Below are 511,851 nucleotides of genomic sequence, written 5' to 3' on the forward strand. Positions count from 1 at the left end.
AATATGTGTTTGTCAGTGTGATTACCACAGTTATGTAAATTACCTTGGCGAAAACCAAAAACCTGAAAAATACCAAAAAAATAAAAAAATAAAATACAATGTTCTGTTTTTAAAGAGTTTAAGGTTCTGGCCTCCCAGACCAAAATAGTGTCCAAATTTGTTTTTTTGTGAGGAGATTTTAGTAAAGAGATCATACCAAAACAAAAATACTAACTATTTACCAAAGTCATCTGAGTACTAAGAATAATTTTTTAATGTAAATGTGTTCAAAATTTTTACATTTGTACCGGCAAAAAATCAACATGAGAAGTATCTTTGTCTCACATCATTTTACCTCTTGGGTTTGTATGTAAATATCTACAATATACAGTCATCAAACTGAAACCACAATGTCAAAGTTCTCTTTGAAAACCACAACTTTGCTGTTTCAAAAATAGCATATTGTATTTTTCATTTGTATGTCTGATCCATCGCCTGCAGCTATTTTCAGTCACGGTCTAACTTTGTACAACTTTTACAGGTATTTATCAATGATTTTTTTTTATTGTCTATGATTTGGATAAGAGATAGTGACAGTGAAGGGATTTTCAGTAGCTACCTGTACAGATCTCTGTCCATCAACTCTACTAATGTGGAGCTACTGTCATTCTGTTGCCAAAGCCTGATAGCCAAAGAACACATTACTTCAGCTCAAGGACTAGGGAAGATTTTACCTTTGCCAATAACATATTATAGTTTTTTGAAGTGGTTTACTTCCCTTTCTTTGTCTGTGTGTTTCTAAGAAGTTTTTTCTGTGGGTGTGCTGAGGGCAGTAGAGTGTCAGATAATATGCTTTCAAAAGTTAAAGTCTTGTCTGTTCAAAACACTTTTCATAACAAGATATAACGTTGTCTATGCCCTTCTTTTTCAAATGTATGTTTCTGTTGATCGGTTTACCAAATCCACCCTTGCATGTTTCAGACTTGAAGAATGCTGAGGACAAAACATAAAATGCAGGCCAATATTAAAATCACTTTTGAATCAACGACTGTCCTCAAAAACAAAATATTTCAGAAATGGTCTCATTTTTTATATTCAGCAGCATTTTTTCCCCTCAGCCTCACCCCAGTATTCAATTATAACTACCTAGATAAACACTCTTGGTTTGGTTGTAGCATGCATTCTTTAGTTGTTGCTGCTGATAAAGCTCAGATTATTGTGATCAAACCAATTAATATATTTATTCCTCATAGACATGATTTATTGTCTAAAGTTTGAATTACATAACTCAACTGTTTAAGGAGTTTCATCTCTGTTCTTTTAATAGATCCAAGGTTATTATGCTACTACAGTTTATTGACTTTTATCTGTATTCAAACTACCATCAAATGACATATTTCGCCTATCATAACATTTCATTAAAATGTTCGATTAAGTAAAATCCCTTGGAAATAGATACACGTTGAGAATAAGTGGCACATGTCAGGAATTTGATGCGATGTATTCATGATCATGTTGTATTTTGTTCAATATCGGCCTCCTCGTGTCACATCAGTTGGCTCCCTGTCTGTCAACCTACTGTGGATTGTTGATTTCAAATCTAATACCAAACTAACACAAACAAAAACTTCACGTAACAGAAGCCTTTATTGTTATGGTAATAAATGTGATTTACTGTAGCTCTCAATTATAAAACGTTATGTTACTGTCATGTAAGAAACCAAATATAGTAAGCATTTGTTGAAACAGCTGTATAGTATAAGACTGGTTGGTTTCTACATAGTACTGCTGTTTTGCAACTGTCTGTGATGAGTTAATCATCAACCATTTCAATCTTGTTTCACAGGAACACTAGCTTTTCACAGTCTGCCATTGCATTATTTTTCATAGTGCTACCTCTTTGTCAGTTTGGAAAACTAAGCCAAGAAGTTGTTTTATTTTTTTGTGTTTCCCATTGAAAACTGTAGGATATGTGAAATACATGTGTGTATGTGTGTTCCCCTCCCTTAAACAAAGTGTATGAGGAACTTTGATTTGGCTGCAGGTATGGCTTAGGCAATGTAGCTGTAACCAAAACCAAAAGATGGCAACGGACTCATGCATCCACTAAACTTTTTAACGCTGGACCAAAGCTCTATAGTTATATGCACATTGTACAGAAAAATCGGTCTGAAGACGTTGACAATCTTTAAAATGAAACAAATTGATGTGTAGAAGTTAACCAGAGTTTTTACCTCATCATTGTCCTTTTGTACATTGTGAGAAATGCCATACACACCACGTTAAAAGAAAATAGAAAAAATATCTTTTTTTTATTTGGATGTGATTTTAACCTCTTTTTGGGGCGGAAGGTGGAGGGGGTCCTGGATTTATCTGTTCTAGGATTCTGTGTAACATTCTTTTTTTGGTGAATCGTTTTTACAGGGTCACACACGTGTATCACTTTTTACACATTGTTGTTGGTTTATTTTTTTCTCTCTTAGGCCTAGTGGTGAACACAGTTCTCTGTTTCAGAATCCAGAATAGTCAAAGGCTTTACAATCTTACCCAAATATGTATAAAAATGATAATCATAAGTAACGACTAATGATACTAACAGTTAAGGATAAACTGGTTTGAATTATTATTCTTATTAAGACCTCGAAACCAAAGCTGATGCGCCTGCCAAGGGTGGTTTTAATTTTACAGACAGAAACTGTATTTAATTCTATTGAGCAATATATGTTTTGTCAGTTTACACAGCACTTTGTGTATTTCTTAAAAGCTTCAAGTCTGTCACGTTGATCCATAGTTATTAATAAACGATTGTTTGACATTATTGACTTTGTTTTTTAAGTGTTTTACACTACATCAGCACAGTTTCTCATGAAATAAGGCTCTAGAAATGTATAAACCACAGAAGTTATTGTTGTTTACCAGCAAGTACTAACACTATTCACAAGTTGATTTATTGTGCCCATGAGTCAGTTGTATAAAAAAAAAAAATTGTAATGTCACAGACAGGCAGAGGAGCAAAGATATACTCAAGAAATTATGTTTCTATAGGTTCAATGCAAGTGTACCTACTTTTACTACACTCAACATATAATGGTAATGGTAATAGGGATTCAGTTAGGGAATTGGGCTAGTAATCCAAAGGTTGCTGGTTCGATTCCCGGCTGTGCAAAATGACGTTGTGTCCTTGGGCAAGGCACTTCACCCTACTTGCCTCAGGGAGAATGTCCCTGTACTTACTGTAGTCACTCTGGATAAGAGCGTCTGCTAAATGTAAATGTAAATAATGTTAGATACTCAGCAAAACTCTGCAGTTTCTATGTACCCATCTAAGATCAGTGAGCTCTGCATCTGTTCTCATGGTGATGTGATTGAGAAAGAATGAAAACAGCCCCATAAAGACTTTCTCCGATTCCTAACCTTTAATACAGAGTTCACACCTTAAAGCAAACCGACAGCTGGCCAAGACCCCAGGTTCAATAGCAATTCATTTAGATTTCCATAAGGTCAATAGAAAGAAATACATGTCAGGGTTATTTCACATCAATGATTCATTTCTTTGCCGTACCAGATAACAATAACGAGACAAGTGTAAGACAATGGAAGAAAAGGAAAACTGTCTTGGGTGAAAGCCTTTTGAAACTAAACTCCAAAGTTTGAAACAGCTCTGTTGTCCATGATGCCTTTGAAAACTGACTGGTTGGTGCAGAGAAAGTAGTAAATAAATAAATGATAATAATAAAAAAAGCACTGACTATAAATTATTAACATTAGGCTGAAAACTGATGTTGAAGATGTTTTCATCGTTCTTTCAGTTTTCTTTTTTCACTTCATTTGAAAACACTAGATGTGCTCCTCAGTGATGATGGGTGAGGTATACCGTAAGACAGCTATTTTGATATTCCTTTGTTTTGTATTTTCTAAATTTTCATCATTTTTTTCCATTAACTATGTAATGCGCAGATGCAGCTTTCTAAAACCCAATCTGTTCTCCGATATCAGAAATCCATATTTTGTCTATGGGGGGAAAAGTATCTTTTCTCTTCATCATCAACAAGAGGCATAGCAATGCTTTTGAATGAGAAAGTTACCACATACTTTAGACAAATCTATGGGCACAGATGGCCAAACTATTGCACAGAAAGACACATTTTATGTCATTCAGTATAATAAATATGGAATGGATTGAACACAGAGGGATGTCTTTCAAGTAAGGCATGAAAATATAACAACAATTTTCATACAAAGAAGTTGTAATGTGTCAGTGCTATCTTTCAATTCTGTGTCAGCTTAACAGTCATTCGTCTTCACAAGGTGAAGTATTTGCACAATGATCTTTACCATAGAGCAAGATTCATAGGTTTATCTCACTCATCTCATTCAGTTCTGAAACATACAAAACACATATCTGTCTATCGAAGCGTATGGTTCTGTTTCTCCCACAAGGACAAATGAGATAGTCCAGGCTGATCCATTACAAACCGTCAACACAAGATCTCTCCCTCCCCCTCAAAAGTCAACCGACTGACTTGTTGGAGTATAATGAATTCCGTTTCAACTTGCAACCAGTTAAAATTGTCTGGAAGGAGAAGAGAATGTTTGAAGAAAATATTATGACAAGTCGGAGGCCCAAATGGATTATGTTTCAATATCAGCCAGGACACAGAAAGAGAGAGGCAGAGGAAGAGAGAGGGAGCATGTGCAGGAGCACTGGATGCAGATGGTTTTAAATTGCTGCCTTTGTTTTCCATCAGCCATGAAGCATTCACTTCCCTTATCTTTCAAACAATGCGCAGTGGTGCTGATGTTCTGGGTAAATGAACTGTCTGTGTCCCCCCCCCCCCCCCCCTCCCCCCTACCTCCCTCCCCCCCATCCACCTCTGCGTTTCAACTTCCTCCTCAAGGTTGAGATGCCGGCACCCCCTCTGTGAAGCCAGAGTCACAGAGGCATCTCCCACTTTGCTGTTCTGCACACCCCAACGCCTCTGGGGGTGCAATTACCAATCCTCACATGCAATCGGGGTTGTTCATGCATATGATCCCTTGTTGCTTCTGGTGTTGTTTTGTCCAACCCCCCCCCCCCCCCCCTCCCTCGTCCCATTATTAGCGATGCCACTGTGTGAGGTTTTTGAAGGTAGAGAAGTTAATAGCCGGTGTCTTTATGGAGATGGTACCTCTGACTACAACAACGGATTGTCCACAGCCCATTTCACTTTCTACCCGCCCTGTGCAGGACTCATACCCCCTTTACTCTGAGCTGTCTTACTTTCCAAATGCATCTGCACTGATCTGTAAAAGATATGCACTGCAGTGGCAGAAAGAAACGATATAACCATAAACAACACAAACAATAGGATATCATGTTATTTTTAATTTAGGGCCTGTAAAGCGTGCACTGAAGTCAAATGTACTACAGCACATTCAATTAGGTGGTTACAGTAATGGTAACATAATTCACAAGCTTCTAATAAAACTAATTGGAACAACAATTTCAATTTAACCAACACACACACATTATTAGTTTAACTTTTCTGTAATTTCAGAAATGTTCTCATTACAAACAGACTGTTTATAAGGTAAGATAAAAGTATAGTAAGTAGCCGTTAAAAGCTAGTTGTAAGTGAGGGGAGCTGAGTTAAAAACCTGTTTGAGAACTGCAACACTAGGACAGAGAAAAATGGAGGCTTTTGAGGGTCAAAAGAAAATAACTGTTCCTCTGATGTGTTGAGATGTTTCTGCAAATAGCTGGTCTTCTGATGAGCTGTTTGAATGGACAACATCTACCCCCTCATACCACTCTCTCCCCTTCCTGATCTCTACATAGTATATTCACCGCAACAGAGAGAGAGAAGGGGAGAGAGAGAGAGACCTGGTATCAAAAGCCAGTAAGAGGGTAGATAGTGATTGAGAGATGGAGAAAGAGTGGTGTGGTTGGATGCATCTTGCCTGTCTTATTAGTGATGGTCCAATACAGACACTTTGGACCTTCTTTATGGGGCGATGATGAGACCCTCTCCGCACATCTCAGGAAAATGGCTGGGGGGAAATCACAGATGAGAATCACTCAAAGACAGGGAGATGTCAACAGGCCGGTAATGACACCTGATGGTCCCAGAACCCTCTCTCCTTTTCCCTCTCGGCCTCACCTGGCTGAGTTGCACAGTACTTGAAAACATAATTAGAGGCAAAACAGAGAAAAGGAAGCTTTCGTCCTGTGTTTTCTGTAACCAAAGCTCTTTGTTTGATATGTTCTGGTGTCCATTTTTCCACTCCTCTTTTTCACTTCTTCAAAGAAGACGGAGGGAGAGAATGAGAGAGAGAGAAAGAGAGAGAGAGAGAGAGAGAGAGCGAGAGAGAGAGAGAGAGAGAGAGAGAGAGAGAGAGAGAGAGAGAGAGAGAGAGAGAGAGAGAGAGAGAAAGAAAGAGAACGGATAGGGGGAAGGGGGGTGGAGATAAAGAAAGAGAAGGAGGAGAGTTCCCTGTGAGATGCCAAGGTGCTCCCAGTCCATTGTGCTCCTGGCTGTCAGGTTAAATTAGGGAGTACAGGCTCTGTGAGTGTAAAAAAATCAATACTTGATGGAAGATTGCTCCCTGGAAAATCTGTTTTGATTCCAGGATTAATTCTTGACCAAAGACTCCAGCAAAATGACATGCCATTAGGCCGAAAATGAACACATTCTGCAGTGGAAATTGGATGGAAATGTGTCAGGTGATTGCCCTGACTGGTTGTTCTGCTCTCTGAGCGTGGGGACGGAAGGTGTGGTTGCTTCCGTGAATGAGGCCTGCAGTCTGACTCAATTTCCACACAACCCAGTCAAGTCCACTGTGGCCTAAGTGTATTCTCAAGGCCATTGTTGTCCAGCTCGTGCAAATGCATTCCACCCAGCTCACATGCATTTGTCCACCACCATTCCGACTCTCCTGTGTTTTCCATAAAACCCAGCATAAAAAATAAAGAATCTTAAAATATTTTTCTCTCTCTTCTTTTCTCTGTGGAGAGAGGAAAGAGGGTAAAATACAATATTGATGAATGAGTAATGTGTTTGTCATCACAAATAACATATTTACGTGTTGAAAACTTGGCAAAAAGGCTCTAGACATTGATTTGAAAACAAATGCAGTCAAGCTGGCAAAAGACTTGTGTGGACAAATTGTGTTAGAAGAAACAAGTCTTCTAAACCCATAGACTTTCTCGTGCATTGCAGCAAACTTGTGATACACGTAGACAACTTCATCGGACATACATAATACTTATAGATACAATATACATATATACTGAGAGAGAAAGAGAGAGAACAATAAAATGAAGCTTTTTACGTTTTTATAATTTTTTTACAGAAATGAACAGGAACAAAACCAAAATCATACATCTTTGGGCATTTCATTTTATTCACATTAATATCCAACTTAAAATAAAAATTAAGTAAAAATACATTTCTGCCATAACAAATATAAAGCTTTTTAAAATATGTTCACTCTGCATGCCTATGGACCCCCTAAGGACATTTTGCATCTCTTGATGGATATTTGGGACATCAACATCCCGTAAATAGATGCATTCCACAAAGTAGATAGAAAAGGTAAGTAGTGGTTGCTCTATCTCACCCATTGTGCCAGTATTTTTGTTATGAGATATTTACATCCCTCGCTCAGTTTCAGGGGGAATTCGTGAATAAGGATGGCCCATATTCAGGCAGGATCCAGAGAGATGGACACTGTTCCAGATGCAGTGTTGATAAAGTAGTATGCTTTTAAAAAATATTGGAATTTCTGGTATCTCAGGTTTTTAAGACGTGAAAATGTGTAACTTCACAATATGCTATGTGAATAATACTTTGGGATTTTCTTAAAAAAATACATTTGACGATCATCAAGGTGTGTACGGTGTAAAAAAATGACTTTATATCATTTTAAAACTGCACCAGGGAATGTTATAAAATGTATTCAAATAGGAGAAACATTGCCCCCAATTCTTGTCTGATATTCTGCACTTTCCTCCAGCTCAAATTTGATTTGATGGTTTCACAAAAGACAAGGAAATTTTGGTTGGAAGATGATTACTGGAACATGTTACTGGCAGCCTCCAAATATTCTAAATTGACATTCCACTTGCACAGAGCTGTGTTGCTAAATAACTCTCAGAGGGCCTCATTAGGTTCCTTTAATGATAATAATTTGCATCGACACTTTGACGCACCTTACTTTTGACTTGTGTCTTAGTATAACAGTAATGTTTCACTTCATTTAAACTGACGCTCAGAGTGAAACATTAAGGACAACATATATCCCGTTCAATGTTTGAATTTTTACTGTATGGGTTCAGCGTCCTCTGTCGACAAAAATATGTAATACAACACATCTTATCGTGAATACTTTAATGAGACTGCAGTGTTTCTCCATTGCAGGAGGTGGCAGTGTGTAGCACTTCTTTGCAGTGGTACATTTTAACAATACCAGAAGAAAATAATATCCTGCGCATCATGATGACGTCGACAATAAATTTGGACACGTGAACTGACATCAAAACATTAAATCAAATGCCAGAAGCGTGCCACGAATATAGCTTACTGTCCTAGGACACACAAAGGAAAATAAGTTATTATTTACGATGTCTTGGGTTAAGGCAGTTGGACGCAGTGTTGAAGATGTCTTCGACGAGGATGCGGATGACATTACTTTACAGAACAAAGAATGGAAGTACAACATGGAAAAGCGTGTTAAGGTAAAATGTGATGATGAAACGTGAAAAGGTGACGAAGACGATGGAAAACTCGTGGAAAATTAAAACAGCTCTAAATTTGTATTTGACAATTTTTTCACAGGAAATACATTACAGTGCAGTGTCATGTATTATCATCGTTTAACAAAATCTGGGACAAATGTACTATGCTACTAGATTCTAGATACAATGAAACCAACACAATTATCTAGAAACTGTTTAACAATACTGTTCCATGCTTTTCTGTTCAGGACGGATACAGAGATGGCATGGACGCGGGTAAAGAGGCGTCCCTTCAGCTCGGTTTTAACCTGGGATACAAAGAAGGAGCGGCCAAAACTGTGGCCATTGGGCGTCTGAAAGGAATCGTAAGGTATTTAAGTCAATTTAACCATACATGCAGTTGAACTCCTTTTGGAGGATAAAAAGGTTGGTATCTAAGTTGACGCCAATCCAATGGATTCTGATTTAGCTCCACAAATAACTTGCCCATCCTCATTCCATATATTGGCCACAATGATCCATCATATGACTCGTCTCTTTGTGTAGGGCCACATCAATGTAGCCCCTTCTCTACTCTTCATGACGCTTGCCTGTGTCACTCAGTTCTCTTTCCTATTGTCTCTCAGCTTGTTGCCTCTTTGTGCCTGTCTCTACACAGTGCTATACAGTGCTGGTGCCAGCTGCAGAGGCCAGACAGCCCCACTCCTGCCTGTGTCACAGACCTTCTCCAGCGGGTTGTGCAGCATGAAGACTCTGTCATCCAGGCAATGGTTAAGGCCCTGGAGAAGCCTCCACCCAGTGTCAGTGATGTCTCCGACTGTATGGAGGACCTAGGGGTGGACCAGGGAGATGCAGGATGCAGGGGAGAGGGGTGTCAAGCTGCCGACTGCTGCAAGAGAGGGGGAGATGTAGACATTGATCTGAAGCCGTCTCAGAAACCCAGTTGTTCAAGCACTACAGACTTCCTCAGTTCAGAGGAGAGTTTAGAACGGCTGGTTCAAAGCTGCATGGAGGTGGTGTCAGAACTCGGGCTGCCAGAGGAACTGGCTCAACACCTGAAACAGCTGAAGAGTGCAGCGTGAACCTTTTCTTGTAAAATATAAACTTGTGGATATTTATTCTTGAAATAATTTGATTTATGTCTGAGATTAGGTTTGTGTACAAGCCTATATTTTAATTTACAGCTTGTTTACTATGGAAACAATTTTACTAGGGAAACAGTGACATATGATAACCTTTTGGAGTGTTTTTGTACAGCAGCCATAGCCAGGCATTAGGTCAGTAGGTTCAATCCTGTTTTAGTGACTGTAATATGCACTTGATTGAAAAATAAAAAATTGTCAATGCATTCAGATTTCGGGAAGACGGGTACATTTTCTACGTTTAGACGCATCATCATGGACGACCGACCTTTGCCATTCTTCTTAATGTATACACTGGATAATCTCACATGAAAATTATGAATGACTCAATGCTGCCCCGGAAGTAATGTCACTCAAAATATTATATTATGCATTTATTGTAAACTATAAGCCTTGCTAGTGCGGTGCATGCACGGCTGTTGAATAGGATTAATTTCAATTTTTGCCTCCATTTTGCTCAAGTGTAGCTAATGTTTACGGAGATTTCTATTTTAGAAGCGTTTTGTCATAAGTATCATAGTTACAGTCAGCTAGCTACTACGGTAGATAGCTTTGTGATGCTGGCTGTTTCGAATGTAGCTAGCTGCGTCCACATGACCAGAGCAAACATATCTGCCTGACAGCTAGACGTGTGGGTCAGAGTATACAGAATACAAGAAGAACGAGGGCCGCAATGTCAAATTCTCTGAAGTAAAATCCGTCTGTGAAACTTCCTGGAGCCGGTGCGGTTGTCCTCAAGCTAAAACAACGCGTCTTCATTTAGGTACAGTAATAGATAACAGCTTTATTTACAGTAGCTCGCTTGCTAGCTAGCCTGTTAACATTTTCTACAAGATATGTGAAATATTACTAAGCTAACGCAAATTAAAAACAAAAAACAATTATTTTTGTAAATCAAAGTCTTCCTTCAAACATAGCTACGTAACTGCTCTATTATTTGTTGATTGCACTTCCGTGCATTGGACAGGGTTTCACTAGCCGATTAAATAGGAAATCCATATTATGTATCCAATTATTGTAGACAACATAAGCTACGCTGTAACACAACAGTCCTTTAAATAGCTAGTTTGAGTTGGTGAAGCTTGGACTTTCATTTTAGTAGTGTAGTTGTGCGTGTGTGGACAATTCGGACGCCATTCTCAATTAGCGCACGCGCATTCGGTGTCACAGAGTTATTTATAAGTGAGTAAGGCCTGTTTTGTAGCCTAGACCTATTTGACAAACCTTACTAGCTATACACCCATGTACAAAAATTGGGATCAACAGTTGTGTTCAGAGTTAACCCCCTTTTTAAAAATTCACTGTAGTAGTCAAACCATCTTGTGCTCTCAAGTGCTGCAAAGGGTGTCCTATTTTTCTTAGTTATGACTGTGACTTATAAGCAGTATGTACTTGTTTAGGTGTCATGTCCTTTCTTTGGACCAGCGACCTGGTCAGGGATCCCAGAAATGCTTGTCTGGCGATTCGCCCTGGACTCCTGAAATCTTCAGACTTCCAATAAGCTCTTCTGCTATCCTCACGGGGCAGAAGACTCCACAGCCTTTCAATGGGTAACTGTTGCTGCCGACAGTCCAAACCCTGCAATTCTGAGGAAGAAACTAGTGGTTTGTTAAACAATGCTACTAAGACCACAGTGACACCAGCAGAGTCGGAGGTGGGGGCATGTGTCCAGTACAACAGTTCTGTTAAGCAGTTGAGGTGAGATATCGGTTACTGTAATAACCCTTAAAAAGGGCTCCGACTACTTATCTTTATATCTCAATTATGTTATATTGATTGATTAATTTAAACCAATTAACTGTCAGGAAAAAAAAGATACTGTAGATACAAAAGCAAATACAAATGAAAGTTGCCCTTCATAGGCTTATCCTTGTTTTATGTGTTTCTTAGTGAGGACAATGCAAACAACAAGAAGGAAGGAAAGTTGGAGGTGGTAGTGAATGTTCAGAGGCTACAGGGTGCCTCGCCCCGAAAACCCACTGTGGAGGACGTTACGAAGGCTACCAAGAATGGACCTTTACATTCTAAATGTAGCCAGACTAAGTCTCCCTCTCCGTGTCCATGCATTGACAATGCACTCCAAACCATCTCCATCCCCACAGTGCAGGATCGAGACAAAGGTGACGCGGCCACTGTGACCAGCCCTGAGAAAAGTCCATCCGACCCTGCCCTTAAGGAATGTGCTATAGCTACTGAGGGAAAAGTCTCTATCGAGGTCCAGAGTAATGTTCCTTGTGCCCTGGAGGAACCTTCTGCCGTCGTGAAGAACGACATCTCAGAAGCTGCCGCAACTCAGGCTGAGGAGAAATGCCTTGATGCCCCCTGCTCCCCCAAGGCACAGATCCTAACTGAGAACCTCATCGTCCAGGCTGCAGATGCTGGTGCTGATTCAGGAGCAGGACTCGCCCGTACTGTGGATGCACCCTCGGAGGAAGGTTTCCATGGCAAGGAGGACGTTCCTGTGAACGACTCTGAGGTTACTCTTAAGGCCTATGAGGAGAGCTCTGTGCCCAGCAAAGGTGATGAGAACTGGGTACAGTCAACCTCCTCTGGAAACATCTCTCGTCCACTCTCACCCTCATCTGGATTTGTCACAGAGTAAGTCAGAGGAATCCAAACCCTAACCCACCCGTGACCATGAAATTACTCAAGTTTCACAATCTGAGGCATGTGCCACTGTATTTGAGCCTTTCACTGTCTTCTTACCCACTGTCTACAATAGCTCTGTGATGAAAGTGGTTAACTCAGAGAAGATGGTCACCACGGCGACGAACACAGATGACACCCTGAGTGACTTGAGCCATGCCAGTCACATGGCCTCTCCTGCACCTGTGGCGACAGGAGCCAAGCAGAGCAGCCTGACTGACAACATCTCTGCTCTGCCTGAGGAGACAGTCGCCAAGAGGCACTCAGGCATTAGGTCAGTAGGTTCAAATGTAAAATATTTGTAATTCATGACCAGGGGTTTTGCCACGGCTGTAGAATGTCATAGTGGTTGTTTGTTACCACAAGGGGGCAGGAAAATACCATTGTACCATAACATTGTAACATGATCTTTTGTTTGAGCATGCGTGTAAGATAGCGTAGTGGTTTGTCATAATGTGGCTAAAGTGGATTCATATAGTGAATCATCTAACAAACAGGCTAAGGCAAACAATATCCTTATGAATATTGTGTGGTCTGTCTCATGGGAAGCTAAATTAGTCAAATATAAGCAAAATCCCATTTCTCTTCTCTCTCCAGTCTGAAGTCCTATCAGGAAAAGAAAGTGACCCTCTGTGAGCAGATTGGCTTGACCGAGGTGCCATCCCTGGATGACCTCATAGGGGAAGAGGAGGAAAAAGTAGATTTGGAGAGGAACGAGTTTTGTCAGACAAAGGCCATAGCGAAGGAGGGAGAGAGTGATGAGCTTGGCCTGAATGGAGAGATGAAGCAGGGCCTGGACGGAGAGGATAAGCAGAAGGTGGAGCAGGGGCTGAAGGTGGAGGTAAAGCAGGGCCTGGAATTGGAGGTAAAGCAGGGCCTGGAGGTGGAGAAGAAGCAGGGCCTGGTGGTGGAGGTAAAGCAGGGCCTGGAGATGGAGGAGAAGCAGGGCCTGGAGATGGAGGAGAAGCAGGGCCTGGAGATGGAGGTGGATGAGAAGCAGGGCCTGGAGGTGGTGGAGAAGCAGGACCTGGAGGTGGAGGTGGAGAAGAAGCAGGGCCTGAAGGTGGAGGTGGAGGAAAAGCAGGGCCTGGATGTGGAGGAGAAGCAGAGCCTGAAGATGGAGGTGGAGGAGAAGCAGGGCCTGAAGTTGGAGGTGGAAGAGAAGCAGGGACTGGAGGTGGAAGAGGAGATACAGGGCCTGCTGGTGAAGGTCGAGGAGAAGCAGGGACTGGAGGTGGAAGAGGAGATACAGGGCCTGCTGGTGAAGGTCGAGGAAAAGCAGGGACTGGAGGTGGAAGAGGAGATGCAGGGCCTGCTGGTAAAGGTGGAGGTGAAGCAGGGCCTGCTGGTGAAGGTGGAGGAGAAGCAGGTTATGGAGGTGGAGGAGAATCAGGGCCTGGAGGTGGATGTGGAGGAGAATCAGGGCTTGGAGGTGGAGGAGAAGCAGGGCCTGGAGGTGGAGGTGAAGCAGGGACTGGAGGGAAAGCAGGGCCCCAGCACGTCTGCTAAGGTCGAGGTGCTTTCTGGGAAGCAGCTGAATGCCTGTGCTGAACAGGACATCGCTAGCAGGTTTGTCCCTTTACAGTGTAAGCCGGTAGTTTAAAAAGTGCATAACATTTACTTTCAAGTCACTGTAGTACTATTTTTTTGTGTAGCAGTTTCTTAAATCCTCCTCCTTTGTCTTCCTAGTGAGGAAGACCTTTATCGAGGGGAGGAAGAGCTTTCTCCAGGGGTCCAGGTCAAACTAGCAACTCAGGAGCCTCTGTTTGAAATAACATGTCAGTATCTGTCAAATTACCTTTCTTTTGCCCCAAATCTACAGCAAAGTTTGTTGGGAGGAATTTCATAGTGTCCATATACTCTTCTGTTGACCTCTGACCCACAGTGCCTAAAGTGGAGGACAGGTGCAGCCTGGCTGCCCCTGTGGACATCCTGTCCTATAGCAAGAGAGAGTGGAAGGGAAACACAGCCAAGAGTATTCTCATTCGAAAGGTAGGTTGAATTGCCTTGGCATGTCCCGGGAGTACAACGGTACTTAGGAATGATTTGCTGGACCTGATGCTAGTTTCCTCCAAGATCACAATGACTCTTATTGAGACACTTGTTGCTTTTGTTAGTTAGTTGTAACTGATTTCAAATTCTTGTACTCGCTGTCAAATATTTTACTGTTGATTGCTTTTCTACAGGTACACTCTTGCACTTTTTGAGGTTCATGTTGTTTGATTGTAACTTGTTTAACTGCATGCTCTTATAGTTCTTCCCTTTGGCACTTATTTGTTTTTTTCACAATGTATGCTCATGTTTCGGCTACCCGCAATGTTTGGGGCTATCTCGTTGTTATGGTCAGTGACCTATGCACTTTTTTTGCACAAGTTCTCTCTTGGAAGTCGCTTTGGATGAAAGCGTCTGCTAAATGAATACATATAAAAGTAATGTAAATGTAATGTACTAATTCTACTTAAATGTTATTAAAACTGTAAATTTTAGCCTAATTTAGAAAACAAATCAATTATTCAAGAGAAGACTGTTTATGAAATGGAAGCTGGCGGAATGGCCAGCCATAGTTGATGTGGAGGATCTCTCCCCGTGTGCTCTAGGGTTATGCTGAGCTGGCTCAGAGGTTTGAGAGCCTGAGGAGGGTGAGAGGAGATAACTTCTGTGCCCTGAGAGCCACGCTCTTCCAAGTGCTCTCCCTCAGCACCCGACTACCTGCCTGGCTGGAAGACATCTCCATGGTACAGCATAAACCTGCTCACGTCACACATTGCTCACACGTTGCTCCCCAAGGGGATGTTTATTGATGGGTATGTCCTAAGAGATGTGTGTTAATGCGGTTCTTGTGATGTGATGTTCTGTTTGGAACCAGGAACAGAAAACCAGAATGAAAACAATGATTTACTTGTAAAATACTCAGAAATGCTCAATAGAACTTTTTTTTCTCACCCAGTTGCCTCAGGAGCTGCAGTCTCGGGGCCGTCTGATTGACCATTGGCTGTTTCCTGTAGAATGCAGGCAAGGGGAGGGGCCAGAGGATGCAGTGCAGCAGCTAAAACGCTACATGGAACTCCTTCAGACCAGGGTACCACAAACACCCATACCGTAACCCTGCTGAATAGTTATGATCACCAAACAATAGTGTATGTGTTGGTTCCCCACAAATCAGGCTATGCTTAATCTAATTTATAGTACAGATTGAATGAGACACCTTATAAAAAAGTAGTGTGTAATACATAAATTATATGTATTATTTTTCGGGGAAGACAATCTGTTTTCAAGAGCCACTGCTAATTAACATTAGGTGCCCCTCAACCATGTTTGGCTGGGATAATTACAGTGCCCTGGTGCTTGATAGCAGGTTGTGAACTTATGTGCTCTACTGTCCTCAAAGATTGCAAGGGATCGCAACATGAGTTCTTGGGTAATATGAATGCCAGACATTTACAGGCTGCTAAGGAATCCTCATACTTACTGAGCTCCTGACTTCAAAGTGTTTGAGTAGATGACTGCTGTAGCCAGGCCTTGGCTGTGAACACACATTAACCAGCTTGTTCCACAAGACCAGTTCCCAAGTCAACAGTTGCAGATTGAATTGTATAACTATGTACACAGGGAATACTGTAGTTTAAAATACTGTACCGGCATTCTAGTGGTGTGTGTGTGCGAGAGAGACACACAGACAGGTTTTCCTCTGGGATGAACTGAAGTAGTTCTTAAATGAAGTTAGGCTTCTGCTGTACTCCACCCCTCCAGTGGCAGTCAGCAGTGAGCTGCTCCAGCCCGGAGGAGCGCCAGCGTCTGTGTGAACGCGTGTTCCAGGGAGGGGAGGAGGAGCTGGGCCTGATGGAGGCCCTGAAGGTCCTGATGCTGGGCAGGGCCCTGGAGCTCCATGCCAGCATGCAGCAGGGACAAGATGTTCCAATCTTCTGCTGGCTGCTGTTCGCACGCGACTCTTCAGACTGCCCTCAGAGCTTCCTCTCCAACCACCTCAGCCAGGTGGGCTTCAGCGGGGGCCTGGAGCAGGTAAACACCTCATCCCTGTAGGAAACACACACACGGCTAACCCGTGGGAAAATCAAACATGGGTTTATTTGTTTACAAGCTGTGCGTACCACCTGCTCGCCTAACCACTGCTTTTCTAATTTGAAAAGGTATTTGAAGGCTGCTATTAAATGTTGGCGTGTTTTTTGTCCCTGGCAGGAAAACACAACAATTACACAGTTTAGCTGCTAGCAATCACACCAGGGTGTGGCTAGGTGTTGTTAGTGTCTGGTTGTGTAGTGTGAAACTTTCTCTCTACCTAAATCCACCCCTGAAGCCCTGCATGTAAACTCTTGTGCCGTACATCCAGTTCTTTGGACTTTACCGCCCATCCATTGTTGATCCTCGGGGCAAGAAGGATTCTGGAACATCTGTCAGATATCTGATGCTGGGAGTGTTGGACCGGATTTAGTCCATTCTAACCCTTAACTTCCCCTCTCGTTGCATCTTACAGGTGGAGATGTTTCTGCTAGGCTACTCTCTACAGTGTACCATACAAGCCTACAGACTGTACATGGCTGACACAGAGGAGTTTGTCACCTATTACCCCGACGACCATAAAGACGACTGGCCAGGAGTGTGCCTGGTCACCGAGGATGACCGTCACTACAACGTCCCTGTGGGAGAAACAGTAGGACTACAGGTCCCATAAGGCCTTGCTGCAAACTGATTGAGGCTCAATGGAAGCTGGGCTTGTGGCTTTGCACAACATAACTGCACTCCTCAGGTTGATTTGAGTGACTCTTTTCCCCATTAAAATTATCCCTTTATTGCCAGAAAGACATGGACTGCATTGTGATCAGTTCTCCATTGTGTTGGATGGGCATGTGATACTCGGCTCTGAGAAGCATTGTGTTTGTGTGTCTTCTTCCTTGGGGTCTTCAGCCAAATCTCATCATGGTTAATTTTTAATGGGTGATTTAGTGTTTACAAGTCTGGACAAAAGCACATGCTGTGTACAGTAATATCAGGTGTTTCAGAGGATGTTTCTCACAAATATTCTCTTTAGTGATGTAATATTATTGAGCGGAGGGCAGAACATGATCATTCATATCATAACAGATTCCTCCTGTTCTGATTGTGTACATTATAAGGAAACACTGGAGTTATTGTGGCACATTTTGTGTACCAATCTATGTCTGTATGTAGAAATGTAATTATTATTTGATTTATTTTAAGTGTGAATCATGTCTTTTAACCCGTATCCAACTATTCCCTGTCCTAGCTAACCTGTAACCATGTGATCAGAGTGGTGACGTATGAGCCTGCTTGGTTTTGAATGGCCCATCACCTTGCTGCCCATAAGTAGATGTGTGTAACATGTTGCCTTTAACCAAGGTGCTCTTGGAGAAAAAAAACAACTTTGTGCCAATGTTGCTGCAAATGTCTAGAAACTGGTTACCAGTCTTCTGATTTGTTGTCAGCCACCAGCTACTGGGCAGAGTCACAGACTAGCTTGGTCTCACTCCATGTTGCCTTAGTAACCAATGCACAATACAGAATGGACATTTAGGATTGGTGGGAGACCATTTCCTTCTCGAGCAAGGAAAGGAATAAAGCGAATATTATTATCCAAGATGCCATGGATTTTCTAATAGTGTCAGATTTTGAAGGAGACAATGGTGATTAATTGAATGAGTTGAATAAAAAAACATTTCTAGAAAGACTGGAAAATTTGTTTCTGTGTTATTATAGTAATTATGTTACTACTAATAATAAAGCAATTTATTTGCCAAATAACACCTATACAATATATACAGAACATCAGTCGGATCACACTACTAGTAAAATAGCAGTACTAGGCAAAAAGAGTAGACTTCCAGACTGCATGGATAGAAGACAAGCATAATGATTCAGTAACGCTCAAAATGATAAGGGATTCCTGATCCCTCTCTCTGTAGTTAAATATATATATACTGCATCACTTACAGTATATAAAATACACCTATAATTTCTGTACTCCACTTTTATGTAAAATACAATTGCACCACCCAGCAGGTCCCTTTAAATGTCCAAGAAAGTAACATTGAAAGAAAAAGAGCAACTGGTTTTTAACCTGATAAATAATATAAAATAAAATCTGAAAGAAAACATCAGCATTACAAATTTGCTCCAAAGGAGGACATTCTCCTGAGACAGTGCACGTTGCATCTGACAGAGGAAATCAAAGTGGGAAACGTCTAAACTACGGAAATCAGTCAAGAAGGAGTGGAAGACATCAGGGAATTGACATCAGACGGACGCGTATGTTCATGGCTTCCTGTACAGCGTGCGTCCTGATGGTTGATAGGCCAGCGTACCGACCTTCAGGAGTCTCTCAAATCTCAGTGGCTAGGGCAGGGACCCTTTCATCGAGCTCTGTGGTCTTTTAAATAGTCTTCTCATAGGTCTATCATGGAGGTAACCCGCCATCCTTCTCTTTATTTGAGTTAGTGTGGAGCTCAGGTCTGCAATTCCCTTTTTGCAACGATGTCTCTTCCTGCTCCTCTTCCTACTCTTGCTCCTCTTCCTCTAGCTCCTCTATGGCCTCCATCTGAGTCCTGGAACGGACCTCGCTCATGGGGGCGGAGTCATCAGCTTCCTCTACCAGCTCATTGGCCATCTCGTTGTTTCTCTAAGGAATAAAGACCAATGACAACCCGTGTTTGAATATGTATATTACTGCATTAATACTTTTTCTTCTAGAGTTCAATTACCTCATTCAAAAAAAAGTGACTGACCTTGAGTTAATGATCCATATATGAATTTAACAAGCACTGCGTTTACTGCGTACGTTCTCACCTGTTTCCTGTAAACATAGCAGGCTGCTATGGCGACCATGGTGGACTCTCCGATGAAACCAGCCAGCAAGGATCCAACACCAAGAGTGGCCCCGTGAACCCTGCAACACAAACCAGCAGCGTGACAACCCAGATGATTCTAGAGGGCGAGTAGAGACTCAAGTATGGGCTGCCTGGCTAATAGACTGGTAGTGAATAGCCGTGTAATTAAATCGAATGCACGGTATGTATGATGGTGCAGGGGAAGTCTAGCTGGTTTATTTCTGTGACGGAAAAAACCCAGCCAGAGGTGTGTCCAATGAGTTGACAGACTGACAAGACGGTTCCTGTTTCCATGTCTGTGCCTGGTGACTTACCCCATATAAGGCAGCACCACCAGGCTGGTGACGAGGACAATGATGCGGAGCACAGAGCTGGGGGCCAGCACAAAGGTCTTCTTCAGGGTCATGAGCCAACCAGTCAGATGGGCTCTAACGGTCACTACACACACACACACACAAACACAATTAAGAGTGGTAAAGTGTGTTCTTCACAGAGGGATAATACCAATATGGGAAAGCATACTTGCTATTTTACAACAGGACATAGACAATTGCTACACACTCTATGGCAGACCTGTTCTACTCACCTGGCACAGGGAAGAAGGAGAAGATACGGAGAGGAACAACACACAACTCAGCGAAGGCTAAATCCACCCCAATGATATCCACCAGGATCTTCTCTGATATGTGAGGAGTCCAGAACACCACAAAGCAAAGCTAGCCAAACAGAAATGTAAACACAGTGAATTCAGTGAGCCGTGTTGGGCCACACCTCAGAGAAAGGCTGGTCCGCCCGGCAACACAAAAGCGAAAACAACTCGCCTCATTAGAATTTATTAGAGGTCATTAAATTGACGGATTTCAGGTTGAGTGCAGCCTGTTTGAGGTCTGCATGGGTCAGTTGTGCTCATTTCAAAGAGGCAGAGACCAGGGGCGTCGTTAGACCCTTTTTACTGGGGCACGTGACCCAGTATAAATCTGCTGTGCCCCAGTAAAATCTTAAGTTTGAGTTTTAAAAATGTACTTTATTAGTCAGTGCATTCATTTAGATTGATAATACCGGAAAAAATAAACGCAGTATCCAAATCAACGCTTGTAAAATCAAAGCAGTTTAACCGAAAACAAACCGATGCACGCAGAATTCCATGTCAGCGCACTCTTCTGAGCTTGCCAAATAGCCACTGCAGCACGCACACAGAAGTCCAGGTGTCGGACTCGGCACACAAGTCAGAATTGATGTAGGCTAAGAAAACATTACAAAACTAAAGAAAGTTTCTAAATGATAGGCCTACCGATCATCTTATTTTGACTAAAACATAAAAACAATATTAAATGAAGCACAAAAAAACTGTATTTGCACTCAAATGAATGCGAAGAAAATGTGTGCACTCGCATTAACTATTGATATCCCTGCCAAAGCTGATATCAAACTTGCTTCCCTGAACTGTTGTATAGTGGGTTAAGCAAGGGGAGTTTCTATAGCTGAGTAGGGCATTATGCGCAGCACGCTTGAAAAAAAACAAAAGGGATATGAAGAGGGGCCTGTGCCCCAGTAGAGTTTTATGTCTAACAACACCCCTGGCAGAGACCATGATACAGGATATACAGTTAGAATTATAACCTTTCTACTTAAAAATAGCAATCAAGGTTTACAGGCCAAACCAAAAGAACCCAGGACAGTCTAAATGAGGTTAAAAGTGAGGGGGTGAATGACAAAGTTTCCACTGACTCATCTGAGGTGATTTCCCTCTCTTACCATCTGTGTGCCTTTCCTTCAAGAAAGTTTGTGAGACGGGTAAAACATATCTCGAAACCCAATCGCTCTGTAAATCTGATATCAGTTCTGTGGCTATGCTGCCCCCGTTTTTCAATACAACAATACCAGCCTGTAGCCTCTAGCCTTCGCAGGTTTGTCCTGCTGTCTTTCTCTTTCTCTCTAAATGTAACTAGGACAAGTCTTAGCATGAGTGCTGAGGAACTGTTTGCCTCAGTAAGCCAGAGTTCCCTCCAGCCCAGTCCTTGCCAGGCGTACGCCCCACCTTCTTGTTTACAACTGAGGGATTCCACATCTGGTTTGCCATTCTCCTACTCCGCCCTTTAAAGCCCAACCTTTAAGACTTCCTGTAAACATTTTTTAACCAAGCTTGTTAGGATAACTTTGCCTTTTCTAACACAGAGATTTAAAACGTATCTTTCAACAACAACAAAAAATGGAAGAGAGTGGTGTCTGGGTTTGAGACTTTCTCAATGGTCGTTTTGCAAACCACCCACCATTGTGCTTGCCTCAATTAAAAAAAGGATTGTACACTGGCTGTTAAAATGTCTTGGTTTTATATTGGTCTCTCTATATACAGCTCTCACTGAGTTGACACCATGACAGAACTTTGTTGGAACTGGTGTCTTTCAGACCAGTCTGACACCACTGTCATGTGTTCCTGCAGGGCATCAGCAGCAGCACTCTAACTATCATACCCATCATACTGTACAACTAATCTGTCCATGCACCACACCGTGACTATATTCTTGTCATTATTCAATAAAAAAAACGTAATAGGTAAGCTTGCTCATCAAATTATCAAATAGATTTAGGGGATGACAGGCATGTTTCCACAAGAATTTGCTCTCTTGCGGGAGTGTTCCTCGTGACAGGAACTCGGCGACTCATGTCAGTGGAAAGACACACAGAACCGGCCAGGCATTGGGCCTTCTGAGAAACCTACAGCATGAATTATAAATGCAGAACCGTAAGTGCAACTGAACCAACAGCATTTGACTTAGAATATGGCTCCCAAGAATCCCCAAATAATGGGGAATCTAAAATGTACTTCAAAAAGATCCTTACGGTAAGAGAAAGGGCCAGGCAGCAGAAGGTGAACTTCTTGATATGTGACTTATTGACCGGGGTGTTTGCCATGAGCTTGTTGCTGGGATTGTTCTGTGGGGTATAGAGAGCAGCATTAGTGGTGAGTGATGCCATCAAATACACCCATCACCCAAGGATGTCATTACTGCACTGTACAGCTTCAACTGGGGGGGATCTGGTGACACTCAACTCCTGGTGTTGGGTTTACCTTGTCAAAGGCAGGGTAGACCGCCCGCAGCTCCGTCAGCCAACCGTAAGGCATGTGACCGACAGGATATGTGGCCGTGAGGACCGCCACAGCCTGAATGGGACAAGACACACAGTCACAGGTGCTCACACAGTGGTCGGACATCTAGACAGGCCACAGAAACACATACAAAGAACCAACCGTAAAAAAGAATTAGCCGTGCTCGCAACCTATTGTGTGTTTGTTTTCACGTTCAGAGCTCCTTGTCGCGAGAGTAATGTGTTGGTTGACAGACAAGTGTTGACAGTCCTGTTACAGGAAGAGCAGAAACATGTACAGGAATGTTTTTCAGTCTCTCTGTGCGATCGAGCTCTTGTTGAGGCTCACATGGATATTGTGAATCACATTAACCGCTGGCGACTAGGCCTGCTGATGACTTCCAGCGGCTTCTGGTAAACAGCTTTGTACTGCCTCTAGATCAGTCTCTGAATGCATGGCAGATTGTCAGAATTTGGGCATTTCATTTTCAGCACCCGTGAGAGGACAGCTAGCCTGTTGTTTTAGATAGTTGGAAAAGACTGTCTTTGATTTTTTTCTCTCTTATACCCCCAATAATTTATCTGACACCCTCACATCATGGTTCAAATGAGGACTGTCAGGAAAAAAAAGTGCCCATACAGGAGAATATGGCTTTTAACTAATGATTGACAAACATCCACTAAACCCTTCTCACTACCACCATGTTCATCAAACAACCAAAACAAACATCTGAACTCTGCCCTGAACTCTGCCGCCAAAAGAGCCACAGTATGTCCCCGCTGCCCTGGTACACTAAGAGGGAGAGGGGGGCAGGGCACAGGAAACTGGGCAGATGGTAGCGGGTAAGGTATTGGGCTGGGGAGGTGTCGGAGAAATTTAGAATGTAACTTTATATTCTGAAAATACTGGTGTTTAGCATTCCTAGTCAGTAGAGAACCCTCTCCCCACATGACCTATAGATGACACTAGGCTTACGTAAACAAACTGACCTAGGTTGACCATTATCATACTACAGGTGCAATAATTGTGTTTAACCTTATTTGTGTTGAGTGAATCGCATGTTCAAGCCAAGGGTCAGAGAACTCCAAGTTTCCACGTGCACACGCACTCTACCTCTGGGATCGATCACCTTGACAGCTGATATTCAGGGGAGGGGACTTCTCACCAATATGTTTAAATGGTCTTACATGAAGACTTGTGAACCAGACAAACTTTGTAGCACAATGGCGTGTGATGTTTTGTCTCCTTGTGGCACGGCCGCAAGCAATAAAGCTTTCTTAACTTGTTCACCGACTGACTGTGCAATGCTTGATAGATTAATAATTCTGACAGGAGGGAGGGGGCAGAGTATTGCGAAAGAAGGCCCGAGGGACAGGTATAGGGTTCAGTCTGCGGGGTCAGTCTGCAGGGTTCAGTCTGCGGGGTCAGTCTGCGGGGTTCACTCTGCGGGGTTCACGCTGCGGGGTTCACTCTGCGGGGTTCACTCTGCGGGGTTCACTCTGCGGGGTTCACTCTGCGGGGTTCACTCTGCGGGGTTCACTCTGCGGGGTTCACTCTGCAGGGTTCAGTTTGCATGGTTCACTCTGCAGGGTTCACTCTGCAGCCTCACCTCTGTGGCCGCCCCGTCTCTGCCCTTTAGGTCTCGGGACACAAAGAGGTTGACGATGGGTCTGCTGATGCGCTGGGTGGCCAGAATGAGGGCCAGGGGCCACCAGAAACTCAGCATCTTTCTAATGGTGGCATCACCCTGTAGGGGGCACAGCAGTAAAACAATAGTTAGATAGATGGACAAGACATAATGATGTATGATACATATATGACACAGTATCACATAGTAGCAGCTGTACATTTCTGATGATTGGTTTACAGTGATTGTAAACGTGTCTGCAAAACATTATTTTGACAGAGTGTTAGAACAAGTTGTGAATTGTAGCACAGTGTTTTCATGTCTACAGACAACAAAGAAGAATGTTTTGATTGCATAATCAGAGCCTAGGCTCAGCAGGAGAGGAGCATACCCCCACATCCAGTCCGCTGGAGTCTGGAATGTTATCGTGGACATTACAATAGTAGCCCAGACCCACGATGGTGAAGCGCACCAGAGCCCCCATATACAGGGACAGGATTGGGATTAGGAGGGGCTCCACACACTCCAGGTTGCTGTGGAGCAGGATGGCCACAAAGACAATCTGCCAGAAGACAGACAGACAAACAGACAGATACAGTTAGTCACTCTTGACTCATGACCTTGAGTCCTTCCATATAAGGGACTGTGGCAATCTCTACAGCGAGCATTGCCTTGTGGTTTTGGTGTTGTTATGGTTTTAAAATCTGCAAGTCAACTGCAACATAATGCTGCCAAAGCAGATATTCTAGAAAACAAGTGCAAGTTCAGAAGTGTGTTTTCAATGTGTTCTCAGTCAAATGAGTGTGCGTCCTCTGTATACACCTATACATCTCCACTGCACATGCTTCCAACAAATGAAGCAGTGAGCTCTCATACCTGGGCTACCACATCAGAGATGGATGCTGAGCCAACTATGACGCTGTACTTGTGCTTAAGAAGGATTCCCGCATGTATCCATGCCTGAAGGGACACAAAAACACACACAAAAAAAAACATACAGACAAATACAGATTACAGTACGCGGTGTACCCACTGTTTCATTGCTGCAAACAAAACACGGATATAAGGCTTATCTGTTCTTCATTTTGTAGCTGAAGTGTTTCGGACTTCTGTACAGTAAGGACTGTGTTATTTAACAGGATATATTATAAACTGGATTTGCATATGGATCGTACATATTTATGGTTAAAAATGTATGCCAATCTTGATTCCATGTTGCCAACTTTGACACTTACAAATAGGCAACCTTTGGACCTTAAAGTAATAACATTAACTCACTGGCTACAGAACAATACATTGTCTCTGAACAGGACTTGCAGGTCTGTTTGCATTGTGCAATTTGTGACGTATCCACTTCCCCTGTATATAGCGAGCAGCAGAGGATTATTAAAAAGAATTCTAGGTCAGCTGTTTTTAAGCTTCTCTCTCTGTTCCTCTGACATGATTAGATCTCTGACAGACGCAGCGCTGAGTCGTGAAGGGGCAGGGTGAAGCCGTTCCCTCACCATGGCGTCTAACAAGGGGAAGGCAGCCAGATAAAGGAAGGCCTTCCTTGTCTTGTTGCCCACCGAGTCATCCACATGGTGGAGCTTGTTGATAATGTAGTACCCCAGGTCTGTGTGGGCTGAAGACAGGAAAAATGGGAGGGAGAGGACACAGAAATGTTTACATGTGTGAACAAGACTACAAGTCAAAATCTAACAAAATACAGTCTCCTACAATACATGGTAGAACTTGTGCAGATTCACTATCTCTGATCCTCAATGAGACGACTTATTTACACACTAAGAAACAGGCCAACAGATGATATATCTAGACCTAAGCTTTTAGGCCTATGAATAACAAACTCAATATAAACAACACAAAACTGGATCTACCACCTTCCTCGTCCACACATAGTTCAGTTAAGACATCAATCAGTTGAAACTACAGTACACACATACCACCCCCCTCACTCACCTATAAGGACGTGGAGGATGAAGGCAATGACGCCTGCAGTCACCATACAGAGCACAGCCTTGCGCCGGTCCCTCTTGCTGTTGACAAACACCAGGCCTACGTTCTTGAAGTCGCTCATGGGCCCCGTGAAGAACTTCATTAGGGAGTACGCCAGCCCGTAGCTGGCAAGCATCTCAACTGCATCCTCTTTGACTGTGGCTATGCCCCTGTTTAGGGCCTGTGAATGACAGATAGAGGGATGTGACCCACACTTGGCTAGCACAGTAAGTCTAAAAACCTATTTTGATTGATCCTCCACTATTGTAAATAAGCGATTGTAGGATTTTGCCATTGTACAAAAATATCCTGTAGTTTACAACCAGTGTTATAGTATACATATGCAATTTAGGGGCAGACATTGACGATAAAATGACTGGAGTGGGAATAGATTCTTGGAGCAAGAGGACTTATAAACTAATGACTGCGTGCTTGTGGTGATGAGAAACCTCCTAAATTAATCATGGCCGAGAAAGAAATTATTCTCGTTTAGTTTTGACTTCTTAGCATCCACAGCTGTCATTTTCCATAGAAGGGAGCTTGTGCTATTTATACCAGCTCAACCCGCCATTACGTAAGAATAATCCTAACCTCTCCGAGCCTCACACAGTGCCTTCTACTTTGACTCTTACTGTTCCCCGGATAAGAATAGAAGCTGGCTGGGGTGGAGTGTGTCAACTGAGACCTGCCAATACAGGCCTGTGTGTTCGCCCCGAACAATGTCAATTCTATGACTGCCCCCCAAAAGTACACCGCCCAAAACCAATGGTTGGATACTGATCTACCACTACAAACGTCCGTTAACCCCATGTTCAAAACATATTCCCCTCCCCCAGTCAAAAACTGAGCCCTTTAGTGTAGTGGCAGGATGCTGAAGGTGGATACTGGTTGTGTAGGCTCAGCGGGTTGCTAATTGCCATATGACATTACTTCACCAGATCAGTTGGCTCCCAGTACTCGGTTAATCAATATTTATCTTGATATCCAACTGTCATTGCGCCACCCATTGCATTTCAAAGAACCGCCTAGAAAACGGTTAACTTGAACATCAAATCTTAAATGTACTATTTGCTAACATAACAAAGTTGACAGTGCTGTAATAACATAGGCTGCTCTGTCACCGTCCATTGGAAAAATACAGAAGGATTTCTTCCTTGGCACCTGGGGTAAATTTATCAACAAGCAACACTGCGCACAGAGAATCACAGTTTGCTAAATGTGTGCGACTACCGCACTAAAAATCATAGGCCTTTTTCCTTAGTGAGCTTGCCTGTGCGGTTTGTTAAAGGCAAAGTGTATTTTTAGCTTCATAAGCAGAGCTAGCTAGCACGCTTACTTGGCTTGTCCCTTACCAAAACATTAGGATATTTGGCTGCAGAAAAACGTACCTGTTCTCCGAGGTCGATGGCTACATTGGTAATAGCCAAAGGCACCAGAAAGCGGATGAGAGGCCAGTAAGGACTGAGAGATGGAAATTCCATCATTATATAGCCGGGGTGCCAGAACGAGGGGCATCTGCCGCTGTCTTGATGTTTGGAAGGTTAATTTACCTAAGATGGAAGAACAAATCCCCAGTCCTCACGAAATAAATGCAAATTCAACTGACGATTACAAGAACAACACGCTTGAAGCAGATGTTCAGCGCAAAACGCCGCGAAGAGCAGATATAAAGGAGGCGAAGGTCACCAGAAATGTTCGATGATCGCATTTTTAATGCTCGTCATGAGAGGAGAAAATGACAACGTACTGCGCATTGAGAAAACTCCAAAAGGCTAGTAAACTGTATCGGTTCAAAACAACATGTGCGTGTTTTGCCATATTTTGTGACTAGAGACTCTGATGCATTGCTCATCCGCGAGACATCTCATCTTGCTCGCCCTTCCCGACCGACCGACAAGACCACACGTGGGTCGGTACGTTAGAGCCTGCCTTCCCTCACCCGTTCATTGACGTCACTAACTCTAAATTTGGTCATTTCAAATTGTAGGCCGAAAGCTTAATTGAATGTTTAATTGAACATTTTGTCTGATCAATGGTCTTACAAACTGCCACAGTTTTCTAACAAATAATCCACATTTGTTTGATATTTCTTATATATATACAGTACCAGTCAAAAGTTTGGACACATTTTCCCGTGGGAAATATCAGAAGTCTGGTAAATGTTTTTGCTAAAATGTCACTAAATAGGCTTTAAGTTGAATGTTATATGGGTTTAGAGTCCTTTTGATAATAATGTCTACATGTTTGGGTGGCCTGCTCCAGTGTTCCCATGTTGGGAACTATAGTATTTGGTGTTATATCAGTAGGCAAGTAGACTCTTTTTGCTGACCCAAACCCATGGTTACAACCAGATTTGCAACAGCACATTTTAAGCCCACTCTCAGTTAGCGAGGGAAAATATGGCACCGGGGTCCTTACCTTTTTCTACTTTGGGTGTGGTCACTGAAAGGATGATGAGATCATCCCTTGAGATCTGGGCAATCATATCAGTGGGAGGTCTCTTCAACCTTTTGGGGCTTCTTGTGACCTTGATCCCCCCATAAAACACAGAATTAAATCATGTTATAGTGGTAACCAGTAATAATCATTGCTTTTTGAGGAACAGTTGATTTGTGACACACCACTGACACCTTGTGGTTGTCAAATGAAAAGACAGAAACAGAACCCTATTCGGTTGGTGGGCGTGTTTAGCTGTGCATAGAATTGTGAATTTCTTGGTCCTCATGAGTTTTTATATCTTGAGTGTTAGGGTTAGAATCACAGGAGTTAGATATAGATTTAGGGTTAGGAGCTAGGGTTTGGAGCTAGGGTTAGGTTTATAGTTCAGGTTACGTTTTGGGGTACAGGTTTTGGGTAAGGGTTAAGGAAAACCGAAATTTGAATGGGACGGAGTTGTGAGGCCCCATAAGAATAGCAATATAACCTTGTGTGTTTAGTTCAAAATGAAGAACACAGAAACATATCATGTGCTGCTTTTATTTGTTTCACTCTCCAGGAACATACTGTAAACCAGCCTTTCTGAACCCTGGTCTTCAGGGACCCCCTGCCCTGCATGTTTTTTACTTTTTCCTGCTCCCATACACCTGATTCAAATGAATGGGTCGTTATCAAGCTCAACAGAAGACTGATAACAACCCATTCATTTGAATGAAGTGTGTTGGAAAAAATAAACATCAAAGCTGCAGGGCATTGGGTCCCAGAGGACCATGGTTGAGAAATGTTGCACTAAACCTCAATATTGGGCACCAGGCCTGTAGCCTACAATGAAGCAAGTTCAAAATGCGCATGATTTATTTTCGTTAGCTGGCTTCACCAAACCTAACAACTGCAATCCCGCGTTAATCAAATTGTTAAATCACCCCAGTTTTCCCAATCTAGCTATGAACGCGTTAACATAAAATGGACGATGTTTGCTCCATATGACAAATCGCAAACAAGTCTTCCTGAGCCGCACATTTTACACAAGAGGAGCAATATAGGCTGCGACGTGTTGATATGTTATCTCCAACATAAGGGTTAGGTGGGCAGGCAGCATTAGTTACCATGGCGATCTATCCTGGTAAAAAGTGAACCACCGTCGTGACATGTAAAACTCAGGGTTAAACCCTTGCCTCGCCAAGCCTGACTGACAGTAGGCATCATCCTCACCAAATACAATAACGGTCCTTGTAGGACTCCAAAGTGGTACTACTTCAACCCATTTTTGCATTCTCACGTTGATCGCCATTACACACCACCAGATGGCACCCTACACCCACTAACTACATGCGTGTGTAATGCTTCGGCTGTCATGTTTACAGTGGAATCTCTGCCTGCATGATCATTCCCAAGTAACATACAACTAGACTAGCAACACTGCAGCAGAGGGTGTGAGTTGTGGCATTGCATAGGGGGCTATATTCATATCTAATGATACCGTTTTACAACGGAGACTTTCCTTAGGCCTATAGTAAATGTGTTTAGACCGGTGATGAATTTGTAAAGCGTGATCCAAAATCCCTGAGAAAATTGTATTTTACTCCGCTACTGCCTATTTCATTAACTGCCAATTGGAATCACCTGCAGAAGCCTATGCACGCGCGCAGTGACATGATCTTGCTGATGTGCTTTGTGCATCCATGTAAGTGCAAAAGATGAAACCTTGGGCACTGTTTATCCTAGGAAAATTGTCTGACGTGAGTGACACCAAATGCATTATATTATACAAAGATTTGTCGACCTCCTACTAACTTTATCTTCAAATCTAATTTGGGTAAGCTCATTCAACAGGCTTGGTTTGTGGTACACTAATGTGTTTCCCTTTTTTGTGTGTGGGGGGGGGATATAATGCGATTTTGTTCGACTCAAATTAGTAGTTAAAGAAGAATGGTTACCTTTGGTTTTTAAAAGATTGCAGTTGTAAAGATTTTTACATCACAGTGCAAATAGGCCTTTGTTATCTTTGGTTTGTGAAACCAGGCCGCTGCTACTATAAGTACTGTTACTACAAGTTCTACAATAACACTGGTTCAAAATACAGCTCATTTTCCCTGTCTGGTACTTTGCTTAGTGTCGTCAATGTAATTCCGTTTCTTTGAAACCCCTCCCACTTTTTGTCCTTCCACAACACATAGATCCAATTTAATATTGTCCCATGATCGCATTAATACGTTTACGTTAGTTTCTTTATATTTGTATCCATAATTTACCACTACATTTATGATCATAATAAATAAAATTATGTTATCGTGCATTGACTTAATATAGCGTATTTGGTGTTTGGCGGGAAAGGTTGGCGGAGGGATACATGACGTACCAAGAGCACAACAACCTTTTTATTGAACCCCGCGGAATACTCAGCTGTGATTCACATGCAGCAAATGACAGCGTACACATCGCTCTACGTCGCGAACAAAGTCTGTGCGCTTCATTCATGCTCTTCAGTCAGACCGTCACTCCAATAGCGAATCAAGGTTTCACTACCTCGCATGCTGGAAAGGATTAATGTTCTTATCGAAACGGAATACTTCTGTCATTCAATTTTTTGGACTGATTTTACTTTGTCTGCGTATGCTGCTCCACATTGTTGTCAAACATAAGGTAAGGTGTTTCTCAAGCTTACGAATTAGGCTCATCTGCTACCACAGATTCCGGCAGTAATTTTCTTCTTAGTTATTAATGCATTATAAAACGGCTTATTATATATTAGCGTGTGAATCTTCACTTTCTGATGCGTTTTGCTATCAAGTTAGCAAAATAACATGCGCACAACAATCTGCTTGCTGTTGCAGTTCTGTTCTATTCCTATGCATGATCTGCACGTGAACAGTAGCCTATGTGTTTTGGGCTTGGCTGTTGAGATGCTAGCTTAGGTGTGCATGCTGTCAGACAGTTAATCAGCTGTCAATTGCATGCATGCAACCTGGTGTACCTTAATAAATTGTTGACATATTCACCTTATTGTTCCCCTCAACATTTAGCTACGGATATAACAGCCAACACCATGCCGCTGAATTCAAATTTGGAGAGTAAAAACTACGACTATGACTACGATTCTCTTCAACCGTATTTTTATTATGACAACGAAGATGAGGATTTCTATCACCAGCAACTTCAGCCACCGGCTCCGAGCGAGGACATCTGGAAGAAATTTGAATTGTTGCCCACCCCTCCCCTCTCCCCGAGTCGTCGACCGTCTCTGTCAAGTCTTTTTCCCTCCACTGCAGATCAACTTGAAATGGTGACCGAGTTTCTCGGGGACGATGTAGTAAATCAGAGCTTCATATGTGATGCCGACTATTCCCAAACCTTTCTCAAGTCCATTATTATTCAGGACTGTATGTGGAGCGGTTTCTCAGCCGCAGCCAAGTTGGAGAAAGTCGTATCCGAGAGACTTGCATCTCTTCATGCTGCAAGGAAGGAATCAGCTGTTGACCACGGTGCAGAGTGCACGGGGCGGTTGAACGTCAATTACTTGCAAGATCTCAACACCTCCGCATCAGAATGCATCGATCCCTCAGTAGTCTTCCCCTACCCAATAACTGAAATTTCTAAACCAAGCAAGATGACACCCTCCACGGACCTGGCTCTGGACACCCCGCCTAACAGTGGTAGCAGCAGCAGCAGTGGAAGTGAATCAGGTATGTAACTGTCATTTGTAATGCTTTCGTTTTAAGTCATTCACCAGTACTCTATGTACTCTGTTTATAAGCATGGAACACTGTAAAAAAAAAAAAAATCTCCCAGAGCGTTAATTTTTATATACAAATAAATCTTATAAAAAATATTGTCATGCAAGAGTTTGTCAGTTAGTTTCATAACCTCCACCACCCTTGCTGCACCCCAGACTAGACTGCTATGCTTGTAGTTTGAAGGAAAGGGCTGCTATGTGCAAATCAGCTGATGTGGAAGGAGGGGCCGTAGAGTGGAATGCAGTTTTTTTTCTTCTAACATGTGCATAGTCTATAGCATGGATTTGAGAAGGGATGATTAACAGATTTTTTTCTTGTTTCAGAAGAGGATGAAGGGGATGATGAGGAGGATGAGGAAGACGAGGAAGACGAGGAAGAAATAGATGTGGTGACAGTAGAGAAGAGGCATTGGGTGAGGCGGTGTGACTCGTCTGGCAGCCCCCCGTCAGAGAGCAGGCACCACAGTCCTTTGGTGCTGAAGAGGTGCCATGTCTCTACCCACCAGCACAACTACGCTGCCCATCCCTCCACCCGACAGGAGCAGCCTGCTGTCAAGAGACTGAGGCTGGAGAATAACAATAACAGCAGTAGCAGAGTCCTCAAACAGATCAGCAGCAACCGCAAGTGCTCCAGCCCCCGGACGTCCGACACGGAGGACTACGACAAGAGAAGGACTCACAATGTGCTGGAACGCCAGCGGAGGAACGAGCTCAAGCTGAGCTTCTTCGCTTTACGGGACGAGATCCCTGAAGTGGCAAACAATGAGAAGGCGGCCAAGGTGGTGATCCTGAAGAAGGCCACGGAGTGCATCTACAGCATGCAGACGGAGGAGCAAAAGTTGCTGTCTCAGAAGGAGCAACTGAGAAGGAAAAGTGAACATTTGAAACAGAAACTCGCACAGTTGCAGAGTTCTCATGTTTAAGCCTGTGTCGTGTTTAAAAAGACTTTCTTCGCCCTTCACGTTTTTTATGCAAGTTCAGACTTGGTGTATAGTTGATATTGCATGCAAATGCAAAAAGATTAAGTTGTTTTGAAATCTTGTCTGATTTCAATGTTAAAACTGCCTCAATTGAAGTTGTGGGTGGATACATATTTAAAGTTTATTTTTATTAATAAAATATAAAAAAGTGGGTAACTGGTTGAATACCCAACATAAAATATAATTTTTTATGTTTTGTATATAATTACTTAATATTTCCTAAGAAATGTATTTTTGGATCACTTGTCTGGAAGTTCAGACACTGTTGTTTTCAGTGTATTGTTTTCCATATTATGTTCTTAGATTATTCTAAAATATAAATGCGTTTCTTTTTGAAAACTTGACTCTGAGTCTCTCTACAAAAATCATGTTTAATACATTACACCTGTACATGTGTATCGTGCATGCTTTTTTAAATCACATAATACTACAACTAGTCTCACTTTAGGGCACTTACAACCTTGTCAACAGCCACCAGTAGCACTAGTTTCTTGTGATAGCTAATCTCTGCATCCTCTGCCTTGTCCAGTGGAAGGAAAACCAGGTAAGAAGAAGAAAGACAGCGTTGAAGATCTACATATATTTGCACATATTCTTTGTAATGTATAATACATTCATAAAGTGTTACTTCTTAACTGAATCTGACACTCAGCAGATAGTATACATCTGCTAAATGTAATACCAATTGATTTTCCTGTGTTAACTCATTTATACAATGCAGAGCGCATACTGTAAAATCAATATATCATGAGATGATTATCCCATAAAAGATCAGTTCAAATGGACTTGATTACCATATAACTTGACCTCATGAAAGTCAGTTTCCAGGCGTGACCACATTTACAGTGCTTGTGGTCCTTCATCCCATGGTTATGAAAGTGTTTTGGAGTAAAGCTGCACCCTGACCTACGACTGCAATCTGCCCTGCACGCCTCCCACATCATGCTGTAGCCGTTGATCGTATATTTATATGTATATGTATGTTTCTGGTTGTGACGCTCTGATTGTTACTGCCAATTTTTTATATAATCTGTTTTAAGATTTCAATTGAATAGAATTGAAGAAGGGCATATGCAGTCAGCTAAGTCATATACAAATGTATTCCATTCGAACAGCTCTCCGGTTCCACCTACCCTCCCTCTTGGAACGTGGGTGCACCATGACAGACATTATTTTGTCATTATACAGCAGTCTCCACATCTGCAGTTGAAGCGAGCGCCCTCCGTGACGTCACTCACTGTATCTGACTGTATGCAGAGCGCTCCATGGAGCGCGTGGTCGCGAGCACATGGAAATGAGGTCGAGATTTGTGTCTCAAAGACACGCACTTTATTAATCGGTAATGGAATATAAATAATATTTCAAAAATGCAACCTGAATGGAAGGGTAAGCATTATTGATATTATCAGTCTCTGCGATACAATGCTTTTGTATCGATGTTTAAATGCTCAACCTAAATCATTTCATGATAGCAGCCAGATGATCTGTTGTAATATGTTGCAGTAAATTGAAATCATGAATATGATTAGCTAACGTTATCAAATGTACAGTATTTTGTTCTAAGGAGTGTTGCTTTATGTAAGTATGTTTGGTTTGAATCTATTTGCTGAATAGCTATTACTGGGACATCTAGGCTGCTCTATGTAGCCTACATAACTCTAAACATTATCAAGCTTGAACTTAAAACTCTTTTTCTCTGTTTATTATGCATGACAAACTATGCTTCCAAAGTAACATGTTCATTGTAAGGCCCACTTTTTAATATTTGCCTGGTTATGTTTGGCACTGCACAGCATGATAATACCAGGTTTAATAATGGTACATAACAGTACTCTGTCATTCTGGCTTTTTTTGTCTCTTTTATGCTCCGTCTGTTCCAACACCTGAGTGTGACAGTGGCGGGTGCCATTTTCCCATTGTTGTGGGTAGTGTTACGGAAAATACTGACACTTCTGATGAATGTGTTTGAAAAATGAACGAAACAATGGAGTTACAGAACTGCAGCATGTTGCATAGTGACACATTTTGATACCACCCCCATTATTGCAGATACATTTTCAACTGCTTTGTCCTCGGATCCTGTTATGCAAGTCAGAATCAGAATCAGAGTCCAGGTGTTGATCCCTCTGTGGCACGTGCAGCACCTTCCTGGTCGTGTCACGCTTTGCTTCAAAGGGGTCAGTTGTGGACCCTTTAAAAGCACACCCTAATGTTATGCCTCTGCAAGAGACTCCTGTAAATCTGTTTACAGTCATTTGTGTGCGCAGAATATAGATCACAAGGTTTCTGTGGTCAATCTGTGTAATCTGTTTATGCTATCTAAACTCAAGGTTGTTCTCCCTTCAGGTTAGGTTCCAGTTATACATGACAACTCATGAATTACATGTCACAACTGTCATGTTAGCCTCCCAATCCCAGTCAATGATCAACTGGTTTTAATGTCTGTTTGTTCTACATTCAGGCTAAATTGTTAAGTAAATCTTTAAGTGCCGACCTATCTCTCCTATCAAGTCAGATAACATATCTAGAAAGAGGAGATAGTATCCCTCTCAACCAGTTGTCATCATATTATTATTGTCTTATTCTTCTCTACCAGTAAGATAAGGAAGATACAGTACAATTTCATCTGCCAAGACACTTCTGCAGTGTCTCACTGTTTCCTTGAAATCAATGGAACTTACATTTTGTACACTCGCTCCTGTCAACATAGCCATTACCCCTAATATAGTCCTTGCTTTTGAGCATGGATAATATGTGGGTGAAAGTGCACTGAGTCGCTGTTACATAACAGACCAAAGTCAACCGGTCTAAGGCTGTAGTCTCACTCCCGTTTGGACTGTATACACACGTTTGAGGGCATGGATACAGGGAGGCATGCTGTTACGTAAGGCTCCCTGAAAAGAATGTGTGTTTTTAGTGAGAGAGGCGAGGTAGAGGGGGAAGGGGGGGGGGGCGATGCAGCTCTCTGATACTCCCTCAGAAGGCTGTGGTGTCGTCTGGCAGAGAGGGAGATCTGTTTCTCTGCCTGGGTCTCATTTTACAGCATCATGATTTTCAGATGACCTCATCACTTTCCTATTTGGGATTTTCTCTCTTTCTCTCTCTCTGTCTCTACTATTATTTTCTCTCACCCGCTCTCTTTTTCACTCTTTCGTTCTCTCTCCCCCTTTTCCCTACCTCCCCTCAGCTCTCTCTCTCTCTCCATCCCTCCATCCCTCTCTTTCTTTCTTTGCACTCTAATTCTCCCTGTCCATTAGTCGGCAGCCAGTCTGTGTTGTCTTTGGCAGTAGGGACCTTGGTCTGACTGCCAAGAGCTTCCCTGCACAATGTTTGCTGTGTGAGAGTCGGGGCACAGAAGGCACAGTAAGACATAGGCTGTAGAGAAGTAGAGGAGCTGTACTCCACAGGCAGCATTTTAGAACACCTTAAAGCAGCAAACCTCTAAGGCTATCAGATGCTTCAGATCTGGGGTTTCCCCCCCCCCCCCCCCCCCCCCACCACCACCAAGCTTGACCCTAGAAACAGGGAACAGCTGCTCTACAGACTTGGCCATGTCCCAATAGTAGATACTCTTAATCATCTTGTGTACTTGCAAAGTAGAAAATTATTGTGTAGTGGATGAAAATACATTCAGTATTTATATACAGCCAGGGATTGTATGTGTGAATGAATGAGGGAATGTGGATGCAACAGTAGAATTTGAGAGTTGTTCAAAGTAAGAGCGAGATCCTAGGAATGTTTCTGTTGTGATTGAAAGCGTTTGCTTTGTGCTTTGTGGGGGTGACATCTGATTATTATGTAACCCTGCAACTCCCTCTGGTGAGTGAAGTCACTGGTTAGCTATAAGCAGGTTTACAACTCTTTTAACTTGATAAGGGAGGAAAAGAGAAAACGACAGAACATTTTGGGAGAGAAAGAGTTTGTCATAAACTTTGGGTTATGGATCTGTATGCACGTGTAATTCTTTCACTATTTTTCCAAACAATCATGTGTTCCACAGCACACAGCATTTTGAAGATCTGAATACCATCACCGGACATCATAACCTTGCTGGCCTTATACATAAATGGAACAGCTTCATGTAAATAGTCCAATGTTTTCTGGACATTTTGATGGCAGAAGCAGAATCCTGCAAACAGAGAAACTCAAGTGTTGAAGGTTCGTCCGTGGGCTCTCCAGTGTGTTTGGATTCCAAACACGACTGCAGTGATCTCACAGTAAAAGTCAGCCTGAAAAGCCCTTTGTCACAATGCGACTTTTCAGGGCTGTTGGTCAATCGGTGCTCAGATGGAACACTGATAAAAAGCTGCTGAATGGCTGGAATCTGTAGGCCTTTTTGTATCTGGATGTGTGGGGGCAGTCCCAGCAGAGCAGGATGGAGAGACAGTTCTGTCATGTGTTTTATTCCAGTGATCCCCATCATGGTGTGGGATACTGGCTGGATTACTCCTAACACTCCTTTGAGGGCTTTGATGCCTTGATGTACAATCACACAGTCACTTTTTATGCAGGGGGTTTGTGAGTCAATAAAGCCCTGTGTTAAGTTTACGTAGTCAGACAGGAAGCAGGAGGAAGCGAAGGAAGTAAGGGAGCGCGAGAGGAGAAGCAGCGGAGGAGGCTCAGGAAAGTGCAGGAAGTGTCTGCTGAATGAACAAGTCAAAAAGGACACAGTGAGTTGCAATGATGCAAAATGCTCTTTTGGGTGTACAGAAGTACGGTATACTTTCTTTTTCTCTGTCTCTTCCTCTATATTTTACTCATACATACAACCTAATAAGGTCATTAGTATGAGTCAGAATGGACTTTGGCGGACAGATAGGGAGACATAGAAAGGGCAGCAGGATAGAGATCTTGCCCCACTCTCCAGGTTGTGTAGACAGTATGAGTCACACTCTGCCAACAACATGTTTGATTTCGTTGTCCATTTACCTTCAGCAACAAGGGAAAGAACAATGATTCATACCAACTGGCAGACTGACCTACATACATTGGTATGTCAAACAGTTGAAGAGAAACATTTGTGCACATTCCAAAAAATCACTTTCTTGAACTGACAAACGCAGAAAGGAAATGGAAAACTAAGAAGGTTTTGATTAGGGGTGTGGGGAAAAATCAATTCACATTTAAATCGCGATTCAGTCTTCTAGCGATTCACATCGATTCACAAATGTAAAAAATCGTTGTACTTGTATTTTTTTTTAAATGTTATTTTTATTTTTTTATAATTATAATTTTTTTGCATTAAAAATCGCAAAAATCCATGTGTGAACCCAAGAATCGATTCGAATTGGGAGGTACCAAAAGATTCCCACCCCTAATTTTGACATATCAGTGTTTCATTGGGAAGAAAAGATAACGAATGTTTCATTCATGATATGATGGACAACAACATTTAAACACCCACAGCATTTTTTGCCTTCTAGCACACACCGTGGGAAATATAAACCCAGGTATGTCTTATCTGCCTGTCTCATTGAGCAGCACGCCTCCATTCATTAATTGGTATTACGGGGTGAGATCCGACCCCATGCAGTATCGTGTGTACTGACAGTATGTGGGCCAGTTCACAGAGCACTTTAATGAGCATTAAAACAATGTTAATGAAATATTAATAGCCCTTTTTCAGGGCACGTGCCAAGTCACTCCATCAGGCGCTCAACAGGGGTCGGAGGTCACCCCTCTCCCTGTCTGGCTGCATTCATTAGCCTGATTGACACCTCAGTGTCTGCTGAAAGGTTAATTCACATTTACTCCAGGCCAGTCTCAGAGCGGAAATCATACAAAAATCACTTTTTCAACAAAGACCAACGTTGGATTTTTTTTATTGTTGCCTGAATCATGTGCATTTGAACTCTGAAAAAATAATTATTTGTTCCTCCAGGCGATAGTAGCCAGAGGGACTCTATTCCAGAACTCGATCAAAAAAATGACTTAATTCCATGTCTACCTGGCTCTTCAGGTGTATTATTAGAGCCAGGTCTTCTGTCTTCGCCTGTGTTCCCTGGCTCCGTCTGGCCGTGTTATTTCAGAGGCTGGCATGGCTACTGAGTGTGACAGCACTTGGCTCCGGAGGTGAGCGGTGTGTCGGCCATGGTGTTTCGCCAGCTGTGAGAGTGGACACTGGCGCAGGGTCACCACATGTCCCAGGGCAACCCTTCACACCTACAGATTGCCAAATGTACACCATGTAGACTAGTATATCCTTGGGCTGTCACGGTAACCCAATAGCATGTTCTCGGTCACAAAATTGAACTGTCTGCATGGCTGTGTGTTTCTTTATAAGGTTGAGGGCTACAAGGGGGAACAACATCAAGAAAGCGAGAAGCATTGTGGAGAAAAGGTTGATGGGGGGGGAGGGACCTTAGAGCTTTTTTGTTCTTTAAGGATGTGTGACCTGCCACCTTCACCACACACCAGCTTGACAAGGTCCTCCTGTTTAGGTCTGACTAGGTCACTGGGTAGCCATGAACCAGTGTAGAGTGTCCATCCTTTCCCTTCAGGGTCTAATACTTCTATGGTGTGTCACAGACTGCCCCCGCCCACACACCCTCTCCTTTTGGCTCCGATAGCAGGTTGAGGACACTGATCGGCTTCCCTTTGGTGTGCTGACGGCCTGTCCCTTAACAGGGGGATCTGATTTCTCTCTACACCCCCCTATGTAAGGCAATAGGAGATAGACAACAGCCTGCCATCTGGGGAAAGCGATACCACTGCTGAATCATACTATTAAAGTGCAACATCTTTCTTTTTTTAAATTTTTTTGTTTGCATGGCTGTTCTCTTTCCATGGCCTGGCCTCTCATTTCAGCCATGACAGAGAGACAGGTCTATCTTATCTCCATGGATGAGATACAATGCTTCCCTGTGCCTATCAGAGCACACAGGAAAGAGAACCTTTAGACTGCCACCTCATGTCGGACTCCTTTGAAAAGTTTAATTACTCTCCTTGACTGTGGAGTAAGGGCTAGCCTGCATTCTGAGAGAAGGATATGGTATGAAATGTTGGAGCCAAAGTAAACCTCCACCCTCTGAGTTCTACACACCCCATCCTCAAATAACAAAAATCCCAAACAAATATTAACTAATAGGTTAGTTTACTAACAGCCCATTAATCACCCCTTTGCTCCGCCCATCTCACCTTTTGGTGTGTTAGTGTTCTTACGGGAGACAGGTGGAAAAGGTGGAGGGTGACAGCATGATAAAAGCAGAGGAATCCTTAATCCACTCACCGGCAGTAGCTCCCACCCCTGCCCTTTACTAATGGGGCTGATGTGGGAGGAGCAGTAATAGGAGGGCTGCTCGTGGCTGTGGGACCAGCCGGCTCATCTCGGCTCTGATAAATAGACCTGTCTACGGGGGGGGGGGGGGGGGGGGGGGGAGCTGGTAGGGAAAAAGAGAGCCGCCCTGTTTTCCCATTGATTGGGGGCCCGTTGATTTGTACCCAGAACAGATGGGCCCCCTGGGGGCCCAGCACTCATTCGCACCTCCCCTGCCTCCCTCTCTCCAGCCTCCTCCATCTTCATCAGCTCACAGGCTTCAGAGCACAGCGACCTGGCAGGCCGGTGCACAGGTCACCTCTGAGGCCGCAGAGTTGCTAGACGTACAGAAATCGATGGCCCGTTATTTCTCACAGGGAAAGAATGCCGCTGTGTTGCCGCAGCTTTTCTGTAGCTTTAGCTGTATTGTTCTCCACTGCAGGGGAATCGGCATCTGGCATTGTGTGTTGCCTGGTTGTCCCTATGGGGTTTTGTGCACTGTGCATACTGCAGCTACCTGTACATTTACAGGGACCATGCTTGTCCTGCTACAGACTCTGAGGTTTTCTGGTGACAAAGGACATCCAGGCCTCTAGTGTGCAATACATTGTGTGCGTGTCCTCTTACGAAGGTCATTGTATAGGCCTGCTCTCAGATGATGCAGTAATTAGATTCAGGCCAAATATGTGGATCACTGAATAGGACATTTGTGAATGTGTTGCTTTCATCAAGGTCGGAAACTCTGACACTATGAGGTGTAGTCTTAGTCAATCTTTTAGCAATTGTTCGATGTATTGAAGACTAGAGAGCTCAGAGTGTGGCACACTGATTTCCTGTGCTGGGATGACGTCTTCCTGAAATCTAATCAGGTTCTGCAGAATCTGAAAAATGCTGCTCAGGCTCCAACGGTTTACTGTACAGCCCCCCATTCTCCTGGACAGACTAACAGTCAGGAGATTTCAATTCATAGCACATGTTCAAGGGTGCAACACACAGATTCCAAAGATTGTTAGTGACTGACTCATAGCTGACCATTTCCTGCTACTCTTTAGTCATTGAACATAGTGCTCCATGATATCTATTAGATACAAAATGTTGTATTTAATCCATTAAGGCTTCAGTAAATATCTTGCATAAGGATCCTTTATTTTCTGTGTTGGGGCTGTCCTAATACTGAGCTGACTGAATTCCGTGGATAGGGCTTGTCTTTCCTGCCTGTGCTGATAGCTGTTAGTCTCTATCAGGGAGTCGCAGAACCACGAGACGTTTTCAGTTGCTGCTGAATCACTTCTAAACAGTACCTGCACAGCAGATTATGAAGCGGCCTTCCCAAGAAAGTGGTTGTGAAAAAGGACCCTCTTTAAACGTCCGTTGGTTGTCTTAACCACCTAGTTAAATGTTCATTGTGCTGGGCTACATACTGTAACTGTTTCAGTAGGACTCATTCTACCTGAGGAATCTCAATTTATGGATTTCACAGTGGACTGTTGTTAGAGATAGCCACCCGTTATCTGCCACCATTACACACAGATGAAACTGCAGTAGATCATCAGGAGCTAGTCTGTGTAAGTACTTCAGTGGACCGTGAGCAACTGATTAGTCTTGAAATGGGTCCGTTGCAAACATCTCAATTAAATATCTATACACACACACATTTACACATGTGCACATACGCATGTACACATGCACATACACATGTACACGTGCACACACTTACACACATACTCAGTGCTCAGAGACAGACACTTCCCTGCATTAGTAATGAATGAGAGGTCAACGTATGTGGATCATTAGCCTGAACACCCAAATGCATGTGAACTAATCAAGGATTCATCAGGAGAATATGAAGTCCTTCTATTTATGTTCTGTCCATTCCTTTAGTCGCTTTCTCCTTCCCTCTCCCCCTCTCTTTTATCGCTTTCTCTGTCCCCCCTTCTATCTCTTTTTGCCTCCATTCTGCCTCTTCTTGTACGAGTTCATAACCTTCGTTGTCAACCCAACCTCTGAACAGCAGCCAAGTCCAGGTGTCAGGTTAGATACAGACACATCAATATATAACATATGAACATCCTGCTGCTACACCTGTTCGCTTGTGGTTCCACCTCAGAAGTGACATGCTGGCATATGATCAGATGGTTGGAGGCTCTCCTTTGTCCAACGTCCCATAATGTCCTGACAGGGCACTACACAAGGCTACACCTCCACGCTTAATCTCTCTGAGCCTGAGCCAACTCTAAATGCACTGATCTCTTCTTTTCAGAGAGACAGCCCTGTCAGCAGAGCGCTGAGCCCCCCCCAGCCACCTCCCCTGACTCGCCATGCCCTCAAAAGGAGGTTGAACCTGGGAGCAGTGCAGCGCAGTGTGGCCTGGTAGTCATCAGCCTCCTGGAGGTGTTTTGTTTGAACCCTCTTTTTATTGATTTACTCTACGACGCAACTGTGTCTCCGACATTAAACAAGTACGGGTCGATGTGTAAATATTTAGCCTTCTATGTTTTACAGAGTTCAAAGGCACCCAAAAGAAATGAATGGAAGATTTTCCTGCACTTCCTAATAATGCACACAGTGTTTGTGTGTCTGTGTGTGTGTGTTTGTTCTATATACTGTATCTGCATACATAGATAAAAGAATTGGCAGCAAATTGCCATATTTGAGTGTTCATGGTCCAATAAGTCCCACATTACTGCCCTATAAAGTGCTGAACTAACATTCTTTTTAACCAATAGTGGCTTCATAAAGATAAACATGGCCAATTAATTTGTGGCACATGTGGGTAGTTAGTGTTCAATGTTGAATAGAGGACATATGGTACTGGACCCATTTTTACTGTCTCCAGATTGTTAGAATTAAGATTCAGTGTAAGTCTATACACAATATGTTGTCCATAAGGGACAGGTTAGTCTTAATTCTGCCAGTAGTCGCTGTCAATCATCCAATTGACAGCTTGTCTGAGGGATAACCGGTATTAAAGGTCAACTGATGGGGGTCATTCCCGCAGACACGAGGTCACTGACGGGGCTCAAATGTCAGTGTTGGTCCACTGTCCAGACTTCCTCACAAAGGGGGAGACCCCTCATGCATTTTAGGATTTATTGTCTCAGAATGTAAGACCCCTCTTTTAGATGAGTATTTAAAGTAGCTGGTGTCATTGCCATATTATCTTAACATAGAAGTTGACATTGCCCCAAAGATCACTGTCAAAAGTCATGTTAAAGTAATGTTTAAAACAAGTGACAAACTGATATGAATATTTTTTTACGTAGTTTTGGTTTTGGTTTTACCTCATGACAAACACATTATGGGAAACACAATGGTTAAGTTGTCTGTGCAACTGCTATGCAAATGTCCCTAACCCTAAAAGAGCATGCAAGTTCACACAGACATTCCCAGAAGAAAGTTTTAGAATGACGTCTAGTTAGGCTCTTCAGGCATGTTTTGGCACATTTAACAATTGTAGGTTGACGTACAAATGAAAACATTCAAATGTGTCTGCTTGTAAGTACAGCGGATGAACGATCCAGTAATGTAGGAGGATGACTTGAGATTGTTGGGTTATATACTGAGGCGACCATTAGGTTCTTCACTAGCGCACTGTCATTCCGCTTGGGGGGTTTTTCAGAGGAAGAGCAAATTAGGAGTCAGGAGACAAACAGACTCAAATTTTGCGCCTGATTCTTTTAGAATGACAATAACGTTATTCACTTAGCAGGAAGTTGAACTTCTTCTGCCTGAATACTAATGTAAAGGGTGGCTGTTCATTTATTTGATTTGCGTGGGATGCATACATAATGACTGGAAATGAAAATGAAAAAAAAAGATCATGAGCAGAGAATCATAGCCCTCTGGGCCAGAAACAATTGGATCTATTACAGATTAAGGCTGTTGTCATTGCCTTGTGAGAACACCATGTACTTTTTATTAGAGTAGTAACTCTGTAAATAACTGCCGTTTGGCAGTTGTTGACCACTAGATAAGTGAGGGTTATCTGGTTAACAAGCCATCCTCTTTTCGACAGTTGGAGTGTGTAGCAACAATGAAAGAAACTAATTCAGGCTATAATAAATATTATGCCAGAGTCATAAAGCGAAGAGAGTCTTGAAACCTTTAATATCATTTTACAAACCAATGGGACAGGATATACAACACCAAGTACATAACATGGATTATTTATTTATTTTGCCGTTTGAGATGCAAATAAAATAATAGCGTTTTAAAGAATACCATTTGACGATCATAAGTTACACACTCTCAATCCTCCTCTCATCCTTGTCTTCCTCCTTCTAAGTCGTTGTAAAAGAAAACGCTTCTCCATTCATTCTAGGTCTGCACCTGTCGAGACGAGGGTCAGGCCTTCAGGTTTTAACGTCCTGGATTTACAGCCCTCAGCTGGAGGGGCGTCCTCTCTCCCTCCCTATAGGACGGCTGGCCGCAGCAGCTGTGATGGCGTCACTGGCACCTCCTGTCAAAGACATGGACGAGCAGGAAGGCTCTCGTTGCCTGAGAGCTGAGCGATAGCTCTCCCGATTTGACATGGCCTCGCCATCAGCTGTTCGGTTCCGTTTACGCCACAGATTCTAGGTATAAGAAGTGGGTTCAGTTTTCCTCATGTGTTTCCTTGGTATAACTCTACCAAACGGGAGTGAATATTGTATTTCACTGTCCTATGGTAGGTGCCTACTGAAGTAAGGGCATGTTTTAGCTGTGTGGTCTTTGGCTTCAGAAAACTGACTTTTATGAGCTAAGCAGCTGTGTGAGGGGAAACATTAGCAATGCTTGGTCATTACAAAGAGGGGCTAACATTTCACCAATTTATTTCTGCTGCGACTTGGCAGTTATGACATGTTGAGGGATCGGCAGTATTTCTCTAAGTGGGAGAGAGAAAAGTCTGGCTGTCATAAATTCGGCTTGGCTCTTTCATCCATCTGGGAAGTCCTACTACATTACCCAACAGCCACTGCTACAACCCTGGCCCTGGCCCACTGGAGCAGATGTAGGTCAGAGTGTGTCTGTGGGGGTAATCCCTGAAACTGAGAGCACTAATGAGCCTGATCTCTTTTTAGGAGGGCCTGGCCCAGGATTCACGCAGGGGACACTACATCATCACACACCGTTAGGTGACAAGGTTTCCCTGCTGCCATGTCTGTTCCTCAGTGTGTATTTATGCATGTGTGTTTGTGTGTGTGCGGAGGGTGGACACAGGCTGGACTGGTGGGCGTCAGTGGGATGTTTATCAGATACAATACAAAAGTACACCTCAGTGTTGAGCTCCCAACATGACTGGTGACTGGGTTGTCTTCCCTCTGTGTACGGTCTGACTCAGCCAACCAGTGTATTGACAGTACACTGCTGTGGTGGACAGAGGAGGTTGTCTGAACTTTCTCACCCAGGTCAGACTTTTAACCTGACCCCATGATCATTTCCGCTGACGGGGGCCCCCGGCGTGCTAATCTGCTCTAATGGCCTGTGGGTAATGAGCTTGCTGTCGATGAATGACGGGCAGCAGATCGTTGAAACCCCCCCCGCCCCACCCCACTCCAGCAACTAGCATGGCAACTGCTGGCATGGATACTGTTGCAAATTCCACATGGATCATATAGCTGAGTCGAGATGGGTAGCACCTGGAGTTTGACAGATGACTTGCAGGGGCTGACGTTCCTTATACTAAACTAGTTACAGGCAGATGGTCCTCGATCCCACTGGCCAAGACCAGGTCCAGGCTCAATGTCACATTTAGGCTAGCAGACGACAGAAACCTTCCATGAAATTCATCATGCTTTAAAACGTTCCTGATTCCTGCAGTGGTGACATTGAACTGATGTTGCATCGAGTTTAGTGGATGGAGTTCTGAGAGTGAGAATCTGAAAGCGAACGGCAGTGTGACACTGCTCCGTAATACTTTCAGTTTTAGTTTCAGAATGACTTGCTGTTCTCAGGTCAAAAGGAACTGCATCCACAAGGCACTTGAGTAGTGAGCTCCAGACACGGCTACAGTAACACCTCCATCGCCCCCCACAGCTAGCTTTCCCCCTGTATGAACTACTGGGAACCTGGCAGCCCTATGTGGCACCAATGTAGTCAGGTGACTTGGTTCAATTTACACCTCGTCCAATGGGATTCCTCATCCTCATCCAACCGTGCGCCGTGTAGGGAAAGTTACCGGTGTCAGCAACTGCTTTCACGCTCTGGCGCTCTAACAGTTGCAGTGCGGTTGCTCTGTGGTTTTGGTCAGTCAGAGTTCATACAAGAAAGTGCATGTACAGTATCTGTCAGGGAATGACTGTTAGGTGCTCATTCAGTTTTTGTCTCTCTCCTTCCCTCTATCTCTGCCGTTTGCTCCAGTGGTGGTCCTCTCTCGTACGTGTGTTTGTCAGTGAAGGGCTTACCCCCATGCTGATTTAGCCAGGTCGCCTTCACATCGCGAGCGGATAACATCACATGAGCTGGGGGCGGAGGCGGCGGACGCCGTTCTTTACTCCAGTCAGGTCCTGTTTGCGACCCCCTCCCTTTCTCATGCGCATTCCTTTCATTGGTTTGTCACCCGCCTGCAAATACATCTGTACAGACGTGTGACCTCCATACCTTAGCAGCTAGTCAGCTGTCCAGGCACCAGTCAGCTGTCCCCGCCCCCTGTAGGGGCGTGACTGGTGCCAAGGGGGACATGAGGGACAATGATCAGGGCAATCAATATGTCAGAGGGAACACGATATGTGAAAGGAGGCTTTCCCGTTGGTGAGGGGTTCATGTAAGAAAACTGTGTATGTCTACTATATATATCTGTCATTGGATACAGCACCCTTGGGAAATATATGTGTCCTAAAGTCATGTTTACATACTACACTAGCAGCAAAACCTCTCCTTCACTCAACCAACTAGGGTTACTTACACAGTGTGAACCACAGCAAACACAGAATCCTGATATAATATATGAGGATATATTGGCTTTTCAGGTGTTCCCAGGCTATTGTGTTTCATAACTCTGACAGAACATCTTATATTGAAAATGGTCTTGAGAAAACAGAAAGGATGTCATTCACATTTAGTCATTTTAGCATTCACCTACAGTAGACTGCATGGAAGAGGTTTAGTGTTTGACAAAGATTTGGCCTATTTTTTAAAAAGAGGCCAAGGACGTGGCTGAGGACAAAGAGAAACGCAGTAGTATTTGTACACATCTTGAGCAGATTTCTTTCTTGCATTCACTACAAACGTGCTGTAGATGTGAATTCTTCAAGCAACGGTCCTCATAGTCCTGTCAAACCACCCATTGCGAATCACCAATTGTGGTGCAACATGCTTAGAGTACAAGACATCCCAGACAAGAAATATTCCCCTCAGCAAAAATCAGTATCAGGAACTGAACAGACGGTAGCTTGACCTGTCAAAAACAATCTTCATTCTGTTCTGCTAGTTTTCAGTTTCACTGGACATCGTGACTCCTGTCGTTAGGTGTACCTAATATATGAGGGTGCCTGTTAAAAGATAACTAAATGGTTCGAACATGCGCTTCACAAGTGCCTGTCAAAACACCACAAGTAACAAGGGTCTATAGCAGACAGTGAAGATCATGAGAACACTGTTAAAGCACCCTCTATTCATAACCAAAAGGCACCGACAGTCTTGTTCTGATATTTCTTCTGTCTGCAGATCTCTCAGTCACTTCTGCTTTTGGATTTCACTGATTCATAAGTGGACCTGAAAGTATATTTGATGCAGGCGCTGTTAAACTGTGACAGACCTGGCGGTTCTGGTAATGCCTGCCATCTGAAGAACACTATGCTAACCAGTCATATCAGTAGCTGTTGCTCGTTCATTGCACCTCTGACACGTTTCTTCTCTGTGTTTTGCAGGAGCTTTGTTGAACACCCCGCTCAGGGACCCAAGGACACAGAGCTCTGTCAAAGACTTGGGCCTGCAAGAAAAGAATGCATCTTGGAAGGAACCACTAAGGATATTTAGATTATAATTAATCACATTTGACTCTGTAACCCTTACTTCCAGCTATTAACATAATGGGCAATTTAATTTGGGACTCTTTCAGGAAAGGGTGTTTTGATTCTGTTAATCACTCACAAACAGGTTGTAGATGCAGCTTACTAAACTTCCCATTTCCTTATTTCCTTTCAGTCATAATGAATATTCAAGAAAGACCCACCCTGAATGTGGCCCCTGTGGTAGTGCACACTGTGATGTGTGGTCGGGAAGTACCTAGTGTTACAACTGTCACGTTGGCCATCCGCAGCTCAGTTAAAGGAGCCGTCTCTTGTAGAGCCTCGAACAGTGTGCAAAGTTACCCAACCCTAAAACACAAAACAGGAGACAGTCAGGCTTGAGAATAGGCCAAGCAGAGAGTAGACAGGGAGCAAAAAATGGGAGGGCATGTTAACCACTTGATTTACAGTATGTCCTGAGTCATGTTTCAGAAATCCAAATTATTCAGTCAGAGGAGCACATACTGTATAAGGTGCTGTACTGTATTGTGTAAGTTTACACGAAGACCAGAACCATCTATTAATGTGGACTGATTATACATGTATATGCGTTTGTCAAGAGAATGTATTATATTTTCATATGAATTAAAATATGGAATAGGTTCTGTTTTCCTTTTTTCCTTTGCTCCATGTCTCTGTATCTTGATGTCAGACTGCCAGAAGCTTCCACGTTTAATCTCCGTGTAATCAGCTTTCTGTCAATCACATTCTCTGACCCAGGAGCCCCGAGTCTGAATAAATCACTCAAACGTTTATCAAAAGCACATTTTACTGTACTTTTTTATTGTGTGATGTTTTCCTGTTGCCCTGCCACCAGACTTACTCATTCAAAACTCATTCAAACCTGGGAGATCTGCTTAACTACCTCTGAAGAGAGAAATGTAAAGGAAGGAAAGAGGACATTAAACATTGACAAACATGTTACATACCTGCATTCCTTACCCCTTATAAAAAAAGAGATACATATCGTTAAAGTATAGAGGTATTTTGCAGTTCAAAAAGACCAATTTGAGTCATTCAAGTGTTTCCGAACAAACGAAACAAGACTCCTTTACATACGACTCATCACTGATTTGGTTCATTGTTTCTGGCTCACTGTATTTTTTCCCCTGCTGTCTGCGCCCACACACCTGTTGCCTTTCCATACAGCTTTCATCAAGTTCACTCAGCATCACTTATAATGTCCCTCACTGGGTCCCGCTGGTATGTGCAACCACAGTAAATGTCATGTTTTGTGTGACTAATTTTGTTCCATTGTCCTCTCACTCTATTTCATTTTAAACTCAATTAGATATCAAAGCGAGAGAGAGGCTGAAGAAAACAGATCTAGTTAAAAGGAGGCACTGCCAACCCCCACTCTTTCCCTCCCTCCCTCCCTCACTCCTTCTGGTATGTTCTGTCATGCTCTTCCCCCCCCCCCCCCATATCTGGGGGGAGGGGGGCGGGAGGTTTGGTCATAGTGTGTGTGGGCGGGATGCCCACACACACACACACCTACTGGCAAAACTTGAAAAATGGAGTCTGGACAACCTGACACCAAGTGTGGCGATGGATGAGTGACTTTCCCATCATAGAGCTCTATCATGGCCCTGTACTGCTCCGGAGGTGGCTGCAGACGAGTGAACAATCACAAACACACAACCGACCACTGAACCTTGGACTCACTGATACAGAGACACACACACACATGCACGCAACTGTCTTTTACATTCAAGTACGCGCACACTCTCTCCCATAGACCTTTCAGTCACACACGTCACAAAGCTATGCGTAAAAACACTACAGTTCCCAGGTGCTGTGTACCCTCCCTTCCCCGGCCCCCACCCCCAGCCCCTGTCAAGGTGTGGGTTACAGGGGCTTTTGGGGCCAGGAGCTGTTCTTGGATTTGATGTCATACTGTATCTTTCCCCAGTACTCCAGGACAGCTTGAGATGTGTTTGTGGTCTTCCTACACAATCTGCTGTGCATGCTTCACAGAGAGGGGAATTTACAGATTAGTAATTGAGAAATCCTTAACCTACCTCAAGCTACATTTGAGCTCTTACCGTAAAGAATCAAGATCACCATTTGTAAACTGCAGCGTAAGAGCATTTCCTCCTGCCTGCTGTGTGCCCAGCATGTTTTGAGCTCCTGTGTTTATATAGTGAAGGACAGGGACTGGCTTTAGGACAAGCAGGAATGTTAAGAGCTGAAGGAATCTCTGCTACAGAAGCTCTCAATGGATTCATGCTTCATTTTCACAAAACCTGTTTTAATAACGCTTGAACAGTTAACTTCTCACAACAAAGCACTAGAATTGTGATCTATTGGTACATCACATGGCTTATTTACTTTCTTTCAACGAACTCAGAAATAATATTTCAGGAAATTTAGCCGACTTATGTTTGATTCTACTGCAATAAATTAATACATCTACAAAATGCCAAAAATGCCCATGAATGCTTAGCAAAAACTTTTCCTCAGGACTTGCCAGTCATGCAGTCCTGTTGGTGGACACTGAGAAGGTCAAGGATGTTGGGCTAAACAACGCATGAAGGTCAGACCCAGCGAATCCCCACAGAGGAGCCAGAGCTGTAAGCTGCAGTGAATGGCCATTCTGTCTGTCTGTCTGCCTCCTCTTGTCACAATGCCTCCCCCTCTTGCCTACAGCGGCAGCACTCCAGCCTGGTCAACGCCTTCCCTCCCTTTTGATGTGGCTGTGTGTTTGTTCACCAGCGCCAGTGGTCTGTGCTCCCATTCAGCAAAAGTGCCACAGGCTAAATCCCCGGTCCTGGCACAGGCAGGGCGGCGTATTGTTTGCCGTTCACACTCAGAGGCGTGAAACGTGCTGTCTCTTTCACCCTCCTCCTGGCCTCAGGCCTGGCCCTTGGCCCTTGGCCCTTGGCCCTTGGCTTCTGGCCCCTCGCCTCTGTGTCCGGTTCTCTTAGGCAAAGTGTGACTTCTCACAGGCGATCTGGAGCCTTGACCCATTAGGCTGACAGTCAGCCAGATGTAGTAACACCACTGGTAGTCTGACTATTCTTCCCTATGGTGTGCATATTGGTGTTCTCCATGCACATTATACAATGTGACACATAGTCTTAAGTCACCACTGACTGGTCACCTATGCCACCTGACTCACCAGGGAATCAGGTGGCTGAGCGGTTAGGGAATCGAGCTAGTAATCTGAAGGTTGCCAGTTCGATTCCCAGCCATGTCAAATGACGTTGTGTCCTTGGGCAAGGCACTTCACCCTACTTGCCTCGGGGGGAATGTCCCTGTACTTACTGTAGGTCGCTGGATAAGAGCGTCTGCTAAATGACTAAATGTAAATTTAAATATGATTCAATATTTATTACATACCTACTATATATTTAATTATTTAGTTATTCAATAACTATTATAAGAATTGCATTATTTTTATTCTATAACTATGTATACAGTATATACCTGAACAGATCTTTGTTCTGTGAGTGTTCACATGCAGAAACCTGAGCAATGTTCTCTTGAATTTCCTTCAGGATCAATTAAGTGAATCAAACTGAATTGAATTGAATAAGTCACAGTGAGAGGATTCAATGCCTTTGTGGTCATGTTATTGAGAGTCAACATATTGACCGAGGTTATAGATATAGACAAAGCATATCCCTTTCAAAATTATCAGTTGTTATTTGAACATCAGTTAGAATATAAAGATAAGAACACTTATCTTTCTCAAAACACACCAACATTGCCAAATTACAGTTTCATAAGAGGAAGTAAAGAAGTCCACCCCAATGTTATCAGACCCAGCCCGTTTCGACTGGAGTTCTTTGCTTTGTTTGATATATATTAACATTTCACCTTGCTGAGTCACCACTAAGTAGAATCATTAAATGACAATCAGCGTCAAATTAAAAGTCGTTTTTCACATAGGTAATAAGAATCTCAGACTGCATGGCAACAAACTAATGCAACATCAAATAATGTTTATCAAAGATTTGATCAAAGATTGAGATAAAAAGGCATATTCTCTTTATCTGCCAATCTCTTCTAAATCTCCTTTAAGAAAGGAGATGCAGCTATTTGACATTGATCTGAAAATTCATGCTGAGTCCTGATAGTACAGCCGTAGCCAAAAGTATTGGGAGCGACATTTGTGTTTGCAAAGCTTGCTGAGCCTTGGCATAAAATGACTGCTGAAATAATTTCAGTAAGTCATATCATTAGCACAGGGGAAAGTGTGAACTAGTTCTAGCCAGGTGAAATCACTCATTCTGATTGGATTTTAAGAGCAGACTTCTGTAAAAGAGGGAACTATTTGCATATATAGAAAATTTTCGCCCCAAAAAAGCTTTAAAAAATATGAAATGTGCCTTATTGTATTCCAGTATTCTATATAAACATGTGAAAACATTTTTCCTCAAATACTGAACCAGCAAACTTTGCAAAGCACAACATTTGACATTGCCAAAACTTATGGCCACGACTGTATACGGTGGTGCACATTGTATGGTATAGTATTATATGGGACAGTAAAGCACAGTATAGCACAGTATAGTACAGTACAGTACAGTATATTACAGTATAGTATAGTAAAAGGGAACCAGCCCTTCTTAGCCTGATCCTCTTTTTTCGACAGCTAAATCAGACCATATAAGGAAGGAAGAGAGCTTCATTCACAAATCTGCCTTCATTGCTGTGCCTATTGGATAAAGAGTAAATCTTACAACTACAATGCAGCCATTTATAATCACATGGCAATTTATTGCATTTGTGAATTTACGTTTACATTTAGTCATTTAGCAGAAGCTTTTATCCAAAGCGATATGTGAATCAAAAGATCAATTCCCCCAAAGTATTAAAATGCAGAAATACCCTACACATCATCTTCATCATACTGCACAGTGTATTTTTTTCAGAACCTCCACCTGAACAGAACCTGCACCTGATCTGACCTGATGCACCTTGCATGTTGACAGGACAGGGCGCAGGTTCTGTGAGTCATTATTGCCACATCATGGTAAGAAACCAGACTGTAAAATACCGGTTCTTTGTCCCTGTACATTTTCACTAACAGACATTCTACACTGCTGTTGTGGTGGTTTGTGGTCATAGTGAGATGCCCCTACTTTCTAGAAGCTTCCTTTTCTCTGCAACGCCTCTCGTTATTTGAAACCAAACAAGGATCACCTTATCCAATCACAGCACAGATGTTGAGTCACAACAGGGAGTGTACGTACAGGGACTTTGTCATTTAGTAGAAAATGGACTGTGTACAGGATATTCCACAAATTCTCTCAAGATGAACCTACATAATGGATTGCGCTTTGTCTTGTTAATTGACTAATCTGAAATGAATGACCCTAATTAAGTTGTCTTAATTGGCCTGATGGTCCTGCGTCAGTGGCGCGGGTCAGCACAGGTGGAGAGGGTGGTGCTACGAGGTCGCTATCCCTTCCCATGAGCACAGTTCAATCAGTGCACTCCAGGTAAAAATAGAACAGACCCATTAAGCATTAATATTTCCTTATCAGCTAATCCTCAATTAAAATTACTTCTCAGTCCGGCAGTCATTTAATCCCTTTATCTAATGGATCAGGTCCCAGTTGACCTGGTGTGTGTGTGTGTGAGAGAGAGAGACAGAGAGAGAGTGTGCGTACTGTAAATATGTGTGTGTGTGTGTGTGTATGTACTCCTTACATGTGTGTGTAGATGAGGCTCCCTGTGCGTCTACCGCAGTAACCGGAGAACCGTGAGGTGGTCGGGATGGGGGGGGGGGGGGTGGGGGGGCAGGGTGGTGGAGGTGCCTGTATTCCCAGCCGTGTTCCACAGGCAGCCGAGCGGTGGGAGGTCGTCCAGATCATCCACTTGTCAGTAGTGCGTTCCATTACACCCGCTCCTCGTCTCAGGAGCCAGCCACACGGACACATGCTGCTACTCGCTCCTGTCCCACCCATCTGCCCGCCCACATGTGGGAAAGCACTCCCGAGGAATCATGCTTCACTAGCCTCCATGCTCGGCCTCTTTTATTTCATTTAAAGTCATCTCTTTGTTTGGGTTAGGGAGATTTCTTAGAATAACACAGAGGATGACAAGGCACAGTAAAAGGGCCTTAAATTTCCAATGTAAATTCAACCTGAAGTCTTTAATCAAAGACTTGGCATCGAATCACAAATAAGTAGAATACACCTCAAAGGTACAGTATGTTTATGCTGCTGGGCCAGCTGAAGTGTATAGCAAGCTGTCATAAGTCAGTGGAGGCATCTGTCACTATGTTTTTACACAGCGTTCTACAAAAGGGACAGTCTCTAACAACCCTGGCGTTCTGCTAAACCTGGCACACAGTTGATGGAGATGCGGTCATGACAGATGAGGTTTTAGTCAAGAATTTATATGACAATGTAATTGTTAGGTGCTCTGTGACCAAATGGTGTTTACTGTGTAACTCTCAGTGCGCAGACATTCTTATTGTTTTCAAATAACATTTGAGAGGATTTATATTCACCTCTGTCATTCCATACATCTGCTATGATGACAGTATGTCGTTGTGTTGATCCAATCTCCTCTTTACCTTGATATAATATCAACGATTACAATTGTGAAGGAATGGTTCACAAACCTAGACCAGCTTTTTACAGTTAGCACACATGTTTAAAACTGGGGAAATTAATGAGTCAATGTCAGAAGTATTTTGTCCTTCAAGATGTGTAAAACTAAACTAAGTGACAAACGGCAAGTGTGTCTCATTCAAGGAGATTCAACCCCTCAATCTTCAGAATGGAGGGGGGGGGGGGTTTTGACCAACAATCTTAACCTCAACCTCACTCAACTTCCTCTTCAATTTTCTGTGGAAGGTTTATTTTTAATAGTGTGTTGAACCTGTGTTGACACGGTTTAATCTTCTAGTTAACGGCACAGAATTGATTTGCTTTGCTCTGCCATGACTATATTTCTGTTGACTACAAGGCGCTGCAGCTGTAAGATAATTGTCTGTATACAGACGTGTGAATGTTTCTCCATTCATAAACATACCAGGAAAAGGATTTGCTACCGCACGGTTGGTCAGATGCAGAGTACTATCAGGAAGTAAATGAACAGTTCTACTCTCACTTACAATACTTATCAGCAATGTCAGAAAAGCATGTGATTTCCTGGTCTAAAATAGACCGCCCTGTTCACACAGCCAAGGGTGATTGTAAGTGTGCAACAGGACAGTGATATGGTAAACTGATGCAAAATATCCATCAGAGGGTCCCGTCTGCTTCGCCCATGTATGAATGTACTAACTGTACCTTGGAGATACAATATTTGGAACCAAAAAGAATTGGCTATATACCAGAAACCTTTGTTTCCACAATGCCTGTTTGTGCATTCATTAAACAATTCAAAACTGTCTTTGTATCACTAACAGTACATAAAAATATAACTTTTTCTTGTCAAATTTAGAAGTACTCTGTGCGGCCAATCTGACCAACTTTGGATCCAAAAACTCAGGGTCCACAAGAAATGTGTATACCAGCTGATCCACAGAAAACACATAGCAGGAGGGGCAGGATAATGTGTCAGATGAACTCTGCACATGGGTGGGGGGAACAAGCAAATTACCTGTCTGTTGACACATATGCTGCCAGTTATACCCGCACATATGAAGGGGCTACAGAGATGACATGGGACATTCCCCAGTGTTGACAAGAGGAGAAGTCTTCTTCGGTAAACTTTCACTTTGAGCTGCCGGAAGATCTCAGTTAAGTTTCTTGCTCTTAGCAACAGAAGACAAAGAAAAGGGGGAGATTTTAGAGGGGTAGGTGAGAGAATTTTTGATATGGATACCAAACGTATATCCTCAGCATTTTGATGGTAATGAGCGTTAAGTGGAATCTTGATGTGATTTTGCACTTTTGAAGAATATTTATTTCACCATGTCAAATATATGGGAAGGTAAGACAATAGAGATCTTTGTTTATCCTTTTTTAATATTTCCCAAGTGTCCGGAAATATAACCTTCTAAATGACAGCACTTGAATTGCGCAATATTGCATTTGGAAAGCAACCTGGAGATAAGGTATAGCAACAAATTGTCTTTGTATTGTGGTGAGCAGGTTAACCTCGCGTCACTAAACCTCTTTCATTTGTTTGTGTTTAAGACGGCAGAAAGGACGTGAAGTGACGGAAGTGAGCTTTTACCTTCTTTAGAACTGTAGTGAGTTTATCACCACATTGACGGTTCAACCATTTCTAGGAACAATTGTCACCTATTCAAAGAACGTAGACCACAAACTCTGTGACCTGCTCTTAAAATAAAACAAGTTTCCTATCCGTTTCTGTGTCTGACACGTGGCTATGGAAAGTAAAGTAAGCCCATTATTTTAGCTTACATGAGTAAAAAGTTGCAAACAGTTGTAACTTTCACTTTAAGATTAGATTGTGGTTATGCTGAGTGGAATTGTGCATTGTGCATTGTGCTTTATACTACTGCTATTTGAACATTTAGAGTCCCTGTAAAATGAACACGAAATGTGTACAAATAAGACATCCACACAACGCTTGGCCTGATTTTTGTGAGGATATTCCTAGACGTTTGTGTGTTCATGTGTGAGTTTTGGCTACAGCAGACTCCCATGTGGACGAGATCCTGAGCGTGCTCAGGAGGATGTCAGCATTTTGGGATATTAATTGGGAAGCGGGTGGTTGCTACCCCCCCACCCCCCCACCCCCCCACCCCCATCCCCCACCCCCCTCACACACACACACACACACTCTTGCCTGCTGCTCGCCTGTTCTGTCAATGTGTTTAGGATTAGAATTGCAAATAGCAGAAATAAAAAAGGAAAGTAGAAATTATTAATGATCTGGCTGTATGAGGTTCATCAATGGGCGGTTCTAGTCCATAACTTTACATAAAAACACTTGGCATTACATGTGTTTCTATGTTATGGCTGCTTGGAAAGCAAATTTGTGGTCTACATGCTGTCAGTTGGTCCTCATAGGAATACCCAGACTGCTGAGTCTGGGTCTGATTAGACTTTAAAAATAAAAGACTTGAAGTGGGAGCCTTTGAACCCCCAAAGCAACCAATCCAAGGATATATAAATAAAACAATCCAATGGGGGTGGAGCGTAAGATTCCAGAAAAAATGAACAACAATATTGTTGTATTCTGTTGTATAGATACATACTGACTGGAAAAGGTTCTACTGTAACTTTTCCAACTTCACTTATTGCTCTCCCTGTGAGTCTGACATAGCTGTGGGGTCATGGCGAAGCTGGGATCTAAGACGCAGGCGACAGCCTTGTGACGTCCAGAAACGGCGAACGCCTCCAACCCTTTCTTTCACGGAGAAACCACAATTGGATAAAAGCGTATAATTTGCTGCGCGTTGGCGTTAAGCGTCTCTTTCATATAATGTGGCCCCTGTTGCTGGAGATGGGTAGCCCTGGAGGAGGAAGATCATCCACAAATGACAGAGGACACACAAACACGTAAACTTACGGACGGAAGTTCACTGGGTCCATTCTCCCTAGAATAGCACAGAACCCAGCTTGCTCATCAGACACTGCTCTTACAACTCTTAACTCCATTGATAAGCCCAGTAGTAAAATTAACTGTTGACTACAAATGCATACCAGCTCAGATGTGGCACAGACTATCTTCATTCTCATCCTCAGGCGTTCCGTCGATTCAGTTATTAAATTAAATCCATGGAAAACATTGTGTCTGTTTCTCCTTGTGTAATCATTTCCTGATTTATGATGCCTACTAGTCATACTTCGGTATGTAACTACAATGTTCTTACAACAGATTGTAGGAGATTGTAGACTTGTAGTAATTAATATCACCTCAAAGTGTTATCTGATAATGGTGTGAAAGAGCCTTGGGACTGCTAGCAGAAGTTTAAATAGGAACATGATGATTCAACTGAAACACATTAGCCTTTCAGTAGTTACTTCCTGTGCTAGCCTTTCAGGGGATAACCCTGGCCACTCAAGATGATAAAACAGCATACTTAGGCTGAAAGAAACGATGCGATTGTCTTGTTGTCGTTTGCCTTCCAAAAGCCCTGCAGATTAAATGTCGATTTTGTTGGTCACCACACACAAAAATAGTCCAGACAGGACAGCCGCGAGCAATGAGGATCATGTGGTACAGTGAGACAGCGAGCGTGGGGCTCGGCCGGTCCTGCCAGTGAATGGCGGGTTGTGTTGGCCCTGAGGGGAGTGAGGGCTCAGGATGCTGAGAACATGAAGGTCCCTCTGTGTTCCTGCTCAGCACACAAGTATGCATCTCATTACTGGGCCTGCCCTGAAATAACTCCTCCACTGTGGCCCTAAGACCACCTCTGCTGCTGGCCCGTGCCGTCTTGCCCTCTAATACCCTGTTTTCCCCTGTCATCCTGCTCCATGTTACCCTGTCCTGCCCCGCAGCATCCTGCCCCGTGATAACCTACCCCTGTACAGAGCTAATCCCCCTGCTCCAGAGTGCACCTGCCAAAGTATGGCAGACATCTACAGTGGCCCACTGCCTCAGCTGAGCTGCATTCCAGGAGAGCTTGGTTAAAGTAGTACTACTAAAGGCATGGACTGTGTGTGAAGTTCATACACATTTATACTCACGTCTGGTTGCACTGCGAATGGAGTTCCACTTATTTCCACTCCAAAGCTTCTGGTTGGAATGTTATAGCTAACTGACCATCAAACAATCAACATTGATTATTCCACCACTGGGTTCATAATGCATGACTCATTCATAGAATTCGCACACACACGCACACACACACACACACACCCACTCGCACAAACCTCACATCTACATGCTTCCGGTTCCTGGAGACATCCTGCCAGGTCTTTTTCATTTCAGTACCAGGTCATAAATCTGTCCTGGCCCCCAGTAGGAAGCTGGTTCAGCCTCTGACAAGACATGGTGGTCCTATTACACACACACACTCATGCACACACACCACCTCTATGACAGAGACCCACAGCTGCTGAATGGCTGTCCCTATCCCTCACTGTCTAAGCATGGTCCTGCCCCCAGCCCTATGCTCTCTACCTGGGATCATTGCCAGAGCCTGGGATGAGATCCAACTTGGGGCAACTAAAATGTCCAAATACTGTCTAATACCTGGGTAACCTTAATTTGGCTCACCAATGCAATTTATCCAATCATACCAGTCATATAAACCCCAGCTCACTTTGTTTTGATGGACATTGTAATTGGTCTTTGTAATTGACCCAGGTCTAGTAGTGGGGAGCCCTGAACATCATTGCAATGCTGCCTTCTCCCTTATGTCTCTTTATTTGGTCTCTCTCCTGTGCTCTTCCCATGCTCCCAGTTCTTGCCCTGATCAATCACACTGACATTTAACTGCTGATTGATGTTTAGTGACTCGTAATGTTGCCTTGACAGCTCTCTCACAGCCAGTTAGACGGAGAGAGTCAGTATTAGAGAGGGGATGGGTGGGGTGGGGAGAGATAAGAAAGATTTGAGAGAGGGAGAAAGATAAAGGGAGACAGGGAAAGATATAAAGACAGAGAGACAGAGAGAGACAGGTGGTGGTGGTGGTGGGGGGGTGTTCAAAGATCACTAATTTCATTAGTGATGATCAAATTAATCCTCTATCTAGATAGAGATTTCTACTCAATATCAGCTAGCAGGGGTTCTCCAGCAGATACAGGAGGCCCCCTCTCTCACAAGTCAAGGTGACCCTGGAAGTGAACTCGTGGGAATCAGTTTTTGAATCATCTACCTTGAAGCCGAACATACCTCATGTGTCAAACCCATTTGAGGAACTGTTGTCACCTCAGGATAAGCGCCAGCTGGTTCACTCTTGCAAAACACACCACGTCAAGCGCGCTATGCATCCCGTCCCAAAACTTGCCTGACAGGGCTATGCTATTGAAGGTAGAGCTATGCTACATGTCAAAGGCTTTTTCCACACTGTCCCGTCCCGCTCTCTTCTAGGTGCCTGTCCTGCTGTGTCAAGGTCATGCAGCTTTCTGTACACGTGTGCCTGTAGCTTTGGGTATGTACTTTCTTTCTCCTAAAAGCCTAAAAGCGACTGCAAAGACAACTTGATTTAATGTTCCTCTTCCTTGCCCTACAGTGAGAACAGCACTGTGTGTGTGTGTGTGTGTGTGTGTGTGTGTGTGTGTGTGTGTGTGTGTGTGTGTGTGTGTGTTGACACGCATGCGTGCAAGTGTGTGTAGATGTGGACTTCACGTGTAAGCGCTCCATGTGACGTACCTGCTGTTGACACGGTGTGTTCACACGCTCCCGAGGGACCCTTGAAGTTAAGAGCCGTCCCTGAGAGCAGAGCTGCAGGGTTAGAAACTCACCTTCTGTTCTCCTCCAAGAAGTCACATTCCAAGAATTCCTCACCGGCGCTTCCAGGGGCTTGCGTCTATGAATGGTTCCTAAGAAGACAGTTAACACCCCCTCGAGTCATTTTTTACTCTCTCACTTTCAGGAAAGGCACCATGGTGCACCATGGTGTAGACAGAGGACATTTCGTGCAGTTGAACTTGGAGTATTTCTTAGATAGAAAATATTTCCTCTGAAGAAACCAGACCTTCAGAGGAATACAGTATACTGGTTTGAATGTCACTTTTCATTCCATTTCAATTTCCACATACATTTTCTATGTTATCTCTTACATGACTTCCTCTGACTAATGTATGTCATGATGTCAAACATCTCTCATCAATCTCGTAATAGAAGGGATGATGTGTTTTACCGTATCAACCATTTTTTTACTCTCTGCCTGTCCAAGCCAGCTCTGGTCAGCCCAACTCACTGGCACTATTGGGCAATCCTGCACAAGTTTGGGAATGCTGGTGAAACTGAACCTTACTCCATGTTATCAGTAACCTCTCAGAAACTCTTGTTGCCCTGTTGTACCCTCAATCTCAACCTTTTATCACATGTCATGTGTAAAAGCCATACATGGAATATCACAAAGGGTTTTTTTGTATTCAAATTAAGTGATTAAAGAGTAAAACCTTAGGGAAATATGTTCGTTAATTCATTGAAAATGCCAGCCATCTGCACAGAAACACACATCATCCTGATTGTGTGATTAAACCTACTAGCAGATGTAGCAGCATGGAGTACTGGTTTAATGGCTGTTTCTTATCAAGACAACCATGTGCTCTCCCTCCCTCTCTCCCTCTGTCTCAACCTCTCTCTCCCTGCACTCTGCTTTCTCTCCCTCCCTCTCTCTACCTGTATCTCTCTCTCTCTCCATCCCTCATTCTCTTACCCTCACCCTCTCACTCTTTCTCCCTCCCTCTCCTTCTACCTCTGTGACTGTCTTTATCGCTCTCCTCTGCCAAACCACAGTAAATGCTGATTGATTGCGGTGGATAGCCTCCACGTTTGGAGTGGTGGGCTTAGCCGAGGTTTACTGCCAGGTTATTAACTAATGGAGGAGAGATAATCCCAGGTGAGTGTCAGGCCCTGGGACCCGGCGTCCAACAGACAGCCTTCGGTTAACCTTTCAGAAAACGCTGAGGCAGCAAGCTGCTCTCTGGGTGTTGTGTCGTTGGGCAGACTTCACAACCCCGCATCTGGTCGTAAAAAATGACATGATAGGACGGCGGAGGGTCGTTCTGTTAGGGTCTGTGCACCACAAAGGATAATGCGGCATTCCAAAGATCACGGTACAAGGGCGGTTGGTGTTTCCTCTCCACCTCTGGGTCAGGAGACAATCATGGTAAATCGTATCGACACGCAATGGTACCAGTGCTGAAAAGAGCACAACAATTCATGAGAGCCTTTCTTGTTTTACCAATCACATGGGATGTGTGAGCTCTTTCATGTGAAGGTTGACTGGAGAGCAGTGTGTGGTGTTCATTAGCGGGGCCTGTCTCAACGCCCAGACGTGGCTCCCTCCGTCTGCCACTCTCTTTCACAGACCAAATGGCTTAACGACTTCATGTGTCACCTAGCCCTGCATCCATATGGTCCTTTGTTTCCTGTGGGCAGTGTGTCAGTATGTCGGCGTGCTCACACAACCCCGCCAGCCCCCTGCCCCCGGCCCCCTGCCCCCGGCCCCCTGCCCCCAGCCCCCAGCCCGCTGCCCCCAGCCCCCAGCCCGCTGCCCCCTGCCCCCCCCCCCCCTCTCGCAGTGCATCTGAGCATGTCCAGAAGCAGCAGGGAAGATAGAATGCCCCCTCCCCCCACGCCCACCCCATCCCCCACACCCCCGGCTCAGGTGGGGAAGATGAATCATAACCATAGCCACAGAGGGGTGAAGAGGGGTTGGGGGGGAGTCGGTAGCGCGGACCGCGGGCTTTGTGGCTAGACGGTGACATCATAGGATGTACGTTCTAATCCTCTTACTCTCTACCGCTGGGGCTGCCAGGCTTGTCAGCTGACCCTCTCTCTTGTCTGCAGTAATAAACCTCTCTCTAGCCCACAGTGAAGATGGACACAGGCTAGGCTAGTTACTGATTACATTGAAATCAAGCATTTAGAAGTTGCGGAGGGGAAAGACACAGAAAGAGACAGTAGGAGAGAGAGAGAGAGAGAGAGAGAGAGAGAGAGAGAGAGAGAGAGAGAGAGAGAGAGAGAGAGAGAGAGAGAGAGAGAGACAGTGTGTGTTATTGTTAATTGAAGAGTCAATGTAAGGCTCTGTGTGGGCCCTTGAGATAGTAAAGGCAGTGGGGCAGTGTTACCAACCCCGACCCAGCCCAGAGTTTACACAGCAGCACGTTCTGTACCACTTTGTTCATGCTTTATGTCTTCATTGGACGGAGGGGAGCAGCTGGGAGTTTTATGGTCTGGCTCCACCAGGACCAGAGGCAGACGCCACGCTGGCCTTGAGTTATACCCACCGCCATGTCGTCCCCCTCGCAGCCCTCTTTGATTTAAACCCGGGACCGTGAGATGCTGGGAGGCCTGTGGGGAGGGGGGTGGGGTGGGCCCGGGGTGGGGTGGGCCCGGGGTGGGGTGGGCTGGGGGTGGGGTGGGCTGGGGGCTGGGTGGTGGAGGACACGGAGGTAGTAGCAGGGGAGAGGATTTTTCTTGAGGTTGTCAGGACTCGTTACAACCAGGCTGGTTAACTTCCCTGGAACACAACAGGAGTGTTTACAGACCTATAGACGATGGGTCATTCAGTTCAACCTGATGGTCCTTGACGAACAGGGCCCAGAATCATGTCAACACCCCCGCGGGTTCATATAGGTAGTACAGACACACAGGAGAGGGAGAAAACAGCTTAGCCTCTGACAACCTGTGCCAGGATTAGGAGAAGAGCAGTGTTAGGAAGGGCTGACACATCACATTCCAACCTCTCTCAACAACTGAAGATTACTATTAAAAACGGACTACTACGCAGGCCAGATGCAAACCTGCTCTCACATGTGCACCACACACAAACATTGCAATCTTGTTTCAAGAGAACGAGTAGATTGTGCATGCTGGATCCTGCCTATCTGGGGGTACTCAATACTGTTGCAGCTGCCGGCTTTCTCACAGAAGCGATTTCAAGGACGCCAAAGTGAATCAACCATACGCCAAGTCGAGGAGTAGGGCGAGCATTAAGGACAAAATCTCTCCCTAATCCACACAATCCAGTCCTCCATGGCTAATTCCACATCTACAGCCATTCAAAAAGGGCCGCAATAAATGCATGCACACACACACATCCTCGTAAACACACGAGCGTCAACTCTCACGCTCACACACGCTCACCAACGGCACACACTTGCCTGAACACACCCACACATACTCTTTCTCAATCTTTTTATCTCTCCCTCTCTCTCTCTCTCGTTGTCTCTCTCCCCCTCTCTTTCTCTCACTCACTTTCTCTCTTGATTTTGTTCTATTTCTCCCTCTTGCTTACACACACACTCTACAATTTTTTTTTTTTTAGCACATTGATGTTTGATTTGCATGAAGGCTAATTAAGAGGACAGGGGATTTAGTGTGCACGCCTTACTGAAGAGGAACATAGCGGGAGGTCTCTGAAATACCAAACCTCATAGAAGATAATAAAGCTATGAATAATGATTATTTTCCCATTCATATGACAAAATTCCTTACATGAGCTGTTAAAGACGATGAACAGAGAATCCACAGTGTGATGAGATTTCAAAGTGATGCGTGTGTGTTTGTGTGTGTGCGCCATGTCTGGAGGGGAATTGATAGCAGAGTAGAGAGGAGGGAGGGGGAGAGTGTGTGTGAACGAGCAGCCTGTCGGTGTCTGCTCCATCCTTCACCCTCCCTCTCGTCCCAGAAGGCCTTGCTGCCTCTCCTCTTCCTGCTGGATTCTTATCAGGGAGCGTTCGTCAGGGACACACGTGTCATCGCTCTGACACTGACCGTGGGTCACGGCAATGCAAACAGACGAACACACAAATCCAAATGGGGTCGGAGAGAAACAAATATTTGGCCGAGACCCCTTCACTCGAGAGCGGCCAGAACTGTTTATGACCAATTGTAACGAGGTCAAGCCAGATGGTCGCATGGCTGGGGGCGGAGCCAATCTGTTTGAACTGTTTCATTATTATTATTAACTTTTTTCTTTCAAATCCTAAGAGTGACAGACAAAGTTGGCATCATGAGAATGCTAGTATTACTACTGATATGGAGCTTTTCAGGAAGAAGATCTGAGTTCAAACTCCTCCTCCGCTCCCCCAACCCCCTTACACACACACACGCATGCAACTTGACAGGAAACCAACAATATAATCCTGTAATAAATCATTGGCTAAAACAGACAGTTTAGTTGCTGCTGTGCCGAGCAGAAGAGAGCAAAAGCTGCCTAGCCACTGAGCTCTAGCGACATGCAACCCTCCAAAAAGCAATCGTAGTGGGCAGCACTATGACATGCATCCTCGTCACCCGGCTCTGTTTCACTCACACTTTCATTCACAACAAGCGGAACAGCAGGAGTGCAGCTCCCTCTATCTACCACATCCTACAGGAAATAAAGGGATGAGATACATGGTGTGCTGCCAAAGGTCCTGCAGTAGCACTGCTGACAGGGATTGACCAGGTCAGGCTGATGGAGAATCATCTAGCCAGGCCAGAGGCCCCCTGAGATGAACAGACACTCCACCACTCCAGGTGGCACACTTAAACTGTCGTCTGTTGGTGGTGTTTTGTATGAGCTGCAGATGTTGCTTTGTAGTATCTTGTATCACCCCCAAGGTAATATGTTGGGAAAGCTATCATTTTTTCCCCTTGTTTGCAAAGGATATTTGTGTGTTTGGTAGAGAATGAGAAAATAGTGTTCAAATAGTCTTTGATTCTTTTCTGGTTGGATCTCCCTGTGGGAAGATGTTTTATCTACCCTGTTTTACATTAGGTGGTTCAGGCTCTCTCTCTCTCTCTTTCTCGCTCTCTCTCTCTAATGCAGCAGCACTGTTTGGTTGTTTCAGCCGTAGCATCGCTTCTTTCTCAGGTGTCCCTGTCAGGGGCCTGAGGGAGGGTGGCATGAGACGTGGCCATGCAGTCGTCCTCCCAGTGTTTTGTTGTGACCCTGGCCGTCCAGTTCCATGGGAGATGATGCTTCTGACATTTACAGCCTCAGTGCCTCCATCCCCTGACGCACGCACTGTTTGCTCTTTGTTTTATTGAATGTGATGAGTCACTCTTTCCCCTTTGCTGTCTGGCGTGGCCGACTCGGTTTCCAGGGCGATATTCCTCTCGGTGATGATTGATTAGAAAGCAAAGGGACGGGGGATGGCGATGGAGGTGCACCTGTGGAAGAGGCTATGTTGTGTGTGCTTGAATGTACTGGATGCAACTTTATGGAATGGGAGTTGTGTGTAGTGTGATGACCACCACATTGACCGTCCATCTCATCACAACAAATACGTATGTAACTCTCCACTAGTAGACAGAGGTGATTTCAAATGGTCTGATTCAGATTTGCCTGATTTCGATTCAGTTTCTGATTAAATCACAGATGCAGAATTCTATTTGGCATTTACAAAATGACATGCCTGAAAGGAAATTTGGATGTTTTTGTTAGGATGTAGTCTTGATGTTTTTGTCTTGTGTTTTTGGATTTCCCTCCCCACAATTATCGAACGTATTGTTCAGCTAAAACATTTCTTTCATCATTCAGGTCATTTTTCCTTTCACAAAATGATCTGCCCTCACTAGGGAAATGGGTGGGCATGATGAAAGGCTGCCCGTCTGTTTTCTGGGCAACCCATCACCAAAAGAGATGTTCTCCCTTGGCTGAAGCACCGCAGCACTGCAGCGCAGACACAAAAACAAGCCATGGGCCTTTGTTTGATTATCATAATGTCTGTAGCTTTAATGAGGATACCACACAGTGTGTGTGCTTTTAACGGGCCGTTTTCAACCCGAACGATGGAAGCGTGGGGTCAGGTTGAGGGGTAATGAGAGGAGAGATGCTGAGAGAATCTGACTGGGCTTGGACGTTAATCAGCACATTCCCCCCTGTTTGTCTGTAATTACACAGCACAAATGTTTCCCATAAGACAGCTGAGGAAGGGGGCTGTTCTCAGAATGCAACCTCCTTCTCAGACTTTTTTTCTTTTTTTATCTGTCTCTCTTTCTTTCTCACTTTCTCTTTCTTGTTCATTCTCCCTTTATCTCTTTCTGTTTCTCTCACACGTTCTCTCACTCTCACACACGCACACACACACATACTCTCTCTCTCTCTCTCTCTCTCTCTCTCACACACACACACACACACACCAGAACAAGCCATTTCCTCCTACTCTGTCTGTAAGTACCTGCAGGGTGAGTGAGTGGGCAGGCGCAGCAGTCCAAAACAGCCACAGTAAAGAGGCAGCCATTAGAGCCATGCCTTGGGAATAATTGTGTCTCTACACAACAAGTGGAAAAGAGAGAGGAGGTGTCTGACTTTCCTTTTGAGCGTAATCACTCTGAGTGGTTAGAGTGACCACCGACTGAAGAGAGGCGTGCATCAACAACCGAGACACTGTTTAGTAATGTTGTCTCCAACAGCCCCACATAGGAACAGATGTCATTATTTATGCAACCAAGATAGCTTTACTAAGACATGTTTGCATAAATTTATTATCAGCCCCTGTATGGGACAAAAGGTATATCACTCTGACATTGACAGACATTGAAACACCAAGTTCACCAGAGCACAGTCAATAGGTTATTCTTGATAGACGTAATGATTGAAATAGTGGTAATTCAGATTGACACACAAGAGATTGATTGATTCCTCACAGGCTAATAAAGCTATCCGCCCGGATGGTTCAGATAACACACCGTCCTGTTTGACAGGGTGGGCCAGGACAACAAATCAATGTCTCTCAATGACACCATAAGGGATGACAGCTCATGACTTTGACAAGTACAGGAGATTCACAAAATCATCAGATGGACCCCTTTTGACCCCGTACATGAATCCTAACGGTGTCTCTTCCTCATCTTTTCTCAGTCTAATTCGCCCCTCCCCACACACATCACCCCTCCCTCTCTCTCTGCCTGGCAGTGTCCTCTCCAACAGTTACATTTAAAAGCCATCTCTAATTGCACATTATCTCCCTAGAGCTTGAAGTGCTCCTCCGCTGCAATGATAATTGATTCCTGTCTTTGTGTCACAGTCACCGCACTCTCTTGACTTATAACCCTCCCCTCACCCTGCTCACAAAGACCCCCCATCCACCCTCTGCTACACACACACCACTGTCCACATCCACCACACACACATACACACTCACACATACACACACCGCTGCCTAGAACACAAGAAGCTTCCCTGACCAGGCAGATGTCTAAATTAGCTGTGGGCGTGATGGGGGTGTTGGTGATGGGTATTAACAGTACACTTCAACAGAGGTAGAAATAGATGTTCTCCATGCCAGCCAGTGGCAGTGAGTTCTACACATAGAGGAGAAGGTCACCAGCTGCCAGGCTACCTGTGCCATGCTGAGGCAACAGGGACTGGGCATGAGGAGGCTTTAACCAGTGGCAGCAGAGAGAGTAAATCACTTTGCTCTCACAGGGACCTTTTTCTTAATTATTTATTTCATTTCAGATAATTAGGACCTTCTCTGCCGTCAATTAACCTACACATGTAAGCAGCTAATTGCAATTATTTGGTTGGTTAATCACTTGTCATAAGAATGATAATGTCTTCCCTTAAACGAAAACAGCATCTTTAACCAACAATATTACATTTAGATGGATATCTAAATGTTGCTAATTATTGTAAACTGGTTAGGATCACAGAAACCTCAACTAATCTCAACAAGTGTCAGTTGCTCTATTTCCAGAGAAAGTCAAATCCTCAGTGAGTTTTTATGTAGAGTCAGAACAGTTGACGGGTTGTATTGATTGACTCAGCTTGCAGTCTGAGCAGCCAATAGCGTGTTTTCAGAACCCCCTCCAGAGTGAGGGCTGGGAAGCAGGTGGGTGTCAGCTGGTCTCATACATCACGTCTCTAACAGCCTCTTCTGCAGCTGGAGGGGGACAGGAGGAACAAAACAGAAAAAAACGTCAACAGAAAGAAGGGAAAGAGAGCCGGAGGGAGGGAGTGAAAGACCAGCAGCCCCTGACGCGAAACACATCCAACTGAAAAAGGAAATGTTAGGAAAAATAAGAAGAAAAAAAAGGGAAAAGAGAAAGAAAGAAAGGCAAAGTAAAACAAAAGAGTCAGCTGCTGGAGTAGTGCGTGAACAGCTGGTGCCAAAAACAGAGCTGAGGACAAAGTGGGCTCTGTTTGGTCTGGAGCCGGGCCAGGCCGGGCCAGGCCGGGCCAAGTCGACTGAGGGAGCCGCCAGTGGGACGTGAGGCCTACAGGAGCACTGTTATATAACTGGAGGGGGAAACCTCATAGAGAGGCAGCATCAGAAGTGTTCTGGACTCCCAAATGATATGCTTTGATTCAAACTCAAACCAGGGAGGCCAAGATTCAGATCGTTATTTATAGAATGCTGTTCTGACTTTACACCATTATGAAGGCGAAAAGTAACATGCTTTCATACAATGTGCTTATTCCCTCTTAGAGACAATGGTACTGACAAGGACTTTCTCCCTTCAGAGAGAAAACCAAACACGGTTACATTTTTGTAGTGTAGAACACCCTGTATCAACACAGTGACTGTCTTTGCTGCCTTGGTTTGTTAGGGGTTAGGATAGGTGAACTGACTGACAATACAGATGTGTGATCTTCCTCGCAATAGAACACAGCCAAGCAAGTCATGCAAGTAGGTAATCCTGAGGTGCTCATTGTTCACCGCCAAGAAAAATTTCCTTCCATCCCAGCTAAACATTTGTCCGGCGGCTGTAGCTCACAATATAGGCTTTACCACATTGAGTCGTGCCAGAATATAGAAATAGTAGGACATCTTACAAAAACACCACCTTTCCTACTCATTAAAACTCTGTATGAATGCATGTACAGTGAAAACCTATCTTTACAGCTCCGGAGAGAGTTAAGACAAGTATATAATGTGTGGAATACAGGCTTTCTTCATATGATGGACAGGCCTCTATGAGGCTGTTCATTTGTGGTTTGAAGCCAGTGGAGCCAGCTTACAGGCTATAAGATTACACAAGCAAGGCGGAGGGCTGAAAAGCCACTGGTTGCTTGTGTGTATATTTCCATGTCATAAAACTTACAAGCCAATGTTTTGTTTCACTGTATGGTTTTATGATTTATTTATGATGTTCATGTGGGGGTGAATTGCTGAATAATTGCTGGTGTGTCACGAAATCCTGTCATTTTTAATTACTAAATGATTTTCTCCGTCTGAGGTTTGGATGCAGGGGTCTTGTCCTCACTCTCCCTCCATCTGACCACTAAGCCTGGTCCACTCTCCCTCCATTTGACCACTAAGCCTGGTCCACTCTCCCTCCATCTGATCACTAAGCCTGGTCCACTCTCGACGGCAGGTGCCTCGGCTCTTGTTCTGATACTTTGCTTCTTTTGTGTTTGTGTTTTGACTGATTCTGCTTCAGCTAACATTGGTACTCCATCATCAGGCAGCTGCTGTTGACCACAGCTCAGAGGGCAGCTGTCATGTATGTTTGAGTGTGTATTTCTGTGTGTGTGCATGTACATGAAAATATGTATTAAAGGAGTATTGAGACTGCATTAATAGTGCCCATGAGCTCATACATGAGTAACTACGTTACTGTGGTTTACTAGATTGATTTGATGTTATTTGTGTGTTTTTTCAAATGGTTGGTCAAAACTGAAAACTCATTTCAAAAAGAACATTTTGAAGAATGAAAGGGCAGCTGTTGGTGCTGGTCTATTAGGTCCCCAGAGCCCAGTCCTCAGGCTTAGAACAGAGCCCAGTCTGTTGACTGTAGGTCCGGGAACTACCTACTCAAAACTGAATGGTGCCCAGCCCATGACTACGCTATGTCTGACATGCAAAATTGTGAAATTTCTGTCAATTAAATTACAAAACAGCCCAAGATTTTTCTGACTGCCCACCCAAGATATATAATCCTAGAACAATCTCAGGCTCAGTGGGTCTTAGCTGTGTACACAGTTTCACTGGTGGGTGGGAGAGAGGCACCTCATGGACATGCCCGGACCTGACTCTACTTTCATCATGCATGGGGCGTTTTAATCCTGTTTAATATCTCTGTTTGCAATCTTTCCCACTCTATTGGCACATCTTCCCTCCATCATGTATTATCTCTCCTTCTCCCACTGGAAAACCTTTAAGTACTCAGTCTGGGACAGGGCATTAGCTACTCAGCACTACAGCACCTCTCCTCACACTGCACTGCTGAGGTGAGGAGGGGAGCAGCAGAGTCTTTAGCGTGGAGCTCTGTTCTGGCTCCCCTCTCCTCTGGTCTCCTCTGGTCTTCTCTGCTCTCCTCTGGTCTCCTCTGTTCTCCTCTGTTCTCCTCTGTTCTCCTCTGGTCTCCTCTGGTCTCCTCCCCTCTCCTCTGGTCTTCTCTGGTCACCTCTGGTCTCCTCCCCTCTCCTTTGGTCTCCTCTGGTCTTCTCTGGTCTCCTCTGGTCTTCTCTGGTCTTTTCTGGTCTCCTCTGGTCTCCTCTGGTCTTCTCTGGTCTTCTCTGGTCTCCTCTAGTCTCCTCTGGTCTTCTCTGGTCTTCTCTGGTCTCCTCTGGTCTCCTCTGGTCTTCTCTGGTTTTTGTTCTCCTTTGTTCTCTGGTCACTTTTGGTCTTCTGTATTCTGTTTTGTCTGTTCTCATCTGGTCTAATTCACCTGCTCGTCCCTTCATCCTGCTCTTACAGAGAGCAAGTCAGGAGACATGGAAGCTTGTCAGTGGCATCTGAGGTCCCTGATTCAGACACTGAATATAAAAGGAATCTGATCATCGATTTTACCATCCTCTCTGGTTAACTGGGATTAATCTGATACAGTTCATTCAAATAAATATATTAGGGGGGGATAAGACCATAAAGTAATCACACTGACAATCCATGATGTCTTTCATGATGTGTATTTAGGCTGTTTTCATATTAAGCTGGTATAATCAGCCCAGAGGGCTACATTCTGTTTACAGACCAATGTAGGGCCCATTCCTTCGTTCTTTCCATGGAAAATATCTTAGTTTCACCTGGTCCTTGTTGGTACATGTTTGAGATGAATCACCTCTGCGTTGTTTGATGAATCCATGCTACCCTGGGTGAGCGTGATAAGCATCCCAAAGATGACTGACACGTTTGAATGAAGGGCCTAGTTCTGTGCAGGCACCCGAGGACTGAGTGTGGCGTGTTCCTTAAAGGAGAACTTGATGACCGGTCTTGTCGTACGTTATTGCATTCAGACATAAATACATCAGACGTCGTGGACGAGCCGCGAGACGCTGAACACCAGCTCAGTTAATGAAATGGAGACGTCAGTGGGAAAATAGACGTCTTGACTGAGACGCTATCAGGCCTCGTCCACGTCTGCAACACTCCATCATCTTTGTTACCTTACCCACCTCAGCGCACAAGACCCTCATCCAGCCTCGCAGCACATTTCATTAACTGCTGTAGCAGCGGGTCTGGCCATTACACTGACTGCACGACATACTCCCGTAATGTCTTTTCAGTGAGGATGCCATAAAGATTGGTAAATCACTACGATGGTGGACATAAAACGCTCTAATGGAAATCAAGTCTTCCGAGACAGTCTCACTCGGTCTGAATGTGAATCGGGTCCTTTCACGCTGAGGGCTTCACGCCGCGCAGGTCGTATGTGTGCTTGTCTGGACTTCTGTCCTCAAAAGCCTCTGACTTACGGTGTTCATTTTAGGACATCCTCAGAGCTCAGACTCAATTCTCATTCTCAAACGAAAAGGCGTCAGGTCTCAGACCAAAAGTCGTCAGACTCAGGCGAAACGGCTTCAGTCTCAGAAAAACCTCTGTCATTCTCAGACAAAACGCTGTCAAACCAAACTGCGTCAGAAAAACCTCTGTAATTCTCAGACAAAACGCCGTCAAACCAAACGGCGTCAGAAAAACCTTTGTCATTCTCAGACAAAACGCTGTCAAACCAGTCAAGCACATAATGTGACAACAAAAAAATAAATTATGACTTGCAAACTCACCTTATTAGAAGGCTGCACACTCAGTAGAAAGTTTGGTAGGCAGTATGTGTCGCATCATGATGACGTAGCCTACATTCGTCACACACTTTTTGACGCTGTTTGGTTTGACATCGTTTTGTCTGAATCTGAGATCTGAGGATGTCCTAAAATGAACAGTAGGGTGTTCATTTTAGGACATGGTGAAGTTTGTTTGTAGTATCCATGGCAACCGGAACTAGCTTGCAGAAAAAACCATTTGGTATTATATCAAAAGTAAGTTTTCTTGCTAGTTTTGTTTGAGAATGACAGAGGCTTTTCTGACGCCGTTTGGTTTGACAGCGTTTTGTCTCAGAATGACAAAGGTTTTTCTGACGCTGTGTGGTTTGACGTCGTTATCGCTGAGAATGACAGAGGTTTTTCTGACGCCCTTTGGTTTGACAGCGTTTTGTCTGAGAATGACAAAGGTTTTTCTGAGACTGAAGCCGTTTCGCCTGAGTCTGACGACTTTTGGTCTGAGACCTGACACCTTTTCGTTTGAGAATGAGAATTGAGTCTGAGATCTGAGGATGTCCTAAAATGAACACCGTACTGACTAGGTAAGATCAATTGTATTTCCATGTAGAAAGATTGCATATTAGGCTCCTTGCAGACTGGAAGTGACTGCTTGACACCATACTTGCATCTTTTAATCAAAGAGTGATTTGCTGGCCTCTCATTGTCCCAGGTCAGCTGACTGTATGTGACGTCAGTCCTCCCATAATTCCAACTCCCAGAAGATAAAACTAAAGTGATATAAAACCGTTAAATGAAACTGCCTCATCTACAATTAGCATTAGAGCTAGGTGTAAATATTGCTGGTGCTAAATGTCAGATTACAGTGCTGGAGGGATTTAATTGAGGAGGTATATTAATCACTTCTCTGTAATGATTACTCCGGAAACAGATTCCTACTGTACATAATCGAAGATGAAGATTCAGCATTATCTGTCCTGTGTACTTTACTTGAACCTTTATCCATTATATAGATAGCTGTTTCCCTCTCCCCTCACTCCTCTGCTCCTCCACTGACAGGATGACTCTGTTTACAGGTTGCCTTTAGCTCCGAAGCTCCAGTTGTGCTACAAGCCTTTCTTTGTTCTCGGTCTTTTGTCCCTCAGGTTTAATAGGCTCTTTTTTATTACTTCTTAAACTTCAGAGGGCAGGCGGTACTTGACTGGCCTTAAATCTGTTTGGAGATTAAGCTGCCACTAACTACCAGCTGCTCTCACTGGCACTGCCAGCGTTCCTGTTGCCATGGAGATACCCAGTCATGCCAGTCACACATAAGGCCTGGCTTAGTGCCATGGTTGCCTGTGTGTGTGTGTGTGTGTGTGTGTGTGTGTCTGTGTGAGTGTGTACATGTGTGTGTGAGTGTGCTTGTGCATTATTAGAGAGAAGAAAGTCAAACCATGTGGTCTGTCATCTGCCAGAGAAAGAAAAGGTTTCAGCCAAGGACTCGATTAACTGACATTACCAGCTGTTTGTTAGCCAGGGCTGGTTCTTACAAGTGGTTAAGCAGAGTGTGTGTTTGTTTGCTTGTGTGTGTGTGTGTGTGTGTGTGCCAGAGTGTGTGAATCCTTTTGAACAGTCTGTATTGATTATAATTTCTGAAAAAGATACACTGTACTGTCTCTTTAAATGCACTCTGTATTCAATTGAATTTGTGAATTTTTTACATCTAATTTGTCCTGTCTGAGCAAAACACAGACAAACTAAAAAACATTATGGCAACTTAGTACCCCAGTGAGTAGAACATGCTACAGTTTTTCACTGAGTAAATCTTGTGACACAAGCAGGGAGGAAACCGCTGTGGTCAGGTTGCTAGGGAGACCAGGTGAGAATGTGTGCTCTGTGTGTGCAGCGGATGACATAATACATTCCATGACGGCGAGGAGGTAACGGGGCGAAGAAAGAGAGTGTGTGTGTGTGTGTGTGTGTGTCTGTGTGGAAACGGGGGAGTAGATTTCCTAAGTGTACTACAACATGCATGTGTTTAGCGTGTCTCAATGCAGGCTTCCTTTGAGACACAGGAAAACAAAAAGTCTCAGATTAAGACGATAAAGTGAACCAGCCACACAAGTCACTCACAACCACATCCTGGAGGGACTCGATGACTGTGATGTCACTGCTGCAGTCAAAGATCAAATCAGTCCCCGTCGACCGTAATATAGGTACCTTGCTAAAAGGATCATGTTTCTACTTAACACCGGACACTTCCCTTCCCCACGTCGAAGCAGAGCGGCAGAGGTGGTTGACCAGGATTGTGTTGCGCACCCTCCTGGAGGGATTCTTCAAGATCTTTTATCCCCATCCTCCTCAATGGGATCCATCGTTTTCACACCACATCCTGGCATTGTACTGCTCTCATTAATGCGTCAGTTCAAACGCTGCTTCCTCCCCCAGCCAGAGACTGGCTGTTAATGTGAGCCCTTCATCTGGTGAAGCTGCTTAGGTTTCAGTCTTGGGCCCCCATGTTGAGATGAAAGGGGGACTAATACCTAGTGTGAGACTGGTATCAGTGCATAGCTGCTACTGTGAAGGGTGGTGAGATCTTGACTTTGTGGGGCTTGATCACTGAGCAAGAGGAGTAGGAGGAGGGGCTGGAGGAGGAGGGTGGTGGTTGAGGGGGTGAGTCTCTCTAATCTGTAACCTGGTAAATGAATGACTAGGGGCATTGGGGTAATATTCCTGTCTTACTTTCTCTCTTTCTCTTCCTCTCTCTCTCTCTTCATTGCTCTCTCTTCCTCTCTTTCTATCTCTTCCTCTCTCTTCCTCTCTCTCTCTCTCTCTCTCTCTCTCTCTCTCTCTCTCTGTCTTTCTGTCTCTCTCTTTCTTTATCTCTCTCTGTGCCTGCAGGTGGAAGATTTTTGTTCCAACTGAGAGACCAGCCATCTCCCAGACGTGTGTTGCAGAGCTACAGTCCAACCACTGTTCCTTGTTTGTTTGGGTCCCCATTAGCTGAAGCCCTAGCAACGGCTCACAGAAGACTTAGTAACAAGGATCCCTAAACCCCAACATAAAAGTCAGAAGATAAGACAGTAAACCCTGCAAATACTATCAATCTCTCACTCATCTTCTGTTGAGAAGAACCTTTTTACAGTAGCAAACCCTTTGACCATATATTGCAATTTCTCTCTGTGAGCAGTGTGATTGAAGCAAGGCTGTGGGTATCTCCAACATGTGTTGAAGAAACCCTATTATGACCGGTACTGATTTGGCTCAAGAGGTACTATCCTGCTCGGAACCCACTAGACAGCCAGCCAGGAGAGAACCAGGTGAATCTAGGAATCTCTCTTTGGACTGTAGTTGGTAAATCCACAGGGGGTCTCTTGGCCATCTCTTATCTCAGTTTATTTTTGTCCGGATGAAATGAGAGTGTGTGTCTGTGTGTATGACACGGGCTGAAGAAATCTGGTGTTGGGTTGTTCCTGGGCTCTGAAGACCTGACAATGTGGAGCTTCTGAGCCACAACTCTAATTATAAAGTCTGGACAAGCACGGTGAAAGCAAACATCACATGCTCTGTCGGACGACAATCGATTCCCTAATATCCAAGCCTTTGATGGTGGTAGCAAGGATTTTTAAAATCTAACACTGGAGAATGAGAATGTTTTTGCAAAATGAATATTTGATCAAGCATCTTCTTTCAGTCTAAATGTATGTAAAGATTCAATGTGAGATTTGCTGTTGATGTGCACAGAGAACCAGCATGATTTACTAGACTGTGATAATGCATGCCTTTCCTAGACACAGATTACCCTGAGTAGTTCTACAGGGACTACCAGTCCAAAATGTCATGCCTCAAACCCAATGAATTACATGAAGATCACATTTTTTTTTTTTTATTTTAGTCATTTAGCAGACGCTCTTATCCAGAGCGACTTACAGTAAGTACAGGGACATTCCCCCGAGGCAAGTAGGGTGAAGTGCCTTGCCCAAGGACACAACGTCAGTTGGCATGACCGGGAATCGAACTGGCAACCTTCGGATTACTGGCCCGATTCCCTCACCGCTCAGCCACCTGACTCCTCACATAATTGTGTCGTACGTTAATTATTTTAAAAAAAGGCTAGAAAATGCCTGCATGCTCACCCCAAAAACATTATCCATCTAGGGATTGTGTTCATCCCCTCTCGGGTTAGACCCCCCCTCAGTTAATCCCTGCTCTCTGGCCCCTGGCCATGGCGGGAAGGTCTAGTGGAGGAGGACCGCGTGCCCTCTCTCAGCTGCCCCCCCCCCCCCCCCCCCCAACCCTCTCAGCCTTGCTCCGACCCCGCGGCCCTGCCTGTGAGGTCCAGCCACTCTCCCCTCGGCCCTCCCCAGGCCCTCCCCTGCCCCCTATGGATCAGAGCCAGAACAGCCAGAACACAGTGTGGGGACCGTGTCTGCACTGCAGCTGAGAGTACAAATTCACCCCAGTCAAGGCCAACTGGTTCAAACACTACTGGTGTTCCTCAAAGTTGTTATCATATACATTTATTCTCAGATTACTCTCTTTTTGTTTGTAACTTGTTGGGTGTGATTTTTTGGGATAACGGTTTTATAATGTGTTGCCTGAGACAGATGAGGAAATGTTCCTCCAAACACCAGGACCAAACAACTCCATCAAACTCTTCACGTCAGAGCTCAACAACTGTCAACAAAAATGTCAACAACTGTGCAGTCTGTACACAGAGAGAGTTTACCAATCTCATGCTCAAGAGGACTTCATGGTTGGATGTCAGGTGATTGCATTCAACTTTATTCATCCCTGTTGCTGTGCATGAATTCAGCAAGCAACTTCCTGATCATCACATCAATCTTGATTACCATTCAATCACACAATCTCTTCTGATTTTTACAGCGTTTAATTCCACAGCATTTCCATTAATTGTTTGATTCGATATGGGGATGTTCAGTTCCGCAGGGTGATAGAAGGGGGAGAAATAGAGTTTGTCATTCCCCAATCACATTCCCATGTCGTTGGTGTACTGTTGCGTTCCTTTGAACCCTCTCGATTCACATGCATTCCAGTCCCAATAGGAGCTGTCACTTTGTGTGGACATTGTCCCTGGAGTGTGTGTGGCTATAGGCGACGCTAAGTGTCCTCTCTGGCCAACTTGTCTCTGTTATGAATGGACAGACAATGAGACCCCCAGTGTCTCTCTCTCTCCTTGACCCGTCCGGGGTCTGATTCGCCTTGGCAAGGGGGACGGAGCTCCAAAACAAAGCTGGAGGAGACTCCTCCTGAGGGGGCACAGGGGTCAGCCCCAGCACCCCGCTAACAGGCCATTCCTCCAGTGTGTGTGTGTGTGGGGGGGGGGGGTTCAGAGTGGAAAGGAGACGCAGAGGCGCATAGACAATGGGATGAAAGGAGGACCCTCTGAAACCATTACGTTCTGAGGAAGTGATGGCCATGAATGATGACAGTGAGTGAATAGGGACTCTTGAGGTGGGAGGTACGCAGTACTAATGGCTATGGATGCCCCATTATGGCAACACAGGGAGCTGGTGGAGAGACGGAGACGTGGCGACCATTTTTTTGTCCCCCATTACCCCCCCCCCATCCCTCACACCCCTGACTAGGGTTGCTCCTACACACAATCCACAACTGACGTAGGGATGGTAGCTGTCCCTCCATAGCCCTCCCCCCCTCCCTTCCTCTCTCACTGGGGACAAAGTGACACCACCGTGGCCTTTGGGAGGGGGACACACGTAGGGACGAGTCAAATAACTGTAACGTCGAGCCTTTCACAGCTTCCCTAAGGAGCTGGGTTTGATTGATGGACTTTCTCTTTCATAATTGGGTGTCCAGCAGGATGTGCTTCATCTGAGTGTTGAGGGATTAGGGGTCTGTTGTGTGCGAGTGAACGGCCTCTCACCACAGATAATAGATACACTTCTAATTGATGTTCGCTATTGTTATTGTCTTCCTTTGATTCGTTTGGTCTTTGTGATGAATGTTGACACATTAGTTGGAGGGCTTTTGTGAAACAAAGAGGGGAGCCATGTTGTGGATGGAGCATGGTCGTCACTCATGCTTAGAATCAGGACCAGTTGTCTATACTGTACATACATTACAGTTACGTTACGGCAGCAGGAGAAGGCCTTCAAGTGATCAGTGCCGACAATGTTATCAGGATTGTTGCAATGCCTGTGTGCCATCCTCAAACGAAACAACCTCCGAATTCTGATTCAGATTCTTCTTTGACTCGTGCTCTGTTCCACACATTTCAATTGTATCATGGCCTATGGAGAAGACCTCATCTCCAGTGATTAAACACAATCAGGGCTTGGATGAAAATGCACAAATCTGTGACCTGATCTCACATGGTTTTAGCTCTACTTTAAGGGACCGTACAGTACCTTTGGGTGCACTACCATCTGGGGAAATGTGATGGTGTTTAAGCAGATTTATTCGAGTGTCTGCACTAAGATTATATCACTGCCATATGCTCGTGATTCAGAACAAGGACTTATTTATCTCTGGCAGAGAGCGTCCCTACTGTTCATCCATCTTCAAGGCTGTCTGTAGGTCACTGTTTCAATTTCTCCAGTCTGAAGCATTTGATTATGCTGTATGTCACCTTCTTATGACATTGCCACCAGAGAATGTTCAGGTGTGTATGTTATAATGGACAAACTGATTTATTTGTGTTGATTTTGTAGAAAGCTAAGCAATAAGCTGATGGATGACCCGGCATCCATCAGGGCATTTATTTTAAATGTGATATTGTGGGTAACAAAGTGATGGTGTAACAACTATGATATTACATTGTTTGTGTTTCTGTTATTTCTGTTGCATAAAACAGCACTACCAACCAATCTGCTAGCTAACCCATGTTTTCAATTCTCAAGGGGACAATTTCCTGTATGAATACCTTTTGAAGCAATTAAAGTTGTGGATATTGTACAAAAGGACATCCTCGCCTGTTGTGTTTAAGTTCCTCACTAGGAAGAAGAGGAAAACCCATTTAAAATGTGAAAGCTCAGCTGACTAGGATTGAAGTCAAGTTAAAAAATATCTTCAAGAGGAAATGCTTTGCATTGATCTTTTTTTCCCACTCATAACTTTGACTTTTCAACACTCAATCTTCCAGAGCTCAATCCACCCTGCTCACAATTCTAAAACACCACAAAAGGCAAACGATTCACTAACTTGATCTGGGACCTTCACATAAAACACTGTCCCAGCTGGATAGACTTCATAAGTCTGACAGCCACAGAATGTTGGCGCGTATCTCTAACCAAAGCTCATTCCCAAACATTTCAGAGGATGGCCTATTTCTAACTTCCATGTTTCTTCCTGTATAACAGCCAACAGTGACAAAGCATGAGACTCCAGATCAGTCTTGGTCCAGCATGACTGGGAATGATCTGTACATTCTGATGGTGCTCCACAGATACTGGGTGTGCTGCAGAAGCACGTCTAGACTGTAATTATGTAGACCCAAATAGCCTGTTTTATTGGCCTCCAAAGGGGGCGGCCACATGTTCTGGAGGTCTTTAAAGCAACACTCCACAATCCACAGCTGTGTGTGACTCTGACACTTATAGTCTTCGGTGTAAAGAGAGCTCTGGAAAACCTCAACAGAGGTTCTTTTTTCATATTTCTTTTCATTCTTAACTGTTTCCTTTTTTTCTGGGAAAATGTGTTTGTCCAGCCACAAATAGGCATTCCAGAAACTGTGAGGATGTTTCTTGCTAGATGATATCCTAGAGTAGTTCCTTGACTGCACATGGCTGAATGCTGGAACTGGGATAGGACAGACAAGCCGTGGCCAGGATAAGGAATGCAGCTGACTGGCTGTGTGCTCTCCAAACTTAAAGCTCAGCATGGCTAGTCTGGGGCCTTCTTCCCTCTGCAAATGGACCAGGGTCAACAAAACATCCAAGTATGAGCTTCCATACATGGTGAGGCCACTTATATGCACTGGTTCACAGTTCCACATACTTTAAAGGACACAAAGCAGTACTTTGGGCCTCTTCAGGGGTAAAGGTGTCACATGTTGTTTACCCTGTAAAGTGTACAGTATCTATAAATACACAGTGTGAAAACCCTGAAGATGCCTGGTAAGCTCTGGTCCATGTTATCATTCGAGTTCTGCAGAAGGACTCTTTCCCCAGTTTGCACTTCAGTAGAGAAACGCTAAAAAGGCACGCCAGTCCACACATCGGCATTAAGAGGGATCTGATCAAAGACATATCCACTCATAGTCCTGTGGAGGACGGCGCTCGCTGTCTGATGCCTTGACGTCCGGCTGTGGGGCTGACGGAGCAGGCAGAGGCAGGGAGGTTTGTACACCACCGGGGTTCAGCTGTTGGTCTGTAAGCCCAGTATGTCGATGATCAGGCCCCAGTGGGATCCGGGGTTTACCCTGGATCGTCGAACCGTTTAACATTGGCCAGGTTTCACCTCTGGGATCACCAGAGCTCATTAGCATCTCTGATGTTAATCCATGTTGACTGACAGCGTAAAGATTCTGTGAAGATCAGCGATTTATAATGCTGGCAAGGCTGTCTGGACTGTAATTAGATCTGACCAAATTATATCTAACCTTAACATGGAGCATCTTACATCTAACTATATTGTTGATCCTCATTTGCAGGAAAGATCCTTGGAGAACAAAATGTCACAAAATCCTTTTACAATTTTTATTTTTACAAAATACTTTGTAAAAATGCAATGTATTGATTTTAAGGTTGGTGAATTTTGGTATCAAAGGCACATAGATCTTTTTGACTTTTAGGAAGAAAAAATTATATTTTAGACAGAAGCACATCTTTTAGACAGAAACATGTTTGCCTTTCATTTTAACCCACAAAACAAGCTTCACATTTAATTGCTTTTTGTTTGCTAATTAGATAGCAAAGTGGCTTTTGTGTTCTGGTGCACTGTAGCACACATGATTACATTTTCCTATAATAACCCCTCACCCCACCCCCTGGTAGCTGGTGTCATGGGGCCTGGTGGCGATGCCCTGACCTGATCTGTGTCCTGTGGTAATTAAGGTGGACTGGGCAGGGGCAATTAATGTGTTCTAATTTCCAGGCTGGCTACAATGCTGGTGTGACCTCTGAACTATGGAGTATGACAGGTCAGAGGAGGGAGGGGACGAACATGAAGGGGGGAACACAGTGGGATGGGGGGATAGACAAGGGCCATCCTAAACTTTGATAGACCTTCAGGAGATGCTAAGCTTACACATGGGTTTGTTGTACACTCCATAGACCACCCAGGTTGTATGAATGGTAGTTATTGATTGGTTGCGACATGCATTAAACACATCAACACAGCCCAGCCCGTTGTTTATTTGATTATTATAACATCGATGAATTCAGTGTTAACAAAAGAGCCAGGTAATGTCTGCTTTCTAGTCTTTTAGTCAACTGAATTTTGTGTCAATTGAATGCCACAACAGAACATAAAAACGCATGCCTTTTTTATTGGAAGCTATTTAACTGCCCTTGCTAATCAAGAAAACCCTTGATCTTCATTAGGGGCTATGACCTATTTAGGCGTCTATGGTTTTGCCTGTCTCATTAAAGGCTTCACGTCAGCTTGTATGGTGCATGCGATGCTGGTCTGTCTGAAAAGGAAAACATCCTTCTTACAGTAAATGTTGTTGAGTTTGTGTTACTATGCATTGAGTGATTCTCGATGATCTGTCATTCAGACGTTGTTCACCCCCCTCCCCAAAAACTGTGTGATCCTTCTCTGAATCTGTCAAGTGCTGTACAACCTTTTTGGAGACAATAACAAGAAAAGCAGACTTTGGCCAATGGTGCCATATGTCAACATAGACCTTCTGTATGTGTACTGACATGGAATCGAGAATCGCCCATATGTCATGAGAAATCTCAGAACTCCTCCCCCATTACAGGATATCCAGTCCCTCAGACTTGTCTGATGATTAGGTCATTATTTAGATTCATATTTAACCGACTCAAACAACACATCCTCCTAAAAGATCATTAGATGATATCATATCAATGTCTGCGGATAGATGAACGATAATATAAGCAATTTCATATTTGTATTGATATCGTGATAGTTAAAGTAATGCTACTTTCAGTCTATTGAACACACATGTAAACATGTACATCTAAGCCCGTATGATGTTTACGGTCACAGCACATGTACAAAGAAGTTCGTCTGGAAACGAGCAAACAGGGAAAAGCAACCCTGAGCCTTAATGCACACAGTCTCCTGCCGGCATGGCAGACACAAGCGTACATACAGTAAGGAACCTTGAAGCGTTGCAAGGCCAGACATCAAACAGCAATATTAAAGATGGCTTATAAGGACCCAGAGCCAAAAATGTTATCTATGTGGTCGGGATTCTTTCTTCAGGAGAGCCCTAGGGAGACAAAGGTGAAGGTGAAAGTATATTGTCGAAAAGTCCTTTTTATTAGATACTGTCAGTCAAACAGTATCTTTTCAAGTAGTTGGGCAATTGCAGTCAAAGCTAACATAATAATGGGCTGTATGTTTAAAGGGAAGAACAGTGTCGTTTATGATGATGGGCTGCCTCTGTAGTTGTTGCTGGCCGGAGGAACTGAGGAACAAATCTCTTCTTTGGCTTCTGGGTTGGAGAAAAGTCTTCATTCCAGAAGCTTCAAGACTTTATAATAATAAGACTTTATTTATATAGCACATTTCATACAAGAATTGCAGCTAAATGTGCTTTACATAAAATCAATAAAAATAATAAACAATAATAATAAAAACTATAATACAAGTGATAAAAGTAATGCAAATAAAAAAAATAAAAATGTAAATAGAACAAAACAAAATACAAGCCGCAGTCTTTGCAGGAATCAAAAGCACATATAAGCAGCAGTCTTTGCGGTGTCTCGAGTCCGTCTTAGACTCCAGCTGCCTTTGCAGTTTACAAAACATATAACATTAATAAAACACTTCATTCTAGAAGCTTCTGGGTTTATTTCAAGGAGCCTGCTGTCATTCTTTCTTCCTTCCTGTCTCAAATTATTATGATTTATTGATACATGTACACACTATATAGACTTGTTGCAACACAGCAGTTGTTTAACTGAGTATGAGAAACAAATCAGACCAGACCAGAGTTCTTCCTCTGGAATTCTTTATTTCTGTTTTTCTTTCTAGGTATATACTTATTGTCACACAGCAGTTGCACGACATACAATACATGCTACACAGTTACCGGGAAGCTGTTGACTTGAGCACTGCGTGCTGGTCATCTATTAATAAACTTCTGATCTCAAGTCAAGTGTACCGGGAGAGGGGGCAGGAGAGAGGCTCTTTGAAATGCAAGAGGATGGGTGATTCCTGTGGCCCCAACCTTTATGGGAGCCCAGTCAGCAGCAAGCTGGGCTGCCTGCCAGTGATGTAATGGGCTGGATATCAGCCAAAAGGTGCAACAGGCCAAGCTGGACCCTGAGCCAGCACAGGACACACACAGAACGTAAAGTACACAGAAACACACACACATGATGTACAGTACACACACACACATTTAATAACACACAAACACACAGACGTACATTATCACAGGACACCAATAACATCAACATTTTAGGAGGTGGTGTGGCAGGGCCTTTTTGAAAACACTCAGAGAGATGGGGTAAGATTTGGGCCAACCTAACACACAAGGGGATTCAGACCATGAATGATAGTCAGTGACAGAAGATAAAGGAACAGCATGGTCATGGGAGCTCTTCTCAAAACATGCCTGCTTAGATATGGTAGTTCTTTATGAGCCTGTGGGTCTGAGCAGAGAAGCTTACTTTCAATAGGAGTTCTCAGAAACTGGTGTGTGTGTTTGTGTGTGTGTGTGTGTGTGTGTGTGTGTGTGTGTGTGTGTGTGTGTGTGGACTGACAGCTGATTGCCCTGTGATTTAATCTTGTTAGGGATTTTCAAAAGTGCTGTGTCCACTCCGATCTGTATATAGAGTAGCATACAGCCTTTGTCTGACAAATTCCAACGCTCAGCTCCTCCTCCGACCCCATCCCAAATAATGTAACAATGGACCCCCTGGTGATGTCACCCCCCTGTCAGCAAGCGGGACCCTGCCACTGGGAAGGCAGGATAGGACATTCTGTTACTGTCCACAGGGGCCATCCTATATATCTCAGACTCCAAACTCCAGCCCCTCTCTGCATCAAAGAGTCCTACAAAGGTTTCAAGTTCAAGACGGGGGGGGGGGGGGGGGCTGAGTAGAGGAGATATACATTAAAAGTGTTTTGAAAGAAAAAGCTAGTACCTGCCAATGAGCGTTCAAGAGCCGTACAAAGGAACCCATGGATGTCATGTTTCATGTGTGGCGTGACACTCTTGCATAACTTCAGCTCATATTCAATTACCGGGAGCGGCGTGAGACTGCAGCTGCCTATGTGAACGTGAACATGGCTCTGGCCCTATATTTAACATAGGCTCACATTTTCTACCACAACTGGTTCATCATCAAGCTATAGGTACTGGTAAGGATCAGGTAAATATGTGAGGACATGTCAGTTGTGTTCCACGTGTTGCATGAATGACTGGATGGGCTTCACCTTCCACAAAGAAAGCAGGTTCCGAAATTTCCACTCGACTTGTGTGCGTGTGAACATGGACAGATGTGTCCTGAGTTGGTACACTGGGCCGAGGGGCAACTCGTGTTTCCAAGAAGCAACATGCTGCTCACTTCTGTTCAGTTTTAGGAAGTGAACCCTGAGACCCCCTGTCAACTTTAATTACAGCGCACATGGAAATACACGCAGAGCTGCCTGTTTCAGATATGGTTACACACACCGAAAGGATAGGCATAGAATGTGATTCAAGATACATATTATATGTATAGAATACTGAATTAGGTCATATCATCTTACTCTCCCGCCATCTTTCGCTCTCTCTCGTTGTCTCTCTACCTCTTTCACGCTTTCTTTCCCTTCCTCTCTCTTCCTCTCTACTTCTTCCTCTCTCCCCCTCACACATCTCCTCCCACACACCACACGCATTCCTCTTCCTCACGTGTCAGTCCCAGTGGTATCCTGTTTGAGTCAGGCCTCTGCCTGACAACTGTAAATCATTACTGTGACTCTATTAACCTGACTATGGCCCAGTCCACCACCACCACCACAACTACAGCAGGTCCCACCAAGGGGGAAAGGGGGGGGAGGGGGGGACTGTCTACAATGGCCAATCAGGGCAATATGGAACTTACATGTAACAGTTGAAAGATAACCTTCCCTAAGAGGAAGCTGGATTCGTATTGAAAGTAGCTGTGACATACTGAACACAAGGCCTCTTCCTGAACAAACCAACCAGAAGCCACCAAGCTCTGGCTCTGTCTGGGCTAGATTGAAATGTTAGCATATTTAAATGTGACACTCATATTTCACTGATGACATTCACCAACCCACATCAGACCATTTACAGAGGGATGGAATAGTATGAAAAAGGAACAAAGCTGGGTGGTTTCAGAGGAAATTTCAAGATCATTAACGAGCCCTGTGAACACACAAACAGTAAACACTTTAACCCAACCAGCAGCAACATTCAAAGGACATACGCCGAGACCTAGATCCAGAAAAACCACGTGTGTCTGGATGATGCAGGCCCAGATCCCCCCTCACCACCTGTAGGGGGGTGTTGACAGATGCGCCGGCGGCACCTCTCAGAGGAGCCCATGTGAAATCCATAGACGGTAAGCCACAGAAATGCTGATTTGGCTGCAAATGAAAGCATGGGGCTTCCTGTCACCAGGCGATAAACGGAGAGCGCCTGGGCTTGTGATCCTGGGCTGGTCGTTACAGGGCCTGGGCTTGTGATCCTGGGCTGGTCGTTACAGGGCCTGGGCTTGTGATCCTGGGCTGGTCGTTACAGGGCCTGGGCTTGTGATCCTGGGCTGGTCGTTACAGGGCCTGGGCTTGTGATCCTGGGCTGGTCGTTACAGGGCCTGGGCCAGGGTGCAGCCAGGGGGATCCAGAAGCTGATAGGTGCAGTAGTCAGATGGCCCCAGACATAATCAATTTGTTTGAGACTTCTGCACCAGCCTGAAAGTTCATACGGTAGACAGTTTTGACCACACAGTCCCTGAGGTAGCCAGACGTTGTAACAATGACCTTTTTGTTTTCCCAAGAGACTTAAATATGAGGGCATTGAGTACTCCAATCTGATTACAATTCAAAAATGTCTGTTTTAAAGAACAGAAATATAAGATTTATCCTTTCATTATTGGGTCTGTGTTCCCATCAGATCCCAAGCTGTTAAAAGCTTTTCTTTCTGAGGCCTTCTCAAGCACCTGGGCCAGAGGGCACCCAGCAGGTCAACTCCAGACCACTAATGACCACGGTGTGACAAACAGACTGAGAGACTGTAACTCTACAGCTTCTGTTTGTAATCAGAGACTCTGACTTCCCCATGGAACTGGGAGCTCACGTCTTTGATGTGAAAGTGCTCAACCTCCACAATGCCTTCATAAAAAAAGTAATATGCATTTCTCCTCTGACTTCTTCATCTGGGGGCTTGCGTTAGAACAATCTTAACCAGAACCCCCTGCGTTGCACTTTCAGGCTTCACAAAGAGCCACAATCCCCCTAAATGAGGACAAAGCATATGTTTTCCCATAAATGCTCGAATTTGGCCGGTTAACGATGCCTGCTCAAATAGCCCCAAACCAAAGTAAATAGCCTCGATTGCTAGTTAATTTATTGGAGACAAGCGCCACACTGAGATCAAAAGGGTCGTGCTCGCTCGTAGCACCTTCAGTGCAATGAATTTGCTGACCCCACAGCCCCTGTGAATATTTCCATAGGGGGCATGAGGGAGGCCGGAAAAGAGACCCCCGGAGGAAGAGGTGGAAGAGGGAGGGAGGGGCAGCACACATGAGGTTTGGGTTTGCGCAATTCTCAGAGAGGCTTGTAAATCATGTGGATGGGAATCCTGCTGCAGCCCTGCCACTGGGGCTGATCCAGACATCCAGGACAGCCAGGGAATGAAACTATTACCTTGACAACCACCCCTGACAGAACACACAAAACACACATGCATGACAACATACAAAGGACACACACCCATGGCCCTACAATTTATGACCAGACAGATGCTGTTGACGGCAGGACCATGCCTTTGGTGTGTTCTGAGAATGCTGCGGACATGCACACACACACACACACACAGACAAACACACAGACAAACATACACACACACTCACACCCACACACGAGTGATCTGACCACAGCATTGCTTCTTTAGGGGAAGTATCCCTGAGTTAGGGTGAGGGTTGGGTTTCATTGGGGGTCTAGTTTAAGGTTATGGGCTCTGCAGTTTCCTGCTCAGCCAACACATAAGCAGGGGTTAAATGATCAGACATGAAACACAATATTGTCAAAGACGCCAACGATGTCAGTTTAACGGGTTAACATTAGGTCACGTCTTCATGAAGCACATTGCAATTCTGGATCAATTCAGAGATAAGAAATCCCACTCAATGGTAATATAGTATAATTAATCAGGCTAGTGGCCGAGAGCCGTTTCAGATCATTACTGACGTCATGTTTGTTTACATTAGTGACCCACAGACCCTTACGATCCCCCGTGGTGGACACCATGCCGGGCCACTTTGACCATGGCCCAGAGTGGAGCATCCAGAGGGGACTACTTCAGGGCACAAAGGAACACGCCATCCGTGCTTTTTTGCCTCGCGACATCCTGCGACATCCTCTCTGTTTACATAGTGATTTGCTACCTGACAAATGTCTAAATATAATTTGAACCAATGGCATGTGGTAAATCATTAGTCATTAAAGCTCCAGTAGCAGTCAAAATTCCACAGCAGCAGCTGCAGGGATTTTGACGTCTGGGTGTGTTTGCCATATGCTTACAAGATGGTGAAACAGGATGGACCGTACAGTACCTTCATATCCCTTTGAGGGAATTCGAAATGACTCATTTAGGACTTGTGTTCAAGCTGCTCTTCACAGCAAATTGTGAATTGTTAAAAGTGTCAATTTAACACACATTTTAATACTCTCATGACAGTTGTAAAGCTCTTTCTTGTAAGTCGCTTTGGATAAAAGTGTCTGCTAAATGACTAAATGTAAATGTAAATGAGAGTGGACCTGTCGTTTTTCTGTGTTGTTTTGCCGTTCATATTGTGTACTTTTTACCAAGTATGACTGCAGAAAGATCTCCAACATACTTAGTGTCTCCAGTATGAGACTACTGTTGTGCTATTGTTTTGAGTTCATGCTGAATACCAAACACAATGGGGACCCAACAGGGCTTTGCCCTCAGTGTGATGTTGATGTGTTGCATTGTATGTCTATGTGTCTGTTGTCATTTGATATGGGTGACTGTGTCAGTCAGACCATCAGTCAGGAGGTTCACTTCCTGCTGGGACTGGACCGCTTTGTTCCTATTGGACCCCCCGCAGCTCCATTGAGACACAGTGGCCAATCCCATTGAGGATCTCAATTAGGTTGTTGTGCTTATTAACTCCTATTATCAACACGGCCTGGAGATCTGCTTGTGGCTGCTTGCTGGAGCGTGATTTAGAATGAAGTGTAAAGATCTGCACCAGACCACGACCCTAACCTTCTCTGAGTTCAGGGGTTGGAACTAAAGACATTTCTCATCACATTATTCAGTTTTTGTGTCTAAACTGGAAAGTCAATGTTCATCATTGGAGCATTTAAACAAATACATATACAACCTAAAATGACTTCATTGTAAATGACTTATTTGCATGAAATTGTATCACAAGACTCAACCGCAAAAAAAGAATGCTCCCATTGGGCTGCTTCTGTGACTGGGCCAGAAGCAACAGAGGTCCTGTTGAGCTCGTAACAAGCATCACACTAAATTACCCTCATCACAGGAGTCTGTCACCTCCTTTAAAAGGTCTGATTGGCTGAGGATACTCTTCCCTGCTCGATGTGTTGGGTTGTCATGCAGGACAGGTCCAGAGGCCCGGTTCAGAGAAAGCAGAGAGAAATTTGGGAGTCTATATGATCTTACCGATTGACTGCAAAATGATTGGTTTAGTTGAAAATTAATATCAATTGGGTGGACACAGACACACTCGCCAGACCCTGATGGAAGAACATTCAGGTTACTGAGAGAGACCAAATCTGCCCGTCTAAACCATTTGTGTGTGTTGTTGTGACACTTGTGACATCTTTAAACATAGCTTGGAAACGCTGTGCCTTTCTCAGAACATCAACCTTGTTTCTCTGGCATCAGTTTATAGTTTCCCTGGCCAGGCTCCAGTAGGATCTGGTTCAACGTCTCCAAGACGTGCGATGGATGCCACTCGCACCTTGCTGCTCTTGCCCACTCGCACGCAGGTTCCTGGGTTACTCTGTCCACACCGAGCTACTAAAGTTGGCATTCATCGATGATTTAGAGAGCCCTGGCATTCACTGGATTTACTTGATGTCCCCTGCGGACGCCGTGCTATGTCGGGATGTAGGTAGATGCCAATCAGGTGAATCTGAAGAGAGCAAGAAATATAGTTGTTGTGGGAATGGGAACGGTTGCATGTCTGTGTGTGTGTTTGTGTATGTGTGGGCAAGCATTTATGAGTATAAGTGTGAGTGCATCTGTGTATGTATGTGTGTGTGTGTGGGGGGGGGGGGGGGGGGGTGAGTGCAGGGAGGCTAGCCAGTGGATAATGGAATGTGCAGGCGTAACCCTAGCCACCAAAAATGTGTGGCACCCTAACCCCTTGTGTGTTACTCTCAGCCTCAAACCGTAATGAAGGACTCCTCCACTGTGTTTCTGTTGGCTGGTTGCGTTTGTGGGATAATCTGCATTTACTAGAAACAGAACAATACAGTGTCAGAGGCAGGAAAGTTGTACAGTTCAACTGGTGTCTATGGTGAGGTAACAGACCTTTATCAATGACTCAAAATGTCTTAAAAAGCCATTGAGATGCCACTACATGTTTTGTGAGGACGGAATGGATGTCTCTCCCCGTGAAGCGATCAAAGGGAGGTATTCAATCTTTGATCTCTGTCTGTCGACTTTCCCATGGTCTCCTGTGCCCTGGCAACCGGAGATTGATGGTGACATCAGCTAGGACCACCAGGGTCCCGAATGGTCTCTAATGGAAATACTGTTTAGCAAGGAGCAAGTCAAGGTTAAAAGGCTGGTATCTCGGAGGGGCAGCGTGATAAATAACTGATGCTTCTCTGCTACTTCTGATGACATCTGTTGAGACGTGACAATGAGTGAAGGCACAGTCATTGTGAAGTGTCTTGGTTGCCACCGAGTCACACTGGATTTTCCTTGACCTTGCCGGTGGGTCATCAGGTCTGAATTAAAGGTTCAAACGGCGGTTTGACACATTTCCCCCAGTGAAAGGAGGCTGTCTGTCTGCATTTAAAAGATATCTGTTTAGCCATGTCACATTCATTTCACTGTAGTTGCAGTTTTTGACAAACATGTAGACAATCAGGTGACTGTTCATTCCCTCAAACCTTGTCTTGGGCGAGACAAATGGCTGTCCTCATAAAACCATATAGTGAACTGATTTAGTAGCTTCAGAGCTGGTACTGCACACATACTGGTACATGTACATCAGTCCTGCATGATAAACATCAGCTGGCTAATTACAATCAATGCCACAACATTGCTCAGACACAGAAAAACATTTTCATGCTCCCCCCAGCCCCCCTAACCCAGCCAACCCCCCCCTCCCCTCCCCCTCCCCTTTCTCCAAAGACAGCCATGCTCTTACACACTAATGCAATGCCCTGGAGAGCTTTACATATTGAATGAGCAAATCGTGCAGGAGACACACTGTCCATCCATTTTCATCCTTGCCCAGCCATCACCCCCCACCCTCCTTCCCCCCAAACCCCCTACCCCCTCAAAGACACTGGGCACCGGGGGCAGCCCAAAAATAGGTCGACACAACAGAAAGTGCTGGCAGCCAGACATTCCAGCCATCAAATGCACCTTCGTTCAGAGGAGTGCCTCCCCCATGCCCACCCCCATGCCCCCCCCTATACCCACCCCCATGCCCCCTCCATGCCCCCCCAGGCCCCCGCCATGCTCCCCCATGTCTCCCCATGCCCCCTCCATGCCCCCACCATGCCCCCACCATGCCCCCCCATGCCCCCCCATGCCCCTGCCATGCCCCAGACATGCCCCCCCATGCCCCCGCCATGCCCCCCCCATGCCCCTGCCATGCCCCAGACATGGAGAAAGGATGGAGGCTGAGTCGTCAGCATCTTCCCCCTAAACCATGCTATCTGCTTTAGTGAACCTCCTAAATGGAGACAGCCAGTGACCTGAGAGAGGTTGTAAAAGATGATAATGATAATATTACTGCAAATGCTGTAAAACTGGAAACAACTTAATGCAGCAAAGAACATTGTATGAATAAAATGTAGTCATAATACTGATGAAAGTGGACATTTTTTGTATTGACTTTTCTATAATGACATGTTAACACTTGTCCAGGGTAAGGATGGAATCATGTTACTGTACCCCTAAAGCTTATTCAAACACTTCTGTGACCTGTGATCTGACCTGACCACTCTTATGTATTTTACAGAGTCTACAGAAGGATGTTGTGGCCCAAAGTTCCTAACATTCCTTGCTTTACGTACAGTGATCTGCCTCCAGAGGAATGCTTTCAAACACTTATTTGACATGTCGGAAACTAATCACAGTACAGTAAATCAAGTCATCACTTAATCATTTAAAATTGTTTCAAAGTATACCCTCTCAACATTCTTTTCATCTTTTTAAAAGTGGCTGTGGTTTGGAAACTGCGGAAGTAAATTACAACCCCTTTTTGTCAAGGCCCTAGATGAATGACTTAAATTTTTTTGAACGTTTTAAATGATTTATTTGCACTTGTGTGGAATATGCACTATGAGGGTGTTCTCACTGTGAACAGGTGACAGGTGTTTCAGGTGTGTGTGCGTGCAGGCATGTGTGTGTGTGTGTGTGCAGGCATGTGTGTGTGTGTGTGTGTGTGTTGACAGCAGCATCTGTTCAATTGCATGAGGGTGCCCTCTTAGAGAACTTGTCCTAAAAACACAAGCCCCAACTTTCACCTCTTGTGAAAAAAAAGTATAAACTGAATACAGAAAAACCTGCCTTTTTTTAAACATAACAGTTACTGAGTAAGGCTAGCCTCCTGCAGCAGTAATATACCTACTTATCTATGTTAAGTGCAGACAGTAGAGTGTGTACATCTATTACCAAGTATCAGGAAACAGATCTGTGGATCCATTAACATGAAGGGACGTGATAATTACACGACAACTCTGTCAAAACAGGCTACTTACAACTGTCAGCAAAAAAAAAAATTATACAAAGTTTTATGCAGCTGATCTACAAGCTTGTGCCAGAACAGAGACCGTCTCAGAAATGTGTCTGCTTTCGTCTAACAACCCACGCCACAATTAACACTCCCCTTCCCAGCAGGTTGGCCACGTAAGGCTCCGGAGGTGTTTATTGGCTGCTGGCATCCCAGCCTTCACCCTTACACACACACACACACACACACATGCTTCCCAGACATCCAGGCCCTCCTGATCACCTTCCAGACCAGAGCTGGAGGGGGGCCACAGGGGGCCAGTCTAGCACTTAGGCTCCTAAGGCCCAAGCAACCACGGGTGGACCCCCACAGACGTGTCACAGCTGAGGTGCCATGGAGATACCAGGAGGAGAGTTAGAGAGGAAGTGACAAGGGTTAACCCCTTCAGAGCAGAGTGAATGTCAGTAGCGTGTGGGTTTTTCACTGCGGGTCAGGCACCCATGGCTGTTGTGTTCTGTGTTTCACAATAAGGCACATTATTTGTGTGGCTTTTATCATGAATTATTTATATCTTTATCTTGCATTTGCTTGGGCAGAATTGTTTGGTAAACTGGGCATGGCCTCATAGTCTAGTATCCCGTCAGTAAAGCCCTGAGACTGACTGTGATGTCGCTGAAGTGGGGCTCATATCTGCCTGTTAAAACAATAAAAACTATGATCATTCTAATAAGCCAAATTCCATTTGACCATGCCGTTGAAATGTAACTCAGAAAGTAACTCAGAATTCCATTGTACAGTTTTGGTGCTGAAATAACTGTGTCCTTTTGGTGGTACAGTACTGTGTGTTCCTCCATCCAGAATGCAGGTGCTCCGCATCTCCGCCAGATTTAGAGCCGGCTGTCTCCTAGCAACAGCACCAGGAAAAGGAAGTCCCACCAGTTACAGTGCTTAGTGTTATTCACCAGATTCTCCTCGGGCCCTGTTTGGCTGTTTGGTGGAAAGTAGGGCACTGGTGCTGCTGCCTTAGCTGAGCTGCTGAGCGGGCAGAGATGGAAGGAGGGAGGGAGGGAGATAGTGAGGGAGGGAAGGAAGGAGGGAGGGAGATAGTGAGGGAGGGAAGGAGGGAGGGAGATAGTGAGGGAGGGAAGGAGGGAGGGAGATAGTGAGGGAGGGAAGGAGGGAGGGAGGAGAGGTAGGTTGTCAGAAGGAGTCGAGTAGTGATAAGTAAACTAAAGAGAACAGGAAAAACAGGGAAAGAGGGAGCTGGATGAGAGAAAGAGAGAGTCACAGTACAGTAGATGGATGCCGGTGGTTCATTGGGTCACTGAGAGGCTGGGCGAGGTCAGGTTAGCTGTAGGCTTTTCCGGACATAATCCTGACACCCACACAAACACCCACTGACATTCAAACACAGACACACTGGTATAAGATCATATTTACAGTTTTTCTCAGCCGCTGATAGAAACTTTCCAAATTTCACTGATGTGATAAAGACCGTTTCAAGAAATCAAACAAGGAAATGATGTGAACTTTCCTCTAGTATTTTTTCAGTGTGATTGTTATGGTACACGCCTGCATCTCAAACATCATCACTTATTGATTTATGAATCCATACAGCGGAAGACTAGGCTCTTTAGTGTTTGACAGGGACAGTTGGCCCCTCGCTCTTTGTGGCTCCGCCCAGGACAGATTAGGGGCCTGGTCTCATGAATGACACCAAGCGGTCCTTTCTCTCCGAACCCTTTCACACACATCCTGAATAAGTGTAATTCTGAGAACTGAGTCGTTTTAACGGCAGAGGAAGCCCTCTAATCCTGCAGCGCTCCCGGGGGGGGGTTCACGCTTTGACAAACGACTTCCCAGTGAGGGGAGAGAGAGAGCCCGCAGGGAGAGAAAAGGAGTGGAGATTCTATCTCTTGGCAATCATAAAGATTTCACACTGTTTCAATGGGAGCTCCTCCCCCCTGCTCTCTCGGTCTGGATGTCTGTAGAACCTGGGTTTGGAACCTGGAGAACAACAATCAGAAACAAAATTATGAACAGCATTTACAGTAAATCCATAGACAAAGTACATGTATCCTTCGTCTCCATGGGGAGGTGAGGTCAACATATTGTAGAGAACATATCATAAACAATAAATACAATATAGACAAGGCTATATGCAGGGAACCGTTACTGCATGAATAGTAGTTGTAAAAATGAAGGTCATCAAGGCCATGTCATGTAATTTAGCACTCTGTGGGGTGTTGATCTGTCGCTACGAACATAGAGGGTAATAATGGCTAGAACAATGTTTACAGTTCTAGAAGACCTCCCGCTCATAAAGGTCAGCCATCAAACGCCAGGGGAGTGAGTGACGATGACAGATGCTGCCTGGTCCAGTGGGGGCCTACACTACCGAGAAGCAGAGAGGAGAGGACATGAGAGGAGAGGAGAGGACAGGACAGGACAGGAGAGGGCAGGACAGGAGAGGAGAGGAGAGGAGAGGAGAGGAGAGGAGAGGAGAGGACAGGAGAGGAGAGGAGAGGAGAGGAGAGGAGAGGACAGGACAGGACAGGAGAGGAGAGGAGAGGACAGGACAGGAGAGGACAGGAGAGGACAGGAGAGGAGAGGACAGGAGAGGAGAGGAGAGGAGAGGAGAGGACAGGAGAGGAGAGGAGAGGAGAGGAAAGGAGAGGACAGGACAGGAGAGGAGAGGAGAGGAGAGGAGAGGACAAGAGAGGACAGGAGAGGATAGGAGAGGAGAGGAGAGGAATTAAAAAAGAAAGAAAGAGAAAAGGGATGGAGGGAGGTCATAGAGCAGGAAAGAAAGAGAGAAATAGCAAAGAGAGAGAAAACAGAGATATAGAGAGAGAGACAGAGAAAAAGGCAGTGTATTGTGGGGGGTCATGGAGGACAGAAACAGACAGCTGACTGAAGAAGAAACCATGTCCTCTTGGGCCCTAACAGCTGAGCCCAGGGCATGGCTGGGGGGGGTTAGGGGTTGAGATTCATCTTTGATGAAGGGGGAAGGGGGTGGGGTTGCGGTGGAGAAACCATGTGGAAGAAGAGAAGCAGTCTGACTTTGCCTGATGTTTCTTAAGCTGAGCGGAAACCATTATCCAAATCTCCAGAGCATTAGCACAGCCAAGAGGGCTACGCTAGCTGAGAGAGCTCAATGTCCTACCAACAGGTTGCACAACATAGGGTTACTGGCTGGTACTAGTAACCAACTGTGCTATGATTTGAGTTGTACATTCATATCAACACACAGAAGACATGTACAGGACAGCTTCTGTGTGTGTGTGTGTGTGTGTGTGTGTGTGTGTGTGTGTGTGTGTGTGTGTGTGTGTGTGTGTGTGTGTGTGTGTGTGTGTGTGTGTGTGTGTGTGTGTGTGTGTGTGTGTGTTGTGGTACAGTGTCTGTGTGAATGTGTGTGTTCCTGGATCAGCCTTTGTAATATTTTGCGTGTGTGTGTATGTTCAGATTTGGAGATTAAAAAAACTGCCAAACATGTTTCCAGTACACAGTGGAGGCTACTGCATGTTGAAACACATGACAAAGGATACAAGCAAGTCAATCAATCATTTAAATCACTCCTGGCCTAAAACTGACCCTGAATATTGACAGCTTCTTACTGAGACAAAAAGACATGTTTCCTCAGTGTTTTCAACTACCTTTCTGCAAGACCTGCTTCACCAACATGCGTTCAATTGAAGAAACCTGTTCACCATGTCGACCTTCTGCTCTCTGGTCCTTGTAAACAAAGACAGACACAAGCTCTTGACTGGAGAATCAGGAACACACTAGAAGCACTGAGACATGCTTCATGCTCAGCCATCGAAAGATCCCAGAGATGCTACAAAGTTTAGGCTTTCATTTCCAGTACACGGACGTTTATGTAAGCCCTGGGTGAATATCAGAGACCCCTTCATGAGTTCCTGAGAACGAGATTAACAACACAAGCCTAATGCACTGTGGTATTTGATGCGTGTAAGAACCAACAAACGGACGAGTGCGGAAGCATCAACCCTCGGCTATCGGGAGGAAGAGGGTGGGCTCTGCGTGTGCTTTTGAACAGATGCAGACCGAATACATTAGCACATTTCTAATGAGCAAATAGGAGGCACAGCACTGCAGCGCCCACCATCATCTCCACCCCTCGTCTGTGTGAGAGTGCTGGTACTCTGGGGGTTAAGGGGGGCATTAGCCCAGGGGGCCTTCTGGTGGCCGCAGGGCAGTAAAACAGAGGGGAGGAAGAGCCACCTCTGTTCAGGCTACATGACCCGTGTCAGCCAGGTGTGGTTCCCCACGTCTTCAGTACTGTAGATAGTTATCTGACCAGACCCACTCAGGGCCAACCCTGTGTTTAGTAAACCTGGCAGATCCTGCGATTCATCACTGAAGCAGATGTTGTGATGTTGCAGGTTGACTCTCGCTCACTTGCAAGGCTGGTTCCCCACTCAACTCCATTCCACCCGCACCCCCACCCCCACCCCCCACCCCCCTATACAGACACACACCCCCCACCCCCAAAGAGTTTACAGTGACAACACATCCAGGGCATAGAGTACTGCCGTCCATGTTGCATCATAGTTGTAGCTGCGTATCTGTGTAACTAGTCTATAGATGTTTTGCGTGACCTTGTAAATGAGTTGTATAGTCATGTGGCCTATTTTTCAGGAGGGGAAAAACATATACACCGTTTTCTCACCGATCCTGAACTGTGTCAACACACCGGCTGTCATTTTTTTCTTCTGGTCAGAAAAATTCATCCCAATCTCAAGTTTTTACTCTGCAGGTGATCTTTTGTTGCAACACAAAACAGACAAAACAGGGCCAGCAAGTCTTTCTTTGTAAATAGAGCACATCTTAAATATATATATAATGTTTTTTTTGTATATTCCATTAACCCTGATGACTTGTATACCTACAACAATGGTTCCAATCTAAACCTATAAACCAGCTATATAATAGGCTTTTATTTTTGTCCACAATATATTATACACAGTTATAAGTTAGTTACTGTCACTTTATCAGAGTTTATTTCATTCATTTATGAGGTCATTTTTTTGGTTCTTCAGAGAAAGTAGGTTTCCATGAACAGTCAGTCCTCTTCAAGTCACACCACATATGTTTGGCTGCAGCTACCCAGTCTGCTGCTCCTCTCCACCATGGCTGGAAATGGCAGCCATGGACACCCATCTGTGTCCCATTCAGTTTCCTTTACCACTAAGCTTGTACAACAACAGGACAGGCGGCTTTTGACAGATTTAGAAAGAAGATAATCTGATTAGTGAGTCGTGTGGAAGTGGAACATTGAAATTATATTACATTCCCTTTTCAATATGTTAAATTTTTAACATGTTAACAACACAAAAATGGTAAAAGTAGGAACTTGTCAATACTGTGATACGGAGTGTGAGAGCCTAATAAAAATCCTTGAGGGGAGTGGTGCTCTGGCTTGATTGGAGGGATGAAAGAATCAGAGGCTTCTACAAAGCCAGGCCTGTTACCAATACATCCACGTCACAGTCATGATTTTCGGAAATAAATACGTAAACGTTTACTCAAAATACCTGAACCAGGACACAGCTGCTACTCACCACTCCATGAGACAATCATCTCAACAAACTCCTTCCCTTATCTTTGAAGCTACAAAAAGCTTCTGTTATTTTCTGAAGCAAAAAGAAACTAATCAAACAGGTGTAATCTCCGCCATGGCATCATCTCGTTGGAAGTCATGTGTAATGTAACCCCGCCCTAAGGTGCCATAAGGCTAAGTTCTGCTGATTGGTTGGTGAGATAAAGGTGCAGGACTCTGATATGGAAACAAACATCCAGTTCAATTCATGGAACCAAATCCATTTGGAAGCATTGGTGTGTGCTGGACACACAATAAAATCTGTGTACACCCAAAACATGAATGCAGGCAGTTGGGGTTTGTCACATTGTTTCTATGAAAGGATTAATATACCTCATGAATGAATTCAAGCCTCAGTTTATCCTTTTCTGCTGTGTCATTCTACTCTCTAGCCCTCTCTCTACTGTATGTTCTGTAACAAACATAGTCAATTATGCAGTTTACCTCGGAAATCTGGAGAAAACGGAAGCCATAGTCTTCAAAATTCAGCCATAATGAGATTGCAGGGAAGTATTTTCATGTGTGATGTGACAGTTGTAACACACAGGAATGTAAATATTTGCAGCAGGTCTCTTGGTTTCAGATTGGACTGCTTGTTCCTGGTGATGGGGAGGTCGGGGTCAAGGAGGAGCAGGAGACACTGAACTGATGGGCAAGATAGAGAGGAGAGGAGAGAGTGGGAGGAGAAGAGAGGAGAAAGGAGAGGGGAGAGGAGAGGAGAGAGGAGAAAGGAGAGGGGAGAGGGGGAGGAGAAGAGAGGAGAAAGGAGAGGGGAGAGGAGAGGAGAGAGGAGAGAGGAGAAAGGAGAGGGGAGAGGGGGAGGAGAAGAGAGGAGAAAGGAGAGGGGAGAGGGAGAGGGGGAGGAGAGAGGACAGGGGAGAGGGGAGAGGGGAGAGGGGAGAGGGGAGAGGGGAGAGGGGAGAGGGGAGAGAGGAGAGGGGAGAGGGGAGAGGGGAGGAGAAGAGAGGAGAAATGAGAGGGGGGAGAGGGGAGAGGGGAGGAGATCATGGCACCATGGCTGACTCGCTGCGCTCCACTGTGAATAAAACATGTCATGGCATGTTGACGACGACGATTGAGCAGGTCTGCATTATTCATGAGGGGCGGAGGACGAGCAGAGGGGAGGGGGTGGGGGACGGTGTGAGGGGGACGTGTGTGTGTCTGTGTGTGTGTGTGTGTGTGGGGTAATGCGCATGGGGAGGCGCAGGGGTGTGGCCGGCTAGGCGTAGTCTGCGGAGATCAGGGGGCCCCCTCCTGGCAACAGGCTCTGCTCTGATGTCCTCACACGGCAACCAATGCCAGGAAGCAACCATATCCATCAATTATCCAGCATCAATTTGGAGTTTGGAGTCAGGAACTAAGGATTCCAGACTCAATCAAATGCATGTTCTTTTAATCACAACAAATAAATGAATTGTCTTTAGAAATAACTAACATGACTAACTGGATGTCTTGTATTGCTTAAGTCAAATCTCAAATATTCTGTTAAGTAGAATACATTAATCACTTAATTCATTAGATTATGGCGGAAATGTTCTATAAATGTGTACATTAAAAAGTCTAGCCACCTTCATCAAAAAATCAATACCATTAATGGATTTCAATATAACACATTTCTGTGAATAATAATGAGAACTGGTGTGTGGGTTATGCAGTTCAACTATGGAGTGATGAGAGTAGGGTGTGGCTGTCTCCAGCACTGGTAATGCAGCCTAGCCCTCCGAGATAAGACCCCCTGAAGAGCTGAATCAGGATTTTCCCGGTGCAGTGGAGAGCAGAGCTGAGCAGAGGAGTGGAGAAGTGAGGAGAAAAGAGAAGGAGAGAGGAGAGGTGGGGGTGGGGGGTGGAAACGTGTATCTGTCAGCACCTCTTCAAGTCAGGGTTAGGCTAAAGCTGGTGCTACTACTCCACCTGCAGGCATAGGCCGTGTGTTTGAGTATGTGTGTGTGTGTTTGTGTTTGTGTGTGTGTGTGTGTGTGTGTGTGTGAGAGAGAGAGAGAAAGAGAGAGAGAGAGAGAGAGAGAGAGAGAGAGAGAGAGAGAGAGAGAGAGAGAGAGAGAGAGAGAGAGAGAGAGAGAGAGAGAGATATTCAGGAGAGAGCTGGACAGAAAAACGAAGTTTACAAGTTAGTATTGTAGTTATTTTTCAAACTACCTCTTATAAAGTTACCTTTACGTTATTTTTAGAACCCTTCTATTTTTTAAGTGCAGCTCTTAACCTGACGCAAGAAAATAGCACTGAGGCAGTAACCATATGCTGTTTTAACCTTTCAGCTTCTCTAGGAGACACGGAGGGTCAGTATTTCCTCGAGAGAAGAAGGAGCAGAGTGAGGGAGAGGCTTACAACGCCTGTCCCCCTGACAACATGACACGAGGGAGGAAGGGAATGAGGGTGGAAGGAGAGAGAGAGAGAGAGAGAGAGAGAGAGAGAGAGAGAGAGAGACAGAACTACATACTGCCTGGCTGACTTGCTGGGGACACAGGTCAGCTCCCATCCCTTGGGAGATTGGAAATAATAACAGAGGTTGGAATATGTGTGGAAAGACCTTATTCCAGTAGTTGTAGCTGATATGATGACATACTGTATTATGGTCATTTTCTTTGGCACAGGCAGCTTTGACACTTCCTCTTTGTGGTGGCATAGACTTCCCTATTTTACCGCCTGGTTCTTTCACAAAAAGAAACAGTTAGAGGACCTGAGGTTAGAACAGGACCACCTTCGAAACGGAAGCCGGTTCTGAAACATAATCATATTGCTGTGGAAAGCTCAAACCAGGAGATTTCACACAGACACACACACAGACACGCACACACACAGACACACACACAGCCAGACTCCCCATTCGGAAGGATGTTCTGTGGGACATGACTCAGTGATTGGCGTGCTGCAGAGTCGAACCGCAGCTGCACAGTCATCAGAGCTCTTCCCATGATTTACTGTCTTCCAGGCTGACAGATAACGGCCTCCTCCCATCAGGACCACACTGTGAGGAAACCACCCAAACCCCCCACCCCCCTAAACACACACACATACACACACAGACACTTCTCAGCCTGCCTGAGGAAGCCTAGAAGCTTCATGCACAGTGGCTGTGAAGGTAAGAGTGACATGCTGCGAAGGTGAGAACATATGGAAGAGTCAGGGTAGGGTAATAGTGATATCCAGCGGGTATCATGAGTGGCTGGTTATAGATACTGTCCTCCCAAAGTTGGAGGTGAAGGACAGGGTGTGGCCAGCTCTGATTGGCTTCTATCACACATAGAGGGCGTGTACCGATCGTTTGTAATGATCTTAACTGTCCAAGTCTATGCTCATCACGGCTTCTGGATATTTCAACTTCAATATTTGGAGGGCGAGGTCTCGTTTGATGTGATTAGGGCCAAGGTGAAAGCAAGCGTGGAACCGAGCTTCTCCGTGCTGCTGTGACCAGATCTCTGATGAGACGCAGGCAGCAGGAGCATGTCACTTCTTCCTCCTGAGACTCAAACACACCTGTTCGTCACTCATGGTTCTTCTACTCACCATTACCTTTTGTCAGGCTTTCGTTCTAAATAAAAAGTCGTTTTAATCATTTAATAAATAATACTGAACTCAGTTATAGTTTCGCCCGAGTTTCGACAGTTCAACCTAATCTTCAATGATTTTATTCAAGAATTTTACTTATGTGTTGAAGAATAATTCTTTGAGTGTAACAGTTGGTTGTGACCGACTAGAGATCAGGTCATGACTCTGGAGAAGGAGGGGGCTCCCTCCTTTACTCCCCGAGTGGTGTTGTGACATTTTCTCTTGCATGAGGTTCCTGTCTTGTTGTCCGCAGGTCTTACCCAAGTTCACAGCACTATCAGCGTAACAGACAGAGAGGACAACATCCATGATTCAGTTTAGCTAGCACGAAATGTCAACCGTTGATGTTCTGACACGGCTGATTAACCAAATCTCTGATAATAGCAACGTTCTGGGGGAAGTGGGAAATGTGTTTTGTGTGTGTGTGTATGAGTCTTGTGTGTGTACTGTATGTGTGTGTGTGTATGTGTGTGAAAGAGTTGGGCGGTCTACAATAAGATAGCCGTTGCTCTTCTCAGAAAGAACAGAACCCACAGTTTAGTTCAGAGGCAGTATCGTACTGTCAAACCGTCTTGCATTAACTGTTGGTTATTGAGAAACTGTGAAAACAGACCAAGTACCACATGCATAAATATATTGCATACATACGTATGCATAACAACGATTGAAAGGGGATGCAAATACAAAACTAGTTCATACATTTCTAAGATCTGTCTGTTCCAAGCCGCACAAGCAGACATATAGGACTTATTCTCACCATAAAGGTGTTTACTATGACCAGGCAAGATAGAGTTCCATTCTCTAGAAGTTGTATCCTGTGTAAAACTTGTATTTTGACCTGTGCCCTTCCTGCTGTTCTCTGTCAGAAACAGCCATCGTTCATCCTGAAACACCACCCGTTGCCATCAGAGGCCGTCTGAAGGGCTGTGACAATGCAAGCCACATGGCGACGGGCTCCCAGCACGCCCCTGACCGTCAGGGGTCGTGAGAATGAGATGTTCCAAGCAGAGAGGTGTGAGCAGCATCATAAGTCATCATAACCCCCACCCCCCCCCCCCGCCTTTCGTCTATTGGGAAAAGGTGTGTGTGCGTGCGTGTGCCTGTATTTGTGGGAGAGTGCAGTGTGTGTGTGTTTTCTAGAGGTCAGCGAGGCCCAGTTTACTAGATCATGTCTGTCTGAGGTGAGCGGAACCAAGTCCTGGGAAGAGGGACCACTGTTAGCCAAACCCCAGAACCCCTCTGGGAGGGGCAGCGCAAGTTCAACAGTGGCAGAATTACGACTCGTTCCCTCGGAAACTGTGGATAACACTTCAGGATTATGGGTGGTGTAGTTTCATATCTGATGGATGCGCGGTTGAGCCAGACGAGAGGTTAATAGGCTGTCAGACCCAAGGTGGGGCCCAGTGGGTAGGAGTGCTTTCATCCAGATCTCCCAGAGCTCACGCGTAGCCTGAGGAGGAGGCATGGGAGGAAGGATAAGGACAGGAAGGAGAGAAGGGACTCCATTGAGGGGCTTTGTCGGAGGGGGGAGGGGGGGGGCTAGAGAAGAGCAAGGTTCCTACAACATGCTGGGAGGTTGTCAGGGTGACGGACAGCTATCCTATCAGACATTGCTGAATGCCCAGCATGTCACCTATTCTGCAACTTGGCTATGCTTCCATTCATGTGCAGGGCCAGATTAAGGATTCTCGTGTTCAGTTTTCGCTGCTCTTTCATGCCTCCTTGGCTCCTTCACTCTCCACATCCCACCATTCCTCAAGGAAATTCCAGACCCACTCAACAAAGCTCACTCCCTCCCTATCTCTCCTTCCCTTGCCCTTCCTCCCACCCTCTCCCTCTCTCGCTCTCCCTCTCTCTCCCTCCACGTCTGTGTTGATGCAGTGCTGCTGCAGAGCCGAGGGACACACCCATCAACTCACACTCGTCTCTCTCCCCCTTCACAAGCTCCTCCTCGCTCTCTCTTCTTCCTAACCTTCCTCTCTTTCTCCCCCTCTCTCTCTCTGACCCTGAGTGGTCCACCAACATGCTGCAGAAAGTGGTGCAATGCTCATCCTCTTCCTCCCCTTCCCAACAGGGAAACAAATATGAAAGTTGTGTATGAATTAAGAATGATATTGCTATGGATTTTCTGACTTCCTCTGAACTGTACAGCTCCTCTTAAGGATACTTTCCTTTTTCTCTCCCGTGAGGGAAGGTTATTTCTTGTTTTATCAGGATGTATCAGCTATACAAGCCACACCCCAAGTGTTTTATCCATGGGCTTTTTTAAGGGCACAGCATGGTAACAACAGTTTATCCAAACACGATTTAAGACTTGAGCTGGCAGGATCCCAGTGTAGTGAATGAAAACCTTGATGTCAGGAGTCAGGGAAGCCCAGGTGCCTTGAAGATGAATCCACTACTGGAGCCGACTGGGATGGCAGTAGATTTGAAATGGGTCAAGGAGGCTGACGCACTGACCGATTAATCCAGAAGAATGGTGGATGTAGCATTTCATGAATTATTCAAATATAATGTTTTTAGTATAACTGCTAGCCGCACAAACACACTTTCAATATCCTTGACGGAGGTAGTAAGATCATTTCTAACTGCAATGCAGGTTGACTAAGCTTTAAGAAATGGTGACCTCTTCTGGCCCTCCCTCCTACTTGTGATACAAGGAGTATCAGACCCAATAGACTGATCTCTCCCTAAACTAAGCTTGTGTCTCCGTGTGACCAGACAGTTGATCTGCATATCAAATATCCCATAATACGCCATAGACAGTCTCATGAGTGTAGCACAGAAGCATATCTGGAGGTTTGCATGATCCAATAATCTCATATATAATAAATGGAGAGAAAAAAAAGCCAGACGTTGGAAACAAGGGTTCTCCTTTTTTATTTAGTTTCCAGCCGTGACGTACTGTCTATCTACAGTACATACTCCCCACCATGACTCTGCACACATCACAGTTTGAATTGTCAAATGAAAAATACAACACAACTATGGAAAAAAAAGACATTTACGCACAAATCGAAACCTATAAAAAAAAATATATAAAAACAAACAGTACTCTTTTTAAATCATCTCAAATTAACAAGTACCATTTTAATAACAGAACATTTAACACAGTTGAGCAGAAATTTTTAATTGAACCATTAGTTTTTTTAAATAGAGGAACAATACTAATTTCATCATGCAGAAGACGCAATATTAAATAATGAATCAAACAAAAATAATATATATTTCTCTATATATTTCTCTCTTTAAAATTTTCAAGTCAAAAGCAATCCCGTCTCATTGCACAAGAAAAATAAAATTACAAACAAAAAAAACATAAGAGGAACCCAAAATGCTTTCATAGCTGCCATTAGTTATATGGCCTTTAGCAAAAACATGAAATCTCAGGGACATCTCTTTTTTTTGGCACAGAAAAGACATTAGAACGACAGTAGCATTTAGCATGTTTACAACCCCCCCGAAGAAAAGACAAGGGTGGAGCTGCAGCTCTTTTCCCGGTACAAAAAAGAGAAAAAGAAGCAGAGACATTCTGTGCACCACAAGGACCTGGGGGGGAGGTGCTCCTCAGGGGAGGGGCTCCTGGGGGAGAGGAGAGGGGCTCCTGGGGGAGGGGCTCCTGGGGGAGAGGAGAGGGGCTCCTGGGGGGGGGCTCCTGGATGGGGGGGGGGGGGGGGTCCTTGTCTGGGGGAGAGGGGGAGAGGGGGTCCTGGTCTGGGGTAGGTCCTGGTCTGGGGGGGAGGGGGGGGGTTAAATGAGGCAAGCAGTTCCAGTTCTACTGCAGCATGCTCTTGATTGTCTTGTTGGTTGATTCATCATTCAAATGCTTTGTTGTGTACCTGCAGTGGACAGACAACACATATCACTGCCAGGATCGCAGTGTGTACAACTCAAGGCGTGTGTGTTATCTGTAGTCAGTGAGTGTTTTAATGTGCCCTGCAGAGTAAGCCTTGTCCAGTCGTGTGCTAGGTTTTTGTTCCGGTCGTGTGGCTGGAGACTTAAGGCCCTTGCACACTGAGTGCGAATTTATCGTATGCGTTTTTTCGCAATCATCAGCCTCAACATTCGGTGGCTCTGAATTGCCCAAAAACCTATCAAAATGCCGGCTATGGATGCGAAAAACTAAACTAAAACTAAAATCTAACCCGATACGAACTTTTTTTTTACGGACGAAACTTTCGGAGGCAGAGTGTAAGCGCGATTGAAATAACGTGAGGTCGTATTTATTTTTTAATGTGCGAACATTTCGGACACAAATTTCGGACTCAGTGTGCAATGGCCTTAACACCTCCAGGCTCTGGTAGCTCTTCAGGGAAGGAGAACCAGGGTGAAAAGAGCCCTGTCCTACCGCTGAGGTGAAGATGGAGCCGCTTACCTGAGAGCGTTGAGAAGACCTTCCACGCTACTTGGAGGCTGGTCCCTGAGGACCTTGATGCAGCCTTTCATCTGAGGAACACACAATGTCACCAGAGATCAGTACACACACAGTGTTTGACATGTCACCAGAGATCAGTACACACACAAAAACATCAAGAGAAAGTTGAATAAATTGAATAATTTGAATAAATTAAGAAAAACAACTAATCAATCCCCTAAAAATACTAAGAAACTGAAATGAGAAATAACAGGTCTGACTCACATCTATTTTGGAGGACTTGGCAAAGGCCCCCACAGGGTGGACATAGTCATACAGGATGATGACGCCCACCATGACCCTCAGGCAGAAGGACACGGTCTCCTCACTGGTGAAACGACTACGATACTCCCTGGCCAAGCACGAGGGCGGAGCCAGGCACAAGGGCGGAGCACACATGTTATTAACGGATCAATAAGTGGAATATGAATTGACCCAGAATTAGATTCATGAATTGATCCCTGTCAGGGTTGGCAGTGTCAGATTAGGAAGAAACGTGACTTACGGTGTTTCCAGCATGACCTTACACACACTGGCCATAGTGCTTAAACAGTCCGTTGTGTTCTCAATGGGCAAGTTCTTATTCTGAGAAGAGAAAGATAGTTCAGATTGTTCTACACGTTTCTCATCAATACATCCCTCAGTTCACCCATGTCAGTTACAGGTGTAATTTCAAACTAGCAAGTTTGTAAATCGTCTGTCCTACCTCGGACACAAACTTTGTTGTTCCATCGCTTAATGTTTTCAACATGGGTGTGGCGTCGGCGTAGAACAGAGATATCCGATTGGCCAGCTCGTTGTTCACTTCATTCTCTACCTCTGCCTGAAATGTGCCATTAGCATGAACATACATTTATATATATTCACTTTCATTATTGAGTCGCAAGGACACCTTCCTGCTTCAATCCCACCTTCGCTTTCCAAGGAAGGAAAGCCGTGAATAATTCCTTACAATGTCTGGATCACACCTTAAAATCTCATCACACATGCACTGAATACATTGATAACAGACACTTCTCGTCTTGTCCAAAATGTGGTTCAAATACCTTGACAGTGACTTAAGTGCTGAGCTGTAGGGAATGCATACTGGCTGGGGGATGGAGAAGGAAGGGAGGGAGAACAAGAGAGAGAGAAAGAGGTACAGAGAGAATGACAGAGAGGGGGGGGGGTGAAGACAGTAAAAGGGAGAACGAGCTAGAGAGAGAGAGAGAGTGACAGGTCCTAATAGCCAGCCGTCTGGCTCCATTTGCCTAATGGCATATCCTCGCAAGGGGGAATAAAACTGCTGGCCGAACAGATCCAAACGTAGACGTGCGCCTTGATAAACATGGGGGAATTTCACTTCATTTGATTCACTAAAAGGCCTATTGAAAAATGCAACATTTCACTGAGCGCTCTCTAGAATGTTTGTGATGCTATTGGTGTCTGCTGTGGCTTTGATGTGTGGTGATGTGTACAGTCGAGATATAGGAGACTGAATGGGACTCAAATCCTTCATTGCCACAACAATAAAGACACAGCACGTCTAAACCAAAACCACTGCAACACCTATTGAGAAAAGCAGCACTTTTTTTTTAATCTTCAAATTTAACTGCGATATTTTTATCATTTAAAAATGCAGAAAGCAAATTACACAAACAGTATGCTTTCAGTTGGGTTTCAAATCTGTGGAATCCATTTCCAGCTTAATCACTGTCGGGCTACACAGCCATCCTCCAACAGCATGTCAGGTACAATTTATGTAGTTAACATACAGCAGTAGGAATATGTAGGTGATAATGGAAGACTTAATTGTGTGGGGTTTCCCTTGTCTTCCAGTTTGTCCCAGGGGTTCAGTATTGTTGACACTCCGGCTGCCCAGGGCCTCTACCCTCCTCGGGGACCCTAGCCGGAGACACGCTACTGATCTCAAACCAGCTCCTCTGCTCTCTGTAGGCTCAGACCCATGGAGGGGTGGCTATGCTGGTGGTCTCAGATTCTGATGTGCAGCCCTCCGCTGTTACACTTGGCTACGCTCCGGCACACCTCTCAAATATACACCCCCCCTCACACACACAACCTCTGGAGCCCACTTCCTGTCTGACACACTCCCCCTTGAACTGAAGATAAGGGTAAACATCTACTCCTTCCTTCCTCCTCTCCTCTTGTGCTGTTTGACGTCAAATTAGTTACTTCTTCTCAAACATAGCTTTCCTTCATTTCTTCAATGAGGGAGAAAAGGAAGGAAGGCCAGAAGGAAGGAGAAAAGAACACGAAGATCTGGGCAGGGTGACAGTCCCAAAGGTGTGACAGAACGGGAAGGGACACAGAGTAAACCCACTCCTGGTGGCCATGGACATCATGTCCTGATTCCCTAACCATTGAGCTTGAAGCCCCAGGGTCTGGGTCTCAGGCCTGGGTCGAGAAGGGGGGGGGGGGGGGGGGGGCATGTCTGGCCTTGCTCACCGGTACGTTGTTGATCCTCATACGACTCAGGGTCCTCCGGTAGTAGCTGAAATCATTCTGAATGGCAGGATTTGTCATCTGCAAGCAAGAAGAATGAAATGAACATGTATTCATCAAATGAGAACAGGGCTTGGTGGTGGGGGGGCGGGGGAGGGAGGGGGTGTTAATAAGGTAGCTCACACCGCCTGCGGGGGAACATGGGGTTCTGGATCAGACCTGTCCGTCGTCATGATAGCACGTTTTAGGAAACAGGGCAGAATCATAGCTGCAGGCCAGTCTGACGCCCACTGGAACCCTCTCTGATTCCCATCTATTAGCTAGAGTGGGTTCGGCTTTGCGTCCGCTTCTAAGAGGCCGCTCCTGTTAGCGAGAGGCTGCCTGCCCCCCCACCCCCTCACAGGGGGCTGGGCAGCGGAGTGGTGGGCTTTAGTGACAGGAGCATCAACAGTGGGGAGGGGGAAGGGCGTCCAGGCTGAGGGACTAGGTTAGCGACACCAGAGAGCTCCGGGGGTAGAGGCATGGGGGGGGGTTTGGCTCAGAAAGAGTGGGAAGCTGTCAAGAGTAAAAAGCAGCACAATGGCCATGGCCTCCCACATACACCGCACTTCACAGACCCCTTTATTTATTTCAGATATTTCCTTCGGTCAACAAACGTCAAGCGCACAGACACAGGGACTAACTTTCCTTTGGAAGGTCGGAGTCGGATCATCCGCGTCGACATCTACAGCCACCTGTGTGAAGGCCTTTGCGGCGTTGCAAAAAGACACAGACACGGTCGACAGGAGACGCTGGGTTTGTGTGGTCCCCCTCTCTGAGCAGCCCGCCTGCACCTCCCAATCACAGACAGACCACACATCTACGGAAGGGTCACCCCACACAGCTTCCTGTAAAGAGGATCATTCACCCTTCTTCCTCAACCACACTGACCCTCCCAATAAGCCACGGGCCAATCAAGCTGCTCCAATAGGAGACGGCTGGCTAATTAACCCCCGAGTTGGCCACATTACTCCAGAGCCGTGATGTCAGTCGTGTGAGCAGGGTAATCCTGCCACAGTAGACTGGTGTCCACAATCTGCCGGCCAGACAGCCCATCTCGCCAGCGAGCGTCTGAGACGGAGACACAGCCCTAAGTAGGTCAGGGCCGTGAAAGATTGATGAATGGCCCTGTCGTGCCACCTTATACCCCCCTACCTTCATGCCCCTACCACCCCAGCACGGGCACGGGCACTAATTGGGGCGGCGCAGCAGAGTGCCTGAGGGGTGACAGGGCGTTGGCGCTGGTGTGCGAGTCTGAGGGTGTATGTGTCAGGATTGGGTAGGTTCATTTCAGTTCAACATTGCCTGGGTTCACCGAACTATTTCCCTGTCTGTCCTAATGAGCCCAGTGGGAAGGATGAGATTGCTTTTGTCTGCAGCCTCCATACATTACCACACCTCCTCACACGCCTGCTGCAGCCTCCATACATTACCACACCTCCTCACACGCCTGCTGCAGCCTCCATACATTACCACACCTCCTCACACGCCTGCTGCAGCCTCCATACATTACCACACCTCCTCACACGCCTGCTGCAGCCTCCATACATTACCACACCTCCTCACACGCCTGCTGCAGCCTCCATACATTACCACACCTCCTCACACGCCTGCTGCAGCCTCCATACATTACCACACCTCCTCACACGCCTGCTGCAGCCTCCATACATTACCACACCTCCTCACACGCCTGCTGCAGCCTCCATACATTACCACACCTCCTCACACGCCTGCTGCAGCCTCCATACATTACCACACCTCCTCACACGCCTGCTGCAGCCTCCATACATTACCACACCTCCTCACACGCCTGCTGCAGCCTCCATACATTACCACACCTCCTCACACGCCTGCTGCAGCCTCCATACATTACCACACCTCCTCACACGCCTGCTGCAGCCTCCATACATTACCACACCTCCTCACACGCCTGCTGCAGCCTCCATACATTACCACACCTCCTCACACGCCTGCTGCAGCCTCCATACATTACCACACCTCCTCACACGCCTGCTGCAGCCTCCATACATTACCACACCTCCTCACACGCCTGCTGCAGCCTCCATACATTACCACACCTCCTCACACGCCTGCTGCAGCCTCCATACATTACCACACCTCCTCACACGCCTGCTGCAGCCTCCATACATTACCACACCTCCTCACACGCCTGCTGCAGCCTCCATACATTACCACACCTCCTCACACGCCTGCTGCAGCCTCCATACATTACCACACCTCCTCACACGCCTGCTGCAGCCTCCATACATTACCACACCTCCTCACACGCCTGCTGCAGCCTCCATACATTACCACACCTCCTCACACGCCTGCTGCAGCCTCCATACATTACCACACCTCCTCACACGCCTGCTGCAGCCTCCATACATTACCACACCTCCTCACACGCCTGCTGCAGCCTCCATACATTACCACACCTCCTCACACGCCTGCTGCAGCCTCCATACATTACCACACCTCCTCACACGCCTGCTGCAGCCTCCATACATTACCACACCTCCTCACACGCCTGCTGCAGCCTCCATACATTACCACACCTCCTCACACGCCTGCTGCAGCCTCCATACATTACCACACCTCCTCACACGCCTGCTGCAGCCTCCATACATTACCACACCTCCTCACACGCCTGCTGCAGCCTCCATACATTACCACACCTCCTCACACGCCTGCTGCAGCCTCCATACATTACCACACCTCCTCACACGCCTGCTGCAGCCTCCATACATTACCACACCTCCTCACACGCCTGCTGCATCTACATGCCAGGGATTTATGCTAATTGGAGTTTGCTGTCTGGCGTTCAAACAATCGGGAGATCAGTTTGCCTCCTCCCTCCTATTGACTAATAAACGTGTGTGTGCATGTGTGTGTGAATGTGTGTGTGTGAGCCAGGGGCTTCCATCCAGTGACACAACAGGGTATTATGTGGTCTTACTCCTGCCTTATAAAAGGTATATTGTCCATTCTGCCAGGCACCTCAGTTCAGCCCCATTTAAGGACAGGGGGCCAAATCCAAGTCGCCAATTAAATACTTATCATTAGCTCATTGGCTGCAGCTTAATCACAGAGGCACTAATTAAAAGAATAATAACACCTCGTTAGGCCACTGAGAGCTAGCAGCTTATCATAGGAAAAGTACACGGTGTTCTGGGAGAGGGCCCTGCCCACTGCAGCCCAGTGCTGGGGGGTAGAAGGGAGGCTTCACTGAGTCTGTGTTAGGCCGAGTTGAGTAGAGTGGATTGGGGGAAGTGAGAGAGAGAGAGACATAGACAGAGAGAGAGACAGAGAGAGAGGAAGGGAGAAAGAGACTCACCTTGAGCTCGTCAAAGCGCAGGGTGAAGTGCAGGATCTCGGCAAACTGCTTGGCCAGAGCCTGCTCCCTCTCCAGGTGCTGCGTGGGGTCATCGTACGCCTCGCTGGTCAGCGCCCCCAGGAGGCTGCGCAGTGCCGCCTCTGTCATCAAGGAGCGGGGTGAGGGTGGGGACAAAGAGTCACACTCAGGTTAGGAGCAGATTAGGGGGGGGGGGGGGGGGGTCCGTGTGGGTAAATGGTCACTTCAACGTCAAGTCCGCTCGGTTTGGAAATAGGACCAGGCCTGAGAGCAGTACTGGAGAGGGGTGTGTGTGTGTGTGTACAGCAGCAGGAAGAGTCCCCCTCTTGGGCGGGTGGGGGTGCTTGGGGGTCTTCTCTTGCTCAGATGGTGATACAATATGAGACTAATTATCTCAGTGGCATGAGATTAGGCTAGGGGGTGGGGGATGGTGGCATGGCTGAGTGTGTGTGTGTGTGTGTGTGTGTGTGTGTGTGTGTGTGTGTGTGTGGGGGTTCAACTAGGATTACACTTATTGATGTGACAGTGGATAATTCCAAAGACTGAGCCTGGCTGACACTACAGGACACACCTTGGGATGCATCAGCCCAGATGGGAGAGGGGGTCTGAGCTGAGGAGGAACCACGACAAGAACATGAACACTGGACATAAACCATGAACACTTCACTGAGGGTTGATTACACCGTAGGCTCTGATCTGTGACATTGCTTGTTAACTCTACAAAGGACTCTACAAATGACACTTGAAATGGCTTGAATACATTACTGGAGGAATGAATAAATCATTCAAATAACCTGCCTGAGATCTTACAAACTCCAACCAACAGTGTTGTCTTAGTTCATAGTCCGAGTACAGCCTGCGTCTATCAAAGACCACGTTCAATAATCCCCAAACAAGACAAACACACGTGAGCTAATACCTAATAAGGTTGTTGGACAATAGCACCGAGGCCTGCACACAGCTGCCCCTCATCGTTATCCATCCTTCTCTACCACATACATGAACTGGCTACAGGAGGATGACCGCTCCAGGAAGAAATAAATACCTCCCCCCCCCCTCCACTGTCCACTTCAGGTAACCGTGGAGGGAGTGTTTCAGAGCCCAAATGCAAGCTGGCAGGGCAGTGCAGTAAATTGAGCATGTTTGCCATTCCGTAATGACCCCTCCCTCCCCCGCCTGCTTGGCCCAGCGTTTAAGGGCCCGGCTCTGATTAAAAATGGCCTGAGTGGTGCATTTTTTCCCCCCTTCCTCCTTCGCCCTTGTCCCAGTCAAAACAGGAGTTCAGATGGGGCTGCTTTTAGAGCTGACGGGATGGAACTACTCTAGCATGTCTGGGGTCTGGGGCGGGGGGAGGGGGCGGAGTCCGGGGGGGGGGGGGCGTCTGATCGCATCAGGTCACGGCAGAGCAGGCGAGCGGAATGCTGGCTAGCAGGCTCTTCAGCCCCGCTCGAGGGAGGGGGGCCAGGTTGGGATGTCCAAACCCCGCTGACCCATCATCTTCATCTTCCTCCTGTCCAGGAGTGAGAAGCTTTGGAATAATATGTGTTTTGAATGGTGCGTCATGTAGTCATAGTACCGGGTCAGATCAAATGTGAAGGTGGCTAATACACAACCTGTATCCACAACACAGACAGCTCTGGTGTCAGCGCCATATCCAGAAGATCCACAGCCAGCAGGGGTCTGGGAGAGGTTGAGGCTGGGGGCCTGGGAGAGGCTGGGGGACTGGGAGAGGCTGGGGGACTGGGAGAGGCTGAGGCAGAGGCTGGGGGACTGGGAGAGGCTGGGGGACTGGGAGAGGCTGAGGCAGAGGCTGGGGAACTGGGAGAGGCTGAGGCAGAGGCTGGGAGACTAGGCCTGAGGGCCTGGGGCTGAGACTGGAGGAGAGGCTGGGGCTGAGGATAATTGCCTTCCTAGCCTCGTTCTGAGAGTGAGGCTGACCCTGGAGTGAGAGCAGCCATGCGGAAGGCCAGGGTGGGAGGTGACCTACTTCATTACATAACACAGGCAGCCTCAGCCCTGGATGTGGCGGGCTGGCGGGCGCGCGGTCTGGCGCCAAATGTGTTCATTGACTGCTGGCTCATCCGCCGCCAGGATTAAAGGGTTAAGGTCAGGGGCGGGCTACGGAGCGGGCGACGCCCCCTGCCCTCAGGGTCAAAGGCATCGTTGGTCTCCCCCCCCCACTCCTTCCCATCTCATCCTCTCTCCCTCTCTCTCTCTGCAGTCCCTCTTGGCCTCCTCTCTCTTCCCCCCATGCTAATGAGACCTATAGCCTATTCTGCAGGAGGAGTCATGAAGAGTGCAAGGCAAGCATCCCACTGATGAACACAGAGCTACAGTGGCTTACATGTTAGTTATTGTGTCTCCAAGCCTGAGTGTGTGTGTGTGTGTGTGCGCGTTTCTGCTGCTCAGCACACGATTCTGCCGACAAGCACACAGACGGTTAAGGTCATGACTGTAGTGAGAGAGTGTGTGTGTGTGTGTGTGTCGCATCACTTACAGAGAAGGTGAAATTAACCTCTGGTACAGGCATGTATCTGATCTCATGCATGTGCACAGGGTTTACCCCTGAAAGCCACGGGTGAGTAGAGGGCATGTTGAATCTTCTGTCTGTGTTCTGCCTTCCCTCAGGGAGGGAGCAGGGAATGTCCTTGGATCTATCAATCTATAGGCTTGTGTGGGTGTCATTGTCGTTTTTGTACTCTGACCACAGAGAGTGGAGGAAGAGAAGGAGAGTTTGAAGGAAATAAAGGAGATGGAGGAGAGGGAGGAGAGAAGCAACAGAAGAAGCAAGGGGGAAGGAGAGAAGGAAGACAGCGTGAGGAAACGAGGTGTGGACGAGGTGAACGAAGGAGGAGGTCAAGGTGATAGCACCTACCTAACCTCTGGGAGAACTCGTAGAACTTCTTGAGCTTGCCCACGAGGGGGACCACGGCGGCCCAGGCCTGCTCCTGCAGACCCTCGTCACTGGGGTTCTGTATCGCCTGGCAACAGAGGATCCAACACAACATCATCATCACCTTTAGGAATAACTCGACACTCTTTCTTTTACACCAGGGCTCCATTAACCAATAACTGATCTTGTGTCCCCAGCCGCCATGTGGAAAATAAGATACAATTATTATCTAATCTTATCTGGTGGCTAATTAAGGTGAAAGAGTGTGTGTGTCTGTGTGTACAGTGTGTGTGTGTGTACAGTGTGCGTGTGTACAGTGTGTGTGTGTGAGCATGGGTCTGGCCCGGCTACCTCTCGGATCTCCTGGCCGGCTCCCTTGTAGGCCTGCAGCTCGTCCAGGATGCCCTTGGCGTCCTTCAGAACTACGTCCACCTGCTCCCACAGCTCGCGCTCTGCCTCCGTGGGCTGGGCGTCTGGGCCACACACAGACGCTAGCATTACTAACACGGCCAAGCTAATGTATAACAGAATCTAAAAGTCAAGACGGAATCCTGCAGGAGAGAAGGTAAGCCACGCTTGGAAAATATCTCCACTCACATACCCCCCACCTCCGCACCCTCCTTCCAACACAGCCAGCGCTGTGCTGCTGCGGGGCTGTATCTAGGTCATTAAGAACACCTAGGTAAGGCTGAGGAGGGAGCAGAAGTACTCCTCTCCATAGAGATCATCTGGCTTTCTAGCGCCTCCTGTCTGCTTTGACGGAGAAGTGCTCCTGCTCTGGACTATGAGGAAGGAGCTACAAGATAAAGGTGGACGAGTTCTGAGACCTGGAGCCAAATATCACTGGAAATAACTATTGGAAATAACCTCTTTGTGTGCGCACAGCACACAAAGAGGCTATTACAGCAGGGAAACTCAAAGTTAAGCAAAGTTGGAGAAGCTGACTAGAGTCTTGAGGCAGAACATGGGGTGGTGGAGGGGTAAGGAGCAGAGTTAAGTGCTTGGGTTTATAATGATTAAATATGGATGAGATCATTATGTGGAGACAGAGAGAGAGTAAGAGAGAAAGAAAGAGAGAGGGGAAGAGCATTACATTACATTTACAAAAGCAGTGCTATAAAAACTGAAGAGTGAGTCTCACTTTCAAAATCGAGGAAAAAGTTGGGTTCTTGTTCCAGATCTGTGCAGGTCAAAACTTTTAGGAGGTTTCCCATGTTACCACACCTGTAGAGAAACACAGAGAGATATGTGAAGAGAGAGACAGATATTATTTTGAAGAAAAACAAAGCAATTGAATATTAATAAGGGCGCACCACTTACACCCCTCCCCCCACTTGGGGCCCCTATTGTATTCTGCCTCTGTGCCCCATTACCCATCTGAACCCAGTAACCCAGATGTGCCATCACACACACACGCACACACCAAGTTCCCCTTGGACCCTTGTGGTTTTCCTGTGCCACACAGATGTCAACTCCAAATAGACTGCCACCCCTCACAACAGGGACCACTTTACGGGAACAACTTTAGACCCCCTCCTCCTCGCTGGTCTCCTCTTCCTCGCGGTCTCTCTCACACATACACAGAGAGAAGACGTTGCTCTATGCAAACCAGCGCATTCAATCAACCACAGAGTCCTGTGGGGACACGTGCTGCATAGCACCATGGGGCCCCCCAGTATCTGTCCAGCAACCATGAGAACAACCCCAGGCAAATACCTAACTTTGTCCTGTGTTCCCATTGGCCGGCGACAGCAGAGTGTCCGACCAATCAGCTTCAACAGGCCAGTCACCACACAGAAACCAGATGGACCCTACAGTGTAGGTGCAGATAGAGACCATCGTCTGGAAGGTCTGGTGTGAGAACAGACATCCCACGGTGGAGGCCTTGGAAATGTGTCGGGTACCAGTTCCAGATTGAGAAGGAACGGTTGGTTCTTGGAAAAGGAGGCCAGAGGGGGGGGGGGGGTTACACCACATGAGAGTTGTATCTAGTGTGAGAATCAAGCCTCCCCCTTCTCCCCCGGCCTCCCTGCTCTCTGTGAAACCCCCAGGTGTGTTACCTGGAAGAACACACGGAAACCTCGAAACAGTCTGAGCCAGAACACAGTTCGTACAGTGGAACACCTCAAGCTGTTACTGTGTTCTACTGGGTCTCCACGGGTACATGCAACACACACACACACACACACACACACACACACACACACAGCAAGGGGTCTTGGGAAAGATAATGTCTCTCATTCTCACACACACCTAGAGGGATCTAGAGTCTCAGTAAAGATAACATCTCTCTCTCTCACACACACACACACACACAATGTGGGTCAGTCTCATCTTATGTAAGCAGGAGTGACAGTTTGAAGACTAAGGAGCACCTCCACACGTGGTGATGTTGGGAAGCAGGCCAACCCAACCAGGACAGATGGTGACAGAGTGGATATGACCAGTGACAGGTTGGTAACCTCGTTGACGGCGTGAGTTTGGTGGGTGTTGTGATGAATCTAAAGGGGAAGATTCGGCGATCAAGGAAGAACTTACTTGCTTACTCAAAAAATGGATTACAGATGTTAATGAGTTCAGGCCTGGATCATTGGTCCATCAGAGCCTGGTGCTTGGTAGTTTAATGAATGACGAGGGTATGGCTTATATACTTATATACAATGGAGTATAGTTTCCATAGATTTCCTTCCTCCTAAAGTAGTAACACAGAATGAAACACTGTTCATTTTCAGGCCTTAGAGGGTGTACTATAACAATATACATAAATAACACATACAGTCTCCTCACTATCTTAAGTTTGAAGGCTCGTTTCATGTAGAACTGAGTGACAACTGCAAGATGACATATGACCTTGACTTAACAGGTGCCACGCCAAGGTCAAATTTATTGTTACACTGGTGGTTGGAATTTGAAAGACGTGAACATTGTGCAAGGTAAGATGAATCAAGGCCAACTGAAAGGTTTTCAAATAGCCTCCAAGCATTCTGGCCCAGGTGTGGAGTAAGACTCCCTGACTGCCCCCCCCCCCCCTCCCCCCCTCCCTCCCTCCCTCCCTCCCTCCCTCCCTCCCTCCCTCCCTCCCTCCCTCCCTCCCTCCCTCCCTCCCTCCCCCCCCCCCTCCCCCCCCTCCCTCCCTCCCTCCCTCCCTCCCAGGACTGACCCGATTTCGACACAGCTCACGGCCCACCAGGGAGGAGCCAACCTGACACCTGCCACAGCAGCCGTGCCCTGCAGCCCTCCGCTAATACACCCGGAGTGGCAGCCTGGCACACTGGCACCTGACTGGCACCTGCTGGGCAGGGTGCAGCAGAGGGCCCGGAGTGCCCACCAGGCAGAAGAAACTAACTTGATGTGAAGGAAATGGTGTGTTGTAGAGGTCAGGCTTAAGGAGGGCTACTAGTCTGTGATTCAGGTATTTGCATAACTGGGCTATTAAACAAATTAAATATGAATAATATACCATATACAGTGTCTGCATTGTGGGTGTGATGGTGCTGTATTATATATTAGCACACTTTCAAAAATATCTCACTTAAATTTTTTGGATCACACAAAAAAGCATTAACATTTGATTTGAGTAAATTACCCCTAGAAAAAAAGACCCAGCTCCAGCCAAATAGTGCAAGCCTTTCATTCCCAGGTTGACATGCAGTGTGAGTGGGCACTGCCCGCCCCACCCTGCCCTGGTCCTCAGTCCTCTACTGCCATCTCTCATGCAGTGGCTGAGCACGGTAGCAGGCAGGGATCACAGAACCACCGTGCCAACGTGGGCACCGCCTGCCCACAGCTCCTCTGCGCCTCAGGAAAACGAGGTCATTTTAAGGACGGGGATTTGTGGGGCTGCAAGTCCACTGAAGGATCTGGAAGCCTGGGGTTACAGTCACGTGAGAGATTAAATGAGGCCATGTTTTCCCATTTTTCTCCCTCTCCTGCGATCATATTATTTTGTCATGCCAGCAAAAATGTATTTTTGAAAACTGTAAAATTACAGACCTGCAGCTTACTAAGAGAACATGTTCAAGCATAAATCTGTTAACCAGCCCTAAAAGCCTTCATATATCTATCGGTGCTGCCACATAAAAATTATAATACATCTCAATTAGCCAAAGAGTGTAACCTGGTGATTAAGGGTCATTTGTGGGCTGATAGAGTGGGTGTGTAGAGAAGAGTGGGTGTGTAGAGAAGGGAGGACGGATGGAGAGGAGAGACAAGAAGAGGAGACGAGGGGAGAGACAAGAAGGGAAGACAAGAGGAGGAGAGACAAGAAGAGGAGACGAGAGGAGAGACAAGAAGGGAATAGACAAGAAGAGGAGAGACAAGAGGAGGAGAGACAAGAAGAGGAGACGAGAGGAGAGACAAGAAGGGAATAGACAAGAAGAGGAGAGACAAGAGGAGGAGAGACAAGAGGAGGAGAGACAAGAGGAGGAGAAACGAAAAGGGAATAGACAAGAGGAGAGACAAGAGGAGGAGAGACAAGAGGAGGAGAGACAAGAGGAGGAGAGACGAGAAGGGAATAGACAAGAGGAGGAGAGACAAGAGGAGGAGAACGAAAAGGGAATAGACAAGAGGAGAGACAATAGGAGGAGAGACAAGAGGAGGCGATAGGAGAGCTGGCAGAGAGTAGAGGAATGCCAGTGAGACAGTCAGAGGAGGGTGTGTATGTGTGTGGGGGGGGGTCATGTCCCCCCCTCGTGGGTGCAGACCCTGGTAGTAGGGGGGCGTCAGCAGGGGCCAGGCTCTAGTGCAGGGGAAAAAAGGCGGGGGTGTTGTTGTTTTGGACCCCCCCACTGAGAGATCGCGTGCTCGCAAGGAGAAGAGGGGGGGTTCGTCTAAGGCCAAGGGGCATTACTTCACAACCGGGTGCCCGCGAAGTGCTCTCATTGGCTGAGCTGCTCTACCCAACCCGGCGCTGTATCCATGGAGTCAAAAAAAGCTGGTGCCATTGACAACAAGCTGCCAGCCAATCAGAGGGGAGGTAAGGGAGAGGAGTGGGTACAGTTGTAGTAAGACTTGAAAGAACATGAATATATTCATACAGATGAGGTAATGTGCCAAAAAACGTCCGGATTAGAGGATGAGGGAAGGAGAGAAAGAGGGGAGAAAGGGGGGTGCTGGATAGGATGAAGGAATGTTTACACATCACCGAGCACCAAGAATTTGCTTAAGCTAACAACCCTCAAAAACTACATTTTGATGGGTTACGTAAAAAAAAAATATATATATTATCAAATTAAGTAAATTTTTATTAACCGAAAGGCAAAATGTCATTGTGTTTTTCTTGAACACTTCCACATTAGTACTGACATGTTATTAATTTTTTCCCTGAACAGTCAATTTCAGAGGCTATGATTGGTCGATCAAAGGATCAGAGTCCAGAATAGCAGCCGAGATGACAACAGCCTGATGATGATGAGGTGACGAAGATGATGAGAATGGAGGATGCTAACAGAACCACGCCCATTTCATGTCTCAACCTTTGGATAACCCTCCAAGATGGTCAACCACACACACACACACACAAACTTACACCCCCCTCCATATAAAAACACCCGGAGCCTTCCAGGATCAGTGCAAGGCTCTCCATTGCGTTATCCTACATAAACAGCTCGGGGTGCTGGGTAAGGGAGTGCATTCCACTACTACAGCATGACGAGCCACGTGGCCAGCCTTACTACGGCAGCCCAGCCCTGCCGTGGGGGAACCATCACGCCTGCCCTCGTGTGCCCCGCCCCCCATCCCCCGCCCCAGCGCACCGCAGACAACCCGGCTTGATCACGTGGCCGCTGCCGTGGAGAGAGAGAGAGAGAGAGAGAGAGAGAGAGAGAGAGAGAGAGAGAGAGAGAGAGAGAGAGAGGGGCATGGAGACGTGGGGGTGGGGAGAGCATGTGTGTGTGTTTGTCTGAGAGTGCCTGTGTGCGTGTCTGCGCCTAGCCAAATACGACGCGCTGTTGCCTGGCGCTATATCGGAATAAGATCATGGGGATGTAACTAAGAGTGTGTAAGCAGCGCGAATGAGGGCGCGGTTGGCGTGCCGGCTTGTGCCGGCGCTTTTGGGGAGGGATTGGGCAGTGTCAGACTGCGGCAGAGAGAAAGAGAGAGACAGAGAGAAAGAGGGGGAGAGAGAGAGACAGACAGAGAGACAGGGAGAAAGAGGGGGAGAGAGAGAGACAGAGAGAAAGAGGGGGAGAGAGAGAGAAAGAGGGGGAGAGAGAGAGAGAGACAGAGAGAAAGAGGGGGAGAGAGAGAGACAGAGAGAAAGAGGGGGAGAGAGAGCAGCGCAGCTTTAAACTTGACCTAGATTCTCTGGGTGACACGCCACATCGCATTAGCCCAGTGGGCCGGGTCTGGACCCACCAGAGCTGGCTGACGCTGGTCCAATTAGACAGGCAGAAAATTTGGGAGCACTTCCTAAATGCACGAATAGCCCCTCCATCCCTCCTACCACACCCCTTATCCCCCGGTAAACTACCCCCCACCCAGCTGACCCAGGGAGCTTACAGGGGGCACATGGTGGGGGGAGTGGACGGAGTTTGTTTGTTTATGGTTTGAACTGGATCACCCCATGGCGGCCACGCCCCTCATGTTCAGGTTGCAGGGGTAAACACAAACCTAATGCCCCCATCACCCAGATACGGGCTGAATCAAAACAAACGTTTGGGGGCATGTCCGATAAGGATGTGAAAGACGAGAGCCATAACAGCGCTTCAAAACCACACTCAACAACACCATAGCTGATCTCTTACAATCATCATCATCATCATCAGGCTGGCCTGCTGTAACCCTGCCATACTTATGCACTGCACATTTCCCTCAATCTCGCTTATTGTAGGATAATACTTTTACACCTTTTGGGGGCAAAATTCCTACCGTGGATATCAACTCATAACTCCATGTGCAGCATGTCAGGACCGACAGACGAGCCTTCTATTCTGTCGTACTCCTTCCTCCTCACTCCTTCCTTCTCCATCTCACTCATGTTCACTCTTCTCCTCCATTCGTATCATCAGAGGGATCACCGCCTCTCTGAACTGCACCTGAACAAGGCCGGAAACCATGGAAACAACCTCACGCACACACACACACCCCAGACTGCTGGAGAAGGCCTCGTCAGTGGAGAGACAGCAGTGAGAGGTTGGAGTGTGTTGGAGGGGCTTTGTGTGTGTGTGTGTTTGGGGGGCAGGCAGATTAAAGACAGCTCCTCTAGCAGAGCACCTTACACAATTATAACAGCATGTCCACAGCCCTCCTGCACCAGCCCTCCTAACCATCATTCCACCAGCAGTGTCCTCATCCCGGTAGCTGACTCATGCTGGTCACGACATCGTGAACATGCATCTCAGCCGAGGTGACGTGGAGTCAACCGGAATCGAGTGCGTTCCGCCACATCACCCAGCCTCGTCCCACCCGGGACTCAACCGTGTGCTTCTAGGTTTGATTTTTCCGGATTACAGTGGTAGGATTAAGGTGGGGCACGGTGTAAGCTGGTTTGAGAACAGGGGGATATTTTGGAACGGCAGCTTTATTTGCAATGCTCGGAGCGCCATCTGCGGGACGAAAAGAGAAATGCACAGAAGCTGCAGACATGGTGGAGGCGACCACTCCCAAATGATGGCTCCATCACACAGCAGAAGAACAGGCCACACACTGAAGGCACAGACAGCACATGGAAAGTAACACACCTTTTTTTCTTCTAGTACACTGTAAAGCCTTCACCTAAGGAATAAAGGCCCAATCCCTGAGATCCTCTTCATTTATATAGATGAAGACATAGCTTTTAATATCGTTCTTCAAACTCTTCAGAAGCATACCATTAAAGATAAACCTCTGCTTATGGATTGTAATAACAGACGGGCAAAATGGCAATGAAAGGTGATGAAGTAGAAATATAATAATAACAGCTCTGTTGCCATGCAATTCAAGCAGCTCCTTCAAATATGTGAGATGGACTTTCCAGGTTTATTTACACCTTGTGAATACTATGTAGTGAAGCTAGGAAATGTTGGCTAAGAGCGCCACCTGGTGCTCACACAGAGCTACAACAGATTTGGATTATATGGAGAAAAAAACTGGCCCATTTACGGCAGAGAGGGGGGGGAGAGGGGGGGGGGGAGAGGGGGGAGAGAGAGAGAGAAGGGGGAAGAGAAGAGAAGGCGAGAGAGAGAGAAGAGAAGGCGATAGAGAGAGAAGAGAAGGCGAGAGAGAGAGAGAGAGAGAGAGAGAGAGAGAGAGAGAGAGAGAGAGAGAGAGAGAGAGAGAGAGAGAGAGAGAGAGAGAGAGAGAGAGAAGAGAAGGCGAGAGAGCGAGAAGAGAAGGCGAGAGAGCGATAGATGGAAAGAGAAGGAGCAGCTGGTCTAAGGAAGTAGCAGGCTCTGGGGAGCTGAGAAGGAAGGAGAGAGCATGTCTACCCCTCAGTGGTATGAATAATGCAGATAGGGGAGATCTGAACACACGCCCTTTAGGTTCGTAGTTAACCCAACAAGCCACTCTCTCTGCCTATGCCGGTCAGACATATCATCTCCGGGTACCCATGCATGGCTCGGCTAGGGGGCTGTGGATGAGCATCACCCATGTGTAAATTGTAAGGAAAAATAATTTCAGATGTTTTAGTTAACAAAGCATATTAATGACCAACTCAGGACCCAATGGAGACCGCTAAATTGGCTTCCTTAATATGCAGGCCCATTCAGATTGACCATCTGTAGTGCCACAACTCTACTCTGTGATTGTGACAGTTCTAACACCCTTCATCACCAGCAGCTGGCAGCGTTGCATTGTTATTACAGTGTTATTACTGCAAGGACATGGGCCCTGCACAGATCAGTGACAGAGACTTTCCCAAAGAAAAGCTACGCTAGGACAGCCACCATGCTATTTCATTGGACATACCGGTCATCATCACACAGAAAATGGCATGGTAAAATGCATGGTTACAAACCTGAAACTAGTGTTAGAAGTCACAGAACTATCCATATTCTTCCAACAGATATATCTACCCCTGTTTTATCTGTTAATACCCCACAGATGAAACTGGCCCTTCTAAATGTTAGATCACTAAATAACAAAACATTTCTAGTTAATGATCTGGTCAAAGAAAACAACTTAGACTGCATCTGTCTAACAGAAACCTGGCTAAACAATGACACGGCAACAGCTACTTTGATAGAAGCGTGTCCGCCTGATTACAGCTTTCACCAAGTTTCAAGGACATCAAAAAAAGGTGGAGGAGTCGCAGCTATTTTCTCCTCTAAACTGTTGTTCAAAATCACTGAGCTAGGTGAATTCACATCATATGAATATCTTGCTATAGAGCTCAAAACCGAATCAATACTTTTTGTTATTATATATCGGCCACCCAAGCACTCGCCAATATTCATACAAGAATTCTCTGAACTATTATCACTATGTGTCACTAGATATGACAAAGTAGTTTTAAATGGAGACTTAAATATCCAAGTAAATAAAAAAGCAGACCCAAGAACTATTGAACTCTTAAATCTCCTTGACAGTTTCAATCTAACTCAACACATAACAGACCCAACACACCGGCACGGAAACACACTAGATCTAGTGATAACAACTGGACTAAATATCAATAATATTTCAATAACTGATCTACCCCTCTCAGACCATCATTATATACTTTTTAATGTGGAAAATATCCTAACAAAAAACAAAAAAGAATTCTTAGTCCATAGAAGATATTTAGACGATACAGCTATGATGACATTTTCTGAACAATTTGCTCTATATGAGCCGACTAACCATGATTGCTCTCTGAATGAAATGGTAGAGAACCTCAATGATGCACTATTATCTGTGTTAGACTCTGTTGCACCACTGAAAACCAAAAAGAAGTGCACAAGCAGAACCTCCCCATGGCTGAGAAATAAAAATGTTAGTGAAACGAAAAGAAAATGCCGTGCATCAGAGAGAAAATGGAGGAAAACAAAGATCACTATCCACTACAATATCTACAAAGATACACTAACCACCTATAACAAAACCATCCGTCTAGCAAGGAGAGAATATTTCTCTCAGTTCTTTTCTCCACCATTGACCAGCTGCTAAACACTGTCCCTGCCCCACCATCCTCAGCAGTTAAATGTGAAGAGCTTGCTTTGTTCTTCAAGAATTGTCCAGTCATTTATTGAACAAAATAACTTTGATCAGAGCGAGTATTATTAATAGTGGGGTCGAAACTGGCATCAGTAGATTCTGCAACATAACCATGAGCACATTTACCTGTATCACACTTAGTGAACTTTCCAAAATTGTCAGCGAATCTAACTCCACAACCTCAGATATTGATCCTATACCCACAACATTCTTTAAGCGAGTGTTTGATAGTGTCTCAGGTCCGGTGCTAGAGATTATAAACACATCCCTTAGAACTGGCGTCTTCCCAGATGCCTTCAAAACAGCTGTTGTAAAGCCCCTATTAAAGAAACCCAAATTGGATAACAGTCTACTTGCAAATTACAGACCAATATCAAACCTTCCATTTATTAGTAAAGTACTGGAAACGATAGTTTTTGTCCAATTAAATTCTTTTCTTGAAGAAAATAACATCCTGGAAGTCTCGCAGTCAGGTTTCAGGAAATATCACAGTACTGAAACTGCTCTCACCAAAATAATTAGCGTGACCATTGCATTGTGAAAGACAATTACTTCATATGAAAGGTATTTCTTTGATGACACACTGATTAGGTGTGGTGAAAAAGTGATTGTGTAATTTTGTGCATTGTACTTTGTCAATTGAACATGTGATTACATGTTTGAAAAAATAGACTTTTTGATGATCTGCTTTGAGTTTTGTACTAACAGTTGTGAGGTTTTATCACATACTTGTGAAAATAGTACCAAAGCGAATAAAAAAACTGTAAGAATCTTGGAGAATTCATAAACCAAAATGATGCAGAGAAGTTAATTCATGCTTTTATATCCAGCCGGCTGGACTACTGTAACGCACTTTTCACTGGTCTTCCCAAGAAAACCACTGAAAGACTACAGCTCATTCAAAATTCTGCAGCTAGATTATTAACCAAAACTAAAAGGAGAGAACACATTAGTCCTGTCCTAGCTACTTTACACTGGCTCCCTGTTACCTTCAGAATTGACTTTAAGGTCCTTTTCCTCACATACAAAGCTCTACACGGACAAGGACCTAGCTACATTTCTAACTCCTTTATAAACTACACACCAGCTAGAATACTGCGATCATCAAATGCAGGCCTATTAGAGGTCACCAGAAGCAGTCATAAGAAGATTGGTGATTCGGCCTTTGTCAATTACGCCCCAAAACTATGGAACAAATTACCCATAAATATTAGGGAAGCAAACACTCTATTCTACTCTATTCACTCTATTCTATACTCTAATTTTTAAAAGACAGCTTAAAACCTACCTTTTTACCGAAGCATTTAAGTAATTTTATCTCAAAAGGGTTTTCCTACTTTTAAAGTTGTTTTCTCTCTTGAACAGAGATCTTATTGGGATTTTTATTTTGGTTTGAATTGTTTATCACTTGTATTATTGTTTTTATTGATTTTATGTAAAGCACCTTGAGCTACAATTCTTGTATGAAATGTGCTATATAAATAAAGTCTTACCCTCACCCCACACTCAGTCCCACCCTCACCCCACCCTCAGTCCCACCCTCACCCCACCTTCACCCCATCCTCACCCCACCCTCAGTACCACCCTCACCCCACCCTCACCCCATCCTCACCCCACCCTCAGTCCCACCCTCACCCCACCCTCACCCCATCCTCACCCCATCCTCAGTCCCACCCTCACCCCACCCTCACCCCACCCTCACCCCACCCTCAGTCCCACCCTCACCCCACCCTCAGTCCCACCCTCACCCCACCCTCACCCCACCCTTACCCCATCCTCACCCCACCCTCAGTCCCACCCTCACCCCACCCTCACCCCACCCTCACCCCATCCTCACCCCACCCTCAGTCCCACCCTCACCCCACCCTCACCCCACTTACTTACAGTAGAGCTGAACACCACAGAGCTTTACCTCAGGATCCAGCCCTACGACATCTCCTCCTAGCTTAAACAAATCCATCCAGTCACAGTCAAACACCTACTTGCCACAGTCTTCCCGTCTCCATTTACGATACACGATTTTCAATTCCTTGGCCTACCTGTCATAAACCGTGCCAAGATTAGCTTGCCGTTCGTTCAAGTTAAGCTGTTGTATTTTCGAGTCCCACACTGAGCTTTAAGGAGACCGAGGCAGCTAGGGGATTAGCCTCAGATAACTGACTACACTGTGGTGGATCGCAAACTGACAATGAAGAAGCTGTTCTGTGGACAAAACCACTGTCAGTGGAGCCTTCACGTGGGTAAAGAAAGTGTCTGAAAAACAGGCCTCTAATGAGTCACTCTTACCATAGAAAACAATTCTAAAGAAATAATTATAATGCTGAACAGCTCAACCCCATCACAAGCTAAATACCTATAACCTTCAAATAAGAAGACAAATCTGTGATTCAGGATTGGTCCTTAGTCAAACAGGCCAACCCCCCCCACACACACACACACACACACACACGGTCATCAACCAGGTCTCCAACCATATGGCCAGGCTGGTGACCCTACGCACTCTGGTTACATAAGCAGTGAAGGGAGAATACAGGAAGCTCCAGTATAACTCAAGCCCGCTCTAAAACCCACAATACATTTGATTTCCGTGCCAAGGTTACAAAAACACAGAAAGGATCTCGACCCTGGTGGGGTAGAGGGCAACGGTGGCTAACTGGCCAACCTGAAAAATAGGGCCTATGTCAACAGGAAACCCGTGACAACATGGAGAGGAAAGGAAGAAGAAGAACAAAAAGGAACTGCAAAAGTGGGAACAACCAACCCCTATGTATACATCTCCTGCCAATAATTCAAATAATATTTTAACTGAGATAAAGTTGAATGCCCTCTGCAGCTTTACATATGACGCTGACAGCCTGTCCTAGATGTATGACAGAGACTAGTCAAGGATGCACACAGTTGAACAAAATATAGAATACTCAGGTTAAGATTTTAGCTCCACAAACTGTACAACTGCTGAGAATGAGCTGCAGGAGTGTATACTGTCCTCATTTCACCAGCTAAGCAGGACCAGGGATAGGCTGGGCGGAGCAAGATGGCGGACATGGGAGTCATATTTACCAGAAGAGGAGCAGACAGGGTCAGGAGGAGGGAGGCCCAGCCTGCCGGATGGCCGAGGATCACAGTCCTCCAGCGGAGGTTTGAGTTTCTTTCCTCTGAAAGCACAGGTAAGCACAGCACCGGTAAGCACAGCACCGGTAAGCACAGCACCGGTAAGCACAGCACAGCTAAGCACAGCTTCACGATAAAAAATGGGCATCGGTACAAACAGCAAGGCAAGTCACTAACAGGTGCACCCTGCTATTGTCCTTCAGCTGGCTAGTTGTCTTAAGGAGATCGTGCAGACAGACTAATGGAACACAGATAGGTCACACACACACACACACTTCCTATTAGGCAACACTTCCTCTCATTCAGTGTGGTTTTTTTTACTTTGTTTTCCACTGCTCTCTCTGTTTCCTCCTTTGAAGGTGCACTTTACAGAACCCTGCAATTCCATTCAGGGCCTAGGCTTGAGAGGCCATCTTCATGGCTCAATAAGTTATCTGCACTCCCAATTTACCAACAAGTTCCAACTCCCAACCGAATTATGTCAAACCACAAGCGAAGGAAATTGCTCTGTGCGTTAGGTGTGTCGACACGCCTAACTTTTAGCACCACTTGAGATTTGAGAAGTTAATACTGAGATGGTGAAACAACAGCCAACTAGGGCTGGGAAAACACAGCCAGGACAGTCGTGTGAGGGCATCACCACCCGGAGACTCCCTCGCCGCCTGCCTGCCTACAAACTGCGCTGCCAAAGTGGTCTAGTAGTGCTGGTCACGCATGAATGTGATCTGACTCCCTGGTCCGAGGCTTCCGCCTACAGCCGGGACTAACTGCGAGAGTTTAAATTGGAGAGACAATCGATGTCAACACTGCATTCGCAGTGAACTGATGGAATGGGACGTTTGAAAATGAGCACGAAGCCTCAAGAAAGCTATACGAACTGAGAGAGGGAATACGATAGTAGTTACGAGCTGACGCCTCACAGAGTACACACAACATCCTCTCTCACAATTCAGACGTTCCTGCAACTATGTTCTGCTTTCTCGGCCTGCTTGGAACACGCACAGAGCTACTGTCGTGTAGGGAGTCAGGTGGCTGAGCGGTTAGGGAATCGGGCTAGTAATCAGAAGGTTGCCAGTTCGATTCCCGGCTATGCTGAATGACGTTGTGTCCTTGGGCAAGGCACTTCACCCTACTTGCCTCAGGGGGAATGTCCCTGTACTTACTGTAAGTCGCTCTGGATAAGAGCGTCTGCTAAATGACTAAATGTAAATGTACTGTACAGTGGAACCACCTGTAACACCGCTTCGTGTTCCCATTCTCTAGTGACCCAGCTTTTTTAGCTCAAAGCTAAGCAGCTCTGTTCCAGGCTAAATCCACTGGAGTGGGCTTCACTGGGAATGCTCTAGTGACATCTGTGCCAGAATAGCATGGAGTCAGTTATGCATCACATACAGCTGCCAGGGATTTAAAGGGCTGTCAGGCACACAGTGGAGCCAGCCTGGTTCACTTTAGTAGCGTAACGCGGGGTAAGACGTTACATTAGACCAATGCAAATACAGTTTGGGAGTTCTGGGTCATAATTGGTTTACTTTGGCAAAGATTACTCTGAAACGTCTGAACTGGTAAATACTAAAAATCTAGCCTTGTCCTTTGAATAATCCCCTTTTCCCCATATGGGAATGAACGGACAAAATCTGATAAATTTAAACAGAAATAAATGATGTGTTTGAACTCTTGAACATCAGTGTGCAGCATTCTGGGAGGGGGGGCGTTCGGGTAGTGCAGCATGATGTGAGAGCGCTGAGCTGCTCTACAGGAGATGTGTCTGTACAGCCTACTGCACAGAACAAGGTCAATATGTGGGACAGCATGTAGGCTTGCTGTAGTCCACACGTGGAAAAATATAGGCTGCAAAACAAGCGCTCGCTATGGATTAGGATGGTAGCACTCAATAGGGTTCCCATGATGGGGGGGTCTGGTGATCCATACTGTAGTCTGTAGGAGGGTTAGGCTGCGCTTCGTAATGCTCTCCATCTCACAAACTACTGTACTTCTCAACAGGGATGTTATGAGTAACGCTGTTTTATGGTTGCATCACCATGTCAACAATACCTACAACGTCACGTTACGGTGGAAACCTCATGGCAACGTAACCGACAAAAGGCCCATTTTAGAAAACGGGCGTCAGAGGGTAACATGGTTGGTTGAGAAGGTTTTACCCTCCACTGTGAGGAACAGAAGAAAATGGTCAAGGTGTGAAACGAAATGACAAATACACAAGGCAATGGGAAGGGAGGGACATTCAGTCTAGTGTTTAACAAAATCATCCCTAGCTGGCCTGAACCTCAATAAAAATTTAAAAAACCGAGAGGTTACCGTGGAAACTGCGGCTTCGGTTTCCCCTGCTGTCTGTAAGTGTGTGAGGGAGGGCTCGGAGCCGAGGTGGAAACAACGAACTGACTCACTCCCTTTTATTTGAGGGAGTGTGGAAGATTGCATTCAAAATAGAGCTGGTTACGTAAACCCTAGAGGATACATCTCCTACTGCTTATCTCCAACCAGCTCCCCAACTGACGCCTCATTTCCCTACTAAAACTCATGCAGATCAGTGTTCAGATAGGAGGAGGGGGCTTTGACACTTCGACGAATTTGTGTCACAACACATTTGTAACAGTAGACAGAGGAGATGCTTTGAGGCATCACCAGTCTTTTTCCATCACAATCACGTATACCGGGCATCAGAAACCTGAAAGTGAAGCATTCACATTGTTAACTGTTCAAAATATCCCATACGAGGAGAAGACAGTTTCATACTTTGGTAAGAGATACAATACATGATGCATAAAGTATACTGAATAAGTAGACGGTTCTAGAGAGGGCGTTTTAACACATAGTTAAGCCTCCTTTGATAAAAAGCCCAGAGCGGCCATTATCGAGGTCTCCTTTCTCCGTTCTATAGCTCAGAGTATGGAGGACTCGTGCGGGGGCACCGTGGCAACAGAGGTGTGAAAAATGACTTTCTGCCCCGCTGTTTTGCCATCTGTGGCATCATCTATGCTTGAGTCGCAGGCAGAGGACAGGGAATTATCATGCCTAGGTTTGCATCCTAGAGTCAAATAATTACAGCTACCTTAGCAACACGTTGCCAGGGGTTGAGGATGTTCTCTCACTGTGTTCCTCATGATATAAATCTCCGTTAGTGAAAAGGCATATGTTAGTTACACATTGAATTTCAACCCAACTTCTTTTAAAAGGGCAGTGTATTGTATCATCAGTATTGTCACCTTGCAACAAAGCATCCTGTGATGTCGCCCATCAGTCAGTCAATCCAAAAGTATTTGACTATTTACTCTTGTTCCGGTGTGTTGTGTATATGTTTGTGAGCAGTTGTGAGTCTGTGTGGGCGCAACAGTTCCTATTTTTCCAGGAAGATCATAGATAATCTGTCCTTATCTTTAGAAGAGAGGGGAGTTATTAATAGACTTATTTTAACGGTCTCTATGCAAAAGCCATTTTGCATGTTTCCATTAGGGATGTACCAATTAATTGGCCAGCAATCAGCACTGACAGGTTATAGGCTAAACATGTTATAGTCAGTATCTGACGACTACTTTAATGGCTGATTACTTGTGACCAATTCAAATGTCTGAAAAGGCATCATGCTTGCTTACCAAATGTTTTCAAAGGCTAGGCCTAATGTTTTTTTCAATGGTAAAACAGGTAAAATTGTGCCAGGCTGCTTGGATAAAGTGAGAACTTTCACACTTAGTCAATAAACATGTTTTAGAAGAAAGTTTTGGATCAGGATAACATAATTGCTACTTGTAATATAACAGAAATGTCAAAACAACAAGCCAGTCATTTTATCACTGTATACCTCATTTCCATGTGATGCTTAGTTAACACACATGGGTTATGATATGCACAAATACATTTGAATTCTGCAAGACGCCATCGTTTCAAATCCCTCAAAGACAATACTCTCGAAACCAGTGGAGTTTCAAAGCACAACAGTCTGAATATGAAAAGGTAATAGAACAATTCCCCTACTCTTTACAGGCCGTTAAAAGTCACACAAAAAAGGAAGTGAGAAAGTTAAGAGGAATGTTCAACCAAACTTGCTAATGGACTACTTCCATAGCTGGCACAGTGAGTCATACTCACCATAGGGACACATCAAAAACAAACAGCCCACACTAAAACCAACACTACAACCATCACCTCAACTGGATCATCTCCCTCTGATCATTCAGTAGGACTCTTAGCTACACACCAGAGACAGGAGGATGGATAGCCCAGGGTTTCTATTAAGCTTTCAGAGGGAGAGGGGGGGGGCACAGCAAAGGTCTCCAACAGCAAGAGGGGATCTCAGATTCCCCCCCTCCCCTCCTCCTAACACACACACCTCATTAGCATCTCCAGGGAACACTCCGAGAGACTAGAAGTGCGATGAACCCTGCCCTTCTTCCTCACATGCATGGGTGAAGTGTGTCAGCATTTCACAGTGAGTTTGGAGCCTGCAGGACATGCACAGGCATGTGCTTGAGATGAGCCACAGCAAGTTCACTGCTGTAAAGAGAGCTTTGACGTTGCTCTGTGTGTGTGTGTGCAGACAGATACCCACCCAAGTACAGACCAGAGTGCACATCAGCAATATCGATTCCACTTGGCTGAAATGTGAGGTCCAGGAACTTTGGGCATTTGTTTATTCAGCCCAAAAAACAAAGCAAAGCAAGAGATGCATCCTCAGAAGCTAGGCGTTAAGTGTCTTTCTAAAGTGAAGGGTTATGTTACTTTGAGTACCCCCAAAAAACTTATGTGTCAGTGAAAAACAAAGTGTCTCAAAAAGTGAACAAGTTGTTAATCTCTCTCTCTGAAGAGGGATGATACTGCTGGAGAGCCCAATGGCAAACCAATTTATAAACCAACTAAACCAAGTCTAATACTAACATGTTAGCTCTTTAGGATATGTTTAGCTCTTTAGTATTAGACTTATTTATACATTCTGCTTTTTTTACCTTTTTTTGTTAAATTAAGATCCGTATGTTCATTGTATGCACCTTCCTGCCACAGTAAATTATGTGTTTGTGTTAACCTACATGGCAATAAAAACCGATTCTGATGTACTGCATGCACGTGTTCCATTACATTTGAAGGTTCTAATTTCTGCATGGTAAAGGCATTACTCAAAGCAGGATATCATCTTGTCATGTCAGTTTCACAGGTAAACATGTGGTTCGTGTGAGAAGTCTATAGGCTACGGAAGTGATTAATATACTGAAACACACTCAACAGATTTTCAGAACCGTGGCGTGGCGCACACCGAGATTAACGGATCTTAATCGGATTCCTTCATAGTACAGTAGGTGAAATTCAACCTAGATTTGAGCTCTCTACCACCACACTATCTGGTGGAAAACAATACAAAATTTGAGAGTAGTTCGTTTTGCTCTGTCCATACTGTAGCCTACTAACAAGAAAACGGTCTGAAAGAACACATTTATAATACATAGTAAAACAGATCTTTCATGACAAGAATTTAAAAATATCTCACGCAGCAGCATGAGCAACGATCCAAGGTTTAGTTCAACCTTTATAGGTCGTGCAACTGTTCAAATAATTTTGTAAGTAGCATACCTCCAACTCAAGTTTTCTGGCATGCACTTTCTCCCAGTCTTCGACACATCTGCTGTACAGAATCAGTATACAGTACAGTAGGATAGGTTACAATTGTCAACTGTGTCAGTTCATCATACTCACTTCTATGAACTATGGAGAGACGAAGAGAACCGCGCTGCTCACATAGCGTTGAAAGGTGCTTCCGACTGCGTCTGACACTACAAGACCACAGAAAGCATACCATATAAGAACGACCCGGTAGCTAAATGTATCGCTGCCTCAATTGTTGGGCGTGTTCGACAAAGTCGAAACTTGGATAGTAGTCTACCGCTTGCCAATTCACGCTGACGTCAATAGTCTTTGGCCGTTATGCATCTTGCCTCCCTGCTACAGGGGCAGCACACTTGCTAATGGAAAACACAGGCAAATAGCCTACTGTCTGATGGGAAGTCATCACTGATTTAGCGCCTTCAAAGCACTTTCTTGGGCGTAGCTATAGGCTATTACCTACTGTTGTTGGCATGCAGGGATAAATAGGGATACAACGCCTGCTTCTATCCAACGACATGCATCAAGCGTCATGCAGCCTAGATGCCTAAGTGGTCCTGAGGAAAATGTTAACTAAGTAGGCTACGTGTTTGAATCTAGAGGCTCTCCGACAGCGCCTAAAGCTTGTCAGTGGGTGACTGTGATATGACTCATAGTGAGAATACAGTGCAGGATGAATCAATGCATTGCGATGTATTGGAGAGCATAACTGGGTCAACTGAGCCGAGTTTGCAGTGCGTACAGAATTTCGTACTTATCCGTTTCAAGGGCTCTGAGGGAAAGACAGATCTCTAGCTAGGACTGATATGAATGAATCTAGGGATAACTTGTCGGGTATTATATGCTCTTAATAATATTAAATGTAGCACCAAATGTCACTACTCAACACCATATAGTTTGCTGTCATTTGAGCAATGCTAGTACTCTGAAGAAGTCATGTCTCTCCTAACTGTTGCTCTTTTCAGACTATGTTTTGGAGCTGGGTCCTAGCTCAAATTCCATGTCCACATTCTCCAAGCTCTAATCATGCCAACAAAAACAACCTGTAGAATTCTGTCAGCAAAATGAAGACACAGACAGTTCCTCTATTGTCTACAGTTATAGTCCTCCTTCATATTCTAATTCAAGCACAGTCTCTATAAGCAAAAGTTCTCACTGTCTGATAAACCTTATCTTTCCTCAGACAGATTTATGTTGAACCATATTTGTGTCGTCACAAAGGAAGTCTGACTGAATCCACTGCAGCATTAGGTTTTGCTTCCTCAATTCAGACAATGTAGGCAACAACTCCACAATGTAGGCAACAACTCCTACAACTCCACAAGCTGGTGGTGTCTCTAACACAACACTTCACATCTACTAGTTCTGGGGAGAGCAAAAAGTTACACGCAGGTGTACATATAATGTAAACTAAAACTTCACAGCAATACACTGAGGATGCTGAGAGTCTGATTTGTGGTCATTATTCTCTCAGTTTTCAATGAACATGTGGCCGACTGACACAAAGAATCGTGTGTTTTCATAAGCAGCATCTGTTCTTACAGGAGACCGTCAGACATGTTTTCAACCCATACAGGAAGCATGCTGGCAAAGCATGTTTACCCATGACTCATGGGGGACTCATGGCTTTAAGGTCGTTATAGTAGGGAGTCAGGTGGCTGAGCGGTGAGGGAATCGGGCTAGTAATCCGAAGGTTGCCAGTTCGATTCCCGGTCATGCCAACTGACGTTGTGTCCTTGGGCAAGGCCCTTCACCCTACTTGCCTCGGGGGAATGTCCCTGTACTTACTGTAAGTCGCTCTGGATAAGAGCGTCTGCTAAATGACTAAATGTAAATGTAAATATAGTGTAACATCCTAGGAAAGAAGGCCTTCCTACAACCCTGAGTCCCTGTCCAACATGTGTGTAACCTAGCACATGGAAAGCTCTCATATACACACACACTTTGAAAACCAAAGGTGTGAGGGCACAGTTTCGCTGCTATCTGGTTAACCAACACTGAAAATAGTTTTGTACTGCAAATTAACTACAGTATATTTCATTACATTTACATTTACATTACATTTAGTCATTTAGCAGACGCTCTTATCCAGAGCGACTTACAGTAAGTACAGGGACATTCTCCCCGAGGCAAGTAGGGTGAAGTGCCTTGCCCAAGGACACAACATCATCTGGCACGGCCGGGAATCGAACTGGCAACCTTCTGATTACAAGCCCGCTTCCCTAACCGCTCAGCCACCTGACTCCCACTCTCATTACATCTACAGTACTTTCTCTTTGGTCTTGTTACTACACTGGTTGTGTTCTGAAGTCTTTACTGGTTGGAACATTCTTTCACTAATTTTCTTATTATAGCTTGCCTGTTTCTCTAAATTAATTGTGTGTATGACTGTGTGTGCCAGTGAGTGAGTGAGTGAGTGAGTGAGTGAGTGAGTGAGTGAGTGAGTGTGGTAAGCATCATCTTCTTGACCTGGTAGAGACTGCAGAGAATGGCGTGAGATCTGATTTGTCACTCTGCATCAGACTGACGACTGCAGAACAACATACCAACGGCAACTTCCTGAGGATCTCTTCTACTTTCAGGGTGAAATGAAAAGGGTCAAATTATTCAGCTTGTTCTGCATGTACTCCTGTCAGTCCTATTCAACCTCCCTCGTGGGAAGCTTTGTATTTGTTAATAATATCTGACCATCTTATCTCATGATGAACCAAATCTAACAATGCCATTACTACACCTTCACTGATTCAAGCATTCTTTTCTGGTTAGAAAATACATCCGTTTCATTTTCATTTGAGGCAACCGCACCTTGCCAATTCATTCATTTATATTTCCTGTTAACGGATCGCGAACAGGTAGCTATTGCCATCTGGGTCATAGCCATGGCTACTATATCCTGTTGGAACAGTTACAATAGCAAACATGTTCAATCCAATAAGGCGAATGTCTAGTGAAAACTACAATGCATGAGCGTCCATCGGTGTACATAAGAGATAATAACAGCTGTTCATGTTTTTGCGAAGTGAAAAAGGAAGTCAAATGTAGTTTGCTAGTCTATCCGATATCTAAGACTGTCACCTCATCTGCAACTTGAACACACGGTATTAAAGGAATAAGTAGGGACTGGTTTATAACGTATGACAGCTACCCCCAATGCATGATGCTCAAAGGTCCTTGTCTCACGGCTGAATCAAATTGTTCTTACACAATTGATCAAAGTAACATGCGTTTTTGACAACTGAATTTGATAAAGTTTCATTATGGCGGACAATATTTTTGTAAGTTTTTTTTTTTTACCTTGGGTTTCGACACGCAGGGATCGGCGGTAGACGTTTAGACAACTAGCCTACCACGTTAGCTACAGAACAGTCATTGAATACCGAATGCTCCTCTTACTGTCTGCCTTTTCCGGGTTTGTGGTTAGGTTCATTCGTTTTCGTTGCAACAGTCAGCCTGTAACGGCACAGGCAAAGCGGTGGGGGGAGACCTGAAATTATGGGTGTCATTGCAAACAAAGATATGAAAGCAGGTCTCTTTAAGGTTGGGATGGTCCAGTGAATAATTCAAATCATTTCACGCATTATAAATAGTCAAATTGACTAAGAAAATATATTGGACACGGCTGACACAAGCTTACATCAGAATGACACTGCAGGGTATGAAATACACCGCGGGATAGCCCGGGCAAATGAATCGGAAAGCTACCTAGTAGTTGAACGTTATTGTGCTGAAACAGAGTTTATTTGATTTACTTCACCGTACACCTTGTAGGGGAGGGATTCTCACCTCTCAAACATCCCTTGACTTAAAAAACAAGATCAAGCAAACGAATTACCCATGTTAAGTAGTTATTTATGATACAACAGCTAAAATCACCAAATGACTAGCAGAAACATAATTTAGAACGCTCTGTGAACCATTTTCACCTGATTTTAATTAGTCTACCAATCACCTACTCCTGATTTCAATTAACATTTAATGATCAGCTATAAAGGCTAAACAAATGAACTTTTACTCCAGACCGTTTCAAATCAAGCATCAAGCTAACATTCAGCGTCTTATCAAGTTTAATAAAATGGGAAAAGACAAAACCCACATTAATGTGGTGATCATAGGCCATGTCGACAGCGGAAAGTCTACAACCACCGGACACCTCGTTTACAAATGCGGTGGCGTAGACCCACGAACGATTGAGAAATTTGAGAAGGCTGCGGCCCAGGTAAGAAACTGGCACGAAGGCGTGGCACTAGATTAATCCATTTTAAATTATTTAATTCAACTTAGTTATTTCTTTTCTCATTTAGATGGGCAAGAGCTCCTTTAAATACGCTTGGGTTTTGGACAAACTGAAAGCTGAAAGGGAACGAGGTATCACCATTGACATTTCTTTACTTAAGTTCAACACTCAGAAATACACTATAACGATAATTGATGCTCCTGGCCATCGGGACTTCATCAAGAACATGATTACCGGGACGTCACAGGTTAGTACATGCTTGCAGAACAGGTTAACCTTGGGTTTAAAGGTAAAAGGATCACTTAAGTCTTAACATGACCTGACATTTTATTACAGGCTGATGTTGCAGTTTTGGTTGTCTCCGCTGCCAAAGGCGAGTTCGAAGCTGGCATCTCGAGGAACGGCCAGACCAGAGAGCATGCTTTGCTTGCATACACCCTTGGCGTAAAGCAAGTCATCGTCTGCGTGAATAAGATGGACCTGACGGAACCGCCCTACAGCCAGAAGCGTTATGATGAGGTGGTCCGCAGCGTGTCAATGTTCCTCAAGAAGATTGGCTATGATCCCTCCTCGGTCCCTTTTGTTCCCGTTTCAGGATGGACTGGGGAAAACATGCTCACCCCGTCTCAAAAGGTAAATATTAAGCGACTCGTTTCCAAAGCCATCTTGACTTAACTTTGATTAGGTTACCCTAATCAAACATTTAACAAATCTGTCTAGATGTCCTGGTTTAAAGGATGGAAAGTGAGACGGAAGGAGGGCAACGCAAATGGGAAAACTCTGCTGGAGGTCCTTGACTCTGTCCACCCCCCAGTACGCTCGGCCACCAAACCCTTGCGCCTACCCCTGCAAGATGTCTACAAAATTGGAGGCAAGTTAATTTTCAATTTGAAGTTGTAGTGAATTATTACGGTCTCTTCATACCATGCCATACCAGTTAACTTACTGTTGTCATCTGTTGCAGGAGTGGGCACTGTTCCAGTGGGTAAGATTGAAACAGGAGTCCTGAAGCCTGGCATGGTGTTGACCTTCTCCCCAGCTAAGCTTACTGCGGAGGTCAAGTCCATCGAGATGCACCACCAGGGTCTGGAGACGGCGCTGCCAGGCCACAACGTGGGCTTCAACATCAAGAACGTGTCGGTGAAGAACCTTCGGCGCGGCGATGTGGCCGGCAACGCTGTGCACGACCCTCCCTCGGATGTCAGCAGTTTTGTGGCGCAGGTTGGCATGGCAACTATACCCAAGAGGGTGGGGAGTGGCATGGACTGTACTCAACTGTAGGTGAAATCCATTAACTCTGTCCTTCCTTCCTCAGGTGATTATACTGAACCACCCTGGTAAGATCAAGACGGGCTACTCGCCTGTTCTGGACTGCCACACAACCCATGTGACCTGCCGCTTTGCCGAGCTGCAGGAGAAGCTGGACCGGCGCACAGGAAGGAAGCTGGAAGACTCCCCACAGGTCCTCGTGTCTGGGGATGCTGCCACCATCAGGATGGTCCCCAACAGACCTCTCTGTGTGGAGAGCTTCTTTGCCTTTCCCCCGTTAGGTAATGTTAACTAGATGGCTGAGCGGTTAGGGAATCGGGCTATTAATCAGAAGGTTGCCGGTTCGATTCCCAGTCATGCGAAACAGACGTTGTCCTTTGGCAAGGCACTTCACCCTATTTGCCTCAGGGGGAATGTCCCTGTACTTACTAAGTCGCTCTGCATAAGGGCGTCTGCTAAATGACTAAATGTAACTAACATTGGTAACTGAGGAAGTAATGTCTTATTGGGTGGATATGCATAAGGTGTCCAACCATTTAGTTTGACAGTTGCATGTTTGAGCCACCCTTTCCCATGGCACTGCAGAGGGACTAACTTGTTGTTCCTCGTCTTCCCTTCAGGTCGGTTTGCTGCCAGGGACCTAAAGCAGACGGTGGCTGTGGGAATAATCAAGTCTGTGGAGAAGGACCAAGGATCAAAGAAGCTTGCAAGAAAAGCCCAGTCTTAAAATGAATTACTTTATTTACCAGTCTGCTGGTATGAAAAAGCGATGATGAATCTTTAAGTTAAGTATTTATATAATTTTAGTGTTGCAACACAAAAGTACTTTTTAGTTTTTTGGCTGAAGTGGCTTTTTAGATGGGTCTGTAAGGACTTGGTAAAATTAATATCCTATTTCTGTTAGGTTAAGACTGAAGAGCTTTAAAATAAAAATCCTTTGACTTGAATTGTCGTTGACGCATCGGAAGTCTTGGTTCATTAGTCTTGTAAATAAAGTGACAACACTGGGTAATTACAACAAAACACTTTTATTAATACAATGGAATGGACATGGGTCCCATTTACATGGAGACTGCAAGTTATTGAAGTGGAGACTACTACATGAATCCAGTTACCTAGTCTTGGGACTGTGGGTGTACATAAGATGTTAAGACTCGATCTTCAAAAGTCTTTGTATTACATTTAGGATTCAATGCATCCACCAACTGGCTTGTTAATGTGAACTCCAGTTCCCACTGCATCAATGTGTACTTTCTTACGTTTCAAGTTAATTTATAAATGAGTGGCATAAACCTGTGACTGGGACCAGGGGCTGGAGTGGTGGTTGTACATTGGAAAACCTCAACAGGCCTTCTGAGAAACACTATTGCTGAGATCAACCTTGTTGAGCATCCTTTACGGAAAGTAGTGGCTATCTGCGCAGGACAACCTGCCTGCTCTAAACAGTGGTTCTTGAAACCCTGAGATGAGGCCTAAAGCTGGGTTCAAGTACAACCGTGCTGAGATTCTCAGGCATTTCTATAACTGATTTTGGTAGCTGCTGCCTTTTTTTTAAATGCCTCCATTTTGAAACCTTGTTACCAAAGGGTCAAAATGAAGATGGGGTGGACATTCTAAAACCTTGCCTGGTCTCAGCCTGGTGGTGTCCTGATCCCACCTATAAGCCACGTTCTTCTCCCTTCCAGTCATTATTACACCATGCAGACAGTATTCACAACAGCGCAGGGTTAACTGTGGTCCCACAGCACTGAGACTGTGAAGCAGGAGGACTAACTACTAGTGACCTGTGATGTCACACACGGTCTGATATTCCATTGCACAGAAGCTGCAGGTGTGGATAGTCAAATAGAAACCCTAATACATGTACAATTAGCAAGAACAAGAAATACATTTAATGAATATATAGTTCATCCTTAGATGTGGGTTTATTGAGGATTCGGTTGGAGTCATGAGGGTGTGACCTAGGATGGGAGCGAGCCTCCTCTGTAACATCTAGGGGGTTGAGCTCAGATCCAGGACAAGGTGGAGGACTAGTTACCTGACCCATTTCATATTCCATCTCATATTTGGCTTTTTCCAGAAATGCACCGTAAGCAGATGGTAATGGAGTTTCATGGATGACCAGTCAAATCAATACAGGTTAAGTCCAAAAACACCACTGCCCAAAACACTTGGTTATACGGCAGGCAAAGAACATGGAACATGTAACATAGTTTTACACGTTTTGTACAATAAAACATGTATGCTCTCACACACACACACACTCACGCACAAATATATATACATACATATATACACAGTAACAGCATTAATGGGAGACTTTACGGTAAGTGCTAGGTGTGTAGAGAGGCTAGACTGCAGCCAGGCTATAGGATTAAGATAATACTGCAAGAAGGAGAGTAAAAACATTCTATTAACAACAAGGACGTGCTCAGCCACCCGTGGCTACAAGAGCCTACATGGGGGAGTTCTTTTCTTCTCTGTGTTTTCTTTAGAACGCTTGTTTCACGTCAGGGTTTTGTTACAGTAGCTATTTACAGGGCTTCTAGCAAGAGGGGGTGAATGGGCGGGGCTGTCGGAGAGAAGGGAGGGAGACTTCTTTAGTGCAGGCCTGTCTGGCTGTCAGTCAGGCTGTCAGTCACTCAGGATATGGACAAAGGACATGGGGAACACCCCTTTCCTCTCCGGGTGTCCTTCAACGTGGCCAATCTGGAGTAAAAGAAGGAGAAGGGGTGAGAGAGAGAGAGTGTCAAGCGAGAGCAGCACTGTGTACTGATTAGCTACAGGATACTGAGGACCGAAGCTGTAAATGCCGGTTCAGAACCAATAGCAGTTCTAGAACCTCTTTACATACGGTAAAGAACCATCTTTACATACGGTAAAGAATACCGAATAACAGTCGAGGCGGAAGCTAGGCATGAATCAAACACAATGTGGAACTTGTAGGGCTTCCGAGAAGCGTTCGTGCTGTTGCCGTTTGCTGTTGTGAGAGGTTTGTCAGGAGCGTACTCACCCACCACTCCTGGTCCTCTTCCCCGGTCACGATGATTACCTCTCCCTCCAGGAACGTCAGCTCATCATCATTGTCAGCCTGACAGTCATAGATGGTCTTCACCCGCCTGGTTTTGGTCTTACCCTGGATAAGCACATGTGCATATCACACAGGCGCGCACACACACAAACCACGTAAGAATGTCAATAGAGAAAGGGATGCAATTGCAGTGTGTGTTAATGTGCAATGGAGAGACAGAGTGAGAAAGGCACAGACGTAGGGAGAAAGAGAGAGGCAGAAAAGGCCAAAGAGACATTTACCGTGTTGATCTTCCTGGGTAAGGGCACAGGTGTTTCTGCAGCACCCACTGGGCTCCCATTGGTGTCTTCGCTGGACTGTGGGGAGGGGCTTCCCGGGTCTGCTTGCTGATTGGGTACCGGCGTTTCTGGAGGATGTGGCTTGGGGGCCGGCTCTACGGGCGGGGCCCTGGGACTGACCTCTCCAGACCCAGGCTTAGGGGGGGGCACCTCGGAGAGCTGGGGCTTCGGGGGGAGGTCTTTGAGCTGGGGCTTGGGGGGCAGGTCACCTAGCTGGGGTTTGGGAGGGAGGTCAGACAGTTGGGGCTTAGGGGGCAGTTCTCCAGGCTTAGGGGGCAGTTCTGAGGGCTGTGGCTTAGGGGGCAGTTCTGAGGGCTGTGGCTTAGGGGGCAGGTCGCTGAGCTGGGGCTTGTCAGGCAGGGGGGATTTCTGGGGGGGGTCGGCTCCTGGGGGGGACTTCTGGAACACCTCTGGGGGCAGGCTGGGCTTGTCCATAGATGGGTGAATAGTGTCAATTTTACGCAGGGCCACTGGAGAGAGGAGAAGGTAAGTTTACTTTCAATGTATTCACCCCTACTTTGATTTGTGTGTGTGTGTGTGTGTTCAGGACAAGACCAAAACAAAATGAATGTTTGCACAGCATTAGGTGATAATGAGAGTTGTGCTACACTGATGCAGAGAGGGAGAGAGAGGGAAAGACTCTACCTTTCTGAGGTAGTTTGGGTAGAACCCTTGGACCAAGAGTCGACTTTGTATTACTTGCAGTAGTGCTGAAAACACACGTTCAACAGAAGGAAGAATGAAAAAGTCAACCAGCAATAAAAAGGACTTTACACTGTGTATTTTACACATCTTTATCTACTCATCATTACAGCAGTTAATCAAAGCCTCTGGTCACGGCAGTACCTTTGCTGCTGGGGAATTCCCTCAAACTTGTTGGATGCAAGAGACATCCTGTTTCCTGGCGGAGGGGTGGAGTCACTTCCTGCGATGTCGAGAGAAACGTGAGGCGTGGATAAAAACCCTTAACCCCGTAAAAATTTCCAAACCAAGCAGATCACATGATCAGGGAGAGGGCGGGGAGGGTAGGGGGGGGGCATCAGGCTGAGCTTTCTGTTAGGCACCAAACAGAGTAACCATGGGAACCTGGTCGTTAGGAATGGGACCAGACTGACCAGAAACATTTACTGGTTGTGTTAGCTATTGGGAAATGGTGTTGTTTCTCACAAACAACCGTCACACCATATAGGGAAGAAACAAACAATGACACTAGTTCACACAACATTAAAACAACATTCAAATGTAGTTTACTGTCCAAACAGGGAGGCCTGCCGACTCTAATAAACCAGTCTATGACAATTGTTTGGAGTACAGTATGTTCAGCTATTGCTAAGCCTACATCTTAGCACTACAGATCCAAACCTGGGCTTGTGGGCAGGACCAGACATGCTTTACTGTCAAATGTGGTATTCAATGTATTCACACTAAAGCCAAAGACTGTGTCCTGCACTTCATGAACACTACTTTTGATTTCCTTCTCCTGATGTGTTATTCTACTGTATCATCCGATTTATCATCAGGTCTGCGAAGGGGGCTGTATCTGCTGGGGCGGGTGTGGGCCTCTGGACTCACCCCCGTGGGAGCCCCCCCTGCTGTGTGACAGAGGGCTGGGCGGGTCAGAGAGGGTGCGTTTGTGCCCGGGGGGAGGCGGGGGGGGCCTCTTCTTAGACAGGGTGGAGCTTCCGCCCAGGGTGAGGGTGGAGGGAGGGCCGGACGAGGGAGGAGCTGGAGGGGTGACACACACACACACACACACACACACACATTGACACACACAAACAATAATAGCACATGAGATGAAAGGACAGACAGGGGTCACTCATCCCATCCCCTTGGACACCAACGAGGAGGGACGTTTTTTTTGTTGGGGTGTTGGGGGGATGAGGGGGGAGGGGAGGGAGGAGTCTGGCCGTCATCCTTGGGTCCAACAGAAGGAGACATTCACCCCCACAACCAAGACAACAACAAGGGAGAGACACAACAGGAACACCTGGACAGATACGGCCGACACAGGCCGGCATGGGAAACGTGGTGCATACGTTTCCCTGTGTCGTTGATGGCGAGTCAGGGAGTTCTGGTTAGTAGGTCTCTAGTGAAAGGTTCTTGTCAGATTCCTAGTGTCCCAAAGATCACCACAGAATCATCCCAAAGAGATAGGGAGGCTGGAGAACAGCTAAGAGAAAGCTCAGCCAGGAGAGAGGCAGCAATGGTCACACTTTCCAGCTCAGGAGGTGGTGGTGGCCTATATCAAGCCTGATTCAAACCCAACACACAGAGCAGTGGTAAGGAACCACACTTATTCTACCAACCCACTGTTAGCTAGGTGAAGCCCCCACTGGCTTCCCACGGTCTGTCCCCTTGAGCCGGAGAGTGAAGCACCACAGAGGGAGGGGTGTACATGAGGTGTACAGGCAGAGGGGGGAGGGGGAGGGGGGAGAATCTAAAAAGGGGATATTCACGGATGTATGGTCGAGTGCCCGCCAGAGTGGCGTAGTGCGAGTGAGAGCCGAGGAATGCCAAGTGTGGCGCTGAAAAAGGAGAGGGAACAAAAAAGAGAGAGAGAGGGAAAGAGAGGAAGAGCGATGAGGAGTGTGGGAGGAAAATCGGTGCCAGTCTCTGCCAGAAACTCTCCCACACGCTACGAAGCGCAAGATGAAGTCTTAATCAGCGATAGGCAACGAAAGAGAAGAGAAATGGCACAAAGCTAGGCGGCGGGAGCAGGATTATCTCCCATCTCCCTCAGGATAGGAGTGCGGCCCGGCCCTAGCGCTCCCACTAACTCGTTTCATATCCTCCAGCTATTCATTTACATGCGACTATGTGCTGCTGTGTGCAGTTCCCAACGAATTGAAATGTGTATGTGTGGGTTGCAGTGTAAGGCTGGTTTGAAGGGGGGGGCTGTTATTGTTAATCAAGGTTCTGTCTTCGCAGCAGGACGCTCTCGGGCGGTTGTTTGTAAAACCTGTCAGAGATAATGAGGAAGTGCTCACGTTTTACATAATGAAGCATCTACATTGTCAAGCTCTTATCTGTTCTGTATACACCCACCCTTTTACACACCTCCCTTACCCACCCACCCTCCCTATCACCTTACCTACCTCCTCCCTCCCTCCCTCCCTCCCTCCCTCCCTCCCTCCCTCCCTCCCTCCCTCCCTCCCTCCCTCCCTCCCTCCCTCCCTCCCTCCCTCCCTCCCTCCCCCTTCCCTCCGCCCTCCTTCCTCCTTCCTCCCTGGCTCCCGTCCTATACACTCCCCTGCCCTGCAGTCATCTTTTCCTGGAGGTTTCTTGTGTACGCAGCAACCGTCTCCACACTCTCCTATCCACGCATTGACAAATTACATTCCTCTTCTGGGCATGCATGTGTGTGTGTTCTGTCTGCGGTTGTGTATGAGAGTGTGCGCACGCCCATGTGTGAGTTTGTAGCAACTTGACTGAACGCCATTGACATCACACTGTTTTCTGTTGTACCTCTACAAAGAACAAACATCATCAATTACACGTCCTGCTGGTTATACAAATAATACCAAGAAGCTGACCACACGCTGCTGTCTTTTCAGCCAAACTTGACTTCTATATCATTTGCATCATGGCGTAGACATTTGGATGGAACATTAATGCAAATCCAAAAATTGGTCCAACATGATACTGTTACAGTATGAGTCATGTCACGTTAGACAATGCAAATTAGATCAGTGTGTTGGGTGGTGCGTGTGTGTGTTTCACCTTTTCCCTGGTTTCTGGGGGGCAGAGGAGGGGCGTCGGCCACGGGGGAGGAAGTGAGGTCGGTGGAGGCGCTGTACATCTGATTGGTGAAGGCAGTGTAGGAGAGGCGCTGCTTGTCACGGTGGCCAGCGAAGCCCGGCAGAGAGAGCTTGTCATGAGGGGACAGGCTGGACGAGTGGCAGAAGCTCTGGGGCCTGGGAGAGCGGTCCTTCTTTATGGGACTGGGCTGGAGAGAGAGAGAGAGCGAGAGAGAAAGAAAGAGATAGAGAGAAAGAGAGAGAGAGGGACGGTGTTTGGTCATATGTTGGGTACATCTCCCTGTGTGGAGGCTGTGCTCAGGTTAGAAACGAAGGTCAAGGTTCAGTCTCACCTTGTCGTCCAGGTCGTCATCACTCTCGTCCATCTCCTCCAGCCGCAGGCTCCACTCGTACTCCACATGGATGTGCGGGTAGAACTTGCCCTCAGCGGCCTGCACAAGCTGAGGCGCGCACACACACACATTTAGAGGTGATAATGGAGAGCAGTGGTAATCATAGCAGTGTTCTCAGCTTGCTGGATGCAGAGCTGGTCTGCTGTCACCCAGTGGTGGTGCACTGCCATTACACTGGTTAAGTGGCCACCACCAACACCTGGTCGAGGGTGACATCAATGACCAGTAATGAGGCAATCATGAAATGTTGCCATCACACTCAAGTGCTTACTGTTTACTTAACGTTTGTGTGCAATGATTGGGAGGACACATGTGTTGTCAACGATGTCACTCTTTACATAATGTCAGTCTAATAAATGGATGACAGAATATAAAGCTATTATCCAAGTCTATAATTGGAGTTGGAATTATAATTAATGAATGTTTTCATATCAAAATCTACAGATGGTGCATGCTAGTACACGTTCCACAGTGAGATACGTACTGCCTCCTCGCACTGACTGTTCCTCAGTCGCCTGGCAACATCCAGCGCAGTCTCTCCGTTCTGATTGGCTGGAAGGAGGAGGTACACTTCAACATTGCAGTCTGACGTACCAAGCAATCGAGGTACGTTTGATTCGCCTCACAGTTGGCGCAGATCCATGGGCTTAATTCCAAGGAGTGACCTAAATCAAGGCGGTGTCTGAGGTAGGATGCAGGACTACTCACTGATGTCAGTGGCTGGCTTGCCCCTCAGCAGCAATTTGAGACACTCGTGCTTCTCGTACATGCAGCAGTAATGCAGGGCGGTGTTCCCCCACTCAGTCTGCTTATCCAGGTTACCACTGAAGCACACACACACACACAGGTTAGAGCATGAGTGCTAACCCTGAGCCCATGCAGGTAAACCTGTCAAGAGTGCTCTCTAATTCCACACTGTAGCCTCCAGCAACACACTGACCCTGAAATACACATCTGTATTTCCACCTGAAAAAACCCACTTCACACCAACTCTGACTGGCCCCTATTCCAACACCCCTAGTCCCCAAATAACTACAGAAATTACGTACATTACGATGATTGGGCATGACATTGTGCAAGCATGACTTATTTAATGAGCAGCCTCCCAGTAGCAACCTGTCTCTACACCCATCTGCCAGTACCAGCCTCTAAAACTGCCTCCACATCCATCTCCTGGTAACAGCCTCCATAACTGCCTCTATCTTCTATAGTAAAGAGGGAAAAGAGGAGAGGAATACATTAAGAACACAGAATAAGTGCGTGACCCAGTTCTGTTAGCCTTGTGGGAATCTGAGCTTTGAGCTCATCTTTTTACCTTCTTATCCCCCTCTCTTTCTCTCTCTATTTCTATTTCTCAATTTCTATTTCTCAATTCTCAATTCTATTCCCCATTCTATATGTGTGTTATCTCTTCCTTTCTGTCTTTCGTTCTTCACTTCTCCCTTTTCTCATTTGGATACATCTACGGCTAATCGTGGTTATACCATGACATGGATGAGGAAGAGACGGGGAGAGAGTTGTTGATCTGATGGGCTCACGTTACCTGTTCTGCACCAGGAAGTCCACCAGGTGCAGAGAAGTGTGGTCGGCCGTGCGCACAGAGTAATGGAGGGCTGTCTCTCCCACCTCCTGCAGGGGGCGATCACACACAGAACACACATCACACGCTCACCAAGAGCATCAGCATCCATTCTGCATTTGCCCTTCTCCCTCTTTTCTCCTCCTCACACATTCTCTCTCTCTCTCTCTCTCTCTCTCTCTCTCTCTTTCTCTCTCTCTCTCACACACACACTTTCTCCGTCATATTCTTCTCTCTCAGTTTCTTGTGTTTCTCCCCCCCCCCCCCCCCCCCCCCCCCCCCCCCCCCCCCCCCGCCTCCGTCCTTTCTAACACTAGGCACTCGACTGTAAACAAACTGCGGAGAAACAAAATGGCTTCTAAAAATAACATCTCCCAAGCAGCCCTGAGCAAAGTCGTGAGCTTGATTCCAACATTTCTGTAATTGGGGAGATTAGAGTGTTCTAATTGGCGCAGCTGCATCTGACACACTGATTCAACACAGACTTCCACCCCCAAAATGGCTGCAAGTTACTGTTGGTTACCACCCTTGAAGTGGAAAAGTGACTATATATCCTTAAAGTGAAACCAGACATTAGTTTCAGGTTTGGGTTTAATTGTGAGGCCAAGAAGTTCCAGGACTCCAGGAACTTGGACAAACCATAATGGCCAAGATGTCATAACGCTAGCAGATCCTTAGCTGTCCAGTAATCATCCTGGCTGTCTGTGTACAGGGAGTGGTTAGATCCCCCCCGGCATGACATGGCTGGATCAGATAGCGGTGAGTCAGCTTCAAAGCTCTAATCTGCACACACACAGTGAGTCATCACACACAAGCACACATTCAGCAAGATCTTTCGGCCCCAGGGGTCTGCATCTGACACCACTTTATCACAGCCACTGTACCTCTGGCTAACTAAACAACTATTAGAAAAGTCCCAGGAAGGGACACGGTCGACACACACTTTTAGAAGTGGATCCCGAGAGGTATTCATTCATCCTGCCTTCATGAGGAAACTCCAAATCCCTACTGAAGCCCCCGCTTTCATCAGGACTGTACACAGACTCAGAGGGGAGGGGCTGGCGTACTGTAGGCAGACACAGAGGGGAGGGGCTGGCGTACTGCGGCGAGACACAGCCCTTGGGGGGGTCGTCTGGGAGGTCACACTCACCGGCCCCGCCCTCTGGGAGGGGGCTCCATAAGCTCCACCCCCCTCGGCGTACACCTGGATGAGGGAGAGCAGGTCGCGGGACTTGACCGCCTCACACAGCTCACTCATCTTGGCCGAGGCTGACGTGCACGTCTTGCGTGCAAACTTGTGGTCCATGTACTTAGCGTTGATGAACTCCTTCCTCACTGTCCTGTAGTGAGGGGGGGGGGGGATGCTTCAGTGACTGACAGAGACCACGGCTACATGTAGGAAGTGTTTGTGAAGCTGCGTACGTACATGTCACTGGCAGGGGAGGGGCTTTGGGGAGGGACTGGGGAGGTTTCCCTCCATGATCTCATTGAAACTACTGTTCCCCCACGTTCTTGGCCAGCTGGAGAGAAAGAGGGAGGGAGGGAGAGAGAGAAAGGGGGGAGGGAAAAGAGAAAGCGAGAAAGAAAGAGCAAAAGAAAAACGCTGCATTAGTATGGAATCACAAACTACAGAATCTGAATGGCGATTGGCCATGTTGGCTCTTGGACCCAAAAAATAAATAAAAAATACGATGAAATGGACAAATCAAAAACATCAACCAAGAACATGAGTTCTGCCTCTCCCCTCACCAAGAGCTCGGAGGTGCCCAGCTTGTCCAGCTCCATGGACTGGATGCGGGAGATGTGCACGCCCATCTCCCTGTGGATGCCTGAGCACTCAATGCAAGTCAGAATCCCCAGGTTGGTGGACAGCCACTTGGGATCTACAAACAGAAAACAAAGAGAGAGAGAGAGAGAGAGAGACAGACAGGAAGAGATAGAATGGAACGAGAAAGAGGAAGGGAACGAGAGGTTGTGAGCGACCAGGGTCTGGGTATCTGGGTAACCCCAATCTATTCATTCATAATGTGGTGTCACTGGAAGCTGCCAGACAGACAGACAGACAGACAGACAGACAGACAGACACCCCATGCACTTGGCCAGCCAGACAGACAGACCACTCACAGGCCCTACAGACAGCACTGCAGGTGGAGCTGACAGTTCTGTGCCAGACAGGCAGACAACTCATGAGTCACACACTCAGGATAACCAGACCTGGGCAGCCACGAGGTCAGGGATTGCCAACACAAACTGTGACATGTTTTCATCTGAAGCTGTTAATGATCACACTACTGATGTGTTGAATTAGCTCCATCTCTGGTAGGGGTGGGGTGGGGAGCTTGTGGGAATGATATAACAACATGATGTAATGATGTTGTTTCTCTGTAATAGCCTGTTCCTTTTTTTATTGTTTGTTCTCTCCCCGTGGGTGTGTGTGTGCTTTTGTGCTAAGAGGGGCAGATGGGTGATTAGCTAAGGTGTGTGTGTTTGTGTGTGTGAGAGAGAGAGAGAGAGAGGAGAGAGAGAGAGAGATAGAGAGACCAAAGGCCAGGGTGCCTCTGGTCCTAGGAGTGCTGACTCTCCACTTCCACATGAGGGGGAGCTCAGTGTCAGGACGGAGGCCCTACTTCCTGAATGCCAACACAGCCACAATCACACAAACACACACACACCTTGAAGCCGCTTGTTAGCTAGCTGGAGGAGGGGGGGGGGGGGGGGGCGGGGGGGTTGAGAACAGCCATGAAGCAAAAATCCATATCTGGTAGAGGGGGGTGGGGGGGTGTAGAGAGTAAAGAACAGCCAGGAGGATGTAGCGACAGTTGGAGGGCTGGCAGGGTCTGCTTGGCTGACAGACGTCCTTGAAGATGAAGAGGATGATGATGATGGAGAGGCTGGGGTGAAGCTCAGAGCAGACCTTGCTGAAGCGGGGCTGTTGTCTCCCGGCGTGACAAGGTGAACGAGTGGTGAGCAAGCACAAAGTGGAACCGGAACCCTTTACAGACACACAGCTACAGACACACCGACACACACACGCATTCACTCCATATCTTTCTGTCTCGATTTTATACAGACACACACTCACCATCTCCCTGCCTTGACACAGACACACACAGACACACACACTTGTGTACCTGAAGCTCCACAGTCGCAGCACAGTTCGTTGCCAGGCATGCGCAGCACGTCCTCGATGATGGCCTTGGTGAGATCCTGCACGCCGTCCTCCTCCGCCCCCGCGCTCTGCTCCCCTCGGAACGCCATGTTCAACGCCTCCTCCTTGCTGTTGGTCAGCACCGAGATCCAGCTACACAAGCCGACACATACACAAACACATCTGGTACCTGGATGTTTTTTGTTGTTGTTGTTTTTACACAGATAATGCTGCCTATCACCACTACCATCTAGTTTGCTATAGGGGACTAAAAAGTTTTTTTCTTGATATAGCCTAAGCATAGTTACTTCAGTTCACACAGACAATCTTTAAAACTTCACTAAGCCACAGGATGTCATAGGCTACTAAGGCCACAGTTAACCATCATCCACACTCACACACACACACACACTTACAAGTCAGACAGGCAGGAAGTAACTGCTTCAAACATGAGTCAACACTGCTGGAAGTACCTCCCCAGCAGTTCACCCCACCGCACAAACACACAATCTCTTTCTCTCTTTCACACCCACACACACACAAACACTTTCTCTCTCTCTCTTTCTCTCTCACACACACACATCTCTGGCTCTTGCTAACTTCCCAGGCCTGGATGCAGTCCTGATGCTCCTCAGACAGGCCTCTCCTCGTTGTCCCTCACCCCTCGCGGCCCTACAAGCACCCATGTGTGTGTGCGGGCCTGTTTGTCCCAAACCTGTCTGTTACTGTGCATGAGCGTGTTCATATATGTGTGTGTGTGTGTTCAGGGGAAACAAGGGTGTGTGGTTACAGGGACCTCGCTTCTTGCAACCACAAGTCAGCGGCCTGTAAAATTGGTGTATATAGTATATACCCTATGCATACTGTGTCTATACACTATTTTAATGTAATCAAACCTGTATTTACACGAGAACATACTGTGTGAGTGTGGTGATGTGAGAGTCCTCTGGTACTCACATGACAAACTCCTGTTCATCCTCTGCCTGAGAAATGATATGTCCTGTTATCTGGGGGGGTGGGAGGAGGGAGAGAGAGAGATGCAGGGAGAGTGAGGATGTGACTTCACAACCAGCTCCATCTACTCTGCCGGGGTCTGGGACCGCGGCACCTGTTGCCGTGGTGACAGGCTTACTCACGGGAAATGAGGTCGAAGCACTTCCTGTCCTCTGCACTGGGCTTCACCTGGCAGGGTCAGCAGGTTGAGCTTCACAGGCTGACGTTAGACTGCAGGGATGGAGAGAGAGAGAGAGAGAGAGAGAGAGAGAGAGAGAGAGAGAGAGGGAGGGGGGGAAGCATGATTGATAGATAAAAAGATTAGACCCAATCTCCCTTCCCGTCTTATTATATAAAAAGAGCAAGAAATAAGTGAATTTGAAGCTTGCACTCGCTGCCTCCTGGCACCAGCGTCTTCACGTGCGTCTGTGGGGTCATGTGTGTGTCTGTGTGTGTGTGTGTTAATGAAACGTGAACTGTCTGTGATGAGCCCTGGGAGTGGATCTGGCAGGCTGGCATGGTGCCAGGCTCTGAATGCCACCCAGAGTTCAGAGCTGCCGCAGGGGCTGCTGGGAAAAACAACACGGACGGGCCAAACGCCTCCAGGACAACTCAACACTAAACAGCCTTGATGGCTCTCTATGGATTTGGAAAAACCCTTAGGATACAGAGACGATTCTCCATGTTCTTGTGGGGGGGGGGGGGGGAGAGAGAGAGAGAGAGAGAGAGAGAGAGAGAGAGAGAGAGAGAGAGAGAGAGAGAGAGAGAGAGAGAGAGAGAGAGAGAGAGAGAGAGAGAGAGAGAGAGAGAGAGAGAGAGAGAGAGAGAGAGAGAGAGAGAGAGAGAGACAGAGTAGGTAGGTAGGTAGGTAGGTAGGTAGGTAGGTAGGTGAGAGAGAGCAGAACAGAGCCTACTGGGATACACAGTCACATCCACATTCAATCAGCTTTAGTACAGCTTTATAACACATGTAACCCCAGTGACCGTTGACAGTCGTGATTGTACAGTAAGAGAATCTTGTGGGAGACAGTATGACACAGAACACTGTAACACATAGCAGAGCCACAAGCCAGTCAGAGAGAAGAGATCCAGCCAGTGGCACGCATGCACACACTCACGTGCACACACTCACTCACACACACACACACACACACACACACACACACACACACACACACACACTCACAGGCACGCGCACACAAACACAGGAACAGATGACTCACTAACAGCAGTGGAAGGAGGTGGATGGTCATGGGGGGGAGTGAGAGGAAGAGGAGGGGGTTGTCATGGAAACCACATCCGTGTCGATTCCTCTCAGGCAACAGATTGATACTGTCTCATTCACACGCTCCAGGAACCCAGGTTTCACAGTGTGTCAGGAGGGTGTATGTGTGTGTGTGTGTGTGTGTGTGTGGGGGGGGGGGGGCTCCACTCACCGTGGCATGAGCGATGGTAAGAATGCCGCCCTTCACCGAACACTGCCGTCTCTGCCACACCTTCCTCAGCCTACAGGAAAACAATAACATCAAAAAACAACAAACACAAGTTGGTGTGTTTTGTGTGTTTGGGTTTATGTGTGTTAGGTGTTGCGTAACCCTACCCATCGCTTTTCTTCATCAGGTGACCCTTCTTCTCACAGCCAAACTCCTTGTTACCCTGCAGCTGATGCATGCTGTAGCCCCCCTTACTGCTCTGGGAGTCCTGCACACACACACACACACACACACAGACACACACACACACGCCATACATAACAAGCATACAAACATGCCGCATGAGATCCTCTCTAACACAATCAGACACGCGTCAGTACGATGTCCAGGAGCTCGTCCACAGGGGGACCTGTTCTAGAGGGGCCGTCAGGACCACATGCTGCATGCTGGACGTCCTCCCTCAGGAGGAAGAGTCCCACTCATCACTCACACACCACTGACAGGGGAGCATGCCGAACGGGCACCGGAACTTACTCTTCTAGACTTGAGTCCAGACAAGCAGCAAAGGAGAGAGAGACAAAGAGAAAGAGAGAGAGAGAGAGAAAAAGAAAGGGAAGAGCGTGAAAGATCTAGCTGGTGAAGGGAGAGAGTGGTGTGTGTGTGTGTGTGTGTGCACAGGTATGACCGAGTACGTGCATGCTTGGGTTTGTGCGAGTGTGAGCTTGATTGCATGCTGGCCTGGCGTGTGGGTGTGTGTCCGCTTTTGTGTTTAAACTCGCGCAGGAAACCAGGGCAGTAGGTGTGTGTATGTGTGACTGAGTGGGAGGCAGGAGCGAGACGTGTGAAGTGAAAGCATCCTGACAAGGCCCTCGTGCAGCTAGCTAGCTGTGAACACACATGTGCCTGTGAGGATCCAGCGATGACTAGCGAGCATGTGCTTCTCATGTACGGCTGCTTGGGGTGCTCCAGGAGATCATAGCATGTTTCGGTCTTATTTAAGTGAGCCTATCCTGGTTCGGTCTGGCCTGGTGGAAAATGGTTTAACCTAGTCTGGTCTGGCCTGGTTTGAGTCTGTTTTGGCCTGGCCTGGTCTGGCCTGCTTACCTCCTTCTGGTCCAGCTGCAGGGAGGACTTGATGAGGTCTCTGAGCGCCGTCAGCTGCTTCTTCTCCTCATCCTGGGTCTGCTTTATCTGAACACAGAAGAACACACTGCATCAGTGAGGGGCAAACACACACACATATATACACACACACACACACACACACACACGAGCACTTACATTGTAGAGGTCAGCAGCCAGCTTCTCTATGTACTGCTTCAGTTTATCTGCTGTTTTCAAGCCGTCCTGGAAGAAGCTGAAGAAGACGGCTCGGGCATTAGAATGTCAGTGGCAGCAACATCTCTTCGCAGTGATAGTTCAAAAGGCAGTCTTTCAGTATCAATTACCACTTACTAAAGGCCACGTGTCACAGTGATGCCCTGGACGTTATAGAAGGTCACAGGGATAGAGGGGACTGAATGAGAATTCAACTGCTGCAGCTTATGTTTAATGTATACCACTGTCTACTCTTCTGGCTCTTGGCAGAGTTCTCTCTCCCTCTCTATCTCTATCTCCCTCTCCCTCTCTCCCTTTCAACCTCCAACTCCAACTTTTCTCTCTCCTTCTCCTTCTGTGATCCATTATGGATCAGCAAGTGGCACACACCTGCATACAGCCCTGCACATCTGCTTATCATCACAAGCAGCCACCACAACTCTCTCTCTCTCCCGTTTCTCTCTCTGGCCTCTCGATCCACCCCTCTTCCTCTGCACCTCTCTATCTGTCTCCCTCACTCCTCTGCCCTCAGGCAACCATCCATCTCTCCTTCCTATCCTCCTCAAATAACAACTTGGTATTCCTCATAACTTTTCTTCCCCCAGCTCCACACGCAGACAGCCAGCTGCAGACACTGCCATTCTCCTCCCTCTCGCCTGTCAGCAACCCTGGTCGTCAGGTGGCCATTTTGGCTCTGGTTGAGCTGATTACCAGAGAACGACATTGCTATTGTGACAGGGTGGCCTATCAACGAGCAGGCTGACGGAGCCGGAGAGAAACTCGTCGTACTGACGCGGCTCCGGTGCGGTAATCCTGGCACGAACGACGCCCACTATTTACCCACAAACCCCCACGGCTGTCAGAAGGCATCTGCGTGATGACCATGCATATTTATGAGGGCTAAATATGACTGCATTTCAGGGACCTGTGAATCATGCAGCAACTCATCCAAGGAGGACATGGGGGGCAGGGAGGACAGAGAGAGTTGGGTGGGGGGGGGTTACAGACAGGGGAGGGGAGAGAAGGAGTGAAAGAGTTGTTCTAAGTCTGGTCCGTAGGGTGCACAGTGACATAACTCTCTCAGAAAAAACATTTTCTCAGAGAACGTATGGTGAACCCAAATGCAGTAGATTCAGCGGAGACTTGCTCCATATGGAATGTTTGCTTTGGACTGTCTGGAGGGACAGCTGGTTAGGGTTCGACTGCTAGGGGACCAGCCCATTGGTCCTTAGAAGGACAACACGGACAAAATAGGTTTTTAAATTGTATTTGACTTACTTGCACTGGGCGTGGTAATACTTGATCAAGTTCTGTAGAAGATCCACTCCTTTCTTGGTCTTGATCTCGTTGACTTTGATCAGGTACTACAAGACAACCAGAAGAGGTGGACAGTTACAACCTAAAATGTAAGTAATTGGAAGAGGGTAATATTGGACCCAGAACAGAGTACTTCCACTCTGGATCATGTCCATGTTCAAACTAAGTGCTTTGAACCGCACCCAACTCTTAAGAATCGTTATTCATGGCATAAAATAGATACAAGACATCTGCCTAGTTTAGAATAATACCTCCCAGTATCATTATTGTGGAGAAGCACACGCTTTTTTGGAGAGAGCGCTTGGATTGCCGGGTGTAGAAAATTGTTGTTGGCTGGCGCGTGTTGTTATGGCAACAAACATATACATGTTTATCTTTTATACAAAGGAACAATACCTTGGTGTGACTGCAGTGACTTACTATCTGCTCTGGTGGAGAGAAAGGTTCCCTGAAATGCAGACATTCAGAAAGCTGTGGAGTAACAATCTCACCAGAGTGCACACACGCTTTTAAACACGCCTTTGATCTTTGCCTCCAAATCTGCCCGGATACCAACAGAACGGACACCGGTGAACACCACAAGACAACACTTATCAGAAAGGTTTTTATTAGAATGTCATCTTCTTCCAGGACATAAGCAGAGCAGGAATCTCTCCTACCCTGCCCTACCATAATTGTTTTTAATTTGGGAAGGTTTTCAGAAATGTTTCCTCTGCCCGCGTGATGAGTCTGGTCCTCAACCGCTAGACAACACAGGAACACTTTCCTCAGAACATCCTGCCCAGCAAACAAATGAATAAAACATAATCTTAATCTGAGTTTATCCCATGGCGTGCCAATCCTGAACAGCTTGCAAAGAGACGCAGCTAAAGACCTTTTCCAGCCCCATGGAGGAATTTAATCTATCCCAGAATGCTTCCCTTTCAGCGCCGCTGTAAAGCTTCCTTGTACTGCTTACCATGCAATCCTACGGTACAAATTGTTTGTGTGTGTGTGTGTGTGTGTGTGTGTGTCTCATCTGGGCGTCTCTGAGTGTTCGTAGGCAAACACATTTCCCCAATGTTTGTCAGGGAGCACAGCACAGGATCCCTAGGTTCCTGTGCTGTGCAGGGGGCTGTTTAATGGGGCGCTGTGTGTGCTTTGTCTGCTGTGTAGGGGAGCTGTCTGCTGTGTGTGCTGTATGGGGGCGTGGTCTGTGCTGTGTAGGGGTGCTGTCTGCTGTGTGTGCTGTATGGGGGCGTGGTCTGTGCTGTAGGGGTGCTGTCTGCTGTGTGTGCTGTATGGGGGCGTGGTCTGTGCTGTGTAGGGGTGCTGTCTGCTGTGTGTGCTGTATGGGGGCGTGGTCTGTGCTGTGTAGGGGTGCTGTCTGCTGTGTGTGCTGTATGGGGGCGTGGTCGGTGCTGTGTAGGGGTGCTGTGTTTGTGAATGCAGAGGCCTGCCTCTGGGTGCCGGGGCTGTGTGTGAATGAGAGGAGTCTGGTCGCAGCCAGATAATGGAGGGGCTGAACGACGCCTCCTCCAACCTGGCAACATAGCCTGGGATGAAAGATGGAGAGGATTCTCTCATCGGCTGTGTGAGTAATGCAGAGAGAAATAGAGGGGGAGTAAGGAAAAGAGGGAGAGAGAAACAGAGGGAGAGAGAGAGAGAGAAGTGAGAGATATATAGAGAAATAAGGAGCGAGAGAGAGAGAAATAGAGAGAAATAGAGATTGGTGAGACTAACATAGAAAATGAGAAAAGATACAGTACTGCACACATTCGCCCACGCACACACATTTCTATAAGTTAGCACACAGCCAGCAGGCAGACTACACTAAGCAGCAGTTGGTCGAGCCCATGTGTCCCTTTAATCACACACTGACAAAGTGAGAGAAAGAGAGAGAGAACCAGAGAAAAATAGAAAATGATAGAGAGAGAGAGAGAGCGAGAGAGAGAGCGAGAACGAGAGAGAGAGAGAGAGAGAGAGAGAGAGAGAGAGAGAGCGCAGAAGTGTGGGCGTCCATGCCCACCCATGGCTTCTCGTCTCTGGCAGCGTTAAGCAAATTGAGCTCAGCTCAACTGGCAGTTTGTTCAGTTGCTCTGGGGGCAGATAAGCAGGCAGCACACCGATACATATTGGTTTGCTAGCAGTCAGAGTCACTCTTAACTACTGTAACTGCTGTCACACTGAAGATCAGAGCATGAGCCAGTCCTTCTGGTGGTCTCCATGTCTCAGAGAGAGCGTGCCCTCGGCATGGTCAAAGAAAGGATTGTGAGCTCACATGGAGAGGAGAACAGGACTGGCCTCTGACCTCACACATCTGAAGCTGAAAGAGGCGGCGCTCCTTCTCCATCTCCTCAGCGATCTCTGCCCCGGTGATCTCCGTGCGGATCATCCCGTGCTGCTTGGCATGCTCGCGCTTCTCCTTCTCAATCTTTGTACTGATGGTGAGAGAGGGACAGAGACAGAGACAGAGAGAGAGAGAGAGAGAGAGAGAGAGAGAGAGAGAGAGAGAGACAGAGACAGAGACAGAGACAGAGACAGATTGGTATTTCTTCTCTATGGTCAAAGTTGTAAGAGTCAACACCAGGGACTAGATTAATTTCATTCAATGGAAAAACTCAAATCAGTTAGTCCATACATCCCAATCAATCAACCAGGTTAATTACATATTTACACTGCATAGATATAAAATCTCTCTGTAAAGACACACTTACAACTTAGCCTCATAGTCCTTCCATGCTTTGTCGAAGGGCTTCTTGATATCCTGTAGGGAGAGACAGAGTTACATCCATTGCTGAGCCAGAGGGGGCCCCCCTATACCACAGCAGCCAACATTATTGGGAGGTGATGCAGAAAGAGACCCTACTCTCCCATCTGTATCTGTGCCGAGTCAAGCAGAGTTGTTCATGGCAGAGGCGGTAAAATGTCACTTTGTCCATGGTGACAGACAGGGTCGCTTATAAGGAGCCTAGATAAGGATCTAGAACATTTGCAACAAGTGAAGATCTTGTCCCTCTTCACTATGACAACAGAGGAAGGAGGGGAGGGGGGAGGGTTGGGGGCAGGCAACGTTGTGTGTCTTCCTGGAATGCGTTTCCCATGCTCTGGCCAGGCACACAATTGATATCCCTGAAGGCCCAGTGACCACGCCCATGGGTGTCTCCGACCTCACGGGTTCACGACCCATTTATCTGGAGCACTCGCCAATCGCTCTAAGCACAACACAAGGACGCGTGTTTACCCCTGCAAGATTTACAGGGCGATCTGTTCACCAGAGTCCCCCTCCCCCTCACGCCACACACCCTCTCCATCGCTCTCTCTCTCCCTCACACACAGTCAGGGAGGGAGATGAATGGAGAGATGTGCTGACTGGGCGTCCTCTTCCCATCCTGCTTTAATGCTGGGGCCTCCCACAGGGGCCAGGAAGAGAGGAGGAGGAGAGGGGGAGAGTGAGACAGACTGTGTGTGTGTGCAGGAGAAAGAGACTGTGTGTGTGCACGGGTAGAGGCGAGAGAGAGAGAGAGAGAGAGAGAGAGAGAGAGAGAGAGAGAGAGAGAGAGAGTGAGAGAGAGAGAGAGAGAGAGAGAGAGAGAGAGAGAACAGAGGGGCAGAAAGATTCCTTTCTTATAAATCTTACCCCTTTGACTCCTTTCAGATCCCCTTTCAGCAGTGAATCCAGGGTGAAAATCACATTATGACTGAGGCTCTGGAGCTGCAAAGGAACACAGGAGGAGAAAGAGGGAGGGGTGAGCAGAGAGGGAGAAAAGAGGGATGAGAGACAGAGGAAAATGGTTAGAAAGTGACTACTGTAACTTTGCTGGCAGCTTCTTTTGAGTCCTTCTCTGTTCAGGCTACACTAAAGAACATGGGCACATAAACATGATATGATCGCTTCAGGTTTTGATAGGCACGGTTGACTTGGCAAATAAGGGGCTCCAATTAAGAAAGTATGTCTGTTATTTAGATTCACAGCTCCGACTGCTACAGCAGATTCTTGGAGGCCATTTGGACATAAGGATCGGAGTTCCTGTCATCCCGGGCCAAGTCCACCCGGAGACACATACAGCACTGGGCCAGGACACAAACAAAACCTAATGGACGTTAATGTGTTTCTAAAGTGGCTGTGCAGTAAACGGCCAACGTCAATATCAATCACCTGCTAGCAGCTGGTGCTCTCTAAGAGCTGACCCTGCGGCCTCTGCTAGCCGGCTCTCTGCTCTCTCTATTTCCCTCCTTACTGTCCTACTGTCTGCCTGCCTGTCCTACTGTCTGCCTGCCTGCCCTACTGTCTGCCTGCCTGTCTGCCAGCCTGTCTGCCTGCTCTACTGTCTGCCTGCCTGCCATACTGTCTGTCTGCCTGCCTGCCCTACTGTCTGCCTGCCTGTCTGCCTGCCCTACTGTCTGCCAGCCTGTCTGCCTGCTCTACTGTCTGCCTGCCTGCCATACTGTCTGTCTGCCTGCCTGCCTGTCTGTCTGCCCCTCTCCTCCTCTCCTGCTCTCTGCCTTTGCTTGGCCAAGACCAGTGGTATTGCTGCCGTCAATTAATAAACTGTCCCTCCTTTTATTACACACACACAGCTACAAATGTTAGCAAAGGTTATGCTATCTGAAACAGAGAAAGGCCTTTTGTCATCATGATTTGGGGAACCCTGAGAATATATATGCTCTTCAACAAACACACACAGACATGTCACGAATGAGGGATTGTGAGGCCATTAGGAAAGTTGGAAAGTTGCTTTATTTTACCCTTGTTACTGGGGCCTACAGTAGGCAGTGCCAATAGGTGGCTGATTGAAGAGGGTTCCAAAGGAGCACACACACACCCACACCGACGCACACACCCACACACACCCACACATGAACACAGTGGGTCTTGGACGTGAAGCTCAGTGTATTTCTGGAGCCTAATCTCAGTGCCAGGCCGGACACAGGAAGAGAGAGGGACCAACATCTCCTCCAGCAACCATCACTCACTCAGGACTCAGAGCCCGTTCCCCACAGAAACGCCGGGGGGAAAGGACAGGGCGCAGATAAGAATGCAGACGGTAAGCAGGCTGTCCGGGGGGAAGATAAAGCCGCAGGCAGCTAAACTGTCTGATGATTTTGTCAGTGTAGGCTTTCACCATATAGACATCGATGTGAATGTTCTTATCAGCGGAATATTGACCCGTCGCCATGTCTGACACGCACACACACACACACATTCCATTCTAGGCCAAGAAATACCATAACAATCTACCTTTGAATCTACAGGACACGGCGCTAGGCTCTCTTTTCATGGCGGTTAGCCTAGTTTGAGAAGCCTGCCGGAACGGAGAGGACTCACCAGGTTCTTGAGGAGGGTGGAGAGCTCCTTGGTGAGGGAGGAGAACTTGACGAAGGCCGTGCCCAGGTCCGGGTTGTCCCGGCTTATGAAGTTGCTGCCAAACTTGTCCAGCGCCTGGGCATAGTTCTCCTCATTCTGGACGTGGTCTGGGGGGAGGTGGAGGAGGAGGTTGGAGGCGGAGGAGGAAAAGGAGTAGGAGAAAGACAGAAGGACAAGGAGAGGAAATGGTGCAAAAAGGGGAAGAGGAGGATAAAGGTTGTTTTAAGTCTAAGCATGTTTGATGGGAGTGCTCTGACAGCTCACAAATGTAGGGTAGCTGTGCGAGGAGTGTGATGCTACATAGCTGCAGGTTGACCTCGGCCTGGTGGTGACAGTGTACAGTAGCGGCCTGGAGGCCGGGAGGCAGAGGGTATAAGCAGAACGCCGTAAAATGAGGTCACATCTAACGTGATGATGCTGGTGGGTCCATTCTAAGAATGTGTATGTGTGTCAGTGTGTCTCAGTGTGTGTGTGTGTGTGTCAGTGTGTCTCAGTGTGTGTGTGTGTGTGTGTGTGTGTGTGTGTGTGTGTGTGTGTGTGTGTGTGTGTGTGTCAGTGTGTCTCAGTGTGTGTGTGTTGGTCCTGGCAGCTCCTTGTGTAAGAAGCTCAGCAGGAGTCATCAATCAACACAGAGGCATCCATCTGCCCTTGTCGTTACAGCAAAGGAACAAACCTGCAACCACAATCAGGAGTCCCTAGCCACACTGCACCGTCAGAAAACACCAGAGTATATTTACATTTTATATTCCAATATCAATTTTTTATTTTTTATTTTATATTAGCAACTTTTATCAAAAGCGACCTACAAAGACTCCATAAATGTGTGCAGAAAGAAAGTCCCAGAGTTAATCACGGGAGAGAGGATCTGACTATCTGCTTAGTCTCTACAGAATGTAGGAATGTTATTGTGCACATAAATAGACTAATGTTGTTTTAATTAGTTGAACGGAGGACTACGTGAGTATCTGTCCGTCACTTTTAACTCGCCCGGAACATTCTAATCCGTGTTTTTTTCATCCTGTCAAGTTACAGACTAAACACAACCATTCGTGACAAACTGCAGCCCAGCAAACCCACCCCTAATGCCCTGCTCACTGCAGGATAAGGGCCTTCTCTCTCACCTTGACCGGAGTTGTAGATGGCCTTGACTGACTTCTTGACCTTCTGCAGAGATGTCCTGTCCTGGTCCAATGCCTGGTAGGAGACAAGGGCAAGATGAGGAGGGAAGGGAGGAGGAGAGGAGGAGAATAGGAGAAAAAGAGAAAGGGAGACAAGGTTGTTATCAGATTTACGGGCTTTAAGAAGGGTGAACATCAAGATCAAAACACAGCAAGCCTCACATGCTGTAAATATCCATGAGTTTATGAAGCAGACTCTGGATCTCACAGTGTGATACTGTCAAACAATGTGGTTCAATGTGAGTGTCTCGGAGTGATCATGTTATATTTCCTCGATTTCAGTCAGTAGAAACAAGGCAGCGGAGACTCTGAACTAGAAGTAGGTGTCTATTTCTGTTAGGGATGCCTGTTGCTTTCAGCACGGTGAGACCTCTCCCATCCTCTCTCTGAGCAGGGCGTGCAATTAGGAGACTTGTGGTGCCCCGCTTCTCTCAGCCTCCCACAGCAACGCTGAAAAGGCCTGAGGGGGTGTATTGGCTTGTTGTCCAGCTGCCGTGTGCTACCGTCACAGCACTATTTAGTCAATCATCAGTAAATCAAATTGTCCACCACCAGACATGGCTGCTTCACCATGTGATTTGGATCTTTCAGAGCTTCCCAAGTCTCCAAAACCCGGACAGTCAGACAAAGACCCGAGACACAGCCAGACACAGACACACAGTCTCCTGATTATTCATGGCTTCTCTTGATCCTGCCTCTTCTCATTCAGTATGAAACACTAGGGTCTAGGCCTAAACAACAGCCACCACTGCATACCTTCCCCCATGTCAATATCAGTGAATGGAGTAAGAAACTCTGACATGGTTACTGATAGAGGCCATAAATACATAAACAGTCTGCTTTACTTCAGGCTCCGCTGGTCAGAACGGGGGAGGCACGGCCAACGTCCAGCTAATTACACTCCACCACGTAATGAATCTGACCTTGAGGTTTGTAGCCGTGGCTGGTGCTTGCATGGCTCTACCCTCATTACGGCCTCAGCACTGACCCTGCCTCCAGGCTCTCTGGCCCCGCCCACAAGCCTTTGATCTCCCACACTGGAGGAGGGGTCAAGGCCTCATTTCTTGCTACAGTCTCTCTAACATATGCTGCTTCAGACTTGCTCTCATTAAACACACACACACAGTGTATGGAAAGGTTTTTGTAATATGACCTCATACAATCCCATTATACGATATTATGTGTTGTTCCCAGTCTAGTCTTCGTTAGTGCTTATTTCGTAACAGCAGTTTTCCATGTTGCATGTGAGCCTATACAATCGAGGAAATGATTACCAAAAGCCCGATAACATGGATGCAGACAAGGTCATCAGGACCCGCCAACTCCCCCTCAACTGTAATCCATGTCAGATTAATACGAGGTGCAACAGGCAGAAATGCTCCAGTTTAGGGGGAGGGGGGGGTTAGCCAGGTCAGGTCATAGCTGAGTGGAGGAGAAGAAGTGTATCTGAGGATGTGAAGAGGGAATGGAGGAGGGAAACAGGAGAGGAGGCATAGAAGAAGAAGGCCTGGTGAGAGGAGCCCAGGGGCCATAGTCTGGCCAGGCCACAGCGGGCAGCTTGGATCCCTGCCGGAGACCACGCCGGGACCAGCTGGCACCCCCCGCCAAAGGTCAAACCTCAAATCCGCCCTGTGTCTGTGCTGCATGTAATTAAATATTACAACGCTAACCTAACAGTCACGGAGCTCGAGCTGGAGGGGCAGAGGAGGGGGAGAGCTGCTAATGTGTTGGAGGCGACGCTTGGGGGAGGGGAGGGGGGGGGGTTCAAACAGGACTACCGGTACAAAGAAGCGGACCAAAGAAAGGCCCACCATCCACACAAGCGACATTTCTTAAATTCGTTTTTTAATTCTTTAAATGTAATTCGCTATGGGCTCCTGTATGTTTCAGCATTACCAGAAAACATTTTTGAAACAGGCATACACAAAGTAGCAATCCAAATTTGAAGCCAGAATAAAATCAATTGAACACAGCTAGCTTGGCACACAGTCCTCTGTGCACCCTGGAAACCAGCAAGAATGCATCAAAACTCTGCCCTCTCAAAGCCTGCAAACTATTCAATATAGTCAATGCTTTGTTCTAATCTAGCAACAGCCAATAGTGAGCTCTGAAACGACCCAGTGGGAGGGGGGAGTGGGCCAGGGCCTCCGACGTTGTTCCAAGCCTTCACTACTCCAGCAGGAAGAGACGATTTTAATTCATTTATTCTGATACAAGGAGAAACATTAAATTTCCAGAACCCTCTGTGAGTTCCTCCTGTTGAGTAGCTCCAGGACTAAAGGCTGTGAAGTCTGACGTGTGAGTGTCAGAATGTTTTTAAGCCCCAGGCAGGTCTGACCCGAGCAGGGTGGGGCATGGGGGGTCAAGGGGCTTGGGGGCTGGGGGTGAAGGGTACTGGGGTGTCTGACGGGAGTGTCACCAGGAGGATTGTCTCTTCACACTTCCTGCCTGATCTCTTATCCTGCCTCTGCAGACGGCCTTCCCCAGGAAACAGGAAGGAGCTGGGCCTGTCGCTGAGTGGAAGTCACTTCCTGGTCCCTGTCCAATTAGATGACAGACAGGGTCCTGTCAGCTGACGAATGATAAATTCTCCCAGCAGCCGGGAAGTGGTGCTCTTTCTAGGTGATTCATGGCTGTACTGTGTTGTTCCCAGTCATTTTCTCTGCAGGATTAGTCCTCCTATCTTTCTCTCTTTCTCTCTCTCCCTGTTCCTTACCTCATTAAACCCAGGTCTGTCTCTCTCCTCTCTCTTCCTGTCTCTTCTCCCGGGTCGAACAAGATCACACGTGGCAGACAGAAGGGTGGTTACCACGGAGATGTGATATAGCTAGCAGTCTCACACATCAGCACCACATTCTTCATTTTCTGGAAGTACAAGCAACTATAGAGGAGTTGCTGAGAGTTATCTGTCTGTCTGCTTAAATGAATATCTAAAATACAACAAAAGAAACCTATGCAGTGTTAAAGGCCTCTGTCCGTAGGTGGTAATCAAACAAACACAGTTAGCACTTAAAGTGTATTTTGACAGAAGATTCTCTGGACTCTAACAGGAAGGGTGGAGAGTTTTCATTGGCAGGAAACGAGTGAACATCCCTTTAACTGGCCTGAAGCACGAGAGAAAGAGCGAGAGAGCGAGAGAGCGAGAGAGAGAGAGAGAGAGAGAGAGAGAGAGAGAGAGAGAGAGAGAGAGAGAGAGAGAGAGAGAGAGAGAGAGAGAGAGAGAGCCCTGAACTTTCAAATGAAAATGGGTGGATGTAACATTTCCAAAAGTAGCTGAGGTCAGGCTGCAATATCCGTCTCTTACATTGACATGATTTCAATGATTTCAATGTTGTATAACAGCAAATGGTTTTGACAAGACAGACCATCCATTAGATGACAAAGAAACACCTCCCATGATGAAGAACAGGTCTCTGAGTGAGCAAGGTTACACTACTAAGGATTATGGGTAATGGCGAATAGTTATTTAGGCAACAGGGTCAATAGGTACGCTGTGATTCTAACTGACTTAGGGATTAGACTGCCGCCAACATAGAGAGTGAGAGGGTGTGAGAGGCTAAGTCTGTCATGGCTGTTGGTGTTGGCAAGGAGGGAGGCGGAGTACAGGAGGAGGAGGGGAGGAAAGAGAGAAGACAAGTTGAGAGAAGTCTATAGAGAAAGGGACAAGAACAAGTGTGACATTCATGGGCTATTTGACAGATGTTGTGACAGAATGGTGCGTGAATGCTTGTGTTAATTTCACTTGAGATATTACTTATTTATATAAAAGGAGAAGTGAAAAGGAGAGGTAGAAGTTTGAGCTGGACTGAGAGGGAAGGTGCCTGAGAGAAGACGATAAAAGCATGAAGACCAAGTCTGTCACCAGAAGCTGCTCCATGTAGCCCAGTGAAAAGAGAAACAGCAAGAGAGTAGCGAGAGCTCTCAGGCGCCAAACATCAACCTCAAGAGTCTCAGACAAAAAAAGACCTGACATTTATCTCCAGAATGTGATCTCACTCTCTCTGTCCTTTTTTTGTATTTTGATAAAGGAACCACATCTGCCATTCAACAACAAAGATCACGATGAAACAGGATATCAACTACCCAGTTAAGAAAAGACCTGAAGAGGCTTGTTTGTTTCTCTCTGAAGCAATTGTGTCACATGCCAATCAATAACAAAGACGGACAGATGCTTGCATGGTACTTAACACAGCTACAGGGTGTCAACCAAAACCCTCTGATCATACCTCATTGCTGTTTGTTCAGCTCAAACACTGTTCAGCAACAAACTGGGTGACTGTAGAAATGAGTAGCCACCTTTCACAAACCTGCTGAACCTGAAGTCCGACGATCCCTATAAGCTGGAAGGTAAACAACCTTCTGGTAGTAAATGTTTAAAATACTTCGGCACTCACCGTTTGTCAATGTATAAACCCAGAGGACGGCATGCTAATACAAACCCCACCAGCTAATACAAACAAACCCTGGCACGTTTCAAAGCGGCCGCGTGCTTTAGCACAGATCTCTCTTATCTGTGATTGGCTGATAGGTCTCTCACCTCGCCTTCCTGGCCTCCAGAGGAGGAAATGGGCCGAATCCTGGATGTGACGACCCAGGAAGGAGCTGTATGGCTGAGACCATGCTGAGGACCTCCTTTCTGGGTGGACAAACAAGCATTGCTAGCTATCTTTTTTTTCTCATCTTTTTTTTTAAGATAATTTACATGTCTGACACGTAATGACCTGGTTAGCCAACCCCAATGTTTGGGATGGCAGCGGACAAATCTGCAACCCCACCCTGCACCACAATAAAACAGCCAATCAGAAGTGGCATATTTCTGTCATCCCCTGTGAAGCTGAGCGTTCAGCTCCTCGCCACATGGTCGCCTAACCCTCTCGGTCAGAGTTCCGGATCCCTGCACTTTAACAGCATTCCTTGGGAGTCCTCTGCGGACACGTCTCCAATTTCAGCTTTTATGGGATTCCGGAGTGCAGCCCTTCCACCAAACCACAGGTGTACATACAGTCCACTCCAGCCGGCTATTGTGTTCACAACACACTCGAGTCATGGTAACTAGCACCAAACTTGTTACAATGTACTTCTCCCCAAAAGACTTCACCATCACTGTTGTGGATATGGCCGCAGCAGATGTGCTCACTTGAAACCATTGAGAGGACTGCTACAGCTGAAATCCTTTGGTCTGCCCTGACTCCAAGCCAACAATATGATCCTGCTGAAGCTAGCTTGTGTAACGCCGTGTCGGAGCCATGTAGCCCTCCGCCGGTAGGCATGTTCAGCTCTTCAGATGAAAAACCGTATCAAGTGCCCAGCTGATACACGCATTCACACATCAGTCAGACACATAGCCAATATATAGGTCTAAATACAGACACATGCACGTACAAATCACACACACACCGGAAAAGACAACACACACATACACACACACACGGTTCAGGGCATAATACCATCCACGCTCTGCTCTCAGACATCGCTGGAGTGTTTATGCCTGAAGGCAAAAGAGTATGCATCAGTGAGTCACCCTGTCTCTGCGGTCCTCAGGGCCATCCTGGAGGAAGGCCACAGACCTCAGCACGCACACACACACACGCCTCAGCACACACACACACGCTAGCATGCACACACACAAACACTTCGGTCCACACGCACACCCTCACAAACACCTAAGCCCACACACACAAACAATCTCCTCAGCACACACAAATACACCACACACCTCAGCACACACACACAAACAGATAATAAACAAGCGGATGCTTATTCAATGGAAAACAACTGCTGGTGAAGCAAAGCAGATTTGGAGTTTCTTTGTTTCAGTGGTGGTGGACACCCACCAGATCCATGGCACCCCACTGACACCACACAGCCCCAGGACAAAGCCATCATCTAACCCTACTAAGACCCAAGTCTACCCCAAAAAAAAATCCTTAAGAAATCTCCGAGCCATAATTCCAATCTGTTGTGGGTTTTCCTCTTTCACAGCGGGGGTACGGGGGGGTTGGGGCAGGGGGGAATGTTTGTGTTTTTGGTGCAATTGATTCACTTGCTTGTTTGTTGGGTTTGTTTGCCATCTGAGAGGAAAATCTGATAATCAGTCTGTGTGCCACAGCTGTTGGCCTACCTTCCTGCCACAGCTGCACTGCATATATCATCAAGGGCTATTAGCAGACAGCGGATTAGCCCCTGACCACGCTTAGGTCGGCCAGCGGGGCTTTTAGGCTCTGATCCCCTCTCTTTCCCTGATTTAGGCAAAGGGAGAGTGGGGGAGACGTGGGGAGGGCTTCACATCTGTCTGAGGCTGGCAGTAGGGGCCCTCTGCTGAGAGGAGGGCTGCTGTTCAACGGATGATCCTCTCCCTCGCCGGCTCTCTGCTTCCCTAATGGACACGCTGACCCACACGGAACAGTCATGGCTGACGTGCTTACTTGGTGCTTTTCAAGCTGGAACCTCCGGTTTTGCTTCCATGAGACAGAGCCTCTGGTGGAGTTATGAGGGACAATCAAAAACCATTTCCTGTTTACCTTAAAAGCCGTTCTACATGATAGGCTGGTTTGAATGGTTTGAATGAGGTTTTTCCTATGACAATGTAGGTTAGGTGGCATGGAAAAGAGGAGGGTACAAACTGTCTTCCATAAACAGACCTTCTTTGACACAAGGGATAGATGAAGAAAAAAGACCGCTTCATCAATAATGTATCCAGGCACATCTGTCCTAAACTGAAAATGATGTTGAGGTACTGCAGGAAGTCTTAAATAGACGGCACTCACTATATAAAAACCTGGTATGATAAAACCTGTCTTGTTTTCATGAATAATTCATGTTTTTTGTACAACTTGTTCTAGTTGGGAAAAACGCATGCAACCAAACAAAGAGAGGACATTGGAAATATTTTATGTTGATGGGTGATGTGGTGGATGGAAAAGGAAATGTTTTCCACAGAAACAACTCACATTGACCAGTTGTCCCCTGTGGCAGTTAACAGATAACAGTTCAGTGTATCCTTGGGTCTCTTTCACCTCTGATGGTGAGAAGTGAGAACCAGAGGGAACCAGAGATTGATTGCAGTGCACTTCTGTCATTGGACATGTTGAACTAGATGAGGGGGCAAATATGTGATGTATGCCTCACTCAAATTGAGATTTAATCTCCTGTAACAGTAAACAACATGACAAAACAGATAGTGTTTCGTGCCGGTGGCATGTAGTTAGCATATGACATGGATGAGGAATCACATGACAATGTGTCATCCGTATTGTGAGGAGATTCCATTTTATTTTTCCAGGAAAAATCCTTTTAGCCTGTCGTTCCGATATCTTCTCCTCTTTCCAATCTCGAAACGTCATGACTATTCCATTCCATTCATGAATGCAAACTTTCCTAGTCAACTGAAACTCCCACTTTTAGTCCAAATCCGGAATAGTCTCGGCCAGTAAAAAAAGAAAATCACATTAAACTGGATACTGGAGCATGAAAAAGAAATAGGGCTGTTTCATTTATTATGCTTCATTGAAAAAGCATGACTGTGACGTGGTGAGAGAGGTCTCTGCCAATATACTGAGGGGTTCCCTAGTTCTGGCTGGAAAACATCCTGGGGCGTGGTGTGAAGCTTCTCTGATAGCTGACCCATCTGATCAATCCAAGAGTACAGAGATCGTCCGTCAGACAGCTCAGCATTGAAACTGAAAACCTAAAACCTAACAATGATCTCGTCATATTGGTATATGTGTTCCTGTCTGGAGAGAGGGAAGCTGCAGATAATCCTGGTTTAAATAACAAACTGAGTGACGCAAACCTGCATGTGAAGGCCAGAGAGAAGGGAGGGCCTTGTAAACAAGTCACAAGTGCCTGACCCCTTATTGCTGTGATTTACAGGGTTAAGAAGATCAACAAGAGATCTTGTCAGAGATAAGATCTTGCAAAGATCAGGGACCTGCTAGTTTCTAGGCCTACATAATGACTGCCACAATGCTATAGCATAGCCATTACCCAACTAACATTTTACCAAGATGTGCTGCTTTCTCATATCAGTCAAACAGTACATAGGCCTAGTAGGATCCTTCAACAAATCTTAGGTGGTATTCCACATACTTCCATCTGTTTTATGATGTCACTTCCTGTTTTGCAAGACAGGGCGGTGGTAATCTGAGACTTATTTATAGCCGCCCTATCTTGCCATCTCACCGCTTATTGTTTACATTTTGTTTTTTTTAAGACACTAACCCTAATGTAATGAACATGTCAGGGCAGAGGGCATACCCCCTCTTGTGAGCTTTAGTCATGACTTGAGGTCAACTGTGTGACTGGCTGGGTTCTGTTCCGCATGGTGGTCAGGGAAAACGTCTAGAAGTATTGTCTCTGAGCAGTAATCAATAATGAATGTGTTGAGTTGGAAACGGAAGGTTCTGGTGTCGCTGATGTGAGCCTGTTTTCTTGCCACCTCTCAGATGAGTAAGTGGGAACAGTGGCGAGCAGGCAGGATGACGACAGGCCCTGCAGCAGGACAGCTATCCCCCTCAGGTTACACACCATGAAATATTCACCCTGTACCTTTGCATAATTTACCTTGTCAACATACTGAGGAAATGACTCTGAGGCACTGAGAGATCTAAGAGAAAGGTTACTGAGCGCTTGAGGGCCGCTCAAACCTTTGGGATAATGGTTTTCAGAATGACTTCAGTGAGGATGGAGAAAGCTCATTGTACTATACGAGCAATACAATTGATTCAATTGGGACGACTATGTATAACTCCTCAGTATAAATACTACCCATCCATTATTGAATTAAAAGCTTTTGGCGGAGACCATACAGTGTTTACGGGAGGTGGACATGTGTATTTGTAGGGCAAGTGAGGTTCTAAGCAACACTGACAAGCAACACCTGGCCACCTGTGACAAACTCTGACTTTTCGGATATGAAGTCAGTATTAAACACATGTGTAGCCTAAGTCCTCTGTCCGTATGAGTTTGGAAAATGCTCCATGGCACACAAGCCTCACACTGGTAGAAGGCCACAATGTCAGCATCGCTCAAGTCTTGCTGTATTGTACAGAGCTGAAACTGAGTTGAAACTCGAGAAACGTTTACACCACTGCGGTACATCTGGAAGGTGTATAGCAGTACCCTAACTTTGGAACTGAGAGAAACCACCCAACTGCTGATAAATGTTTCAGAATGCTCGCTTCACTGGCGTCTCATTTTTGTTTAAAGAGGAAAGATTATACGTTGCAGGTCTTTGTTGCCATGGGTCCGCCTCGTCATATGATCAGTGCTAGAATTCTTGAGTGGCTGTTGCAGGCAGGCGCACATGGCGGCCTTTCCGACAGATGTTTTTCGTTTGGGCTGCAGTCTCCGGGCTCTGGGGCACAGAGCCAGCGAGGTGATTCATGACGAGAGCCTTTCCTTGTTACACTAAACGAACAAAAATGTGCTCCGTGTGGAGAATAAACATGGGTCTGGCCCTGCTGTCCAGACTTTTCTATTATTGTACTATAAACCGTCAGGGAGAGAGAGGGACCTAAGATGTGGAGATGCATGGCCAACCAATAGTGAAATTTGGCATTATTCCTGTACGAAGACTGCGGTATGCAGATTGATCAAATTGTGACCCTCCTACTTCAATACAGTACGGTGCCATCAAAACAGTATGTGAAGCCAACAGCATAATGCTTCCGACGACATCTATACTTTTTCTGTAAATGTATGCCTTGTCAGTGCTGGTAGAGCATCTTGGTTAATTTGTTGTTCCTGTAAAGATATTACTGCCATTAGTGAAGGAAAAATAGCATGTTTTGTCTTTGATCCACAGCTCTATGCTACTGTGGTCCACAAAATATCAAACATTGCCCTCAGCTGCAGCATCAGCTGAATGCATTTGAAGTCGAAAATGAGGTCATGTGTTAGTTTTAATATGGACTGAAAAAGGTGCGTGCATCTTTTGATGAGAGAGGCTGGGGCAGGGGGCAGGGGACAGGGAGTAGGAAACAGTAACCTAGACAACTTAGCCTTCATGGTCCTCACCTGTCTGCCCCCATTACACTCATCTGTTTGATCAGAAGCGCCATCACATCGCTGTGTGTGTGTGTGTGTGTGTGTGTATGCAAGCTCTTCGGGCTCACATGTTGTGAGAAGACCAGGCCACTCTACAGCTTCATATGCCCAGAACAATAGAAATAGTCAAGCTGATGCCTGGCTGATGTTCAACACCAAATGTGTGTAAAGCTTCCTAATCCTCAATCCTGCTCTCTCTCTGTATACCCTGTCAGTGGCTGGATGGTCCTCTCTCTCTATCCCTCTCTCTTCCTCCTCCTCCCCCCCCCCCTCCATCCATCTCTCTCTAGCTCTCTATTCCTTCACCCTCCGCCCCCGTCCCCTTCTCTCTATCCCTACCCCCACTCTGTGTGGACAGCCAGGGCTGCTCTCTCCTCTCCTCCCCTCTGCTCTGTAGCTGTATGAGTTATGTAACAGGGACCAGCGAGGAGTGGGCCTGCCTGCACACCCTCCTCCTACTCTGAACTATACTATTTCAATCCCATCCACCCCCTCCGCCTGGCACCCCAGTGGCAGTTTCACTACAGAATTGACTAAATCTCATCACACAGGGCTAAAATGGTACCTCTCTTTATCTCTTAACAGTAGCATGGAATTGTCTCATATGTTAGGAAGACCTCTCTTTTTGTAAGACCTGTCTCATATGTTAGGAAGACCTCTCTTTTTGTAAGACCATCACTGACATTGTGGTCCACAAACGAGGTCTTTAGGCCTTTGAGGTTAACATAGATTACATTTACCATTAAACTACTCTAACAAGGCAGTGTTTTGTGGCTTTTATGATGTCATCTACATGTAATTTGCTTTTAGTGCTAAACAACACACCGCTGTTAGGGTAGTTCGTCCATTGATCCACCACCAGTATGTGGAAATGGGTTGTTGGCTACTAAACCAAGGAGACATGCTTAACTGGAAGAATGGTATTTGTATGTGGATAACCTCAATTGTGGAAATTATAAAGACAACACAACGACCGTCTTTTTACAGTGATGATTCATCAGTGCGCAATGGTCCTTCAAATAGCGTTGTGCTCCATTGCGCACTTCCATCCATCTGCGACCAATGTTAACAAGATGTGGCCTTACCTCCTCCAGAACGTTGACCGTGTTCCGACAGCTCTGCAGGCGGGTGGTGAAGCTGGAAGTCGTGGGGGAATTGTAATCCTCAGTTGTTTCCGAGAGAAACTCGGACACCGATATTTGATCCGGCATCCTTCAGCAGGGAATCGCCCAGAGGATGATGGAAATAATTGCTCAGAAAGTCTAAACCATGAAAAAAGAAACTGGCAAAACGGTATTACGTGATCTGACGGAGAGTATGTGTGGAAAAGAAACTGCTAGTTTACTAACGAGATAGAGATGTGACAAAGCTGTCTCTTCTCCAGTTACTTGGTAGGTCCTCCTATGACTTCACTGTCCCCAAGGGGAAAGGGGAAAGGGAATGCACACAATTTCGGTCTCCTCCCTCGGTGCGTTGTCTATCCCTTGCTATGATTATCAACAACAAAAAATACCGTTAGCTATGTATATTTGCCTTTAACAAAAGCTGCGAAGATGAAGGCTATGTGAAATAGCGGATGGCCTCATTACAGGCAATTTGAGGATGTTCAACAAGCCTTTCGTTGTCGTCAAAACATTCTATAATGTCCAGTATTTTCTATAATGTATCATGGTCCGTAATATGCAAGTTGTATCAATTTTGCTGCAATGTCTCGGTTTTCTCTTCTTTCCCTCCTCTTCTTTCAGTTTTTTCGTTTTAAATGCACAACGCTGTCTTGATATTCACAACCACTCTCCCTCCCGCTCGCGCTCGGCCACTCTCTCACCCACCCACCTCGGATGACGGAGACAAACGAAGAAGAACTCTGCGCATGCCTAAAGGACATTATACTCAAAGACGATCAGATCTGCAGATTAAAAAATGTTTTGAGACTTGCAATCAACACACAATCAATGTACTATCCTAATGCATTCTCATTGTAACAATTGTGTACTACATTGGCATTTAACTGTTGCATAACCATTTATCAACAGCTAATTTTCAAAAGTTGAAAAGTTTTAGTAAATGTATAATTTAGATGGACATTTTTTTACATTTATTTACATTTGACCTTGTCAAATATGTCTACAATTGTTGTAGTTGTAGTAAAGACACTGTTAAATACAACATCCACTTGACAAACTGGATGTCGAGGACCTCATGATCAGTCAGCTATTTAATCAAATAAAAAGGAGTCACATGCCACTGATGTAGAAACTGTAGGCCAAATGGTATGTTTCATACATTATTCATACAATTTAGCAAATACAGGGGTCCTGTAAACTCTTTCATCGAGGCCACTTTTTGTGAAGTTGTGAAAACCATCTGATATATAGCAGCTTGAATGATATTCCGCGCGCATCACAAGAGGCATTTTAATTTAAGAGGGGAACAGTGATAACCCAGATCTACTTACATAAGCATTGTTTTGTGTTTAATTATTTAACTTTACCTGCCCATCCCATAAGAAATGATCAAATAAAACATGTTAAACTAAGAGAATAGAAAAATAATCATATGTACAGCTATTCTTAAGTAGTGACTGTTTAAATTATTTAAACGTTTTTTGTGGCTTTGAGTGGTGAACTCACGCATTTAATAATGTTTCGGGTACATAGCGCCTTCTTGTGGTAATTTATTGAACACATCTCCATGAATAAGATCAGTTGTTCTGCGCACCAGTTTATCGATATAATTTAAAAATAGCTATATACATATTGCAAATGTTATGTATACATTCACACGTAGATTATATTTTACATTGACAGTGAAAAATGCCTCTAAACAAGTTACAACCTGTTTTTGTCAGTGTCAGCAGCATTCGTTTCAATAAAGTTGGATGACAGCTTCAGCAGGAAGCGTCGTCACACGCTTCGTGCGTGACCACAACAAGAGAAGCTAGGAATAATGTAAGGCTATAGCTAGCTGTAAGTGCTTACAGTTAATCAGATAGGTGTAGTTGATATCGTGGTAGGTTTCGTTGCTATATTCACGTGTAATCTCTGTTCTTAATTTCAACAGTTGCTGTAAAAAAAAAACGGCTTGCTAGTCACGAACTACGCGGGGAAAGAAGAGCGGGACCTAGGAGCGACGGTCAGCCAGTCAGCTGTGCGAGGAATGGCTGAGGGTTCGTCCGTCTCAGGTAGCTAGCTAGCTTAAGTTGTATCGTTAAAGTATCAGATAGCTATCAGTTCTGTCAGGGAACTGATAGCTATCTGGAAACTTTTTGTCTGGGTGAATGGGAAGTCATATCACAGGTCTTTCAGCATGAAGGTGCACTTGTCGTGTGCCAAATAAGCTCTCGTTTGCCACTAACTAAGGCTAGGCTGCGTTTACGCAGTGTAATGTCGACTCGGTGTCAGAGATTGCATCATAGGCAAGACCAAGTGAACTTTGACAGCCTATATATCCAACCACTAGTACACGTTTCCTAACATTTAAGCGTATAAGCCTGGATATCTATTTACAATGGTCGATCGGTAGGTCGATCACTTTCTACCTTGTTGTTCATATTTAGACTCACTGGAGCTCAATCCAGATGGGGCATCACGACAGAAGCACAACCAACACCGGTCCAGGAGGGGTCGTACCAAACCAGACCACAACCGTAACCTGAGTGGTCCCAATAACTATGGTCCAGCACCCCAACACAGTCAGTTTCATGAAGATTCCAACCCCCAATATGTCCATTACAGTTCAACTTTCCCAGGGAATGCCTACCCTCCCTTCCAGCGGGAGGATAGGGATGCTCCAAGAGGCAGAGGGAGAGGGAGAGCAAGAGGGGGAAATGGAGGTGGTGGTGGTGGGGGCCATGGCTCAGGCCCAGGACGGCAGGCTCCGAGGTGGCAGAGGCCTGGGGGAGATGTTGGCCTATCAGGGGGGTACCGTGGTGGTGGGGGCCAAAGGCCTGCAACTCCTCCTGCACAGAGGCCTGATATAGATGGTTCCAGCTGGCGGAGGGATCCTGGGTTGAGGGACATGAGGGCTCCCTGTGAGGACCACCAGGACACCCGACCCAAGAAGCCCCGCAGGTTCAGCCAGGAGCCCCATCAGGGGGAGGTTGGTGACAGGAACCAGAGAGCTGCTCACCCCTTCTCTAAGAAGGAGAACCAGGAGAACCGTGCTGCAGGAGGAGGAGGAGGGCGAGGGGGCTGGGAGTCCAGAGAGGAAGGCCGCCCATCTGATACGGGGAACCGGCATCCTCAAGGCCGGAGGGCGGAAGGCGGCGGCAACACCTCTGCCGATCTGCACAAGAAATTCCCTGAACCCAAACGACGACAGGGTCCGATCAAGGAGCCAAACCAAGCAGAGAGGGAACCAGAGAGGGGAGCAAGCGCCCGAGACTGTTCTGCCCATGACGGGGGGGGTAATGGGGTGGATGAGGAGCAGAGCTGGAAGAAGGGCAGAGGCCAGGGGAGAAGGACCCCCCTGCAAGACAGAGGGCAGAGGAGGCCCCCCCATCCGGACCACAGGTTTGGCCCTGGACAAATCAAGAGAGACGCATTGCCCAAGAACAAAGAGACACAGACAGGTGAGATAAAGATGTGCTTCTCTGTGACTAAGTTGTTTGAGTCGCACTGTACATAACAAATACACACCACAGACATTTCTTCATAGACATGTTACTTAATTGATTCCCCCGTTCTAAATACATTTTCTAATTCCCCTTCGTCCTCTTAACCCCTTCCTCCCAGGGTGCCTGATCGAGCAGCTGTCGGAGGAGAAGTATGAGTGCATGGTGTGCTGTGAGGTCATCAGGGTCATGGCTCCGGTGTGGAACTGCCAGAGCTGCTACCATGTCTTCCATCTCAACTGCATTAAGAAGTGGGCCAGATCTCCGGCCTCGCAGGCCGACGGTAGGCAGAGCGTTCCACGGACAGATTTATATTGTAACAGGAATAAAACCTTGAGACTTAAGGAACTTAAGCAGGAAACCACCTTGAGATTCCTGATGGGGAGATGTTTTGCAATTGAGGACTGGCATGTAGACTGTGCTCTCGTCTGCAGAATCGACTGAAGGCTGGCGTTGTCCGGCCTGTCAGAACGTGGTCTTCAAGCCTCCAAATTCCTACATCTGCTTTTGTGGTGAGTGAATACTGCTTGGCCTTCACTACCACTACTATCAGTCAGATTTGTGAAAAACTGTCATCAATGAATGGTTTATTAACATCCCCCCCCCCCCCCCCTCCCCCAGGCAAGGTGACCAATCCAGAGTGGCAGCGCACAGAGATCCCTCACAGTTGTGGGGACATGTGTGGGAAGAAGAGGAGCGGGGCGGACTGCAACCATCCCTGTAACATGTGAGCCTGGGTCCGCCATCTCCCCACCTGGATACAAACAAACCAGCTCGGCTCATATCAGAGCTGCTGTCCAGATAGATCACTTCTCCATCACAGGATTTGAATAGATTATATACCCATAGGTTTAACAGGGGGGTTAGGTCTAATATGTGTCAAACTCAAGACCCATATGATAATTCTCCCTCCAAATATCCACATAGGATTAGAATGGAAAAGGGTTAAGCTCCATGAAACTGAATATCTATCTGCCTTTTTGTTTGTAGTTTGTGTCACCCTGGACCTTGTCCTCAGTGTCCTGCCTTCATCCATAAAGCCTGCATCTGTGGACGAACTAGGTATCAAATTTATCCTTTTACTGAAGTCTTATCATCATAGGTCCCTATGCTGTTTAAATGATTAGGATCACTGTGCGTTGTGAATGAATGTCCTTCTCTCCGAAGCCAGCCAATGCGCTGTGGCCAGGCTACCTCCATCCACTGTGACACAGTGTGTGGAGCCACTCTCAACTGTTCCCAACACACCTGCTCCCAGGTGTGCCACAGTGGCCAGTGCCAACCATGCCAGCTCCAAGTCCAGCAAGGTGAGTGTCGCCCCGCAACCACGAAGAACTATTGTGATCTGATATTGGGTTTCAGGTTGAATATCTGTCTTTCTGAAGGCCTTTTTAGCAAACGTTACATTCCTACTGTCTCTACCAGTTGCTGTCTTGTTCTTGCAGTTTGCTACTGTGGCGTTGTCACTCGTGAAGTGCTGTGTGGGACGGATAAGGAAGCGTTTGACAGCTCGGGACACTTCTCCTGTCAGAAACCATGTGGGAAGTGAGTTGTTCCAACCCGAAGCAGTCTGACATTGTAATATGTCATTCAATTAGCTTCAAAAGACTCGCTAATATTACTGACGACCCACCTCATATATAACGGAATCAAAGAACCAACCCTCCTCCTGGCAGTGCTCGCTACAGTATCTCCTTACCTACTCTGCTCCAGGATGTTGGAGTGCGAGGCCCACCGGTGCCAGCAGTTGTGCCACCCTGGGCCGTGCCAGCCTTGCCCTCGCTCCCCCAGGCTGGTGAAGAGCTGTCCCTGTGGGCAGACGGCCCTGGCCAAGCTCCTGGAGCTGGGCTACTCCGAGCGGCGTGTCTGCTCCGATCCCATACCCTCCTGTGGCAAGACCTGTAACAAACCCCTGCCCTGCGGGTCAAACGGTGAGGGGGAGGGACCGCTGGACTAGGTGCAATGTTTCCTTATACGGTCCTGCTATTATCTATGGTCAACACCTTGCTTCATTTTCTATGCCTGCATTTGGCCAGGGGTCAACAACTTGACTGTATTTCTCAATCTCCCTGTCGGTAATGTATGTCCAGCCTGGACCAGATGTCTGTTTGCACACTGAAGCCAGTTTCAAACCAGTTTATATCCTGGTATTGGACTTGCTTGTCGTTCAGCTGTAGAGCATCTGACAGTTGTTACTGAAGACCTGTTTTTGTTTCTCTGTCTAACAGCGGTAGACGAGTGTGATGATGTGTGTTGACCGAACCCTATCCCCCCCATCCCCTAGACTCCATCCACCTGTGTGAGAAGCTGTGCCACGAGGGCAGCTGTGGCCCCTGCTCCCTAACCTCCACCGTCAGGTGTCGATGCGGCTCCAAGATCAAGGTGAGCCAATTAGAGGAACAGACGGAAAGCTACCAGTGGCTACAGTCACATCTGATCTGCATTGGTGAGCTGCTGAGGCAGCAAAACCCCTAACCTCGGCATCTTCTTTAAAGGGCAGAATTTAAGGGTGTTTTGTGCAGACGGCTCCGCATTAAAGACCTTTCCTTGGTTTCTTCACAGGAGGTTCCTTGTGCCACCATCCACAACGAAGGTGAGATCTGAGGAGGGGCTTCCTCTGAATACGTTCAGACTGAAAACAATGCTCTCCTGAAGCCCATCCTTGATCCACTCTTGTTAAGTTCTCTTCTTCTCTCAATTATAGACCAGCTTGTTTTTTCCTGCGAGAAGCGCTGTACTAAAAAGCGCCATTGTGGCCGGCATAAGTGTAATGAGCCGTGCTGCGTGGTGAGTGACCAGTAGGGCTCAATTGGTGACCTGGGAGCTTATATACTTTTATACACTTCTATAAATATCATAATCCTGTCCAGCCTGGTTTCCTTGGGCCCACATTTGTTTTTTATTCCCCCCCCCCAGGCTGTGGAGCACAAGTGCTCTCTTATCTGTGGTGGCAAGCTCACTTGTGGCCTCCACCGTTGCCAGGAGGTCTGTCACCGTGGGAACTGCCTGCCCTGCTGGCAAACCAGTGAGTTCCAGAACTGCTGAGCCTATGCCCCTGTGGCAATGCCAAAACACACATGTGGATGCTGACTACTTCATTAGTACCTCAAGCACGTGGAACGTGCCAAGTTCCCAGGGGGCATTCTCTTGGCAATATATTTTATTAAGCCATGGATTTTCCTTTATACAATTAGTCTGAATCATCCTAGTGGCCAGGTTAGTTCACATATTTGACAGTACTTGCACTACAGTGCCATTTCCTCAACTGGATTAGTTTGTTAGTTCAGAGATACAACATTACTCAAATACAAGACTTGTATTCTACTAAACCTCAGTTATATCAAACTATCTAACTGTAGGTTTCGATGAGCTGGCGTGTCACTGTGGTAACAGCATCTTGTTCCCGCCCATTGCTTGTGGCACCAAACCACCGGAGTGTAAGAACCCGTGTTCCAGGAGGCACGAGTGTGATCATCCAGGTAAACCTACCCCCCACGAGACATGCCTTATGCTGCACTATTATATTTGACGGGGGTCAGATGGCTGATTGGTTAGGGAATCGGGCTAGTAATCAGAAGGTTGCCGGTTCGATTCCCGGCCGTGCAAATTGACGTTGTGTCCTTGGGCAAGGCACTTCACCCTACTTGCCTCGGGGGGAATGTCCCTGTACTTACTGCTAAATGACTAAATGTAAACTTGGTGTCTTGTATGTGTTGTCAGTCTTCCATAACTGTCACAGTGAGGAGAAGTGTCCTCCTTGTACCTACCTGACTACCAAGTGGTGCATGGGGAAACATGAGGTATGTGGAAAAAAGACATTATAAACATTGTTTTAAAGCCCCAGTGAAGTCACCACGCTCTAGCTCTGCTAACCCAGGTCTTCACCCCCACGTGTCTCCGTAGCAACGCAGCAACATCCCCTGCCACCTGCAGGACATCTCTTGCGGCCTGGTCTGTAACAAGATGCTGCCGTGCGACCTGCATCGCTGTCGCCGTATCTGCCACCGTGGCGAGTGTCTGGCCGAGGCCTCCTGCCGCCAGCCCTGCGTGCTGCCGCGCCCCGACTGCGGGCACCCCTGCTCCGCCCCCTGCCACAAGGGCAGTGGCTGCCCACGCAACACCTGCACTACCAAGGTTCGCCATGGCTCCACTGGTGTACTGGTCTGTGCTCGATTGGTCTCGCCTGGTGTAATGGATGAAACTGCCACGGTCAAGCTCAGTTTAGTTGGATTGCGTTTTGTCCAGTTGGTGACTTTCCATGCTTGTCCAACAGGTGGCGCTACAGTGTGAGTGTGGCAGGAGAAAGGAAATGGTGCCTTGCACAGAGGCCGCCAGCTCATACCAGAGGTCCGTCCTGTACAAGTTGCAGAGTGATAAGTGTGTATTAATTGTGTGGTTGCTATAGTTTCATCCTCTTGTATCCGTGCGTTATAGGTATGCCGCCATTGCCATGGCGAGCCGTCTGTCTGACATGCAGCTGGGAGACTCGGTAGACATCGCTCAGTTCATCACCAAGAAGGAGCAGAAGCAGAACAGGTAATCTGGGCCTGCAGCTGTCTCTTCAGACAGTAGATGTTCGACAGCATCTCTGCAGGACTTGGGAGTGCGTGACTGTGTTGTGTCCCCCAGGCTGGAGTGTGACCAGGAGTGTGCTGCCCTGGAGAGGAACAGGAGATTGGCTGAAGCTCTGCAGATCGACGTGTCTGTGGATCCCTTCAACGTCCGCTCCACCTCCAAATACAGCGACAGCCTCCGAGACGATGCCAGGTACCACAACATGGAGTCTGAGTGTTCCTCCATGCTAAGGCACTCACCAACATACTAACGATGTGTTTAAAGCTATTCTTAATGTCTTTTAAATCTTAACTTGAACTGCTTTTTTTTTTTGCTTTTTTTTTTAAAGGTGAACACATTTTATAATACAATTTTGTGATTTTTAGGAAAGATTTTAAGTTTGTGAGGGAGGTAGAAGAGGAGATTAAGAATCTGGTTGAGCTGGTTAGCAAGGTAAGCATTTCTGCGGCGTGACTGTTGAGGCTAAACAACTTGACAGTTGTTCTCCTGGCCGTGTGCTGTGTGAATAAAGTGTGTTGCTGTGTGGATGGTGGCTGTAGGGTAAGCAGCCCAAGAGGAGCCACTGCTTCCCACCCATGAACCGTGAGCACAGGAAGATCGTCCACGAGCTGGCGGAGGCCTACACCGTGGAGAGTGTGAGCTACGACAGCGAGCCCAAACGCAATGTTGTCATCACGGCCACCAGGTAACTGGAAACGCTTGCCGTAACCAATCTCGACTCGGTTACGCAGGTCTGTTGCACTTGGATGTGGTCAGATGAGTTGGTCAAACTCAAGCTGTGTCAAACTCAGGGCTCGTAGGACTGAATGGTTGGCTGATTTGCGCAGTGGTCGTATTTAACTCTTTGTCCCATTGTTGCTGCTTGTTAGTTGTTACAAATGAGGATACGCTGCTTTGCAGATGTTGTCGACATCAATACATTTTGGATAAAAGAAAATGGTGGAAGTGTTTTTGTGCTGTTTCAAGGGGGAAGTCTGTCTGTCCAAATTCAACCCTCACGTCTCTGATCGAGAGAGAGACGGCCACCAGAGCACCCCCACCCATCGCCCACATCAAACAACATAGTAGCAAGTGAGTTGTCGCAGTGTTTGGCCCATAAATTGTGAATGGCTCTGCAGTTTACCCTAAACGTCTCTAGTTATTTGTTCCATATATAGTCTTCACTGTAATGGTTGTGTTCATTGGTGAAGGAATTACTGAATATTACAGTATTCTTATAGTATTTTCAGGTATATGGCTGAGTTTTGATCATTGTGGTTCTTGTTTTTGTGTTTCCAGGAGCGACGGTGGATGCAGCTGGTCTAAGATGGTCAAAGAAGAGCCTGTTATAGACTACTTTGATGTCCAGGATTGATCAAGTTCAAAACAAGGACCCTTAAGGATATGATAATGATCATTAGAAAAAAGAATGTATATTGCAGTACACCATGGCAGAATGGAGCTGTAGAGATGCAGAACTTGCGAACAACAGAAGAACCCTCTGAGTACAGGTTCCACAGAGAGTCCTTGCCAGCTTCACAGGATACTGTTTGGAACCCTAATTATTTTTTACCTGGAATGTGTTTTAGATATTTCCCTTCTTCCAACACACCTGATTCAAATGAGAGGGTCGTTAATAAGTTCCTGCAGAGCTTGATAATGACCCATTCATTTGAATCAGGTGTGTTGGAGCAGGGAAACATACAAGACAGTGGGCTCTTGGGACCAGAGTTGACAACCACTGCTCTGGAGGGTTCTCCTATTGTTTTTACTTTGCTCAGTGTAGCTCCTTGTGCATGTCTAAAATCAACCATATCAGCTGCCCAATTTTTATTTCTGTGCCAACACATTGAAACCAGACTCATTACTTCTATATTTTTGGTTCAAATTTAAATAAAGTGTGTTATTTGAATCACTTTTGATTTCTTCATAAACAAAAAAATACTACATGATTAATATGGTAATATAGCATTTATATATAAGTTGACAAAAGTTGTATACGTGCTAGCAGCAGAAGAAGACCGTCTGTTTCTTTTAACAGTAGCATTAGTTGTGACCAAACTAGCCTTAGAATGGCTACTATGGCCTACCAGAGGAAGCCTAATAATTGGATCAGCAGAAAAGGGGCATTGTGTCTTGGCTCTTAAGGACATGTTTTTATAAGGGAGAGGTGGTTGCCTATTGTAGATCTACCGTAGCCAATTTAAATGTAGGCTAGTCTTTGAATAACTTATTTATGGCAGTGCCCCTTAACCGACTCAGAATTGTATGTGTGACACAGGGAGATACAAGATTTCGCACAAGCTTTGGATCTTGGTGTAACGGTTGATTTTAGATGTTGCAGGTAAGACCTGAAGTATATTTTGTTGGCAACCTATGTAATTTGGTGACACTCCCTACCAGTTGCAATTTTTCATTCAGAGCCCGCGCCTGCGCTCCTGTCGCCGAACAAGCTTCACACAACCCGACTCCATCCCTTCCCAAATCTGCTTTTCTCGGCCAGCCCCAGTCGCCTACTCTGAAGCAGTCCACCTCATGGGGGAGTGACCGCGATTCGCTACTGGAAGCCGGCGTGAGGAAGTTCTGGAGTGAGCAACCGGACAGACATTTAGGGACCATATTTACAGTGTACTGACTGATAAGACTGTGTTACAGCAATGGAGAGAAAGGTAAGAACTGTACGCTTCAGCAACGAAAGGGACGCTTTTATTGTCTTCACATCAGTTGCCTATTTTGATGAGGCTTCCACTGCATAGTGCATAATTCGGAGTCCTCCATTATTAGAACTCCGTTTGTACAGTAGAGCCCAGCCCACGGCATCTGTAGGCGCATTGCCAGCTATATTAGTGCGCACGGGAGTTTTGCGACTGGGTCTAGTTTATTATGTGTCTAAAGATGGCATTGTTGATTTTGTTGTTTCAAAATGGGCAAGTTTTTACCTTGAATTGCGACCCTTATACATGAATTGTTATTCCTCAAAATATAAGCATTAGTGAAATTTGTATTCATCAAAGCCATTGGTGAAAAATGTGTAGCTTATAGGCTAGCCTACTGTAAATGCCTGTCTGCATCCTCATTATACAGAGCAGTACACCTCACCCTTCGCCTCTACCCCTCCCGTTTTCCAGTCGCCGCAGACACGGGCGGCTTGTTAACCTTGACTGGTGTGAGAATCCGACACTTGAGGAGCGGTGGAGTGGATGCACTGTCGGCTACGTTAAAGAGAGCAGCAGCCTCGCCGCCTCTCTGACGCAGAAGCAGAGTAGCAGACTGGATGTGAAGAGGCTCTCACACATTACTATGTTTCCTTCACTAGACAATATATTTAGTAGTAGCAAACTGGATGTGAAGAGGCTATCAAAGAAAACTAGATGTTTCCTACATTAGATCAAATAATTAGAAGGCTTGTGAAAAGAGGTCCATACATGTAGGGTTCTGAGTCGCCTCAGATTCTCTCTCAGATTCTGTTGGTGTGTGTACAGCTGAGTTGAAAAGCAATTAGGTATAATTCTTTGATATTTTTTTTTGTCTGTAACACAAGACAACAAGTGGTCCACATAGCAATGATGTTTATAAAACAGGGTAAGGCCTATGTGTTGTAGGTAAGGCATTTACATGTTCACACCAGTTTACTAATGGGACTATTTTGATGTATGAAGGAAGGGAAACCTTTACATATGTAATCTCTGTTACTCTACACTTTTATCCTCAGGCAACAGCCAAAAGTAGTCGGTGGTTGCAAAAGATTTATAATTTATTGCAGCTGAAATTGAGCATCGATAGGCCAACTACGGATGGACAATCCTAATAAATTGGTTCTGTTATTACATACACCTCTGTGTGCCTCCGCTTCTCAGATGAGGCCGGTAGTTTGCTCTTCTGTGGTGTTTGCAGACAGACAGGGAGGTGTGGAATGCCCCATAGCAGTCTGGCTTCTGCATAAGGGCATATAGTTTACAGGACCATATTAAAAGCCCAGGGGCATTAATACCACAGTACTGTGCATTAGCTGCTCTCTAAGACATACTGGAACGTTCTAGGAAAACGAGCAAAGTGTGACATTTATTTCTCCATGCCTTTTTGGCAAAAGTGCGTGAAAGATTTACCACCCTATATTTTATGATTTGGCGTGTGACGTGTTTCATTACAGACCATGGTTTTCTCATTAGAGGGCCATTGAGACTGGTCGTGACTTACAGTATCAAACCAAACCACTGATGAGGCATGTTCACAGTTTTTCACAGAATACGTTTTGTGATCCATATGTCCCAGCATTCCATTCTCTTGTGTGCTTAGATTCCATTCCGACAAAGGAAAACAGTGAATTTCCAGGCAATAACCCAGTTGGAATGTGAACCTCCCGCTGTGTCCCTCTCTTAGTTCCACAAGACCAGCTCACCTACAAAGATGTACATTTCCCCAAAATAGGTTAATAATGATTATAAGTTAAACTTTTATTATCCTCCCTCATGTATTTTGGGGGTTTATTTCTTGGTTTCATTATGAGATAGGGATGAGAAGGAGACATTATACGAAAACTATTTGAAACAGACATTTATAGAGAAGACTGTGGTTGGGATGCCATACAAATGTTCTGGATGCAGACAAGTGTTCCACAATAATGTGGACACCTCGACCTCTGACCCAGCAGTCCCCTCTTCCAGCTACCGACACACAAGGCCAGTTGGATCTTACTTGGGCCTCAGACCACAAGGTCACTCCACACTGCTCTGGCTCCTCACTGACTCCCACCCCAAGAAGTCCAAGCAATGCTTGATAAAGGGTGAACTCCTTAGAACGTGAGATTTAGAACAAGGAGTTGTAGTCAAGGAGGGTAAAGCATCCAGTCATGGGCAGGCCTAAAGGGGAAGAGGGGAGAGAGAGAGTCTATTAGTATGCATAGAACTGCTGTCACTGTTCGAGAGGCCTGATGAAGTAGCAGCTTGTCTTACCCTGTGGAGCATGTTTAAGAGGGGCTTAAAGGAAGGGTGAACGGTGATTGAGCCTCCTCCTTACCTCTCTTCTCCCTCTCTCTCCAGTTCCCTCTCTCTTTTTCACTCACCCTCCCTATCTCCAACACTGTTATCTCTCTGTCTCTCTCCACGCTTCTCTCAAATCCTTTCTTTTTCTCTGTCTCCTTCTCTTGATGTGTTTAGTCTGACAGGTGACTTATTTCAGATGCGATGTGCAGGAGGTTTGCAACTTATGTTGGGAACAGTTTATATCTTAAGAGGCTGTAAACTCAGGAGTCACTTACGTGTGACTCAAGTGTCTGAGATGTACAGTTTGGATTTTTCCTGAACACTTATCTGATCTACTAATTTCATCGTGCTCTTGTGAACATTCGTTGGCCATTCCTTTAGTGAAAGTTTAAAACATTTTCCCCCTATTCCTCTTGAATATTAGGTCATTCTATTGAATGGTCAGTAGCTTTTGTGTTGGGGATTACTTTCAGTGAAAAGTGGACAATGGAGTGCTTCCTTATTTGGCTGCCAAGGAATTCCCTGGCTCTATGGCGAATGGCCGGGCTTCGGTTACCCAGGAAACTACAGTATTGGGTCGGAACATTTTGTGTTGATAAGCAGTTGCAGATCAGCGTTGAAAGTTAAGCAGAGAATGACTACTGGCTAGCACAGAATTGCCCCAGTTCACTGCATGTCACTAAATCAGGTTTTCTATAACTCAGAGAAACAGTGTATGTACTGTTTAAAAAGCCTTTGACGAGTGAGGAAAGATAATAAACTATGTTAAACGTATTTTCCCGCTTTCTCATTTGATCATCTCCTCCATCAAACGTCTCTCATCAGCGAGCTATGAAAGCTATTGCCAGACAGAACAAGGAATGAACGTATTTGTATTCATCATCCTTGTTTAACTTAATTACAAATGGCACTGACCCATCTCGCCCCATTACAGTTATGCGTTGGGAAACCCAAAAGGCCTACATTGAATGAATTTGCAGTTGGCAGATTTTGTAGTGCTTCTACAACAGACAAGGTCTGGGAGCCCGGCAGTACACACATCCCAGCCTCGGAGATTGGGAGTATCCAGGAGACTGCTGATACAGGGACACTTGGTGACAGACTCAGACAGCCTGTCTGGGTTCACCAAGGCTGACCCATTTAGATGCAAATGCTCAGCACTGCACCAGAGCAAAACACGCCATAGAGGAAGAGACAGACGGCAGAGCATCCCAGTAAAATGAAACGGTAAAAAAAAAAAACACTCAGACATGGCCAACAGCAATATGGATTTTATGCTGGCGCTAGCAGCTGTAATTGACTGTGTTAGCTGAGTGGTGGATGTGGTATTTGTCATCTGTATTCAATGCTGTCACAGGTACCTCAGTGAAAATAGCAAATGTATTCCTCTCGAATGTCCCCTGTGCTGCACTGTCACTGACATTTATCAACTATAAGGATGTGAGTTTCATCTGCATCCGTAAGTGCAGCATCTCATCTCGACCAGAACTAGGCCAGTTAGACAAGTGTGGATCCTGGGTTTCCAGCTCGCTGCACGCGCATCCTCCTAAAAAGGATGGCGCCTCCCCCCATCATGAATTAACCAGATCCATCTCAGCCTCAGTGGAGGATTTAATACTGTATGGAGACACTGCTTCCTTCCTTCCTTTTCTCCTTCCTTCTATCATTCATTCATTCCTTGCTCTCCACATTTATAATACATCTAGGGGCTCTTTGTCTTAGGGTGGACTGTTTTGTTGGATAAGGGCCATTGGTCATAGCTGCCTATCAGACAGTGTGAGTTCAAAAAAGAAGCAAAAACATTTGTGTAACCATGGATCAGCTGGATAGAATGGATATTTGTCCTGATATGCGTCTGCGTGGGTCTCGGACTGCCTGTTTGACCAATCAGTCCTGCAATCACTCTCAACCGTTGTGAACCCACTTCAATCGGATTGTTGATTGACGATCCCCCTCAAAAGGGACGGCAGAATAACAAGTTGCCATGGTCACAGCAAACAGGAAATGTTCTCCAGGGAAGTTCCTGTGTATAGTATGCCGCTGCCCCGTGGTTGCAAGGAAACAGGCCTCCCTCATTGTGGGACTACTGCCGGAGTCTCCATCCTTTCCCACAATGCCCCCTTTCACAGCGAGAGGAGCAACGAGGAGAGCTGCCAAAGCAGCTCGAGAGAAAATGTTGCTCGGATAAAGATGCTTTGTCCCAAACAACCTGGTCTCACTATCCACTATCTGATCCTGCCTGGCCTGGTCAGGTGCTGAAACCAGCCCTGGAATGCAAATGACCAGAGTATTACTAAGTATTACTAAGCATTACCAGAGTATTGCTGCACTACCGCATCAGTGGACACAATTGTTCTGTTGTTGTCGCCGGGGTTCCATGCCAAGGCCGAGGTAGTCTTTAGTGTGATTAGGGTTTGTTAATTTAAGGCACACTGGCATTACTTATATTTAATGTGTGCAACGTGCTCGTGTTTCTGAAGGTCTAGCCCGGCACCATCAGTCTAATGAGACGACGACTAGTGTCCGGTTCTTCCCCCATTTGTATTGGAATCTGGTCTGAAGGTGCAGTGCAGTGGTGCCATTGTGTACAGCCTCTTTGATGACTGGGGCTATTCAAGCTCTCCTGTAGTTCAGGTCTTTAAGAAGCTTAAGCTTGGTTGAGTTGGGTTTTTGTCCACAAGAAAGAGAGGGGCCCATGGCCAGGGATGGGGAACCCAGACTTTCTCCTTTCCTTCAAACTCCTCCCTCCTCCTCCTCCTCCAGCAGTCCGGCTCTGACACTAGGTTTGAGGAGGGCTTGTCTGTGTGTGTTCGCGACATATTTGTGGTGCAGTCTGCATGAGCAGTATGGTACACAAAGCGAGGCAGCATACTGTAAAGATGAAACCGCATGATTACATAGGTTTTACTACAGACGTTGTTTTTCCCCACGCTTCTCCCATGTCCTTCTCCTTCACCCAACCCCAGTCCCTCTATTTATCTCTATCACTTCTTTTTTCTTCTTTTATTACTCTCCTTTTCTGACATTTTCCTTCTCTCTTTTCTGTTTACCACCCTCCCTCCCTCCCTCCCTCCCTCCCTCTCTCTCTCTCTCTCTCTCTCTCTCTCTCTCTCTCTCTCTCTCTCTCCATCTCTCCATCCCCCCATTCTCTTGTTCTCTGGTTGATGCTTAGATTATTGAAAAAGGAGCTATGCTCACAAGCTTGATATATCCAGACAGTGTATGGATCTCCACTTTGGTCTGTTCACAGAGACCCAGTATTTATACCACTCATGGTCTAACTGACTTTGGTCTGATATGACTTTGTAATATGACAAGTGTCTCTGTCCAATAGCCAAAGGGTTTTCAGGCATAGAATGGGGATTTGGTCCCGGTAAATGTGACTTCAAATACTTGAGTAAACTAACTATATAAAAAATGCTGCTTGGGACCTGAAGGGAGGTTTGTAGGCTGTGAGCAGACGGCTTGAAGGCGGCTTTGTCTACTGCCTCTCCCGCCTGTGATGCTGCCAGACGGTTCAGTCAGTGAGGGCGGGCTCCTCTTCATTCAAGTAGACATGAAGATGCTCCCCATTCACACTATTCCTGTTTGCTCCCTCTATTGGACTGCGGTGGTACTGAAAGAGCTCCCTGAGCTAACTCCCCCAGTCCCCCCAGTCCCCCCCCCCCCCCTCTACACCCCTCCGTCTCCTACAGTTTTGGAGATTACCATTTGGTGGAGCTAGCATTGGTGAGAGAGACGGTGGGGGTCTGTGAGGGGGTACTGCTGCGTACGGGGCCTCCCTGAATTGTTGGATTTCTTTGTTATCTTAGAACGCCCACGTGCCGTTGCCGGAGAAACAGAACTAACTGTCTGAGCTCTATTTGGATGCATGACCTTGTAACAGATGAAGTAGATCATTATTACAGATGCAAATAATCCAGAATCCAGATCAATATAGCATAGTATAATATAGTATTTTATTGTATTATTTTAATATACATTATAGTAGTATTATAATAATAGTATAATATACATCTGAATGTATAATAATGTAATCTTTAAGCAGATGCTTTTAACCAAAGCGATACAGTACAGCTATTCAGTTACCGAGTACATAAAAACAACAGCTTTTAGGTGCAAAAGATACTTAAATCAAGTCAAACATTTTAGACAGATTTGCATGGGGCAAGCCTGTCAATGATGAACGACAAGTGTCAGTACACTAATCTGAACACAAGGTGTCCTCCAAGAGACGATGATGTTGATCCCTTCATTTGAGTAAGATCTTTCTTCTTCAGATTGAACTCTAAATCTCAGTTGATGACAATACATTGAATGATGAATGTTGCTGGATAGTGGGGGCTATCGTCCTACCATCATCCTTCCACACTCAACCATTAAGGGTCAGTCACTCCACAAGGGTCGAAACCTTTGACCTAGAGGTCACCAACCCATTCACTAGCTGGCCACGGACCCAGAGTGCAACAATAACGGAGCAGCACAGCTGTCACGCCTCCAGAGCAGGCCCCTCACTCAGGACCTCGTCAGCAGTTTGAGCTCTTTATTCAATTCTAAATGACTAAATGTAAAATGACTAAAAATGACTAAATGCAATTCAAACAACTCGTTGGTAAGAATTCTCAGAAATCTCCAGGACAATTCTTGATGGTATTGAGTTTACTTGTACCTATGATTTTTTGCATCCTTCTGATTCCTGATGTGTTTCATGTACCATGTTTGATCCGCCTCATGATCCACCCTTCTGCTGTTTCAGACCCGACCAGACTTGATCTAGAAATGGTATCTGGGCTTGATTGTTTTCCTCTGGTACATTTTAAACCAATGAGCACTTCCTAGATATGGTAATCCCATCCATCTGACACTCCAAGACAGACTAAAGCAGACACTGATTTCAAACAGTTTTTGGACCCAAGCTTTTGGCTGACATTGTGACGTGTGATCCCGTGTACTGGTATGATCTTTGTGATCCTGCTCTGCTTCACAAGCCCTTCGTCATTGAAATCACATCGTGTTCATATCGTGATTATTTCAACGTTTATAGTCCAAGGAAAGGAGGGTGGAGGGGAAAGAGAGAGAGAAACAGTAGATAGAGAGAAGGGACAACGAGAGGAGGGAAAGGTAGAGAGAAAGAAGAAAAAAACAGAGCGAGTAGAAGAAAAAAATTGAGTGTCAATTAGTGTGTCAGTGTGTCAACTGGTGGTCAGGTATGTAGCACGAACAGTACTGTTATTGGACCATGTACAGAGACCACCTGGCTTTCTAGGCACCAAAACAATTTCCTTTCTGACTGTACTAGGGGTGACAAGGAGACCCAAGTCCATTGAAAGCCAGGCTGAGGACGCAGAGCCAAGTGGAGATTAGCTGGGCCATTAGGCAGGACTGTCTCTCTCTCCCATTAGGCAGGACTGTCTCTTTCTCCCATTAGGCAGGACTGTCTCTCTCTCCCAGCAAGGGCAGTCAGTCGTCCAGGGAGCCAATCAACCAGCTAGTCAGTCTCAGTCTACAAACCAGACCAAAACATATGACACATATCTAAATGTCTATGCGACTGCACAACCGATGCTGTTTCTCTGCATGATCTATCTGTGTTCTATAAACACTGTGTGTTACTGCTGTATTTATTGCTGTAAATTGGAGATATTTAGGGGAGCCCAATATGAAGTGAGGTGCCTTTAAGAGACTTTTTTGAGAATTACCGTCAGTACTGTCTGTGTGTGTGTGTGTGTGTGTGTGTGTACATATGTGTGTTTTCTGACCATGGCCTGGTCACTGCAGGGAGGGAATAGCTAACCGAGGCTTACCTCCAAGTCTCTGTTCAAACAGCAGTCTACAGCAGCCAGTCACACCGCATGCCCTTATCTACCAATGGAATGCAACAGCTGTGCTGGGGGCCGGCGAGGTGGGCCAGCTGGAACCTCCCTACTGGCCCCCCTACTCCACAGCCGAACAGGGCTCCTGAAAGGCAGCGCAAGTAAAAAGTGAGCGAGATAGAGTGAGAGGCTCGGCAGGGCTGCACGTTCAAAACAGAGTGCGAGAGCGAGAGAGAGGGAGGGAGGGAGAGGGGGGGAGAGAGGGGCTGAGAAAGAGAGAAAGAGAGAGAGCTGGAGAGTCAGGGACAGGCAGCACTGAAAAGGAGAGCACAAAGAGGAGGAAAGTGGAGCGAGGGAGGGGATCGGGAGACTGTGTGAAGGAAGAGAAAGGCAGGGAGAGGGGAAAGACAAAAGAAAGAGAGGGAGACGTAGCCGGGTGAACGGAGGGGATCGCCGAGCAAATGGCCACGGAGGAGACGGCGGGGGGAGCCAGGAAAGCCACCAAGAGCAAACTGTTTGAGTTCCTGGTCCATGGAGTGGTGAGTAGTGGCGTCCGTCACAGAGGACTCCTGTGCCGCGTGCGTTTGTATGCATGTCTGTGTGTCGATCGTGCGTGCGTGTGTGTGTGTGTGTGTCAGCGCGACAGCAGTCTGAATGTGAGAGATAGCTGGGAAAGCCGTCCATGTGAAGGTTATTTCCAGCCCCCTGGATCCCACACTGTTTTCTTTTTAAAGAAGAGAGGGAAGCAGAGAGGGAGGGAGGGAGGGAGGGAGGGCAAGGAAGACAGAGGAAGGGGGGAACAAGGATTTGTAATGCGAAGAGCGCAGGGCAGAACAGGAAAGAGGGACGAGGGGACACTGAGCATGCCTGCCCTGGAGTCAGAGAGGAAATGGTCAGTTCATTCAAAAAACAGACACACCGTGGAAGCCACACACTGCATGTTGCTGGAATCCTTCTGAACATATATGGTCATAAAGGAAAAGCTTTCATTCTTCAGACTTGGAGTCTTAGAGAGGATGCAGACCCCAAAAAGTCAAAATACTGATGCAATTCATTTAAAGTACATTATTAAAATGAGTGGCACTGTTGTATTTCTTTTTGCCAGGGACTGCATTCTTAACTGGAACGTCTACAATAATAAAGAGTTCTTCTGAATGATGTTTATTTAAACACATCAAGCTTTATAATAGCCTTTTTATACCAGACAGCAGCTGTCTGGTAGAATTCTCAACCATCTCCAGATGAGTCATTGAGTTATACAGACCTATCTGGCTTCTAAACTGTAAGATGAGGGTGTGTTTGGTTTAACCTCATAGCCAACGCTGCGTCAGGGCTGGGCAAGGTGCAACCCGGCTCAGACACTTTAGGAAACAATGAACGGGAGGTGATTGATGAGTGAGATGAGTGTGTCCTCTCAAAAGACCAATTAACCTTGATGAGACTCTCACTGCTCCCAGCCAAATGTCTCCCGTTGTTAATCCTCTCTCCAGCCTGCTTCTCCTCTCAGCAGAGTTCTGAGGAACTGTTATGATATTCGCGGCACGCTCCTTCCATTGTATAGACTGCAGGAAAGAAATATTTAGACTAATGGGTGTAGGAACGATTTCGTTTGTTAGTTTGTGGTTGAGAGGTGACGTTGCCTTTTCTCTTTCTTAAGCTTCACGCATAATACAGCCTGCTTTAAATGAATGCCCAGAACGGTAGGGGAAAGATAACATTTGTGTCTTTGTAGGGATGGCATCCACAGGGCCAGCTACATTCCTTGCAAATGCAAACAAATACACACACACACACACACACACACACCCACAAACTGTTGCACCAATGCTGGGATCTGAAGGTCGAGGTGTTCCATGGTAGGACTGTTTGTCTCTGTGGAGGAGAGATCTCTGCTAGGGCCTGGTGGGTGGCCAGCCCTGAAGACTAGAGACTATCTCTCACGCTCTCTTTTTTTCCCTCTGCCACTCTCTCTTTCTCTCTTCCACTTTCATTTTCTCTTCTCTCCCTCCCTGTCTCTCTTCTCCTCTCGAACATACTAGTCTCTTACTCTTTCTATCTCTTTTTCCTTATCTCTCTCCTTCACACACACCAACACAGACAAACGCACGACCCTCGTTCCCTCTCTCCTTGACATGTTTGTATGTGGAGGTCACAGAGGGGCTTTGTCTGCTGGGATGAAGAGCCTGCAGCAGTCTGTGTGGGAGATGGAGCCCAAGATGATAACAACTGTGTGTGTTTGTGTGCCAATAATATGTGCGCCTGTGTACTTTGTGTCATTGTGTGTGTGTGTGTGTGTGTATTGTCCACCATGAACTTTGCTCTGGCCTCCATGAAGCCTCTACGGCAGGGTTGTCTCTGGGTCAAGTTGTACGTACTAATGAAGGGCTTCGTATGGAGGGGGGGGGCATATTTGTGGCTCCTCCAACCCCCCCGGACCAGAGGGGACCCAAACAGACCAACTGTGTGTTGGGTTGGGGGTTGGGGGGGTTGTGGTGGTCTTGTCAAGGTAACGAGACTAAGCCCCACAACATAGTTTCACATGGTCTCCCTACCTCTCCTTGAGCTTTTATACTTTCTCTTTTTCGTCATCTCAATATATCTCTCTATTTACGTTCCCTCTCCCCTTCCTTCCTCCTTTCTCTCTCTTTCCATCTCTCTATCCCTGGTCAGAAGAGTCTGCTTCCAGCTGTCCCCTCCCCCACACAGGAGATTGACAGCACCTTCTGTCTCACAGATCATAACACAGTGACACAGGGTGTCAGCTACCCCTTTGGCCATTCACCGTTGTAAAACACACCCACTCACCCGCAATGTTAGCCCACATTAGACCACCAGTAAAACATTCTTCCTGGCTATTATTTGATTAGTTTGAAGCATGCACGTGTTTATGTACTTGTGTGTGTTTGTTTACAGTCTAAAGTACATGTTTGATCACCCAGTAAGTCCTGTGATAGAATATCTGTAACGTATAACTGCAGACAGGAGTTAGACAACTGGGGTTACTGACATGACACAGCTGATTTATCCTGACCAAAATGTCTGGCAACGTGCTCTCTTTTTCCTCGTTTCCTCTGTCTACATTTCTCAGCAGCTCTTTACTAAATGAATTGTAATAAATAGTAGGTTAATTATGATGCTTTGAACTGATTTCAATCATTTAAATGGTAATGATAATAAAAATATATTAAACTTTTATAGAGCTATTCCAAACACTCAAAAATGCATCACTGAGTGAACACACAGGATACAACTGTTTAATATTGACATGTATCAATTAAAAACATGTAAGTAGTAAACAGTTATAGTGGCCTGTAGTTACATGTTTTGTGTATTTGTTTGTTTCTCCATGTGAGTGTCATGTTGTGTGTTTAAATGAGTTGTGTGTGTGCTGTGACTCAGTAGTTACTCATTGTCACCCCGCTATTTCTCTGTGTGAAGTGTGACATCTCACAAGCACTGGGACTCTTTCATGTAGTAGAGAGCTTCCTGTGCTGAAAAGAGAAGTGCTTTTAAAGCCCTCACACCAAGGCCGCATTTACACTTTGTTATAATTCTAATTGTTTGCTCAAATTGCAACGTTTTTCTCATGGCAGGCTCTGAGTAAAAAGCCATTTTCTAGAGGTGTATGTTTGGAAGATTAGAATTGTCTCCTTGCACACAGACAGAAACATCCTACAATTCCTTTATATAGAATGATTACATGCCTGTGTTTTCTATACAGAACATATGGAATAAGTCAAGGCTACAGTCCCTCCTCATGAATACAGAATCACCATGGGTCAAGTGCTTCACCTCTGTGTGTCTGCTGCTGTGTGCTACACTTCCATTCAGGGCATGTGAAAAAGATTGTGTCTATTACTGAGTAATGATTGACTTTTAATCTCTCTGTGCTCCAGCGTAGTAGCCGCACGGCCATCTTTCATTTATCTCTCCATAGTTCCTGTTCCCCTGAGAACCTAGTAGGAGTCTGCTCTTTGGCAAGAGGTTGAGAGAGTCACTTTTACTATGTCAACCCTTGTTGTATGCAGTAGAGTAGTCAAGATTAGGCTCAGAATTACGTTCTTCTAGATTAAAGTAATGTATTCATCCATTCTTTACTATCACTGATGTAATAGCAATACCACGGCAATCTGTGAGCTCTTAGATTATACCTACAATTTGTTACTTATCACTGCCAGCCAGCCAGCCAGCCAGCCTCCACCCAGCCAGCCAGCCTCCCCCCCCCAGCCAGCCAGCCAGCCAGCCTCCCCCCAGCCAGCCAGCCTCCCCCCAGCCAGCCAGCCTCCCCCCAGCCAGCTAGCCTCCCCAAACCAGCCAGCTAGCCTCCCCCAACCAGCCAGCTAGCCTCCCCAAACCAGCCAGCCAGCCTCCAGCCAGCCAGCCTCCCCCAGCCAGCAAGCTAGCCTCCCCCAGCCAGCCAGCTAGCTTTCTCCAGCCACCCAGCTAGCCTCCCCAAACCAGCCAGCTAGCCTCCCAAAACCAGCCAGGTAGCCTTCCCCAGCCAGCCAGCTAGCTTTCTCCAGCCAGCCAGCTAGCCTCCCCAAACCAGCCAGCTAGCCTCCCCAAACCAGCCAGCTAGCCTCCCCCAACCAGGCAGCTAGCTTTCTCCAGCCAGCCAGCTAGACCAGGCGTGGCGTCTTCCACCCAGGCCAGCAGCTGTTAGCCTGGGAGGGACAGACGCAGGTGTGAATTCTCCAGCTGTTCACGCACATCAGAGGGTCAGCAGCCGGCCATGCAGATAACTATGCCACCACTGTTGGACTGTTATTCATAAGGACTGTGTGTATCTATGCGTGTGTGTGCGTGTGTGTAATGCACGATTTGATTTCACTGACTGAGTCCATACACTGCGTGGCAAATGGGCAATCGTCAGATCTGATGTCAGATCAGATCTCATGTCTTTCCCCTTGCAATTGAAATGGTACCAAATGTGTTCTGAGACTCAATTTCCCTCCCTTATCCCCACCCCGCTCTCTTTCCCTCACCCATCTCTCCCTCCCCCCCCATTCTCTTTCCCTCCTCTTGTCTCCACAGCGTCCTGGAATGCCGTCTGGAGCGCGGATGCCCCACCAGGGGGCTCCCATGGGCCCCCCAGGTCCCCCCTACGGGGGCAGCCCTGCAGTGCGGCCCGGCCTGCCCACCCCCGTTATGGAACCCAGCCGCAAGAGACCCGCCCCCTCCCAGCAGGTCCAGCAGCAGGCTGTCCAGAACCGCTCCAGGAAGTAAGTCTGACTCGTTGGACCAACTGGCAACCCCTCGGCTGGGGGATCGCTATTTGAGATCCTTGATCCAAATCTTCTATCTGTGCTTAATTTATCTTGCCTGGCACTCTGGAACCAATCATCAAGTCCTTACAATGTGAAAGCCCGCCCACTACAACCTGAAATTCCAGGCATATTCAGGCAAATAAGCCTCCAAGTATGTTAACAGCGCAAAGTATCTGAAAGGATTTCAAATTATTTTGGACTTAGGTTCGTGGGTTGAAGTAAATCCATCTTTACTAGTTTCTGAGCTCTCCTCTCTTCAATCTCTCACTGCATGGCACTGTATGTCTCCTAGCCTCTCCCTCCATATTAGCCCCTAGCCTACAGCTTTATGTTAGGCTAAGCTAAGGTGAGCTCATTTAAGTTCAACCAAGACAGTAGAGAAGCCCCGAGAGAACATGAGGAGGCTCTCTTGGCTGACCCCAATGTCTTGTGTCAGTATGTGACGCTGTCCAGTCCACCACCATGTCTGAGTGTGTCTCCCTGGTGCTTGATATGTCTGTGTGTCGTCACCCCCCCACCACACCTAAAAGGCAGGTAGAGTAATTACAGAGACGATCAATAAGCACACTCACTGCATCTCTTTCTCATGCCCCATCCTTCTCTATCTCAGAACTTTCTCTCTCTCTCTCTCTCTCTCTCTCTCTCTCTCTCTCTCTCTCTCTCTCTCTCTCTCTCTCTCTCTCTCTCTCTCTCTCTCTCTCTCTCTCTCTCTCTCTCTCTCTGTTACGCAGTGTAATTGATCCATTTGCAATTAAGCGACCTTGTCAAACAACAGCATAGATGAAGCGTTGTCTTACAATGAAGGCTGGGGCTGAGGCTGGGGCTGAGTTTAAGGCTGGGGCTGGGATGCCTGATCGATGGTCCAGGGTGACCCAGCCAGATGACTCTCTCTGGGGGAGCGAGGGCCTGTCCTCTGGCAGACTATGTCATCCCCCCCTCCCCTTCCCCCCACACTGCCAGCTGCCATCTGATGCCGGCCCACCTGTGTTTGCAGTGTCATTGAGTCCTCCTGGCCAGACTCTGGTCTGACTGTGCTACAGAGCCCCAGTCAAGCCTCTGCTACTAAAAATAGACCCTGTCCACATTCACAATTTACATAGACCACATAAATAGTCTGGGGTAATTATAGTGGGGGTCAAAGGTCACTGTTTGATTTTCAATCCTTTGGCCGTGCTGTCGTTGTTGGCAAGCCATGTGAGGATACCCTCAATCATTCTGGATGAAATATTAAATAATTTACAGGGTGCACATTAAATCAGCCCTGTACTGCTAGTACAATCTAAAATGACAAAATGAAAGCGTGTTGTCTGTTTGTCCCTGTGTAAGTATAGTGCTGTGTGGCATATAGCATGTGATATCCTGTCTCTACTTTTTTACCATTATTTGTGTCAAAGTGTGTAACCATCATCATCTTCATTAGACAATCTGCGATTGTGTGTGATGATTCCTACGGTCCAATGACAACCCTGCTGATGACCCAGGATCCCCAGACCCCCTCAGACTCCCCCTGACACCTCAACTATGTCAACCAGGGCCCCCTGTGCCCCCCTCCCCAACTCATCTTTGGTGCATGTACACAGACACCACTCCCAGCGCTGCACATATGCCAGCTGCAAACGTGCATCTAAAACCAGATCCACACGCACTCAAACACACATGAACACACACACATACATAAACACACATACATGACCGCTGAGTGTGTCCTTCAGACATCCTGCTTGCTGCCACCAAGTGTCTGTAACGCCAAACCTCTAATCGGAGAACCTTCAAATCCCCCACCAACTCTTAGGAAGCCTGTGGGATTCCCTGGAGCCAATGAGATGCCGGCGAGGCAGATGGACATGAGAGATGCCCAATCAGATCCCACGCTCGGATCAAAGTAGGAGTTTATTCTGCTGCATGTCAAGTTTTCACACGTTCTTTCTCTCTCTCGCCCCTCCCCCACCCCCCCTCTGTCCTCTCCCCAAACCCTAGCACCTCCTAGCCTTTAGGCGGTGCACTCCCCCTACAAACCTCTGTGTTTGTCTCTAGATGTAGTCTTCAAAGACAATCTATTAACCAGGTTTTTTCATGAAACCACCTCAACATGTGCTGGTGCATGCTTCTGACTGGACTGGACTGGACTGAAGCATGGCATGAAGGGAGCACATTCTGCTGTGGGTTTGAAGTGTTTCTTCTAGGAATATCTAAGGATGGACATCTTCTATCAACCGCAGAACTGCATCACAGGAATCTGAATCTGCATCTGAAAAGAGAGATTGCCCCCCCAAGGTTGACATTCCCTCAGAGTCTTTCAGCATTCAGCATGCTACCTTAAACACTAACTCCCTTAAGAATCCACAATTAACCCTTCTACAAAGTCAGTAACCTGACTCCTGCAGTCCACGTCTGGACTGTTGCCTGGTCCTGAAGACTCCTCCTTCCTGTGCCGCAACATGTCACAGTCAGTATGATCCATAACACCCAGGTGTAAGCTGCAGCCCAAACCTAGACAGGAAACCCAGAGTGCTGACTGAACACAAACCTAACTAAGCAGCATGTCTGAACTATGCCTTATTGGGAGCTTATCTAACTATGGTAAGTATTCGTTCTGGTCCTCTAGTAGACCAACAAAGTCCATACGCTGTATACAGTTGGAATCACTTGACCGTCATAGATACATATATCTATGCGTATGGCTCTGCTTTGAATAAATGTTATTTTAATAAAGTGCTGCTTCTTGTTACTTTTCAACATGGCATTGTGTCTGTCCTCCTGAAATACTGTCTTTACTATGAGTGTCCAACGGTCATCAACAGACATTCCATACATGATCCTTTTCTCCAGTCCTGAGGCTGTAGGTGTCTGTCCTACAGGTTCAATGGTGATCCTGACAATCCTATCTGTGTGCGTGCATGAGGTGTGTGATGGTGTGACTGGTGACTTTGCTGATCCCTCGCTGTTCTCCAGGTGGCATTTGTGCTCGCATCCGTCTCTCTTTTTGTCTTTCTTTCTTTCACTCTCTCTCTCATTCACTCTTTCTCTGTCTCTCTCTCACACACGTACAGTCACACCAAATGCGCATACAGACACACACAAACACACAGCTGGGACGCTGAGGTGCTGGCTGGATGTGGCCCAGCATTTTAGCAGATGGCCTGGATGCTATGCTATCAGTCACCATAGTAACGTGCTCTCTTTTTCCTCGTTTCCTCTGTCTTTCTCTCCCTCTCTAGTGCCAAGCGGAGGAAAATGGCAGACAAGATTCTTCCACAAAGGGTGAGCTGGAATATTTGTACCTTTTTCTCTCATACGACATGTGTTTGTGTGTGATTATCCACTGTCTGTCGAATATAAAATGTGTCCATTTGTGCACGTTTTGTGCTAGTTTGTGTGTGTGTGGTCTGTTACCAGGGGTTCTTGGTGGGCATGGAGGGGCAGATGATTGTGTGCTATTTACAAATGAACAGAGAAGCCTGGAAGGTTTTTGGGAAAGCGGTCGACGTTTTTTCGATGGTTCTTCATCACCATCTCTCTCAGACAGAATAGTCAATAGAACGCCAGATGAGGCCGTTTAAATGTCGACATTTCCACAGGTGTGGAATGAGGTCTAACACCAGCCGCCATTCTTACCCCACCCAGGGAGTAGCAGCCCTTACCCAGCCAGAACCACAGCTACCTGGCCCTGGGCTGGGTTTAGCGGGAGGCTGGCTGGTGACTGTGGAGCTCCATGTGGCTCCTGGATGGTGGATGTCTGTCTCTGGGTCTTATCCATAACACGAGCCAGACAGCGAGATAGCGCAGGACTGGGGCGCCACTCTGATGACTCAGGGACAGAGAATGTCCGCTGCAATGTACTCTTGTCTGCCCTGCACCACAGGGTGCTGAAAGACTCGCAGATGCAGATAGAGAGAAGGGACGAGAGAGGACAATGAAGGAAGATAGAGACGGAGAGGGGGATTGATTGAGAAAGGGAGGGAAAGGATGAGAAAGGAGGGAGAGACAGAGAGACAAAGAGAGGGAGAGAGAGAAACAGGGGGATATAATGATGATGGGAGGGGGAGAAATAAAAGGAGAGTGGGAGAGATAATGCGGTTTTAGAGTGTGTGCCCATTTCGGTAAGAACCCCCTGGCGCTCCGTGGAGTCAGCATGGTAATGTGGTCAGAGCTGGTTGGCTGAAACAAGCACTTCCCAAATGCATATTCAGGACTTCCAGGATGGACTCTGCCAATTAAGATCTGGGCAATCACGCAGCCTAAAGGCTGTAAGCACCTTGTCCATGTGTCACTTAAATTAGGCATGGGTCAATTCCTTCAAGTACAGGGGGCCAAGCAGAGAAGGAAACACACATTAGTCATGTCAGAAGTACTCAAGGGGGAAGGGCTCTATACCATGCAGCCATTGGTGGAGAAGGGGTCTAGAGGATATAATCACCTCTGTTATCAGTCATCCTTTGTTCATAGAATTAATTTATATAGAAAATCTCAAAGAAATCAATCAACTATAACTGTCAAAAAATCAGGTTATTATTTTATTTAATTTACTGTGCGATTTATTACCAACCTTAGGGGAGTTTATATAACGAAGGCAATAAGGAGAGTAACTTTGACCTGAAAATGACAGTGTGGTCACAGAGTGGTACAAGATACTGAGATGCGTGCTGTCTATCATCTCCACCCCCTTCCTCCCCCTACAGATCCGTGAGCTGGTCCCAGAGTCCCAGGCCTACATGGACCTGCTGGCCTTTGAGAGGAAGCTGGACCAGACCATCATGAGGAAGCGGGTGGACATCCAGGAGGCCCTGAAGAGACCCATGAAAGTAACAAATACTCTGTTTGGTTTGTAGAACATCAGGACCTGGCATGCTCTAAAGTGGAATATAAACATCTCTTAAACGTCTAACATATCAACTTTGAAAAATGAAAAGACTTTCCCCTATCATTCTCATTTTGGGAGCTTGTTATTGTCTTGAAAGTGCCTTAAAGCAAAAGGTGACTAGTGACAATGTTGTGCACTGGCAACTAACAGGCATTTCTACTGTGTTTTAATGGCGTCTGTGTTTTTGTATTGACAGCAAAAGCGTAAACTGCGTCTGTACATCTCCAACACCTTCAACCCTGCCAAGCCCGATGCAGACGACTCAGATGGGAGCATTGCATCCTGGGAGTTGCGTGTTGAGGGAAAGCTGCTAGATGATGTGAGTATTTATCTTAATCAAAGTTTATTTTTATTTTTATATAGAGTATAGCATTTTGGTATTTCATATCGAATTATTTCATGTTTATTAATCATTATTACATCTGTTCTGACTTCGTAATCAACTATCTTCATTTACTTGATGTGCATGTTTAAGTTCATGTTTTTTTAGCAGTAGAATGTGTTTGCTGGGTGGTGACAATGTAGCCTAGAGTCAGACCCCTCAGGCTACTACTGGCCTGTTTGTTTTAGACTTTAGATGCAATGATCAATGCTTGGAAGAATGCATGCTTCGATTATGGATTCAGCATGCATTCAGAGGCAACACAATGATCTTTGCTGGGTTTTGTAGACTGAGGCTGTAGCTCTCATTAGAAGCAGACAGGCCTATCATTTCACTGTGGTTTGAACAGTTTGTGGTTTTAAAGGCCGCAAATATCTCTAGCGGAGGAAACGAACCTTGAGAATGTCCTGTTTTCACTTTGTGTTTCGTTGCTACTCTGTGATGCTTGTCTGTGGTGTACTGTAGCTGTGTGCGTTTGTGTGTGTGTCCTCACTCGCTTATTCCCATCATGCATACACTTTAAAAGCACTTCCTCTGTCTTCGCCCCCCCCCCCCCCCCCACCCCCTACCCAGCCTGGGAAGCTGAAGAGGAAGTTCTCCTCGTTCTTCAAGAGCCTGGTGATCGAGCTGGATAAAGACCTGTACGGACCCGACAACCACCTGGTTGAGGTGAGCCTTGTCTTCATGACCATGACCGCCACCCCTCGCTCCTTCTGTCCTCCACCCGTCTTCACCTGGTTCTCTCTGTGTTCTCTGTCGGAGCTCATCCATGTTCCCAATGTTCTGCCTGCCGAGGGGGTGTACAAATGGTTCAGAACTCCCTTCAACCATTTGTAGAAAATTTACATATACGCATACATTCAATCGCTTTGCAGTATTTGCAGTCATTTATATTGAGTGGGAAGATAGGTCAACAGATCTCCAGGCTTCCTCTAATCAGTACAACATTAAGCCATTACAACCTGTGTGGGTTAATAGAACCAGATGGGTGGTGCTGAGCTGATTAGCATCAAAATACAAATCTTGTTTTGTCTTGATGTCTTTAGCCTGTTTCGTGTTGTTGACTTCTTAATGACATGGCGTCGGTGTTGTTTATTTAGCAGGTGTAATTTCAGAGTTGATATTTTACTGAATATGTTCTTTTTTAGCTCGCTGTACTAGAGGAGGCTACATTGTAGAAAAGGTCCAAAGCAAACAAAAGTATTTAACAAGGTGGTGCTTTCCAAGGTGCTCTCTCTGAGAAATGTCTTTCAGCAAGGAGTCATGGCAGGGAGCTTTTGCTCAAACCATTCTTCCCTTTTGTGTAGAAGCTACTGTACCTTGACATTCCTCACAGCCATCTTTGCGTCTTTACCGAGTCACCGGTAGTACAAAAGCATTTCAGTCTCTAGAGAGGCCATTCCCACTCAGTGTTGCATGCTAAGTGGCTGTGATGCACTGTGACACAGGGAACTTTAAGTGTTTTTCTTTTCAGCTGCTGACCAGTAAAGCCAAGGTAAGATGCAGACTCAAATAACATTTCACTTCCAGTTGAATAGCAGGTAGGGTTTGATATCCAGATAACAGAGGAGAGAAATCAAACAACTCTCTGCATTGGCAATCGTTGTATTTGGCTAGGCTGGGGTACAGCTACTGGTACAGAAAGCCAGGTTCTTATCTGGCTCCAAAACATCTTTGCTGATGATAGCGAGGTCTAAAACAGATGGTTATCGGTTTGAATCGGTTTGAATCGGTTTGAAACGTTTGAGTTTGAGCAAAAAGATCAACCCTCTGCTGTCTTGGTTCCTCACCGCACCATGCATGGTATCTATTATGTTTTCTTACAACGACTCAGCCTTACCAAAGACAACAGTCTAGGGGTCAGGTGCAAGGCTGCTCGCTGAAAGGGCACACATTTGGTTTTGTCTTCTTTCTTTTGTCCTTGTGTGCACATTTTGTACATCTCCTAGTAACCCAGCAGCTCCTAAGGATGATGATGACACTTAAGTCAGTGTGTGTTTATGAACCTCGGAGGTCCAAGCATTCAGGTGTGCGTGTCTGTCTCTGTATTCCATCAGTGGCACCGTACACCCACCACACAGGAGACGGACGGTTTCCAGGTGAAGAGGCCCGGAGACGTGAGCGTGCGCTGCACCCTCCTGCTGATGCTGGACTACCAGGTGAGGGCGCCGGAGAGTCAACATTTGCACATTGGTATCAGGAAATGCCTGGCTTCAGCCTGGTGTTCCCAAGGCCAGCCTAGTGCCTGTGTAGTATGTTAGCCCAAGCTGCTAATGCTACTGTGCTAACCTGGAGATTTCCCTCCAGCCCCCTCAGTTCAAGCTGGACCCACGGCTGGCACGTCTGCTGGGCATTCACACCCAGACCCGCTCCTGTATCATCCAGGCTCTCTGGCAGTACGTCAAGACCAACAAGCTACAGGACTCCCACGACAAGGAGTACATCAACTGTGACAAGTACTTCCAGCAGGTATACAGCTCCAGGCAAAGAAGTTCTACTCTATTATTATCTATTTTATTTTATTCTCCACTTCTTTATTCTACCATCTGACAAGTAAAGATAAATAAAGTAAACATAACAATGACTTATGCATAGAGGCATACTAAAGCACGGTAAAGAATTGCATTGACCTTTTCCTACACTAGCCGTTGTGCTGGTGACAAGGTCCTAGCTTCACCACCGGGTTCTTTAAGTCCCTCAATAAGCATTCTCTCCGCCTCAGATCTTTGACTGCCCCCGACTGAAGTTCTCAGAGATCCCTCAGCGCCTCACCAACCTCCTCCTGCCCCCCGACCCCATCGTCATCAATCACGTCATCAGGTGAGATCCCATCTGTCTGTCTCTCTGTTTGTCTTTCATTAACCTGGCAAGGACACTGTAGATGAACTGCTGATTGATATATAAATATATATATACTGTATATATGTATCCACCCAGTGTGGACCCTAACGATCAGAAGAAGACAGCCTGCTATGACATCGACGTGGAGGTGGAGGACCCCCTGAAAAGCCAGATGAGCAGCTTCCTGCTCTCCACAGCCAACCAGCAGGAGATCGCCTCCCTGGACAACAAGGTGGGTCAGCCTCCGTCTCTCTCCAGGATACCGTATGTCACACCACAGAGTTCTTCCTGTGTGAAATCCCCGCATGACTGTTTTCCTCACACTTACACTGCCGAAGCTCTGTTCTCCATCTGGTCTGCTCTCATGCGTGTATTAGCCTTTGCTCGAGGGCTGAGCCTTCCCATTGGTGGGTTAGTCTGCTGCTGAGCTGGGTGCGAGCTGTTCTCTTATGCCTGCTGTGAAAATTACCTCTCAGATCCACGAGACCATCGAGTCAATCAACCAGCTGAAGATCCAGAGGGATTTCATGCTCAGCTTCTCCAGAGATCCCAAGGGCTACATCCAGGACTGGCTCAAATCTCAGAGCAGAGACCTGAAGGTCAGCACACACACGCATGCTTACACACACACACACACACACACACTCATACACATGCACACAGACACTCTCACACACAGACATGCTCATACACACATACACACCAGTTTTATATAAACCTTCCAACATAACATTAAACCCCTCCCATCTTGACCAATTGTGTCCTCTGTAGCTTATGACGGATGTGGTTGGGAACCCAGAGGAGGAGAGGAGGGCGGAGTTTTACCACGAGCCCTGGTCCCAGGAGGCAGTGAGCCGCTACTTCTACTGCAAGGTGAGCAGACACACACTCTCCCCCTCTACCATAAGGTCAAACAGAAATACATCATTAGTTAATAAAACCGCACCACGATGACATCACCGCTCGTTAAATATCACCGAAATGGCATCGCTGTTTTAATCACCCCTTGTAAAACATCAGTGGGGGTGACCCAGTCTGCATGAGTTGTTCTTGATCACCGTGTTCTCTCTCCAGATTCAGCAGAGGAGACAGGAGCTGGAGCAGGCCTTGGCTGTGAGAAACACCTAAACCTCCCCTACACCACTTCACTGTTCATCTGGGCCAGAGCTGTGTGTGTGTTTGTGTATTTGTGTCTATGTATACGTGTGTCTGTCTGCGTGTGTCGGCTACCGTTCATCCGTTTCCCCTACTCTGGAGGACACAAGTCCACCGTGTCTTCTCTCTGGGACCACCAGTGTCCCCAGACACTGCTCTGCTCCTCACATCCTCTCACATCATCGCAGGCCCCTGATTCACACAATCCTCTAGCATGTCTCAGTGTCTTGAGTCTGGACCTTTGTCACAGACGGACTGCTCCGCTGGTTCCAGCGGGAGGTGGTGTATACAGTGTTTCTGAGTCAGAACACCTCACTGTGTCTTCAATAAGCCCAAAGTGTTCAATATGTCATGTTTGTGAGTTTTCTTTTTTGGATTGATTTTAGTGTTTAATTAGTTGTATAATTCATATATGAAGGGGTGTTATGTCTGTCTGTGGGAGGAAGGGAAAGGATGGAGGGTCCTAATGTTTTTGCTGTGGGTTTGAGGGTATCAAACCAATCTGTTACACCAGCAGACTGAAGGTCAGTTTTATAATTAGCCGAGTTGATTAAAGGACAGGATTCTATTTCCTGACTTAACCCAAACAGTAAGGTTTGTCGTTGGAAGTTGGTCAAAGAAGACAGTGTGAGATTCTTTCCTCTTCATGTAACGTAAAAATTCAACAACCATGGAAAATATGCCAGTACATATAACCACCTTGTGTTACCACAGTAACAGTCCTGTGAGTCAGCTGAAGAGCAGACAATGTTGAAGGATAACTTGTATTTGCCGCTGACTGACGGGTGTGTGTGAGGACTTAACCATTCACACACTAGAGGTGATGTTTTACAATATACATGTCCACAGAGTAATACCAGTGAGATATACGCAAAGATATACGGTATATCAAATCAAGACAAAGTCAAGTAAGGACTTTACGTGACTTTTCTTTACAAACAGTTATCCAGAGCACCTGCCGAGCAACCAGACCAAGTATTAAAGCACCCAATCACTTGCCAGTGAAATAGCTTTAGTTGTGGATATTCGTGCTGCTATTTTAGAGGATAACTCCTTTCAGGATCTCACACCACGTGTCCTGAAAAGCGACAACAAACTTGATAAAACAGTATTAGATATCTCTTTTCTCATACCAGTGTTTTCTAACATGTTAAGAAGGTTGTTCTTTATCAAAAATCTCAGCATTGTCAGACTTGTCAGCATTAAATCTCACGTGTTGGTGTTTATTTTAGCCTGCACATAGAGCTGATCTGCGTTTCATGAAGTATATACCCACCGCAGTACCCTATCCCTTGTTGAGGTCTGACAGAATTTTGTCATTTACAGTAATGTCATGAAGAAGTTTTCACCAAAGGTTCAAGTTGATAGTATTCTAAAGTTAAATTTGATAGTATTCTTATGATTAAAATGAACAATGAATGATCAGTTTGTCATTGTTTGGTACTGTACAGCTACATACACTGTTAAAAAAGGAAGAATGGTGAAATGAATACTTTTTGGGGGACAGATATGTGAATGTAAATAGGTAGGTCATGGTTTTTTCCTCTGTCGTGAGGGAGCCAACTTGAGCATCTGTCTGTCTATTTTAAAGAGTGGGCATTGTGGGTGAGAAAGGGTTTTAGCGCTTTTGGAAAGTGGAGTTTGTGTAGGCCTACTTTAGGGGAGGAGTGTGTCTGTAGGGAGGGGGGGGTGATCAAGATTCCACAGCATACTATGTAACTCTATGCTGTAAGTGAGACTTGTGACACATTTGTACAAACGTACATTTTTTGCTTCTAGTTTTCTAGCCTTTCGGCAGCTGTGTGTACTGTACGTATTCAACTCATTCGTCAAAAATCTGAAGCAGAATTCTCCCCGGCGTGCCTGAGTGCTGCGGTCCTGACTCAGAATAAACCAAGCTGGATTCCATGGACACCTATGCATGCTGCATGTATATGGTTTATACCTTCAAAATAGGACATTTGAAACCTATATTTGGAGATTATTCTGAGGAGCACCCCTTTCACGTACAACAGATTGCCTTCTGGGACTTCTGCAACGCCTATATTTCTGTGTTCTGTAGGCCAGTGTTGATGTGATTTTTAATTAAAGAGTATTCAAACCAGACAGGTTATATATTAGGATGTTTTATGTTACAAAGCCTACTCGCTCTGGATAAGAGCGTCTGCTAAATGACTAAATGTACTTGGTTGGAATCATCCACACTCATGATTCATCGTCACTGGGTCTATAGCGCCATCTAGCTGAAAAAACTGTAAACTACAACTCCTTTGTGCCCTCGGTGTCTGTTAAACTATAATGACCTACTGTAATAGAATGGGTTACTTCATTTGTGTGTTTCTCTCTTTCTTTATTGTCCCCTGCATGTTTTGAAGAGTTGGCCCTCTTGTTTTCTTTCTCTCTGATGCATTTTCTCTGTGAGTCACTTGCAAGGATACACACAAGAAATCTCACTGAATATAAAAATGGTAGGTTGCCCTGCCCTACCCCAAAAAAAATCTACAAAATAAAAAATGATTTCTGAAACTACAGCTGTGACACGTCAGACAGCTTGGATGTAAATAAAGAAGCGTTCGCCAAAGTTTGTAAATGCCATAAAGTCTCAGTTGTCTTTGTGTTGTGGAAGAGACTGTCGAATGTCAATATTCTGATTACATTAGTTATCAGAGCAGTAGTATTTAGCTCCAACACGCAGCTAATAACACCCTTATTCTGCAGCATATGATTTACATCATGTTGACTGTATGTGTGACAGATACTCTTACTTCAGGTAATACTGCTGACAGACTGCTGAAGGTCATCCAGTACACCAGAGTTGCAGGCTTCTAGCTTGAGCTAGAGATTCCTTGGAGATGGCAGACAGGCGATTTATTGTTGACTGGCTTCCACCCCAAAGAAACAGGTGGAGGCTTTTCCTCTGGCGGCCAGCGCTGTAATGAAGCCTGTGACCTCAATGATTTTTACCTCAGAAAGAGCCTCTTTCACTCCCCCCTCCACCTCCTCCCCACCCTCACCTCCACCTCCTGAAGTTGGAAATGACAACTTTCTTGGAGGAGCTGAGGGAGTGGGGGGAGTAGTTTCGCCCCTGTGTGTAATCCTCATTCCCCTGGTCAAGGACAAGGTTGTGAAGTGGCTCATTCAGCTCCTGCACCCACCCTGCTGTGGGGTGGGCGAACCCTCCAAACTCCTCTTGGACCTGGGCCAGGTGGACCAGAGCCACACCCCCCCCCCCCCCCTGCAGCCTCGCTGTGCTCAACCGAGCCCCCCCCCCAAAACACATGTGTACAGAACTGCCAGCCAGAATCCAAGGAGGCCCTGTTAAGGGGGTGGAGAAGGACTTGATTTAACATGAGAAACTGAAGCAAGCAGCTCTGGTACAAACTGTACCCTCCCTAGGCAGACAGCCTGGGAGAGTACAGAACACTGGGCTGCATATGACAAGGTGAATAACTGCTGGAATGTACAGGCTTCTTCCAGTCCTTTCACGTTCCTGCAGCGATGGTTTGAAGTGAACCCTTTGCTAGATTTGAAGAGTAAAGAGAAGCTGGGATATATAATATATAAACATGTGGATGCATGTAAGGTCTCGGTCGTCCTGGCTTCTTTTGACTGGGAGAGAGAGAGAGAATACAATGACTCAGCTAAACCCTGAACAGAAGTAGGACTGGAGGACGTGAGCCAGGGGACATTCAGCTGTCTTTAATGACACGGCACTAAAAACAGACGGGAAACAGGTAGACAGTCGATGGCTTCTGTTTAATCCCAGTAGAACTAACAGAATAAACGCCTCACAGACTATAATCAATAAGATCGACACAATCATGAAGGAAGACATATGGCTCAAGGTCCCCCCCCCCCCGTTTTCTTTCGTTTTTTCTATCAAGGCAACACATATTGGTGCTGTCACTCACGGTCAATGCTGTTCATTGTTCATTCAGCAGCAGGAAAAACAGCACCTGGACTCCAAACCCCAGGGTCTCTCTGGAATGGGAGCTCTCTGTAGAGTTCTGTCCAGGGGTGGGCCCTTTTGTCCATAAGCCTTAAAAAGGCTCGTAGTAGTTCCATGTTTCACTCTAGGGCCAGATCAGGCAGATAACTAGCCCCCGACTGCAGCACAGGAAGCAAAGTTTCACTTTTAGATCATCCAAACAGGGTCATACAGACAGAAGGCAGCTTATCTCCCTCAGAGTGTGTGTGTGTGTGTGTGTGTGTGGTGCTCCACCTCTAGGTGCTGTTGGCCTGCTCCTGCTCGAACAGAGCCATGGCCAGGTGAGAGCGCGAGGCTAGGCCCTCCAGGTTGCTAAGGACACAGCGGTGGTAGATGTCCTCGCTGAAGCGTGGGTTACACTCCCTCCTCACGTGCTTCTGCACCAGCGCGGGCTCCACGGCCCGGAACACATGCAGCCCCGAGTAGCGCACGAAGATCTCGTACACGTCCATGCTCTCCAGCAGCTCGTCGTTGTCCAGGATGTCGGCGGCCATCTTGGTGCGGGCGGCCATGTAGTCGGCGTTGTAGAAGCAGGCCTCCTCGAAGACGTGGCGATCGAAGCGCCCGTCGCGGAGCGCCTCGGAGGAGAAGGAGGAGGAGGGGGCCGAGGGAGGCTGGTCGCGGTAGACGATGGCGGGGCTGAACTCCTGGAAGTGGATGGGGAAGAACACCTGCCAGTTGCTGATGGCGTTCATGCGGCAGCGGTTGAGGAAGTCGGCGTTGACCTCGGTCCACACGCTGGCCAGGAAGAAGAGCGTGTCCACTGGGTGCTTCTTGGAGATGATGTCCATCAGCTTCACCTGGGACAAGGGAAACACATTTTGGTCTTATTTTCCTTGATACATAACTCCTTAACCGGTTAATAACATAATAATACATAATAATCTCTCAGAATATGAGACTAGTGACTCAAAATCTGCTTATTTTGGTGGTTTAGAGATTAGCCGATAACAGGTTAGCCAATGTGGACCGATACCTGTGAAGGCACCTCCGTCTTCACGCTGATCCAGGGGATCTTCACGTCTCCGTAGCGCTTCTCCACCTCCCCGATCATGGCCTTGACGCCCGCGAACACGTCGGCCTGGCTGACGCGCTGCGCGTCGAAGGGGTCGTACACAAACAGGAAGGTGAGCAGCACGTTGTCGTGGGTGTCCAGCGTGTTCATGACGTACATGTCCAGGAAGTTCCCCACGTAGTCCTGCTCGCGGGCCGTGACGGGCAGGATAACCTGCACCCGCGTGGCCTCTGTCACGTACGGCATGGGGATGATCTCGATGGAGCTGAGGGGGCGGAGGAGGCTGACCCGCTTGCTGATCACCTGGCTGTGACCCTTCTGGGTGTAGGCCTCCAGGGCCAGGTCCAACACGTACTCCATGCCCCGCGTGGGGTCGAAGCGCCGGTACCCGTTGAGCAGACGGCGCTTGCGGAAGCGGAGCTGGGGCTGGTAGCGCTCGTTGAGGCGCTCCACGGCCGTCTCCAGGACGGCGGTGACATCCGCCCGGTCGGCCCCCCGGAGCTCGCACTTGGGGGAGCTGTCGGAGCAGGCGTAGATGTGCTCCTCGGTGAAGTACTCCCAGTTGATGACCTCGAAGCGGGTCTTGGGCGTGAAGGGGGGGTTGACCCCGATGGGCCAGGTGGCCCCTGCCTTCCCCTCAGGAGTCAGATCACTGAGGTTGTTAATCTGGACCTGACCACACACACAACCTCAATCAGACACGTTTTATACAGTGTGTACACTATAATTGTTGATACATATAACATCTTATAAATAAGGCAATTTGGATCAAATGTATTCAGTGGAATGTGATAAGAGGGATTCAGACCGTGATGAAAGTGATTGTGATTGTTATGATGGGTCACCTGCAGCTGCTGGATCTGCAGGTAGGTCCAGTCCAGCTCGATCTGGCTGAAGCGTTTGTGCAGGCGGTACATGAGGCTGGGCTCAGACACGGGGTGCACTGTGAAGGCATTCTTGAACTGGACGCTGTCCTCGCGTTCCGGGTCAGCGTTCTTCCCCAGCTCAAAGTACCGATACGTCATCTCCTGTGGAACGAGGGGCAAACAGGATTGGGGGGGGGGCAAAGTAGCCAAGTGTCACAAAAGGAATCATGACGTATACAGTTTTGGATAACTTTTTTGGCCATCTACATCTGATCCTGACTTATTAGGCAAAAACCTATATAACATATTCTGTCTTCTCTGTCGTTAAGTATTGGTCACAGCTCTACTATCCTCTATCTCTTCTGTAGCTGAGTGTTGATGGTACCTGGTGCACCTCCACACAGCTCAGACCCAGGAAGTCGATGATGCAGCGCCCGAGCCACTCGTCGGGCCTGACGCTCAGGATGTCGTTCCGGCAGGTGTCCAGGTGAGGCTGCAGGCGGGCCAGGAGGCTGCGTGAGAGCAGGTAGCCGTACCCGCCGTGGCAGTACTTCGTCTTCTCCTCGCCGCCTATGAACTCCTCGGCCCGGCCCATGTAGACGTCCTGGCCGGCGCTCAGGTGCCCCACCAGCTCCGCCAGGCGCTCTGCCTGGATGTAGGTGTCGTCCTGGGCCAGGTAGAACCAGTCGTAGTCGGAGCCGTAGTTCTGGTGGAGGTGGCGAACCGTCTCGTACATCAGCCAGACGGGGCGGTCGTCGCCATGGGCGACCACGGTCATGCCGTGGGGTATTTTGGTGCTGCGGAGGCCGGTGAAGAAGAAGGTGCGGTGGAAGTGGTGGGCCACGGTGCGGTTCACCGCCACGGCCAGCGTGCCGAGGGTGGCCCGCGAGCTCAGCACGCCCACCAGGAGGCGCTCTCGGATGCCCAGCTCTGTGTGGATGTAGCGGGTCCTGCCAGGCACAGAGGGGGAGGCGTCAGAGACAGCGGTTCAGGGACTTCAGTTAAATCAAACACCTTATTCTCATTTTTGGCTGTAGTAATTTGTCATCCAGACACGTTTGGAATGGAGAATTTAACTAAACAAATACTTAAAACTAATATAGGAAATTGTGTATGGGTGCATTGTGTCCTCTTTTGACCAGATGGCTGGGTAGGTCACTAAGTTCATCACAGGACCCCTGGACTTACCACTAATTCTACAGGAGTTTAAGATTTAGGACGGAATTATCAGGCTTTTTATAATTTACACGATTTTTTGGACAATGGCAGAATATTTGGAGGGTAAAATCATAAAGGGTCCACCTGAACCTCCTGGCTTTCTAGAGAACAGTAAATAAACAGGTTTAATGGTGGGGTCTTCTTCAGATGCTAGGCTAATTATAACTGCCCTAGCTAATAATCAGCTTTAGACGGTAGCTCAGAGAGAAGTAAGGCAATGGGATTATAAAACCATGTTCTTTTTCAACAAATAAATGAAATGTAAAAAGTCAGCAAAGCAGTATGTTTGTTTTTTTTACCATCTAATGTCACAAATCTTGAAATTGCTTCATCCACTTACAGTAACAGTATCTAGCTTTAGGCACACATGTGGGTATACATGTGTGCCTAAAGATAGATACTGTAAGTACCATGTAGGAGATGGGGGCATTGTGTGGGGGATAAACGCATAGGCCTAAGTCTATTAAATCCCTGGGAATAAATCAGACCAAGAGAGGTGCATCTGTGATGCATCTGCAGGGCTCATCATTCAAATATCAACAAAGAATTTGGCAATGCGGGTTCCTGTGTTGCATTAGTGTTCAGTGAAATTCCATTCCATATCCCAGCAACTGCCTCAGTGAAAACTATCTTCACAGACTGGCTCGTCTACAGTGTTGGGACTGGATGTTGAGAGTAGTTGTCCTAGTTGTGTATCCAAACATACTCGGCCACTCACTCCACTCACCTGAGGACTTTTTTGTGGGGTTTGTTGGGATCCTTATGATAAGGCACAATTCGTGGTTGGAAGTCCTCATTACCACCATCATCCCTGCTGTCACCTTCTGGGTCTCCCCTATGGCTGCCCAGGAAAAGACCCCCATTGCCCAGCTCATCCACACAGGAGTCATCTGTGTCCCCCTGTGTCCAGGAGACCATCAGTAGACTCAGGCTGCATCCCAAAGAGAGGCCCAGGATGAGGGGCAGCGCAGGCCTGAACACGGCCAGAAAGGATGAGAGGCGCATAGTCCTGGCTGGATTTCAGTATGCAGTTAGGTTAGTTGGGTGTTACCAGTGTGTATCTCTCTAAAAGAGAATTAATGTCCAAGAACATGGGTTGACCCTTCAGATTCCTTGATACTTTATGTTTTGAATTTATTCTGCTACCAATGACGGTAAAAAGCTAATGTGACATTCTTCGTCTTGAAAAAAAAGTTCTATAATAATTTCAACTTCACTTAATAACTGCAGCCTTAAACAAATGCCACCATTCAATGGCTAAGACTCTTGCACCTTGCAAATAAAATCCAGTTCCAAAAGCCAATACCACAGTAATAGAGGTCTACAATTAGTGCGAATTATGTATGCTCTATACTGTATTACTTTCACAACAAAATGATTGGTTTGGCAGAAATACGCTAGCTAAAGCTAGCTAGTTAGCAGCAGCTATAGCCTACAATTCCAAGACACGACGGATGATGGCGAGTAAGGTTTGCCAATTGGAAAATACAATGCCTATTGCAGTCACCAATACTATTTATACTTCCTACAGATAACACATTCACAGCAAACGCTTGTCACAGACTAGTAAGCAAGCTAACTATGATTTTATATCCTTTGTTGTGTCTGAACACTCAGGTTCCAGCAAGGCTGAACTAGGCAAAGCCAAAAGACGTCTTCATCTTTGAGAAAGCAGTTGACGACATCCATGTTCTTCTGATCGTAAAACACTCTCCTGAAGGCGACAGCGTCAGACACAAAACATTGATTGTCAATAATTTCGTAAAGTAATGTCCGCTAACATGATTCGGTCAGTTGAAGCTAGCTTGCTAGTTGCTAGCAATATCCATGTTGATGCAGCTTCTTCACATCACATTACCACTAACTTCCTCAAATGCATAGCTTTGTTTTTAACGGCAACATCAAGTAAACAATTACTTGATAGCCATTCAAACGAATTAATTAGGTAAGATCCCTGGTTCAAGAAAAGCTTCAGTTACTGATGAAAACCATTCTGCTGCATGGTGTGCATTACATCCACCGGCTGGGAAGTTTAATTGCGCTCCTGCTTGGGTGGCCAGTACAGTAGTGGGCAAAAGCAAAACCTGGCAGACACGTCATCATCTAACCGTTTTCAAGGGTCCAGAAAGAATATACTGTAGCTATTTATGATTGAAAAACGGAGGCTTTTATTTTGAACCTTATGTCCTCTATACTTCAAAGAAGTTAAAGTATAACTTGCTATTATATGAACAAGAATCTTTTTTTTTCTGTCAATTCTGTCTGTATGTTAAGGTCCCAAATGATATGATGCAATTCAATAAGGGAAACGTTGGAGCACATTCCATAACTTTCTTTACACTCATTATCCATATCGGTTATTATGTTGTATGTTTTGTAATTACCTTCCCTATTATTGTAATTACAGAGGCAGTCTGGCAGAGGTACATTCTCACCGCCCCATGCCAAATATGGTCTGTCTGCTGACAGAAAGTCAGAGTGGCATCCACCCGGCAAAAAAGTGAACACACTGCCTCACCGCTCTAGTGTGAACAAACACCGTCAGAACCTGACAGTAAGGTGAGTTAGAAAAACCTTTAAATGTTTTAAACGACGATGTGTAAAAAATATATTTATTGTGACCCTAGCGGTTATAATCTGATTTGTGTCCCGACCATGCACTACAATCTCAATAAATGTTAGACACTAGAAAGCTAGCTCGAGCCATTAATGGAGCTGGAAACATCTAATCCAAGCCATGCTATTTTACCAAATAATGAAAGGATAGTTCTGCTACACAGACCTAGACATTATGTTTTGTTGGGGAAGACTAACACTTATTTTATTTTCAAAACACAAGATGACTAGTATTGCCATGGTGCCAGCCTATGTCTAGCTAGCTGATTTGCAGTGTGCGTATGTACCGCCATAACTAAAGCTAACTGTACTGCTGCGCTGTTATCAGGCCATGTAATTACACCTCAAGTCGCTGCGCTTGCTTAGTTTGAAGTCAACTGCGGCATATTGTTCATACCATGCGGAACTGATCAATTTACACATTTTATCAGGTGAAAAAACGGCCTGATATAAATCAAATCAAATTTATTTGTATAGCCCTTTTTACACGCAAGCATGTCACAGAGGGCTTCACATATGCCCATAGAACTGCCCCTCAACCAACCTAAACCCTCAAGGAAGACAAGGAAAAACTCCCAAAAAACTCTCAACAGGAGAAAAAAATGGAAGAAACCTTGGGAGTAGCAATTCAGAGAGGGATCCCCTCCTCCAGAGACTGTTGGTGAGAGAGAGGAGCAGAACACAGGCTAAACATAGTCATACAGTGTCGATGGGTTTTTAAAACACCAAAATCCATATATAATGTGTATCCCCTCTGTAACTTTTGCTAGAAAAGAGCAGACATCTCCATATTATCTCAGGTTGTTCATTGTGACCAAAAGAACACAGAAAATAACACACATGGAAGGACAGACCCTTTGCATGTTCGGGAGGGGGGTACACATTATATCAGGTGAAATAATGTGTATCCCCCCTGTAACTCATATGGTAGACAGCAAACGCTACAGAGGGGATACATTACATTTACATTACATTACAGTAACAAAAGTTACAGAAGGGATACACATTATATCAGGTGAAAAAACGGCCTGTGTGAAGCCGCAGGATCTGCGGCCAGGGGATGCAAATCCTGGCGGGGGTAAGTGCCTTGGCACGACATTTTGCAGTATCGCACACCCCTACTCAACATACAGTAAAGTAGAGCTATCTTTGACAACAAGAGTTATTGTTGGGCCACTGGCAACATTGTCTCCCTCAGTGTTTATCCCCAAACAGTGTTATGTTCACCAGAAACTCAGTCAATGCACCATTTACTATTTTTACATGGAAAATGTGTTCACCCCAGGTTCAGATGTGTGTAGCTCATTAAGTGTCTGCTTTCATTGACTCTAGTTTTCCCTCCAGCAACAATGCCGTCAGATTTGGCCAAGAAGAAGGCAGTGAAGAAGAAGGAGGCTGCCAAGGCTCGCCAGCGCACCAAGAAACCGGACGAGATGAGCGAGGAGAGTGAACAAACGGAAAACCAGGAGACCGGAGCAGAGAGTAATGGTGAGAGAAAAAAGTATGTAGATCATTCAAATGATTCACTAATCATCTGCAGCAATTACTAGCATTTGTTCCATGGGTCAGTGTGTGTGTGTACAGTATCTATGTGGCTTGGATCGGGTGGAGGTGTCCAGTAGCCATGCTTTCTAACACTAACTTGAAATTTGCGCCCAATAGTCAACAAGACTATTCTGATTGGCAGGGGTGGCTGGCCTGGCTCAGGAACTGGATGAGTTTGAGCTGAGGAGGACAGAGGCGCGTGCGGTGACGGGGGTGCTGGCATCTCACCCCAACAGCACTGATGTCCACATCAGCAGCCTTTCACTCACTTTCCACGGGCAGGAGTTGCTTAGCGACACCAGCCTGGAGCTCAACTCTGGACGACGCTATGGCCTCATCGGACTCAACGGCACGGGTACTTTGGTGTTAACGGTTTCGTGTTTTTGGTTTGATCCCCCACCTTTGACAATTGAACATGAGCTGTGAGCTGTGTCCATCCGATTAAATAACACACACTCCCGAATAGAGGGCGTGTGTATAATAGCTGATAGTGAGCTATCATGCAGATAATATCACTATCATGAGTCATGGGTTTTCTTCATGTATTCGTGTGGCGTGCCTGTGTGTGTGGTATGGGATACAGGGAAGTCCATGCTGTTGTCGGCCATTGGTCACAGAGAGATCCCCATCCCCGAGCACATAGACATCTACCACCTGACCCGGGAAATGGCGCCCAGTGACAAGACGGCCCTGCAGTGTGTAATGGAGGTGGACCAGGAGAGGATCATGCTGGAGAAGGAGGCAGAGAGACTGGCTCATGAAGACTGTGAGTTAAAGCGTCATCACCGTGGAACAGTACTTTTTTTTAAACGTCTGCCAGATCAATGTACATGGTTGTATTTTAAACTACATTGTCCCTGCAAAACGAAGTAGGAGAACTTGAATGGAAAACTCTGACATGATGAAGAACACTATTGTTACATATATACGGTTAGTCATATGGTGGACATGGTCTTGACAACCACCCTACAGTGTACCGCTTGTCAGCATTGTGTGACACACGTATCTCGGGGTCAGATGGCTGAGCGGTTAGGGAATCGGGCTATTAATCAGAAGGTTGCCGGTTCGATTCCCGGCCGTGAAAAATGACGATGTGTCCTTGGGCAAGGCACTTCACCCTACTTTCCGCGGGGGGGAATGTCCCTGTACTTACTGTAAGTCGCTCTGGATAAGCTCGTCTGCTAAATAACTAAAATGTAAATGTCTCTCCCTCTCTGGAGCCCAGCGGAGTGTGAGAAGCTGATGGAGCTGTATGAGCGCCTGGAGGAGCTGGATGCAGACAAGGCAGAGGTGCGGGCCTCCAGGATCCTCCACGGCCTGGGCTTCAGCGCCTCCATGCAGCACAAGAAGCTCCAGGACTTCAGTGGAGGCTGGAGGATGAGGGTGGCTCTGGCCAGGTAGGAGGAAAGATGGTGTACTCAGGGGGAACAGATTTCTCTGGAGGCCTGAGGAAAGTGGTACTGAGTCAAAACTTTTTTTCCAAAACCTTTTTTCAAAAACCTTTTTTCAAAAACGTTTTCCAAACCTTTAGAACCTTTTTTCCAAACCTTTTTCTAAAACCTTTAGAAACGTTTTTAGTACAGCCACAACAATAATTGTGCCAGCCCCAACATGAAACAAGCAAGACAATTGTGTATTCTATTGTGTATGTATTCACATGAGCCCCACGACTGTATGGATTACTAAAATTGTGTTGCAAATAACCTAGACCCATGTCAGAATGTCAAAATGCAAAAACACAAGAAATTACATTTTGGGACAAGTCAGGTTCAGTTTGGGACTTTTAATTTTGCACTTCGAGATGGTACTGGGACAGTGACGAAAAAAGTTAGTTGCGAGCCCTGACAAACCGTCCAGACTCCAATTATTACTTTTAAGCTCCGCTTTTCAGTTGAAAAAATTCACACTGTACAGTGTAACCTGAGCTATGTGAATGTGATGTTCTCTCTAAATGTACCTTCTGATACTCTTAATTGGTAAGATTAGGCTGTCTGTACCCTAAGCTCTATACCGACACAGTACCAGTACAGATGATCAGTCACTATCCCATTCATGGAGCACAAAGAGAGACTTTTACCAAGTGTAGATCTCAGAGAATGGAACAGAAATCGATTAACATTTGAAATAGAACATCCTATCAAGTTGCTTGTGTCCTGTCCTGAGTGTGTCTCTGGCTTCCCCCAGGGCCCTGTTCATCAAGCCCTTCATGTTGCTGCTGGACGAGCCCACCAATCACCTGGACCTGGACGCCTGTGTGTGGCTGGAGGAGGAGCTCAAGGCGTAAGTCTGTCGCTCGCTCAGCAGCTGCTCTCGTGTTCGGGACCCCTGGGAGAGAGGCCTGGGCAATCTCCACACCAACGGTTGGGTATTTTAAATGTGAAATATTAATGAGTTGAATCAGTCGGATAACATTTGACTCAATCCAGCCTACTCTGGGTGTGTGTGTTTCTTTGGTCAACCGCCAATATGCAGAATGTTCTGGGTTCTTTTGTGTGATTATCCGTGTTCGTGTCATCCATTTTGAGTGTTCCTTGTTCCCCTATCAGGTTCAAGCGAATCCTTGTGCTCATCTCTCACTCTCAAGACTTCCTGAACGGTGTGTGCACCAACATAATCCACCTGCATCAGAGGAAGCTAAAATGCTACACAGTAAGACCTCTGTGGTTGCACCATATATGGCCGCCTGCTTCACCGTGCGTCTTGCTCTCTACCGGGGGTCTCGTTCTGGGGGGGTGTCTCTTCATTTGGATGACAGAGCGTGTCTATTTTGAATGGCAGGGTAATTACGACCAGTACATAAAGACCAGGGAGGAGCTAGAGGAGAACCAGATGAAGCGTTTCAACTGGGAACAGGACCAGATATCACACATGAAGGTGAAGGCCGCCACCCCGTGGCTACAATATGTATTACACTGCGATACATTACGCTGATGCACTCTGACAAGGTTGTCAACACTGAGGGCTTATATCCGACACTCTTTCTCATTCTCTTGCTTTATCTGTGTAATTATCGCTCTCTCATGCACTCCCCGCTCCTTCTGTGTTCTTCTCTGGGTAGAACTACATCGCCAGGTTTGGTCATGGCTCTGCTAAGTTGGCCAGACAGGCGCAGAGCAAAGAGAAGACTCTGCAGAAGATGGTGGCCTCAGGCCTGACTGAACGAGTAGTGAATGACAAGGCAAGAGACCCTCATCCAGCCAGCAACTCATCTGGGTGGACACCAATGAACACACCCGATCTCGTTCATGACATCTCGTGAAGCTAAAGGCAGTGTCTCCCTATAGCGATGTACCATAACCTCTTCTCTGCCTCTCCTCCTCCCTCAGACTCTGTCACTGTATTTTCCTCCCTGTGGGAAGATTCCTCCTCCGGTTATCATGGTTCAGAACGTCAGCTTCCAGTACAGCGACAACACTGTGAGTAGGGGTGCGTTTGGGGAGTCTGTTTGGGTCGCCACACCCATCACCAGGGACGGAGCACCTAGACTGTATGTTCTCCCGCCACATCCACCTGTCTTATGAACTGTGGTTCACTGTTATGAAATGCTGTAAGGGGAATCAAGATTGACTGAAACAAACCTCTCTCTTATGTCTCATCCCAGCCTCACATATACAATAATCTGGAGTTTGGTATCGATCTGGACACACGAGTGGCCCTGGTGGGGCCCAATGGGGCGGGGAAGTCCACACTGCTCAAACTGCTTATGGGAGAGGTAGGAGGGCCAGCGGCACTAGAGCAAAACAGTTTAGTTCACCTGTAAGGATCCCTTCTCGGAGGTTGTGTATGAACAGTGGGGTATGCTCCCTTTGTCTCTCCCCTGGTGTCCCCAGCTCCTTCCCACTGATGGCATGATCAGGAAACACTCTCACGTGAAGATTGGGAGATATCACCAGGTGGGAACAGCACTGACACGGCCGTACACACATGATTTACCGCAGTTTGCAGTAGCTATGTGCTTTGTTAATCAGTTCCTGCCTCTTCATCACTGAGACCAGAAGCGTGTTTCTCCTGCCCGGCACAGCGGCATGTCGTGATGTCGAGTGTTGACCTTCACTGTAGATGATAGACCCTCTCAGTAACCTCAGGACCCCTCTGGTCTGCAGCACCTCACAGAGCAGCTGGACCTGGACCTGTCTCCTCTGGAGTACATGATGAAGTGCTACCCCGAGATCAAGGAGAAGGAGGAGATGAGGAAGATCATCGGCCGCTACGGCTTGACTGGAAAACAACAGGTGAGGATTTGATTTGGTTTGACCTTGATGTGTAACCAGGAATAACTTCCACCGAGGAGCCACCTAGGTGACACAAAGCCTTTTGTAATAGGGCAGCGTCAGCTATTGTTACAGTTTGTGTATTTTGTATGTAGTTTGATCTTTTTCTTTTCCTCGGTTCTCAAGGTGAGCCCTATCAGGAATCTGTCTGACGGTCAGAAGTGTCGTGTGTGCTTTTCCTGGCTGGCCTGGCAGAACCCCCACATGCTGTTCCTGGACGAGCCCACCAATCACCTGGACATCGAGACTATCGATGCCCTGGCGGACGCCATCAACGAGTTTGAGGGCGGTATGATGCTGGTCAGCCACGACTTCAGACTCATCCAGCAGGTGAGCAACCTTCCCCTTTCCTGGTTGTTTTGTTTCTAAAAGAGAATATTAAGTAAAGAAATGTTTAAGGTTTTGTTTTTAAAAGGTGGCTACTATATGCTTGAAGAATGTAACCTCTTTCTCCCCCCCCTAGGTGGCACAAGAGATCTGGGTGTGTGAGAAGCAGACCATCACCAAGTGGAACAGGGACATTCTGGCTTATAAAGAGCACTTGAAATCCAAGATTGATAAGACAACACATGATATCTAGAACCTCCTACCTTCCATTTGTGACACTTTGCCTCAAACTTCCTGGACATGGATATGTCAGGGATTCTGCTTTGTGAAACATCTGACAGTACTCAGCTGTAGCGGCACTCTGATTGGCTGATGTAGCATCTCAATGCATTATGGGATGCTTTTGGGTATACTGGCATCAGAAAAAATATTTTGTATTTTTCAAAAACAAGTTACATTTGATTTAAAAAAAAGCTTTCAGGTCAAATTGTATAATATTTAAAAGTACATTTCCCTACCCATATGAAAGATATTTTGCCTTGTCTTTTTATTTAACTATATGTACTTGATATAATGGTTTGTCTGAATAAATCTATTTGCAATGGGGTATTTACAGTTGCTTTGATTATTATGATGTGCATGAAACAAACTAAACATTCAAAACAGTATTTATTTCTTCTGCATTTGCCTTTGAAAATGTACAGTGCTCTTATCCAAAACCATTTACATTTTGGGGAAAAATAAACTGTCCAGTATTTTTACATCTCTGTAAACATAAGAGAAGCAAAACTCAATTTCATATTACAGAAGGTGCATTGGTGCTCATGAACCCAGCCACTCATGCAATATGCATCATGGCCAACTGTCGACCAACACATCGAGCAACTCCTACCACAAGGGTATGCTTAAGATATCCAGTTGTAATGGAATTTATTTTCAAATGGACTTAAGTGTTACGGATTACAAGCAGAGTCTAACAGGAAAAACGAGGTTGAATGGACGTTAACTGTCTGGCATAGAACACATCCCCCTCACTGGAGCTGCCAGGTCTGAGGGGTTACAACTGTTTTACTGACTGAATTCTGAAGGGAAGTATTTGACATTCTAGTTAACATGCTGTGGTACATACATGGTACACACCTGGTTGTTTCATATAGTTGCCCTGCTTTAAGACATTTCATGCATACGTGTCGGCCACTTTCTGGATCTATGTGGCACGATCAAGTGGGAGGATGACATCATGTCATCATGTCATCATGACATCATGTCATCATGTCATCATGTCATCATGACATCAGCGGTTTGGGGGTTTGATACATGGGTTCAGGTGTAATGCATGTATAATATCTGCAGAGGCTAAAGTCAGGGGACGCAAGGCTGTGTGCTAAAGACGCCAGAGCGGGTGTGCCACTAGCTGATGGGTTGTCTAGCTGATGGGTTGTCTAGCTGATGGGTTGTCTAGCTGATGCCTTGTCTAGCTGATGCCTTGTCTAGCTGATGCCTTGTCTAGCTGATGCCTTGTCTAGCTGATGCCTTGTCTAGCTGGGTGACAGACTGTCGTGTTGGAAGCAGGTGATTCTGTCAGCAGGATACTGAATAGATCACACTGAATTAAAAACGTTTGTTTGGTCTGTATGTTTGGGTAGTGGCCATCTGTGGTTCTCCATGTGTGTGGCTCTAATAAGTCTTGTGTGTGTGTGTGTGACAGTGTGGTAGGCTGCTGGGGAGGGGGGCTGAGCGCGCTGTCCAAGTCTCACTGGGCGTCGTCGTCGGAGACCTGGTCGGGGGGGATGACCGTTGTGTTGCTGGCGCGGATGCTGGTGATGTGTGGGCAGGAGGAGATGAGGTTGGCGATGCCCAACAGTGTCACGCCAGAGCTGTCCAGGTTCACCTGGCTCAGGTTCATACGCTTCAGGTACTTCAGACCTGAGGACCACAACAAACGACCATGAGCTGAAGCTGGTAGTCGTTCATTCCTGTGCTCCATTCTGCTCGAGCCTGGTGTCAAACAGAACGGATGGCCAGGAAGTGTGTGTGTGTGCGTGATCTTACCATGGTCAGTGATGCGTGTGCGGCTGAGGTTGAGCTTCAGCAGCTGGGAGCAGTTGACCAGACCTCTCCTCACCACCGTGTCCCCCACCTGGGTACTGGCTAGCCCCAACACCTGAGAAGAACACACCAGCGCATACGCCTGTTCAAACACTCTTATTCAATAACATGTGTTCCAACAAAGCAATGTTTGTCCTCCTCTGATTAACCTGCTGTACCTAGCTACAGGAGGTGTGGCAGACAGGTATGGTGTGTGTGTGTGTTAGTATAGGGTGTGTGTGTGTGTGTGTGTGGGGGGGGGGGGGGGGGGGGGGGGCTCACCTGCAGGTGTGGCAGACAGGTGTGGTGTGTGTGTGTGTTTGTATAGGGAGTGTGTGTGCGTGTGTGGGGGTAGGGGCTCACCTGCAGGTGCGGCAGACAGGTGACCAGAGCAGCCACGCCCCTGCTGGTAACGGCCGTGCGGTCCAGACAGAGCTCCAGCAGCTCCTGCAGACACCTCAGAGAGGGCAGCCCCGCGTCTGTCACCTGGGTGTTACTGAGGGACAGCTTCTTCAGCCTGGGAAACACGTACACAACACACACACACCGCGAGTAGTTAGTCACTGTGACAGGCCGACCAATAATGCACACAAGTATTTGAAGAGATTTCAAATAGCATTTTGCACCAAGGTTTAAAAGCTACTTAGAGATATGTAATGTAGCTGCAGAGGCCATGTTGATGATGAGTAAGCTACCATAGAGGGGTGGGGTTTACCTGGTCATGGATGCCAGCTCAGAGACTCCCTGGTCAGTGACGTGTGTGTAGTCGGTCAGGTCCAGCTCTGAGAGGAGAGACAGCCTGGAGAGGAAGTGCAGCCCACTGTCTGTCACTGAGTGGCGCCCAGGAAGGGTGAGCTGGGTCAGCTTAAGACCTAGGAAGACAAAACAAACTCACCCTCAAAAAACACTCATCATTACAGTTGTATGCAATTGGTTTCTAATACACACCCGCACACACAGCTAAAAACAGAGCGACTTACCCGAGATGATCTGAAGGGCGTGGTTGCCGTCAGCAACGGGGATGCCGGCCAGGCTGAGGGAAGAGAGAGAGGAGTGGGTTGCCAGGTTCTCCAGGGAATCCTCCCTCACGCCGGTGCCATCCAGGTAAAGGGTCTGCAGGCAGGCCAGCTGTGCCAGGGCAGACACATCGCTCACCTGAGGGAGGAGCAGGGTTGAAGAGAATGACAGAACACAAAAGACATTTTTAAACGGTGAACCTTGTAGATTTATTGTCACTTAAAAGGAGAGCGAGGCAGAGCATGAGAGAGACAGGGACAGAGAGGGAATTACAGAAAGAGGAAACACAGAGGAAGCAGGGGTGTGTGTGTGTGTGTGGAGGGGCCTACCTTGGTGTGTTTGATGCTGAGCAGTCGCAGCTGTGGAGTGCAGGCGGGCAGCACTGCCAGGGTAGCCTCCGTCACAGACGTCTGGTTCAGACTGAGCTGGGAGAGTGATGACGGGGCTGACTGAAGATACAGCACCATTCCGACATCGCTTACTTTGGTCTGGTCCAGGGACAGGAAGCACAGGCTCTTCAGGCCTGTGGGAGAGACAGAATCCAATGCATACCATCTGTTTAATGTCAGACTCAATCTCTAGAAAGGAGGTTCCAGGACTCTAAATGAAAGCAGGCAAGCATCTCAGTACACTTGAGACAGAGCTGAAAGATAGTGAGAGAGAGATAAAGACAGGAGAAGACAGCAGATGAAGGGCACCTGCTCACCTGTGATATGCTGCAGACAGGAGTCTGTCAGCTTGCTGCAGGAGGCCAGGTTCAGGTGCTGCAGTTTGACCAGACAGGGAAGGAATGACAGACCAGCATCTACATGGGAGAAACACAGCCAGCCAGGGCCCTCAGTGTCATACTCATACAGACCTCAAAACAATCATGTAATAGCAACAATAATAGGTTTGCTTCAAACTCCATGGTGCCAGACAAAACCAATCAAGCCCAGATAAGAAATAGACTGAACGACGAGTGGTGCAGGTGAAGGTTTTTGCCGTACCGGTGATGAGGGGTGAGCTAACGAGGCTCAGGTGCTTCAATGCTGTGAAGGCGCGGAGCTGCCGCAGCAGTTCGTTGGTAGAGTAAGGGTAGCAGTTGAGGACAAACTTCTGCAGCGGGCAGCCAAAGAACAGCTCCAAGGTCCGGGGCCGCAGCAGCCTCTCACGAGACATGTGGCTGAGCAGCAGTTCGGCCAGCTCTGGGGTCAGGCACGACAGGCTGCTGCTGTACTGCATGCTGGGAGCTGAGAGACAGAGGGAGGGGGAGAGACAGAAATTAGTGGAAGGGAGAGGAATTTGGCAGGGACCGGATAAGGAGAAAAACAAGGAAGAAGAGAGATGGAGGTATTAAATTAGATATTAAATGTTAAGCTTTAGATCTCCCCGTCTTTAACTTAAGGGATGGAATGACATGGCAGTCTGACCTGTCATGAGGTGCACGGTAGCCCTGGTGGCCATGACGCAAAGGGAGGGGACGCTGGGTGTCCTGAAAGGCCTCTTGGGGGGTGACGGGTGCCCCTGGGAGGCTTGGGGGTCGTCCTGGTGGGCAGCTCTCTGGAGACGCTCCACTGCAGCCTGGCCAGCCGCCCCAGGCACCACCCTGCCTCCAGCCCCCTCTGGCTCTACGGCCTGCTCCATTGCTGCCTCCCTGGAACACACACACACACACACAGAGTAGGTACACAAGCATTGTATATGCACACACACACACCCTCAGAAGAATCTATTGCTGAGTTTACAGATAGTAACACCATTGACTCAACATATACTGGCCCATGTCATTGGCATGAGATGATCATGTTTCTTCCAATCTCAGCCTAACTCTACGTGACAGCTTCACAGGGAGTGCTGACCTGAGTCGGTTCCCCTGGTCGGGCCAGTGGTGCCGGGGCTCAAACCCAACACGCACTCGGTTCTCCGGGAAGAACGGCAATCGAGGCATACCTGTGGAAACCACACAGTTACTCTAAGTGGAAATGGAAAGACAAAAAAAAGGTATTTGAATTGCATTGCTGTAAGAATGATAAAATCTGGATATATGTACTACCATAGATGGAGATTTGTAATACAAAGTCAATACTTGTTCAAAAACCAACAAACAGTCATACAGTCAGAACTACAGGAGCTTTTTTCTGATTGGCCAGTCCATGCAGTGTAAACCAGTGTATTTGGGCCAGATGAGGACATTCACCTATTTCCTAACCCAAGCATGTAACAGGTTTCTCACAGTTAGAGAGGAGGGAGAGGACATATCCAACATGTTCCTGGCCCACTTGAGTGGAACAAGTGGCACAGTGAGGTATTTGTGCAGGACAGAATGCACCAATGCCAGTGAAAGTGCAGGTGGGGCTACTGCAGGAATCCCTTGGTGTAGCTAGCAGAACTGGAGCTGCTCCAGGAATCCCATAACCGTGGAGTATACAAGCCCTGAGAGAATGAGAGGTCATCTGTGTCTGACAGCTGGGAACAACGAGTTTTGGGAGAGGCTGACAACTGGAGACACGAGGTAAAGGAGAGGGAGGGGGAGGAAAGCGAGCAGGGAAAAGAGGAAGGGGGTGGAGAGAGGAAGGGGAAGCTGGTAACCAATCATAGACAGACGGGGGCGGTACCATTCAGGAGGAGGGCTGGATCTTGCTGTTCCTCGGGTTGCTCGTCATCGTCAGAGCTGGCGGCCCCCTCAGCATCCCCCGGAACCAGCTTGTTGCCAGGCCCTGTCCACCACAAACCTCAGCATGAACACCAAGGATCAATTCAGCTGCCCATCCAACCGCCTGCATTTAACTCAATAAACTTGTAACGGTGAACTAATGGGTTGTTATTGAAAAAAGAGTCTCTGCTGAGAGCATCACAGTAGGATTGCTTATAATCAACAGTACTTCATATGTGGATGTCTCCCTAGTCCTCAGGTGCCATGGTAACCCTTACCCCAAAAGTGGGAGGGGCCAGTCAGTGGGGGGCCCACCCCAGGGATTCCTGCGTAGCCCACTGCCTCCTCCCACAACTGTTGGGGGAGGGGTGGGGGAAGGGCAGGCTCTTCCCCCATCTCCTGGACCGGGACCTGTGGTGGGAGAGGAGGGAGGTTGGGTGGAGTCACCACCTCTTCCACCGCCGCCTGACTCAACGAGAGTGGAGCGGCGGGGCTGGCCGGGTCCTGGGGTGTCTCTGGAGGCGTGGTCTGGATGCAGAGTGCGGCATTGGGGGTGAGGCCCAGAGAGTGCAGGGAGCAGGCCAGCTCCGCCTCGCCGAAGCGCTTGCGCGGGAATCCCTGGAGGAGGGAGAATGAGGGCAGGGAGGGGTGGCGGCCAGAGATGTGCTCCATCACGCTGCGCAGGGGGGCGTCTGCAGGGAAACGCTCTCTCATGGACTCCCCAGAGGGCAGACGAATCTAAGGACACACAACGTACAACAACTTAACATAATACAACTTACCACAACGATGCCAAGCAACCCAGCATTTGGACTGCAGTCAGTTTTTTCCCCTCTAGTCAATCAGATTCATTCCTGTACAGTTATAGTCCAAGAATGTCTTTGGAGGAGGACCAGGCTTACCATGAGGATGCAGTTGTTGTCAAGGCTGGTCTGAGTCCTGCCCCCCAGCTTCTGACCCTGGCTGTCAGAAGGAGAGGGGTCTGTGGGGGTGCCTGGCTGGGTTTTCTCCAGCAGGGTCCTCCGGTCATCCGCTATTCGCTTCAGCACCAGCTCTCGCTCCTGGTGGATCAGAGATTAGAAGTGTGATGACAGTGTGATACCAGGTAACAAAAAGAACCAGGGGTTAAACAGTGTGCTGTGTTAAAACACATTAATGAATCTAACTGCTTACCCCACTAACGCCAAATACTCTAAGTCTTTCAATAAAACATGCCTAAAGATCCAGCACAACCAGGCCAAGGCCCTGCTAACCTGTTTCTTGTGCCTCCTCTCGCTGCGGGCCTCCTGGGCCACACGCTGCCTCTGCTGCTCCTGGAAGTCACTCTTGTCCTGCCTGATACGGGACTCCAGCGGCGGGGGCTCTGCAGCTGGGGGGGAGGGGAGCGGGTGGCCCAGGACCAGAGACGGGCCTGCACGAAGGCCAAAGACAATTGAGTGAATACAGATTGTAAACAAGGGGCAGATTCATCAATGGAGTAGTAAGACCTAAGTGTTTGTGCAATGTTTTTCTTTTTAGAGTGAAGAGAATATTCTGTCAATGCTGCTGGAGAATAAGTATGTCAACTTTGGTTTTGCTTTGTGCTCTTGCCAGTAAGCATTTTTTAGGAAAAGTACATGAAAAAATACATAACGAGCTTGGAAAACAATAGCTTACAGTAATTACATAACGCCTTCTGCACACAGGACCTCTTTGTCAGTAAATGGAATGGCGGCCAAAATGTTTTCACCAATTTCTTAGCAGTGTTTCAGTGATCCTACCTCCAACGTCGGAGGGCTCCGTGCGTGACGTGCTTGGGGGGCATTGTGTCCCTGTATCTTTGGGAGGGTTGAAAGCAGAAAACGCTGTTTGGACCGGCTGGGCGGGGTGCTTCACCAGTTTGTGCCTCAGACTTTCTCCTTGGAGAAGCCTGTATGAAAAAGAGATGATACCGAAACGCTTTCACATAACACATTTGACATGTTCAGTTATAATCAGTGTCATTCACAACTAAATACATATTGTATTTCAAACACTGACCCTTTATAATCCCTCTAGTAGTTTAACTCAGGACTGTGTTTAGAGTTTGGAAAGACTCACCACTCAGCTGCTTCTGGTACAGCGAAGTGTCCTGCCTGCACAGCTGACTGGATCTGCTCTTCTGTGAAGCCCATTTCACACAGGGTACGGAAGAATTCCCCGATAGTCTGCAACAATAACAAGATAAAATGCCAAGGCAGGGGGAAAGGACGGCGTGTCGACGTGAACTGAACCACATCAATGGGGGAAAGCCATAGAGCCAGCAAAAGTGTACCCTTGTACACCCCCCCCCCCCCCCCCCTAAAATACTACTGTATTTCGCCAATGCTCACAAAGGTAGAGCTAGCTAATGTTAGCTAATAAGCTACATGCAAAGATGCAACTGATGAAATTAATGAGGAATTTCTACTTGACTTCATTGTGCAAAAATACAAGCATGGGGAGCTAGCGTAATTTCCAAAAGAGCTGAACAAAGGGAATGACAGTGCCCCGTTTCACTTGTTTTGCTAGCTAGCATGACCCTCAGATAGCTTTAGGATGACTAACGTTGGCTGAACAAGCAACGTTCGCTTACTTTGGAGACGCTCGTTTTGTATCCACAGTTAGGGCCAGTTATATAGCGGCCGTATAGGACTTACACACAAAAAGCACGTTTTACATGTCTGATTAAATAAAAATAAATAATCAAAGATATTTAATAGAACTCGTTTATTATCTTAATCTCCGTTGTTAAGTCTCTCATTTAATATTTTTCTTTGTTCGCTAGCTCATCCCTGAATCAGTTACTCCTGCTAGGCTAGCACTACGTACTTCGGTAGAACGCCTTAGCTTAAAGCAGATACCCCTTACAAGCGCTGCTTAAGTTAGCTTGCTACGTTAGCAGTAGTGTTAGCAAGATAACGTTAGCTTGTCTTGTAGGAGGCTATTTGTCATGATAACTTTCTTCTTACCGGAGTGGAATCCATGATGTGTGATTTCTTTAGGAAGAGATGACTGATGATGATATCTAATGTTAGATACACTTTTAGTTTTGCTCTAGCTACTATACAATTTCCTTGGCTTTCATTATCTCTTAAAAATGCTTCCGAGTCCAATTGCCTGTTGTTGTACTGGCCAAACTGCGATTTGACAGAAGTCAAAATAAGCCTATCAAATAGCTGACAGCGAATGGAAAACGCCCACAAGAATTCCAAGCACACATCAGACAAGCTTGTGGCAACAATATGCAAATACAACTAGGCCTGTCTAACAAACGTTATTGTTTTACCAAACAGTTACAAAGCTATAGTCAATATGAACAATATGTCCATGTTTCTTCCTCGACACATTCCTTGATTACAGTCATGACCACAGCCAGGGCAGTCCCACTTCTTAACACGCTGACAATAATTAAGCTACCTCGAAATAACAATTCAGTAAGTATTTAAAATAGTCTTGAAACGCAGGACCTGACATGTATTTGTTGAAGACAGAAGTGTACCTACCAACTTATATAGAAGATGCATACTGTACTTGCATATAAGCAGTTATTTAACAGTTAATAAGCTTTCACAAACCAATAGATAACATTCCGCTACCAACTGTTACCAAACGGGGGAGCCATATCACCTCTACAGTAGTAGGAGCCAAAAATGTAAAGAATTGGGGACTACGCACGCGCTGCTTTTAGCAACCACTTCCACGAGATAGCGGGAGATGCGGCAAGAGTTGGGGTAAGAAGTATCCAGAACTAACGATGAGTTGGCACATTTATAATGTTTATGAAATGTCAACGTTGAGAATAATATTATTTAAATCATATGGAACCCACACGGAGGGCATAAGGTACTTTCTTTTCCCCCCCAAGCGACTGTCACTTGACATGGATGGAGTATACTCAAGGGGGTCTGCTGACCGGGATTTGCTAGCCAGGAAGTGTTAACGGTAACATTTACAGAAACAGAAAATGACAGTTGGGCGGTTTTGATGTCGGTTACGAGAGGATCCCCAGTATATACAATAACTCAACAACGGTAGCGTGAGCTGGCTGTACAAGCTAGTAGTACTTTAAGCTGTTGTCTGATTCAATTCGAGTCAAATGACTAGCCATGTGTTGAATCAGATCCCCGACCATAGCTAAGACGGGGAAGGATGACAACGCTGCTCATTTATCAGTTATCATGATTGATCAAAGCAGGGTCTCCTGTAACCATCACAGTAACTTTTCCAGATTGAATATATCGAAAAGGCTAGTCGTATCAATGTGGGGGTGTGGTCAGGGAGAGCGAAGTAACGTTACGTCCATTCATTCTTTTGTTAAGCAATAGACTCATCTGTTTCTAACCTGTTTACTTAAGAGTTCGTCTGCATTTGTACTCTCAAATGGTTGCTGGGTCTACAACGGCTTCACCTAGGAAATACATATTTATATTAAACCAGATTTTTCATCATAGACTGACTGGGAAAAGCAAAACACGCATTTATTTGCCAAGCCTCCGTTTATGAAGGCTAAAAAACCTGTCACAATTCCTGCCAGGATGGAAAGAGTACAGGATATTCCTGTTTAGCCCTCCAGTGTCGATAACCCATTTTCATCCCCCTCCATAAGCTTTGAGAAAGCACTACCACACGGAGTCCTCGTGGAATGCTGCAGAGCTTTGTACTTACCTGAGTTTATCATCCCGAACTGGCGTTAGCAACCAGTACTGGTTAACCATCAGATGAGAATACTGGCAAGGTAATCTTAAGGATGTACTGTCCTGTAAGCCTGTATCTTTCCTCCATGATTGTTGAGTGCCCTGTTTCTCCACTTATTATCACACTGGCAGTGTAATAGTAGGGAACACTTCATCCACTGGCAGGGGAGGGGGTGAAAAGCAAAAAGGGTTGATAAATGGAACGATAACAGTTGCATGGATTTGTTTCGGGGTATTTGGAAAACCATTAGGTGAAAGGTTCCCAGCCCTCTCAGCCCCCGGTCCAAGAACATTGTGGCTAATGGTCTAAACATTTATATCTCCTGTTCGTGGTTGTGTTCTCTGCTGTGTTCTGTTTTCTTTGGCTCCACAAGAGGAATTCAAATGGCCCTGTTGCAAAAAAGATCATCCATTGCTGGGAGTTTTATACAACATGTCCTAAACTCTCCTTTCTCTCTTATCGAAAATATTCTGTGCTTTTTTTTTTTACCTGTCAGAATTCCTTCACGTAGGAATGAGATAACAAATGCTTGGTTTCTAACTTCGTATACATGCATTTTCTGTTGCGTAGTGTTAGTGTAGGCATAGTTGTACATTCTTATATAGTTTGATCAAAGAGAGTGGACACGCTGTCCTCTTACCACCATTAAGCTTTTTGAAGTAAGTAAGTAAGTCAAGTTTATTTGTATAGCACCTCTCGCAGATAAAAATCACAGTGCTTCACAACAAAATGCAATAACACTACCAATAAAGAATACAGGAACATTTTAAATAGAAGAACATGACAGACATCCATAAAAAAACTCTTGACTTACTAAAAGCCTGCTTGAATAGCAAAGTCTTGAGTTGCTTTTTAAAAGCTTCGACAGAAGTTGCACACCGTATAAAGGGAGGCAAGGCATTCCACAACCTAGGGGCCACTGCTCACCAGAAAGCGAGTCGGGCTATATGTTTTGTCATGTAGTTTACTTCATTTGCCTTGAGGCATTGTTTGGTGCTCATGTGGGCTATATCTCCCTGGTTTTCCAGTGTGGAGTTGCAAGTTCTGCCTGTGCTCACATGGGTTTCCTCTGCAAAGCACCCTTATAAAATAACATGCAGAACAGATTACTCTCCTGCCCATGTCCCTGGTTTGGACATGGGTGAGCAATTGAACTTGGCCGCCGGTAGCCTTGATATGGCTGGTCACTGTTCCTGGCTGCCTTGTGAAGGAAGGAAAGCAGGATGGGAGAAAAGCAGAGAAGGAATTTTATTGGTGGACATTCAAGCGTACGTGCTAATGTCACCATGTGTTTCACATCGCATGATCAATAAATGCGTTTTTCCTCATATTTGGACACACAGACTGGCCCCTTTCTCACCTTCCCCCTGTCCTATAAATCAAAACGAATCAAACTTTATTTGAACAGCTCATTTCATACACTGATGCAATACCCTGAAGCTCCTCTCTAGTATACACACTCTTTGCTGTCAGGGTTAGATGGCTCGTATGACCTAATTGGCATACGTCCCCAGCTAGGGCCGTCCCATTTCTGTCAGCAGCTATTGTGTCACTCAGACAAATCATGAAACTAGGCTAAATATAACTGGGCGGGGTTTCTAATGTGATTGCTCACTGAAGTGTAGTTAATACTACTGTATGTTATGTCATCATAAACTACAAGTAGCTTGACGGAAAACAGAGAAGGCGATGTCCAGCTGTCCAATCAGCACTGTCCATCAATTTGGTTCTTTCCTGGGAAAAAGATCATCTTTGTTTATTGTGAAACCCAGTGTGACATTTCATGCCTGTTGTTCTGTGTTTGGGAGTGCTTGGTGGAGGATAATAGTGATGTTCTTCCTGGACTTGCCAAGGTCTCTTGAGGCCAGTACAAACAGTAAAACACCAGGTTGGAGTCTCACGTTTACTGGTGCTTCTGAGAACGTTTGACTAACCATTTGTACAAGCAGTGCAACTCGAGCTGTTTTGGATGAGGTAGACTAACAATGACACACCTTTACGCCAGACAGAGCCTGTGTCTATCTGTAATCTAGAATTTTGCAGTTTGTGTATTTATTTAAGTGGGCCTAGTTCTTTGTATTCCATAGAAAGTGATTTGGGTTCTCATCCTGGAGTAGTGAAACACTTGCTGAAACTCTGGCCATAACCAAATGGTTATTAAAATAAGAAATAAACATTTGAATTTAGTTGTGGGTTGGAAAAAGCAACAAAAGTCAAAGAAATTCGATCTTTTAATTAGACGGGCTCTAGCTTACGCTGCTTCTCTTTGAAGGAGAGTTAGGCTTTGGTGTTTTTGAGAAGCTTGCACAGATCTGGCGTAGGCTAGGCTACATGTTGATCTGGATCAGGAGTTTCATTCTTCACATCGTAATACCAAAACAATCGATGCCAAGTATGCAGAGAATTATTTTCTGCAAAGCAGGAATAGGAAATCAGTTTTTACACAGTATTGTGTGTTGTATAACTGTAGGTGTATTGTGTATTCAGTTGCTTCTTTTAAGCTTTTTACTACTGGCTGTTGGTAATGTCCTAGGTGGGTCTCCTTCAATATCCAAGGACGTTAGTAGAAAACTCCCAGCATGCGTTTCCCATCAGATGTTGCCTCCCTAAGGACAAACATGACAATGTCATGAGAGCATGGGGCACCGTTTTGGACACAAAGCTACGGTTGACAATGAACGTGACAAGAGAACCTTTGCTGTGTCCCGCTGTGTCCTCAGTCACCCCCTATATCCCTCCACACCCAGAGACAGGTGCTGCTGAACCCAAAGCTTGAACGGGACATGGCATATGCTGCCTGGGGACAGAAGATCTTCTGGGGTGGGGCAGAGGGGGTGGACACATTCTGTGAAAGTAGAGATGTGGGGGTTGAGGAGAGAGTAGATGGCCATACATTCTGCAGGAATAAATGGAGGGGAGGGGGGCGAGATGGAGTGGATGGATATGTATTCAGTCACAGCAGCTGTTGCTCAGTGATGTTGGAAGTGCTCCAGTCACTGTGTGCAAACAGAACCTGCCAAAGCCCTGGCCAGCTCCCAGCTCCATGAGAAGTCTGGGGGACACAGAGCTGTGAAAAGCCTTGGAGGGACCTCCAGACCACCGTCTGTATGCTGAAAGGTTCAGAGACGACCCCGAGCTGCTGAGCTATTCTAGGCAAGAGCAGACTTATCGACAGAGACAAAGCTATCAACACAAACCACAGCCAGATCCCCATAGCGATACACAAGTAGCTGTGGAACTAGCAAACACCTTTCCTGGAATACTACTACAGTAATACCAGACTGTCCAGGGGAGTTTGGATAGAGAGCCGCACTAGTTACAGGGTAAGTGTGTGTCATCCAACCTCAATATCTTGTAAACATACTCGAGTCTTTAATCATGATGATGATTTGGTTTTCAATCACCAGGGTGTTGTAAATGCCAGCCATTTTGCCATATTAAAGGCAGCTTACATATTAATTCATTATTTGATCATTTATAGGATATTTGCCATCGTACTTGGTGTCGGTTAAACTGTCCTGACCACAAAAGTTAGGAATTGAAATAACAGGAAGCCAGTGATAGAAAATGCTGCTCTAAGGACTTTTTGCGGTTATAAACTGTACACTGATGTGCAAGAAGAGGGAACAAGTCCAATGATCTTGTTTTTTGGACTGTGTTTAATTTAAACTTGTCAGCAGATACCTTTTGTAGTCTGTTGGTCTGGGTGTGTTACATTCAACTTTGCCTGATTTTCCTTTTGCTTGTGTTTTTTGGTGACACATGGTTACATTCTTAAATTGGACAGTGCTCAACAACAGTCATAGCTGTTTATGCAAGCAAATATGTCCACATAAATGGACGGAGGAAAACTAGGCAGCTGTGTTACTATCTAGTGTTCAGGTTACCAAAGTGCCCTCCTTACAAATCAAGAGAGGATTCGTATTTTGGAGTAGCCTCAGTTCTTCCATGGATATTTCTATTTCTGGGCCACAATCGAGAACAAGGGAAAACCCCAGACTTTGAAGTGGACTCCAGCTTTGGCTCTTTGTGGCTTTTTGCTGCTAGTTTGTTCCCTTAAGACTGGCATGTGACTAGCAAGTGAGCCTATTTACCCACTGACAAACAATCATGCATGAACATACACTCACAGACAGACACACAAACACACACATACACACACACCTACACACACACACACACACACACACACACACACACACAGGGCTTGTCACCCCTGGCCAAAGGCATTTGTTCAGCCCTAAAGTCTCATATAAGCTGATGTGGAATGCTTTCTTGTTTTAACCTTTGGCTAGCTGTGTATTTAAATTACAGGACTGTACTTTGTTTGGAGCAAAACATCAAATCCAGTACGTTTGACTGGATGTTCGATTATTTTTGGATCTCAGTAGCAATGTTGATAGCTTCAGTCTACGTATTTCTTAGTTACTCAATGGCAACTGGCATTGTCCTCATTTTGTATTGTTCGTACTGTGGACTGTTATGCCCAAGGTATTTGTGTAGGTAGACCATAAACTTAAATGATTTGTAGTTGTGTGTACACATGCATTGATTAGAAGGGTTGGGTTTAACCCTATTCAAGGATGATTAAGTTATTCTCAGGAAGTTTTATTTGGTTGCATATATCCTGTGATGAAACACTAGCTAGTCAGAGAGACTGAGTTGTTATCAGTTGCTATAGTGAGCGTGTTACAACCTATTGTGGTTTCTTAAAAATAGAGTGTAAAACAGGATGTTTCATGGCTTCATCAATGTGGAGGAAAGTTAGAGACGGCTGGCTAGTCGGCTGTCTAACTTGGTGGGTGTGTGTGCGTGTGCCTAATGCATCAGAGGCCTCTGACTCAGTTGTGAGTGGTTCCTCCGGTCACATGGCCGGCTGTCAGAGGTGCGACAGCAGGAAACCTAATCCTGAATAGGAAGGGCACCGTTATCAGTCTGAGCATACTGCTCTGACACAGCACTGAGACTACCAGCGCACAGCCAGCTCTCTCACACACACACAGTCTCTTCACCGCATCTTCTTTTCTCTCTCCTTCTCTGTGTTTCTGTTTATTTTGTCCCTGGCCTCGGTCCTGCTTATGGTCTCCAGCGTTCAGCATTGCACTATGATGTCAGCGGTGGATCCTGTGGCATTAAACTAAGGTAAGATAAGCTCTGTTACTGTTTATCCTTCTTGTCACACTTGTTGGTATGCTGTTGTGCCATCATTTCAGTCAAGTGCCTAATGTTTAGCTCACTAAACTGTTTAAATGTCTCTCTCTTTTACCATGGGAGCGATATTCTAAATCTGTATTTACTCGGTGCTGAAATGACTTCCGCTGTCAAAGCCGCTGGTGAAACTTCCTTACAAATAGAGTTATTGTATTGATTACTGTTGTCTTCTCCTGGGATGACTGAAATGGAAATCAATCGGCTTGAGGAAAAAGTAGCCCTAAAGGTGACCCAAAGCTCTCGCTTTGACATTTGTTTGTGACACATCTTTGACACATCGTCCTCCGATGGCCTGAGCAGAAACAGTGACCCACACACACTGACCCACACACACTGACCCACACACAGTGCATCAGGCCAAAAGTAACTGGATTTATGTTCACCATTATGGTTTACCATGTACCTCAGTGAATTATTGATGAACATAACTGCCATTCTGTTAGAATGGTTCTGTTTACACTTTCCGGACATGTTTTGCCTCCCTCAGACCTCTGTGTATCACAGATTACAGCGCATCACTATTACAGTTGTACAATCACATTTGTCCTGTAGAAACTTTGTTTTTGTCTGCATCTTTTCTATGCTTCTCGAGCCATGTAAGCACATTGATTGGAGATAACAGATAAGGGCCTGTATTGGGAACGAGGACGATCCAGACTAGAACAGACTGTCGGCCCATCAGAGTTTGTTTTTGATAAAACATTAAAGACACACAGTATCTTTAGTGACTCAAATGCCGCACAAGCTAAAAGTATTGAAGTTTTATTCTATAGTGTCACATTAAAAAACACAACCGCCAAACAATTTGTTAGGAGGAAACCCAACCCTGTATCATTTAGCATAAGGTTTTTGTAAAATCCTAAATTAGTCCTACTACTACCTCTTCCTCTCTCATTGTCTGACTTTTAAGTGGGGGCTTGTGTGTCAACTGTGGTTTCTACATTACGATCAAGTCTCTATTTCTGAATCTGCATTTCCATTTGCAGTGGTTACATATTTTATTGAACCGTTCCTAAATTATGCCTTTTGATGGAAGTGCCATATGTAATCTGTGGTCACCACACTCCAAATTTAAGAACCTACGATTATCTCTGCAACACAACATTCCTTGTTTCCCTACAGACTGTTGATTAAATCTAGAGCCAATAACTTTTGAAGGATTCAGCTTTGTCGAAAAGGATTATTCTTAACATCACCCACAGAAAAAAAACTGACCTACAAAGCCATTGGATGCTGTATTTTGTTGTATATTTATAGCCTGTTTCAGACTTCCGTCTTGAATGTCATCTTTTTTAGGCTTAATCTATAATTCATCACACAAATGAAACCTCCTTACTCATTTCATTTATCAATCACACAGCCCTCAATCGGTTATTCACTGGTGTGTCATCATATGTATGATTTCCATCCAATGCTGTTGCGGAGCGCAGCCCACTTAAATAGCTTGCACATCAGTACAGATCAAAATGTTCAATCTGTTTCTGAGCGGGGAATGTACAATTGTACAATAACCTCCTCTTCAGACCTCCAGAGGCCGAGTCAACCAGGCAAGGTCAGGTAGACCTGGGAGGCAAAACACTTCTGAAATATAATACGTTTCGACCAGTTATTTCAGGCAGTAAGCCGGAGGCTGTCCTGAGAGGCTTCTAATTGACTCCTTGTGGGCAGACTCCAGTGTCAAAGCTTGGGTTTATGGCAGATACTCCTCTGGCGAAATGGACTTGGAAAACAATTATTAAGCAAAATCCTCGAGGAATGTTTGGTGAATCCCATCCATAATGAATAGCATGATTGAAAGTTTATATACTGTGATCTTTTCTGAAATCTGAGCCTAAAGTAGTCTTAAATGTCCAAAAAGGATTACTGATAGTAATTAACAACAAACACAGATGAATGACCAATAGCAGTGCAAGCATCATTGCATCTGTCCCTGATGAATTGGCATCGTTTTTGCAACAACAGTTTTTGCAACATCCCACAACATCTCTATTATTAGTTTGAGAAAACAGATAAAGTTGACAGCTTCACTCTCAGCAATAGATTGAACACTGTAAATGTGCCAGAGAGTGGAAACAGACATTTAGAAGGGGAATGGCCAACACTGTTCTACCAACACAGCTTATCTGGTTTGCTGTTTGGTCTACCAAATATAGCCGCTGACTTTAAAGGCCAAGACTTTTGATCATGAACGTCCCAAATCTAGAATCAACCACTTCCGAGGGGAAATAACCCATTGCTAATCTAAAGAAAATAAACACTTCTGGATCATCCCTGACGTTAGTGTTCATGTACCCATCTGAGCTTAACGGTAAAGCTTGATTTACACCACACACACCACACTGTTTCTTTTAGAAAAGCACACTTCTACTTAAGGGTTGAATTTGAGGTTTGAGATTGATTGCATTAATTAAAGCAATCGTAGCCAGGAAGTGGAGGACTGCATGTCAGTTTGTTATCCATGCGATAACTGAGACCGTTTATTGTTCTTGTGGTCAGCGGCCACATAGCATCCCATTATAATTGTAATGTTGTTCTCAGGATGTCAGGTCTATCCCATCATGCTTCTACATACTCCAGGGTCTTAACTTGTATGTATTGAGTAATTGAGACTTATTATTTTGTTTTCACAGATTGTTCCAAGCAATATTTGGGGTAGGACAGGAGGCCTGTGGCCTCACCCACAGCAGTCTAAGCTAGATGCTTCCTTCCAGTATTTCAGCCCACTTCCTCTCCAAACAATACTTATCTTTGCCCTTGTATGCACACACTTTGGGCTGTTTACTATTCTGCGGAGAAGGTGAGATCTGCAGTCTCCTGCTGCTTTGCAGTCACAACAGACAGACAGAAGAAGGGGCTCTGAGGACATCACTTACTCAGGTCCAAGATGGGGCCATGTGGTGAGCCGCAAAGCCACTGGTGTGGTCAGAGATTGTTTCCCATTCAGAGGAGAAGAACCAAGTTAGTGAGGGAAGTAACATTTTTAAACGATTTCTCTCCTGGACCTGGCTCAGTTTTCAACTTCAAGTTCTGTAGCTAGATGATAGGAGCGTGTCCTGTGATAGGACAGTCTTGTCCATGTGCGCTCTTCATGCTTAGTACTTTTCTGGTCCTCACATTATTCTTTTGATTTGGCTTCATTGGTGTCAATTGTGTAGCGATTGATGTTTGTTGTTGCTACAGTGTGACCGTGATAATGGGTTTGGTTCCAGATATGCCCATCCCTACGTCAGTGTGTTCCCATGCTTGTTTGGTCAGGGACACCCCCCCCCCCCCCCAGAAAATAATTTTCTTTGTGAAGCTAATTTTTGCAAACGGGCAGCGAGTACGGGCGTTCCCAGATGTGTTCCGCTCCGTACGGGGACTCGAACAGCGAGCGCACGGCTCCACCCCACAGAGCTTCCAAACAGCGCCGCACGTCTCCCCTAATCTCTTGTGTGACTGCACCCCATTTAATAGTCTTCCTTTTAAAAGTCTGTCTTGTAGGCAAGGTCAGTGATATGATTATGCCCTGGCATCAGTGAGGCATGTCATGATTGATAATTATTGCCTGACTATCCAGGGTGCCTTAGACTGGACATCGACTGCTTTCTGATATGGACCAGACCAGGAGATGGATAATGGCTAACATCCATAAATGAGCTCTGCTCCAGCCTCTTGTGTTTGAATGACACGGCCTGTCCTCTTAACAAGAAAGACTCACAGACAGAGCCAGGACCGCGTTCTCGCCAAGTTTTCTGTAAACTGAAGCGTCTGAGAACAAGGACCACCTGGGATATGAAAGGGATTAAGAGGGTCATGTTCATCGGCTCAGCTCAGTTAATTACAGCCAGAACAAGAACAAGCCATCTTTAAATTCTCTTTCCAGCGGGAGTGTCCATATTAATTACACTGTAACAAAGACCACTTAAAAAGCCCATGACCTTCTTTCTGAGACTGGCTGTTACTTAGTATTCTCATGAACACTATCCAGGAATAGATCTTCAGTGCGCCGTGTCAAAAGATTCAAAGAAATGATGACTAAATTTTGTGTTTCAGTGTACGAGATCATTCCAGTCACGGACATCACTTGGTAATCTCATATCTACCCAATTGAGATTCACCAGAAAGCAACCGACCTGTCACCTTTGTCTTTGAGGAGTCATTGATCCGATGTGACAGGGTTTACTAGAAGCCGCCCAGCTGAGCACACAGTTTAACCTATCCCTTCGTGTTGCATCAGAAATCCCCTGGAGGAGGAGACGGGGGAAGGTTTCCTGGTCCGGGAGGTCAGTGGGGCTAACGTCTAGCAACACTCTCCTGGCTGGAGCACGCGCCGCCACTTATCACAGTGTCCTGTCCGCAGTAGCACGCTCTTATCTGGCCCTTATCGCTCTGTAGAGGTAATGACCTTGATTGCCGGTGAGGAAGTGTTATTGGCCCGCAGACCTCCCCAGCGTCCTGAGTCACACCCGCTCCAAATTCTATTTGAAGTTCGTTCAAACACTTATCCGTGCTTGATTGATCCAATGGGCTTTGCCAGGAAGTATCATCCCAGAAGTTCACACCTAAACATGGTTGAAAATCTAGGCAGATGGAAGCACAATGCTCTTCCAGAACGGTTTTAAATACTGTTTTTATTTCCGTCTGGGGCTGCACACGTCCGATTGACTTATTTTGTACTAAAACTATTCCAATCCACCTTGAGCTCCCTGAGTCATTGACATTTCTCCGAAAAGGCAATGTTTTGGGATGTTTGCGTTCGCTAGCTCTCTATTAAAGCTAGCCTACAGTAATAACACTGTCACCCTAACCCCTGACCTCTCTGTTCCAGGTTATGCTGCCCAAAAGGTCCTGTCTGAGTCCCAGCGAGAAAGAGAAGGGCTAAGGCCACACCGTCCCAGAACCACCCACGGCTTCCCTGAACCCAAACCCTGACCAAGAGGAGCGTAACCATGAGCAACCCCAACACGCATGGCAAGCTCACAGGCGCCGTGGCAGCAGTCACTCAGACGGTGAGAGCGCACGCACACCCAAACTCGCACGCAAACTCACACACAGACACTCATTTCCCTTTCGCACACACTGCACACACGCACTCCAATAAGGTTCGACTCCTAATGCCGACCACATGACAAACAAACACACCAAGCATAGACATGTTCTTGTTGTGGTTGACCGTCAGAGAGAAAGGCAGACCATCTTTGATGAATCCTCAATTGTTCTACCTGCAGTGAGTTGCTTTACATAACATAATCCAACATTGTTCTCCCGGCAGTGAATGGATTTATAGCTATTATTTCATGATGGTCTCATGTTCAGTAGACCACAGTGGTTCAATGCCTGGAAGCCTTTAGTCTCTGATTACCCTAACAGAATTTTCTTTCCTCCTCCCCTGACGCACACTCTCTGCGCTGAGATTTCTGCCGTGTCAGCCCCCTACGGTCCTCTGTGTTTTGGCATCTTTAGCGTTTGTTTTGGGTTGTGCTTGTTCTTCTCTTAGCAGTGTGTGTGTTCAGAGGAAGGCGCTCTCCACAGAGTGAGTCTCCTTACTGGAGGCAATTATGGGGACCTTTTTTTATTATTAAACTTTGGCATAAAATCTGTAGTGAAATTGTTTTTTTTGAAACTGTTCCCCTGAGTGCAGTTAGAAGAGTTGACTGGTGGAGTAGCGATTTATATGTAGTTTGTAACCCTGTGATGGAACACTGGGTTGTCAACATTAAATCACTGTAGTAAAGCTCTGCTAGTGATTCCTAGCAGCCAATTGGCTCCTACCATCAAAGATTAAGGACTTAATTTAGGTCCCCATGAAGCCCTAAGATATAAGATCTTGAAGGTGAGATTAAGTGGCTGTTGGGGACTGGCAGGCAGTGACAAAGTGGCAACGAATGTATTTTTCATAGACCATTACCTTAACAATGGTTATTTACCATAGTGTCAGAGTAAGATCATTTTCCTATGAGTTCCTAACTAACCTCAGGGTGTTTGTGTTTCCTGGTCATGAACCATGGATTACTTATTGAAGTTAGTCAGAAAATCACTGGTGCCTTTCACTGGTGCCTTTTTTTTTCGTCCAGTTTTCTACTCAGCTGAGTGTCAGCGTGTACAGGTGTTTTTCTCCTAAGTCCTCTGCTCTCTCCCTGCACGCCTTGTGTCAGCGCTCCAGCTGCACTCTACCGTTTCAAAGCCAGTGCGCAGCTCTGCCACCTCAGGAAATGCCTGCTTTCTCTGAGCAAAGCCATTTCTGTGTCTTTTTTTCAGTGCCGTCAGCTGCTTCCTATCCCATGTTACCCAATCATGTGTTAGGTCCTCCTCCAGCCCAGACTCAGACTGAGGGGAGGTCCAGCCTGCCTGGACGCAAACACCCTGGGGGGAGGGGGGGTTAGGAGGGGGGGGATCTCTTCCCATGTTGGAACGAAGTTATGGCTTAGAACTGCTAGTCTCTCCTTCTGCAGGACCACAGCGTTGTCTGAATGACATCAGAGTTTCCTTCCTTTGCGATTCGTCAGTTTACAAGACGTGTGTGTATGATGGTACACCACGCAGTACAGTGTGTGTCTTGTGGGACCGTACCATCCCAGTTCTGCTTGTCCATCAAGGTACACTACAGAGAGTCATACAGAACTGGAATGGTCTCTTATTAAGGCCATGTGTATGCATTGTTATGCACTAAATGTCCTTGTTGCTAACCACCTGTGCATTTTATGACAAGGTGACTTTTCAGTATAGCGTAGAAACGTGCGTCCCAAGGCGGTTACAGAATTTGCAAAAGATTAGGTTTGTTTGCTCGGTACAACCAACGCTAAACTCTGATTCGTCGCTTTCTTTTCTAAACCTCTTCTGGGTTAATCATTATCTTCCAATAAGGGCAGTGTGGGCATGTGTGTGAGTGAAGTAGTAGAGGAAGTTGAAATAATTTTGTCTTGTCCTTTGAAAGATTGTGAAACTCTGTGGCGTTCCCTTCCTGTTGCGAGGCATGGCCCTTCGTCATGTGACGCGGGGGGCTGAATAGAGCAGAAGGACAGGCAAAGGTTCAGGTGGCCATCCGCTCTGTTTGCTAAATAAGACTATCCACCAAAGGCAAATAAGGTAGTTATAGTTTCAGTGAGGCGCCTGACTGGATTTTCATGGATTTTCTGTACACGGAAAAGGTGAGTCTGTACAGTTTACACAGTCGTGTTAGGACCTGGCTGTTAGGACCTAGCGAACAGTAGAGCCAGTTCCTCACATGGACCATGGCTTCTGTTTGACCGTGCCCACACAGTTGCTTCATAGATCCACAGAGGAAGAGCAAGCAACTCCTCCTTTAATTTCCTCCTACACACGAAACTGTCTCATGTTCTTTTCTTGCTAGGGGGCCTTGAGGGATGCTTGTTGTAAATATGGCTGATTCTGGTCACTGTGGCTTCAGTCATAGTGGAATACTGAGGTAAACAAGGTGCACCCGCCCCCCACCCCAGTCAGTGTCTTAGGATTGACTCTGAATAGGTTCTGCGTAGCCCATCCTACCGTTGTCTTGGCTACCCAGAGGTGTGTATGTGATGCTTATTTTATTCAGTCAACCGCCTGCCATCAGATGAAGGCCTTGCAAAAACCGAGTGACCATTTTCATCTTAATGCTTCACTCATTACTGATGGTCAACCCTAGACTATCACTGTACTGGGTTTGTCAACAGTGAGGCGAAGCCTGTGAGTCCTTTGTAAATGCCCCACTAAGGGATTGTACCTTGAAGCCAGACAATGATTAGTGTAATTCCCTCTCCTCCTTCAACCTCGCAGGTTTCCTGTGACTCAGCCAGCGTCACACCTCCTCAGTGTCATGCAGTCAAACACGCACCTCTTTATAGCATCGGGCTGTAGAAGCCTCAGTGGAAAGGGTTAACAAGATGTCAGTATTGACATCTTATTTCATTCAATTCTGCAATCCTGCCTGGCGACGGTGCCTGGGCCCTCTCTGCTCATAGTCGGACCTCCACATCCTGCGGCAGGGCTCTGGTGACTCAGCAGCTAGTGGAATACATCGCTTTGCAGCATCCGCTGCTGTCAGCCTGTGGTCGTTTGGTCCCCGTCCCCCCCCACCACTCCCTGCCCTGCCTCTCAAAGTGCTGATGGTGTGGGATTCGAGTCACCTCAAGGCTTAGATAATCTGTCCTGCAGCCGTACAGCAGGGCTTTCACTCAGTGCGACTTCAGGACAGCCGATTCAAGAAGTGAGACAAGCTCCTTGTCAATCTAAGTGCTTTATAGTTCATTGTTGTTTCTGTTTGTTGTATCTAGAAAGATGACACAAATGGTTTTCAAGGGGAAGTTTAGATTGTGGGAGTGAAACTGAATTGAAACCAGCTGGAGAGCTGAAGAGCTGATTACTCATTACACACTCACCTGCACAGTTAAAGTTAAACGCTACGGTAGGTGACCTTTGACTGACCCTGACTATAAAAATAAACTGAACAAACTGTGACCCAATTTGGTAACACCTATAACACCTTTTTGACTTCTAAACTGGTTTTCAAAAATACTGAGAGCCTCCTCTACAACACCTATAAATATCTCTCTTCGTCATGTTCCCCATCCAGACACACTAGTTGTAGCTCTCTAGTTCTACTCCTCACATGACTCTTCTGTGTCTTACTTCCCACTGGAGGTCACCAAAAAGTCACATGACCTTGTCACAGGAAGACATCACTCTTGTCCACGAGATGGTCTGAGTCAGCATAGAAAGAGAGAGAGAGAGAGACCTCAGAGAGAACAACGTCCCTCTAGGCCCATGGGGCTGGTAATGCTTCTGTGAAGCTCTTCTGCTGCTGGATCTCTGCAGTGAGGGGATTGTGGGTGTTAGTATGCGACCAGAGAACCACAGACCAGGCCCTCTCCCTGCCCCTGCCCCCAGGCTAGGATGAAGCAGGCCAGGCCCTCTCCCTGCCCCTGCCCCCAGGCTAGGATGAAACAGGCCAGGCCTGGTGGTCACCTCCCCCTCTCATGCCACACCCTGTCTTCACCTTCAAATCCCATCTGCTCCCCACCCTCTAATGCCACTGCTTTGGCTGCCCAGCTATTACATCCTGAAAAACCAGTTAGAACCTTTTTAAGTCAGAGTCGCGGCTGTGCTGTGTGTCATTGTCCTTAAACACAGAATGAGGTTTAAAAGGAAGGATTGGGTCCCCTGGTTGAGAATTACAGAACAAGATGCAATGTGAAATCTAAAAAGACATCTGTCTGAAATGTCCTTTTCTTGCACTTAGGCCTGGTTGTTCCATCATGTAATCATCAAGCTTGCCTTTGATAATATCTCTAGATGTTACCACAGGAGCTGAGGGGATTTGGAGCACCTTGGTCAATATTTAATTTGTGGCTGATAAAAATATATAATAAAAAAAGAAAAAAAAAGGGAGATGAATGTTAGATATTGTTCCAAGGCAGTTCAAATAGGCTTTGTCCTTTCCAGAGCGTTTGTCCTCAAATGTGAATGAACAAAATGGTCTTGTTTATTTGGCGTTGTTGCCACAATGGACAGATAGGTATGGTGCCAGGCTGTGAAACGAGATAGCGTTCTGATTAGGGGTGTCACGGGGCTGGATCCAACAAGGCTAGAGGGCTTAGTCCTTCCTGCTGCTATTAGTCTAGAGGTGGGGAGATTCACAGCACCAGCGTTGCTGAAGAGCAGTTTTCCACTCGACGCCGTCACACTTCTGGGTATGAGTCTGGTAAGTCGATCCGTGGTTTTGATGAGCTTCTGAAGAGGGTTTTGTCTCGTCGGTTTGTAATAAATGAAGTTGACCTTCATAACGGTTTGTTGTTTTCTATGTTTAGGACCTTTTGGCGTACCCACCATCGGTCCTTGTTGCAAGGCCGTGGCCCGGGTTGCTCTTGGTTTGTTTTTGCACATGGTTTTGGGTTGTGGGAAATTCTTCCACCTCTCTGAGAATCCCTCACACATCTTGTCCACCTCTTGAGATTTACTGTGAACTGAAATGAGTGCCCTGTGAAAAATAAACGCCCCTCCTGGCTCCAAGAGTCTAGAGCGGGATGTGTTTTTGAGGTCCGCTGGGCTGTCATCGTGAAGCCTCGGATTGATGCAGATGCGATCCGTCTGAGCTACATAATTACTCTGCGGATCGTCGATCTCCGCACCACAGTTATTTACGGCAGTGCTTCCGAAGTGCCCGATGCTGTGGAAGTGACAGCGACCTCACAGCTTTTAAGCCGAAGGACTGGAAACACGGAACCAAAGTCGCTTTCGAACCTGCGTTGCCAGTTTTTAACTGTGATTGAGTCATTTCGTTTTTGCTGAGATTCTTGTTTTCCATGCGGCCTTCCAGGTAAGGGTGGGGCCCTTCTAAGAAGCCTCATACCCACCTGTCACAGTGATTGATCAGGTTTTAGGAGGTCCCTGACCTTGGGTAAAAAGTGAATGGATTCAGCCTGGCCTCTCCCACAGAGATGGAGGAGAAGCCGTCCTTCAGTCTTACACCCTAGTGCGGTATGTGTACATTTCAAGGTCAGACCATAACTCTTGTGTGTTTGTGCTAGACATGGTGGTGATGTGAAAATAAACAGCTCTTGCTCTTTTGAACGTCCAACTTTTTCCACTTCAAACTCATCTTGACCTTGACGTTGTCACCTGAAAAGGGATCATCAGGGAGGAAAGGCGTTTTGAAGAAACGGTGAGACGTGGCATTTGGACTGTGTGGGTCAGGTTTACTGGATGGTATGGATCAGGTTTTCTACTTGGTACATTGGCCCGAAACCACGGCGCTCTGAAGGGGTCGTATAGTTTCGTAGTTTGACCAGGGGCTGTTGATGGGAGCGGCCTAATTGCATTTCACCGGCCAATGTACTTTCCCCTGCTCCCCTGAGGCACAGGGCAGAATTTAATCTGAGTGATGTGTGTAATGGCCTGAGAAGTGTTTGAAGGGGCGTCAAATGAGCCGTGGTGCCGTGCGTGTCCGGCTTATGTCACTGGAGGGGGCCGCCGCGGGGGCCTCGGGATCTATGTGCCGTTTCCACGGCAACGTCGGCCCCTCTCCTCGGGGGTGGGCGCGAGATAGTCGGCTCGTGTGGTTAGTGGGTCTGCTTGCTCCACCCCTGTGGCCCACCCCTGTCATAACAAGCACCCCCTCTGCCCCGGAGCAGGAAAACAGATCAGTTACCTGCACATCACAGCGAGCTACGTGACCTCCGTCAGAACACCTCCCACTGTTCTGTGATTGATCCAGGAGGGAAGCTGCTGTTTTCAGTTTGAGAGTGACGTTATGGTTGCGTGAGGTGAGGACCCACAAGTAGATATTGTGTGCTGGGAGGACCCAGACGGTATCATCTGGGATTCAAGATCCATAGGAATTTCCTCGGGACTAGACCGCCCTCTTGTGGCCGTGTTTTGAGTCACATCCTCTACTGTAGATGCAGTTGAACCGACCGCAGGAGAAGTACAAGAAGGAACCGTTTTCAGGAATACCAATCGAGATAAACAGTTATGACCTCGTATTTGTTCACACACCACAGCTGCTGCTAGAGAAGGAGATGCTCCCTTCCCTTCCCTGCCTGTGTACACATCCAGCACACACAGCCTTCACATGACATGCAGGCAGACAGCTCCACTGTCTAGTCACTGGAACATATCATATAACCGGCATCCCACCCGTCTAATCTAGATAGCATTTCCACCGTACGACATCACAACCATTTTGCCCCCCCCCATGACCGAGGTACCCTTTCATGTGTATTTGCAGCCGGAGCCCCCCACCTCACCCTTGCGGGGGCCGCAGCGTGTGGAGGAGGAAGATGAAGGGGACCTGAACAAAGCCCTGGGGGTCCAGAGCTTCCAGCAGATCCTGAACCCCGCCCCCAGGGTGCCTGACGAGCAGCACCGCGCCTACAATGAGGAGGACTTTGAGTGTGAGCAGGGCCTCGCCCCCGTTCACCTGACACAACCACCTGCTCGTTCCCCCCTCCCTCCTGGTCTCACTCACGCTCACACTCAGCGCAGGCTCGATCCTCGCTAGCTGTGTGTCGCGACTCCCTTAGCAGCTGGCTTGTAATAACATCCTCCCCCCTCCACCTCCCCCCAGATCACCGCCACTCCTCGCACCACTCCCACCACCCGCTCTCCAAGCTGCCGTCGGACGGACGCCGGAAGAAGAAGAGGAAGAAGGGGCGAGAGCGTCTTAATGACGCCGGCCCCAGCGGGGCCTCCACCATCGAGGAGGGCGAGGACGACGAGGACGAGGACGAGGAGGGCGCGGAGGCCCTGGCCCCCGAGGACCTCGACGCCCTGACGGCAGACGTGCAGGTACTGGAGGGACAGGTTCAGGTGGAAGAAGGGGTTAGCAGGCCGGGGCTGTTGTACCAGCTGTAGTCTGGTCTGACACTTACTGGATCTCTTCATATAGGATTCTTTGTTTACTTACCAGATGAGTTATCACATAACAATACCACAGTTTGTATAATATTAATATTACTATATTAATTATATTAATTTTAACTACTGTACATAATAATTGAACTTGCATATTTTTTTTATTCTATGGTGTGCTTGTCACTTATGTGACTCTTACCAAACACATAATGCAAAAGTTATATTTTAGCATTATAAACAGTAAAATAGTGTGTTTTGTTTAAACCCTTAACATAGCACCACCCCACCCCTCCCGTTCGCCCTCATCAGAATTCACAAAGCATCACCATTATTTTCCTTTGTAAATATTTCAGTAAGACCTTAATTATTGATTTCCTGGGTTTGAGGTTACAGTACAATATTATGAAATTCACATAAGTGTTGTGTTTCACCAGAAACATTACCAGGAAAGATGTCATGCATGTGTGGAGAGTGAACACTTTTTTCTAAACATGAAACAAAATAAGTCTGTTTTCTAAAATAGAAGAAACATTTGATCTTGTCTCAAAAAACTAAAAACTCTCCACTACCCTTTTTCCAGTAGACACATGTTGGTTGATAACATCTTGGCAACAGTAGTTACCCAACCCTTCTGTAAACTCACCCAGAGTGCTCCCACTGTCCCTCCTCTCTCCCTGTAGTTCTTTGTGTCAGACGAGGACCCCCACTTGGCCATGCCTGTCACCGACAGCCCTCATGCTGCCCGGGGGCTGGACATCGTCCCCCATTCCGCCCAGCCAGCCGACGCAGATGACACCAGCGCCACAGAGTGAGTCAACACCACACCTCCTCCATCCCTCTCTCCTGCTCTCCTCCATACCTCTCTCCTGCTCTCCTCCATCCCTCTCTCCTGCTCTCCTCCATCCCTCTGTCCTACTCTCCTCCATCCCTCTCTCCTGCTCTCCTCCATCCCTCTGTCCTGCTCTCCTCCATCCCTGCCTGTCCTGTTCACGCTGTATAGCTGGACCAGTATCCACAACAAAACGTTAATTTTTCGCTCTATTCAGCACGCCGTAGCTTTTTTGGGGGCTGTACCTGTCCTCGCTCTTTTACAGAGGCATTCTTATACGCTAACAATCACCGCCAGGGCTGTTCTGATTGGCTCAGGGAGGCCCGGTCGGACACACTGTGCGTTACCATGTCCCAGGCATCTGGCCGTCCTGCAGGGTCTTGATGTAATAGACCTGAATCATCCCCCTGAATCGTCCCTCCTCGCCCCAGGCCATAATTCACCTGTCTCCATAGAGATGTCTGACCTGAGTCAGGACCACCACACCTCTCCTTCCCCCGGCCCCACCTATGGCATTCAGTCTCCCAGCACTGTTCACTATCTCGTCTCAGATTCACCTTGGTGGGGGCCCCTTTTCTTCACCCGGCTCTCTCCTCTAATCCTGAGAGCTCCTCTGTGCTGCTGCAAGACACCCTCCTTCTTCAGACTGTCCCCCGTTTGCGATCGGAGGGGATCACAAAGTGGATTACTTTGAATGCTGAGAAAAGCCGGTATTGGAATACTTCTTTGTGTAGGTCTTTCAGCTGCGGTCGGAGGTTTTGCTTTGAGTCGTGAGGGTTTGCTGGTTTGTTTGTTTATTTGCGATCTAGACGCCCAGTCTGGCTCCTGCACTAACAGGAAATCAGTTTGATTAACTTTGATTGTTCTGTTGTTGTGTGGGAGGATCTTTATGTAACATTAGAAGAACGGCGCAGGGAAATCCTTTTCAATGTGTGTGCTCTCTGTTCTGAGACAGTGACCGCACTGTTCGTATACTGTACATACTTAACATTTGACGTTCCGCTGAAGTCGTCCTCTCTCTCTCTCTCTCTCTCTCTCTCTCTCTCTCTCTCTCTCTCTCTCTCTCCCCCCACAGGAAGATCCGCACAGCCTCCGGCAGCGACCCGAGCGCCCCGGCCAGCCCCGCCCCCCAGTCCCCCGAGCACACGGGCCTCGCCCGGGTGTCGTCTGCCAGCCGCAGCTACGACCTGCAGGAGCGCCGGCGCACGGGCAACATGACGGGCGCCGAGCAGGCCAAGTACCAGCGCATCCCCACGGACGAGAGCGAGGCCCAGACGCTGGCCTCCGCCGACCTCGACGGCATCAAGAGTGAGTGTGGAGGGGACTGGGAAACTCTCGGTTGTCATAGTCAAGAACAAGGAAACGCTATCAACATCACTTTGTTGTCTAGAGGTTGTTTTATACAGGCAATAGAAATGTGGCTACTTCATAAGGATGTGTTGTTGGAGGTAACAATCTCTAACAATTTTTTCTGGCGACAGCCACAAATGTACTATACTGTTACAGTAACTACTGTAGTCTTCATATGTCTAACAGCTGTCTGAGGTTTCCTTTTCTCCTCTTTTGTTGTCCTAATGGACAACATGTTCCATTTGGGGTTTATTTCGACCGTAACGGATTTATCCTGGGAGCTTTGTGTCCGGAATGATGTGTTTTACCCCAAAGTTCTGGGAAGTTGCCTGTCAGTCCTGCTCATGTGTTGAAGCTGCTATTGTCCTGGGAGAGATTTATATGGGAGTCCACTGCTCTGAATCTAAACTCTCCATGACCTCAAAGTGTTGGGCGATGGTGCCAGACGACCTTTTAAAGATGTCCTCTTAAATTGAACATCATCAAGTGCGGGAAGATGTTCCTTTTCCCTCGTGTGTGTGTGTGTGTGTGTGTGTGTGTGTGTGTGTGTGCTGTTTTCGGCTCCTTTGATATCTTACATTATTACCTCTCCTGCTGAGCTACATGATTAGACAGAAACAGCTCAACGCTGGCTGACTGATGGAATCTTCCGGGAGGGGAGAGCAAGACAGAGAGGGGTTTAGACCCACACCACACAGGGGTACATTAATGAGGGGGCTCTGTCAGGCATCCCTCACTCATGCACACACACACACACACACACTACTGTCTCCCCTCTCCCAGGGTTTGGGTGCTGCCCTGTGAAGTCCCCCCCCAGCCCTACAGGGGGCGCTGCAGGGGAGCGTCCAGGTGATCCCAGTCAGGAGGTTGACCCCTCAGAGGGGGGAGGCAGCTTATCAGAGAGGGTGTAGAACAGGCTGTCCTCATTAGATTAGTCCTTCCTGACTGTCAGCTGAGGCCCTGGAAGCAGGCCTGATCACCCCCCCCCCCCTCTCACCACCCTTCCTCCCAGGGGCTACTTGAGAGATCTGGCTCTCGTACCCAACCTCACAGTCATTAGTAGCAGGGAAACTCTATGACGAGCTAAGGAGTGTAAGCGTGTAGGACCGGTAGCTCTGCAAATCTGGCTGGATGGGATGTGAGTAGACAGAGAGGGGTGTGTTTGGCTGTCAAAGACCATCCAGCCAATCCAGGTGGAGGGCGTTTCCACACAGGGCGGGGTCTCTAGTAAATGGTGTCAACATCGGAACCTTCTTTTATCTGTTTCCTGCCGCTGTAAATCATCCTGGGAAAAGGGCTCGAGTGGCTGGCCATCGCTCAATAAAAGGAATTAAGACGTCACTGTCCTTCCCTCGGGGTCTGACCCTTTCGTAGTAAGCCCCTCGGACAGCTAATGCCGTCAGACGGTTTCAGCCCAGCGGTCGTGAAATGTCAACTTTTTCCTTTTCCTCCTCCTCTGGTCTTGCCGGGAACCCTCAAAGATGTTCAGGGTCACGACCCCCTCCTGCCCTCACTTCCACCCCTTCCATCTCCTCTCCCTCAAGAACGCTCCCCCCCCCCCCCCCCCCACACACACACACACACACACCGTCAAAGCCCCAGCATGGCATCACTCTCCCTGGAGCACCCAGGATTCAAGAAGCATCGAGTTGTCCCAACTAAGTTGTTCTCTAAGCGCTAAACCCACCGCAGCTACGTCAGCTATCTCACTTTCTGCTCCTCACGGAGGAACGAAGAGAGACAGAGAGAGACAGAGACACAGAGAGAGACAGAGCGACAGAGAGAGCAGCCACGGAGAAGGAGAGCGCCCCGCCGTAGACACGTCTGATTAAGTCTGAAGAGAAGTCTGGTGTTCAGGTGATGAGGCTGAGACACGAATGAAGAATCCCATCAAGCATGTTTCTGGTGAGGGGGAAAGAGGTAAGGCCTGTCTCTGCTGGTGCTGGACTACACCAGGAGAGCAGTCCTCTCTGGGTGGAGCTCTTTAAGCCTGTCACAAGTCATGTTTCTGCTTCTCCCGGTTGGCTCCTTGTGTTTTGATAGTTAGTTTCAGCCTTTCCGGTTGGGATTGTGTCGGGGAGTTCAACTGGTTAAGTCAGTGCTCGGTCACTGTTTTCGGCGGTAACACAACAGGTTTAAAAGGCTCTTTTGTTGAACTGTTCGTTGTTTTCATGTGTGGCTAGATTGAGATTGATGCTGGCTGGGCCTCTCGGCCAGTAGAGGCCCTGGTCTTTCATCGTTGTACGATTCATCCTCCTACCTTCCCATTGTGCTGTGAGCTGTGGTCCCCACCCATGTCAGGAGCACCTGTTACTGGTGTATCTGTCCCCTCCCGGCCAGCCTGCCCGTGTCCTTGGTGTGCAGCCAGCATGGTAACTCTACTCACCCTGGGGAACAAAGCCAGTGGCTTGGGCGCTGTGACTCTGAGCCCTGTGATCTGATCTGGGGGCCAGGAAGCTGGGGTCACCCCCTCTGTCGGCCCCCTTAAGTTCTGACCTGACTTGTATAAATGTAGTTGATCGATACTTTGTGTTGCTTTGGGGATATACCTGGATTTGTTCCTTTTCTCTTCCGTGTCTCACTCTCTCTTTCTCACTTTCCTTTTCTGCGTCTCCCTCCTTCTCGCTCTCCTCCAGGCCACCGTTTTGAGGATGTCCCCGGCATGCGTAGACACCTGGTCAGAAAGAGCACCAAGGGCCAAGTGGTGCACGTCAGCAAGGACCACAAGGAGCCCAGCGTGCGAAGCCGCAAGCAGGACCACACCCCACACGAGGTGAGCCTCAGACCCACCCCTCTCACCTGCTGCTGGTGCCGCCACCAACCACACATCAAACGCACGTTTAGATGTGCTCCTTTGCCCAATTGGTTTTGGGGATTGGGTGAGGTTGAAGAATTTTATGTTTATGTATTTTCAATATTTTCATAATTCCATTTAAATCAAAGTCCCGATTCAGACAGTACTCCTCTGGAGGAAAGGTGTAACATGGAATATCCTGGGAAATATTTTCCACTGAGACACTCCCAGATTGGTGTTCACCCATCTCCCTCTGTGACTAGTGGGTTAGACAGGGGGCAGGACCCAATTAAAAATGAATGAGTTCTTTCCTTTCACACACCCCAAAGAAAGAACGTTGGTAACCAGACCCTGGGTGCCCCTGAGAGGTGGAGCCATGTTTTATTAACACACACACACACACACACACTGGCCCCCAGCAGCCAGGTACACAACAGGTTCCTCAGAGGGTAGAGGTGTGTGTGTGTGTGTGTGTGTGTGGTGTGAGAGAGAGAAAGAGAGAGCCAGGTACACAACAGGTTCCTCAGAGGGTAGAGGTATGTGTGTGTGTGTGTGTGTGTGTGTGTGTGCGTGTGTGTGTGTGTGTGTGAGAAAGAGAGAGCCAGGTACACAACAGGTTCCTCAGAGGGTAGAGGAGTGTGTGTGAGTGAAAGAGAGGCATGAGGATCCCCTTCTCTCTCGGTCGGCTGTGTTTGAACCATCTCCTGCCCCCTCGCTCCTCCAGCCGGTACCGGTGGTTCTGTACCGCTCGGCTTCCCGGCCCAACGGCGTCATGCTGCTTGACTTCTCCAGCCATATGGCCCGCCACCAGAAGGTTTGACGAGTGTGTGTGAGCGAGCATGTGTTGGAGTTGGCATGGCAGTGAGAGTAGGTACTAAGTTCCATTTGACCAAAACAGGTTGTTGTGATTCCTGCTAACTGACTGGCATGGGGTTCAAGGGTCAGGCATTAACCCACCACCTACTGTAGTTCTGTGAGAGGTTTGAAAACACGATTGTCTGACCTGAGTGATGGCTGTGCTGGTTTGGAAGGCGCGAGCTTCGTGATGCCACAGAAACATAAGCTGCTTGATAGATGTGTTGATGTAGCAACTGAGACTGCAGTATTGACTGTTCACCAGCCTGTTTTGAAACTATTCTAGATGCTGATCAGTTGTTTACTGAGTCCCGGTTATACAGTATTGGTACTGTACGGTGGCGGTATAGTACATTAGAAACCCGCCCTGTGTGTGCATGGCTTTTCAGAAGTGAAGATTCCAATCATTCATGTGTTACTCTGACAAACTTACTTCCAAACAAAGGACTTGAACTTACAGAAGAACAACGCCTGAGAAGGCAGAACATCAGACCAACTTCAAGTGGACAGCCACACTTTCAGTATTTTACTGAATGTGCATGCTGGTCTAACCTCTACTGTCAGTTACCTCAGCCTCCCCTCACCTGTGTGTGTGTGTGTGTGTGTGTGTGTGTGTGTGTGTGTGTGTGTGTGTGTGTGTGTGTGTGTGTGTGTGTGTGTGTGTGTGTGTGTGTGTGTGTGTGTGTGTGTGTGTGTGTGTGTGTGTGTGTGTGTGTGTGTGTGTGTGTGTGTGTGTGTGTGTGTGTGTGTGTGTGTGTTCCTGCAGGTGTTTGTGGAGCTGAACGAGCTGATCATGGATAAGAACCAGGAGATGCAGTGGAGGGAGACGGCTCGCTGGATCAAGTTTGAGGAGGACGTGGAGGAGGAGACTGAGCGCTGGGGGAAGCCCCACGTGGCCTCGCTCTCCTTCAGGAGCCTGCTGGAGCTACGCAAGACCATCTCCCACGGTGAGAGGGAGGGCTGGAGGATGAGGACCAGGGAGGGATGTATGGGAAGAGGTGACTGAGCATGTGCATGACAGGGGCAGGGAGGAGCAACAGCGGGAGGATAGGAGGGAGGGAGGACAGGGAGTGTGTGAGAGAGAGACAGAGAGAGACAGAGAGAGACAGAGAGAGAGAGTGCTTGAATGTGAGCGTGCAATGAGGGCGCGTGAGCCTGGCTAGCCCTGACCCCGGCCTGCTCCCTGCCCTCCCAGGCGCGGTGCTGCTGGACCTGGACCAGAAGAGCCTCCCTGGCATCGCCCACCAGGTGGTGGAGCAGATGATCATCTCGGACCAGATCAAGGCTGAGGACCGGTCCAACGTGCTGCGGGCCCTGCTCCTCAAACACAGGTGACCCCCACGTCACGAATTCGGGCTCCCTCACACGCCGCCTGTTCTTCGGCAGCTCCGGAGCTGTGGAGCTCCTGCTTTGGCTCTCTGTGTACACATCTCACCCTGCCTCGGTCCCTTCCCCCCCTCCACCCTGTCTCTCCCTCTATTGCTTATTATTTTGGATATTTAGGAGGTTTATTGTATTATAGGTTAGTTTGTCATAGGTGTAAACTGTTCTGAGTACTTATATGTCATGTCATGCCAGGTTGTTTTGCGTTGTCTTGTGCTAAGAATTTCAGTGCCCAGTCTGACCCTGTGTTGGTCTGTGTACCTGACAATAAAAGACTTGAACTTGAACTCTCTCTTCCTCCTCCTCCGCCTCCCTCCCAGCCACCCGAGCGATGAGAAGGAGCACAGCAGCCCCTTCCCCAGGAACATTTCAGCGGCCAGCCTGGGCAGCCTGATGGTCCACCACCACAGCACCAACCACATCTCCCAGGCCGAGCCCTCCGTCACCGAGCCCCTCATGAGCGGCACCAGCAACGGGGCGGACACCGACACACACATCGACATGGACAACAAGAACGAGCTGCAGGTGCCTCTTCAGGTCCGTACTGGTGCTGAAGACTGAACCGGGCATCGCTTTTGTTGAGATACTTCAAGAGCCGGAGTTAACCCTGTCTGTGTGTCTGTGTGTGTGTCTGTGTGTGTGTGCAGAAGGAGAGCATTCCAAACATCGGAATGCACAGGTCCAAGTCTAAGCACGAGCTCAAGCTGCTGGAGAAGATTCCGGAGAATGCCGAGGCCACAGTTGTCCTCGTGGGTGAGTCTACCCTCTGGTAATGAAGATGATGATGAGGTTCACGTCTTCATTCCACCAGAGCCCTTTCCAAGTAACTCTCCTGCTCCTCCTCAAGCTCTTCCTCCTCTTCCTCTTCCAGGCAGTGTGGACTTCCTGGATGGAGCAGCCCACCATGGCGTTCGTGCGTCTGCAGGAGGCAGTGGAGCTGGCCTCCGTCCTGGAGGTCCCTGTGCCTGTCAGGTTCCTGTTCGTCCTGCTTGGACCCCCCAGCACCAGCATGGACTACCATCAGATCGGACGCTCTATCTCCACTCTCATGTCTGACAAGGTCTGTAATCCTCGTCTTTTTCCTCTTTGTCCACGCTCGAAAACTTCCAGACGGCGACCCCATTGGCCCTGTGTGTTACATTAAAAATAATCCCCCCCTCTCCTTCCTCCTCCTCCCCTGCAGCACTTCCATGAGTGTGCCTACCTGGCCGACGACCGGCAGGACCTGCTCAACGCCATCAACAGCTTCCTGGACTGCTCCATCGTGCTGCCGCCGTCGGAGATGGGCGGGGAGGAGCTGCTGCGCTCCGTGGCCACCTTCCAGAGGGAGATGCTGCGCAAGAGGGAGGAGCAGGACGGCAGGCTGGCCAAGGAGCCCCAGAGCCCCGAGGACAAGGGTGAGAGAGGAGAGGGGAGGGAGAGAGGGGGAGAGGGTGAGAGGGGAGAGGGGGAGGGGGGAGAGGGGAGAGGGGGAGGGGGGAGAGGGGGAGGGGGGAGAGGGAAGAGGGGGGAGAGGGAAGAGGGGGGAGAGGGAAGAGGGGGGAGAGAGCAGAGGGTGAGAGAGCAGAGGGGGAGAGGGGGAGGGGGAAGTAGAAAGGGAGGGGATGGAGAAGAAAGAGAATGGAAAGGTTACTGACCTTTGGGTGGGAGGGAAAGGGAGGGAGGTAGGGAATTAAATAATACATGTATATTAAAATAGAAAAATAAAGGATGAAAACTGAATAAAAGCATGTGCTTTCGAAGCTAACCAAGGTCACTTCTCCCAAATGTTTTCCTTCTTTGCGATATCCTGTGGTGTCTGTGTTCCAGAATCCCTCCTCACGCCCTTCAAGCCCTCCGACGACCCCCTGCAGCGTACGGGACGCCCCTTCGGAGGCCTGATCCGGGACGCGCGGCGCCGCTACCCCAAATACGTCAGCGACTTCAAGGACGCGCTGAACGCCCAGTGCATGGCGGCGGTCATCTTCATCTACTTCGCTGCCCTCTCTCCTGCCATCACGTTCGGGGGGCTTCTGGGTACGTAGGAGCAGCTGGCTACTTAGATCCCTGAGTGCTTTCCAGTGAACAAATGCAGGCAGGAGACACGTGTCATCTAAAGTCTTTGAGAGGGTTCACGTTAGGAGTATAGGGTTGGTAGTCATGTGACATTGTGTCTTTCGATAGGTGAGAAGACTGAGGGGCTGATCGGAGTGTCAGAGCTGATCATCGCCACGGCGACGCAGGGCGTCTTCTTCTGTCTCGTGGGCGCCAATCCCCTCCTGGTGGTGGGCTTCTCAGGACCCCTGCTGGTCTTCGAAGAGGCCTTCTACTCCGTGAGTGTGCCGGGCTGTGTTTGAAACACGTCACTGTGCCTTAGTGATGCTGACCTGTCTGATTGCTGTTTGTTATGAGGTACCTTGTTACCAAACTGATGTTGTGGCATGCTGTGTACAGTGTGTTCAACTATTTAGTGTGTGTGTGTGTGTCTTGTTCTGTACAGTTCTGTAAAGGGAACGGGATCGAGTACCTGACAGGCCGGGTGTGGATCGGGTTCTGGCTCATCATCATCGTGGTTCTCATGGTGGCCTTCGAGGGCAGCTTCCTGGTGCGCTTTGTCTCCCGTTTCACCCAGGAGATCTTCTCCTTCCTCATCTCCCTCATCTTCATCTACGAGACCTTCTCCAAGCTTGGCAAGGTACCCAGGACCTCAACGTGACCTTGAAACCTTAGTAACAAATGTCCGATTTCCCTGAGAGATGCACAGAACTCAAATGTTACTATCACTGCTAATATAACTTTTTTTTGTACTTTATTTTCTATTTAAGGTATTCCTTTTTTTAGCGTTTGTACTATAATAGTAGTGTTGGTAGCTGATTGAAGCAAAGTGACTTTTCTTTGGACAGCATCCAAAAGCTGGGGTTGGAAGGAGGACTTTTCCTTGCAAACGAGCTCTAAAATCTGCTGTGATTGAGTCACCCTGATCTGGGAACAAAGTAGAATGGATTGGGAGTCAAACTTTGATCCGGGCTTAATGATTTGAAGAAATGGCCCTATGTTTAGAGCTCTTTTCACACCGACTTAAGAAGGGATTTTCCTATGGATTAATCTTTTCTTCCCAGGAACAGGTTTGTGTGGGAGTTAGACAGTATGATGCCTGCGCTAATCCCTTGTTTAAGCGAACGTGTGTGTGTACATAACAATGTCCTCAGTGTGCGTGATCGATGCTCCGACATGAACTCTCTCTGTGTCGCCGGGCAGATCTTCATGGAGCACCCGCTGCAGCGCTGTTCCCTTGCCAACGGCACAGCGGGAGGCGGCGTGGCAGAGAACGTCACCGTGGGGACGGAGCTCGGTAACGGCACGGTACCGGTGCAGTTAAAGATCCAGGGACAGCCCAACACGGCTCTGCTGTCTCTGGTGCTCATGTCCGGAACCTTCTTCATCGCCTTCTACCTGCGCAAGTTCAAAAACAGTGCCTTCTTCCCAGGCAGGGTAAGATGCAGGTGAACTAGGAGGAGAGGGAGACCACACACAGAATGAATGACTTATATTATGCCTGGTCCAGATGAGAGCATTATGGTCTGTGCATGATCGTTATTAGCAGGTTAGTGTTATGGTCTGTAAGGGAGCCTGTCTGTGCTCACCCCTGGCCCTGTGTTCCTCAGCTGCGCCGGGTGATAGGAGACTTCGGGGTCCCCATCGCCATCCTCCTCATGGTGCTGATGGACTACAGTATCCAGGACACCTACACTCAGGTGTGACACACCAGACCTGCTCCAATCACACACCACGTGGCATTCTCACTGAGCGAAACTCGCTAACTCCTCCCTGATGTTCCCCCCCTCCCCCCTGCCCCGGTGTAGAAATTGAGCGTCCCCAGTGGGTTCTCGGTGACCAGCCCAGACAAGCGGGGCTGGGTGGTGAACCCCCTGGGCTCTGACGGGCAGTTCCCCATCTGGATGATGTTCGGCAGCCTTCTGCCCGCCCTCCTCGTCTTCATCCTCATCTTCATGGAGACCCAGATCACCTCGTGAGTGTCCCTGCAGCGCCCACACACACATCTTACACGTACCATGGGTCCTTTCCAATCTCCAAGCACTGGAGACATTCGTAGTTGTAGTGGGTTCGTATGGGACAAGCCTATACTGTATAAAATGATTGATATAGGATCTAATATGTGTCCTTGTTGCTTTCTCCCTCATCTCTCCTTCTACCTCTCCTTTTCTTCCTCTCTCTCTCTCTTCTCTCTCTCTCTCTCTCTCTCTCTCTCTCTCTCTCTCTCTCTCTCTCTCTCTCTCTCTCGCCCCCTCTCCCTGTCTCCAGACTGATAGTGAGTAAGAAGGAGCGGATGTTGGTGAAGGGTTCTGGGTTCCATCTGGACCTGATGATCATCGTGGTGCTGGGCGGGACCTCGGCCCTGTTCGGCCTGCCCTGGATGGCGGCCGCCACCGTCCGCTCCGTCACCCATGCCAACGCCCTCACTGTCATGAGCAAGGCCGTCGCCCCTGGCGACAAGCCCCGTATCCAGGAAGTGAAGGAGCAGAGGGTCACGGGGCTACTGGTGGCTGTGCTAGTGGGTAGGTGTCAGGACTGTAGAACTTTGAACCATGGGAGGATTAGAACGTTATTCGGTTCTTCGTTTCGAAAGTTTAGTGTTGTCCTTAAAACTCTCTGTCTCTTCCCTCCCCTCCAGGTATGTCCATCGTCATTGGAGACCTCCTGCGCCAGATCCCCATCGCCGTGCTGTTTGGCATCTTCCTCTACATGGGCGTGATGTCACTCAACGGCATCCAGCTGACAGAGCGCATGATGCTGCTGTTGATGCCCCCCAAGTACCACCCCGACCACACCTACGTCCGCAAGGTGAGGCCGCCGCAGACTTTCACACTGACCTGTGTGTGTGTTTGTGGGGGTGTGTGTGTGGTCTTTCTAAGGAAAACACAACAAAAGCTGTTAGTTAGAGCCCAGTGCTGGTCCTCCTCAGTGTTTCCTCGTCCCTCCAGTCCCTGACCCTCTGTGTCTCCAGGTGCGGACCCTGCGGATGCACCTGTTCACGCTGATCCAGCTGCTGTGTCTGGCGGCGCTGTGGGCCGTCATGTCCACCGTGGCCTCGCTGGCCTTCCCCTTCGTCCTCATCCTCACCGTCCCCGTCAAGATGTTCCTGCTGCCGCGCATCTTCTCCAACAGAGAGATGCAGTGTGTGAGTCCAGCCACCGGGGGGCGCTCCGGGGCCAGTTGTAAACACCTGTGGCTGCTTAAGAAGAGATGCCCATCGAGTTCTTCTTCCCTGTTTTATCTTTACGTTACTTCTGATGTATCGCTTTGTTATTCAAAGGAGTTTGCAGGTCATAACATTGATACAAACGTTCTGCTCTGTTCCAGCTGGACGCAGACGAGGCGGAACCCACCTTCGATGAAAGGGAGGGCCAGGACGAGTACACAGAGATGCACATGCCTGTGTGACCCTCCCCTGAACCAAGTATATCCTTTCCTCAGTGGCCACACCTACCTGCCAATCACACTACCAGCCAATGACCTACACAGAACTAACAGCTGCCCCCAGAACACGACACACCACCCCTGGAATCTGACCCTCCTCTGTACGGTTTTGTTGGCCCCTTGCCTCCGTTGCTGTAATTACACCTGACCCAAAGGGAAGGGTGTAATATCAATATCAGAAGGGGGGTTTGCATTACTCTGCACACCCAACAAGCTTATTCCCTGTTGCAGTCACATGACCTGGGCCTGCTTCATGACAAAAGCAGGATGGGTTCACTGCTCTAGGCGATGGGGATGCACTATGCGCATCATAACCGTCTGGACTCCTAACCTGACAAACAGCACTTTGCGGCACACACGTTGAAACAGAAGAGACCAACACGAACAGCAATTCTCCATTTGAAGATTTGCAAAGTTAAGTTATATAATCGAATATTTCAGTAGGTTTGCCATTCTTAACATTTCAGGGAGGACAATCTCCCATCATATCTGAAGGCTATGGGGATAGCAAGGTCAAAGTTGATTCTGATAACAGTGTATCGTTTGTAGTTTTCAACCCTGAAAGGTTGCTCTGATTCACATTGAATATGTGGAGGAATATGTGGGATACATTCCTGGATTCAATATATTTAACATATTGAGCTTTTCATGTCTGTTGCTTTATTTGTGTACTTGTTTTAGTTCACCAAGCGCCTTATAAAGGAATCAATAGCTGTGCTGGGAGACATTCCTCTGTCTTGTTTTAGATTGCTGCTCAGTCAAGTGCAAATCTAAGCTCTCCGCACTTTTTAAGACACCAAAGCGGGTCATTTCAAATTAATAATTTAAGTATAGATATAATAGTTTTTTGTGTGACTTCATGAAAAGCTTTTCATGGCCCTGTGACATCATCGAAAGAGAAAATGTCAAAAGTTGGGATTGTTTTATATATGTATATCTATCAATTACAAATTACTTCTTTTTTTATTGAGTTTCAAGCATGCCTGTTTTGAATTCAACTTCCTTCAATAGAGCCCAGATGCATGCTTGGCTGTTACTTGCATAGACTGAATCTCACCAGCAGAGTGCAAGCCTATGAAACTAATAAATTGTTGTACCCATTGCTTTCAGAAGTGCAATTCAATTGTTCAAGGTTTTCTTTTTCTTTTCCCATACTGATACATTGAAGATCCTTAAAATGGTTCCTAAAGTGGCCTAAGGTCAAGGCTATGGTCAGCTGCAGGTACGCTTGTAGCTTCCCTCTTGTGTAGCATATCTCAAAAGCAAATTACACACTAGTCAAAGTGATCCATTGCCACATTAACCTGTCGTATTTTTTCTAGTGTTGTGCAGTTTGTCACTTCAGTAGACGCATGCCATCTCCTACTGAATCCCTATGAAGGTCAAAACACTGTTCAATTACTCTGTTTATTGGGGAGAGCACTAATTTATTTGATTCTTTTCATGTGCTGTGTTCAGTTTTCTTCTTTGCCAAACGTCTGTCATAAAAATAGTTAAGAGCAGTTACATACTTACTGTGAGGATCAATCATCTCACCTTTTTAGCCATCTAGTTTGTGTTATGTGAGGTAGGCTATTGGGTTTAGCCTATAGCTTCATTTATTTTCTTGCGACATTCCACATTTTATCATAAGCTAATTGTTTTATTTATCTCGCTAATGGCTAATTATTGATACCTTGTGTAGTAGAACATTACTTGTAAACGGATCAATCATGTCCATGTCGACCAAGTTGAAATTAATTCTATGTAGACAATCTCATTGTGCATTACCCATATGACAGGATTGAGGTTGTTGAAATGTATTATTTTATGAATATACAAGGCTGGAGAATCTTTTATGAATGTGCAGATTAGACCTTAGACCAATACAGTTTGTATTGTTTGAATACTGGACAAGAGACCTCCATCCCTTTTCCCCTCTCTTTCACCTTCCAGTCCCTTCCCTCCATGTTGCCTGGTCTCTGTCATGTCGTTGTGCCTGTGGCTTGTGCTTTACAGTCAATCTCAAGTGCCACTGGTCACACGTGTGTGACACGTGTGACCAGATACACTTCTGCCTCCAATCAGAGGTCAACCATAGATGTGTTTGAGTGATGCCGCGTTTAACTGCTTTGTCACGTACATTACTGTCTCTGCTCTATCTGTACTGTCTGCCTGTAGAGTAACACTCAATAGGGTTTGTCTCATACGTTACTGTCTCTGCTCTATCTGTACTGTCTGCCTGTAGAGTAACACTCAATAGGGTTTGTCTCATACGTTACTGTCTCTGCTCTATCTGTACTGTCTGCCTGTAGAGTAACACTCAATAGGGTTTGTCTCATACGTTACTGTCTCTGCTCTATCTGTACTGTCTGCCTGTAGAGTAACACTCAATAGGGTTTGCATTTTTTTTTTTAAAGATGCCGCTCAGTCTGTCTCTCCTGTTTGTACCAGGAATGGCGTTATCACCTGTGATCTGGGTGTAGAAAGATTGTGTTAAACTTGTTTATCATGGCCATAGTCCGATAAGAGCAGGAAGGGGATTTTAGGAGGAGTGGATGTGTGGAATGAATATTTATGTATTTGGCTGTGTATGATGGATAGAAAGATGGAGGGAGGGAGGAAGGGAACGAAGTCTTCTTGATTGTGTACAATGCTACAGAGCCTGACTGAAACACCGACACAGCACACTAAACTGTAGTTCCATTTGAAAAGCAATTCAAAGCATTCTGTGTTTATTGGTCATGTTCCTTGTACATAGTTCAAATATCAATGGCAAATAAAGATAATTTTCTATTTAACATCATCTTTGTTGTGACTTTCTACCTACATTTTGATTACATCTAGTCAATAAAAAATGTCAGTGTTGACTGTCATTTGAATCTTAAAAAAACAATGTCACATTTTAGTATCAATAGGATCAAAGCTTAAGCAGAAATGGTACAATGTCCTCAGTGTTGTGAAACCCCTCAACAGGCCGAAAAACAAGAAAGACAAACATTGTCTGTCTTCTTGACTGCTGACAAGACTGTTTGTCTCTAGTTAATGTTTTGCCTGGGGGCGTGGAGTGGGGTGCTGAATAATCCACTCAGTATGTGTGTTCCAGACAGACAGAGAGGAAGATGGCTGCTTCCCTGGTAAAGCTGCTGCTGCTGGTCACTGCTGGAGTCTTGCTGAGCTACACCGAGGCCCAAGAGGCCTACAACAGGCTGCCAGACGGCTACAGGAGAGGTGTGGACCTCGCGCTGCAGCAACTGCAGTCTCATCATGCTGTCCAACACCATTTTCTTTTCTTCAAGACCATCCTTAAGTCAGAGTTCGAGGTAAAACAATGTATATTTTGTATATGAAAAATTACATAATGGATAAGTCTCCTCAAATCCAACATTGAGGTACTGTATGATCTGCCTTTGTCTCTGCTGGGTGCTGAAAAGGTCCGTCTCTAACCACTGATGCCTCTTCAGTGCCCAGAGGTTTGTCTCTACAGACAGTTAGCTAGTGTTTACACAGTCTTTTTGGAGACCCCTTGCCAAAAGTAAACAATGGAGCATTTCAGTACTATGGGTGTTATCTCAAGGAATGTAGTTTATGTAACTGTTCTGGCACTGCACTGTGCTGTCCACCAGTAAGTGGAATGATGAGATGTGCTTGTTTTCTGTCTTTCTCTAGCCTGGATTCGATGTGAGTTACATCTATCACAACTTCTATCTGAAAGCCACCAAGTGTCCAAAAGGAACAACTAGTTCCAAACAGTGCCAGTTTAGGAACGACAGAGTAAGTACGTGTGGCTGACGATAGACCCAGCCCTCAAACTTCAGGTAACCAGATTTTAGAGTTGGAAAAATGCTCTAAATCCAGAAGAAATAGTTTGCTGGCTGCCAGAATGCTTCAGAAGTGTAAAAGTGAGTGTTTTTTTTCAGCCTTTGATCGACTGTGCAGTGTGCTACAAAACATTTGCCGGAGAAATTGAGAAAATACCCAAACCCTATGTTCACTGTGTCCACAAACCAGCTCTCACAGAGGTAGGTCTGCATGTGTGCCTGTAACTGTGTCCACAAACCAGCTCTCACAGAGGTAGGTCTGCATGTGTGCCTGGTGGTTTAACACCTACGACACAACATTACACATGACGTTGTGAGTTAATACCGTATTTTAAAATATTACAAAATATCACACGTAGAGGATGTAAATTAAGCTATGTTGAAAGATAATTGTAAACTTCCTCTTTTGAATCCAAGGATATGAAGACGGCCAGGGTGGAGCACTGTAACAGCATGGCCTACACCAGTGGAGCACCTACTCTTCTGACAGTTAAAGGAACTGAATGAACACACTGACCAATGACCTTATAGCCCTTTAAAATGTAACCATACTAGGGTCATTAAACAGAGTTGAATTACATAAAAGTGTTTAAAGGAGTGAGCTGGATTTTCCCTCATAGTTGGCACCTGGGACTGGTTGTCTAAATCAAGTGCACCCAAGTATTGTTCACCAAACAATGAATGTCCCATGCAATGCTTGTATTGCTCAGAATACTCCTCATACTGGCCTTATTTTACACTTGGTTTCATTAAATCTGGTTAGTGGGTAGAGACTGGTTTTATTGTACTCTGTGTTACAGTATCAAGTACATGCTTGCAATATGAGCTCAACCCTGTTTTGTAGTTAGTATGTCGAGTGTGTATTGTTTTTTAAAATAAATTTAACAATGAGTGTAGTGCACTATGTTCAATAAAGGTGTTTTATTAGTCAAAAATGAATCTCATTGATTAATTGTTATTTTCAGGCAAACGCTGACAGATCTGCTATTGAGAAATATATTAAATGGTTGAATTGAAAGGAAACAACTAAAGGAGCTACATCCAAATACTAGTTGCACCATCTAACTTTCGTTTCTTTGAGAACGGCAAACTCCACATCCCCTTTTGGCTGTATAAATGTTTACTTGGCCTCATTGCAAGAATCTGATTAATACTCATGTTGAGACCCATTCGTGTTGAGTCAAGGGGTAGAAGGGAAGTTCCACAGACAACTGCGTTTCATCAGTCCATCTGTTCAGTCCAGACAGACAGAGAGGAAGATGGCTGCCTCCCTGGTAAAGCTGCTGCTGCTGCTGGTCACTGCTGGAGTCCTGCTGAGCTGCACCGAGGCCCAAGAGGCCTACAACAGGCTGCCAGACGGCTACAGGAGAGGTGTGGACCTCGCGCTGCAGCAACTGCAGTCTCATCATGCTGTCCAACACCATTTTCTTTACTTCAAGACCATCCTTAAGTCAGAGTTGGAGGTAAAACAATGTATATTTTGTATATGAAAAATTACATAATGGATAGGAACTTTAATATACATCGTCACACACTGTAGACCTGTCGTTTTGGAGTAGTCTAAGATGATACCTGTAGCCCAGTTGATTTTAATTGTAAAATATTTAAAGATGTCGTAACAGGTCACACATTTTAGTGTGGATGAAACTGAAACTAAAGTCGCATTGTGTCTTTTAGGCTGACTTCAATGCTAGATATCTCTACCATAACTTCTACCTTAAACCGACTAAGTGTTCCAAAGGCACAACGAACCCAGATCGCTGCCAGTTCAGGAATGATCGGGTAAGTGAAACCCCACTCTTATCTGAGCCTTGTTTGTGTGAAAATTCCATGTGAAGTTTTTCCAGACTGGTATTAAATCGAATATTCCAGGATATAAACAGTAGGCTACTTTGAATGGAGATTCTCACTTAGCAGGAGAGGTTATTATTTGTGTAGTGAGTGGGTTGGGTTTTTAATCACCGTTTACACCATTAGCCTACTTTCTCATCTAGCATGCCAAATAGGTTATAGTTCGTGTCATGTTGTGTTACAGCCAGTGATGGACTGTGTGGTTTGCTGCAAAACAATCGGGAACAACATAGAGAAAGACCCCAAGCCTTACGTCAGTTGTCTCCACAAACCACAGGTCACACAGGTAGGTAGATACATTGTATTCTATTAGGGGCCGTTTAGGAAATGTGAAATGTTCACACGCGGATTCATACTAAAACGTACACATGCATATGAAATGCTTGCACAGACGCATGTGAAAACACTCATATATGAAACGCTCAAGTCTTAGGATGAGTAGAAGCTTTTAGAATGTAAGTATTCTGTATGTATTCTGTAAGTATTTAGTATGTATTGTATTCTGTATGTATTTAGTATGTATTGTATTCTGCTCTAGGCTTCTTTTTCTCCTCTCCCCTCTCCTCCTTCTATCTTATCCTTTCACTTCCAAAAAGTTGAAATTGAAATGTAATTGAAATTGAATAATGAAGAGTTGAATACAAGCATTCATTCAGATGGTCGTCTTTGTTGCGCTACTCTTTGTCTTTTCGAATGATCTCCCATAGTCATTTTTCCTGAGTCATAAATCTGCTATTTTCGTTTAAGGATGTGAGCAATAAAAGACGGAGTTACTGCAACAAGATGAATTACAGCAGCGGAGCCCCCACTCTGCTCGCCAGCAGGGCCTGACGGGAGGCATGATGACTGGAGGGTTCTCACTGATTCCCGGCACTCATGATAACGCCATACGCTTCGTAATCTGTTTTTGATTGTACCCTGTTGTTGTTGTTGAATAAGTGGATATCTTAGCAGTGATGAAAAGTGAAACATTGTTGTTTACAAGAAGTGGGTGTACTCAGTAAAGCTGGGGACCACATGCTAGTTACTATTTTAATTAGGTCAAATACACACACATTTGAAAAGGTTTTAGAACAACTTTACAAAAATATAATGTTGCCCTATCAATATTTGAAAATTATCTGCAAATGAAACATTAAAGGTTATTATTATGTTCTAATGCAGTTAGTATCAGTATTATCTTCTCTCTACTCTGTTTACCTTTGTTTAACCCCGTACATGTAAGCCCATCATGAAGTATACACCATGTCAGCTGTACTGAGCATTATAAATAAAGAACACAAAAAGGACGAATCAGAGTGTCTCATTATGGGTGTGTTCTGCTGATTCTAAACTTATTCTCTGCCAAGTTCTACTAGCAGGCTATGCAGTTCTTTTATAATACTGAACAAGACGGATATGTTAAATCACTGGTGAATGACTATGAGCCTAAGGGGCATGTATTTCGTCTTGGTCTTCATCCTTCTTGCATGTTAATTAACATGTACCTTATGGCCCTGAATGCAAATGAGCTCTTTCCTTTCAAACCTAATCCTTTCAAACTCCTGCCTGGTCTTATAAAAGTTGGGGTGCACCCTGGTCTACACTTCACTCAGAACATTCAGGTTCCTGGTTAAGGTCTCCAACAAAGTGTAAGTTGTGTCCGATTCATTGAACTGTTACTAGTTACTTGTTTGATACTCTGCATTGTAATATAACTATTAAGATATTAAGCTGTTCATTTGAATGTAAAACATTGGATACAGGAAATATTATTTATGTTATTCATATTTATGCAAGTATCAGAATGCTATAATATATGCTGTACATATGTATATATTAAATGTGTTTATATTCTGTACATATTTTAGCATTTGTATATGTATAAGTAACAACAAAGGTTTGACAGATCTCTGCATATTTAGAAATTAAAACCACAATGCTACATTGACAGATCTGTATCTTGTTTACCATCATGAGCAGAAACTATTTGTCGAAGGACAACGAGCTGACTAAAGGAGACTTTCTCCTCTCTAACAACCGTGAGTGGAAGGCTGTGTTTCAGGTCAGAATCTAACAATAAAACTCTCCTAAACCACTCTAGATTTTTATTTTGTGTGTGCTGATGTGTGAAGTTGCATTACTTTGAAGATGGACCCTTTAAGCAACCGCTAAGTCAGTACTCATGATATAATTTGATGTGATTGGATTAGTGTTAGTGTTACATTTTCAGTTCTTTGAAACATTTTCTCATACCATTACTGTTAATATTTGTGTAAGAACGTTGAGTGTAAGAACGTTATAGAGAGAACTTTAAGCACAGTCGACATTGGAAGTTTCCAACTCAGTGGCGCCCCCTCCTGGCCTTACAGTGGATGAATCCATACTGATGATATTAAGTTGACATGCCTCAGTAAAAGGTCAGATGGTGGATCAGACAGAGGGGGATTCTGCTGATGAAGACAGGGAGTTTTTCTACTGAACAGCTCCTTCATTTGGTATTGGGTAACAGTTATGAAAATGTTGCTGTGTTTCCATCCGCTCACAGAAAACACCATACTCTCACTAAACTATATATTTACATTTAGTCATTTAGCAGACGCTCTTATCCAGAGCAACTTACAGTAAGTACAGGGACATCCCCCCAAGGCAAGTAGGGTGAAGTGCCTTTCCCAAGGACACGTCATTTTGCACAGCTGGGAATCAAACTGGCAACCTTCTGATTAGTAGCCCGATTCCCTAACCGTTCAGCCATCTAACTCCCAGATAAAATTTAAGAACAATATCTTAATGCTCAGTCGCTTCTCAGTCATTATCTTTAGTTATTCAGACCATTTTAATACATTTTTGGATTCTTCATAGTTTTGATACATCCCATTCAAACCATGCCAACAGTTCTGATCACGTGGAGTTACCATGCCAACAGTTCTTTTCACGTGTGGCTACCTCTGCTTATACTGACATTTACCAACTGACCCAAGTTCAACACTGGATTTTGGTGTTTCAACACTCATTGACACTTCCTTGATGTATGACTATGTTAAGCCTGTGTCCTGCACCTCACTTTCACCAACCGTCTCTGGAGGAGGGGATCTCTCACTGAATAGCTCCTCCCAAGGTGTCTTCCATTTTTTCGCCTCTAGTGAGTTTTTCTGGGAGTTTTTCCTCGTCTTCCTTGAGGGTTGAGGTTGGTTGAGGGGCAGTTCTATGGGTGTATGTGACATTGCTTGTAAAAATGGCTATACAAATCAATTTTGATTTGATTTGATCACGTGGAGAGCTCTGCTCGTTTGATTCATTTATAGAGACATTAACCAGTGGTACTGGATTAGATTAGTTTGAGAAGAGGCTTTTTTGAGATGAATGATCATGTGTTTCCTAAAAGGAGGTTCCAACTCTCCGGTCTTTGCTTAACTATGATTACATATAACATGACATTTAACATGACAGTGGATGTAGTGATGGAGACAAGTGTGCTCTGTCATGTGCTCTCAACTTAGTTTGTCTCATCTGAGACTTTTAAGTAGAAAATGATATGAGACGCTCCACTGACAAGGGAGTTGTGTTCTATTCTTAATTTTGTTCTGAGAGGAAGAGAGCAGTTTTGTCTCCTCTCGTCACCTCCCTCCATCTCTGGCTATAAAACCAGTCTGGTCCTTACTCGGAGGTGTGAAACTCTCCATCTGTCTGATCTTCTCATCCTCAGCCAGCCTGACACAGCCTGTGAGTACCTTGTCAGTGGTGTGTGTCGTCAGTACTTCTGTCTGTGGTATACATGATCAGTGCTATCTAACCTGAGACTGGAGCCAGATAGGATTCCTCTGAACAATAGTGCTCATTCTGAAGCTGACAGAGGAAGGTTGTATTGTTTGCATTGAATATTTAAGCCAACATATTGCCACATGTTGGAGGGTGGGTGGTTTTTAGGTATTGAGATGACCTGAAAGATTGATTGTAGACAGTTTCCCTGGTTGATTCTTACTGTGAACTTCCAAATGTCCAACTTTGTGTTTCAACTCTAAACGTCTTTCCTTTGTGGAGCAGAATCATGAGCAGGAACTACATGTCCAAGTTTGATGAGCTCCGCAAGGGGGACTACCTGTGGTCCAACAACAAAGAATATAAGGCAGTGTTTCAGGTGAGACAGACAGAGAGATGTGTACAGCTATTATTATCAAACGATGAGTTCTGTTTGCAAACCTAGGATGGGTGTTGGTTTAGGTTGGTTACGGTGGATGAGGATAAGGGTTCAGGTTGGTTTAGATGCAATTCTTCGGGCGTGTGTGAATCCCTCTGTGGCATTGCTTGTAAGAAGGTACCTCACGATTCGATAAAGAATGGATTCCCGAATTTTAAGAGATTTTTGAAAAAAAAGAAAAGAACAAAAAAGAAAAGAAAAACAAACATTAAGAAAATCGATTCCCCCACCCCTACTATCCAATATGTAGCCCTGATCTACATGACAGACTTTCGATGAAGATTTTCTGTCCTTGTTCCTCCCACACTCTCTCTCTTTGCGCCCTACGTCTCCCTCTTCTTTTCTTCATCCAGGAGGACGGTAACTTCATCATCTATGGCTGGAAGTCCATGTGGAACTCGGACACCGCCGGCCAGCACGACGCCTGGCGCCTGTGCATGCAGGACGACTGCAACCTGGTGATGTACAAGAGGGACGACAAGGCCATGTGGCACACCAATACCCACACGTCCAACGGCTGCCGGACGTGTCGCCTCTGGCTCAGGGATGACGGCACCATGGTGATCGAGAAGGACGGCGAGGAAGTGTGGTCCTCTGCCATGTCACGCGGACAAAAGTAAAACCGCCCCAATGATTTTTCAAACAATAAACTACAGTTGTCACTGAAACCGTTGCTTGTTCTGTTTCTTTTCATGTGTGGGGGGGACATGTCAACATGTGAACAACATAGATTGGGTAAAATGTTTTGCATCTCATGGAAGTTTCCAGATTAACAATTGCCCTGCCGTTTTTCTGTGACACCATGCCAATCAAGTTTTTTTTTCAGTCACATAACATCCATGCTAAACCTAGAGTAAAAGTTCTGTGGACTAGACATTGTCATAGCAAGGGGGGGGGGGGAACCTGAAGCTTAGATGTCCCACATTACCCAATGTCCCAGATTACCTGAATTCACCCTACATAAGAAATAGGCCACAAGTGATGCTTTTCTATAAGCTCTTTGTGAGCAATATGCATCAATCAAAATGGTACGAATTCACCAACGACACTTCAAATACTTCTAGAAATAACCTGGGCCTGTACACACTCCGAAAAATGTTTCGCCTAAGGCATAAAACAAGTTTAGCCAAGCACACACATTCCTTCCAATTATGTGTAAAGCTTTAAAACAAGTTTATACATACTCATGTCTCACAGTAAGTAATGGGAACATTGTTTCCATGCAGCTGCATGTGTTGGAATACACAACCATGTGTACCGTATCCTTTTCAAGAAGGATCATCTAACAGTCTGCTAATACTCTGTGTACTGTTTAATTTAAGAGTTATTTGTTAATTAAATGCCTCATCTTACAAGCTTATGTAATTTATTGCAACACAAGAAAAGCTACATTACAGTAAATCTCTTTCACTCCATTTTTTTATTGGCTGATATGTTGACTAGGACTTGAACTCCGTTACCTCTCACTAATGTCCATTGCCGTTGGACCTTGATGAAAACATGTGAGGCAGGCAAAGAAGGCCAGCCATACCCCTGAAACATCTACAGACACACAGTTGTTACTGAGTCAGCAGAGATGAGGAGCTACTTGTACTCACAATTAGACTTCACAAACAGCCCATCCTTCAAACTGAGAGAGCCTCATCTGATGTGTAATGTGCCCTGTGTCCTTTGTAAGTGACGGTGCATGGCATCGCGTTGTGAAATTACATTACTTTAAACTCTGAAATATAATGTTCTAGTAAAGAGGTCAGTCAAACCAGAATGTGGACAGAATGCCTGTACCATGGCTGAATGATTCCAGATTATATGAAGGTTTATTGTAGACAGGGCTGCAGCACATCAGTAGTGTCAGTATTTGGGATCCTTGTCTGCTTGGCATGCCATTTTTATCAAACTAGAAACACATATTGTGCAATAATATTTATTGACACCCCTACTTTGAATATTATTGCACACAAAGATGAACATTTGGTGCACTTTTTCAATGATAGACTGAAACACCGTGACATCAGTGTCTCAAACTTAATTATTTATGATATTGTTAAGACCTTCACTGTAGTAAGTGCAGAGGAGAAACTAAAAGGGACATACAGTACCTAACAAAGTATTTTCATTTTTTTAAATAGTTTTAGGGTTGATTGAAGTCCATACATGACCTCGTGGTCCAGCTTCCAGCACTATTTCTTTTTCATTTGAGGTGATTATAATCTTTGATCATGTGTTGAAGAAAATATCTCTGAAATGTCTCGGACACAGTTTCTCTCAGACAAACCATGTGCTACCAATAAACATAATTACAATTTACACATCTTTGAAGCGCTATCCAAACATTTTAGTGCTTTTTTAATAGCCATGGTTCCAAATTACATTAGCCTGGGTGTACTCCTCCAAATTTCTTCTCTGTAGACTTGTGTGTAACATATTTGATTATAGCTTTACAGAGAGTGTTCTACATCTCAGTGGTCTTTTCTTTGGCTGCTGGCTATATAAGCTGACTGAGTCTGAATGAAGGACACTTCACCCAGAACTCCAGATTCTTCAGGCTCTCCAAGTCCATTCCAAAACCACCCAGAACTCCAGATTCTTCAGGCTCTCCAAGTCCACTCCAGCCTGTGAGTATGTTGTTGGTCTCATGCTGTTACTCCCTCTCACATGCTCTGTCTTTTTCTCTTTCTCTGTCCCTTCTCTTATAGAAGCTAAGTGTAAGTGTAGCTAGGTGTAAATGTTTTTTTTGCAGTGTCCTGTGTGACCCTTAATGTAACCAACCACTTTTGATTTTTTTCTTCACAGAACCATGAGCAGAAACTACATGTCCAAGTTCGATGAGCTCCGCAAGGGAGACTACATCATGTCCAACAACCATGAGTGGAAGGCTGTCTTCCAGGTGGGCGCCTGGGACAACAACTGAACTATTTTTTAAACTGCCTTTTCAGAATCACAATGAAACCAACCTTGTGAAATAGTTCACTTCTGCTGGACTGTTTGTGTGCTCTTGAATCAAGTTTGACCATTAACCCTCTCTCTATTTCTCTCCTTCTCTCTTTTCATCTCTTTCTCTCTCCCCCTCCCTCCCTCTCTCCTTGTTTTATGCATCCAGGAGGACGGTAATTTCATCATCTACGGCTGGAAGCCCATGTGGAACTCAGACACCGCCGGCCAGCGCGACGCCTGGCGCCTGTGCATGCAGGACGACTGCAACCTGGTGATGTACAAGAGGGACAACAAGATGATGTGGCAGACAAAGAGCCAGGCCTCCGGGGGCTTCAAGATGTGTCACCTGCACCTGCGCAATGACGGGACCATGGTGGTGGAGAGGGACGGAGAGGAGGTGTGGTCCTCCGCCCAGTCGAAGGGCTTCAAGAACTAAGCCCGCTCAGCTCTGCTTAGGGAAGCAGCACTTACACCTAAAGTAACGGTTTTTCCATCACTGCATCATATATAACTGTTATTTAACTGTTTCTCCCTTGACTTCTGTTCAATAAAGAGCATCACAAACCTGAGTTTGCGTCTTGCTGCTTCTTTCACTTCTTTGATAATCAGCCTAAGAAGTACTTCTTAGGCAACAGGAGATAGTTGACATCCACAATCAGGGTCCCTGTTTTGAAGATGGAATAAACGGTGGTTTTAAGGGGGACGGAGTTAAGAGGTTATGGAGCCAATCCGAAAAATTATTCATAAATAAGATCAGGAGATACCTGTCTGAGCATTCCACCCAGCTGCTAGTCCAAGCATGAGTCCTCTCCAAATTGGACTACTGCAACTCGCTGCTCGCCGGTCTCCCAGCATGTGCAACCTGCCCCCTCCAAGGGATTCAGAACGCAGCAGCCTGCCTGGTCTTCAATCTACCCAGACGCTCCCATGTTACCCCGCTCCTCATCTCCCTCCACTTGCTTCCCATCACGGCCCGTATTAGATTCAAGACTCTAGGTTCTGACCTTCCGAGCGGTGAACGGGACTGCACCCAACTACATCAAGTCTCTCCTCCAGCCTTACACCCCCACCCGCCACCTTCGGTCTTCTTCTGACAACCGTCTGGTGGTCCCACCTCTCAAGAGCGCCCGCTCCCAACCCAAGCTCTTCTCCTGTCTGGCCCCCAAAGAGACACTGACTGTCTCCCCACCTTCAAGAAAAGGCTCAAGACGCACTTGTTCCGGGAGTGCAACGGTACTTAGGAATGATTTGCTGGAACTGTTGTTAGTTTCCTCCAGAAAACAATGACACTTATTGAGGGACTTGTTGCTCCTGTTGGTTAGTTGTAACTGATTTAACTTATTGTAATCGCTGTGAATTATATTATGGTTGCTTACTTATCTACAGGAACACTCTTGCACTTCTGAGGTTCATGTTGTTTAATTGTAACTTGTTAACTACATGCTCTTATGGTTCTTCCCACTGGCACTTATTTTCTCTTCACAATGTATGCTTCATGTTTTGGCTCCCCACAATGTTTTTGGGGCTATCTCGTTGTTCATGATCATTGACCTATGCACTTTTGTAAAGCTCTCTCTTGGAAGTCGCTTTGGATAAAAGCGTCTGCTAAATGAATACATGTAAATGTAAATGTCATAGATGTGATACTTGACAAGCTGAAATGATTCACCACAAAGAAAAACATTGAGTTCACCTTTTGACATGTCGAGGGTCGAGTACGCCGCTTGCCAATCAACAGCCTCATGAGGTCAGTCTGGTCTGCAGCTCTGGTCTCGATGCGCCAGGCGCATAGCTCGTCTAGACACCCCCATTGTCTCCCACGCAGCATCTTGTGCCAAGTGTAAATCTCATTAGCAGTGTGAGGGAGAGGTAAAGCCGAGGCTCAAAAGCTCTTCTCACTCAGCTCTAAAAATAGAACAAGACGTGATTAGAAGGTTGGCAGGTGAATGTCTTATTTTGAGTTTATTTTCTGTAACGCTGCGAAATCTTAAAGGGTCAAGGGGTTGTGAGATTCCGTTTCTTACACATGTTCCAGCTTTTAGGCCTTGAACAGATATTTTAATAGGGAAGAAAAATACACCCAACAGAAACACAACAAATAAAGTTTCTTCATTTTTATATAAATTGAATGTTAGTACATTTTAACCTATTGTTTATCATGTCTTTCAGAGTCGTGTGTGACTACCACTAGATGGCATACAAAGCTCTGCTCACTATTCCCCAGGGACTGAGCAGTCAAGGGGGTATATTGCTGTAGCTATACAGTTGTACCAATATCCTAAACCTATCATGCTTTCTTTGGGTTTGAAGAAAAGTATGGAACTATCGAAATTAATCAAATCTATTGTATTGGTTGAATCGCATTCATACTACTACTTCTTCATTGACACAACCTGACAACCACTTGCTGTTTCAGAAAATAACATTATTCTCACAGTGTCAAGGGATTTATGTTGCTGAATTTGAATCTCTTAGGTTTCTGCTTGGAAGAACGGGGAAGAAAAAAAAAAATCCAGCCCCAAACAGGCAGCATAATAAACAGTGTTGTTCCTGCCCAGAGTGGTGTCCAGTTCTCAGAATTACTGCCAACTCTGGCACTTTTACCACCATCAGTTTTCCATGACTGTTCCTTTTTCTCTCTCCCAGCCTCTTGTAAAAAGCTAAGGCCTTTTTACTTCCCCTGCACGCTGCTTCAAGTGGAATAGAGACCCAGTGTCTAAGCAAGCTTCCAGTCCAGCCCCCCACTGTAGCCTAATATAATTAATGTGGTGTGTTGGGTGTCTGTAGGCATATGATCAGTACTTGATCACAATGCTGAAAGGACTTACAGTAGGAGGAAGCACTCTGTTGCAAAGATCTGGTAATGTAGTTACAAGGTAATGTTGTAAAAGTACTTGACATTATGTTGACCAAGCTTAGAGGCTGCTGCTTACGCAAGGTGGCTAACAAATGCAAACGCTCACACACATACACACACACACACTTTAACATATACTGTATGCACGCACATGGGCACACACAGCCATCAACATTCAATCAAAGCACCCTCACACAGACACAGATAGCAGTCACCCTCTGGCCTACTTGGCTATTACTGCAGAAGAATCTCCTTCTTCTCCAGTGACGTGAACAAGGTTAAAGCTTTTTACGTGTGTGTCACATCCCTGTGTGATAGAGTTGCTGTTAACTCTATGGAGACAGCGTATTTCTTGTATTGGTCATAACAGCTAAAGCTGAAAAGCATGCAGGCTTGAAATGAATAATTCTCGGTTGCCATTTTGTTGAACTGCATTCAGGTCGGTGACTGACATGTCTAACTCCTATCTGACATGAAAACATCTTGTTTCAGTGACAGCTAAATACTTTCACCCCCATATACTCTGGCAAGTCTGGCACATACACTTTAGATTAGCAGGAACGCCCATCGCAATGTTATTCATAGATATCTCAAGGCTCAACAACCGTATTACGGTACAGGCAACATTGCGCAGCTGTTCTTCACTTTACGGTATCCCTCTGCGCTGGGTTGCTGGAGAGGAGCCTTTGCGTTCTCAGCGAACACAATGACGCGTATTTGAGATGTTAGAAATTACTTCATTCCATAGATGGGGAAGATTAATGAAGATAGGGAGAACTGAATAGACTTATTTTAAGCCTACGTTTTTGTTTTTAATATATAGCTTTATATTCCTTCAGTTGGCTACGTGGGAATTGTAAAGGGACGCGATAACAAAAACATTTCGCAATCCATTTTACATGCAGTTCAGCGCGCGGAATAGACAGGGACAATTTCCGAATGATTCTCACTTTATTATAGGCCTACTCTTACGTCCTGCTGAAGAAGAGTAGTGGTCTGATTGTCCGGTTGACATTTCAATGGTGATAAGTGGGAAAGGCATTTCTTTACAATATTTTGCTACCACTTCTCAGTGCAAGATGTTTTGAGTGCCGAGGGCTATAAAAGCAAAACGGCTGGTGTCGTGTGGAATTGTACTGTCTGCTCAGACAGCTGCAACGTCTGCAATAGAATTTGCGAGAAAAACCAACAGGGAAGAATCTTCAATTACGGAATACAATGACTATGTCCGTCCCGGAGAGGAATTCGGGGTCGGAGGGAAAGGAGGAGGAGAGCGAGGATGAGAGCGAGATCCTGGAGGAAAGCCCATGCGGACGCTGGCAAAAACGGAAAGAGCAGGTAGACAGTTTATTGCTGCTCTCTGCATAGCTTATCCTTCTGGGCAGTCATTTCCAATTTGGGATATAGGAAACGTGATATAATCTGCTTGTGACATGGATCCTATCGTAGTCTGGCTCCATTGCCAATCCGAAATATGTGATATTCATCTTATCCAAAGTGTACAATTGTAAATGCCGTATGGCAATATGTGTATGGTCTTATACATGGACAGCAGAATAACAGGTTCAGGAACCGTATGAGGCTATAGGCCAGGCCAGGGGATAGAAATACGACAGCTTTGTCGAACCAACGCAGGATATGAATGGTTTGGTCTACTAGGGCTATTTAACCCTTTTAATTTCCCGCCCTTCAATTGTTGAGTTTTTTTCTTCCTGGAGAAGCATTACACCTTTATGTTAGAAACACAGCTCGGTTAAATGTTGGCTTGTTGAAGCAACAAAAAGGGTGCTGTCTACCGGGCGACCGTTACAGTATGGAGATTGTTATGATCTCGATATGGACCCGAAACATGCCAAACGTTTACTGTATTTTTACGACTGATACGGACATGTTTGTGATATTTAGTGTGTGACGTGATAGACGCCCAGTTCCATCTCACCTTCTGTGGGTCTTATGTCCGTAATGTTACAGCAATGCTGCTTGTCCACCACAGTATGTTGTGTTTGTCTGTTGAATGTTGATGAGAGTTTGAACAATAACTTGAAGCAGCGTTTACAGAAGAGTAAGAGATGCCATCAGTCGAGGGAGTGCTGTACAATGTGATAAGGGCGTTAAACGGTTTTAAGGTTATCTTTATTCTACACATGGAGCCACTACGGCAACTTTAATCAGCTGACCTCACTGTCAGACACAGGATCATTCTTATGGCATACACGTTGACCAGCTGCAGAGATGGTTGATCGCTTGCACTCACACACACACAAATTATCAGCACCAGCACGGCCCCTCTCAGTGTTTTTCCAATCATTGATTACCCGTCAGTGTGTTTTGTTGTTTCTGGGTCACCTCCCCATCCCTCACACACACACATACACACAAACACAAAGTCTGTGAGATGCAACACTGTCCTAATTTCCACATGGCAGTATTACTTACTCTACAAATGTTACAGTTGATAGGGGTTTCATTCATGTCTCACCTACTAGCCAACTCATTCACACAATGGTGTCTTACCCTCCCAGCTGCCTGGACTCTGGCTGTGCCCTGTACAGCAGATGTACTATGGTTGTAAGTAACACACCCTCGTTTAGTGTTGTTTAAATATATAACTAGTACTTAGCAACATTAGAAAACGACGTGATTTCACTGTTTACATGCTGCATTGCCCCTCTGCTCTTTGCCTGTTCCTGCAGTCTCAAGTGTTTGTGTCTTCACAAGAGCAAACCATGATCAGTTATATATTAGATAGCTAAGTCACCAGAGGAAAGTTTAGAATAGATTATTGGGTTTCTTTTATGTAGCTCTGCCTGTAAACAAATCTCCATGGATAGAGAGCTAGTCACGTGGTAGGCACATGTTATGGTTGCTACTCTGGCTGTAATAACAGTGGGTGTGTTGGATTACGTAATGCCGTTTCCTGAAGAGTTGGTTGGCCCCTATTAACCTACCACAGTCATCAAACACTGCATTGATTTCACTCAGCTTGCTGCATGCTGGCCTGTTGAAGCTGTGCTACGACACTTTTACATGGGGCCCATATGCCGTCTGTTGTTGGCTACGGCAGCTCAAATCAGGGTTTTTCTTTTTCATTGACATCAGCATGAAGGCAAAAAGTTCAAACAAGATGTCAGGGCTAAAGACCTTTCTCAATGTCGTAAGAGGACAGAGGAAATTTTGTGTCAGTCAAAGCCGAGATCGATACTGTGTGTTGAAGGGATGGATGAAGTCACCCCCTTCCTCTTTGGCCTTTTCCGACCTCAGCCAATCAATTGCGCTGTTGTCGAGTGACAGACAACTGAAGTTTCTCATTTAACAGCAAAAGGGCTTTATCTGTGGCTTGCCTTGTGTAGCTCTCTCTTTCAGCTCATTGTATCTTTGCTGCCCTCTGGCTTCCCGGATGAATCCTCTCTTGCTCATTTCATACTGCGTCCTCACCCCAAACCTAAGCCTGGACTCAACGACTCAGCAACTCATCTCCATTGCCAGTGATTACACAGCTATATCCTTGATGAATCACTGTGGGATCGCGGAGTTTTGTTCCTGCCTGTCTCTTGGGTTTGCACACACAGGAGAAACCCAGAGCACATGACAAAGACGATGTCTTTGGCTGTCCCAACCCCCCCCCCCCCCCCCCACCCCCCTCCAAAACAACCCATCTTGCCTCATCTGTAAATGTTGAAATCCTGACTTCCAGGTCAGACTAGTTCTTTGCTCTTCCATCGGCACCATTAGCAGGGAAATACTACTTGTGCAGTCTTGGTGGCTGTGCCCTTTATAGTGTTCTCTCACCAAGTCAAGGCCTGTGCCTTGGACTAGCATGTCTAATGAGAGAGACAGAGGGAGAGAAAGTCAAACACACACACAGAGTGAGAAAGCTGTATCTGTATCCAGGCAGGCGGTACTACCACAGGACGGAGGAGGACTGCATGAGAACAGAATGGAATAGGCCTCTCGATGACAGAGCTTCCACACCCCCTCTGGCCTGAACCCCCCCCCCCCCCCCCCCCCCCCTGAGCTGATGACCCCTCCCCACCCCACCCTGCAATCTGGAGGAAGCCATTAGCGGTCACATGCTGGATGTGTGGGTCGACACTCAAGAGATGTTGGAGCTGCATCTTTCCTGCATCCATTTATGCATTGTCATGTTGGGGGGGGTAGATTGGAACGCTGTGATGGATTATCTCAGAGGGAATCTGTCTAAGCAGAGGAATGAGTGAGTCTGATGACTGACACACATATTCTATTTTCTCTGCGAAGGCGAGTTACCCAGAGTTCAATTCAGGTGTGACTTTGAGTATGCATTTCTCCATGGCAACTTCTGATTCTGTCGTCAAGCGGGTTTTGATGTCATTTAGTTGTATAAGGCGAGAGATTAAGTGCATCTTACCAATCAGGAGCAAAATGGCTTACATCATTTTACTTCACAGTTTCTAAGATAGTAGAACGTTAATTACTATCATTAATATTTCATGAACATGTAATCATGTACTAGATCGTTTGAACACTTTATTATCTAGAATCATATCTGCAGGTTCCAATCGAGAGCTGAAGTGTAACATTTCACTACAGTATGTTTACACATTGATGCTGACTTCTGTCCATGGGTTACGTCCTCAAGTCGTCAGGACAAACGTCAGGGTCAAAGCCACAGGTATGGCCGTCGCTGTAAACCCTTGTCATGTCACGGCTGGCAGTAAGTGCTGCCTCGCTTCAGGGGATCTTTCTAAGGATCGACAAATTCCTAATGACACAGGCCCGCTGACCTCGCTCTGCCTGGCCGTCAGACTGGGACAGCTGCACCACTGGAATGACACCTGCTCAGATTTCTTCCCGAGGGGAAACGGGGAGAAGCGCAGGCCATCGCCTCCACACTCCTGTTGATGTAGTTGCACGTCCTGTCCTGCCCGGGGCCAGCAGGGCACCCTGTCAGCCTCGTGTCTGCATGCAATGCTTATGCAGAAGCACTCAGCAGGAAGAAGTCTGCTGAAGTTTGATCTGACAATCCTTGACTGTTTGTATTTCACGGTGTTACTGTAAGCGTAGCCCGAGGTTTAAGATGATTGAATTACATTGCCACATGAGAGAATCTGCTGGGCTGCCCGATTCTGGAAATTGGTAGAAACCTTTTTTTTGTTGGTGCATTTGACAATGTAGAGCCTTTTAACGAGGTGCCTAATGGCTCCAACAGACAACATTTGAATTAGAAAAGTATAGAAGGAGAACTGGGCAGCTGGAAGCTGAACAGAATTCTAGCGGCTAGAATGAAGAAGATCATGTACAGTATGTGAAGGCCTATGGTTTCATATTCATATCATAACTGCATGTGGTGTGTGTTGGCTTTGAATGATAAATGTTAAATTATTATCTCTTTGTTGACAGGATATTTCTCATATAGACTTATGGTCAGTGTGTGTGTGTGTGTGTGTGTGTGTGTGTGTGCGCGTGTGTGTGTAAGGGGATCACTAATTCCCGTTCTTGCCTCCCATGTACCACAAGATTTATGAATGGTTTTATCTCACTGTGGCGGAGGTGTGTTATACTAGTATCAGAGTATCCGAGCGGTTCAGACAGATATCTGATCACCCCTCGCATGCTACAACTGGTGCAGGCCAGAATGTGTGTGTGTTATATGTCAGACCTGGTTCAATTATAGACATCAATCACATGAAAGAATTTAAAATTACTTGAGGTGCATTTGACTTGCTTCACAGTTGGCACACAGATCAAATATGAACCATCCAGTATTGTCCTGTTCATATTATGAAACTGACCTGTGCGTGATGTGTTTTATGGCCCTATTTTTATGAGCCAATTTCAGCTGTGCACTTCCTAGCTCCAGGTGATCCTCTCACCTTCCCATTGATGCTGTTCTGCTGTATATGCAACCCCACAGAAGTGTGTAACCTGGAAACATGCACATGGCTGTGACCAGTTTCAGGGATGTTGACCACCACTGTAGGTTAGCCTCGGGCTGTGAGTCTTCCAGCAGGTACAGGGAATCAGGCTGTAGTCTAATACCAACACTGGCCCATGTCCATAATGGGCCTGTCATGGTCCTTGGGTTTTCCTGGGGGTGCTGTTTCTGCGAGAGAGACAGAGAGAAAGAGAGACAGAGAGAGAGAGAGACAGAGAGAGAGAGAGTGGGAGAAAGAGAAAGAGAGAGCGTGGGTGTGTTTGTGCGTAAGTGAGAGTCAAGAGAAAATAGAGAAGAAGTAGAGAGACAAATGGTAAAATAGAGAGATAGAGCGAGCAGAGAAAGATAGAAAGAGAGAAGGAGAGATAATAAGTAATCCTCATGGGTTAAGATGTGTGTTTTTGTCAGGTGCACAAGTGTGGTTTTTGTTGCCAGGACACAACATGAAGCCGTCTCTGTGGCGTCAGCTGAGCCAACCAGATGGCCTTCAGAACACACTATTATGGGATGTCATTAACCATTACCCACCTCCCTGTCTCTCCCATGCTGCTGATTAAATTGCCTTTCCTATCTGATCAAGGTCATGCTCACTGGATCTGAAGAAGGTTCAAATTATAGCTGTTCTCTTCAGTCCTTTGGTAGGTGATGAATGTGTGGTTGCGGTTGTCTTGAGGCCTCAAAAGATTCCATTAAGTTGTTGACCACATGGCTTCTGTGGATCTGGTGAAATCGTATTGAAAGTGAAATATGAGAGAGCAGCATCCATTGATGAACCTCCCCCCCCCACCTCTCCCAGGCATCAGATGTGATGTTGGGGGAGGGGGAACTACCTGTCCTGCCAGTGTTTCCATCATTGCCTCTGTGTAAGGGATCTGCAACCCCCCTCTGGGCTGCGGGGGCATGGAAAGGTATCCTCTAGAAATGGCCGACACGTTGCATGTCACAGGGCTGTCAGGGGAGCGCGTATCACATGCCAACCCTGTCGCCCCCGGATACGCACTAGTCTGAGAGCATTGTGACTGTTAGTAAAACCTCAGAGTCATCCTTTGACTCAGCTTTGACTCAGCTGACTGTCTTTCACTGTGATTTTTTAAGGCTATTGTTTTGCATTCATCTTTTCCTTTTTTTTCCTTTGCTTGCAACAGTTGGCTTCATTCCAGACATCAGGGTAACCATACAGTATACCTAAGTTTTGAATACTGTGCTTTCAGGATTTGCATAATTTAACTTGGCTAATGCTGCTACTTATCCATGCCTACTTTGTCAATGCTAGCTGGCATTCTCTCTTTTACCGGTTGCGATTAAATACTAATATCTTCATCACATTCCATGTCAGACTATGTTTCTATGAATAAAAGCTGATTTTAGATAATGCTTGCAAGTATTATCTTCTGTATTATTATCTGGAAGACATTTCAAAAGGCCCCAAAGCAAAGTAAAACAGAAGTGTTCAAACCAATTTAATCTCCTTGGTTGAGACCCCGGTGGTTGACTTCCTTCCCCTCACCCAGGGTGGACGTAGCAGGGGTTGGAAAGGATTAAAGGTCCTGAGAATGTCGTGACCTCCACCTCCTCCGCGGCGGGCCACCTTGGATTTTGAAGTTTGACTTGATTTGGGGATGGTTGTGAAAACATAGACCCAGAATAAACCCCCCACAATGGAACACAACAGAAATGTGCTTGCGGTCACTTAAACAAATTAATGATCCATGTCACTGGTATGAGAGCGGAAACTGAGTGATCTTAATCCATCAAGCCAGGGGGATTAAATGATTCCTGTCATAATGGTCTCTTCTGGACTAGTACCAACTGGGCCTAGATCTGGTCAAATGCTCCACAATCTTAAGAGGGACCTGGGCCGCATGGATCACGTGGCTGAGCGGTTAGGGAGTCAGGCTCTTAATCAGAAGGTTTCCGGTTCGATTCATGGCCGTGCAAAATGACGTGTCCTTGGGCAAGGTACCTGTACTTATTGTAAGTCACTGTGGATAAGAGCGTCTGGTAAATGTAAATCACTAGGAAACCTATCAATACCTCTGTCTGCCCTCAGACGTTTCTTTTATCTTTGTTAGCACAGAACACGACAACCCCCCCACTCCCCCTATCATGAAACGACTGCCGTCCTCCATGCACAGGGGATTAGAAGAGATAATATAATATTCAAATTTAAATCTCTTATTGGTTGCCGTGGCCAGGACGACAGGAAGTCTGAGCAGGTCATTTGCATGCAGGAAGTGGAGGGAAACGTGATGTGACACCTAAAAATCAGAGAGATGCTTTAGAAATGAAACAGAAAGTCTGTTTGCAGTCTGAATGGCTTTCTACGTAGCGATAACGCGTATGAATAAAAACATCCTACAGGCCTAGTGCTGAATCACCCCCCCCGCCACCTCCCCAGCTTCACCCCCCAGGGCTGTAGTCCTTTCAGACGCTGTTATCCATCTTTGTCTTCTATTATTCAACTAATGGAAGCTCAAAGCATCTCTCTCACTATCTGAAGGGGTGTGGTGCCGGCATTTAAATGCAGAGCTGACTATGCCAAAGACCTCTAGACTCCTTGGTGAAGGGGGGGGGGCAGCTCTGTCTGTCACTCAGAGAGTGTTTAGCTGCCCCCCCTCCCCCACAGGGAGAGAGCGGTCAGCTGCCCCCCCCCCCCCACACACGCACACACACACACAGGAAGGAAGGGGGTTGAACGGATACCCAGTACCACACTGCCAATGAACACACATGCTCGCTCTGCAACTTTCTATCCTTCAACTTTTCAACTCTCTCTTTTGTACACCCCCACCTCTCTCTCTCTTTTAGAGTCTTTCTGTCTCTGTCAATTTCTCTCTTTCTCTATCCTGTTTGTCTCTTTGTGTCTCCATCTCTCCATGGGGTCATCTTAATGAGCTTCAGGACGAGCCACTAATTACAACTGTAGAAAAAGAACAGTAGATCTTAGGAACTTTGCCCTTCAGCCTGACAACTGCTTACTCAAACGCAATCAGTCCACTGTTAAGATACTATGGTTTACACACTGTCCTATTGTTTGCTTTTTCCTGGCTCTGAAATAAGGCAGAGATGTGAGATGAAGTGCATGAAACCCGGCTCGAGCTCTTAAAGTAACTGGCCTTTGCATCACATATTGAAACTGGGCCTCTGCTGAGCTTGCCTGTGCTCTGCACCTATGCCAGGTCTCTGTTTTTCATGTTACCCCAAGTAACCCCTCTTGGCCACTGGTTATGATGCACGCTGGTAACCTGTGGGTTCTGTGCTTTAAAGATAGGAATTGAGTGATCCAAAAAGCAGCTATTACTGGTCTTTATAGAGAACTTTAATACAAGAGTGCTTCCAACCAGTCCTTACAAGTCCTTTCAGGAACACAGACAGATGTTTCTAAAGAATGGGACAGGTGCCAGAATAAGGTCACAGCCTGAACACATATCCTAAAACACATACCGGCTTCATAAACTCGACTTTATCTTTCTTTAATGTTGCATATACATTCTTAATGTAATTTTTGTAGGCAGTACCTACTTTTCTACATTTATCCATGTTAGTCTTATTTCAGAGGTATCTCAACTCTCAGTATCAAGTAGCACATGTTGCTCCTGGGAAGAGGAGGAGGAGGCGGCTGGCTTTGGGCCGATGGGTTGGGGTCGAGTAATGTAAGTGTTGCTGGTGAAATTGGACAACAGCTCTACAAAGTATGATATATGCAGTAGCAAATATGATGTGGTAATCCCTCCAACGTGTCCCTGACTAAGTGTCCCCGCACTATAGAGCCATATGGGAGCCCGGCCTGGAAGGAAACCCCCTCTAAATGGAGGTCTGTTGGTGTGTGGGGGAGGGGTCGAGCTTGTTACGCGAGACTTACCCCAGCAGGAGGGGTGGGGGGGGGGGGGCAGGGGGACACACCTCCTTTCACCTCCATTTTAGAAGCGCAATGATGAGGAGCAGAGAATGCTGTCCACTTTCCCCTCTCACATGCCTTGTTTTAAGTGGCTCACTTCACCTCGGGTACTAATATTGTTCACATGGGCCTCGTTTAAAGAAAATCTGTACTTCCTCCTCTTCTTAAAAGTAGTCTAATCTTTGATCTTGACATCATTTGATAGTAAAACTCGTGCTTCTCAACATAGTTACTTGTGACGCATCTACTCATACCTTATTAGTTCCTTCTTTAAGGAAGACAGGAAGGAAGGATGCAGTGTAGTGCAGAATAATTAAATACATTGAATTAGCAATTATCTAATGTAATCAAGCTGTTATTGTTGCACTGTCTTTAATTAATTAAATGGCCTGCAAGGAATGACAATCATGGATCCAGGGTCAAGCCTGTGTTATGATAAGGCTCTTTGTTAGTTATTATGTTGATAAAGTATATACAGTACTTTGCAAAAGAAACTTTCTCTCCTTTGATTCTCTCTTCTGCAGTCATGAGAGGCAAATAAATGTTCTTATCAACTATTGTCTCAACTGTAGAGGTTGACCCTGAGAAAGAGGCAGGGTTGATAGTAAGCTGTATCAGACAGCTGCAAAGTGCTGAGCCTTTTACTGTTGTGTGTTGGTTTGTATGTGCTTAAGAGGGAGTGGGGAAAAGCACACAAAGGTTACAGATTTAAAGAAGAAAAACACACAAACTGTACACACACTCAACCACATGGGTTAACCTAAGTGCACACTTCCCCACTAACTCACACTCATTTTCTCAGACTTTACTCAGTGTTAAAAAAAGGCGTGTGACAACAGGCACGCACGCACAAACACACACACTCACAGTCACTCATCCCCTCCCCCTATACACACTCACACACACTTAGATTATATATTCGCACACATTCCTCTGGAGTTGAAGGTGAGATTAAAGACTGGATTCTCCAAGAGAAACAAACAGGGTGACTTTCCTCACGTGCTCTTGAGGCTGTTCACAACTCATAGTTCATGCGTATCACACTAGTAAGGGTGATTTTTCACTCGTACAGCAAACGTGATTTACTGTTTTAGAGATCCTTGTCCCTGTGAGACAGGGAACATGTGGCTTAGTGACAGAAGACAGACACAGGAAGAAGAACAATGAAGCCAATGTCATGGGATTACGCTGGTGGAGACAGAAACACCACATCACTGGACAGACAGGGAAGAGACTGATGGCTCTTTAAACCAGAGAATCATTTAATACAACAAGTGGGTTTCATGGAGTTACATTTGAATTGAATGGAGAATAAGTGTATTTTATATATTATTTTGAAGGCTGCCTGGTAAACTCTCTTCCCAGATTAGAGATTGAGCTCAAGGTGGCTAAGACCAAACATTCTTCAGGTTGGGTTGTTGTTTTCACAAGTGGACAGAGAAAGGCCTGTCTATGATTACATCAAAAAGAGTTGTTGAAGAGTTGGATGGATATAGTCCTTCTTTACCAGACTCTCAGAGAAGAGTCATCCAAAAAAGTCTTAGAGGAATCATTCTCTCCAGCTCCCTCCTTTGAGTTTCATATCCAGCGGTTCTTTGTTTTGGTACTGAGCTACAGAGCACTGGGATCAGGATCCCCACCACCGCCCCCCCTCCCCCCGTCCTCCACCACTACCCCCCCCTGCTGCTTGTATCTGGATCTTGCATTCCTGTGTGTAAAGAGCTTGACTGGCCTCAGAGAAAATGAAGAAGTGAGACCTGATGAAGGCTAATCTTTGTAATATCTAATCACGAAGGAGTGAAGGTCCATTAGAAAATTCCACTCTGACCTTGTTTGTCCTCTGGAAGAGCTTTAGACTGGTTTGTTTTGGAAAAAGGATTGAATAGCTGGAATCTTAAGAAAAAAACTGTGAAAACAAGATGAGGTCAGGCCTGAAATGAGCAAACACTGACCCTCCATCAAAGTTATTCACAAGATTCATATACATTTTGAAGGCAGTTTACAGACAGACAAGGCCGACAAAGACACACAAAGAAACGTTACGTAATAGTTGGCCAATCCAATGCTCATCCTGAAACCTTTTAAGATAATGGGGTCCTATCTCTTCACAGACGTCTGTTCATCTGCTGGGATTGTTTTACAACCTCGCATGCTGTATTGTCCCCACCTACCCACCGCGGACTGTTTAATCTGCAGTGTTTCCGATCCTAGCACCTCAGGGAGACGGGGCATGGAGCCAGCACATACCAAGTCATTTACATAGCCTGGCTGTACGACTGCATAAATATTGCGCAACGTACAACAGATCTCTTCAGGCTAGGCACCAGAGGCTTTATCAGTGATTTACAGTATGTGACGCTGACGGCAGCAGCAGCGGTAGGGGGCACCTGATCTACAGTGAGGCTGATCATCAGGGAATGTGATGTGGTGTGGGAGCAGGCCGAGAGGAGGCGAGACAACCAAGGTAGCAGACTAGGGTCTTTGTTAGTGCCAGGCTAGGACTCACCCATTGTATCCCACCAGACAAAGACACTCTCTCTTGTATTCGTTCTTTCACAGTGATGCTACAGAGACGACCGTGTAGGTCGATGAGCTGCCTCTGCGACGTCACCCTCCTTCGCTCCTCTCTCTTTCGGTCTCTCTATCCTTAGTCTCTCTGTCTGTTTCTCGCTCTCCCTCTATCCTTACTCTCTCTATTTCTCTCACTCTCTCTCTCCTTTGTTTTGCTCTCTCCTTCATCTCCCTCCTCCCTTTCCTTTCGCCGTCTGCCTTACTCATCCCTCTGTCTCCGGACCCTCTCGCAGTGAACAGGCATTCTGGCCCTGTGCCATCGAATGGGACAGGGATCCCTTCTCAGTACATTGATGTACTGATAATTGAGATATCGTTATTTTCCCAGAAATGCTTCTGTAATCTTATCTTCAGGGGAGTCATGCATATTCAGTCATCTCCCCTTGTATTATTTGAATCTAAGGTTATATAACGTGTCCTGTCCTAAACTGTAAACAAGCTGACCCCTTACCTAAATGGATGCCGGATAAAGCACTGTTTAAAGCCCAGTTGCGATTCTCACCCTGTCTTCAACCCGGCCAGCCTCATTTGCAAACATTGGTGTCACCAAGGTGACGGGCAATGCCAGTGAATTATGGGTAATCTGTGTTGATCAGCCGGGCTCAGACAGGATCCGGTAGAAAGTCTCACGCCACATTTACCTGAGCTGCTCACACACAGTGGATCTGTGGATCTAGAAGAGGGAAAAACTAGGTGGATAGACACTGCCAGCCAGCCCTGCTAGCTACCGCTGCTGCTACCTAGATAGCCCTGCTTGCAAAGACAGCAGGCAGTTGGTGTTGGTCTTTTATGTCATTACCCTTATCCTCATTATCATCACTACCAAAACCTTGATATGTCTTTGGATTCATTTGTTATTTTTCTATCACATCAAACGATATGAGAAAGCTAAGATTCAATTTCTTCTTGGTACTCATAGAGTACAGGATATGATGCAACTATTCCTAGAAATCTCAACCCACAAGGGATATTTCAGGAGTTGCGACATATAATTTCAGGATATCTTTTTCTTGTGAGTAAAAACATGCCATAAAACCAAGCTGTAAAACCCTTTTGCTTGCATAATAGAATCTCTGTGGGCATTCAAAAACCTCAAAATCCAGAGAGTTACCTCAGGTTAACTCCGTCAGTAATCTATCTTCACTCCTAAACAGAACACATCTGAATAGAGTTGGGTTTGTTATAACATGAGGACCAAATATTCTACTTCCCCCACCCTGACCCCACCTCTTCGGCACAACCAATGAGAGTGCTGTGTTGCCACAGTTTGTTTACTGGTTCCTGTAGAACCATGACTTAACACCAGTCCAGACCCTGTTAGATCCTCAGGAAGTCTAGTCCGCCCGGCAACAGGGGGTTGCTGTTATTTGCTTACAGCATTCTCTAGAAAATAAACAACCACTGAAACATGGAGTCTGGGGAAGGCCACGAAACCCTTCTCCCTCCTCTGTCTGCCCGTCGGTCTGCACATCTGTCTGTTGCTGGTGTCAGAATGTCAGACCATTGTGTTCCTGGCCTATAATACCCACAATCAGATTATAATCTTTGAGTGAGCAGTGTTTGGGTGTTTAGATGGGCCTATATTTCAGTTCTTGGAAAAGATTTGGTATGAAGTTTAAATCCTACATTAGGTATTGAAACTGGCTGTCCAGTGAAAAAAACAGTGATATTAATAGCATGTTGTGTGGTCAGTCACACACTCACACACAGCTCCCCCCCCTCTCTCTCTCTGTCTTTCTAACAGCATAGTCCCTGGAAGTTTGGCTCAGGTTCTAGAGGAATGGTTTTCACCATGTGCCAATCGCCCACTCCTCCTGACCAGAGAGTTGTACTGGGTGGGAAGAACTGGAGCCAAGCCCATCTGGCAGAAGGCCAGTGGGACAGGAGCTGCTGTCATATGTGCCTTATTTAATAGGACAGGAGCAGGGTTCCTAGGTTCATTTACTCATATTATCCCTGTACAAGAGTGGAAAAGGAAACCTTTGTGAATCCTTGATTAACCTGATGTCTTCTGTTGTTGTGGAATCAATGAAAATATGTTGTTTTTTGCTGGTTGGTCCTCTGTTAACTACACATGATGTGCCCTAACCTCCACCCATAGGCTCTCAATGAATGCCTTTCATTGTATGGAGAGAAGTAAACAACCATTAGTAAAGTAAAGAAGCTTTTGCCACTGTGAAAACATAAACAGCACTTAGAACACATGCCAAGAAAACAGAGACAAGGCTTTAGGTAGCTGAGAGTGAAGGAGCTTCCCTCTGGACTAAAGATAGAGAGACATAATGGAGAGAGACTATGTTAGGTTGAAGACAGGTAATTGCATCCAGGAGGTTAAAGAATGTTAGAGTAAAGATGTGTTGCAGCCTGTCACAAAAACATGGCTTTGTAGCCACGGCAACGACCCTCCTGCTTCGTAAAAAGCCATTCCTTTCTTGTTGAAACACTGTTGTATCATACAGTATACTGTAGCTTGTGTTTTCATGTGTTCTACTGTAGGGGTATGCTACAGATTTAGTTTGTGCCATTGCGACATGATACAGTTGAAATGTAATTCTCTAAGAATGGTATTCAAACAGCCGCCCTGCGCCTGTCAGGAACAGGTTTGTCCTGATTTGTTTGCAGGCAAGGCCTTTGTGACCTATAGCTCACGAAAGTATGTGTTAAGTGAGCATCAGGTAAAAGGGCTGGAAGTGTGTATTTGTGTGTGTGCATTTGTGTGTGTGTATTTGTGTGTGTGCATTTGTGTGTGTGTTTGTGTGTGTGTATGATGAGCGGCCCTATCTGACTGTCTGTTCTGGAACTGTTTTGTTCTGTGGGACTGTGCTGTTCTGTTCTAGGTTCATGCGTGCTCATGTGAAGCGTATGTAATAGAGCCCAGGGCTGCCTCTGACTGCCAGAACACAGACCCAGACACAAACAGTACATCTCCCCATCTGACCCAGCCTGGCTCGTTCCCTGAGTCACTGTCCTCAAAATCTCATGGCACATACTCATTCACCTCTCTCTCTCTCTCTCTCTCTCTCTCTCTCTCTCTCTCTCTCTCTCTCTCTCTCTCTCTCTCTCTCTCTTCCCTCCCTCTCTCTCTCCCCCCCTCCCTCCCCCTCTCTCTCTCTCTCTCATTCCCTAAATCTCTTGCTTTCCTCATTATCTCAAGCTCTCTCAATGTCTCTCACTCTCCCTCTTTTCCAAATCCCCCATTCATAGTCTCTCCTCTCCCCTCCCCCCATCTCCCCCTCCTCCCCCCTCCTCTTTTTAATCCATCTCTCTGTGCTCCAGCGGTATCTCTGATCCGAGCCCCTCGTGTGTTTTTACATCATCATGTTACAGATGGTCACATTGCTTTTTAATGGCGGTTAATATGACGTCAATGCTAAGGAGTTGTATATTTTCTTTCATCTCCACTGATCCTGTTTACATAAAACCCTGTTCAGCCTCTGCGTGGATGTATGCTGGTACTCACTGATGTTGGAGTCAATGGCTTCGACATGAGACAGATGTGCCTTACCCGGTCTCATTAATATAGATCTTCTCGAGAGACACCATCGCCAGTGAGGTGTGCTATGTGTGACTGCCTTTCGAAACCGCTAAGTGATTCATCATAGCAGCTATACTTGCAGATGATGCCTAGAACAAGCCACCGGTCGTAGATACTTATTCATTCACCTATGAGGAGGCTCACGTGGGGTTTGTCTCCCCCTGCAGGTCAGTCAGGGTAATGTCCCAGGTGTGGAGAGCGCGTCCTTGGCCATGGACACAGAGGAGGGGGTGGAGGTTGTCTGGAACGAGGTGCTGTTCTCTGACAGGAAGGTCTTCAAAGCACAGGAGGTAAGTAATCAAGGAAACTCAGATATCTATCACTTTATCCAAAGAGGATTTGGATAAAGTGGATAAATTTGGGCTTTTCTTTATCAGACACATTCAAAAAATGTGCATCAGCCTACTAAACTAAAGCATAAAGCATTGGATTAGCATGTGACCACTGACTACCTCCTCCATGTCTGATCTCTTTCTTGCAGGAGAAGATCAAGGAGATGTTTGAGAACCTGATGCAGGTGGAACATCCGAATATTGTCAAGTTCCACAAGTACTGGCTGGATATGAGGGACAGTCAAGCTCGGGTCTGTGACACATTTCTTTCTTTCTCTCGCTCTCTCTCTTTCTCTCTCTCTCTCTCTCTCTCTCTCTCTCTCTCTCTGCTGTATCACAGCTTATTGCGTCCTTATCTCTTTCCATCCATGTGCCACAGGTCATATTCATTACAGAATACATGTCCTCTGGTAGCTTGAAGCAATTTCTCAAGAAAACCAAGAAAAACCACAAGACTATGAACGTCAAGGTCAGTTTCAGCCCACTTGGTTATGTGCATTCAGTATGCCTCAGTCCACCTTGAAGTGGTGGTAAGACCAGTCTAGGCAGGATTCAGGCCTGCAGGATGGCAGATCTTTATCAACTCGTGCTTTCATAAGCAAATATGTCACTTAGTAGTCACTGGATCCAGTGGAATATGTAATGGTGTGAGACTCATGCTTCTCTGTCATACACCACAGGCATGGAAGAGGTGGTGTACCCAGATACTGTCTGCCCTCAGGTAAGAGCAGCAACACACTATCACTCTTTCCCTAACCCCCCCCCACCACCACCCACCCCTTTTCTTAGTTTCTGCATTTCTCTCTGTTTCTCTTTCCATTTCCCTCTCTCTATATCTTTCTCTTTCTCTTTTCCCTGCTCGTCCTACCTCCCTTCCCTCCAGACCAGATCCATATTATGATCTGAGGAAGCCTCAGGCCATGGTAGACAGTATCGAGGTGTCTGAGCTGATAGATGTGTTTGTTTTCACTTCCTCCCGAGAGACCAAAACCCTTTTGTTGTTTGCTGCCAGTTACCTGCACTCCTGTGACCCGCCTATTATCCATGGCAACCTGACCTGCGATACCATCTTCATCCAACACAACGGCCTTATCAAGATTGGCTCAGGTCTGCCTCCCCATGGGCTTGTTATGTTACTGCCACAAACATTCAGATTTATCACAGTTCCTATATTTAGCTTGTAGATTGAGAATACAACGTACACATTCTTTTTGTACAGTTTCCATTGATACTTGATAATCCAAAAATGAGTCACTAATGTGCTTTATGAAACTGAATAGTACCTTTATTATGCTTTTTCCTCAGTGTGGCACAGACTGTTTGTGAATGGTAAGAACCATATGGTGTTCTGCTCATCATTCTTCTCCTCTTTCTTATCAAACATGTCCCTATCTGTTAGAGGAGAACATCGTAAGGTTAATTTACAGCACAAGATATCTCACAATATCTGATCCCAATGTAGCACCTGGGTGTCTTTGGGAGTTGGGTTTGATTTTCTAGCCGTCTATCTTCCCTCACAACAAGTGTTCCCGGGGGCCAGTGGTAAGGTACGACCTCACCGAGACGAGCAGAGGAACCTGCACTTCTTCTCTCCAGAGTATGGCAGTGAGTGTCCCACCCACCCCTTCTTACATTCACGTTTAATCATTTAGCAGACGCTCTTATCCAGAGCGACTTACAGTAAGTACAGGGACATTCTGCCCAAGGACACAACGTCATTTTGCAGGGACCGGGAATCGAACCGGCAACCTTCTGATTAATAGCCAGCCTCCCTAACCGTTCAGCCATCTGACACTTCTTCCCTCCTCCCCAACATTCTCTGGTTTCCTGACACAGCCTGCATAAACCAGTCAGCTACCTGATAGTGATAACCATCAGTGAATATATCCACAATGGATATAAAATATCGATAAAACGCTAAAGGATGTATGTGTACAACAGTCTAAGTCATGCAGCTGAACAATACATTTGGTATTAGCGTCTGCTCCTCCTTCTGTACTTAATTGACTCTTTTGTTGTTGGAGTCCAAAGGTAACTCTTTCTTGGCTGAATTTAGAATTGTGTTCTCTTTTCCTTTCATCTTTCTCTCTCTCTCTCTCTCTCTCTCTCTCTCTCTCTCTCTCTTTCACATTTCTAGCAGAGGAGGATGATTATGCCATTGACATCTTCTCTTTTGGGATCTGTGCTCTGGAGGTGAAAGAAACCCACCAACACTCAGCAGATGGACTGTGTGTGTGTGTGTGTTAGTGTGTGTGTGTTAGTGTGGGTGTTTGTGTATGAGCATGCACATATACGTGGCAGATTTGGTCTAAACAAGACTTACTACCTTTGAGATGCCTTCATAGTTGTGCCCAAGTACCGATCATGATCACATGTTCTGTCTGGTCTGTGTTGATGTCCAGATGGCTGTGCTGGAGATCCAAGCCAACGGGGATGCTGTCGTGTCTAAGGAGGCTATCTCCAATGCAGGCCAGTCTCTGGAGGACCCTCTGATGAGAGTGAGTGCAGCACATGGCTTCCTGTCCCAGATACTGACCAGCCAAGCGGCCCAGTCTGATTTCTGCTTGTCAGAGAGCCGTAGACAGTCTGTTTCCTTTAAGCGTTTTTGATAACTTGATTCAGATTGTAAGAACCCAGAGTATGTGTCAGAGTAGGGGGACTTTCAGTTTTACAGCAGCTGCTTATTCCCTGCTGTCTTTCTCTCTCTCTCTCTCTCTCTCTCTCTCTCTCTCTCTCTCTCTCTCTCTCTCTCTCTCTCTCTCTCTCTCTTTCCTTCTGAGCGAGCACGATCCCATGGATCCTACATGCTGCTTAAGCTCTTCTGTCCTCTCTGCCCTGTAGGAGTTCACCCAGTCGTGTGTGCGTCACGAGGCCAAGCTGCGTCCCACTGCCCACGACCTGCTGTTTCACCGCGTGCTGTTTGAGGTCCACTCCCTCAAGCTGCTGGCCGCACACTGCTTCATCAGCAACCAGTGTGAGTCTCTCCATTCTGGGATGTTTAGTTACTTCAAATCTTTCCCCTAAAGGCTTATAAGACTTAAAAGGTCAAAGGTCACCTCCTTGTTTACTGTGCCTTTCTGTAGACCTGCTGCCAGAGAACTGTGTGGAGGAGAAGACCAAGTCCTTCGACCCCAACGCTGTCATGGCGGAAATCAAACACCGCGACCGTGCAGGAGTGCAGCTAAAGTGAGAACACCCCTATGTTACTGTACACCTTCAGGGGCCACCAATAGATGACAAACTTTAATACTTTAAGACTTTGATCAATCTTCACATTATTCTTTTCCACAGGTATTCTCACGTGTCTCCACTGGAGCTGGACAAGTTTCTGGAGGATGTCAAGTAAGTTCCAACTCTTCTCAGTTGATTTCTCTCCTCAGATTGAGTCCCAAGGGCTGTATTCAGCACTGAAATGTTAAACTTAACTGATAAACCTAAACTTAAACTGTCAAACTAAATGGAGAAACTAACGTAATGTTTACTTTTGACCTCCATTTTCTCAGGAATGGGATCTACCCCCTCATGAACTTTGCTTCGTCGCGCCCCCATCCTGTCCCACGTGCCCTGTCTCTGTCTCAGGAGCAGGTGGAGACCGTGAAGACCCCCACCCCAGAACCGCAAGAGACTGAGTCCAGGAAGGTGTGTGTGTGGTGCTTTCTGAATGTGTTTGCGTGTGTGTGGGGTCGTGTGTGGTTGTGTCACACAGTGTCAGTGTTCCAGAGCACTAGGGCTGTAACAATATATTGTGGAACAATATATCGCATTACAACATTTTTACAATATGTATCGTAGAGTTATGGCAATATTTTTACAATATGACGTCCGTTTGATCCTATTGGTTGAGCTACCAGTGCGTGACCTACTCTGCACCTGCGTCATGCGTGCATTCATTGCATTCACAGAAATTAACTGAGTTAACTAAATTGTATGTACAACAAAGAACATTCTTGAAAAAATGTTAATGTTTTGGAAATAAATCTGTTAATTGAATTCCAGTTTCATTTAAAACGTTGTTCAAAATATTGTGATACGTATTGTATCGTACACCCAGTATCATGATACGTATTGTATTGTGAGCTGAGTGTATCGTTACACCCCTACAGAGCACTTCTTACCCATACACACAGTGTGTATGGGTAGGCAGTGTGTGTATGGGTAGGCAGTGTGTGTATGGGTAGGCAGTGTGTGTATGGGTAGGCAGTGTGTGTATGGGTAGGCAGTGTGTGTATGGGTAGGCAGTGTGTGTATGGGTAGGCAGTGTGTGTATGGGTAGGCAGTGTGTGTATGGGTAGGCAGTGTGTGTATGGGTAGGCAGTGTGTGTATGGGTAGGCAGTGTGTGTATGGGTAGGCAGTGTGTGTATGGGTAGGCAGTGTGTGTATGGGTAGGCAGTGTGTGTATGGGTAGGCAGTGTGTGTATGGGTAAGCAGTGTGTGTATGGGTAGGCAGTGTGTGTATGGGTAGGCAGTGTGTGTATGGGTAGGCAGTGTGTGTATGGGTAGGCAGTGTGTGTATGGGTAGGCAGTGTGTGTATGGGTAGGCAGTGTGTGTATGGGTAGGCAGTGTGTGTATGGGTAGGCAGTGTGTGTATGGGTAGGCAGTGTGTGTATGGGTAGGCAGTGTGTGTATGGGTAGGCAGTGTGTGTATGGGTAGGCAGTGTGTGTATGGGTAGGCAGTGTGTGTATGGGTAGGCAGTGTGTGTATGGGTAAGCAGTGTGTGTATGGGTAAGCAGTGTGTGTATGGGTAAGCAGTGGTCTGGAACACTGACAGTCTGCTTGTGTGTTTCAGGTGATCCAGATGCACTGTAACTTGGAATCAAATGAAGAAGGGACCAAAACTCACGTGAGCCAAAAACACAACCTATTTCTAGATGCTAACTGCCATGTTCTTCCTCGGTTTCTCATTAATCATAACATCAGAAATCCATTACAAGGTCTCCATTACACTGTTTCAATAGCTTATTTCATATCCTAATTTATTAAGAAATACACCCCTTGATTAGTACTAAAACAAATCATTTGGTAGCAAATCATTCATAGGCTTATGAAATGAAATGTCCCTTTCTCCGTAGCTGTCTCTGTTTCTGAAGATGGATGACAAGCTGCATAGACAGCTCAGCTGTGACATCCTCCCAAGTGAGTTCACAAGCACACCACCATTATGGTCACTTTTCTTTGTTCGTAAGCATAACCTCTAATTTACCTCTTAACAAATAGTACATGATTTAAATTTGAAGGTATTGTATCTATCTACATGTATCTACATATACATTTGTTTCAATATTTCAGCTGACTGCTCCAAAGACCTTGCCAATGAACTTGTTCACTACGCCTTCATAAGTGAGGTAGGTACATCTACAGACTATTATATATTATTATATATTATAGCTGTCCAATTCCACCCCCTGCCTACCCTGTCGCCTAGAGCAGGCCCTGATGATGTCATACCCCATACAGGAGGACTGTGATAAGCTGGCGGGGTTCCTGGAAGATGCTCTAGGCAAACATCGGCTCAGAGCGCTGGCCTCAGGGAGCACACAGTGAACAGGAACCCCTGTGGAGGCTGGCCCAGAGAGAGGGGCCGTTGGCTTTGACCACTCGTCCCAGAGTGAGAGAGGGGGCAGCAGGCAGGATCAGCCGGGATCAGAGGGGGCCGGGGCCAGCGTGGGTATGGGAGGATTAACACAGGTGGTAGAAGCTGAGCCTGAAGGCCGAGAACATCCTGGGGGGTTTGGAGAGAGCGGGATTGAGCGGAGGCAGGAACAGGAAGCACCTCTGATTGGAGGACTACAGGAGTGATGGCTGTGTTTAACTATCCCACAATGCAGTGGAAGATTGATAACCCCCCACCCTCCCCATCCCCTTGCCTAAAAGGGCTATCATGCCTTAAGATGTCTTCATGACTTTGGCTCTCCATATTGCCACTATTTGAATAGATATATTCCCTTCCAGACATCTGATATGACAGCTACATTTTTACGTGTTCTTTTAATCAAAATCCAAGTTTATAACACCCTAAAATTGTTGTGGTTGGCCACTTATGTAATTCTTTTTACATTTATTTTTATGTTTACCTAATTCAGTCATTACAATTTTATCACAATTTAAAATCCGTCCAACATGCACAGGCAATGCTCACAACAAAGAATTATTTTCCTTGTTTTTTCTTGCTTAACTGTTGTCTGAGCCTTGCACAGTTTTTGTTCACATATGAATGGTCTGTAGAGTACTACTATTCACTTAGGCCAGACACTTTTCTCCCAGCACTGCAAATGCCTCAGTAAGTCTCCATGCATTAGAGGTGATGAGCAATGAGACGATGCCTCTCTTTGCCTGTAAAACTCTTAAAGGGGGTTTCCCTGTGAAAGTCCTCTGAAAGCCAAAGACTTGCAAAGTGCCTAAGATGGCAATCCACATTAGACAAAATACCCATGACCACAGTAGTTTTGATGTAAAGCTTTGGAGGACATTCTCTTGGTAAATATTCTGATACATTACATAGGTTGAATTTGGAGTTAACAGAAAGCTATTCTATTTTATCCACAACATCAGCCTGTGAAAATTGTATGATGTGAAAATCACATATTTGGGAAAGCAGTTCGTTGAATTCTAGTATGTTATTATATCTAATTTGACATCAATAACAGCCCATAACATCTAAAACACTGTAGTGTGTTTGCGTCCTTAGTATGCGTATTACATACTAATAGTAAAGTAATATGTAATACACATGCTAATTTACTATTCTTCAGTAAACTGCCATCACGTAACTCAGAAGATGAAAATTATATTTACATATGTGATATGATACACCTTCTATGATAAAGAGGGCATATAGAGTGAATAAAGTGTTTACAAAAGAGTTTGTCAGCTTGTATGCCAAGGGAGTATCCAATATTCAAAATAATTAATGGCTATGGGATTTTATGCCCCCAAAATTGGGATTTAATTTTCTTTTAGTAAACTGATAAGTTGGGGAAATGGGATTTTGGAAAAGTTTATAAATTGTGAATTTCCCTAATACATTTTGATCCGTATATTCATTCAGTATCCAAATCTGTTAACTGTATGACATTAGCTTGTTACACTGTCTGTGAACCTGCAATATCAAAACAAATTGCACTACTGACTTGTATAGTTTTCGCTTTAAATATTCGGAGTGTCTGACAAGCATTCTGTCAGCTCATCCGTGAGAGAGGAAGCCTTCTCTCACACATGGTGTAGATATGTGAACACTATCTGTAGGGTGTAGATATGTGTTTGTGGCTTTGCAAGAGGTTTACTTTTAACAAACGCGCACAATGGCTCTCAATCTGACCTGATACTTTGCATCTGCATGTCTTAATAACTCAAAAACTGTACAGATTTGTATTATTATTATTATTTCTTCAAGATTGCCTTGTCATTAACATCACCATCGGATCCGAAGGGGAAATGATCAAAAGAAAGAATGTTTAGACTGAAATTAATTCATATCAGTCATTTTTCTGTCATAGTAACTGAACTTCGTCCTAAGTTTGTTGAATGAATGTAAGCTTTGGGTGTGTTCTGCTTAACCCTCTGTTCAATATTGTACTGTGATTGAATCCAATAAAATAATATTATGTGACATGATGAGTTGTGCAGTGTGAATGTGTTTTCTGAACTAAAAACCTTGGACAATGTACGTAATTGTAAGAGGCAGTGATTAGATAAAACTGAAATACCAAGCACTATGATGTATCAAACCTGGCAACCAAACTGTTCAACGCTTACGCTAGCTCTCGCGACGACCAGTTCTGTGTGTTTAGGATCTCGCGACGCTTAGCTCTTGCCCGCTTACAACAGTCGTCGGCCCTCTCGAGAAGGTGTGCTTCATGGCGGTGACGGAGGTTGCGGTAAATAGATAAAAGTTATTTTAATGCACAAGTTACAATTCAAACTGTTGCGATTTCATTTGCATTGTTTCTCACATTGATGTTATTTTATGTACTGTATCTAAAAATCAGCTTGCGAATTTTCTTCGCACGAACAATGCTTGCTAGATGGAAAAGTAATGCTAACTAACTAGCCATGACGACGAGGCCCGTGTTGGATGCAGACGAGACGGCAATAGTAGGCAATGGCCATTTGGAAGATAGGAAGTTATGGTTAGACCGTTAGGTTGTTGTAGCGGATAACTATGGCCAAAGAAGTGCAATGTATTATTTCGTATTAATATAACCTATAAAATACGTTATGCCATTTTTGGCTAGCTAGCATGGGTACTTGTTATCTTGTATTGATACACAACGGTAGCAAGTTAGCAATTTTTTGGAGCTAATGCTATGGAGCCCATTCAATTATGTGTTGCCTAGAGTCAAAGTTAGCTGGCTGTAGCGAACGTCATGCCGCTGGTTATGGCTTTGTTAGTCTGAAAGCATTTTCTTTTCCTCAGAATTTGCTGAATTGTTAAGGTCCCCCCCATCAGTCTTGCCTGGGGGTTATCCTACCTCTGGTGGTCCCAGCGATAAACAGGTTGTAGGTAAGGAGCATTGTCTCTTTTTATAGCTAGCTATCTAGCCTAGCTATAAAATGCTAGGTGGGTTTGGCGCTTGGTGAACGCTGCGATCAATCGGGACAATTCCGGTAGCAAGCTAGGTAGTTGCTTACTTAAAATGAGTAGTTAGCTACTACATGTATGTCCTGACTTTTGTATTTTAACTTGGGTGTGATACGTTAAAGCGTATCAAAAGTTAAATTTCGTGACGATGCGTGTGGGTTGTTTCGTCTGATTCCCATGCGGCCACAGTAGCAAGCTAACGTTTTCCTCTTTTTTTCTTGTATGTATTAAAAATAATAATGTGTATATATATATATATATATTTATAAATAAAAATACTTTGTGCGCTTATTCAGGGAGGCACAACTGTGATGATGGAGAATGGACAGGGCACAGGCTCTAAGCTTGGCCTGCCGCCTCTCACCCCAGAGCAGCAGGAGGCGCTTCAGAGGGTAAGGACTGCCTCTCGAGCACCCAGGTTGTATACATAATGATGTCGCTGTCTAATCGCAACCCCATTTTGTTCTCTTTTGGGTAATGTAGTTCCCATGGAGCAAAGTTTTATCCACACCTGTAAAAACATTTTTGCCTCGTTTCTCTTATGATTCAGGCAAAGAAGTATGCTATGGAACAAAGCATTAAAAGTGTCTTGGTGAAACAGACCATCGCCCACCAGCAACAGCAGCTCACCAATTTGCAGGTGAGACATGCTCACGGCCTTTTAATTTCACACTATAATAAAACTCCATGCCCTTGATTATGTTCTTATGTCTTGTAAACAACTTCAACGCTTAGACCATATCACGCATAGTAATGTGTAATAAGGGACCATTTTAAATCAAGATATGAGCCTTTATTTACCTTTTCTCTATACACCCATCAACCTGGGTTGTTAAATTATTCGATTACAGCTCCATCTAGGCCCTCAAATTTTAATTGCTTTGTTTTGCAAGGTAGCAATTCTTATTGCAACAAATACAAGAATTGCATGTACATTACACACTGTTATAGCTAATTAAGCAGCTCTTTGCTCAGGATGATGGGAGGGCAGGAGTGTCTTTTCTTGCTTCTGCACTTCTTCATCAGGAGGACATCATGAGGACGACAGTGCTGGAACATATTGAAAGCTTTGCATTTTCGTCTCCATTATAGCTTTTTAATGTTTCTTACTGGGGTAATGTTATGGGGTTATAGGACTAGTTGGGTGTAGAAGGAAATAAAATAGTTGTCTAGATTGAGGATGTACAGGGCACTGTCCGTTACTGAATGTCTTAAAGATTGTCTTAGAAAGAAAAGCTAGTCGATATATCTAACCCACCTTTCAGTACTTTTTTCGTCTTTACTGTCTTTCAGATGGCAGCAGTGACAATGGGCTTTGGAGATCCTCTCTCACCGTTACAATCGGTCAATAGATTATTAAACCTTTTTTTTCTGTGCGCATTCCTGAATATACATTTAGTCATTTAGCAGACGCTCTTATCCAGAGCGACTTACAGTGAGTACAGGCCGGGAATCGAACTGGCAACCTTCAGATTACTAGCCCGATTCCCTAACCGCTCAGCCACCTGACTCCAGATGATATACAAAAGAACTGTTACCCTTCTTCTCTGGCCTTTAGGTTTACTGTCCATAGCAGACGACCAAAGAATGCATATTTCAAAAGAAGACACGGTTTTAATTGCAATGAGACATTTAGCAACCAAATATTGTGGTGTTCAGTTTAAAAGCTGAAATGCTATATAGCACTTCAACTTCTGATGATAACTATTGGTTATGTACTTTATAGATATCCATAGCAAAATTTCACATTCATACTGTATTTGATATTTTAAACTTACATTAGTCTAATCTCCCAGTATGGATAATCACATTGTAATCTAGAATGACGAATCAAGATGATGTTATGTACACTGATGCAGAAATCCATGTCTTTTTTATAAATATGCAGCAACATGGCATGATTTCCAAAGACAAATCTAGACATAGGGCTAAAGAGGGCTAATGGTCTCTTTCAAATCTTAGACCTGACAGGAATCCCTCTTTGGCCATCTTCAAATTAATGCTGTTTATGAAACCAGTTAGACACCCCTTTTCTAGTCACAGATCAGTTTGTTTTCCTGTTGGTGATTAAAGGTGTGGTTGACAGGCCTGACTAGACTGCTTTCAGTGGTAAACAACCCCTCCTCTTAGAGGCTTAAGACGTAAGTGTGAAATGCATTTGAGGCCTTATTCTGGATGCCACTCCCCTGATTTAGGTGTTGATTTAATTTTGGTACATGTGTTAGTTCCTGAATTGCATCCCTGGACTAAAGGTTAGTCTCAGGAACAATGTTATAGTGAGGTGTAGGCATGCCCAGCACTTAAGTGCTTTCATTCATACATATGTACTAGTGGAAAAAGTCAAATGCATGTCAATTTCTCTTGGTAGATTCTAAATTGAAATTAATTGCCAAATCACGGCTGTTTGATCGATAGTCCCAAATACTGAGTGAGACATTGGCCTTAATATCTTAAGTTAGGGATAGCAAAATGAATGTAAAACAGACAAAATAATCACATAGATTGATGTGTGTGTGTGTGTGGTTTCTCTGAGCCTGTAAATCATCCCGGTGTGTGTTTCTCCTGGTCCCCAGGTGGCAGCCCAGCGGCAGCGTGCTCTGGCCATCATGTGTAGGGTGTACGTGGGCTCCATCTACTATGAGCTGGGGGAGGACACCATCAGACAGGCCTTTGCCCCCTTCGGCCCCATCAAGAGCATCGACATGTCCTGGGATTCTGTGACTATGAAACACAAGGTGGGTTCGGTCTGTCACCTGTGCGGGGGGGGGGGGTGAGCAGCTGATGATGATGACATTTAATTGGTGGATCAAGGTTAATTGAAAAGCTCGAAGGAGCGGCATGTTAAACTGTGTCCCAGACGAGACACATCCACCGTTGGTTTCGATATGAGGTTGGTTTGGTTTGTGTCCTATGCATGTCTCTGTGTCTATGCAGGGTTTTGCCTTTGTGGAGTATGATGTGCCGGAGGCTGCACAGCTAGCTCTGGAGCAGATGAACTCAGTCATGCTCGGGGGGAGGAACATCAAGGTGAGTGACCCGGAGTGACTGCCTGGAGGACCAATCGGAACAGGGCTTTCATTCCTTTAACCCTCTTTTTTTCCCCCCTGTTTAAGTTTGGGGCTCCTCAAGCCCACCTGGAAGCATAAGTACCATTCCACTGCTTGTTGTGTAACTGAATTACCTTGTGAATTTACTACTAATTGGTGTCACTTAAACTGTCTGAAAGAATCTAAAGTCACTCTCATTTTTCTTTCTTTGCTTGTGTTCGTGTCCATGTCGTTTACAGGTGCGTGCAAGTTTCCCTGCGTGTATGCGTGTGTGGGTGATATCGTGTCTCCCTGTGTGTGTGTGTGTGTGTGTGTGTGTGTTCTGCTTCCATGGTGTCACCACATTGTCTTAGTGACCCGTTCCAGTAGGATGCCCTGCAGCGCGTGGCGCTGCTCTGTGTCCAAGATGTGCTGATGATGGGCTGCGCCTGGTTGGTGTTGCTTGGCCGCCCCACCTGCAGCACAGATCCTGTACAAATTCGCCGTGCGCGTCTGTCGTAGGGACCTCGTCCGAGGCTAGGGACCCTTAGTTAGCCAGGCAGCCTTCGACCGAGGCTCAGTCCACTCACCTCGCCTCCTTCTCAAAACTTATTGGGGGACAAGATCCAAGGGACTGGCCCCTTGGACCCTCTTCCACAATCCTCTTTGGGGAGGCGACGAGGAGAGAGGAAGTTAGGGTAGGCTCCCTTTGTTTTGGTGAACTGCGTGACCACTAGCTTGTCTTTAGCTGCAGCTCTCATCTCAGGTGTCTTGTACATGCCCTTCTGGTCTGGTCAGTGGTGAGTTGGAATGTCTTATGGACATAACTCATTACAGCAGCTGTGGAGAAAGCCATGATGTCTGTTACCAAGGCACATGCTTATGTAGATTTGTCAGCGTAGATTAAGAAATTGGGTATTTTTCTTTGCCGAAGAACTTGGATTTGGATGTAGATCGCAGTTTGCAATGTAGAAATTGGTTTGTCAAGAGCAAGTCATTTTCAGTTTTTAGAACTGAGTCCATCTTGTCAAATTGCAATTCTCATGAACTTGCCACAACTTTAACAGGGTGGTGTGGTGGAGATGCAGCTAAGCCAGGCTAGTTGACCCTTTGCGGCCATTTTGGTGGTAGTCCTCGGTTTATAGTGAATCTCTCCAGTCTCCTTCTATGGCCTCCTATTGCGTTCCTGCGAGTGGAAGAAAACGTAGGCGTTTTCTGAAGCTATGACCCGTCATTCAGTGGCCCTGTGCTGGTATGATCTGTGCTGTAGGTGGGGCGGCCAAGTAACATCGGTCAGGCGCAACCCATCATTGACCAGCTGGCAGAGGAGGCGCGCGCCTTCAACCGGATCTACGTGGCATCCGTCCACCCCGACCTCTCGGATGAGGACATCAAGAGTGTATTTGAGGCCTTTGGAAGGATCAAGTCCTGCACGTTAGCCAGAGACCCCACCACGGGAAGGCACAGGAGCTTTGGCTTCATCGGTGAGCAGGGAGGCCCCCAAACCCCCCCTCTGCGAGCCCTCAAGAAGTCCTGTTGTTCTGCGTTGGTCATTTTGAACACTAACCCCCCCCCCCCCCCCCCCCGTCTGTTCCTGACCCCTGACAGAGTATGAGAAGCCCCAGTCCTCCCTGGACGCAGTGTCCTCCATGAACCTCTTTGACCTAGGGGGTCAGTACCTGCGGGTGGGGAAGGCCGTGACCCCGCCCATGCCTCTCCTCACCCCCACAACCCCCGGCGGTTTGCCCCCGGCAGCAGCCGTTGCCGCGGCAGCAGCAACCGCTAAGATTACGGCCCAGGCAAGTATGAATCCCTTCCAAAGGGATCTAATGGCCTTCCAGGTAAATATAACTCAGATTTAGCGAGATATGACTATCACCCACACAGAGTAAATGTTAAACATAGCCTGTTTGGGAAGATCATTTGTATCAATGAACAGCTTACTGGTCATGAATCCCAGAGCTCTGTAAATAATTTTAATTGGTTGGGAAATTGATGATTACATTCTGAGTAGTATGTGTCTGCTTACATTTAAATGTGCAGTGCCGTGTTTTAGGGAATGTAGTCATAGTTGCCGTACTACTTTTTTTCCTACCTTTTGCTCAACACGCACAGGAAGTGCATCCCCTAAGGCCAAAGCTTATCCACTTTCTGTCATAAGTACTGATGATACTGGGCATTTAGACTCTCCTCATGATCTAATTACTAGCGTTACAAGTTAATGAGCCCCTTGAGTCTCCTAGCTCAAGCAACCATGCTCTCTTTTCACAGCTTTCTGTTTCAGTTGCACATTGATAAACAGCTTATTACTAAATATATATATTTTTTTTATAGAAGTCAGTCAATGTAGCAAAGTAGTGAAAATCAGAACAGTATGTATTGATGTCGACACTTGCTTCAGGAATCTAGTTTAGTTATTATTTATTAATGGAGGACAGGTAAGAATTGCAAAGATGAGTGTTATGTGCCAATACTGTGTGATTTGACTGTGCTGCCTTGCTTGTCTGTGTTTTCCCTGCTAATGTCTCCGGCCCCCCCTCTCTCAAGGAGGCTGTAGCCGGGGCGTCAGTCCTGGGGGCGCTGGCAGCGCCCCAGCTCCTGGGCCAGCAGATGGGCATACCTCAAGCTGTCATGGCTGCCCAGGCTCCAGGCGTCATCACAGGTGTGTACCTGACCATGTTCAAGTAAACCAGACCTGGGTCCGTTTTATTACATTGCCATGAAACCAACGGATGATTTCATTTTTAGAGTAATTATAATACGTATTGATATACTTTTATTTATATATGTGTGTATATATATATATATATGTATACACCACATCTGGAGTGCTCACTGTTACCCCACCCCTAGGTGTGTAGAGATTCAGTGAAATCTACTCTAAAACTGACTCATCTGGCTTTGAAAATGTTTACTTAGTAAATGCCACTTGACTTAGGCCAGTCAAGATTACAATTAAAATTATTTTTTGGGGGGGAACCTCATTCGTGGAGATTAATGATGCTTCACTTTGGGGACCAATTAGCGTTCTGTTACTCCTGATGAAACAGGATGGGGAATAGCAAAGCAGGGAGCTTTGCTATTCCCTCTGCTTACTGCTGATGGATAGCTATATTTTTATACTTGGTATCTCGAGTGACTACTGTATTCACAGTTGGGGTGTGGAGTCGGTGTTTGAGTTTTTACAATGCTGGTTCCAAATTGTACTTTTAAAACTGTTCCGGTGCCTGAACCAATCTGCGTTCTGATTCGATAGGGTTTCAATACCCAACCCTAGTGTGAAGTGATACATCAGTTTGGTTTCTTCATTGGAACAATCTCCTAAATTGAAACACACCCTTTGTACCAGAAACTAGGCCTCTATGAGTTAAGACTTGTATATTCCTGGTGTCTGACTTGTATGACCACCTCCCCCTCCTGAGGTGTGACTCCAGCGCGCCCCCCCATGCCAGTGCTGCCCCAGGTGGGCCTGGTGAACCCAGTGCTGGCCTCACCCCCAGTCCTGTCCAACCCTACCCTGGCGGGAGGCCCCAACGCCCTGCAGGAGCTGAAGAAGAAAGAGAAGGAGGAGGAGCTTCAGCAGGATGGGACGGGCCAGGAGATGTTGAGTGACCAGGAACACATGAGCATCTCGGGAAGCAGTGCCAGACACATGGTCATGCAGAAGCTGCTGAGGAAGTCAGAGGTGAGGGGGAGGAGCTGGGTGAACCTCGTTTGTGCGTCAGTTGTTTTGTTGATAAAAAAATATATATTTATATTATCTCAAGGGGATTATTTTCAATTGTTGACAAATTTGAGTGGAAACTAAGTCTAGTGATGGTTCCTGATCCTCTGTTTGTCCGCACCTCTTTAGTCCACAGTGATGGTGTTGCGAAACATGGTGGGTCCCGAGGACATCGATGATGATCTGGAGGGAGAGGTCACGGAGGAGTGTGGCAAGTTTGGAGCTGTGAACAGAGTCATCATCTACCAGGAGAAGCAGGGAGAGGAGGAGGATGCAGAAGTCATTGTCAAGATCTTCGTGGAGTTCTCCATGGCCTCTGAGATGAACAAGGCCATCCAGGCCCTCAATGATCGCTGGTTCGGGGGCCGTAAGGTTGTGGCAGAGGTGTATGACCAAGAGCGTTTCAACAGCAGTGACCTCTCTGCATAAACTGTCTGAAATGGCCACTTAGCACCCATTCTATCCATTACTCAAGGCTCAAACGAATGTCAGTCAGTGCTGATGCTTGAGATGTGGGGCTCCTTTTTAACTTGTAATTATTTTTTTTATTGATGTCGATATTAATATTATTCATAGTTCCTCTTCAGGAATTGGTTTAAATGAATTTTGCGCCTCATGGATTTTGTTTTGTCACAAGTGAGACTTTCTTTTTTTGTATTTTCAGGTTTTCGTAATCAGATCTTGAGAAATTTTGACTAGATATTCCCAAAGTTTGCTCATATTTCCTCTTCTAACAATGTTGTGTCTCTTAAAAGTTTGAGGTATTGGTTCTGGTTTCTCCACAAAATAAATTCTTCAAGTATAATTTTGGGGGTGATTTTTCTGTCTGACTTAATGTCGTTTTATAAAACATTTACAGATACACAATTCAGGTACTGAATTTAAAGAGATGGAAAAAAAGGGATTTTATAATTTTTCAATAAAACATTTTTTCCATTTTAGTATCACTTAAACGACAAGTAAAAAGTGTATAGGGGTGCTAATTCGATAATGAACGTTCCGTGGTTATTTTGACAGCAGAGGGCACTATCGGATAACTATTACACTCCAAAGTGATGTAAGGGCATCCCAAACCGTAAGGGTTGCTGTTAGACGTGTCTTGAGGAATAAGAGCAGGGAGAACTACTCGGTGCACATTCAAACCGGGACAGCTGGTGTTGCAGGGCGGGATTTGCATTCAGTTTACTATTTGTGTTATTTTAGTCAACCCTGCACCCGATAACACTAGTAAGGTCGAGGATTTAAATTTTATTATTATACGCTTAGACTGATTATTTGAGCTTTCCTCTTGTCTTAAATAGTTCAGCTGGAATATAAAACGAACATACCCATTCACAACAACAATAAGGAGGAGCCGCAGGGCGGAGCTAGTCTGTCGTGGTTATCCTCTACCTCAATCACATCACATTCTTACCACACTACTCACTGTTTGGCTAGCTAGCAACTTAGCTAGCTGTGACTTTATTATCTGGAAAGTATTCAGTAAACTTGGTAACTACGTAATACATTCAGACTCGTTCAATGCGACATTTGAGGTTGCCGTCCTGACTGATTGTCGCTACTGCCTTGGACTTCTGCGTAGCACCTCATCGATTAGCTTCAGACTGTCTAGCTATCCAGCAGCTAAGCCACAAAGCGGTGGCAGCTAGCTACCATCGTCTCGCTCTAGCCCTGCCCCACACCCCTCACCGGCCTGGTGCAAGAAGAGGGAAAGCAATCCTGTTGCTGGTGCCGCCTCTACTGTTTTATTTCTACACGACGTTTCACTTGTTGGTAGCTTGCCAGTCGATTGTGCGACAAAGAAGTGGCAATATTCAACCGCCACACTTAACTGCCGGCGAGGACAAGTTTACCCACACAGACGCTACTGGACTGAGGTCAGGACAGGAGACCGCCTTTGAGTCGTTGTGTGTTGCCCGCGAGCTACATTAGCTAACTAGCTACACAGACAATTTTTGGTAGCTTGGTAGCAAGTGTCTTTTGCTGAGAAGAGTATTGGCCATCTAGCCTAAGCGGCAGAACAAACATTTGTCACGGACACTGTGAACCCTTTCGTTTGCTAGGTGGAGTGTATCAGCTAGCTATAATTGCAGCTAGCAGGCCAGCTTTCCCGTGTTAAGTAAAGCTAACCTTATTTTATTATCTGATCCCATTTAGCTATTTAAATGAAAACGACTGTAGCCAGTTTTAATGCACGTGTTTTTAAATTAATGCTATGTTAACTTTGTCCACATTTTCACTTAACACTTCAGTTAAGCGAGGTGGGTAGCCAACATTATAGTTTCGATCTTTTGTAAAACGGAGGGTTTAATAATCTGGCTGGACACCGACGAATATAACTGGAATTTGAATTTAATTGGATACGGATACATGTTGTGACCCTTGTTTTAACTGGATTATAACAGCACCGCACCCACTTTAGTGTCAGTCGGAAGTTTTTCAATTTCCCTCACCCTCGACAACACTTCCCCGTTTCTCTCTCCGATGTGGAGTGTTGAGTAGCACCGGCAACCAAAACCCCACGGCGGCCGGTCATGCTGAAGTGTATCCCGTTGTGGCGGTGCAACCGCCACGTCGAATCGGTGGACAAGCGACATTGCAGCTTGAAGGCTATCCCCGACGAGATATTCCGCTACAGCCGCAGCCTGGAAGAGCTTCTACTCGACGCCAATCAACTTAAAGACCTACCCAAGGTGAGCAACCAGTGGTTTCAATAACGCTTCTGAAAATGGGTTCCTGGAGCGAAAATTTCTCTTTAGCACAGCATTGATGCAATGAATGCATGGGCCTACGAAGAAGTGACGTGCACCATATACTATTCAACCTTTTATTGATATTAAACTACTAACCAACGACAAGAGACGTAGATCAGTGACTCTAATAGATGCAGCATTGATGACCTGTATCCGCCGAGATGCATGTTAATTATTGCACACCACAGGAGAGGCGAGTGGGCGTGTGTGATGGATGAATGATAACTAAGTGGACATACTCCGGCGATAGCTGCTGCTGCATAGTGGAGTGGGCGTGCTGCATGATGGCCAATGTGCCGACGAAAGGAGCTGGCACGCAGTTTGTTGCCCGCAGTAACGGCATGGGCCGGTGGGATTTCGAACAGCCGAGGGAGGCATGTGTGGAATGAGTCTTCTTACCATCACACCCAGGCTTTTGTCATTTGAAATATTCTACTTACCCCTGTAGTTAATTTTGTCTGTAACTAAGTTTCATCATATGTAACCAACTGTAAAACACACACACACCTTGTCCTTTTGCATTTCTGGGAATCACAAACCCGTGATGTGAGTGCTGAGGCAGAATATGTGCCAGCAAAAGCACACAGCATATCTGTATGCAAACAGGAAGAATACGTGCCAGAAAAACCACACAGCATATCTGTATGCAAACAGACAGAATACAGTCTTGTTTAGCAGTCTTACTGGTAGTACCCATTCTCAACCCTGAACTGTGCGTGTGTGTGAGAGCGTTTGCCGTTTGTGCTGACTTGGCCACGAGACAGTCCTGTCTATGACTAAGCTAAGTGGACTTGGCTCTGGCCCCCATGTTCACTGAAGGGGCAGAGACAGACAGAGTAGGGGGATGGGGACCTCAGCATGGCTACTACACACATTTTAAATATTTCATCTACCTTCAAGCTAGTTGTGTGTTTCTCCCGACACACACGGGAGTACTGGTGTGGGCTGTTGGCTGGCACGAGGCTGGCTGCCTTGGACACTGTGACACCCCTCCTCTGACTAACTCTAACCAGTGCTGACAGCCCCTCCATGTGGCACTGGCTTTGGACAACAGACACAAATGTGGAGCGACAGAGCAGGCCAGGAGCATGTCTCTGTCCGTGTTGCGTGCAGACATGGAGCATACGGTGCCCCTTCGGCCCGCAGATCCGGGAGGGCTTCAGAGAGGGAGTGCCTGGAGGGAGCACTCTGGCAGAACCAGGTTTAGGAAGAGTGGATGTAGTAGACTGAAATGTGACTCTTTCGCGGTAGTTAATACGTGGGTGTAAAGTTTTCCTGGATAAAGAGCCACTGCTCTGACAGTGCCCTTGTTGTGGTTGGATGATGATTGGATTATTTTAGGGTCGCAATCTCAGAATTTCTACGAAGGCAATACTATGATTTAAAGCTTAGTAAGCTCGTTTCTTTCAGGTGGTTTCCAAGTCCCTTTGTTGTTTTTTTTAACGCATTTCATTTTATTATCCACATGAATTGAATCATCTTTTATTGACTGTCTGTGTCTGAGGTGTCGTAAAACGGCCTTTTGGGGTTGCTGTACTGAGACATCGTGGGTGTGAGATCACCATGTGTGGCTGGCAGATGTCATTTAGAATAATCGGCTCACTGCCATCCCACTTCCACAGAAGCGTCCCCACAGAGAGGGCTGGTCAGCGGGCTTCAGCCAGGGCTCTACTGGGCAATGTGGACCCTGATGGCTTCCGTCAGTCCTCCAGCTCTCTGCTTTTTATGTCAATTTGCAAGGTTGCAAAGTCTGTCGGTACGTTACCATAGCAGCCCCTCTAATGCGGTTAAAACAAGCAGATCGTCTTGCACTGTATAATCTAGTCATAAACGGTTAAGTAAGTGTGTGCTGGTCAATTAGTGCCATGTTGGGGGTTGTGGAAGAATGGGGGTGGTTCTGGTTTTGGGGGGGTGAGTGGGGTTTAACAGTGTGAACAGATGGTGATTCACAGGTCTTAAGTTCCTTGTGTGTCTCTGGCCTCAACCTGGCAAACAGAGATTATATGTGTTGTAGTAAAGGACTTTTTATTCTTCCTATTAGCCTCAGTGTGGTTAAAGAAATGAAAGAACATGAGTGGGCTGTCTTAGAGCTCTCCATCTCTTGGCATTGTTCCAGTTAGTTTCTGGCGGTAATAATATTTCCTTTTTAGAAGAAATAATACTGAACATTATATAATATTGTGAAGAAGCAAAGTATATGTTTTGGACAAATTGTGCAAACGCTGACTCTGACAGAGATGGTGAAGGCCTAATGTTTAGACCTATTTTTTACAACAGTGGACCAACTCATTCTGAGTACCACACAGCCACGATGGAGAGGGGTGGATGGAAAGGGTGGGAGAGGGAGATAGATGGAGAAATAAAGGAGGAGAGAGCTAGTTGCAGAGCAGGAATTCCCCCCTTTGCCTGTGTAGCCTCAGTTCTGTTTTGGCATTATGCAACTCCTAATCCCCGCTACTCCTTAATGTGTCTTTTGTGTTGCTGCGGCTAAGTAGAGTTCCTCTGTGGGTTTCACAAATACCAGACTCTGGTAATCACACCAGGACCAAAAACACAGAGGATCTCTGAACACAGAGTTTACTGCTCCTGCGCCTCCCCGCTTATCTCTGGTGCTGTTGTGTTATAGTGTATGTTCTTGTTATCATCTTTTAATACTGAACTAGCACCAGCGGACTTGCAGCCAGGTTCACAGTGCTCTTCTGAAATTCAACACTAACCCATAATGTACAAAGGGGCTTCTTCAGAGTGGGTGTAAGTGCATGTTGGAAACGGTGAATCCCAGAGGCAGGGGAATGGCAGACAGCAGCACTGAGTTGGAAGGGGATGTCCAGGTGATTACCGCCTGCTTCTGCAGATTGCTGCTGTGAAGCTTTCTGTTTGGACAGTGTGCTCTTGTCTGAGAGAGAGAGAGAGAGAGCTGGCACTCTTCTAGTTACCCAACAAAGTGGTTCCCCATAAGAACAGTTGCCTTGTCCCTGTCCCTTACAAGTTTGAGAAGTGCTCTGCTAGACTGGTCTACCGTGGTCCAAGGCTTGTTTAAGTGACTTAACTTGGGAGGGAGGGAGGCGGAGGCCAAGTCCCGTCCCCCCCACCCCAACCTCGTTTTGAAGGATTTGCTCGAGGACGAAGGGAAGTATCTTTTAGCAGTCCTTAAAAAGTCTCATGACAGCTTACAAAGTAGCCCATTCACCCTGTCCCAGGACATCATATCCAATGTCACAGTTCTTTGTCTCGCTACCTCGCTGGGTTCTGTGCAGCCCCAGGCAGACCCCACACACTCCCACAACATGCAGCTAAAACAGGCGTCAATCCAGCCCGTTTTAAGACACCAGGGACAGAAATCATCCTAAATCGACTTATTTACCTGCATCACTGTTTGATCGCCCTAGCTTCTCTGCATAACTTCTGCTTGGACATCTGTGGCCTGCCTCTTGTTAACAGAGAGTGATAAAAAGCTAGTTGGTAGGTGTGTCCCATGGATGTGTATTGTTGGCAGAACAGGTTTGACGTTTTTCTTACTTCTGTTATTTCTAAGAACTGGCTGGGCCAGGTATTTCTACAATACACATCTCTGTATTCCATCTAAACCTTTCCCCTCCGGTCTCCAACCACTGGTAGAGGGAGAACAGTCCAGGTCCCTCCCTCCAAACTCCTCCCATGTTTCCAACCAATGGTAGCCATATGGGGAGCTCCATGTGGCATGTCACATGTCAGGCTAATCTGTAAGGTCACCAAAGGTGTCCCGGACACATGCTAGGTTATGATGTCATCGTGTCACCTGGCTGACAGGTGGCTTCCAAGGTTGGTAGAAGGTTGAAATAGAACATTGGAGTTTTAGCGTTTAATACCTTTTTAATTAATTCTTTAATTCTGTGCTGTGAAATATTATAGCACTAGGCCTATATACTACTGAACTGTAGGCTGTTGTCTTCTGCACTCTGCTTCAGTTCCCAGTGACCCCCCTCTGTTTTTTGCCTGGGGGCAGATTAGGGTTTCACCCGTCCGTGAAAACGTAGCCTAACCCCCTCCCTCCAGGCCCTCCATCCTACAGCCCAGTGCTTCTGAGTGTCCTCTGGGACGTGTCCTCTTATGCCAGGTCTCGGTTTGAGCACAAGTGGACCGATGAGATCTGAGTGCTTTCTTTCTCAGAGTCTCGGCAGCATGTATCCTGCCCCGGGTCAAACTGCAGTTCAACTAGAATCAAATTTAACTGCAGCGTCTGCTTCACTCTGCCATTGTGGTTCATCACAACAACTGTAACTGTCCCATTGTTTCCGCCTGTGGTGGATTGAGTCATTTGTTTAATGAGTCAGGACACAGCTCAGCTCAGCTCATTCACAGTTCAGTTCAGCAGGATCATTTTGAACTTGGGGAGATTTTGTCTTTCTTTCCTGGTTACTTCTCCCTTAAAAATCCCTGCCCCACTTACTGGAGGTATAAAACAAGTCCTGTTAATATTTCAGGCACCTCGTGTCTGTGACCTTGGGGGGTATCACCTACTCTGCAATATAAAAGTTGTGATAAACTGGTTTCTCCAAGTAGTTCTGTACAGTAATCTAGGACAGTACTTTGTACCCCTTTCTTTTTTTTCTTCCTAAGTGCTATAGAGGTACATCACGTACCTCCTCCACTCTGCAGCCAGACGACCTTTAGAGGAGGAGTGGAGAACCAGAGAGAGAGAGAGAGAGAGAGGAGAGGAGAGGAGAGGGGAAAAAATGGGATGGGGAGAAGGGAATGAGTAGGACAACGGGGGGAGAAGAGAGAAAAGATGGAGAGAGAGAGGGGGATGGAGAGGAGAGCTGGTCCCCTACTCCCCAGCCAGCGGCCAGCTGAACTAGGGCAGGACTGGTGATAAATCACACCTGCCACCACACCGGCCCCTCTGCAGTAAAACCACATCCGTTCTCCTCATATTCTCCCACTCTCTCCATCTCTCTCTCAGCCTCTCACTTTTACTCTCTCTCTCTCTCTGGGCTCTTGTCCTGTAGCACCGACTGGGTTGATGTTGTTTGGATGCCACTGAAGCAAAGGAAGTGTTAAGAGTTCATGGTGTCCACCTAAAATCCAACACAGACCCACAATGAAGAAAGAGGCTTCTTCAGAGTGGGTGTATGTGCACGTTGAGGTTCTGGTGAATCCCAGAGCCAGGGGAACAGCAGGCAGAAGCACAGAGACAGGAGGAAAGAGCGTGCGAGATCGAGGTCCTTTTTAATGCATGAGGAGCACATTCGGCAGGTTCCTTTGTCTGAGCTGATGACCAGCTGCTCTCACATCCTGCCCTCCCCTTCCCCCACGAGAGTGGAGCGGGGGGGGGTATTCCGGAGGTGGATTAACAGGGGTCTCCCACACAAACTCACACACATACTCCCTGTGGTGTAGGAAGTGATCCTGGGTGCCTGTGAGCAGAGCAGAGTGTACCACAGCAGAACTGATCCCTTGTCCCCAGAGGCGCTGATCCAGCCCACAGCCCCAACGGGGCTCGTCTGATGGGGGGGAGGAGGGGGGGGGGGAGTCAGGTGGGAGAGGCCCAGAGGGTGTCACGGAACCAAACAGGCCTAACTCTGGGGAGATGGTCTAATACGGATGGATCAGTACAGTCGTGCTTAGACACAGAGACTTAGCCGCACCTGCACTCTTTTACTTTCTCATTCGCACGCACACACTGTCTCTCTCTCTGTCTTTGTCACTTACTGACCATCCTGACATTTCCACTCCACTTTCACACATTACTGTGTGTCTCTCTCACGCTCACGCTCACACACACTGAGAACCAGAGAGTCACGTCTACGGCTTCTCACATCTCGTACTGTAGCCCATACTGGCACAGAGTTTGTCAACCACAGACAGGTTGTGTGTGCTATCCTGTGGCTCCTGTGCCCTAGCCACGCCCCCACCCTGATTCGCCAGCCTCAAAGGTAAACAATGAACTGGGGCAAACAGTGAATAATTGATGGCAGTGGCGTCGGCAGCTGCTGGTGACAGCAGCGAAGCCGCATCTGTGTCCTACATGGGACAGACATGGGCTCAGCCTCAAGTCTAAAGTACACCGCGTGTCTGGGGGGTATGGAGGAGAAATCCCAGGCCCTGTAGTTCTGTTCTGTCATGACGGCTTACTTCTCCCTGCAATCTACTTTCTCTCTGTATTTCACTCCCATGCCCTCTTTTTTACTTCCTTTTGCTTGATGTCCTTCACTTTCTCTCTCTGCATCCCTTCCTCTCCGTCATCTCCTCCCACTCTTCCTCCTGTCCGCTCCCCCTTCTCTGACTCCTGCCATCTGGATTTAAAGCTAGCCGGGGGGGGGGTCACAGGTCATCCTCACAGGCCTGCTAGTGGCCCCCGACCTGCGGCCACGCAGGGTGAAGGCTCTCGCGCCCACACGCCTGTCCGTTTTCACCTCGCGTGTCGCGGTCTCAAGTGTGCACGTGTCGCTGTTCCTTTTGCCCACGTGTAGGCATGCCCTTCTGCATGTCTGTCGTAGCCCTACAGCAAAGCTACCATACATTGCGAATGATGTCGAAAGATTTTAAACCGCTGCTGAACACCGACGCGTTGGTACCCGTTACAAGAATCGTTTGTGTCCTGATGCTTGGTTGTTCCTGGTGTGTGAAGGGCAGGCCTCAGTCGGACTCTAGTACAGAAGGGAGCACAGGGAGGACAGGTGACATTTCTTTGGGGAGGAACGTTGCCACGGTCTTTGATCTCGATGGCCCCGTGACTGGCCTATTTTAAGGCCGCACCACCGTCCAGGCTGTTGGTCGATGGTCGATCGACCAGGATGTTGCCAGCATTGACCACAAACACACCTTCCTGCCCCCCCCAAACCTTTATCTACACGCTGCACATGCTGGCGCAGGGTCTCTGGTGAGGTACTCTGTAACCCAACACCTCCTCTCCTCCAGGGATCTGTGTGTGCTCAGCAGTCCTGCTTGTTTGCCAGGGATTCAAGGATACCTCCATCAGTCTCTGTCCCTCACGTCGTAATCACAGCTCTGTCTCCATCCTCCTCAGTCCTGTTGTGTTGCGGTGATTCATTCCACGTTTGAACCATCCCCCACTGCCCTCCCTCTGGGAGGCCCACAGCCTCCACAGCTGTCAGCAAACGGAGCTGTCAATCTAGAACTACAGAAACATGTAGTCCAAATGCTCAACCAGGGCCCGGACCTGCTCATAAGCAGCTGATCCAAGATGACGTCCCTGCCTCTTGGTTCTGCAGCTTTACTTTCTTTTAGTTATTTTTTATAATCAAAGTTTTTACTGTTTTTCCATGTGAGAAACACACCACAATTAACAACATGTAACAGCACCAAACACGCATTATACAACAATCTGGGCAAGAAAGATACAAAAAGTCACAATTAAAACACACACATAAATAATAAGTAAAATAGGATGGGGGGGGGGTGTTGGCTGAGATCGAATTAGGCTTGATAATAAAAGTAATTATGGGGCAATAGTCAGTTCAAATTGAATAAAATGCAGGAAATGAGACCAGACTTGGTAGAATCTACCCCTACCATCATTCGGTCTTGCAATAAGTTCTTCAAATGAGGCCGTCATTAACTTCAGCCAGTCTCAAAACTAGGCCTTACCTGGCTTTTCCAGTGTCTAAGAATGATTCGTACTGCAGTGATAAACCCAGCCAGTGTCAGAGCGGACTCCGCTTTAGATATGTTCTGCAGCTTTTCTAAGATCAGCATGCTGAGATGCCTGATATTTTTTTTTTTTAAACAGGCCCACATGGGAAGCAAGACAGTGGTCCATTCTTGCTGTCAGACTAGGCAGCTCTCATCATCACCAGTTCATCATTATCAGCCAGGCTGGTGATCCTTGCGTGCAGCCCGCAGAACAAAGACGTCCTGGTTCTCTTTACAGTGTCTGTAAGCAGACAATGAACCCAGTTGAGAATGACCCCTCTTTGTATGGGTTGGTCCCTGTGGCGGAGCTGCACCGTGGGGATCGCAGAGTGAGTTGTTTTCCATGAAGAACTTAGTCAGTTCAATAAGACAGGCAGATAGTGGGAGGGGCCTGGGTTTGGTCCGTGTGGTGGAGCCGCGCTGGCAGGCCCACAGAAAGTACCCAGACAGAACAGAGGTCTGGTTTTGGGCCCTGTGGAGGAGCTGCGCGGGGAGGCCCACAGTCCAGACGGGTCTGACGTCTGTGCCCCATCGTGCTGATTTGTTGACATCTGTGTTTTTTCTTTTCTTGTCAATTCCTTTTTGTTGGGAGCAGCTCCGCTGGCAGGAAGTGGGAATAATCGAGTGAGCCGTGGAATGTGCTGTTTTTGTTTTCGGAGGAGGCGCTGCCGCAAGTCAGTCTGCGTCCAGCCCACAGCACTGACCAGGACCACTGCCCTGGACCCTGCACATCCTGGGCTCAGGACAAACCAATCAGCTCTTACCCCCCTCCTACCCTCTAGCAATAGCAGATGTGGTATATTGTATGTTTCTCGTGTAGAAGTCTTCCATTTGTTTTGCTTCGTCTTACTCTCACACGCTCGTGCTGATAAGAGACCAGAGCCCAGGCCTATTGTTTCCCTGGAATCCCAGAAGGCCTGGCCTGTCGAGGAGCCTGGAGGCCACAGCCCTGATAAAGGAAGTTCAACATTGTGACAGCGGCTACAGCCTTGTTTAGCATGCAGACAGCTCTGCAGTCATCGCATGGTTGATGCTGTTGATGGCCCTAGTTCACAACCCTGTTAACGTCTCCTCTTATCGTCTCACGTCATGTTCTGACTGCATGCCGTGTGGACTCTCAACTGTTCAGGTTGTCTCATAGACCGTTCCAGAACACCTCTGTTCTCGGTTCCTGCCGTGTTGTTGGCCAAAGAAGCCACAGCCCAGTTTTAGAATGAGTCAACATGGGTTAGCTTCCCCGTTAGTTTCTTGGTTCCTTTATCTAGAGGAGACTCAGCTCCCTGAAACTTGGGCTGAAGCAGAGCTTCTGTACCAGGGTGTAGTTCCTAAGTCCTACAGACTGAATCTGAATGGAGTGAAATGGGTCTGCGGGTCCCTCCAGCACGTTGAAGCTATTGACCAGTAGAGTACACACACCCACACGCGTGTTTGTGCCAAAAATGCATAGCAAGTGTTGACTATTGAGACCATAATGGGGATGTAGCTGTGCCCTTGTCCTTTCATTGTCTGCAACTCATACTGTGTGTGTGTGTGAGCCACTTGCTGGCTTGGGCACTCGATGACAAAGGCGTCCTTTGAGCCATACCAGCGGGTCTGTCTCTCTCTCCTCCAAACACATCTTTTCATCGCTGGCGTAGCAAGAACGCCCTGACTGTCTGCTCACTTCTCCTCCCAGAGTGGCTCAAAACAGGCTTAACCCTTTCCTGTCCCCCCGTCCCACTGGGACCTCCTTGTAGAAAGATGAACTTCCGCAACACGGCCCGCATAACTCATAGCAGGCTCAGGGGCTAGTGTTGATGGGCATTGTTGGAGCCAAAGGTCAGTTTATTTTAGCCTGTGCTTTAAAAAGCATGTGTTGCGTTGGAAGGACAAAGCTACACTTTAGGGTGATTGTCTCAGCCTCTCTTCCCCAGTGAGCAGTCGACACTGTGGGCTAGCTCGGTTCAGCCTGGCCAATAAACCACTCGTTTCCCCCTGGCTGTGAAGGAGAGTTTGTACTTTGTACCTGGCTTATGATTACTACACTGTGTGGCCTTGTCTTTGAGGGGGAGTGTGTGTGTATACAGTGTGTGTGTGTAATTAACGCAGCCAGTACTGTAGCACGTGACGCCGGAGGAAATACAGGCATGACTGGAATCTTCCCTTCATGCTAGAAGCCACACATTTGGACCCATGTACAATTCTGTATAGGAAGACCACACACGCGTGCGCACACACACACACACACACACACACGCCTATATACACTGCAATAAACCACAGGTAGTCAAACATTGCATTTATATGGCACACAGACGGTGCACAGTTATATTTTTTCCGTCCGAGGAACCTTTTCCTTCCTAATCAAACTTGACTTGAGTCTACCCTGTGTCAATGTGAATGTGCTCTAATTCAGCTTCCATTTTAATTAAGCCAGCGTCTGTACTCCAGGGGCTGTCGCCCAAACGGAGGTCTGGTGAGGAGCCAAGCAGGGAGAATGGAGGAGGCGTCTAGAACGACGAGTTCAAAGAGCCGCGCGTGTTGACTGTCTGATAATGACATGGTTTTAGTGAGAAGACGCCCTGGTCTCATTACTCACTCTAAATAATAGCAATCCTGGCCTACACAACCTGCAAAGGGAAGTCACCTCAGCCTGCTGTCGGCCTTCCTTTTGTCTCTGGTTTTCGATGGGTGCTGCTGTGGACACAGCAGGGCAGCATCTGAAGGACTAAAGCACATCTCGCTCTTCATCCCCCTGGCCAGGGTCTTCCCTGAAGGGCCCTGACACTGAGCTAAGTGGCCCTGGCAGCCACAACAGTCAGTTTACCTGCGAGAGTGTATTTGTGTGTAGGTACGGCTGAAAGTTATGTCAGCTGGTTTCAGCCATGTCGGGTCTCAGATGCTAAGGTCACGCTGGGGCTCAGGACAAACAGGAGAGTCACCTCACACTCACACACACGCAACCGTCAATGTTTATGAAGGTGTGCTAATTCACTTTGCTGCGGTCCCTGCCTGGTCTACTTAACACCATGTAAAAAGACCCAGAAAATGAGACCTACAGTTGAAGCAGTCAGTCAGTTAATATTTAACACAGTCTTTACGACCTGAAACGGGAAACAGTGTTTGAAGAAGGTGAGCAGGGATAGTCCTGCGCCCGACAGCAGACAGCGGTAGAAGGATGGGACTGTGAGGGCGGGGCGGGGGGGGGGCGGGGGATAGAGCTGGTGTGTTTTGCTCCACCCTGACAGTGATCCTCTCTGGAGGTGTGTAGGAGTGGTATAAGGAGTCAACGCTGTAATTAGGCCTGTCTTCACAACACAGAGCAGATCAGCGTCGTGTTGACTTCCACTCCTCCTCCTCCCCCTCTCTAGTGTTTGTTGTTGGCAGCTGAATTTGAAGCTTGCTTAGGCCTCACCCCAAACAGGAGATGGACATGGAGTCAGTACTTGTGATTCTGAGGGATTACAACAGAAACGAAGTCTAGATTTCTAGATGTCTTTTCCTTAATCTCCAGGTGGGAGTGTTGAATTGCCAGCCAGCCTCTCTACTCATTCAGCAATCTCATCATGACGTGTTCTCGTTGCCCCGGACAGCGTTCTAGAACACTCTGTGGTCTCCAGGGTGATCTTGCTCCGGAGACGAGGGTGCTCCTGTCATCTGGGGGGTGGCGGTGTATTTACCCAGGGTATCCATGGGCAACACAGTAGCCTTCACCATGGAGAGCTTGTCTGTGTCACTGGCAGCCAGGCATGCATGCAGGCAGGCAAGGTTGTTATGCAGTTGCAGGCTACTAGTATTGACCATGCCTCTGGTGGAAGGCTCTAACGGCTTTCCTTGTGTCCTCCAATCCTTGCCTCTCCTTCTTAACTGTGATTGGACAAGAAGAGGAGAGAATCATACCACCTCCTTTTGAGGAGGAGTCGAGGAGAGAGGGCGCCACTGGGGAACTAATGACTTACTTTCAGCTTTTGAAGTTTTAACTGAAACTTTAACTTCAGTCTCCTTGACTGTGCATTAGTGTTCATCCAGAACACACACACACTCTACCCTGCCTGTGTCCACTGGTGCAAGATGGGATATTTCCATGAGCTGCAGGCATGCTCGGCGATATCTACGCCACACGGAGGTGACATGACGTTAACACATAGCAGGGATTCCATTCTGTTTAACTGGGCACAGGGATGTTTTATTTAGATGCGTCTTGACATTTTATCCTCTGGACCCAGGGGGTTTAGTGTGTCGACGTGCTTGTCGAGAGGTTTGTCTCGGGCATCACAGGCACAGCAAAGCTGCTGGCATACGCTGCAGAATGTGGGCTAGAGCAAATGACCGTGTGTCGATGCTCTTCGGCGCGCGGTCCACAGATCTCAGTTGCCCTTTCGCTGACTCGTCACGGGGAAACCGTAAAACAAAAAGCCCTATTCGAGCCTTAATCAGAGTGGACCTGCATCCCTGACGCGTGTCCTTCCTGTCCGTGCAGGGTTCTGCGGTGTCAGCGTCCATCTACAACATGCAGCGTGTACTGCAGGGAAATGTAGCCGGTGAATTGCGTCGTTTTATAGCGACATGCTGTGTTTTTTTTTTTGCCGAGTTACTAGAGAAAACATTGAGTAGGATTTCTCGCACTGGGACCATCTGGGGTCTAAGCAAACAGACATCCCTCGAGGGAGAGCTGCTGTTTGGGGGCGAACTGCAACCCCAGAGCCTCCTATGATGCTGCTCCTTCTGGTGTGGATAAACGATCTGAATTGTGAGGGAAGAGAGATGGATTTTCATCAGTGGACGGCCACACATTCAACACACATTGCTCCCTGCACTGGTGTGTGCGTGCGTGTGTGTGTGTGTGTGTGTGTGTGTCAGTTGCATGATCAATAAAGGCTTCTCCCTCTTCTCCTGCTGAACTACAATCATCATATACTGAGATATATATCTGTCTACCATAAGCCATGTACAGATGTTTTACATATCCATGACCCAGTTGCCAATGTAGGTGAAGAATCTCTTTCCCCAGGGCTTATAGAAGAGCAAGGCCTCAGCTTGGCTCTGTTTCTGTCAGTCCTGCCTCTGGCCGTGATGAAATAGTCCCGCTTCAAACAGCTCTGTTATATCAGCTAGCTAGCTAGCAAGCTGAGGCAGCTGCTCCTGCCTGTCTCTGCTGCCTCACCCTGTCGGTCGAGAACAGGTAGACACATCTGTCCATTCTGTGTGTGTCAGGCTGTGTGTTAATGTTTGTTGCTGTGTGTGTGTGTGTGTGTTGCCTGCTGACAGAGGAATGTTGAGGCCGCTACTGCTGAGCTTCAGACGCTCAGCCACATGATCCTGTGAGGGGGCCGCAACCTGGACACACACAATGGGCCTTTATACCGTCCCTGGCTGCTCAGGATACACGCACACGCACGCGCATACCAGGACACACATACACATTAAGAGGGAGACAGCCATACCCATCTACCACACACACACCCCATCAGAGCTGGCAGCACCCGTCCCCTCCCCTGGTTGCCCTGGGCAGTGTTGTGAGCGAGAGACACAGGTTCTGGGCGAGGCAGAACGAGAAAGCATGACAGTAATGTGATGAGCTGGTCGGCTATTATCACCTTTCAACTCCAGCCCTCTCTGGCAGTGCTGTGTGTGTCCATGGCAGCCCTGTAAGGAGTCAGTCAGGTTCCTGTTGTCAGGTTCCTGTTGTCAGCCTCTGTACTGTACCAGGCCCAGACAGCAGCTCCTCCTCCCAGGCGTTTGATCACGGAGCGTGTTGACAGTGTTCCGTCCGGACAGGAAGAGACTCGCGCTTAACAATAGCCGGGCATCGCCACGGATACGGATGACAGTGGCGGAGCGAGACAGTAATGCACGGGGGGGGGGGGGGGGGCTAGCAGGCAGGGGAGACAGACGGGTCGGAGAATCCGACAGACGGGAGATTTACATGCCTGCATAGCACACAGATGGGTAGAAGTCAAGCTGACCTACTGGCAAGAGAAACAGGCAGTCAGGCGGAGTGCAGGCAGACGCAGTGCAGTCAGACAGGCAGACAGGCAGACAGGCAGGCAGGCAGGCGGGCGTTCAGGCTGAAGCAGACCGGATCCAGCCCATCCAGGACAGAGCCAAACGTCCTCCGCTGTCTGTAAACAATAGGAGGACTGGCTTTGTGTCACGTTGGTGGGAACATGCAGGGCGGGAGTGGGAGAGAAAGGGTCAGAGTACGAGAGAGAGAGAGAGGGAGAGAGAGAGAGAGAGGGAGAGAGAGAGGGAGAGGGAGTGAGAGAGAGAGTGAGAGAGAGGGAGAGTTCTCTTCCTCTTCTTAGGGTCAGTTATTGTCCTGTGTGAGGAGCTCATATAGAGAGCTTGTTGGGTGAGGACTATGAAACAGCAGACAGGACCACCTCAGCTTATAAAGAGCAGTGTTCTCTCTGTCTGCTTGTCGTAGTCAGCTGTGTGGTTCAACCAGGGGAGGGGGCTGGGGGCTGGGGGGCACACTACAGGGGGCGCAAGGCCAGTGTGCTGACATACAGCAGTGTTGTTTTAGGGTGCACAATGCAGCAAGGTTCCCCTTTATCACCTGCAATCATTGATGATGGTTGCCCCCAGCATTACATACACACACACACTATTTTACGATTACCCAGTTTTGCGAGAGTTCAGCCTTGTTGTAAAGCAGTTTTTTTTTCCCCAGTGGGTCCCTACAGTAGTACAGCACATTCCTCATTTGACTGGGATTTGTTTAGGAGTCAAATCACCCTGATAACCACCACAGACATGGGCCCAGGGCCCTCGTCTGGCGTGTGGGCGCACGGATCGGCGCTCGCGTGTGAGCGGTGGGTGGTGATGGGTTTGTTTGTTTGTGTGTGTGTGTTGTTCTCCGGGCAGGTGCGTGCAGCTGAGTGCTGTGGTGTCTGTCGCCGCTGGGACGGCGCTGGTCTCCAAAGCTTCTCTTGACTCTCTGAGGAGGACCCGGCCGCATGGATTACCTGTCTATTCTTAACCTGGCGGGAAAGCTCTTTAGAGCCCCGCGAAAGAACACAGAATGTTCTCACGGGAGTGTGTAACCCAGGGGATGTTGAGAGAGCCCGGAGCGTTCTCTGGCTGGGGCAGGACATGCTTTAGCTGACCTTAAACACCCACGGGTTAGTAGTGGTGGGAGCCCTCTGGTGTGGACGTGCGTCCAAATCCTCAGTGGTAAGGAGAAGTGGTTAGCGGGGTTAAAGCTGTTAGCTCTTGGGCTGCGGACCTGTCGGTGTGTCTGGAGGCCCTGGCTGCCGCACGGCTCTGGGGCTGCGGACCTGTCGGTGTGTCTGGAGGCCCTGGCTGCTGCACGGCTCTGGGGCTGCGGACCTGTCGGTGTGTCTGGAGGCCCTGGCTGCTGCACGGCTCTGGGGCTGCGGACCTGTCGGTGTGTCTGGAGGCCCTGGCTGCCGCACGGCTCTGGGGCTGCGGACCTGTCGGTGTGTCTGGAGGCCCTGGCTGCTGCACGGCTCTGGGGCTCATTAGAGGTGTTACTGTTGTTGTCGTAGCGTCTGCCTTCCACAGCCAACTGTCCTCTCCAGCCTCCGGCCTACTGTGTTCTGGGGACCTGGCAACTGGCCTGGAGCGGAGAGAGGGGGAGCGAGGGAGAGCAAGGGAGAGGGAGAGGCAGACAGAAAGAGGGAGTGCATCTTGTTTAATTCTTTCCTCACGGTAGTCTCCCACTAGTATCCGCTGCACCAGCACAGTGATGACAGGCACACACAAACACCCTGTTTAAGATAAATAGCCCCTGGAGGCAGCCCTTTAGCCCAGACCCCTGTTCCACTCTTCTGTTCTCCTGACTCGACACTAACGCCAGCAAGATGGAGGACACCCTGCCGCATGCGGCTCCACCGAGACAGGACGGCTAGTTTACTATGTGTGTGGGATGTACATAAGATGTTGCACAGGCTCATGCTAAACATGCTGCGGAACACGCTCTACAGACGCCAGGCTCTCGTCCTGGCCCTGTGCAGCCAGCAGGGCTAAGGGCTGTCTAGGCAGAATAACCTGACCTGCCAAACGTCCGTTCTGCTTGTACCTCCAAGAGGGATCCTTTCTCTTCTCTTCTAGGCCGTCTGTTTCACTTGCAACCTTCCTCTCCTCCCACCCGCCACCCGGGAGGGCTGATCCGACGTGACGGGGATAGGTAACAGCTGGGTAGATAAACGCATGCTGTTGATGTGTTTTTAGGCTTCCCTGTCATGTCGAGTCAGTCATCCTGGCAGAAACCTCCCCTTGTGGGAGAGGGAGAGGGGGTGGGGGTGGGGGTGGGGGGTAGAAAGGTTGGGTGATGGAACACACGCTCACAAACTCTCTATCTCTCCTCCATCTCTCTCTCTCTCTCTTCTCTCTCTCTCTCTCTCTCTCTCTCTCTCTCTCTCTCTCTCTCTCTCTTCCTGCAGTCTCTTCCTGACATTCTCACAGCCACATGACTACAGGGCCCGTGGGGCCTGATGGCCTACTGTGACTCTTGTTTACCTGCCCTCAGGTCTGTGTACTGCCCTCAGGTCTGTGTACTAAGAGGGCCGTGCAAGTGTGATGACAGGATTAGTTACGCTCGCCAAAATGACTTTACAGGATAGCCTGTAGCAGAGGAGGAAGGCAGACGGCCACACACAGGGACCGCCTCCACACCTGGACTGAATGACGTGTGGGAGAAGTTGTTTGAGGTTAGAGGAAGTTGGTGAACCATGCTATGTGCTGCCGTTAATGGGAGTCTGTCAAGCCAGATCCCTTTGCTACAGGCTGAGAGGGGGAGAGAACCTCCCAGAACAAGGCTCATGATGGGACTTCCACCCAGATAAGATCCGGACATTTCAGTGTGCGTGCGAGCACATGTGTGCTGTGAGGTGTAGTGGTACAGTAGAGCACTGTGTGTGTCCGTGTGAGAGCCAGAAGCACGTTGGAATGGCCCGGAAGTTACACCGCAGTGCTGTCTGTCTGTGGTCAGGTGGTCAGATGGTCGGACAGGACTCGGGGAGGCGGGTGGACGGGGGGGTCAGCTCAGAGCCGCCCTCCTGTGGGAACCCCTTTGTGTATCCTCCCTCCTTCCTTCATTAATAAGCCCCCTTCTCCTTTCTCTCCGTCTCTCTCCTCTGCTCTCTCTCTCTTTGCTTCTCTTCTTCACCTCTGGCTTTTGTTCTCGCTCTCTTCTTTCAAGTCCTCATCCCTTCATTTCCAGGCCCCCTCCCCCTCCCCTCTCCCGGCGCCCTCTTGGACAATGGATCATCCGACCCCCACCACCCTGGCCTTTGGAGGGAGGGGGAGGGGGGCGAATGACAGCCCAGTATGGGGGCCACTCTCCCTTTGTCCCTCGGCCAGGGAAAATGGAGGGAAATTAGAGAGCAGTGGAGGAGCCAGGGAGAGAGGGATGGAGGAGGAGTGGCGGCTGCACTCATGCGGAGGGATTTGGGTTTCAGTCCCTGTGGAGAGAAAGGAGGATAGGGGGAGTAGAGGAGGCTAGAATCGTAGCTTCTTGTAGGAAGTCAGTACTTCTCTTCCACTGTGGCCTGGGCTCCCAGTCTGTCGGCCCAGGTTTCTCTGAAACCTTCTGGAACCTTCTCTGGGCTGATGGCACCAGTGTGTGCGGTGTAGTCAGGCCAGCTCTTTTGAAGGGGACTGACCAAGTTACTCAGTCAGCCAAATCCTCCCTTTCTCTGTCATGAACTGTGAAAGAGAAGAGGAGGCCATCACAAAAGACCCCCCTCCCCTCGGTTTTCTGCCCCTCACCCCAGCTGTGTGTGTGTGTGTGTGTGTGTGTGTGTGTGTGAGAGGCAGGGAGAGGGAGAGAGGGTGGTCATGATCAGTAGACTGGATTATTGGATGACGGAGAGGGGGAGAGAAAGATGGGAGAGAGTGAATAGTGGCAGAGCAGGAGGGATTCCACTGCAATGACAAGAGACACGGCCTAGAAGAGGAGGGAGGGGGGAAGGGGGGAGAGGGAGGGAGGGAGGTGGGGGGGGGGGGGGGGAGGGGTGGAAGGGTTTAATGCTCTGTCATTTATCCTCATCCTCCTGGCCAGTGAAAGTGAGCACAGGGGCTCAATTGATCCGACTGGTCAACACTCCTTGTTCACTCCCATTTTGTCAGCCTCTCCTGGACACCTTCTACTGGGTCTGAACGGGTGAATGTGTGTGTTTACATGCTGTGTGCTTGTTTGTGTGTGTGTGTGTGTGTGGTCATTGGAGCCCTCTGTCTGTAATGGTTTAATTGGAGAGCAGCCGTAGGGTAAATGGAGTCACTTGACTGGAACACTGATGTCTGTGTCCATCAAGCTTGAGAACGGCTCACCTAGCCTGAACACACACACACACAATTCCTCACTCACCAACCGTCAGTTATAAATGAGCTCCAGCCTAGAACACATTCTTCTCAATGTCTTTACTGTCCTGTTCCAGGCACGCACACATACACACACACGCAAACATGCTTAAACACACCGTTAAACAAACAGTAACTCTTCCTGGTACACGTCACCACGGTAACACACACATTAACACTGCCTCTCTCCCAGGCAGCTTCACACACCTGCAGGAGCAACAAAGGGTCCTGCCCACAAGCCCCACAGTCACACGGGACACACACACACACACACACACACACAGCAGCGTACGTGAGAGCTGAGCTATGCTTCTTAGGGAGCAGCAGATAAGGCTGCGCTAGTCCCAGAGACCAGCCTTCTGGCGTCACTCATCACACACTCACTGTGGCGCAGCACGTCTCTCGTGTAGCCCTTACACACACACACACACACACACCGCTCTCTGTTATAGCATTCTCATGGGTGGCCAGGTTTCACTCAGTGCAGCCTAATGACCTCTTCATACCAGCTGGAGGGTGCACACACACACACACACACAAGCGTGCGCAGTGAGTGAGGCAGCAGTAGTGTACGGTGTGGCCATGCCTGACCTCTCAGCAGCAGAGAGACTCAATGGTCATCTTTGTGAGTGTTCATAACAACCCGTTCACTGGGCAGATTGGATAACAGTCCTCCTTCCCTCCCTCGTTCTCTCCTTCCATCCCTCCCTCGCTCCTTCCATCCTTTTCTCCTTCACTCCCTCTCTCCTTGCCGACGCGAACTGAGCTCTGGAGAGAGAAGGAGGGTTGTGACTTGAATGAAGTGGTGTACAGTTCTTTCATTCACGTGTGCTGCTGCCCCTCTCCCCCCCCCCCCCCCCCCCTCCTGGCCTGGCTGCCTCCCATCTGGGGGTGGCTTGGTCACATGGGCTCTCCTGGCTCCTATTTCCTCTTCCTGTCATCTGATACCTGTCACCTGCCAGAGTCTCTATCCCTCTTTCTCTCGTTCTCTCTCTCTCTGTATCTCTCTCTTTGTCTCTCTCTCCCTCTTGTCATCCATCTCTCCCTCCCCCTCTTTTCCAGCTGCTAGCCTTGGCCTTATCTTCTGCTACAGTAGGCTGGTGAGAGACTGAAGCTATGTTCTAACTTGCGAGTTCCCAGCCAAACTCAACACACACACACACACACACACATACACACTTTTGCTTTTGAACAGGAAATATCTGTCACAGAGGAACACATAGTGGAGCGTTCTTACCTCAGGCAGCATAGAGCTGTCATGGCTTGCATTGTGTGTGTGTTTCTCCTTTCCTCTGTTGTCTAGCAGCAACACTACAGAACACACAGAGCAGACCTCATTTAACTTGGTACGATTCTGAGAAAAGAGAGAGAGAACGGGTGCATCAGAGTTGCACAACACATGTTTTGATCGGTAGGAACCTGTTTGCCATTTCCAGGATTTACCACCTAATCATGTTACGATTCCCAAACCTCCCAGAGTGTCCTGACTTTGACGTGAGTTGAGTATAGTTTGGCTAAAGGCTCCAAGCCTGTCTGGACCCCCTCCTATGTACTGGCCTGGTTAAACCTCAGGTCCAGGTCATCTCCTGTCACCCAGTGCTCTTCTCCACAACGCCGTCATCAGTATATGATTGGAACCAGGTCACGACGGGGCCGACAGAAAGGTTTCCAGGTCTGCAGGAATCTGTTTGCCTGCCTGTCTGTCTGTCTCTGTCTGTCTGTCTGTCTGCCTGTCTGTGAGTTACAGACACCAGGCTGGTCCCTCTGCTGCTGGAGGAATGTGCTGAACGCCGTCCCTCCAACAACCAGTCTGTTGTGAGGGTTCTTGGCAGTTGAGGCTCGGCCAATCGGAATCCGCTTTGTTTGGCGGTAGTTGCCATGGTGATAAGGGGTTTTCCATGTTGATGGAATATCTGTTTGGGAAAAGACTGTCTACCCTGGTGATCGAATACAATTGTGTTAGTGTCCTCCTCATTAACGTTGTGTTTGTGTGTGTTCACAGCCTTTCTTCAGACTCCTGAACCTGAGGAAGCTTGGTCTGAGCGACAATGAGATCCAGAGGCTTCCTCCTGAGGTGGCCAACTTCATGCAGCTGGTGGAGCTGGACATATCCAGAAACGGTACGCACACACGCACACACACACAGAAGTTGGTCCTGGTCAAAGACTACCTGTTTTCCCACACACCCATGCATGTGTTGACGCCAGGCCGTTAACACACACTTACTTTAAAGGCAGGTCGTAAACAGATAACGCTGTGTTGGCATGCTCCAGGAACTGAAGTTTCAGCTTAGAGAGACAGAAAGACCCAGAGCAGAAAATCCTCAGAGGAAAGGGGACACTCACTTCCTTACCCATTCAGCCGAGGGAGGGAGGGAGGGAGGGAGGGAGGGAGGGAGGGAGGGAGGGAGGGAGGGAGGGAGGGAGGGAGGGAGGGAGGGAGGGAGGGAGGGAGGGAAAGTGATCCAGGATCATAATAAAGCGGGCCTGGTTAATCAATCCTCAATATCCTTCCCCTGTATCAAATAATGGATCACTGATGTGTACATCCACGACACCATCTCCAGTGTGGCTGGCCTACATAGACCCGCTCTGCAGGGCGTTCTGCCTCTCTAGGTAGCAGGCGTCCTCTCGCTGTCCTTGGCCCTCGCAGATATCATGTGATCACGCTGGCAGGAAGGGGCTCGTGGATAGTTGTTTCAGGGATGGAACTGGAGAGCTGTTGGCGTGAGCTGTCCAGGCTAGCGGCCTGGTGTTTTTACTAGCCTCAGTAGCCAGACGGACTTTCAGATAGCTAGCACGATACACAGACCTGTACCAGCGTGTGGAACTGTAGCTTAATGTGAGGTTTTCTCTTCCTTCTTTTCCTCATCTCTCCTTTTTTTTCTCTCTCTCTCTCTCTCTCTCTCTCTCTCTCTCTCTCTCTCTCTCTCTCTCTCTGTCTCTCTGTCTGTCTCTCTCATTTCATTCAGTTTCTCTGCCATCTGGTAAAAATTCCAAGGGAAACTGAAATAATTTGCTCTATAGAATGTGAGCCCCCCCTCTCATAACCAATCACACACACCTCAATCTCGCTGACTGTGCCCCCCCCCCCCCCCCCCAACGTTTTCCTGTCTGCAGACATTCCTGAGATCCCAGAGAGCATTAAGTTTTGCAAGGCGTTGGAGATCGCAGACTTCAGTGGAAACCCCCTCTCCAGGTTTGTGGTAGCCTCCATCTCTCTCCACCTTAACACTCACAAACACATGTTTGGGTTCAACCAAATTGCCCCAGAGGGGAATGTAAAGGAGTCGATTTGCGTTTCACTCTCATGCAGCAACACAGCGCATGTCTGTACATTTCTTTGGTTGTTGCTCTGAGTCGTCCCCCCCTCTTCCCTGTCAGGTTACCCGACGGCTTCACCCAGCTCCGAGCGCTGGCTCACCTGGCACTCAACGACGTGTCACTGCTGGCACTGCCCAACGACATCGGGAAGTACGTATTCACAAACACACACTCACAGCCATCAACCCCCACCCTCCCCTCCCCCCAGGAGGGGCCTTCAGACTGGGTGGGGGGGGCACTGTTAGGCATGACCAGATGGATCACCACCCTGCCAAGTCAACCCGGTCCAACAGACCTCCAGACTCCATCTGACTCACTAACCACTCTCCTCCCCCTCTCTGTCATCCTCCTCTGCCTTCACCTCCTACGGCAATCCTCCTCCTCCTCCACCCCTGCTCTCTTCCTCCTCCTCCACCCCTGCTCTCTTCCTCCTCCTCCACCCCTGCTCTCTTCCTCCTCCTCCACCCCTGCTCACTTCCTCCTCCTCCACCCCTGCTCTCCTCCTCCACCCCTGCTCTCCTCCTCCACCCCTGCTCTCCTCCTCCACCCCTGCTCACTTCCTCCTCCACCCCTGCTCACTTCCTCCTCCTCCACCCCTGCTCACTTCCTCCTCCACCCCTGCTCACTTCCTCCTCCTCCACCCCTGCTCTCCTCCTCCACCCCTGCTCACTTCCTCCTCCACCCCTGCTCACTTCCTCCTCCTCCACCCCTGCTCTCCTCCTCCACCCCTGCTCACTTCCTCCTCCTCCACCCCTGCTCACTTCCTCCTCCACCCCTGCTCTCCTCCTCCACCACTGCTCTCCTCCTCCTCCACCCCTGCTCTCCTCCTCCTCTTCCACAGCCTGGCCAACCTGGTAACGCTCGAGCTCAGGGAGAACCTGCTCAAGTCCCTGCCCACGTAAGTGCCTCCTCCCCTGGGTACAGCCGCTCCATCTGCAGCCTCCCATCCTCCATAGCAGCCTGAGGCGCTACCTGCTTGTTAAATACCTAATCACCGCCGCAGCACCACACAGCTGTAGCCAGGATATGATCTATTAGCATGTCTCTCTCTATATCTATATACACAGAGCCTCAGAGCTGCTAATGCATTTTGCTCATGAATAGAGATGTAGTCTGTTAGCAAACAGCGTTAAGTGTTTCGACTGGCTGTCCTAGACTGCAGGCAGAGTAGGAGAGGCAGGGTTGATGTGTTGGCTGTCAGGCTGGCCCAGACGCCCCAGCCCTTGACCTCACTGTCACACACACACTGCATGATGGATGAGGCCGGAATCCTCTGCATCTCTAGTCCCGACTTCAAAAGCACCTGTGCTCTCTGTTGTAACATTCTTGACATAGGCTTCATACGAATGAGAGGTATGCGAGGCATGTGTCAGCCAGACAGGGAACCGCCCGCACGGTTGTGGATGTTTAGGAAAGGGCGTGTGGTCTGAAGCGGGTGTTGTCTGACTGATTGTTCTTTCCCCCGTTCAGATCGCTGTCTTTCTTGGTCAAACTGGAACAGCTGGACCTGGGGAAGAACGAACTGGAAGTGCTGGTGAGACTCACTTCAGTGCACAAACAGACGTTATACTTGGGATTAGCAATGAGTTGGACACATTCACTCTCCAATCATGGTTCCAGCCCACTCAAGTACACAGACCCTTGTTTACCCCACAAAATGACATATTTGACATTTCTGACGTTCATCCAGCCCACAGCCCTTAAACACACGTAACCTAACTAACACAGCTGACGTGGCCCACAGCCCCCTGATGGAGCTCTTGGAATGAGCCATGTTTGGGCCTGGGGTGCTATATCTTCCCTCCAGTCAGGGTGTCTGCATGGGAACGTGTGTGTGTGTGTGTGTGTGTGTGTGTGTGTGTGTGTGTGTGTGTGTGTGTGTGTGTGTGTGTGTGTGTGTGTGTGTGTGTGTGTGTGTGTGTGTGTGTGTGTGTGTGTGTGTGTGTGTGTGTGTGTGTGTGTGTGTGTGTGTGTGTGTGTGTGTGTGTGTGTGTGTGTGTGTGTGTGTGTGTGTGTGTGTGTGTGTGTGTGTGTGTGTGTGTGTGTGTGTGTGTGTGTGTGTGTGTGTGTGTGTGTGTGTGTGTGTGTGTGTGTGTGAACAAGGCCTTTTGATCTGAGCTGGGTGGAGGCAGAGCACACAGGTGAGGTCATTCTGTAACCATACCTGCCTGCTGATCTACCTGCCTGGCTGTCGTACGCCAAGGCCTGTCTGCCTGTCACACTTGAGGCCTGTCTGCCTGTCTGTCTGTCTGTCACACTTGAGGCCTGTCTGCCTGTCTGTCTGTCTGTCACACTTGAGGCCTGTCTGTCTGTCTGTCACACTTGAGGCCTGTCTGCCTGCTCTCCCCCAGTCTGCCTGTCACAGTTGAGGCCTGTCTGCCTGCTCTCCCCAGTCTGCCTGGTAGCGGAGAGGGAAACTGTAATTGGAGCGTAGGATTTATGTTTGTGTGTTTATCTTGGCAGCAACCCCCATTTCCCCAAAGGTGGATCTGAAACGGCCTATATGCAGCGTGTTTGCGCTCCAACTTGGCTCACTAAACCTAATCACCTGTCTTCATTTAACTCAACAGTCAAGATAACAGACATGCCCTCTGTTTTCTTAGCTTATGATTTTTTTTCTTCCTCCATTTCTCTCTTTTCCATCTCTCTCTCTGATCTCTCTCTCATCCCTCTCTCTCTCATCCCTCTCTCTCTGTCTCTTCCTCTGTCTCTCTCTCAGCCGGACACTCTTGGTGCTCTCCCTAACCTGAGGGAGCTGTGGCTGGATCGCAACCAGCTGTCCTCTCTACCCCCAGTGAGTGGCAGCCGTCTTCATACCTGTCACCTGGTTCAAGCCATTACACCTACACAACTGGGATACTGATGTGTGTGTGTGTGTGTGTGTAGGAGCTGGGGAACCTGCGGAGGCTGGTGTGTCTGGACATCTCTGAGAACCGGCTGGAGGAGCTGCCCTCAGAGCTCAGTGGTCTGTTGGCCCTCACTGACCTGCTGCTCACACAGAACCTGCTGGAGATAGTCCCTGATGGAATAGGTGAGGAGGGAGGGAGGGGTTGGAGTGGAGGGAGGGAGGGGTTGGAGCGGAGGGAGGGAGGGGTTGGAGCGGAGGGAGGGAGGGGTTGGAGCGGAGGGAGGGAGGGGTTGGAGCGGAGGGAGGGAGGGGTTGGAGCGGAGGGAGGGAGGGAGGGAGGGAGTGGAGGGGGGTGAGTGGAGGACGATGGAATCTGTCCTATTGTGTGGAGCCTTGTCAACTTAATCATCATGTCACCTCATTGTGGGTGTAAAGCAGGCCGTTTGAGCTGCTTTGTCCAGGTGTCGTGTCTGTAGGAAGCCCATGGGCTGTCCCATTGTGACTGGGGACAGGGGATACCCCTCTGGGTTTCCATGCAACAACACTGCCCTCTACTGGGAACGCAGGGCCTGGCACTCATGAAGAGGGCAAGGTTGTGCTCTACTCAAAGTCTCGGTTCAAATTCTCCTAAACTTGAAACCGTGCTTAAGGTTATCACTAATCTAACACTGGTTATCACTAATCTAACACTGTTGGATAGGCTGAAATGAAGGCTTCGTTAACCAGCTTTTACCATCCTACTCTATCAGATCAGTGATCTCTCCAGAGTGGAGAGCACTGTGGAGAGTGAGTGGGACTGATGGGACTGTAATAGTGGGCTGTTGTCAGTGAACTGAGTCCCTTTGGGTTTCTGTCCTCAGGCAGTCTGAAGCAGCTGTCTATCCTGAAAGTGGACCAGAACCGCCTCACCCACCTCAGTGACTCCATAGGGGAGTGTGAGAACCTGACAGAGCTGGTGCTGACTGAGAACCTCTTACAGGTAAGTACGCTACGCCACACAACCCGGACCTCCAGAGCCCACAGGCCGTCACCAACACAAGAACATCCTTCACTGACATCTTTGAACCACGTTGGAGAGTATGTGTTTGTGTAAACACCACCGCCTTCTTCCTCCGTCTCCCTCTCTTCCCCTTTCTTTCTGGCCTTCCCTCTTTCCCTTTCTTTCCCTTCTCTCTCCGCCCTCGCAGACTCTGCCTCGCTCGCTGGGCAAGCTGAAGAAGCTGACCAACCTGAACGTGGACCGGAACCGCCTGGGCAGCGTGCCCAGCGAGCTGGGCGGCCTGGCTAGCCTCAACGTGCTCTCCCTCAGGGACAACCGTCTGACCAGGCTGCCCGCCGAGCTGGCCGACGCCACGGAGCTGCACGTGCTGGATGTGGCGGGGAACAGGTAACCTCCGCCTGACCTCCATGCTCCAGACCACCCTCACATCCTGCCTCACCGAGCTCCTGTCTAGCCTTCATTGAACCTCTTAGGTTGGCTTAAAGGTTGTTTAGATTAGTTGAATTCTTTTATATTAATTTGAAGGTCAGTTCCTTTTGGTCAGGGACAAAGATATTTATATAAAGGTATTTTCAGCCTTTATCTTCGACTGTTTTCTGTCCCTCTTTGTTTCACCTGCTGGTCTAAACCCCCCCCCCCCCCCCCTTCCCCCAGACTTCAGAACCTTCCATTCGCCCTGGCCAACCTCAACCTGAAGGCCATGTGGCTAGCAGAGAACCAGTCTCAGCCCATGCTCAAGTTCCAGACCGAGGACGACGAGAGGACAGGGGAGAAGGTGCTGACCTGCTACCTGCTGCCCCAGCAGCCCTCTCCTAGCCTGGGTGAGTCCTCCTCGGCACCCTGACCCTCCACCAGCACCCTCATCTTTCATATTCATCAGCCATCTCCATAGCCATCATCTTTCCCTTCGTCATCATCACCACCATCACCACATATTCTTCACCTGCGTCATGTTCATCCTCATCACACGTTCCTCTGTGTTGGAGCAGGAAGTGGCCCTGTGCTGAGTGTGACTGTGTGCCCTGTCTGTGCTCCAGAGAACCTGCTCCAGAACAGCGTGGACGACAGCTGGACCGACAGCAACCTCAACCGTGTGTCCGTCATCCAGTTCCAGGACGAGACCAAGGGCGAGGAGGAGGACGACGAGGCAGCGGCCGAGCGCAGGGTGAGTGAGACGCCCGTCCACCTGGGGAAACCTACACACCAGTCTCCTTGGAAACCTGCACACGAGTCTCCTAGGAAACCTGCACACGAGTCTCCTTGGAAACCTGCACACAAGTCTCCTAGGAAACATGCACACGAGTCTCCTAGGAAACCTACGCACGAGTCTCCTTGGAAACATGCACACGAGTCTCCTAGGAAACATGCACACGAGTCTCCTAGGAAACCTACACACGAGTCTCCTAGGAAACCTGCACACGAGTCTCCTAGGAAACATGCACACGAGTCTCCTGGGAAACATGCACACAAGTCTCCTAGGAAACATGCACACGAGTCTCCTAGGAAGCATGCACACGAGTCTCCTAGGAAACATGCACATGAGTCTCCTAGGAAACCTGCACACGAGTCTCCTAGGAAACCTGCACACGAGTCTCCTAGGAAACATGCACACGAGTCTCCTAGGAAACATGCACACGAGTCTCCTAGGAAACATGCACACGAGTCTCCGCAACTGAAGTGGCTCACAGAGGATGAGGGAAAGGAAATCAAAATGTTGTTGAGGAGTGCTGGAATTCAGCCGCTGTAAGGGAAATCATCATTGGAATTTAACTAGAAGCCGTTTCTTTCAGAATGGAATAGAAATGAAAGGAAAAATGCCCTCGGGATGATTACATAGAGAGCACACTCAGTGTGCTACAGTGACTCTTAGCTGTCAGTAGATCAGTGTTTTATGTGTGTCTATCTACATGCAATGCAGTAGTTAGTACTTGGCTTGTACTGTAAGTACTTACCTGGTTCCCTCAGGGCCTTTGCTTTGTGTCTGACTTGGTGATTTACGCCTGCATGTTTAACTGACTACCTTTGTGTGTGTGTGTGTGTTCATCATCCCAGGGTCTACAGCGCAGGGCCACGCCCCACCCCAGTGAGCTGAAGGTGATGAAGAAGGTGATAGAGGAGAGGAGGAACGAGGTCTACTCTGCCAGGCCTGATGGAGAACTGGACTCTCCAGGAGCAGAGGTTAAACACACACGTTCACACAAACTCGCACGCACACACACACAGCCTCTCACAGACACATCCTCACGCCTCGTGCGATTGTCGTTTGCAGGAGAAGCGACTGAGCGGTCTGTCCAATCAGAGCCACGACTCCCAGGCGTCCAACAGCACGGCATCGGCCAACTCCCACGAGGAGAGGCGGGGCCTGATCCCCATGGGGGAGGAGCTTGTGGAGGTCCGGGGCCGAGAGGAGGAGGACCTGGATGAAATGGAGGTCGAATACATCGAGGTGAGGTCATCAAAACGCTCCCATTCCAATCCAACCTACTCGGCGAACTCACACGCTATGGACTGTTCTGTTTGTTACACTCGTTGCTTGGCTGTTACTCTTACACTCGGCTGTTCCTTTCCTGCAACCCTCCCCCCCCAGCCCACGGTGCACTTTGCGGAGGAGCCCATCATCCGCGGCGGCGGCGGCGAGGAGGACGGCGAGCAGGACGGCGAGCGCAGCGAGGACGAGGAGGAGCGGGAGGGGCGGCGGGCGGCACTCTCCTCGGAGAAGCAGCGGCTCATCAGGAAGGACACGCCGCACTACAAGAAGCACTTCAAGATCACCAAGCTGCCCCGGCCTGAGGCGGTGGCTGCACTGCTCCAGGGCTTCACCCCCGAGGGCCGCCCCCCCCCCACGCGGGCCCCCGCGGAGGAGGAGGAGGAAGAGGAGGAGGAGGAGGAGGAGGAAGAGGAGGAGGAGGAGGATGAAGAGGCGGAGGAAGAGTGTAATGTCACCCCTCAGCGCCACCACAGGGTAGAGATGGCAGAGCTGGAGAACATCCGCCACCTACAGGTCAACTCCTCCCTGCAGCCTGTCAAGGTAAAGGGGGGGGAGGGAGGGGTGGTGGGGGGGGGGGGGTTGTTTGGGTGTTTTTTTGTTTGTTTTTTTCACACGTACAAATGCACAGACACATGATACAGCAGGTCTTTCCTGTCACACGCTGAGCTTTTTCGCCTGGGGCCTAGAGCCTGGAGCCTGGCCTGCCCCCACTGCCTCTATGCAGCCTAGAGACACCCAGATGCATAGAAGCCACCTACCTATCTCTCTGTCCCTCTGCAACCTGCACTCGGTTTGGACTTCTCACAGCACGTGGATGTCAGGGGGGATGCCATCGCATGCAGTGCTGTGCAAATTCAACCTTTTTGCCAGAGAGGAGAAAGAAAGAAAGAAAATGATTGTTGGCACTGCAGGAATGTTCTACCGGGAGTTGCCATGGGATTGCACTTGCAGTGACGAGAAGTCTTGAATCACTGACCAATAATGAATACGAGTCATGAATGATCTACAGCCCTTCCAAACCCTATCAAGTATTCATGTGAGAATATTCACGCTACCCTACTGGAGAGTCTCCTCAGAGCACAATGCCCCCTGGTGGCAGTTTGGAGTTCTTACACCCACTCATCTGCACACCATCTCCTTCCCTGGCTTCCAGCCTCAAAGGACTGCAGGCTTGCTACCTTCCCCCATACCTCCCTCCCTTCCTCCCCCTTTTCCTCCCTCTTCCCTCCTTCCCTCCCTCCCTCCCTCCACCAACACCACATGCGTTCCTCCCTCCTCTCCCTTTCCCAACCACGTTTTAATGAAGGCCAGACCATATATCATTATTTCACTGAGAATGGTACACTAAAGTTGTAGTTAACTTACAATTACACACAGGTCAGTACAGGTCAGAAGTATGTTCCGTTATTGGGTGACTCATAATTCTTACAGTCCTTGGCTCATCTGGACCAATAAGAGAATACCTATTTCCTATGTCAAATGACAGATCCCCGCCCCCGATTCCAATGCTGGCCCCTCCCACTGTGGGGATGTAGCCCCGCCCCTACCACACCTCTGTCCATTCCAGTACTCTGCTTCTTACCACATAGTTTGCTGTCTCCCGTTTTTAATTTGTTAATGACGTTTCCCTCTACCTTCCCTCGTGAGAGTGTGCGTATTAGAGAGAGACACAAAGGATGACCGTGTGAACGCTGTGGTTGATGTAAACTGCTTTTTGTTAAATTGAGCACCTTTTAATCTGGAATGATAGTGGAAATCATGTTGGCGATCATCTGACAACTGCTAACTAACACACAGACTGATGGATGTGTGTGTGTGTGTGTGTGTGAGAGAGAGAGAGTGTGTGTTTGTGTGTCCACAAACCAACCCAGTGTTTTGGGGGGCAGAGCAGCTCAGTGTGAAACATCGAGACCTGGGGGGGCTTCATCGTGTAGTGACGTAGCTTCGTCATGTAGTGACGTAGCTTCGTCATGTAGTGACGTAGCTTCGTCATGTAGTGACGTAGCTTCGTCGTGTAGTGACGTAGCTTCGTCGTGTAGTGACGTAGCTTCGTCGCGTAGTGACGTAGCTTCGTCGCGTAGTGACGTAGCTTCGTCGCGTAGTGACGTAGCTTCATCACGTAGTGACGTAGCTTCGTCGTGTAGTGACGTAGCTTCTTCGTGTAGTGACGTAGCTTCGTCGTGTAGTGACGTAGCTTCGTCGTGTAGTGACGTAGCTTCGTCGTGTAGTGACGTAGCTTCATGTAGTGACGTAGCTTCGTCGTGTAGTGACGTAGCTTCGTCGTGTAGTGACGTAGCTTCGTCGTGTAGTGACGTAGCTTCGTCGCGTAGTGACGTAGCTTCGTCGCGTAGTGACGTAGCTTCGTCGCGTAGTGACGTAGCTTCGTCGCGTAGTGACGTAGCTTCGTCGCGTAGTGACGTAGCTTCGTCGCGTAGTGACGTAGCTTCGTCGCGTAGTGACGTAGCTTCGTCGTGTAGTGACGTAGCTTCGTCGTGTAGTGACGTAGCTGATGGACGGGATTAGATCCACATGATTGGAACCACCACAGCTGATTTTCAAATGGTTTATGGACGCAAGGTTTTATATGACGTGACTGATGTCATTTGACGTAATTCGCAATTTTGTAGATGTTGGGTGTGCTCTACTGTAATGGCAGTTGGATGATTTTCTTTCAAACTACTTGCTTCAAATATGTGTTTCTACAGTAATTGGTGAAAGGGTACTTTGAAATCAAATTATTCTGCTGTACACGTGTATACTAGCATAATCGTATAAGCAAAATCATGTTTATGATGATTTTACATCTGAGGGTGGAGGGAACATCTGAGGGTGGAGGGAACATCTGAGGGTGGAGGGAACATCTGAGGGTGGAGGGAACATCTGAGGGTGGAGGGAACATCTGAGGGTGGAGGGAACATCTGAGGGTGGAGGGAACTTTGGTTTAGTAGCTGCTGCTCCCCCCCCCCCCCCCCCCCCCCCTGCTTCACCCCCACTCTCCCCTCTTTGCCCTCGAGCTGGTGTCCCTGTGGGGCCTGTAGCTGCTCTCATCCTGGGTCTCGAGAGTTTACCTCTGCCTGCTTCTGCTTCTGGTGTCTGGGGGTGGATGTGTGAGCGTGGGCCTGCTGTCCTGGTTCACTTTGGACCACAAATGGAAGACCCCAAATCCACACACCGTAAACCCCTGGTGGAGATGGACACAAATTTAATTATACACTAGATGTCAAATATGGACACGCAAGTGGCAGTGAGACCGTGAGGTGTGTGTGTGTGTGTGTGTGTGGTATCGTTATTTGAAGTGTGTGAGTTGTATAATGTTTTAATTTATCCTTTTTTTTTTTTTCTTTTTTTTTTCGGTTGGAGGATGCGAGTGCATATTTGTTATTTTGGCCTCACTAATCTGCATGCTTCTCGCTGGTTCCTGTCCTAACAGGGGGTGTCATTTGATCAAGTCAATAATCTGCTGATTGAGCCTGCTCGAATTGAGGAGGAAGAGGTCTGTACCTACTCTCTTTCCCATCCACTCTCCCGCTCTCTCTTTCCCCCACTCATTCACTCATCACCCACTCTCTCACCTGCTCTCTGAGGGGGGGCAAAACAACAACGACACCAACCCCAAAACAACAACTCACCAAAATCCATGATTAATCCAAGCCAATCGCCAGGGAAATGCTCATCTCAACTCACCCTTGGAGCACTAGCGTGAGAGAACCTGTAGGGGGCGATGCTGTAGCGGCGCTAGCGTAACAATTCATCTCATACGTCAGTCTAATTATACACTGGAAATGGACGTGGGTGGAGGTTATATAAAAGATGTAGTCGTTCGTGAATAACATATTTCCCTCCCCCCGCCCCCAAGATGGAATTTTCTCTTGAGGTAGCTGGATCTAACTGTCCTTCCAGGGCTGCTAGCGACAACGCCGTCAGGTCATTCGACCCATCAACAGGTTCTTCCAAGCTAGAACTCGTCTTCCTTCTCTTCCACCCTTTGTCTTCCTCCCTTTCTCTGCCTCCTCTTCATTCCCCTGTTCAGGCTGTGTGGCCGGGAGTGTCTGGACAGGATTGGGCTTTGATGGGCAGGAGGAGGGGTGGGGGTGGGGTTCACACAGACCCCCCTCCCCTCCCAACCTTGCAGGGTCAAGCCAACAAGAGGAGTTTGAAAGTCAGATTCTATGTGTTGAAGCAAAACTAGCAAAACCCTTTCTGTGAGCATCTGATTAGCAAGATGTTTAGCTTTTTGTGTCTGTATTCACGATGAATTGTATATGTCCGCGTTTTACACACATTTCATGGATGTTTTGTCCTTAGCACCCACTGTCACCTACTTGGGACCAGTGTAGCCCCTCTGGCCTGTGCTTGTGGAGGCCCTAAAATGCGAGAGGGCTGTGTGTGTGCGTGTGTGTGTGTGTGGGGGGATGCAACTCTACTGAGGACGCCCAAGGAATGGTTAGCGATGCTTGACGGCGTGCGTACGACACGTGCGTGCCACCAACCGTGTCATCATCCGAGCGAGCAGAACCTCACTTTCACACGGACAGAGACCACCTCGGCCTTCTCCCACCCTCCGCCTCCCGCGCCCAGACACCCCGCACTTCTCTCCTCTTCCCTCACTCCCCCACTCATCTTTCACCCTCATCCCCACTTTCTCCCACTCTCTGCATGGCTTGCGCTTACTGCATTCACACATCTGGTCTGACACACACACACACACACACACACGTACGTGTTAAGATGTTCTATGTTGTCTTACCCCTCTTGTTGTGCCCGTGTCGTCATAGTCCCGTGACCCGTTGTGTTGCAGACCCATCTCTCCACTCAGCGCAGCTGTGTCTGACCCGTTTGTAATAAATGTATGATGTCGTTTGTTTCATCATCGTTTCCCCCTTCATGTACCTGGGCTAATGTCAACACGGTGTGGCGAACATGCCCCACTTGAGTTGAGATTAGCCTGGAGATCTGTGTGGCCCCCGTCTGTCTGTCTTTCTGTCTGTGTCAGTCTGTCCTTCGCCTGGTCTGTCTGGTGTGATTCTCCTCTGATTGGCCAGTCGTGAGGGGGAGCAGGGGGGTTCACTTCCCTCACACAACGAGGCTCATGAAACCACACATGTACAGCAACGGATCAGTCCCCCCCCACACACACACACCCACCCACACCCACACACACACACACACATATATCCGTCCACCAAGTCACCATAAGTCTCTCCCACATCCCCACTATCAGGTGGTTAACGATGGTTAGTGGATGCACTGGGGTTGTGAGCCCTCCTTCCCCCGGGCCTGAGGGCAGGGGTGTTTAAAGTCCCATCCCCCGTCCCCCCCCACACACACACACACTCCCAGAGAAGCTGACCCTACCCCCTCCGTGTCCCCCCCCCCCCCCCCCTGCAGCACACCCTGACCATCCTGCGCCAGACAGGGGGCCTGGGCATCAGCATAGCCGGAGGGAGGGGCTCCACGCCCTACAAGGGAGACGACGAGGTAGGAGGAGCGAGGAGGAGGGGCCTCCCAGTGTGTACTCTGCCCTCATGTACCCTCATATACTACATGGAACAGTTGCTAGGGGAGGTTGACCCATGCGCGGGGGGGGTCTGTGTGTGTGCAGGGGATCTTCATCTCCAGGGTGTCTGAGGACGGACCTGCAGCCAGGGCCGGGGTCAAGGTCGGGGACAAACTCCTGGAGGTGTGTGTCACGCACTCGTGCTTCATCTCTCGGCCCAACGCCCCCAAACGCGGACCTCTCGAGTTTCTGACTTCCCGTCGCCTTCTCGGTCTCTCCCTGTCTCCCTCCTCCAGGTGAACGGCGTGGACCTCCACGGGGCGGAGCACCACACGGCGGTCGAGGCCCTCCGCAGCTCGGGCTCCTCCGTCTCCATGACGGTGGTGCGGGAGCGCATGGTGGAGCCGGAGAACGCCATCACCACCACGCCCCTGCGGCCCGAGGACGACTACTTCCCCCGGGAGCGGCGCAGCAGCGGCCTGCCCTTCCTCATGGACGCAAGCCCTCCCGCCCCCCGCCACCGCCTCTCCACCTGCCTGGTCCGCAACGACAAGGGCCTGGGCTTCAGCATAGCCGGGGGGAAGGGATCCACCGCCTTCCGGACGGGTGACACGGTGAGAGATACACACACACACACACACACACATACACACACACACACACACACATACACACATACACACACAGGTGGAGATCCCAATTTTATCCCCCAATACAGACACACGTGCCTTCTCTCAGTGTAAAACTGAAGTACAACTAGAACACACACACACAGACGTGTTCCACCAGCTAGCAGCCACACACGGCGTGTGTGTGTGTGCAGTAGCCGGCACATGGGTGAGGCGTTGGGGCTCCTGCAGCTCCCTGGAATGAATATTTCATAGGCCAGGCCCTCGGTGGAATACCATGCATGGTGTCAGGTTGTCCCGCGTGAGGCATGAGGCGTCTATTGAGAATCCGTCAGTTGAGACAGGCACAGGTTCGTAGGTTGTAGCCCTGGTTGAGGATGACCGTTTGCAGTGTGAGTGAGGTGGTTAACGCTCCTCTTTTGTGATCAGCAAGTCCCCCAGGTAGTATCTTCACCCCCCTGATGGAATCTTTAAAAACCACAGCGTTTATAACCATCGTCAGGGAGACAGATATGAATAGCAAGCCTTGACACCTGATCGTTTGTTGGTGACGGGGCGGGGGGGTGAGTGAGGGTGATTGTATTTTTGGGCCACATCATTGGCTGGCCTCATGCAACAACACTCTCACTCACACACACCGTTCAGAAAGCCTGAGAAGGACAGGAGGAGAGAGGATACTCACACAAACATTTACATTTAGTCATTTAGCAAACGCTCTTATCCAGAGCGACTTACAGTAAGTACAGGGACATTCCCCCGAGGCAAGTAGGGTGAAGTGCCTTGCCCAAGGACACAACGTCAGTTGGCATGACCGGGAATCGAACTGGCAACCTTCGGATTACTAGCCCGATTCCCTCACCGCTCAGCCACCTGACTCCCTGACTCCCAACATACCTGGAATACTGAGGAACTTTAAGTTTACTGTAAGTCTTAGCTGGTCTCTGTGGTTTCTTTACCTGTTGGAATGATCTCTGATTGTAAGCATGGATATTGAGTACATTTGACATTGTATTCATGGACGGTGTAGGTGTAAAGCCCAGATCAGGGTGGTTGTATTGATGTCCTTGCAGGCTAGATGGGACTCCATGCTAGGCAGGTGTAAGGACACATGGCCCTGAGGTCACCCTAGTTTGGCTCTGTTCTGCTCTGTGACACTGTACAGCTTAGCAGTGGTTTAGATTCTGCCTGGAGTGACATTAGTGGTGCTTTGTGTTAATTGGAGTGGCTGAGTTAGTCATTGACGTTAGAGGGGGAAAAAGGTCGAGCCATTTTGCTAACAGTTCAAAAGTTCTTCTCAGAGATCTCTAGCTAGGTATTAAGCTGCGGTTAGTGACTGAATGAGGCTTATATTTAGACTGTGTGAGGTCATCATCATGGGATATGGTCCCCTACTGACCCTCTGGCAACCCCCATTCACACTCACACACTCACACTTTACTGGCTGGCATGGTTTTCAGCCTGGAATTGCAGCCTGTTTCCGCACTCTCCTGTCAGTTTCCCCTTAGATGAGAAAGCTTCCCAAAAAAGACTGGAGGCTAGACTAGGAAGACTTGAATATCATCTAACCCCAATTCTCTAGATGGATCATTTAAAATACACCGGTGACTTAATGTAAAGTGTGTATAAACAGCCAGTACCCCAGATTCTCCCTGATCCCATCCCACCATACTTGGACCGCAGTGTTTAGCTACAGTGTTAAACTGCTGCTGCCTCTGCACTACTGCTCTGCTCAATGTGGTCTGTTCTTTCTCTCTCTCCTCCATCTCTCTCTCTCTCTCTCTCTCTCTCTCTCTCTCTCTCTCTCTCTCTCTCTCTCTCTCTCTCTCTCTCTCTCTCTCTCTCTCTCTCTCCTCTTTCTCTCCTCCATCTCCTCTCTCTCCATCTCTCTCTCTCTTCTCCATCTCTCTCCTCCTTCTCCTCTCTCTCTCCTCCCTCTCATCCCTCTCTCCTCTCCCTCTCCTCCCTCTCTCGCCCAGGCTATCTACATCTCCCGCATCGCCGAGGGCGGAGCCGCCCACAGAGACAGCACGTTGCGAGTGGGAGACCGGGTCCTCTCCGTGAGTAACGCCTCCACACCTCCTCCACATCCCTCCATCACTTCTCTCATCCCTTCCTTTCATCTGGCTCGAGGCTGATGGCCCTGTTTGACATCCACACAGATGCTGCCTTCCATACTCTCCTCCGGGGGAAAGATCACTGACCTGATATAACGGGATCGGTCGCATCTGTGTTGGAAGCACTCGTTTAGCGCCTGTCCCGTCATATTCCATCACAAAATGGAAGTGTGATGTGTTCTCGAGTCTCAAACAGAGCCCCAGCAGTGTGCTGCCGTCGTGTGACACTCGGACAGGGCAACACACTGTCCTCAACTGCCAGAGACAGATGAACCTCTCTCTCCTCTCACCATCCTCAGCTACAGATGAACCTCTCTCTCCCTCCTCTCCTCTCACTGTCCTCAGCTACAGATGAACCTCTCTCTCCCTCCTCTCACTATCCTCAGCTACAGATGAACCTCTCTCTCTCTCCCTCCTCTCACTGTTCATCTGCTGCTGAAGTAGGTTAACCACTTCCCCCTCAGCACAGTCCTCCTTTGTAGAACTGTGTGAGACGCGGGGAGCCCGTTAGTGTAGGTGATTCTCTGTGGAGACTAGCAGCACCTCGGCTCAGGATACTAAGAACGCCCTGTATGCCCCTGCATGGTCTCTATGCTGATCTGACTCTATCTCTCTCTAGCTGGGTATACTCTATAAACTTGTCTACATACAGTCAGAATGCAACCACTGCATAGTCGATGTGTTCTGTTAAATTAAGTGTCTGCAGACATGGTTGCATTGGGTTGATGAGCCTGGCATGGCATGGCATGGCATGGCATGGCATGGCCTAACCTAGCCTTGCTTGTTCGGGCCTAGCCTGCGTGTAGCATGGTACCATGATTGTTCCATGAATTCCCCATGATTTATTCACATCTGCATTGATTCTGGGGGGGTGCATCTCCGACTGTGTTGACCTGTGTTCTGTACTGTACCCAGCCATTCCTGTCTTGTGACATGTAGCCTGCTCTCTGAATCATAACCCTCTCTCTTCTCCTCCTCCTCTTCTCCTGAGGGAAACCAGGGAATGAAATCTCTTTCTGCTCCCTCAAATGTGTCTCACGCACTCTATCTCCCTATCTACCCCCTCCCCCCCCCCTTCTCTCTGTCTCTGCATGGCCACTAATGCAAACACCATCTCCTTGCCTGCTTGGTGATGGGTGTGGTGTTGGTTGGGGGGGGGGGGGGGGGGGGGGGTGTGAACGAAGCCTCTGTGCCTACTGTCATGGTAACTGCATGTATTACCATGGCAGCAGACGCAGCAGCATCTAATCAGCCAATGGTAAGAGCCGGTACTGACGTGTCAGTGTTGGCCTCTGTATGTCTCCCTCAGGTCTTTAATAAGTCAGCTAGACTCTTGAGCATCACTCAAATGCACGGACTGCCCTATTAGTAACATTTAGTGTATGCTAAGCTAACCAAAAACAAAAATATGTTTTGGCAATACCTCAAGGAGAAGGTTAGTCCTCTGCTCTCCTCTGCTGACTCCAGACCAGGCCCTCTTTGGCCATCAGAACGATTATGCTGTGTGTCTTAAGTGAGCAAAGGCGACGAGAGACACACATCTATCTACTGAAGAGATGACAGGGAACATGCTGATCCAGTGATGTGGGCGAGGATTTCAATCACTTGCGGCTTGCCTCAGCTTCCACACAGACCCACTAGCTTGGCACTCGTATGGCAGCTCTTAGCTCCTCCCACTGTCCTTTCCCCCCTTCCCTGCTCGCTCTCTTTCTGCCTGTTCTTCCTCTATGGGTGCCGGCTCTCTCCTTAATATCACACTCACTGTGGTGCAGCACTCATGCCTGTGCAGCACCCCCCACAAACTTTATAAAGTGTTAAGTGAGATATATTTTGAAGTATTTGCATCAAGAAAAACTTTTTTTCTCTCGTTTTAGCTGTGAATCCTAGAAGTTATTGTGACAACTCACATTTCGTCCTGATTATTACCCAGCATGCATTTGTGCCGGCTGCTCCTGAGTGGCCAGTCCGAATGAATGTGGGCTCGTTCAGCCGAGTGCATGTTGGCCAGTAGGACTGATTCCCGGGTTGGTTTTGCTGTCGGTGCAGATCAACGGTGTAGACATGACAGAGGCCAGACATGACCAGGCAGTAGCGCTGCTTACCGGCACCTCCCCCACCATCGCCCTCCTGGTGGAGCGGGACCAGGCGGCCCCGGGGGGCTCCCCGGGCCAGTCCCGCGCCCGCGCACACTCCCCTCCACCTCCAGAGCCCTCCGACTCCCCCGACCAGGAGGACCCCACCGACGAGCGCCTCTCCCCCCACGGGAACCACCTGAGCCAGCCGCTGGAGGATGAGTACCCCATCGAGGTGAGGCTGGATGGGAGGGACGAGTTCTCTATCGAGGTGGGGAGGATGAGGGTCAGGACTTGTGGGAAGGTGATGGTACAGTCTGTGAATAGTTTATTATGGGGGGGGGGGGAGAGAGAGACACCTGTGTGAGCTGTGGATTTGAAGCTCCAGTTGTAATCAGTCTTCATCTGGTCCTCTCCTCCAACGCTGTCCAGCTCCAGAGAAGATGGTGCACGGTATGAGGGCTGTCAGATACAGCAGAGCTAGGCTCTCCCACCCTGTTCCTGGAGAGCTACAGTACTGTCCTGTAGGCTAGGCCTGTGGTAGACTTGACCTGTGGCATGTTTAATAGATTTGAATGTTGTTTGTTTTAGCCCTCACCCCTAGCCTTCCTTTTTTTCCCTACTTTGGAGCAATGGTGCTTATACTGTACCTTAGTTGTGGTATTCCTCTCTCCGTAGGAAGTGATGTTGGTGAAGGCCGGGGGCCCTCTGGGGCTGAGCATTGTGGGAGGCAGCGACCACGCCAGTCACCCGTTTGGCATCAGTGAGCCGGGGGTGTTCATCTCTAAGGTGCAGCTCCAGGATGCCTCCCCTGTTTCTGGCCCATCTGCTCATCCTGAAATCTAGCTCTCGCTCTCGTATCCGTCTTGTCTAATCTCTTCTCTCATCCCCCTCTCCCTTTTCTTTTACTCTCTCTCTCTCCTGGCGTGTTCTGTCCGTGTCAGGTGATTCCGCATGGCCTGGCATGTCAGAGCGGCCTGCGTGTTGGAGATCGTATCCTGGAGGTCAACAGCATCGACCTGCGACACGCCACCCACCAGGAAGCTGTCAGAGCTCTGCTGTCCAATAAGCAGGAGATCCGCATGCTGGTGCGCAGGGACCCCTCGCCGCCAGGGATGCAGGTAAACACACACACACGCTCTCTAATACACACACACACACAGCCTACACACACTTGTTTTTTACTACGGTATATTGTGTCTGACCTGTGTGTGTGTGTCCATCTCAGGAAATAGTCATCCAGAAGCAGCCAGGAGAGAAGCTGGGCATCAGTATCCGTGGAGGTGCCAAGGGCCACGCTGGCAACCCCTTTGACCCCACTGACGAGGGCATCTTCATCTCCAAGGTGCCTCACCTCCATCACATGCTATGTCAATATAGATGGATTCATTTCATTGATTTATTATCTGGTTACCACAACTTATTTTATCTGAGAAAGAATTTTATGAATCTTTTATATACCTAAACCATGAATTGGCCGTCATCATTTCGAGGACTTGACGTTCTTCCGCCCCCTGCAGGTGAGCTCGAGCGGGGCGGCGGCGAGGGACGGCCGTCTGCAGGTGGGCATGCGCATCCTGGAGGTGAGCAACCACAGCCTGCTGGGGATGACCCACACGGAGGCGGTGCGCGTGCTCCGCGCCGTGGGAGACACCCTGCTCATGCTGGTGTGTGACGGCTTCCACCCCGGCAACGCCGCCACCATAGAGGTGAGCTGGACGGAGGGATGAGGGCATACAGGGCCGAATGTATGCCTGGGTGGGCAGATGGACTGATGGATAAATAGATGCAAAAAATCTTCGTCCCACGGTAACCATGGTTGTTGGCCTGGCATGGACACGTGCGTTTCTGTGTTTAGGCTTCACCTGGAATCATCGCCAACCCGTTTGCCGGGAACATCGTCCGCAAAAACAGCATGGAGAGCATCTCATCGATTGACCGAGACCTGAGCCCAGAGGAGATGGAGATCCTGCAGAAGGTTGGAATCTCACACGCATGGACCACACACACACATTTACCTCACTCTAACTAAATCACACGTTTTTCCACACAACTTCTGCCAGGAATGTGTAGGATAAAGAGAACGTGTGTGTGTGTTGTGTAGGAGTCGGAGATGGTGAGGGAGACGTCCCAGTGGGAGAGAGAGGAAATGGAGAAAGTGGTGAGTGGCGACGGGAAACCCCCGTGTCAGGTCAACGGCCTGCGCAGGAAGTAGCCGGATTCCGGTTCTTCTTCCTCTGTTAAAGATGGCTTACGTAGCTCCTCCTCTGCTTAATGGCCTCGTATAGTGAAGTCCTTTTGAGCTGGCATGCTGGGTTTTTTTCTGTCACCGCGTCCCAGACCGGAGCCCTTTCTAACGCGTGTGGGTTCTATCCTCTCTCTTCTCTCTGCCCCTCTTTCCTTGTCCTCCCCTCCCTTCTTCCACAACGTGTTTGGATCCACCATTCCATATCCCTTCATCCTATCCCTCCATCTTCTTCTTTTCACTTTTCGTCTCACTTTGCATCCTCATTGTGTGTGTGTGTGTGTGTGGCTGGGTGTCCTCCCTTCTCCTCCCCCCTCTTCCGTGGTGAAGGAGCGCATGCGTTTGGAGCGAGAGGAGGCAACGCGTCTGCTAGAAGAGGAGACCGAGGTGAGACCTCCCCCCCTCCCCAGCCCCTCTCCGGGGGCGAGCCTGGGACTCCTCCTCCCTGTCAACCAGGAGAGGGGGTGCGGGACCGGGCGGGGCCAGCTGCCTGCCCCTCAGCAGCTGACGCACAGGAAGTGTTTGTGTTGTCTGTGAATGCATGGGGCTTCAGTGCTTGTCCGCCTCCATGTTGATGGTTGACACAGAGATGTGTCTCTGAGTAGGTGACGGTCTCCAGGTGGGTGTGAGTCTCACCCTGGTGCTCTGCTCTCTCCTCAGAGCCTGAGCTCAGGGCCTCTCAAGCTGGACTACAGGACCCTGGCAGCCCTGCCCACCACCAGCCTGCAGAAGGTCAACAGGGTAAGGCCCTCTACTCTTTAGGATGGCTTTAGGATGAGTTTTTTTTTTTTTTTTATGTGCAAAAAGGGATGAGAGCAGGGTTTGGACATGAGCAAGCTTGGTTGTTTAAACTGGCTTTCATACCCTGAGGGCTTGTTCAAACATAGATGTGACTTCTACATGATCTACGGCTGCGTCTTAGTCCCTGTAATCCTAGGCAGGGCTGTAAAACGTCTGGATTTGTTATCCCGTACCCCTGTTGGAATTGGCTTTCAGGGCCAGAATAGCCAGCCCCCCCCCCTCTCTTGGAATCCACTGTGTGTTTCCCCCGGGAACTCCTCTGTGACCTCTGACCCTCGCCGAAGCAGGTGCCTCGGTATGGTGGAGGGGGAATGTGAACACACACACACAAAAACATCTTGGTGTCCTGAATTCCTCGCCACCAAAGTATCTGGCCCTGTGTCACACCAAGCCAGAAGAGATTGGATCGGCTGGACAACGTGAGCATGCCCTTCCCAGTCACCTTCCCCCCGGTCAGGAAAAAGAGAAACGCACAGCAACACCGAACCCCAGCTGTCAGGCCTGAAGGAAGGACCCACCCCACTGAGAGTGTCAGTTAAGAAGACCAAAACAAACCCCAAGAGCAAGGCTGTTCATAAGGCACTGGACGACATGGAGAGCGACATGCTTTCAAACGCTACATAAGCATTAGCAACGACCATTAACTTCCACAGCTAAAATAGCTGGTGTGGTGAAAGAAAGACCCTTCAGTCCACAAAGCTCTTTTCTCCAGACTCTGGGCTGATAGGGAGAGGTGTGAGGGGGCCGGGGGGAGGAGGGGCAGGGGGGCAGCTGGCCGCCCCCCTCTCAGCCTCTTCTCGGGGGGCTTATTTTAAACTCCGTCCCGGCTGTGATTGGAGGGTGTCTGGAAGGGGGGGTGGGTTCAGGCTGGAAAAGGGAGGGGAAGACCCCCCCCCCCACCAGACATGGAAAAGTGTCCCTGTGCGGGCGGCCATTGTCCCTGGAATAGTTACATGTGCGTGGACCTACTGTACTGTACTGTACTGCAGCCTCTGGCCCTGGTTCCAGTCTTGTCTCCAAACCAGAGTGAGTATACCTGGGGTGGATCAGCTCTCTGTCCTGCTCGCTCTATCACTTGCTTTCTCTTTCCTCTCCTTCTTCCTTCCATGTGTGTGCGTGTGTAGGATCTCATATTTGGCTGGCTTTGGGCCCCTACTTCTTTCTCTGTCATATTTGAATAGTACTGAGGACAATCTATCTATCTAACTGAGGAATTTAGCTCTAGTGTGTATGTGATGTCCACTATCTGTTCTGACAATCATTCATTACTGTTAATACATAGTTTCCCATGGGTCAAGCTGTGTCCTCTAAGTCCATACTGGGCCATGTTCTCCCGGGGGTGCTTAACCTACATATCCCTGCAGCTGTTCCTATGCTGGGCCTGGCTGGGCTGTGCTTTAGAAATGATCAAGTTGGGCAGACAGTACCCATGTAGGCACCCTAGGACGGAAAGAGCTAGAAACAGCGGACTGACAGTTTGTTCTTTGGTTCTGATATGTTGGTTCATTCGTTTTCATCCATTTATTTGCTCTATTATTCATTCCATTCTGTCATTAAATTGATTTGGCAGTATATTGGAAATAATTAATAAGTACAAGTGACATGTTTGTGGTACAGTATGTAGAGATCCTGTTCTCAATTGCCGTGAATAGAGAGTGCAGTGTCATTCACCGGTTTAGTCGGTGACTCCTCCTAGCTCCGCCCATTCCTGCTCCCCTGGCTGAGACCTCATCGTGATGGTATGCTGGCATGTTAACACCCCCCTCCACCACCTCAACCCCCCCTCCTATTCCCAGCTGTCCCCCCACTGTCTTATGTACCTCAGCCAAAAAAGTACTGGTTCACATTCCGCCCCACTGACCCCCATGCTACAGGCCACACATAACGGCCTTGTGGAGAGCCTTGATACGATGTGTCACAATGCCAGTCCTTAGAGGCTCTCTCCCAGGCTGGTCAGGGGCAGCTGGAGCCGTGTCATGGTGACTAATGCCAAGGCCATGCCTTCCCACGCCATGACACGGCTAGATCGGTCAGCGCACTGTTGAGTTTAAAACAACCGACCTTTCAAACCTTGGTGTGTTTGATCCTGTTTGGATTTATATTGGTGTAAATCATTGTCAGAGTGCAGTTTGTCAGACCACAATGTTGTGCTTCTGAAACTCTCCCCAGCCATGGTACAGAGGAATAATACACCTGTTCTTTAACCACCAGTCACCCATATGAGGAACTTTGAGGCACAGATTCAGACAGGAGAACGATGTACTGGGGTCTAAGTGTTCCACTTCACTGATAGTTTGTGTTATTTTAGGGTGTGTGTGTGTGTGTGTGTGTGCACGTTTACTGTACATGCCTCCTGTCTTGTGGGTCTTTATCTTCAGTGTTCACCATCTTTTCACTGCTCTCTGTTATCTCTGTGTCTCTAGTTAGAGAAGGAGAGAGCTGCTATCGCTTCTGTTCCCCTGTCCCCTGCCCTATCTCTCCGGCTGCTCCCTCTGCGCTGCTTCCTATCACTTCAGTCTCACTGTATCCCCCTCTCCTCCCCTCCCTCCCTCTCTCTCAGCCTCCTCCCCAGTTCTCCCCCTCTCTCAGTGAGGCTGATATCATGGAGACCCCCCTGCAGGTCCCATTAGACCCCCTGGGCTTTGGCCTGGGCCAACCCTCCACCTCCCTCTACACGGACTCCCATGTCCTTCCCCCCTGTCAGACTCACCCCCCTCTGAGCACAGAGGGGGAACCCCTCCATCCCTCCCAGCAACAACAAGCTGACTCGGCACCCTCAGCCAGACAGGAAGTCCCGCCCTCGGCCGAAGAAGAAGAGGAAGAAGAGTGCCTGGTGGACTCTCAGCCAATCTGCTTCAGCGAAAACCCTTTCCTGGTGGCCAATCGCAAGGGCAAGGGCCGCCCGTCCGCGGAGCGCATCCTATCAGGGCCTCCGGTGGGCTACGGGAAGCAGGGTCAGCTGCAGCCCTGGTTGTTCAACAAGGCAAGAGGCCTGTGTGTGGGTTTGAAGCAGCATGGTGTGATGTCACAGCGGTCCGGACGTAGAATAACCCTCCTCCACCCGCCCCCTCGTCTCATCCAACCACCTGACCAACGTGCAGCTGTGTGAGAGTTTAACGAGCCTCATAATCATCGCTTACTAGCTCATGGGGGGTCATCTGTTTGAATGGAAAACTAACAACCCAGGATAATGAGAGCAGCATGGGGGTTTGATGTGGGGATGGAGAAACTGAGCAAAAACTAAGAATATTCCAGAAGTGTCTCTGTCGGGAGCTGGGGTTGTATGAGAACTCAAACAGAAAAAGGAAAACTAGTCTTCAAAATGACTCTCAGGTCTGATCTTACCACAATGGAGACGCTTCGACCCAGAGCTCTTCAGCCTGGAGTTTTCCCGTTTTCTGTTTGAGGGTTCAGACTGCTGTGGCGGCAGAGCCCGGGACCGGGAAAGCGGTTCTGTCCCCCTGGGCCGCCCTGCAGGGTGGCGCTTCCCCTGACTGTCCAGCAGCCTCAGGAATGTGAGGCTGACAGCTGTGAGGTGCAGTGTGAGGGCCAGCAGCCTCCCTGCTGACATCCAGAGTATGAAGCAACATGAGACTGTGCAGGAGCGCGTGCACTGTATGGAGGAAGGCTGGTCCGAGGGGGCTTGTGGTTGATCCCACCGTCTACACCTCAAACAGTTCTGGAACAAAATGGCAAAATCCTTGTTGTTTTTCTTGTTTGTTGTTAGCACAAATCCCCCCTCCTCCTCCTCCTATCACTGCACTGGCCAGAAGACTAGGTGGAAGTGAGAACAGCTGCTCAAAGTGTGTGTGTTTTGTCTTCAGGCGCCTTCCACTGAACCTCAGAGGACTGAAAGCCCTGTGAGAGATGCCCCCTACTCCCCCAGCTTACAGCCGGTAAGCTCCACACGCGCGCACACGCACCCGTCAGTCAAGATCCACCTCACCCCTCATACAATCAACAAACCTGCTTCCACACCCTCTTTCATTTGGTTCTGCTTCTCCATTAGTCTCTTTGAGGTTGACAGGATAGATCAGTCACAGACTGTCTTTCACCGTTGGAAAAAACTGAGTAGACAAAGTGTAGTATGAAGCCACATGCTTACCTTGACCCTCATGTCCTCCTCCTCCTCCACCACCCCTCCCCTCCCCCCTAGCCCAGCTCTCTCTCCTCCTCCTCCAGCTCCCTGGGTGGGGGCAGGGAGACCCGTTTCGTAAGTGGCCCTACCCCGGGTCCTGCCAGTCGCAAAAGCATGCCTCTGCTTGATCGCCATGTTCACCAACTGACCCTCGGATGCTTCCGGCAGAACTACACTTAGACCATGTAGTGGGAGTCAGATGGCTGAGCGGTTAGGGAATCGGGCTAGTAATCAGAAGGTTGTTAGTTTGATTCCCGGCTATGCCAACCAAATGACGTTGTGTCCTTGGGCAAGGCACTTCACCCTACTTGCCTCGGGGGAATGTCCTTGTACTTACTGTAAGTCGCTCTGGATAAGAGCGTCTGCTAAATGACTAAAATGTAAATGTAGTGGAGTCAGTGTGCCTTTGACTGATAGTCAGCGACAGGTTTTTTGACAACTATTGTGCATTAAAATCTGAGTTAGATCAGGAAAAGCAAGTGAGCGTGAATGGTGTATTTTCTAGGATGCCTTAAAGCCCATATTGGGCATGTAACCTGTCGATAGCATTAATGCTGTGTAATACAAAAGCTTTGCTTTTCTGGTCCTGCTGAGTATGGCTCCACCCTCAGGTCAGGACAGCTATGGCAGTCTGCGGTCCTTGAGGTGGTTATGCTGTGTGCATGTAGGCTGCTACAGGAATGGGGCTAAATCTAAAGGTTTGGCCTGTCGGTTGCTGTATGTGTTGAGAAGCTAGCCCATGTGCGGGTGAGACTGGTGCTCATGCAAGGCATCATGTCAACACATTCTTCTGCTGTCTTCCAGGCCAGCATCCATTTCACTTCCAACTCCACTGCCAAGGAGACCTCCTCCTCATCAGTGAGTGTCAATGACAACCACTCATCCTGGCCTAGTGACACCAACACATGCATTATCATTGCCATTGTCACCATCAAATATTTGCTATTAGACTACTGTAGCTGAGTCACATGTTGTTGTTATTATTTTATAATAGTGTGATGTGTGTTCTATGTTTGCTGTGATGTTATCTCTTGTGTTTTGAGGTCAGTAGTTCTGAGGTGATGCAGACTGTTTAGTATGACTGTAACTGGAGTGACCGTTGTGTTTGTTTGTCCCCCTGCAGACGAGACCGGGGGCCATCCAGCCTCAGTCTCGCGCCCGGCCCAGCACCTCCCCCGCTACGCCGGACGGACACGCCAGCCCCAACCCCTTCCAACATGGCCCCTCCCCCATCAACTCCCAAACCCCTGTAAGACCCCTCACCACCTCATAGGGCAGACCGCCCCCAGGGCTGAGACCCCCCCCCCCCCCCCCCTTCAGCTCTGGGCCGCTGTCTGTGCCAGTGTAGACCTTACGGCTGGCCAGGGGCCTCCCACTTTGAGGGGCCACAAGGTCACAAAGGCTCATTGTAACCAAATGATTTCCTGATACTATTGAAGCTGACACCAAAGAGTTGAGTAGGCGAACGCCGTTTAAGACGTTGACCAGTGTGGTTGATCGCTCGCCTTGTCTACTATTAATCCGCCTTCACGGTGTTTGCTGGAGGTGTGTTGCAGGCAGCACCGCTGTGAAAGCGACACGGATGCCAGAGGCATCACATGGTTGTTCCGGAATGTTCCGTTGGACAAAGGGTCCTGGAATGTCCTTTACATTCCATCCGGCCGAGGGCCCAGAGCCCATAGCCATGACGCAGCGCTGGGCTTAACTTCCCTGTCCTCGTGTTTATGACTGAACCGCGCAGGCGTGTCCACACCGTAGCCTCATCCTCCCCCCTCATCCTCCCCCTCATCCTCTCACAGCCCTCCTGTCTCCTCCTCTCTCCCACACGACACCAGAGCGCATGCAGCCACCTGCTCTCCCTCTGCCTGCCGTGTTTCTCATTGTCTCCCCTCTCCGTGTCTCTGTCCTCTCCTCCACTTCCTCCTCCCCTCTGGCTTCCCCCACCACATGGACTTCCTCTCCCCCCCTCCCCTCTCGCCCCTCCAGACCCCCCTGCAGCCTCGCGCCCCCTCCCCCGCCTCACCAGACGAGTTCCCTCTGAATATCAAGCAGGCATACAAGGCGTTCGCCGCCGTGCCTCACTCCCACGCTGTGCTGGAGCCGCCGCAGGTAGGCCGGGCTACCCAGAATCCTCCTGGGTGGCAACGTACTCGCATGCCGTGATTGGTCGTGGCCCCTGTGTGCCGTACCCCCCCTCCCCCACCCCACCAGCAGCGCTGCCGTTTCCGCCTGCCCCCCTGTTGGGGGGCCTGTGGTTCCTCTCCTGTGTGGAATGCAGTCGTGTGGTCATCATTGGTTTTGTACAGTCTGGTCCTGGTCTCTCTGGCCGCCATTTTGATTTCTGGAGTCATCCCCGTGTGTCCTGAGTGCTCTGAAGTTGCTGTTCTCCTACCGGTCATCGCCTGCTCTCTCTTTGTGTCTCGCGTGTGAGGTGCCTGTCCTTCTCCACGCCAGTAGTTGTTTGTTGTTCCCTCTTCCTCTCCTTCTCAAATTGTTCTCACCCTCTTCTCCTCTGTGTTCATCAACAGGATCTCTATGGCCTGAGGAACAATGTCCACTCCATGCAACCTTCTCCAGAGGTGAGTGGTTCATGAACATATGAAAGATACGACTCTGTTTTGTCAGTTTTCCATGCTGCCTTAGTCTTTTATTTGGTTAAATACATGTTTGGGGTATGTTTAGTTGGGATACTAAGGTCTGTGTACAAAGGACAAGGTTCCCACTCATGTGAAGTAACTGTCGAAGGAAATCCTGCTAACCGACCTGGCGGCCTTTATATGGCTGTTCCCCCGTCGGGCTGATGTCATGACGACGTCATGTTGACCACCTGTGTGGCTCTTCCAGCCTCAGCTGTACAACGAGGTGTTTGAGGATGAGGTGGAGGGGGGGGTGGGGCTGATGTCCCCTCTCTCTCCTGACCGCCGGGAGTATCTGAATCTGGCGGCGGTGCCACGCCTCTCCAGACCCTCCCTGGAGCTGAAGGTACTGTCCCCCAACCGCCCCCCGCCGCTACGTCCAGGGTTCAAACCCCCCCCGTCGCCTCAGTCAGGCTGTGGTCTGCTTGGCTGCTGTAGTGGTGACAGTTGGCAGGAAAAGGCCCAGTGATCAGACTCGTAATCAGAGTGTGTGGTGTTGGGTTGAGATTTGGAAACGCTTCATTCGCTACGCTTGTTCTTTCCTCGCGTTACATCATTCTTTATCTTTGGGTGGATCCATTTTTTGTCATGGTACGACAAATAATCAAACATTGAAATTCTGTTCTAGAGATCCGTGGTGATTGGTCTCTTTTTCCGAGCTGTGTATGATTGGTCTTGGTGGACCTGTGGGACTGTGTTCTCTCATCCTCACCGTCCTATCCTGAAGCTCCATTTCACTAAGACTCTGCCTTACCTTCTTCAAACCTTCACCCGTCTCCCCCCTCTCATTCAAACCGTCCTATCCCTGTGCTTCGCTCCCCCCAGACGCCCTCCCCCGGAGGCAGGGGCAGCCCCGAGCAGCGCTCCTTCAGAGACCGGCAGAAGTACTTTGAGATCGACGTGAAGCAGCAGACCCCAGACAAGCCCAAGCCGCGCGTGTCCCTCGTGGGAGAGGACGACCTGAAGAAGATGAAGGAGGAGGAAGGTATGAAAGCTCACCTCCCGTGTTCTCAGCCAAACGCTTCACATCACAGATGTTGACAGTAACCGGACCTCTCTCTAATCCCACTTCCCAGCGAGGAGGCTGGACCAGCATCCCCGGGAGTTCCTCCTGGACGAGGAGGAGGAGGAGGAGGAGGACCTGGCCAAGCAGATGGCTGACATGAAGGCCCATGGCAAGGTTCTGCTGGACGGGGTGGAGTACAAGGTGGAGAGTGTGGCCACGCCCCCCAGACACTGCTCCACCCCTCCCAGCTACAATGCCACGCCCCCCAGTTACTGCGGCAGCTCAGGGTACACCACTTTAGTTTTCAGCTTTTACCTTGTGTGAGAAGCCTTGTCAGAGGCCCCTCAGAGTGTGACGGTGTTGTGTGTGTGTGTGTGTGTGTGTGTGTGTGTGTGCAGGCCCTCCTCAGTTGATGGGAAAGGAGACTCTCCGAGGAACTCTATGGAGGAGAGCTTCAGGCTGGAGCAGAGACCCAACTCCATGACGGGGTATTTACAACATAACGTGTGTGGGAATTACTGTAAGTGTGCCTGACTGTGTAGCACTCTAACTCTGTGTGTGTGTGTGTGTCTGTGTGTGTGTGTGTGTGTGTGTGTGTGTCTCTGTGTGTCCAGCCTGATCCCGGTGTACCCTGGGGAGTCGGGGGCTCCCATCCGGACGGCCAAGGCAGAGCGGCGGCAGCAGGAGCGCCTGAGGATGCAGAGCCCTGAGCTGGCCATGCCCTCCGACAAGGACCTGTCCCCCGCCGAGAAACGAGCCCTGGAGGCCGAGAAGAGGGCCATGTGGAGGGCAGCCAGGTAGACAACAAACCCCCTCCCCCCTAACCCACTGATCTAGATGGCTTAGACTGAAATAAACACACCCCAGGTATGGACATGAGATGAAGATGTAGGGTAGGCTCTAGGACCCAGGACTTCTCTCTTCCTCCCTGACCTCCTCATCTGTGTTTCTCCTCCTGTATCCCTCTCTTCATGTGAAATCCTCATGTTCTCCCTGATCCGCAAGTTTAGTTTCTAAAATAGGACAGAACTTTGAACTTGAACGCCCACTTGAAAAAGCAAAGAGAAGAGCCAACATAATCGATCAGCATTGTGAGATAAGGTTCTGGGAAACCCCTTCTGTTGGTCCCGTCCAGGGTCCCGCGGACCCACACTGTGACGTCCCAACTCCTGTCTAAACTCTCTGCCTGCTGTTCTCATCCTTGATCTTCCACCTCTCTCGCTCTCTCTCTTCACTAGCCTTCTCAATGTTTTACCTCCCATCTATGCTTTTTTTCCCCCCTCTCTGTGTCTCTGTCTCCTGTCTGTCTGTCCCGTTTTCCTGTCCTCCACCCTGGTCCCTCCCTCCCTCCCTCCCTCCCTCCCTCCCTCCCTCCCTCCCTCCCTCCCTCCCTCCCTCCCTCCCTCTCTCTCCTACCTGTGTGGGTTGCCCCAGGCCCTATGGCCTGGAGGAGGATGTTAAACAGTATGAGCAGGACCTGGCTAAGAGGCTGTACCAGTCCAGGGTGAGGGCGTCTCAGGGCGCTGCCTCCGCCCCTCCCCAGCCCCCCACCTCCTCCTCCTCCGCTGCCTCTTCCCAGCTCAGGTCTGCTCCTCGGGCCCCGCCCAGCGCGGGCCACACGCACGGCATTGTGGGGGAGTGTGCTGTGGGGGGGGGGGGGGGGGGGGGGCGCTGTGGGCTTAGCCGTCCAGTTACATCCACGCGCACACTGGCTTTTGCTGCCTCAGCTGGCCTCTGATTGGTTGGTCACCCTGCTTCTGCACGTCCACATAGCTGTGTCCATATGCTTTGTATCTCTCTCTCTCTCTCTCTATCAGCCTATCGCTCAATATCTCTCCTCTTCTGTGTCTTTATTTACTTTCTCCCTCTCTCTCCTTTCTGTCTCGTCTCTAACGCATCGTTCATCTTACTAATGCACAGCCTCACAGTGAGACTTCAGCAGTCTGTCACCTGATGCTGCCTTGCTGTCTATAGTCGTACCTAGTCCTCCAGGGATGCCCCTTCTGCTGTAGAGGTGTACTCGGGGCCAAGTAACCATAGGTTTACGTAAAGGTTTCTGAGTTTGGTCAATCACAGAAAGCCAGGACTAGGAATGCTCAGCGGCTGTGTCTGGTGTTGGAATGTTCTCATCTAATCTGTCTTTCTCTCCCTCCCTCTCTAGGATGAAGTCTCTGGAGCAGGATGCGCTGAAGGCCCAGATGGTCATTGCCAAGTCCCGGGATGGCAAGAAGCGTGGCACTCTGGACCAGCTGGCCGAGTCCCCCTCACCCGCCCCCACCCCCTCCCCCACCCCTCTGGAAGGTAAGCTTCCACTCATGGGTTTGGTTGTCTTCCTACTTTTTCAGCGACCTTACATGGCTTACTGATCCTCTCTCTGTCTCCTCCTCTCTCCTCTCTGTCTCCCCCTCTCTCTGTCTCCTCCTCTCTCTGTCTCCTCCTCTCTCCTCTCTGTCTCCTCCTGTCTCTGTCTCCTCCTCTCTGTCTCCTCCTGTCTCTGTCTCCTCCTCTCTCCTCTCTGTCTCCTCCTGTCTCTGTCTCCTCCTCTCTCCTCTCTGTCTCCTCCTGTCTCCTGTCTCCTCCTGTCTCCTGTCTCCTCCTCTCTCCTCTCCCGTGTCCTCCTCTCCCCTCTCTCTGTCTCCTCCTCTCCCCTCTCTCTGTCTCCTCCTCTCTCCTCTCTGTCTCCTCCTGTCTCTGTCTCCTCCTCTCTCCTCTCTGTCTCCTCCTGTCTCCTCCTCTCTCCTCTCCCGTGTCCTCCTCTCCCCTCTCTCTGTCTCCTCCTCTCCCCTCTCTCTGTCTCCTCCTCTCCCCTCTCTGTCTCCTCTCTCTCCCCTCTCTCTGTCTCCTCTCTCTCCCCTCTCTCTGTCTCCTCTCTCTCCCCTCTCTCTGTCTCCTCTCTCTCCTCTCTCTCTCTCTGTCTCCTCTCTCTCCCCTCTCTCTGTCTCCTCTCTCTCCTCTCTCTCTCTCTGTCTCCTCTCTCTCTCCTCTCTCTCTCGTCTGTCTCTCCCCTCTCTCCTCTCTCTCTCGTCTGTCTCTCCATCAGATGTGAGTCCTCGGGGAGTGACGTCACCAGGCAGACTGGTAAGCCTCAGGCCACTGCTTCCCTCTGAACATGAGTCAGCTGTTTCAAACATTGGGGTTTTTATTCCTGAGCTGCAGGAAATTGTTTATTTATTTAACAATTGTTTGCCTTGGTTTTCGGTAAAGTAGCTGTACCAGTTTGCAAGTTGAAAGGATTCTGTTCCTCTGGGATTATAAGCGGAAGAAAAGCGATGTTGATGGGCTTGGAAACTCATTCACATTTGATCTACCACCGTGCACTGTCACCACAGCCTATCAGAGTTCAGAACACATTCCTCGCCTTCCATAAACCACACCTCTCTCTCCACCGTGTGAATCATCAACTCATCCCTCTGCCACCTCTCCTTTCCCTCTTCCTTTTCCCCTCCTTTTGTGTCCCTCTTTCTTTCATCGTTTATCTTTTTCCTTCCCATTTGTCTCTGTTGACCTCTCCTGTCCTCCCCTGTCCCCTCCTCTCACTCCTGTCACTCCTGTTTGCTGTCCTTCTAGTCCCTGTCAGAAAAGAAGTTTGACTACAGACAGTTTGCTGCCATTCCTTCTTCCAAACCCGTATACGACATCCAGGTACTGCCTGCATGCTGAGTCTCCAGAACCTCCCCACCCTCTCCCTGCCCCTTGGCTTTCCCTGCTGCCTCGTCTGTCCCAGTCCTCCCCCTCTCCTCTCTCTAGCCTCCCCAGTTATCAGACTGCCTCCATTTTGACTCCCCAGGATTTTGGCAAACAACGTCTGTCTCTGGTATGGGCCTGCTATCTTTGATTCACTCAAAAGGTTATTGGTCAGTCGTGCTAATATGCTACTATGATATGCTATGAATGGTACTAGTGATTAGTAGTAACCTAATTAGGCCCTGGGATCTGGGTTCATCTTGAGCTCCAGCAAGAATGGTCTGTCCTCATTGGCTTCTCTCAAACGCCTCCCCATTCTCCCACTCACCATCCTCACGCATCCCCAACACTGACCAATCACACCCTCTCTTATGTCAGCCAACTAACCAATCACCCACCACCAGACAATGGTCACCACTCACTCACTCACCAACCACAGCCAAGGGATCTCAGAAGGTCTCCCTCTGAACACTGCAGGGCTGTCTGCTGCTCTGACTCCTCTGGCCTGCTGTCTCTGTCCTGACCCGCATAGTTGTCAGCAAGGAAGGTCTAAACATGGAAGCCTCAGAGACGTGATAAACAGGCCTCCTCGATCTAGCGCCGCAGCAAGAGACTTGACACTTCATTTGAAGGGACTTCCTGTAGTTTTTAACGAGCTCTGACGCTTCCTCCTCTATACACTCCGTGAGCTCCAGCAGGTCAGAAAACATCCAAGCCTCCATGTCGGATGTCCCATCATGGGTTCTGCATCTGCCAGGAAGGTTTCGAACTAACAAGAGGCTGCGTGGCTCTCAGCTCAGGCTGCTCAGAGTGCTGATCGATGAGGATCAACCTGATCGATAACACTAACCTGGGTGGGAATCCTGCCTGACCGGCGTGGAGAATAGTCCCAACACGTGGAGCATGTTCCCATACATACTTGCACACGTGACAGGCATGTTCTAGACATGTTGCATGTTCTTGTGGGGAGGACGGAGGGGAAGCAGGGGTCCCTGTGGTGATGGTGCAGCAGGGGCAGCTTGTCCTTCAGTGGTTGTGGTTCCTGGTTGTCTGTACGTCTCTCAGCCTTGGTGGGGAGGGAGGGGGGGGCAACCAGTTCAATGCTTCTTCTTGGTATGTTGTATAGTGCTGTGTAGTCCAAGGTTCCTCAACTCCGTTCCTGGAGAGTTACTGCCCTTCCAATGTAGGTGCATCTTACCAATTCAGAACACCTGCTTTGGTGGATGAGCTGAATCCTGGTTTGTTTCCATTGGGTTTGGAGCCAAAGCGATTAACTCTCCTGGAACAGGGTTGGAGAGCCCTGGTCTAATCTGTGGATCAGTTTCACAGACACAGACGGAGTCTCTTCTGGAACTAAACGGCATCTGGAGTAGACGGAATGTAGGCTTGGTATCTGGGGAAACCACAGAGTTTGTGTGTTGTGGGATGTTTGTGGTGGAGCTGTGATTCTCTCTGTACTGTGTCTGTAACTGGTTCCTTGTGATGGTGTTGAAAATGTTTATTCTGCATCTTCTACACACACATGCCCCCTGGTTGTCTGGTTTGTGGGACCTCCCTCCCTCCCCTCCTCCTGGATCTGATGGATTCACTTCCTGCCCCTAACCTCCCAGCCCTAACTCTGATTCCCCAGGGGAAGACTACAGGGGTCTGTAGTGGGATCTTAACCCCTCGTAAGAGAGAGCGGTTTTCTGTTGTGGAACTCTGGCAAGCGGGTGAGGGGGACCAGACCTGGGTCTGTTACTTAAGTGATTGAGATGCGCTTGATTTTCCTCACAATTGGCACCATTGGGACTGATCTATTGGTTCCATCGTGCCGAGTAAGAGAAATCATGCCCACCCCAAATATTTCACAGTACTGGTAAGTAATGTTTGGCCCAAGTCTTCAGCCCCACGCACCCTCCTCCTGCCAGGGTCTCTGCCCCCCCACCCATGGTGAAGGTGCCCCTGGGACTAAGGGTGGGCCCCACATCCCCTTCCCCACCCTAACCTCCCCAGGCCCTCACGCTCTGCTCCTTCTCTTCCAGTCCCCAGACGCTGTCGATGACATCCAGTTTATTGACGATGGCTCCAGCAACCCAGGTGAGTGGACAAACCCCTGTCTGCCTGCCTGTCTGCCCTTACACAAAAACCCTCTGGATTACGTCAGACTTTGAACCAGGGAAAGTGAGTCAGCTGTTGGGGAGTCGGTGGGTTAGTAGCTACAGAACTGTCCTTAGCTGTAAACTCTGACTGTGTCTCATTATAGCTACCGAGCTACACTAGATGGTCCTTGGGCATAAACAATGTGATGTTGTATGTAGACAAACCCAACAAAGTTACCAACGACGTCATTTTGCGGTTGTGACATAATGAAAACCCACAACGTAACGTTTTTCCGATGTCCAGCGAAGGTGGTGGTGGGTTGGTCCATGATGTCAGAATCCCTGACCATATCTCTCCCTCTGATTCAGGTGACTACCTGGGATAACAACCACTTCTTGGTAGGATTCACACACCATGTGTGTGCGTGTTTGTGTGTGTGTGCGAGCACCTTGGGCTAAGTGTGTGTGACATATGGTGTGCGTGTTCACTTTTTCGCTCTAACCCTCTAGTCCAGTTTGAAAAAACTGTAGTCTAGTCTGATATTCCGTTTGTAGCACTCTGTCTCTCCCCTTAAGCTTGATAGAGTAGGACATGTTGTGTTCCATCACAGAAAAACAAGTCTCCTCCTGTAACCTGGTTCACTCCCTCTCAGTGATCCGAGGTGACTGGATATCCTGGTTGGGTGTCTGAAATGCAACACACTGTGTGAATCTGTCCTCCACTGGTCTGTGAGGAGGAGTGAACCAGAGGAGCTGACAGGGGAGGGGGATTCCTTTTCTGGTTTGGGACGCCCCCTAGTCTGTCTCCAGTCTGGGGACAGGTGTCTTATTGTCTAGGCTTGCTGCTTGGCCTGCTTCCAGTGTCAGGCGGCTGGTTCAGACGAGCTGCTCCGTGTGTGTCAGGCGTGCTCTGCTGATGGCCTCGCTCCAGAGCCTGCATGAAATCACTGACTAAAACAAGGAATGGAAAGGTTTGGGGTCAGTCGTATCTGAATGTTTGACTCCTTTTACGTAAAAAAACCCCCCTGAAATATCCGCAATAATGTAGTCAACATTTGATGCAAACATGCGACAATATTAACATTGTAGTGTGTCGTGAGCATGATACTGGCACATTTGAGTCCGATCTAGGAGTGGAAAATAATTTACTCAAACTGACCCTAATCCTTTACAGTACAGTTTGTGTAGAAGATTTCCTAGGTGTCGTACTGGATAGTTTTGTGTGATTAGATACTTGGTACAAGCTGGTTGATCTGGTCTGTAGCTGCGGGTGTTGGCTTTCTGTTGCAGGTGACTGTGCCTTTTCAAGACCAAACTCCCTCTTTCCCATCAGCCAACCGCCTTTTGCCGGGAAGATTAGCTTTGCCTACTTCTCTTTGCCTACTTCCTCTCCACAGCCTTGGCAATGCAGGAGAATATAAGGGTCAATGTGTGTCTGTACTGGTCAGACTAGGTGTGTGTGTGGAGGTGTGGTGTTGACAGCTTGGCTCTCTGTCTGTCCTCCACAGTGCCCACCCTGAACCCTGAGGCCGAGGTGCCCGCAGCTCTGCCTACCAGCTCAGCCCTGGAGGAGATGGCGCTCTACAGCAACAAACGCAAGCTGAGACAAGGCCGCCGCAGCCTGGAGACTGCCGTGCCCACATAACACCACACACACACACACTGAGGCACACGCACACACTGAGGCACACACACACACCACACACACTGAGGCACACACACACACACACCACACACACACACTGAGGCACACACACACACACACACACACAGGAGACACGTTCACTGAGTGATCGTTCACTGCAGCACACACTTTGGGAGGTGTATGTGCAACCACCATAGACAATACAATGATGATAATCACCACATACACATCCAGTCATATCCTGCGTGCCAGTCTTGCCTTTACAGTCTGGGGATTAGATGGCATGAAGCTCTGATGCCAGGATGAAGGGTTAGGAACAGGAGCTAGTGTGATGCTTCAAGGCCATTCTCCAACTTGGTTCAATCTTCAGTTTGCGTTTTAGAAGCTGAATTATATTAACAGGCGACTGATATGTTTGTATTTTTTCGCCACCTTTTGATTTTGCTGTTAAAAAAAGAAAAAAGATAGAAAAAAGAAGAAAATGTCCAGAATGGGAGAGAAGAAAAAAAGATAGAATTGTAGCTGTTATACTAACTTTTCAGATGATATTTTGGAAGTTTTTAAGAGAATAGATTATAAATGTCAGGGTTTTTAGAGGGCTTCGAGAGGGAGGTGTACATATTAGAAGAGAAGAATCTGCTACCTTCACAGTCTGGAGTGTGCAGGATGTTTTAAACACTACATATCTATCTACTGCACTGCAACTGCATAGTCTTTTTAAAACGGTATTCTTTTTAAATAATTTATTTTGCTTTTAATGTGTGACTCAAATCTATTGACTCCTGGCCATTACCTGTATTTATTCCAGCGAAAATGCCACAGAGTGATTCATATCATTGTATTCACTGTAATTAAATTAAGGCAATATTGTTGAATACACAAAAGGCTTTAAAAAAAACGATTCATTTGAAAAAACATATCGGCTGTAGCCTATTTGATTTTGATTCTAATCACTATGAAATCCCTCGGTGACAGAATAGAGAGTGAGTTGAGTGGTAGAGCAGGTCTCCCTGGACCAGACTGGGGGGTCACATTAGTTTAGTCAGGACCCTACAGTTGCTTGACCACACTGGAGAGACCATCTGGTAAACACACTTTCAACAACATCCCATACTTGGATTGGCCTGGTATTGTTGGGAACATCAGTCTATTTTGCCACACACACACACACACACACACACACCTACAACCTCTTCTCTCTCTACTACTCTTTTCTACTTAACTATGGGAACATGTCGGCCATAATGCCTTTTTTCCTCCATTTATACGGTACTTTCTCTGCCTTTAGTTGTGACGTTTCTCGTCAATGTGAACCTCACTCATATCTCCTAACTGGGAGGTCCCAGGTTAGCTTGTGAAGGTAGCAGGTGTTTCTTTTGTTATTTTTAATGATCTGTCTTTAGTTAATTTAAATCTGACGCCACTGAGAAAAAAAATCGATCCTTTATTACAGTGTGAATAATGTACAAATACAGAACGTAAAAAGGAAAGCAAAAGTTTGGGTTTAAACCGAGCCAGCACGTGCCTGGGTCGAGCTGTGTTGTGTGGAGGGGGAAGGGATTGGTCGCTAAGTGTCTGGCTAAAGACGGGAAGATAAGTCTCGAGAGAAATTCAACCTCTCTTCTGATCATTCTAAAACTTTCCTCAGCTTTTCTCACACTCAGTGTGATCTGTGCACCCGACTGCTTCATTGGAGAATCATGACAGTAACAGGAGTAGCATTTGTGTCAGTTTAATGCTAATCATAGCTTTCCGTGTAGCTCTCGCTGACTGAAATTCAGTTTGACGGTAACATCTGCGATTGGGAGAAATTTCTTTGTTTTCCTTTCTTTTTTTTTACCCGCCGTAGGTAAATCCTCCCACAAGTGGGATTCACTACATTTTTAAAGGAGAATCAGTTTGAACTTTTCTTTTAGGGTTATTCTCTTCTCATGGGGAGAGGGGGGGGGGGGGGGGGGGGGTTCAAATGAATCAGAGGACATGAGTGCTTGGGTCAGAGGTCAGAGAGCTCAACCAAGACTGTAACTAGTGAATTTGTACAACCAAAGAAGTCTATTTTGTGGTTCAGGAATAATAAAAGTTTACTTTTCATTTAACAAGCTGATTCATTGCATTGTGTGTGTTTGTGCTTTTCGTGGTACAGTTACAAAGAGGATACATCCGACAAACAGTACCCTCCACTGAGCTACTCGACACACACGCTGATTCAACAACATCTTGGGTCTTTATTGAGGCCACATTAGGCGTGCCACTTGGGGTGCTGGTGGACCATGGGGGCAGATGAAACATGCTTCCAGTCACATGATGGTGAGGATGGCAGGCAGTCTGGTGCGGCCAGAGTCTCTGGGGCTTCTCTTCTGGGAGGCGGTCTGAGGCGTGGCCCTGCCCACGCTCCTCTGCTGGAACATCCATCACACACACACACACACACACACACGTCACTGCTCTGGATTGTCTTGGCAGCCTGCACTATATACTGTACATGCCTACAGTTCCAATGTTATTTACCTTTTTATATAGTGCATGACACTTCCTGAAGGCTAATATAGAAGTCACAAACATGGCGCTATACACTGTGTGTGTGAGCGAGAAGGAGAGACGTACCCGCTGAAGCGACCTCATGTGAGCGCTGTAGAAGGAGACTGCGCTGGGGCTGTCGGCCAGGCGCTCAGACCTCACACGCTCACAACGCACCTGCTCATCCTCCTCCTGGGGAACCATGACAACCACAACAGCTGTAGACTGAGATTATACTCCTCCTTGGGAACCATGACTACAACAACAGACGGTTCACTTTCATTCTCTGGATGTAGATTAAATTATTACAGCTATGGTTTATGCATTCTAAAACAGAGTATATCAACTCGGGTTTACAAAGGATGCCTTAACATGGTGGGTCCTTGTTAGGCCTCTGTGTGGATCCTGACCCACCAGAGCCAGTGCCTTGTCCAGGGGTATGAGTCCAGGTCTGATTGTTCCCCCGGTCCTTAGCATGGCCTGGACCTCCTCTGGGAGCAGGAAGGACTCATTGTACCAGCTCTCAAACTCTGCCCCCCACACACACACACACAACAGTTTGTCAGTCGAGGTTCACGGTATGTTAGCTCAGGTACATACCTTGCGGGGTCAGGGTTTGGATGCTCACCGGTAAGTAGGCGTGCCCTACACTGGTCCACCAGGTGGTGGCAGTAGCTGACCTCAGCCTTGGTGCTGCGCTGCTCCTCGTACAGCAGCCGGTACCGGGACTTCAGCTTCTGCAGACGCATGACCAGCGCCAGCTCCTCCTCCTCCAGCACCAGCTCCCCCTGCGCACTCACAAACTGACCTACACACACACACACACCCTTGATCTGATCTACTCTGACACGCACACACACCTTGTTCTGATCTACTGTTTGACACACATACACACACGTGTTGTCTCCTACCCTGGCTCTGCCTCCTCTCCCTCCACTGTTGCAGGGCGGAGCTGGTGTGGTCTATCTCTGTTTTGGCCGTGTTGATGGCGTCGGTGAGCTCTCGGAGGCGGGCCCGTCGCTCCAGCAGGACCGCCTTGTTCTCCTTCAGAATGCGGTTTATCTCACTGCCGCGCTCTGCCTTGAAGTCCTCAAATGCTTCTGTCTTACTGGGAGGGGAGCTGGGAGCACAGACAGTGGATTAGACAGCAGTGAAGTGGAATACTGTACAACAACCCAAACACTGCATGATATAGGGCTTGTCATTGCAATCAAGAATCTGTACCTAACAGTAGGGGTGGGAATCTTTTGGTAACTCACAAATCGATTAGATTAAAAAAGACATACTGAAAAGTGTGAAGGCTGGATTTGAACCCCGTCTGCTGTGGTATTCCCCCCCCCCCCCCCCCTACGTAACAGCTGATAAAAAAATATATAATACCAAATGATAGCTTAATGGACAACATGCACTATAAAAAAGCTCCATATTTTGGGTGGGGGTGTGTGTCTTTACTCAGGCCTGGGGGGCTCTCTGGGACCGGGGAGTAGCACCGGGGGATCCTGGGTCTCCAGCTCATAGACCTCAGGCTCTCTCTGGCTGGGTGGGCCGGACACATCCTCGGCTGGCCTGCCTGCTCCTGTGGCCTCCTTCTTGCCATGGCTGGACAGACACACAGATAACAGGGTGAGAGGTCATGATGCTGAAGTGTCCAGTCAGTGTTTTTCTACAGCCTCAGTGGACTGGGGCTGAACACTGACCTGACCAGCTCCTTGGTCTTCCTGGTTCTGGTCCTGTCAGGGGACACGGGGCGGACATGCCTCTCTGAGGGAGCAGCCACGCCGACCCCGAACCCACAGCCCTCCATCTCTCCCACCATGCTTTTGGGAGCCTGCAGCTACAACATCACAGCAGCAGTCAAATCAAGCACTCCTAAACAAGAAGTTTATCGTCCAACCCTATTCTTCGAGGTAAATTTGTGGGTAAGGTAGGCAAGGCTTCCAGGGGTTCAGACAGTGCGTCAGGTTAAATAGCCTTGCAGGATGATGGGGTGATGTTTAAGGGGACCTGAGCTGACCTTGGCAGCTGGAGTTCCAGAGGAACTCTGGGTCTTTTCCACCAGGCTGTAGGTCTCACACAGCTGGCTCCTCACACGCTGCTCCTGCTGCCTGCCCAACACAGCACCACCAGGACTCACACACATATCATTTTAAGACCTTAGATTGGGATTGTTTGTTTTGTACATATTTTCAGCCCAATATTTGGGGGTTTTAAAACTTGTAGATTTTATTTTTTCCTTAGCCGCTTATTAATGTTTCTTAGGATTCAACAACATGAAAATCTTGTTCAACGATGAGATGGACAGGCTTTCTTTATTTCTGAGACAGTAGGGATGTGTGCCTAATGAAAGTTATGTTGACTCACTGTATGGCGACCTTGAATTGAGCAAATACCTCCTGGATCTGTTTGATATTGACAATCTGAGGAAGAACACCAGCCAATAGAGAGATGAGAGCAGGAATACGCATGTAGGAACATGGCCAGGAACACACTCACCAGCCTAACTGCATTCATTATTACTGCGTTTGTATTACACACCACTACAATTGTATTACACACTTTAACATTACACCAGGGAACGAGAGCAAAGAGAGAGGGGATGTTCTCACGTTGATCTCTTCCAGGCTTCCCTCCAGGTATCTCTGAACCTGGCTCTGAATCTCTGCCACCTGGGTCTCGGACAGCGTCTCGTAGGACATGCCCGTGCGGTTGGCCTGGTGATAGACAGACACACACACACTCGAGTCATGACATCACACAGCACTTAGAGTCCTGATCAAGTGTCAAAGGTTACTGAACCAGAGAAAGCAGTTGAATCTGTGTCTCCTTGTACACTCAAACATGGTCATGAGGTGCCTCCATGTCTACCCTTACAGCGCTCGTGTTCAGTAACCCTAACCAACCAATGCTATTTCCCCAAAAGGATGAATAAAGTACGTTGTAAGTAGATAAGGCATATTACTCATGTTACTGAAGGTCAGACTTCACTTCAGACTAAGCTTAGAGCCTTGAGACTCAGCCTCACCAGGGTGTCCTGAATGGACAGCTGCTGTTTCAGCAGCTGGATCTCCTTCTGCAGCTTCAGCACCTGCAGCTACACACAGATCCCATCCCGTCACACAGCAGATCACCCACCATCACATCAAAGTCACAATCACACCCGTGTTTACATGTTGACATGCAAGCTGTGTTCCGGACGAGGGCGTTTGGGTCTCACCACCGGGTTGATGTGCTCGTTGAGGGCCGGATCGGTTCTGACACGCTTCATCCGGCTGGCGAACCGCAAGGTGGACAGCTGGAAGAGAGACATGGGGGGACAGTGGTTAAAGACAAGGCCTGTGGTTTACAGTAAGGTCGACTCCCAACTCTCAAACCTGTTTACACGGCACCAGTCCACACAGTCCACTCACCGTCTCCTCTATCTGGGCGGCCTCTCCGTAGATGTTGGCCACCAGAACTGTGTTGCAGTTCCCACCTGGAGACGACAAAGCTGCTCATTCAACATCACTCGATACACACCACACACACACACACGTGTGTTAAATGTCACATGATACATGGGACTGTGGTTTCTTCAGATATACAGAGCAAGTCATCAGCCAACAGGTAGCGTTCTACAGATAACCCGTTCCATGTTCCTTGGGAGGCTCACCCAGTGAGTCCTTGAGGGCATGGGTGAGTTTGGTCTGTCTGAAGGGCACGTGGTCTCTCTTACGGTCTGCCAGAGCCAGGATGGCCTGCTCCAGGAATGACAGGGACTTGTTGATGTACATGGCCTCCTTCAACACCTGGCCCTCCGACTGGACCACATAAGGGACACAGAACCAGGTTTCCATAAGGGGGGTTATGCACAGTACCTGGCAACTTCGGCAAGTGATGGTGAGAGATTGTCTCATGTTGTGCCGGGTAGATACCGTACAGGGTCATACTCCTGTACGGTATGGCCTTGTAGGCAGGTCTGGTTCTTCAGGACTAACCTTTGTCTTGCCCAGTCTCTCTGAGCCTGCTAGGTCCACCAAGTTCAGCTTGGAGGTCACGTATTTAGCATCAGACAGAGTGCGGGAATGAGACTGTAAAACAACAAGCACACATTTCAGGCACATCCCGAATGAATGTCTTTCTGAATGACTGCAAATTAAATGATGGATAATGAAACCCTACTGTCCCATGTGAATACTGAGAGTGGGATGATACCTCAATGTGCACAGTAAGGATGCAGTGAGATCTGGATGAGTTCCTGTTGAGGCTGTGAGCTCCAATGATGCGGTTCATTTCTCCCTGTGTGTACACAGACAGCAATAGTACTGTCAGCCAGTCAATCTAGCCAGCACTAGCTAAAATCCTCCTGAACAGCATTGATTGGACACAGAGCTATCAGCTAAAGAGAGATTCCCAAGTAACGGTATCAAACACCTTTACATTTTTTATCTTTCAAATAGTATTTGTAGTGCATACCTCAAAAAGCAGGTTGAGGGCTTCTACTTCACTATGGACTAGGTGCAGAGACAGCCCCTTAACAACCACGCTCCCTCCAGGCTCCTCCACCACAGCCATGCCCCCTGGACCTGGGCCTGGGCATCCCCGTACGGAGGACAGCAGGTCCACCAGGGTCTCGTTGTAGATCTCCAGGAAGGACAGGTGCACGGTGAAGGTGTGGTCGGAACGCTGCTCCACCTCCCGGAACACCTGCAGTTCCAAAAGGAGGCCAGGTGAGATACGTGGAGAGACAGTTAGAGATACAGGAAGAGATGCAGGTGGGAAAAGGGGATAATTCCTGTCATGGAGTATGTTACCTCCTGTAGGGCTCTGGGTATAATCCCTCTCTGACTGTAATTCTCTGTGGCTCCTGTCATGGTGTAAGTCTTCCCTGCTCCCGTCTGGCCAAAACACATCACAGTACCTGGAAGAGCAAGAGAACGAAATGTTCCCTTTACAGGCCAATAGTGTGATCATGAGCAGCTAAAAAAGAGGGCATGTTGGAGCTAGAGCATCTACCATTGTACCCCTGCAGCGCCCTGAGCACTACCCCTCGCCCCACACGGGCATACACATCCTCCTGTGACACGTCATGCAGGACGCCATCCAAACGGAAGGACCAAGAGTTCAGCTGGTTGTTCACCACCCCCTTCCTGGACTCCTTCCACTGGCGGACATTCACTGTCTGGTGAAGGGATGTAATATAGCTTTTACTTTTCATGTTCAGCTTCAATTCAGTACAGTGAGAATCAATCAAGTATGTAAGCAGCAAGTGATTCATGTCATGTTAAACGACTTGACTTCAACCTCCAATAGAGTTTACTACTTTAAACAGAATTGCCTTGTTGTGCACTTTATAAAGAAATCCCTTTGACGTTGACGAAGTGTTAAATGTCACAGGCATACCTGTCCATCCGGTAGATATTCTATGAGCTCTTGAGCAAAGCTGGCCGTCGGTCTAGTACGAACAAAAACGCTCACTTCACTGCCGCGAGCACTCATTGCGCCTTAGTCTGAAATTGTACAACAGGCCAGCTTTCAGGCCTATGTCATGTACATAAACATATTTAGCATTAGTACGGAGTCATACCTGTTTTTGCAAAAGGCATAATGTTTGTTTTAAACTCGGATCTGCTGGTTAAAATCAAACCAATATCGCCGACTTCCAAGCTGCACATTCCTCCTGTTGATTTCCATTGTCATGGTAACGGTAAACGTATCTGAAGATCCTAAAAGCGAAAGGAACATTGGATGGCCAGCCAGTCAGACAAAATCGAACAGACAGCCCAAACCCATTTGCAGTAACGAAGACGGTAAAAACATTAGGTTAAACAAACAACACTTTGTTCACGGCAGTTTGAAGGTATCCCTGCACGTGAACAACGTACGCCCATTGGCGATGGATCCAGCCATGTGACTTCCCTAATGGACAGAAATCACTGATTCGAACGAACTAGCCTATTGGCTGTCATGCAGGTCCAGGTGAGAGGTGTACTTCTGTTCTGTCTGCTGCTGGGTCATATTCTGGTTGAAGCTGGAAAACCGGTTTCTTTGGTAAGAAATAAAGTTGTTTACTTAATTTAAAACTGTCTCGCCTAAGGGCACAATATAGGGCTAAATGATAACTTGTTTTAAATTGTGCAAAATACAGTACAGTTTTCATTAACTTTTTTTCATCCCGACAGAAATTCTGGTTTATTAGGTGCTGATTAAAAAGTGTCCTGTAATCGACTATTCATACTTTTCTATTAGAATTTAGGTCGATTGAAACAGTAGGTTTAGTATGGGATGGATTAACAAAGTGACAGCATTAGTGTCTTTTGATGTTTACATTGTTGTGTAACGGTGCAGTGTCAATGACCTTTCTGAAACAAGGTAAATACAAATTGTGTTTTTATGATTGGTTAGGAGATATGCTTAAGTCCTCCTACGTTTAAGCAGAGATTTGTTGTTATACTGTTATTGTTATTATGTTACTACACTTTTTACAGTTTTTACACTGTTGTTACACTGTTATGTTGTCACTACATTTTCTACACTGTTATTACACTATCATTACACTGTTATTGCACTATCATTACACTGTGATTAGTAAGTAAGTAAGTAAGACTATTTATATAGCACTTTTCATACAAGAATTGCAGCTGAAAGTGATTACACTGTTGTAGGGAGTCAGGTGGCTGAGCGGTGAGGGAATCGGGCTAGTAATCCGAAGGTTGCCAGTTCGATTCCCGGTCATGCCAACTGACGTTGTGTCCTTGGGCAAGGCACTTCACCCTACTTGCCTCGGGGGAATGTCCCTGTACTTACTGTAACTCTGGATAAGAGCGTCTGCTAAATGACTAAATGTAAATGTTGCAGAGATGGGAATTACTTTGTTGCTATACTTGAGTATATTTTTTTGGTATCAGTACTTCACAATTTTTCTGACCACCTTTTACTAAAACACTAACACAGGTAGTAGTAATGACTACTTTTTAAGTATATGTCAGAATCCATACTTCTTTACTTTAACTTGAGTGAAAAAGTGTAGTCAGTACTTCAACTTTTACATGAGTCTTTTTAAACATGGGCATTTGTACTTCCACTTGAGTGAATGATGTGTGTACTTTTGCTATTTCTGGTTTCCAGGTTATTTCTACCACTTTATAATTTCAATTAACTCAGTCTAAGAACTCCTCTTGCCAACTTGATTACTGTTCCCCAGTGGCCGATAGGAAGCAGGCGACCACTTGAGAATGATGCGGGGTTCGAGCCAAAAGATGCGCTGGTAAGTGCTTTTACGTGCACACGTCTGCCCGCACCAAGTAACATAAAGCTGGACAGATTTCTAAATGTTATTGTAGATGTGCTGCAATAAATCAACACATAGCCTTCAGTTGGCTATATCCCACGACATCAGAGGTAAATTTTTTGTAACGTTATGCTTTATAAATTGAATTCTTTAACAGTATTGTTTTAAGTCTTGCTTAAGTCACATTTAATTAGAAAAACTGGGATTTACATTGTCTTTACTGTAGGTGACTAACTTCTTTTATCCAGAACTTAATTTCAGTGAACCATGCACTTGAAAATTATGAAGGGTTTGAACCTGAGGAAACTACAGAAAATCAGGTTTGTAAAGTGAATGTTTTTATACAGTTTATTATCCCAAAAGTCACCCCCACAAGTCTCCCTGAGAGCCACATCCAATTAGAATCAAGTATGTTGCAATAACCCTCCAGCAACCAGCCAGTCTCTGCTGTTAATTCTGTCCTCTCACACATCTCTTTAACCCCAGATGACACCTCAGAACTCATCCACCACACCCAGAGAAACCACCCAGTCGACTTCATTCTTTCTTTCATTAATTAATGCATTATTTAACTGACTCGTGAATTAATCCTGCAATACTTCAAATAAAATGAGTACATCTATTTAGTTGTTGGGGTGGTATTTGAACTTGAACCAGGGTGGGATTAGTGAAAAGTGGCCAAGAGAATGATGAGGTTTTTCAGCCAAAAACAGAGATGTTTGCTATGAGTGTAGATAAGTGTTCTGGACATTTAATGGCAGCAGCTCTCCATGGTTATGGACAGTCTTGACAACAGACATACAAATCTTTCAAGTTAAGGTGTAGGCAGTTAAGAAAGTACATCAATGCTGGGACAGCAGTACAGATTGTTTAAAATATTGGCTTGAAGACACATTTGGCTATCCTGGTAAAGCAAGGCATTTAAAACATACTGCATGGGCTTAAAAGGAAGTTTGATACCATATCAAAATAGTAAATGATGTCGTATGTGGATGGAAATGATCTGAAGTTAAAGACTGAGACAAAACACCAAATCACAAGGATCAACTTTATTTGGAGTTAAACATCTCACAAGTGTTTTCAGTCATCATCCAGCCAGTGGTCCGGCAGGCCAGTGGTCCGGCAGGTCAGGCCGTCCAGATGGTTTGATTCTCCAACCCTGACACTCCTTAATGACACTCCATAATATTTTGAAAGAGCTTTGCTTGAGATCTTCTACATGTTTCAGACAGCTAGCCATGAGCGAGCTAGCCATCGTTGTCTCGATCAACATATGACTTTACAGTGATAAGAGGGGTTGGCTGTAGCATGTACTGGCCTAGATCCAGGGTCATTCTGAATAACTTTGACAAGACACAACTAGCCCTCCTAACGCTTGGCTCCACATGCTACAGTTGATCCAAACCATCTGATCCTAAAGTGGCACCATTCAAATTCTCCTTTCCTTGGAAAAGTCACTGATTTCAATCAGACAGGATTGGTATCAGCTGTGTAGAGGCACATACTTCCACCTATCCAGCCATTTAAGATCAGAGAGGAAGCAAAGATGTATTGTAGAGAATTGGTACAGTGCCTAGATCTTGTGTCCATAGAGTACATCAGTGGGTTTGGTGCCAAACAGGAAATACAAACTGAATCACTCCAGAAATTAGAATAACATACAGGCTTCCTCTGCTAAAACAGGTAAACCAGTAAGTGCTGAGGCCTCTTTATCAATGGATGGAACCTTCAAGGTGGGGAAAAGAGGATGTCTTGTGGTGCAAAGCTTATAAATCAAGTTTGGGGACATTAGCAATGCAACAAAATGTGGGGCAAAGTAAAAGCCTATACTTTATCAGAATTATGCTCTAACAAAATCACATTTCCTTTGGGGAATCCAGATGGTGTCAATTAGTTGGGTAATTGTAATAGGTAGCTGTATCTTTATATGTAACAGTTTGAAGTCTACCCTCCACATTACTTCAACACTACACCTTTTGAAGAACAGAAAAACAGTGGTAACACTGTGGAAAAACAGCCACCACAACAAACAATGCAGAAAGTCAACACATTTACCACAAAGGAATGACTTCAGATTAGAAATTCTTTAATAATTGGTGTTCTGATGTTATAGAATCCAAATTGAGGGGGGTGGGGATTCATAATTTGGGGTAGCAAGTCAAAACAGTGGATATGAATTGTCGGCAGTTAGTTGTTAGTTGTTCAAACTACAACTCGGCACTACATTCTCGTTGAACTGAGGTTTTTCTCAGAGTGGCAAGATCCACAGGCTGCCCAACAGCCTGTGTAGACAGCGTGCGAGTAGGCTTTCTTCAGAGGACAAAGCAGCTTCTCTTTACAGTAAGGCCACTTTAAATAGTTATTCTATATAGAGGACCACAGCCTTTACTCCTTGTCCACAGATCTCATTACTGAGGGAATACAAGGGGTCTTCAAGTGTCTAGGTGTAAGAGCATGGTGGTGCTGGTCTGCAGGGCCAGATGGAAGCCCCTCCCCCTTCCTCTCCTCACTCAAGCTGAGGCTCAGACAAAATGGCTGCCACAGCTTTGCCAATGAGGTAGTCTCCCCCCTCCCTGACTTTCCTCTCGTGCCCCAAACCGAACCTCAAATACACACGCGCACACACACCCCCCCCAAAAACCATGTGCAGTTCTGGATTATAACGATCTTCGCAAAAAATATATCTATTTCAACAGAAGTTCGGAAAATCATCACCTCGCCGGGTATCGATCCTCTGTGGCTTTATCAAAGTTTAGCAAGTTGAGAAGTTCAGAGATGCCGTACCACACGACTGCTGCTCTGACTACGATCCACAAGAGACAACTTTGTTGTCCTTTGTTGCTGCTGCTGCAGTGCTGTTCATATTGGTATATCAGGTAGAATCGATCTGTTTCTTTAACCACAGCCCCTTTAGCTGCGATCCTTTAGTCCTTCCAAATGCTTGTGTGTTTTGTATGGTGCATCAATATCATGTGTGTGCATGCCTATGGGTGTTGGGTGACAGTGTGTCAATGTAGAGTGTGTGTGTGTGTGTGTGCGTTTTCTGTGGTGTCAAAAGGGACAGACGGTTCAGTGTGGTGGTGGTAGCACCAGCTTTGACAGGGGTCTGGTTCACCACAGCTGTATTTCAGTTTCCCTCCAGGAGGGAAGGGGTGGGGGAGGAGAGGGGAGGGGACTGGGCAGGACCGCGCAGGATGTGAAGGGGGAGTGGGGGTGGGGAGTGAGGGGCTTACTTGGCCCCCAGGATGGCATACTGGTTGTCAAGCTGCAGCTGTTGCATAGAAGCACTCCCCCCCTCCTCTCGGCCACGGGTCTTGTGCTTCACCACCTCGAAGGTCTTCTCCATTTCTCTATCCCTGCGGACAAAACATGTGCGCATCAACAGATGTATCAACCGATATTTATAAAACCACGTCAACATCTGTGCCTGCTTCACAGGTGCCTCCTAGATACCTACTTGCGAGTCTCCACGTGCTTAGAGGTTGCCCCCAGGGAGGGAAACTGCGTGTCGCTGAAGATCTCAGGGGGGCCTTGGGTGGGGCCTCGCTTGTTGGTGGTCAGCCTGGCCCCTGGGGGGCGGTACACACCTGAAGGCTTGGACTCAGGCACTTCCACTTCCTCTGCAGGCGGTGAAGAGAATGACCATTCATTCGTAAAATTAAACATATTGACTTGACATATCGGATACAATACATCTTGTAGTTACATTGTGGAATTTGAGAAAACATTAAACAGTACATGGACCGTGATTTCTCTAGTGATGAGAAAGGGGCTTCACTTACCCACAGGGGCAACAGCGGCAGCTGGAGCTGAGCCAGATTTGTTCCAAGGTCCAGAAACTTTGTCTCCACTGACCAGGATGATCTCTCCATCATCCCCAACTTCCTCCCTTTCATACTCCTCCTCCTCCTTTTCATCACTGCCACATCAACCAGAGAACGTGTCAGGCACACAGGGGGAGGTGAGAGGGCACATACATGGCAGCAGGTTAACGACTATGTAAAAAAGAAAAATAGCCAAATGTGGCCCTGCCCCATGTCCCACCATCTTACCTTATCTGCAGAGCCTGCAGTCGGAGGCCGCTGTAATCCACCTCTTTCTGCTCAAACTCTTTCCACTCCTCGTCCTCCTGAAGACAAACGCACAGAATATAGCGCTGGTTCACTACTTGAAAGCCTCTAAATCCTGACAGTAAAGCATCCAAATGCGTCGTATTCTCGTCGTTTAAAAATGTGTCAACTGAAAAGGCAAATGTACATCACCCGTAAACAGCTGGAGTGCACATAGTATTTCCCAAAGGAAACCTTTTTAGTACTTGCTTACAAAAGTAGCAAGAAAAAGCATCTACACATTCATACAATTGTCTCTCGACAATGACGAGTCAAAAAATTACAAAAATCTAAAGGCTAGCTATGACATTTAAATTAAACAAGGCCCACGCCCTAGCTCGCTAAATTAGCTAGCACGACCGGGTACGTTACATTACCCTTTCAATCTGCGCATCTTGGTTTTCACTTTTCGTTGACTTCTCCTTTTCCTTTTTGTTCTTTTTTAGGACAACTGGTGTGGGCCCAGCTCCCGTCTCTTTCCCCTTCCCCTTTTCTTTCTTCTTCTTTTTATCCCTCTTGGCAAAGAAATCATCCAGGCTCTTCTCCGCACCGCCAGTTGTAGCAACATCCGCCATTTTCAAAGAAAACGCCGCTAGCTAGCTTGTAGCAACCGAGTGACGAATCTGAATTTGATCAGTAAAATTAACCAGTTTAAATCGATTAGAAAAGTATTAGTAAGTTCTTATACTATCAACAACATTAAACGGGTTCAACCTACGCGTTATTATCTCAATTCAGCCACTCCGCTCGCCTGTCTTTCAATGCCACATTTGCTAGGTAGCTTAGCTGGCTGACTGGCATTCCACACTGTGAGATTGCACACGACAGACTGAAGCTTCAGCCGGATGCACAAGGAACAAGTCTTATGTTGCCCCGGAAACGAACATTCAAGAGACAAGTTTGATAGACAAACTCAATAGCCAATTAACGAAAATACCTCGCGCTTAGGTTTTTTCCAGCCCATCATATTAAAGCGGTTGGAAGAGCAACACGAAGTTTTTTATGTTGCAAAATAAATGCCGGAAAAATTTGACATGCATCACTATTTGAATATGCTTTACTAGGGATCACATTATTGTTTGATAGTATATGATTAGCTAAATACGTCATCATAAAACAGGGTTCTATACCATTGCACTTTGGCTAACTAAATACATAAATGCTTAGCCTAGTTAACTGTATGCCTTGTTAATAATACTGTGCACTATAGCATGTTATCTATCCACTAGTTTGCATGAATTGATACAACCTTACAATTGAGTGGCATACTGTGTGTATTACCTGCCATGCAATACACATTGGAACGAACAAGCAAAGCTCATCTTTTCTCGTGTTAAAAGAGCAACAATGACCAGACTGTGCATTAGGTAGGCCTACATATGATCAGGGTTTTACTCCTCTATCTGTACTAGCATTGGCCAGGCCGAAAACAGAGAAACAAAGAACCTTCTGCCGCATTGAATAGTTTGGCTGCTGTCAGCAAGATTCTTAGCCTATATAGGCCTAGTAGCCTACATTGTCAGTCACCTATCAGCTGCGTGGCATGTGTACAAATGCATTGGGGAGGGGAGCATCAAACTCTTATTGACCAACAAGACACGCATTCCCAAGCTTTTGTCTTTTATTGCTCAGCAGTAAAAAGTACACAGTGTATGCTACGATACAAAAAAGACATATGCCTAACATTGAACACAAGATACTGCCACACCTTCCCTTAACCGTTCTACATATTGTGAAGTATTCACTCATAAGCCCACTGCAATGAAAAACGTCAAGCAAGCCTGTATGTGTGTAACAGAACTTCAACATAACCTCCAACAGAAATGATTATGATTGAGCTGGTCAACAATTCTCAAAAAAGAAATACCAGACAAAGGCAGGCAGTAGGCTATTCAACAGAATATCAGAGAGACAGAATATGAAACAAGCTAAAGTAAAAGATGATAAAGGACTGTAATTTGATGCAAAAAAAAGAGCACTCAAACAAATGTTTAAACTATGTCTGCATGTGCTCACAGTAAATATTCAGGATAAAATAGCTCAATGCTTTCATTGGTCAGTTATAATCACACACCATTCTATACCTGTACATTACAGTAATACACACAGTTCATTTGCATTCACAAAACTGTTGCCTAATTATGGAGGGAGAATGGAAAAGGTTTGGTCAAACTATTTTTTCAGGATGGTGAGGATTTGAAACTCCCCTGCACACAAATCCTCACAGATAGACTGACAGGCTAGCAGTCAGACTTACGCACACCCACACACACACATACATACATTGAACAAACATTTAGATATATCGGCATGTATAATTGAACAGTAATCATGTGCTCAGTTTCAATATATCATAGTATATCATAACAAATCATTTTATGTAATAAAACAAACACATAAATTAGGCAATTATATTTAAAAAAAGATAATGGAACATTGAAGCTTTGAAATTGTGTATCACATCTTTGTATTTTGAAAAGAGTGTTCTATGTGTGTCATTTTTAACATAAATTCCTATAATGACCTTATTCGGTTATGTGTGACTTTCCGCACTTGCAATTTATACGTTTTAAGTAAAATTGTAAGACACACTTACATACATGCACAGTCACTCTCTCTCTCCCTCTCTCTCTCTCTCTCTCTCTCTCTCTCTCTCTCTCTCTCTCTCTCTCTCTCTCACACACACACACACACACACAAACTACAGTAGCACATATAATGCTTAAACAGCTTGACAAATGAAGTTAAGACATCTATGTGGTCCCTCAGCAGAGAGGCTGGTGAAACACAAGGGGAAAAGCCATTCTAGGTCACCTCCATTCGGTCTGCAGACACCCCAGACCTCTATTTCTTCTTCTGTCCTCCTTGTTGCACCCCTCCAGGGACAACAGATCAAACTGCAACACTGTATTTTCTCTCTACTAAAACCCAATCTCATAAAACCTTACTCTCAACCTCTGTATCCCCTCCAAGTACGTAGGTGCAGAATTCAAGTTCAACAGGCTTTTTAATAAGTGTTTTGGGTTTGATTATAAAGAAATTAAAATGTGTATATTTTTTGTTTGTTTTATACAGCATTTTCTCTCCAAAGCAGAAAGTGGCAACATCCACAATGCACTCACCATCAAGCCACTGTTACACAACTGAAACCACAAACGTTGTGTATCTTTATAAAAACATAAAAACCTTTATCACAATTAAGCATTTGTAGAAAATGTACATCAGAAAAATATTGTTGGATTCCCTCTCCTAGTAAATACTGTGTTTACTTCAGCCTTCCTCTATTTCTTTGAAGTCGTAATATACAGTATAAAGCACAGAGTCTCTGAAGATTTACCACATGTATAAAAATGACAGCGACAGCAGGAGGGGAGAAAAGGAGTAAGCCTTGGGGAGGGGGACTTTTATTTTGACAGTCTCGTGCTAGTGCAGGATGATGTGGCCATCGTTGTCTTTGTCTCTAAATGTTGGAGGCTTTGTCTCTGTTGATGAAGAGTGTCTCCTGGCAGAAGGGGTTCACCAGTACCACGCCGCTATCACTGTAGTCTCCATTAGGGGGGAGGCAAGTCTCCTGCTCCTGTCAACACACATACATGTCATCCTGGATCCACGTTTTTAGTTCTCAAAGAAACATCACATCCGTGGCTCCTTATTCTACAAAAACACAAACCTCCTTTCTTTGTGAATCTAGATCCACCAAGATTGTATTGGTGATATCTGTACAGAGACATGTTGTTACTGTCACCTATCTACTCATCTTGTTATCTCAGAGATTACCACAAGAAGGGAGAAATGTTTTGTATTTTTTTGTAGAACACAAGAGAGATTCTGTGTTTTGTGTGAATCCCAAAGGTATAGAAATTGTAAGGCTATCTACATTACATTACATTCAAAATATGTCATAAGACAAATTCACTTTCAGATCAGGTCATTCTGGACGTGAGAGTAACTGAAAATATTTCAATCTACAATCAGTAATTCAAACAGCTTCTTCATACAGTAGGATCCTATTATTATTAACTGGACTATTTGTTCTCGAATTCTTGATATACTTCAGTTATTCTGAAATGCAGAATTAATTAATGAATTGATCCTTCAGTATCAGTCTGACTATGACAGACTCTAGCTAATTCAAAGTCTATACTGCTATACAAAGGGGTTGTATAGCAGGAATGAAACGGCTTCCTTCCTTCTCTGCCTCTCAAGGTCTCAGTTTGACAGAGAACATTCGATGACAAAAGATATGTGGCTCCTAAAGTCTTGCAGAATGAGAGAACGGATAAAGCGAGAGAAAGGGAGGGAGGGAGGGGGGGCTTGGGAAAAGAAAGACAGAAGGGAGGGGTGACTCAGAAGATGGAGCAGCAAAACAGAAGGAGAGAGGAGGGAGAGAAAGAGAGAAGCATTCTGGTGCAAGTGACTCAGCATTAATGCAGAGCAGTTGCCAACAGAGTTGGTGGAAAACAACAGAGAGACAACAAAGAGAGGGGGGAGAAGATGGAGGAAGGGACGAATGGCACTAAGATAGACAATGAGGATTAATAGGAAGCTGAGGAACATGAAAGGTTTTGAATTCGTCTGATGAAGTATAGCTATTTTCAATGGGTTCTAGTGTCTTCTAGATGATCTGAAGGTTCTAGGCTGCTCTACAGAGAAGGAAGGAAGCCGGAACAGGACACCTGCGTATCACCACCAGGGGCAGCCTAAACGCATCCTGGCGTCTTCGTCACACTCCTGCACCACCGGCACAAGGGATGAACGATGGATGGAGAGAGAGAGAGGGAACCAATAACAGGAGGAATGAGAAGGAAACAGAGCGCTCAGTAAGCAGGGATAGGAGAGGATACATTCCGTGATTAGTGACATAAGCATGACTGTTAGAAGATGGGATGCCATGGGCATGACAGATATGGAGACAGTTTCACCATTTATTACTTGCAGTACTGCCAACTCAACAGCAGGGGGCTGTATTATATAGCATAACAAAACTGTTGACGCTAAAACTGAAATTAAAACTGAATGGAACTCGAGAGCCCTCTGGCCAATCCTGGCAGTCATACCTCAGCAGTCTCCAGAGACTGGATCTCCCTGGGCAGCTCCACGGCGTGCCTGCTGAAGTAGTCCATGGTGATGGCGTTGTTCCAGTAGCTCAGGTTGTTCTCCTGGCTGGAGGACTTCTTCTTCCTCCTCATACAGAAGACAGTCAGCAGCACCGCTGGAGATGGGGGGGGGGGGGGGGGGGGGGGGGTGAGAGAGAGGGAACATGATTTATTACATCATAACATGGGCTCTATAAGCAGGGTCGGCATCGCCCACACACATATGTGTCTTGCCAACCGAATTCACAACATCTGAGCCATGTACGTGTGTAGCTGTTCTTAGACAGCTGCTAAGTGCCGAGCTGCTGAGATGCTATCACTTACAGCACGAGGACACAGGCACGCTGATGGCCAGCACGATCCACACAATGTCTATCCTGCTGAGGCAGATGGTGGCGCGCCCCAGCGAGGAGTCGAGGGCCGGCCCTGACCCGTTCCCCGGGCCCCAGGGGTCCCGTGTGGTGGCGGGCACCAGCCGGTTGAGGAAGTTGCCACTGGCGGTGGAGGGGGACTCGGAGTCTGCTGAGCTGTTCCCCTGGGATCCTGAGGAGTCCGGGGCTGAGCTGTTTGAGAGGAGCCCCCCCTCGGTGGCGTTCCCCAGGGGGCCGTGTTCTACTGTGACGTTACCCTGAGGCGGCGTAGTAGGGGGAGGGGCATCCTTGCTACCGGCAGCTTCCTCAGTTATGTTGACAAATGTGGTGGTGGTTGATACTGGATGGAGCTTGAGCTCAGGGGCTAGGCTGGTAGGGGTGAGAAGGGAATCTGGGGGAGAGGGAGGGGGGATGGAGGGTGGAGGAGCCTTGTCGGAGGGGCTGACCACCAGTAGCTCCGAGGTGGGGGGCTCGTTGAGACTGGGGTGCACCTCACGCAGTGTGATGGCATGGGCCGGGGCCTGTTCGAGCCTGGTCTGAGCGGGCTCCCTGAGTGTCTGGTCTCGCACAGTATCGGCCTCCGCCCTGGAGGAGGAGGAGAAGGAAGAGGAGGAGGAGGAGAGGGATGAAGGCTGGAGCTCAGTGGTGAGGAGCGGCTGGCTGGGGTCAGTGGGTTCCTCTCTATTCAGATCCTGGGGGTCCAGACTGGGGGCTGGGGAGGCTCGGGGTCTCTCCCTACCCAGTGTGTCCCCTCTCTCAGTGGGGGGGGCAGGGGCGGGGGGCAGGGTGGAGCCTGAGTGAATGGACGCCTCCTCGCTGTGTGGGCCAGCAGTGCAGGGGTGGCTGGGGAGGCCGCTGGCCTGGTTAGTGCAGGAAGGAGGATCTGTATCTGGGCTAACAGCATCAGCTACATTGACCGAGTTGGTGAGATCAGAGCCAGGGGGCTGAGGCTGAGGCTGGGGCTGAGGCTGGGGCACACTCTGCAGAATGAGGCTGACGGGGTCGGCTCTGGCAGAGCTCACAGTGTTGGGGTTGACTTGATCTGCAGCGCTTAAGAAGCTGTCTTTACTGGAGGGAACCAGGCTGGTGGGGAGGGCATGCTGCCAGCCCAGGGAAGTGAGGGCGGCAGTGGGCAGGATGATGCCCGCACCCCCCCCCTGCGTGGGCCAGTCCCCGCTGCTGGAGCCCTCCTGCTGTGTGTCTGGGGGGGCGTGGGTCGGGGAAGGGAGGGGGGCGCTCTGGGGTGCCGCTGTCATGGATACCGGGTCCTGGGGTGCGTAGCTAGGGAACAGCTCCTGGTTAGATGACACCAGGCCCAATGGCAGTGCCAGGATAGCTATAACACCTAGAGAGAGGGAGAGAAAAAGAGAGAGAGAGTGAGAGAGAGGGAATGACAGGAATTAAACACTGTGTGGGTACGGAGGTGTGTATCTGTGTGTTTGTCCGTCGAAGTGTAACAGTCTCCTGTTCTCCAGAGGTGCCCGGATTAGCCTAGCCCAGCACAGGCAGTGTGACCTGCTTGCTAGGATAGTGTTCATCTGCCCAGGAGGACTCGGAGGCGTGTCTTGAATTCATTCCGCACATTAAAAGCTTGAATCACTGCCACTGCTTTATTTGTCACTCGCCTTTGACAGGATTGCTTTATTAACCTTATTATGGAGGAAGTGTCCCCCAGAGCACGTGTGGTGTTAGTGTGCCTGCAGTGTGTGTGTGTGTGTGTGTGAGTGTGTGTGTGGTGTGTGTGGTGTGGGTGGGCCTGCAGTGTGTGTGTGTGTGTGTGTGTGTGTGTGTGTGTGTGTGAGTCTGTGTGTGGTGTGTGTGGTGTGGGTGGGCCTGCAGTGTGTGTGTGTGTGTGTGTGTGTGGTGTGATTGGGCCTGCAGTGTGAGTGTGTGTGTGTACGTGACTATGCATAAGTGTCACCAGACATTAAGTACGTTATCAGCAACCTGTTGAAACAAGACAAATAACTGTGCCTGCTACCTACTACACAACGTTCAAATCAGCCCATCCTCTGAGATGTCTTAACATGACCAGTAATAGTAACTGTGTGGATTTCAGGTACAGCAGCTCTATGGAACCACTTCAGAGAGCTAACAAGGCTAATAAACAAAGTGTACACTTTGATATTATGCTGAGAAAGATGTAATCAACTCCCCCCGACAAATCTGACAGCTTTCCTAAGCTCATTCACAACACATAGGAGGGATATATGAGCAGCTACTTTAAGTCGGCTCGGAGGAACAGAGAAACAGAGGGCGGGGGACAGAAAGAGAGGTGGGGGCGATCGAGATAAAAGGAAAGAAAGACAGAGGGATTGAAGTGATCGTGGAGGGAGGCAGGAACCTGGATTGTCTCATTAATTCCCCCCGTCCCCCATCCCACCTTGTCTTATTGACACAGTTAAACATGGCTAATGTGAACACATCAATGAGGCTCCCAGTGGGAGGCTCCAGCGCACTGCTGGTGTCCTGGGCTTTAGCCTGCTGCCAAACAGAGACGCTGTGCTGCCTGCTCGCTGAGGCCCTCACAGACACACCACATGTTCCCCAACGAGAGCTTTCCAAGCGTCGCTGGGCATGAACACAACTCCAATGAAAGTGAATGGAGTGATGGAGATTAAAGAGCGTTACATGGAGATTTGTTTTGTAAATTGATAAGTAAACTGAGTGAAGGTGAGAGTGTGTTGGGATGGATATAAATTTAGATCTGAGCTGAGGTAAAGAAAGACAGAAAGGGAGATGGTGGGATAGAGGGATACAATCATTAACACACACACACAGAGATATTCACTGATCCATGTGACCCAGGTGTTACAGCCATTGCTTCGCCCAGTGCTGTCTTTGTTACCATGGAAACCCACTTTCTGTTTTCCCGAGGCAGGAAGAACACCAAAGGGAGAGGAGAGGTGGAAGAACCGCAACATGAATGAACAGAAAAACCACAAGAGGGAATAAGTGGTGAAGGAAGGCTTGTGACAGTAATCGGAGCTTGTATATTGAGCAGGTGAACAGGCAGCAACTCTGATGACAGGGGAACACAGGGGAACACAGGGGAACACAGGGGAACACAGGGGAGCACAGGGGAGCACAGGGGAACACAGGGGAACACAGGGGAACACAGGGGAACACGGGGGGAATGGGAACACAGGGGAACACAGAGGAACACAGGGGAACACAGGGGAACACGGGGGGAATGGGAACACGGGGGAACACGGGGGGAATGGGAACACAGGGGAACACAGAGGAACACAGGGGAACACGGGGGGAATGGGAACACAGGGGGACACAGAGGAACACAGGGGAACACAGAGGAACACAGGGGAACACAGGGGAACACAGGGCTGTGTTCTTCAGGAAACATCCCCACGTTGTTCAGCTCTGACCCAGCCACTATATATATCAAATCCTTTTAAAGTCTGCCTTCAACTCATGAATCATACTCCCCATACACTGTCACAGGCTATCAAACACACACACACATACATAGACACTCTTGATCATGCACTCACATGATCACAGATGGACACACACACAAAAACACACACAAGGGTCCTCAGATTCCATTTGCCATGCCTGTCACGCTGCTAATCCACGGAGCCCAGTGCAGACCCATAACAGGGAGATAACACACACCACAAGGCGTGATTTACGAGGGCTCCTCCAGGACGTCTGAAGAGAACAAACAAACACACCGCAGGGCCTTGCACTCCTGTATGTAGGCCATTGTCAATCTGGGGTAACATGAACCCTGAACCCTTTATAACTGTGGTGAGGACACTAACACTACATAATATATGTCTCTCTGGGACTAAGAGATACAGTTGCAAACCCGGTGGCGATGATAACAAGACCTGCTCTGTCCGGAGTGTTGTCTATGGAGAGCTGCTGTGGGGGTGTAGACCTGTGCTGCAGTGTGCTGACAGCCGACAGACGCAGCGAGGAAGAGGGGTGTATCTGGGGCCGGCAGAGAGACAGTGTTTACCACGCTGTGGTTTGGCCTCAATCACACCCTCAATCAGTGGCCATACCCCGCTGTCACAACCTGGCAACCTGAAACTTCGCTTGGAAATGAATAAAACATGAGCTGTGACTCTGCTCACTACAAAGTGGAGTTTACATCAGAAATGGCCTCACACTGTTTGGGAGCATACACCCCCACACACACACACACACACACAAGGAGGCATGCACAAACAGATACGCTGGCACACCCACAATCACACAATTTGAGACACACTCATAAACCGCCACTAAAACACACATATGTACACCCCATAATCCCTCTGTAAACACCACCAGCCTGTGTCAGACAGTCTATGATCAGAATCTTTATGCCCTGCAAGTTCTGCCTCGTCTGATAAAAACAAGCTCTTTAATATTCATCTGGGACTGTGAAGATTAGTAAAATCATATTTTATTGAATACTCTGATGTTAAATGAGGCAAAATGCGTTTCAAGTTCGCTCGGATCAAAAACATGTTTTATGCTTGTTGGCTCACTAAATATTCAACATCTTGTACTTGGCTTCTTCAGATGCTTCAGGAAATCAGTGTCGTCTCAGTCTTTATAGTCAGTCCTTGGAGTGATCTGTAAACAAAGACACACACACACACACACACATACACACACATACACACACGCTCACACTACTGCATCTAATCTTGTAGCAGCCCACAGCAGAGAGCAGGATAGCATGAAATAACCATGTGTACTTGTGTGGGTGGAAGCATTCAGGATGTATCTAAAAGTGTGTGTGTACTTTGTGGGAGGCTAAGACATTTGTCTCAGTGGTGGTTGTGTGTGGCTGATGAAGTGAGAGAGGAAGCAGGATGGGCAGAGACTGAGAGCCAGGCCCCTTCGCCCCAACACACTCCACACTGTCCACACGGGGTGCTGGGAGTCTATTACACAGATAGATGAAGGAGGGATGGAGAAGGAGGAGAGAACAGCAAGATGATGGAGGGAGGGGGCAGGAGAGAACAGGTTTTATTAACATCCATTATTGAGCAAGTCGAGGCACTGGAGACCATAAGAATGGAGGAGGAGGGAAGTTGGAAGGTGTGATGAAACACGCTTGAAGAAAAACAAGGAGCAATGCATGTGTGAGCAGAGACAATAGAGAGTTGGGGCGGGAGTGTGTGAGTGTGTGCATCGTGTGTGTGTGTGGTAAGATAATTTGTTGAGAAAATGTTTGCAGTTCGCTAGCATTGTTCTTGCAAAACAATTTCAGGACTCCTTGTTGTCAACGCTCTCAAAAGGATTGTGCGTTCTCTTTCTTTCCTTCCTGCTTTCCTTATTTTGCTGGTTTCTTGTTCCTATGCAACTGTAAGTTCACACGAGTCTCACGTTAGGCACACTTACACACACAGGCGATATCTACCAGTACAAAACAGGTCTTTCCTTTTTTATCAATGACTCCATAACCTTGGGTGACGCAACATAAGCCAACAGCCAACTGACAAAACGATGTATTCAGAGGTGATGGAAGGATATAACATTTCATTATTTACTGTGATCTTGACTCGAACCATCTGACAAAGAAGGACACATACGTATGACAGAGAGGAAGAGAGAGAGGGAGAGAGAGAGAGAGAGAGGGAGAGAGAGAGGGGGAGATAGATAGAAAGAGAGAGAGGGGGAGAGACGGAGAGGGAGAGATACGTGAGCGGCCTTCTGAAGGTGTTCCTCATGTCTCACCCTGACCTGAGGAGACCCTGTCCGTCAGTAAGAAGTAAGACAAGCTGTCGTTTCTCCTCACCCAACCTATAGTCCCCATGCCTCCTGCCTGATAATCACCTGCTCACACATGCCCATGCCCAACAGAGCCCAGCAAGGACCACAGGTAAAATAACTGCTAAATTACATCTTGATTTATGTCAACGATAACGCCAACCTACTCCCATTAGGAGGGCCTGAGATTTATAACGGGCCGGGCAATTTATGCAGCAAACCTGCTGAATTAGGTCTGTTTTTGAATGCATAAGAAGCCTTGTGACATTCATGCAAGTCCGCCATTGACGACATCTCGGGGACGTCAATAAATCATGGGAACGCCTGCCTCTTGTGCACTGAGTCCCTTCTCACTGTCCCCCAATCACTCACCATTAGGGTCAATGTCAGGGGGCCACAGAACCGCACGGTCAACATTTAGTAGTCACTGAGACCGGAGGTTAAAACATAGCTGTGGTGATAAATACAACATTAACAATGAGAGAATCTCCGAGCAATATGATTGTTATTGTATGTTTATCTCTAATGAGGAGTCACCTAACAGAGACAGAGCAGAGAGAAAGAGAGAGAAAGAGAGGTAGTGACAGAAGGAGAGAGAGAGGTAGTGACAGAAGGAGAGAGAGAGGGAGGGAGAGTGTATGTGTCACATGCATTGAGAATATGCCTAAATTTGCAGGCGTTGCAGTCCAGCAGTGCTGCACCATCAGCGGCCAGCTCCAGTCACAGTCACACCGTTTCATTGAGATCCTGGGGAAAAACCCAACCCTCCACCCCCCAAAACAGGCCCTGCACAGATGCAGAACCATCCATCAAAAACACGCACGCACACATGCACACACACATCCATATTCACTCCATGCTGTGCTGGCCCGGCTCTCTCCTGGGGGAGGAGGACGAGGAGACTGGGGAGAAGGTGGAGAGCAGGGAGGAGGAAGAGATTCCACCACACTGCTCCTGCTGTAGAAATGACCTTTGGTCACAGTCACAACTCTAAGAATTCAATCCAAACCCACCGTGCTCCACTCGGTTAAAAAATGAAATGAAGAGGTCTGTAGATGCCTTGGTCCACGAACAGACAAAGAGTCAAGAATGGATTGTTGCAAGCCCTCACAGAATCATGTCCGATTTCGGGACCAGCAATGAGCCGTCATTATTTGACTCCACACTAGGATGATGGACACTTACCAGCCAAACATTCAAAGTATTTGAAAGGAGCATTTGAAAGAATTTCCAATAATATTTGTGCCCAGGGGCTGATTATGATATCAGATCGTTAGCGGCTACACTAACCAGACGGGGGGTTGAGGGGGAGGGGGGGGAGGGCTGCTCATCTCTCAGTCCTCCACGGACAGTGTTTAGTCTCATTTATATTAATCACCTCCCCCTCCTGCTTCCCCAGTCAACATGGAGAGGGCTGAATTTCGCATTCATCAGAATACCAACTAACTCTCATTGTAGAAAAATAATAGGCACCAGCTCTGGTCTCTCTGGAAAAAAGAGTCAAGAAGAGCTGTACTTTTTAAATCCTAATTGTTAACCAGGCACAATGCTAAATAAAGTAAGATGGTCTACTAAATGAAAAACGATAACTGAGGAGAAGGAGTATTATATATTATTGCTATTTCATAACCGACAACCAATAGACAACTAATAGATGGTCTTTGTCAGATCTGAAGAGAACAATCCCAAACTGGATGTTTGTGGATAGAGCTTGACCAACCTGAATCCAATCACGCCTTTTTGGAGGCTTTGTTCAGTTTTGGTGAGGAAAACTCATCCTTTTAACCTCATGCCTGGATGTCTGAAAGCAGCCAGAATCAGCCGTTCAAATCTCTGAACACAAAGCTCTTTATCTCTGGCCGGGCTGCGAGGGAGAAGGAGGAGGTGGTGGAAGATTATCAGACCTGTCACGCTCCTTCCAGAGGACCACACCAGGACGTCCATTACTGTAAGCTAGCTACGACTGTCACCTTCTGTTCATGGTGTCATCTGTCACTTAGCCAGGGAGTGGACTGATGTCATCTGGGTAGCTAGAAGCGTTGTGGGCACACACACACACACATACAAGCAAGGCAAGCCACATGTAAGTCACCTTAGGGAGTGTCTCGACACTATGTAACGAAGGAAGACTAATTTATCATACCACATTTCCACAAAATGAAAACAATAATTCTCTTGTTCAATGTAGGGAGTCAGGTGGCTGAGCGGTTAGGGAGTTGGGCTAGTAATCAGAAGGTTGCCAGTTCGATTCCCGGCTGTGCCAAATGACGTTGTGTCCTTGGGCAAGGCACTTCACCCTACTCGGGGGGAATGTCCCTGTACTTACTGTAAGTCGCTCTGGATAAGAGCGTCTGCTAAATGACTAAATGTAATGTCAATGTCTCGGTTGGTGGCTGATCTCTCGGTGGGCCGCCCAGCCGTGTTTTAACAACGTCTCTCAACTGTGCTATCAAGCTATGATGACGCATTGTTTGTCTTAGGAGGAAAAGTGTTCCCTGACGGTGATCCCTAAATATAGAGCATCTTATTGTGAGTGTTGTAAACAGACACATTCCACTGGCCCGGTCCTGGGCGGGCCCCGCCTGGCAATCTAGGGGGGAGGGGCCATCCCAGGGGGGCCGAGCAACAGATAGAGCACATCCTGTGGGCCTCTGGGATAGAGGGGTGGAGGGAGGAGTGGAGGTGTGGATCGCTGGAACATGGAAGGAGAGGTAGAGAGAAGGAGGGATGGAGTTGGGGATGGGTAGAGGAGGGATGGAGGAGGAGTATGTAGAGGTGGATGGGGGGCTGGGTGAGGGGAGGTTGAGGGGGGGGAGGGTAGAGGGCAGCACGGATGTGAGCCTAGCGATAAGAGGGGAGGCTATTTCACAATGGGATAATGGCTTCCTGTTTGAAACCCTCCACAGTGTTTGTCAGATTAGCAACAGCTTTGAACATGGACATGTTTATCCCACTGTCGGGAGGGAAAGAGAGATGTTTTCTGGGATAATGGTTCAGGAGGGATTCAGGCTTGACTAGAGCTGCAGAAACACTTGTGGGACGGGAAGCTGAGGTCTTAAACAGGAAGTGTTCCTAGGTCTGGGGAGAACACTGAACCCCAGGGCTAGTGAACATACAGTCGCTTATGCAAATGAACGCCATGTTGTTGTGATTGTACCTGTAAGCACAGGTTATTGCCTCAATGTAATCGCAGCACGGGAAGAGCACAGATGAGGACCTGCGTGTTGATTCGGCAGATATCTCATGGTAGACAAGTCACTTCCCAGCCCTCACACTAAACAGGCTCCCCAATAAGCATTTTATGAGCTGACTTCACAATGTAATTTGCACTTCAGGGAAGGACATACTTGGAAGCAATTTTCCATGCTTTGAAAGAATTGCATTGAGATGAAAACTCAATATCCTGGGAAGAAAAAACAAACAATGAGTTCTTCCTTGTGTCTTCAGATACCCCGGCAACAAACAGAAGAAAATGAACTGAGAGCGAAGAGAGAGAAAACGGAGGAGAGGACAGAGGTACAGAGAAGAAGAATAAAAAATTTAATTATGTGTGTATATTTGCAAGCTGTGTGTGTGTGTGTGTGTGTGTATGTTGTGGGTCACCAGGACCATTAGGGGAATGAGAAGCAGGGGTCTCAGGTGGGCCACCCAGGCCAGACACTGAGGCCAGCTAATCTGGAGGGGCTGGTCACAGCTGCAACTCTAAGCACTTGACAGGATAGACGACCCTGGCTGCACCTGACATAGAAGATCTACCAGGAGCAGCCTTTACAACAGCCTTCCAAATGTCGCACACATAGGAAAAGAATCACAGTGGAGACACTATGGAACAATTAAGAAGGATGACATGGTTGGTTTACATTTGAAAGTCAAATGTGCGAAAGAAGAAGTTGCAGAGAGGAGAGAAAGAGACAAACACAAGGAGTCCGCTCACTGTTTATCCCTGTTCTGTAATCGAGTTAGACCCAGTCTTTGACCTTGCTGGATGTGTTCAGGGCTTACAGTGGATGTGTGTGTGTCTAGTGGGTGTGTGTGTGTGTAGTGTGTGTGTGTGTGTGTGCAGGTCTGTCCAGGGTCCACTCACTCAGCAGCTGACATCGTAGGACCTGCAGGCTTGTCTTCATGGTATCATGTGGTCCGTCTCCTCCACCACTGAGTTCATGGTTCTCTGAGAGAGAGAGAGAGAGAGAGAGAGAGAGAGAGAGAGAGAGAGAGAGAGGGGGGGAGAGGGGGAGAGAGAGAGAGAGAGAGAGAGAGAGAGAGAGAGAGAGAGAGAGAGAGAGAGAGAGAGAGAGAGAGAGAGAGAGAGAGAGAGAGAGAGAGAGAGAGGAGGGAGGATGAGAGAGAGTGGGGGAGAGATAGAGAGGGAAGAGATAGAGGGATTGAGGGATGGATGGAAGGAGAAAGAGAGAGAGAAAGAGAGAGAGAGGGAGGGGTAAGACAGAGAGAGAAAGGAGTAAGAGAGAGGTGGGAGAGAGGAGGCAGAGAGAAAGGGGAGAAAAGAGAGAGTAAGATGAGACAGTGTGGTCAGGTATCACAGTCTCATACTGTACCACCAGAGAGACGTGCTAAGGTAGCTAATGTGAAGCTTCTGCAAAGCTAGCTATTTCACCATTAGTCAGCAACTCCCGAAGCTCATATTCAGAGGCGAAAACAGCACCCAGATAAAATAAGAGGGTTAACAGCTTTAAAAAAAAACATCCTTAATAAGAAGTGTTTGTGTGTGTGTGTGTGACTGTGAGTGAGTGGGTGTGTTTGAATGTTTCTCTTCGTATTAATGCCCTTCGGGAATAAACACACGCGGGGATTTCTCCAAGTTAAATCCCCGCTGTATATGAAAGTTGTGTTTTGAGTTTGTGTGTGTGTGTGTGTGTGTGTGGTGCAAGTGCGCTGCGTGTGTGAGATGTGAAATTGGATTTGTGCCCCGCAGGATGAGGGCATCTGACAGGAAATCTGTGGTTATGAGACGGCCATGAGAAGAGAGAAAGAGAATGCCTTCATCGATGCTCTCTCCGTGCACCTCCCTGATTAACCAAACATGGTGTTGAGCTGACCCCCCAGTCTCCAACCTTGTCTCAACCTGAGGGCCAGCAGGTACAGTACCAGTGCCTGTATTTTGATCCCATTACTTACACTGCAGATAGTGTATGTGCAGTTAGTAAGAATACATCTCTAATCGGACACCTGGCCTGGTTCCAGGGTAAACTGGCTGGTTTCTCTGTACATTTTGACGGAGGCAGGAACCGTGGCAGGCTGACCGTTTGTTGTTTGTGCCAAAGTCTTGATCAAATAACAAACAAGTAAACTGCTGGAACATGACATACAAGGCACAGCGTGGTCTGGTATCAGCTGGGACAGGACGTCTGGACAGGAGCCAAATCAACACAGGAGTCATGATGGTCCACAGCCAAGACTCTCTCTCCCTCTCTCTCTCTCTCTCTCTCTGTCCCTCTGTCCCTCTCTCTCTCTCTCTCTCTCTCCCCCTCCCCTCTCCCTGTATTTTTAATCTACCTGCAACTGTCTCTCTCTCTCAGTCTATCTAAGCAAACACAAACACACACACACAGACACTGATCAGGTGTTCGGACACTGTCAGGCCTCGCCATCATTGCAACCAACTGTACACAGTCACTCAGAAAGTTCCGTGGAGACCGTTGCTATGGCAACCTAAATTGCGCGTTATATTTAAGTAATCTCGTGCAGAGGACAAACTGCAAGCTAAAACAAGGGAAAAAACCCACACCCACCCCAATCATCAATAAAATGTCAGAATCACATAAAGAATAGACTCAATACAAATGCCAGTAACAATTTACCATCCTCCCAGCACAGGCTCTGTGTTTGTTAGCATGTTGACAGGCATGTGTCCACAAACAATCTGCAGCTCTAAATAGTCCGGCTGAAGAAAGATGCGAAGAGGATTGTGTTTGTGTGTTTGTTTGTGTCTGTGTGTGTGTGTGTGTCTGGAGACAGAATCAAGGACCAAGGTCACCGGAGACGTAGTAATGAAATAAATCTGTCAGACCATCTCCCAGTGGCCCCCTGCCCCAGTCTCAGCAGACAAGCAGGGAAACAATGCTGTTAATTCTGGACTTCCCTCCATTCTACAGGGGAGAGGCTACAGTAAGAGACCAGCACCAGCCTCAGCTCCCACTGTCTCAGAAGAACCCAGAAGGAGCACTGTCTCAGAACAACCCAGAAGGAGCACTGTCTCAGAACAACCCAGAAGGAGCACTGTCTCAGAACAACCCAGAAGGAGCACTGTCTCAGAACAACCCAGAGGGAGCACTGTCTCAGAACAACCCAGAAGGAGCACTGTCTCAGAACAACCCAGAAGGAGCACTGTCTCAGAACAACCCAGAGGGAGCACTGTCTCAGAACAACCCAGAAGGAGCACTGTCTCAGAACAACCCAGAAGGAGCACTGTCTCAGAACAACCCAGAAGGAGCACTTGAAACCTGGGAAGTCTCTGGAGTCTGGACTCTACTACTTTGAAGATCCAGGATCCATTTGATGGGAAGAGCAAGATAGGGGAGACAGAGAGCGACAGAGTGAGAGACCAAGTTTTGCTCTCCGATCTGCACGTGTTTCTTCCTTCTCTACCTCCCTTCCCAATCCACCTCATCCCCCCCTATACTTCCCTCCTTCATCCTTATGGCCCCTTGCTGACGTCTCAGACAACAGAGCGACGCTGAAGGCAGCAGGCTAATCTCATGTCGCCATGGCCAGGTGTGTCACAATGAACAATTCCATTTGACTCAAGCCAACCTCCTTCACAGAACCGAAAACAAACCAGCTGTGACCTTGGAGAGGCCTGCTAACCTGATTGGCCATCCTGCCTGACAAAAACAATGTCATGTTTACAGTATCGATTCCCAACATCAACATCAATCTACAGAGTAACACTACCAGGTTAAGCTGGCCCCTACAGCAAGGCAGGAACGGCCAAAGCTTTAATCAGCTTAATAATCCTCTAGCCGAAGCCCACCCCCAGTCTGGCGGCCATCTTGCTGAGTCACTGTGCTCAGAGAGTGAGCTCCATCGAACCGTGGCCCCCGACAACAGGATGACTTTCTGCTGCTGACGCTGCGTCAAGCAGGCTGGCGCTCCAGCACAGGTCATCAATCAGATTTGTGCACACACACGCACACACACACACACACACACACACACACACACCAATAGAGCAACCCCTACCAGCTGCCATTAAAAGGACATTCGAATCCCAGCATGCCGTTCACCCTGTGGAAGAGATGGGGACTGACACATTGGCACGTCCCGGCTCCCTCGCTGGGCCACACCAGACACTTACATAACCCTGGGGGGGCTTCTCTCACACTGACAGCGATAGGCTGAGTTTCTGGGACATCGACAAACATGTCTGCATGGGGCAGCTGGAACCAGGATGGTTTACTGCACTTCAAACAACAAATTAACACTTTGCATATTGATCTGTATTTGAAACACAAACAAACTCTCCACTCACACAAATACTATCATGCGAAGATGGAAGAATAGTGTTAGAATACTGTTCAACATGCCCACTCCACCCACAACCCCCCCCCCCCTCCCCTGCCCCCTTCCCGCTCTGGGCACCCTGCCCCCAGGGACACCATGAGTAATGTGAGGCAAAGCAGTGTGGCTTCAACGATGATACACCTGCCAATACCAATCAAGGCAGAAGCAGAGCTGCGCAATGTAGCGGCTAGTGTACGTGGGCACCTGGGTTTACTGTGTGGGTGTGTTTGTTACGTCATGCCGGGCAGCGCTGGGGGTCTTGTGTGTGGGTGGGATCCACTGGATTTGCTCTGATACCCCAGCCAGCTCTGATGTTTGTAAGCTGACGCACTCACACACTCACATGCAGGCAGGTAGGTAGCGTGCCTAGTACTGCCTACACACACATCCATTAAGGCACACAAGCGCATTCAAATCCGCCCACACACACACACACACATTCTCATCTCATTCACTGGAGTGGCTCCACTCAGCAGATGAGCAGAGACTCTGATACATCCCTTAGTCACCACATAGGCCTGCCCTCTCTACACCCATTCATTTGAGCCTGTGTGTGTGTGTGTGTGTGGGGGGGGGTGAGAGTGAACAAGAGGGGGGGCTTAGATAAAACTCCATACAAGGGAGCAGGAGGATGAGGAGGGAGGAGGAAGAGGACTGGGAAGGGGCAGGACCGCCTGACATATACAGTACACTCTCACACTCTGAAACACACCTCAGGACTGGCGCTGGTAGAGACAGGCTAAAGGACCCAGGGGACACCCACCTTCCAGAGTTACATAACAAAGTCATCCCCCTTGATGGCATGAGTGTCCACAGGAGACCATATACTGAGACCCTGGCTGATAGCCCAATGTCTGGCCCTTCCCAGTAACAGGTTTTATGCTGAGGCTAGAATGATCTTAGAGGCTAGAAAGCTGCTTGTTACCACCACCGAGGTCACATTTATAAGGCTACACACACATACACACATGCACACACAATGTCTAGACTAGGTACAGGTCTGTTATTGATCTGATGTGTCTAGCCATTCCACCAGCTATCAGAGCCTAGACTGCTGCCAGAGAGGAGCTCTTGTGCTCTTGTTGGTATCAGAACTGGGTTATATGCGCCAGAACCTGGTGCTATGCCCCTGTTGGTACTGGAATATGGTTCTGTGTCCCTGACAAGCTGTCTATCCAGGCAGTAAAGACTGAGAGATTGGGATGCAGCACATCTTACCCTGCTGTGTCAGTCGTAAATATCCGTCTTTCTATGTTCTCCTCCTCCTCCTTCTCTCTCTCTCTCTCTCTCTCTCTCTCTCTCTCTCTCTCTCTCTCTCTCTCTCTCTCTCTCTGTCTCTCTCTCTCTCTCTCTCATGTATTTGTCTCTCATTCTCTCTCATTCTTTTCTTGTCTCCCCCTTTGTCCTCTGTCTTTCTCCCTTCCTGTCTCCCCTCATCTCTCCTTCTCGCTCCTCCCTGTAATGATATCCTTGTGTGACCCTGGGGTGACTGACGGTGGCTTTGAAGTCCCCATCGTGATTAGCAGTAATAGGAATACTGTTTCTCGCAACGCTTGTCACAGACGCTAAGCATGCACTGCCACACCAAAACAGGCTGGCGGTCTGAGTTGACACTTAGATTCACCACACATCACACACTCGCGGTGATGCTTGTCAGAGCCCTCCACCAATTCTGACATCTGTCTACGCAAATGAACCAAGAGGAGAAGAGAGGAGAGAACACTCTGTGTAAGTATGACAGCTATATGAGGGTCCAAACTTGATAACTGAATGCTGTAAGCTAGGGAGATATGACCATGGTGTTAGCACCTCATCACTAATGTGTCGGAGGCTTGCAGTAGAGATAAATACCCCCCCCCCCCCCCTTTCCACAACACAAACTCTGGTATTCATGTTGATCTGTCACACTGTTTAGTCAAGCGAGGCATGCAGGCCCCTGGGAGCCACAGATAAGTTACAGGGAGCATAAACACATTCTGGACACACAGAGATGCTGCTTTGGTCACAAGTTGGTTTTACAGCTGTCTGAATGATCTGGGATCAAGTTTCAAGTTTTTTTATTGTCAGGTGCACAGAACAACACAAGGTCAAACTGAGCACTGGATCCTCTCTCACTTCAGGAATGTACAGATCTCAGTCCAGCAGCCAACCAGTCAGAAAAACAGACAGACATGTTAATCCGGCCCCTCCTCTGTGTGGGGTTATTGATTACTGGACTGTGTAATCAATAAATCCCTAGCAGCAGATAACACAGGGGCATGAAGCCATTTAACCCCCAATCAATGACAGTTAAACTCCTCCCCTTCCCATGGGGCCACTTGATTGGCTATCAAAACTCAAGCTTAATCGGGCGCTGATTGTGTGCTTGTATTGCACTAGGGTTTGATAGCTGTCGGGCTGGTTGAAAGACTGGTTGACAGGCTGTTGTTGGCAGGTTGGTTCGTAGAAGTCAGATACCAAAGCTGGCATCAAGCCCTTGACTGAGTGACAATCTGGTGGTAACACTGCAGGCCTTTTGACTATTTTTTTCTTTTTTTGCCTGCTGGGGGACGATCTGTACCAGAGAGGAAGCAGTACAAAATGTAAACAGACCAACCACAGATTGCTGCTTCATCGTGATGGTTCTCCGGTTAGGGAGAGGTTATCAGAGAGGAGCTGCCAGACATTTCTGAGCTGTGATCTCTGAGCGTGAGACATGACTAGATGTTGTAGCATTAGCTTCCCATCATCCTTCACGCTGCACTCCCTTGAAACTCCTTTAGCGCATCTCACTTTCATCTCTGTAGCTTCAGGCTGGCTTTTCAGTCTCTTCCTCTAATCTATGAGTGTCAGTGCTCTAGAGAGGGATGATCCAGTAAGTGTCTGTAGTTTTGACTTGAGAGCGAACAAACTACCAGCTGACTCAGAGCAGTTCCTAAATGAAAGGCATGAAAAGCATAACAAACTCAAACTTTTAGGATGGGTAGCTTCATGACGTGCAGTCATTCACCTCAATATGTTAACCTCAACACACACAACAGAGCTTTTTCAGTTTCTGGGCGAGGCACTGACATTGTGATATGAATGACAATACCGGGAACATGTTTGACTGATTGAGGTGGGGGGGGGGGGGGGGGGGGGGGGAGATGTTTAAGCCAGGGTTCTAGTAAAGCCAAGCTGTGAGGTTTGTGTGTCCTCCCTCAGTCAATCAATCAAGTGTGACACCTGTCACTCCTTCTCGTGTGTGTGTCTGTGTGTGTGTGTGTGTGTGAGAGAGAGAGAGACAGGCGACACAGACTGACAGACTACTGTTCACTTGTTCAAAGAGTTCTAGATAATGTTGCTAAGATGAACTGATTCACTAAGGATGACCATTGGCATTCACTTTTGGAACAGTCTGGTAAACTCTAAAACGCACAAACATACTCCTCAGGTCCTGAGCATACAATATTTAACTGTTCAAAATGAATGGAAATGTCGTTTGTGTTCATTTCTGCTTTGTGAACCATATCCCTACCCAGGCAGTGTTCCAGACACAGGTCTCCAGAGTGAATGCACCATGGAAGGTACAACGTTCCCCACCATTGAGACCTCAGTGTCCAGCCAAGCCACCCTGATTGGTGGGGAAAAAAAACAGGAAGATATATTTTTAGCCCCAGAGACAGTGAACAGAAGGAGCCAGGTGTCATCAGGAGCTGTTAGGCCTGTATGAAGACAAACAGCCCAGCGAGCAGGCAGCCCTGCATAAAGCCAGCGTTGCACAGCAGTAGCGTCGCCACGCCGGGGGAAACTGTCAGACCGCCATCCATCCTCCTTCTTCCCACTGGGCTTCGTAGCCTCCCTCCCGCCCCCCCCCCCCCCTCCCAGGACCCACCGACCCTGTTACGCTGTGACGTCAGAGCCTGTCACAGGACACAGACCCACACGACACAGACCCACACGACACAGACCCACACCACACAGACCCACAAGACACAGACCCACAGGACACAGACCCACAGGACACAGACCCACACCACACAGACCCACAAGACACAGACCCACAGGACACAGACCCACAGGACACAGACCCACAGGACACAGACCCTCACGACACAGACCCACACGACACAGACCCACACGACACAGACCCTCACGACACAGACCCACAGGACACAGACCCTCACGACACAGACCCACAGGACACAGACCCACAGGACACAGACCCTCACGACACAGACCCACAGGACACAGACCCACAAGACACAGACCCTCACGACACAGACCCACAAGACACAGACCCACAGGACACAGACCCACAGGACACAGACCCACAGGACACAGACCCACAAGACACAGACCCACAGGACACAGACCCACAGGACACAGACCCACAAGACACAGACCCACAGGACACAGACCCACAGGACACAGACCCACACGACACAGACCCTCACGACACAGACCCTCACGACACAGACATGAACAGAGTTTTTGTAATTGAACATCAAAAGTTTTGAGTTCACCAAACGTCTATTGAGCAACTACTGTATACCGTAGTCTGTATAGATGGATTCTGTTCTGAAGAGGAACACACACACAGTGGGGAAGTATCCAGCTGCTCGTCTAAATGATTCATGTCTTCTAATAAAGTATTGTGCATTAACATGAAAGGCATTTTGAACAGCCTCAAGGCGTTTCTGTATGACAGATTAAAACAGAGGAGGGTAATATCACAGATGGGGGGTTGTGACCCGTGGGCGTGCAGAGCGCATGACATGCCTCCTCTCTGCCAACACTTCCTGCTAGCCAGGTACGTTGGATTTCCGGAATCATTTCGCACATGGAGTAATACTATTGGCAGGTTTCATCTCTGGGATTATGGGTGTTAGTAACATTGGGGTCAGCACGCCATGTTGGGAACAGATATAAGACTAACTCCTGGAGTGATGGGTCAGTGTTGGAAGTTGGGACTCGAAGGCTGTGCTCCTTAACCTCCACCCCTAGTTAAATAGCCTTCAAGGCTTCTCATTCACAAGATTCAGAAGAGTCTCAAATCAACATGCAGAACAATGCCAGACTCTTACTCAAACAACCTGTTTGCCGATTGAATGATGCAAGCAAGAAGAAAACAGTATTTCAAAGATGGATCAACAAACAGGATGACGAACTCTGGTAGTTATTTTTTCCTGTGGAGATCTGTATGTGTATTCTCTCCATTCTCTGTGTTTTGAAACGGTGACCCACTCCAAAGCTATGTCCGGTACAGGGTAAAGGAAAGATCCCCCTGGAAAGTTCTGGAATTTCCATGAGGTACCTTCAACAAGCCTGTGTGTCCAGGCAACACAAAAGGACTGCCTACTTTCCAGTGTGTCTCTAACCCTACCTCCCTCTTTTTACACGCTGACAGTTACACGGCTACAAACACACACACACAACATACTGTACAAAGACACACACATACATACTACATACATGCACACACACAGACATACACACAAAACAAACATGCAAAACAAGAACAGCGACCCCCCCCCCCAGACACACACACACACACTTCAGGAAAGTAAAACATCAGGAAGCTATAGGTTCAGGAAGCTTCGTATAGTCACTAATTTGACCTCCTGACGCAGACCCCTGTCACCTTGACAATGGCAGGAACAGAGGCCAGGGAGGAAGGATGTGCTGTGTGTGAGGATGGGGGGGGGGGGGGGGGGGGGGACTGAAGGGGATAGTGTATCGGGGGAGGGACATTGTACCAGGCTTCCTTGAGTGTTGAAGTGTCCAGTACACGGCTGTGAGGCGGGGAGGTGAGAGAGAGTCTGTGGAAAGCGGCCAAAAACCAGAAATTTCCAGCAGGGAGCAACCAGGTGTCAAGAGAAGACAGAGAGAAAGAGAGGGAGGGAGAGGGGGGAGGGGGAAGAGGGGGGGGGGGGGGGGGGAGAGAGAGGGGGGAGAGGGGGGGAGAGAGGGATGGATGGGCCCTGTATTGTTCTCATCACCCCTCCAAAGCTCAGTCCCCCGCTATTAGTGAGACGGATTAACTCGGAGAGCCGATGTCCCCGAAAGCGTGTCTGGCTGCACACACACGCAAACACAAACCAAACTGGAGAAGCTGCACACAAACATAAACCATTAGCTTGGTTAATTACTCCCTGATTAAGGCTGACAGACTACACGAGACGACGGAACTGAAAACTGAAGGAACTTCACTAACAGACTGCCACTGTCATTGTCTGGTAGGCCTGGGTCAATTAATATTTGCAAATACTGTTGAAAGCTTGGGCACACTAACTGCAAGGAAACCAACAAAGTAGAACTGTGAGACAAATTAAAAGCATAATTGATTGATGGAATTTAACTGGATCTTATTCCCTTGATACTCTGGCTGCAACAGTAGATAAAGCACAACCTTAGACAACAGCAACCCAGCGGTCACCCTGTTCAGTCTGCAGATCCTGAGTAAGTCTGTCTGACTGACTGTGGCAGTTTGCGATAGACCTGCCCTGGGAGTCATTCTGCAGCTCAGGAGGGAGGTGCTGGGGAACCAGAGCTGACCTTTCCCAGCAGCGTCTGAAGGACAGCCGTGATTACAGCCCCGGTGACTGAAGCAGGACCTCGGGCCTTAAGAGAAGGCCTGAGTAGGCTGTTATGAGAGTCAGGGGGAGACAGGAGCCAGGGAGAGAAAGCAAACAGACAGCTTCTCCGTCCTACCTCACGGCTGAGTGGTGGCTGTGTCCCCAGCTCTCTACCTCACCACGACTTAAGCCCCCTTCTTGGTATGTCACAGTGGTAACGAAGAAGAAAAGCAGAAGCCATAGTAGATGGTGCCAACCGACACAAAAACACATCTCTATTTCTAACCAGCATGGGGTGGCCAATTATCTCAGAGGAAAGCCTTTGAAGTAAAAAAGGCAGGAGACACGATGATGCTCCCATCAAAGCCCTGTCTTTCCATGAGTTCTACCCGGCAACAGCGATGGAGATTCCTGCCCTAATGTCGGCGTTCTCATCAAGGCCCTGCAGTAATTACACCCCGGCTCTGAGAGTGGCGTTGGGCCTAGGTGTGTGGAGACCTGGCGCTGGCTTCAGTACTGTGTCGCCCTCTGAAAGGGTGAAGGCTGTACCCAGTGAACACACACGGCTCATACTGTGGGTGAGAGGCGCTCCTCTGTTCTGACAAGAGCCGTGGTTATGAAGAGGCAGGAGACTGGAGTACTGTCAACCCCCGCTGCATCCATCAAGCGGCTAACACGGGCGCTTATCTGGAGAATAATGAAGCAATCAACGCTCGCGCTCAAGCACGCTAATTATCAACACGCTGGCCTGGTCGCCTGGGACAACCGACGTCTTGGTTAGGGTGCGTGTGTGTTTGTCGATATAAAAAGCTCGCGTGTTTGTGGCAGTGTGTGCAAATATGCGTGCGTGTGTGTTTGTGAGTTGGAAGTATCATAGCCACCAACCTGTGGCACCAACCTTTTCTTGACAGGAGATGGAGTGTTGGATATACCTGTGCTATCCCTCATGGGTGAGTACATGAATAGGTAAACAGACACAGGGGTGTGGTCGGCCCTGGTGGATGACTGGAGACGAGAGCAGAGCTTGCTGGCTAGGAAACAACATGATTGATCACAACGGTAGTACAACGGTACTTAGGAATGGTTCGCTTGACCCGATGTTAGTTCCCTCAAGGATCACAATGACTCTTGCTCAGAGACTTGTTGCTCTTGTGGTTAGTGGTAACTGATTTAAAATTGTTTGTACTCGCTGTGATATATTGTTTATTATTGTTGCTTGTCTTTTTTTTTTTTCACAGGTACACTTACAGTTCATGTTGTTTAATTGTAACTTGTTTAACTACATGCTCTTATGGTTCTTCCCTTTGGCACTTACTTTGGTTGTTCACAATGTGTGCTTCATGTTTTGGCTACTCGCAATGTTTTGTGGCTATCTCGTTGTTATGATCAGTGACCTATGCACTTTGTAAAGCTCTCTCTTGGAAGTCGCTTTGGATAAAAGCGTCTGCTAAATGAATAAATGTAAATGTAAATCACACACACACACACACAGACAGACTATAAAGCTAGCCATAAACTGGTTTCAAACCAGGCAAAAATGAGCTGAATATGTTGACCCTCTCCCCCCTCCCAGGTTTCCACCCCACTCTCAGAAGCATCATGCCTGTTCAAGCGTACAGAGGAACATATAATACTAGATATGAAAGTTTTGTTGGTTGCAGTTAAAAACCTTAGTTCTGGAGAGGCCAACATTATGTGTTGTAGAAAGCATCCAGACCCGTGATGGATGGCGGTGGCGAGGACACGAAACACGCCTAGCGAGGGAGGGACCGTGCCAGGCTGAATGAATGTCAATGGCATTCCTCTGGTCTGTTTATGGAGGTGTTAGTTAAATGTCAAACGCCCGACCTGGGGAGCGTCTCCCGGCTGAGGAGCGAACGGGTGAAAGCCTGCAGGAGTCTCTCGCTCGCTCTCTCTTTCTTCTCCTCCTTTATCACTTGCTCCGCCGAGCTGTTGTGTGTGGGACAATGAGTCGGGATGATCAGCAGCATCTATTATTAGCAGAAGAGTGAAGAATGAGGGGAGCGAGCGAGAGAGAGCGAGAAAGAGAGAGAGAGAGAGGGAGAGAGAGGGAGCGAGAGAGGGGGTGGGAGAGGGAGTGAGCGAGCGAAGGGGAGAGAGAGAGCCCCTGGCAGACGTCGGAGGGAGCCATACTGACATTATTTTAAGAGTTGCTGTGGTGACGGTTTCTAGAGGCGATGACTGCAGCACAGCAGACAACAAAACGGTGTGTGTGTGTGTGAAAGAGATGGAACACTTCTAGTAGTCAGAAGTGCATCACCTCTATCATCACACACACAATTATTGCTTACGCAAAGCAGAACACCCCCCAAAAAACAAACAAACAAGGGGGCACACACACAATAAGTCCAGTCGTGAAAGCATGTTTGACTGAATATACTGCAACAAACTGCAGTGTTTTTACAAAGAGTCCCGTATCCCAACCACTTTATATGATTTATGTGCGACTTGATTGACGAGCCAAACGCCAAGTCATCTCTTCTCCCCTGGCCTCACTGGCTCAAGGAGACTGTTGGAGGAGAAGGAGATGTGTGTCCAGGGGCTACAAGAGGCTGGCTCAGTATCAGGGAGCTGCATCTAGAATGCTGCCCCAACACACAGCCAATCAGGGGAGTGACTACAGAACACAGGGCCAATGGTGGAAGGGAACACCGCCAATCAGGGGAAGAGAACACAGAACACATGGAGGACGGCGGGCCCGGCTCCAGAGACACGTAACCCATAACTCAAGCGTTGAGCTCTGGGCCAGATCACCACAGCAGTGAGAGAGGGTGAAGGACACCTCAAAGTAAAGCTACTTCCTGTATGCTGAGATTGAGCCCAGCCAAGAGAGCTATTCAATATTCTGGAGATTAGACCACCAACTTTATGAAAGAGTAGCACGCTTTGAGCAGTTTTGGTGTGTGTGTGTGTGTCTGAGTGTCCACTCCAGCATCCCCATACATCCCTTCAATGATGCCACTGTCTCCATGGTGACACTGCTAGTTTAGCTAGACCCCCCACACTCACACCACCACCCTTGTCACATACTCATTCACACACGCATACTCAAGGCAAAATCACACACACTCGTGCAGTGTGTGTGTTCCAACCCCCCCCCCCTCCCCTCTCCTTTATTCATGATCGTCAGCAGCTCTGTATATGGAAATTAATTTGCGGTGCCGACGCCTCGCTCCATCTTATTCAATATTTAATGCCGTCTCAGATTACCAGACAGTTCCACTTCTACCTCCAGGGACCAAGAACTCTTAGTGGAGAGAGGGGCGGGGGGGAAGGAGGAAGAGAGAGAGAGAGAGAGAGAGAGAGAGAGAGAGAGAGTGTGTGTGTGTGTGAGGGAGAGAGAGAGAGAGAGCAAGATAAGAAATACAGAGAGAGATAGAGGAAAGGGGGAGAGAGAGATGGAGAGAGAGAGAGAGGAGTAAAAAAGACAGAACCATATGAAGTACTCCTTAATTGGTGATGAGATGCACCAATAGTCTCCTATATTAAGACACAATGTTTTCCCAAGAGTGGCTAATTTGGTGATTAGGGCAAATTAACAGTTACAGTGACACCGTGGGGTGAAGCTGAGACCAGCTCAACATCCTTTCTCTTAACTATGAAAGAGCACCTACCAACCAATTCAGACCTCAGAGCTCCAAACCTTTCCAGCACCATCTTCTGCATTTCACTCTTTCCCCATCTATCTCTCTTTCTGGCATTGACCAGCTGCTGAAGATCTTCCATATCATCGTTTTCCTGTTCCTGTCTGAGACACTCCACGGATACCTCAAGTGACCCTGACAAAGAAGGGTGGGTCTCTGGCTCGCAGTTTCTGTATATAATGGACATCAGCAAGGCCTCACTCTACTCAACCAATCAATCAGTTAAGCCAGCAGCCATGAAATGAGTCATATGCAGCAGAGGCAGGACCGGCAGGAAGAGACACACTCGGTCTGGATGGAGAGCGGAGGGTTTATGAACCAAAACGTTGGGAGTTGGCACACTAATGAATGGGACCAAAGACAGAGATGTGCTTTACAGACTGCTCTGTCTTCATGCAAAACTGTTGGTCGAGAGGGTTTAATAAACCCAAGAACAGGGGGTCGGAGGGGGAAGAGAGAGGGGGGGTTCCCTCAAGTAATGAGGGGAGGATGGTGGGTTTGGAAGAGAAAATCTGTGATTTGAAGAAGAGAGAAGGTTCTAACTGAGAGGGGGTGGGGGCAGAGCTGGGGCAAGGGGGGCAAATCTCCCAAACGTTCCCCATTAGTGATTAACCGGTGACAGTGACATGGGAGCCCACTAAGGTCTCCCCTGGGTCTCCACAGCATATGGTGCCTGTCTGAGGGGACTGGGGGACAAAGGTTTGGGCTTAACTGTTGAGATTTACTCAAAAATATGGCACAACACAATGGCCTACATTTAGATGATTTTCAATACATGTTCTGGCGATGTATGTATTTTTTTTATCGCCCCGATGGATTTAATCAATCAATGAACTCCTCAAAATCCCCTCAAGAACGAGATACAGTAGTGACATGAGTCACCAGAACTCAGTATTAATTCTGGTTGAACAGAGAGTATCAAAGAAGTTGCCTAGGAAACTGAATAGCACAAGCTCACCCTTCACAAAAACACATCAGAGAGCTCCACTTTGAGAGGCGAGGTTGGTGATTTGCTAGCTTGTTAGCAAGGGTCACAACCTGTCAGCCATTAATGCAGGTTGAGTCCAACAACCCCAGCTTCTACCCCATCCCCTGCCTCAGTCAAAGCCCCCGCTCTCAATAGGTTGACACCTGTCATCATTGTTCCTCTCCATCACATGACCCTAAGCGGATGCCCCCCCAATACTTCCCCCTCTCTTCCTCTTGTCCTCCTACTCTTCCTTCTTTGGCTCATAATCCTATTAGGCTCATTCAGCAGCAGGACATAAAAAGCGCTGATTGATCTTAAACAGGAGCCCTCGCAGTCTCCTCTATCCACTGGAATCTCTTCCTCAGTTTCTGAGTCTCTTTCCATCCCCAGGGACTACATGACCCAGTCTAACCAAGCCTTTTACAGTTCATTCAGGTATCATATCTGACATAACTTAGAGGACAATGTTTTAAAAGCTTTCAATCAACTGGGAAACAAAAGACTTGGAGAGATCTGGTCGAGAATGCAGACATTTTGAATAAAAAGCAACCACCAGGAGGATAAAGCCTAATGTTAAGCTCTACCTTATGACATTCCTTGTACAAAGGGTACCAGAGATTTGCAAACCCCAAACCCTTAAGGGGATTGAGCTGTGCTTCTGGGAATGGCCGTGTGTCTCTCTGCTCACGGACAGATATAAGACTCAACTGTCTACATAAAAACCAAAAATAAGGCCTAGTCAACAGATAAACAACAATAAAGTAGGCCTTCATTTAACCAATCGCCATTATGAAACTTTGATTACTAAACTCATTCTGTGACACAGGTTTCAGTCTTCTGAAACATTACATGAAAGTCTAGACAACCATCATCATCTCTTACTCAACAGTCTTATGGGCTTGAGTAGCTGGCTCGCTAGAGTAACCCTCCCAGCACGCTCAGATCCTCCAAATAATACTGGTTCAACACAGAGCTGGGCTAAGGATCATCTAAGAGTTTCCCGTTAAGCAGGTTAATAAACTTCCAAGCCCTGAAAGCTGCTTGTTTTGCTGTGTTTTGGGGACAGGCAGACTGGGCTTAGATTACGAAAAATATTGAAAAGGAGCTCCGGCTCTGCAATCTGCTAATAAAGAACCTGTTTAATCCTCCTGCTTACGGTAAGAGTGCTTCCCCACCAGGCCCACACTGAGTAAAGGACATACCTGCAAAAAACCCTCTACATTCCCATCTACAGAGGATTAAGGACCAGTGGGACTGTACAAAGAGGGTTGGGGGTCAAGAGAGGGCCCTTCTCCCATGAGCCCATTGGCACAGAGGTTACCAGGACGTCAGTGGGTGGAGTCACAGATCAGATTGGCGTGGCTGCAGATTAGGAATGTCAGGAATTTCTCCCCCAGTAAGCAGGCCCGGTCGTCCTGACGCCCCACCGGACCACCGTTCTTATCTCCCCGTGCACATCGAGCCCCCCCACACACTCACACTTTGATCACCATAATGGTCAGTTATCCGTTTGCAGCACTTTCCTGACCCCCTCCTCGTCTCTCTCTGCCACCCCCGGAGCCACTGCTGGGATTAGGAGCAGCTGGGGCCAGGGCTTGTTTTTGTTGGTGCTGGTGGTAAAGCCGGTGGTTCTGCTTGACTGGCACTTTGGGCTCTTTTCTCACTGATGGAATTATCAGAGAGGAGGGGGGATTTTTTTTATTTTTTCTGAAAAGCAGAGAAAAAGATACATTTTTACAGCACCAATTCCTGTAGTTGCTGTGGGAACCCTCACCTCTTTGGGGTTTGAATGGAAATACATTTTCAAAGCAGCTGAGTGGGGGCGCCGGCAGGGTGTTCGCTAATGCCTTCTGGCATTTCGAAAAATGACAGGAGTAGAAACAGCGATGGCTGTTTGTTCTTCATGCCCCTGCTTCTGTTCTGTTTTCACTCAGGTGGGTTTTCATCCTCCCTGGGGAAGGTTCTAAGTCCATCCAGCCTAAGCACATACTGTAAAGTGAGCAGGGGCGGTATTTACCCACACGGGCAAATTCCAGCTCTCACTGCTGTACCATTCTCTACCAGTCATGAGGTCACTTATGAGCCCCGGTGTCCCAGTCCTGCATTCCAACACTGTCCCATGCTTGACCCTTGTCTGTCCTGCAATGTGTCCTGAAACTGTGACTCACAGTCAGGTCAAACTTGGATGTGGTTCTTAAATCTTGGCAGTGCTGCTGGGTGTTGTCCACCCATCATTTTCTTGTTCTTTACATCTTATTTTGTTATTTTAAGTAAATTAGCTTCAAAAAGCACTAAAATAACCAATCCACACACCCATAGATCCTATTATGTAACAACCACTGTTCCCATAGCTTGCCTTTCAGCATCTCCACAGTTCAGGCACCAGATGTTCCTTTTTCCTGGAACATCCCAGATAACTTTGTTTGGGGAGGCGTGGTGTTTTTGGTGGGAAAGTTGATACTTTCTGTGTGTTTTGCTTCCAACCAGTGACATCAACTTCTCCTCAAACGTTTGATAAGCCAGAATGGAAAAGTCCACCTGCAGCTCAGTCACTCAAAAGCCTCTTCTTCTGACAGAAGACAGATAATCCTCTAAGTTGGCGTGCGTGACAGTCAATACCAGGCAGTCGATACACATTCTCCGAGCACTGGCCTCCATCAGGCTGGTCACGTCAGAGAAGATGAGGAAGACTTGACCAGCTTAACCCACAAATCTGTCAGATGGAAGGCCTGGCAACCTCTGTGTGTGACCCCTACAGTTAGACAACCACAACACTGAAATCAATCTAAATCAGTCCTATAGTACATCTATTAACATAACCCATAAGAGTTAGGTTAAATTGAGTTTGTATTGAACACAAGGGGGAATACATATGGGTGTCTAACTTTGACCTTTCCCTTTGACAGTTTGATTCCCATTTCCAGATGACTGTCTCTGATCATCTTCTGTAAACAGAAATAGATCAGCCCTTTTACAACATAATCGGTTTTCTTCCCTGAGCCGTTGGACTGTCTCCAAGCCTCTTGTCCCCAACTCAAGACATCCTAAATAGATCGATCATGTGTTCTGTGTCTTGTATGTTCTCCTGTTTCTTTAGAGAACCCCAGCGGGTGCTCCGGCCCTGAGGAAGCTGTCAGGCACACATGTCAATGCCCCTCGCTGACCCTCCCCCCGTCTCCCGCCATTGTACACACAGCAGTGGAGAATTGTCTCTGGAACAAAGAGGGGGTAGGGGTGGGGGGGTCTGGGGAGAAACGGCAGACCAAACATTCCACTCACAATGGAGAGAATGACCGGCTGGTTCTATTACTATGCACTTAGTATGCTCTTTACCACCAAGCCGTCTACACGAATGCAAAGCACAAGTTCTCAGGAGAAGAATGGGTCTATAGTGATTCCTGACTTGGAGAAGATGCGGCCTCTCTTTTTAAGAGAGTAAACCTTACTATCCGCTTTGTTCCAGCCTGTTACTAGAGATAGAGGAAAAAACCACCTTTAAGGACAGCATGGTATAAACATTCTGCTTTACTACCTTGTTGTCTTCTACACTGGCAACCCCTTACCTATTTGAACCAAGGATAATAACAGTTTTTGAAAATCGAGTAAGGGCCTAATGTTCTACAAAGAAAAATGTAGCACATTAATTCACATTGGAGAAGCGAAATATTATATGATACCCTTTAGTTATTAAACAATAAGGGTATTATTATTACACGTTCCCAACAGTAACCCCTCTCTGTCTTCTCTAGTTGTGTTACCTCAATTCAGTAAAATCATACAAGGCACATTTAACTTAACAACCAACATACATGTGAAGTTGTAAGTGATATCTTCAACCTCTTGTCAACATTCATTGGGACTGAAACGTTCTCCGTGAGAGGCACAACTCAGATGACTCCGCTTTTCTCAGCGTTTATCAATACGAGGTTTACCACAAACGTCAATTAATACCTTGACGACGGGCAGATCAATGACTGAGGGGCATAACGTTCGTTGAGTTCGGTTTATCAACCCATTCCTCAGCCATGTTTAATGTAAACACTGACATGGTTATCCATGACAGCTGTCAACAACAAAGAATGCCCCAAGTTTCACATGAATAGATGAGAACCTTCAGTCAAGTAGCCCTATCCAAAACACTCGCGCGCAAAAAGAAAACTGTACTGCAGCTGTTCTCATAGCGAAATATGTAGCACTCAGCCTTGGTTCACAGAAACGCACTCCGTGTGAGCTAAGCAGTCCGGCGTAATACTAGACAGCATTGGGCATATTTATATAAAGAATAAACTCCAAATAATGTAGGGATGCGATAAACACACCATATTGGAAAGGATGGGGTTAATCAATGACAGAATCTGCTTACCTACTACACAAGGTGCGTCGTCAGTTCGGGTACTTCGCGTATCCGAGAGAAATGAACCCAGACTACAGAAAGCCGCTGTGTCACCGCTCTTCCTCACGCTAGCCGCACGCACATGTTGCCATCAGACAGACAATGTCACATGAGCTTCATGTTCTATCCGATGCAGCTCCAACTATGTGTTCCAGCTACCCCAGTGGCTTTAGTCAAGTCCCCTGGGAAACTACAGTTAGCTGAAGCGCTGCACAATAGGAGGACGGCGGGGAGCCACCCCTAAAATCGGTTTGGAATTCTCTGGTTATGCTCGTTGTCGTGGAGATGAGACCATTACATTTGCGAAGTCCTGCTTGCAACAGGCTTGGTAGTGAGCACTGGCATCGTATGTGATCACAGAGAGGTGCGCTAGAGGCGCGCAAAGGGAGAGAGAGAAAGGGGGGGATGTCTGTGCCACCCAAGCGCGGAAAGCACTGAGTGATTTTCGTGGCAAATGTACGTACGGATGTGGAATTTTAATGAGGACACACTACTGCAACAGCAGGCACATTTTTTGTGTGTCCTGACTCAGATTAGAGGCGAGGTTTCCCGGGGCTCCGTCGGATTAGCATTAATTGTCCCGCTAAGAAAACAGGGCCGCCTGTAGGTCACTCACAAGTCTGAACAATAAAGGGATTAAACAATCATTACAAATGAGGATACCATCATGCACTAGTGTTGAATAAAACACATTATTTTTGTTTTACAGGTTATGCCATGTAACGTAAACTATGAGTGGTCTATCTCAAGTGCACAAACATATTTACACTTATCGTCGCTTTCCAATCCTCACCACAACATCGTTGTCAGCACTAATGTCCCTGTGTATGTTTTGGGCCAAGGGTAGAGGGTGCGAGGGTGGGTAGCTGTAATCCAACGTCCTTATCATTACAACCAGGCACAGAATCTGGGATGGATGAATAATTGGACATCCCTTTTATGAGACTTGTTCTGCTTTACAGCCAAACAAAATATAAACACCATGCTGAAAAAATAGGCAGTTGGGAGCAAAAACAATAAGGGGGACACCTCATTGGAATGCTACCCATAGAAGCTCCACTGAACATGGCCTGCGAGATAATGTCACCAAGTGCTATGTGATGTATCATTGTCAGGAAATGCTGGTAACTCGTCTGGCCTGAGCTACACCACAACACCCTCATGGGGTTTTAAAAGCATCATCCATCCCTCCATCCCCCTCTTCTCTCCTCCACAGGGAAGCCGTTCTCCTCGCCTTCCTAATCCCGTTGCCTTCTAACGGCAGCTGAATCCAGGGAGAGACTGTTGGGTGGCTCAGCGACCCGGAGGTTAAACCCCTTACCCATCCATATGGGCACCATGGATGCCGAATCCCCTCACCAGCCAGCCAGCCAGCCAGCCAGCCAGCCTGGCACAGCTTCACACAAGGAGAGGGACCACCACTCTCTGGGTAAACAAAACCTGGCATTTCAAGAGAGGGCGCTCTGCCGGCATACACAGCGGACGATGAACACTGATCATTGAAAGTGGACGAAATGTCTTCTTCCCCAATGAACTTCTTAGATTATGTGGGAGGTTATTCTTCATTGCGATAACGCTTTGTTTGCAGTGAATGTGTGTGTACCAACTGAAGTAGCCAACTGGTTTGGGATCAATGACCCGAGTCACAATAGTGCTCTCTTTAGGACAACAGATTTTCATTGACTCTTGCCAGAGAGAGCAAGAAAAACGATCATGTTCCAAATAATTTTATTTTCTTACAATCATAATAATACTTATTTACAGAGACAAGTTACTAAGACACTGCTAAAATGGCAATACCTATAGTCGGTGACAAGGAGAAGACAGTTCGGAGGTTCATTTCATTTGAGGCGGCTCTTCTTGAGCCTGGAGGAGTCTCCTGATGCCTTGCGCTTGCGGCCGGGAGTGGCTCCTCTCTCTGGGTCCGGGGCCTGGGCAGAGGCCCCAGGCAGGAAGTACAGCTCTACAGGAGGAGAGGGCTCCTGGACCAAATAACACCACACAGGTGAGAAAGGCCTAAGTAGGTTTGAACATTATATTCCATATAGTTAATTTAAATACGCAACTTTTTCGTCCCCCACAACATTTTACACACAAAAATATATGCACGTGGCTTCACTGCATTTCTCTATAGTTTTAAGCATTGAGACCAAGAAACTTCTGCTTTATAAAATATTAAAATGAAGAAAAACCAAAACCCAATGGCGCATAAACAAGGGCCTGCTCCAGCCATACTAACCTGCATCAGGTAGTCTGCTATGTACTCTGCCCATACTAACCTGCATCAGGTAGTCTGCTATGTACTCTGCCCATACTAACCTGCATCAGGTAGTCTGCTATGTACTCTGCCCATACTAACCTGCATCAGGTAGTCTGCTATGTACTCTGCCCATACTAACCTGCATCAGGTAGTCTGCTATGTACTCTGCCCATACTAACCTGCATCAGGTAGTCTGCTATGTACTCTGCCCATACTAACCTGCATCAGGTAGTCTGCTATGTACTCTGCCCATACTAACCTGCATCAGGTAGTCTGCTATGTACTCTGCCCATACTAACCTGCATCAGGTAGTCTGCTATGTACTCTGCCCATACTAACCTGCATCAGGTAGTCTGCTATGTACTCTGCCCATACTAACCTGCATCAGGTAGTCTGCTATGTACTCTGCCCATACTAACCTGCATCAGGTAGTCTGCTATGTACTCTGCCCATACTAACCTGCATCAGGTAGTCTGCTATGTACTCTGCCCATACTAACCTGCATCAGGTAGTCTGCTATGTACTCTGCCCATACTAACCTGCATCAGGTAGTCTGCTATGTACTCTGCCTTTAGGCACTGGACTCCCATGGAGGCTGCCTCGGACAAGTCCACCATGAAGTCTCCTGGTTTCAGCATGCTGAAGTCTGCAAACAGGTGTGTGGTGCTGCTGTAGAGGGCTGGGGAGGCACTGGGCAGCACCTGGAGACAGGGGGATGAGGTGAGGGTTACCCAGTCTTAAGATGTAGATAGACACAAGCGTTAGGTGGGAGTTAGGAGAGTAAAAAAGCCCTACCTTGGCTCCTCCAGACTGCAGCAGTCTTCTGAATCCAGCTTCTCTGTTCTGGTCGATGTTCAGCATGACGGTCCAGCCACTGAACGCCCCCTGGTGGTAGTCACATGTAATCACAGTTACATGGGGCACCGGGCAATGATGGAGCTCTTCAATCGCAATGTGAATGGGCTATGAGAGGGACTGTGTGTGTGTGTGTGTGTATGTGCATGAGGGACTGTCATAGTGAGTGAATGACTCAACGCATGAGAATGAGTGACTGTATTGATGTGTAAGGACAAACGTGTGTGTCTGAGCTTAACTGTGTATGAAAGGGTGTGTACCTCTGTGCCAGTGCGGTGTTGCAGGCTCCTCCTCCAGCGCAGGCCAGCCAGCGCCAACCTCCTCTGCTGGGAGGTGACGGAGGGAAGAGCCTCCAGTATGGAACTGCTGCCCCACTCATACGCCTCCTCCTGGAACACACACAGCCCATCTGTGACCATTCATCCATACATCTATAGAGTTATACATCTATAAACCGCTGATCCAAACAACGTTACATGCGAATGCACGTCCTCGGGTCCTGAGCAATACAAAAGCACTCTGTTCTCTAAATAATCAAGCCACAAACACTAACGCACAAACTGACAGATTCCTGCCTTTCTAGTTAGATATTAATATTGTCCGCATTGCATGCCTGGTGTGTGTGTGTCCTTCTGACACACACACACACCTGGATGAAGGGTCCTCCTGACACACACACACACACCTGGATGAAGGGTCCTCCTGACACACACACACACACCTGGATGAAGTGGCCTACGGAGCGGCAGGCCTCCAGGTAGGAGCGATGTAGAATCCACTTTCCTGCGGCCATGGCTGCCAGATACTTCTCATTCCTCAGGGGGCTCCCCACGATGATGTGAGAACAGCTGGGGTCAAAACACTGCTTGTCTAGGACCACCCCACCTGCAGAACACACACACACACACAGTCAGAGAGACTGAGGGAGAAGTACCAGGAATGAGACAGAGAAAGTGAAAATTGGAAAGAGAGAAAAAGCAAGATAGTGAGAGAGAGGTGGAGAAACATAGCAACAGAGAGACATAGCAACAGTGAGAGTCCGGCCTCAGACTCACCCAGCTCCTCTATGAGGTGACAGTAGTCGATGCGTTCCTGGGGGTTGAGGCAGGACAGCTGGAACCTGGGGGGCTCCTTCTCCCCTGACCTCTCCTCCTCCTCCTCCTCTGTCTGCTGGGATGGAGGGAACAACCTTTCACCATTAACATATCACGGAAGGAAACTCACCATGGGGAGCTGCAGTGAAAGGTTATGTGTGTGTGTGTGTCGGAGAGAGAGGAAGTGTTGTTGGAGACAGTGTGTTTGTCTGTAAGAGCAGGAGAGAGGTGTGGGTCTGAGAAAGAAAGAGTGTGTGCATGCGAGTGTGTTCTCACCTGTGGTTCAGGTGGCACGGGGGGGTTAGCGAGGGGGAAGGCCAGACTGGGGGCTTTAGGAGTGAGGATCTGCTCCTCCACTGGGAGAGTCTTGACCCCCAGACCCATCTGCTGCTCTATGACATCACAGGCCACTGGGGAGGGCATAACAGGAAGAGATGACATCACATGAGGCGGCTTCACCTTGCAGTAACAAATGTCAACATGCAAACTAGGTTATGTCTTTATAAAAGTTCTAAAACCCTGAGGCTATAAAGCTTTGACATTGTAATTTTTTTAAATGTAAATATGTTAAGTCTCATCTCAACCATCCTTCTTCTCACCCATTTCCACCAGCTCTGAGTCCGTCATGGAGTCTCTGAGCTGGGGGTGGTTGTCTGTGGAGGCGACGGGCGGCGCCGGGGGCAGGGCCAGGGGCTCTGAGTGCTGAGAGGGGCTACCGGGCCACTGCATGTTGTCAGCCAGCCTGGCTCTCTCCTCGCGGGCCGTGGGGTCATCCCAGACGATCTGCTCGCTCTGGGAGGGCTCCGTGTTCAGGTCCATGATGGCCTCCCTGCTCATCCTGGGGACACAGGCAGGAGGACAGGCACACCTGTCAGACTGACGCAGACATTAGAACATGCCAGGGGATGGGGGGGGGGGGGGGTGGTTTGCCCTCTTACCTGAGGGCCTCCAGGGTGCGCAGGCTCCCACTGCGCCCCGCCCGGTCCGGAGTGTGGGGGCGGGAGTCGCCCCCCCCGGAGCCCAGCCTGGTCAGCCTGGCGGAGGAGCGCCGCCCGGTGGTCAGCTTGGTGGCTGACATGATGGCCTGCAGCTGCCTGTGCAGGGTCTCCCTCATCTCCAGAGTCTCAGACAGGTCTGGGGGGGGGGGGGGAGAGGAGGAGGGGGGAAAGAGGAGGAGGGGGGTGAGTCTGCGGGTGCTGTGTGTATGAGAGTGTGTGTTTGTGTGTGTGTGTGACAGACCTGTCTTCTCAGTGTTCTCCTGCACCTGATGTCCATCAGGCTCTCCATCACTGAGGCGGTGGGAGGTGGAGGGCTGTCCTTCATCACGGTGTTCAGGATCAGCACCAGCCTAAGGACATGAAATAGGAGAGGAGAAATAAAGAGCCATACACAAAGATGACAAGGAAGGGAGAAAGACAGACTTTCCAGAAGCTAGTCTGTGTGGGTGAGACTCACCCTGCAGTCTGAGGCCTCTGTGAGGAACCTGCCCAGGGAGAGGGGGGCCCCCGGGGGGGATCTCTGGGTGCAGTCTGGGGCCTGGCTGAGCGTCAGGCTCATCTTGGGGTTGTAGGTGAAGGGATAGAGGGACTCAGACACATGCTTCTGCTGCTCAGCACACTGGAGACACACACACACAAGCAGTTAGTGCCATCTGTACAACTAGAGAACAAGATCACTGTATAAATAGATGACCAGTAGTGCTCACATAGTCTAATAGCTTAGCAGCTTCTAAAGCCAGAGACAATATTCATGAGCATACATAGTTGGACATAAACAGCACTGTGAATGTGTGTGTAAGGAACGTACAGCCAGGAGCCAGTGCTGGGAGACCACATGCAGCCCTCTCTCCTTCACCCCCCGGTACTCTCGTGTGTTATCTCCTACTCGACCCTGGTAGATGTAGTGTGTCACAGTGTCGTCACAGGACCACCTGGAAACACACACACACACAGGTGATACATTCACAGACAATGTCAAGTAGCTATTGAATCGTAGCAGGAAGTGAGCCAGCCGTGATGTGAACCAGCAGAGGGGAAGTTTGGTGTACCTGAAGTCTGCTCCCAGAGAGGCAGCGATGGCGTTGAGCTCTCCCTGCTTCTTGCTCAGTTTCTTCCCCACACACACCACCACCCCAGCCAGGGGAGCAGCAGGGGAGTCCTTCTCTGGGGCCTGGACACACACACACACACCACATGTTAAAATGCAAAATTGAACAGGCTATGCTTGTTTGTTGGGAAGTGTGTGAGTGTGTTCATACCTCAGCCTCAGGCCCCATGTTGAGCTGAGGGCTGGCTGTGAGCGCCTGCAGGTCTGAGGAGGCGTGGCCACGGGTGCTGTTCACCAGCGCCACCTGACGGTTCCTGTTGACTATGTCTGTCAGGGGCGTCTCCGCCCTCTCCCCAGCCTGGGACCGCCCCCCCGGGGTCTCCAACGTCGCCAACGCATCCTGAGACAAAGAGACAAGCGTTTGTAGCGCGTCTAGAGCAGTCAGTCGACATTTGTTCTAGTCTTTTCTATTCTGACCTTGATGTTGAAGGAGGGTCTGAAGAGCTGGTCTCTGCTGAGAAAGCGAGAGGGCGTGTCCAGCTTGAGGGGGGTCTCTATCTGAGGGGGGGCTCTCTTGCTGCCCACCCCCCCATCCTGACCGGGGGTGCTGGCCTCCATCTTGGGGTTCAGCTGGTCCAACGCTGACTGGAACACCTTATCACACACACAGTGTTGGCCAACACTTCATGGTCCACCAGAATCTATCAAATTAACCGACAACACACCTTGCTCTGGAAGCGGCCCAAGTCCAGAGGGGTGATGGCTTTCCCGCTCTGCGGACCCAGCAGGGCGATCTCAGGGGAGGCCTGAGGAGGGGGCATGGGGGTCTTCTGGGAGCCCCCCACGAAACTCTCCTCCTCTCTCTCTGTGGAGGGACATGAACAACGTCACACAGTCAGAAAGAGACTAGCCCCACAGGTGTTCTTCATCAGTCTGAATATGCATCAACAATGTACGATAGAGAAATGACAAGGCTAAATGAAAGCCTTAGGGACTGGGCTGTATTCTGTTGGAGCCAGGCTGGGAAGGGCTGATGAGCCAGCGTGCTCCCTACCTGGTGAAGGGGGCAGGTCCACCAGGAAGCGGCCCTCCTCGGCCCGCCGGCCTGTCCGGGCTGACTCCAGGACCCAGCGCAGGGTGACGGCGGGCAGGCCCCACTTCTGGGCCGCCTGGTACTTGGAGCCCTCGGGGGTCTGGAGAACCAGGTGGGTGCTGGCCAGCATGCCCTTCCTTGGGTTGGCCATGCGCACAAAGTAGTCCTGCACACTATGGGAGGAGAGGGGGGGAGGGAAGGAAGGAGGACATAGGAAAGAAACAGAGAACATAAACAAAATGACCTGAAAATGACCCTCACAGAAGAATGTGTGCCTAAATAAGACAGATGCTGTGGGAGTGGGTGTGTGTGTGTGTGTGTGTGTGTTACCTGGCTCCAAGGTGCCTGGCCAGCTCGATCAGGGACTCCCTCTCTGCTCCAGTGAACTGACTGACAGAGAGGACACAGTCTCTGAGAGGAGAGTGCCCCTCCAGGACTGGGACAGGGGTGAACAGAGGGTGGGAGGACAGGTCCAGCACACACTGCTGCTCCACACACATAGCCTGTAGGAGAGACAAAGACACACACATTATTCCCAATAAATAGCCAACAGTAAAACTATTCCAAGAATGTATCTTGTGAGAGGCAAGTTGCTAGAAAATAACTGATTTACAAAATGTTATGATTTCCATCTCTGTGCTGTGAGTATCTTACCAGCCAGGTATCCGTGACAACCTCTTCCACCGTAGCCTCCACCTCACAGCCCAGCAGGGGGACCACAGCATAATCTGCCACTGCCCGCGTGCGGCCCACCAGAACCTGAGATTAGGACTAGATTAGAACAGCTTCATTCTACACCAGGGTGGAAACGTATCTGTGAGTTCACACATCACACACATCCCTGTCACTGTAAACACAAAATGTCTTCACCACCCTAATCATCATCAGTACCTTCCCTGCGTTGTCCACCAACAGGGAGGACAGCTCAGTTTCTGCGTCCGGCTCAAAGCCCACCAGAAGGAACCTCTTTCCAGCAAACAGGCCGGCCTCACTGGCCTCCTGCATGGTAGAGTCTGCCCCAGCGCCAGCCACGGAGGTCCGGCCGGGCCCCCACGGCTCTGGTTCTGGAGCTGCTGGGGGGGGCATCTCCACTGGAGGTTGGAAGACAAGAGGAGAAAGAACGGAAGCCATTAGTCAGCTGTAGAAATAGGGTCTGTCTGGTTTTATTGAGTATGGTCTCATGTTTTCAAATGACAATTAGAAAAGAGAGAGATGGATCTCTCGAGAGATGGTTCTCACCCACTGTCGGGTCATCATCCAGGTACTGAGAGAGCATGTCCTCCTCTGCCCTCTGGTGCCTGGGGGTGGGGGGGCTGGGGGCCAGGGGGGCAGCTGAAGAGGAGCTGGGGCGGGGGGCAGGGGTGCGGGGGGCAGGCATGGCCAGCGTGGGCGTGGCAGGTGGCAGACAGGAGGGGTGGAAGTAGGACTCCTCAGGCAGCAGGCTGCCTCTGGAGAAGCTGTCTAGTAGCCACTGTACCGTCACCACATGAGGCCTGGAGAACAACACACACACATAACGTATAATCCAAAGAATTCTTTAAATAAGCATGATATCATAATTGGAAAAACCTAGAATTTGTGGCCTTCAAATCATCATCATCATCATGACCTCTGACCTGTGCGTGGCCTTGTCAAGGAAGGCTGTGGCCTCTGCGTCCAGGTCTCCCATGACGATGTGTGTGAGGCCGTCGCAGGGCTGGTTGAAACGCAGGCCTCCGGCAGCACTGACCAGCCGTCTCAGCTTCTCGAGCCTCTTCCCTGGCTGGCCACACAGGAAGATCTGCACACAGAGACCACACTCACACACAACCCCACCAGAGCCCTTTCACCCTGACCTTGTACGGACGGACCGTTTATAAACAAGACCTCATACGGGCGTGACAGAACAGAGATGTGTGGTGAGGAGAGATGCGAGGTGGACCTTGCAGCCGTCCAGCAGATCGTCTGAGGGGCAGGTGCTGAGGTCCAGGGTGTCCAGGGGGTCTGGCAGGTCCAGGCGGCTCACCGTCGCGTTGGTGAGGGCCGTGTCGTTGACCGTCAGGCTGCTGTTCACAGAGATGTGGCTCAGCCCCAGAAGAGATGGACCCTCTGCATGACAACAACAACAAATCAGACCAACACATGGAAACACAGGTGGAACAACAAACTAAAGGATCACAAGCAGAGGCCATCAGACAGCGCTGAAACACACTTTACAACATATGAATATGCAACCGCATATGACGTTCTCTTTTGAAGAAGAGACCTGTTAAGGTTGGATATCAGGGGAAACTCGAGAAGTGCAGACTAACAAAATGACCTTTGTGGTGCAGCTCACCGTCCCTCTTCCTGCTGGCACCGGTGGGGGTGGAGGTCTGGGGCTTGCTGGACTTGGCTGTGGCTGAGCGCTCCACATTGTACCTGCTCTCATCCTGACAGAAGCCCTTCTCTATGCTGTCAAACAGCCAGTGGAGAGACACGCAGAACACGTTCCACTTCCGGGCACACTCATACTTTGGGCCTGGACATGGACACACACTTTGGAACTTAGGGGCAGATGTGACAGAGCCATGAGGCTGTGAAACCGTTGACGAGTTTAAGAGACAAGAAACTGTAATGTTGATATGAAAACGAGGGGTATGTCAGTTGTTCAGTTACCGGAGGGCTCGCTGACGATGAGGTGTGTGCACTCGTTCATCTTGAGCTGGCCGGTGTAGCTGCCTCCGTGCTCCTGGCAGAGGCGCTGCACCTCCTTGCGCTCCACGGTGGAGAGGCCGGTCACACACACAGTGCAGCCCTGCAGCACTGGGCAGCGGTACTCCTCATCCGGCAGCTCTGTGTACCGGAACAGGCTGGGGAGGGGGTGGACGGGTGGAGGAGGAAGGAAGAGTGAATGTGTGAGTGACGGAGAGGGAGGGGTAGAGCAACATTCTGACATACAGCTACACACAAATTCAGGCCAACTCAAGTCGATCGTGTATTAGCCCAGAAAATGCTATCCAAAAGTATCCATTCATACAAGAACAATTGTTAAAGTAAAACATGGAAAGAAGAGCGAGTGAGCCCACCTGTCCTGGGACTTTTCCCAGCAGTCTCTGACCCAGCAGGGCAGCAGGATGGGCTTGCCCAGGCTGGCCGCCACCAGGTACTTCTTGCTGCCAACCTCTCCGGCGACCAGGTGGGTCACAGACACATTGAGGTCCCGGTAGAAGTGCCCTCCCATCAGCTGAAGCAGGTTCATCACGTCCGTCTGTGGACGGGTACACACGGTCAACGCAGAAACACGGGACACATTATGGACACACACATGGTCCAACGGAGACAGCGACCCACAGAGACACAAAATGATCACAGGATAGAGAATCGTGTCACTCATCTATATAATCTCTCTGAAACATTGTGGATGTGAAATCGGTGTTCTGTGGACTGACCCTGGCATCCTTGTCCAGACTGGTGCAGGAGATGGTGACGTCAGCCATGGCCATGTTGTAGATGGGCTGCTCTGCTTTGGGGACACATCTATGCTGCTGCAGACAGTACAGCACCACCAGAGGACTCACCACTCTACAGCCCAGCTACAGAGGACACAGGGAGGGAAGGGGTGTTACCATAATCTTTTGTCTTTTGTACATATTCATGTCAATTCATATTTTGAAATGTGGGTATTGTCTTGTCCCTGCAGTAGAAGTTAGACAGAGACAAAATGTAGGAAACAGTGATGTAGCAGCAAAACCTGGGAACATCAATTTAGTCATAACTACAGTAACCATAAAGACCTTCTTGCAGTGGAGGAAGGCCGGCGTGAAAAAACTGCTAAAGACAAACAGAGACTTGTCGTTGTGGTCCATCTGCAGGGCAGTCTTCTCATCTATGGTTTTCAGATATTTCTCCGACTGCAACTCCATGATAGCCTGTATCATAACATGACACTTCAGTTATGTAGTCATGGACATGACAGCGTCCAGCTGTACGGTTCAGAACATAGTACCAGTGAAATTTACCTCATAGGCCTTAGCAGCAAAGCCCGTCTTTTTGCCATTTGTTTCAACAAACTTCACCACGTATTGCTCTTTGTCTCCTTTCGACATGCTGAACCTGCGTAAAGGCAAACACCAACGATTCTTTACGTGACGACTGTTGGCTACTAATCTTGCCGACTTTCATCTCTCTACCTAGCTAGCATGCTAGAGCTAGCTAGCTATATAGGAAAGTTAAGTCTTCTTACCTCCGTGTCAAGCCTTTAATTTAAGTAATTGTCAGTATTCTTTAATAATAAAAATGAATTCGCCAAAGGACTGGGGAAGAGTTTGAATGGCTATATAAAACGGCAAGTGTCACGAGATTAAGAAACACCATGGGCTCTCGACGATAGAGCGCCCGTGCCCTTAGAACTTTACAGTTCTGATTCCGAAGGTTTACCCCGATTACTAGATACCATTAAACATACATCATCTGACATATTGATCTGCACCACTTCATAGGAAGTCAAAATAAAGGTGGCTAAACTGAGCTAATCTCAAGTGAGCTGTTATCATAAAACAAAGCTAGTTAAAGTTGCCGAGTGTTTTGAGGGTTGCATTGTTGTTGTTGTGATTCGCGCCAATCGTAATCAGATTCAGACGGAAGTGGGACCTGTTATCGACGTGTAGCCCTCCCTGTTGCCTGCACAAAAATGTTTATTTTTATTCAGGCAATGCTACGGAGCCTTAAGCTATACTTCGACAGTACTTTATACACGCTATTTAAACTACACGCTATGGCCAGAAACAGTCTTTGTAGAAGTATTGTCACATTATATACCAGCTTTTAAAGCTGTATCAGTCTATTACCTGTAAGAAGTTGTCAGTTGAGAAGATGAACATAATTCCTCCTTGTAAGCCTCAAACTTGATGGAAGCTTCAGACATGTACAAATGCAAAAGAACAACACTGTGGGTTCCCTTTTATTCTTAAAATTGTATGTACAAGTGCGACTGATTCATTTTTTTAATGTACATTCAATATAGAAAGTTTATATACGTCATATTACATTGAACATTTCACAATTGCACTAGTCTTTCACATAGATGTATAATCAGTCAGTATCATCATTCCTCAAGTCTTAGCAGAAGCTCATTTCAGTTGGTAAAGGCCGTTATTGACTTATAAATATTCTAGTGCTTTTTGCATTCTGGGGAAGGAAAATAACACAGAGATTAAGATTTTGTTGGTAGAGGCAGAGAGGAGAAAAGCCTTCATTGGGAGTAAGTACAGTGGAATAGTGGACAGGGCCATGATCATGATGAGGTACAGAGAACAGGGCCTTGGAGGACAGAGCACACAAGCCAACTTCACGTGATTGTGAAGGACGGGTAGGACTTATCGCCAGCTCCTGCCTGAACGTTCTCACTCGGGTTCCTTGAGCGAACAGGTGCAGGATGACAATACATCAAGATTTGGTGAAAATTCTCAGATCAGTTGATAAACTTTTGCATGTGACACTCTCAAAACAACATTATAAAATTAGGAAATATCCCATTGAAGTGAACAGGAACAAAGTACTGGAGGTCCTGTTAGAATGAGATGACGCAGTCTTGGTCTTGTGGTCACATATAGTCAGGCCAGACACCCTTCAAGGGTGTGTGTGTGTGTGTGTGTGTGTGTGTGAGATCAAGTAAGGTTAGACAGGGCACGGTGAAGAAAAATGAGAACAGAATGGAGGATAGACCGGGCCAACTGGACTCATCCTTTTCAGTCCCCCATTGAGTGTTTTTTCCTCCCACAAAAGAAAATCAAGAGTAAAAAATATATTTATACAAAAGTAAACTATTCTCATCTCATTGGAAGAATCAAAAAGAAGCACAAATTTTAACAAAAAAATAACAAGGGTTTGTTCAATAAAACAATCAAAAAGTGTTTACGAAGACCGTGAGTGCTGGAAGGAGAGTGACAGTTGGAGGGTATGGCAGACACAGTGGGAACAGTCAAGCTATAGTGATAACCCACTCACCCACTCTCCCACTCTCTCTTCTCTCATTCCTTCCTCCCTCTCTCCCTCTCTCTTCCACCCTCCTTCCCTCCCTCTCTCTCTCCTCCCATCAGGGAGCTGAGCAGTCCTCTCAGAGCTGCAGCGTTGGAGCTGCAGGGCATTCTGGGAGCCTGAGTTCATCATCAGTCAATATCTGTCTGTCCATTCATCAGCCCAGGTCTCCAATGTCGTTGTCTACAGGGGGTGGGATGCTGGATATCACGGTGGCCCCCGTTCCTGCTGTAAGGTAGCCTGCTACTCCTGGCCCTGCAGGACAGAGGAGGAGGGGTGAGGGTGGGAGGTAGCACAAGGTTTACCACAGAAAACCACATGGGATTATTAGTAGTATTATGTTTGTACTTTTATATGTGTTATCCTCTGGTAGTGATGTGTGTCTAATAATTTCCTGGATGGAAATAAATCAAACGTATCAAAATTTACATTTGGATAACTAATATTTAGCCTCAAAGCCAGTCAAAGAGACATGATATGGTACTAGAGATCTCAGGTTGTGCTACGCTATGAGACCTATGAGTTTTATGAAATGTATGCAAAGGATGGTGTGGATGTTTAGGGATTGATATGGTATAATACATGGTCACTGTTGAGTTGTGAGGTTAGATTGTTATCTAATCAAAGACCGCCTCTTTATTGGGCTCTCACCCCCTATGCAGAGATCATCCTTCTCTTACCTGTCCCGGAAAGATGGAGAGGTGGATACAAGAGAGAGACAGAAAGTGGAGGAAATGCGTGACGGTAGGAAGTTATGGGAAGAAAGAGTGCCGGGAATGAAGGTGGGAGTGAGCGAGGACAAAGTCTACCTGCGTCAGAGCAAGAGAGAGGAGGGCTGGAAGTGACCCTTCCAATAGCTCCTAGAGGCCACTCCGCAAGGGGCTACTGGCTGCCATGAGAGAAGGAGTGGACACACCTGAGGGGGAGGAGGAGGAGGAGGAGAGGAGGAGGAGAAATAGAAGTATTGATAGGAGGAGGAAGAAGAGACGGGTGGGAGCAGAATTCCAAGAGGAGGGAGAGGAAAGGGGAGGCAAGGTATAAGGGAGGAAGCAAAACCAGTGAGTGCGAGCCACAAGCGCTGCCGAGGGGAAGCATAGGAGCAGAAGGATTCAGATCCAGCTTAGAGCGTGCCTTCAAAATACAGACAAGGGCCATCCGCAGCGTCATACCTGTCAGGTACCCTGCGGTCTGGGAATCGGAGATGAAGAGGTCGTGTTTCTGGTCTTTGAAGGCACTCCACACCGTGGACCTAGACAGGATCTCATTCACCTTCAACACACAGGAAGATGTCTCAGCCACCCAAGTATTAGACGGTATTAGAACAGTAATACCCCCCAGGTCTTGGGAAGCGCCGAGTCTGTTTACCTGTTCTCCGTACTGCAGGCTGCGCGTCATGGACTTGAGAGCCTTGACGATCTGGGCCTTGGTGGCGGAGGGGTTGTCCAGGGTCTCCAGACCGATCCCTTCCAGCAGCCGTAGGAGGTATGGCACCAACTCCACCCTCAGAGCCTGGTGGAGCACATCACACACTGGGTTTCAACTCCCTCAGAGGTGGTCAGCAATGTTGGCCCAAAATGTTTGTATACACTCAACTGTATTTATCACTGTGAGAGAAACATTCTCTTTACACACTGTGTTCATTTGGTATGAATACATTTAGTAAGCACTGTACTGCATACGATCCAGTAAGTACAGAGCTAGCATTGATAGTTCATATATGGGTGTTAAAGAACATCTTGATACAGTTCACTGGCCATGTTCTCTTAGTAGGTGTGTAGAGGAGAGCTGTACCTGAGCCACTAGGTCAGTCTGCTCCTTCTGGAACATGCGGTTGAGGGCCTCGCAGGCCAGGCCTGCCATGTCCGCTCGCACCTTCATCCCACTCATCAGGGGCCCGATGGTCTCCAGGGAGGCCATGGAGCGCACACACAGCTGCAGATATACACACACACACACATTATATTCTTTCCCCTCTGAATTATGGATAATTACTCTCACTTTGAAGTGGGTTAAAGTTAAAAGATATCTATATTTTCCAAAAGGCATCTCACTGCTGAACCACCTAGCCTACAGCTTCCATGCCGGACATGATCAGATTTGAGCTTTCGATATGATTTTAAAACGTGTGTGTGTGTGTGTACAAGCACTGCTCACCTCGTTGTCGGAGAGGACGTGGATGAGTCTAATGGAGCTCTTGGGCACGGCGTTGTTCTTGTGGTTGAGGGCAGCCAGGACGCGGGGCAAGTGACCCAGAGGAGGGACTTGGTCTGCCAACTGGCACTGGGTGCTGAACAGGCACACCGCTGCCGTGGTAACCGTTTCTAGGGCCTCACCCTGTCATTAGGGAGGCAGGGGATGGAGAGTTAAGAATTAACAAGCAGTGAAGTTATTCTGAGGTCCAGAACCAAATGAACACGATGTGTAAATAGCTAGGTCTTTTAGGTAGTTGTATAGGATGTGGGATGGTGTAGGATGCTGGGGGAGTACGTGTTCTCACATTGGGGTTGTTCTTCTCCAGCAGCTCAGTCAGGATCTCCAGGAGGGACACCAGGAACTCCCTGGGTTTACGCAGCACCCAGCCCGGCTGGGCGATGAAGATACGCAGGAAGACTCCGCCCACGGCGAGCTCGCCCTGCCCCGCCCCGTACGCCACCGTGAAGTCCTCTGGTAGCTAAACACAATTGTGACCTGGTTAGCCCCAAACATTAAAAGGACATCATCACTTGCTTTGGCGTGTTCACTGTTGAACTTACTCTCCAGTTGACGTCTGGGTTGTCCTTCTGCTGCTTAAAGTGTCTGCAGAGGATGAGAGAACCAGACTTTAGATAGGAAGAGTAACAGGAAGTGGCAGAAACAGGAAGAGGTAGCGAGACAGGAAGAGGAAGTGATCCGTACTCGAGCATCATCTCGCGGACGGTGGTGGAGACGGTCTCTCGGGAGCCATCGTTCCAGATGAGCTCGGGGTTCTCGTGCGTCCCCTCGAAGATGTGCACGGCCGCCTCGGCGTTGTCGCGCATGGCGTCCATGAACACACCGGGCAGGAAGCGGATCAGAGTCAGACGCACCTGGCAGAGGAAGAGAGAGATGAGGAGAAAGGTGAGGGGGGGGAGGGGGTGAGGAGAAAGTGAGGGGGAAAGAGAGGGAAGACAAAAGGACGACACCACAGTGATATTAGAACCAGTCTTCATTATTTCCTGGGCTATTTACTCCACTGAGCTATAACGTTGCTGTAAGCTGGGCTCCATTGCAAGAGACCGCATTCGCACAAGACTTGATGAATGAAGGTTGGAGGGTTGTGTGCAGCCTGCGTCCAGACCCACCTTTGGTCCCACCAGCTTGTCTGAGGTCATCTTGGAGAAGAGCTCTGCTGTCTGGGAGCGCACCTGGGGGTGGGTGGAGTTACAGAAGAGGTCCAGCAGGTAGATCAATGCACCTGGAGGGGTCAGGGGTCACCGAGGGGGGGACGTAGGTCAGTGAGGTTAGAAAATCATGACAGACAAAAGGTTAAACTGTAGCATAAGCTAATGACTAAAAAAGTTACAATTTTCAGTCCACACATACAGTTCACAGAATGTTACCTTTGGCCATGGCTTCTTTGACTATCTTGGTGTTGGAGGTCAAAGCATATAGTGTTTCCAACACAAGTTGTCTGCCTGGAGGAATTAGACAATCAAGACACGTGAGACACCAGCCTAAAACAGCACATTTCAAGTGTGTGTGTGTGTGTGTGTTCTTACTGGAAGGCAGAGAGTGCAGTAGCACCAACAGGTTGGACAGAACGAGTGACTCTGCAATGTTGCTCACACATTCCTGGTTGGACGTTACAGTGTTTATAACCTGAGGAGAAGAACGAACAACTTCAGACACTAAAACACCGGCCTTGTAGTAGTAGTAGTGAATATACCTCAAACATGGTCTAGACATCCATATATTTCACTAGCCAAAGGCTAGTAGGCAAGCTTATAACTTGTATTTGGACAGAAACTTGTGTGACCGAGTGAGGCAGACAGACTAGGTGTGTGTGTGCGCGTGGGGGGGGGGGAGAAGGGGCCTGAAGTACCTCGAGAGCGAGCTGCTGAACCTTCCCAGCTCCGTGAACACGCAGCAAGGAGAAGAGAAGCTTGAAATGGCCGATACACTCCGTCTCTGAACCTGGGGTCACACAGAGAACATAGCCGCATCAGAGACAAGAAAAGCACCGCAAACTCTGGACAAGACACACGAAATGCATTCAAATAGTGAGTCGCATGATCCAAGACATGCTGAGGTGGAGGTCAGCTTAGTGGGTAGTAAGCACTACTTTGCAACTTTATCTACTCCTGCCCTTGTGGGTATCTCTGACCTAATCCTAACCCTGGATAAGTCGAACCATGCGTTTCTCTATTCAGCCCTTTACCTATCCTGCCAGAAAGGAAGGAAGGAAGGAAGGGAGAAAGAAAGAAAGGATGTAGAATAAGGCACAGGTCACATTCCAGAACATTCCTCTCACCGGGATTGTTCTTGATGACGTTGCGCAGGGCCTCCAAGGCCATCTCAGCCCAGCGGAGCCTCTCTGCGTGCTGCTGAGACTCCACCTTGTTGCTCTGACTCATGGCCAGCAGGGTGTGGAGGTACTGGGCCTGGGAGCCCACATAGTCCAGCAGGCTGGCTGCAAACGCCTTGGGGAACTGAGAGAACCGGGAGACATGAAGACGTTGGAGAAGTGAGGACAGCACCGAGATAAACAGAGAGTTCAACACCTCCTAAACTGATCAACTGTGATGATTTATGTATGTGGTTGGGTGTTGTGCCAGTCTTGGTTCTCTCACCTCCAGAGGAAAGGCGGGCTGCTCGTTGTACACCCTGACAAAGATCTCTCCGACGATCAACTCTTTTCCGTGGTCCTCGAACACAAACTCTGAGCCAAAGCTCCTATCGTTCTCTCCCTGGGGACAGAGACATGGTCACGATCAAAGAAAGAAGAAATTGCCCACGTAAAAGATGAAGGAGGGAGTGAATGAAGGGAGGGGTGAACGGACCCTCTTGATGTTGCCCTCCTGCTGAATCTCCAGGAACTCCAGCAGCTCCGCCCGGGTTCCGTTGTTCCAGATCAGGTAGGGGTTCTCCGAGTTACTGTTCAGCAGCTTCAACACCTGGGGAGGATGTGGGGGGGGGGGGGGGGGGTGGAAGAAGACACGGAAGGGAAGGGACAGTAACATCTTTAAAATGTGTGTGTGGGATTGATAGACCAAAGCAACATGCGACTCTCCCCCACCCCCTCACCTCCGCCGGCCTGCCCGAGCCCAGCTTCCTGGCGATGTACGGCGTGAGCATGGCGGCCAGGCTCTTCCTGATGGTGGGGTTCTCTGGGGGCACCCCGTCCACCCCGTTGGCCTCGCCCCCAGGGCTGCCCCCCTCCAGGACCATGCTGTACCCCCCCAGACGACTCAGGGCCACCAGGCTGAGCTTGGCCAGGCTGTTGGCCACCTCCTGGATTACAGCACATCACATTCATTTAGATTAGACTTTAGCTTTCATTTCCAGTGTACTAATGTAATTTACTTCAGTCTGTAACATAACACATGCTTGTAACATACCCCCAAAACATATATACACAACCATAACCAATAAGTGTCAAATAATAAAAATAAAGAAATTGTTTGAAATTGTTAAACCGTCTAGTTGGTGTCCTGACAGGCCTGGTATTAGTTATAATATAATAAACAACTATTGGTGGCTAGCTATGAATGGACACAGTCATTGGTAAGCGGTGTAACCTGCTGGTTGGTGTCCTGGCTGGCCTGCACGCCGCTCTCCTCCAGCGTGTAGTCGTAGTTGAAGAGGCGCACCAGCAGGTGCCACAGCACGCCGGCGTGGTACAGGTGCGTCTGCAGGAAGAAGTCGATGGCGAAGGAGCTGATGCACTGGACCGCCAGCGCTGCCGTCCGAGGAAGACCCTGAGGGGGAGGAGGGAGGGGAGGGGGAGGACAGCGGAGAGGGGGAAACAATGAGGGACAGGATAACAGAGTGGGTGGAGAGAGAAAGAGAGGTTTCCTCTCAAACTTCCTCCTATAAACATTATAAAACTAAAAGCAAGCAGGATCCCATAATCCCTCAGTGATGAAACAGAGCTGGTAAGTGTCACCTTGCCGTAATACAGGACATGGCACAGGTCTCTGATAATGTTCGGCAGCTCAATGATCTTCTCTCTGCACTCTTCAAACTGAGCTGCTACACTGTAGCACTTGCACACTTGTCCGCACACCTGGGAACAACAACAACAACAACAACAACGTCACAAACAAGCAAACACACACAGAGCAGTTGTGAAGGGGATGCAATACCCATGGCATCCACACACTTGAACCAGTCCCAGCCTAAGATCATTTACTCCAGCGGATGACAGTTTAGGTCTCCTCCTGGTCTCACCTGGACGGCCATGTCGTCTGGTTTGCTGGAGGCAGTGAGGACGGCCACACAGCGAGACAGAGCCTCTAGCAGCACCTGGTGGGGTAAACAACAACAACACATCATCACACGGCACAGCGTACGCCGGGCGGCCATCTTGTTCTTCAGTGAAACAAAAGATGGATGAGGTGGCATGGAGGTGCAGAGGGTCATGGGGCGTGCGTGGCGGAGGCACCTCGATGCCGCTCTCCCGTCGCAGCTCCTCGGCGTTGAGGGCGGAGCAGTTGACGGTGTGGAAGGCCAGCTCGGCGGCGGCCGGCAGCAGGGGGGAGGTCTTGGAGAAGAGCTGCTCGTCGCCCGTCTCCATGGTGATGGTCTTGATGAGCATGGGGTAGCCGGCGTACTTGTACGGTTCCAGTTCTGGGGATTCAGACGTTATCAGATCCGAGTCAAACTTCAATCGCATTTCGTGATTTAAACGACACGAGATGTATTTTGCATGGTGTGGGCAGATGCTTTTTATAGCAGAGTGTAATTAGCCTGAGTTCTACTTGAAGCTTTATAATTATGTTACTGTGTAATGATCTTGCGTGGAGGGTTGTCATTAATAAAGCCCACATGTAGTCAACTGTATCCTACTGTGATACAAATAGGGCAAGGACAGAAAGACAGGCAGAAGGAGAGACAGGCAGAGCAGAGAAGGAGAAAGAGAAACAAATAGCAGAAGAGGTTGCAAAAATACAGATGAAGAAAGAGATGAAGAAAGAAAAAGAGGACGAGAGAGAGAGACAGAGAGAGAAAGAGGACGAGAAAGAAAGAGAGAGAGAGAGAGAGAGAGAGAGAGAGAGAAAGAGAAGACGAGAGAGAGAGAAATACCTTGTTTGTGTCGGTTGAAGAGGATGCTCTGGGCTTTGAGGATGAGGATGATGTTCTCTGGGTCTGGTCCGTCTACGATGCGGGCAGACTTGGTGCACAGGAACTCGTAGGCCTTGTTCACCTTCTCAAACATGTCCTGGACACACACACAAACACAAGCATCACTCAGTATATCCACACAAGACACACAGAGATCTGACACTTGACTGGAGGGAGCTCGGTACATACTCTGCCCTCGGGGTTCTTGTCCGGGTGGTACTTCTGGGCCAGTCGGAAGTAGGCCTTCCTGACCTTGCTCTCCTCATGCCTGTGGGACACACACCAGAAACCAGCTCACACATACTGCCATTACAATACACAAGGAAGGTACATACATCGCAAACATTGTGACACAGGTATTGTGCTTCAGAGGGAGGAGAAAAGGGTGCGGGGACTCACTGTCCCTGTCCTTTAGGCAGGTTGAGGACTTCGTAGGCGTCGTCCACAGACATGGAGGGCGGCTTCTTCTCCACCTCCCTCTTCCAGGCCTCGAGGGTGTCCTTCAGAAGCTTCACCTGCAGGGGGCAGAGCAGAGCCACAGGCACTCAGAGGAGGGCTTTCTCTTCTACCTCATTCCTTCTACAAGCTGGGAATACTGCATGACTCCCCTTTTCTCATGCGTTGTCACACGATAAAGACAAATGCACACACCCACAATCGTACCGGCTCTCTGAAAGGCCAGTTGGGGAAGCACGCTCAGAGGATAACTTCTTTTATTAAATAAACACACCACCACAACCACCACCACACACACACACAATCGACACACACGTACCGGCTCTCTGATAGGCCAGTTGGGGAAGCGCGTGGCGTCACACAGATGTCTGAGGTAGTAGATGTTGCAGAACAGCTCGTAGTCCAGCTGGGGGAAGCTGACCACGGGGATGGGGCAGTACTGGTACAGCGCTCGCGTGTTGCTCTGCAGGCGGGGGCTGAAGTCCGCCAGGTGAGCGGCAATCTTCTCGATCATCAAACGCCTTCAGGAGGTCCGGGATGCACAGACGACACGGTCAAACACAACGAGATGAACGACTTCTCTGACTAACTTGCAGAGTGTTAGTCTTGTTATGAACCTGCAGTACAGTGCAGTATTACGTGTCAGGAGAATTGTCCCAAAAGTAAGGTAGGTAAGTACTGTAACGTGTGACAGACCTCATCTCGCTGCTCCAGATGGCCTCTGGCGTGTCGAACTCTCCCAGGAAGATCTCGGAGAAGCGTTCAGCCTCGTAGTTCTCCAGGTAGCACACCATGGCCTCAGGCAGCACGGGCCCCAGCACGCTGCGCTGGACAATGTCCTGACCTTTGGCCTGGAGAGGGCAGAGGTCAGGGGTCACTTGGAGGTCAAACCTGACATGTCAGGTTGTTATGGTGTTGTCTCTCAAGCACGCCCCAGAAGACAAGTGTTTTAATCCTAGTATTGGTTATTCCAGCATCGGTTCAACTACACTTTAAATCCATCTCAGATTTATATCTAAGATATATTAAAATCCATAGATCCTAGTCTGGGAGAAGACAGAGCTGTTGGATACAAGGCCAAGGTAGAGCACACAGTAGAGACAGAGGGTTACATGTCAGCTCACCTCCTCTGACTTGAAGGCCTGCTTCAGGTGAGTGTACTTCAGGAACCTGGAGGAGGCACACAGCATGACTGGGAGTCCACACACACACAACCCTATGAGTGTGTGTGTGTACAGTATGTGTGAGGTCTGACCTGGCCACAGGCAGCACGTTGGAGCCAGTGTACATCATGATGAAGAAGAAGATTCCGGTGAGGTAGAGCCTCTGCAGGTTGGGGTTGTCCTGCATTACCAGGTACAGGAGGTTGGCCACCTTCTCCACCAGGATGGGGTCAAAGGTCAACAGCAGCTTGAATGGACAGACAGGAAGAGGAAGTACACACAGTTAATTGACAGCATTTTTTAAAGATGTATTTAGTAAACACAGAAATCATACTGCCAGGGAATAAAATATTTAAAACACATTTCACCAATGTCATCCTCATCTAGGTATTTCATGCTTGGCAGTTATAGAGTTTGTGCTAAACTAACCTGCACAATGTGAGGCAGGCAGGTGTTGTCACTGATTAGTCTCTTCATCCTCGGTAGCGGACGGATAATAGCATTATCCTGATCCCTGGGTGAACACACACACACACGTTTTGTGAAACAGAGAGAGAATAAAGAGAAGAAAAAATGAGAGAAAGAGGAACAGAGATATGAAAAAAGAAAGCGAGGTAGCCCGCTCCAGCCTCCCTGCCTGGGTGTACCTGCTGGGGTAGTAGGAGCACATGGTGATGAGCATGTTGAGGATGAGCGTGGCCAGGTCCGTCTCGTTCATCACCGCTTGCCCCGAGGCCAGCAGGCACCACTTCAGCTGTGGGATGGCCTGCAGGGGGCGCCAGCCGTCCATGCCCTGCGCCCAACACCGCGTCTTGGCCGTCAGCACGCCCGTGTTCCAGAACTCCTGCATCTGCACCGTGGAAGACAGAGGACATTGGGAAAAGAAGAAAAAAAAGGGTCCAGCTGTTTCACTTTCATTTCAAAGTTTGAAATTTTTTTTGGACGGGGGTCAGATTGAGGGTTTGTGCTCTTGAGGAGGAGCGGGGCACACCACCTCACCTCTTCGAAGCTGAACGGACCCCTCCGCTCTTTGTCTGCGTTGCCAAAGTACCACTCCTTCTCGCTCTCTCGCTTCATGTCTGGCGCCGCTTCGATCACGTTGGTCTGAGGGAAACATCAGAGGCCATCCAACATCAAACACATCCAACATCAGAGGCCATCCAACATCAAACACATCCAACATCAGAAGCCATCCAACGTCAGAGGTCAGCATTAGTTAATGATCTACCTGATAGTTAGTAATAAGCCCCTATGAGTGGAGGCACCTTACAGTACCTGCAGGGGCACGGTGGCTCTGCTGATGTGGAGGTGAGCCAGGGTCAGCAGGTCCACCAGGATACGAACCCCGTTGGAGTCCATCACCTCTTTCACGTTTTTCTGCAGGAGACAAAATACATGATCGATTGGCAACAAAGTGCTAGATTAAGTCAGAGCTGAACCCAGAATGACCATTCTTGGTGGTCTTGTTGTGTTGGGAGGTCTAAGGAAGGAGATGGATGCAAGTAATGAGAGCTTGCCTGAAAATGACAAACTTGTAGCATTGTTTGATTGTCTTTTTTGTGCTGTCAAGTGGTGGTTGTTTAGCTTACTCTGTTAAGGATGAGTTTGTTGAGGAAGAGGATGAGCCTGTCTCGCTCCAGTTTGTCTGTGCTCTGCAATCACACAGAACAGAGAAGTGGAACATCATTGTTACTAAATTGGCACAAATGAACCGTTTACAAAGAGCTGGAAAGAGAAGTGACACTTGCCAGATCCGACAACACCAGTTGAACAAATCATGTACAAGTTAATTCCAACCTTGTAATCTACTAGGTTAAATGATACGTTATATATATATATATATATATATATATATAAAGATATATCACATATACCTTCAAGGCCAAAAAGAAAACCTTTTGATCAGACCGTTACATTCCCATAGTGATCACTGTTCATGAGATGTCATTAGTGAGAGTGCTGGTACTGACCCGGTCCAGCATGCCCACGATGTACTTGGTGTCCGTGAAGGGCCCGATCTCCTCACAACACTTCCCGTACACGATGGAGAGGGCCTGCAGACACAGGCACTTCATGGTCACCTTGGGGGTGAGCAGGAAGCGGTGGTACAGCTCGTTGAAGAACTCGTACCTGAGGAGATGGAGAGGAACACGTGGAGGTGTTAGCTACATACAAACATCAGTTCAAGCTAGCTCAACTACTGTTGAGATGTTCGACAGTCTTACGATCTCTTGATGGCACCCGACTCGTCGCTCTCGTCCTCCTCCAGCAGCAGACGCAGGTAATAATCCCCGATCTTAATCTCGTCTGAAAGGCACTCGTACTTCACCTACACACAGACAAAGCATCGAGATTATGTATAGATAATAACATAGATTTTTAACATTCACACCTGATGAGACCAGGTGACCCCCTGACCTCGAATTCCTGGTGGTTCCAGGAGATGACGCTGGCGTTGCCGAGCTCGCGGTCCACGCTGAAGGCCCTCATCTCCCCCTCCAGGGCATCCCGCAGCTCCTCACGAGTCTTCAGGTTCCAGATGAGGTTGGGGCGAGCGTGGTCCAGCTGGAACCTGGGGGAGAACACACATGAGATTTTACTCATCTAGCAAAGCTACTTAAAAGCAAGCAATTTCATTAAAAAAAATTATAAGCAACATTATACTATACAGTGTTTCCCATACATTGATTTATTTGTGGCGCCACAAATGTTTTTAATTTTTATTTCAGGCTGCTCAAATTCGAATGGTGTAATTCTATATAATTAATTGTTATAATACCTAACATCAATAATCTCCTTGATTTTTATTTCAGACTTCCTTGGGAGTGGTTACCTGTAGTAGAAGAGCTCCCAGTTGGCCTCGATCTTGATCCTCTGCCTCCTCTTCCTCAGAATGACAGGTTTTTGGTTTGGGTTCTGTAGAGGAACCAACACACGTCAGTAACGGCACCTCACGCTCCAAACTCCGTCAAAGCACCTGACCAGGCAGACTTGAGCAAATGCTCAAACTATTGAAAGAGTTTCAAGCACTATTGGTTCTGCCTGAGGAGAATGACAAAAGGATGAAAGGTATGCATGTACTGTGTTCTTTTGACAACCCACCACATTTGAAAGAATATAACAAATGAGCACATGTCGAATATACACTTGATAAATTATTAGAACATTCAAATAAACAATAGAAAAAAGAAAAAAAAAAGCACAACCACCACCAACCACATGAACTGATGGCAAAAAATGTTGGGAGAAAAAACCCAAAAGTAATACATACTGTATATACACAATTTACAATAAAACTGAAATGCCATCCCAAATAATGTGTTACATGGACTCTATTAATGACTGACACAAGGTCAGGAGTCAAACAGAGGAGGACGAGGGCTAGCCATCAGTTCTACTCACCAGGCTATTTCTGTCTTGCTGCAATGATTGACAACAGGGGAAGACCAGAGGAGGGGGGGGGGGGGGCAGAGACAACACAGAGAGATTATTGCTACTTGGATCAAACACAAAAGGGGTCTCAATAAGGGGTCAAGGGTCATCTACAGGTCATAACAAATCAAGTTCAGATCTTCATTACAATGTCAAAACATTGTGACATGGGTATGGAGTCATCCTTATTGGATTGATGTGAAATTCATGGAGTTTGCAGTGGGAAATCAAAGTGTTTCAAGTAATTGGTTTAAAAAAAAAAAAGGAGGTCCGTGCTGACAGACCCTTTGATCGGAGAGATCTGCCTGTACATTTGAGGTTTGAAGCAAAGCCAAAGTGCAGCTAGCTGTGCCCACAGAGAGAAGGCCTCTTGTTAAAAAGTGAAGTACGTCAGCTTCTAAACACACATTCAACAAGACACACCATCTACATTTTCACACAGGGCAGGCTCCACCCTGAAAGACCAGTTTTACGTCAAAACAAACACACCCACAAAGTAAAAAAAAGTGAAGTGTATTGTACCAGTGGAAACAATAACACACAAATATGCAAACATATCACACAGAGCACATGATCTACTGAGCAATGGAAACCCAATAGAGGCTTGTTAAAGAGCAGTTCCAGCCAGGTGCTAAAGACCAAGCTGCCAGGTGCTAACAATGCTATAACAGTCATGCTAACAGCACCAGCTCCAGCCTAGAGCAACAGGCCATGTAGTGGGATTTAAGGGCCTGCAATAGCATAAAGCGCCAGCAGGGAAAGCGCCAGCACCAGAGTGAGTGGAGCACAAGCAGTAGAAGCAGGGGACAATCCACTGCCCTCTGCCCGAGAATGAAGCCCCATCGTGGGGGAAGAAAAGAGAGGCATCCTCACCTCCTTCTGGGCGATGCCCATCTTGTCCCTCCAGTGCATCAGGACGATGTCTGCCTTCTCCTTAGCAAACTTCTCCACCTCTTTGGCAGCCTTGCCAGCCACGCGCTGCCACTCGGGCACCTTGTTACGACCAAGCTGGTCCTGTCAAACCAGACAGAGAAAGGAGGTGGTTACACGATACATCCAGCACACTGACACCAGCGTTGGCTATATACGCACTGTCCGTTAAAACGACCCACAAAATAACCAATAAACAATGGTTCTTAAAGTTATTCACAGCTGTGTTGAACATACCGTGGCGATCTTCAAGTTGTCGCGGATGTGCATCCTGTCCAGGTCCTTCTCTGGGACAGGATCAGGACTGTCCAGGTACGCCAGCAGACCTGTCGGCTGGAGGGAGAGAGAGAGAGAGAAAAAGAGAGAGAGATAGAGAGAGAGATAGAGAGAGAGAGAGAGAGAGAGAGATGGCGCAGGAGAGGGAGAGAGAGAGAAAGGAGAAAGCGAGGAAGATCAAATGTTTCCTGTTAGGTGTATGCAGTGAAGATGATTAGACAGTCCTCCAGCCCAGCAGAGGTCCACAGCAGCTGGTTCAGAGAGTGTTGTAGGGGAAGCTCACCAGAATCCTCTTGAGCAGGTTCAAGGCGATAGGGTTCTCTGCCGTCCACAGACCCACCAGGTGACGACTCAGTTGCCTGGGAAACATGGAGGGAGAAGAGAGAACATCATCAGTCTGGTCTGGCTCTCAAACAGCTTGTAGATCTGCCTGCCATTCACAGATGAGCATGAATTGGAAAATATAGTTAGCTGCTTCTAACTACTTAGAGTTGAAGGGAATGTGTGTGTGTTTCACCTGTTGGTGAGCATCCTCTGGTCGGAGCTGATGGTGAACATGGATGTGTGCAGGTGTCTGGGCAGGGCTCCTTCACTCAGTGCCAGCTCCTGCATCTTGGTGGCTATCTCCTTATCCCCCTCCTGACAACACACAACCACGACAGAACATCATCCTCACATCCACTCATCAAACATCTCCATCATCATCATCATCAGTCCCCAGAAGCTCACCTCAATGATGGCCTTCATGACGAGACCGGCTCCCTTCACGATAGCCATGGAGGGATGCTGGGGACAGCAGGGACAACAGGTCAGGGAGCCACAAAGTAGTCCCTCCTCTACGAAGTAGTCCCTCCTCTACGAAGTAGTCCCTCCTCTACACACTTAACCAACATCTGTGCACCCAGGTTCTAACTGTTCTCTAGTGCAGTGGTTCCCACCCCTGGTCCTCAGGGCACCCTGTCCTGCCTGTTCTAGATGTTTCCCTGCTCCAACACACCTGATTGAAATGAATGGTCATAAACAGGCTTCTGCAGAGCTGGATAACGACCCATTCATTCGAATCAGGTGTGTTGGAGCAGGGAAACATCTAAAACAGGCAGGACAGTGGTGCCCTGAGGACCAGGGTTGGGAACTACTGCTCTAGTGCATCCCATTGACACATCACTGTCTGTAGACGCTTGACTTTCCCGTCTTGGACCTCCACCGACCTGGAAGAGCTTGAAGAGGGTCCGACCATTGGAGGCCACCATCTCCAGCAGCATGTCAAACTGCTGCCCTTCTGTGGTCTCGCTGTAGGGAGCGCAGAGGGCAAAGGTCATGAAGTCCAGCAGCGAGCTGATGACCAAGGCTCCAGTCCCATGGTCCTGCAGAGAGGGAGAGAGAAGAAGACAGGAAGTCAGAGACGGAAGGAAATGAGGAGGTCGTCTTGAACGTCGTGCTGAGCAGTTGTCTCACACGTACCACGTTACTGATGAACTTCTCTAGAAGGTTCTCCAGGAACTTCTTGGAGGAGAGCAGGGAGGCCTTGTTCAGCTGCTCCTGCCTCAGGTCATAGTCATCGTGCATCGGCTACGAGGCAATACAAAAAAAGTCAGTGAATTTGGCAAACAATCACGTCTTTCATCCCAAGCTTTTAATAGACAAGGAATTTGTAATATGAGTCTTGGCAACAGACCAGGCCCTAAATAATAGCATTTCACCAGGGGCAATCAGTACAAAAATGTGATGTTATTGTATATGGATTGCTTTAGAGAGAGAGTGTGTGTGTAAGTGCTCCAGTAATGCATCGAGCACTTACACACATCAGGGCGCAGAGCATGTCAATAGCTGCATGAGTAACGCCGTTGTTGTTCCTCTTCAGAGCTTTCACAGTCTTCACCCCCAACTTCTCCCTGAATCTGAAACACACACACACCACAACCACACACACACCACAATGACGAAACACACCACAATGCCAACACAGACACACACAAAGTTATAGATTGCTAATCCACAAACAGCTTATTAACAATGTTTTGACATGGTCATTTTAAAAGGCCTAACTAACTAGATACCCTAAGTACAGACCGGGACAATATTTGCATGGAATCTAAGTCATACAAATATGGTTGAAATGAGGTCTGGTTAATTCTCATCTCCATAGCAACAAAGAGTAGAAATAAATCCAGTTGCTCTCATACATCTCAGTGACCCTTAGGACAGAGAGACAGGTGTCCTGGATACTGCATATGAGAGAGGTACAAGGAGGGGAATTCATAGATAGACACACTGCAAGACATGGAGATGGGGAGAGGGAGAGATAGAGCATAAGGGGGATACAGAGAAGGAAAGAGTGCGAGAGAGAGAGAGAAAGAGAGAGAGAGAGAGAGGGAAAGAGAGAGCAAAACAACGTGTCAGACTGACCTGTCAAGAGACGCTGATGACAGGAAAGATTACAGTGTACAGACAGACAGACAGACACTCATACAGACACACGAGGAGAGACAGGCGAAGGGGGGAGACGAGGAGAGACGAGAGGGAACAGACAGAGCCAGAGACAGGGGGGCAGACTGAGATGTATGGATTCATATTTACGTTCCATCTGTGAGTCCAGACCCTTGACCAGACCTTGGAACGACAGAGCACGTCTGTTACCCAGAATCCCCCGCACACACTACAGCAACAACCTAACACTCTACAGCAACACACAACCTAGGAAGGGGAGAGGAAGCTAGGGGGAAGATGGGGGGGGGGGGGGGTTGTGAGAGGTAGAGGAAGAGGAGAGGTGCATAGCACGGCTCGACAGTTTATTTTAGGGAGCAGAGACATTAAAAGAGATGGAGAGGAGATGAGGGAAGGCAGGGGAGGCAGGGCGTGGCCCTTACTTGGGCAGCTGGGTGAAGGCCTGGAAGCCTGCCTTGGAAGCCACCAGGCGGCGGACAGCCTGGAACTGGCTCTCCAGCTCGACGTTGGGCCCCGACATCTCAGCCTCCTGGGAGAGCAGGGCCAGGATGGCGTTACTGATCAGCTTCTCCTTGTTCTCTGAGAACAGACCCTGGGGAGGTGGGAGGGGGGAGAGACTGTCAGTTCAGGCAGCAAGACACACACTGACACATGAGAAGAGACACTGGGAGGAGGAGGAGGAGGAGGGAGACCCACACTGTTTAAACACTCAAACTCACGTCCTGTGTGACGGCGTGCAGCACTCCGCTGTAGGAAATGTTAGCGTTGAATCTGAAAACGGCATCTGCAAAGTTGCCATCTGAGGGAGAAGGAGAGGTAGGAAGAGGGGGGGGGGGGGAGAAAGTAAGTAATAATGATTCAAAATGTACGTTTTGTTACAGAAATCTTTTTCCATTGGAGGGACATCACAGTCCTCCTGCACGTGTCTCATTCACTCACTAGGGGGCGCTGCCAGGAACTTGATGTGGATGCTCTCCACTTCCTCGTCCACGGGCATGCTGAGTAGCCCCCAGCGCTGGCCCCTCTGCGTGGGGGCCATCTTAACACACACGTCCCTGTTCCCCGACGCACGCACCCCATCGAGCAGGCTAGCCATCAGGGAGTCCCTGCACGCACACACGCATACAAGAAAAGAGCAGTGGCGTTAAATGAGGTTATGCAGCATGTGCACAAACACAGTACCATTTTGGGTATAGTACCTTTCTGTGGAGGAGTATTTCCTGATCTGTCCTCGGATGAACTCCACCGTGAACAACTGGGGGTTGTCCACATCACAGATGAGGGCAAACACCTGCACACACACAGGTCAGTTCACTTGTTACAGCAGGAAAATCAGTCCACAGCAACACATGATGGACGGTTCTCTTATGCGTGTATGTTCCATCGGGAGTTTCTTTGGTTCTCGTGTGTGTCTCCAGTTCTGTGTGTACAGTTGTGGGTCCCCAGTCCTGCCCACCTCTTCGAAGGGCTTGAGGGTGACGATGTTGTAGGAGGCGGGGTCTCTCTCCACCAGGCAGGTCTCTGTGAGGGCCAGGATCCTCTTCACAGGCTCCTGCCAGGGACACACACAGCACATGTTAGCAAACAGGGAGGGGAGTCAGGTGGCTGAGCGGTTAGGGAATCGGGCTAGTAATCAGAAGGATGCTGGTTCGATTCCCGGCCGTGCAAAATGACGTTGTGTCCTTGGGCAAGGCACTTCACCCTACCCTAATGTCCCTGTACTTACTGTAAGTCGCTCTGGATAAGAGCGTCTGCTAAATGACTAAATGTAAATGTAATGTAATGTAAATGTAATGTAACGCAAAAGGGAGTGCATGCAACACAATCAAATATGAATTATGTTTTTATCTTATTTTAAATGATTTCAAAGTCACATTAGACAATACAAATGTACAAGCATATATGCTTGCACATTTCTATTAGTATTTGTTAGACGTGAGTAGAGGTTTCTATGTATTTGTTTGCTTGTGTTTCTGTGTGTGATAGACAGCAGGAGAGGAGAGATGGAGGTTCTGACCGAGTGGCGTGGAGAGATCTTCTGGACCACAAACTCAGCCAGAGAGGTGATGCTCTCATCCGAGCTGTACTTCCCCAGGCGCTCTGTGGCGAAGCCCTCGAAGGTCAGGGTCTCCTTCCGCAGGCGCAGCATGATGCCGATGAAGTTCCCGGCATGCTCGACGGCGCTGCGGATGATCTCATCCCTGTGCTCCGAAGCGAACAGGTGCTGAGAGAGAGAGTGAGTGAGAGTGAGAGTGAGAGTGAGAGAGAGAGAGAGAGAGAGGAGGGGGATGGAGAGAAAATTAGACAAAAACCCGAGAATCAAATCTTCACATCCAACAAAGAAACGTCCCCTCGCCCCCCTCCCCCCAAACACACACACACACACACACAAAAGTGTACGTACCAAGCGACTGAAGCCGCCATACAGGATGCAGAAGCCGCCCTGGTAGTCGGAGACCTCGGCGAAGCCCTCCACGGAGCGGTAGTCGTAGGAACACACCACCCTGTTGGTGAGGGGGTCGATCTGGTCGATGCCCCCCGGCGTCACCTCCAACCCCACCGACCTCCGCGTGTCGCTCCAGTGGTGCTTGTAACAGTTGTAGCGCTGGCGAGCACAAACACACACGTGCACACGGACGTCAAGTCACATACTAAGGGCGTATAGCACAGTAAAAACAACAATGGTCCCGTTACATAGCAGCCATTCACACACCGGAAGCTGCGTCCGTCATCCCCCCCTACTTCCTCTCTTCAACAGATAAGAAGGTAACAGTCTGAGCACTCACCCGTCCTGTTATCTTGCCTTCTGAGAAGTCTGTTCTGAACCTCTGCAGACACAAAGAGATCAGACTGGAGATCAGAACACGTCATCACCACCATTTGTAGACACGGATAACGCCGCACACAACACACTCACGCCAGTTTGAATCCATCAGGCCACCACCACTGAGAGAAAACACTGTGGAGATGGATTTGCAAATCTACATCAATGGCATTTTATTCATATAACCGGTTTAGTTAGCTAGTACTGCTAGCTCACTAAGATGTCAATCGACGGCGGAATTGGAAGATGGAGGCAGCGATGTGTGAGAGGGGAGACTTCGAGGAACCCTATGGGAGCCACCAGACTCATTCAGGGGTCTCATATCTCACGCAGCAACAGAACGGCTTCGTTACAGCCACAACACTGGTGGCGGATAAACTAGCTGCGTGAGAAACCTTCATGTCAGGGGAGTGCGGAGGGCTGCATACTGTAAAATTAGCAGCTGATTCCCTGCAAATGTCATGTTCTGCCGGCACAGCAGAAGCTAACAGCGTGACCAGATTTTGCTACTAAGCAAAATAAGTCACTGTGTGCAAGTTCACAGACGCGACAGCATTCAGACAGTGTTAGTGTTTGCTACTCAGATGAGTTAGTCACTGGCCTCAGCGAGGCGGCCCTCTGCTCAGGCCCAAGCTCCTAGCCCCCTTGACCCTAGCACGGGCCCACCCAGTCTCAGGCCCAGCCCCCCAGCCCCCTAGGCCCAGCCCCCTAGGCCCAGCCCCCCAGGGCCTCTCACCAGTGCTTCTGTGAGCAGCTCAGTGCGGTGCTCCGTGGAGAACTTGAGTGTTTCTGACTTTTTGCCGCTGCCCTTCCGGAATGTAAGGTTGAACTCGGTGCCCTGGCCCTTCCCTACCGGGGTGATGCCACAGATGTCCCCGTAAGGCCACTGAGGGAGGGAGGGAGGGAGGGAGGGAGGGTGAGAGAGAGCGAGCGCGAGAGAGGGGGGGGGGGAATGAAGAGAGAAAGAAAGAAAAATTGAAAAAGACAGTTAAAAATGCTTCACTGAATCAAGTTACATTCCTGCTTAGGCACTTGTGATAAGGGTAAGTCTACTGTTTGTGTGTTGTGTGACATCTGGAGGAATACAGAAAGAGAGAGAGGGGGAGGAGCGGGGGGAGACAAGGAGAAGGAGAAACAGAGACAGACAGAGAAAGAGAGATACATAGTAGAGATCAAAGGCGTTGTAGTGCCTGGTTGGCTGGCATTCAGACCTGATTGGTCACTTCTAGCGTGGTGGGGTTATACGTGGTGATGCCATGGGTGCCCACTGAGAAGACTCGCTTGTATCTGGAAGAGAGAGGACAGTCAGACTAGCCACAATCCCATCATCCCTGAGGTCAAACTGATGCCAACATTGTTCCGTATCAATCAGTTCCCAAAATACCTTCTCTGCTGAAAATACCCTATGATGGAAATGCTGTAATCTATCTTGCCAGTCATTGTGCGGACAGTTGGCAAGTGGCATAAAACAGAGTACAGTAAAGCAGAGCAGAGTACAGTAGAGTTTAGTAGAGTTCTCATCTCATCATAAAGTACTCATCAATGATGCAAACCTATTTTTGAAAAAACTATTTTTAAAACTTTTTCTAAACTTTTTTCCCAAAATATTTGTAAAACCTTTAGAAACATTTTTTGGAGATTCTTTTTTTTTCCCAACCTTTCTAAAAATAAAAATCTAACCTAGACCCATGTCAGAATGTCATAATGCAAAAACACAAGAATTTACATTTTGGGACAAGTCAAGCTCAGTTTGGGACGGTTAATTTTGCAGAATATAGGGTGACATTTTCATGATGAAACTCTTTGTGTGAGAAGGTGTGGTGTGTTAAGGTAAGTAGACACAAACACGGGTCTCCTCCAAGCACCCTGCTCACCGAGGGCTCATCCCCACCTCCAGGCCCTGTTCTCTTTCTTTTATTCCTCTTTCATTTCCTCCTCTTTCAAGGACAGGCCTCCTCATCAAATCGCTAACCGCCTCAGTAAAAGTTATAAAGCTACACATTAAAGATGTCCAGGCAGGACTTTACCCCCCGGTGGTGAGAGTGGTGTCAGGTGAGAGAGAGATGCTTTCAGGGTAAAGTACACAGTGAGGGCCAACAGTAGGAACTCTTAACTGCTCTGAAGTCTCTACTGGGCTGTGGAGTAACAGGCTGGCCTGCTCTACCCCTGTCACACGGATAGAAGAAGGCAGTGATATCACCGAGCGGCACTAGGACAGGCCTCGAAAGCTGGAAACACTGATGGCACACGTGCACACACACACACACACACACACACACACAGCCTGTATACAAACACACACTATACATACACGATATATACACAGACACACAGTGGATGGGTCTTTCCCAGTGAAATGAATAGCCCACATTTGTCTGGTGCTTCATAGACAATTTCTCACTGTTCGTCTTCACGAACAGAGGCCGGCACAGAGCTGTGTGTGTGTGTGTGCGCGCGAGTGTGTGTGTGCATGTGTGTGTGTAGGTGATAGAGAAAGGTCATATTACCAGGTCATAAATGTGAGGGTTTAATTCTCCAATAAAAGAACCTTATTAAGGGAGACAGCTCATTACTCCCCGGTATAGCGAGCTGTAACAGTGTACCATTCCAGAGACAGAACACATCATGACAGGTCAGACACGCACAGGTCTGCATCTATACCAGTCTGAGTCAAAAGGATTTGAAGCCCTTTCAAACAGGCTGAAATTAGAGAAGTCTACCGTACATTTTAGGGACTGGTCCTTTGGCTCCACTGTGCCAGGCGAGATCAATCAAATACAAGCATTGGAAATGAGCGTTTTGAAAAGATTCCAGCTACATTTCAGCCCAGGCCTGATGAGCACAGACAGACCGTTTTTTTCTATGTTCTTCGAGGTCTGAACCCACGCTGTCTCTGACACCTGACACCACGCCAGAGTACGGCTTCACTTTCCCCCCCGGTCTCATATTCAGAATAACTCATCACCACATTAAGCAACTTCCTGTTGGTCCTGCTTATCCAGCTAAGAAGCCTGGACCCTAGGGGGGTTTCTAATGAAACAACAAGCAGATATCTGGCAATGTCAGTCCACTAACAATTCTATCTATAGGCCTAGATACAATGACAAGCCTTGTCTGAAAGCAAATCTAGGGCCAAGCTAAGTTTGAAGTAGTCTTCAGAGGATGTGGTCAGTGTACTCTTCCATAGCCATGATTAAATCAGGAGAACGAGAAGTTGGAACGGTCATCCAATCAATCAGATTACTGAGGAAAAACCAATAGACCCTTCAACTCCATATCTCAGCCCCATTCAGCAGAGACGGCAAGCCCAACTCAACAGAGGAGCATGATACCATTATGCCTTTACAATGCTGCTACCCTGTCAATGTTGCTAGTGAACACAGCACGACAGTCTCTCATCTAAACCCTGCTGGTTACCATAGCATAGCAGAAGCGACAGCAATGGTGGTCACAGCAACACCACTTGCAACACTCACATGAAGACAAAGGGAGGGGTGTGTTTGAAGAACTGCCACTAGTCTGAAACCACCAGAGGCAAGTGTAAAGGGGGGAGTGTGGTAGTATGTGTGAGTGGGTTTGAATGTATGTCAGTGTGTGTGTGGATGTGGGTTTGAGTGTGTGTGTTTGTGTGTGTAGGTCCTTCCTGTCCCGGGGGAAGGCCACAGCAGGCTCGAACAGCCTCTCAGTAGGCAGCACATCAAGAGGAAGACAGTCCAGCGCGCCACAGTGGAACCCATTCTAACCCTGTCCAACCCAACTGTCAGTCACCACTGGAAAAAGAGGATGTGATTGCAGCAGAAACCCCACACTAACAGACAGCATGGAACAGAAGACAAAAAGAAGAAGACCTGCTTTCTAAATCTCTGTGGTTGGCCTCACCTCCCATCTGCCTCCCTACACAGCTGCGTGTTGGTAGCTGCTGAGTCGAGGCTACATCATTAAAAGAACACAAGTGTCCTCGTTGGAGGATGGACTCATCAAGGTGGATGGTAATTAATGTCGCTCTGAGGAAGAGGCTGTGTCTTCAGTTACAGTAAAAGGAGGTTTGCCTTCAACAGAAACTAAATACAGGCGAACACACACACACACTGTAGTCCCCACTGCCTCTCCCTTCCATCTTTCACTGCTCTGAGGACCTGTCCACACTAGTCTGCACTCCCCCTCTGATTCAGTATCAACCCCCCAGGTCAGTCCCTGGAGGCTTTCTAACCAGGGGGTCATTAGCAGGAGGAAGCCTTGGCTGGACTAATGCAGCTCTCCTCTCCAGCACTACTAACATTACCCCCCTCAAACAGAGCCCTAATGGGAGACTAAGCCTCTTAGAGAGCAGGTATTTGGTCATGTGAGCATATGTCCTTCCTGTGGGTGGGTTTGTATATTCTTTTATTGACTCTAACAGAGGGTCACTTGGATCTGTAGGTTTCTCTTTCATTCTCTTCGTGTTCTACTGGCCAGTTAGGTTGTAAGATCATTGCTTACTCATCCAACTGTACTTGTGAACCAGTCAGAAAAAGAGAGAGAAAAACAAAGAGAGATAGAGAGTGTACGAGATATTTCAAGAGACATATTGAACTACAGGGCTTTAGAAAGAAAATATCGGGCCATATTCTGCCTGGCTATGGACATGCTGCAACAGACTCAGACATTAGGCCCAGATTATAACTGGGAGCTGTAGACTTTCTCTGATCAGAGCTGTTACAGTATACAGTGGGTTTTCTCTAAATTAGTAGCATGTGCAATGTGCATTGCTAAAAACATCTTGGCTCCTTTGGCCTGACACTAGTACTGATCAAATTGAGCTGAAACACAGTACAATCTGTTAAGTATCTGCAATACTATGAGCCCCTGTCCATTAGGCCTCTCATTGAAAACAATATTGTTTTCAAGTCTGTTAGCCTAGCTACGACCATTCAGGATGTAGAAGTGACGCGACTGGGTTCTCTCTCTTACTTTCCCCTCCAGGAGTGCTTTGTGGTGTAGAAACAGGCCAGGTCTTTGTTGTCTTTGACGACATTCATTTTCTGGCAGGACCTGCAACAAACAAAAGCAAATGTCAAATAAGGTCACAAAATAGCCATGATTGCTAGGGATTCAGTTGTTCCACATCTCAGTTGTTTCAACTCTGTGCAGCTTTGTAGGCCAGGCCTTCACACACACACAGGCACACACACTTGAATGGGAACTCAATTACAGGGAGACACAGTGGTACAGTAGAAGGGATTTCCCTAAACACATAGTATGTGAAGGAGAGGGGAAAGAAGAGTGACTAAAGCATACAGGCCATTCTGTATGACAAGCATGAACTACCTTATAGACTGGCTGCTGTTAGCTTTAAAGACCAAGCATGACCTTCACCCTCCAATACCGTATATCCTAAAGCTGATGTCATGGAATGTCACATTCCAACTAGGCCTAAATGATGACACACAAGCACACTTCTAACGCCCACCTCCAACGCGCACACTTGACATAACCCACAAACATTCTACACCTCAAAGTCAAATCCTTTTCGAGCCTCCCTCGGCTCTGAGAGTCCTCCTCTCGAGGCGCTGACAAAGTCATCACTCTGTACCTGTAAACAGGGTTAAACAGCCAGGGAGACTCCTCACACCAGACACGGTGGAATCCCCTGACTGACGGGGAAAAAGATTTCAATGATAAATAACAAACCCAGATAACTAAATAAAACCATGATTCTTTCCAGTCTAAGGACTAGATGAAAATAAGGACTTAAATCTAATTACTAAGCCAGCTGCTACAAAAAGTCTGGAAACTAAATCAACTCGGTGCTTTGTTCTTCTGCAACCTTCAGTTTCCTCTACTTTGAGTCGTAAAAGATGTTTCAGTTATTCAGATGCTATCTGTTTACATATTTTCTGCTGAAATGTTGAGATCTAACTCACACATGCATGCACGTACGCGCACACAACACGACATCAACACAAGATCACTATAAACAATTCAATCCGACCACAGACCAGACCGTTAACAGTCCAGCAAAGTCAAGCGGCCAGAGGAACACCAGAGGGGAACAGCCAGCGACCTTTCTCTGTCAGCCACACCGCCGTCACCAGGAGGACCTGTGTCAGCAGATCCTGGGAAGTACTGACTCCTTTCCTTCCTCTCCATGTCAGCTTGCAGATGAAGCAGGGAACAGAAAAATAAGTCCCAATCAATGATGCCTGGAGTCCAATGTGCTTCAAGGAGATGAGAGTTTGGCCCTTGTCACAGGCCAGGTCTGATCACAGAGTTCTGTATGATCCACACACACGACGACTACGTCCAAGACCAAGCATGTGACAATGGGCCTGGATGTTAACCATTTGATAGGTAAATCTATGCTAGAAAGAGGACCGAGCGAGCAAAGACGAGAAGCCTTCTGCCTGACATTCCTCTGCAATTCTCTGCCTCTGTGGCTCTTATACTGGAGCGAACACGGGGAGGGGGTGGGCAGAAAGCACAAAAGCGAGGTTTACAAGAGGCATCAAGGCTGGCTCCACGTGCTGGGCACTACGTTTGAGGGCTGTACAGTTTAATTCTGTTACTCGGGTGAGGGTATAAAAAGACCGGTGCAGATTCCAGTACTAAGTCATGTGATGGCCCTTCCTGTGAAAGATCAATAGAACCAGAAATCTATGACTGACCTAGCACTGGTGGAGCAGAGGGCAGTGCATAGGCTTGCTAGCCTGGTTTACATGCAACCCCCAATACATGTTTTACATTTAAAATAGTAGGTTTCCAGCTGTTCTCTTAGTTTAAAAATTGCTGTTCTAAACATGCACATCCCTCCAAGAATCAAGTTTAGAACAGATAAGAATTATGAGCTGAGCTTTAATAAGAAATTATGGAAAAATTGTACAGATGCAGCGGATGATGAATTACAGTAAGATCTAAATGCCCAGTTGCCACTAGCTACACTACTGGGGGCTACAGAAAAAAAACAATTTACAACATAGAGAAGTAGCGTGATACCCCACAGAGGAACTTCTGATGGACTTTTAGTGACACCTCACATTGAGACACAACAGGGATTGGTTGCAGTAGAACATGTGAAGGCACAGCTTGGCTTCCCAGGCAGCGTGTGCTGACTGTGCATAGACTTGCAAAATTTGTCTGTAACTTACTAGTGTAGTACTGCAGGTAGGAAGTGTACCTAGGTTATAGGCTACAATGAGATGATAGTGCTACTGTGGTCGAGGCATCGTCTCCCCCAAAAAACTTATATGCAAGACAGTATTTCCTTACAAAGTTAATCAAGTTAATTATTTTCCCATGACTTTCAGCCATGACCTTTCTTTCAAGAATACAAAAAAGGGCAACCAATAGTCCCTCCCACAGTCAATTACATGCTTTACTAAAACAACCAAAACATTTGCATGACACCCCCGGCATGTTACACAAGAAAATGTGTATTGTTGTGGTGGTTACGTACTAACTTATAACAATATAAACTAGCGCTACGTCTCTAGTTTCTACGAACGAATGCAACCCGTGGAATAATAAATATGTTGCCTGTTCGTTGGGCCAGAGTCTCTACAATTTGATAAATAAATGCCTACTCATTTGATGATCACAGCCCGTTTGACAGAGACCATGTAACCCGGCAAACTCTGACAGCGACATGCGAACTAGCAAGATGCTAACAAACAGCTCAAAAATAGCGAGCAAGTTAGCCGGGAGGAGCAGGACAGGAGGCCAGACGAGAACGTCTAGTGTTCTTGACCAGCTAGCAAGTTGACAGACAGGGCCACTCATTTCCGTGATGCGTTACTGCAGACAGTGTTATCTTGATATTATGCTCATTATGACAGCGATATCTAACGATATGAAAACGTGTATCCACGTTTGCAAAGGGTCAGCATACCGGCTAGCTGAGTAGCCAAACAAACGTATTTTTGTCAGCTAGCTTGCTCGCTCCAGAAAAGAAAGTGTCTGAATCAATCCATGGAACGAAAACATGGAGATTGAGTGGTGGAGTACCAGTCGCAGATTCATTTACCTGTATATTCGCTACCAAATGCAATTCTTATCCGTCCCTTAGCCCCCCACCCTCCAATATGGGTTGCAGGTGTGTATCTGTTTTTTCAATCCGATGGACTAGCTTCTCAATTGCGCTGTCTTCTTGGAACTCAGGACGCTGCCATATTCCTCATACCAAAAGTACATTACAGCGCAAGCGCGAATGCTTGCTGTCATGAGTCTGTCAGCTGATCTGTTTGCCAGGAAGTACCTATAGGGAGACGTCTGATCTAGGAACCGTCTTGTGCGATAGCTCTATATAAAGACCAAAGCCAAACCTGACCTTGAATCAGTTGCTTGACCACAATGAATTGATAGAGAGTACACGTACAAGATACAAAGGGATTTGTAAGATGTAGGCAAGACGGTGTTAAAGAAAACACCTTCCAGGCACAGTGTTAATAGTTTACATACCCTAATCTTTTAAAAGTAATTTGCATAAACAAATATGCCTCGTGGCATCTTTCATGGTGAAAATTAGTCAGCATTTAGACTATAAATTCTAAATCTCAACAAATGACTGCCCCATCGAAACCAAGACTACATAGCCTGCAGGCTACATTAGCCTATATGAAAAGTAATAATACCTGAGCTGCTTAATTAGACCTCCATTACTCTCTTAATATCAACCAGAGATATAATAATATAACTTCTAACATTTTCCACAAGTTCTTCAAACATCTTATAGTTTGTAAATTATCATTCTTCCAGTCACCTATGTAGGGAGGTCAAAAACAAGCAATCATGGTCAGCGCAGTGGGTTTTTAGGCATAACACTTTCTTTAAGAGTTTGGTGCCCTCTAGAGCTGCTTTCCCCACACTGCACTTCCCAAGCTAGACGTGTGGCCTACTGGCCTCCTTTACTATACAGCAGATGTGTTTTCATGCTGCACAAAGTAGAAATAGGAATATTTATATTAACTTAACATATCTAGCCAATGTCTAACCACTTGAGCTGGCCTACTCTAAATGCACTACTAAATATTCTCTGGTTACAATCATCCGGTTACAATCAAGTTTTCAGTGAAAGACAAATTCGGAAGAAATTGTATGACAAAGCAATGAAGTTTGAAAGGGATTTGGGGGATATTTGTCAGTGATGAAACAGCCTAAAAAAGCACATTACACCAGCTGACAAACCACAAAGAAATCGTTGCCATAGTTTCCATTGTATGTTCTCTCTTGACTGAGTGTCCCACCTATCCTGTGTACTACAGTTGCTGTTTCACGCCTTATCTATATGCACAATGTATTTCTGTGCCATAAATAGAAGCCTCAGTAGGTCTTCTCACAAAGCTGTGTACGTCCATAACAGACCAATCTACTGTTCAAGCCTCAAAAGATGTTCCTCTACTTTCCCTCACATCCCTGAAACTGAACACATTCTAACTGTGACTTTTTAGCCCCTTTAGTTTGAGATGAACTGTTTCTTTTCGGTGGCACTTGGTTTGCTGGTTTAAAGAGTGTGAGAAACTCACCGTGATTGAAGGTAGAGAGGAAACATCGTGGCCTCTGTGAGTGTCAGAGTTGTGTGGAGTGGGACAGACAGCAACGCCAGAGAGATCACGTTATGAAGCATCTGATTCTAGTGGCTAACCATGCGCTACCGGTTAGCCCTAATTTAATTATAAACCGACACAAGGAGGGGAAAAGAGAGCTTTTTCGTTTTTCTGTGAGTCTCCCAAACAAAATGTACATTGACGTCTCCCACTATGCTTCTGAGGAAGAAGGCATCCAAGGAGGCAGACTAACTGAACTTTTATGAACTTCTGATTCGGGCCACATGGAGTCAAATAGGAATTAAGGGCTGAGTCGGGCCCAAGGAACAACACACACACTGTGTCCAATCCGTTTAGTGTGTTGAACCAGATAGGCTCCTGACAAGCAACCAGATCGTATCTAGAAACTATGGAATATCGTGAAACTTTACTAAATTAGGTAAGATTTTGAGACCATTATATAAATATGGGAACTATCATGGGAACTACCTATCTAAAACTGGTCAAATAAATGTCACTCAGTTGGAACGAGTTCACCAGCAGTAAAGTCCAGACAATGTAACCCCTGTAACAACTGAACCCTGAATGGTCTTGAACGGTTGGGGTCACAGATAGCAGAGTTAATTATGGTTGTTAAAATACCTTCACCGAAGTTTCACAGTGGTGTTTTCTAAATGATAGACAGAAAAAAATTGTTTTTGCTGGTATATACAACACACACAATCTATAACTAGCAGATTTCAGAGTGCATGTAGCCTACTGTATGTGTGTGTGTGCGTGTGCGCGCGCTTATGTCCGTGTGTTTTAGCTCTACTTGAAACTTGGAACTCGAATCCTAAATATCTGAGCACCTCAGTCGATACTGTATCATTTACAGATCTTAAATATGTATTTTCCATATACAGCTATTAATTTACTATTTTACTTTTTATTTTTTCCTTTTTAAACCTGTGGCGCCCTGAGATTGCCTCGACAGTGTATTATTGTTAGTGTTCATATTATTAACAGTTCTGAACGTTGTGCTGTTGAACCTGCCCTTAGTAACCAGCTCATGACGCTAGTATTCTGTAACCAAGGTACATTCTCCAAACAGAGAGGGCTAGCTAGTAAATGACCAGATTATCTTCTCAGATATAACACAATTTCCACGCGAATCGAACTGAACTACATAAAAAAAGGCTCTGGGCTGAGTTTTTTTTGTGTAACCTTTGCTTCCTAGCGTGCATTGTTACTCTAAAGATACCGGTTTAAAAAGTCGCAATTGGTGTTTTAGTTGATCCTTCTACGTTAGCCACAATGGTGAGTACAGTAGCTAGCATGCTAACATAAGCTAGCTAGTCAGACATCGTTGGCCAACCAGCCGTACGTGAAGCGTGCTTCTAATACCTTAGCAAGAAGCCCACCTATAGCTTATAAACATGTATTATATTGAATGTGAATGTAGCTACAATAGCTGATGTTAGGTTGCTAAATCTGAAACTGCAAGCTAGGTTAACAGTTTCTGTAGCTCTGCTAGGCTCATAACACCAATAAGATGGTCTTAGACCCCTGCCTTGGTTTTTGTGACAAACCATCCAGCTATAAACACGAGACAAATTTATATGTGGTGAAAGTTTTGGTGATCATTTGGCACTCATGAAACCCGAACTTTAATTTCTCTTTCTCTCTCTCCAAGGCTGAGTTTGGTTTCAATGAACACCATCAGAATGAAACCATCAACTACATGCGCTTTGCACGCTCTAAGAGGGTCCTGAGACTTAAGACTATTGACACCTGCTTTGAAGATCTCAAGGACAGCCGGTGTGTTTTCCTTAAATGTTTTCCTTGACTATGGTTTAATGTGTCATTTGTTTGTGTGTCCATCTATGTTTGTCTGTGTGCTTGCATTTGTGTTTTAATGTGTGTTTTCAGGCTGATCGAAGGGATGGGAGTGTATGTACAAATGAGCCGATATGAGTAAAACATTTATCAAAATAAAATGGTGTGTTTGGCCAGACTGGTAGAGGAGACGTTCACGGTGGATGAGGTGCGGGACATGCTGGACGGGCTGCAGGCGGTGGTGCGTGGGGAGGTGGAGACGGAGCTCATCGACACGGCCCACACCAACGTGCTCCTCCTCAGACAGCTCTTCTCCCAGGCTGAGAAGTTCTACCTGCGTCTGCAGGCCGACATCTCAGAGCTGGAGAACAGGTGAGAGGTAGTCTGGAGGAGCAGTGGCGGATCTAGAGATTTGCATTCGGGGTGGCAATGGGGTGGCAGAAGGAAGTTGTTGGGTGGCCTCCTGGAGGCGAATCAAAACCCAAAGTAGGGGGGGGGGGGTACGGTACTCCCTATGGTAAATGATTAGGCTATAACATTGTAGTTTGAATTAAACAATAACATTAATATTATTTATTGAAATGTTCTGTAATATACAAATAATATTTTTCCATGGGAAGATTGGGGTGGCAATATTTTTTATTGGGGTGGCAGCGGCCACCCCTTGCCACCAGTATTTATCTGTGCGGGGTTGGTCTTTTATGGCACACTTAGTTTTAATTTTTTTATTTAGGTTGGACTGAAATTCGTTGTTTTTCACATTGTTTGTTGGAATAGTTATTCGAAAAAGATTCATGGGAACATGTCATAATACAGTTCAACAGTTCAAGGGTCAGGAGTGTCACACACATGCTCAGGTAGGAAGAATGTCATTGCTGTGACCACACTTAGCTTCTGGAAGGAGTGCCTCATATGTTCATGTTTACACAGTCGGGCACCTCCCAAATTGTAGCATCTTCTTCAGGGCTCTTCATGTGAACGGCACACTGCTTCACCTATGTGGTTAAGGCACTCACAGTGAAAGGCAGCCAGCTTAGGAACCACAGCTGTGTGACCTGTTGTGGTTACCGTTTTCTAGTTCGTATTCTGTTACTTTTATGTTTCTTTTGTGATCTTTACTGCATGTTTTCTGCCAGCACTTGTAATAAGAGAAACGTGTCAAGCGAGTAGGCAAGGAGTGCAAACAGGAGAAGAAAGTAGTAACTGAGAAACTTAAAAAAAGTGAAAGAAGACGGGCTTCTTGCAGTCAAGGTAACCAGGCCTGGCTGCCAAGAATGTGTAAATGGCAAGTCTGGACACAAATCCATATGACAATGTTATACACCTTGAAGTAGGTACTACATCACTATGTGTGTGGTTGTCAGACATCGTTTTGTTTTTAACCCCATTTGCAATGGGCAATCAATAGTGAAACCTTGGTAATAAGCAGTTACTAAGCATCCTTAACTTTGAGGGGTATTTGCTGTGTTTTAGGACTTACAGTATACTGTCTAATATAAGGGGCTATCAGGGTTCTCTGTATTCATGATGCAGGTGGGCCCTGCTCACCCCCTCCCTGTCTCTGAGGGCAGATCCTGACTTGGTACAAAGCCACAGAAGCATTGCTCTGGAAGATTTATAGTGTGATTTAGTGAACCTGACCAGCCTGGAGAGCATTTCATTGGCTGTGGGTGAGTGTGTCTCTTGAGGAGGAGGTAGGTACAGAGTAAAAAGTTGTAGCTTTTTGATGTTGAAAAGCTTTTAGTCCTTGAACAGCGTGGTGATGTGATTACAGGGGGTACATCAACATGGAGAAAAGTCACGAGGAGATGCTTTGTAACTTGGCCTTTGATTTGCCTCTGCCTGAATAGAGCTGCCTAAAAGGACCTGACACTAGTGTTTCTCAACTCTGGTTTAAGATGTTTGTTTGCTCCTTGGAACACAACTGATTCAAATGAATAGGTCATTATCTCTGCAGAAGCTGTGGTTCATTTTGTACCAGTGCATTGCCATGGTAACCCAGGCTGCACACCTAACCTTCTCCGGAGGTTATGTTTGAGATAAGAGATCAACACATATAAAAGCACGACTGACAAATCAATTCTCTTGGAAAATGGCATCACCATTCCTAGAGGAAGATCCTGTGAAAGTAAATCCTTCTGTCAAATTCAGTAATTACTGTGTTCAGTAAATCCATTGAACATTGAGTTATGGCGCTTTTTGCTTGCAGCTGTGTGTGACAGGAGCGGTGGAGGGGGTTGCATTCACTGTAAGACATCATCTAGTGAACTGGTGACCCTGAGGAAAGTCAAAGCACCAAACAGGCAAACCCAGGCGTGTTGTAGATGGTGTTGTTTCATGTTTTTGTGCAGTGAGACAAACAGGCCTGTTGGAAGTGTGAGATGCGTAGGACTTTAGTGACTGTCAGTAAGGCGTAGATACACCCCTCACCACAGGTCTACGTGCATTTATCTGCCTTTTCCAACCACATTGAAGTAAACTGACAGTTGTGTTCACCTCAAACACATCATGTGTTGAGTTTTAAGCATTTGTTTTCTAGGACAATGGGTGTAAATATTTTTATTTGTTTAAAGAATGGATGTTTTTTGTTGGATGTTTTGCACCGGCTTGCTAAATTCACACCTCATAAATGTTGACCAACACGGCAAAGTCACGTACACTGACTTTCCCATGAAACGCTTTATTCAATTATTTTGATGAAGTGGTTCAAATGTATTAATAGTCTTGGTTGCAGTATGTAGTGTACTTTTATTTATAAATTTTTTGTGATCTGTGTTTCTTGTGTCTATTCCTGTCTGTAGAGAACTGTTAGAACAAGTGGCTGAGTTTGAGAAGACAGATTTTAAAAGCACTAATAAGGTGAGTCTATTATAACATCAGAATAACTTTTGTTGGAGTTATTACACATATTATCCAAACACTTTGGATAATATTTCAATTCAGTGAAATCCTGTTCGTATCACAAGATCTTAGACCCCTTTCACAACAACAGTCCAAGTAGTCAAGTAAACAGTCATGCATGCATTGTAACAACAGTGATGCCGTGCATGGAAACTGACCAATCAATTGGTGGTTTAAGTATGTCAGAATGAGGTGTTGGAAAGTAGGGATTTTGTAATGTCACACCTAGCCAGAGGCAACAGCCTTCTCTAGAACATCAAGTGGTAGTGTTTGAGGTGGGGAGTCAGATGGCTGAGTGGTTAGGGAAGCGGGCTAGTAATCAGAAGGTTGCTAGTTCGATTCCCGGCTATGCCAACCAAATGACGTTGTGTCCTTGGGCAAGGCACTTCACCCTACTTGCCTCAGGGAGAATGTCCCTGTACTTACTGTAAGTCGCTCTGGATAAGAGCGTCTGCTAAATGGCTAAATGTAAATGTAATGTAGGTGAACCCCCCCCCTCTCTCCTCCTCCTCAACCACAAGGACATATACACTGTGAGGAGGGCCAATAATAAAATGTTCCACAGCAGAAGAAGTACTGTTGTTTTTCACACATGGTGCTTGTCACGCACAGTGCCCTTTCGTCACCTCTGGTCCTGTCGTTCTAGTTTTTGGAAGGCATGGCCTACATATACCAGAACAGTTTGGGGCGTCTAGCTGCCTTCTTTATTGTGTCTTTGTTGTGTTCTCCTGAATTAATTTTCTTAGTTTAGGTTATTCTCAGTGATTCGGTGAATTATTCAATATCATAACAAATTTAAATTCTTACTTTATCATATATATTGTTGATAAGTATAGTAACTCATATAGATTAGGATGAATAGTATTTATCAAAGGTTTAGATTATTTATTATAGGTTTAGATAGGCCGCTAGGAATCGTCAAGAGGTGCAGGACTAAAGAATTCCAATGTACCTGTACTTGCTACAAATGGCAAATAAACTTGAAACTTGAATCTTAGGTCAACCAGGAGATCAGCAAGCCTAAGCTAGCACCCCTAAATGAGGGAGGGGTGTCGGAGCTCCTGAACAAGGTATGGATCTCATCCTCAAGCCTGGGATTACCAGGGATTAGTGCTGTTATATTAAAAGCATCCTTCTGAACCTGTTATTTATGAATTGATTGGGGGCCAGGAGATATCCAGACTGCAGGAGGAGAACGAAAAGCTGAAAGGCAGACTCCGGACGCTGGAATCTCAGGTATCACCGACATCGTAAGATGTCTTGAACATCATGTCTCGCCAGGCCACAGACAGTTCTACCCTTGATACATGAATTGGGTGGTTTAATGATAAATGAAGGAAAACTGTCATTGTTTTGTCAGGCCATGAGTGCTATGGATGAGAAGAGCCAGGCTGAGCGAGCTCTGAAAGATCTGCAGAAGATCCAAGGGGAACAGCAGGTAGAGTATTAACACAGTACCTAGTACTCATACAAATACTTTTTGTACGGCCAGTAAACCAGGGACAAATCCACATGAGCTGCTGCTGTGAATGTGTGGACCTGAGTTCTCCGACCCAGGTAGAGATGGAAACAAGGTCTCCAGTCATGGGGTACTAGTCGATCTTGGTATTAGACACAAGGATGTGAGTATGACTTGAGTAGAAAGGGTGGATGAGTGGAGGGTTAGATAGAGGGGGGGGGGGCTTATACCATATCTCTGTTTGATAGTCCTTCAGTTTTTTGGTTTGGCTTACATCTATGCTGGAATCCTGTTTTGTAGATAAGTAATCTAGCGCTTCTTCAAATATTCTCCTGCATTTGGCTCTTTCTTGCTTGTCAACTGTTATTTGATTTCATTTGCTCTCATGGAAATGAACTGGTATGTATCAATCTGACCTACGTGAGTGCACATTTAGAAGTGTTTGAGAGAGACATTTTGTGAGTGAAAGCTTACAATGGTGTTTGCCAGTACGTCCAGGCATGGAATTGTATGTCTCTGTATGTGTGTATTTGTCTGTGTGCATGTGTGTAGTGTGTGTAGTGTGTTTTCCCCCCAACTTCACCACTGACAGTTCCCGATTGTCTCGCACAGCTGGCGTGTCGTTCCCAGGAGATCAGCAGCCTGGAAGGAACGGTGTCGGCGCTGCAGGAGGACTACCAGCGCTCCCTCCACGCCAGCGCCGCCTCCCAGAAGGACCTGCAGCAGAACCTGGTCTCTGCCAAGCACGACCTGCTCAGGGTCCAGGATCAGCTGGCTCTGGCTGAGAAGGTATCGCAGCATTCACCAGGAGCTAGGGTCTACCCAGGCTGGGTTTAACCTGTCACTGTGGGTCCTACCTGTCACAGTATCCCCTCCTCTACTGCCCTGACCCTGTGTGTGGGTGTGTGTGTGTGTCTGTGTGTGTGTGTGTGTGTCCGTGCCCAGGAGCTAGAGAAGAAGTTCCAACAGACTGCAGCCTACCGCAACATGAAGGAAATACTCACCAAGAAGAACGAGCAGATCAAGGATATCAGGAAACGACTGCAGAGGTCAGTGAGGGAGCCTCCACACTTCCACACACACTCTGCTCTCTGAAAGAAAGCACTGTGTAGAAATCTACCTTCACATGAATGGCAATTGTCAAAAGAAAGTTTTTGAATTTGTTTACTTCAGATATGAGTCAGATGAATGAGCCTCACCCAGTACAGATGAACGTGACCCAGCAGACCAGGACGACAAATGGACCTATCAGAAGAGAGTGTGGAGGAGAGACCGAACAAATCATTTATCTTACGGCTGCACTTGTAGAACGAGAGACGCTTCCCCCCAGAATTCTATCATCCAGCTTCTCCAACATCTTTTCTAGTCATTGACTTTAGTAGAGGAATGTGAGTATGGTCGTGGCATTTGGTGGATGGAGATTGTGGGCCTAGCAGATGTTTCTAGTTTCTGGAAGTTTCTGATTGTTCTGCTACCATGGTGTGGCCTCCCGTAAAGTTGCAGTTGTAGCTTGTGTATGTTTTATTCAATCAGTTTCTTAGTCAGCTAGCGTCCTATGCAAGTACTGTCACACCCCCTGTCAAAGTTGGCCTTCTCATGATTTTGGTGTTGAGTAAAGATGCTGGATACCTTGAGGCCTGCAGTCAAACCTCTCTCTCTCTCTCTCTCTCTCTCATCAAACTGATACATAGTTCTATGGCACCACATAGATGAACCTGTCTTCTTTATGCACTAGTGTGTCTGCTATGTTCACCAGTCAGACAACAACTGCTTTATTCAGAATGACGAACCCTACAAAAGCTTGTGTGATAGAGGTAGGGATTAGCCTAATGGACCAAGGTACTTTACATTTCAGTTACGCTAGCGAGTTAGTTTTCTTTGAGACCTTTCCTTGATACCTTGGAGGAACGTCTGGGGAAATGTGGTGCAGTCACAATGTAATTTATGACACGTGCTTTAATTTCTTACCGTTTATATCTTCTGTTACTGCTTAATGATGTGTATGCTGTGTGAGTAGGGAGTATTTTTATGGGAACACCAAACTGTGTATTTTTTCTTAAATGCTGACAGTAATGAAAGTGAATGAAAAGCTATATAACTCTGCCTCTGATGTAATGCTCTTGTAGAGTATTATGCATCTATTGTTCTGTTAGACATGCATATGTGTGTATTGTGCAAAGTGGGAACTAAATTAAAAAAACGGTTGCCAAAAACGAGGATGGCTTCATTTACATTTGCTTTGATAAGCTCTGCTTTACGTGATTCCTTTGCAGCCATACAGTACTAATCTAAAACGATACCATTCATAGTGAACAGTGATTTGAGATAAACGGACTACTACAAGTAGTTATACTAGTACTGATTCATGGGATTAAATAATCCATACATTTAGTATGGATTTAGTATGGAGTCTACATATGATCCTTACAATTATGAAGCATAGATATTATTTTACAGTTAAGGAATCCTCCATGCATCCTTCACCAGAACATCAAATAGAAGCATGTAAGGTGTCCTCCAGCTGCACAGAGACAGTGTGTTCAGGGTGTGTCTTCACCAGCACCTGCTCACAGCAGACAGGTCTGCCCATGCCTCCTCAGCACAGGGCAGCCGGCTGAGGAACCTCCCCCAGAGGCTTTCAAGATCAGGCAGGGCCTCCTTCCCATCATCACAGTTAACGTGGACACCGTGTTCCACACTGCAGAGGTAGAAGATTGAAGCAACTATAGGAACAATCCTAAGCTACAGAACAGCCTCAAGGTGACTGCTTATGTGACATATTTATAGATTTCTGTGATTTTCTGATGGTTGGATGTGCCTTGGGATCTCCATCTAGGCTAGGTGTGTTTGGGCGTGTCTGTCTCCTGATCTCTCTATATAAACCTTCTGTGTTCATCCACACCCCACTAGCTTCCTGAAGCACATCTCTGCCTGCTCCAGCTATCATGGCTCTCTCTTTGTCATCTTCCAGGCTGTCCGGGTCTGGTGGTTTGGGCTTCTCCAGCCTGGGTGGGGCTGGTGGTGGTGCTGGAGGGATGGCCCTTGCTCTCCGTTCTGGGATTGGCTTAGGCATGGGGATGGGGCTAGGTGGTGGTCTTGGTCTAGGGGGTGGTGGAGGAGGCTATGGGCTGGGACTGGGTGGAGGGCTGGGTCTAGGGGGTGGTGGAGGAGGCTATGGGCTGGGACTGGGTGGAGGTCTGGGTCTAGGGGGTGGTGGAGGAGGCTATGGGCTGGGACTGGGTGGAGGGCTGGGTCTAGGGGGTGGTGGAGGAGGCTTTGGGCTGGGTGGAGGTGGAGGAGGTGACGGGGCATTGATGGCCAGCTCTGCTTTTTCCATGGGACGTAGCATGGCCGCCGGGGGGATGAGCGCAGGGGCTTCCCTGCTTGCGGCTAGCTCCGCCCAGGCTGGTGGGCTCGTCTTGGCCCCGGTCCTCACCCGCGCCGCGGAGAAACACACGCTCTCTGGCCTCAACGAGCGCTTCGCAGGCTACATCACCAAGGTGAGGCAGCTCCATCAGGAGAACGCCGCTCTAGAGGCCCAGCTGGCCCAGCTCACCGGCGGGGCGGACGTGGCACATGAGGGCTCGGGGATGGTCACCACGGCGGGGTACGAGAGCCAGCTGGTGGAGTACAGGGGGAAGCTGGAGAGCCTGACCTTGGACACCGTCAGGCTGGAGATTGTACTAGACGGCATCCGGGGAACAGCCCACGAACTGAAGGCCAAGTAAGGGACACTTCATGAAAATACATACCTTACTCTGAGAGAGAACAGTTAACATACCAAATGTAACTGAGGCTTAAAGGACTGTATCTGTTCTTACATCAAATATATATATTTGATATAGGAAGCTTCTTAGAAATAGAGCTACTGTGGATTTACTGTGCATATTTTTCTACATTTATGTGAAATGTAAATGATATATTTTGGCTTCTGTTTTCTTGTCTTGCAGATATGATTTTGAGCAGGGTGTGAGGTTTCAGCTTGAAGCAGATATTGCATCAATGAAAAGGGTAGGCAACGTTTAATGTGGTCATGAAAATATGACACAACAGGAGAATTGTCTAACATGAACAGTGACTGATCAACAGTCAGTGCTTATTGTAGGTGTAGTTGTACATGTAATTGTTGAAAATGTGTCTGCTTTTAGGACATTGATATGGCCTCTGACGTAAGTGTTGAACTGCATGCCAAACACTCCAGCTTGAAAGAAGATCTAGACTTTGTCACCAAGACTCAGGATGAGGTAATATCACTGTGGCTATAGCTTACACAGAACACAACCCCACCCAACACACCACAACAACAAAAACAAAACAAAAACATTAAACACTCCAAGAACGAAACACAACAGAAGCCTTCCACCCCCAACCCCCCCAACAGCAAACAACTCACCACAACACAATACAACACCCCCCTCGACCCGCCCCACAACACAACACTTGAGTAACCACACGAAAAGAAGGCAGAACAGGACATTTCTGGTTCTGTGGTCAGGAGTTGTTCAGCCTGCAGTCCAAGCTGGGAGCCTCGTCCACGGACACGTCAGTCTCCATGATCCAGGTGGACACGAACAAGTCCTTCGACGTGGCGGCCGCCCTCAACAAGATGAGGATGGAGCACGAGGACTGTGTGAGACAACACAGAGAGGAAGCTGACGCGTACTACAAACTCAAGGTACAGCTCATCCGACACTCTTCACCTGCGTTTCTTGTCTTGTGAATTAAGTTTGGAATATCAGTAAACAATAGTGTCTATGGAAATAGATATTGTAGTGTTTTATAATTCAAACACATTGTTTATAGTTCTCCAGTTCCGTGGTAGACATTGATGTGTGTGTCCAGCAGGGGGCACTTGACATGATGACATAATGTACATCAATGGCCTTATGGTTTGAGACAATATTTAGTTGATAAGAATTGTAGGTGTTATAACACCAAGTCTTTAACTATGACCTACATGGTAATTATAAAACAGGTTAGTTTAAAAGAGACTCTTTCAATGCAACTCAATGCAATTGTGTCTATTGTACAAACAAACCATGTTCGTTAGAGTTAAATGTGCATCTGACCTGGGATCCAAATACTTTCATTCACTGTTAGCTTGCATCTTCCTCGAGTGTGGGGGTGCACTTGATTTGCATTTTTTGAGCAGGCCACCTGCTTCATCAAACCAGAGAAGAGCGCCCACGCAGAGAAAATTAAACTCAGATCGTTTGCAGAACTGAACAAAGTTATAGGTTGCAGACCTGAAAAAAGTTCAATGTAGCAGGCCAGTGGTGGCTAGTCAACCATAATGTACCTTTTTCCTGTTATGAGTGTAACTTTCCCAGCCACAGTGTGTACTGTGGGTGGGTGTAATGTGGGCTACAGCGATGTTCATGCTATATGCACTCAGCTTTCTATTGGTGGAGATGGACGCACACATGCGTTCACTTTCCCATGATGCAAAACCATGCATTTTATGCTCTCCCACGCAACACCGTTTGTCAAAGCGACTGCGAAAACTAAACTTGACACCTCTTCTCTTCTCCACTTTTCTCTTCACCTCTCCTTTCCTCTCTTCCTCTCCCTTCTCCACTCTCTCCTCTCCTCCCCAGATGGATGAGGTACAGGCTGCCACCGCCAGCAGCTCCCAGGCCCTGTCGGCCTCCAAGGCAGAGATCTCCTCCAGCAGGAAGGAGCTGCAGGCCCTCAGCCTGGAGCTACAGAGCTTTGTCAATGTTGTGAGTGTGTGTATGTGTGTGTGTCTGTCTGTTTGTGTGTGTGCATGTGTCAAGGAGGCTTGAGTGTGTGAATATAAGAAAACAGAATAATACACAAAAAATAACCTTCAAAAGACTTTGAAGGTAGAAAAGTCTTTGTAGCATAACATTATTTTCCTTTCTTAGACATTGTTATTGTAACAGTTCCAGGATGTTACCGATTATCGTGAAATAAATCACTGCGAGACGACAGACACAGAGGAAGTGGTTGAGCAGTTGTGTTCGTGCCAAAGTCCCCAGTGCATCGAGGGCACAAGAGCAGCCGTGCTTTCCCAGAAGCTACAAAGGAGCCTGCTAATACAAATCACAAGGGACCAATCACAGCAGCTTCCTCTGTCTGTCTGCTCTGGGCTTGGACACCAAGGGGGTTTCTCTCAGAGCAGTCAACTGTTTGGTGTTTTTCTGTAGAAGTTGGAATTATTGTAAAACAGAAACAGTTTTGGAATCCTCACTTTTATCACTCACAACCCCCCCCCACCCCTCCAGAGCTTGACCCTGGAGCGCAGCCTGGCTGAGGCCCATGCCCATGCCTCGGGGGGCGTGTCTGAGTACCAGGCTCAGATCGCCAGCTTGGAGGCTGCCATCGAGGTTGCCAAAGGTGACCTGCACAAGCAGATCCTTGGTTACCAGGAGCTGCTGGACGTCAAGCTGGCGCTGGACGCAGAGATCTCCACCTACAGGACATTGATGGATGGAGGCGACATCAGGTCAAGAGGCCAAACACATTATCTTCTCAGTAGCCTGTATTTGTTTTCAGGGTGCAGTTTTTGATCCTTCCCATCTGTGTTCACCTCTGCAGCTTCCCCGTCCAGAACTTTAGCTCCTCCTCCGTCTTCCTGTCCAGCTCACCTGGCCCCTCCTCCCACTTCAAATCCCCTCCCCCTTCCGTCAGAAGCCCCTCCCCCGCCATCACGGCCAAGGCAGAGGAGAAGTAAGGCTGACAAAAGTCAGGTGCCTTCCTCCCACCTGCCAGGGTGCTGAATAAGGAGAAACAGGGGTATTGGTTTGGGGGAGAGAGAGCAACATAATGTTTAGGCTTACAAAGAACCCCACTGATCATCTGTCTAAGAGGGCCTTGGAGATAAATTTCATGAGCGTTTCACATCTCCAGGTGGCACCTCTGCTTGTCCGCTTATTAAATCTCTGTCTGTTTACTCACCTGTTTGTGTGTTTCCCCCAGTGTGTCTGCGAGCATGTCCTTCTCAGAGACCTCCTACACATACACAGGTGAGGGAAAGAGCGCCCACCTGCCTGTAGCCAGACCCTGGTGCCCCTCACTAGCACCGCAGTTCACACAGGTGCAGGTGTGATGGATATATCTGACCTAGTACATAGAAACCAATGTTCCAGCCTTTGTAAGAACCAAACTGAATGCAAAAAACACAAATTGCTCTGTGTGTAACCCGTGTTGACTATAAGGTCAACACTCCTCACTCCTGGGTACAAATACCACCCATCCACGCCATTAAAAAGTTGGTCGTTGCGTGAGTACGTCAGGAGTATCCTGAGTTCAAACCCCAGTGTGGGTAAGAGAAGCAGGAAATGTGTACTGATTAGCAACGTGATGACGCCTGTGACACATGTCATTTGCTCAGGTCAGCTCATGTCACTGATACCGATGTGATAGTGAAGACGTATCAGATAATACCCAATTGCTCTGAAAGTGACAAGTCAATGGAAGGAATAGTTAAGATGAGTTCCAGACAAGTTCAAGACAAAATCTATGTATTTATTACACATATGTGAGGTGCAGGTGTCTGTTACACTCAAGTTGAGTATCACAGAAGACTGGCCAATGAATACAGGAAATCAAGAGAGTATATGGTATCACAATATGGGAGGATACAAAATGATTAACATAGCCTTTGCAGGCACTGAAAAAGGACACTGTATGCTAGATAGCTTTTGTTTAGGTCTTTAGATAGGGCTCGTAGAAATGGCCTTGTCATTCCTTCTATTTTCCTCATTCAAAGTTGCATGGCATGATACACTTTGGAAATATTGTGACCACTGACTTCCATTAGTGACACAGGCCTTTCATAGTCACACCTTACAAAGACCCAACTTATGGCTATGCAGGGATACTAAAACAGAATAATATCAATTTACAAGAAACATAATTAATATATAGGCATATTTCTCTCCTGGACTGGCCAAGGGTTATGTGCTCATGAGCTTAATATTGCAATGTATAGATCAAATATTATTTATTATATTCAGAACACAGTATAGAAATAATAAAGTAATCATTTCCTTTAATTGTTGTTAACTGATCAGTGGTTTAAGGACAGATCTCTTCAATAGTAGCAAGCCACTGTTTGGCAGTTTTAACCCAATTTATTCTTGTGTATTGCCTCTTCACCGCAGAAATGTCGACAGTTTGGACAGCAGTTTGTGGCCAAATGATGTCTCTGTGTGCGTATTGTAAACTGCTAGCTGTAAATAAATGTTAACTGTGGTTGATCACAATCTCTGTCTTTCACCTTTCTCTGAATCTCTGTGCAGTGATGGAGGAGGTCATTGAGTCAGAGACTAAAGACGTTGTCACAGGTGAGTCAGGAACCATACTCTCCCTCTATTTCTCTTTCCTCCTCTCTCCCTCTTTCTATCTTTTGCACCCTCTATCGCTCTCTGTATCTCTCTCTCTGGCGACTCTAGCTGCTGATTGTAGATATCGACTGGGACAAGAGTCATGTTGTGGGGCTGTGAGGGTTTTCCTTGGTGTCACAGGGATTTCAGTGAGTTTTCTTCCACAGAACAAACTTACTTTCAACCACAGATGCTCTGAGTAAGTACAGAGGGATTAATCTGTTCTTTCTCTTTCAACCCCCCCTTTCTCTTTCTTTTTCGAACTTGTTTTCTCTTTCCATCTCATCATATTTCTCTCTCTCTTTCACTCTCTCTCTCCACTCCCTTATTTCTTATTGTATCCAATCCACCTATCCGTCTCTCTTTCTTTATATCTAATCTCTCTCGCTCTGTCTCTCTTCCCTCTCTCCAGATGCCAGATCTGAGACTACAACGATGACGTCTGATGCAGAATCTGAGTCTTAGCGGTCAGAGCTCCACACTCCAACCGTGTAGGATTTCACCTCCTGCTAATAAACACGCCTGCATCTAATCAAACCTTTCACTGTTGTCTCCTGGTTCAACTGAAACAGATAACACTCCTTACAACCAGTCTACATAACATAAAGGCCTTTTGCTCTGTGAGAATTGTGAAGAGTAAGGGGAAGGGTGTAGTGTAGAGTCTTTTGATGGAGGACACCACTAAGATAAACGTACTGGAGAGTCTGTGTAAGTGTCTGAGTGCAGTAGGTACACACTTTTATATCGCACGCAACAGGCATCAATAACACCTTGGTGCTGCATTGTGTCAGTTGGTACGGGGGCAACCAAAACCTCTGAGGTCTCTCACTTTCTTAAAGAGTGTGTTTCCAGAAGCACATTGAGACCCATCAGCAAGACACAGCTGTTTAACTCCCACTCTCTGTGGTCCAAACTGAGAATCACAAAATCTGCGAGTGTGAGAACCGAGGCCCCGGAGCCTCCTGTTTCTCACCTATTACTGAAACTGTCAAATCAGTCCGGCAGGTGAAACTATTAGCAGGATGGTGCTGAAAGACTAGGTCTGTGATGTGAGCTGTGTTTGAAGAAGGGCCAAAAGCACCATACAGGAGATGAGAGAGGAGGCTCTTCCTAACACCCACACAGTCACAGAAAACAACACGTACTGTACCACCATGAATGAACATCCCTCATTCTCAGGTTGACATAATCACAGACCCACTTGGGGTTTAGAAACTGAAAAAGTTCCCAAACATGGCAGCAGTAAATTACTTGCTAAATGCAATGATGTTTCATATGAGTCACTTTTGAGCTTTCCCTTTAATTTGCTCTCACATTTCCCTCTTATTCTTTGATTTTATTATACAACTATACTGTAACAGCGACAAGCATGACCCTATGGTTTCTTAAGGTATCCATGATGCTGGCATCAAGTCCACAGTTTGAAGACTATCCATGACAAGTGATATTTTATATTTTATAAAACTAATAAAAAGTCGCTAAAAAGCAGCACTTCATCCCAGGGCAGAGCATGCCACCCAGCAGCAACCTGCCCTGCTCACAGAGGTTCTGCCTTACCACCACCACCATGGGTATCGGTTTCAGGCATCAGCCATACCTGGCACTAAACACAACCAACCCCCCCACCCCACCGAACACCCACCTGAGCACACAGTGTTTATCACTAATGGTGCGTGACATGGAGAAGCTCTCTGGCTGTCTGTGGAGGAATGTGGGAGTATTATCTCAGCTGCTGGAGACACAGCTGTCTCCATTACACCACTCACCCTGCACAAACCTGCTCTGTCTGCCAGCACAATCTCACTAGATGTTCATCTCTGAGAAGCCTTCTTACTGTAGCACCAAATTGTCGCTAATACAAACAACAACAAAACAGAAGTGAGAGTCACCATAGACAGATATTTTGGTCGAACAGACTTCCACCAAGAACAAGGATAGTATCATATCGGTGTTTACTACAAGTAGCCTGCTTCTATGTGAAAAAAACATGCCAGACCACAGCAGACAATGCAGAGCACGTGATGCTGTGGTTAAGTTTGAACTATAAAAGCTGTAGAAGATGAGCCAGGTAGTGATATGAGACAGAGACAGAGACTTCACACTGAGGAAAAAACACACTCAACACTGACACATATTGCCTATTGTCTGACCATAGGCTGGGTAAGACTGCATTTTTCTCTATATCTGCTTTTTTTTTTGCAAATTATGTTTCATCAAAATATGACACATTTTATGTTGCCACTCTGTTGTAAATTACACTTATCATTGAGTGTGGTTTATCAAGAAGTAAAACAAATCCTCAAACCACAAAACATGTATCAAGTGTAAGTTGATTTAAGTATAAATTACACCTACAGGTAAAATGGCAGAATTTATTGAATACACAACAGAAGACCCAACAACCGATGAATTTGTGAGTACAATGCTGTTAAAACTAAAACATTGTATGTCTGAAGATTAAACTAAATATTTTGAATCTGACTATGATCTAATGTATTTGACTGTCTCTGTCTACGGCAACACCAGATAAACTTTGTTCTCTTTGTTATTTGGTACTATTGCTTTCACAAACTCTTCTCCACTGTCAGCCTTGGCATTTTGCACCTCATCCAGTTAATTAGGCATTGTAGTCGTGGCAGAGTGCCTCACCTGGGTAATGCGGTTCTCAGACCACTCCATGTACGGAACGTCTGGTGAGTTCTTGGTCACATTGCCACACTTCAAAAGAGTGGAAGTTTCACAGTAGATCCCAGCTTCATCTGGTGGGTGTTTACAGTCTAGTTGCAGGAGCACGGGGTTGTGTTTAGGTAGCGCTCTGGCTGCTTGGTGAAACAGTGCAGAGGAGGCAACATGAAGAAACACAGCAGTGATTACATTAATGTGATCGCGACTGAACATTGGAACCACAAATCATATACCAGGCTTTGTGCAGAAAGTAATACAGTAGTACAGTGTACTACAGTTCAACAATTGCATCTCAATAACTGAAATTGCTTACATTAATATTGTTATTAATACTACAAATTCACATATTAATATTAGCATTGTCAATATACTAAGATGGCAATTGAATAGCGAGAATCACAGACTACTGGCTCTGCATATGCAAATAAGCATTTAGCAGGATGCACATTTGGATTGGAGCCACACTGTAACATGTTTAGCAGAGCTTACATCTCCGTAGAAAACCATAGCAACAGCAAAGGTCACAAGAGGCAACAGCAGCAAGATTTCCACTGAGCGCGGAAAGAAATCTACTGTTATCTCGCCCCCCCCTCTTTAACTTTATCTCTCACACATCTTTGTTACCTTTGACAGTTTGGGTATCATTGACGTGCAGAGCCCCCCTCCAGTTCTCTGGAGCCCCTCGGAATCGTTACCGCCCCCCCCCCCCCCCCCCCCCCCCCCCCCCGCCACACACACACACACACCAGCCCCCCTCCATCCTGGCACGGGTAAGTACAGGAAGTGGGCACAGCGGTGTGGTTTCTCACACCTGTGCCTGAGAGGAGAAAGCCGTCTGGCTGGGCCGGAGCGTCACTGGATGCGCCTGATGATGTCAGAGAACACGGTTCTCTGTGCTTGCACAGACCCACACTGTAGACAGGAAACATCAGGGAACTGCAAAACTGTCAGAGATTCATGATCCGTTATCAGAGACAAACAGTATACAGATGGTGAGAGGCCCTTGCAGTTTTGGCATCAAGGCTCATACGAAGTAACACAGAACTCAGAACTTGTGAACTGTTACGAAGCACATGACAGCATCCACTCAAGAGAGTTGCATAAATAACTCTGTCCTGTGATTGGTTTGTGTTTGCAGGGCTCAGGGTACACTGACGACTATGACGGCAGCTCCACATCAGGGTTGTGTGAAAAGAGCGGGGTGCGGGACTTCCGTGCTCAGTACGAGCCCCCGCTCTTCTGCGTCATCTTCGTGCTGGGCGCCATGGGCAACCTGATGGTGGTGTGGATCTACACGACGGTCCGCCACCGTCTGAAGACCATGACGGACATGTACCTTCTCAACCTGGCCGTGGCCGACCTCCTGTTCCTGGGCACGCTCCCCTTCTGGGCGGCTGACGCCCTCAAGGGCTGGGAGTTTGGCCTGGGCTTCTGCAAGGTGGTGTCGGCCGTCTACAAGATCAACTTCTTCAGCAGCATGCTCCTGCTCACCTGCATCAGTGTGGACCGCTACATCTCCATCGTCCAGGTCACCAAGGCCCACAACCTGAAGGGCAAACGTCTCTTCTACAGCAAGCTGGCCTGCCTGGGCGTGTGGACCATCTCCATTCTCCTGGCCCTGCCTGAGTTCATCTTCGCCCAGGTGAAGAAGGGTCAGCAAGACCTGTCCTTCTGCACGATGGTCTACGGGGTGAACCTGCACAACCGGACCAAGATCCTGGTTCTTTCCCTGCAGATCTGCATGGGGTTCTGCCTGCCTCTCGTGGTGATGACGCTCTGCTACTCTGTCATCGTCAAGACCCTGATGCAGGCCCGCAGCTTCGAGAAGCACAAGGCCCTCCGCGTCATCTTGGCCGTCGTGGCTGTGTTTGTCCTCTCCCAGCTGCCGTACAACAGCCTGCTGGTGATCGAGGCGTCCCAGGCTGCCAACATCACCATCACCACATGCAGTCTGGTCAAGCAGTTTGACGTGGCAGGCCAGGTGGCCAAGAGCCTGGCATACACCCACGCCTGCATCAACCCCCTGCTCTACGTGTTCATCGGGGTGCGATTCCGCAGGGACCTGGTGAGCATGCTGAAGCGGTGCAGCTGTGCCCTGGGGCGTCAGGGGAGCCTCAGCAAGACCGTCCCCAAACGCCCCTCCGTCATGTCAGACACCGAGAGCACCCCCGTACTCTCCTTGTAACTGCTCCCTACCCCCCCTGCTCCATGGTCAAGGAATTTCCCTGGACTCCCCCCCCCCCCCCCCCCCCACCCATCCTGATGGAATGGCTTGCTGCCTTGTCATCTTCATGCCCCACCACTTCATAAAGATCTCATGGTTGGTCTATCTTCTGGGGGGTCATGTCCACTATCGCTTTTGTCTTAGAAAGATACAGTACAATGTGCAGCTGCTACTTCTCTGCATGCACTCCTTTAATCTTTCTGGTGTCTCACAATACTCAAGTGACAACTGTCTAGTTTTACTGAATATCATGCATATCAAGCGGACTGCCATCTAGAAACTACTACATTGTGGATCATTACATGATCAACTGGAGAATGTACCAATTTATGTTTTGACCCATGGTATGTCTGCATGCCCCCCCCCCAGACATCATCTCCACCTGCGAGTACATCCCTACTCTCCTCTACAGACTTATAGTACTTCCCACCCATTATAGCTGAAGAGCTGTCTTTGTTTCACATTGAGGTCATTCAACATTTAACACAAGTGATACACCAAAATCATTCAGTCCTTGTATAAACTGTACATTACTGTACATAGGTTGATTAGTGTAGGTTGATTCATTATTTGTGTGTTTGTGTTTTTATTGATACTATCATTGTACTCTCAGTGTTAGCTGTGTGCATTTTAGAGGCACCTGAAAAAAAATGTTGTACCAGAGAGAAAAAAAACAATAAAGAAATAAGTAAAATGTTCTCGCTTCCTGTTTTATTGGACTTTTCAAGATTGTGGTGTCTTAGTCTCTGCTTTAAGAAACACAAGGAGAACCCAGGAGTTAGCCGTTATCAGCTCAGAAGAACAAAAGAACCCAGGCAGGCCTTGTCAGTCCCCTGGAAGCAAAAACTGGGAGAAGGACATTTAGTGTGATAGATTTTACTTCTTACTTTCATAGATAAGAGAAAGCTGATGTGTGTATGGTCTAACGTACTGTCTGTGGCAGGAAACAGTTGTGAATGTGGGTTGCTTCTTCCACAAGACTTTCACTATGAGTTCAGTTTTATTAAAGTCTACTGAGAGTCTAGTTGGAATCTGAACACTATCAAGCGCTGTTGTCTCATGTTGGTCTACGTATGACTGGGCAAGTTTCAGTCTGAGTGCCACAGGATGCCCCAAGTAACTGGCATGAGAAATGTTTGTGCTGATTCATGTTTTCACGACGTTAACTCACCAAATGACACTGTGGCAGAACGAAGGAGGATGTCCTTGGATGACAGAACAAAGACACGGTTGTAGCTTTTAAAATGGCGTCTTTGTGGGAAGCCAATTGAGAACTTCATATTTAGAGAAGAGATGGATAGGCTTCATGATATAGCTACTAAATTCTATTTTGAGACATTTTCTATTGGAATTTTGTATTTTGTAAGTATTAATAACAATATTAATGTAAGCAATTTAAGTTATTGAGATGCAAAATTTGCAAACTACATTTTCATTCTGCCCCTACCACAATTAGAACAACTTTGAATTTGACAACCTGAGGTTGACTAGCGCATTCCTGTGTGTTGGTGCTGCTTTAGAAATATGATATCACTGCAGGTTTGAAAAGTTAGATAAAATGTTTAATTTTTTAGCAGGCACTCTTATCCAGAGCGACTTACAGTAAGTACAGGGACATTCCCCCGAGGCAAGTAGGGTGAAGTGCCTTGCCCAAGGACACAACGTCATTTTGCACAGCCAAGAATCTAACCAGCAACCTTCTGATTACTAGTCTGATTCCCTAACCACTCAGCCACCTGACTCCTAGATAAGCTATATGTCAGAGTTCTGGTCATACACGATGACAGGCACTTTACAGATTTTGTAATCTACCATTCAATTGAAATAAATCACACAAATGTTTTTGTTTAGGCCTGTGTGTAATGTTGTCTGGTACTTTGTATCCCAGAGAGAGAGAAAAAAGCAACCCTGGTATGTTGTTGAGGTTGGTGAGGTTAGCCCATCACCCGGTTTACCTGCGTCGCTCAGGTAAGACCACATGCTTGCAATCATCTCCTCGGCGCTGTGCCTCCTGCTCTCACGACAGGAAACCAGTTGTCATCAACAACAACGACAACACGCTCTGTTGTACATTTTACATTTACATTTAGTCATTTAGCAGACGCTCTTATCCAGAGCGACTTACAGTAAGTACAGGGACATTCCCCCCGAGGCAAGTAGGGTGAAGTGCCTTGCCCAAGGACACAACATAATTTGACTCGGCCAGGAATCTAACTGGCAACCTTCAGATTACTAGCCCGACTCCCTCACCGCTCAGCCACCTGACTCCCTGTTGTACCCCCAGCGACACCCGGTCCAGTCAAGAGAAGAACAACCAAAGGGACAAATAATGACAACCATAACCATTACTTCCCTTGAAGGTGTTTAACTGTATTTTCTTGTGGCACATTGTTTGAGGACCGTTTGTTTGCTATTTCAGCTAGATCTTGTATGAATGTCAATCAGGGCTCTCAAGTCACACATTTCAGCAATTTCTCACGCTCTCACCCAACACCTTGAATTTCTCACGCTAATAAATAAAGGAGAAATATTAATCAACCACAAGATGGCGGTGCGAGCCTGTTGATTGTGGTTTTCACTTACATTGAGTGACCGTTCACTCATCGAGTTAGCGCCATCTAGTGGCAGCAGTAAAGACGGAAACGTTTTTACTTTTCTTTTGTACGGAGGCTTCTGCTCACTACTTTTTTACAAGAAGGCAATTTAAAAGAAAACCGCACAAATCAAAATCCTGGAGGAAAAAATATTTTCACTATATTGAATTTTTACATATGGTAATTCATGTTTGGGGAATGAAAGCTGAAACGATGTATGTAGGAAAGAGGCATGTGGCAGACTCACAACTGGAGCAGCACCTGTGTCTGAGGGACATCCCATCCATCTTTCCTCTCCCCGGGATTGGACTCTCTCTCTCTCTCTCTCTCTCTCTCTCTCTCTCTCTCTCTCTCTCTCTCTCTCCCTCTCTCTCTCTGTTTTTGTGTGTATGTATGTGATATGGTGTGTAAGTGTGTGGGTGTTTTGGAGAGAGAGAGAGAAGAAGCTAAAAAGAGAAACAGACATAGAATAAGAGCGAAAGTAAGAAAGAAAGAAAGAAAGACAGTAAGAGAGAGAGGGAAGAAAGAGGGAGAAAAAATAGAGAGAGAGTGTGTCAGGTCTCTGAGTAATGGCTTCAGTGTACCAGCAGGGAGCAGGTTGTGGCGTGTGACCTGCTGACCCTGCCCTGCTCTTGCTCCTGCTCCACAGAGCGCCCGGCCCACAGACCAGAGAGAGACCCGGGACAACACCTCATGTATCAGCTATGACCCACTGGCCTGGAACACCACTGACTGTTCTATACCATTTTAAGTTCTGTACAACAAACATTGTTGAAGAAGCAAATGAGAGGCTCCTGAGATGGTGAAAGTTGATTCAAGACAGTAATGAAGTGAACTTCAGATTTTAAGATGAAAGAACAATAAACGAAACAACAAATAGGACAAAACATATGGTGGCTCACAGGACTGAACTGTCTCTTTCACTTTCTTTCTCTCGACCACTTTTTCTCTCACATATACTTGTGGGAGATTTATAGAGATATACTCTCTCTCTCTCAATCCCAAAACGAAGAGAGGACAGGAATGGAAGGAGGACCTCCACAATCACAGAAGCCCAAACATGGAAGCTCTTATCCTCCTCTATCTCTCCCTCAGTTATTATTTCTGCTCAGCTCCCTGGCTGGGGGAATGAGGGACGTTTCCATTTCATGCCAGTCATTTCCAGGCCTGTGTGTTACCTGCGTGGTGATAAGTGTGTGACTGACTAGTGTGTGTCGTTTGTCACTGTCCAGCTCAGAGTGACAGTGCCAGATTGACGCTGATGATGAGAAGAACCCTTGTTCAGGCAAAGGCACGGCAAAGAACACACGAGCAAAACACACACACACACAATTGCAACACACACACTCACACACACGCACACACACAGACATAGAAAATCAACAACTAGACCGTTTGCTGGTAATACACAATATGTAGCAGTGTCAAAGTGATGATTGCTTTGATATGAACAAATAATGCTTCTCTGCTGCTGTGCTGTAATCCATCTCACGAGGGCCTGCAAACAGCAGAGCACATCAGTTCAGAGACACAAAGACACATCCGCAGAAGGACTTAATCACGGAAGGGAATTCTCTTGAAACAAACATCCAACAAACAAACAATTAGTGTCCTCCATGTTAAAATGCTCTGCAGTTGATTCTGTCTGCATAGGCTTCACATGCTGAGCATCCTCATCACAACATGACTAACAGCCTGATTGATTGACTGATCTATTGATTGGCTGCCAAACTGCTTGATTGAGTGACTTACAAACTAATCAACCAACTAAGTTATTGATTTAACGGGCCATTTTAAAACACATACAGCAAGTAAGTGTCCATAACTAGACAGTCCATCCCTTCAAGCCCCCCCCATCCCTCCCCCCCCCCCATCCCTCCCCCCCCCCCCATCCCTCCCCCCCCCCCCCCCCCTCGCTCTTTCTAAATGCTCCCACACAAAGTGAAGATGCGTCGAGGCGTCCGTGGAGGAGAGAGGTTTCTGGTTTCTGAAGGAGAGCAGAGACTCTGGGCCCAGCCTCACCTGAGGAGACAGAACAAAAGAGCTGTGCAAACCTGTAGCCCAACACAGGGAGCTCCGTCTTTGATCTGGACCGGAGAGAGAGAGAGTAGTTTGATGAAATATGATATTGATGAAATATTGATGTTCCCCCATGGGGACCCCTGGTCTTCTTTCAGGATGCGTGTGCTGGCCCACACTCTGCTGTTCTGGAGTGTAAACGTGCAGGGTTGTGAGACTCGAAGGGATGAGATGGTCCTAATGGTTGTAATGCGTCTTAATGCTGCTGAATGGGCCCCGGCAGGGCAAGATTGGGCAGTCATTTTGAGCGGGATCAAAAGAAGAGAGGGTATCTGTGCTGCTTCTCCTCCTCCTTCAACATCCATAACTACTGTAAATGGTGTGGTGTCTGTGGGTTAGGTCTTAGCAGCGCAGAGGCTGAGAGTGTGTTCAGAGACTGTGTGTGACATCCACTCTCATCTGGGGAGAGAGGTCAAGTACTGCCTGCCTGAGGACACCAGACTATGGTGTCGATGCTGTTTCATGTGCATATTCTCAGAACTTGAACTGGAGTTTTGATGCAATTATTTCATTGAGACAGATTGATGAGAAGCCACTTTTTGCATGATTTTGTGTTTTAATTTAATGTTGCACTCACATCCTGTTTGCAGTGTAGTACTCGAGACCGGTGTGGTCTCGAGACCACTTTTTGAAGGTCTCGGTCTCGTCTCAGAATCGACCGCATTTTTACTCGGTGTTGTCTCGGTCCTGGACAAAGAGGACTCTGGATTTTATTTAAAGATCTTTAAATAAAAGTTGGTCTTGAGTCGGTATCGTCTTGACTCGGTATCATCCTGTTTTGGTCTTGACTTGGTCTCGACCCCTCAAAGTCTTGGGCTTGTCTCTGTCTCAATACACTCTGGTATTGGTCATGACTTGGTCTCGGTTTAGGTGGTCTTGACTACAACACTGCCTGTTTGATTAAAGTGAATTAGAATTGGAATGGAACTAAGCACGGAGATCTGGTGTGTATTCTCAAAAAGATGTTCACCTGAACTTCAACAATGACTCTTTAATGCAACTATTCACTCTCCTAAATGAGAGAGAGAAGAATAGTTTCTGACCCAATATTCAAATACTCACAAAGCCTAATATCGGCGGGTATAGTGTGTAACATGATTTGAAATGGTGGCTACAAAAATTTGATTTGAGTCTGGAGTAAAGGGACCCACATTCTTCCAGCAACAATAACGACATCCATCCTGAATATTGATAACCGCCTCAAGTGCTTTTGTCTAAGATCTTTGTAGGCCAACAAACTTTAACGAGAAAGAGACAGAGAACCAGAGAGAGAGAGAAAGAGTAAAGAGAAGAAAATGAGAGGAATTAATCGCTCTCTCACGCCGACGTCCGGGCACAGAGATAGACAGCACGCAGAACGACTCCTGCAGAGGGCCTGTGATTATTTCAACTTAAAGGGAAGGAGGGAGAGAGAAAGGGGAATAAAAGAGAGAGAGTGGTAGAGTGACAAAGAGAATAAGGGAGAGAGAAAGACTTCAGAGAAGCCAGGGGCAGGAGATAGTCTGGGAAAGGTCTCGCGTTTAAGTGGAATTAACATGCTCTTCCATAGGAGGCCATTAGATAATCATATTCATACCACACAAGGCTCTGAACCCCCCTCTCTTTCTCTGCGCCCCCTTTAATCCTCTGTGATAAGGGTGAGCAGGCGTCGTGGTTTCATTATGTCGTCATTTGGAATCCGCCTGGGATACCCCCGGGACGCTATCACAGGGAAATTGCTTAAATAGCCGAAGTGGATATAGGTTTGCGTTTATTATTTCTGACAGATTCAAAATAACCGCAAAATATCCCATTCCGATTACAGTTGGTGAGAGCCTGTTATCAGTCATGCACACTAATGGGCCCTCTCATACACACAATATACCTCCGCCAGCCACAGAGAGACAGGAGGGAAGGAGAGAGAGTGAACGTGGAGGATTGGGGGGGGGGGGGGTGAGGAGTGGCGGGTTGGTGCTTTCTCTCATTGTTTTCACTGTTTGCTCTTTGGTGTGTGTGTGTGTGTGCATGTTTGTGTGTGTGTGTGTCTGTGAGTGTAAGTGTTGAGGAGGGGCACTTGAACTTTGCGTACACAGCTTTGCGACAGATAGCCTTCGTGCACTCCGGCAGTAGATTAGTAGACTAGTCTGTAAACTAAAGAAAAAACTCCTTTGTTGAATGTTTGTTTGGCCCCAGTAGCCCTGCTGCTCTCTGTCTCTCACTTTCCCCTCTGTTTGGGAATAACGAGTCATAAACAAGTTTTTATGCAGGTAAAGCAGTTATCAGGGAAACAAGGAAGTGCTCCATATCTGTTTTGACTTAAATGTGCAGCTCTTCCAGTAAGCTGTAGAAGAGATGGAAGTGTAACAGGATCAAGTGTTTAAGTAACTGAGATGTGCTTAACCAGTTTGAAAAATGAATTGGTTATCATGATTCTACCCAAGGGTGTTGACGAGGTTGTGTCTGACATGAATGAAAAGCTTTGCATGTGCTTGTTTGATAATGATGCATCTACGGATAGACAACCCCTTTTTAGCATTACCTTGCACGGAAAGAATGGTGTCTCTCAAGTCGATGAAACAGCAAACCATCTTGCTGTACTTTGGCTCTGTCTCTAATGCATTGCAAGTGGTCACATCTGTGTAGATATCGTATGGCTGTGCTGCTAGATCCATTTCACTGAGACATCTGTCCAGAGGGAGGGAGTCAGAAAGAAACATCCAGGCCTCTCCATGCTGCTTCATACTGGCCAGGCCCCCTGTGATTGTGCTTAGAAACACGCATATTTACTCTCAAATCTTCATACCCGGTGAGTGAGATCATGGATGAAATGACTCTTGAATGAAACATGTTCACAGTGTTTTCAATGGTCACCGTTCTAAACAAAACAGGACTTAAAAACAAAGAGTGCATTTTATGAGATGTTACATGTCCATAAAGATAAATATACTATTTATCAAACAGTAAAACAGGAGACTGTTTAAGACCATTTCTTATCTTAACTGTGTGTCAGTGTGTGTACAGTAACTGAGAGTAAATCCATATGTGTCTGAGTTTGTCTGAGTCCGTAAAATGTGTCTGTCTGTGGGCTCGTGCATGTATTGTGTGTTCACGTGTGCTTGTGTTTCTGTGTGGGGGTGTTTGGGGGAAGTGTGTGTGGTGTACAGAAGGGCACCTCCCTGGCTGTGTAGATCCCAGGTCTGGAACAAACAGTAGTTCATTCTTAATTGGGGTGAGATGAGGGGCTTAGAGGAGGCCAAGAAGGGACCCATACCCCCTTTCTTTCTCCTCCAGAATCGCTTTGGCTCCAGAGGTGCTTTTGATGTGTGCTTTGGCTCTCTGAGTCCTACTTTGGAATATGTTCTTGGGAGACCATTGGTTACTTGCCTCCAGGCAGAATCTCAATCCCAGGGATCCTGGCCCTCTTTGATGAAATACTTTCGGGAGCTGCTAACCCCACTGATGCCCATGTGCACTCCTCCCCTTCCTCCTCTCCTCTCTTTTCCTCCCCCGCTCACCACCTCCCTTCCTCCCCCTCCCACTCCCTCTCCTCTTCATAACAAGGACTTTATCTCTGTGTAGTCCAGGCCAGATGAGCTCTGCCTCACAGACTGACAGGAGAATTACCCTCTGAGAATTACTCTCCTGTCCTCTCCTCTCCTGGGTTCTCCTTCTCTCTCCTCTCCTGGGTTCTCCTTCTCTCTCTCTCCTCTCCTCTCCTGCTTTCTCCTTCCCTCTCCTTTCCTCTCCTGGGTTCTCCTTCTCTGTCCTCTCCTCTCCTGGGTTCTCCTTCTCTGTCCTCTCCTCTCCTGGGTTCTCATTCTCTGTCCTCTCCTCTCCTGGGTTCTCCTTCTCTGTCCTCTCCTCTCCTGGGTTCTCATTCTCTGTCCCCTCCTCTCCTGGGTTCTCCTTCTCTGTCCCCTCCTCTCCTGGGTTCTCCTTCTCTGTCCTCTCCTCTCCTGGGTCCTCCTTCTCTCTCCCCTCCTCTCCTGGGTCCTCCTTCTCTGTCCCCTCCTCTCCTGGGTTCTCCTTCTCTGTCCCCTCCTCTCCTGGGTTCTGCTTCTCTGTCCTCTCCTCTCCTGGGTTCTCCTTCTCTGTCCCCTCCTCTCCTGGGTTCTCCTTCTCTGTCTCCTCTTCTCCTGGGTTCTCCTTCTCTCTCCCCTCCTCTCCTGGGTTCTCCTTCTCTGTCCCCTCCTCTCCTGGGTTCTCCTTCTCTGTCCTCTCCTCTCCTGGGTTCTCCTTCTCTGTTCTATCCTCTCCTGGGTTCTCCTTCTCTGTCCCCTCCTCTCCTGGGTTCTCCTTCTCTTACAAAACTCTGGACACTGATGGACTGCCTTGTTCATATTCTACATTTATCTTGGTATTTATTATCTACTTTGTGATAAAACTCTCCCATGATTTCAGTTTTAAAAGCCTGTCAAACTAAAGTGCCTGCTTCAACATGCATTTGTATTGTACAAATATCAGTTTAGTTCAAAATAGGCCACGTTTTTGTGTTGCATGTTATTTTGGACTGCTATTATTGACTCTTAGTCTGTGCATGACAGGGTTTGGATATGCTTTGAGAAGCAGTCAGACCTGATTGATTGGGGAGTATTAATTAGTCAATATGCATCTTATTAGCACAAGGTCCAGGAGGGATAGTGGGGTGAAGGAGGCCGTCAGAGGGAATTGTTCTGATAGGTTCCTCTGAACAACAGAAGGCTTTTAAATATTTACTATGTTCCAGCTTTTGCTTAGAGGAAAGAGTAGGCTACACGTAGCAACTATATAGATTTTCTCACTTCTCAGCTCTGATGCTGTTGTACTTGACGTTCAGGTGAGCAGAACGATGGCTGACCGTTGACATGACCTCTTGACCACACACACAGTCAAGCCTTGCAAACCGATTAACCAGTGAATCTCCTTCCCAAACCACCACCTCTTCATTGATTGATGCGAGCCCCAAAAGACTTCTTTAACTACATAATTTCCCTGTATATTGATTATGTATATTGATTATACCTAACCTTACAGAAAGGCTTGTTTTTCCTTTATATCGTAACATTAGGTCTTATTCCGGTGGCAATGCCCGGGAGACCACTTAACACTTTCCCGCTCATAAATCGACAGCTTCCCTATCGTATGAGGTTGAGCGCGTCACGTTAATTCCACCGCATACGTGAATTGGAATTATTGTGAATAGCTCCGGGCACGAGGCCTGGCCTGTATAAATTGACGGATTTATAATTAAATAATTAAAAATAATTCTCTTTCAAAATTTCTTAATTTGTAACGCAGCTTGGGACACTAATAACCATCTAAGACGTCTACTCAATTCCTAAACATGCATGCATGTATACTACCATTTTAAAATAGCTGCTGTTAATTATCATAAACAAAAGGAAAATTATAGGCTGTTATAAATTTGCATTAGAGAGAATAAGACAAACTTCAGATAAATCACATCTTCAGTAGCCTCAAAATCCCGTTAACCTATATCCTGGAAAAAGGTAAACCGCGGAGATTACCCATGCCGGGTTGTTGTAACGGTCCAACGGTCCCAAACGTGTACACACCGGCTCAAGAAAGCACGGCCCGGAGCAGAGCGAAGAGAAGGAGGGGGACGGGGCAGTATAGAAAAAGAGGGAGGCAGAGAGCGAGCGAGCCATCCGAAGGGAGGAGTCAAGAGAAGGAAAGAGCAGCTGGAGTTCCACACTTCGTTCTCCCCTCGAAAAAGCATACTTCATGTAATAACAACTGCCCAAGCGTTGTAAACACTTATGTTTTCATATTGTCCACGTTAACTGTCTGCTATCCGCAGATTTGTTTGCAGGATCGTGTTTAGTTCAGCAGTCGGAACAAACTGTGAACAGGAGTAGAAAACGGAGAAGGAAAAGTCTGTCTCGCCGTTTTGGAGTTGGGAGTTGCAGCGTAAAAAGTAACAGGAGGCAACTTCAGGTCGCAAGAGGCACATCTGCAGCTAAAGAAAAAAAATATTTCACTTACAAGAAGAAGGCAGAAATATCAAGAGTATATAATTGGGGAAAACGCCTTCGAATACGTAAGTGCAAAAACACGACTATGCTGATGGGCGATTTCCTTTGAATGTTTATTCACAGATTGCTTTGAAAGTTTTTTTAAACAAACGACGACTTATTCAAAACAGTGCGTTTCAAATGAGGTGAGATATCATAGACGTGAACATATCTGTATGTCTGATGCAGAAAACGTATCTTAATAGCCTATCCGTTGCATTTACCATCATAGCCCATTTATTAGCCTAATTTGCACACCTCGAACATTTTGTCTTCATAGTAGTGATTTCTTTATGTAGCCTAGTCTATAACTTTTAAAAACTTCTCTGGAAAAGTTTTACGAGGTTCAGTAGGTAGCTTATTCAAACTTTGAATGGGTAGCCTATTGAGTTGATAAAAGTAAGCTGTGCTAGCCTACTTTTAGGCTACTCAACATGAAGTGTAGGCAGGTTAACTTCTATAATATCTACGACTTTAAATGTAGTGTTGGTGGGTGAATAGCCATGATTTGAATTTATAAAGAACATAACACACAAATAGCGTAGGCTAAATAAATAAATAAATGGCATTGTTGAGAGTAGTGGACTGCAACTTCTTTGAGAACTTGTTCTGCAGGCATGAAAGTTATTGGACTTTTGCCTAAAGAAACGCATGGGGGAGGTGGTGGTGGTGGGGGGGTCACGCATATTTATCTGTGATCATATTTCAGCGCGATTTACCGACTCGTGTCTGTTATTGATTCGATTTTTCCACTATGATAAAGCATAGGGCTACATTACATTTAGGATATTGAAGTAAATCAATAGATTGAGTTCATAAAAAACGTAAAAAGTAAAAATCATATTTTCCAAAACACAGCCTAAACGTTACAGCTTATCGTGCAATAGGCCTGTAAAGCCTGAATAATGTAAGCATATGGCTGCTACATTTGGGATATAACATAATTACAGATTTAGCCCATTGACAACCAAGCCTATAATTCATAAACACACAACATTTGATCAGGGTGGTTGTTCCTAATATATGGGAAGCCTAACCTTTTTTCAGACACCCAGATAAACTTTAATTTATACTTACACTTGAAAACATGGAAACATTTTGAAACTATAAATAGCGCATGTTTAAAAATAGTAGGCTAATAAAACTTAAGTCAGCCTTTCATTTAAAATATATATTTTGCTCCTTTCCCGGATTTTTAGGCCCGTTATTCAAACGACATCAGCGCAGCTCGAGCTTCCATGTGTAGATATTTGTTTTAAACTTTTCCTTCTGCTCCCCGCCAGCTGTTCCACATATTCGTTGCTTGTCGGATTCGCTGTGAGTGACTGGTGGACCGTTTATGTCTCGAGTTTCACGCCGCTATACAAACGACCAGGGGTTCGAGGCGTTCATCCGTGCGGTGACGGTTCAGCTAAACCTACTTTGACACTTGGCAAATTATTAACGGAGATCTAGACGCCTTGAGAAAAGCAGTGAATAAGCCTTCATGCAACAAAAGACGTTCAAGTGTTTGTTCACATAATATAGGCCTATAGCCTAAAATTAACAGAAAAAAAACCTAATTGGTCGTACTGTAAAGTTTAATACATTTATTTTTTGATGATGGAAACATTTCGTAGGCTAAACTCAACCTCCCCCCAAAAAACCCCAACGGAGAATATTTTCAAGAAGGCATTGCCAATACCTCTCCAAAAGTCTGTTAAATGTGTTAAATTAATTATTGCTTGAAAAAATAAATCAGGAACACGCAAAATTATTTTCTTTGACTTGAAATACAACGAAAAAGATTAACCTTTGATCTTAGAGTTTCCGCACGGATTCAAATAGGCCTGCTTTAAATGTAGGCCTATTAAATTAAAATTGAACTGTCACTTCAGATGCAGACGAAGAGAGCCTATGTTTGACTGTGTGTATTTTTATGGATAAAATAAAAGTGTCAGATAAAAAAATATAGAAATCCATTACCTATCTGTATTTAATTATACATCCATCACATGTCAAGTCATTTATTTTCTAGTATTTGGATAAGACATTCTGGATTCTTTTAAAAGTATATTCAGCATTTTTGTGACAATTCTGGTATTTCCCATTGAGGGTTTTGGATCTAAATTGCTGTGATTGATTGTGGACATACTGTTGAGCTTTTGTGAATTTGTCATCTAAAGAATATATAATTGCTTAGCTCCAGATTGAATGCTCAACAAAGCAACATTACAGATAATTAGTTACATTTGAGGTCTATTTAGATTTCCGTAATGGATGGCTGATATTTTCCATGAGAAAATGATGCTTAATTTGGTTAATTTGAGTACAGCATGGGGGAAAATGTTGACGAGCAAAGAGTGTGTGGAGGTCGGAGATATTTCATAATTTAATCATATTAATTATGAATGATATCTGATGAACACATTCAGTATTATTAATATGTATGTTGGTTTTGTTTGACCATATCTCCAGATAAAAGATTACAGGGGCTGGGCTCTGGCGGAACAGGTGCAATTTAACAAAACACGGTTCGTGTCATAAATGATGCAGTAACAGTGATGAATGCAGAAAATGTTCGAGATGATAATCTGCCGGGGGCTGAGGGAATAAATATTCTCAATAACAGAAGCATTTGCTTATTTCACCCGTGCAGATGAATCAATGTCTATCCCCAGTCTTGCTGTTCCACCGGCTGGGGAACAGCAGGATAACCTGCGCTGCCTCTTGGCTGCAGTCAGATAGCACTGCGCTTACAAAGGATTGTTATTATATACTTTATATTTATTATCTCCGTTTCGACATGCTTTTTACATTAAATGATGCATAGCGGTATCAGACCGATGCACCAGTGACCTCCCCAGAGTGCTCCCCAGACTGCCAGAACAGAGACTGTCACCAGCTGATGGTAATGCAGAAAGATGACACACTATTAGCCCCTGAGTCAAGTCCCCCCCCCCACACACACACACACCCACCCAGCCCCACACAAATCCACAGCAGGTGCATAAACGGGCGGCCTTCGTCCCTGGTCCGACATCCTCCTAGAAGAATACCTGTTATCAGGTGGGGATGGATGTGGAGATGAGGGGCTAATGAACTCTGCTGAGGTGTAAATGAGCAGGTAAAGGACACACTCGTAGGGAGCCAGCTTGAGTAGTGTTTAACACCAGGCTCATTATGGGGTGGGTGGGGGGGGGGGGGGAGTGTTGATTTGGTCTCAGATAACGGGTGCAGGAGGGTTCTGTCTTCAGCGTTTATTCCTGTCCCAGGTTTCTATGATGTGTTTGCCGTGTGTCTGTTGTGTGTCTGCTATGTGTCGTGTGTGTCTGTTTGTGTGCTGTGTGTGTGTGTGTGTGTGGGGGGGGGCTGTCACAAACAGAAGGATGGCAGGCTGTTGCACACTTGTCACAGTAGTTAATGTGAGCAGAAAGGTTCGGGGACATTCTGTGTCTCACGGCGAGAAGTTTGCTCCAGATCTCAGGGCTGTACTCTCATTTCTGTTCCACCTCAGATCTCAGCCAACATTAGCAGGTGTGACCAGGAGCAGTTATTATCCCTGCTCATAACATGCAAATATACAGAGCATTTCATTGGACTTAAATGTGTAATCTTTCCCTGGAGTGATGAGGGCCTCTGCTGGGGACCTGCAAGCACAGATGAGTGGGGATAGACCCCCGATAGATACCTCTCATTCTGATGGTGGCCAACTTTGATATGTTGACATCAAATGAAAAAGACAGTGGGGAAAGGAAAAAGGACAAGTCAGAGAGAGAGAGAGAGAGAGAATGAGAGAGAGAGAGAATGAGAGAGAGAGAGAATGAGAGTGATTGATTGAGTTAAAGGAGCGAGGAGGAGGAGGAGGAGAGAAGACTGAGGTGCGTGTGTGTGTACACACACGTGTGTGTGTGATAAGAACTGAGCTGAAAAGTTGAGTCTTTTTGACGGCGAAGCCGAGGAGCGTCAAAGTGTCTGGATACATTTGCGTGTGAACAGTGAGAAGAAGGGGCCAGTGCGCGCAATATGCTCTCCAGGGCCTCCACCCCAGCCCCCTAATCCCCAGGCCTGGCCATCCCTTCAGGGCATGCCTCAGATCAGCCTCCCTGGCTCTGCGCCGCGCGGCCGCCCCCCCCAATAGCCCCGACGGCACATTTAATATGCTATGTGTTCCTGCCTCCACCTCAACCAGCACTCTCCCAGAGCGTTGCCCCCACTGCCTGCTTCAAGGAGCCCCCTAAAGGCACCTTTCAGTCTTAGCGAGTGAGAGGGGCTGGAGGGTCATGGAAGGGAGGAGGGCTAAAGATGTCCTCACTCTAATAACATGCAAATATGCTGTATGGGTTCAAGTTGTGTGTGCCTGTGACTTCCTCTCTACAAATCTTACCAAATTCTCACTTACCCAGACAATCTTTTACGGAAACACACACACACACACACAGATACACACACACCTTCTCCCCTCTCGTGCTAGCAGAGTTTTTTTTTTCTAGGCTCAGGAAATAAGGAGAGGAGGAGAGAGCAGAGCTGAGCTCCCTGGCAGCCCTCTCCTGGAACCTCAGTCTGAACCTGCCTAACCAGGGCACAGCCTGCCAGACACACACATACATACACACACACACACACACACACACAGCCTGGACCAGGCAGTCTGCCTGATGCATACACACACACACACACTCATGCACTTGAGATGAGACAGGAGTATGACTTGTGAACTCATGAGTGTGCCAGCGAGTGCCTGCTTTTTCTTTTTCACAAATACTTGAGGACAAACAGTGTGTGTGTGAGAACGCAGCTCGACCCCCTCCCCCTGTTTGTTCTAGCTATCGTAAAAGCGTCTTTAGGGCCGTCGTGTGAAGCATGGCAGCAAGAGGTGAAGTGTGGGCCCATCTGCCAGTGGGCTGCTTAAGGCTGCGTTCGAGATGGGCTGTTTAAGGCTGCGTTCGAGATGGGCTGTTTAAGGCTGCGTTCGAGATGGGCCGTTTAAGGCTGCGTTCGAGATGGGCTGTTTAAGGCTGCGTTCGAGATGGGCTGTTTAAGGCTGCGTTCAGAGACGGCAGTGTGCCGGGCTGGGCCTGTTGGTGCAGATGTATCATTGTGTCAGGGTGACGCAAGGTGATTGTGTCAGCCGTGAGGAGGCCTGTTGGGGGTCTCTCTCTGGACCAGGGAGGTGGCAGGGGGGGCAGAGGATCCGGACGCTCTGCTAACAATGATCTGTCACTTCCTTTGGCTTCTCACCCTGTGTGTGTGTTAGTGTGTGTGTGTGTTTGTGTGTGTGTGTAGAACTGTGAGTTAGTCTTCGTTCACACACCCTGTACAGTGGGGTCACAATATTTGAATAAAAAAAAAAAGTCACATATTTTTTATTAATCGAAAGCATTGAAAAAGTAGTAAGTGATGATAAAATTAAAGAATATATTTTTGTTTTCTTCTTCATTACATTAGATGATAAAAAAGGGTTTAGGCGACTGAATAATCCTATCGAACAATTCCTTTACTGTCTTGCACACATCTTCAAGGTGAAAGCTATGTTGTTTTACCCCAATGTACAGCACCTCTAATGCTTGCCCTAGTTATCTCAGTCTCAGAGAGAGGGGGGGGGGGGGGGGGGTCAAGGAGGTGCCATTGAATGCGTGTCAGATGTAAATTCTTAAGGTTAATACCTGAATGAAGCTCAGGCTTAGTTCTCTTCTGTCTTCTGCAAACATGTTTGGATGAGTGCCCACTTCCCCCTCCTCTCTGCACTTCACTTCTGCCCTCTGTTCAGGGACTTGGGGCAGTGTGTGTGTGTGTGTGTGCCACCCCCATACCCCCCTCTCCAGGGGCCAGCAGGGGCTCCATAACAAGCGAATACTAACAGATTCTGCCTGTAAGACAAATAATGGCTCATCTTAGAAAAACAAAAGGAGAACTCCACTATCTGAGCAAATTTGTGGCCAACCTGAAAGAGCCCTCCTTTGTGAGCCGGGGCATCTGAAGACTAATCTTTTTTTCTCATGCAAAGTGCGCTGGTTTAAAAGCTGGGCCTCGGATAGAGAGGGGGCTGTGTTTAAACAATACTCCACAGGGAGTGAGGAACAGGGAGGGGAGAGAGGGGAGGGAGGGATGGGGAGCAGAGAAGGAGGGGAGGGGATGAGGGGATTCCTCTCCTTTGGTCCTCAGACAAAGCCTAGTTCCTTTCAGGGTTGGGGGCCAGGGGGGCGGGGGGCTGAGTTCCCTGAAAAAGGGGGACTCCAGCCGTTTTTAATGAGGGTCTCTTATCATAGCTTCCCTACCTGCATAGCTTGACTGGGCCCTCCACTACAGTGGCAGAGGTAAGCAACCTGGGCCCTCCACTACAGTGGCAGAGGTAAGCAACCTGGGCCCTCCACTACAGTGACAGAGCTATGCTTTAAAAAAAGCATATGCCTTGAAATCTGTAGAGAAACAGAAATCTCAATGTGTATACAGGGCCTAAATCATCTCTAGCTATCCCACCAGTCCGACTTGTGTTTTTATTACGAGGGGTTTATATGCTTTGAAAATATATCTTATTCATGAAGATGGCGAGCGCGAAGTTCCCAAAGAATTCATTTTGTTCCCTCAGAAGCGACTTTGCAGGTCGCAGCCGTCTCCTGGTGGAAGGCGAGCATGTCGCGCCGGGCTGTAAGCTTCCCTCAGTGGGCAGGAAAGCACGAAGGGTTCCATTTGTCAAAGGTGCTGTAGTATTTTCCTTTTTTTTTTTTTTTTCAACACTTTCTCGTCTCGGGCCCAAACTCATTGTCTGAACGTAGGCAGGGCATTAGTCACCTCAGAACACTGTGGAAGCCCTGAGGGCTGGGGAACACAGCTTTGAGACTGAAGGAGAGTTGGAGGGAGAGAAAGAGAGAGAGAGAGAGGAAGAGGGGGAGAGAGACAGAGAGAGAGAGAGAGAGAGAGAGAGAGAGAGAGAGAGAGAGAGAGAGGGGGAAGAGATAGGGAAAGTGAGAGTGCAGGGGAGAAAAAGTGAAGAGAGTGGAAGGCAGAGAGGGAGCGAAACGGAGAGACTGGGGAGAGAGAGAATGAGGGAAAACCGACAAAAAAAGGGGGTGAATAAAAACGGAGAAAAGAAGGGAAGGAACGTGTGTGTGGGAGAGCAGGATAGAGGGAGAGAGAGAGCAAGTGTGTGTGGAGAGTGAGAAAGAGAGAGAGAGAGAGAGACTTAAAGGAGTAGAGACTAGAGGTTCTCCTGAGGGCTCTGTATGTAAGCCCCTGTCTACCCCCCAAAGCTGCTTTCACAAAGAGATTTACAAGACAGGTCTCCGGTGTGCATTGCCGCCCTGCATCATGAGGGTTTGGGTGTGTGTGTGTGTGTGCACGTGAGTGTGTGTATGTAAGAGAGATAATGTTTCAAAGAGTGTGTGGATGTGGATGTGTTTTCCATGGCAAACTAAGCTTTGACATGTCAGTATTTTTTCTCCTTTGTATCTTTGCCAGAAAGTGAAACTGGTCCGTTTGGGTCAGTGCTCACAAAACGCCAGAGTGTGCAGAGAATAACATCTATCCAGGGGTTGGAAGACCTTTGGTGTGTGTGTGCGTGCATACGTATGCATGTGAATGTGTGTGTGTGACGTCTGTGATTTGTGTGTGTCTGTGAAAGCGTGTGGATGTGCTTTCCAAATTCACACACACACACAAGAGATCTTTTTAGCTTTTGGAATTATTTATAAAGCCAGGCTGACTTTAGTGTGGCGCTCCAAGTTCCTGTCTCCTTCTATTACTGTGTATGACTCTACCTGCGTTCCCCCTGCTCCTCAAACAGCAGCCCTGCTGCCCTGTCAAACCCGGCAGTCTGACGCCCGCTTCACCTAATGCGGTGACGAGCACCCGTTGAATCTTGCAAATGGTAGTGTTAAAACCTTTTTCCGAATGGACAGAATAAATGCGACTCCGTTCTAAAACTGCTTCAAGCAGCTGTTTCGGTCCAGTAGTGTCTGCTCATCGATCTGATCTCTGCTTCTTGATCCACTCTCAGCTCCTTGGGTTTCTGCACACCAGTGTGGGCCTCAGTGGGTTTGAGATGTTCTATGTTAATCATGCCTTTATTGAAACAAGCTGGGATGTGATTAGAGATATGAACAGAGAGCTAGCCCAGTCCCCACCAGCTCCCCTCTGGCAGAGAGATCAATGCAAACTGGCTAACACAGGCTAATAAGCCATTAGCACACACCTAGCAGAGCAGATTTACATACATTGACCGCTGGACTAATAAAGCAAGTTCTAGAGGTGCCAGGTATTGTGCTTACCCTGGGTGCTTGTGGCTGAGTATGTAAGTGTTTTAATGCATTTGATAGTGTGCGGAAGAGAGATATAGAGGATAGAATGTGTGGGTGTGGGTGTCATAGAGAGAAAGAGAAAGAGAGAGAGATATGGATGTGTGTGTGATGTAATGTGTGTGTGTGTGTGTCTGATGTGTGAGTGGGAGAACTCTCCTCTGTGACTGCCTGTTCTGTGTGAAAGGTGCCAGATTGTGTAGCTGGGAGCCAGACTGTCTCTGCCTGTCAGAAGAGAGAGAGCAACAGAGAGAGAGCGAGAAAGAGAGAGAAAGAGAGAGAGGCATAGAGAGAGAGGGATAAAAGAGAGAGAGAGGGATATAGAGAGAGAGATATAGAGAGAGAGAGGGATAAAGAGAGAGAGAGGGATAGAGAGAGAGAGATAGAGAGAGAGAGAACGGGAAAGAGGGAGGGGGATGATTACAGTACATGGTTCCTCTGATCTGATTCATCACTAACTGTCTCCCCTGCACAGAGTGAACTTATTATCCCTGCCTGAACCTCTGTGCTGGAGACAGCTGCTCGCCATGTTTCCCAATTAACCCCAGGCTCTCATTTTACACTCCAATTAAGGCCTCCTCCTCCTCTCCTCCTCCTCCTCTCATCCTCCTCCACCTCTCAATCTCTCGGCCTTCTTTCCTCCTTCTCCTTTCTTCATCTCCTCCACCTCTCTTCCACCTCCCCTCCTCGTGTCTTGTTATATTTGTTTTTTGTTATGTGCGTCGGGGGTGGCAGTGTCCGTGCCAGCAAGGAGGAAGTCCACGCGTCCAGGCAGCGAGGGGACGAGTGATGGTTTAGGACTCATCCTAAGTGACGTCTTTACGGCCCCTGATTTATCCCGAGCTGGTACTCAAGCAGCTGCAAGACGTAAACACACCCAGATGCTGAGGCGTCCTGGCTGGGTCCTGAAAGCCCGAGGCGACCCGGCCTATGCCTGAGTAATAACAGTCCTTCTCTGTCGGCCATCTTGTGTCTGTTTGTCTTTTGGAGTTTATGAGAAGTTTTGCTGCGCACTTGGCCAGGCTGTGAGGTTTATGATAACTCCTTTCACTGTTACTACAGTATATCACCTGGTCGGTATGGGATTTTGGCCAGTGGTGTACTGTCTTACCTGGCTGCAAGAGAGTCTAGCTAGCTGTCAACATATTCAGTCTTGACTGTATGTCAGTATTCAACAGGGTGTGTTTTTGTGATGCATGAGTTGAGTAGAGAGACTTGCATGTGTTTGTGTGTGTGTGAGAGAGTTAGAAAGAGAGAGAGTTAGAGAGAGAGAAAGTTAGAGATAGAGAGACCCCTCTGTTGCTGTGGAAGTAGAGAGGCCTCAACGTCACCTATCCTTCTAAGGGTTTGTGCGTGTGTTTGTGAGTGAAGTGTGCGCATGTCTGTGCATGTGGGGATGTATGTGACTGTGTGTGCCTCAGTGTGTGTGTGTGTGTGTGTGTGTGTGTACATGCAGGTAATGGTGGGGGCCTGGGTCGGGGGTGTCTGTGGTTGAAATTGAAGTGAAAGAGAAGTGTCGGGTGAGCTGTCAGAGAGCTGGGAGTCTCCTGAACAGACTGAGCTTCATCTTACTTTCATACCTCACTGCCTCTATCTTATATCACAACCTTTACTGAGTAGCACTCCATGTATAGTGTACCATACTACCTTCGCTAGCTGACCATACTTAAGGAATATAGTGTAGTGTGCTACTTCACTGGCTAACCATTCTCAGTACTGGTTACTGACTAGTTGCATCTTGGGTAGTTGGAACACACGGATTTCCGGATGAAATGGCAGCTCCTCGTCATGGCGTTTTATCAGTTTGTTTCATGGTGCCTTCGGTGGAGGATCCGTAACTCAGCTGCCTCATGAAGTCCCAACCCCTTCCTCCCCAAGGTCTAGCTCCCCCGTCCATCGCTGACAGCTCAGCGCTGGTACGCAGGTCCAAGCCCAGTTCCCCGGCCCTGCCAAGACCTTCCAGGTGTTTCTCAGCCCTGGCCTGGCTGTGTGCACCTGAACTGCAGAACAGAAGATAAAAATAAATAATATTCTGACGCTCCAGAATCTTCTGTATGACTCCAACCGTTGGAAGTGCTCCCACCTCACACAGGAAGAGGAGTATTAGGGGCCATGCTGCTCCTTCATCTTCATTGACGTCCTCCCCTCCTCTTCTTCATCCTCTACATCCTCTGCCCCCTCCTCCTCACTCCCTATCGCAACACATTTCAGAACAGCTCCTGTTTAGCCCTGACGTGAAGGCATTCCTTTGCTATTTTTTGTGTGATTTGCTTGATTTAAATCTCCCCCTTCCTCCCCCCCCCTCCTCCATCCCTTCCTATCCTCTTTTCCTTTCCCTCCCTCCCTCCCTCCTCCCCCCTTTGCCCCCTTTCCCCCTTCCACTCTTCCTCTATCACCGGAGAGCCAAACATCGGGACAACTTCATCTTATCCAATTTACCCCCCTCCCTCCCTCCATCCCCTCCACCCCCCTCTTAATACGGTTTACATGGCACGGTCGCGAGGGCCCGGACAGGAATTAATAAGAACCAATAAAGCGGGCCGGCGGGGCATCTTGCCGAGTCTTTAAGTAAACATTATGACTTGTTGAGGGAGGCTTCAGGGGCCAGTGGTTGATGAATGGCTGCCTGGCTCGGGGAGGGCTAATTTCTCACTTAGTCGTCCTGATGGGCCCAGCTAATAGGGGCTGCTTTGCCTGGCTGATTGTCTGCTGGGTTTGTTATTGTGTATTATCACGCTGCCCCCTGGCTGTTAGTTCCACACGGCCTCAGAGAGATGATGGCTCAGCCTCCATTAATCACCCTCTGTCTCAGCCTCGGCCTCAGCCTCTGAGAGAGAAAGAGGGAGTGAGCGAGCGAGCGAGAGGGAAAGGGAGAGAGGGGGAGAGAGGTGAAGCCGCGGAATTGAGAGGATTCGATAGGAGGATCACTTAGCTGTAACTTAGCATGTCTGGACAGTCGTTGGGAACCTCATCTCTTTCACAGGTACTGAACCTTGTCTCAGGTGACAACATTTGGTCAGAACGCCACTGTAAGTCTGTTGATATGCTAAAGTCCTGCTGTATAGGCAGTAAGGGAGAAAGAGAGAGGAAGGGATGAAGGGAGGAATCGAGAGAGAGTAAGAGATGTGTTCTCTGCTCCCCAGGGCCATACATGAGGAGACCCTGTCAAAGTCTTAGCTGTTCCCTCTACCACTCTGCTAGCATCCCTGTCCTTGATCCCTCTGTGAGCCATGCGTAAGTGTGTGTGAGAGACAAAGAGACTGTGTGTGTGTGTGGGTGTGGGTGTATAGGTGTGTGGGTGTGTTTTCATCAGCAAAGGTATTTTTCTGCTTCCGCTCATCCCCTCCCTGGAGCCCCTTCTCTCCTTCAAGCTGCGCTCACTCTCACACATGTACACACACACACACACACACAGAAGGGCGTATACAGTATGATGTACATACACACACACACACACACACATGCACCAAAGCAAAAGAAAAAGCTACTCAGCTGCCCTGACAAAAAACACACTCACTCACTCACCTCCTTTCAAACAGCACAATATCATGCACCCAGGAGAGCCAGATAGACAACTAGGTGTGTTTGCGATGGAGTCTTGCTGTGTGCTCCCCAAACAGTAGAAGTGTATGAAGTGCGTCTCTTTCCAGTGAGACGGGAGAGGAAGGACACAGTGCTCAAACAGGATCCAGTCACGGTGACTGCTGCTCTCTGCACGTCCATCCTCTGGTTTGGTTCCGACCACTTCTATGTGCAGCGTTGTACGCTCCTAAAAACCCAACAACTGCACCACCCACCCCACTAACACCCGCCATTTTAGTTCCTTGCCCAAATAACAACAGCACAGTGTTGATACTTGTGGAAAAAATGACTCGCAAGCCATCCCCAGCCCTCCCCTCTTCCCAGGCCACAGGCCAGCCGTGAAATCCTGAGGTTGGGAACTTCTCCGCGATGGATTTGAACCATCAACCATCTGGTGTTGCTTCAGATCACCTGAACCCTGGCTCCCCTCTCTGGGTCTCACAAGGCCCTAGTCTCAGACCAGATCGGAACCACTTACATTGATCACTCCCCGGTATTTGACAGTAATTGAGTTGGGTTTGATTTGACACACAGCTGGCACTTGCGGTACTCAGTCGTCTGTTGTCGTCTGACTCGTTGTACCGGGGAGGATAAATCAAGTGCACCTCAGTGCTTTTGACAGGAGGCTCTGTCTCCAACCCCAGCTCTGTCCAAGCAGCGCTGAAATCTGTTTTATTGTTACATTCAGCTGATCTCATGCAGAGGTTAGCCCCCCCCCCCCCCCCCCCTGACAAGCCTCTCCATGCCCCCTCAGTGTTTTAGTTATTCCAGCTGTGAGAGAGCTCTTAATGTTGTTGGCATAGCTGCAGAAACACATAACACAAACGTACAATACACACAAAGATATGCTGGCATGCAGACGCACATACACACACGCACTCTCTCTCACTCACACACACACACACACTTTCACACTCAATCGCTTTTTCTTTCTCCCTCTCTCTCTTCCCCCCTCTTTCTTCATTCAACTCTCTATCCTTCTGTCTATCCGCTCTATTTCCATTTATCCCACTTTTTCTTGCAATCTCCCTCAACTGCTCTTCCCATACCCTCGTTCCCCCCCTTTCTCCTCTCCCCCTCTCTTCCTCACCTCTCTCTCCCCCTCTCTTCCTCACCTCTCTCTCTCTCTTCCTCTCTTCCTCCTGTGCCTCTGTGTTCTGCTGTGTTTGTGCAGTGTTGATAAGCGTCAGATAGTGGATCTCGGTGGTCGCTGATGTAATGATGATGAATGCTGCTGTGCCTCCAGACTCCCCCCTCTGGGAGCCCCCCCCACCCCCGCCCCCGCCCCCCTCTGGCCCCCTGGTCCCCCAGCCCAGCTCAGCCCCCCTAATGAAATGAACACAAATACAGTACCCCCTCAGAGAAAAGGGGGGGATGTGGAGGCCTGCAAATCTAAAACGACACTTCTAGATGTTATAGAGAAATCTCCCATTGTGTGTGTGTGTGTGTGTGGGAGTGTAAGGTTGGAAGTACACCCTCAGCATTTTAGCAAAACTTTTTAGGTTGTGTTCTTTTTTTCTTTCTATGTTAATTTAAGACAACAATCGATTGTGATGATGTTGATATTTTCCATTATGGTTTTCTTAAGCAGGTAGTGAAACCCCCCTCCTATTTTCTAAAGCATTGCTTTTGGCTAGTGGTTCAACCTAGTGAGAGAGGAAAAGAGTGATTTTTCTTTATCAAAGGCAAGAAGTTTATTTTCATGTTTGACTTTGATGTGCACCATTTGTAGATGACTTTCAACTATGTGCCTTTGTCAACAGAGCGTATAATTTATGTTAAATTGATTTGCTTAATGTGCTTATAAAATAGGAATGTTTTTTTTCTTCTTACCAACAGTGTGAATTGTGGTATTTTAAACCTGTTTAATCGCCTTCCTTCCTTCTCTGTGTGAAGGGATTACAGTTGCACACAAATAAAGATGCCCCCTTTCACTCCCCATTGCCTAATTGAGTGTGGGACAGTCATTTCAAGGAATAAACATTAATATGAAATTTACATTTATTTTGGGTAACAACTGGATCCGATGCATGGTTTTCTAATTCGCCTGTATTGTGTGAGGCTTACTGCGTGTTCAAACAGCAGGCCCTGCATGGTTCTCTGAAACGGGCAGAGACAGACCTGGATTCCTGTCATGTCTCAGGCAGACAGTTAGCGAGCTAGATCTGATTTCCTTCTGTCTCAAGTGAATTAGGGTTTCTGCGCCACAGTTAAGGTTCAGGGCAGTGGCGGGACAAGGATACCCTTTTACAAATAACTGTAAGAGACTAGCATTTCTTGGCTGAGATTGTAATCGAAAATAAGCCTTTGTAACTATTGTTAACCCACTGTCTGTATGTACGTATGTAAAGATACTTCAGAAGTTCCTGAAAGTGCCTGAAAGACAGGATGAAAAAGACAGAGAGATCGAAAGTAAAGAAGTCGTAAAGAAAGAGTTTTAGAGAGACAGAAGCAATGACAGAACAGTAATAGAGAGAGAGAGAGAAAGTGCAAGGTTGTCTGTTTGCTGGGATAATAGAGTGAGAGAGTGAGAGAGAGAGGAAGGGAGAGATGAACACCTGCAGGACTGGGTCCTGGCGTCCAGGTCAGATGGATTATGGGTGAAAGGGTCCTGTGTTTAATTGCTGCTGTGGAGCGCTGCTCTGCCTGAGGAACACAAAGGGCCACTTCGCCACGCCTCACTGGCCAGGAGCCACGAATATTTGCTCTCCAACGGAATGTTTATGCCCTGGCTTTCTGCTCATCCCTCCTACCGCCCCCCCCCCCCCCCACACACACACACTTCTATCCCCTCATCTTATTCTCCTTTATCTCTCCCTCATTCTTTCTCATTCCCCCCTCTCCACCATTCTGTCTTTTATTTCTCTCTTCTCTGACTCACCTAGGGGGTGCTGGGAGGTTTGGGGGCTCAAACGTGCACACACACACACACACACCTACACACACACACACACATGCATAGATACACACACACATACAGACACAGAGGCTGTGGCCTAGTCTTCAATGGATGAATAAAAGCAGTTGCTCTCTCCTCCTTTTTTCTCTCTCTCTCTCTCTCTCTCTCTCTCTCTCTCTCTCTCTCTCTCTCTCTCTCTCTCTCTCTCTCTCTGTCTCTCTCTCTGTCTCTCTCTCTCTCTCTGTATCTCTCTCTCTTGCAGAGTTCAATTGTCAGAACGGTGTAGCATGTAATTGTGAGAGGGGAGGATACAAAGTCTGACTCTGGGGCTCTTTTGTCTGATGTGCTCTCTGCAGAGACAGACTGTCAGACCAGGAGCCCCTCACGTTTACGTTTCTATGGTTGCAGGGCCCATGAAAGCCAACAAGCGCCTCGCAGTTCCCCCCGCCCTGGACCCCAATCGATAGCGAGCTCAGGAACTCTCACACACATGGACACACACACGTACTGACTGACTGTAGTTATTGCTACCTGAAGAAAGACCGAAAATGAAGTATTCATCTTATATGAAAACGCGCACACACACACACACACACACATCAGTGATTCTATCAGTGCATTGTTGGGAGAAATGTGCTTAGTTCTGGAGTGACGGTTACACGTGTATTCATGTGGGAGTGATTAGAGGAAGAGCTCTTGTTTAATTCTGTTTTGATTGGTTGGGGAGTAATTGCCCTGTTGTTTTCTTTGGGGTGGGGGGGTGGGGGGGGGCGGGGGCTAACCAGGAATTGCTTCCAGATGTTTGTGTCAGGAGAGAGAAGTAGACGGACAGACTGGCTTTTAAGAAGGTTGGAAAAATAACAAAAAACAAAGCACACTGTGTTTGTGTGAAGTCTCAAGTCTCCCCCCTCCCTGTAGAACCCCCCCAATAACCCCCCTCCCCTCCAGCTGCCCCCACCCCTCCTCTGAGTGTTGGAATCACCCCCCCCCCTTCCCCCCCACGAGGACCAGTTTCTGGATTGAAGTAGGATTGTTAGCTAAGATATTGTGAGGTAATGAGACTTTATTTCAGAGCAAAACTCTTTCTCAGACTAAATATTTCCAGTGATTACCCCAGAATGGTGGAGCGGTGGAAGATGTCTACGTGAGCTCTAAGTACAGGACACGCAATAAACTTGCCTTCGTTTTTCTAAGTGTGGGTGAGGTACAGTTTTAGGATTGATGGGTAAATGTATAGTTTGCCTGTTGAGTGCAGTGTATATACTGTATGTGTGGGTGTGGTGTACAGCCTGAGATAATGGCAGAGTTGTCTGTAGTTTGTCAATGAGTGGGTGCAGTATATGGCCTGTGTAGAGATCACAATTCTCCATGACCAGACTCACTCAGAGCAGCCAGTCTAGTAAGTTGAGCCCAGAGCAGTAGACCCTCTAGAAAAATGGACTGAACCTCTGAGATCTCAGAGACAGCGTTGGACCTCTTTGAGAAGAGAAACCATGATATTCCTTTCTGGACCTTCACACATCCTCAATTTCAGGATTGTGAGTGTGTCTCTCTGCAGAACACTCCCACAAGTTCTACTCTCTCTGTCTGGGATTCTCAGTACAGCCTTCTCTTTAAAATAGATATAGAAAATAGAAAAGGCTTGTTCAAAACACACTCCCCCCCCCCACGTTTTCTGAAAGAGCGTAAAGTTGATGGCGTCCCAGTTAAGAATGAAGTGAGAAGTGATGAATCTTCAGCTGTCTGGATGTGTGGGGTGGAGTTCTCAGAGTGATCGGGGTGATGGATAGAACTCTGTCATGTTATTACGACTAGGTCAACTGGGAGGCTACAGGAAGATCAAACATAAAAGTTATGAGTTCCAATAAACAACGGCGGTCTGCCATATTGACCCCCGCTGTCTGTTCTGGGGCGCAGGGCCAATGGGGATTGGTGGGAAGGATCATGATCCTCCTGACTGAAAAGATCAGAGGTCGTCCGCATTGAAGCATCTGTTGTGTGGGATTGTTTTCTTAAAGCTTCCAGACGATTTTAGGGCCCTAATTGGTTCATGACGGGTTCTCATGAAAATGATAATGTATCTGATAGGCATGTTGATTAAGTTAGAAAAGGAATGTTGACCTTTTTGTTAAAAAAATAAGATTGGTAGACTGTTGGTGGTTCTTATTTTTATTGACAACTTTGTACCCCACACTGAAAACCAGGAAGAGGAAGAGAGTTTATGTAGAGGGTACAATGTTACGGTTTTTCATGTTCAGTCGCATGACAAGGTGCTCACCTGTCCCCCCCCCCCCCCCTCATCCCCCCTCCCTCCTCCTCCCTCTCTTCCTCACCCAGGTGTCCTCTCCATGAGGTGCTGAGGAATGAGCAGTCGCCATGGAAACCCAGTCCCAGGCCAGTTCCGCAGTTGAGAAGAAGAAGAGGACGGACACCGTCGTGGCAACCAAGGGCTCGTCGACGCGCGCGCGACATCAGCGAGAAGGCGGTGGCCTCTAGCACCCACATCCAACGGTACGGGCTCGATCCATTGATTGTTTTATTGACTGATTTGATGGTTTGATTTGACATAATCGGGTAAAAGACAGCATGACAGGATGCCCCGTTCCCAGAGGTCTTGTTCATACTGAGAAAGTTGATTATCAAGGTCTGGATGGTGAGGATACTAAGGTATTGTAAGATACCGAAGGTATTTTACCGTCCCAACGTGTTTGTATGGAGCAGCCCTGTTATCAGTGGATCTAGAATGTTCCTTCAGTGCTCTGTGATGATCCAGCGTTTGCAGTGAGCCCAGCTCCTGGTGAGGAGCTGGGACGCGTGTCGAGTCCATGTCTTGAACACGCAGGGAAACAAGCTCCGTCTTCATTAGGGCTGTCATCGTTCAGTCTGCCAGGTCCGGGGTGAACAGGGAGAATATTAGATAACAAAATACGATATTTCAGAGGTGGGGGTTGGGAGGACCAGACGCAAAGTCATAATAAACTGCCAGGAGAAATGGCGGTGACTTAAGCTGCAGCTGGACTCATTAGAAAGATCCAGAAGATGGAGGTGGTTGGAGACGTCGGAGGGAGGGGAGGAGGTGGAGGAGGAAGATGGAGGTGCAGAGTAGGAGGGAGGCGTAGTTATGCCTGGGGGTGGGGGTGGGGTGCGGGGGTGGGTGGGTGGGTGGGGGGGGGCGGGGAGGGTTTTTGGTCCAGACGGAACTCTGTCACCCCGGGTTTCCGCTGGCTTTTGAAGGATGTCAAATGTTATGGCCGGCAGGTCGGAGGCGAGGGACTTTCAGAGACGCCAGGATGGGGGTCAGCGCGTTGGCGTGTCGGCGGCTGCCACTGTCTCGCCACAGGGGTCGGAGAACAGGATGTATATGGTCTGGTGGGGGGTTCTGGGTAGGGAGAATGCGTCCTGATGCATCTTGGGAATATGCCTAACTCTAGCTGGCCTAATCCCTCACTTCCAGATGGCCAGCACAGTTTCATTAATTAAAGGAGGAAGAAAAGAGAGAGAGAAAGAGAGAGAAAGAGAAAAAAAAGTTTTATGCTGCGGAAAAAGCATGGATGCAATTTGGCTGATGATTGCGGGTTTTTCTTTGTAATGTGCTGGTAATTACTCCTCTAAATTGCCTAAAGTTTGTCCTGGGAACATGTCCCTGCAATCACCCTAACCTGAGGCTGTCACGATAGGGGACACACTGCAGCTCAAAGGAGAAGTACCCACAGAATGACGGATGGCCAATGATGTATGGAGAGAGGGAGAGAAGGACACGTAGTTTTCATGGCAAAAGGGTTCTTAAAAATGTCTCCTTTCTTTCTTTCTTTCTTTCTCTCTCTCTCTCTCTCTCTCTCTCTCTCTCTCTCTCTCTCTCTCTCTCTCTCTCTCTCTCTCTCTCTCTCTCTCTCTCTCTCTCTCTCTCTCTCTGCTCTCTCTCTCTCTTGTCTCTCTCTCTTGTCTCCTCTCTGTCTCTCTCTCTCTCGCTCTCTCTTTCTCCTGAATCATAAGATAGCTTACACATTCTTTGTGTGGTTATAATCACAGTACATTCCCCCAGTCTCCCCAGAACTCATAACCTCCTATCAGGTGTAACCCAACACCCCCCTGAACTTTAACCCCCCGCGCCCCTCACCCCCTCCCCCTCGCCCCTTGCCTGTCCACTCCACACAAAACAAAAGCTAATTGTAAGCGGCTGTGTGGATGCCTGGGCCTGCCGACAACTCTCTCCTCAGGAAGGCCGTGTGGAGAAGTATGAATGTGTCTCCCTCCTCATCGCATGGAGCCCTGGTCCCTGCTCCTGGCCCAGGGAAACCCCTCAGGTCTCCCCTGTACAGCAGTATGCTACCATGTGGCTCCACCCTGTGTACCATTCACCCTCCGGGACCCTCTCCAGCCCTGGACAGCTCTAAAGAGACCACTGTGCCCCAACAATGTTCTGGTTGGTGTTCTTAAGGATGTGGGGGTGTAGTGGAGGATGGGGCTGGGGGGGGCAATGGGGGGGGTTATTGGGGGGGGAGAGGTGCACCCTTACTACCCCCACCATCGTCCTTTTCCAGGCAGGTGGACCACAAAGTCTCCTGATTCTTTTGTTGCTTTAGGAACAAGAAAAAAAAAGATGTCCGTGCTCTTTGGCTGAATAAATCCTCTCGTCATGGGATAATTTGCTAATAAAAATGAGAAAGGAGAGGAGGGGGCTAGGGTGGTGTGTGTGTACTGTGTGGGGAAGGAGGCGTGTGTGTGTGTGTGTGTGGGGGGGGGGGGCGGGGGGGGGGGGGGGGGAGGGGGGGGGGAGGGGGGGGGAGGGGGGGGGGGGTGAGGGGGGCGAAGACCCCGGCAATAGATTGAAGAGAAAAAAAGGAAAACGGTTTCTGGTTGGCCGCCCCCTCGGAGTTGTTGGCATTGTGGGTGCTGCTGATTTGTGGAAAGAGATTTGAGGGGAAGACAGGAGGAAGAGAGCTCTGCTGGTTCCCCTGCAAGCCGTTGACACCAATCAAGCACAGAGTATTGTTCAAATACTGATCCACCTGTGTCTGTGAGCAGACCAGGTTAGGAAGGAGTGTGGAACCTCTTAGCTGGCCGGGATAGACAGGGGCTCAAACAGGGTCTCGCTAGCACACAGGCTCACAAGTCTGGAGGGCTCGCTAATGTCCTGTCCTCCTGTGCGTCACCACACACAAACCCCCGCTGCAAACGCAGGGCGTCACTAAAGTGTTTAGGAGGAAAAAGGAGCGCTTGACTGCTTTGAAAAAAGAAAGAATCTTTTGAGGGGGAAAGAGACAGAAGTGAAGGAGAGAAGGGGAAGACAGCGTGAGGAGGGAGAGAGAGAGAGGAAGAGAGATCCCTTCTTCTTCTTAGGCAGGCATTTAAATGATCAATTGTTAAGAGAGGGGGGATGTCATCTGACAGACATGAAGTCCCCGTTACACCAGCGAAGAGGGAAAGTCATTTACAGATACGCTGTCCCGGCCATCTTTGTGGCGCCCAGATAAGGTTTCATTTCAGAAACGGATCGGAGACATTTTCACTTACGGCCCACAATTCTGGGACACACTGTGATAACAGCTTGTGGACCCTAATTGAAAATGGGTTTCAAAATGGATTTTCACTTTTCTTCACCCCCTTCACACCCCCTCCTCTCCTCGCTCATGGCCTCCCTCATCCTCCCCATCAACAAAACCCTCCTCACCCCACCCCCCCCCCTACCCTGCTCCATCACTTCTCCCCCCAGAGCTCTGTTGTCGTTCTTGTGTATTGGGAGTGTGTGTGTGTGTGGTGTATGTGTGTGTGTGTGTGTGTGTGTGTGGGACAGAATGTAGGGACACAACAAAGTGTATGTGTGTGTGTGTGTGTGGGGAGCGGGGGTTGGTAATGGAGGGACATACAGGGACAAAGTGAGTGTGGTGTGTGTGTGTGTGAGAGGGAAGGAGGGGGGGTCTTTTGCTCTACGTGTGGAAATGGAGTGTTGTGAGCGCATCATCTCTCAGCCCCCCGTCAGCCCGCTGACAGCCGTGTGATCCGTCTTATTAATGAAACATTGATCACATGATGGGACTCATAATCAACTGTTTCTCCACTGAGTCCTGCCCCCTTCCCTCCCTCCCCCTCCTGCCTCCTCCCTCCTCCCGCTTCCACCTCCCTTCTCCACTCATCAACATTGGTTGTGTTTTTTTTGGGGTCCATTTCTTCTCATCCTTTTTTCTCCTCCATCCATATATGAACTGCTCCGGCAGTTTGATCATTTTCTTTTACCAAATGAAGAAAAGAAATGGTGTGTACTTCAGGAGAGTCCAAGATAAATATATAATGTGGGCCAGGACACTGAACTACTGATGAAGCTAGATGGCATCTGTGGATGAAGGTGGGAGGCAGGGGGAAATAAGGGGAGG

General features: G+C 47.2%; 27 protein-coding genes and 2 long non-coding RNA genes across 60 annotated transcripts in view; 19 read left to right on the top strand and 10 right to left on the bottom strand.

The window, feature by feature from the left end:
- The first annotated feature begins 8,480 nt into the window (after nt 1-8,480).
- On the top strand, nt 8,481-10,058 carry otulina (OTU deubiquitinase with linear linkage specificity a). Its single transcript, XM_067252021.1, has 3 exons — nt 8,481-8,695; nt 8,944-9,065; nt 9,354-10,058. Exons 1-3 carry the CDS (start codon nt 8,582-8,584, stop codon nt 9,775-9,777), a joined length of 660 nt encoding a protein of 219 aa, XP_067108122.1. The 5' UTR covers nt 8,481-8,581; the 3' UTR covers nt 9,778-10,058.
- A 326-nt stretch (nt 10,059-10,384) lies between these two features.
- On the top strand, nt 10,385-18,082 carry LOC136957437 (uncharacterized abhydrolase domain-containing protein DDB_G0269086-like). Its single transcript, XM_067251370.1, has 11 exons — nt 10,385-10,600; nt 11,238-11,535; nt 11,728-12,435; nt 12,560-12,757; nt 13,081-14,052; nt 14,173-14,261; nt 14,369-14,475; nt 15,081-15,218; nt 15,431-15,562; nt 16,234-16,503; nt 16,976-18,082. Exons 2-11 carry the CDS (start codon nt 11,384-11,386, stop codon nt 17,171-17,173), a joined length of 2,964 nt encoding a protein of 987 aa, XP_067107471.1. The 5' UTR covers nt 10,385-10,600; nt 11,238-11,383; the 3' UTR covers nt 17,174-18,082.
- A 146-nt stretch (nt 18,083-18,228) lies between these two features.
- Nucleotides 18,229-27,937, bottom strand: LOC136957438 (progressive ankylosis protein homolog). 2 transcript variants are annotated; one of them, XM_067251372.1, is made up of 13 exons: nt 27,801-27,937; nt 27,442-27,603; nt 26,018-26,234; nt 25,564-25,682; nt 24,935-25,018; nt 24,450-24,620; nt 24,041-24,178; nt 22,414-22,506; nt 22,185-22,277; nt 19,930-20,059; nt 19,658-19,781; nt 19,303-19,402; nt 18,229-19,135 (listed from the first exon to the last, which is right to left on the bottom strand). In XM_067251372.1, the coding sequence occupies exons 2-13, from the start codon at nt 27,535-27,537 to the stop codon at nt 19,013-19,015; spliced, it is 1,488 nt and encodes a 495-aa protein (XP_067107473.1). In that variant the 5' UTR covers nt 27,538-27,603; nt 27,801-27,937; the 3' UTR covers nt 18,229-19,012. The 2 variants fall into 2 exon arrangements, with proteins under 2 accessions (XP_067107473.1, XP_067107472.1); XM_067251371.1 differs by having other exon boundaries at nt 27,442-27,931.
- A 2,974-nt stretch (nt 27,938-30,911) lies between these two features.
- Nucleotides 30,912-33,546, top strand: LOC136957599 (transcriptional regulator Myc-like). 2 transcript variants are annotated; one of them, XM_067251645.1, is made up of 3 exons: nt 30,912-31,132; nt 31,513-32,172; nt 32,547-33,546. In XM_067251645.1, the coding sequence occupies exons 2-3, from the start codon at nt 31,536-31,538 to the stop codon at nt 33,143-33,145; spliced, it is 1,236 nt and encodes a 411-aa protein (XP_067107746.1). In that variant the 5' UTR covers nt 30,912-31,132; nt 31,513-31,535; the 3' UTR covers nt 33,146-33,546. The 2 variants fall into 2 exon arrangements, with proteins under 2 accessions (XP_067107746.1, XP_067107747.1); XM_067251646.1 differs by having other exon boundaries at nt 32,559-33,546.
- A 929-nt stretch (nt 33,547-34,475) lies between these two features.
- Nucleotides 34,476-49,209, top strand: LOC136957850 (uncharacterized). Of its 2 annotated transcripts, XR_010878334.1 has the most exons (3): nt 34,476-34,588; nt 42,718-42,848; nt 48,305-49,209. It is a non-coding gene; the product is annotated as an uncharacterized lncRNA (long non-coding RNA). The 2 variants fall into 2 exon arrangements; XR_010878333.1 differs by lacking the exon at nt 42,718-42,848.
- Nucleotides 49,210-106,027: 56,818 nt separating this feature from the next.
- On the bottom strand, nt 106,028-137,683 carry fam49bb (family with sequence similarity 49 member Bb). 6 transcript variants are annotated; one of them, XM_067251563.1, is made up of 13 exons: nt 137,589-137,683; nt 134,388-134,464; nt 128,637-128,731; nt 116,602-116,684; nt 115,812-115,933; nt 115,443-115,548; nt 112,550-112,689; nt 109,177-109,254; nt 107,438-107,554; nt 107,237-107,316; nt 106,957-107,083; nt 106,693-106,763; nt 106,028-106,156 (listed from the first exon to the last, which is right to left on the bottom strand). In XM_067251563.1, the coding sequence occupies exons 4-13, from the start codon at nt 116,672-116,674 to the stop codon at nt 106,093-106,095; spliced, it is 978 nt and encodes a 325-aa protein (XP_067107664.1). In that variant the 5' UTR covers nt 116,675-116,684; nt 128,637-128,731; nt 134,388-134,464; nt 137,589-137,683; the 3' UTR covers nt 106,028-106,092. The 6 variants fall into 6 exon arrangements, with proteins under 6 accessions (XP_067107664.1, XP_067107665.1, XP_067107663.1 ...); XM_067251564.1 differs by lacking the exon at nt 128,637-128,731; XM_067251562.1 differs by lacking the exon at nt 134,388-134,464 and having other exon boundaries at nt 137,589-137,673.
- Nucleotides 137,684-138,337: 654 nt separating this feature from the next.
- On the top strand, nt 138,338-140,744 carry eef1a1l3 (eukaryotic translation elongation factor 1 alpha 1, like 3). Its single transcript, XM_067251805.1, has 7 exons — nt 138,338-138,510; nt 138,596-138,775; nt 138,865-139,161; nt 139,249-139,399; nt 139,493-139,749; nt 139,844-140,078; nt 140,418-140,744. Exons 1-7 carry the CDS (start codon nt 138,367-138,369, stop codon nt 140,522-140,524), a joined length of 1,371 nt encoding a protein of 456 aa, XP_067107906.1. The 5' UTR covers nt 138,338-138,366; the 3' UTR covers nt 140,525-140,744.
- A 62-nt stretch (nt 140,745-140,806) lies between these two features.
- asap1b (ArfGAP with SH3 domain, ankyrin repeat and PH domain 1b) lies at nt 140,807-175,414 on the bottom strand. Its single transcript, XM_067251806.1, is given in 33 exon segments — nt 140,807-142,506; nt 142,811-142,933; nt 143,110-143,636; nt 143,812-143,876; nt 144,013-144,091; nt 144,739-144,891; nt 145,626-145,694; nt 146,890-147,115; nt 147,260-147,367; nt 147,804-147,871; nt 148,028-148,143; nt 148,863-148,948; nt 150,049-150,238; nt 150,325-150,344; nt 150,346-150,402; nt 150,404-150,418; nt 150,648-150,781; nt 152,030-152,199; nt 153,004-153,032; nt 153,034-153,053; nt 153,183-153,234; nt 153,236-153,270; nt 154,472-154,545; nt 154,640-154,740; nt 155,577-155,663; nt 155,754-155,829; nt 157,068-157,153; nt 159,397-159,526; nt 159,803-159,852; nt 160,726-160,800; nt 162,415-162,560; nt 163,575-163,647; nt 174,764-175,414. Coding segments are annotated over 33 exon segments (3,441 nt in total). The 5' UTR covers nt 174,890-175,414; the 3' UTR covers nt 140,807-142,431.
- Nucleotides 175,415-176,607: 1,193 nt separating this feature from the next.
- On the top strand, nt 176,608-184,756 carry nfx1 (nuclear transcription factor, X-box binding 1). Of its 2 annotated transcripts, none has more exons than XM_067251889.1 (24): nt 176,608-176,626; nt 176,739-176,859; nt 177,235-178,248; nt 178,412-178,573; nt 178,725-178,802; nt 178,912-179,017; nt 179,281-179,352; nt 179,458-179,597; nt 179,736-179,835; nt 180,004-180,221; nt 180,575-180,672; nt 180,853-180,883; nt 180,995-181,077; nt 181,207-181,315; nt 181,650-181,769; nt 182,011-182,090; nt 182,194-182,424; nt 182,564-182,637; nt 182,725-182,826; nt 182,920-183,057; nt 183,231-183,297; nt 183,405-183,550; nt 183,832-183,936; nt 184,144-184,756. In XM_067251889.1, exons 2-24 carry the CDS (start codon nt 176,835-176,837, stop codon nt 184,217-184,219), a joined length of 3,375 nt encoding a protein of 1,124 aa, XP_067107990.1. In that variant the 5' UTR covers nt 176,608-176,626; nt 176,739-176,834; the 3' UTR covers nt 184,220-184,756. The 2 variants fall into 2 exon arrangements, with proteins under 2 accessions (XP_067107990.1, XP_067107989.1); XM_067251888.1 differs by having other exon boundaries at nt 176,620-176,644.
- A 370-nt stretch (nt 184,757-185,126) lies between these two features.
- Nucleotides 185,127-209,567, top strand: smarcd3b (SWI/SNF related, matrix associated, actin dependent regulator of chromatin, subfamily d, member 3b). 3 transcript variants are annotated; one of them, XM_067251891.1, is made up of 15 exons: nt 185,127-185,188; nt 185,348-185,513; nt 198,674-198,861; nt 200,699-200,788; nt 202,125-202,167; nt 203,586-203,708; nt 203,964-204,086; nt 204,723-204,818; nt 206,207-206,308; nt 206,457-206,618; nt 206,872-206,969; nt 207,087-207,222; nt 207,467-207,589; nt 207,762-207,863; nt 208,065-209,567. In XM_067251891.1, exons 2-15 carry the CDS (start codon nt 185,502-185,504, stop codon nt 208,116-208,118), a joined length of 1,452 nt encoding a protein of 483 aa, XP_067107992.1. In that variant the 5' UTR covers nt 185,127-185,188; nt 185,348-185,501; the 3' UTR covers nt 208,119-209,567. The 3 variants fall into 3 exon arrangements, with proteins under 3 accessions (XP_067107992.1, XP_067107991.1, XP_067107994.1); XM_067251890.1 differs by lacking the exons at nt 185,127-185,188; nt 185,348-185,513 and adding an exon at nt 193,933-194,178; XM_067251893.1 differs by lacking the exons at nt 185,127-185,188; nt 185,348-185,513; nt 200,699-200,788 and adding an exon at nt 193,933-194,178.
- A 2,257-nt stretch (nt 209,568-211,824) lies between these two features.
- chpf2 (chondroitin polymerizing factor 2) lies at nt 211,825-217,252 on the bottom strand. Of its 2 annotated transcripts, XM_067252125.1 has the most exons (6): nt 215,960-217,252; nt 214,400-214,964; nt 213,994-214,176; nt 213,110-213,820; nt 212,368-212,933; nt 212,008-212,252 (listed from the first exon to the last, which is right to left on the bottom strand). In XM_067252125.1, exons 1-5 carry the CDS (start codon nt 216,235-216,237, stop codon nt 212,370-212,372), a joined length of 2,301 nt encoding a protein of 766 aa, XP_067108226.1. In that variant the 5' UTR covers nt 216,238-217,252; the 3' UTR covers nt 212,008-212,252; nt 212,368-212,369. The 2 variants fall into 2 exon arrangements, with proteins under 2 accessions (XP_067108225.1, XP_067108226.1); XM_067252124.1 differs by having other exon boundaries at nt 211,825-212,933.
- Nucleotides 217,253-217,714: 462 nt separating this feature from the next.
- abcf2b (ATP-binding cassette, sub-family F (GCN20), member 2b) lies at nt 217,715-224,591 on the top strand. 3 transcript variants are annotated; one of them, XM_067251545.1, is made up of 15 exons: nt 217,715-217,791; nt 219,193-219,336; nt 219,536-219,748; nt 219,977-220,159; nt 220,619-220,790; nt 221,578-221,673; nt 221,940-222,042; nt 222,172-222,267; nt 222,452-222,571; nt 222,720-222,809; nt 222,995-223,105; nt 223,224-223,286; nt 223,497-223,625; nt 223,791-223,994; nt 224,128-224,591. In XM_067251545.1, the coding sequence occupies exons 2-15, from the start codon at nt 219,198-219,200 to the stop codon at nt 224,242-224,244; spliced, it is 1,836 nt and encodes a 611-aa protein (XP_067107646.1). In that variant the 5' UTR covers nt 217,715-217,791; nt 219,193-219,197; the 3' UTR covers nt 224,245-224,591. The 3 variants fall into 3 exon arrangements, with proteins under 3 accessions (XP_067107646.1, XP_067107647.1, XP_067107648.1); XM_067251546.1 differs by having other exon boundaries at nt 217,760-217,791; nt 219,181-219,336; XM_067251547.1 differs by lacking the exon at nt 217,715-217,791 and having other exon boundaries at nt 219,275-219,349.
- Nucleotides 224,592-224,641: 50 nt separating this feature from the next.
- si:ch73-173p19.1 (uncharacterized) lies at nt 224,642-232,852 on the bottom strand. Its single transcript, XM_067251544.1, has 17 exons — nt 232,701-232,852; nt 231,811-231,917; nt 231,492-231,640; nt 230,985-231,142; nt 230,634-230,792; nt 230,010-230,469; nt 229,694-229,795; nt 228,938-229,028; nt 228,509-228,732; nt 228,086-228,328; nt 227,803-227,901; nt 227,426-227,619; nt 227,060-227,234; nt 226,795-226,951; nt 226,443-226,596; nt 226,044-226,155; nt 224,642-225,917 (listed from the first exon to the last, which is right to left on the bottom strand). Exons 1-17 carry the CDS (start codon nt 232,713-232,715, stop codon nt 225,745-225,747), a joined length of 2,772 nt encoding a protein of 923 aa, XP_067107645.1. The 5' UTR covers nt 232,716-232,852; the 3' UTR covers nt 224,642-225,744.
- A 6,679-nt stretch (nt 232,853-239,531) lies between these two features.
- Nucleotides 239,532-267,417, top strand: slc4a2b (solute carrier family 4 member 2b). Its single transcript, XM_067251609.1, is given in 24 exon segments — nt 239,532-239,568; nt 244,448-244,628; nt 251,345-251,510; nt 251,684-251,904; nt 252,651-252,778; nt 253,875-254,107; nt 256,786-256,922; nt 258,565-258,745; nt 258,994-259,129; nt 259,502-259,718; nt 259,829-259,934; nt 260,053-260,069; nt 260,071-260,241; nt 260,365-260,578; nt 260,991-261,197; nt 261,345-261,493; nt 261,661-261,855; nt 262,419-262,652; nt 262,826-262,915; nt 263,024-263,190; nt 263,484-263,737; nt 263,854-264,023; nt 264,187-264,360; nt 264,543-267,417. Coding segments are annotated over 23 exon segments (3,708 nt in total). The 5' UTR covers nt 239,532-239,568; nt 244,448-244,568; the 3' UTR covers nt 264,624-267,417.
- A 4,887-nt stretch (nt 267,418-272,304) lies between these two features.
- On the top strand, nt 272,305-275,155 carry LOC136957572 (B-type lectin plumieribetin-like). 2 transcript variants are annotated; one of them, XM_067251611.1, is made up of 3 exons: nt 272,305-272,354; nt 274,334-274,427; nt 274,841-275,155. In XM_067251611.1, exons 2-3 carry the CDS (start codon nt 274,338-274,340, stop codon nt 275,105-275,107), a joined length of 357 nt encoding a protein of 118 aa, XP_067107712.1. In that variant the 5' UTR covers nt 272,305-272,354; nt 274,334-274,337; the 3' UTR covers nt 275,108-275,155. The 2 variants fall into 2 exon arrangements, with proteins under 2 accessions (XP_067107712.1, XP_067107711.1); XM_067251610.1 differs by lacking the exon at nt 272,305-272,354 and adding an exon at nt 273,948-274,012.
- Nucleotides 275,156-276,995: 1,840 nt separating this feature from the next.
- LOC136957574 (B-type lectin plumieribetin-like) lies at nt 276,996-277,990 on the top strand. The gene is made up of 3 exons (XM_067251612.1): nt 276,996-277,102; nt 277,281-277,374; nt 277,588-277,990. The coding sequence occupies exons 1-3, from the start codon at nt 276,996-276,998 to the stop codon at nt 277,855-277,857; spliced, it is 471 nt and encodes a 156-aa protein (XP_067107713.1). The 3' UTR covers nt 277,858-277,990.
- A 2,973-nt stretch (nt 277,991-280,963) lies between these two features.
- Nucleotides 280,964-304,142, top strand: nrbp2b (nuclear receptor binding protein 2b). 4 transcript variants are annotated; one of them, XM_067251884.1, is made up of 18 exons: nt 280,964-281,616; nt 296,364-296,486; nt 296,678-296,779; nt 296,908-296,997; nt 297,209-297,249; nt 297,541-297,635; nt 297,834-297,857; nt 298,011-298,133; nt 298,666-298,721; nt 298,931-299,026; nt 299,370-299,502; nt 299,612-299,714; nt 299,820-299,870; nt 300,032-300,167; nt 301,318-301,371; nt 301,601-301,664; nt 301,818-301,873; nt 301,986-304,142. In XM_067251884.1, exons 1-18 carry the CDS (start codon nt 281,497-281,499, stop codon nt 302,070-302,072), a joined length of 1,554 nt encoding a protein of 517 aa, XP_067107985.1. In that variant the 5' UTR covers nt 280,964-281,496; the 3' UTR covers nt 302,073-304,142. The 4 variants fall into 4 exon arrangements, with proteins under 4 accessions (XP_067107985.1, XP_067107986.1, XP_067107987.1 ...); XM_067251885.1 differs by having other exon boundaries at nt 298,669-298,721; XM_067251886.1 differs by having other exon boundaries at nt 298,029-298,133.
- Nucleotides 304,143-304,352: 210 nt separating this feature from the next.
- Nucleotides 304,353-312,664, top strand: puf60b (poly-U binding splicing factor b). Of its 5 annotated transcripts, XM_067251558.1 has the most exons (12): nt 304,353-304,405; nt 304,945-305,031; nt 305,406-305,501; nt 305,660-305,749; nt 306,403-306,453; nt 307,683-307,844; nt 308,044-308,136; nt 309,406-309,619; nt 309,744-309,976; nt 310,683-310,797; nt 311,558-311,820; nt 311,989-312,664. In XM_067251558.1, exons 3-12 carry the CDS (start codon nt 305,421-305,423, stop codon nt 312,286-312,288), a joined length of 1,602 nt encoding a protein of 533 aa, XP_067107659.1. In that variant the 5' UTR covers nt 304,353-304,405; nt 304,945-305,031; nt 305,406-305,420; the 3' UTR covers nt 312,289-312,664. The 5 variants fall into 5 exon arrangements, with proteins under 5 accessions (XP_067107659.1, XP_067107656.1, XP_067107657.1 ...); XM_067251555.1 differs by lacking the exon at nt 304,945-305,031 and having other exon boundaries at nt 304,359-304,405; XM_067251556.1 differs by lacking the exon at nt 304,945-305,031 and having other exon boundaries at nt 304,359-304,405; nt 311,570-311,820.
- Nucleotides 312,665-313,314: 650 nt separating this feature from the next.
- scrib (scribble planar cell polarity protein) lies at nt 313,315-370,826 on the top strand. Of its 2 annotated transcripts, XM_067251408.1 has the most exons (45): nt 313,315-314,552; nt 334,555-334,672; nt 335,672-335,750; nt 335,936-336,025; nt 336,717-336,773; nt 337,346-337,409; nt 338,595-338,669; nt 338,762-338,906; nt 339,584-339,702; nt 339,911-340,110; nt 340,378-340,544; nt 340,761-340,888; nt 341,776-341,901; nt 341,993-342,169; nt 342,311-342,751; nt 345,642-345,704; nt 347,600-347,689; nt 347,814-347,891; nt 348,005-348,322; nt 350,314-350,394; nt 352,498-352,758; nt 353,202-353,312; nt 353,468-353,644; nt 353,752-353,868; nt 354,044-354,232; nt 354,382-354,501; nt 354,628-354,684; nt 355,429-355,509; nt 359,394-359,465; nt 359,726-359,782; nt 360,512-360,565; nt 360,831-360,956; nt 361,694-361,816; nt 362,236-362,286; nt 362,552-362,689; nt 363,169-363,328; nt 363,420-363,636; nt 363,748-363,837; nt 363,964-364,146; nt 364,784-364,933; nt 365,511-365,650; nt 366,390-366,427; nt 366,917-366,991; nt 369,058-369,112; nt 370,623-370,826. In XM_067251408.1, exons 1-45 carry the CDS (start codon nt 314,394-314,396, stop codon nt 370,757-370,759), a joined length of 5,754 nt encoding a protein of 1,917 aa, XP_067107509.1. In that variant the 5' UTR covers nt 313,315-314,393; the 3' UTR covers nt 370,760-370,826. The 2 variants fall into 2 exon arrangements, with proteins under 2 accessions (XP_067107509.1, XP_067107510.1); XM_067251409.1 differs by lacking the exons at nt 359,726-359,782; nt 361,694-361,816; nt 362,552-362,689; nt 364,784-364,933; nt 366,917-366,991 and having other exon boundaries at nt 313,317-314,552.
- A 1,947-nt stretch (nt 370,827-372,773) lies between these two features.
- Nucleotides 372,774-378,751, bottom strand: kif9 (kinesin family member 9). The gene is made up of 20 exons (XM_067251411.1): nt 378,656-378,751; nt 378,269-378,434; nt 378,067-378,173; nt 377,729-377,959; nt 377,468-377,551; nt 377,251-377,343; nt 376,926-377,073; nt 376,684-376,748; nt 376,491-376,568; nt 376,299-376,367; nt 375,883-375,987; nt 375,638-375,693; nt 375,291-375,381; nt 374,974-375,110; nt 374,729-374,875; nt 374,188-374,396; nt 373,905-374,084; nt 373,691-373,806; nt 373,364-373,468; nt 372,774-373,158 (listed from the first exon to the last, which is right to left on the bottom strand). The coding sequence occupies exons 1-20, from the start codon at nt 378,749-378,751 to the stop codon at nt 373,057-373,059; spliced, it is 2,385 nt and encodes a 794-aa protein (XP_067107512.1). The 3' UTR covers nt 372,774-373,056.
- A 469-nt stretch (nt 378,752-379,220) lies between these two features.
- On the top strand, nt 379,221-381,165 carry LOC136957809 (uncharacterized). Its single transcript, XR_010878331.1, has 4 exons — nt 379,221-379,303; nt 380,457-380,519; nt 380,792-380,863; nt 381,030-381,165. It is a non-coding gene; the product is annotated as an uncharacterized lncRNA (long non-coding RNA).
- Nucleotides 381,166-383,629: 2,464 nt separating this feature from the next.
- Nucleotides 383,630-385,472, bottom strand: cdv3 (carnitine deficiency-associated gene expressed in ventricle 3). 2 transcript variants are annotated; one of them, XM_067252004.1, is made up of 6 exons: nt 385,371-385,472; nt 385,030-385,275; nt 384,596-384,672; nt 384,326-384,462; nt 384,001-384,163; nt 383,630-383,899 (listed from the first exon to the last, which is right to left on the bottom strand). In XM_067252004.1, the coding sequence occupies exons 2-6, from the start codon at nt 385,225-385,227 to the stop codon at nt 383,773-383,775; spliced, it is 702 nt and encodes a 233-aa protein (XP_067108105.1). In that variant the 5' UTR covers nt 385,228-385,275; nt 385,371-385,472; the 3' UTR covers nt 383,630-383,772. The 2 variants fall into 2 exon arrangements, with proteins under 2 accessions (XP_067108105.1, XP_067108104.1); XM_067252003.1 differs by lacking the exon at nt 385,371-385,472 and having other exon boundaries at nt 385,030-385,364.
- Nucleotides 385,473-386,261: 789 nt separating this feature from the next.
- On the bottom strand, nt 386,262-419,198 carry tmem108 (transmembrane protein 108). 2 transcript variants are annotated; one of them, XM_067251412.1, is made up of 5 exons: nt 418,902-419,198; nt 399,934-400,017; nt 390,073-391,464; nt 389,710-389,864; nt 386,262-388,229 (listed from the first exon to the last, which is right to left on the bottom strand). In XM_067251412.1, exons 2-5 carry the CDS (start codon nt 399,971-399,973, stop codon nt 388,113-388,115), a joined length of 1,704 nt encoding a protein of 567 aa, XP_067107513.1. In that variant the 5' UTR covers nt 399,974-400,017; nt 418,902-419,198; the 3' UTR covers nt 386,262-388,112. The 2 variants fall into 2 exon arrangements, with proteins under 2 accessions (XP_067107513.1, XP_067107514.1); XM_067251413.1 differs by lacking the exon at nt 418,902-419,198 and adding an exon at nt 416,018-416,140.
- A 1,455-nt stretch (nt 419,199-420,653) lies between these two features.
- Nucleotides 420,654-430,839, bottom strand: topbp1 (DNA topoisomerase II binding protein 1). 3 transcript variants are annotated; one of them, XM_067252165.1, is made up of 30 exons: nt 430,484-430,839; nt 430,260-430,353; nt 430,035-430,169; nt 429,690-429,833; nt 429,327-429,508; nt 428,917-429,110; nt 428,597-428,779; nt 428,201-428,367; nt 427,896-428,059; nt 427,519-427,772; nt 427,171-427,370; nt 426,934-427,038; nt 426,610-426,782; nt 426,241-426,452; nt 425,912-426,051; nt 425,664-425,840; nt 425,398-425,586; nt 425,188-425,309; nt 424,947-425,070; nt 424,596-424,757; nt 424,380-424,488; nt 424,079-424,274; nt 423,740-423,978; nt 423,417-423,550; nt 423,102-423,216; nt 422,768-422,931; nt 422,307-422,435; nt 421,987-422,076; nt 421,731-421,892; nt 420,654-420,913 (listed from the first exon to the last, which is right to left on the bottom strand). In XM_067252165.1, exons 2-30 carry the CDS (start codon nt 430,344-430,346, stop codon nt 420,773-420,775), a joined length of 4,593 nt encoding a protein of 1,530 aa, XP_067108266.1. In that variant the 5' UTR covers nt 430,347-430,353; nt 430,484-430,839; the 3' UTR covers nt 420,654-420,772. The 3 variants fall into 3 exon arrangements, with proteins under 3 accessions (XP_067108266.1, XP_067108265.1, XP_067108264.1); XM_067252164.1 differs by having other exon boundaries at nt 428,579-428,779; XM_067252163.1 differs by having other exon boundaries at nt 423,740-424,008; nt 428,579-428,779.
- A 391-nt stretch (nt 430,840-431,230) lies between these two features.
- LOC136957558 (dnaJ homolog subfamily C member 13) lies at nt 431,231-459,243 on the bottom strand. Of its 5 annotated transcripts, none has more exons than XM_067251577.1 (58): nt 459,104-459,243; nt 456,055-456,135; nt 452,316-452,391; nt 451,841-451,990; nt 451,067-451,108; nt 450,685-450,885; nt 450,298-450,504; nt 449,737-449,832; nt 449,480-449,571; nt 449,220-449,386; nt 449,000-449,079; nt 448,703-448,872; nt 448,413-448,445; nt 447,634-447,733; nt 447,297-447,404; nt 447,044-447,199; nt 446,565-446,621; nt 446,353-446,474; nt 446,119-446,194; nt 445,797-445,892; nt 445,503-445,643; nt 444,600-444,617; nt 444,031-444,113; nt 443,616-443,769; nt 443,423-443,526; nt 443,168-443,327; nt 442,787-442,849; nt 442,473-442,574; nt 442,197-442,301; nt 441,845-442,047; nt 441,627-441,711; nt 441,290-441,444; nt 441,159-441,204; nt 440,731-440,885; nt 440,354-440,555; nt 439,978-440,093; nt 439,768-439,846; nt 439,540-439,675; nt 438,899-439,083; nt 438,685-438,759; nt 438,401-438,520; nt 438,033-438,212; nt 437,539-437,745; nt 437,295-437,408; nt 437,085-437,201; nt 436,766-436,943; nt 436,337-436,428; nt 436,014-436,113; nt 435,855-435,929; nt 435,597-435,709; nt 435,172-435,341; nt 435,030-435,072; nt 434,774-434,947; nt 434,431-434,610; nt 434,068-434,208; nt 433,642-433,785; nt 433,446-433,545; nt 431,231-432,531 (listed from the first exon to the last, which is right to left on the bottom strand). In XM_067251577.1, the coding sequence occupies exons 2-58, from the start codon at nt 456,120-456,122 to the stop codon at nt 432,434-432,436; spliced, it is 6,810 nt and encodes a 2,269-aa protein (XP_067107678.1). In that variant the 5' UTR covers nt 456,123-456,135; nt 459,104-459,243; the 3' UTR covers nt 431,231-432,433. The 5 variants fall into 5 exon arrangements, with proteins under 5 accessions (XP_067107678.1, XP_067107680.1, XP_067107679.1 ...); XM_067251580.1 differs by lacking the exon at nt 431,231-432,531 and adding an exon at nt 433,111-433,192; XM_067251579.1 differs by lacking the exon at nt 448,413-448,445.
- A 2,486-nt stretch (nt 459,244-461,729) lies between these two features.
- Nucleotides 461,730-468,978, top strand: lztfl1 (leucine zipper transcription factor-like 1). Its single transcript, XM_067251951.1, has 10 exons — nt 461,730-461,921; nt 462,298-462,422; nt 462,618-462,812; nt 465,242-465,299; nt 466,340-466,411; nt 466,512-466,577; nt 466,702-466,779; nt 467,413-467,589; nt 467,746-467,849; nt 467,974-468,978. Exons 1-10 carry the CDS (start codon nt 461,919-461,921, stop codon nt 467,990-467,992), a joined length of 897 nt encoding a protein of 298 aa, XP_067108052.1. The 5' UTR covers nt 461,730-461,918; the 3' UTR covers nt 467,993-468,978.
- An 893-nt stretch (nt 468,979-469,871) lies between these two features.
- Nucleotides 469,872-475,673, top strand: LOC136958004 (thread biopolymer filament subunit gamma-like). Its single transcript, XM_067252225.1, has 10 exons — nt 469,872-470,524; nt 470,751-470,811; nt 470,949-471,044; nt 471,296-471,475; nt 472,398-472,523; nt 473,049-473,269; nt 473,362-473,493; nt 473,743-473,789; nt 475,068-475,112; nt 475,564-475,673. Exons 1-10 carry the CDS (start codon nt 469,872-469,874, stop codon nt 475,614-475,616), a joined length of 1,614 nt encoding a protein of 537 aa, XP_067108326.1. The 3' UTR covers nt 475,617-475,673.
- A 1,564-nt stretch (nt 475,674-477,237) lies between these two features.
- On the top strand, nt 477,238-480,758 carry LOC136957561 (C-C chemokine receptor type 9-like). Its single transcript, XM_067251584.1, has 3 exons — nt 477,238-477,311; nt 477,509-477,564; nt 478,975-480,758. Exons 2-3 carry the CDS (start codon nt 477,514-477,516, stop codon nt 480,019-480,021), a joined length of 1,098 nt encoding a protein of 365 aa, XP_067107685.1. The 5' UTR covers nt 477,238-477,311; nt 477,509-477,513; the 3' UTR covers nt 480,022-480,758.
- Nucleotides 480,759-490,564: 9,806 nt separating this feature from the next.
- gli3 (GLI family zinc finger 3) overlaps nt 490,565-511,851 on the top strand; it is a 51,549-nt gene continuing 30,262 nt past the window's right edge. The window contains exons 1-2 of the mRNA XM_067252226.1: nt 490,565-490,752; nt 507,818-507,933. Of these exons, the coding sequence (XP_067108327.1) occupies nt 507,857-507,933 (77 nt within the window). The 5' untranslated portion in view covers nt 490,565-490,752; nt 507,818-507,856. The remainder of the gene's footprint in view (nt 490,753-507,817; nt 507,934-511,851) is intronic.

The sequence above is a fragment of the Osmerus mordax genome, chromosome 15 (genome assembly GCF_038355195.1).
Source record: "Osmerus mordax isolate fOsmMor3 chromosome 15, fOsmMor3.pri, whole genome shotgun sequence".
In the NCBI taxonomy this organism is placed as follows: Eukaryota; Metazoa; Chordata; class Actinopteri; order Osmeriformes; family Osmeridae; genus Osmerus; species Osmerus mordax.

Excerpts from the sequence above, each read along its gene's own strand:
- LOC136957572 (XM_067251611.1), top strand. The coding sequence starts at position 274,338 with ATGAGCAGGAACTACATGTCCAAGTTTGATGAGCTCCGCAAGGGGGAC. Across the intron at positions 274,428-274,840 it reads AATATAAGGCAGTGTTTCAG|GAGGACGGTAACTTCATCAT; the intron begins GTGAGACAGACA and ends TTCTTCATCCAG.
- LOC136957574 (XM_067251612.1), top strand. The coding sequence starts at position 276,996 with ATGAAGGACACTTCACCCAGAACTCCAGATTCTTCAGGCTCTCCAAGT. Across the intron at positions 277,103-277,280 it reads CTCCAAGTCCACTCCAGCCT|AACCATGAGCAGAAACTACA; the intron begins GTGAGTATGTTG and ends TTTTCTTCACAG. Across the intron at positions 277,375-277,587 it reads AGTGGAAGGCTGTCTTCCAG|GAGGACGGTAATTTCATCAT; the intron begins GTGGGCGCCTGG and ends TTATGCATCCAG.
- cdv3 (XM_067252004.1), bottom strand. The coding sequence starts at position 385,227 with ATGGCGGATGTTGCTACAACTGGCGGTGCGGAGAAGAGCCTGGATGAT. Across the intron at positions 384,673-385,029 it reads AAGATGCGCAGATTGAAAGG|GAGGACGAGGAGTGGAAAGA; the intron begins GTAATGTAACGT and ends GTTTGTCTTCAG. Across the intron at positions 384,463-384,595 it reads CTGCAGGCTCTGCAGATAAG|TGATGAAAAGGAGGAGGAGG; the intron begins GTAAGATGGTGG and ends TTGATGTGGCAG.
- LOC136957561 (XM_067251584.1), top strand. The coding sequence starts at position 477,514 with ATGGCAGAATTTATTGAATACACAACAGAAGACCCAACAACCGATGAA. Across the intron at positions 477,565-478,974 it reads ACCCAACAACCGATGAATTT|GGCTCAGGGTACACTGACGA; the intron begins GTGAGTACAATG and ends TTGTGTTTGCAG.
- si:ch73-173p19.1 (XM_067251544.1), bottom strand. Across the intron at positions 227,235-227,425 it reads TCAGCATCAAACACACCAAG|GTGAGCGATGTGTCTGCCCT; the intron begins GTAGGCCCCTCC and ends CTCCTCCCTCAG. Across the intron at positions 225,918-226,043 it reads CACACGCATCACTGACCATG|GTCTGAAGTACCTGAAGCGT; the intron begins GTAAGATCACGC and ends TGTGGTCCTCAG.
- LOC136958004 (XM_067252225.1), top strand. The coding sequence starts at position 469,872 with ATGGGGATGGGGCTAGGTGGTGGTCTTGGTCTAGGGGGTGGTGGAGGA. Across the intron at positions 470,525-470,750 it reads GCCCACGAACTGAAGGCCAA|ATATGATTTTGAGCAGGGTG; the intron begins GTAAGGGACACT and ends CTTGTCTTGCAG. Across the intron at positions 471,476-472,397 it reads ACGCGTACTACAAACTCAAG|ATGGATGAGGTACAGGCTGC; the intron begins GTACAGCTCATC and ends TCTCCTCCCCAG.
- scrib (XM_067251408.1), top strand. The coding sequence starts at position 314,394 with ATGCTGAAGTGTATCCCGTTGTGGCGGTGCAACCGCCACGTCGAATCG. Across the intron at positions 353,869-354,043 it reads AGGGCATCTTCATCTCCAAG|GTGAGCTCGAGCGGGGCGGC; the intron begins GTGCCTCACCTC and ends CGCCCCCTGCAG. Across the intron at positions 363,838-363,963 it reads AGACCCAACTCCATGACGGG|CCTGATCCCGGTGTACCCTG; the intron begins GTATTTACAACA and ends CTGTGTGTCCAG.
- tmem108 (XM_067251412.1), bottom strand. The coding sequence starts at position 399,973 with ATGAAGACAAGCCTGCAGGTCCTACGATGTCAGCTGCTGA. Across the intron at positions 391,465-399,933 it reads CCTACGATGTCAGCTGCTGA|GTGTTATAGCTATCCTGGCA; the intron begins GTGAGTGGACCC and ends CCCTCTCTCTAG. Across the intron at positions 389,865-390,072 it reads CGTGCCTGTGTCCTCGTGCT|CGGTGCTGCTGACTGTCTTC; the intron begins GTAAGTGATAGC and ends CCCCATCTCCAG.
- fam49bb (XM_067251564.1), bottom strand. The coding sequence starts at position 116,674 with ATGGGAAACCTCCTAAAAGTTTTGACCTGCACAGATCTGGAACAAGAA. Across the intron at positions 106,764-106,956 it reads CCAAGTCCTCCAAAATAGAT|ATGAAAGGCTGCATCAAGGT; the intron begins GTGAGTCAGACC and ends TGTGTTCCTCAG. Across the intron at positions 106,157-106,692 it reads GGTCTTCTCAACGCTCTCAG|GTACACAACAAAGCATTTGA; the intron begins GTAAGCGGCTCC and ends TGTCCACTGCAG.
- chpf2 (XM_067252124.1), bottom strand. The coding sequence starts at position 216,237 with ATGCGCCTCTCATCCTTTCTGGCCGTGTTCAGGCCTGCGCTGCCCCTC. Across the intron at positions 213,821-213,993 it reads TGCAGATCCAGCAGCTGCAG|GTCCAGATTAACAACCTCAG; the intron begins GTGACCCATCAT and ends GTGTGTGGTCAG. Across the intron at positions 212,934-213,109 it reads AGACGGAGGTGCCTTCACAG|GTGAAGCTGATGGACATCAT; the intron begins GTATCGGTCCAC and ends CCCTTGTCCCAG.
- nrbp2b (XM_067251884.1), top strand. The coding sequence starts at position 281,497 with ATGACTATGTCCGTCCCGGAGAGGAATTCGGGGTCGGAGGGAAAGGAG. Across the intron at positions 296,998-297,208 it reads ACAAGACTATGAACGTCAAG|GCATGGAAGAGGTGGTGTAC; the intron begins GTCAGTTTCAGC and ends CATACACCACAG. Across the intron at positions 301,372-301,600 it reads AAGAAGGGACCAAAACTCAC|CTGTCTCTGTTTCTGAAGAT; the intron begins GTGAGCCAAAAA and ends CTTTCTCCGTAG.
- LOC136957438 (XM_067251372.1), bottom strand. The coding sequence starts at position 27,537 with ATGATGGAATTTCCATCTCTCAGTCCTTACTGGCCTCTCATCCGCTTT. Across the intron at positions 26,235-27,441 it reads CCATCGACCTCGGAGAACAG|GCCCTAAACAGGGGCATAGC; the intron begins GTACGTTTTTCT and ends TGTCATTCACAG. Across the intron at positions 25,019-25,563 it reads TCCCCTTGTTAGACGCCATG|GCATGGATACATGCGGGAAT; the intron begins GTGAGGGAACGG and ends GTGTCCCTTCAG.
- puf60b (XM_067251555.1), top strand. The coding sequence starts at position 304,385 with ATGGCGGTGACGGAGGTTGCG. Across the intron at positions 305,750-306,402 it reads AGCAGCTCACCAATTTGCAG|ATGGCAGCAGTGACAATGGG; the intron begins GTGAGACATGCT and ends ACTGTCTTTCAG. Across the intron at positions 310,798-311,557 it reads GGCTCCAGGCGTCATCACAG|GTGTGACTCCAGCGCGCCCC; the intron begins GTGTGTACCTGA and ends CCCCCTCCTGAG.
- abcf2b (XM_067251545.1), top strand. The coding sequence starts at position 219,198 with ATGCCGTCAGATTTGGCCAAGAAGAAGGCAGTGAAGAAGAAGGAGGCT. Across the intron at positions 219,749-219,976 it reads CATCGGACTCAACGGCACGG|GGAAGTCCATGCTGTTGTCG; the intron begins GTACTTTGGTGT and ends TATGGGATACAG. Across the intron at positions 223,995-224,127 it reads ACTTCAGACTCATCCAGCAG|GTGGCACAAGAGATCTGGGT; the intron begins GTGAGCAACCTT and ends TCCCCCCCCTAG.
- lztfl1 (XM_067251951.1), top strand. Across the intron at positions 462,813-465,241 it reads ATCTCAGAGCTGGAGAACAG|AGAACTGTTAGAACAAGTGG; the intron begins GTGAGAGGTAGT and ends TCCTGTCTGTAG. Across the intron at positions 466,578-466,701 it reads TCCGGACGCTGGAATCTCAG|GCCATGAGTGCTATGGATGA; the intron begins GTATCACCGACA and ends TTGTTTTGTCAG.
- smarcd3b (XM_067251890.1), top strand. The coding sequence starts at position 194,101 with ATGGCCACGGAGGAGACGGCGGGGGGAGCCAGGAAAGCCACCAAGAGC. Across the intron at positions 198,862-200,698 it reads GTCCAGAACCGCTCCAGGAA|GAAGCCTGTGGGATTCCCTG; the intron begins GTAAGTCTGACT and ends ACCAACTCTTAG. Across the intron at positions 206,970-207,086 it reads GTCATCAATCACGTCATCAG|TGTGGACCCTAACGATCAGA; the intron begins GTGAGATCCCAT and ends GTATCCACCCAG.
- LOC136957599 (XM_067251645.1), top strand. The coding sequence starts at position 31,536 with ATGCCGCTGAATTCAAATTTGGAGAGTAAAAACTACGACTATGACTAC. Across the intron at positions 32,173-32,546 it reads CAGCAGTGGAAGTGAATCAG|AAGAGGATGAAGGGGATGAT; the intron begins GTATGTAACTGT and ends TTCTTGTTTCAG.
- eef1a1l3 (XM_067251805.1), top strand. The coding sequence starts at position 138,367 with ATGGGAAAAGACAAAACCCACATTAATGTGGTGATCATAGGCCATGTC. Across the intron at positions 139,162-139,248 it reads TGCTCACCCCGTCTCAAAAG|ATGTCCTGGTTTAAAGGATG; the intron begins GTAAATATTAAG and ends AAATCTGTCTAG. Across the intron at positions 139,400-139,492 it reads AGATGTCTACAAAATTGGAG|GAGTGGGCACTGTTCCAGTG; the intron begins GCAAGTTAATTT and ends CATCTGTTGCAG.
- topbp1 (XM_067252163.1), bottom strand. The coding sequence starts at position 430,346 with ATGTCGAAAGGAGACAAAGAGCAATACGTGGTGAAGTTTGTTGAAACA. Across the intron at positions 424,009-424,078 it reads CGCACCCTGGAGGCCCTCAG|GTGTGCCTGTCCTCCTGCCT; the intron begins GTAAGAGGGCAA and ends TCAGTCTGACAG. Across the intron at positions 422,932-423,101 it reads TCACCTCATAGAGGAGCTGG|GTGGGGTGGTCCTAGACAAG; the intron begins GTGAGTCTGAGG and ends TGTGTTCTGCAG.
- otulina (XM_067252021.1), top strand. The coding sequence starts at position 8,582 with ATGTCTTGGGTTAAGGCAGTTGGACGCAGTGTTGAAGATGTCTTCGAC. Across the intron at positions 8,696-8,943 it reads ACATGGAAAAGCGTGTTAAG|GACGGATACAGAGATGGCAT; the intron begins GTAAAATGTGAT and ends TTTTCTGTTCAG. Across the intron at positions 9,066-9,353 it reads CGTCTGAAAGGAATCGTAAG|TGCTATACAGTGCTGGTGCC; the intron begins GTATTTAAGTCA and ends GTCTCTACACAG.
- nfx1 (XM_067251889.1), top strand. The coding sequence starts at position 176,835 with ATGGCTGAGGGTTCGTCCGTCTCAG. Across the intron at positions 178,249-178,411 it reads GAACAAAGAGACACAGACAG|GGTGCCTGATCGAGCAGCTG; the intron begins GTGAGATAAAGA and ends CCTTCCTCCCAG. Across the intron at positions 179,836-180,003 it reads TGTCAGAAACCATGTGGGAA|GATGTTGGAGTGCGAGGCCC; the intron begins GTGAGTTGTTCC and ends ACTCTGCTCCAG.
- LOC136957558 (XM_067251577.1), bottom strand. The coding sequence starts at position 456,122 with ATGAATGTCGTCAAAGACAACAAAGACCTGGCCTGTTTCTACACCACA. Across the intron at positions 438,213-438,400 it reads ATGTCCTGTATTACGGCAAG|GGTCTTCCTCGGACGGCAGC; the intron begins GTGACACTTACC and ends CCTCCCCCTCAG. Across the intron at positions 437,409-437,538 it reads GCTCGGGCAGGCCGGCGGAG|GTGTTGAAGCTGCTGAACAG; the intron begins GTGAGGGGGTGG and ends CATCCTCCCCAG.
- kif9 (XM_067251411.1), bottom strand. The coding sequence starts at position 378,751 with ATGAGTGCTCGCGGCAGTGAAGTGAGCGTTTTTGTTCGTACTAGACCG. Across the intron at positions 378,174-378,268 it reads GGCGCTGCAGGGGTACAATG|GTACTGTGATGTGTTTTGGC; the intron begins GTAGATGCTCTA and ends TTGCTCTTCCAG. Across the intron at positions 377,552-377,728 it reads CCCTCAACCTGCTTTTTGAG|GGAGAAATGAACCGCATCAT; the intron begins GTATGCACTACA and ends GTGTACACACAG.
- LOC136957437 (XM_067251370.1), top strand. The coding sequence starts at position 11,384 with ATGGGTAACTGTTGCTGCCGACAGTCCAAACCCTGCAATTCTGAGGAA. Across the intron at positions 12,758-13,080 it reads AAGAGGCACTCAGGCATTAG|TCTGAAGTCCTATCAGGAAA; the intron begins GTCAGTAGGTTC and ends TTCTCTCTCCAG. Across the intron at positions 14,262-14,368 it reads GCCTCTGTTTGAAATAACAT|TGCCTAAAGTGGAGGACAGG; the intron begins GTCAGTATCTGT and ends TCTGACCCACAG.